Here is a 576,716-nt window from a genome sequence, read left to right on the forward strand (position 1 = left end):
GAAATTTCCAAATATAGAAAGCAGAAGGTTGTAAGGAACTAATCGTGCTGAATTGGGATTGTAGTGAGGGAAAGAAAGAGAAAGAGAGAGAGAGGATGGAGAGAGAGAGAATGAGTGTCTCTGTGTAAATAGTCTTCATGTTCTCCTACCAGGCCACTCCCAGCCCCAGGTTGTATGCGTGCCAGAAGGTGCCATGCCCTGCCTGAGATAGTCTGCCCTCAGACCCAGGCTTTGCATGTGGCAGCAGGTGCTGCAGCTTGGCCCAGCCTGGCCTGCTCCCAGTCCCAGCTCTCATGAATGTAGGTGAGCTTCTATCAGAGGACTTCCTCTGTCCAGTCTGGCTCATCCTCTCACACTCCCAGCTGTTGCACAAACTGGCAGTTGCTGCAGTCCCACAGAGGGGAATCCACAAATCCCCTACAGAATCTGCCCCTATATCCAATTCTCTCGCATGCAAGTGGGTGCTTTGGTGTAGCCTGACATGGCTGACTCCCTGCCCCAACACTCTTGTGGAAGGGTACTGGCGCCTAGCCCAACCAGACAAGCCCTTCAGCCTCAGCCTTCACACGCCCAGGGAGTAGCTGGCTCAGTCCATGGGTGGGTGCCTTTGCCTGACCCAGACATGCCCTCCAGCTTTCCCACTCTAAACCACCCTGTATCAGCTCCCTTGCCTACCTGTGAGTGCAACGGCCTGGTCCATGGATGTCAGAAGTCATTCCTTCCCTGTCAAACATGCCTACTGTTGCTCCCACTACAACGATCCATAGACTTCCTTCCCCAGGCAGTCTTCAGGCCCCCACCTGACCTAGGGCTGGATCTAGCATTTCCTGCTTTCTACATATATCTTTTAAAAAATGGATTAGGCTGGGTCCGGTGGTGTGGCCTAGCCACTCAAGTCCTCGCCTTGAACGCACCGCAATCCCATATGGGTGCCGGCTCTAATCCCAGTAGCTCCATTTCCCATCCAGCTCCCTGCCTGTGGCCTGGAAAAGCAATCAAGGACACTCACATGGGAGACCCGGAACAAGATCCTGGTTCCCAGCTTCGGATCAGCGCAGCACCAGCCATTGCACTCACTTGGGAAGTGAATCATCAGAAGGAAGATCTTCCTCTCTATCTCTCCTCCTCTCTGTGTATCTGACTTTGTAATAAAAATAAATATAAAAAAATGGATTCGGCAACTATGCTGGCACACTGGTAAAGCTAACACAAATTTGCATTAGCCAAGTCCTGAATGCCTGCCAGCTATTGGCTGCTTTCCATCCAGCTCCATCCAGCAGTGTAAAACTTGCCTAGGTACAAGGCAAGTTAAACAGTTGCCTACAGCTGGGAAGTAAAATATTCTTTCAAAAGAAACGGAAAGGAACTTGCTTTCTAGTATGAGGACAAACTCTATTGCTAAGCAAACCATCACCTGCCTATGAGTGAATAACTCTTTCTAACAAAACAAGATGATCAGTAAGCAATTTCAGAGCCAGAGTTTTCCAAGTGAATATAACTTCTTTCCCTTAATACCTAAAGACAGCATGTGGTAATGGGAAGGAAAGATAAAGTGAAGCACAAAAGTATTAAACATCATTCACATCCAGAATCTCATCCACGCAAAACAAAATGCTAGAACCCAGAAGAAAGCTTGTCCTCTCTTAAAGGGACACCTCCCCAGCTTCCTCTCACTTCTCATGAGAAAAATTCCTTCATGAGAACAGCCACGTCGCTTGCTCCCAGTTCACTCACTCTGGAGAAGTGGGCACTGCTGCAGCTCCAACAAAGCATCTATTTCTTGGTCTTAGCTGCTGGCTCAAAGTAGGCATTGCTGTGGCTTAAATGTAGTTGTTTCCCTGAGGGTGTATGTGTGTAGGTGTGGGGACATTCCAGAAATGGGGTTTGGTGGAAATTTCTTGAGCCATTGAGGCCATGCCCTCAGGGACTACAGATATGGATTGAGTTCTGTGGGAAGCATGCTGCTGTACAAGCCCAAGCTTAACGTAGACATTGGCACAGTAATTAAGATGCTGCTTGGGAAGCCCAATCCCACACTGGAATGCCTGGGTTCAAGTCCCAGGTCCAGGCCCATTCCCCACTTCCTGCTAATGCTCACCCTGGGAAGCAGCTGATGTCTTAAATACTTGGGTCCCCTCCATTCACCTGAGAGACTTGGATTGAGTCCCTGAGTGCTGGCTTTGCCCTGAACCAACCCTGGCTGTCATGGGCATTGAACAGATGAATCGGCAGTATCGTATTCTCCTTCTCTCTCCTCTCTCTCTCTCTCTGATATTAAAATTTGGAAAACTTTAAGCTATAGGACTGGATAAAAACTCCGACACTTCCACAAGAGTTTCACAGTCACAGAAGAATAAATGAAGACACTTTCTGTGGATTTTTTAGAAATAATTTAGGTAGTTAAACTGAAAAACTCTTGGGAAAGGAAAAGTTCATAATACCATGGAAACATATTAGCTTTTATCAAAATGGAAGAAATGTCATATATTCATATCATGTGTTGAGATGAACCCTAGGAGAAAGCCAACAAAATAATGCTGTCTGATTGGAGGTGGGGGAACTGGGTGGTTCAGGAGATGGAGTAAGTGAAATGTTTCTCTCTTGCTCTGTATGTTATTTGCAAATGTGTTCAAAAAGGGAAAACTGGGTTACAGTCTGACAGACCTGTGTTTAAGTTCTCACTGCATAGAATCAAGATGGCAGAATAGGGTAAGGACACGTTTAAACAGATGGAAAAAGATTTAATCAGGATGAAGCACAGAGGACATATTTCAGGAAATAGGACAAGACAGAACAACAGCAGAGGGGTACCTGGAGACTGACAGACACAGGAAAGCAGTGGGCACAGCAGTGTGGTGTTGCAGTGAATGATACTCCAGCATGGTGATCTGAACTCCACCAGCAGCCGGAACTCCACCAGCAACCAGGTGGGAAGGGACTTTCACTGGGAGCTTGGGAGGTGAACCCAGACAAAGAACTGTCCGTCCTGCTGGTCTGTTTGATTTGACCAGGAGCAGAGACAGAGGAGCAGATCCCACATGGGCAGTGTGAGAACAGCATGGATTTCACAGCCCAGTCAGCCCTCTAGAGCCGAATCAGGCGCCATTTTGAGTAAGGAGGCAAAGACAGGGGAAAGGACTGAGCACAGGCTGAGCTGGAAGTAAACTCACTTCTGACTCAGTGAACTGCAGCAATGTGGCATTCTACAGGTTCCACCCAAGACAGGTCTGGGTAGCCCTCAGACTTGATGGCCAGCAGATCAAGAAATCTAGTAGTGGCATGTCAGGCACCATTTTGCACACTGTGGCAATAGCTTTAGGACTGCAGGGGACAACAGTGAACTGTGCATGTGCTGACCTCGTGATAACTCACTGAGTTCAGTGGATTACACTGGTCCCACAGAAAAATAATACCAAGTGTCGCATCATAATGGTCAAAATATGTCCGTGTGGCACCCAGACCTAACGAACAACAGGTTCTGGCAAGATCAGTGCCACCACAACCTAACTAGATAGCACGCCTGATGTCTCTCTAATCCTGGGACCTGCTCCAACCGGAAATGGGAGAAAGGTTGCAGAGACTACAGTGCAGCCTCAGCATGGTATCATAGGAGGTGGAGACTGGTAAGCCAGGAGCTGGGGCTGTGGAGACATAAGAACTCTAACATAAGAATCCAGACCTGGAACTTGCTGGAGGTTGTGGCAAAAGTGGCTGCAAACAAAAAGTTGTGTGCCAACTGCAGTCAGTAAAAACACATTGTAGACCTATGGGTGACACAGCTTAGAAACCTGCCCCAAGGAGAAGACTCTGCTAACCAGAAATACAATGAGCAAGAGCAAAAGAAGAGACAAAGGCACAATGAATATTACTGCAGACGTCCGTGCAAAGGAACAAAACCTTATGCTAACATCAGAGTCCACTGAGGAAGACATCGAGAAAATGGGGGACACGGAATCCATAAGACTCATTTTAAAGATTCTGATCAAAAATGAGAAGCTCATGCAAAAGTTCAAAGAATTTAAGGAAGCAATAAAGCAAATCAAGGCTGGTATATCAGAAATTAAGAACACAGTAGAGCAAATTAAATGCACAGTGGAGAGTCTCCAAAATAGAATAAAGCAAGCAGAAGAAAGAATTTCAAAATTAGAAGATATTTCCTGTCACCAGGCAAAAACAAACAAAAAGCTGGAAACAGAGCTGGATCAGGCCAAAAAAAAAATTCAAGAATTAAAAGACACTATTAAGAGGCCAAATACAAGAGTTATGGGAGTCCCAGATGGTGCAGAAAGAGAAGCTGGGTTTGCAAATGTATTTAATAAAACAATAAGGGAAAATTTCCCTAATCTGGAGAAAGAATTGGGAAACAAGATCCAGGAGGGCCACAGAACTCCCCACAGGGCTGAACAAAAGCCATCTTCACCAAGACACATGAAAATCAAGCTCTCTTCAATTGAACATGAGGAAAAGATCCTTTAATGTGCACGTGAAAAACAATCAACTGACATGTAAAGTAATGCCAATTAAACTCACAGGAAATTCTACAGGCAAGAAGAGAATGGAGTGACATATTCCAGATTCTAAAAAAAAAAAAAACCGGTTGGCCTAGGATAACATATCCAGCAAAACTTTCCTTTGTCTTTGAAAATGAAATAAAATTCTTCCACAGTAAAGAAAAGTTGAAAGAATTTGCCTCTTCCAAACCTGCCCTACAAATGATACTTCAAGATGTTTCCTTGACAGAGAAGAGGAATAGCACCTACCAAAACCAAAGGCAAATGGGAAGAACATCCCAGTAAAATAACAGCAGAAGACTAAATCAAAGAACAACCCATTGCTACAATGACAGGACCAAAGTACCACCCCTACATATTAAACTCTGAATGTAAATGGCTTAAACTCATCCATCAAATGTCATAGATTAGTAAACTGGATTAAATTCAAAACCCATCTGTCTATTGTCTCGAGGAAAGACATTTCACCAACAAAGATCAGTGGAAACTATATCTCATGGATTTTGATTCTGTTAGTTTCATCTCTTCAAAAACACTTTCTTCTGATTAAATTCTTCAGTGATTCATAGATCATACAGAAGCATCATTTTCTTCAAGAAGGTTCTTGATTTTCATTTCTTCAGCAACACATTAGTCATTTAATAGCATGTTATTTAACTTCTTGGGGTTGTTAATTTCTTTTTTCTCCCGGTTGTTGATTTTGTTTTGTGGCTCTTCATTTAAGGGGATGTGTAGTAGCTGTGTAATGGAGACTGTCATGTCTAGTAGCATGTCATTTAACTTCATGGCATTGTAAATTTCTATTTTTCTTTCTATTGTTGATTTTGTATTATGACTTTTCATTTGAGGGAATGTACAGTAGCTGTGAAATGGAGACTAACATCCAGATGTGAGGATACAATGTAGTATGCATTTCTGCTTCCAGACAAAGATGGACTCCCACTGAAACTGTTTACTATATCTTGACAATAGGATTTTGGACTCTCTGCCATTATCCATGCCTGCAATGATGGACATATAGCTGTGTATGAAGAACTATATGTTAGTAATGATATAGAGGAACTAGGTGGAGGGGAGGGAATTGGGGAGGGAATAAGGGAATATGGAACTGTATCATAAAATGATAATAAAAATTATAAAATGTAAAAAAATAAAGTTGGCACTGTATGTCAGTGTTTCTGCCTGAAAAAATATTGACAATATCATTGCCCCACTCCCAACCCAGCAGTTGCACTGGGTATTACAACTGCACTGTACAGGAAGAAGTAATGGAACCAAGGCCAGAAACACCAAAACTTTTCCACATTCTTTTCCTGTACCTTTTGGCCAGGGAAATAGAATAAATGGCCTGTGGTAAACTGGAAATGTAAGCTTTGCACAAATGTTGAAAACATTACAGAGGAAGAACAAACTGGAGGAGAAGAACATCCAGCAACCCTACAGGGATGCTATGCCAGGCTCTACCCTTGCCACTTTGTATATACAACTTAGGCTTTTCCCTGGAAAATGATGACATATTTATGTCCACACATGCACGGGAAATTGTTCCAGGGCCTCTTTCAGACATTGAGATCCACAGATCTCAATTCATGCACACCATGTCAGATCACTTATAATACCCAATGCAACATAAATACTATGAGATTGACTGCTGGACTGTATCATTAGGGGAATGACAAGAAAAATGTCTGTGTAGGTTCAAGCCAGTTTTGTTCCAGAACTTCTTAATACTTCATTAGTTAAATCTGTGGATGTGTAACACATAGGTATGGAGAGTTAACTGTATGATGAAAATAGTAAGAAATCAGCTCATGATTACATGATAAATGACTGTATATGTAATAAAATAACAGATCAGCTGTCTTTGGAGCTTTTCTTTTTATGGAACAGTCACTGCAATTACATTATTTCCTACACATTCATCTTAAACTGTGGAAACTGCACTCAACAGAATAACTTTTGCCTTTTTGGCAGCTCTTTGGGAAACCATTCCTGTCCAACCCTCAGTCTGTATATTTTGCAAACATCTGACCCAAGCCTGTCCAAGAAGAGTTTCAATTCTCTGTGCAGAGGGATCACTCCGAGTGGGCATGGGACCCCAACATGGACAGTTCTGGGACTTCAGCCAATGCTCTCAGAAAGGAAGCAATCTCTTTCTAATGAGTCTCTCTGGTGAGCAAATGAGAAGTTCGGAGAGACTGTTGGTCTTCTGACTGATTACAGAGAAAGTCACGTGATGTAATTTCTGAAACTTCTTACCCAACCTGTGTGGCCCAGGGCCTCTTTAATGCCAATAGAGACCCCCAAGAGCCTGCTCATTAAGTCTACTTGTCGGCCCAGCAATACCAAGCAATCAACACCACTGTGTGCCACACTCAGCGATGGAGGACAGAAGCCCAGGCATGCATTTCAGAGTTTCTGGGGGTCGGTTCTCTGGCAGACAAGTCTGTGAGACTTTCTGGACAGTACTCGTTAAATCCAGGCCAGGATCTTGTGCCCAAGATTTCCACTCAGAGGCATTAGGAAAATCCTCTTTTTCTGGCCTTCTCCCCTTCCTATCTTCATTCTCCCCGCTCCCTTGCTCCTGTTTTCTAAAATTACATCCCACATAAACAGTGTGCACTCAAGTCTTTGTCTTAGGCTCTGCTTCCAGGCGAATCTAGCACACATCACATGCAACACTCACAATCCTTCTCCTGAGTGCCAGCCCCTTGTCGATTTCATTTTAACCATTTTACAGCTCTTTCTAATGGCTTTCAGGAACAAATACAAGTGTAATAATACACCATACAAAGCAATAATATGTAAGTGTTACTGTTGGCAGTCCTGTGGCAGTTTGGAAAAGAGAGCAATTTCTACAGGCTGTCATGGTCAAAGAAAGCTTAATCAGATCTGATCTGGGTTTCACAAGATATGGAAGATTCAGATAAGTGAAGAAGAGAGGCAAGATGCTTCCAAAAGAAGAGGAATCCTATGTTAACAGCACTTAGTGAGCGCATTTTATGGGCCGCTCACTTTTTTAAGCTCTATGTGTAACTCAGCTAATTCCTATAGTGAAGCAAATGGTTATTGACACTTCACAGATGAGCAACCTGAGGCAGAGATGTTGAATTTGCCACTACATCACAACCTTCTCACTGGACTGTGATGTGACTAGTCTGAGTCGAAAAGCTAGGTTTGTTTTTTAAATTGTGTTGAACTACACATAGCATTAAAAAAAAAAATACATCACATAAAATTGACCATCTTAACCATAAAAGTTGTCCAGCTCAATAAAGTTGTGTTAAGTATATCTGCATTATTAGGCCATCAAGGCCCACAGCATTCCGTTTTGAGAAAGCTGGCTCCAGTCCTGATCAAGCAGTGACTCCCTATCCTCCACCCTCCTTGTCCTTCAGCTACCAGTCTCCCTTCTGTCTGTATGAATCGGTATACTCCAGTAGCTCAACTAGGGACATTCACCTAGTATTTGTCTTTTTGTGACTGATTTATTGCATTATAAATTCTGTCTACATGGTTCATCCATACCACAGCATGCTGTGTGCTGAAGGAAACCACAGTGTCCAGTTTCCTTCTAACAAGGCTGGACAGCATTTCACTGTATGGATAAGCCATATTTTATTTATCCATTCATCATTGATGGACATGCGTCATTTCTACTTTTTAGCTATTAAGATTAGTGTTGCCATGAGCATGAGTATGATATAATACCTACTGCTTTCAACTCTTTTAGAAGCATGTTCAGAGTTAAGATTGCTAGGTCATCCAGTAGTTCTACTGTTATTTCTTTTGCAAGAATTATACAGGGCCTGTGTGATGGCATAGTGGCTAAATCCTTACCTTTCACCTGCCAGGATCCCTTATGGGTGATGGTTCATTTCCTGGCTGCTCCAATTCCCATCCAGCTTCTAGCCTGTGGCCTGAGAAAGCAGTAAGGGATAGCCCAAATTGGTTTTGGGACCCTGCATCAGTGTGGAAAGCCTGGAAGAAGCTCCTGGCTCCTGGCTTCGGATCAGCTCAGTCTACTGAGGTTACTTGGGGAGTAAACCAGTAGATGGAAGATCTTTCTCTGTGTATCACCTTCTGTAAATCTGTCTTTCCAATAAAAATAAATAAATCTTTCTAAAAAAGAAGAATTACAGTACAGCAGCTATATCACTTTATGTTCTTACTACTTAATATTCAAAGGATTAATTCCCCCAAGTCCACAAAATATTGGGCTTGGGCCTTCTGAATTTCATAGGAAAATAGGATATCTGAGTACAACTGTCCAGGAGACAGTGGCAACTACAAACTCGTGATCAAGTAACAGCAGCCTACCACACAAACAGAAACAAGTGCTGGTGAGAGTCAAGGAGGAGAGCAGAGAGCTAAGCCTTGGGGAATGACCCAGTTGGGTGGCACATTAATTCACAAATGGCACTGCTCATTATGTTTTCAAAAAGCTCATTCTCTGAGTTAAACATTCCCCTGCAGCCCTCAGATTTGCTTAGCGAGCACTTCTGCATGTTACAATAAACACTAACTTACCTCTGACAGAGCAACCCCAAACCAAAATTAGAGACTCCAATGATAGCTAACATCTGTAGAGCTAGAGTTCTTTTTCATGTATTTTAATCTAGATGGCAATCCTGTGGAGTAGACATTATTGTGCCTACTCCACTAGAGTGGAGATAAAGCAAAAAGCGCCTCTGGATGAGACAGCTCTTCTAACTTTATGGCTTACTCCCACCTGGGGAGATGGGAAGGCAATGGTTAGATTTCCAACACTCAGCATGGTTTGCTTCTTATTTGGCAGGCACACCGCATCACAAGTGTATGCACATCAATTAGTTATTACCAGGGGTTTGGGGAGAAGGATAAATAGGCAGATGGCATGGATTTTGTGGTCAGAATGGGTACATGTAATTACTATGCACTTGTCAAAACTCATTGAATATATACCATCAACAGTGAACTCTGTTATTATCTATGGGCTTAATAATAATACATCAATATTTGACCATCAGTTTTAACAGATGTACCACATTAATGAGACAGGGAGGCAGAAGGAGAAGTTACCTCAATCCTATAGGATACAGATTTGCTCTGAAAATAAACAGAGGTCCTGCCTGGACCATGTTCACACCAGCTTAGGGGCCAAGGCTGACCTAGACTGAACATGTTCACACCAGTTTAGAGAACAAGGCTGACCTAGACTGACCACATTCACACCAGCTTAGGGGACAAGGCTGACCAGGACTGACCACATTCACACCAGCTATGGGAACAAGGCTTACCTACACTGGATATTAAAAAGAGCAAAAGGAATGGTAGCTGAAGTCCAAGAAATCTCCACCTTCTTACTTTCTTTTTTATTCTTCCTTTTTATTAAAACACACATCCCTTTTCATTAAACAGCCTACAGAATGTTAAACATAGTTCAGAGACAGGACCACTGCCCTCTCACCTGGCTCCTTTCCATGGGTTGTGAGTATTTGCAGTATTTTCTGACTCGCTTCTGCATGTCTTCCTTGAGATGAAGGCAAGAACCTGGGTACTGCAGCCCTCACACCCAGTGCCACTAATATAATATGCTAATAATAGGGCAAGCTTGAGGAGAGGGGGAAAGGATGTATGGGAACTTGGGTTTTCTGCTCCATTTTCTCATAAACCTAAAACTGACAGAAATCAGCAGAGTACACACACACACACACACACACACACACACACGTGTGTTCATACACATATAATAACTTTTGAGTCTCTGTCACCCAGACCCTGTGGGTTTCCAGCTGCACAAATCACAATGCAGGACAGTCTGCCCAGGGTGCCCTACACAAGACACACACCCAGAAATCCAAGGCTAGCGTAACAGAAGGCTATCAAGTGAAATACAGATGCTCAAAGCTTCAGATCTTTACAGAGAATGACTTGTTAATTTGTGGAGGAAAAGCCAGAGGTATGCAGTCATGTAACAGCCATTGTGTGGGCCTTTGGGAAATTGTAGATGAACAACCACTCATAATTTCTGCAATCAAATGCCCTCATAGCATCAAAGGCAGGGTAGAAGAAAAACTGATGGATAATTACACGGAGAGTAAGAGTCAAAGGATTTCATAAGTGGAAGATCATGGAAGCCAACTGACCCAAGGGTTGCACACCAATTTAGAGTGCGTCAGAGCCAGAAATAAGTCACCAGGACATATCCATGTGGTTCAGCCTACTCAGGCTATCACAATACACCAGAGGCAACAGAACTGGATTTGCTCACCAGTCTGGAAGTTGAGAAGTCTAAAGTCAAGGTTGCAACAAGTCGGGTTCCTGAGAAGGGTCCTCTTCCCAAGTCCCAGATGGGCCACCTTCCTGTTGTCTTTTCATATGGTAGAGTTCTGGTATCTTTAGATGTAAAGATTTAACAGATGTTAAATAGGATTAGGAATCCATCCTTATTACTTCATTGCACCTTAACTATCTCCTAAAAATCATGTCTCCAAATACAGATCACCTTGGGGGTTAGGGTTTCAACCCAAGCACTGGGTAAGCCATAATTCCATCCTGATGGCCACATGATGGGGTTACAACTGTTCCAAAGGAACCAATTTGAAGGAACTAGGACTCTTGGAAGGAACACTTACCTAGTAACAGAATCTTGTAAGAAGGGGCACTTCAGATGGCTTTTGGACACAAATTTCTTTCCAACATACAACAGTTCTTGACACATAACAGTAACTTTTCCATTTGCTTTTAATGAAAACTACTGTTATTTTTGCCTAAATCAACTGACTGCCAGTTAAGAAGTGAACAAGTGAGCAAGATAGAAAAGTGCCAAGATTGTAAGAACACCAATATGGAAGGATACAGGGAGGGAGAAGTGGGAAGAACTATCAAGGAAGAAATGGAGGAAGGCCCCTTTTATAAGCAGGGAGTGTGCCAGAAGATGTTTGCACACCACATGAAAATCAGCATCATTCTCTAGAGCCAGACGGTGACAGTTTCAGTGTTGTTCATCCAACAGATGAGTAGGTAAACCAGATATGCCATAGCATGCACTTGGATTGTATCCAGCCTTGTATAGGATGGACAGCAACCTGGAGGCTCAGAAATCAGGCTGATCTGGATCCTGGTGTGAGTGAGGGATGAGGCAGAGAGCCAAGGAAAGAAAAAGAGACATTCGCATCGCTAAGAGAAGAAAGGGCTGTGGAGAAGGTATGTCATCCTTTCTTTATCAAAGTCCTTTTAAAAACTACCCAAGACAAGGTGCTCTCACCACAGAGAAAACATGAATAATCTTTCCTTCCCCCCTTCCACGCCAACCCTGGTTTCTGGTTTCTGGGTCCACAGCTGAAGGCATGCTCTGGCACCTTCTCCATGCTGATACCAAGTGCTCCCACATCCAGAGACAAAGACAGACTACACTCAAGGGCAAGCTCCTGTTGCTGAGGAGCATGAGCGAGGGACAGAGGCACCTGGGGAGATAGGCAGGGACGAGCTAGGATCCTAGGAATATGTGTTTTATAAGAAGTTACTAGGAGATCTAGACCTGGTGCGGTAGCCTAGTGGCTAAAGTCCTCGCCTTGTAAACGCAGGGATCCCATTTGGGCACTGGTTCTGGTACTTCCCATCCAGCTCCCTGCTTGTGGCCTGGGAAAGCAGTCAAGGATGGCCTAAAGCCTTGGGACCCTGCACCTGCACGGAAGACCTGGAAGAGGTTCCTGCCTCCTAACTTTGGATTGGCGCAGCTCCAGCCATTGTGGTCTCTCTGTCTCTATTCTCTGTATATCTGATTTTCCAATAAAAATAAAATAAATCCTTTTTTAAAAAAGAAATTACTAGGATATTTCAGTATTTAGGGGAGAGATATGAGCTTTATTAAATTTTTTAGAGATCATTTTGACTGCTGGATAAGAACCAGCTTCAATAAGACTTGAAGTGGGGACGCTGACTACTTGGTAGGAAGCTATAGCAAAATACCTGGGGAGAAACAATGGCTTGGCCTAAAGTGGTAGTGATTGGTGGACACAGTGAGAAATTGGTTCAGACATATTTTTGAAGAAAAACATGGTGGACCTTGGCCCTTGACTGAGCCAGTTCCTCAGAGCAGTTCAGAAGTAAGGGCAGGCAATTGGCCTAACAGCTAAGATGCCTGTTTGAACACCCACTTACCAACCACATCAGAGTATCTGTTCTCTCTTTCTCTCCTCTCTCTCTGCCTTTGTGCCGCACTCCCTCCCTGCTTCTCAAATAAATAAACATGTTTTAAGTCCTCAAGCTAGCATAGCTCATAAGAGACAGAGCAAGGCCTCCAGCTCAACTCAACTATTCTATAAATATTTACTGAGCATCTGTGCTAGACACACAGAGGGAGGGGGACAATGCCATCCAGAAGTCATCCAGAAACTCCTGCCATGGGAAAGCAGGAAATGGCAGCACTTAAGGGCACAAGCTGAAGCCAGGTGGCCGGTGCCAGCCCAGCTCTGCTACTTACCAGCGCAGGGACCCTGGGTAGGTTACTTGATCTCGTTAGACCCCATGCCTCCATCTGGTCAAAGCGCTAAGTGAAGAAAGTCAAGCACAGAAAGATAAGTACTGTATGCTCTCACTTTAGGTAGAACCTGATAAAAGGCATTCTCATATAAGTAAAAGCACAATAGTCATTACTAGAGGCTGGGAAGGAAGAGGGGAGGCGGGATGGGAAAGGCAGATTAATGGCAGGTGAGTTAGATAGCAGCAAGAAGCACCAGGGCTCTATTGCAGTTAGGTGTCCATAACTAACGAGAGAAGGAAAATCATTACCTGTAAAGCTATGTGCATGCTATATCTCTCAATTTAAAAAAAAAAAAAACTCTAGACTATAACATTTTGAATGTGTTCACCATAAAAAAAATTATAAACGCTTAAGAAGATAGATATATTTACCCAAATCTGACATTACAAATCACCACATGGCACTGCACACATATGTCCAATTTATATGCCTGCTCATTTTTTAATAAAAGTCCACAAACATTTGATGCACTGGTTGAGACACCACTTGGCATGCCCATATCTCAAGCTGCGTGTCTGTATTTGCATTTTATCTCCTCTGCTAATTGCAGCTTCCTTCTCATGCTCACCCAAGGAGGGGGCAGGAGGAGGCTCAAACACCTGTGTCCATGCCATGCAAGTGAGAAAGCTAAGATGACTTCCTGTCTCCTGGCATCAACCTGGCCCAGCCTTGGCTAATGTGGGCATTGTTACAGTGACTGAGCAGATATGAGATCACACACTCTCTCTGTCTCTTCCTGCCTGTCAACTAAATAAAATTAAATTAAATAAGTAAAATGTAGCTTGAGAAAGGTGGAAATACCCATCACCACTCCTAACTCATTGCTTGCCAAGCAGATTAGATGAACAATTTATGCAAAAATTACTTGACAGAGAGAAAACATTTCATCCATGTTAGCAACCTGTGCTATTATTGTAGAGGTCAAGCTCTTAAGCGTGGAGCCATGGGCCTCTGTTTCCATTTCACAACAACACAGCGCAATGCGAATTTCTTCCTTCTGCAAAACTGAGTATGCAATGTTGATTTTCATGGCTGACAACTGACTCAAAGGACCCCAGAAGTTAGAAAAGTTGCCACATATTTGCATTCACCTAGGTACGAATATGCTGTGGACTAAAATAGTCCATGTACTTTGCAAAGAGATGACACAGCAGGGCAGGATCAAGGGTGATACCTGACTTTTTAAAAATTTTTTTTAATTCTTTTTAAGTTCTCTACAGCAAGGCCGTTCATTTCCTAGTCATAAAAGCATGTATGGAGTTATTTTTGCAGCGTTAGCTGGTAAAGGATTGTAAGCCCAAGGGAAATACAAAGGCACCCATGTCCTTTCCCTGGCTTTCATCTCAGGACGAGCCCCAAGCAAGGACAAAAGCACCAGCCACCGCCATTGTCCAGTGTAAGATCATTGGGATGATGACTCCGAAGTGGCTTTTGTCATCAAGCACTGGTGCCACAGCAAAGTGCCTGGTGGCCTCAGCAGTCGGCCCTGCTCTACAGAGAATCCTCCCCTCTACACAGGGGACAGCAAAGCCAGGCCTGCAGAGGTGACATCATGTTCTGACGCTGACCCACACTGGGCTGAGCTCATCTCAGTTCTATTAGCTGCCCAGCAGGAGCTCGGAGCAAACAGGCAGACCCAACACACTGTGCAATGAGAGGCCATTCAAGCTAAGCGTTCAGCCCCCTCACTGTTCCACCTGCACTACATCAGAACTCCTCAGCACCACAGTTTCATTGGCCTCAGCTCGCCCAGAGTGCTGCACTGAGCCAGGGGCACAGGAAATGAAGCAACTCCTGCCCTACCTCTGTTGCTCCTTTGGGTAAATCAAAGGACACCTCCTTTCCTTAACCAGGAGGTGGGCACCGAGCTGCAGTCAAGCTCCTAGAGGCTCCCATCTTGAGTTGGGGGTGGAGTGGGTTCCCCCTAGCCAAGCCAGTGCAGAAAGGAAGCCTGTCCCCTTGGAGGTCCGGTTCTGCATCTTTTCTCCACTTTCAAGGGCTCACCAATGGGTTTCAGTACGAAGGAAGCCAGAGTCCTGTTTCTGTTACACGTATCCGAAGAACCCAGATTTGTCCCTTATCTTTGGATACAAACTTAAATAAAATCAGCAATGACAATTAATATGCACTTGGATGTTGCTATGAATCAATCATTTCCACGCATGCCATCTCTTTTGTTCTTGGAGTGAACCAGCAGCTAATTTGCCCAGGGCAACACAAAACGACCAATATCCAGACTAGAGCTTTGAACTAGTTCTCTGGTACTCTGGACTCAAGCTCCATTGCCTGGAGGGGACCCTTGCTGGCATCACTTCCACTGCCCCAATCCACCAGTCTGCTGATGGCTTTCCACTTGTCTCTACTTGTGGTTGTGAGTAACTATTTTGTGCTTTCCTTGAAGGTAGAATAAATTGTTTCAGTCTCATCTTTCCTCAACCACGCCCCCATTAGGAATGCAAGAGTCAGGTGTCATGTAAGTTCTCAATACTAGAACTCTCACCAAAACTGGATTAACAGTAAATGGGCACATCGCAAGATGCAAAGCACAGACTCCACAAATACCCGCTGTGAACATCTGTCTGTCCATTTATCAATCTCCACCTCTATTTCTTTATCTCTCTGCCTTTCAAATAAATATACATATTCAAATTTGTTTATTAATTTTCACCTTGTTGGAAAGACAAAGAGATAAGCAATATGTACCTCCTGGCTCACTCCCTAAACGCAGTGCCCAGAACCCAGTAGATGTTCAGTAAATAATAGTTCAAGAAATCAGTGGAAACATCTACGTCTAAAAGGTACCATGGAGTTGTAGCTACATATTCAGCACACACATGCTGTATCAGAATGAGTTGTTCTCATGATTTTCTATTGGAGTCCCACCTCAGAATTCCCAGCACCAGGTTCACAAGGTTTGCAAGCAGAAATTACCTTTCTCACCTCTCAACAACATCCAATCAACACCTTACCCTTCTGGGTGTCATGGCAACAAGTCTTTTCTTTGTTAAGATTTATTTATTTTTACTAGAAAGGCAGATTTAGAGACAGGAAGATCTTCCGTGATTCACTCCCCAAACAGCCCAACAGCAGGAACAGAGCTGATCCAAAGTCAAGAGCCAGGAGTTTCCTCCAGGTCTTCCAAGCGGACGCAGGGTCCCAAGGCTTTGGGCCGTCCTCCACTGCTTTCCCAGGCCACAAGCAGGGAGCTGGATGGGAAGCAGGGCAGCCGGGATATGAACCGATGTCCATGTGGGATCCCTGCGTGTACAAGGCAAGGACTTAAGCCACTAGGCTACCGTGCCAGGTCCATGGCAAAAAGTTTTATCTGCACCTTTCTCCAGAAAACCAAAGTCAGCAGATAGGGCCAGGGAACTCAGAGTGTGAGTTCTCAGTAAGTACCAGTCTGCTTCTACGGTGGACAGTATTCTGTGGGGGCTGGGTGTTTATTCACGGCTCATAAAAAAGTGCTCCATGTGCCTGTCCATGCATTCAGCAAGCACTAATAAACGCTTCACAAGCACATGGCTGGCTGCCATTATGAAGTGCATTCCAGTGTTGTTGGCACCATGAGGGAAGTTCGTACTGGCTCCAGTGGGTTGTTTTATCAGGAGATGGGGATGTGGAATCAGAGAAAGATTAGAGAGCATGATGCTTGGAGAGAGCCTTGGGAAATGAATAAATGTCTCCCAAGATAGGAATGGAGAACGCATTCACGGAGCAGCTGGAAGATCCAAGTGATATTGCCACTGGCACTGGATGGGCAGGATGGGGCTGGGACAGTGGCAGTGGCGACAGGAGGCAGCTGGAGCCAGGCCGTGACAGAAGTCTGAGCGCAGACAGGGATGCCCCGGTGCAGTTCCCAAAAGTGCAGGCTTCCTTTAGGAAAGCCCTTAGGGTATAGGATTGAGGCCAGTGGGTTCTCATTTTAGAGATGGGAGACAGGGAATAGGCTGAAGAGCAACAAATCTGGAAGCCAGGACCTGGCCTGGTGCAAAGGTGTCCCTCCAACCCTGAGACGAGGAGAGGCAGCCCCAGGTAGCAGCTGCAGGAAGCAGAGATACCGCTGTCCTTGCACAGCACCAGCAGAGCCTGGGGGACCAGCATCAATGCCATGTGCACTTTGTTAGCACTTGAAGGAGACTGCTGTCCCTGCCCCTCTTCCCAGTAACCATCCAGTTTCTTCTTTTCCTTCCCTCCCATCTCCCACTCAAGCCTCCACTCACTGCCCAGTCTTTCTCCCTTCTGCTCCATCCTCTCATCTCTTTCTGGTTGCTCCAGATTTGCCACATCTCAGGAGTCTTGGAATCCTTTGGGCACTGAAGAAGAATTGAGAAAAAATAGTGCTGGGAGAAGAATCTTGGTGCTGTTTCAAGGGAATCATAAGGTCACTGGTCCAAGGTCACATAGAACATAGCAGAATTCAGGGTCAAAGCAGCCAAGCTTAGCCCATGATCTTAACCCTGAGCCGTTGGACTGATCATAATAAATGAATTGTCAGGAGGAACAGGGAATGGAGAAAGCATTGCAAGAGGAGATTCTCAAGCAGGCTGAGTTCAAGAGCTTTCCAAAGGCTGCGTGGGCTGGAAGGCATCCGTGTGGCTGAAGGACCAGCCATGGCACTGTGGCCAAATGATCACAGTGGCAGATTCTCGTCTTCCTCCTCCACCTGCTCTCAGCGGCTCTGGTCTAGTCTCCCGTGAACAGCACAGGCGATGCTCATGCCTGCATCAGATTTCTTTTACAGATGGAGCTCCAGAGCTGTTGTGTTGGCTGTTACACAGATGATACAGAGTTCCCCTCCCAAGTAATCCTTCCGGCTTGGCAACCCACTGGAACAAGATTCTGGTACATTCGGGTGACGTGGCAGGGCTCCAGCCATAGAGTGGCATAGTCCAGGGCACTCTATGGCTGCAGTGCCAAGCTCCTCGGTCAGGGCAGCAGCCAGGACTCTTGTCTGAGGGGCTGAGCCTGTCACAATCCCCGGTGTCACTGACGGTCCCTTCCTCTTCCTGTTTCTGCTTCTGATCTCTTCTGTTAAGCGGAGGGAGAGATTGGAAACAGCCACGTTTGGGGGTCTGGGTTTGTGTTTTATTTTTTTAATTTATTTTCATCTATTTGGAAGGCAGGGAAACAGGGAGACCTTTCATCCAGTGGCACGTTCCCAGTATCTGCAGCAGCCGGCATCAGGTCAGATTGAAGCTAAGAGCCCAGAGTTCAGTCTAGATCTGCCATGTGGGTGGCAGGGACCCAACACCCGAATCATCTCCTGCTGCCTCTCAGTGCACATTCTAGCAGGAAGCTGGATCTGAAGCGCAGGAACACCAGACCCTCAGCAGAATCAGGCATCACAGGCAGTGACTTCACCACCGTACCAAACACCAGCCCCCTGTGTTTGCATTGTCACTCTTCCTGGCATGATTTGTTCTCACTTGGCACACTCTCCACTGTACATCTTAAGGTCATAGAAAAGTTATGAGCTTTGGAATTCAGGCCCAGTTAGATTCCAGCCTCAGGTATCCCAGCCTGACTTATGATATGACCCTGGAGAGGAAGGCATTGCAGCCTCCTCTAGGTTCCAGCTTGCTCATGTGCACAATGCAACAGAGTAATATGTAGGGCTCATGTGAGGTTTAACCATAACCCCGGGTAGCATCTGACACACAGTAGGTACTTCATAAATACACATTGTGGTCCGTATCTTTTCCTTGGTGGCAAAATCCATTCTAAATCTTTCTCTTCCCCATAAAGCCAAGCAGAGAGCTTTGTGGGAATTGGATGGCCCACACATACTGGCAGGTGAAGGAAATAAGTGAGTCAAAGACTGAATGAATGAGAAGCGGTGATGCTGTCTTCAACACTCATTCACGGGGGCCACTGGTTCAAGCATCAACCTCTATTCTCCCAGATTCTCCGAGCACGTGAACGTGTGTCCATGGGGTCCATCGGCACCCACAAGCCCCTCCTGGTTCTCTCGAACTCTGTAGAGACATCCTTGCCCTAGCCTCAGCCACAAGGCCCAAGACCACTCACACTGCAGAGATGTCACACTCCAAAACTGGATGAAGATAGTCCATCCCAGACCTACACAGATCTCCGACCTGAGACCTGAACACCGCACGTCTCCCTGCAAGGTTCCAGTAGGAATGGCTTCCAAAAAAAAAAAAAAAAAGCTCAGTATATTCACTCATTTTGGTTCTGAAAAGATCCCCAAGTTTTCCAGCCCCACCCCTCAATCCTGCTAGTCAGGATTGTTAGCACAAAATCATCAACAAGACGCCCGATGTTTAAATTATTTTCACATCCAGGTTCCCAGATATCATCTCCTTACCCTTTCCCTATCACCTCCCCTTCCTCCCAGTTTTCACAAAACACCATTTGTGAAACACCAGTCTCCCACCGCTGGCACCAAGCCACCAAGTAATTGCGCAATTAGAACTTAATTGCTGGATTTGATTCTGATTATTTTTTCTTTACATCTCAGTTGTTCACAATGTGCCATTCTTGCCTTAGAATGTCTGATGAGTTCCTTGTGTCTGCCACAAGAAGGGGTGGGCTTGGCACTGGGGGAGACAGCCCCTGGGTGGGGTTTTTCATCTCCTGCAGGGTTTACAAAGCTAGCATGCCCTGAGGCAGCTGCAAGCCAGCTCAGGAGGGAGACTGCACCTCCAGTTTTGTTGGCACAGGATTTTTCCCTGGAATTCGACACATTCAGTGACTCCAACCTTGGTGAATTCATGCCCTACTGTGGCATTAGCTGGCATTGCCTGCAGACATAATATGTGCCATCAGGCATGTGACATCCGAACCAACTCACCACTAGGGGGCAGCTCTTCATCTTTTCACACATGAGAAAACCAAGATTTGGAGGGGTTCAGCAGCTAAGCCAAGGTCACACAGCTGTCCCTTATCGGAGCTGGAACAATGGCAGTAGATAGCTTTGTTTCTCTCTGTTTTCACTCTCATTTTAACTGCCTCACCCAGGTATCACAGATGAACCTAAAACTCGCCCATTGTAGGGATACAATGCTGTGACTTTGAGGAAATGTGTAGGTTTCCCAGGTATAATTTCCCTCTGCCATTCTAACATCCAGGCACTGGCTGGTCTGTTGTCTGACCATGAATTTGCCATTTCCAACCATCCTTCGTGGAAGGAATTACACAGCAGTGCTTGTGTTTCTGCCTCCAACACCCTACCCTTGGCATTGTATTTTTTATAATTATCTATGTCATAACGCCTTTTGATAATTCATTTATTTCTCAGTCTGAATAGTATCCCATTGAAAGGGTAGATAACATTTGCTTACCCATTTTCCAGCTAATGGGCATCTGGGTTGTTTCAGTGTGTGAACAGAGGCCTCCTTGCCACCTTCCTCTCCCTAGCAGGCCGAGAGCACTGTGGCACTCCAGCAAAGCTGGTAATGGGAGTCCACTTGGAAATGAAAGACTGGGCTTCCTCCTCACCTCTCGAGCTTATGAGCAGTGAGGCTCCTGCCAGCCCCCACACCCCCACTCAGTGCCACCGTTCCAAGCCTCACTCAGACTCTCTGTGGCAGCTGCGGCCGACTCTTCCCCACCAGGCCCTAGGAGAGCAGGACTGCTTTCTAGTGCCACAGCTGCCCATCTTTCTAGGCTCTTCTGAGCAGTGACAGTGGACAGAGGGTGCCACACTCCTGGCTCAGAGACCCAGACAGGTCCTACTTTCAACACACACCATTGATGGACCCCTCTCCAAGCTCAAAGAATGTGTGTGAACACAAACTAATGCACCTTGGAAAGCAGCAACAGATGGCCCAACTCCTTGAATCCTTGAGCCACACGGAAGGCCTAGATAGAACTGCAGTCTCGTGTTCTCTCTCTCTCTCCCTCTCCCCATAACTCTGCCTTTCTTGAGAGAAACAAGAAGCGAGAGAAAAGAAACAGTTCTGGAGAATGTAATAAATAATAAAGTTCACATGAGGTCATCCTCCACAGAGAGGAGTCCCCTCCCACTGATTCGTGCCCTGACAGAAGGGAACTCTGAACACAGACATGGAGAAAAGAGCATCCTATAACAAGAGGCAGGACTCAGAATGGCACAGCTGGGAGCCAAGGAGCCCCAAGGATCTCTGGAATCTCAGAGGCTAGAAGAAATGAGAAAGCTTTCCTGGCCCTACCTGTACTTCCGTCAGGCATCCAGCCTCCAAACCTGGCAGACAATGAGTGTTGTTTTAAACACCCGGTTCATGGGTCACAGCAATCCTGGGGTCCCGGTAATCGTGCTGCTGACCTTGACAAATACACTTCCTTGACCCCTGCCACAGGCCCCTGCCCCGATCACACTGCCACCAGCATAGCCCACTCTTTTTTTCCTGCCCAACATTACAACTGAGAAACCACGGATGACATGACAAAGGCAAGGCATCCCGGGGTTCCTCCGGGCAGATGCTGAGCAGCATGGTGGCTGGCACCAGGGGGCACAGTGCTAGGGGTGTGCATTCGAGCTGGGACCTCTCTTGTTGGCTGCTGCTGTTTATTTGCAAAGTAGAGAAAAAAGAAAGCTGCAATGATTCAGCACAGGTTCCTGCATGGTGCTGAGGACTCAAGCCCTGATGAAAACGCAAATGAAAAATCACCTCTGACGTCCCCAGAGCCACCCCAAATGAGAGCTTGCAGGATTAAGGCTTAGGCTGCTCCCCCAGGCTCTGTGCAGCCTCACTGCTTCTGCTCGTCCCCTCGCTGCACACGCCTGTCCCCTCCCGTGTTTGCCATTTCATCCCTGTTTCTTTCCATCCCCAGATCCAGCCTTGACCCCAAAGCCTCCCCCACCATGAAGCTTTCCAGGATCAGCTTCAACCAGGGTGGCGCACAGGCCTGTGACCTGTGCTGTCACACAGACACTGTACTCAGAAGGAACCCCTGTTTGGTTTCACGTTCTGTTGTGACCATCTTGAAATTCTTAATGTATTTGTTTTGTTTTAAAAAGATATATTTATTTGAAAGGCATAAAGAGAGAGAGCTTCCGACTCTGATTCACTCCCCAAAGGGCCAGGTCAAAGTCAAGAGCTTCTTTCAGATCTTCCAGGCCTGGAATTGGTGGCATTACCTCTCACTGATCTCCCAAGCCATTGGCAGCTGGGACACAAATCAATGACCATGTCAGACGCCAGGGCCACAGGTGTCGTCTTTACCTGGTGTACCATGGCACTGGTCCCTAATTAGTCCTGAGTGGCCTCAAATTTTCAGCTTGCACTCTGTTGATTTCCACAGATCTGCCCCTCCCCCATCAATACTAATCTGATGGGTTCTAAAGTAAAGACCAAAATTCCCAAGCTGGCCTGTAGGTCACCGATGTGGTCTGCCCTTGTGCCCTGCTCCTCGCTTCATCTCACTCGGACTCCCTCCAGTTAGTCTCCTGTACTTTCTTTCCACAAGCCTTGGCACCACATGCCCTTCCCCGAGTAACACCTGTGCGTATTCTCAGGTCTCAGTGCCAACACCACGGCCTTCAAGAACAGGCCTGCACTGCCCTGAACCCTCCACATCCTACCCCACCCTAGCACCATCCCCACCCTGTAAGTGGTGTCCCTCCTTGGTAGGTTGGTACTGACTTCCCCCGTCAGACTGTGGGCCCTGTTAGTGCTGGGAGCTGTGCTTTTGCTGCCTGATGTATGTTCAACTCCCAGCCCTGTGCCTGGAACAAAGACAAGACCCTGGTTCACAGATGAACTTGAGAACAGTATGGATTCCTAATGAGACCAGCGTCAGCCCCCCAGGGCAATTGACCACCATCGGAAATCAATGACCACTCACAAGGGTCAATGTCCTACCTGGGCCCTGTCCACCCAGATGCCTCTGATGGACTCTTCCCTCGGTGAGGCTTGTCTCTCTCTGCACTCTGTGGGATGTGCAGAAGCTGCAGTGCACCCCCAAGCCTGCCCACAGGCTTCAATAAAGAGACAGGAGGCTCACGGGGACTTGGAGGTTGACATCCTCAGACTCAGATCAGTACCCCCACAGCCCCAGGAGTCCCTGCTCACAAGCACGCGTGTCCACGCCCACAGCGCCCTTCCTCAGAACCTGCTCCACCTACTTCATGCCGTGCAGTTGCATTCCCAGTGGGGCTTCCTCTTAAAGGTCCGCCCAGGAATTCTCCCTCACTCACTAAAGCAGTAAAAGAGACAACACAAAAAGCATTTTCAGATGCAGCCAGATGTACAGGATGTGTGGGAGCCAGTCAACTGTGCTGGATGCCAACAGAGGTGAGGAGGACTAGACTCGCCTCCATAGGTGCACAGAGCAAACAAACTCACATGGGAGTGTGGATAACTGGCTCTCTGCATAGGTCTCCATATCTATGCCCCCCACCATGTCCACGGCTCCTGATTCAGTGGACAGGACGCCCAGACATATGGGGGCAAGGGGTCACAACAGGGATCACCGGTGTGAATCAGCTGAAGAGCCGAGAACAGTAGAGGATGGCATTAGGCTCATTGTGGCCCTACTCTCAACAGGTACAATCAGAAGCAGTGTGGAGAGGTTCCAAGTCACTGCAAGGGAGGAATGACAGGGCCAACCTCCTGGATTATGAATTTGACACTACAAGTGGTAGCCCTGCCCAGGCCAGGCAAACACTCAAAGAAGTTCTTACAGAATTGAATAGAGATATTGGTTCCACTGGAGTTCTATGATTTTAATAAATAGAACACAAGCATGCTGATTTCCTAGAAGTTCTGCTAATTCTGCTTATATCCTACTATATTGTTAAATATTAAGTCACCATTCATAAGAATTTCTTTATATCAGGAATCAACATATATGCTTTATAAGAGCCATCTCATTTAAATTTGATCATACCTTCACAAGGCTTATTAACCTTCAACAAGGGAAACCAAGCTTTAAAGAGAATGTTAATGAGACTATCTACCTCAAACTAGCTTAGCAGCTGGTTCAAAGGCTCACCTAGCTAATCTGCTACCTGCCAGCACAAGCATCCCATATGGGCACTGATTCATGTCCCAGCTGCTCCACTTCCTACCAGCTCCCTGTTTGTGGCCTGGGAAAGCAGCAAAAGATGGCCCAAGTCCTTGGGATCCTACACATACTTAGGAGACTCAAAGAGACTGCTGGCTGCTGGCTTTGGCTTGGCTCAGCTCTGGCTTTTATAGCCATTTGGGGAGTGAAGTGGCAGGTGGAAGATCTTTCTCCATCTTTCCTCTCTGTAAAATCTGCCTTTCTGATAAAAATAAGCTAAGTCATTTTAGGGGAAAAAAAACTGGCTTAAAAGAAAAAATGTTTTATTGGGTTATATTACTGAGAAGACAAGAGAAGAGGGCTTCTGTCTACATGAGGCCCACCACACCTTAAGCAATACTTTAGCTACCTGCTAATGCACCCTGGCTTTCTCTGTGTGTTGGCAGAATCTTCAACGCCCCCGTGCACTGAGCCAAAAATGGCCAAAGAAGCTCCTCATCACAAATTTTCACTGCTTCCTGTTTTCCTAAGAAAAAAAGCCACAGTTTTTGCCAGAAGTCCCAGCCGTGGTCTCTTCGCGTCTCATTGGACCACGCTGTGGGTATGCTAAGGATCCTGACACAGGGCAGTTTATCTGGGTCTGGTCTGAATGCCATGACAAATGCTGCTAAACAGGAAAGGCAGAGGGAGATTAGACAAAGCCAGACGAGGAGGAGGCAGTGTGAGCATGGGAAGCGGAGGCTGGAGTGACGCAATTGCAAATCAAAGAGTTGTTGCCCAGCAGAAACTGGGAGAGATGAGAGAGATTTTTCTCCCAGACAACATGGAATTCTGGCAGCACCCGGGTTTTGACCAAGTGATACTGTGACCTGCAGAGCTGTGAAAGAACGTATTTCTGCTGCTCTTGGTCATACCTTTATTTGAGGCACAGAGATCTTCCATCCATTGGTTCACTTCCTTAGATGCCTGAAACAGGTTGAAACCAGAAGCTCCAAACCCTTTAGTGGGCAGCAACCCAAGTGTTGAGGTCATCATCTGCTGCCTCCCAGGGTGCACAGGAGCAGGAAGTTCAATGAAACAGAGCAGGAACTCCAGCCAAGGCGTCCTATGCAGGCACCCTAAGCACCACCTTAACCACAGCTCCAAACACCCTCCCTATATTGCTCCATATCGTCCTCATCCATTACAGCCGCAATAGGAAACTAATACATATCTAGTATACACAGGCTTGGGCACCAAGGCACTGCAGGGCTTTCTCGCGTTAGCTTACAAGCTCAGCATGGGTCCATGGATGGGACGAGTCTTCCTTGAAGCCATTTATACACCGGGAGTAAACATTAAATTTATTCAGAAGTACAAACCCAGTTCAACTTGCCCTTGCTCAGATTCACAGAATTCTCCAACCACTCCAACACTGCTTCTCAAGGGAGGACAGTCGGAGTGGGAAGAGACAGCAGTCTCAGCAGACCGCATGCAGTATGAGTCTTTTTGCAGATTTTACAAAAATGTATAACCACTTGAGGATCATGCTAGGATTCCTCCCAGAACTCTGCAAGCAGCCTCTGCAAGGCACCTCCACCAGTGGAGTTCTAACAGGGTCCCTCCCTATCGCCAGGAAACCAGATAACAAAAGGAAAGGATTAGAAATAGAGAACCAGGGCCCGGCAGCACGGCCTAGTGGCTAAGGTCCTCGCCTTGGATGCACCACAATCCCACATGGGCACCGGTTCTATCCCGGCAGCCCCACTTCCCATCCAGCTCCCTGCTTGTGGCCTGGGAAAGCAATTGAGGACAGCCCAGAGCTTTGGGACCCTGCGTGGGAGACCCAGAAGAGGTTCCTGGTTCCCGGCTTCGGATCGGCGGTGCAGCACTGGCCATTGCGCTCACTTGGGGAGTGAATCATCGGAAGGAAGATCTTCCACTCTGTTTCTCCTCCTCTCTGTATATCTGACTTTGTAATAAAAGTAAATAAATCTTTTTTTAAAAAAGAAAGAAAAGAAATAGAGAACCAGAAAGGAGACTTATTAACGCAGGTGAGAAACAGGCTGAACCCAGCCAGGTTGCAGAGCAGCCAGGAAGTATGTTCTGGCCAGGTGTCCTTCGAGGATGGAACTAACAAGAGTTCTTGATGAGTTGGCTGTGGGCTGCTGTGAGGCGGGAGGAGGAGTCAAGGTGGCACACACTTTGGGTGTGAACAGTTGGCGGGATGGGGCTGCTCTGCAAGCACTCCCCCAGTCGGAGGCCCTGAGAGTCCGTGCCACAGCAAGAGACTGAACCGTCTTCATATTCCCTTCTTTTTCTTCTTTCTTGGCCATTGCTTCTCTTGTTGGCATGTCTTCTCCCTGCTTCTGCTTCTCAAAGGAAACGCTTTTCCCCGCTCCCCCGTGGCTTTTCTCACCTCATCTCAGTTCCTGTCCATGCCTGCCTTGGCTTTGTGCGGCCTTTCAGTGCCCAGTTTGGGATGCAAGAGGTTCCCAGTCTAGCTGGGGATGGTGTAGAGGGACTCCCACACTGAGCCCAGGAAGCTAATGACGTGCCTGAGCCCCGCCTCCACAGCCCCCCACACTCCCCTTACTTCCTGCCTCTGACAGTCGGCTCCTCCCACGGACTGCAGGAGAGAGAAAAGGGAGGGAAGACTTGGGAGATTCAAATGGCAAAAGCTGCACGCCCTCACCCCAACACGGCCTGGGTGTGGGAGTCACATTCCAGTGCAGGTGCTGTGTGTTGGAGAGGAGGTCTTGCAGACCTGGTGTCACTGTCAGTTCCAGAGCCTAAGTCACGTTCTCTGTTGAAAGCGCCAGCATGTGTCCTGGACAGACTGAAAGCATCTACTTCGTACAGAACAATAGTCACAATCTTGACAGTGATAGCTACCACCTGTGCAGGTGGGTGAACCAAGGCGAAGGCTGTCTAAGGTCACCAGGAGAACCTCTGAATTCTGCTCCTTTCCACTCAGCTGCTCTTCTGCCAGAAACACCCCTCCTCCAGCTCTCCTGCAGCCAAGTCCTTTCCCATCTCCTCATCTTTCACAGCTCAGCTTAAATGTCACCTCCTCCTAGAAGCTTTTCTGACCATCTTTTTGGTAGCTCCCCCACCATTCCTCTCTAACTCACTCTGTTCACTTCTCAAAATTTCACATGTTCTGTATTGTTGCTTTTCTCCTTGCTTAGAGGATGTCTGCCCCACTGGGTCTCCTCGGATGACTCACTCTCACTTCTGGAATCCAGCCTAGCAAAGGGCAAAGCCCTGACTGGCTCCTCAGTTAATTCCTCGGTCCAGGCATCATGTATCTTCTACTGCATCCTTGCCCACTGCATTGGTGCCATTCTTATGCACATCATTGGCCGTGCTGGGAAGATCAGAAACCCCACGGTGGAGCAGACACCAGCTGTCCCTGAGCGCCAGGTGACCTGAGCAGCCACAGTGAACAGAATAATCTCTATAGAATTGGTGTGAATCACATTTCCCTGAAAACAAATCACAGACAGTGTGTGTCTGCAAAGAAAACTATTATTTGGAGTTTAATTACTGTCCCCTCAAAATCACAAAGTACAAAGAAGAAACATGCAACAGAGCAAACCTCAGCACATACTGCCACTGGTTCAATCTTGAACTCAATTCTCATCTTAGTCCTTCAACACTAAAGATTGATGTGTACCCGCAAGGTACAACTACCGAGCACAGCCAGGAACACAGGTTCTCACCAGAGGACAGCAAAGGAGGCTGATGAGCACTGGGGAAGACCCCGAGGGAGCGGACCTGGAACTGAGAAGTGAGTAGGAGTTGGAGAGAACGTACCTCTGACTGGCAGGAGAACAGAAAGCCACAGCGCACGGAGAGAGAGCCAGTACAACCAAATAAAGGGTGAACACAAGTTTCAAATAAAAATTCACCAAATTCACCTTCAGAACTGGACCAGCAAAACAGCAAAATGGTTTTGTACCACATGGCACACTCAGCCACCGTCTGCACCCTGAATATTCCCCCAGTGACCAGGCTCTGCCACCAAAGCTCCCAGCAGCTGGGGAATCAACCTCATCCGCCCAACAAATGCTTGCTTCCATCCCTGGAGGAGTGGATATACTGCAAGGGGTTGGGCAGAGGGCTGCAGCGCCTTGGAGGCCAAGGTGGGGAGGAGATCTTTTTGAGGAGCAGAGGAAATATAGGGGGGCAGGATTCCCTTGAAGAAGCAGTGTTGGGGGCAGCATGAGGAATGCATCTAGAGAAGCCTGCACCTTCAGTTGCTCAGAGAGAAGGGGACTTGGAGTTTGCACCAGAAACAGGGATAAGGGGCTAACTCCAGAGGAACTCAGGGGGCAGCATTCAGGGGACAAGCAGCAAGGACACAGGAATGCCAAGAATGACACTGGCAGTGTGAATCCCAGCATTCCCAGGGAAAGGGAAGGAAGGGACACTGGGGACCAACTCTGAGGACATCAACATGGAAGCTGCATTTTTCTCCTGGTGAGCAAATCAGTAGTTCAAAGCTAGAGAGACAGCCGGGTTACGTGGCTCCACTGGATGCTCTCAGTATAGTTCTGAAGCTTTATTAACTATAGATTGGATGAAACTTCTGGAGGTATACTTGTCAAGTAGAAGCTTTTGCATTCATGGTATGTTCTAGAAGCTGTTCTTGTCCTATAGGGTAGCAACAGTCATAGGTGCAATGTTATTTAATCTAGTTAATTTAAATGTAAATACCTTCATATGGCTACTATTAGACAATATGGTTCCATGCTGTATTGGCGATTTACAACAAATCTGGAGGAAATAGACTAGCCCAGTGCTCTACAACCTCCCCTAATCCAGGCTGGAGGAATTCTGAAGGACCAAAATAGTAAACAGCTTCTTCAACAAATAAATTCCAAGGATTAAAATGGATAAATGGGCCTGGTGCGATAACCTAGTGGCTAAATCATTGCCTTGCAACTGCTGGGATCCCATATGGACACCAGTTTTTTGTTTCAGTTGCTCCAAACTCCATCCAGCTCTCTGCTTGTGGCCTGGGAAAGCAGTGAAGGATGGCTCAAAGCCCTGTGACCCTGCTCCTGTGTGGGAGACTCAGCTCCTAGCTCCTGGCTTCAGATTGGCTCAGCTCCAGCAGTTGCAGCCACTTGGGGAGTGAACCAGCCAACAGAAGATCTTTCTCTGTGTCTCTCCTTCTCTCTGTAAATCTGTCTTTCCAGTAAGAATTAATAAATCTTGAAAAAGAGAGAGAGAGACATAGTGGGGAAACTATAAATTAAGGGATAATTAAAAGACATATTCAGTCAATCACAATGTGTGGATCTCCTATATCCTTATGCAAACAGCAGGAACCCAAAAAGAAACTATTGCAAAGTGCTACTTACTGCACAAATAACAACGTGAGTACCACCCATGTAACTGATGGTATTAAAAGCTGATGCAATTTGATTGTTTCTTGAAAGTTCTTATTTTTCATTGGAAAATATTAGCAAACGATATTATACAATGCCTGTTGTTTTCTTCAAATGTTAAAGGAGGCAGAAGCAAAAGGCATAAGGGACAGCAAGATTATCTATGGCTGCAAGACCAGAATTGGATTAACTTAGGTTCCAAAACCACACTGACTCCTACTGATATCAGAACCTTCTCTGGATGAGAAGTTTAAAATTAAATTCAACAGAATTAAGTGACCTTAGAGGTAACTGCTGCCTTGCCAGACCACTGTGTCCTCCAGCGTGACTTCCCTCGCCCTGCCTCCAGCAGGTGTACACCAAGAACAGCTCTGCTATCCAATAAGAATAAGGGAAGCAACATACAGCAGAAGGAGGGATGCTTTTTTATTCGTACCTGTAAGACATCAGTCTCTGGAGAATAGTCGTTCCTCGCTGTTTCCAAACTTGCTGTGCTGGTGCCTGCAGTTGCTCTAACTTGGCTAGAAGACATCTTTGATGTCCAGTTTCAGCTCTCCATCTTCCCCACCCTCGGCTCTGGAATTGGTTGACTGAGGCATTTTCATTTTTTCAGGCAGTGCGGTGCTGGCCCTGGGCTCTTGCATGAGCGCTCCGTGTCTTTATCAGCCAAGGAAAAGGGGCAGGTGCAAAGGGAGAGGGGCAGAAGGAAAATGCAAACATGAAATGAAACAAAGTCAATCAAATGAGTTAGAAAACTGAGATCCCACCCCATGCAATGAATGAAGAACAACCGTGAGAGGCTGACGCCCTGTCTCTGCAGTGATCCCTGGACTACATGTCTGCAGATCCTAGAAAGGATACAGACAACTGTCCTTCTCTCTCCCTTGGCAGAGGGTTCTCAAGGAAGGTAAGTGTTCTCATCCACTTCCCATCGCCAATAGCACTAACAGCTCTGCCACCAACTGGGGAAGTTATAAAGGAAAAGAGGTTTGTTTTGGCTCATAGTTCCAGCCCTTGGGCAAGGGACTGTGTCTGTGATGGCTTTGCCAGCAGAGTTCTGAGGAAGCACAAGGAATCACATGGCAAGAGACGGGAAACCTGGCTAAACTGCCATTTGCGATAACCCATTCATCCAGTCATGAGAACCCCTTGAAGTTTCCATTTTGGGCCGGCGCTGTGACATAGCAAGTAAGGCCATCACCTATAGCATTGCCATCCCATATGGGCACTGGTTCAAGTCCCAGCTGCCCCATTTCAGATCCAGCTTCCTGCTAATGTGCTTGGAAAAGCACCACAGGATAGCCTAGGTCCTTGAGCCCACAAGGTTGACTCAAGAAACTCTTGGTTCCCGGCCCCTGGCTTCAGACAGGCCCAGCTCTGGCCACTGCAGCATCTGGGGAGTTTCACCTAATCCTTCATTTCAAACAAATATATAAATCTTTAAAACTAAAGAAGGTTTCCACATCCTATTGTCTTAAAATGGCATCAAACTTCAGCAGGAGTTTCAGAAGGGACAAATCATCAGTCTACGCCATGGTGTTCTCTGGTCTGTGCACGATTCAGAGCAGATAGATCACTTACCAGGTCACTGTGTCAGAAAAGCTACCTAAGGTGCTGAGTGCAGGGCAGACGCCTGCCTGGGAACCACCTGTTCTCACCTCACCACCAATGCGTCTTGGTCTTGAGCAGATTGCAATGCAGCTGGTCAAATCCAATCCCTGGAACACAAAGCGGTTTTTGCATGTTCGGAAGATTTGCTAAATATTAATTTAACTGATTTAAAGATACGCATGCCTACAAATATCTATGTTTGTACATATGTAAATATGTTTATGCCAAAATTGCTGCCAAAACAGCATATGGAAAGCTGTGTAATATGCAGAAGAACATAAAACAAGAGATGCTCCACTGTTAAAGTCATTCGTCCAATTAATCTTGGAAAATAACCCACCCACATCGGAAGAGGATGTTGTCTGTACTTTGGTCTGTGGTCATCAGGTACTATGTGCCACGTCATCTCCCATTTGCTTCCTGTATCTCCGATTATACTTTTCACATCTTTGTGAATCTCTTTTTTTTTTTTAATTGTATGATACAGATCCTATAGGCTCTGGAATTTCCCCCATGGCTCCACTCAAGTCCCCTTCTTCCACTAATTTCCCCCATATTATTGCAGTAATATAGTCCTTCCTTAACAGTTATATGTCCATCATTCTGCTATTTAACTGTATCCTGACATTGAAGGTATGGACAAAGGCAGAGAGTCCAACATTCTATTGTCAAGATGTTTAACAGTTCCATTGGGAGTCCATCTTTGATTTGGAAGTAAAGATGCATATCATATTGTATCTTCACATCTCAGTACGATAGTCTATTACACCACTCCTCTAGATGACTGCATGTATGTGCATGGTTACCTCTATATCTACTGAGCTTGTATTTTGCATAAAGGTTGCATTATGTCAAAGAGAACATATATCATTTGTTGTTTGGGGATTGGCTTGTTTCACTGAGCATAATGGTCTCCTGTTGGGACCATCTAGTTGCAAATGGTATAATTTCACTCTTTTTAGTGGCTGAGTAGTATTCCGTGGAATAGACACGCCACAGTTTCTTTATTCACCCTTCTTTTGGAGTGTTTCCATGTCTTTGCTATTGTAGATTGTCTGCTGTGATTTAGGAGCCTAGGTCACTTTCTCATATGCAGATTTCACTTCTTTTGTATATATTCTCAGAAGTGGGATAGCTAGGTCATACAGCAGAGATTATCTGCCCACTTTTCCAGTGGCTTCTCCAATGTTCGTCAGACCCCTAGCTGCCCTAATCTTCTGACCTCCTCAGCATGTTCAGCCACTTGTGTCTGCTTGCAGACCACCTGTGCATCTGTTCATCTCCAGTACACATTACAGATCCTGACCATCGCTGACCATGCAGCTGCTCACAGTCACCTCCTCATGTGCAAGCCTCCTGTGTCCTGCACACTTTCTTCTCTGGGGAGATCTGCTTCCATGGAGCTCCTGACTCCTTGTGGTTTTTCCATAACTTCTCGTTTCCAGGATTCCCTGGTACTTTAAGACAGCTCAAGTTCTGCTACTTCCCAGGTGTCCAACTGGCTCACAGCAAACTCATGCATGCTTGATCCCCTGAAGGCTGCTCTACTCCTCTACTCACATAAGTGGAAGGATCAGATGGGTCAGTCTGTTCCATTAGCAGGTTTGCTGCCTGGTCACCCTCCCAGCTCTGTGAATAGGGAGCAGTGAGCAAGGCTCAGCCTTCGGCTTCGGAGGATGTTTACCCTTCCCAGTGTGCACTCTTTTAAGGTCCACACATCAGTTCCCTGACAATAGGAAAGTTCTCAGTTCCCTATCCAACAGGTAGGTTATCACGCCCTAGGAGGAGTTAATAATCCACAGGCAAGTCTCATTCCAGAGTCCCCAGTATTCATGTATCCGTCCCAAGGCTCTTGCCTTCTTCACCCCGTGCGCTGTACTTGGAGCCTTCTGGGGAGCCCATTCTCCACTCGTCACAGGAGCTCCTGTCCTCCCACTTATCACCTTCATTCTGTTTAGCCATGGAAGTGAGATGTGATTGCCAGCCAAGAACAGAAAACAGAAAAGTCAAAGCCCTCCGCTTCAATAGTATCTACTCAGCATTAGCATTAATAAACGTTACGCTTTCAGTATGCAGCAATACAGAATTTGGAAGGGAAATGCCAAACGGTAGGAAAGAGTGAAACCTGAAGAGGGAAAGCCTCCTTCTCTCCCCACCACCTCTTTCTGATCTCACTTCTTCAACGTCACTTCAGGCAAAGGTCTCTTACAGTCCTTCCTCATGCTCCGGGCACACTTACACGCCAGTGTCATGACTGTAAATACACACACGTGTGCTCCCCGCAGATGAGATCCTACCTGTGCTGCTTTGTTTTTTTAACTTAATAGATTTTGGTGCCTTCCATGCGAGCACAAATGGATCCTGCCTTATTTACAGAGGCTACATCATCCGATGAGTGTCAACACACCCCACGGTGTTCAACCTGTCCCTGTGATGGCTGTCTAGGCAGTAAAACCCCATGTTGACCATTTCAGTTGTGATCGTTGCTTTCTGAAGTCAAGTTGTTGAGGCTTTAGCACCAGGTGCTACCAGGATAGTCTGTACATTTGGTGTACATTGATGGTCAATCAACTTGAACTAAAACAGATTTTCCCTTGGTGAGCGGGATGACCCCATTCAATCCGCAGAAGGACTGCACAGCAAAAACTGCTCCCAGGAAAGAAGTGCTGTCTAAAGACTGTACTCGCAACTCCGCCACAGCTTGCTCATGACAAACTGCCTCAGTATGTCAGAGAACTTCTAGAAGTTCTAGAAATTCTAGAAAAAGAAAAGTTTGAGAAAATGAAATACAGAGATAAACATATTTTGGTGAAAAAATATTTTCAATCTATGCATAGTGCTTTCATTATATGCATTTTTCATCAACTTTCTGAAGGTCCCTTGTGTGTAGATATATTTATACACAGGATGCATTTTATATGTATTTATATAGAAGGGTCAGGTACATTTTATGCAGCAGGATATATACATATAAATATATGCTGTGAATTTATTTGGTGTTTGTTTTCCTGTAATGAAGAGTGGGATGAAATGGATCAGAGAACACTTCATATACAAAACTCAAATATTGTTTTATGAAACTTCTGATGCAGCATGTCAGATTGTGTGCAATAATCTCTCTTTCATTAAAGGTTAAAATTTCATAAGTTTTAAGACATGTTTTCAGATGTGTAAATACCATCCTGGTTGCAATATGAAAGCTTTCTATGACAGCAGAAAATACCCTGATGCCCCGTGCAGTCAGCCCCTGCACCTCATCTTCATTCCTGACAAACACTCGGTTGTCTTCTGTTACTTCTAGAGTTTTGCTTATCTCAGTGTTTAACATATATATGAGTATATATATTTGCAGTAGCAACAAACAGGTAACATACCATGGTAAGTTATGTGTATGATGTATGATGCATGATGTACATGTGCAGGAATTTAAAATCTGTTTTATACATGTTCATATCTTTAATACTTAATTCATATCTAACAGCACTGTAGTTACTTATTTTTTTGGAAGAAAAGGAGTGAATGCACCAACTTGTGGTGTCACATGTAGCTCTTCTTGGGCCCAGCATGGTGGCCTAGCAACTAGAGTCCTTGTCTAGAACACACCAGGATCCCATACAGGCGCAAGTTCTAATCCCGGCAGCCCCGCTTTCCATTCAGCTCCCTGCTTGTGGCCTAGAAAAACAGCCAAAGATGACCCAAAGCCTTGAGACCCTGCACCTGCATGGGAGACCCGGAAGCAGTTCCTGGCTCCTGGCTCCAGATCAGCACAGCTCCTGTCGTTGCGCTCACTTGGGGAGGATTTCCTCTCTGTCTCTCCTCCTCTCTGTATATCTGACTTTGTAATAAAAATAAATAAATCTTTTTTAAAAAGAAAGCCACTGTTACTCATTTTTCTATGAACTTTAACTACCTGTTCATATCCTCCACTTTTCCCTTGAGTTGTTCACGTGTCTCCTTACTCCTCTGTAGGAGTCTGTATCAGAGCTAAGAGGAACTTGGCTATCTTCATAGGTCTCATGTGTCAGCAGCATTTTTTTCAACCAAGGTTATTGTCTATCTTGTGACTTCACGGTAGCTTTCCCAATGCAGCAAAATTATTATGATAACATACTTGAATATCTCTTTTCTTTAAAAAAGAAGAAGAAGTGTTTTATACTTAATTGAAAAGCAGAGCAACAGAGAAAGGGGTTGAGACTGGAGATCTTCTGTTACTCCCCAGACACAATAGCTAGGACTGGGCCAGATGAAAGTCAGGAGCCAAACTCCATCTGGATCACCCACATGGGTCATCTTCTCTTACCTTCCCAGGTGCATCCGTGGCGAGCTACTTTAGGAGCAGAAAGCAGAACAGCCTAGACACAAACTTCACCTGCTCTGCAGCAGTTCTGGTCCCCAACTCTGATTTTATAAAACAGATTCTATTGAATTTTGTGTCATGTTAAAGAAGACAAGATTCTTTCCTTTGGGGTATTATTTAAATAAAATCTCCCTTGTTTTCTTTTCATACTTTCACAGGATTTTTTTTTTCCTAATTTAAATCTTCGCTCCATCTGGAAGTTCTTTGGTGGAGAGAACTAAGCAGAGCTCCAAACTTTGTTTTAGATGATTCCCATGTGTCCAAACATTACACACTCATAAAATAATCTCCTCTCCCCTCTCTCATTTGAAATGTCCTCTCCAACACAAACTAAATTTTTATGTATGTTTGAGTCTATTTCTGGACTCCCACATTGCTCTGTGGGTCTGTCTGTCTGTGCATGCAGCATTAGCAACTGCTTAGTTCCTTTTAGCTCTATGTCTTTCAGGCCTACACTACCTTTTGCTTTTCAGGATTTACAGGATCAGCCTCATCTGTTTTGTCATATCAACTTCAGCATGCCTAATTTCAAGGGAAAAAAAATCTATTTTTGAAAAGGCCTGATGTTACATTAAACACTAGTTTAGGAAGTTGAGTAGGTTGAAGCGGACATGCTCACAAATGTATCACGTATTTTCCCTTGTGTTCCTGTGTAGTCCTCAGTGGCAAGTTCAAGTACATCATACACCTGTACTTCATGGACATCATATCCATAACTTACCATGGTATGTTACCTGTGTGTTGATACTGCAAGTGGATTTTACTAGATTAAAACACACTAATTTTGCCACTCAGATGCTTCCCTGTGCTCCGTTGTTGGTAATGCTGTTTTTAATTTGAGTGTCTTAGATCTTGTGGTTATAAAGTCACGTCCACACTTAACAATGGTGTCTCCTCCTCATCACAGTTTCTATCTCTTACTTCTTTCTTCTTTCTCATCATCAGCTGTGCCTTCTGACATTGTCCAGTTGGGACAGTGATTTTCATGAGGGAGATGAAGTGAGGACACAAAAGGAAAGAACTGACTGGGACAAGTGGGCAAGCAGATCCCCACAGAAATGCCAGGTACCCACAGAAATGAGTCTCGCTCCACCCTCCTCATTTCCCAAGCTGTAAAATAGTTCTTCCCTCACAATCTCCTAGACCCAAGATCCCATTTTCACATCAGGAAAGTTCACCGTTGCTCCAATTCTAACCACAGCCCTGCCACAGCACCTCAAGTTCCCCATCTGCCGAGCAAATTCATCGTGACTTCTCTGCTACCTCCTGGGCATGGGGGCATGGAAACCAACATGCACAAACACCAAAACAATCAGGAGGAGCTGCTGTCCCCAGGGGGTTTGGTCCCACTGATGGGCCCAGTAACAAGGCTCCGGCACTCCACACAAATGAAAACTGAACAGATTTAGGCAGTGGAAAGAGCCATGCTGCAGGCTCTGTCGTTTTAACTTCATCTAGGGCTGATACAACGGCCTCTGGAGACCTGGACGGAACTCCTGTCCGCAGAACAGAAAGCTGCTCAACCAGGAAAGGAAAATGACTGGGGACAGCCTAGGGCTTCCAAGGACAGGACTGTATTTTTCAGCTTGTGCTGGGTGAGCAGTACCTTGACAGCCCAGGGCAAACACTTGCTGCAGCCTGTGTCAAGGCCTGCCAGGGCTCCTGCCAATCAGGCATTCTAAATACTGAGACCAGATCTCAGCAGGGCGAGGAACTAGACCACAAAAATTGAGGCAGCCACTCGCAACAGGCACAGCCACTTTTGAAAGTACAATAACAAATAACATGCCAGAAGTGGACAAAACATATCTGCCATAATTAGGAATGTAAAGGACACTGTTCTTTTGCAAGCTGATAAGGAAATGACCAATACAAATGGGCAAAGACCACAAAGTCAAGCAAGCGCTTTTTTTTTTACTTGCAATTTCTCCATGTGCTTCAAGGATAACGGCTATTACCTGAGTAATCAGGAAAGAACAAGTTTATTCATCTCGACAGCTGTTTCTACCCAGGCCTGAGGCCTCTTTCTCGCTGTTAAATTCTCCAACAGAACAGCTCCACTGTATATTTCAACAGCAGAAGCTGAAACTACTTGACACGTGAATTGGAAACCACCCTGGGCACTGCAAGTGGGCCCCATGAGGATGAAGAAGACAGAGCAATGACGGACAAGCGTGATGGTGACAAGATGGGCTTCTGTTGTCAGTGTTCCCCAATTATCCAGCTGCTCAGCTGCTTCATGACTTTGACCATCTAACCAGGTTCCCTAAGGTTCTTGCCTTGGCTGTAAACTGGGGTAACACTGTTTGTATTTCAAGACGATTGTACAAAGGAACCAAGGTCATGTGTGGGAAAGAATCAACACTGTGCTGAGCACACGGAAAATACTCAGCGAACATACCATTCAATCAGCTGTGTGGACATTAGCAGGCAGTTTGTAGGACTTCCCATGTGACTTGGGCAAGTCAGGTCACTCCCGGTTCCGATGATGTCAGAAGCCTTTCCCTGTCCGGACAAAGCCTGTGACTTGCTGTGGGTTGCCCAGGGCTCAGCAAGGTCACAGCTGACCCTCCCTTGTGGGGTTTCGGCGACACATGTGCAGATGCCATAGCGTGAGGCTCCCTGGTTGGGAGCTTCTGTCTGCAGCTGTCTTCCTGCTCCTTCCTTGTTTAGGTCCCTGGCCATTTCCATGGAGACCAGCGCAGAGCACAAGGACACTGCAAGTCCTTCCTCCAGGAAAGGCTACTCCCTTTCCCAGGGGAGCCCACACTCCAGTGACGCCATTTCCTGCATCCCTGTAAACCCAAGGGATTTCCCTCCCCAGTTGCCTGTGAGCTGTTTTAGGGAAATGGAGCCAGGCAGGCCCCGCAGGTGAGGTCCTAGGGAGCCAGCCCTCCCTCAGTGTGGCTCTGCCAACACCCAGGCAGCTTTTATCTAGTTGCCTGCAGTCTCCTTCTCTCTAGCAGAGAACTGTTATTCTCTGGATACAGGAGAAAATTTCCACCATCCTTACCTTGGGAACTGAGACCTCAAGAGTCTCTTTAGGAGGAGGCCTGCAACGTACCATTTCCACTCTGTGCAGAGCTCAAGGCTGTGTGGGACACGCCTCTGGAAATCTACCCACCTCATCAACCACATGTCCTGCTCTGGCTTCTGAGCACCCAAGTCACACACATCACTGACACTCACCCCTGCTTCAGGACCTTAGGACATGTAGTTACCTCTGTTCCAAGCTCTGTTCATCAAAACCCCTACAAGGGCAACCTGTAAGATCTGCCCTCCTGGTCAATTTATAAGTAGTTCCATCTGGCCCAGACACAGTCTACTGATCAAATTGCTTTGGTGGTGGTGTTTTAGTGCTTATTTTGTCTACTTGAAAGGTAGAGCAACAGACAGAGAGAGAGAGAATTTTCCATCCAGTGGTTCACCACTCCAAGTGCCTACAAATCAGGGTAGGCCAGGCAGAACTTAGGAATCCAGAATTCTATGACCATCTTCCACATGGGTGTAAAGGGCCCAAGTACTTGGGTCATTTTCTGCTGCCTTCTCAGATGCATTAACAAAAAACTAGATAACATGTGAAGTAGCCAGGATTTAAACTGGCACTCCCATATGGGACAATGGGCATTGCGAGCCACAGCTGCTTAACCTACAGTAACAACACCTGCCCCAATGTTGTTTGATTTTCTTTTTTTTTTTTTTTTTTGGATTTAATCAAAATTTTATTTATTTTTATTTTTTTTTTTTTTATTGTTGCTTACATTGTATTATGTAGTACAGTTTTATAGGCGCTGGGGATTCCCCCCACCCCTCCCAAACCCCTCCCCCCATGGTGGATTCCTCCACCTTGTTGCATAACCATAGTTCAAGTTCAGTTGAGATTCATTCCTTGCAAACACATGCCTAGCATAAAGTTCAGCGTCTTATTGTCCAGATAAGTTCAGTGGCCTCTTGGGGAGAACTTCTATGGTCTGAAGAAAGGTCTAACAGAGTAAAGATCCGGTCAGTTAAAAGCCCCAACAAGGCCTCAGTATCAATATACAACATTATGGAATTAATTGACATAGTATTGGGTAAACAATATGTTAAAAATAATGCAAGTTCCATTCTTCGAAACATCTGGGTTTTCTTTATAGCACTTATCTTGAATGTGCCTATCCATGACTGATTCACTCACATGTTTGTGTGTCTCCCATTGCTAGAACACACACCTGGAGGAGAGTGGGTATCTTTTCTGCCTGCTCATTACCGGAGTGTTTGTAGCACTTACCACAATTCTTATCACCGTGGCAAACACGGTTTTGCTGAGTAAGTGACTGAAACCCCCATTAGTAGGGAACCACCCCAAAGCCATTGTCAGTTTTCTAAGCCAGAAATACTATCCTCCTTTGAATGTCAAAGCTACACGCTTCAGTCCTTCAGGCTATGCTACAGATACATGGAGTTTTTCTTTCCCTTAGCAGACATTGCCTGCCAAATGCAGCCCCTCGCCTCACTCAGCTCTGTACTTTCTGCCCCTTCCCAGTCCTTGCTACAGTGTCTTGTGTGCTGTTGGCGCTCTAGTGCTCAACAGTGTTGACTGTTGTTACAGACACCTCAGAAGACTCTGGAATGGCATGTCTGTGCATACTAAACAGCATGCTTGTCACTCTGTTCAAAATGACTACAAATTTATGCAAAACTCATTTCCACAGATGAATATGGCAGGGATGGGAAAGTTGAGTAAACACTGAGCTTCATTGGCAGGTTGTGCTAATGATGATTTTCTGCTCCACTCAGTGTCATCGCGTGACTCCTTCAGGGCTGCTTTATACCAGCCCCCTTCAAAGGAGAATGACTAAATACAGAGAAGGTGAGAATTAAGTGCAACAATCTTGTTAAGTGAATGGGAAGCTGACAAATGACAAATGTCAGGGAGTCTCTACAAGGACTGACTCAGAAAGGGTCTTTATCCAGCGCTGATAGGAGTCAGGTGTGAGGGACATCAAGGGCCCCTACCTTGCCTCCCTTAAATCCGAGACTCAACTGGCACTCATCCACTATGTTGGTACTATAGCCTGTGGCTTTACCTGCTACGCCACAGCACTGGCCCCAAAGATTACTCATCATTCTGCCAATTCTTCAACCTCTCAAAAAGTGTGCGTTTTCCCCTGCATTAAGGCTACATTAATGGTTGCACTTGGCAGGGATGTCCCATGATGCTGTCTCAGTGTATGGGATCTTCCCAGATGTTACATAGTGGTAGATGGAATTGGTGGATACTTCTATCTTACCAGGTGTTTCAAACCCAACTCCTTGGGGTACCCACGTTCCTCTGAGGTCCTCTCTCCTCCCTTTGCCTCCTGACTTCCATCACATCATATCACATTTTCCCAGAAAAGTCATCTCACTTTATCATCACCCACACCAGCGACATGCTCCACCTGAAGACATTCTCCTTATGCCACCTCTAGCTACCCCCATCCATCAGGTACATGACCTCATACATATCCGTGAAGACTGGCTCTCACCATGCCTCCTCAGCAAACCCTTCCCTGTGCTGGGACTCGACCTAGCTCTTGCGCTCCTTCTGGCAATTGTAATATTGTTGTTGGTGGTGGTGGTAGTAGTGGTGGTGGTGTATGTGTGTGTGTGTGTGTGTGTGCCCTTCCATTCATTAGATTCTGGGATCCCAGAGGGAAGAAACTTAACCTAATTTATCTCTGGAGCTCCTGTGTCTAACACAGTGCTTAGCACTCAGCACTGGCTCAATCCATATTTGCTGAAGATAGGCTACTGAATATCAAAGTCCTGACCATCACCCAGTAGTTGTTAAGCTATTTGTTAAACTTGTTAACAACAGCAAAGTTTTTAAGTGCACACACTATTGCCAAACTACCAGAATTCAAAGAAAATGTCAACTTTGTTGGTGTGCGATGTTGGCCAAGTTCAATGAAGTCTGTTTTCTTGTCCCTAAAGATGAAGACTATGGTAGTAGTGCCTGGCTTCGCCTAGGAAGGCTGCTGGGGTGATCTGCATCACGTGCATGCTGAGTACATGGTACAAGTGTGTGACCACTGCCATTGGTGTGATCATGAGCAAATCATTGACCCATGTCAGCCTTTTTCACTCACTGCCTCAGTAACAAATTCACTGAGATGCTCATGACATTGCTTGTAAGAAAGGTATTATGACACAAACAAGTGAATCCCTGTGCTAGGATGAAATGTGGACGATCTCTCCATCTCCCATCTTTCTGCATCCCTCATGCCTTTTTATTTGGCCACTCATGCAAAAACATTATTCTTTGAAATAAGTCAGAGTCTATGAACACATTAAGTCTATTTGAATGAAATGATTACTTCTAATTATGCCAAGTGCCCAAGAAATAGTTGTGCATCTAATCCAGGAGATTGGAGGGAGGATGATCTACCTTGAGAGCCACTGGTGAGATCACTAACTTTTAAAATGAGATTGATGTATTTGTTTGAAAGGAAGAGTTACAGAAAAGAGGAAGGGGAAACAGAGAGAGAGAGATCTTTCATCTACTGGCTTACTCTCCCAAAATGAATACAACAGTTAGAGTTGGATGAGTTTCTGGTTCAAAGCCAGGAACTTCTGAGTCTCTCACAAGGGTGCAGGGGTCCAAGCACTTGGGCCATTCTCTGCTGTTTTCCCATGAGTATTAGCAGGGAGCCGAATCAGAAAGGAAGCGTACAAGACTCGAACCAACACTCATACAGAATGTTGATGCTATAGCCTCTGGTTTTACATGCTGTGCCATAATACTGACCCCCAAAATTACTCATCATTCTGACAGTTCTTCAACCTCCTTCAATTGCTACTATCAGTCACTCTGTCATAATGAGGAAGAGAAGGGACACAGGACATGTGTGTCCCCTTTCATCATTCCAATAATAACACAATGGTCTTATCTACTGTGTGTGTGTGTGTGTGTGTGTGTGTGTGTGTGTGTGTGGTTGTTTCTTTAGAGAAATTCCCTTTTAACCTTGAAATAAAAGTATCTATGAAAGGAACTTGACATAGAAAATGGAAAGTGCTTTCTATACACAAAAGGCAATAAAAAAAGTTTACAATGAAAATAAGACGTTATTTTGAATTTCAGCCAAATTCCACAGCCTCTTTATGATTCTTGGCTTTGCTCAAAATAAACACTGGAAAGAGCAAGTAAGATGTTCATGTTAACTCAGAAATGATACTTCCTTCCTATTGTTACAAGAAGAACTAAGAAAAGAGAAAAATCTCTTTCACCTTATATTTTAAAGTAATGCCTTATTAGGGTACCACTTAAAGTCAACCACTGTGTGTCCTGAGACATTAGAAGTACCTAGAAGGCCCCAAGGTCCACCTACAGAAAAACCACCACAATGAACTCAGTGGGCAGACATCAACCACGAAAAAGCCAGCACAGAGGCCTTCATCCCCCTCACACCACAGAAATATGCCATCAGATTCTTGGATTCTGTCTGCTCTATATTCCTCAAATCCTTCCCTCTTCTCTCTCCCATGAGTTGAAAGAAGAGAACTCCTGGGTTCACTTCCTTAGGATGCCATGGATTAGTGAAAAACTCTCCCAGCATCTTCCTTTCCCTTAGGACCTTCCCAAAACTTGGTCTATCTGCCACCCAACTCAAGGGCCCAGTGAAACCCTGTGGAATGAATGAGCACAGGTCTTTAAAGAGCCAAATAACAAATCTCATTTGAAAAATGGTTGGTGTTTCATCAAGACAAATTGGAGTGAGGATGAGGTCTAAAGGTCTCAGAAGAAAATGAAATGTTCTGAACAGTAAGCTGACCGATGGAGTTCTCTGCATCTCCAGTTGACAGAGAAGTAGGGAAGAATATTCTTTCCAAAGAGATTTTATCATGCCAACACTCCACCTTCTTGACCTCCATGCCCACATGGTGATCCCAGTATCAACGTCCCTGATGTATTCTGTTCTTGGGGATATGAGCTGCACTTCTGGGTTCCCAACACACACTGAACTGAACAACTGAGGGCAGGGACCACATCTTGTCAACTTGTGAGTCCCCAGTGCATAGCACAGTGAAGAGATGGCAAATGAATGCTGGCTGGATCAGATTGCTGGTACCAAGTGCCTTCAATCGCCACCTTACCAGTCCCCCGTCATGACCCTCTCTGCCAAAGCCAACAGGTCCCTTGCCAGTTAGCCAAGGCCTAAGCATACTTGTGTGTGATTTGCAAGTGGAATAATAGGTTTCCTGTCAGAAGATCTTGTCAACTCTTCTCCAGGGAGCAGATTTTTTAAAAATCTTGGCAGAAAACAAATCCAACCGGACAACAACTTGGAGTAAGGTAAAGAATGAGGTCCGAAGGTGTGTCTTCCAGCATGTTCTATATGATGTCCTCCAAAGTTCAGTGTGACTCTAGCCACAGGCCACCAGCATTTCTCCCTGCTGGTTGTATCATACTGACTGCAAAGTTGCCATTCTTTGCCAATGACTATAGCCCTCAAGGACATGGCTGAATATATAGCCATTCATCCAAAAGTACCTTCCTGGTTGTCTATACTCGTGTGTTTTGTTCACTCCCACTTAGGGACTACTCTCTACCGAGGCTATAGATAGATGCTTTACTAAGTCACATTTTTTTTTTTTTTTGCAGTTGCAGTACCAAAACCCAGAGAAACTCAAGGACACAGCCAAGGTCAAACAACAAGCAGTGCATCTATAGTTTACAACATTCATAGCTTTTTTCCCCCAACCATTACATATACTACTGTCTGCTTTTAAACCAAGACTTCTCAATTTCCTATCCCTTTATTCCTAGTAGGACGTCAACAGAGTGATTCTCAGGCCACGATATTTGGAGGAGGGGTGTTCCATTAAACAGATGAGTGGGAAAAAAATCCCCCAAAATTCATGAAGGTGTTCAGGAAGAGGAGACAGTAAACATGAGAATTCCTAATCAGTCATTCTCTTGTCACCTCCTAGGAATAATAAACAGGAAGCATTCTGTCAGGTATTATGCAGATATTTATTCTCCATAATCCCGTGAGGTGGAAACTATTATCATCATTACGTAGATAAGGAGAGAGACACAGAGAGGTGGCACAGTTTGCCTGAAGTCACAAACATAGTACGTGGAGGATCTAGGATTTCGTGCCTTGAGCAGATCTTTATTAAGTGCCTGCTGTATGCAGGTGCTATTCCAGCTGTGCTGTATGCAGCTGCTCCAGCTGTGGGGGAAATATCAGTGTAGCTGTATGTCACTGTTTCATCTGTCCACATGCCTGGGATGAGAATGACAACTGCACTGCTGTTTACTGAGTGTATGTTATGAGCCAGGTTTCAGTCTGTTCAACTGTCAAACGGGGAGGGAGCATTTCTGCCTCCCCACATAGAATAGGAGCATATTGTCTCGCTTAATTCTTTTTTTTTTTTAAGATTTATTTTTATTATTATTTTTTTTATTGGAAAGGCGGATATACAGAGAGGAAAGACAGAGAGGAAGATCTTCCGTCCAATGATTCACCCCCCAAGTGAGCCGCAACGGCCGATACTATGCCGGTCCGAAGCCAGGAGCCTCCTCCGGGTCTCCCACGCGGGTGCAGGTTCCCAAAGCTTTGGGCCGTCCTCGACTGCCTTCCCAGGCCACAGGCAGGGAGCTGGAAGGGAAGCGGGGCTGCCGGGACCAGCACCGGCGCCCATATGGGATCCGGGCGTGCAAGGTGAGGACTTAACCACTTGCGCCACCGCGCCGGGCCCTCACTTAATTCTTTGATAAACTTCACCAGATAGTATAATGATGACCATTGAAGAGTTGACCAATGTTAAGTCACCTACCAATAGGCCCAACCTCCTGAAACCCAGGAATCAAATGCTTCCCAACCTCCAGGGCTCAGCTCACATCATGCACCAGACAAGAGGCTTTTTACAGCCTGCCCAGCCTGGTCACCTCCAGCTCCTCCACATCCTAAAGTGTTAACACTCTGAGCAATCATGCGATAACATTTGGAAGCAGATAAACCCAGATGCATGTTGGGCAATGCATGTAAGGCACTGGCACAAGATCTAAGCTGTGACTGTGGTTCCTCTTCACAGTCCTCTTCCAATCCAAGCCCACCAGCCAGAAAAGGCTTTTGGTTTTCCAAGCTGCTATTTCTGCAACCCTCAGTAGCCTCCTTCTGCAAAGATGGTTGAGCCTTCCTCTGGATGGATGTGTGGAACTAAATCCAGGTGGCATCACTTTCCTGGAAAGATACTGTCACCAGAACAGAATTGGGTGTTGCCATCACTAAGATCTCTGCTGCATGTGACACACCCTGGGTGGTCCTTATCCACCCTGCAAACACCAAAGGATCAACTTGTGGATTGGCCAGCTGGGCTCAAGCTTCAAGGTCAAGGGCCTGCGACTTCCAAGACTTTGGAAACAATGTCCCTTGTTCTAGACTCAGATGCCATTCCTGGCAATCAACTAGCCCTAGGTGAGGATCACTCCCCTGTGAATTCAGCTTCCCCTTCCTGTGTGTTCCCAGTGCACTGTGCTTACCACATAGCACTCTGGTACATATCAATATTAATATGTACACTCACATGTTACATACACATATGCCTATTTGCATTTGCTTAGATTGTGACTCCACAATGACTTGGGTACCTCCCCCTTTAAGGCCCAGTTTAAATGTACCTTCTCTATTGAAGCCTTCCTTGCTCCCACCAGTAGCATTTTGTCTAATTCCATGCCATAGCACTGAGGTTGTGTGTGTGTGTGTGTGTGTGTGTGTGTGTGTGTGAGAGAGAGAGAGAGAGAGTATATGTGTATGTATCAGAGAGAGAGAGAAAGCACCAGTGCTCCTTCTAAGCATACCTTTAGTGTGACTTGTCTCTAGATCCCGAGTCCCCATCTAATTCCTGAAATGACTGGAGTGCCCATTATTTGTATACAGTTTTTAAGTCCTGAGACTCACATGGTTGGGTACAATTAAACTGAAAGAATTGCAGCCCAGCAGCCAATGTTATGGAAAGGAAACCAACTCTAACTCCTATATGTCCAAGAAGAAGGAAGTGGCCAAGAGACATAATTCACAATGCCACTTTTCCAAAATGCCTTTGGGCTTTTGTGAGAGCACTCTCCCCCAGTGCTATCACACTCCAGAATTGCTCTGGAGCCTCTGGTTGCTAGTTCCAAATTTCTTCCCCCTGGACACACACACATACTTACCCTAACACTGTACAAAGTGGCTTATCCTTCCTCTTTATTTTTCATCTTTTTTCATATACAATAAATGGTGTCTGAGCCACTTGTGTCTGAAAGGATAGATGAATAAATATAGACCTGAGTTAATCTGTTCATTTGTCTATTCAACACACCTCTACGTAGCACTGACTATAAGTCAGCCATAAGCACTAGGAAGCAGGCTTTTATGAGCTGAGCAAGGTGGAAAGCCTAACTGATAAGGGGCTCTTATCTGCGGATCAGCAATACCAGTTCTAGAGTCTCCACATCCATTTGTTAGGCAGGAAGGTTCGCTTAGAGAAGTCAAGGGAGATTCCTTGAGGTCTTTCAGCAAGAAGATAGAAGCACCTTTTTTTTTTTAAGATTTATTTATTTTTATTGGAAAGGCAGATATACAGACTGGAGGAGAGACAGAGAGGAAGATCTTCCATTTGATGATTCACTCCCCAAGCAGCCTCATGGTTGGAGCTGAGCCAATCTGAAGCCAGGAGCCTCCTCTGGGTCTCCCATGTGGGCGCAGGGTCCCAAAGCTTTGGGCTGTCCTGTCTGCATTCCCAGGCCACAAGCAGAGAGCTGGATGGGAAGCGGGGCTGCCAGGATTAGAACCGGCGCCCATATGGGATCCCGGTGTGTTCAAGGCAAGGATCTTAACCATTACACTATCATGCCAGGCCCAAACCTTTATATTTGACTGTGACATTCAATGTCACTTGGAATTCCATCATAGAGTCTTGTAGCCCACTGACTGTCCAAGGAACTTACTTAGAATTTTACTTGAGGGCATGGCATGATGACTCAACCTGTTAAAACCTGCCTGCCAGTGCTGGCATCCCATATGGGTGCTGGTTTGTGTCCCAGCTACTCCACTTCCCACCCAGCTCTCTACGTAGGGCCTAAGAAAGCAGTAGAGGCTGGGAGATCTCGAGGAAGCTCCTAGTTCCTAGCTAGCTCCTGGCACATGCTCCCAATCAGGTCCCGACTTAAGATCAGCTCAGCTCTATCCCTTGCGGCAATTTGAAAAGTGGATCAGCATAAAGAAGATCTTTCTCTTTGCCTCTCCTTCTCTCTGGAAATCTGCCAGAAAAAAAAAATATGAATACATACTTTTTTAAAAAGAAGTTTGTTTGAGCCAAATGACCAAAATGAGTCTTAGTATGAATATCTTAATACATTTTTCTTCAGCAAGCATTTACTATGTGCCATTTACACATTATATGCCATCCATAATATATGATCTCAATTCTGTCAATAATTCAGCAAAATAAATATTACAGTCTGGGCCCAGTGGGGATCTGGTACATGAGTCCCAGGAAGGGAGGATCTGACAGGGCTCAGGTAGCTTGGCACATCTCACAGGGCCCACCTGTGTGGTGGGGGATGGGTTTCTGAGCCCTGGGGAAGGGAGAACTGGTGAGGTGTAGGCCACTTGGCCCAAATCCTGGGGCCCACCTTCTAAGCAGGTGTTGGTTTTATGAACACCGGGATGGAGGATCTGGCAAGGCATGGGTCTCCTGGCCCAGGTCTGTGAACCCCACAGGTGGGGGATTTGGTGGGGCTCAGGTTGCCTGGCCTGGATCCTGCAGCCTAACCACAAGTTAGGTGCCTGGTTTATGAGCCCCAAGGGTGGGCGATCTGGCGGGGCTCTGGTCTCCTGGCCTGGGTCCTTGGACTCGCCTGCAGGAGCATGTCCTACTTAATGAAGAAGGTGAAACAGTGGACACAGGCCCTGTTGTAAATGGAGAATATAGGAGCACATTTGATGCTATAACAGAACAGAACTAACTGAACAACAACCCCAAACAAATAATGACAGCAAAAAGTCATAGCGAATGGAACCAATGGACATTGGGAGATTGACATCATCCTCGGACCGGTGAAATCGGCAGCATTTCAGAACCATCCAAAGCACTTGGACAGAACCCTCAGAATATGTACACATGGAGACTCTGGGTTGGTATGAGGTGGTGGTTCCTCATCCCTGGGGACTGGGATGTGTGGAAAGTCATGAGTGGTTTCCCCCTTTGCTTCTCCGCTTCCACCAGGAACAAGAAGAAATAGCAAATTTGGAAGCAATGAATTCACACAATTTTCCCTAAACCTTGATCCTTCCCACCCTAATCAACCATGTAATTATTTTAATAATGATTTTTGAATAAAATGTATTTTAAAAATAAATATTACAAACAGACTGAAACTGGAGACAGTAATTGGCTTGCCCAAAGTCTCATGGTCAGCACCAGGGTGATTCAGAGCATGGGGAGGTCACACTACTGTGCCGTCAATCACTACAATCAACTTCTCCGCTCACCTGAGGGCCCAGACCCACTCAAGGCGGTCTCCAGGATGTCACCGAGGTGATCTTTTGGGTCCATGTTTTCTCCCTTCTGCACTCCTTGCCCAGATTCTCATTCTTATACTACACACACACACAATTTAAGCAATTGACTGAAATTTGTACGTGTGTGTGTAATTTCCCAGGTGCTGACCAAGGGCATAAAACTAGACAGTGCCTCTGGTCTAAACAGCCCCAACACTCCATGCTCCTTCCCATGCTGGGAGATCACCTGTGCCCTGGGATGCCGCTGCAGCTCCAGGCCAGCTTCAGCACTCATCCTCTGAGCCACCTCCTCTGCTCAGGTGATCCCAGTTTTTACCTCCAGACCACAAGGCTGCTGGTTGAGCCTTCATCCTCGCTGCTTGCTTTCACCATTGCTTCCTGGAAGCCAGCACTGCCTAGAAAGAATGCTGAGAATCCCAGGCCCCTTCAACGTGAAGTCTTTAAGTTCCATTTAATCTTTATTTAAAGAAAAGGGGCAAGATTGGGAGGGGAGCCTGCTGGGACCTAGTTCTCAATTATCACAGCAAATTAACTACATACTTACATATCCAGCTTTGCCGGAGTCCCCACAAGTCACTCAACGGCTGCCTCCTCGGAAAGGAGGTAGCAACCTGAGAATTCTAGCAGTACTTGCTTCTAGCGGAACATCAGGAACAACCCCTCACAATCACATCCTGTGTTCTCCTAGGAAGGAGTTCTGGAGTCGTCATTTCCCCCAGCTCTGACCGCCGGCATTACTCATTTATTTTGCTGGCTTCCTAGAGGACCCTGCATGTGTTTTGAGTTTTCTCAGCTCTCCCATGGGCTACTGTGCTAGTCCTGCCCACTCCAATGCTGAGATCAGGCTTCTGCAGAGACCCCCATCTGCTGTAGGAGATTCTGGGCTCAGCAGAAAGGGAGCTCAACTAGCACACTTTCACAATGCTAAAATTTCCATAATTGGCATGCACGTCGTAATTGAAGTGACCATTTAATGGTACTCCTTGTTGTTTACCCAGTGGCAGTACTCTTTATTGCTTACCCAGAAGCTGCTATTAAATTGGAGAATAGCTTACAATCAGCGACATCTTCCAAACGTTGGCAGCTTTCATTAATTCACAAGCACTCGGCAACAACATACTCAGAGGCAGAATTACCATGTCTTAGCTGTTCCCCCACGGCATTCTTTGTCTGCATCTTTCATAGCCCTTGTCAGGGTGCGTCATCGTTGTTTGCTTGTGTGTGTCTCACCCAAGAGACAGCAGACCTCTCCAGGGCAATGGCTGTCTCACTCATTTTGAGACCCCAAGGCAAGCTCTGTGCTTAGCCCCTTGGAGGCAGAGTACGTGATGTAGCTGTACTGCAAACACACCAAGTTCAGATACTTCTCCAGGGGTGAAACATCCGTCCTGGCATCCAAAGTATTTAGTTGTTTTCTTCCCTCATTCGCCGATGTGAGTAACCCAGTTTTATCCAAGAGAATTCACTAAACTGTCTTGGAATAAAATAGCCTGAAAAGATGGAGGAATTTTTTGTTGTTGTTGTTATCTTTTTGGGATTTCTTATCAATGCCTTACATCTCCCTTTCCATCCCGGGCTTTGAGCTCAAAGTAACCAAATCTGGGTGTTACCTTACACCATCACTTGGAAGGCCCAAGCTTTTGCATCGTGGAGCCACTGCTGTCATTTGTGTCACTGATTATTTAGCATCAGGTTTGCTGTAAGAGCTTTGGGGACTGCACTCAATGATCTCATACTGAATGATCTGACGGCCCCTGGGGGATTCAGGCCGTGAGAGAACACAGGGAAGAGACACAAATATGTGAAACTGAATTATCTCCCATGATCCTTGGTGAATCAGAGCAAGGTTGCCATTTTGAAGAAAAAAATGACAAACTCACTTATCAATCTGGCTCTCTTTAATAATCACTAACATGATACAGTTAGTGGCACACAGTGGGCACTCAATGAACTTTGGGGGCACAGAGTAAATGCATGAATGCTCTCCCTACTCACAACACCTCCGAGGTGGGCACTGTTACAATTCAGATACTGAAGCTAAGGTAAACGACTTGCAAAACTTCTCCTTTGCTAGAACACAAGTGCATCACCCTTCAGAGGTTAATGCCACTTCTCTTGGGCACACCAGGACCTCCCAGTGCTCTCAGGGGCCCTGCACAGCCTGGCCTTTGTCCAGGTGCCACTTCTCCACTCAGTGTTTCCCTATTTTATATCTCAGTACTCTCAGGATGCCTTATCCTAACTTGCCTGACTTATTTTTTTCTCTACAGCATTTACTCAACAACCAGGGTAATATATATTTCAGTTTTTTTGTTTGTTTGTTTATGATCTGCTTCTCCCCAGGAAATCATGTCTCACAGAGCAAGAATTGTTTGCTGCTCTCATGGTTGTGTAAAACTTTTTCCTCAGAAAAGTGCTTGGCTGGTGAATAACTGCAAGAAGAATGGACGAATGACTGAATGAACCAAGCCGGGCTCCTTGGGACCACGGCTTCCTCCTAGTGTAAGGCTTGCTTGTGCACCTGCGGGCTTTTTTTTTAAGATTTATTTTATTTTTATTGGAAAGGCAGATATACAGAGAGGAAAGACAGAGAGGAAGATCTTCTGTCCAATGATTCACTCCCCAAGTGAGCGCAGCGGCCAATACTATGCCAGTCCGAAGCCAGGAGCCTCTCCCACGTGGGTGCAGGGTCCCAAAGCTTTGTGCTGTCCTCGACTGCCTTCCCAGGCCACAGGCAGGGAGCTGGAAGGGAAGAGGGGCTGCCAGGATAGAACCGGCGCCCATATGGGATCCCGGGCGTGCAAGGCGAGGACCTTACCCACTGTGCCACCGCGCCGGGCCCGCCTGCAGGCTTTCAAAGCTCTCTGCACTGGCTCGATCCATTCATCAGTGCTTCCCTCCTCTACACCAGAACAGCCAAGTCATTCTGAACTCAGTTGTAACTGGAAATCTAAGGGGTCTGGCTTTTACTTAGGCAACAAAGATTTCTTGATGGCTTTTAGGGAGGACCACGTTGATTTTTCAGGGCTGTAGCAGGTGGGAAGAGAGAAGGAATTGAGGATGGAGGAGGCAGAAAAGGAAAGAGAAAGGAAGGGTCTAGCACAGGGAGGAAGTAGCATGTACTCAGGAGCTATAGTCCTCTCCAGGCACCCAGGTGGATCTGCCTCCACGCTCCCCCGCAGGGCACCCAGGTGAATCTGCCTCCACGCTCCCCCGCAGGGCACCCAGGTGGATCTGCCTCCACGCTCCCCCGCAGGGCACCCAGGTGGATCTGCCTCCACGCTCCCCCGCAGGGAACCCAGGTGGATCTGCCTCCACGCTCCCCCGCAAGGCTCTCAACATGACTGGGAAGCTGCAGGCACAAGAACCCTAGATCCTTGCTCTGTAGACTTCCCCCATAGAACTGCTCACATTATGGCAGCCTGGCTTACTTAGGAGAGCGAGAGACAGCAGAGAGGGGGAGGTGGAGAGAGAGAGAATGTTCTGTAACCTGCTCGTGGGAGTACATCACTGTTCTGTACATTCATTAGGAGCCAAACACTGAATCCAAAACAGTCTCAAAGCAGCGGGGGTTAAACAAGATTGAGTATGGATCCTGTGCACCATCTGGGAAAGTCTGTCTCAAACAGGAGGAATCCTCAGCAGGATGCTCCCCACTGAGAGGATGAAGGACACCTGCTGAGTGCATCCTGGGAAGGAGCCGGAGTCCATACCTTAGCTTCTCTTTCTCTCTTCTTTGAGATCTGCCCGCCCTGGAGAAGCAGCTCTGCTTTGCTCATGGCTACATCAGAAGGTGAGCAGAAAAAGCTCTGTCCATCCTAGAAGCAGCTTTTCCTGGGGGTGGGGGCATCTGTTATTCCAGGTTCAGAGTTAGGCAACCTGCCTGCCATGGCCACATGCCTATGTGGACAACAATCACCAGCCCAGCTTTTATCCTAAGTCAAGCTTTGTCAATTGTCTCAGTTGGCTTAGAATTCAGGAAAGCAGAAAAGCTGCCCCCTCAAACACCAAGCCCAGGCTCTATAGAGTTGGTGTTTGGAAGGCAATCAATCAGCTGGCTGAACATGGAGTCCCAGGCTGGATTCATGCACTGCTATGCCCAGTTCTTACTATTTTTAAATGGGAGGATTCCACATTTTCATTCTGAATCAGAATCAAATTAACTAGCCAATCCAGAATGTGTTTGATCCTGCTCTTGCCACAAGAGGTTAGGCTGTAAGCAATTAAAACATCCCTCTGTGGTTTTCCCATCTGTGGAGCAAGGGTCTGAAAAGATACTGAAAATGGTATCTCGTCCCAGGGGGAATGAGAGCCTGTAAAGCTGCACTACGAGGTCGATGAGCTCTGCCATTTGCATAAGTGTACCCTAATGTCCAATTTTCAACTAACGAACCAGCCACCTCCTGTGTGACCCGTGTGCCTTTGCCCAAGGCAGATCCTGACTGGAGCCGCTGAGCGAAAACAGCAGGGCGGTGGTGGTGGCAGACATCAGGCGGGACATCACTTGGGAGTCTTACGTGCTGTATCATAGTGTCTGGGTTCAAGTCCTGTCTCAGTCTTTGATTCCAGCTTCCTGCTGATGCACACCCTGGGAGGCAGCCAATTCCCGGGTCCTTGCTGCGCACACAGGAGAACCAGGCTGGGTGCTCAGCATGCAGCTGCAGCCTGACCTAGCCCTTGATTCAGGCATGTGGGGAGTAAACCATCGGATGGGCATGCTCTGTCTCTCATACTCACTCTCAGAGAAAATTACTTAAAGAACTTCTGAAAGAGTAGAAGGATGGGAAGTCAGTCCGCGTCCAGAGGCAAAGCATCAGTCTGATTCTGACCTTGAAGCTGGTGGCAAGCAAAGGTCTGAAGGCAGGAAAGTCTGACTTGCTGGCAAAGTGCCCTCAGGGGAAACCCCACAATCCTGTACTGTCTTCACAGCGCCCTGCTGAGCGATCACTCCTGGGCTCCAAGGTTGTGCTGCTCCTTAAGCCCTCCCGGAAACCCAAACACCTGGGAATGGGGAGAGGGTCCCCCAAAAGGACCACGGAGCTCCTGGGCTTCATCCTATGTGGGGCTGTTTGCAGACAGCACCACCAGCTGATCACAACTTGTTGTCTGGAGAAAAAAGGCAATGTCAACGTCTCATTAATATGATTTCATTGAAAACTACCAGGGAGAGATACTCTACTTGCTACTTGTATAATTTACTGCATTTCATGTTTAAATTCAAGCATGTAATTATACAATTATGAATCATCCTGATTCAAATAAAGTTCACCAAAATAATCTCTTTATGAAACATTATCTTCCGATATACCTACTATCTTAATTTCACTGTGTGCTTTTATTCAGCTAGGCTCTAAAGATCTAATTATATTTTTGAGTGTCCCATTAAGTAAAACTAACAATTCTACTACAATAACCATCATCACATAGTTGATCCTGACTTGTTTCACATTTTTTGAAATGTCATGCTTTCTTTTTTTTTTCCAAGACAATTGATAGCTATTGCAATTAGGCAGCCTTGTAAAGCACAATTTTAAATGATTTTACTGTTTCAAGCCAGCCAAGCATTTCACATATCAATTTCCTTTCCCCTCTTTGAACTAATAATAATGTACTTCAGGTATTTGGGAGGCTTTACAATTTACAAAACCCAGTCACATGTACACATCAGGGTCAGGGTCAAGGTTACCAATAAAGGCAGAGGCAGGGGTGACAGGGAAAAGATGAAGACAAAAACAAGAACAATTTCATAATTGAAGCTTGATTTTTCATTAAATAATTTAATGCTTCATTTCAATTTAATACCTCAGTAAAGCATCAGAGAGGCCTCCCGGATTCCTATCAGAGCTGGCCGGGGCTTCTCATAATTATGTCATGGCTGCTATATCCTCCAATCTGAAAGCTTCTGTCATCCCCACCCCACCAAGCGTTCTGCAGTACCTGGTGGACTCCTCGGTGGGCAACAAAATCACAGGTCTCGATCAAGAGCCATCTTGTCACACGTTAATCATAGCACGCCCAGGCCACTGAGAGATTGGACTGCAAACAGCAGAGCCTGACAAGCTAACAGGAGCGTAAGAAGGCGTCATTGGCAAGATAGCAAGCTCATTGCTCAGGGAGCATGAGGCCAACTTGGGAGCTGGCTCCGGCTGCAGGGAAGCTGGGCAACTGAGAACAAGGCCAAAAGCATGCCACAGCAACAGTCTAATTAGAGTGCAGTACCATGACTGCCAACCGGGACACCACTCGGGCTACTGGGCTCGTTTTCAGCTGAGCCGCAGTGTACACAGCATTAAGCGCTCCAGCCTTATAGGCATATCTCAAAAGCATCTGCAATTGTGCAACTACCATCCTCCTCAAAATATAAAAAGTTTGCATTTCTCTGACCTTTCAAGGCTTTCTTATGCTGCCAGTGTACCACCACTAACCCCAGTTGATGCCCTTTTATTACTTCCATTATCATAGGTTAGTTTTATCTGTTTTCAAACTTCACATAAGTAGAACAATACCATGTATACTCCATGCAGATTTTCCCCCTTTCTCATTATATCTGTGAGATATCTTTTTTTTTGGTTGCTGTGATCATACCTCATAGTTTGCTTTTTAAAATTTTATTATACTGCTTTGTGGTATGATTATCCATTCTATTTTACATGATCACATGGATTATACCTAGTTTTGGGTTTTGATACATAATGCTATCATGAATTTCAGTAGCAAAAACACAATAATGCTATGATGAGAATTAGTGTGACTGTCTTGTGTTAGATGTAGGCACTGGTTTTTCTTAGGTATAGCGAGTCCTGTGGAATGGCTGGGGCGTAGGTAGGCTTATGCTTCTCTGTAGCTGACATTTGTGGATGGGCTTTGTGAAGAAAGATCTCTTACACCTACATCTCTGTATCACTCTCTACACATAGAATTCTGGGAGCACTCGATCCAGCCCAGCTTCCTTATTCCCACCTATTAGCCACGGGGCAGCATCCAGAGGGTAAGAGGGACTCTGCCTGTCAGCAAGACAAACACACTCAGCCAGGACTTTCAGCCAGAGGCAGGCCATGCGTTCAGCAATCAAACACTTGGCAAATGCAACTGCACTATACCCTCTTCAAGCCTTTTGTTCTGACCACATATGACATGCATTAACACTGACCACTTTCCTTAGACACATTTTCTAAATTAAGTTGACTTGCTTTCAAAGGAAGTTTTACATGGAGATAATGAACAACATCATTTGCCGTAAGTAAAATATGATTACAAAAAAATGAAAAAAGAGACAGTACTATTAAATTCTTATTATTTGGGGCAAGGCTCTGAATCTCAAGCCTGTCTTTATGAAACATGAAACATTTGAAAAAAGAGTGTTTACGTGACCCCAACAAACTAACAAAACATTAAGACTTTCTCTTTGAGATAAACAACTAATGAGCGACTTGGAAAGAGATAACTTTCTCACCATGTAATTCTTCTTGTTAATGTCATCTTAGTTTCACACAAAAGAACTATGTCAGACATTCTGGAACCAGTCCGAAATGAGCTGAGGTCCAAAAATGGGGAACTGACTGACCAAGTTCATACAGCAGCATGGTGACAGGGAAAGGAAGGTTGATAAGCTGTGTATTCTATGCTGTTCATGTATTCATTCAACAAATATATGCTGAGGATGTGATCAGTACACTGGGCATAGGGAACAGGGAGTTGGCAAAGAGGCTGCAGTCTCTAAATGTAAGAAGAGTTTAGCATCTTACTTTCTCTACTTTAAAACAAAATCCCTCTCTCTCCAGTACGAAATTTTTAAAAAATCATACGCCAAGCCACAGAGAAACATTGGTGAAACCTTGTTTTCATGGTCAGTTGAGCTCTGGCCACACTGCTGTCCTCATCAGGGCAGGGACTGAGGATTTGGTCCTGGAAGGAGATGGTGTACTTGCCCGGGTGCTGGTGACATCCCTGCCATTTGTCATTTCTTCATGCTACTGCATCACAGCAGCTGTGAATGCATGAGTCATTTCTGGGGGGTCTATGCATTTATATTTCTCCAAATCCATATAGTCTGGGTGCATCAGCTGTATTGTCTAGCAGTGAAATGCGCTAGGGCAAGATCAGGGTTTCAAAACATCACAAGGGTTCAGTCCTCACATCTAAAATAGTAGACATACATCCTCACATCCCCCAAATATAGCAATAATAACATTTAAATGTAACTGGATCAAATATTCAAATTAAGAGACAAAATGGTTACATTGGGATTTTTAAAATGTAATTATATGCTCCTTGCAAGAGGCATACCTTAAAGATACAGAAAAGTTGAAAAAAAAAAAAAACAAGATAAGCATACAAACTCTAGCAAAAAGAAGTTGGCACTGTTATACTTGATCCAAACATAAGCTGTCAGTCAAGAAGTATTAAAAGAGATAAAAAGGGATATTATACAATGAATAATACATCAATACACACACATTAAAAGTGCTATGTATAAATCAAAAACTCACAGAACTAGGAAAAGACATAGACAATACCACAGAAACATGGGAGAATTTAATGCATCCAATGACATACCCATCTCTTTTCCTCTTCTGTGTTCTACCCTAATTTTCAAAAGATTTCATGACTGTTCATACCTTAAAGGTAGACCCACATCTATCACCATACACTAAGATCCAATCTACAAGGATAAAAGACCTAAACCTACATCCAGAAACCTTCAAACTCTTGCAAGAAAATGTAGGAAATACCCTGCAAGACCTAGGAGTAGGTCCCGACTTTCTAAGGACACCAAAAGCAATAGCAGTTGAGAACAGAATAAACAAATGGGACCTCATCAAACTAAGAAGCTTCTGTACAGCAAGGGAAACAATCAACAAAGTAAAAAAGCAACCCACAGAGTGGGAGAAGATCTTTGCACACGATATAGGCGATAGGTGGCTAATTTCCATGATATACAAAGAACTTCAAAACAACCAAAAAACCAAAACAAACAAGCCACTCAAGAAATGGGCACGGGAAATGGGCAAACATTTCACAAAGGAACAAGTCCAAATGGCAAACAAACATATGAAAAAATGTTCCAGCTCCCTAGCAATAAGGGAAATCCAAATTAAAACATCGATGAGGTACCACCTAACACCAGTAAGATTGGCCCACATAAACAAGAACACCAACGACGCTTGCTGGCGAGGATGCGGGGAAAAAGGAACCCTACTCCACTGCTGGTGGAGCTGCAAATTGGTACAGCCTTTATGGAAATCAGTCTGGAGAACACTCAAACAACTCAAAATCTTCATACCATATGACCCAGCAATAGCACTCCTAGGAATATATCCAAAACACCTGTTTTACGACAAACCAACATGCATCCCTATGTTCATTGCAGCACAATCAGTAATTGCAAAAACATGGAAGCAACCGAAATGCCCATCAGCAGAAGATTGGATAAGAAAGCTTTGGTTCATCTACTCCATGGAATACTACTCAGCTATTAAAAAAAACAAAATGCAGTTCTTTGTGGCTAAATGGGCCCAACTGGAAACTATAATGCTAAGGGAAATGAGCGAATCCCAAAAGGTTAGATACCACATGTTTGCCTTGATTTAGCCTGTAATTTTTTGTTTGGTTGTTTGTTATTTTTTGAACCTGTCATTGATACTGTCTCAACCCAAATGTTTCGAAGAATGGAACTTGCATTATTTTTAACATATTGTTTACCCAATACTATGTCAATTAATTCCATAATGTTGTATATTGATACTGAGGTTTTGTTGGGGCTTTTAACTGACCGGATCTTTACTCTGTTAGCCCTACCTTCAGACCAGAGAAGGTCTCCCCAAGAGGCCACTGAACTTATCTGGACAATAAGACGCTGAACTTTATGCTAGGCATGTGTTTGCAAGGAATGAATCTCAACTGAACTTGAACTATGGTTATGCAACAAGGTGGAGGAATCCACCATGGGGGGAAGGGTATGGGAAGGGTGGGGGGAATCCCCAGCACCTATAAAACTGTACCACATAATACAATGTAAACAACAATTAAAAAAAAGAGTTATTATTTTTTTATTGGAAAGGAGGATATACAGAGAGGAGAGACAGAGAGGAAGATCTTCCTTCCGATGATTCACTCCCCAAGTGAGCGCAACGGCTGATACTATGCCGGTCCGAAGCCAGGAGCCTCTTCCGGGTCTCCCACGCGGGTGCAGGGTCCCAAAGCTTTGTGCCGTCCTCGACTGCTTTCCCGGGCTACAGGCAGGGAGCTGGAAGGGAAGTGGGGCTGCTGGGATAGAACCGGCGCCCATATGGGATCCCGGGCGTGCAAGGTGAGGATCTTAACCAGTGCGCCACCGCGCCGGGCCCGACCCCAAGCTTTTTAAAAAAAATAACTAGAAGTGTGAGCTATTTGAGACAATATTTATCACATTGGATTTTTTAAAGTAAACAAAAATGAATGCAAATTATAATTTCCTATAACTGAATGGATAATGGAGGTTGTTTTGTCTTTTGAAATGAGATTTGGGGTGAGTTCGACCTCGTGGCTTGGGTATACGGACCTCCCAGGAGTGTGGCAGTTGCTGGGGGGACCTGAGCCAGGTATGGTTCAGTGCTTGGGATCCTAGACCCAACCACCACTACCAAACAGTGGGCAAATCCTGAGCTTGGGGGAGGCCCATGGCACTCTGACCTCCTTGCAGCAAACCCCAGGGTCTTGGGGAAGTGGAATTACTGCCTAGAGACATCCATGGATAAGGCTTTTGTATGTGTAGGTGAGGAATGAATCCTCAGGAACTCCCAATGACTGAGCCACTGTACTTGCAGGTAAACAAGGGGACTGAGACCTGGTGGTTTGGAGGGGAGAAACCAGAAGATCTGTATGGGTCAGACTGATGCACCCACCCACATGGGAGTCATGGGAGTCCTGATTTGGGCTTGTTAGCATGGAACATTGCTGATCACCACACACCAATCCATGAGAAAGCTAGGGCTGGGGGTCTAACAAACTAGATCCCAGTACCTGATTGAATGTCAGGACAAGGGGCAGGTAACATTAGGCAGGGCCATGACACTAACTAGTGCAAAAGAGAATCAAGTCTGAGGGTAGATTCTGTGGGGGAATGTTTGGGCCAAACCCTCTAGAAATACAAGCCTTGTTAGTTATCTCAAGAGTTGGGGTGGGCATGGGCAGGGCTAGGTGTGACCATGAACCTGCCAACACTCACAGGGACGGGAACTGAGAATAGTCTGGGCAGATCCAGACTGTAGTACACCAAAACAGGGTGTGAGGCGGACTGGGCCACAACATTCACCAGCTCATACAAGGCCAAGATGAAGGGGCCTAGCACCTGCTGGCACGTGTGAGATCTGGGTCTGGGAGTGAGTCGAGTGGAGGAACTTAGGAAATTCCCTGCTGGTGATAAGATGGTCCAAACCTGGGGATTTGGCAGGCTTAGTAAGGTAGCTCCAACTGTTGGGAAATATGTGGGTTGGTTTTGGAAGGGAGCAGACTGGGCAGGGCCAAGCAAACCTTAGCTTACTGGCAAGTGCAGAAACCAGGCTGGAGCATAGGTCATGCCTGTCCAGGCTGACACACCTACCAGTTTGAATGAGCCAGGGATAGGAGCAGACTGAGAAAGGCCAGGTTGCAGCACCTGCCAGTCAGAGATGGGACTGGAAGCAGGCTGGGTCAAGTCAGGCTACAGCATCCAAAGGCAAAGGCCAAGACAGGTGAGAGAATATGCCAACCTGGGTCAGAGCAACCACTATTATATCACAACTTTTAAAAAAATGACAGCTTTTACTCTGCTCCTCTATCTTTCTCCAGGCTTCTTACGAGATCTTTCATTTCCCGGCTCTACCATATTGTAGATTTTGTATATCTGTATGCACTGTGTCATTGCTGATTTGTTGTGCTTATTGCTTTCCCACTAGAGTGTAAGCTTCATAAGGGCAGGGATTTTTGTTTAGCTCATTTGTGTGTGCATGTGTGTGTGTGGGGGGGGGGAGGAAAGTCCCTCGAGGCATTCTCACACCAAAAATAGGGCCAGTTGAATAGTTGGTGCTCAGTAGCTATTTGTTGGATGAACACACATCAGAGATACTTATTGAGCACATGAATGGATAGAACGATCCTGTCACCTGGCTTGCTAGGTACCATTTTCCATTTAGACTTCACTAAAGGCTTGCTAGAAGCCAATTCTTAGCATGAGTGAAGTGAGGCCTGAGTAAGAATCATGACTTTTCCACGGTTCAAGGAGAAGTCTGAGTCGGATACCACATTCAAGAACAGCAAATTGAATAGGAAAAGAACATCACCAGCCAAATTGAGAAAAATAGAAAATCCCCCTGCTTATCTTTCTTTAAACACTTTCCCTCCAGGAGAACCTTTTTCAACTTGCAGCTTTAAAATGTCATGTAATCTTGCTATCTCCCTCATGGATTTTGTCAGTCTTCCTAGCAGAGCCATCATTCACATCTAATGGCAAGGCATTGTAAAATATGGGAGCGACTGGTGCGGAAAACAAATCACAATTTCTCAGTATGTTTTTAAAAATTATCTACTTTTTGAGAGACAGAGAGGAATTAGGGGGAGATCCAATTTGCTGTTTCACTGCCCAAAATGCCCCCAACAGCTAGGGCTAGGCCATGCCCAAGCTGAAGTGCAAGGTCTCCATGTATGGCAGGAACCCAAACACTTAATCTACCATCTGCTGCCTTGGGGTGCACATTAACAGAAGCTGGAATTGAGCAGAGTTGGAACTAGAATCCATGCATTTCAATATTGGATGCGGAAATTTCAAACAGTTCCTTAACCAACAGGCCAAGACCTGCCTCGGTTTCTCAAACTTCCTTAAAAGTACCTTGTAATTTCCAGATAAATGTCATAAAATGTTTAACTTTGCTGATAATATTTTTTTGTTCTTTTTCCCGAGGTGTAATGGTTCCAGGGGCCTTGGGACACTGGGACTTATCTCTGGCTTTAACAACGCATCCCTGTTGAGTCTCGGCTTCGTTGTGGAAGAGAATGGGGTAGGAGAAGGGCACAAGAACATGTTCTGACACTTCCAGAACTTTAGTGCTATGTGTGCATGGCAATCCACACTGCTTTCTCCGTGTGTATGTATGTGTGTGTGTGTGAGAGAGAGAGAGAGAGAGAGATCAAAGATGGCAACGGATTCTAACGATACATCTAGTTGTACTTTACTTCTTTACATACTGTGCTCTGCTTTGGGTGAGTGATGGAGACTCTGGGCCTCTTTGATCCTCACTGCAGAAAGGAGGCTGATGGCAGTGGAGATTTGGGACATCAGGGACAGGACAGAACAGAACCTTCCAGAACCACCTATGGACAGGAGCAGGCGAGAGAGAAGTAGACTTGGGCTGGAGATCCCAGAAAATACTAGAAGAGGCAGGGACTTGATTTTCCAGGGTTTTCTTGTCTGGTGGGAGGGCTTCAAGGGCAGCTGACTGCCATAGAGTCCTGTGAGAACCCACAGGAGACCCCCTAGGGGATCCCTGAAACAACTGGGCCAGATTGCAAACGGCAGGAGCTGAGACCTTGTTGAGGCAAGTGAGGACAATGAGCCTGTGACTCCTGAGTCCTGATTGTAACCCTTGGCAGGACCACTGAAATGCCAGCTTCCTTTACAAGTTAGTCTACTTTTCAATAGAGTTCATCAAAGGACACTGAGAATATGGAAATGGCTGCATGGATGCTCAAACGGCAGTGCAGCCAGTGAGCTCAGATGTACAGAGGTCCTGTTTGACTTAGAGCAAACGGTGAGGCATGTGGTTAAACAAGCAGGCTTTGGGCTTAAGCTGAAACATGTAATGGGCATTTGGATGCATTTCAGGGGTCAACAGATTGGATGCAGACAGTAAGTCTGCTCTTACCGGAACTGGTCCAGTGCTAGCTGGAGAATTTATTTTCTTCTTTCTAAATTTTTAAAAATGTACTTGAGAAGCAGAGAGAGAAGCTCTGATCTGCTGATTCACTCCCTAATTGCCCATAGTAGCCAGGAGACCAAAACTGGCATCTAGGAACTCAACCCAAGTCTTCCACATGGATGACAAAGGAGCCAACTACTTGAGGCATCTCTGCTGCCTCCTGGGTCTGTGGGAGCAGGAAGCTGAAGTCAGGAGCTGGTGACAGGGATCAGACCCAGGCACTCAAGGTGGGACCTAGGCTCAGGGCCTGCTTCTCTGTTTCTTCCTGAGAACCTTGTTTCAAGAGCATGTGAGCCCATTGCCTTGAGTCCCTTAAGTGCAACTTGGATGAAGGCTCCGGACAAGTCTTCTCTGAGAAACTGAAGGTCTCGGGGGACACATGGGGATCATAAGAGTTGCATATGAGCATCTGAAGAGCTCTGTGTGGAATAGGGCTTAGTCTTGCCCTGTGTTTTTCCACCCTGTAGACCCTGACCCATAGGAAATTGCAAGAATAGGGATCTTGGATTTTATCTCTGTTTAAAAAAAGATTTTTCTAATTTGTTCTCCCAAGAAACCTGGTCTGAGCTGGGGACTGAGTTTAATGAATATGCCTGGGGCAAGGTCCTTTAGTTTTGTGAGTCTTTGGGCAGAGACAGCCATCGAGGCAGAGCCATGCCAAGTCTGCAAGTGAAAACAGTGCCGAGACCACAGGGGGAATGCAGCAGAGAATGGGGCTGGGGCCAAGCCTCAGGAGCCAGGAGAGACAGATGGAAAGCTAGCAGACTTGGCCCAACTGCAGCTGGCACCCATCAATACAGAAGACTTGTAGAGCCATTATCTTTAAGAATCCAAGTTATAATCGAGGCCATGAGCTGTCCCTGGCAAAGCCACTGTGACAGGAAATGTCCTGAGACTGGAGGTATTCAGCGAATGCCTGGTAACCACCCACACTCCCATTGGTTCAAGTTATTTTAAACTATTTAGTTATCGAAACACACACACACACACACACACACACACACACACACACACCTGTTTTTAAAGCGAAATACATTCACACTGTTCAGTAGCCATCAGTAGCACTTATCCCCAGAACTTTCTTTCTGTTGTAAAACTGAAGCTCTACACCCATTAAATAAATAAAGTCTCTTATTGCTCTCTCTTCCCAGCCCATTGCAATCACCATTCAACTTCCCATCTCCATGAACTTGACCAGTCTTCACAAAAGTGGAATCATTAAGTATTTGTCTTTTTGACATTTCCTTTTTAAATTATTACTTTTTAAAGATTTATTTGTTTACTTGAAAGGCAGAGTTACAGTCTTCTGTCTGCTGATTCATTCCACCAATGGTGCATCAGGCCAGGCAGAAGCCAGGAGTCTGGCTCTCTATCCAGGTCTCCCATTCTGGTGGCAGAGACACCATCTGGTGTCTTCTCAGGCGCGTTCCAGGGTGCTGGATCAGAGGCAGAGGAGCCAGGACTCAAAATGCCACTCATGTGGGTTGCCAGCGTTATAGGCAACAGTTCAATCCACTTGCCACAATGCCACCTCCCATCTGCCCCCATGATTGACATTCCATTTAGTATAAAGTCCTCAAGGTAGGTCCTTGTTGAGACATATCAGAGTCCCCTGCCTGCCCTTAGAACACCGAGCATTATCCCATCACCTGGACGATATGTCTTCCTGTTAAACCATTAGTAGACATTTGGGCACCTGGAACAGCAAGTTACTGCTTGAGTTTCCCACATTGTGTATCAGTGTGCTTCAGTTTGAGTCCTGCCTCTGATGTTGATCCAGCTTCCTGCTAATGTGCATTCTTGATGAGAAAAAATGTAAGTGACACACCTACATTGAATTTGGGACTCCAGCCTTCAGTCTAGTCCAGCCCTGGATGTTGTGGGTGTTGGGAAATGAGCCAATGGATGGAAGATCTCTCTGCCTGTCTCTTTGACTTTCAAATATATAAATAAACTTGAGAATCTTTAAATGGGTATTTGGGTTTATTGATCACCTTTGTGTCATGCCTTAAACTAGGTGCTACAATTAATATGAGAAACACCACCATTAAGTGTCCACAGTTTACTTGAAGTGAGTGAAAGGGCTCCAGAGGAGTAAAAACAGGGAAGATAAAGAAATGAAATCACTTTAATAATAAAAATCGTGACTAATGCTATAAAAAGTCTTCACAGGATACAGTGAAGGGAGACATCAGTGCTGTGGGCGGTGCAAGAGGAAGAGGTGGGAAGCACTCAAGAAGGCGGGTCTGTAACGGATAATGCCACATGCAGACTTTTGCATTGTTGTAGTACTCCACTCTGGAGTACCTGGGAGCCAGTAGCTTCATAAAGTTGGGTCAGGTGCAGCTGGCTCCTTAGGACATCATGTGAAAAATATCAGTCCCGGTTCCCCAGCCTAGAAGCTCTCAGCATCCAGGGTGGTTGGCAAGAATCTGTATTGTGACATACAAATAGGCTTGGCAGAATTGGGGAACAGTGGAAACTCTAAGGTCAGTTTTGCATTTTCAATAAATCTTTCTGACCTCACTGTGGAGGCAAGGATATGAAGGTGAAAAGAATCCAAGATACGTGCAAGCATTTGATGAAGGACTTAAAAGATGCTTCTTGAGGCCTGGCATTGTAGCCTAGCGGCTGAAGTCCCCACATGCCTGAGATCCATATGGGTGCTGGGTTGTATCCTGGCTGCTCCGTTTCCTTTCCAACTCCCTGCTTTTGGCCTGGGAAAGCAAGGAGAGGATGGCTCACAGCCTTGAGACCCTACATTTGCATGGGACATCTGGAAGAAGCTCCTGGCTCCTGGCTTTGGATCGGCTCAGCTCTGGCCGTTGTGGCCACATGGGGAGTAAACCAGGAGATGGAAGGTCTTTCTCTCTGTCTCTCCTTCTCTCTGTAAATCTGACTTTCAAATAAATAAATAAATAAAATCTTAAAAAATAAAGATGCTGCTGGTGAGCTGCGGCAAAGCACATGCAGCTGCAGCTTGCAATGCTGGCATCTCACATGGGCTCTGATGTGAGTCCTGCCACTTCACTTCTTTTTTTTTTTTAAGATTTATTCATTTTCAGGGGGCCTGGCGGTGTGGCCTAGCAGCTTAAGTCCTCGCCTTGAACGCGCCGGGATCCCATATGGGCACTAGTTCTAATCCTGGCAGCTCCACTTCCCATCCAGTTCCCTGCTTGTGGCCTGGGAAAGCAGTGGAGGATGGCCCAAAGCCTTGGGACCCTGCACCCATGTGGGAGACCCAGAAGAGGTTCCTGGATCCTGGCTTCAGATTGGCATAGCATCAGCCGTTGTGGTGACTTGGGGAGTGAATTAACGGATGGAGGATCTTCTCTGTCTTTCCTCCTCTCTGTATATCTGACTTTGTAATAAAAATGAATAAATCTTTTTTTTTAAAGATTTATTTATTTATTGGAACTGGAGCAGCTGGGACACGAACTGGTGGCCACATGGGAACCTGGTGCTTTCAAGGTGAGAATTTGGCCAGTTGAGCTATTGCACTGGGTTCCCTATTCGTCCTCTTGAACTATGCCTTCACTGGCAGAATATGGCAGGCTAAAGATTGTGTGAGGTTTGAGCTGAGGTTGTAGAAGGCCTGACAGCTTCCTCTCTTGCTCTGAGTGCTGCTGCTAGATAAACAAAGCTGGACTAACTCTGCAGGGGATGATCAGTCACTTAAAACAGACACAAACAGTTTCTGCGGACCTGGGAGACAACCCCAATTAGATCAGATCAGAGGAAAGCCACCCAGCAATTTCATTCAAATTGCTGATCTATAAACTTAAGGGCTGAATGGTTGTGTTAACTGCTGAGTTTGGGGATGGTGTATTACACAGGAAAACATAACCCATCCTCTCCCTTTGGCTCTTGCGCCTGTATCCAGGCTTTTCCTTCTGCAGGAGACGCTCTTCTTCGCCTGGTCAACTCCTACACAGCTCAGAAAGTTTTCTTTGCTCTTGATTGGATGAAAACTCTTGCATCACACTTGAATCCGTCTGGTAGTGGGGCTGTAGTGACAATTCCACTTTTCTTGGTCTACATGATTTGAATATGGTCTTCTTCACTGGACTGTGAGGTGTACGTTAGATGGACCAGTGTCAATTTCGCTGAGTGCTGTGTCTCAATATCCACTACAAACCCCAGCTCCTTGCAGAAGCTCACTGAGTGTGACTGGAAAGGAAGACTGCTTCCTGGAGGAAACAGGCCTCTGGGGGCTCTCCTTTCAAAACAATAACCTCCTTTGAGTTCTTTCCTTCCCACCATCATGGAAAGTAAATAAGAGGTAAACCACTGCTATGAGGATGCTTGTTGGGTAGTTTTCAAAAGGAGTGTACAATTGTTAGTTTTTTCATCATAATTGCTGGTATTCTGGCATGGCAGCAGCTTGTTTGGGGGGAATCCTCTCCATTTGTCATTCCCCTGAAATGGCCCTAGGCAATTTCCCAGCAGCTATGATTACAGCTGGATAAGCAATTTACAGCCTGCCTACAGTTAAAACATGGATATGCAAATCTCTATGTAGCTGCAACCTACCAACCTACAGGCTGGATAGCTGTAGAACTTGGTGGTAAGGATCCCAATGCTGAGTTCAGTTACAGACTATTTACAAAACTACAGGGGGAGTGTTTTTCTGCTTTTTCTGAAACAGTGAGCCCAAGACTAGAGGGACCTGTCATGGCATAATAGAAACCTATGGCTCAGACTATACCAAGAGGACCATCAGACTTATAGTCTGCAATCTCCAACTCCTGTTGTGGCTTCTGGAGCTCCATTAGTAGCAAGACAGTCCAAGGGTAATAGAAGTCTCCCCAGAGACAGTTTACATACAATTTTTCTGAGCTTCAGTTTCCTCATCTGAAAATACATGTATTGGGAATCTTCCTCACAGGTTTATTTTGAGGTCCAGGGAGATAAGCGCTAGAAAGGTCCATTGGAATCTGTGCAACAGTGTCTGGACTGGAGGAATCTCTAGATCGGCATCAGCAGGTGTTATCACCCTCATCACTGTCATTAGCACTGCCCCCCCTGGCCAGTACACTGGCTGGAGAAGCCCATGCGAATATTCCCCTTGCCCAGTCTCTGCTTTTCCTGGAAGTGAGCTAGCTCGCTGATGAATGGTGATGTTTTGTGAGATGTGCAAGCACGCATCCTTGACGCACAAGGTGGTGCATGCTGTGTGCCTGGCATTCTGGTGGGTGCTAGGGGGCGTAGTGGTTAAGACTGTTTCCTCAGAGGCTCATGGGAGAGGCACAGTGCACTGTGCCATCTCTGATCCCTGGAAGCTGGGGGAACACAGATGAAGAGCTGACCTCTCCTGAAAGGTCAGGGAAGACTTGCTCAGGAGTGTCTGAGGTTCTTAAGTAGATGTCCCTATTAATTTCACATGAAACAGAATAGGATTTCACTTCCTTAAGGGACTGTGGCAATGACCCATTTGTCCGACCCTTTTGCATAAAGGTCCATTAGTGCTGGAGATGCAGCTTTTACAATTCATCAGCTCCGGAAGGAAGGCGTGTTCCTTGATGCTTAGCTCCGCAGGAAATGCCATCAGTGCCCCTCCTGACAGGGTCCTTGCAAGGTTAGCTGGCTTTGTTGTTGTTTTTTTTTAGGAGTTATTTATTTATCTGAGAGGCAGAATGACAGAGAGGGACAGAGATCAAGTGAGAGATCTCTTTAAATGCCCATAATAGTTGCAGCGGGGCACCAAGTGCCCACAATAATTGGAGAAGGGCCAGACTAAATTCAGGAACTTCATCCGGGTCTCCCATGTAGGTGGCAGGGACCCAAACCCCTGAGCCATCATCTGCTGTCCCAGGCACATTAATAGAGTCACATTGGGGTGGAACAGCTGGGTCTTCACTAAGGTACTTTGACCTGGGATGTAAGAGACTCAAGCTGACTTGCCCTACTACACCAACACTTGCTGGAGAGGGAGATTTTGAGGAGGGGAGAGTGATCGAATGACATCCTCATGTTTTGCATGCTTAGGTCAGTGGCTTAGCATATGGCACAGAGCCCAGGCTTTCACAGAGAACAGCTCCCTGAGCACAAGGACGCCCAGGTTCAGCTCAGGCCCTGTTGGCCAGCCTTGTGTGTCCCCTGTCCCAGCTGTGGATTTCTCCTTGAATTGTTGAGCTCAATACCAGCACCCATAACATTATTTCCAACTCAGATGAGGATGCAATGCCCGCCTCATGTTCTCTTGTTTTTGTTTGTTTATTACAGAGTGACAGAGAGTGAGAGCGAGCAAGTAAGAGTGAATGAGAGAGCAAGAGCAAAAGATCTTCCACCTGCTGGTTCACTCCCCAGATGCCCACAGCAGCCAGGGCTGGGCCAGGCTGAAAGCTGGCACCTCTAACTCCAACCAGGTCTCCCACAGGAGTGCAAGGAGCCAAGGACTGGCCTTCTTGCTAGACATTTTAGTAGGGAGCTGGATTAGAAATAGAGCTGTGTGGACTCATATTGACACTTTGACACAGGATGCTGGTGTTTCAAGTGGCAACTTGACCAACTGTCACAAAGCTGGTTCCTCATCACATGTTGTCTCTCCCCTACAGGTGGGAAGAACAAGAAAACAATTCCAGAACAAACCCTTCCTGGAATACCTCTAAGCTTTATCCTTTATTCATCTCTCTCTCTGTCTCTCCGCTCCCCTACTGTTTCACTCACTTGGATTCATTACTCAGTAGCTTGAAAAACAATACTAATGTTTAAGATGCTGATACCCAGAACCAGTGCAACAGCCGAGTGGCTAAAGTTCTTGCCTTGCACGTGCTGGGATACCATATGGGTGCCGGTTCATATCCCAGCAGCCCTGCTTCCTATCCGGCTCCCTGCTTGTGGCCTGGGAAAGCAGTCAAGGATGGCCCAAGACCTTGGGACTCTGCACCCGGGTGGGAGACCTGGAAGAGGCTCCTGGCTACTGGCTCTTGGCTTTGGATTGGCTCAGTTCTGGCCATTGTGGCCACTTGGGGAGTGAACTAGCAGACATAAGATCTTTTTCTTTGTCTCTTCCCCTCTCTGTACATCTGCCTTTCCAATAAAATAAGTAAATAAAAATGCTGCTACCCCTATCTTTGCTTGTTTGGTGCTGCTATCACAGAGTGCCTGACACAGAGATTTGTTCCTCACTATTCTAGGGGCTGGGAAGCCTAAGACTGAGGGCTTTCTCATTGTGTGTAACATGGCCGGGAGGCGTCTGCATGGTGAGACGGAGCACAAGGGGACAGAGCACTGTGGCTCAGCAACCCAATGCCACCATAACTGACCCATTCCCACGACAACGGCATTAACCTATCAGGGCAAAGCCCTCATCGCCTCACCACCTCTGCAGTGTCCCATCTCTCAACACCGGCACATTCAGGATTAAGTTTTCCATGCACGAACAAAAGAAAAAATGCTGGCTATGTATTATAGTCAAATGCTCTCTAATGGCTGCATTCATTTAATCCTTGTGCCAATCTCCTGGGATGCATGCCTTCATGATCTCATGTTACAGCCAGGAACCTGAAGTTTAACACTTGCAGCTACTAGGGAAAAATCACACCCTGCTGGCAGGTGCTTGAGGTGGGACCTTTCACTTATTCATGCATGTGTATATGTAGGCATGCACGCATGTATTTAGTGATGCAGTTCCAAAGGCTCTGGCACTGCCCTCTTTGATTTTAAAGCCAGGCTACCTCACTGCAGCGCAGGTTGTTGTTCACTTGCCATTCTTTCCTTTTCCGCTCTGTTGTCTTTTCCACATCAGGCTCTCCACAGGAACCTAAGCAGAACCTCCTGCAGGTTTATTTGTTAAGTTCTGGGCATCCTGCATCTACTTCCTGTTTCCCAAAGCTCTTGGTTTACAGGGACATCACCTTTAGACATTGTGCATTTTCCTGGAAGAAAGACAAGAAAGTGATCCAGGCTGGACTTCGCATTCTAAGTAGCCCGATCAAGGAGGTTGGAAGAGTTCTGGTATTGTGTTATACTTACCCCTGGGAACATCAAGAACCTAAGCCATTAAGATAATACATAATTTGATGTCATTAAAAAAGTACACTAACATTTTACACACAACCATTGTCAGTATGACTGAATTTTCTTTTTGCTCGAGGGCTCTAGTCTGGTGGCACCTGACGCAGCTGGACAAGCCCCTATGGGGCAGTCTATTGTGTCTCATCTTCAAGCACTCTGTGCTTCGCTCACATGCTTTGTCTTGAACCTTTTCCCAGTCTCTGTCTTTCCTATGTTGTCCTCTTTTCCTGCAAGGCGCTCTTTCTCCCATCATCCGACCTAGCTGAGAATCCACCATAATTCACCACTGTCATTCGTTATGAGTCATTTTCTCCATCTATTAGATGATGATAACAAACAGTCCCTTAGTCATAGCCTTGTCTCAAGAGCTAAATGAGCATGAACAGCACTGGAGGGGCTCAGGGCTCAAGATGAACATCCAGCAACTGCTGGCTCTAGCACCTGCACCACCTTTGTTCCACAAAGATGGACAATGGGTTCAGCACAAGCTTCCCACTGGCCAAAGCTTCAGGTTGCTTCCTCATGTTGGCTGCATGAAACCCACACCTAAGTCCGCATCTACGCAGCTCAAGTCTTGCCTAGAAATTTTTCTTCCCCCGTCTGCTTGGTAAACACAGGTGTTCTCTGGAGTTTGTGCTTAAATATCTCTTCTATCTATTGTCTCGAGGCCATGGGGCAATATGCATAACCTCAAATATCCTCTGTCTGTGACACATGTATGAAATCTGGATCTCTAGGTCCAAGTTTTCAGATGTTTCCTAGGTCTCACGGGTGCCCACATACCACTACAAATGTCACTGACAGCAGCCAGAGGGACCTGCATGCTAACTAAATGTTCTATGTCAGCCAGTGCTTTACACGATTCATTCATTCTATCCTCCTAATTTATTTTTGTTTATTTGGGAGGCATAATGACACATACTCAGAGAGAAAGAGATCTTTCATCTGCTGGTTCATTCCCTAGATTCCTGCCATAGCCAGAAGCCAGGAATTCCATGCAGTTCTCCCACGGGGGTGTAGGGGATCACGTACTTCAGCAGTCACTGCTGACTCCCACAGAGTTCATTATTAGCAGGAATCTAGAGCAGAGTGAAGGCGGGACTCACTTCCAGATACTCTGATGTGGAATATGGGCATCCCAATCAGCTGCTTTACCTGCTGCACCAGTGTCTGCCCTTGCAGAAGCTTCACTTCAAAGAGAAAAACAAAACAAGACACACCAAGACAAGGGAAGAAATTCTTTCAAGGTCATGAACAAGGGGAAGGTTACAGTCAGGATTTGAAACTGGATGGACTTGTTTCTGCTAACAACTTATCTTGTAGTTTAAAGTTTTATCTATTTGAGAGAGAGACAGAGTGAGATCTCTCATCCTCTAGCTCGCTCATCCATCACTTGTAATAACGGGGGGTGGGCCAGGTTGAAGCCAGGATCTGGGAACTCAATCTAGGTGTTCTGCATGAGTGTTCAGGGACATAAGCGCTCAGCCAGCCACTTGCTGTCTCCCAGCTGGAAGCTGGAATGGTCACTTGGGACTTCCCCAGTTAGTTAGAACCTGGAATTGAAAGTGGAATGCGCACTTGAATGCACGCATCTTAATCATTAGGCCAAATGCCCATCCCAAAGGCTCACCTTTTGGTCAGCAACTTCCAAGCATTGTGAGGAAAAGGTACTACACCAGTGGTTCCCACCTGCAGTCGCTCATCATCCAGACATGGTTGGCTGCCCCAAGAGGAGGGCTGCTACTGGCAACCAGCAGGTAGAGGCCAAGGGTATTGCTGGGAGTCCTATATGCACCAGGAGCCCTGGCCAGCAAAGAATCCTCCGGCCCAACACATTAACAGTACCCAGAGTGAGGAACCTGTACCAGAGAACATCACACAGCAAGCCTGGGGTGCCTATAAGAAGCCTTCTCAGATGCCACCTTTTCCTCACTCCCAGTTTCACAAGTCCTTAGCCTTCTCCTTGCCTCCACCCTCCAGACTCTTCCCCACCACCCACACTGACGTCTGTGCACAAAGCACAAACAGGAACTTATCATCTTCCTCCTCAAAACCTTCCCCTCCCATGCTTGTCTTGATTAAAAATACCATCCTCCTCCTCCTCATAGGTGAGCACTATTGTCCCTCTTGCATATGCCCCGCTATCTGACCACCAGCCAACAAGATGCACCTGTTCCATCCCCTTCTCCCGCGCATCCCTGCTCCCCTACGGCACTAGCCTAAGTTAAGCCAAAATAGCTTCTTGTGCTGTGTCTTTCCCAGTAGCGAGGCTGAAGTCACTTTTTACTCATTCCACATTTGATCATCAGAACATGAATTTCATAAGAATTAAACTAGCCTTTAAGAACCCTTCTAAATCCTGGTCTATGAACCCAGGAAAAATTCAGGATGGAAACTTACAAAGTTCTGCTCCATTCCCCTTGGCAACCTGCTTCAGGGCTTGTGCCCTATTCTGGGCCAGACTCGTCCCCTCCATCATCCTCAGGACCTGTTCCCTCAATGAGCCCAGCTCCTGCTCCTCTGGGACCTTCGCATCCTGCACTTGCTTGCCTGTTCCTATCGGAGAAGACTCCACCCTTCCCTCCCACTTGCTAGACAGTCACATTTCTGAAAAGAGTTGTCCACACTTGCTGTCTCCCACTCGCTCCTCAGCCTACTGCAATCTGGCTCCCATTCCCTCTACTCCTTATTGACAGCTCTGGCAAAAGTTACCAGTGTTCTAATCGTCACATTAAGTGGACGCTTACTCATCCTTCATTACTGCATGGAATTTTTGGGCCATTTGAGGATGCTGCTATTCCTTCTTGTAATTAGCAATTTCTGGGGCTGGTGCTGTGGCATAGGAGCTCAAGCTTCTTCCACATGCAGTGCCTGTATCCTATTAGGCTCCCATTTGCATTCTGGCTGCTTCACTTCCAATCTAGCCAGTTGCTAATGGTCTTGGGTCCTTGCACCCATGTGGGAGACCTGGAAAAAGTTCCTGGATTCTAGCTTTGGACTGGCCCATTTCTGGCTATTGCAGCCATTTAAGGAGTAAACCAGCAGATGGAAGATTCTCTCTCTGTGTTTTGCCTTCCAAGTAAAAATAAATAAATCTATTTTTTAAAAGCAATTTCTTGCTTTAACCTCTAGTTTTCCTCCTGCTTCTCTTCCTACTCCTCACATACCCATTTAGCAAAATCAGTTGCAGCCTGCACTAATCACTCTAACTTCCAGAACAGCAGCACAAAGCTGTGAAACTCCAACACTCCTCTCTTCTCTAGGTCCTTGGCCTTGGGCAAGGTGCTCAATGTCTGGTGCCTTGGTTTACTCAACTGTAATGCATTGCTTTCGTGTCTGCAAGGATGCTGTTGACCCTCAGAGAACTGCCCAAGTGCATTATGGCACAGAGGGATCCCAGGCCACCAACTGTGAATTAGGAAGTGAATGCTGTTTTACATAGGTTTCAGTAGACGCAAACCTGGCAACCCAAGCTATGTGCAGTTAACTTATTTGGCAGGCAACCCCAGGAGAAAAAAAAAAATGAGAGCATGAGAAACTGAGGTAGGGAGAGGAAGAGAGAAGGGTCAAAGATTGAGTTAGTGAAGGCTGCTGCCGGGGCCAGCTGGACTCTGTCCCATGGGAAGGGACTGTGCTGGGATCACTTTGGAAGATTTACCCTTTACTGAAGAGGAGGCCGAGGTATTTCTTCACTGGCCGGCTGTTACTGGGTAACTTTAGGCTCTTGCGAACCTCTAGGCCTGGCAAGATGCAACAGAACTCACCTCTTTCTTATAATGTGGTTCAAGATGGCCTGTTTCTTGGAAGTTTTCCACCATTGTCTCAGTGCTGTGTGGATCCTGTAACACTTATCTGCATCCTAAATGGGGCATTTTATTTCTTATTTGAGAAGGAGAAAAAGAGCAAGCGAGCTGGGTTTACACTCCAAATGTCCACAGCAGCTGGGCGGGCCAAAGCAGAAGCTGGAACAGGGAAACGCAACCCTGGTTTTGCCTACGGGCAGTAAGAATCAGTTACGTGAGCCATCACCACTGCCTCCCAGGGTCTGCACTGGTAGGAAGCTGGAATGAGAAATCAGAGCAGGAAATCAAGGCCAGGCACACGGATGGCTTTGCCTATGAACTGAACACTGGCACCTTCCATGTTCTTTTTCATGTTTGCAGAAACATGTCCTGGGCACAGGGCCAGCATCTTCAGATGCCTCAAAGGCCATGCGCCTGAGAGTGTGTCATGCGTGAAGGTGGGCTGTCTGTCCTCCTTTCCCTCCAACCCAGAGTTCACCATCTGCTGGTGGAGAGCATTGATCTTCTGGTAGATAATGTGATAAAGCAGGGAACAGACATGCTGGGGAGGCACCAGGGAAGCAGTAATTAACTGGGACTGTACCAATGAGACCACAGTTTCTTGTCTTAATTACTTACAGGTCTAACTTTCTGGAACCCTTAAGAGAGGCATCTGGTGTGTCTTCCATTTAACTGGACAATCCCACTGCGTCTCCACCAAAGGGAGAGACCAGGGGGTCGAGGGGTGGAATGCATGCCCCTGCTGTGGGTGGGGCGCCAAACCTGCAACTTAGCCTTGTTTGCCCCGTCGGTTCAGCCATATGGAGGGTCTCTGATGGGCCAGCACTGCCTTGATAGTGGAATAACAGGAGTGAATGAGACAGGAATGGAGCCTGCTGGAATGCAGCGTATCCCAGGGGTGGGGTGGGGCAGGGCTGCGTGGGGTGATGAGGAAGCGACCAACCAAATGGGTTAAGTTAAATCATAGCAAAGGCTGTGAAGCAATAGGTGACATGCGGGGAAAGGTGCAGCTTCCAGAACCATGCCTCTCCAGTGGGTGGGAAAATCCCCTGCCAGGAGCCTGCTTCCTCCCAGGGGTACCTGGAGGTACCCAGGAGGTGCCCAGGAGGCACCTGTCTGCAACGGTCACTGAGGGCTGTTGGCACAGCAGCTGGAAAGGGCCAGGGGCAGAGCCCTGGACCCCCAAGTGCCCAGCTCGAAGCTGGTCCTAGCTGTGCAGAAAAGGTACAGATCTCCATCTCAGACTGGGATCTGTTCTCTACCTGTGCAGAAGAGGGGCGGGGCCCCAACTCTCAGTTCCCGCAGGCTCGGTTCTGGCTTCTGTTTTCGCTCACAGGCTTGTTCCCTCTTCCAAGTCCTCACTAGGTTGCAAAGGAATCGGAAACACTTCACAGCAAAACCACCCGTCTACATCCCCGAGGTAGGGCACCTCCACGTGCCACACTGCCCTCGGAGCCACACTGAGTCACTCCCACTAGCCAGCCACTGTCTGCCCAGAGGCCAACTTGGGTTGGTCCAAAACTTCTGAAGAGGATCCTGACTTTCCAACACTTTCTTCGCCGGCTCCATGTCACAATTGCCCGGGTTCAGAGCAAAGACCTGGCGTGTGAGGTTTGTGGAGCTCGCGACTTCCCCAGAAAGGGAGTTCATCACGCGCCTACTGAGCTTTCCCTCTGCAGACAGCGGTTGCTGAAATCATGCAAAGACAAAGAATCGACGATTAGGAGGGAAAGGAAGTCCTGAGCAAGCTGGCACACATCAGCCAGATACACACCCAGCTAAAATACTCCTTTTCTCCAGAAAGAAATAGTAAGGGTAGCAGGCTACATGCTTGCTTTCCAAATCAACCCGTTCTCATGTGAGGCCACTGCAGCTCAAGAGAAGTGATCAAGGTGAGAAGAGGTGCGTGTGGGGGGCGCGGGGAGGCAGAGGCCAGCTGTATCCCCAGTCATACAACCCATCAATGTCTTTTGCCCTCTTACCAGTGCATCCTGACCTGGGTCCTGCCCTTCTGCACTGGGCAAAATGAAGACACGAGCAGTGAATCGTGACAGCGAGGTTAACTCAGTTCTTGGCCAGGATGATGGCCGTCCCAAATCCCCGCAGCACCACAGCAAGACCCAGGCCGTCTCCGTCTCCCCCTTTCCCAGTCTCGCAAAGGCACCTCCCACGGCCGAGGTTTTCCGAGGGAAAAATTCCGCCCCTTACACTGCCACGCGCGGACGAGGCAGGACGCGTGGGGCGCTGGACTCCCGACGCCGTGGAGCCGGTGAGCCCGTCGTCCCCGCTCGTCGCGCCCCCTCCGCCTGCGCGCTGGCGGGCCAAGGGTTAAGCGAGGCGGGAGCCCCGGGCGGCGGAGCGGCTGGGGCCGGGAATGCTTAGTCAGGATTCCGATTTCCTGTCGAAGTGTTTGGATTTCCTGAAACCCGCGCCCCCGGCCGCCGCGCGGGATCGTGCGAGCCGCTCGCGCCGCCGCCTCCTCCCCCTGGCACATGGTCGCCCGCCCCTTCCTGCGCCGCGCTCGGCTCCCGCGCCTCGCCTCGCCTCGCCGCCGCCGCGGGCGGCCTCTCCGCGCTCGGGCAGCCCGGCCCGCGCCTCCCGCCCCGCCGGCCGAGCGCCGCTCCCGACCCCAGAGCCGCGAGCGCCCGGCCGACGGCTGCCGGGGCGCGGGCGTGTGCGTCGCCGCCGGGGAGCGGGCGCCGAGCCCGCCATGGAATAATGCCCAGCCGCCCGCCCGGTCCCGGTGAGTGGCGGGCGCCCGGGCGGGCTTGGCGGGGCCGGGCGGGTGGTGGCCCGCGGTCGCTGGAGCCCGCGCGCAGCGGAGCCGGGCCGGGGCGCCGGGTGGGCTCGCGGCTCCTCTTCCCGGGCGCCGGCCGGGGGTCTGGGGAAGTGTGCGGGGCTCGGGGCTGCGCTCCGCGGGGCCGCCGAGGCCGCCCCGGGAGCTCCGCGTCCCCCGGCCCCGCAGAGGCGCCGCGATGGGGGTCGGGGGGCGGCTCCGGGGCGGGCTGGGCGCTCTCCTCCCGCAGCGAGGCCGGGGCAGCGCGCCCCGAGTTCCCGACCCCTCCGACGCGGAGGCGGGGGGCCAGCCGCCCCCGGCATTGTCTCCCGCGCGGTCGGGAAAGTTCCCCGCCGTCCCCGGCCCCCGCCTGGACACGAAGCTGCCTGGCAGGCCTCAGACCACTTGTTCCAAGCCAGGCAAACCTTGAAAGGAGTTGGAAATGTCCCCCTCGGGGCTTGGAGTTTCCTCGCGGGAAGTGGCTTGCGTTTTCCGCCTGCACCATTTGGGGACCTGCTGTGTTTTAAGAGCAGCTAGAAGTTTAAAAGAAAAAAGAAAGTCGCGGCGTCCGATTTTCTGCGGTTTAAACCACCCCTAACGCTTTTATGGAGCACTCCCAAAGCCGTTTACCTGGATAGTTTATTTTTCCACTGGCGCAGGGAGACGGATGGGCACCCCTAACTTGACCCCAGCCTTGCCTGTCTCAGACAAGGAACGCTGGCTTCTCTTACTGGCCCGCCATCCATGCAACCAGGTTGTTTTGGCACAGTTGATCCTGGAGTGATCCGGATTGCTGAGTAATGTTTTGGAGTCCTAACCGCGTTTTTAGAAGGATTATATTTCTGTTGCCACCTTCACCTCCCAGCTCATCACACTTGGCTATTTGAGAGCTGCTGCATGGCGGGACCTCAGGAAGGCTCCAGTTATCACTCTGTGATCATCCAAGAAACAGTTTGGAAAGAAAAACAACTTGGAGAGCAGCTCCCCTTGTTCAGCAGATGAGAGCCAGGGAGCTAAGCTAACTTGCCCAAGGTCATGGTCACATTCCAGTAAGTGACAGAGTAGTTTGAGTGTCCAACTCAACAACCTGTCCTCCCAGCCGGTGCCTGTGTCAGGTTAAGGTCTGAGGTTGACGGCAGGTGTGCAAAGAGGCGTGGCCCTGGCGCGCTCCCCCCTGTGGTGCCTGCTTTTGTTCCCTCTTACCGGTTTCTGCTGTTTTGTGAGACATCCTTTATCTCAAACCACTTTTCTTGTGGTACAGAATTACCCCGCAGAACGTGCCTGATGCAGAATGACTTTTCTCCAGCGCATTCTTGTGTGAAGAAGGGAGGCATCTTTGCGTGTAATGAATCCTATGATGTTCTCCAGGCTTCCTGTTCAGCCCTTCTTTCTCGGGAGCTCAACGGTCCATCTATCTTAATTTCCCTGAGAGATCTGAATGGCTGGCTTTTCATTTTTTTGGGAGGTGAGCATGTTGGAGAGGAAATAATTTGTGGGTTTTTTTTTTTTTTTGCAAGCTTGCCATTTGGTAAAAGAAATTGAAATTCACTACATCTCGTCAGAGCTTACCAGTCACCCTGAGCCAGATATTCACACTTACTGTGAGCCTTGCGGGAGCCCGGATGAATGTGTGTATTCAGATGAAGCCCTGCTGTAGCAGGCCCCACCTCCCGGCTGGCTCCGCCCCCTGGACCAGGTGGAAGGAAGGGAACTGGAGGGCTGGGACTGTCTCCAGCATCCTCCAGATCAAGTGTAACACTGTGTTTGAATGTGTCTTCCTCGCATTTGCTCCTCCGTGTTTCTTATTTCTCGCACCTGCACCAAGTCTGGCATGGCCCTGAGAGTGAATGACCCTCATCTAGATGGTCGTGACAGCCACAGCTGGAATTTATTGTGTTTGCTCTGTGGAGAGGGAGCCCCTTGGGGAGGCTTGTCCAGAAAGGACAGCCCTTCTCAGATCAAGTCACTCTTCCTTGTGTCCAGTAAACATTTGCTAAGTGGCTCCCTAGAGGAAGTGCCAGGCAAGATGGATCTGGAGCTTGCAGTCCACCGCAGGAGGCAATCCACACGCAGTGCGTGGTATTTACTGTCAAGGAAGACAGCCCAGGCATCGAAGCAGCGGCTCCTCATTTCCCCGGGAGAAGCCCATTTTGAGATTGCGGAGTGGAGAGTGGTCAGGCGGGAAGGATGGGAAGGAGGGGAGTGTAGGCCAAGGGACTGCAGTGTGCTAAGTCATTGATGCACTGTGGAGCTGGATGTGTTCCAGGGAGTGAGGGACATCAGGGACTTGGAAGGTGAGGAGGCCGTGGCGAGGCTCAGGGCCCCATGGCCTGGCCAGTTGCATCGCGTGGTGAGCAGATTCTCATACCACTTGCAAGGAGAGTACTGCTAGCGAAGGCAGGAGCGGGAGTTCAGTGGAGTTTTAAGAAATCGTTTTGTCTTATGAAGACTGAATTAAAAGGGTGGGACTAAGAGTGGAAGCATGGCCACCTGGCTGGGAGGCCATTGCACTAATGGTGTAAAGGTGATGGCGGCCTGACTCAGGTGGTAGTGAGTGAGTCCTAGCTGGATCTTGGAGCCGGACCGATGGCGTTGCGTGATGAACTACATGAGTGTGAGGCAGGGGTAAGGAAAGAGGAAGGTTGCAGGAGGAATATGTTCATGGAGAAAATCAAGCTCACATGGGCCACGCTAGGTTTGCGTGTCTAGGAGGCATCAGGATGGAGGCTTCAGGCAGGCAGGAGGGTATGGGACGCTGGTCAGGATGTTGTTTCAGCTGGAAGCCGAGATGCCCCATCCCAGTGCTCACCCCGCACATGTCCTGAGTTTTCCTCTGAGTGTGTGCACATGTTCTGCCTCTTGGGATGCTCTTGCTTTCTTGCTCCCACCTGCTGCTCATGTTTTAAATGCACCTGTATCTCTGTCTCTTCGAACATGCATCTTGCTGCTTTCCCTTTTCAGAGGTCCCTGTGTTCACCGTCATCACTATTCAGCTGAATCGGCCCTTTAAAAACCATCTTACACATCTGTGTGCATGGATTTCCATATGCTTTGCATCAAAATAAACATTTCAGTTGAATTTTGTAAGAACCTTTGGAGGGATCCTCATAGAAAATTTGGTATGGGCGCTACACATAGGGAAGACCCCAAGTGAGTATATACAAAGGTTAGCTATAGGGGCTGGTGTGGTGGTATAGCACGCTAAGCCTCTGCCCATGGCACCAGCATGCCATGTGAGTGTTGGTTTGTGTCCTGGATGCTCCAGTTTCGAACCAGCTCTCTGCTCATGTTATGGGAAAGCAGTTGAGGCTGGCTCAAGTACCTCGACCTCTACTATTTATGTGGGAGACCTGGAGGAAGCTCCTGGCTCCAGGCTCGGACTGGCCCTGCTCCCACTGTTATTGCCATTTGAAGAGTGAACCAGTGGTTGGAAGATCTCTCTGTTTCTCTTCTATTTATAACTCTGCCTTTCAATTTAAAAAAATCTTTTAAAAATAGGTTAGCTGTGTTATTGTTGGTTGGTAAAAAACCACACCATATTAGGGTAAGTGTAGTAAAAGTGTTATTAGTTTTTTATCAGTACAGTTGCTGTCTTACATCCCTGGGGCTCTGAAATGGATCCCCCTGACCTAAACCCCAGCTGAGGGCAGGGCTGCGTTCCTTCTGGAAGTTCTAGAGCTTGTTTGCATCTGTTCTAGCTGCTGGAAACCACCTGCGTTCCTTGGTTCGTGCTCTCCTTCATGTCTCCTTCTTCAAAGCAAGAGGTGTTGGTCTCTGTCTTCCTGTGCACCCATCTCTGTTTCTCCCTTCTGGCTTTTCTTTCAAAGGACTCTTCAAGTGATTGTATTGGGCAACCTTTATAATAAAGGCTTCCTCCTGCTATTTGCTTCCCACATGGCTGTAATAGCCATGAATGGGCCAGGTTCAAGCCAGGAGACCATTTGGGTCTCTCCAAGGGTGGAAGGGGCCCACATCCTGGAACCATCTTCTGCTCCTTTCCCAGCCGCATTAGCAGGAAGCTGGATTGAATGTGGAGCAGCTGCGACTTCTGCTTCGTTACGAGATGCTGTGTTGTGTCTCAAGCTGTGGTTTAGCCTGTTGCACTGCAACACGGGTCCCCTGTGTCCCTGTTTAAGATGCCATCTGCAATCTGAATTGTCCACTGCTCTGTAACCTAGCATATCCTTAGATCCAGAGGATTAAGATGGAGGCATCTTTAGGGGGCTTGTCAGGGAGGATGGTGACAGGGGAACTCTGGGAGGTAGGCCCCTTCCCCAGCAGGAGAGGAGACACCAGGGCATCGGGGTCAAACTCCTCCCGAATAGATATTTGTTCTATTCAAGGCACTCATGTCTTGCTAAGAAGTCTGTATTGGGCCTGGATTTCTGTGAGAAGTTGGTGTTGAAGATGAATTTCATTTTCATTTCCATGAGAAGTTGGCTTGAAGGTGAATTTCAGTGTGAGTTCATACTGTGGCTCCAGTGTTCACCTTAAACCCAGGGGCCCTGGGTCCCCTTCCTCTGCCTCTGGAATGCATTGCATTCTCGAGCCCCTGTGCAAGACCTGGGCCCCCTTCCACGCTCATCCTCTCTGGGAGGGACAGGCATTGGAGGAGGCTGCTTCTCTTCTGATGGCAAGTCTGTTCCTGGTCATTTCTTCACACTGCTTGGATTCTGCACTTGGGCCTTTTGTGCAGGTAAAACCTTGCGGTGTCGAGCCACAGCTGCTGTCCTGACCCACCAGCCCTGGTCTCAAAGCCCGCTGTTGGGGTACAGGAGGACAGGGAAGAGCCGTGGTGTTCCAGACAGCAGGTCCTGATTGATTAGGGAAATCAGAACTGGAGGATTTGGCCTGCTGGTGGCTCATGGGAGGGTAGTCCCATCCCAGTTTTGGAAAGCCAGGGAAATGCATCATGGTAAGTACTGTAGCCACGTAGCTCTGCGTGTGTAAGAGGGGGAGGTTAATTAAGACCACATTGCTAAAGTTCCTCAGTTATTTAGAGAAAATGGGCTCCTGGCCCAGATACTCCTGGGAAACAGACCATTTCCAAGACCTCAAGCAGTTTGGAGAGCCACGTTTGTGCTCCCGGCCACCCGGTGGGCTGCCGTGCAGAGCGGAGGGCCTGTTTGCTGTCTGTGCCTGCCTTGCCAGCCAGTTCTGTTCTAGTCCTTGGGAAATGCCACGAAGTAAGCTCATCTTGTAGTATTTTTGGCGTTTCCTCTTCCTCCGCCGCCCTTAGTCAGGAAGTACGAAGGTGCACAGAGTTAGAAAAACAGAACAGCAAGCACGCATGCCCTCCCTGGATGTGGAGGGATCCCAGCTGTGAGGCTGGGGGGGACAGAAGTGCTGTCAGTACTTCCCTCTGAGGCTGCAGTTGCAGACACACAAGGGGCATGGCGCATCTGTGGACCGAACAGGAAGAAGTGCGTCGGCACTACGCCTGCTGGGGCTTAGGGGGATGCCTGCATTTCCTTCTCCAAAGCTGGCCATGAATTTTTCTGGTCAAGGCTCCGCCTTTGTAAAACTCTTCCTGGAATGCTACTGTGTGCCTATCATGCGGTTTTAATTCTCCTTTTGGGTAGAGTTGTGAAAAAGTTCTCAACCCTTCCTTTTCTGCCATTCATGATCTTGGTGGATGCAGAGAGCCCAAGGAACAGGTAGTGGCTGGAGGAACCAGAATTCAACCTTTTTATTCTAGGAGAGGAGTCTTCAGAAAGTTCATAGAAAATATTTCATAGGAAAAACTATGCATAGATTTCTTTTTTTTTGGTCCTGAAATAAACTTATCTTTAAAAAAATTTATTTTAGAGGCAGAGAAAGAGACACAGAGATAGCTCTCCTATGTACAGTAACCAGGGTGGAGTCAAGCTAAAGCTGGGAACCCAGAACTCAACCTCGGGCTCCCACATGCGTGATAGCAACCCAAGTACTTGAGCCATCGTCTGCTACATCCTGTAGTGTGCATTAGTAGGAAGCTGGAATCAGAAACTAGAGCTGTAAATCAAACCTAGGTGCTCCTGTATGGGACATGGGCATTGTAACTGCTAGGTCAGTGTCCACCCCTGAGCTTAAAATTTGACTTCAGTTGCTACAGACTTTTTGAAGTGGCCTCATATTCTGTGCTGGCCGTACTGAGTTAACCAAGATAGCATAGAAGAAGTACTCAGCACAAGGATGCCCTAAATGGTAATAATTACAGGAGCTGTTTCCAGGGAAGAGTTTTTGCAATGTGCCTGCCCTGCCTGTGAAATGGAACATCTGGAAGGGGGTGGGGATAGAGCTGTTTGTGACTCCTCTCATCCCCTTGGGCTTGACTCGCTATCCAGCAGAAGATGGGTACTGAGCTGGGAAGCTGAGTCAGGTGCAGTGCCCTAAGTTGTTTAGCTGTGTGAACATGTTTTTTTGAATTTCCTCAATGCCTTTACATTGTACTTCTTTTGCTTCTTTTTCAGGCCAGCCTGATTTTTAAATTGTTGGCACCTGTTCTTTCATTAGGGTTTCTTCTCCATATTTTATGTCATTGTTCATGAGTTTTTGTTTCTTTACCACTTGAGAGAGAAGTGGAGAGCTCTTCTCTCCCAGTTCTCTCTGCAAAGGCTGACAGCATCATCCGGCTGGGACCCCAGACTGGGAGCCTGGAGTCCAATCTTGGTTTTTCCATGTGGGTGGGGGGAGCCTAATTTTGATTGTTTGAGCCATCATGCATGTTTCCCGGGGTCTGTGTCAGCAGGAAACTGGAATCAGGAGTGTGGCTAGAACTTGAACTCAAGCACTCTCAGAAGGAGTTGGGCATCCCAACAGGCTGCTTGAGCTGTAGACCAAAGGCACGACCCAATATCTTTCTTTCAAGTGTACCTGTGTTCTCTTTCAAAGATTCCTACTGTGTTCATTCAGAAGGAGTTCTCAGAGTGGGGGCGGCTTCTGGTTTGGGGGAGGGGCATCTCTATAGAGCAGTTTTATACTTCAGAATCGGGGAAATCTCTAGGGTTCCTGGGTCCTTGGTAAGTTCCACAGAAGCTTCTGGAGCTTCCTTATGTTGGAGCCCCAGACCAGTCATGTGTGGTGGGCTCTTTGATCACATCTGGAAGTGTGAGAGTTTGCCCAGGAGGCTTTGCCTGATGGCTGACACATGTTTCTTTCTGCTGGGAGGAATAGGTCAGGTCATCTTTTCAGAGGAGACTTTTATCCGTGTGTGGGTCTTACTTTGTGAAAGAACCCTAGCCCCCTTTTGGTTTGGTAGTGGGAACTAGCCACCTTGGAAAGTGTAGCCTTTTTCAGACCAGGAAAAGAAAGAACATCTATAAACATGTAAAAATTGCCATTTTTGGAAGAGAGGACTAGGAATGCATATCAGAAGATTAGCAGTAAAGAGATTGGGCTCAGATCAGCAAGTCCTGACCGAGCACGCCCTGTGTCCACCTGCTGCAGGTGCAGGAGGGATAGCTGGCCAGGGCCTTGGTCTTTCTTGTAACCTTGGTGTCTGGTACTGATAAGACAGTGTGTGTTAGGAAGGAAGACAGAAAGGAGGGAGGGGCAAGCAAGTTTCTGTGACTGAGGAAGAGAAATTACCATGCGAAAGATGCCTGACAGTGCAAAATTGCACAGAATTGAGTCTCAGGAGTCCTGAGTTCTAGTCCCAAACTGACACACCGGTTGGTTTTGTGACCCTGCATGGCAGCCCTTAGCCATAGTTCTGACCTGAGTAAAAGGAGTGGCGGCTCCTGTTCTGACAATGTCCTACAGGCTGCAGTGAGATCATGAGTGTGGGTGAGTGGCAGTCTGGGAGAGGTTTTGGGCCTTTCTTGCCTCCCAGGCAGGCTGAGTGTCTCTTCTAGGAGAGTCCTGCATTGGAGACACCCTGCACCTTGCTTGCTATGCACTGTGGGCCCCAGGCTTTCAGTGGCAGGACTAGGAGCATTTCAGAGCCTCCACGCTTGTTCACGTTATAGGCCTTGCTTTGGAAGTGTGGTCAGCGGTTGGCCATTGGGAAGTGGAACTGGCTGCTCTCTCGTGTGATCCCCCCAGGGCCCCTGCAGGAAGGGCCGAGTACTCCCTGAGCCACTGAGGTCCCCTGTGGGATGTGGAATGAATGTGGTTCGCTGTCTTCGTAGTCTTTGACCTGCTGTTCTCTGGGTTGCTGCTCGGCACTGTGGTTCTCACGGTCTCCCTGGTGGCAGTGCTTAGGCTGGTCATGGTCGTTGCTGAAGGTCCTTAGGCCAGGTCGTTTGTTCTTGCTGAAGGTGACTTGATGGGTGGAGGACATGATCAGTGGGAGAACCATTGCACTTGGAGTCATTAACTGGTGTTTATTGCACGTTAATTTATATTAAGCTTGGCCCATCTACTTTCCTTCCATGAGCACATTTAATTCTCTGATTAACCCTAAGAAGTAGGTGCTATGTTTAGCCACGTTTGTTACATGGGGAGACTGAGAAACACAGAGCTTACCTAATTTCCTTGGGATCATATAGCTAATAGTGACAAGGTTTTCAGCAAGGAGATCTGTGCCCGCTCCTACCCTGTCCACCATCATGGCAATATGGCCTCTAAAGACTTGACTTTGCATTCCATGTCTTGATTCCTTGATGTGGTCCTGGTGGGGAAACCTGCCTTTAGAGCATCAATTTCCTCTTCTGATTGTGAAAAATCTGTCTTTAAAAAGACATGTCAGATAAAGCAAGACACCAGCCAAGTGGCTGAGCAAGTGCCTGGCCACTAACTGAACTAAGCACAAGACAGCTGGTCCCACAATCTCTCGGTTCTCCTGTGCATGGTCAATAGGGAGAGCCAATGGGAAAAAGCATGGTTAATTTCAAGCATTTCCTTTGCATAGATATCCTGGACATTTCCAACTATCTACCACATGCTCCAGATCCTGTGAGTAAGAAGTCCAGACCCTGTGCTGGGGTAGTTTATCTTTGAGCAGAAGAGGAAGGTGCTTAAGGGAGTAAAACCCATGCTGCGTTTGCGGGGACCTCCCTGAGTGTTCGGGGAGGGAGCCATCCCCTGCCCTTTGGGATCAGAGCCAGCTCTGTCAGGAGGCTGCTGTCTGAGCTGCTGCCCCAGGCTGGGAAGGGTTTTCTTAAGGCTGGAAAGTGGGCATGAGCATCCAAGCCTGGAAAGACCTGGCTCTCAGTCCCTTCAGCAAGAATGGGCTGGCTGCTTTTTAAGAGGTGGGCTGAGACTCCGCGATAAAACACACTGAGGGCTTGCAGGGTCTCTGGAATTCTGCCTGTCCCCGCTACCGTCCTGTCCCCAGGGCAGTCCAGCTCCCGAAGTGGAAGGCAAATGGAGTGTTGTTTCTAGGCCTTCCCGTAATTGCCTCTCACAGGTTTCCCCTCCTTGGTCAGTTACTTCCTCAGATCTAAAATAGCCCGGCAGCAGGCTGGAGGTGTGGGATATTTGCAGTCTGCTCTTAGCTTAACAGGGACTCATGGGTGGCGTGGGAGTGACAGGGTGGAGGCGACACTGCCATTGTTTCCCGGCATGCTTTGCCTTCTTCCTTGCTGACCTAAGTCGGCTGTGTGGCTTCTGAGGGAAGCCACTCTTAGTCACTGTCCTGTGTCTTTGATAGAGATTGATTCAGGCCCAGGCATGTGGCACAGTGCTGGCTGGTGTGATATGAAGGGAAATGGGTGGGAGGGGAGATGGATTTCTCTGTATCCAAAAAAGGAGACAGTTACAGAGAAAATAGTCCCTCTCCTGCTGTGGAATGCAGGGGGGCTGGCGTGCGATGCCTGCACCTGTGGCAGCCATCCTGGGACCATGAAGAGCCTGGTGCAGGCAGCACTTGCTAACCGCGTCAGAGAAAAGATGGAAGGACCGAGTCTCTGAACATCCGCCCTTTGGATTTCTGAGTTGGATTTCTTCTGGGAATAGAAAAAGGAGAATCTTGATTACTGCTTGGTGGACTGTCCACTTCACATGCACCTAGAATGGTTCTGGGTCTACTATACTCTCCCCCAATCAGACTATGCCTTCACCCACCACCGTTTGAAATTATTCCACAAGTGTGTAAATCTGCACCTTCATGGTCCGGCTAGTTCTCACTCTTAAGTTACCCCTTCTATGCCTTGACCTATTAAAAAAAATCCATTTTCATCTTTGTTTTTAAGATTTATTGGAAAGGCAGACAAAGCCAGATTTTCCACCCACAGATTCCCTCCCCAAATGTCTACAACGGCTGGGTAGGGCTGGGCCAGGCAAAGCCTGGAGTGTAAAACTCAGTCTGTGTCTCCCATGTGGATGGCAAAGACCCAAAAGCCATCATCACATCAGCCATCATCTGTTGCCTTCTTGAGTGTGCATTAGTAAGAAGCTGGATTGGAAACAGGGCCAGGACTCAAACCCAGGAACTCCCATGGGGTGTGGGAGACATTGTCCCAGACAATGTCTCGCTGCTGTATTAATCTCTGTCCCGACTCTTATCTTGAAAGTATGGCTCAGATGCACCTTGACTGTGAAGCCTTTCCTGATCATTCCAACCACATTTAATTATCTTTTTGCTAGAGGACCTACACCCTGATTCTGTGTCGTTGCTTGCTGGTGCCTGCCATGTCACAGCTATTGTGTTGCACACTGGCACCATCTTTGGTGTTGTGGAGTCCCTGTTTCGAATGCGAACAGACACGGCCCAATTATGATGAGCCAGTGTGCTTTCAGTTGTCATACAGGAATGTATAGTATTCTAGGGTACTTGTGAAGGGGGGTTTGCCCCGCCTTACAGGGGTGGTTAGAGTGGACTTCGCTGTGGATATGTTCCTTGGACTGAATCTTAATTAATGAATAGGAATCAGCTGGGAAGGAACAAGAAGGAAGGAAGGGGAATTATTGGTGTGGGGACCTACTACCCATGCGGAAGTGTGGATGGCGCCAACTACACAGAGTGTGTGGGGAAGCCGAGTGACTCAGTGTGGTTGTGACCTGGTGGCTGCGGTGGAATGTGATGAGGCTGAAGCTGCCTCCCAAAGTGTGGACTTTGGAAGTCACCGAGGAACCATCAGAGTTGAGGATAGATAGGGGAGAGATGTGCTATTTGGAAAAGATGATTCTGGGTGACTGCTTTGGGCTGAGTGGATTGGGTGGCTGAGGGCACAGCCTGGAAGCAGGAAAACCAGTTGGGATGAGCTGGTAGGAGGCTGTGAGGAAAGGTGAGTGGGCAGCAAGGTTGCCAGCCTAGGGAGTGCTTGCTCACAGGAGGGTGGGGTGCCACAGCACTGAGCTTGCCTGCTCATTGGCAAATCTGTGTCGCATCTGAGCCTTGGATGATTGTCGCCTCTTAGGCCACTGGCTTCTGCCACTCCCTGTGGAATGCTTTCAGTTCCTGGCTTTGGCAGAGACAGAGTGGGGAAGAGACAAGCCTGTGTTTTCTGTGGTTTCCTCCCACGGCTGCAGGTCTTGGGTGCCTGTTTAAGTGGAACAGAGAGTAGAGCTGTGACATGGCTTTCCCGGGGTCCTTGCTTCCTAGTGCAAGCCTCCAGCCTTTCTTAATACTCACTGCTCACTCCTTTCCTGTTTGCTCTGCTCCAAACTAAGCCAGCCTGACTCAGCTTTTTCCTAACATCTCCTCTCTGAGTCGCTGCCCCCTGCCTGATCCATTTAATGCTAATGCATCTGGGAAAACAGCAGGTAATGGTCCAAGTCCCTGAGCTGTGCCACCCACAAGGGGGACCTGGATGGAATTTCAGGTTCCTGGTTTCGGCCTGGACCAGCCCTGGCTGTTGGCAGACATTAAGAGAGTCAACTGATGGATTTCAGATTTCATTTTGCTCCAACATAAATACAGAATTGAAATTCCATCTTCCACTACCTTTCTGAAGTAGCCTTGTACACACTCATGCAAACTTAGACACACACACAAACATGCCCACATAATTATATCCACTTCAAATATCCACGGGCATACAATATGGACTGCTCTGCATATTGGTGGCGCCTTAGCTCTCGCCAGGCAAAGTCCTCATCCTTCAGTAGCCCAGATGCTTAATTCATGCCTGCTGAATAATTTCTTTCATTCCTTTTTAACTTAGAGCATGACAGTCTCACTTTGTTAACTTGTGAAGCACTGATTCTGTCTGTAAGAACCGGAGCAGGGCGAAGGGGTGAGGGTAGGGAGTGCTGGTGTTTGCCAGGAGTTGATATAGATGTGGAAGTGAAAGCCAGGTACCCTGCCTCTAAAGCCGGGGCACTTTTCTATTTTATTTGAGAGACAAGTGAGACATGGGCTACAGAGAGAGGCTTATGTGCTGATTGGGTCCCTGACTGCCTGTAGTGGTCCCAGCCCTGGCTGTGGCCAGAAGTCAGGGCCTAGTCTTGAACTCCTACATGGTGGCAAGAACTTAAATCACCTGAGCCATCACTGCCGCTTCCCAGGTTCCGCATTAGCAGGAAGCTGGATTGGGAGGCAGAACGGGAATCATTGCCAAGTACTCTGCTATGGGATGTGGGTGTTTTATCTGCTACACAAGAGGCTCACCACCAACACCCTTTTTTGTAGTTTTTTCTCCCTTCTTGTCCTTGGCTACCCTATAACTTCTGATGTAGTCAGGAGTCTTATTGGAGCCTGTTGCCTGGATCTGTCCTCCTGAAAAGGAGTGGGGGAACCCTTCAAGCAACTGTGATGGAGAAAAACAAATGCAGAAGCTCTCCTGGGCAGGGCTGCCTGAATTTGAAGAACGTTATACTTCAGTGTTTCTGAAAGAATCTTAATGGACATAACACGTGTGTGTCCCATTGTGGAACATGTTGGGAGTCAGTTGGGGTAAGTTGAGTTCAGCGATGATATTTTAAACTTCCCATTTGAGGAGAGTAAGGGTGTTAAGCGTTTGCAGATGGTAATCCTGCTGGCCTGCAGAGGTTAGTCACATCATCAGAAACAGCTTTGCTGGCGAACACAGTTGGACATGAGTTTGGATCCAGGACTTAGGTGTGAGTCGTAACTCCGCCCTTTCCTGGATGCTTGCTCACCTTGGGCCCGTTCCAAACCTCCAAGCCGTGGCTGAATTAGCGTGGAAAGTCTGTAGCTTCTACCCCTCGGGATGTGGTGAGACCTCTGTGAGGTGGTGGGTGCAGAACAGTGAGAATGTGCCTGGCAAGCAGGAGCCCAGAGAAATAGAACTGTGGGCTGCCTGAGGATGTGCTCATTGTTATGCAAAGGCTTGTGTCTCTCCCTGATTCTGCCACCAGAGGCATCCTGCAGGTGCAAGCCCAGAACTCAGATGGTGACCTTATTTAGAAATAAGCTATTTACAGAGGTAATCACATTCAAATGAGGATGGGCCCAATTCAGAGGAGTGTGGTGATGTACTTAGCAGAGGGGCAGTGTGGACCTAGAGACAAACTGCCCTAGGATGAAGGCAAGGTGAAGAAAGAGGTGAGAGAAGGCGGCTTGGAATAATTGCAGGATTGCCAGCAACCGCTGTCTGCTGGGAGAAGGTGAGGAAGGGTCAGAGAGCTGCTCTGTGTCATCATTTCAGAATTCTGTGTCGAGAATAGGGAGGGAATACATTTTTTGTGGCATGAAGCTACCCAGTGTTGGGCACATTATTATGGCAGATTTAGTGGACTAATGATGGTGATAGTGGTGGTGATGATGATGATAGTCCTAGGGGACTAATGCAATGATGATGATGGATTAGTAAATGGTGATTATGAGGAGCAGGAGAAAGAAGATAGAGATGATGATGATGAGGCACAGACCAAGAAGCCGTGAGTCAGCTTGCAGAATTAATTCAGCCAGCAGAGTTCCTTCCAGATACACCTCTCTAGTGGTACTTACTGAGAGCTTCTCTGGTTTTGTCCTAGGAGTAGGAGATTGGAAAGGGTCAGGTGATGACTGAAGGAAGGGTCCTTTGGGAGGTGGAGGGACAGACACCTGCTGGGTGATTCTTCTAAAGGGAGATCTCCAAAGTGCTCTGAGTCAGTGTGTGGACAGATGTCTGCGCCGTGGCTCAGGTTTTACAGGAATCCTTAGTGTGATGCTAAGGAGCTTATCGTAGCGCCTAGGTTCAGACCCAGCATATGACGCTGACGTGTCAGTGAGCAGCCGGTGATTCCTGTGCCGGGAACACATTTGGAGCTCTCCTGAGTCCCCCAGGGTCCCTTGTTTATTTGTTTCTCACATGGAGGAGCATCACTGTCTCTTTAGTTGATGCCTCAGTTCCAACACTGGAATGCTGGGGTGCTGGGATGCCCTTCTGGTCTCGGCCACCTGCCAGGTGCTCAGGAAGCATTCCTATCAAGGAAGGAAGAAGGAATGCACCCTGGCCCTTCCCTCACCTGCTGAGAGGACTTCATTCCAGCCAGTGTCAGTTCCCGTTCCAGCAGGTCACTGGGAAGAGGACCTGCTGTAGTGGCTGGGACCTGCAGGTGTGGCACTGGGCGCTCTGAAGGGAAGAATGAGCAGGGAGACGCCTGCTGCTTGACTCCGCTGACTGAAGGGTCCTTGGGAAATGGAGGGCTCTCCCAGGCTTGTCTACATGGCTGAGGCATGTGGGTAACTGCATCATAGGGTGGTGGACTTGTCTGCCAGAGTCTGGAATGGCCGGAGTCCGGGGCTGAGGCAGTGTGTTCTGCACTTCTGGCTGGCTTGATGCTGCTGTATGGATGGGGGCACAGGTCTGTCATCTCCCTGCCGCCTTAGCTCAGAAATGATTTTTTTTTTTAACCGCAAGGCTTTTTACAATTTCTTTGTTATTAGCTTTAACTTATACCTTTGATAATATCTCTGTTACGATATAATTCACATCCCATACACTTCCCCATTTCAGTTGGAATGCATTGAAGGGGCTGTGTTTGGTCACATCCCAGTGCCTGGGTTCCAGCCTGGCTCTGGCTGCAGCTTCCTGCTGGGGCAGAGTCTGGGAAACAGCCATGGAGTCAGGAGCCCAGCTCAGGCCTCAAGTCCAGGCGTACTTCTGTGGGACACAGGAGTCTTTTCTTTTTTCTTTTTAAAAAGGTGTTCATGTTTTTTCTATTAATTAAATTCTGTTTTAAATTTTAATTCGCTTTAAACAGATTCTGTATGCTTTGTAGATACACGTCTTTTTTTTAAAAAATTTATTTATTTTTATGTGAAAGACAGAGTTACAGAGAGAGAAGACGAGAGATAGATATTTCATCTGGTGTTTTGATTCCCAAATGCCTGACGCGGCTGGGACTAGGCTGATCTGAAGCCAAGAGCCAGGAGCTTCTTCTGGGTCTCCCATGTGGGAGTAGGGCTCAAGGACTTGGGCCATTCTCTGCTGCTTTCTCAGGCCATTAGCAGGGAGCTGAATGGAAGTGGAGTGGCCTGGGTGCAAACTGGAGCCCATATGGAATGCTGGTGCCACAGGTGGAGCTTAGAGTAGGCCCTAGCACAGGTGTCTTAACCACCATCTTAACTTACTACACTAACTTTTACCCCCACTTACTTTGTAATTCTGTTTTCCTGCAAATTTTCTGAAATCCCCCTTGTTTTACCAAATTACCCTCTAGAGAGTTTACCACCTTCTGTTTCAAAAAGCAATCTTTTGAGTGTACACATTTCTTCCAACCCATGCTAGGCCCAAGCATTGTGAAGCGTGTTAATCCTTGTGTAGCTGATATGCTAGAGAAAATGTGGTTTTTACTTGGTAAAACAACTGGGGGGGGGGGTGAACTAATGCACCCATTGGATACTTCAGTGCACAGGTGTCCCACGCTGTGGGGAACGGGAAGTGTATCAGGAATGTAGCAGCAATAGCTGCAGTAACATCCTGGCCAGGTTCATTGGCTCTGCCACACTGATGGCAAAGCTCGGGGGATTTCTGCCTCAGCAGGTGACTGCCCTGCTTGTGGTGGTACACTCAGGTCTCTGCTGCATTCTGTGGCTGGGCCTGCTACTCCCTGGATCTTTGTCCTAGTCTGGCTGAGAGGAGAAAGAAGAGGCTCGCCCACTTCTTACAGTCTTGACCTGAAGACAAACCACTTGCCCTGGTCTACCTTCTGTTACTTTAGCTGAATACCACAGAGCGGAGAACTTATAAAGAAGAAGAATTTATTTCCTGCAGCTGTGGAGGCTTGGAAGTTCAAGGGTGGGCTACATCTGGTGAGCACCTTCTTAGAGTTGGTGACCTTGAGCTGGGTCCCAAGGCAGTGCTGGGCATCCCACGGTGAGATGGCAAGCTGCCAAGAGCTGCTGACAGATCCAAACCACTTCCTCCACAATCCATTAGCCCATTAATCTGTGAATGGATTGGTACATTCCTGAGAGCAGAAACCTCCTGACCCAGTCCCTTCCCAGGCCCCATCCCTCAAACATGATGCTGGGGATTGAGATCCGAACACAAGGTGTTTGGGGGACAAAATCATACTGTGGCAGCATGCAGCAGTCCTGCCCTCCATCCTGCCTGGAATTCTGACACATCAGCACAACGAGCTGTGAGGGAGCCTGAGAAGGGACAGTCTGGCTGTGTGTCCGGGCACAGTTTTGGTAAGCAGCATATTGGTGAGTGGATTTCCACACTCTGTCCTGTGATGTGGCTCAGTGATTAAGTGTTTGACTTACAGAAGCAAAACTGATAATGTGGCATTTGTGACTAAGGTCATAATTTGTCCACCCCTGATCTAGAGAGATTGAAATTGCCTCCCAACTAGAGACACTGTGATTCTGTTTATTGTTTATTATTCTCCATTGTCTAAGTGCTGTTGCTGGAGGAAGTGGGACAGAAAGCAGAGGACAAAGCCGACTTGAACTCTGTGCTATGCCAATTACTGAGCTCTGTGTTTATGCTTTATAATGATGATAATGGTAGCCAAAACACTTGATGGGTGCCAAGGGCTTTATGTTGAATCCTCACTTATAATTATCTCTATTTTATAGATGAGTAAACTGAGTCTCAGAGATATAATTTGCCTGAGGTCACACAGCGAGGGGCAGAGCAGAGATTTGAGCCTGCTTACATAAGTGCCATAGTGTGTGTTCCTCATTTGAACCAATCCCACCAGGTAGGTTGTTTGGGATGTTAACCTTGAAAGTGCCACCTCAGTCCATTCTCTTGACAGGCCATCCCAGTCCTCCTTAGACAGTTGTTACTGTCCCTGCTTTATGAATAAGCAGACTGACTTGGAGACGCCCAGAAACTTGCTGGAGGTCACCAAGCTGGCAAGTGCTTGGGTGGACTTGTTGATTGGGAAGCTTCTGGCTGCAAGGAAACCCAGGGAATTTGCACTGAGTGGCAGAACTGCAGCTGCTCCTCCCTGGCCCTATACCCAGTTTGTTGTCCCTGCAGGAAACACACAACACTCTTGAAATAGGATAACACCAAGAGAATTTCACAACAGGATTTTTAACATTGAGGTAAAAGTGATATAGAATGAACCATTCTCAATCCCAGGAGTACAAGTCCATAACACCTAACACATTCACGATATTTTGCAACTGTCTGCAAGACTTGTTCATCACCCCAAAAGGTGACTAGGAAACGGTCACTCCCCATCACGCTCCAGTGCCTGATACCCATCTATCTATTTCCTCTCCTCTCTCTCTGGTTCCGTCTATTCTGAGATGGGAGCGTATAATAGGCATGACTTTGTGTCTGCCTTGCACTTGGCACATGGCTTCAGTATGGCAGTTTAGGGGCTTAGCCATGTTGGAGCAAAGCTAAGGAATTCATCTCTGTGAGTACAGTGTGCTTTGTGGATCCATTGATCAGTATGTGGGCAATCTGGCTATGGTGATTCAGTGACTCGGGCTGCTTCAAGTATTTATTTACAGTTTCTGTTCATTGGAATGTGTTTTTGGTTCTTCCGGGGTATATACCTTGGGTGTACTAGACCTTCAGGTAACTCTGTATAACTTTTGGAGGAGCAACCAAGCTTTTCCAAAGCAGGCGGCACATTGGATATTCCCAGCAGCCACGCGCAAGGGTTTACGTTTCACAACATCCCTGCCAGGACTTGTTCTTTGCCATCCTCTTTGGCTGAGCTGGTGGGTGTGCAGTCTCTGGGGTTTTCATTTGCCTTCCCCCATGAGTAATGCCCTAGAGCATCTTCTTCTGTGCCTGTGAACCACATTAAGACATCTTTGAGAAGGCGTGGGCAGGTGGAGGGAAGCCCCAGGCTAGTGCAGCGCTCGGGGCCACAGCCAGGCTCCTGGGTCATGCTCAGTCACTGAGTAGATGGGGAGGAACAGCTTTTGCAAGCTGGAGGCAGCTGCTGCTTCATGAGGGGCCTGATCAGAGCTGAGGTTGGGTGGAGGCCAGCAGCCATTCCAAGAGTAGAGATTGGATCCTCAGTCTTTCTTTCCTTTCATCTCCTGGCAGGAGACTCTCTGTTGCTTGAAACGGTCCTGGAGCCCCTGGGGAAGGGAGCCCCTGCATTAGTTTCCGAGGTTGGTGTGGGGTGCAGCTCAGGGTGAAGAGTAGGAGACCAGTAGTATGTGCCTGGCACAATGGGATTCTGACTTCACATCCCGGAGCGCTGGGCTTCACATTCTTGTGATTATTTGGGCCTGTCCTTTGGGTGTTGGTCTCTTTACGAGACTGGTAAGGACCCCAGCTAGACCTGGGGAGCTTCGTGTCCTGATTCTCACATCATCGTTGCACACCTTTCTCATAGACTACAGATAAACCTTTTCCTGATACCTTAACCTTCTGTCACCTAACTGCATTCTGGGTCACGTGCCTCGTCTATGCTCAGATACGGCAGGTGTGTGGGATGCTTCGGAGCCAGTCTGGTCTGTATCTGGGAGCCTCAGAAACTTGTTCTTCATCAGAGGGATGAGGAAAGAGGGGTGCTTGGCAGAAAATTCACAGGATTGCTTCCCTGGTAATTTGTGTGTGTGTGTTTGGCCAAAGACCTGGCACATTAGCAGGGAGGAGGATCAGCAGTGGAGCAGCAGGAACTTGAACTGATATTCCAATATGGGATGGTGGCAACATAGCTCTCTGTGCCATAATGTTGGCTGCAAGGCCACGTGTTTTCCACTCTGCCACCCACTGTCCAGGATGTCAGTGTGCCCTAGAAGCCTTTATGTCCTGTTACAGGGCCTCATGTTTGCTCCAGCCTGCTGGGCAGCTGGTTGTCCCTGACTCTACCATCTTCTCAGATCTCTTCCAAGGGCCTCCTGGCCTCTGCCCTCTTCCTCTGGTCTGCATTGTGGAAGGAATGAATGGGGCTTCTTTCATATCAAGATTTTTGGGGAGTAAGACCCACCAGAAGACTGAGTTCAACCATGAGTTCAGAAAAGGAGCCCTTTGTAGGTTTTGCCACAAAAAGAAAGCATGAACAGAAAGCCCACCTCTTGTCTAATCCTGCTTACTGGAATGCCTAGTGTAGGCAGCCCTCTGGGAAGGGTCTTGTATTTTGGTGGTGATGGGAGGACAGAGAAGGTAGTGACTTGGTGGGTGCAGAGTTTGATTTGGGAGTGATGAAAATGTCCTAAAGTTGTGGTGATACGCACAAAACTCTGAATTGTACCAATACCCAAGGAATTGTACCAATACCCAAGGAATTGTATGCCTGAACTTGCTGAATGTTGTGTTATGACAGTAGTATCCTGATGTCATTGCAGAAAAAAAGAATACAGCAAACCCTGGTTTTATGCACTTACCTGTCTCTTTCCCTAGTTTCCTGGGCATGGCTACCCCTCCCCTTCTTGTCTGTGTGGATCCTGTATTGCTGACTCAACCTTCAGCCCGACTCAGCGCATGGACATTACCCAGCCACTTGGCTGAGGGTTCTTGCCCAGCACAGAGATGGCTCAAAGCTGGACATGAAGAGGTGTCTTGAGACTTTCTAGTATCAGTGGCAGAGAGGTCTTCCTTCCGCGGGTTTTGACAAAGGGGTTTGCGTGGCAGCCTGCAAGCCAGCGCCTGCCCCAGGAATGCAGCACCAGCACCTCCTTCAGGCTCCAGCAGTCCTGGAGTTCCATCCCTTTCTAGACTTGTCAGTTTGGTCAGCCCATGCCTCTCCCATTCTTTTGTTTCTTAGGCTGGTACTTGTTGGGCTGCCTGTCTCTGAGATGGATTCAGGTGTGGCTTCTGCAAATTGAGTCCTCTGGCTGGCCCCATGAAGATGAGTCTCTTCCCTGTTACAGTCCTGTACTCTGTGTAGGGCTTGCTCTTTCCTTCTGTACCACTTGGTTGTGTCAGTGCAAGCCAAGAAAACGGCTTCCACAGAGGAAACAGCCTGGCGCTGGAATGTCGCAACCTAGCACATGAAGTCCTGTGTCAGGGCCCTCGGAAGGATGTCTGGGACCCGCCCCGCATCTCCTCCGTGGGCTCATGGGGGATGGCCCTGTTTCTGCTGTATGTCTGTTGCACTTCTGTGTGTGTGTGTGTGTGTGTGTGTGTGTCTGTGTGTGTTGTACTTGGACATGTCTATATGTGTGCATGGATATGTGTGTCTGGGGAGTTGTGTGCTTCTGTATGTGTGCACAGTGTGTGCCCCCAGAGCTGTGACTTGTTTCTGGTACTGCATTCCCCTCCCTTATTGTTTCTCTGATTTGAACTGTATTTTGGCTCATTCGGGTCATGGTTCCTTGAGATTCTTGTTTAGCACAGAAAGGGGAGGGCCCCATCAGCTCAGGCCAGCCTGACACCAGCGTGGGAGGGCTCTGTTGCTACTTCTGCTTTGTCTCCTGGCTCCCAGAAAAATTCTGGTGGCTGTGGCACGTGGCATTAGGGTTCTCCCTTTAACCACTGTGGTGCCTCAGACTCCCAGCAGCCAGTGGACTTTCTGCCAGTGGCAGCCAAAGCATGAACCTGGGGCTCCCACTGTGGCAGCTTTGGGAGCCTTGGATCACCCCCAGATGACTTTCTTCAAGTCCTTTATTGTCCAGGACAGATTGAGTGGGGAAGGTGCAAAGCTGGGACTAATGTCTTGGGGAACTCTAGTTCCCAGCCATCCCATAGAGTGATGCGTGGTCACTGGAGTTGCCACGCTAGGGCTTGTCGGGAGTTCTGGGCACTGCGGACATGTGGTGGTCAGTTGGTGCCTGATGGGAAATGAAAGCAAGTCTGGAAAATCTTGACGTGAGAGTGTTTGGGAGGTGCTCACTCCGTCACCAGCATGTCCTTGGCAGGCGCTATGCCCACTGCAGGGTCTTTGCAGAGCCAGACGGACTGGAGCATGGGCTGGCTGTTCTGCCTGCCTGGGGGACTTTTCTCGAGTCTTTCGTTTAGGTGGCACTGTGACACTGGTGACCTGTCTTCCCACAGAGGCAATGATGAGGGATGTAGGATCCAGCCACTGGTGGGGCAACTGCCTCCAACCTTAGCATCCTGCCCATGGGTTGCCAACTTGCTGCCCTGAGAGATGAGCAGCTGCTCAGATAGAAACTGTTCAGGCGTCTGACTCTGGGTAAACTTAATTTTGTGCAAACTGATCCCCGCCTGTGGACAGACAGTGACGTTCCTAAGAAACAAAGATGAACTTTGGGAAAGAAAGCTGAAGATGGAAATCATCTGGCATTGACATGGCATCCTCATTTTGACAACTCATGTAGAAGTTTTTTGTTTTTGTTTTTAAAAATTTGTATTTATTTGAAAGGCAGGTGAAAAGGAAAGACAAGACATCTTTCATCTGCTTGCTCACTCCCCAGATGGCTGTAACATCCAGCTTTGGGCCTGGTTGAAACCAGGAGCCAGAAATTCCATGTGGGTCTCACCTGTTGTTGGCAGGGACCCAAATACGTGGACCATCTCTCACTGCCTTTCCAGGCACATTAGCTGGAAACACTATCAGAAGCTGTGCTGTGGATTGGTGCTCTGGTAAGGGATGCTGGCATACCAAGTGCTGTGCCACAACACTGGCCCCTCATGGAGGAGTTTCCCAGTATTCTTGTTTTTCAATCTAATTCTGAAAATATGATCTATCTGTAGGTATTTATGTAAATAAGTTTTTAAAAATAAATTATGCATTTATTTTATTTGAAAGGCAGGCAGAGAGTTACTTATTGGTTCTCTCCCCACCCACAGTAGCCAGGCTAGGTTGGCCAAAAGCAAGAGCTGGGAACTTACTGTGTGTCTTTTAAATGGGAGTCAGTGACCCAGCCTCTTGGGCTGCCGCCACCTGCTTCTTAGGAGCATCAATAGAGTATAGGGATCAGCAGTGTAGCCAGGATGCAAACTTGGGAGCTCTGATACTCTGGGAAGCTGGTATCCTAAAGTGGTATCTTAACTATTGTACCAAATGCCCACTCTGGTCACAAGGTTTTAGATGGAAGCCTAGTCAGTGGCAGGAAGAAACGTGGGTTTCTCACCTGTCAGTTTGGGAGATATCATCATTGTGTCCCAGAGGTGGCAGAAGCTCAGCAGAAGATTATCCATAGAAGAGGCCTCTTTGGCTGTGACTTTGAACTTACCACGATGTCCTGCTGCCTTTTCTGTCTGAGATCCTGCTTTTCATGCTGCACACCGGGTGCTGCTGTCACCTATCCAGTTCAGCTGTGCTTCATTCAAGTCTATGCCTTTTTCTCTGCTGTATAGCAACTTCTGTTTGTGCAGGTACCTGTCTGTTGCCTTTGAGTACAGGTCAGTGTCCAAGTTGGATTGACATCCAGTAGGCATCTCTTCTCTTACAGGAATAAATGAAGGAGCAAAGAAACTGAGTGTCATCAAATACGTGCTTCTTATTTTTATACTGTCATGGGCATTCTCTGGATGCTGTCATCTGTGGGTCTCACTGGTGAGATCCTGATATATCTTTGCTGACCAGAAGTGCATATGTGCAGGGATCCCCAGCCTGGTTTTCTGAGCTGTACACAAAGGGTGCAGTTAGGCACTGAGGCTCTGTGCGGGGGAAGGTGGGCTCTGTGCGGGGGAAGGTGGGCTCTGTGCGGGGGAAGGTGGGCTCTGTGGGTTCCTTGGGAGAACTGTAGGAGGTGAGTTAGCCTCACTCATCTGATTGACAGCCTTCTAAGGACTGCTCTGGGATTTAGCTGATTTGTGAGCATTTTTGTGGCGATTCAAGTACTTGCTGGCTTTTATATCCGAAATGCCTTAGATTTTAAGATGTGTTCTTGATACCGTAACAGCATTGGAGGAGACCACAAGAGCTCTCTTCTTCATTCAGTGTCATTGATAGAAGATGAAGGCATTCTGTTTCAAAAGTGCTGGGCTGTGAAAATGTGGCTGTCTAGGAATATTGTCAAGTTGGGTTGCTGGGTGGTTGGTGGTTGGTGCTTGCTCGTTGGAAACGCTCCTGAGAATCGGGAATGAGTGAGGCTGCTCCTGTTAACTTGCTCAAGGTTTTTTTTTTTTTCACAGTATTAGCATAGGAGACTTGGGTACATGTGGCAGAGAACCCCCACCTCCCGAGGCTGCCTCTGCTTTGAAAAGTGGGTGGGACTTCAAGGATAGAGAAGTCTTTGTGCTCACACAGATGTAGAGTCTGCTTTTGAGCTGTGTGACGGCTCTTAATAAGATGTTCACCTTGTATTGGCCTCAATTCCATTGTCTGTAAAGTGGAAGAGTAACAATGTCTGTCTCCTAGAGTTGCTATGAGGTTGAATATGTGGCATCTGCTGGGCATTCAGTCCATTATGATTGCTTATGTCCGATAGAGCTGTTGTCCCTTGTGGAGAGCAGTTAGAGCTGTGCGTGTTGCAATCCTGGGCCAGCTGAGATGGCACTAGAGCAGATATCCACTCCTGGCTGTGTGGTGCCCAGAAACTACTTAGCCCCACACTGGGGCTTCCTGCAGGGAGAGACACCCTGTCCCCTTCTGCTTCCCTTTTTCTGGGATGCAGTGATGACTGGGACACTGTTCCTGGAAGGTCACTTCCAGGGCTCCTGTGTATCCTCACTGGCGGTCACTGGGGGCAGTGGTCAGGAGGACCTGCCCCAGGAAACACATGTAGGGTGCTGGGGTTGTGGCAGCTTGGCTGCACATATCCTTTCTAGTTTGGGAATGTCACATTAATGGCCTTTCTGTGTGCTTTTGTACTGTATTATCTCTTCTCATTCTTACAGGACCCACCTTCCCCCTCCCTCCGATACTGCACATGAGCAACCTGTTTGGCAGGTGATTCAGGGAGCCCCAGGTGGAGGAGAGAAGAAGCTGGGGCTTCATTCCTCACCACTGAACAGCAAGGAGTACCGCTCCCCAGTTTTCTTATCTGTCCTTTTCTGAGGGCCACACCCGGGAGCCCTAATGCCCTGGCACTCCCAGTCTGGGTACCAGCAACAGACTTGTGGGCAGAGAGAGGCAGGTCTTGCTTACTGCAAGCCTTTAGTGTTTGTGAGCATCAGGCAGTGTGTACAGACACTATTCCCAGTCAGGTGCCATCCCCACCTGCTGTGCAGAAGACAGGCTTTTGGGAGGGAACTCTCATTGCTAAAGATCGCACAGCAGGGAGGTGACCAAGCCAGGGTTTGGACCCCTGAGCCCAGAGAAGCAGCCTTGAGGTGTGGCTGTCCCCCGCAGGAATGTGCAGTTATGTGAAAGGACCCTGATCTTGCTGTTAAGACAGTGGACAGCACAGCCAGCCCCGGGCACTCACAGATTTCACCCTCTGCTTGCAGATCTTTCCAGAGCTAATCTTGCAGCACAGCCTGAGCAGAGCCTGGTCCCTGGGCGCGGAGCCTGTTGCCCGGCTTGTGCCTCGCAGGGTTACCTGGTTGCTACCTCCTTGAGTTTCCAAGGACTGGCTGAACTTTTTTGAGTGCTGTGTTTACTAATCACCTGCAGGCACGGCTAATCATGGCACGGCTCTAGGAGGTTATTTAACTGAGGCCTGATTTCTTAAGCAGAGACCATTCTAACTTTGACATTTAGCTTAATCGGTATTTTTTTTTTTCAATGAATGAATGAATGAGTGTACTTCCTTAGCAAATGTTCTCACAGGAAACTCTTGCCAGTGAAAAGCAGCAAACAGTAGGTGTTTAGTAATTGTGAGGCAGATTCTAGGGCCTTGTGTTCTTAGTCAGATTATGTTACTTGAGTAGTTCATCCTGTCTGTGTTTCTGGGCCTATCTCTGGTCCTCACTGTAACCTGAGGTCTCTAGGGCAAATGACCTTGGTTTACTGGGACTCGCCTCCTCACTGCCTGGCCCAGTGCCTGTAGTGAACAGAGGGAGGTGGACATAAGACAGGCTGTGACAGTCATCATAAATTGATAATCCACAGGACGGTAGGCTGGGCTGTATTACGGCTTCTTCCCAGTGACTCTTTTGGAGAGGAGAGACCCATGCCATCTTTCTTGTCTAGTTAGTGTAGAAGACAGGAGGATGAAGCCCAGGCGAGGCTCCAGCAGCTTTGGCTTCATTAGGGCAGCTCCTAACCTGTGCTGGCTTCCTGCTTGCAGTGGGCTTCTGTAGAGCCTTGTCTGCATGCTTTGGCAGTTTCTGGGGTTAGCCTGGGTGGCTGGCATCAGGAGAGCAGTGGTGGGTAGGAAAGAGGGATTAGGAGAAACAGCTGATGTTCTCTCTGCCCTGGCCAGAGGTCGCAGGTGCCTAACTCAGAGTTACAGAGAGAGAAGGAGAGGCAGATCTTTCATTTGCTGGTTTACTCTCCAGATGTTTGCAAGGGTTGGGGTTAGGCCAGAATAAAGCTGAAAACCAGGAACTTTATTTGTTCCAAATGGGTACAGGGGCCCACACATGTGAGCAATCTTCCACTGCTTTTCCTAGGCTGTTTGCAAAGAGTTGAATTGAAAGTGAAACAGCTGGGACATAAACTGGCACCCACATAGGATGTCAGTGTTGTTGGTGGCAGCTTTCCCCACTGTGCCAAAGTGCTGCTCTCCCCCACCCCCGAATGGCTGTTGGTTAATACTAAATCTCCATGACCATCTCAGATGCTTTCAGCTTTTGCCATTCAAGCGTGGTCATAGGAGAGGAGGTTTGATGTATTTCCATGCAGCCATCAGAAAAGAATGCAGCAATGTGATATGTATAGACAGACTGCACCTTGCCTTCTGAGTGGACCAGATCACGGCCTGAGTGCTGAAACCAAGCTGCTCCAGCTTTGAGTTCTGAATCTGTTATCCTGGCCGTTGCGTGACATGGGAGATGTTTCCTAACGTGTATGAGCCTCCATTTCCTTACCTGTAGCTCTCACAGTTCCTTGCAGGGGTCTGAGGTCTGAATGAGATAATGCATCTGCCTATGGGAGGGCTCTCCAGAAAAATGGAATCAACAGGGTGCTGATGGAACCAGCCCATTCCTGTAGCAAGTGGACTTGACTGTGGAGGTGGGGTGGGTCATTCCAGACCCTAAGGCCTGGGAACCAGGACATCTGATGGCCAACGGCAGAAGATGGATGGCGCAATCCCAACAGACAGCAAATTCACTCCCACTGATTTTGAAAATGTGTTTATTTAAAGGACAAATTAGCAGAGAGAGAGAGAGTGAGAGATTGATCTGTCTTCTGGTCTACTCCCCAAACGGCCACACTGCTGGGGCTGGGCCAGAATGGAGTCAGGAGCCTGGAACTCCATCTGGGTCTCCCATATGGGTGCAGGGCCCACACGCTTGGGACATCTTTTATTGCTTTCCTAAGTGCATTAGGAAGTGGAACATATGGAATTTGAACCGATACTCACATGGGATACTGGCATTACAATCAGAACACTACAACTGTCAGAACTGGCCCCAACCTTTTTTGAGTTTCTGGGGGCCTTCCATGATTGGCTGATGTGCATTCACATTGGGAAGGGGTATCTATGCGGTCCACAGATCCAAATGCTTGTGCCTTCCAGAAGCACCCTTACAGGCACTCCCAAAAATCATGTCACCATCCTGCTGGTTATCCATTAACCCAGTCCATTTGATGCATGAAATTAATCATCACAGAGCTTAAAGAGATTGTTTTTATTTTTTTTTTTACCTTTTGCCGTCAGAGTTCAGAAGTCGAGAAGTTATTGAAATGGGGAAGTTGAAGAAATCTAACTGAAAGAGGTGGAAATGGGCTTGTAACAGATGAGAAGTGGCATAAAAAATGCTGATTTTGTAAGTGTGGCTTCCACACAACAGCAAGAGTTACCTCAGTAGTGAGGAAGAGGCTTTGCTCGGGTGTTTTGGGAGTAAACTAATTGTAGCCAGCTGTACATGAATCAAGAGCTCATCACTTGCTGAAACCGTGTACGGTAGGGAGTGGCGGTAAAGAGGAGTTCAGTGCAAATGATTTGTGTCTCATAGTCCTGCATGGCATCAGGAATTGCCGGCCTGACTGACATCACGTAAGTCGCAGGGTAGAATGTCAATGGAAAAGCAGAAATGTACGTGGGTGGTGGCAGTGTGATGCTTGATGGTAATGAATTCTGGCTCACTTGCAGGTAGTTGCTTTAAATCTTGGGGCATGGGTGGCAGTGGGAAATGAGAGGCTGTGAGACAGGGTACCATGGCTCAGTCACTCCATCATCAGACGCTTCCTGACACCTGCGCACAGGTGCTGTGGCTCCCCTGCCCTGCTCTTTAAGAGCCGAGATTGCCTGTTCATCAGAGGACCTGCCCTTCTTCTGTCGGAGACCAGTTCCAGGCCGTGCTTAGTCAGCCAAGGGTTCAGGTTGGTGGAAAAGTGGACACTCGGGCTTGCTGGCTGCTTAGTGTGTCAGGACAGCTCTCCAGCATCCCTGGGTGAGTTGAGCCTCAGGTGCTGCACTGGTACCCTGTGTAAGCTCCTTAACCTCTGAGTTTCAGCTTCTTATAGCATGGTTCTGAGGGCTAAGTGAGGGGATGTTATCACTGCTAGTACTACTAGTTGCCTTGCACTCACTGGTGACAAGGAGCCTTACATTTGCTTAGAACTTTAACTGTGTTTCCTTGTTAGTTCTAATAGGGATTTTTTGAGGAAGGTATTTTATCTTAGTTCTAAAGGTGGAGAACTGAAGTATATACAGATGAATAACCTACCCAAGAGTCATTCCTAATGTGGGTTTCTAACCCAGATACATTTTTTGTGGTAGGGACTGTTAAGGTGCAAGATCTAGTAAGGTTGTTTTTGCATCATTACCATCAACAACATCATGAACCTCATCTTTCTCATCCAGTGAATAGCCAGTATTCCATACTCATTAAATTAAAGGAATAACGAATGAAAAATGTTAGTTCCTCCAGATCAAGATTTTTCTTTTTTCTTGTCTTGGTCTTCATGAGGCAAGAGGAGCCCCACCAGCACAAGAGTTCTTTGAAATGAATGATTGCAAAGTGGAATTTTTTTTTTCTCCACTTGCTGGCAGCTCTCTAAGAAAATCACCTTAATTAAAATGTATTATTTGCTTTCTGTTTATCGAAACCAGTCCCAGAAAGGTAAAGGCCTTAAATGTTGAACAGTGTTTATCTTCAGTTGTGGGAATAATAAATTAGTTTAGTTTTATGCCTTAATGTTTTTTCATGGATAACTTTTATATTTGGGAGGAAACAGTCTCTTTTTGAAGGACAGTCAGTGGTGGGTATTGGGTGCAGCTGTTAAGATGTTGCGGTAGGTACCTGCATCCCAGAATGTCCTGCCTCCATTTCCGAGTGCACTTCCTGCTAATGTGCACCCTGGGGGATGGGTCCCTGCTGTCCAGGAGGGAAAACGGGACTGAGTTCTAAGCTCCTGACTTTGCCTAGTCCAGATCTGTGAATCAGTGGATGGAACATTTCCCTTTCTCTCTCTTTCAGGTGAAAAAGAGGTCGGAAGGGAGTTAGGAAAGACAGTGTGAAAGCATAGATGAATGTTCAGTCTACAACCCTGGGGAAGAGATATGGATATGTACTAAGATAGTGACCTAATTCAAGTGGTGCTGATGCGAGGCAGCGGATGTGAAAGGACCTGGTGGTCACACCTCGCACAGTTGTCTCACACCCCGTCCTCTCGGGGCTCGTGACACTCTAGAGATGGAGGTCAGGCTGGGCTTGGTGGCCTCATTTCCTAGATAAGGGACCTGAGAGCCAAGAAAGTTTACCTAGAAAGTGAGACTCTGCTTGTGGGCACAGGTAGGACTCCAGCTCAGTGACCTACCCACTCTGTCCCAGCAGCCCCCCATGAAAATGTGGTGAAGCAAGGGGACACTGATGGGGGGTCCTGGATCATGGTGTCATCTGATAGCCTCTGTGACACCCTGTGTAATGCAGAGGAAGCCTGGTCTGGGTGTTTTTGAGTCCAGCAATCTGGTCAAGATGGCAATCTGCCACAGACTATCATAGACTCATTCATTCTGTATTGATTGAGCTTTGCTTTTCTCATCAGGAAGGCTGGCCTTGCGTATTCCTTGAAGAATCATTGTGAGTGTCATGTTGGGACCAGGTTGGTGGCTGTGCTGCAAGAGAGACTGTGCTGAGCTCATCCTCTTTTTTTAAAAAATTTATTTTAAAAATATTTATTTATTTATTTGATTGGAAAGGCAGATATACAGTAGAGAAGGAGATATAGAGAGAAAGGTCTTACGTCCAGTAATTCACTTCCCAAGTAGCCACAATGGCCGGAGCTGAGCTGATCCGAAGCCAGGAACCAGAACCTTCTTTTGGGTCTCCTATGCAGGTACAGGGTCCCAATGCTTTGGGCCATCCTCAACTGCTTTCCAGCCACAAACAAGGAGCTGGATGGGAAGTGAAGCAGCTGGGATTAGAACCAGCTCTCTTCTGGGATCCTGGAGCATGCAAAGTGAGGACTTTAGCCACTAGACTACCTCGCTGGGCCCCTCTGTATTTTTTGAGAAAGATCTTCTGTCCACTGCTTCCCTCCCCAAGTGACTGCAACAGCTGGAACTGAGCTGATCCAAAGCTAGGAACTAGGAGTCTGGAGCCTCTTCCAGGTCTCCCAGGCCACAAGCAAAGAGCTGGATGGGAAGTGGAGCATCCAGCACATGAACTGGCACCTGTATGGTGCCAGTTGCACATGCAAGGCAAGGACTTTAGCCACTAGACTACTGTGTTGGGCTTGAGATCATTCCCCTTATATGCTACCTTGTGTATGTGGCTTTCTGCATTTTCCATCCTAACTTTCGTTGCTCCTCTTTGGTGTTCATAAATCAGTGTGCAATGCATAGTAGTCTGCTTTTTCTCAGTAGCAAAAGCTCAGTATTGTGGCATTTTGCTTGATAACGGGTGTTTGTCTTCATCCTCTGGGATCTGTGGGTTGGTTGTGGTTTGCTGACCTGGGTTGGACTTTGCTGGTTCACACTGGCCTTGGGTTCAGATCTGCTATGTATATCATCGATTGGGAGGTTCATGTTAAAAGACAGCTGATAGGAACCGGGGAGACAAGCCATGTAGAAGTGAAGTGATGTTCATGGTCATGTAGAAAGTGAAGAATTGGAAATGGTGACAATCCACAATGTCTGGATAAAGCAAGGAAACAAATCAAGGACTGGACTGGCAGAAGCATTAGCTGTTTATGGAAGTCACAGGCCCTTGTGGTTGTTAGTTGTGTTGGGATCCATGATGCCCTAGAAAGAGTGTGGTCTGTAATTGACACGAGTTGTCTTGTTGCTGCCAGCACCACCCTGTCCTTTTTTTTTTAATTGTGTATTTATTTGAAAGAATTATAGAGAGGGAGATACAGAGAGGGAGATCTTCCATCTGCTGGTTTATTCCCCCAATGGCTGCAGTGGCCAGGATTGTGCCAGGGGCTAGGGGGCCTGGGTGGTTTTGAGGTCAGTGAATTCTGGACATTGTTCTTATTCTTTCAAGAGCTTTGTGGCTATTATGAGTGTGTTAAATTTTCTTAGGAGTTTTAGGGTAAGTTTGTCAGTTCCCTATCTAATTTAAATGTGTGATCCAAGGCTTAGTCACTATTGGCATCTGTGCTGTTTTTAAAAAGTGGTTTAATCAGTTAATTATCAGATATTGTGTGGTGGGCATTTCATGATGCGTGCTGGGGCTATAGAGTGAGCAAATCCAAACCTAATTCTTGTGCTTACATAACTTACAGTCCTGTCTGCCCAACAGATCTAATCAGTGTTCATGTTAACACATTTATAAACATTCTTTAACTTAGGGTAATTAACAATCTTAAAAATTTATGATGGTATGAAAGTGCACCCATGCAGCCATTCTGTTTTTCACTTTCAGTATTTGATGACACACATTGCATAATCAACACCTTTGTTATAAATAGGCTCTGTGTTAGATGTTTTTGCACAGAAAAGGTGGCATGCTAAATGATTTGGATTTTGGGGTCATGTAAGGGTTCTGAGATCAGCAAGGCTAAGCTAGGATGTTTATTAGGTTAGGTATATTTAAGTGCTTTTTATGGAGCCCAGTGTGGTAGCCCAGTGACTAAAGTCCTCGCTTTGCATGTGTGAGGAAATGGGCACCAGTTCATATCCCAGTTGCTCCCCTTCCCTTCCAGCTCCCTGCTCATGACCTGGGAAAGCAGTCGAGGATGGCCCAAAGTGTTGGGACTCTGTACCCTCTTAGGAAACCCGGAAGAAGCTCCTGCTCCTGTTCGGATCTGTTCAACTCTGGCAGTTGGCAGCCACTTGGGGAGTGATTCGGCAGATGGAAAATCTTTTTCTCTGTCTTTCCTCCTTTCTGTAAATCTGCCTTTCCAATAAAAATAAATAAATCTTTTTAAAAAATGCATTTTTGGCTTCATGATATTTCCAGCTTACGATGGGTATTTTGAAATGTGACTCCCTGGTAAGCAGAGGATTATTTGTATGATTAAAAACCTGAGATAAGTTCCATTGAGCAAGACATTCCCCTAACTATTTAGCATTTAAGAAAGTACAGGTGTTGAGTAGGTGAAGAGGGGACAGTGTGTACCAATGACCTATGTTAGAAGAATAGCAATGTGCTCCAGGCTCTAAACAATGACTGGGAGCTGGGCAGGAGTCAGGACATGTGAAGGAGTGTAGGTTCTGGTAATGCATAGAAAAGCCATGGAAGGATGCTAAGCTAGTGGTGGAGGTGAAAGGAAGGACACAGCCAAGTTTACCTTGGACCAAATGAAAGGTTTGAATCTCTTTTGGTTTCATTTCTAAAACAATGGCTTAAAATACCACTTTTATCTTTTATGAGGCTGTTCATATATGAAGAAGTATCAACAGTTTGGTTAGGGGTAGCTATGTATTTTCACATGTAAAATATAGATTATACTTCTATGTTTTTTATATTTATAGTTTTTAGATTTTATTTTTATTAGAAAGGCATATTAGATTTATGGAGAGAAGAACATATGAAAAGAAAGATCCTCTGTCTGCTGGCTCACTGCCCAAATGGTTGTAATGGCCAGAGCTAAGCTGTTCCAAAGCCAGGAGCCAGGAACTTCATCCAAGTCTCCCATATGGGGTTCAGGGTCCCAAAGACTTGGGGCATGCTCTGCTGCTTTTCCGGGCCACAAGCTGGGAACTGGGTATAGGAACAACTGGACCACAGCCATTGAGCCATTGCGCCCAATCCCTGTAGTTATTTAATGAGAGAGTTTACCTAACAGATATGTGCTATAATATCTATGACTGAAATTTAAGATATTGGGAGTTATCTTCCAAGTCATGAAACAGGGAGGGGAAGGATTGCTATGTGTTGATGGTGGGCTGGGTGGTGGTAGGTCCATGGAGTTCGTAATATTCCTGTCTGTGTGTGCACAGACTTCTTTGTAGTGAGAGGGAGAGGGTGGAGGGGAGAGATGGGAGAGCAATAGCGTGTGAAAGAGGATGCTCTAGAAAGAGACAGGAAGCATGGGAGAGCAAATTTCAGAAGAGAAGCCATGATGCTGGATGTTAGTTAGGCAGTGGCCATGGCCCAGGTCAGAGTGATGACAGATAGAGGGCTGACTTCTTGGGATGGAGAGAGCTGGAGTGAGTGCTATTTGGGGAGTGAGGTAGAGAAGGATTGGGGTGCATTGGATATGGAGCGGAGGAAGATGTTGGCGTCAGGAATGCATCTCAGCTTTTGGCCCAGATGGGAGTGTTGCCCTGACTCTGGATCCCGGGGAAGACCAGGCGGGTTCCTGAGGGTATGTTTGCATACCCTCACCTCACTTTTCGCACTGTACAGAAAATCCTGAAGCCATTCTCTTATGTAACACCTTTCTTCCCAGACTTCCTGTGCTCCATGCACCCGACAGTTAATTAAGCCTTGGTATGCATGAATTAATTAAGCTGCTCTCCTAGGTTCAGAGGGGCTATCCTAAAATAGGTACACTCATCTCTGTCCTCCGTCCCCCCAGGTTGAGGGAACACATCCCTCCTTCCAGTGAACATGAGCTGCAGGTGTGTGTGTGTCTGTCATGCCGCCAGTACTTGAATTCATGTGTGGAAGCCTAGGTCTAGAGTAGCTAATGACTTTTAAATTGCTCTTCAACCAAACACTCAAAATAGATGCAGAAGGATTCCTGAGAACCTCCTTGCACAGAGATGCAGCCACGGTGGGGAGCTGACATGAGGGTTTCCTGGTGACATTTCCTTCCTACTCCTGGCCAGCCATGCCATTGTGCAGGAATGCTGCCAACGAAGGGACTGGGCTCCAAGTGAAATCATGAGTGGCTCGCGCCTCCTGCCCAGTTGACACGTCCTGGCTGACCTTTGTCTCCTTTTCTCCCTGCCTCCCATCCAGGTCATTTCTGATGTGACGGCTGAGACATGAGATCTTCAGCCTCCAGGCTCTCCAGTTTTTCGTCGAGAGATTCACTATGGAATCGGTGAGTGGCCTCTGGCCAGTTGTGTCCAGGAAGCCTACGCTGGGAGTCTGTGGGGACTGAAAGATAGATGGTGATGGAATACAGACACAGCAATCAACCCCTTGGGTGTGAATGTCAGAGGGTGTGAAGGTCACTGGCATTTGCAGGGCTGCAGGCTTTCCTAGATGCTTTATGTCCTGCTTGCCAGCACCTTTATTCAGAGTAAAGGTGCAGAGGTAGGACCAGGGGGAAGTTAGAAATAGCAACGGCATCTGCATCACCAATGACAGGTGCTGTGGAAGTCCTTGCATATTAGGCTCTTCAGAAATACTTCATCCAATCCACCCAGCTCTCCTGCCAGGTGGAAATCACTGCTTTGATTTTGCAGATAATGACTTGAAATCAGTTTTTTTCCGACTCTGAGACCCTTTTCTATTTCTTCTGTACTGTGTAGCCTTTTTACAGGTGGGCGTATGGAGGCCTGAGATGGGGCATCTGATGGACAGTCCAAGGCACCTGACCTCAGTGCAAAGAGGTTTGTGTTGCAGGATACTAAAAATCAGACTGGACAAGGGAGTGCCGTGTGAAATTAGGCAGAAATCTTAATGCTGTTAGGGTGGTCTGGCACAGGGCTCAGTGTTGCAGCCTGTATTTCCAAGAAGTCTGATTGGTGTGGTATTACAAGAATGGGGGTACTGGGAGGGTAGCTGGTTCTGCCCTGGCACTGACGTGCTATGTGTTATTGGGCCAGGCAAGCCACTGACCCTCTCTGTTTGTCTTATTTTCCAGTATATAAAAAGGGAATGATAAATATTTATGTTTCAGATATCTTTATACAGTTTAGTGCACAAAGTGGACAGTTAGTGACTTGCACAAAATAGCTATCTAGAGCATTGCAGTTATTTCCATTTGGGGGCACAAATAATTTAGAAAGATTATTGGACAAGCAAAAGTGTGCACTTTGGCTGGGCAGGGAGGGCCAAGGGGCTGGAGGTAGGGGGTCCAGTATCAGAAGTTCTTGCTGTGACCCAGAACAGGAACTGAATGTTACCTTCCAGGGTAAATGAGGTTTTCTCTACTTGTTTTCATAGTGTGTTGATTGTAGGATTACTTAAAGCTGTGCTTTGCTTTGTTTTAAGTCAAGAGTTCAACCCAAAGTGGCATTGGTTTAGGAATTGTGTTGACATGGTACTAACTAGGTTTGCAAGTATATCATTAGAATTAGATTTCACTCTAGCATTACATCTAAGAAATACTGTCTTTAAGAATATAGTGAATATATTTCTCTGTTATCTAACAGTTCAGATGTAAGTGGTGCTAAGCTATGCCACCAAGACCCAGGTTGTTTGTCTTTTCTCTCTTTGCCATGTGGGCCTCTATTCCTGAGATCACCTCATGGCCCGATTCTTGCTGCTGCTGCTCCAGCCATTGTTTCTACCAGCAGGAAGAAGGAATGAGAAGAAGAAAGAAAGCCTCGTCCCATGAAGGATGTTTCCTGGAAGTTGCATCTGTTTCTGCTTATATTCTATTAGGTAGAACATAATCTTCTGGATACTCTTAGCTGTAATAAAGTAGGCTGTTCTTCAAGACTACATGGTTACTGTATCAAGAATTGTTGTACAAGAGCTGGAGGACAGAGCTTTAGTGAGCAGGTTGGGTAGCCAGCTTTAGTGAGCAGGCCGGGTAGCCAGACAATCCTGGATCTGCAGTTCCATACTTGGGTGACCTCGGAGAAGCTTCATATCTCTCTGTGCTTCATTCTCTTCATTTGCCAATTCCTGTGTTATTCACCTGTGTATGAATTGTGTTGCGTATAGGATGAGTTAAGGCCAAGCACAGCGTGTGGTACTCGGGAAGTATTACCCAAGTGTTAGCACCATCACTATTTCCTGTTCCTGCTGCTGCCTCTGTTGATGGCTAGTGTGACCCCACTTGCTCCTTCTGTTATCAGCACTGATGCTTCTACAAATGGTACCATTGTGGCTTGTGCTGTGACTGTTGGAACTCTTACTCTGCTGTTTCTTCTATTATTACTATTTCCATTGCTGCTGCTACTTCTATTCTTGGCTACTAAATCCCTTCTTCCTTCATAGCAAAGTTTTCCCCAGGTTACAGTTAACAGAGAGGAGCCTGGAGTGGAGAGGGAGATAGTGACAGGAAGGGGTGCTGGAAGTGGGCCTCTGCCCTGCTGATGGCTTTCCTGAGCTGAGCCCTGGTGTCGGGTGTGACAGATACTTAAGAGGTACACTTAGGACACAGGCAGTTCTATGGATTTATCTTATGCTTTATCAACGCCTATTGTGTAGCTGGAGAGTGGTGGAGCAGGAGTGCGACCTGCAGGGGCCAGATTCCAGAGCTGCCTTCTTAACTGTGACATGAGGCCAGCACCTATGCTCTCTGCTCATCGGTGGCCTCCTGCATCCTTTTGTCTAACATCTTGGTCAGTTGCTAACTATGTCGGTGTCCGGAACTGGGCCAGGCTGTTGGGACACAATAGCTCATGCAGTAGATGTGGCTCTGCCTTCATTGAGCTTCCTGTCTAGAGGGGAAGAAGAGAGAGAAAGCCCAGCAGATGCATGGCCTGCAGGTTCAGGATGAGATGTCCAGGACCAGAGGGCAAGGCCAACCCAGCCGTGTAGGTTGCAAGTTCTGCATTCACATAGAACCATCTCAATGGATGCTTTGGTAGGCAAAGAAGTTGCACACCAGTAGCTATGCTTACCCCGCGGGGATCTACATCCTCTGCTGATCCACAGTAAGAAGGGTTTCCAGGTCTCTTTGTCACTGTCGTTTTTGTGAACTAAAGTGGTGCACTGCATGCGGGTGCTGGGCCTTGTGGATTCAGCAGAAGGGAAGAGGAACTGCAGCTACCAGGGATTTTGTACACTGATGTGCAAAACATGGGGCGGGGCCTCTCCATTGGAACACATGGATGAGCGAGTGCACACGTGGAAGAATCACTCACATCACAACCATAGCAATGCAGTTGTCATTCCCAGCGGAGCTTGAGTCCAGGGGGACAAAGAAAGGACACGATCTGCTTCCTTGCTTCAGCAGGGACATGGCCAAATTGAGTGCCTACCCAGTCAGTGGTGGAAATCGGTTGGCTGGATTTCCAGGCTTTTTTTTTTTTTTTTTCTCGTCCATCTGTGCAACCTGCCTGACCCAAACCTCGGTGCCTCTTGAGCCAAACCCATGGGAAAGCTTGTGGCTCTCACTTCCCGCTTTCCCATTTTCAAATGTCAAGGCACATGCCCTGTCATCTTCCTGCCGCCAGCCATCAGCCCAAATTGGATTTCCCGAGTCCAGCTGATGTCTGTCTTTGGCTGCAGGGCAGGGGTCAGGAATGTGTGCTGCACATGGCCAGGAAATGTGTCCTTGGGGCTGTGTACACTCAGCTGACCTCTCCCCTCTGCATGGCTGCGTTGTTGGAAGGCATAGGAAGCCTTGTAATTTCTGAATGTAAAAGATAAAAAATGCATTTTAGAAAAACAGTGTCCTGGTTCCCTTGTGAAAGCCTTTTTCATGTGGCTGAGGTTGTTCAGCTGCCTTTTATTTTTTTAAGGATGTTTATTTTTATTGGAAAGGCAGATTTACAGAGAGAAGGAGAGAGAGATCTTCCATTGAGATGGCTACAATGACCACAGCTGAGCTGATCTGAAGCCAGGAGCTTCATCCAAGTCTCCCACGTGGGTGCAAGGTCCCAAAGACTTGGGCCGTCCTCTGCTGCTTTTCCGGGCCACAAGCAGGAAGCTGAATGGGAAGTGGAGCAGCCAGGACACAAATTGGCACCCATGTGGGATGCTGGCACTTGAAGGGGGAGGGTTAGCTTGTTGAGACACAGTGTCAGGCCTCTGCTGTGCTGCGTTTTTCACAGCATTGGCCATTTCTTGGTGAGGAGTACTAGGGCAGGAGGAGAAAGGTCGGACCTAAACCTCGAGCCGGGGGAGCTCATCTTCCTGCTTCTGTCTCATTCTCTTTCTTGCCTTCCACAGCAGGAAGCAGCTCCTTTGTGGTAGGCCCTGAGCTTATCAGTCCTTTGTTTTAAAACACCTGTGCTCCTTCTAGAAGTTTGATTTGTTCATTCCTCTTCATGGGGACAAAAGATGTGAGCCGTTCGCTGTTTTCCTATTCACACCACAAGCACTTTGGAGACCTGCGTTCACAGGACTGCGCCAGCTGTGGGGTGAGCCTGGTATGATGCCCTCTTGGATTGAGGAGCTTCGAGGGCACGCCGTGCTGTGTCAGTGAAGCTGGCGGCTGGAATCCCCAGGACTGCTGACTCACACATGCTCTGAGGTCAGGTCGTCAGCAAAGCCTTGCTGTCACCCCAGCTGTTGCCTCTGTTGTCACAAGGCTGTCTCTCAGGGGTCTCTTTGTCAGGGACACAGGTCACACTGTTAAGGGTCTGCTCTCTTCCAGCGTGACTTCATTTGGATTATATCTGCAAAGACCCTGTTTCCAAGTAAAGTTGCATTCATGGGTGAGCAGAGCTCAGGACTTGCGCATCTGGTGGGGGGACATCACAGACATAGCTAAGGCTGTCCCCCAGCTGCTCTGAGTGTGGTCATCACTGTCCCCTTGTTCACACTTCCTCCCAGCACCCTGAGGACAAGCTCCTGGAGGCATGACCTGACAGCCATATTTTTCTTGCCATAGAAGCCCATGGAAGTTTCCTTTGTGCTTTGGCAGGAATATTCTTGTGTGGTTCCCAGTTGATAGGAAGTTTCCTGTTATGTCGTATGGGATTTTCTTTCTTGGGCTGGAGAGTGAGGAAGGCTTGATGGGGAAGTCTGGCCTGCGGGTAGAGCTGCAGAATCCTCTCCCACTTTCCTGCAGGCTGGTTGTGTTGGCTTTGAGTGCCTTTCCTCCCTTGGCTACCTGTAGGCATCCCATGCACACCTTGTCCCAGTGGTCAGTGTGACATCACCTGCACAGGGGCCTGCCCGGCTTCCTCCTCGCATTTCCCTGTATTGAGACTAATTTTCTCTGTCCTGCACCCTTCACCATCAGAATATTTTTCCAAGGAACATTTTTTTTCCAGAAAAACAGAGCACCCATTGCACCCTAATTTAAAATGGTGAACAGGTGCAAATGCGATGAAAACCTGCCCTCTTGGAGGCAGATACTTGATGGTTGAGAGACCAAGGATGCAAAACAAATGAGGAAGGAAGAGTGAAAAAGAAGGTATCCCTTTAAAAGTGATAAGAGGGCCCCTAACTGTCACGTGAGAAAAGAGAAAGTTTTGTGTTTGAGGAAGTGACTTCACTTCTCCCTGATTACATGAAGGGTAGGACCTGCTTTGAAAAGTAAGTGGTGTAGGACACGTGAAGCATGTGAGAAGCCCCTGGTATATATTAGGTGCTCACACAAAACTGATTGTTCTTACTTATTTTCCTGTCTAAGTCATAAGCCAAACCTTCATAGGAACGATCAGAGGGATGAGTGTGGTGCAATAGCAGAAAACCACCAGCTGCAACTGTGGCATCCTATATGGGTATGGATTGGAGTGCCAGCTGCTGCACTTCATATCCAGCTTCCTGGGATATGTAACTGGGAAGGCAGCAGAAGATGGCCCGGGTGCTTGGGCCCTTGCTCCCACGTGGGCCACTTGGTATGGAGCTCCTGGATCTTTGCTACTAGCTTCGATTAACCCAGCCCTGGCTGGTGCAGCCATCTGAAGAGTGAGCCGGAGGATGAAAGATGGGTCTCTCTTGCACTCTCTGCTTCTCCCTATTTGTAACTCTACTCTTCAAATAAATAGATAGATATTTTTGAAAACGATTTTTAAATTTTTCAATTTGAAAGGCGGAATTACACAAAGAAGGAGAGATAGAGAGGTCTTCTCTCTGCTGGTTCAGTATTCAGATGGCTGCACCAGCCAGTGCTGGGCCAGTCTAACTGGGACCAGGAGCTTCTTCTGGGTCTCCCACAGTGAGGACCTGTCCTACTGTTTTTCTGAGTCTGTTCGGTTTACATTCTCGGCAATGGTAAGATGAAGGCCTTTGCCTTTGTATTCTCTTTCGTGATGCTAGCCGTTGATAGGCATGAATGCTTTCAGCTCATGAGTGCTTCTATAAGGGATGTTATGTACAGCTGAGCAGTTTGTAAAAGATTTATGCAGTTATTTACAAGAGAGAAAGACAGAAACAGAGAGAGTGGGAGAGAATCTTGCACCTGCTGGTTTACTCCCCAAATGGCTGCAGCAGCTGAGGCTGGGCCAGGCTAAAGCCAGGAACTTCATCCAGCTCTCATGTGCAAGGCAGGAACCCAAGTGCTTGGGCTGTCACCTGCTGCTTCCAAGGTGCTGGGTCAGAAGCAGAGCCCTGGGGACTCCAGCTGGCGCTCTGAGATGGGATGGCCCACTGCAGCCAAACCCCTACTGTAATCAAGTGATTCCTAAGCACTTACTGCAGCCCTAGGCATGGGGATTACAGAATTCATTGTTCCCTGGCTCCTGGCTTCAGGGTGCTCAGCTGTTTTGAGGAAAATAGTTACTTTAACAGGTCATTTCAGTCCAGTGTGGTTGGTATGTTAAGAGGAGTCTTCAGAAAATTCATGGAAAGTATGTATTATGAAAACATTGTGGATTTTGTAATTTTTGTACCAAAATAGACATCATTTAATTCAACCTTTCCATGCATATCCCTAGATGATATGTCTTGCATACACTCAATGTTAGGTTAGGCAGGGCAGAAGTGATTCTAGCACCTTGCAGAAGTGAAGCCAACACTTGCATCTAGGAATGACCCTAAGCTTGTCTCTGCACAGCAGGTTAACACCTGCCACGATGGGTACATGCTGCATGTCACTTGCACGCACAAACCGAGGAGCTGCTGCCTTCTCCCATTCTCCACACCTAAGATGTATAAAAGCCCAGCGCTGTGTAACCTGGGCGGCCATTTCCCTCACACAGTTACCCCGCCGGGTTGAAGTGGACCTGGGCTGTCCCCGTGAGGGAGTCCGTCAGACCCTCTCCCCTGACTAATAGAACCCCTTTTGTGAAGTAAAAACCTCTTTCTTTCAGTCACCTCTAAACCTCACAGTAAGGTAGGAAAGGTTGTGTTCTGTGCCCTTGTCACTTTGAAGTGTATCATTTAGGCAGAGTTGTAGAAAGTGTGGGGTGTCAGAGCCTTTCCTGTAGAATTTTCCATGATGATGGGAATGGTCTTGTCTTGTGGTGTCTGTTGAATACTTGTATTTGTTGAATGTACAGAATGTGCCTAGTACAATTGGGAAACTGAGGGTTTTTTAAAAAACATAAAAGTTATTTATGTATTTATTTTTACTTGAAAGAGTTGTAGAGAGAGAGAGGAAATGACAGTTCTTCCGTCTGCAGAACTGGGCTGGTGCAGAGCTGGGAGCCAGGGGCTTCCTTGAGGTCTCCCACATGGGTACAGAGGCCCAAGGCCTTGGGCCACTGTCTGCTGCCTTCTAGCACCATCAGCAGGGAACTGGATTGTAGTTGGAGCAACAGGGACACAAACAGACACCAATATAGGATGCTGACGCCGTAAGTGGAGATCAGCTGGCTCTGCCACTGTGCCGGGACCTAGGAAATTGAGTTTTTAAAGTTTATTTAGTTTTGGTGAATTTACTTTTAAATTAAGGTTGGTCATCATTGGTGGCTGCTGTTAGGGTATCACTGTCATGCTAGAATTCACATGCAAGCAACCCCCCTCCCCCGGGGCTAAGTGTTCTGCTTCCTTAGTATGTAGTGGGCTCAGTGAAGGTGTGTTTCTGCCCCCACAGGTAATTGATGCTGGAGCAATTTGAGAAGTGCCAGGTGTTGAGGTTTCTATGCTTTAGTATCCTCAGAGCATCTTTGAATGGAAGTTTAAGAGTGGGCTCAGGGTATGGAGCAGGTGAGAGAGTGCTGGTTTAGACACAGTTGAGAGCCAGAGCTCCATACACGTGGGGCAACCACACCCTGTCTTCTGCAGGGGAGAGCGGAGGTCTCTTCCTTTCCTTTTCTTTTCAAAGATTTACTTATTCATTTGAAAAGCAAAATTACAGAGCAGGAATGACAGTGATCTTCCATATTCTTCTCCATCTGTAAACGGCCACAATGGCTAGGACTGAGGCAAACCAAAGCCAGGAGCCTGAAACTCCATCCGGGTCTCCCACATAGAGAGCAGGAACCCAAGGACTGTGGCCATCTGCTGCTGCTTTTCCATGTGCATTCGTTGAAACTGGATTAGAAACAGAGCAGCCAGGACTCGAACTTAGGAGATGCTGGCATTGCAGGCAGCAGCTTAACTTGCTGTGCCACAGTGTCCATTTCCACCTAGAGTTTTTTAGTAATGATCTAGCTGAGCCTTATCATAATTCTAAATCTTGTAAAATATGAAATAAGAATTGGGTTTCTAATAACAACAGTCATGTGCCAGTTAGCAACCTTCCGGTAACATCAGGCTGTGTGCTCATTAAGATCATAAGTGAGATGGAAAGTTCCCATGTCTTAGTGACATCATAGCTGTTGCAATGTCACAGCAATGCGTCATCACTGTGTCTGTGGTGGTGCTGGTGTAAACAACCCTATTATGTTCCTGATCATATAATTATGTAGCAAATGCAATACTTGATAATAAGTGACTGTGAGACTGGTTTATGTATCTGCTGCCCTGTGCTTCTTATTCTTGTTCTGGAGCACACTGCCACTGTGGGGCCATCTGCTCACTCCCTTGGCAGCAGCCTTTTCCATCTTACGTTCCCAGTCTCTTGATTGCATCAAGGGGCCATGTGCAGTGGTTGACCTCTGCCATATAGGTTTGTAAGTGCACTCTGTGATGTTTGCCCAACAATGAAATTGTCTAATGACGCATTTCTCGGAACATATCCCTGTTGTTAAGTGACATATGACCATCTAAGCATGCCAGGACCCATTTAAAAGCAGCAATTACCTCTGCAGCTGCACAGCACTATTTGTGCATTAGTCAGCCATTTTTCCTCCTTGCTCTGGATGTTGACTAGCCTTCTTACTGTCACATGGCAAAATTGCTGAGTAGTGATGGACAACACAGACTGCCTGGCCTGCATGTGAGTGCTGGCTCCACCCCTGGGACTTACTGGGTGGGCCTGGCAAGTTGTTTTATTTTATTTTATTTTATTTTATTTTTTAAAATCTGTTTAATGGGTGTAACAGTATCTGCTACTTGAAGCAATACCATTCATGGAAAATTCAGCACCTGACACTTTGCAGTGGTTATTATAGTAGCAATACCCATGATGGCTAGTCCTGAACATTTAATGTGCAATGGGCACTTTCTCCCCTCTAAGTCCTGTTAGTTATTAACTTACTGAGCCCTGACAGCAGCCCTGTGATGCTGTACTGTTGTGATTTCAATTGCTGAGGCAAGCTGAAGCTCTTGGAGGTTTGGGAAGTTGTTTGAAAAACCACAGTTCTGGCACATGGCAGAGATGGAACTCAAGAACTGGCCATAGCACTTAGACCTCAGGGTGGTGTTATATTCGCTTCACACTCTGAAAAACCTTTCAAGATGAGCATATTCTTTTTCTTTTCTTTTTTTTTTTTACGTTCCCAGCCTCAATGTCAGAATTAATCCATAGGTCAACTGAGCTTCCAGAAACTTTTCACCCAGCCACCCATTCTCTCCCTTTAAAAATATCACCTTTATGACACTAAGCCTGTTTGGGTTTCTTCTTGAGACTCAGTCTCCCTATAAGATATTCTTTGCTCCAAACAACCTCAAAATGTTTTGGAAGCTATCTTTATGATGACTACCTCTGAGTGATATCCCCATCTGGCCCTGTCCTCCATACCTGATTGTCCTAACTACCTAATTCAGTGTTCAGTAACAGGTGGAACATTCCTCATCCAAAAATCCAAAACACATCCAAATTAGAAACCAGTGTGATGCCACAGGTGAAAAATTTTACACTATGAAACCTGGTTTCATGTATAAAATTATTTTTTAAAGACTTATTTGAAAGTCAGAGGGATGAAGAGAGAGAGATCGTCCTTCCATTGGTTCATTTTCCAGATGGTGCAATGGCCAAGACAGGACATGTCAAAGCCAACACACAAGACCTTCTTACTGATCTCCCATGTGGGAAGCAGAGACCCAAGTGCTGCGTTTCTCAGGCTATTAGAAGGGAGCTGGATTGGAAGTGGATGCCAGAGTTGCAGGTAGCAGCTTTACTCACTAATCTCAAAATGCCAGCTCGTCATGCACACAATTACTAAAAATATTATGTGAGATTACTTTCAGCTATGCAAGTTAGGCGTATTTGGAACATAAGTGAATTTTGTGCCTGGACTTGGTTATCATCCCTAAGATATATCACTATGACTCTGCCAACACACAGAATCTGGTCCCAGGCATTCCTGGTAAGGGTTACTCTGTCTGAGCCTTTAGCACAGACTTTTCCTTGTGCTTGCAGGCGTCATGCTGTGCTCCTGCTTGAGCCTCAGTGGCCCAGTGCTGCCTGCTCATACTCCTTTGCCTGAAGTTCAGATTTCCCGCCATGGCCTAGCAAGCCTAGCCTGACCACATCTGCCCTCCCCACAACAACCAGGATCTGTCATAAGCTTCTGTACCCTCAGCAGTCACTTTCCTGTGTCAGGACTTGCTGCAGGTTCTTTCCCTATCGGTGCCTCTTCTGCATCCAGTACCCTGCTCTTCACACCATGGGGTCTCAAATAAATCTTTTCCCACTTGCTTTAGCCTTTATCGTCTCTGGATGCTCTGTGACAAAGATTTTTTTTCCAGCACTTTTGACAATCTAGAGTTCTTTGTGCTCTTGTTTATGTCCACTCCATGCAAGAAAGCATAGGCTGCCAATGGATGAAGGTGGTGATGATGCTTACCTGCTTACATTACTCCTGGCATGTAGTAGCATTAACTGCTGTTGGTGAGATCAAGTCAGTTGGTCTTGCAAAGCCAAGCATGAACATAAAACATCAATTCGAGGCCTGTCCCTTTAGAATTCTTTCACAGGTGGGTGAGCTTTGTGTGTATATACAGTTGGTTAAAAATTGCATGAGACCTGAGCTGATTTTATGGGCCTTGGTCTTTTTACACATTTATCCTCTTGGGTTATCCAAAAGATGAGAACTATCAAGGTATTCATAGGAAAAGTGGCAGCCTTGGACATTCAGATCATATTAAAAATGTTTATTTGAATTTGGTTTAAAATGGAAGCTATGAGCTAATGCATTTTACAAATTTGAGTCAGGAACTGTTTTCTGTGTTAAGAAGGGTGAGATGTGGAGCACTCCGTGTGCTCTTCGAAGCAATTCTTTGCAAGTATCTACGGCTTGTTAGTTACAAACAACCACACAGCTGTGCTTGAGCAGTGACAGCTCAACCAATGAGGACGCCACTGCCAAGGTGAACATGTGCTGGCTGAGCTGAAGTGTCCAGGGCCTGTGCTGGGCTGAGCCACACAGCTGAAGATCCATCCACAGGGCAGCTATAAACACCAAAGGCGGCATGAACTCGGCCCCAGCTCTTTGTGCTGTCTGCTTTTGCTTAGCAGCAGGGTCAAAGGTAGTTGAACTCTAGACCATGGTGAGGTGGATCTGCTGTTACTTGCTCGCATAGGTTGAAGAGCAATTGCCAGAGGTTGCCAGTGGCCCTAGCAGACTGAAAGTGGAATTTTCCCCAAGGAATGTATCAGGTAGAGTCTGTGTCTAGAGTCTTTGAGGCACAGTCCTCAGCCCCATGGGTTGGGTGAATCACTGAATCCCTTCATGCTCCTTTCTGTTCTTCTCATAGTAGGAATGGAAGCGGGGGTAGGCAAGAGGCCCAGAGCCCTGGGTTAAGTTAGGATGGTTTATGCTACCTATGTGTGTCAGCACAGTGTGTGTGTGTGTGTGTGTGTGTGTGTGTGTGTGTGTGTGTGCGCGCATGTGTGTAAAAGTTTCTTATTTGAAAGGGGGAAAAAGAGAGAGAGAGACAACCAGAGAGAGCGAAGGAATGCTGCTATCTGCTGATTCACTGGCTCCCTGCGTACAACAGCCAGGGCTGGCCCAGGTGCTAACTGGGAGCTGGGAGCTCGAGCTGGGTTTCCCTTGTAGGTGACAGTGACCCAGCTGCTTGAACCGTCATCTGCTGCCTCTCAGGGTGCCTGTTAGAGACAAGTGGAATCAAGAGCAGGGCCAGGACTGGAAGCAGGCACTCAGATATGGGATGTATCACCCCAGGCAGGTTAACCACTGTGCCAAATGCCTACTCAAATGGAATTTTAGTGTTGGATGCTAGAATCTCAGTGTAGGCTAGCTTGAGCAGTGAAGGGATTTACTTGATCATGGGTGCGACAGGACCAGGAGTATGTTTGGGCTGCAGGAGTGAGTCGCTGTGGTGATTCGGTCGCCTGTTTACTCTTTTCCTTTATATGTCAGTACTGAGGCTGTCTCCTCGCTGATTTCTCAGCTGTGCCTTTCCCATGCTGGCTTTGTTCTCAGGATCTTTGTGCTGGTGTTTTTAGAAGTACCTGCCCCATAGCAACCTGCTCAGCAACCCCAAGAGACTTTCTTCCCAGGAGTTCCTGAGTTGGAATGTCTGAATGCCCAGCCCGCATCATCCATTGTGAACAGGCTGATGGGCTGCTCTGATTGGACAGGTCCATGTCACCTGCTATCCTCATAATGGCAGAGGGGCTATATAAAGGAGGTGTGGCACCCCCAGTGTGTACTTGGAGTACTCTCAACAGAGGAAAAGGTACTGGCTACTGGGGACTTCAAAACAAATTCCCAAGTTCAGTTTCTTAGGGGTCGGGGTGTTCAGGAGGTGCTTCTGCTTTGCTGTTAATAAACGAAGCCCAGCACAACTCTACCAGCCACAGGATCCCTGCTGGTCCCTGAGTGTGGGGGAGGGAGATGCTGCGGGATGTCTCATCCCCTGCTTATAGCTCCTGTGCTCAGTACAGGCCACTGGATTGCGGAGGGAACATGTAACATATTTGCCTGCCTTTCCCTGCGAGCCTTACCTGAAACACAGATCTGAGTCCCTGCACCCGGGGAGCAGCACAGCCTGTACCTGGCAGGCAGGGGCTGGATGGGGTGAGTGGAGACTCCAAGGGGCAGGGGCAGCTGGAATAGGAGTGATGTGGGAGGCAGCCAGGACAGGTGCTGTGGGCATGGAGGAGGCTTTCCCGTGGCTCTGTGTCAGAGGGAAACATAGGCTTAACCCCCACTGTCTGGCCTGCCATGGCTTCGTTGGATCTCCACCGTCGTCTCCCCTCCCTGTCCACATTTCAGTCCTGCTCAAGTTGTGTTGGTCGCTTGAGAGCTGTCGTCCTTCCATTGCCTTGGGAGCCCTGGGTGGTGCCCTAGGCAACAAGACTGGCCACCGGGCACCTGGCACCTGGCCTGGGATGTAACTTCCCTGCTGCCTATAGCCCTGTCAATGCATAGACGCTCGGCAGGGTCCCATTTTTTGCTGTTTAAAATGTAATTTGTTGTTGTTGTTGTTAAAGCAGAACCTTGGAAGCACCAGATAGGATCCATAGCATCCTGCTTCTTATTTGCACAAATTCTTGTTTAAAAAAATTATTTGAAAAGCAGATTGATAGAGGGAGAGACAGAGATCGATCATTTGTTTTTAAAAATATTTTTAAAATGTTCAGTGTTACAGAGAGAGGAAAATAGAGATCTTTTCTTCTGGTCCTCAGATGTCTACAATGTTCAGGGCTGGTCACACTGAAGCCGGGACACAAATCCTTCATCTGAGACTTCCACATGAGTGGCAGGGGTCCAAACACTTGCGCCATCTTCTGTTGCTTTTCCTAAGCATTAACATGTTGCTGGATCAGAACTAGAGCAGCCACCACATGAATTGGCACCAACATGGAATGCCAGCATTGTAAATAGTAGCTTTAGCCATTGCATGATAAGCTGGTTAAGAGAGAGCACTTTATCTTCTGGTTCACTCCCCAAATGGCCAGCAATGGCTTAGGCTGATCTTGATTAAAGCCAGGAATCTGGAGCTCCAGCCAGGTCTCTTGCATAAGTGTCAGGGACCCAAGTACTTGGGCCACTTGCTTCTGCTTTTCTGGGTACATTTGCAGAACATTGGCTTGGAAGTGGAACAGCTGGGCCTCAAAGCCATGATGTGATATGGGTTGCTAGTATGGCAGGTGGCAGTTTAGCTTCCTGCACTGTAGCCTTGGCCCTCATCTTGCTTTGATTTATTTTCAGCCTCTATTGTTCTTCTGCTCTACAACCTCCTGCTTCAGGTGGGCGTCATCTCAGCTTTTTTGCTATGTGTGGCTTCCAGGCCAGGGCATGGCTCATGGCAGGCACTTAGTAATGTTAGAAGAATGAATGACCGAGCGCCAGAGAGCCATTCGGGGAGGTGAAGTACAAAAGAGAGCCCCCTTGATACTTAGAGGCACTGTTGTCTCTGCCGCCTGGATTTTCACTCACATGCTCTGTCCTCCCCCTTGACCAGCAGTTAGGGTTCTCAGTGTGCCGGGGTAGAAAGGTGGCAGTTACAGTGCAGGGATATGGTTGGCTGCAGAACATGTCTCTGACTTCACAGCTATGTGGCCAGCCTTAGCATCACTCCTGGGAAGTTGCAGTTACCCCTTCCTTTGAACAGATGTATGCACGTGGTGGGGAAGTTGGTGGGTTTCTTCGAGTCAGAGAAGCCCTTCCTACTGGTAACTGTCGGTCATTCCATCTCACCTCAGTTTCCTGTTTGGTTTGAGACTCTGATCACCTCTGGATTGTCATTACCACATGTAATTATCAAGAGGAAGGACTTGTGTCCAAGCTTGTGACCTGGACTTCCCACACTCTCATCTGGCCTTCTATGACTCTGCGTCCATCATTCAGGGGCTTGAGTAAGAGTTCAGGTGAGTGCTGTGCCCTCACAGAGGGCAGTCTTCACTGTGACTGGGATGAAAGGTAAAGGCTGGCTCTGGAGGCCCAAGTCCTTCTTGGGGCATCAGATGACCCACCCTTGAGCTCAGGGTAAACCTCTCTAGGAGAAGTGGCGTGGTGCTGCCCCACAGCACTTGGCTATCTTTCAGAGCCCAGCTAACAAAGGAAAGTCCAAGGCTAGTGCCAACTTTAGACCTTCTTGGACCCAGGGATGCCAGCAGAGTTTCCAGGCCTCAGCCCTCTGTTCCACTGTGATAACGTGTCATTAAGGACCTACCCCACCTCACACCTCCCTGCCCCATGACCTTGAAGAAGTACCTATCTGCTGTGTGCCCCAGTTGTCTCATATGGGGCTAACAAACAGTCGCATGCCATGGACGTAGCAAGGGTGAAGCTAGGTGTTCAGCACCAGGTGTTCAGCTTCCTGCCTGGAGGCTGTGAAGTCCCTTGGGATGTTGCCGGCTTCATTTCTAGGTGGGCTCTCTGCCTTTGCTGGCTCTTCATGATGCAGTGCTTGTAGTCTTCTGGCTTCTAGTCCGCTGTAAAGAGTTTCTCATTCCCCGCAAAAGGATTGCTCAATGGTCTCTGGAAGCCTCGGGCTCACTAGCTGCAGGTGTATGCTACCCATGAAGAAGGGCTCCTCCAGGCGAGCCCCACAAAGAGAAGGTAGAAGGAGGAAACAGTCTGCCTGCCAAGGTTGGCACTGGGACAGAGGGACCAGACCCAAGAGACAGTGCCACTTCCAGGCAGAAGACGGAATAAAGAGCCTTACAGAGCCTGGTTGTGTGAGAGGAGGCAGCAGTACTGAGGCCAGGTGATTGCTGTGTTTTGGCCGCCCAGGAAACTCCTTTTTGAGCCTTTGGGCTTTTGTACATGCTGTTTGTTCCCACTGTCAGGGATGCCTTACCCACCCACACTCTCATTCATCCCGCAAGACTCTGCTCCTGCGTGATGCTCTCTGCCGCAGGCAGTCAGCACCCCTCCCCTCCAGCCGCATTTCCCATTCCAGCACAAGCATCTATTGACAGCCCTGTGTGCGGAGAATGTCAATGTGAGAACACAACGGAGTGCCTGTGTTGGAAGCAGCCTGATCCTTCCTCTTTGCTCTGTCCCTCTGTCAGAGCACTCGCTTGCTCATTCATTTATTCAGCAAACATTTAGGCAGCACTGTATCTCTTGCCACAGATGGTTCTAGAAGCTGGTGATTGCACGAGTGGTGGGAGAGACGATTGAATCAACAATATGAATGACTAAGATAATTTGTGGTAGTGGATGATATAAAGAATAAACCAGGGTGAAGAAGAGAGCGAGGACTTGGGCACCAGGTGTGTGGGAAGTGAGGGACCCTGGAGAGAGAGAGCCCTGCCGAGTGACAGGAACAAGTGTGCTGCAGGCCAGGGAAGGGAGCTAGCCAGGTGGGAAGGCTCTGGGATGGCTGGCCAATGTGCCAGAGTCCTGGGAGCAGCGCCACAGTGGGGAAGAGGGTGTGAAGATTTGGAAAGAGAGGTTGGGGAGGTGAGCAGCAGGTGCGGTCCACAAAACGCAGAGAGGCCACATGCCAGGCAAAGATTTTGTCCGGAGCACTTGGGGAGGTCTTGGGGTGGACACTCTTCGTGGGTGCTCAGGCACTCTTTTATCTCTCACAGCAGCCACTGGCCTCAGGGCGCTGCTAAGAACTTGAAATATGGCCTGTCCAAAGCCAGGCATATAAATATGCCTGTTTTGAGAGACTGTTAAAAAAAAAAGCATGTATAATTAATTACATTAATAATTTTCCCATTAATGACATGTAAAAAGGTAGCTTGGTGTGTGTGTGGGGTGTGCAATATTGGATTGAATGAGCTCTCTTTTTAAGCATTTATTCTTTTTGAAAGGCAGAGTTACAGAAAGAGAAATCTCCCATTCATTGGTTTACTTTCCAAAGGCTGCAGTGACTGGAGCTGGGCCCGTCCAAAGCCAAGAGCCTGGATCCTGGATCCCCCATGTGGGTTCAGGGTTCCAAGGGCTTGGGCCAGCCTCTGATGCTTTCCCAGGCCATTAGCAGGGAGCTGGATCACAAGTTAAGCAGTGGGACTTGAACTTGAGCCCATATGGGATGCAGGCACCATAGGCAGTGGCTTAATTTGCTATGCCATGGTGCCAAACTTGAGCTGATCTTTTGTTAGGATTGAGTTCTGCTGTTTCTTTCCCCTTTTCTCCCTTGGTGATTGACAGGGGAGACTACGTGCCTGGCTTGTCCTGGATTCTATTTCTGTAGGATGCGATTACCACAGGGGTACCTCGGACCGTTGTCTTTTGCTGCCTGACTTGTCTACACCCGTCCTTGAGGATGGGGACTGCACCTAACAGTGCTCCATCTGGTCCCTGGGCATACACAACTGCCCTGTGCTCTGAGTGCCTGTGGCATGCTTTCTGTAGTAGGCTCAGGCCAGGAATACTGAAGATTCACTCCCAGAAGCAGGTGTCAGCCCATGAGCTCTGGAGTTGGGGAGCAGGTATTTCAGCATCCTCATCCCTCAGGTACACAACTCCATAGCTCCTCCCAGAGTCAAGTCCCCAGTGGAGCTAAGCCCCTGTTGCCATCAGTGGTGGCCAAATTAAATATCCCCAGGATTGGTTTCCTTCCTATTTCTGTCTTCTTTTTCTATTCACCTGCCTGATATCACTTCCCAGATCCTGGTCACTGCTTGCATTTGGATCTGTCTTGGGCTGTGCTTTGGGACTACTCTGTAGATGAGCATGTCACTGGGTTGTGGATCAACTGCCTGCCTTCAGGTGAGGAGGGAAGAAAGGGTGGCAAGGAGACAGACTTCCTGGTTTGTCTGTTCCAGCCTTTGGACTCTGAGCCGTGGAACTAGGAGCAAGGACACTGGGAGTGCCCAGCTCGGGGTGTGGTGTCTGACCGGTCCTGAGTGCCTCCAGCTGCCACTCCCAAGGGGACAGTTGAGTCAGCAGCTGAGTCAGTGAGGCAGTCACTGAGAGAAGCATTGTTCCCCTGGGTCAGTCTGGCCGGGGAGCCTGGGAGTGCCTTACTGTAGGAAAGGAGCAGGCCTTGCCCTGTGATATAAAGTGTGAGTGGGTACCATATTTTGTCTCACTCTACCTCTGAACCCAAATGTATGGGGCTTTCCCACCCCAAGCAGTTCTCCAATTTTCCAATACAGATTGAGTTTCCACACAGTTCCATTGCATTTGGCTACTATTTGGAGCTAGTATAGACCTCACAGGGTAAGGGCTCAGTTCCACATGATAATCCCACTTCAGATGCTGAAGTCCCATGAGTTACCCCCAACTTCCAACCAGTAGATGAACATTCAAGGGGCCCAGTATCCCCTTCTCAGCTTTCACGGTTTGTTAGAACAAGTCACAGAATGCAAGGAAGCAGTTTTCTTAGAGTGACTGGCTTTTACAGGACATAGTTTGGGAACAGCCACTTGCAACGAAGCATAGGTCAACATCCAGAGAAATGGTTGGTGGTATTGGGCAGTTCCCATCCCCTTTCCACGCTGGTGTGCACAGGCTCCCCCTCCAGAGCCCTCATGCCTGTGATATGAAGGGGTTTCAGCGAGGTCTCATGATGTAGGTACCCTGGCCATCAGTGACTAGAGTTGTCTTCAGCTCCTCTCCTTTCCAGGGGTCTCTCTGGTGACCATCTTGAAGCTGTTTAGCCCTCTGACCATGAGTCATCCCATCCATGTAATAAAGATCCTCTTATTATTCAGAACATCTCCTTGGGCTGTAGGAGCCCTGTGTCAGGAACCAGGCATCAAGTTCTAGTGTGTCTTGTATAATATTAAGTATGGCTGATGGGATCAGATGAGAAGATACGTGGAAAGGACCAATGTTAGGCATTCACTCTACTGCAGGAGCTGTATGCGGTTGCCTATGAGAGGTGCTGCTGGTATTTTGTGACTAAGGGAGTGCCACCAGCCGAGCACCCTCCTCACTAAAGACCTTATTTAACCCTCACAGCCACCCTGTGAAATCGGCAGTTGTACTAGCCCCAATTTTCAGAAGTGCCAGCTGAGGACTGATGAGTTAGTATGCAGTGGATCCAGGATGCTCCACTTACCTGTTAGATTCTGGTGCCCTTGTCTGTTGCTGGGTTATACTTGTTATGTTCTGCCATGTTTCGTCTGCATCTCTGTGTCACTTTGGGTCTCAGTAAGAAATTGGTGGTGCACTTGAAGTAGGGAGATTGGAAGACAGGAGTATGGGTGGAGCGTTAGGGATGGGGAGTGTGCCAGACTCTTCTGAAGATCTGAAGAGATAAAAGGGGAATGCCTCTGGGAAGCAGAGCCAGGGAGGCTGTGAGGGGTGGGAAGCAGCAGCTGAGGGCTGGAGGGGAGAGGAACACCCAGAGGCATTCTGATGGAACACCAGTGGACTCTGATGGGTCTGCAGCAGGACTGGGAAGGTCGCCTGGACACCTCCTTGACCATTCCCAGCGAGATGGGTGGTGTGCTTGCTGATATACCTGCAGCACTTGGTGCAGGGGTGGTAGACAGGTGCTGGTGGTGTGGGGATGAATAGGTAATGAGGGCTGGTGGTTGGCACGTGGACTCCTTCAGCGTGTGCTCTCAATCGTGTGTGGGCTCAAGAATTCTGCAACACCGTGTGTGTGTGTTTGGCATGATAGCAGAGAGCATGTCCACATCTTCTGAGTCTTATTTTTCCATTGACTGTCAGAAAAAAGTGTTCTCACCTCTTGCGCATTTCAGCTTGAATGTGAAAATAAAGTCTTTAAAAAGCAGCAAATAAGTGCCACGCTGACCTCACACTGGCTGCATGCAGTCTCAGTGACCGGAAAGTTTGGGCCATGTCCGTCAGCCTTTGACTGGATTTCTCGCATAAGGGGAGGAGAAGCAGTGCCCATGCAGAATTCACTTGGGCTGGGACATGCTCTGGCACTCAGGTCACAGGCACCAAACCCAGCCCAGCCCAGCCCGCCCAGCCCCGCCCTGCCCAGCCCAGCATCATGGCTGTAAACAGAAGGCCATGCAGCTTCCAAATTGAAATCATCTGAAAGGGAGCTCCCAGCCAGAGATAAAAACAGTCTGAGTTACTGCAGTGTGTGCATCTGGGAGCCTGCCCTTGCTGGATGGAGGAGGGAGACAGACTGGTTCCAGTTGCACAGAGTTCTTGTGTGTTTGTGTGTGTGTGTGTGTGTGTGTGTGTATGTAGGTAGATGTGGGTAGCTTATCTTTTCCTCCAAAGACATCAGATGGAGCAGAACTGAGTGTTTTCCTACTGTGCGTTTCTCAGGGCAAGCAGAGCAAAGGGGAAGCTGTTGACAAATCATAGAGAAATCCTACAGGCTTGGAGTCATACAGACCTACTGGTTAGGACAGAGGCAGAGAATGGAACCTCTGGGTTTCTCTTTCCTCATTTGTAAAGTGGATCTGTTTGATGTCACTCCAAGGATTGCATGAGGATTAAAGAAGCCCAGACTAAAATGAGATCCAGAGAAATGCTAGGTGGGCGAAACTGGAGCTCCCTTCTTGTTCCCTCTGATCTGAAGGACTCTGCTGACAGCTTTCAGCATCCTCTCCAGTGGAACGAGAGGGAAGATCCTGCCCATTTTCCTTCCTTCCTTCCTTCCTTCCTTCCTTCCTTCCTTCCTTCCTTCCTTCCTTCCTTCCTTCCTTCCTTCCTTCCTTCCTTCCTTCCTTCCTTCCTCCTTCCCTTCCCAGAGACCTTGCCAAGGTCTCTCTTTTTCCTGCCTTTTTCTTTTTTTAAATTATTTCTCTGGAAAGCCACAGTTAGAGAGAGAGAGGGATAGAGACAGAGACATCTGCCAACTGGTTCACTCCCTAAGTGGCAGCGATAAGCCAGCACTTGATCAGGCTGAAGCCAGGAGCTTCATCTGGCTCTCCCAAGTGGGTGGCAGGGGCCTAAGGACTTGGGCTGCCTTACACTGCTTTGCCAGGTGATTATCAGAGAGCCACATTAGAAGAGAAATAGCCATGACATGACCAGGCACCTATATGGGATGCAGCCTTGAGACTAAACACAATAATCATAACCATCCTTGACCATGACCTAGGTCCTTTCTGCCAGTCAGGCTCCAAATACCCATCAGGGAGGGCAGCTGTAGAAGCAGCTGGTAGCTGGGACCAATGGTGTGGAAGCAGGAAGTAAAACTGCAATAGGAAGGGTGAGAGAGCCAGAAACTCAAAGTGGATTTCTCATGTAGTCCAAGCACTTGAGCCATCATCCCTTGCCACCTACGGTGTACGGTAACAGAAAGATTACATTAGAAATGAGACCAGGACTCAAACCCAGGCACTCTGATGTGCTCACCCCAAGTGCCATCTTTTGATTGTTTAACCATGATTTTTTGAAGTGTTCATATAGCCATCCCTGGCCCCATCCAGTGCCATTTGGTCTTGTAAAGAGACAACTGTATTATCTACCTGGGAATGACTCCCACCCTTGACAGCTGTGGGTTGGAATAGGCATCTCTGAGGTTTAGACACCAGAATACGGAACTTCTGCCCAGATCTGTGGTTAATGGGCCTCTCCTCCTGCAGGTGGACTCCAGCTGTGGTATGCTTGAAAGAGAAGTAAACTGGGAGTCAAAACTGGATTCCAAAACAGGCATAAGCATTCATTCCCTATGTGGTGGTGGGCAGCTTTCTTAACATCATGATTCTGTCTTGATAGGGTTGTGAAGAGAACATGACAAATACCCAGAAGCCCCAAGTCCCTTGCCTTCCTTTATATTTGCCAAGTTCCATCTCTGCAGCTTTTCCTACTGAAAATCTACTGATTTGCCTCTGTTATGAATATATGAAGGTACTTTTCAAAAAGCTTGTGGAAAAGGGAATTGAAAAATAAGGTTATTTTGGTGTAAGATATTTGAAACCCATGTGTTCTTCAAATTATGAAAAGTACATGCTTGCTTTGAAAAATCTATGCATGGACTTCAGAATTCTTCTTCACCAAAGTAAATTTGTCTTTTAACTGTATTTCCAAGAGTTTTTTTTAATTACCCTCATATTATGTACTAATATGGACATTGGACTACATAATGAATATACTAATAGTTACATGGAAAGCAGTGAAGGAGTCATGCACATAGTGAAATCTCGTGGACTCAGTTGAACATTTGGAGAATACAGATGTTACATTTTCAGGGTTCTGAGGTGACTTTTTAGCACAGTGACTTTAGCCCATTTTAGGAGTAAAGATGAATGTGCTGGAAGCAAGGTGGATGTTTGGCCCAGGGTCTTGCAGCTTGTCATTTGATCCTAGGTTTTCACTTGTCTGGACTGTCGTCGCTGTCCTTGATGGGGCTGCATCTTGTGCATGGCCTTTCAACTTTCAACACCAAATGCTTTTCCATCTGATATAATTTTACTGGCTGTATTAGTATCCAGAATGGCGCCTAGAATGTGGCTATTTTCATAACTCAACCATTTCATCACTTTGAATGGTCGCATACTGCTGAGGCTGGGAGCCCTGAAGTAGACTCACGTGCCCTCTAAATTAGTAAGTCCTCCTATTTCCAGATGTGTGTGTGGACATGTGGGGGACAGAGCGGAGAGGATATTAGTATGTTTCTAGATTGTGGTCAATACTTCCTCTGTCCCATCCTGGTAACCCACTCTCGTCAGTCTCACCCTAAGTGTTCTGTTCTATATGTCAAAGGCCTAAAAGCAGCTGCTTTCTAACCTTGTTAACAGTGTTGTGGACGGTGCATGGCAATGGGGCCAAGGGAGAGCACCTGTGCTTGAAATGTACATGGTCTTTGCTGAAATGAATCCAGCTCCAGAGGAGTATATAGTTTGCTTCCTGGTTTCTGTGTTCTAGAAAAAGTGACATTTGTGTGTGTGTGTGTGGTGTGTGTGTGTGTGTGTGTGTGTGTGTGTGTGTGTGTGTGTACACGTGATCATATGCATAGATGTGTACTTTGGGAAAAGGAAAAGAATTAGGTAAGAAATTCCACCATAAAACTGGAGAAAGAACTGCCACCATACAGCCAAGACCTAAGCTGGACTCAGTCCAAGTGTCATGTGAGTGGCAAGAACCTAACCACTGGAGCCCTCATTCTTGTCTTCCAGGGTAGGCGCTGGCGGGAGGTGGAACCAGATTTCCAACTCAGGCACTCTGATGTGTTTCCCGAGTGTCTTAAGTGGTGTCCCAGCTGCTAGTCTAAACGCTCACCCCTGGGCTAGGTTTTCATCTGAATTCTCCTAATACAACTCCCTCTAAGTTAAAAATCAAAATTCATGCAATGAGAAAGACTCTTTAAGTTATTAGCTCTGCCACAGTGTACATAAAATTAGACACACCCTGCTACAGGAGAAAAAAAAGACTGGTGTGGAAAAATCCTGCCCTCTTCCAAATGTTTCATCTTCACTTATGTTTTGGTGGCTTGTTTTATTTATCAAAAAAAAAAAAACAAAAAACAAAACAAAACAAAAACCTTAATGAGAAAGAAGGATGACACAAAAGCCATTCTTTTTTTTTTTTTAAAAAAAAGATTGATTTATTTTTATTGGAAAGGCAGATGTACAGATTGGAGGAGAGACAGAGGAAGATCTTTCGTCTGATGGTTTACTCCCCAAATGGCCGTAACAGCTGGAGCTGAGCCAATCCGAAAAGCCAGGAGCCAGGAGCTTCTTCCATGTCTCCCATGCAGATGCAGGGACCCAAGGCTTTGGGCCATGCTCGACTGCTTTCCCAAGCCTCAAGCAGAGAGCTGGATGGGAAGTGGGGCTGCTGGAATTAGAACTGGTGCCCACATAGAATCCCAGCGCATGCAAGGAGAGGACTTTAGCTGCTAGGCTATGACACAGGGCCCAAAAGCCATTCTTGACATGAGAATATTCTATCAGCCAACCTGCTGCTGTGTTGTGAATGGAGCACTGAGTAACAACACGTGTCACCTCCTGCACAGAAGTAAACAAACTGGATTCCTGCTTCAGCCATGAAAGACCAGCCCTGTTTGTCCTTTAGTCAAGGGCAACCATTCTGGAATTGTGGCAATGGCTCTGGAAAGCCTGATGTGAAAGCTGAGAAGTCTGGGGGCTTCATTATCATCGGGCTTGGACTCTGCCCAGCCTCATCTGCCTTCCTCAAGTTGTGCAAGGGCTGTACAAATACATTTGCTTCTTCAGAAACCCGCTCCGTGGGAACTGGGTGGCTCCTCCGTGGCTGTCTTTCTGAGATGAAATTTAAGTGCATATAAATTGTCATGTCTGTGCTCGGTGAATTGAGACTGGTTCTTTTCCATGATTCTTTAACTCCACAAAATAGGCCTTAATGAGTGTCTTAGGAAGAAATCAATAGAGTGCCTAATCCTCCAAGTAAAGAATGTACAACAGAGGATAAGTTGGGAAAATGACTGGAGTAAAATATTCCTAATTTGACCACTTCTGAGGTTAGTTGTTTTCATACGTTCCTTTGTTAGTTTAACATTTTCATAGGCTCAGTATGTAGGGTTAGGATTAGATTTCAACTACATAAGCAACAGAATTCCAAATAACATTAGTAATTAGGTTCCCTCACTCCCAGCCCCTTCTCAAATCAGAGGAATGTGGACATAGTCCAGGGCTAGATGATGACTCCATGGTTATCAGGAACTCCTAATGTTTGTCTCTGGGTTGTACCCTGCTTGACATATTCCTTCATGATGGATGCTGGGGTGTCAGCCATCACATCCACTTTGTAGGAAGCAGGAGGGAAGATGGGAAGGACAATGGGAGTCTTCATCCAGCTAACTTAGCTCTTTTTAAGGCACTTTCCCAAACGTGCACAAAGTAGAGTGCTTCTGCTTTCATCTCACTGGCTCAACTCGGCAAAATAGCCACACCAGCTGGAAGAAAGTCTAGAACTTGTGTTGTTGAGCTGAACACACCGAAGCATCCAGTCAAACTGTGGCTGAAGAAAGGAACCATTGGTGGAGGGTATGTCCTGTTGTCCCTGCCACATTCTGAAGTGCTGCTGGTCCAAAGAGTAGAAAGCAATCAGATGGACTGGTGCTTGAATCTTGCTACCTTACCTTAACTTCTCAGGAACCTGATATCTGTTAAACCCAAGGAGAGTGGGCATTTAGTCTAGTGGTTAGATGCTGGTTTGGTTGCCTGTGTCCCATATCAGATGCCCTGAGACAATCCCAGCATTGGCCCCCCGATTCCAGCTTCCTTCATACCCTTGGAGGTACTAGTGGTCCTGGCTCAGGGAGTTAGGTTGATGACCTCTGCTTGGCATGGGTGGAATTCTGGCTCCTGGTGATTGTGGACTCTTGGGGGAGTGAACGTGCCAGTGGGCACTCTGTCAATCAGGAGCTGCTTTGTAGAGTCGCTGTGATCATGCCTGTAAGGGGTCTTCTGGACTGTGGTGCAGTGGGCACCGCAGCATGGCCAACTTTGTCCTAAACAGATCAGCTGTACTCTAGCACCACAATGGTTCTTTTTTTCAATTGAGATATAATTCACTACAGCCTGTGGAATTACATCATAAAAAATCTGCGTTTCAAATAAAAATAAATCTTTTTAAAAAGAAGGGGAATGAGATCTGTTTTTTGAAGGTATACCATTTAGTGGGTTTTTTGTTTTGTTTTTGTCTTTTTTAAAGATTTCATTTACTTTTACTGGATAGATGGATTTACAGAGAGGAAAGGAAAGGAGACAGGAGGAGAGGAGAAGAGGAGGGAGGGAGGGAGAGAGAGAGAGACAGACAGACAGACAGAATACTTTCCATTTGCTTGTCAAATGGCCGCAATGGCCTGAGCTGGGCCAATCTCAAATCAGGAGCCAGGAGTTTTTTTTCTGGGTTTCCCACATGGGTGTAGGGTCCCAAGGACCTGAGCTGTCCTTTGCTGCTTTCTCTGGTCATAAGCAGATCGCTAGATGGGAAATGGAACAGTTGGGACATGAACCAGCACCATTATGGGATGCTGACATTGCAGGTGGAGGATCATACTGCAAAGTCACTGTGCCGGCTCCAGTTCAGTGGTTTCTGAGTGTATTCCCCAAATTGTTCACTATCATCCTAATTCTAGAACATTTCTTTCACTCTGTTGCAAAAGAATGGTGAAGAAACTGTGAACCCATTGGTAATCACTGCTCATCCCCGCTCACTCCCCAGCCTCCTGCACATGCCCACCTGTTCCTGGTAACTACTCATTTGCTTTTAGTTTGTAGATTTGTCTCTTCTGAAATTTGATATACATGGGATCTTAGAATTTGTAACTTTTTGTATCTGGCTTTTCTTAGCATCATGCTTATGAACTTTACCTCTGTTTTAGCATGGTGCAGTACTTCATTTCTTTTAAATGGCTGAATAATATTTCACTGTATGGTTAGATCACGTTACATTTAAAACATTTTTTAAAAAATTTTGTTAACCTGGAATACTTGTACATTTTGAGGGAGGTACAGTGCAATATTTCCTATGTAGTATAAACTAAGCAGTGAGTCTTTCCATTTCCTTCTCTTGGTGTTTAGAGCCTACCAGTTCCCCTCTCTGAGTCTTCTATACAGAATAGAATACATTGTTGTGAACTACAGTCATTGCACTGTGCTGTGGAATACCAGAACTTTTTTTTTAAAACTGTGTTTTATAGTCTTTTATTCAACTCACATTTTGTTTATTCATTTATGCACTTATGGGTATTGGTGGTTTCTGCATTTTAATGGTTATAATGCTGCTGTGAACATTCATATACAGGTGTCTGTGCTGGCACAGGTTTTCTGTTTCTCTGATGTTGATACCTAGCAGGATGTCTTGGTCAGTTTGAATTACTGTAACAAATGACCATAGAGCAGGTGACTTAGCATCAATGGACATTTCACTTTGCACAGTTCTGGAGGCTGGAATTCCAAGATCAGGGTGCAAGAATGATGGGATTCCAGTGAGGTTCTTTCCCAGATGTGGACTCCCAAATTCTCACCGGGATTAATAAAAAATCTGACAGCTATCTGAGGCTTACTTTCTAAGGCATCATTCTCGTTCACGGTGGTTCCATCTCAGACTTAGTTACCGCACAAAAGCAACAGGCTCTGTGCCATCACACTGAGGATTAGGATTCAGTGAAGGACTTTGAGAGCCTCCAGCATTTAGTCCATTACAGTGGAACTGATGGACCCTATGGTGTCAGTATGTTGCATCTTTCTGAGAGTTACCATGTGGTTGTCCAAAGTTTGTGCACCCTTTTATATTCCCCCAGCTTCTCCACATCTTCTGTAATACCTGCTATTTCCATCCTTTTCAAGGTGATCATCCCTGTGGATGTTGACATGCTATTCCATTGTGGTTTTGATGTGTACTTCTCTATGGCTTAATGATGTGTGAGGCATTTTTCATGTGGTCATTTTCCACCTCTTTGGAGAAATGTCTAATCAACCCCTTTAACTATTAAAAAAAATTCGTCATTTTACTGTTGACTTAATTGTAAGAGTTTGTATGCTTTAGACACTAACACCTTCTCGGACACATGATTTATAGATATTTTCTATCATTCCTAAATGTGCAGTATCTAATTTATTCTTGTTGATCATCTGAAGTGGATATTTATTGGCCCTGTCTTACCAAGGAAGAAGCTGAGGCTCTGGCAGTGAATAGCTTGTCCCAAGATAACACACATCTACTAACAAGGATGACTGTACTTGAACCCAGGAAAGGACACACTTGTGTTCTTGTAGTTTGAATGGTTTGTTTAAAAAGAAAACGTGCTCACCCAACTGAAAAGTTCGAGGGTTGGCGAGCATGGGACAGGAAGTAGAGTGTGTGGATCTAGGGGCTGAAGTGATGTTACCGTATGTCTGTCCTCCTCTCTCTCCCTCGACCTCCTCCCACGTGTCGGTTATGATCATTCTCAGGCAGAGTCCCTCGTGTTGAAGTAAGGATCACCAGCCACTGCAGGCCTCCTACTTCTTTGCACTAGACCTAGTTATATAGCTTGTTTTCTTTGGCATCTCTCGGCCCTCCATGAAAGATTCACATTGGCCCTATGTGGATTAAATGCCTTTCTGAGTACCAGTCAGTGTTGGTGTGCAGGAACCAGGAGCATTCTGATTGGACGTGTGGATTCCAGTCCTTGGGAAGGTAGAGACATATGATTGAGAGTCCCTGGAGAATCATGTGAGTTCATAAAGGAAGGGGATACATGACAAAGAGCAGGTGTGATCCGTGTCCTAAAGGCTTGTCTGAAATGCTGATAATTGGTGGTAAATGAAAGTTAATTTCTAATGCCAAATATTGGGAGAATAGTTATTTCATTCCCAGGTTGGTGGGTGGGGGACAACCTTCCAAAAGCTATTAAAAATGACATCACTTCTCGGCCTTTTGGCTAAGATCAAGTGAAAATGACATCCAGGGGCGAATCAATGGGATATTTCCTACTGTCCACTCAAACAGCAGTTTTGCAGGTTAGTTTGTATATACCACTAAACCTCTAAGGCTAGAGAGCAAAGACTGGTTTTTCAAAACAAAACCAAACAGGGAAATGAAGTTAGATGTGTCTGTCAGAAGGTTTGCTAGCAACTGTAGAGGTTTTTTAATTAGAGCCCCTGGTGTGATGTGGAATGTTCATATTGGAAAACCACATAGCATATGCTAAGAAGAAAACTCTGCAGGGGGTGGGCAGCCTTCCTTTTTGAAATGAAGTATTGCCCTACATTTGACAGAAATATGGAAAAATTCTGTTCTGATGCAGCTCATTGCTTTTTAGGTTCAAATACATGGCAGGGGAAATCAGATTTTTGAAAAGCAGCAGGGGATACTTGACACATCCGATATTGTAGGGTGTCTCAACAGTCCCCCCACTCCTCCTTCTCCCCATAAGCACTGTCCTCCAGGCTTATCGGTAGCTCTGGGACGAGGTGGAGACCTCTCAGTTGTTTGGGGTTGGCTGTCACACTGATGTCAAAAAAGATTACAGGCTCTTAAGGCTGCAGGGACTTGAGTATCTGCCCCGGGCTGCTGGTTTTAACCACCAGGAAATGAGGCCAAGGGAGGTGAAATGGTTTGGCTGAGGAGATGGAGCCGCCCTCTCTGGCATACTGTGTGGGCCCACGTGTCTCTGCTGAAGTCACTAATAGCTACCATTTATCAGATTTTTCTTCTTGAATAGTGTTTCAGCAGCTTTGCAAAGAGCACATAAAAATAGGGCCAACTGGGCTTTGTGCAAATCAGACAGCAGCGTATCACATCACCCTTTCTTACGTTATATTCAGAGTTCCCGTTTCAATGCTCTTTCCTCCCCCCCCCCCCCAACATTTTCTCATTTGTGCTAGAAACTGGCCGTTCTGCCCAGAGCTACTCCATTTGCAAGGCTGTTTTTTACATCATATTTTGGCCTTTGATTAATTCAGCATGGTGTCCATTTACAATACAATTCATGGCATTAGTAGTTAAATTTGCTGGACCACTTACCATTTATTGGGCACAGAGCTAAAGCGTATTGCATGGATAATCTCAGCTAAACCTACCTTCTGAGCAAAGTTTCATCTGTACCCTCCTTTGACACATGCCTAAAACCCTGTCAAGTGGCAGAGCTGGGACTGAGCCCAGGTCTTCTGAACCCATATCACCTGCTTTACACTAGAATTGAGAACAGAAGATGAGTACTGTGAGACACAATCTTCTTGCCCAGAATTAGGGGTCTCAGCTAAGTGATGGGGTGCCATATGTCATACTCTTACAGATTTCAAATAATAGACAAAGGCATTTTTTGATACTGTGAGGCAAAGGCCAAAGTAATCTTTGTAGACACAGGACTTTCTACAGATAGTCTTGACTCCAGGCCTTGCAATGTCCCTGGGAAACATGGGAGAGCAGGAAGAGTTTGGAAATCAGGACACCTGACACTAGATCCTGATCTGCTCTAACCTGCCAGCAGCACTGGTCATCACTTGACCCCTGGGGAATACATTTTCTCATCTGAAAAATGAATTTGCAAAGCAAATTTGAATTCCTTCTGCCTCCTAGTTATGATGATACAAGGGCATCTCTCACTTTTCTTCTCCCCCATACATTTTTTTGCTTATTCATTCATTAATTTCTCTCTATCCATTAGTATCTCTTTAAGGGGTTTTGGTTCCAGGGACTAGAAACCCACCTGGTTTCATAGAGTTCACTGTCTAGTTGGAGCCATGAGTATCAGGAGCCTTGGAGCGGGGCCATAGAAGAAAGCCATGTTGGGTCTCAAGGTGCAGAAGAGGGAATGGTTAAGCACAGCCTTTGACTTTAAATCAAATTTGCAGAAGAAAAAGGCAAACCTAAAATTTCTGTAAGTTTTTCCCTTTTTCAGGTGAAGGGTTCTGTTTCAGGGATAAGTAAGATTTAAGACCCTTCACCCTTGTGGATGGCAAGTTTTTAGGAATCCTATAAAACACTACAATCTGACTTCACTGGAGGTTGTTTTACTTATATTGAAAATGATGTTGCTCATAAAAGAGAGCCAGTTCAATTCAAAACACATTCATGGGACTCCCAAGGGGGCCTGTGGTAGGCAAAACCTTCCAGGGGAAGAAAAGACTGCAGGCTTTTGACTCAGAGCCACTGAGAACAGCCTTTCTCCGTCTATGAACATGTGACCGACCCGGAGCTGACTATGCATGTCTGAGTTCTCCCAGCAGAAAATGTGCCACCTTGTCAGGTCACTGGGAAGATTCTGGCAGTGGTGCTAGTACAGTGCCAAGGCTGAGACTCCCAACCCCTTCAGTCCACCTCAATTCCTGGGGCAGAGATGAACAGGATGTAGACCCCATTATTGACAAGTTGCTAGTTTTCATAGGGCAGCAAACAGAGCAGGCAGATTTGAGTTCTGAGCCAATACTAGGCTATTGTCCTTCTGGGGACATTCCTCTGTGTACCTGAGATAAAGTGTCCCTGAACAGGACTGGTGTTCTGCCATTGCATACAGCACAGTAAGCAAGGCTGTTTGGGGACTGTCTGTCCCAGCTGGTGGAATGGGCCAGTGTGTGCTTCCCAGACCAGCCTAGCTCACATTTGACTTAGGCTTCTAAAGAGTTCCCCAGGTGTTGGCATTGTGTAGTGGGTAAAGGTACGATGCTAGCACCCCATATGGGTGCGGATTTGAGTCCCAGATGCTCCACTTACAATCCAGCTCTCTGCTGATGACCTTGGAAAAGCAACGGAACCCGCATGTTTGGGTCCCTTCTACCCACACGAGAGACCTGAAGAAGCTCCTGTCTTTGGCCTGGCCCATCCCTGGTTATTGTGGCCATTTAGAGAGTGAACCGGCAGATAGAAGATGTTTCTTCCTCTCTCTCTTTCAAATATTAAAAAGAAAAAAAAATTAAGCATGGATTCCAGCAGAACTGTCCTGCTGGTATGGTGGGCCCATTCATTGTCTTGGCTGAGTGTGCAGAGTGCTATGGCTGAGTCCCTGGGCTATAAACCTGTGTGCTGCTCTGCCACTCTCCAGCGTACTCCTCAATAGTAGGCTTCCTTGGGTATAAAGTGGGGGTATTATAGTCCCGGCAGTGCATGGTTGCTGTATCACTTGAGGTCATTCCCATAGGGACCCAGCACGGTGTCCAGAGGCCAAGCATCACAGGGTCAGCTGATGACTGTTGTTCTTCATTTACCGGACAGAACAGAGACACACACCTGAGTTCGCTCACTTGGTCTCTACCCTGCATGGCTTTAGAATGCTCAGTACTCTGCCTCTTCCTCTCACCTGCGGCAGAAAGAACAGTCAGGGAATGGGGACGTAGATCAGAGCTGGGTGTGTGTGTACACGCAGACCAGCTTCTCTTAGAATATTCTAGTAGTTTTACTTGATCTTTAAATGAAATACATTTGGGACCTGGATAGGCTTTTTGTTATGCTTATTAAATGAAATGGCATGAGTGCACTTGGGAGACACTCCTTGTTAGGAACATGAGAAGATGCTTCATTCACGTGGAATATGACAGCAGAAGCCCAGCAATACAGCAAAGGAGATAGACCTGGCCCTCCTTCCTCTTGTTCCAGGAGGGCTTTCCTTTTCTTGACTTCATTAGGATGGCAAAACAGGAATTCCTGTGTGATGGAGCAGGTGAAGCAAGGACGTATGGATACTCCGGTTGCCTGGGTTGGGCTGTCCATCTGTCAGAGTGGCACTGTGTATGACAAAGAGACCAGTCGTACAGGCAGTGGAGAAAAGCACTGGATTTAGAGTCTGCCTGGCTCTGGGACATTAGCTTGCAGTGAGATTTCATTATGTTTCAGTTTCCGTTACTGTACCATTTGCATAACAGGGTTATTAGGTGAATGCATCAGGTGTTGTGTATATCAAAGCTCAGTGCAGTCCCTGGCCTAAGAAAGAGTTGCATCTCAGATCCGACCAGCCTTGGGTTTCTCTCTGGTAAATTTGGGATAATTTTTCTTAAGTTTATCTACTTATTTGAAAGGCAAAGTGACAGAGGGGGAGATAATTACGCTTACTTTATAAAGTTGTTAGAGGTTGAAGGCTATATTTCCAAATTGTGTACTTAGCTAAGTGGTACACAGGTGTTGGTGGCTGTTTTGTTTTTTGCAGAAGTATGAAAGTATGTCTCCAGATAGGTGTTTGTATCTGAACAGTAATTTTTACTTACCATGCGTCAGATCCTGCTAAGTGCTTTACGTGCTTTGTTTTCCCAGGTCTTCAGAACTCTGACAGGCCCTATCATTGCCTCTGTTTCATAGCTGTGAACACTGAGACTCAGAGAAGGGAGGCCCTGAGAAGGACTGACATGAACTTGTCTTTCTCATTTTAGAGCGAGCCTCACTCATGCTCCTGCACATGGACACCATGTCCTGTCCTGCCTGCTTCTCCTCCGCTCTGTCCCAGCAGGACATGAGGAACCTTTGAAGACACTCACTGGGTACCCCTGGGGGGCAGGCTGCCAAGAGTTCCTAGTGAGCACCCCAAGTCTTTACCCCTGGCTGCTTGACATATTGCAAATAAACTCCTTTATTAGGCAGATAGGAGGGAGATGTGCAGCTGGACGTGTCCACTCCTTGATGACAGTAGTGTCAGCAATGCCATCGTTGTCCAGCAGAAGCCACACCATGCAGGATACAGAGCACCCTGCTAGCACCTGGCTGTCGTACTTGGCCATGTCAGCAGGGCTCAGATGGGCCACAGGCATGTGGACTCTAGGGATTCCACCCAGTGTTGGAGGCGGAATTACGCTGATGACAACCAAGACAGCGCTTGCTTTATAAAAAGCTGTGTGTGCGCAAGTTTAAGTCTGTGCATGTTTTTTCTGGCTTTGGAACGGATGGTGTATATTTCTGGGCAGCTTCACATAAGAAATCCAGCACTGAAGCCTTTGCCCATGCCAGAATCTGTTTGCTTTCCGACGTTCAGGAATGGCTTTCAGGGTATTTGAGAAAATGAGAGGTACTGCTGGTTTGCACTGGGGCATGGTTTCCAATTTACAGAGGATTATGGCCTGTGAACCCCAGAAGTGGTGGGTAGAGGTGTGAACCTTTGGAATTCTAATTTCAGACCAGCCTGAGCAGGTATATGCTTACCCATGTACAATATCTCATTGTTGGCCTATTCCTTTCTTGGCCGCTGGAAGTATGGGGAGGAGCAGATCTATACCATAATCTTCCAATGAAACTGAAACAGCAGTTGATGGCAGCAGCTCCGGCTCTCTGGTGAGTTCAGTCGAGAAAGAAATCCCTGGCTGTTTACCGCTGCACAAGCTCAGCTCCTTGTGGTAATCTTGATTCTTTGCATGTGTAGACTCGAATTTATACACAAATCAGGTCCAGCTGGGAGGGATCTGGATGGGCATTTTGGCAACCCACCCCTTTATTTCACAGGCAATGGCACCAGGCTCAGTTATTAGGAGAAAAAATCTGGAACACTAGGCCTCCTGGAATCGAGGCAGCTCTATTCACTCACTTCAGGCTGAGTACCTAGGCTCCTGGTTATTGTTAACCCTGTGCGAGATACAGAGGATGCAAGCAGCTTCGAGCCTCAGGAGGGGGCAGGTCCTAGAGGACACCTTAGCATAGAAGACGGCAGTAAGTGCAAAAAGTCAAAGCCTGAGTTTATTTCCTGCCTAAGGATGGGTAAGCCGTGTTGGAGTGGAGGAAATGCCCAGTTCTTTATGGTTGGTGTGGGATTCAGTGAGCACCTTGTGAGGCCCTCCCTGGAGGCCCCTGACTTGCAGCCAGTGCCGAGAGATAAATCCTTTCCGCTTTCCGAGTGGCTGCCTTGTGCACAAAGCACAGGGTCTTGTGCGCTGTCATTGAACTTGCACGACAGCCTGCTGGGCTGCAGCCCTTATCGCTGTCCTCCACGTGAGGCAGCTGAGGGCTGGAGATCTTCTAGCCAGCAGGGCTATCTGTGTGGTTGGCCTTCCTCATTCTTCCCCATTCTGCACGTCACCTTGCCAGAGTCCTGTCTGCACGTTCCTTGTCCGGTAGCAGTGCCATCGCTTCTGCTCCTGGTATTCCCACCACGTTGGAGTGCACACCCCTGGATGTGTGTCCGTAGGCCCTCTCAGCGCGTGTCCCATCTCCAGGATATCTTAAGCACGTGCTTGGCTGCCCACTGTGCCGATAGATTTCCATTTGACCACCACTGGGTACCAGGGCTTGGACCCAAGGCTAAGTAAGACAGGGTCTCTGCCTGAGAGAGCCAGTTGTAGCGCGGGATAAACTGCCCCTCTCAGGATGGCAGCGGCTCAACCTGACCAGGCCACAAGGCCAGTCGGCTACTCCCATGGACTGCTTCTCTGGCCTACTAGCTCCATTCAAAGGAAATCTTCCTAAGGGTCTAGCTTTTTGCTTTTGTTCTTTGCAAAAACGAATTTCATCCTCAATCAGTTGTGAGAAAATTAAATGGGTTCTTGAGACTAAGTAGATTTAGTTTTTAAGAAGCTGGGGACCCAGGCGTTCCTTCTTGGGACTTGTGCCGAAATCTGGCATCTATTGAGCGGCCGATACCTTCCGCACCTGAAGCCTTTTACTCTCCCCCATCACGGTCCTTCCTCCAGGTTTTTTTAAAGTGCAAATCAAAGATGAAACACAGGCGCGCGCGCGCCCACAAAACGCCTCTATTTTCTCCAGGCATTTTAGTGACCCAAGCCAAGCAGGCAGAACTCTGCAGCTTGCAGCTGCGGTGAGCGCCCTGCACCGGGCGGGTGAGCGAGCGGGCGGCTGCCAGGCCAGGCCGGGAGCCGGCTCCCCGCACCCCCACGCGCCCCCGGCCCGCGGCCCTCGCAGCAGGAGGCGGCTCTCGCGGCCTCGCTTCCTGCACCCACACGCAACTAGAATAGAACACGCACAACTTTTGTCGGTGCCGCCCTCCGCACACCACCACCCCTGCTGCCGATCGCGTAAGGAGCTCGCGCCGGGGGCGGCAGGACGCGGCCGGGGTGGGGTGGCGTGGCGCGGGCAGGCGGAGGAGGACGCGGGCTTCCGGAGGACGCGGGCTTCCGGAGCCCGCAGCACCGCACGGCCGGGAACGAGGCCCGCGAGGCGACGCGCGCGCGGGGCGGGGGCCGGGCCGGGGGCGGCGCGCGGGCGGAGGGGGCGGCGGCGCGTGCGCAGAGCACTTCCTTGTTTGTCCCCGTGACTGGAGCTGAAGCGCCGCCCGCCCGCCCGGCTGGCCCGCCCGCCCGGCCCGGGGAGTGCGCGCCCAGTCAGTCAGTCAGTCGGGCCCTCGGCGTCCCCTGTCAGACTGCTGAGGAGCCGCGCTTGGGCGCCCCGGTCCGCCCCCGTGCCCCGCACGCGCGCTCCGAGCCCCCCGAGCCCGGCCGCCGACGCCGGCATGAGCTGAGGGAGGCGGGTCCCCGAGAGCCCCCTGCCTCGCGCGCGGCTCGGAGTTTGAAGGGCCCCGCGCCGAGCCCCGCCGCCCGCCTGCGTCCACGCAGAACCTTCTTGCCGCCGTCTCTGGGGACCGGAGCGGCGCACGCAGGCCGGGCGCCGGCGGCGGGGCGTTCATGAGCCGCCGGGCGGCCCGCGGCCCCGGGAGCCTGCGCCGTGACTCACCCCGCGCCCCCGCTTGTGTCTCGCCCCACCCGGCAGGATGCCGGACCAGATCTCCGTGTCCGAGTTCATCGCGGAGACCACCGAGGACTACAACTCGCCCACCACGTCGAGCTTCACTACGCGGCTGCACAACTGCAGGAACACGGTCACGCTGCTGGAGGAGGTAGGAAGGGCCGGGGCACGGACGCTCGCCGGGGTGGCGGTCCTGCCTCGGGGCGCAGCCGGGGGAGCCACACCCCTCCGGGATCCCTACCCCCCCAAAGTGAGCAGGGGACTTCAGACTTGCAGCCCACCGCCCGTGTGTCCGTGTGCGCACCCTGGCCGGGCTCCTGCGAGTTTCCAGGCCGGCGCATTGGCAGCTCAGAGAGGACTGAGCGAGCCCTGGACAACTTGAGGGTCGCACAACGGGGGAAGCCCTGTCTGGATCTTGCCCACCCTGTGCAAGTGGAGTTTCCACAGTTACGTGACCCTCTCGTAAGGCTCCCGAGTGGGCGGCTGCAGGCCACCAACGACAGAGACGCGAGGCAGCCGCGGTGGCCAAGGTCATCGGCAAGGGGCTTGGGGATGTGCCTCCAGGGCCCAGCTGCGCCCCGCGGGCTCAGCTAGAGATAAGGGTGGGGAAATAGAGAGCCCCGACTGGGCTTGCCTCTGTCCCAGCACTATTGCTTGCTTATCCTCCATGGGTAAGTTGAGCCCAGGTGGAAAGAGATGCTTTGCTTAGATCCCCACCCTTCTGGTTGTTAGGACCGCTGCGCCAGCAGGACTTGCCCTCACGGCACTGGCAGGCTGTGAAGGGAAGTCTGAGGCTGATGCAGCTGGGATGAGCTGACCAGATTTGATGCGGGGGTGGTGGGGGTTGCAGTAAAAAAACAGCTGCTTTTCTCTTCTCCTGTCCTCATGAAGGCATTGGGGGTGTTTGGGGACAGCGCCACGGGCAAAGCCATTTGGATTAAAATTTTTTTTTAAGTGGAATAATAGGATGGGAGGGATAAGGAGGCAACCGCAAGCTTAGGAGCTGCAGAAGCCTTTGGAACTTAATTAAAAATGGGGCCTTTGCCCCCGACCTCAGCTTCGTCCCTACTTACCAGAAAGCATCACCTACCTTGAAACAAGCTCAACCTGTCGCAACTATTCAAGGGGGGGAGGGTTAGGAAGGGAGGTTGATTTTTTCCTGGTGGATCGCTGTGCGGTTGTTTCATTTGGGGCTTGAGTTTCATAGGCATACTGTGTTGATGGGGTTTTTGATACTCCTGTGTGGACACATGCAGAACTGATACGGGGTTCGAGGGTCCTGAATGTTAGGGGAGTGATTCCTATTAGTGCTGGGTTGGCTCTTAGTCGCCCACCTGCCTGCCTGGCACTGGGAACGGGTTTGAGTGTCTCACTGTGCTTGGGGATGCTTCTAGAGAATTCTCTGGAGTCTGAGGTGGGTGGATGGGTGAATGAAGGAAATTTTTAAGTGGTTGGAGAAATGCCACCTAACTAGGTTTGTCTGAAAGCCGGTAGTATTTTTTTAATAGTCTTTGTAAACTGTCAGTCTGTTGCACTAGCCTGTTAGTGTCTGAAGTTAAATAGAGTTGCCAGGTGTTCAGTCCCATTGGGTGCTTGTCCCAGGCTTAATTGTAGTAAATTGGAGCATGTAGATCTAGAAGCATTTTGCGTCTTTTTTTCTGTTTTAATAGTGTGTGCTTCCAAAGGATGTGACATTGATTAGATTGAGCATTTATTTTCCTTTGAGGTAAGTTCTTCCTTACCTGCTGATGGAGCTGCCAGATATTTTAACTGAGTGTTCAGCCAGTGTTGCTGTGTGCTGCAGTGTGCGATAAGCATATTGGTGTTACTAGGTGTCAGGGCGTCTGCATATTCTGCAGTAGTGTGTAGGTTAAGGTTAGCATTCAATGACTTGAAGCTGCTGCTGATCCTGGCTTGATGCAGCTAAGTGTAAAAGTGAATGCAACAGGTGTGTGTGTGTGTGTGTGTGTGTGTGTGTGTGTGTGAATGTGAAAGAGAACATGAGGAGGGAAGGGGGGAACAGGGTTTAAGAGAAGGAATCTGTTTTACAAGGTTGGGAGGAAAAATAGATGTAAACATCTAATTGTTACCTGTGAACTGGAGAGGGCATTGGAGGAAGACTAGGTCCGAAGGCGTAGTTCGAGTGCGGGGAGGGGACTCGTGCTTACAGAGATACAGCAAGGAGTGTTTCGTGCAAGATGGCACAGTAATTTTGTGGTTCTTTTTGTGAACTTGAGAACAGTGCTGGTTAAGGCATCATTATCCCTAATCTGCATCTCTTAATTCCGGAAGCCTGTTCCAGAGGTTAAACTCAGTCGTTGCTTTCTGCAGAAATGTGAAATGTATCTTTAATTTCTTACTGATGGGTAACCACCACAGTCCAAATTTTATTTTTTTTACTCCTAATGTTACAGACATGAAAGGGGGTACATGATTGTAAATATATTAAATGGATCGCAATTCAGTTTTTAAAAAACTGGAAGTTCAAGATTACCACTCCAAATATAAGGAAAAATTTTGGGGCATACCACAAAATCTTGTTGGCATATACTTCACAAGTAAGGTATTTGGAAATTTTAAGAGTGCAGTTTATGTTACTTTGTGTTTATTCTTAGGGATAGTACTTTTAGGTACTTTTTTTGGTGCTGTGGAAACTCTGGATAGAAGTTAATTTGGCTAGCTTGGACTTCTTTTTTAAGTCTTAATATTTTTTTTTAAGATTTATTTATTTATTTTTTTATTGGAAAGGAAGATATACAGAGAGGAGAGACAGAGAGGAAGATCTTCCGTCCCATGATTCACTCCCCAAGTGAGTGCAAATGCCGATCTGAAGCCAGGAGCTTCTTCTGGGTCTCCCGCACGGGTGCAGGGTCCCAAGGCTTTGGACCGTCCTCGACTGCTTTCCCGGGCCACAGGCAGGGAGCTGGAAGGGAAGCGGGGCTGCTGGGATTAGAACCGGCGCCCATGTGGGATCCTGGGCGTTCAAGGCGAGGACATTAACCACTTGCGCCACCGTGCCGGGCCCTAAGTCTTAGTATTTAAGTGCCTTCCTCTTTATAGCCTGGCCTGCTGTTTTTGAGTTAGGAACATATACAGAGCTCTACCTAAAAGCAGTTAGATCTTCGAGTCTGCAAGCCCAGATGAACTGTACTGTCCCTTTGGCCAAGAGCGTGCTGTGTTGCACAGTTGTTGGTACTTTGATTTACATTTCCCAAGGATGCGCACTCTAGGGAATGAATCGGAAATACATGGTAAGAAGAGGCAGGAGAGCGTATGTCCGAGCTCACCTCTCGACTGAAAGGCCAGGCATGACTGTGGGCGTCCCAGTTTGGCTGGTTCAACAGTGGGTGCTTTTGGGAAGCAGGATGGGTTAGCTGGTGTCCTGCCAGTTTCATCCTGATGTCTGAGTATTTTCCAAGCAAAAAGCCAGTGTTTTGCCTACTCAGCAACCAAGAAAACACTGATGTGTGCCATTTCACTCGTGACCATTTGGAAAGTATGAGTTGGAAACAGTATTTTCCTGTTTGAGAGCAAACAGGCATTTTAGGACCACTGTGAGGAAGCCAGGGTGAGGGTGGTTAATATTTCAGTGCCTTTGGCGGACAGGAGGGAGGATCAACACGATGAAAGCTCTGGCAGGTCCGTCTGTTCATGTAGGGCTGGCACTCAATTTTGGTGACAGTAGAGGTGTGGTCCCCCATTTGTTGGGCAGCTCTGTACATGAGTCTGTTGAAAGCGTATGGTCTCCCCGATAACATTTAACCCTCTTGCACTCTGTGATGGAGGAGTAATTATTATCTCTGTTTTACAGAGAAGAAAATTGAGGCCCAAATAGAAGAAGTGATTATCTCCAAAGTCAAGTACACAACACTGAGTTTTAGTAGATCTTTAAAGACGTAAAGCAGATGTTCCAAGTGTCTACAGCAACAGCTGTGGCTTCTCCTTTGGGTCTCACCAAACAGGTCCTTGACTTTGTCAGAGGCTTAGTGTTTCTTCATGCCTGTGTGTGCCAGCAAGTTTGGTGCTTTCACAAGCTGGATATTGGGGTATAAGTTACGAGCAGCATTTTGTTCAACATACCCTTTAGGAGTACCCGCCATGTGCAGGTTACTTTGCCAAGCTTTACCGAAGGTACTGGGATTTTATCTGGGTTGTGCTAGAGAAGCTAATGATCTTCAAGAAGTAAGGCAGTAACTTAACTGGGTGGAGAAGGAAGGTTGCTATGTTGGGGATACTGACTCAACCACTCAAATCACCTTTCTGCCAATATTCAAATGATGGGCTGCCTCTTACGTGCCCAGAAGTGTGTAAGACCTGGAGAGAGAAAGGTGACCATCAAGAGATACAGTGAAAAGTTTTCTGAAGAGTTGGCATCAGAAGCTTGTCCTAATGTGTGTGGATGGTGTGTTCAGTTCTTCCTGAAGGTGAATGCATGGAAATCAGCGTGAAGAAATGAGTGAAGACACGAAATGTAGATTTGTGATCAAGGGCTCTGTCGTAAAAATAATAACAATACTCATCAAGTATTAGTGTTTGATTCACAAGCCCTGTTCATGTTATTATTTAATGCTTATCTTTACCCTGCTATTATTTTCATAGGCCATGGTTTATAGGTGAAGAAATTAAGGATTACAACAGTTAGGTATTTTGCCCAAGGCAACACAGCCACTGAGTAATGGACTTGCAAATTAATCTCCTGTCTGCAGAGTGCCCATGCATGTCAGTCAGACTTGATCTGAATTTGTGTCTTCCTGTATCGCTGATGTAAGTTTTCCTTTCATTCCATGTGCTCTTGAGTGTCTTCAGCCACCAGTGACTCTAGGCTGTCAGTCTTTTGAGAAATGCAGTGAAGTCTTTAAGTAGTGTTCTGTGGAATCTTACACACAGGAATTTGGTGTCCTGAACTTGATGTCTTCATCATCAGCTCCCACTATTATTCAGTGCAAGTACATTGCTTCTTAAATTTTGAAACCTGGTAAGCTTAATAAGAGTGCTGCTTAAAATATTAAATTGCATGCACCGGCCCATTAGTTACCATCCCGCCCTGTAGATTGTAGTCTCTCTCTCTTTTTTTTTAAGATTTATTTTATTTTTTATTGCAAAGTCAGATATGCAGAGAGGAGGAGAGACAGAGAGCAAGATCTTCTGTCTGATGATTAATGCTCCAAGTGACCACAACAGACAGTGCTGCGCTGATCCAAAGCCAGCAGCCAAGAACTTCCTCCAGGTCTCCCACACAACTGGGAAGCGGGGCTGCTGGAATTAGAACCAGTGCCCATATAGGATCCTGTCGCTTTCAAGGCAAGGACTTTAGCCCCTAAGCCACTGTGCCAGGCCCGCTCTCTCTTTTTCTAATGTCAAAAAGGATTTAGAGTAAAATCAAGGTTGGACTTTTTGCTAAGGTAAAGCATAAGTGTTTAGATCTGTCCCTGACCTCTTTAGGAGGAAACAATAAAACATATCCCATCATGCCAGCATCAGTTCTGTAGCCTACGTGTGTGTCCCAGTGATGAAGGTGAGTTTTCTCTGGACACATATGGCAAATGGCAGTGGGTGAGAATGAGTTTGACTGTGGTCCAGAAAGAAGGAAATTTCCTGCTTGTGCTATAACTCATGTTTTTATTTTTTTTATTCTAAGAATAAGGTACAACACTGTGAACTAAGTAGATATTCCATGCTAAAGCTTCTTGCTGAAGTTGTTTGCTTTTTATATACACTTTTGAAATTTGAAAAATATTTTCTGTATCATCTGATGACAGCTAATTCTGGTGGCATCTTTAGTCTTCCTTACATATAAATAAATCAAGGCTTAAAGAGGTTAAATGCTTGGCCTTATAGTAAGCAATACACTTGGTCTGTGAATGGAAGATCTCTGTTTTGGAAACTTGATTTCGTTGTCTTGTGTGTGTGCTAGGTTTTCTGTCTTGTAGGATTCATGAAAAATACTTCCTATACTTGATTCTGTTGTCAAGAGGAAAACATTTGGGCAGAGGGAAAAGAGCCTTGCTTTCTCTTTGCTCCTGAAATTTCTTTTTGGATCTTTGAGTCCCTGCTATTTGTGGTGAAAGACAGAACTGCCAGCAGTCCTGCCTTAACTGGGAAGATGCAAAAATGATTGTGGGGCTTCCAGCCCCACCCTAACATACTTAGTTGTGCTGTTGACCAATCTGTCTGCCTTTGAACGGCCTGCAATCCTGGCTTAAGAATTGCTACTGTCTGTTGTACTTGCCACAGGGCTTGCTGGCTGACTCCAGCTCCCTGGCCATCTATCACCTTACTTTTTTTGCTGGGGGCTTGTTGCTCAGGGAATTGCAAATTTTATAATCTAAAGGGACCTTGGAGAAAATTTAGTCCAGGGCTTGTCATCCTGGGAGCGTGATCTCCAAAAGACCTATAAGAGGGTGTTGAATATTTGTCAGCCTCTACAGTGTATTAAGGAAAACATAACGGGTACTCCTGACAGCGTGGTTCATTGTAATGCTAATGGTTTTGGCCAGCATGCATCAGCTCCATGGTAGAACACTGTCTTCTACCAATCATGTGAGCTCACGCCTGTTTATAGGTGCCTCAGTGTAGGAGAGCCAAGCACTGTCTCATTCATGTGATCGGCTTACTAGAAGAGCCTTCTGACTTTTTTATTCCTGTGGGAGAAAGCTTAGGAATGATGCAGACCCATACTGCATCTTCCTTAATCCTGTTGGTTTGGAATGTTGAAACTGAGACCTAGAGAAGAAAATGATCCAAAATTTACCTCAGAGTTCCTGACTGTCACCCCAGAGCTCTTTACATTCTGTTCTCCAGCAGGGTGGCAGGGGCTGATGGTGCGTGGCAAGGGACTCTCCTCCAGCACCATTCCTCGGAACTGCTGTGGGGCATGTGGGGAGGAGAGGAAGAGGAAGTTGGGATCCCAGCTTGTGAGCCCAGTCTGCTGGTCTGAGGCATGTTGTTGGAGGTCATGGCAGCCCTCCCTGATGTCAGGCCAGCAGGCTGTCATCAGGGATGGTTTGTGGTGTTGAATGTTCAGATGCCACTGAAACCTTTGCCTTTGTTGTATGGGAGTCCAGAAAGCCTCAGAGAAATGGTTTCCATTTATATAACCTACTCATTTGGGGGCACTGTAGCCTGTTCTTGGCCTTGGCCATGGCCATTTCCATATGCAAGTGATGGGTTTGGGGACTGTGTCACTTCATGTCAGCCCCCATTTCTGCATTTGGTAACTACAGATCTTTGCTTAAGGCCATAGTGGATGTTAGGCACTCATGAAGTGACTTCACGAGCTGGTCAAATGGGACCCTGTGAATGTCAAGGACTGGGCTGGGCAGAGGAGTCAGCTCCCCTCCAGGGGCAGGGAGGCGGTGGGTAAGTTAGGGTAGAAGCATTTCTAGGTGAGAAAACAGACAAGAAATCTCTCCACTGTGGAGCAGTGGTGACCACTGAGTTGGAGAGGGCAGAGTACCTTTGCCTAGGTTAGTTGGAGCCCAGTTGCTTGCGTAACTTGTAGAGTGTGAGGGACAAGTTGTTGAGCTTTCCTGTTTCTTGGTTTCCTCATAGCAATGGTGCCTACCTCTATTGTGTATTTGTGAAATGCTTGCAACAGGGCCTGGAAGGGTGATTAGTCCGTAAATGATTTCCTCTTTCCTGTTAAATATGTGTTATTACTGCATTAGACCATTTTACCTGAGAAGGCAGTACTGGTAGAGTAGGTGATGAGGAGATGAGATAGCAGAGCCCACTCTGTACGCTTCACGGACCCTGTACACAGATGGACTAAGAGGGAGAGCTAGGATGGCATCAGACACTTTGACCATGGAGGGTGAGGGTTACAGCCAGGTGGACGGCGAGTGTAACTGTGTACTTAGCCCTTGGTGGTACTGCTGTCTGAAATGAGGAACCAGTGACTAGTGCTGTCGGGTCTCGGTCCAGCTCAGCTCTCCCAGCACAGCTGCCCTGGTTCTTTGTGCTGTGCCTGTGTTCTCCTTCCTCGGTGCCTCAGGACAGGAGAGTGTGGCCCTTTTGATGAGCTTGCCTTTGGGGTGCTGAGCTTTTCTCTCCCTTGCAGAATGACTTGCAGGTCTTTGGTTCTGGCCATTTGTGGGAAGTGCTGGGGAAAGCATTTCTGCCTTGGTTTCTGACTGAGCAGGGGCAGCTAGGGTATGTGCTTTGCTGATTGCAGCTGGAAGCACCAGGCCACAGGGAATTCCACTCCAGCTTGGAGGCAGGAGCCTTAAAGCAGAAATGATAATGCTAACATTCTTTGTGGCTTCTTTTCATTGTCAGTAAAATGAATGTTAATTGTTTGTGGGGCAGGTCAGATTGAGGGAAACTTGACTTCACTAGGCTTATTTATTTATTTATTGTGAATTTGTTTTTCTTGGGGTGAGGGCACAGGGTGGGTTGCCTTGGGGGAGTACCCTCCAGGCAGTGTCCTGCCAGTCTTCCTGGGAGGTCTTGTGGAGCCTTTTCTTGGTGCTGCTATTGCTGCCAGCACCCTCTTTGGGGCTGCTGCTCCTTGGAAGAGACCTCCCTGCTGCCCACCTCTGCCGCATTGTTCACCACCGCCTCCTCCCAGGATTTCTTGCTCTTGGGAGAGCTTGCGTTGTGCTCTGTCTCTTCCAGGTCGCCATTAACCAACTGCTCCTTGGGCTTTTCCATTTCGTTCTCCTGAGGAACCTCCTGGGCATTTTGCTTTTTCTTCTTTTTGGGTTTTTCCTGCACCTCCTCGCGCTGCTTCAGGGTGCTGCTGCTGGTCTGCGAAGATGCCAACGCCAGCACTGCCAGGTGCTGCTTCTCCTCCTTTAGGCGTTTCTCTTGCTTCTCCAGCTTGCAGGTGATCTTCACGGCTGCCTCCTCCTGGTTCAGACTGCACTAGGTTTAACAGAATGTGGAAGTTTCCTTTGGACTCTGCCGGGCCTGGGACAGCATCTGAGTAGCCCCGTATTGTAACGCTGTTTATGTCAGTTACCTAAGAATTGTAGTGCCAAGGCTACCGTATAATTTTCCCCAAAGAACTGGGATATGAATTCTTTTGTGAAAGGAAGGACCCAGTTTAGCCATCCAGAAGCTAGGCAGCAGAATCACATCATGCGTCCAGGGAAGTCAAACCCAAAAGATGAATACATTTTGTTACCAACTATTGCAAGAAAGCAAAATGTTGGCCTTGTCAAGATTTTGTCAGTGGAGCTGTGGATGTGCTTTGGATGGTGCTAAATATAAACTCTTCCCAGATCTTTCCATTATTAACATAGCCCTGATACCTTCTGTTTCTGGAACATTGTGCCTGGGGGACTCGGCTGGAGGGATGGCCATGGCCTAGTGCTGAGCTTGGCTTTCAGCACCCAATGGGCTGTGAGGAGGGAGTGGTAACCGTGTTATTATGGCATAAATGCAACAGAAGAGGAAAAAGACCTCAAAGATCATCTAGTCTAACTCCTCTTAGAGATGAGAAACATGTTAGATTATTTTGTGAATAGCAACAGACCAGGTCCTGTGCCCCTATTCCTCCTAGGAAAATGGCAAATGACACAGTTTTTACCTACCATGTCCCTCATGGGTTGGGGGGATCTACTGGATCTTGGAAAAGGCGTATCTGGGAAGAATTAGAATAGTTCCACTTGGATCAGGAGGCCGTTTTTGGTTCCATAATCCTCAGCCAGGATGAAGAGTGGAACTGAGTCTTCCCTCTTGGACAGGCCTAGGGGTAATGGTGTATCAGAGCATGGCAGGAAATCAGAAACACAGTGTCCCACGTTGCAAGATCACACGGCCAAGCTGCGATGGGATCCAGGCTTTCGGTTTTGATCTTCGTTTTTCTTTGAGGTACAAGTTAGATGGAGACAAGGTATCTCACAGATTACAGGGAGAAGCGGTAGGCCATGTAAGGTAGATGAATGCCAAGCATCATTGGCACTCAGATGTTCCTTTCTTACCCTTCCCTCTGCCAGCCTCACAGTTCCCTGACCCCTTCTGCTCCATGTTCACTGGGATAGCCTGAAGGGCTGTGGTCAGGACACTGTGCCACTTTGTTTTAGCTTTGCTGATGTCCACAGAGAGTGCCATTCTGCACAGGGTGCGTAGGTGGTGAAGAAATACCCATTTCCCTTAACTGCACGGTGCGGACAGCCATGATGCTTCTCTAGAAAACTGGGCAGGGCAACTGCCTCCCTGGGGAAATTGCTGGTATGACTGGCTTTCCCGCAGGATTAAATGCCAAACTGCCTAAAGGTCTGGTGAGCGCTGACAGCTTTCCTTCCATCCAATAACTATCTTCACTGCCCTGTTACAAATGAAGTAAAATGTGAACTTCTTCATTGTTTATAAATAAGGGGGGGCTTAGTTTCAGTTTCATTAAGCATTTTTATGATGCCCGTTTCCTTTTCCTTGTAATGTTTATTCACATTAATACCATTTACATAAAATTAGGTACTCCTTATTTCTGCAAAGTGCAAATCAAAATAAGCATTTACTGCTGGCCCAGCAGCTGCTGCTGCTTTAATAATAGTAATATTTTTCATAGTAATGCAAGTGAGTGCACTGCCTCCCAGTAAATAAAACGATGCCAAGCTGAATAACACAGCCACCATCCCAAGGCGTCGGCGTTTTGCGTATGAGTTTGGAAAATTTCAGAATCTGCGAATGCTGCAATTAAGCAACTCCTCTTTGTAGGAACTGTATTGGATGCCGTCACACATCATACTGAACTGAATCATTCCAAGAGCTGTGGGTGTGCTTGAGGGGGCAGGGTGCTGCTTCTCCGTTTTCCAGAAGATGAACCAGGCCTAGAAAGGGTTCATCAACGCAGTCCGTGGTCTTTCTACTTTGAGCTCATCCATAGGGAAAATGTTATACACACACATACACACACACACACACACACATGAGTGAGGTGCAAACTGGAAAGGGGCTTCTGCTGAAACATGAGGTGTTTAGGTTAGACTTGCAAACGAACTTCCTGAGAGGGTATTACATTCAAACTAGTTGACCACAGAAGTAGATTATTTCCCTTTGGTTTTAGGAGAGTTTGGTTGAACTAAATTTGTTCCTATTTTCTCCTTGTAGAATCAACCACTTTCATTAGCTTATGAGTATGAGTATCAGGGTCAGGGCATTTTTCCCACATCAACCTACCCATCTTTTTTCTTTAAAAAAGATTTATTCATTTTTATTACAAAGTCAGATATACAGAGAAGAGGAGAGACAGCAAGATCTTCCGTCCGATAACTCACTCCCCAAGTGACCGCAACGGCCAGTGCTGCGCCAGTCCAAAGCCAGGAGCCAGGAACCTCCTCCAGGTCTCCCACACAGGTGTAGGGTCCCAAAGCATTGGGGCTCTCCTCAACTGCTTTCCCAGGCCACAGGCAGGGAGCTGGATGGGAAGTGGGGCTGCTGGGATTAGAACCGGCGCCCATATGGGATCCTGGGCTTTCAAGGCGAAGACTTTATCCACATCGCCACGCTGCTGGGCCCCATCCGTCCTTTTTGTTTTACCTTGTTGGCACTCTAAATATTTGGCCAAAGGAATATGTAGTGGACCAACATTGTGTCCAAGTGTTATTTTTTTTTTAAGGATTTATTTTTATTATTTTTTTATTGGAAAGGCGGATATACAGAGAGGAGAGACAGAGAGGAAGATCTTCCATCTGATGATTCACTCCCCAAGTGAGCGCAACGGCCGATACTATGCCGATCCGAAGCCAGGAGCCTCTTCCGGGTCTCCCACACGGGTGCAGGTTCCCAAAGCTTTGGGCCGTCCTTGACTGCTTTCCCAGGCCACAGGCAGAGAGCTGGAAGGGAAGCGGGGCTGCTGGGATTAGAACCGGTGCCCATATGGGATCCTGGGCGTGCAAGGCGAGGACCTTTAACCACTTGCGCCACCGCGCCGGGCCCTGCTATTGTTTTTTTTTTAAGGATTTGTTTATTTGAAAAGCAGAGTTAGAGAAGGAGAGAGAGACTGAAAGACTTCCATCTGCTGTTTCACTCCCCACACAACCACAATGGCCACAGCGGGGTCTGTCCTGTGCCAGGAGCCAGGAATGCCTCTTCCGGCTCTCCCACATGGGTTGCAGGTGCCCAAAAACTTGGGCTATTTCCTACTGCTTTCCCAGGCCATTAATTGCAAGTGGAACATCTGGGACTTGAACTGATATCTATATGGGATACCGGTGTTGCAGGCAGTGACTTTACTTGTTCAGCTGCAATGCTGCCCTCCGATTTATAATTATTGAAGGCAGACCTGGTAAGGGGATTCCAACTCTTGCCAAGTTCTACTCTCTGGACATTAGTTAAACGTCTATCTATTGCATAGAACAGTAGAAAAACACACAGTCATTACGTATCTTGAAGACTGTGTCAGATTCAGAGCAGACCTGAGCACTGAGCCAGATTTCATGATCTGTCCTTTTGACGTCTATTCTGCAGTCATCCATTGAGTTAATAGTGCCAGGGACGGTGATAACCATTTGAGTACCAGTTGTGGACGGCTCTGAGAACCTTGCTCCTCACCTCCCTATCACCCAGCTAATGCATGCTGCAGGGAAGGCTCAAACCTGGGTCTGGTGGAGGGCATTCGGTGAGATGCTTTAAATTGTTACTCGAGATGCTGTCAGGGTCCTCCACTTCTGATTCTGTTTCCTGCTGATGTGCACACTGGGAGACTGTAGATGAAAACTGAAATGCTTGGGGTCCTGCCAGCCATGAGGAAGACCTGGGTTGAGTTCTGGCTTTGAACTGGTCCAGCTTTGGCTGTTGTGTGCATTTGGGGGGAGTAAGCCAGTGGATAGATTTCTTTTTCTTTGAAATAAAATTTTAAAAAGCACACATACACACACAAAAACAAAGCCAAATAAAATGCAAACCTAGATCTGCCTGACTCCATAGACTACACCTTGCCCTCTGCTAAAGTGATTCAGCTGCATAGTAAATGGAAACAAGTCTTACTGGGGAAGAGTGCGCGCATGCACACACACAGATAGTTTTCCCCTTCTGATTTGTTGCCTTTAGGTTGAGTGGGAGGCATTTAAATATAGATCATTTACAGCAGCCATCTGGGGGCAGACAGTTCATGATGTGGTATGAAAGAGCTTAATGAGAGAATTGGTATTTTCAAAGAAGTTGACCCCTCTGCTTTTTCTTTACAGATGCTAAGTAGTGAATCTCATGATTTTAGAGCACTTGTGCCCTGCCTTTATTTTCTAACACATTTGAAGCCTGCCAACTTACATCATCTACATAGTGCTTTGTTAGGGGGAAAAAAATCATTTCTTGCTTTGGCAGTTGACAAAACTGCTCAAAAAGCTAGAATGGTTTTTGCAAGGCTGTTCAGTTGTGGGGCATGATGGGGCTAGGAGCCTTTTCTGCTGGCAGTCCTATCCCCTGCCCCAGGTTTACCATCTGAAAGAAACAGACCTGGATGGTACAGGGTGCTTTACCCAATAGCTTATAAGCTAAGGAATGCTAATTGGCATTAAAAAATACAAACGTTGTTGTGTGGTTATTCTTTGGTAATTGGCATTGTTAGATCCCTCTCCCACCACTCACTATTGCCCTTACGTGACCCACTCTTTGCAGTGTTCCCTGCTGCTACTACCTCCTCCTCCACCCTCTTTTAAACTTTGGGCATTTCAACATTTAAGTTAAAATTTTTTTTGAAGATTTATTTTTATTAGGAGGAGAGACAAAGAGGAAGATCTTCCGTCCGTTCATTCACTAAGTGACCACAATGGCTGTAGCTTAGCCAATTGGAAACCAGGAGCCTCCGCTAGGTCTCCCACACAGGTGCAGGGTCCCAAGGCTTTGGGCCGTCCTCACTGCTTTCCCAGGCCACAAGCAGGGAGCTGGATGGGAAGTGGGGCTGCCGGGATTAGAACCGGCACCCATATGAAATCCCGGTGCATAAAAGGCAAGGACTAACTGCCAGACTATCACGCCAGGCCCTTTAAGTTAAATATTTACACAAATACATAATAGAGATTAGTGCGTCTGTGTGTGTCACCTCAGTACCTGCCTAGTTATGGTTTCATCTTGTTTGTATCCTCCAGCTTTGCTCACTCCCAATTTAAAAGAGAAATTTTAGAAATTAAGATAATATTTCATTTTAGGATAATATTTAATTTTATCCATAGATATTTCACTATGTATTTCTTAAAGATAAAGACTTGAGGAAAACAAGTCTGAACCATAATACCATTATCACATCTGAAAATATATGTATTCCCTCAATCTCCTGTTCCAATTTCTCCAGTTCTTTTTTTTTAAATAGCTTGTCCAAATCAAGACCCAAATGAGATCCAGATGTTGAAATTGATGGACATATATTAAAATTTTTTCTTTACTCTGGTTAACTCCCATTCTTTACAATCTTTTAGTCAGAGAAACTGGTTGTTCTGTAGAGGTTTCTATAGCATGGATGGTGTTGATTGCATGTGTGTGCTGCTGTTTTTAAGATGTATTTGTTTGAAAGGCAGAGTGACAGAGGAGTAGGGGAGAGAGAAATGTCTTCTATTCCATTTCCTTTCCCAGATGGCTACAACATGTGGGGCTGGACCAGGGCAAAGCCAGGATGCTGGAATTCCACTCCTGTCTCAGCATGGGTAGCAAGGAGCTGTGTACTTGACACGCTCCACTGCTGCCTGAGGTACATTAACAGGGTGCTGATTGGAAGTGGAGCGGCTGGGACTCAAACCAGCTGCCCAACATTGGAAGCTGCCTTGAAAACTGCAGCTTAACTTGCTGTGCCACAATATCAGCTCCTGTGCCGTCCTTTAACATATGTGTTAGATATATTTTTAATTCTTGCTACTTATTTTACTTTCTAAAGTTGATTTTACCTGAATGAATTACTGAGAGAGGGAGAGATACAGAAAGCTCTTCCATTTGCTAATTCATTTCCTCACACGGCTGCATCAGCCAGAGCTGGGCTTGCTGGTCTGGGCCTGGGAGCCTCTTCGGGGTTTCCTGTGTGGGTATAAGGGGTCCAAGGACTTGAGCCCTCCTCTTCTGCTCTCCCAGGCCATTAGCAGGGAGCTGAATCAGAACTCGAGCAGCTGGGACATGAACCAACATCCATATGGGATGCCAGTTGTCACAGGTAGAGGGTTAGCTTGCTGTGCCACTGTTCTGGCCTCATGGTTTTTACTTTCTAAAGAGTAAGAAGAATGTATTCTTTTTGTAGAAAATAAGGGAAAGTATAAAAAACAAAATTTAAAAGTTACCCACCAGACCAGTTGTCTCTCTGTGCTGTACCAGGTAGTCCTGAAAGTGGCTTTGCCCATTCTGGTTCAGCTTTGAGGGTGACCTTCATCTAAAAGTTTTTGTGAAGGAAGAAGTTGGGAGGTGTCTGCTGGGGGGTCACAAATAACTGGCAAGTGAAGGGGAAAAGGGGGCGGCTGGGTGTTTTCAGACTCTGCCTAGCATGGTAGAGAACTGAAAGCTAGTTTCATGTCTGCTTTGGGGAAGTGAGCAGCTTGGCCTCATCAGGCCCTGGTCCCCTTGGTGTAGTAGTAGCCGCGACTTCTTTATCTGCCCTGCACAGGTTCTCTTCTGAAATTACTGCATATCGTGAAAATAGTTTGGTAAAGGCTACAACTGCTTGATCTCAGAAATAATAAAAACAGCATCAACTTTGGAAAGAAGAAATATACAAAATAGTAGATGTGGCCAGGCCCGTCGTGAGGGTCACCTGGCCTCCTCCTCTTCTCTCTGTTGCTGCCTGGACACTTGGACTTTCATTAGCAAGTGGTCAGGGACATTTCTCCTCACATTTTTTTTAACCCAGTAGTTGCTGTGTCAATCATACTTGCTTATGAAGTCATTGGACTGTTCCACACTAACAGTTTTCAGGGAAACAGAGAAGGAGGTGTTTTGGAGGGGGATTCTTGGACGTCACATTCCGAAAGCAATTTTACCTTTTCTTTGATGACTATTGCCATGTCATATTCTTTAAAAGCCAAGCTATATTTCAGATGTTATGCTTGGATTGGTCTTGCTGTGGAGCCCCATTAGGTTGTCTTTTGTAAACATTTCCTTTTGGCTTTGAGGTAGCCACTGTTGTCTGTCTAGATTAAGGCTTTCTCAGTTCAGAAGTTGCAGAGGGACCATCCTAAGTCTCAGATTGTTCCTGAATTTCTTGGCCTTTACTTCATTAGGGTTTCCAAGCAGCAGCTCTGTGTGGCACGTATCTTCTAGTGAGGTTTCAGTTCAGGGTAGATTTAAGTCAGAAAGTGCTCTTGGTAGCCCGTGGCACATTCCATTGAGCACTTGTGTGTGTAGTGTCTTAGATTCCTCAGATCATGTAGAAAATAAATAGTAACTTCATTTACAGGTGAGAAAGGTGAGCCTGAAGGAGCAATGACTTTGTCACCAGTGGGGAAACGAGTTAGTGCCTCCTGGGCACCTGGTCTCCCCACAGTTAATGTCACCCTTGCCTGCTCTGTGTCCTTCTTCATCTTGACTTACCTGTGTAGGTCTTGTTGCTTTCCACAGGACCTCAGGCTGTCTCCTTTCCTTACCTAATCTTGAATACCTTAGCTCAACACATACACTTCCCTTCCAGAATATGTCTTCACCTGCGTTTTCTTGGGAGAGAAGTCTTACCAAGGTTTCACGTAGAAGTGTTAAGGCCTGAGCAGGCATTATATTAGTGTACTCCTGCCCTTTATAGCAGTGCATGATACCTAGCAGAAGGGTGAATTCCATGTATTGTGAAGAGGAAATTGCGAAGGGATTTTAGGTTTAGGAATGGGGATCTCACACAGCTGGCTGTCTTCCCATATTCCAGTTCAGTGAACTCATAGATATAAATGTCAAGTTCTCTAGTCTTGTAATTTCACCCGTTGGTTTCTTGGTGCCTTTTAAACCTCCTTTTAAAAATTATTTATTTAAAATTAAATAAATAAATGATTTTCTTGGTTTTTTGGATGCCAGGACTTCCCGAAAGCTTATCAGTGAACCATGGGTCCTATACCCTGCACTGAGCCAGCAGTGAATTTAGTCTTTGCATTCATCATCTTCTGTGGATTCTCTTTCCCCAACCTGAGACTTGTACAGGGGTCAACCTCCTGATATACAGGATTCCCAGCTTACAATGGGGTTATGTCCCAAGGATAAAACACCTGTAAACCATGCTCTGCAACACAGCACGCTGTTGCCTGCATAGCAGTTGCTTTCCCTCATGATTGTATGATTGCCGGAATATCAGACTACATATGGCTAGCCAAGTAAGCGAAGAGAATTAAAAATGCATAGTACAGTTGGCTACTGAATGTGTATTATTTCATATCACAGGGAAGTTTAACGATTGTAAATGGGAACTAGCTTAACTCATCTGATCCTCTTAACCAAATCTGTAATGTAAGTAATTGAATTCTCAGAGTGGCTTGAGTCTTAGCTGTGGACAGTTTCCGATGTCATGATGTACGCAAGTATGAACTCCCATGTTTCTAGTTCTCTACTGTTAACTGCTTTGCTTGAAGTTCTACCCCAATATTGCACAGCTGATGCAAGTCTGCTCATACCCTTAGATGCTACGGAATGGACAGGAGTTGGGCTCTGCAACCATTGAGCCTTTCATCATTTGGACTGGCCTTCCTGGAAGTGAACCTTGCACCCACCTGGGCATACTTTTGATGATAGGTGTGCCTTATTCTGGAACTCTGTGTGGCGAGTTCAGTGATGACTTTTCCTGCTGTAACATAAAGGCATTACTAAATCACATTGAATATTGGTCAGAAAAACTCCAAAAAGAAAGTACTCCAAATCTTCAGCCTGTTGCCCCCCACAAAAGTAAAGTATGTTATTGCTGTGAAGCCTGGAAATGCTCCAGCATCCATTGCAATGACTGAGCAGTCTTAGGGAGCATTTAGGGTCCATTATAATATGATAGCTACAATCTGTTGAACTGCTTCTTTGGAACTTACTGTGCTAAGTTTTTAATATAAATACTTATAATCCTTAAAACAGCTCTGTAACGGGTTATTTTTTTCCATTTTGCAGGTAGGGAGTAATGCTTAAGAGATTCAGTAAATGCCAACTTTACACAATTGTAAATAGTAGATGTAAGTTTTACCAGGTCTGTTGATTCTTTAGTGTCAGATTGCTGCCTTGGTTGTTATAGTCATAAAAAGTGAAGGTGTGGTCCTCCGGCCAGCAGTTGGCACACCCACATCCCAGTGTCACAGGGTCTGAGTCCGAGTCCTGATTCTGGGGAAGCAGCTGTGTAGGTTCCTTAGTTGTGATCCTACCACCCATGTAGGAGACCTGGATTGAGTTCCCTGGCCATTGGGAGCAGCTGGTGAATAGGCTTTTACTTACTAGAGTGTGAATATAAAAATAACAGTAATCAGATATTTAATTTCTCCATCCATGCCCTTTGTCCTCCTCAGAAGGTTAAAGAATGAAGGCAGATGGAGGCATTTGCTCAACACCCAGCATAGATTGTTCCCAGGGTGATTTGTTTTTATTCCTAAAGTGGCAGTGCTTTGTTTCCCAAGGGGTTAACCTTGCTTGATTCTTTTGTGTACTAGGTTGTTGTGTTTGTCTGTCTGTCTGCCACCTCTCAACGAAGACCCTGGTTATTTTTCAGTCCCTGGGAAGCTTCCCTTTGCTTCTCACAATTGTGTGGGCTATTTGGGCTGAGTAAGTTGTCTGGGCCACTGCCTTCTCCATTCAGTCCTTTCAGCATTTTCTTCAGATAAAACCCATTGTATTGAGACATTGCTTCCACATCTGTCACGTGATTGTCTTGAGAAGAAGGCTTTGACTTACTCAGCTTTTACCTTTAAAGTTTGGAACCCAGTAGGATAAACCCCATTTGAATGAACACGCGTGCAGTGGGGAGCCTTGAAGAGTGTAGCCGGGATGAGTGTAGCCGGGATGAGCCTTGCTCTGTAGGTAGAATAAGGGAAATCTGTGGATTGGCCAGGAGGTGGGGAGAGAAAAAATTCCATGGCTTCTGAGATTTCAAAGGAGATAATGTAACTGTGGACTCCGAGAGCCACAAGATCAAGGAGGTCAACTACCTCATTTTCCACATCATTGAGATTTCTCTGTTCTGAATTTACGGCTGCTGCCCACTGACCTCCAGGGCCCAGAACCAGGCATTCTGTTTACATTAGTACTTTTACTGATTTTGAAAAACACTTATTCTTCATCAGCATTGTGTTTCATGCTTTAATTAATCAATTTTGTTTTGTGTTTTGAGTACTTTTTTCTATTTATTTTTAATTGTATGATACAATTCTGTAGGGTCTGGGATCTTCCCTCCCTCTCCCCAAAACCCCCCAACTGATTTCTCCCATATTATTACAATAGTATAGCCCTTCAGAAGCAGTCAGAAGTCTTTTGCATGAGAGAAATATTAGCAACCAGTAAGAATGCTCCCTTCCAGATCAGGAGTGCTGCTGCGGGCTGGGCCTGGTGACGGCTGCACCTGCTGTCAGCCACTGCTCCTCCTAACTCCCTTCCCTTTGCTGTTTTACTCCCCTCCTTGGCCTGTTTATTCACAAATGCTTGTAAATTTGCTGATCTGTATAACTTGCTCTCCTCCGAGTCCTTCAGGACTATTTGCCTCTATCTTTTCCACAGCCTTTTTTTTTTTTCTTTTAAATGGCTTAAGGGTTTCTTGTCTTGGGTTTGGCTGGTATTTGGAGTTCACTGGGAAGGAGGGAGGGAGAGGGGAAAGGAGGGAGGGAGCGTGTATGTGTGTGTTCTCTTACATTGAGATATTATTGATTGAGAGTAGCTCCCCAAAGTCACTTGCTCAGAGTCTGACAGAGGATAGGTGCTGCTGGCTCGGTGTTGGGTCCAGGTGAGATGCCCATGGTGGACCTTGTGTACTGGCTCTGTTAGGGCTCCTTGAGTTGCAGAATCCACAGTCCACTCTCTGCTCAGGTGCTGTCCTCTTGGCTGCAGCCCTGCTCGTTAGTGCTCAAGATGTTGTTATCTATCCCCACTTTGTGATTTTGATTATCAGCCCAGCAAGGGCCAAGGAAATACTCCTCAGGGTGTTTATGATTTGTTGGAGCATCAGGCAGTCCAGAGCAGCCTCAGGCAGTGAGAATCTCCCAGTTGGCTTTCTCCTGGGAGCACTGGTGTGCAGGAAGTGTGTGTTTCTCCTCAGCATTTAGCTGAAGAGACCCTGGCTGAGAAATGTCATGTGGTTAGGAGATGGAACCAGCCTCACTGCTCGCCTGCTGTATTCATTTTTTTCCCACCGCATCTCTGTTACGTGCTTGTAATAGCTCAAGTGAAAAATTCCACACAGATGTGTATGAGCAGCTAGAGTCATGAGAGACACTGTAGGGTATGTCTCCTGGAGTGACTGGGTGTTGAAGCTGATGCGGGCAGTCATGATAAGTGTTCTCGGAAGAGGATCCACACACTTTTCTTTGCTGGTGACTCTGGTTTGAACACCTGTTTTATGTCAGGTTGTTAACTACATGCACTCGTTTAAACTTCACAACCACCATTTAAGGTAAATTCTGTTAAGTGCCTTTCACTGCCATTGAGCTGTTTCGGGCAAGTTACTTCTCTGTCATGGGTACATGCTTCCAGCTTTAATTTAAAATATACTTTATTCTCAACTTGTGTGTTTGTGCTGAGAGTGTTGAGTGAGCAATTGAACATGGAGCATCTATGGGCTCCTTTCTTTGTTGTATCCCCCATGCCTGAATGTGGGATTCAGGGTGGGTCATTCCACCCATTTGAGCCTATTTCTTTATCTGTGAGCTAGCCATAATATGTATATAACAATCCCAGAAAGGATTGTAATGAGACTAAAATGAAGTAATGGGTTTTAGGCATTTTATATTCTATGTTGGTTTGTAATAACTGCTCAGTTTAAGTGCTGTCCATAAACTCTTGGGCCATCCCCACGGAGAGCTGGGTATCACTGATTTGTATAGATTAGATTGTAAGATTGGGGTAGGATGTGTGTAAAGTTATGGAGGGGGTTCACGCAGCTCCAGGTCTTTGGTTTCATGAGATGAAAGGGAACTTCTCCCTTCACCCCTTCCATACACACCCAGCTTTTAGTTACTGCGAAAATTATGAGTGTTTTTTGTTTGTTTTTGGTAATTATATACATGATGAGATTTGATTTTCTTTTTTTTTTAATAATTTCTTTTTTTAAAGATTTATTTATTTTTATTACGAAGTCAGATGTACAGAGAGGAGGAGAGGCAGAGGAAGATCTTCTGTTGGATGATTCACTCACCAAGTGGCCGCAATGGCCCATGCTGCACTGATTCGAAGCTGGGAACCAGGAACCTCTTCCGGGTCTCCCACGTGGCTGTAGGGTCCCAAAGCCTTGGGCTGTCCTCGACTGCTTTCCCAAGCCACAAGCAGGGAGCTGGATGGGAAGTGGAGCTGCTGAAATTAGAACTGGCGCCATATGGGATCACGGTGCTTTCAAGGCGAGGACTTAAGCTGCTAGGCCACGGCACTAGGCCCCTGGATTTGATTTTGTTAGGATTACCATGCTTAACTATCACTCAGAATTTATATTTTACAACAGGATTCTGTTTTGTTATACTAAAGACTTATTTATGGGGGTGAGGGAAAACCAATTTTTGCATTGATTATCTACTAGGGATTAGAGGTAATAGTTGGTGGTAGAAAGATGAATGAAGTTGCTAGTTAATGTTGAAATTGTTACAGTTGATAGCCTTATGATCTAGGAATTGTCCACCATTCCATTGGAGTTAAGATAGTAATTGTAAACAAGATGTTAAACATTGAAAGTGTAATGTAACTTGGGCAACATACACATGTCTCAAAGTATTTTGTAATTACCTTTGTTATTTCATTAGCCTGTTGTCTTCTCATTGTTGACTGAACAAATCTTTCCTTATTTGCTAATTTAAATTTGGACAGCTTCTTTGTAAACTTAGCTTTCTGCCATTAATCCTATCAGAGAGATATTGTTAAGTATGGTCCAAAGGTTCTCCCTAAGGTCTTAAAACTCTTCAAGGGACTTCAAGAGTTGAAAACTATTTCTGTACTGTCAAGACATATGCCCTTTAAATCTTATTCTTTTGTAAATGTGCCATGGTGTTTCCATTATGTGTGATGGTCCTTCCTCTGATGGCTTGTTGAATATGTGTTCCCTAGTTATTGATTTCTTTTTAAATTTTACTATTGATGTTTACATAGTTGAGAAAGATGCATATCCTGTGGAACTCTGATTAGGGTGGGAGAGGGTGAGGAATGGGGAACAGTGGATGAGACCATTGCTTCCAGTTTTCTTTTTCTTCTGCATCTGGGGGAAGGAAAGAGCTAAGCTTAGGGAGAAGCTGCATGCAGCATGCTAGCCCCCTCAGCACCCAGGGTTAGGGGATGACTACCTGATACTATCCCAGGTTCTCTGATGTGGAGCATGCTCTGAGGGTTCTGCTTGAGTGGCTTCAGTGGTTCTGAAATGCTGTTGATCTGATTGCTCCAAGGATGAGGAAGTCCTTCCGAGAGGTCCGTTGGCTGACATAGTCCATTTTAGTTTCCATTTGCCCAGATACTTGCTGTCAACGCTCGGCTGGAAGAGTCGTCCAGTTTGTTCAGCTCTCCATCCTCTGCTATGGTCCTGCATGTCCTCACAATGGACCACCACATCCCCCGTGTACATCTGGGCATGCTGTCTGCTGTACTGTCTTGAACAGCTGAGGAGGCCAATTTCTGACATGTGCATGCCACAGTCAGACCACAGATCCTGTGATTCTCTGCGTGGCTGCAATTCTGAGTCCAGTGCTCCTCATGTACACCAGTGGGAACTGCAACCCAGTCAAAGCAACCCCTGATACACCCCATCAGGCCCGTCCCCGGCCCTGGTTCTTGGGCATGCCACTATATGCACCAGAGTGGTCTGGTCTGTCCTGCATCCCATTCTGCTTTAGTACACGCGAGTGGGTGCTGCAGCCTTGCTCAGCCCAACTGATTCTGTTATCCAGGCCATATTATGCTAGTGGTGCTAGCATCTGTCCAGCCAGGTCCACCCACAGCCCACTGGTAGGAGCTATACCCCGTCAAAGAGGTGTCCACAGTTTCCCTACTAGGCCCAACGCAGCCCCAGACCCTGTACCCTCTAGTTTCTGCAGTCTAGTTTGATAGGACTTGACCCCACTCCCAGCGCTTGCCAGCTGATGCTGCAGCAAAGCCTGACCAGCCTACAGTTACTCTGGCTCATGCGTGCATTGGTGGATACAGTCGAATAGCCCAGCCTGGCACTGTCATAAACCAGCTCACATGCAGGCCAGCAGGAATGTAACCATGCATAGTCTGGTCAGTCCCAGTCCAAGTTCTCATGCACACCAGTAGGAGCAATGGCCCAGCAGGGGAGTCCTCACTGTCCTCTTATTGGGTTCATCCTTCTCCCACTCCCCTTTTCCCACCCCCACAAGTCTTACATGTGCTGGTGGGTGCTATAGCCCAGTCTGTCATGGCCCACCTTACCTTGACATTTGCCAATGAGTGTTGTAGCCTGTCCTGGTCCAGCCTGCCCCCAGTTCCAGCTGATGCTGGTGGGTGCTGCTGCCTAGGCCAGTCTTGGCCCTAATGTGAATCCATTCAGGCCAGAACACCCTGGCCTGAATCCATGCTCATCAGTGGGAGTTAAGGCCCACCAAGGGAGTTCTTCAAGTTCCCCCACCAGGCTCACTCCCAGACCAAGCTCTCTTTATGTGCAGGCAGATGTTAGGTCCCTACCTGGCACAGTCTGCCCTGAATGTTGGCCACTATGTTTGCTGGTGGATGTTGTAGACCAACCCATCCCACATCCTATTCTTGGGTGCATCTCTGGATGCTGCAGCCTGGACCAGCCTAGCCTGCTCCGAACCCTAGTATGCTTGAGTATCTTGGGGTTTCATGGTCATGCCTAACTCAGTCTGTCATCTACCCCAGCTCTTGAACAAACCAGCAGCTATTACAGTTCCACTGGGATGAACCCACATATCCTACAGAATCTGCCCCCAGACCTGGTTCTCTCATGTGCTCATCAGTGTCATGGCCCAGCCTAGTACTACCTGTTCCCTGTTCCAGCATTCACTGATGGATACTGTAATCTATCCCTGCCAGATAGATCCCCAGCCCTAGCTTTGGTATGTGCCAGTATGTGGTGGTTGTTGGTGATTGGGGGTGGTCAGTACTAACTAGCCCAGCTCAGGTCTCCCATGTGGGCTGGTGCATTGGTCTGATCCAGAAATGTCCTTCAGCTTTCATCCTCTAAACTGTTTGGACTCAGCCCCATCACTTACCTGTAAGTACTGTGGCCTTGTTGGTAGAAGTACCCCAGAAGTTATTCTTCATTTGCAACATGTTCTGTGAGTGGTGTTCTCCACACATATTCCAATACATTCTCCAATCCCTGTGTCTGGGAACACATGGGATCCTCAGACCAGTCTTCCCTAGCCCAGACTTCTGGCTGGGTGGCATGCTGACCTGGAGCGCTGTCTGCCCACCAGGACCCAAGCTACTGGCATGTGTGCTGGTCTGGGACACTAAACATTTGCCCGTGCAAGTTCTAAGTGTGTACACAGTTCCCCAAGTCCAGTCCAGTAGCATACCATGCCATTACCAGCGTGCTTAGGGTTCTTCCCTCCCATATATACCCCACTCGGTATCAAACATGTATGGAAATCCCCAGGCTTGCTCCACCTGCCTGGTGTGCACCCCACCAGTGCCATCCCGTACTGGGCCAGCTCCCTGCACCCCGAGGTCCCCATGAGCCTGCCTGTGCTGGTGGAAGCCAGTTGCTCATGCCCGCCAGTTTATTTCTTAAATATTTATTTTTATTTTTTGAAAAAAAAAAGCACAGTAAAACATATATACAGAGAGATCTTCCATCCACTGATCTATTCCCCAGATGTGTACCACAGCTGGGCCAGTTAGGAGCCAGGTTCCCAGAATTTAGTCTTTCACTTGATCAGTAGGGACCCAGCTACTTGGGTTGTCACCTGCTGACAGTGATTTCATAATGGAAACATTGGAGACTTTGATAGACAAGCTGTACATTTTGAGTTTTCATTGGCTATTAGAAAAAAATGTCATGTTTGATATATTGCTCAAATCATCATAAAGAATTTGTCAAGGTCCTGAAGGAAGATGGAAATGGCCCACAATGATCTATGTATTGAATTGTTCATTTTTAGTTGAGTTCTAGTTAATTTTTGATGTTTTGTTGAAGGCTGGTCTGGCCAGCAGAAATAAACAGATTGACTGGAAAGAGATCAACACCATTAGCATCAGCTGCCACTGGTTTATGTGAGGGCCGAGTGTATGCTAGGCAGAATTAGGCTGGACTGCAACACCCATTGGTTCCAGTGGAAGACAAGGCTGGAAACAGAACTGACCCAGCAATTGCAACCACCAGCTGATTGGGGCGATGGACTATACCAGGCCCTGTACTTGCAAGTACACACAAGATCCTGTTCTGGATTTACCTCAGACAAAGTTTTTTAGGGATCCCCTCAGTCGAGCTGCCGGACTCGGATCCCTAACCATGGAAAGACAGAGGGCAGAATAAATCAATCTATTACCCCAGCCATATGTTGGCAGTGAAAACAGCAGGGCAAACGGAGACAGGAAGATGGACTATGTCAACCAATGGGTTCTGCAGCGATTTCTTTGTGCTTGGAATGGTGAGATTGGCAGCAATTTATAACTGTTGAACTATCAAAACCACTTGAACAAGATCCTCGGAGCATGCCCTACATCAGGGACCTGGGATGGCTGGGACACTGGGATGGGTGGGACACTCCCTTTACCCCTCCCTTTACCCCAGATATAGAAAAAAAAAGTGTGGAAATGATAGTCTTACCCACTTTCCAGTAGCCTTGAACCTTTGTGTCCCAATGAACTATGTAAAGATTGTCAAAAATAAAATTAAAAATTGGGGAAAAAAAAAAAAACATCAGTGTGTTGTGTGCAAGCTCAGCAGCTGTCTACCAGAGTCAGTTGTACCTCAAGTTTTGCTGAAGTCCTCTGGCTTTCTGAAGTGAGATGTTGAGACTTTGTTATTGTTGTTGATTTTAACTTGTTGTTAGGGAGAAATAGTTTCTCATGTTCTCCTGGGGGTTTCAGTTGGAGTTTAACATCGTTCCACTTTCCCCTAGTGAGTCTCATCTTTTAGTGGCAACAGAGATATAAACATTTTTTTCTTGATGACTGATTGAACAATGAAGACTATCAACAACACCATCTTATGCTGCATCTTATGCTTGCATATATCTTCACTGAATTCTTCCTATATGTCACAAAATAGATTCTTCACCTTTCATCGTGTCTCTCGCTCTTGTTTTTATTCACATAAATTGCCCAGTACTGTGCTCGTGGTATAGGAAAACGTCATCACATAGTAGTTCCTGGAGTTCATTGACGAAGGCCAGTGTTTCTGAAACTGTCATGTGAATTCAGGACATCTGGGGAGCTGAAATGCTGATCCTGATTTAGTAAATTTGGGATGAGGTCGCATATTCTCTGTGTCTGACAAATTCACAGGTGCCTGCTGCTGGCCCACAAACCACACTGAGAACTGCTGATGTCCAGCCTTACCCCGTTCACACACGTACCTGTGTGCGCACCCCTCCCTAGCTTTACTTCCTTCTTGGCAACGATCATTGTTAACTGTAAGGCATTGATCTGTCATTTACATAGTAAACATTAGTGTTGGGTTATATTATTTTTGATAGGATTATTTCTGAGCTTTTTCATTTTGCATTATTTTAATCTCAGGTGTTCATCTTTGTGGTGATCTGTAACAAAAAAAAAATTGATCTCCATTGCGTGCAGCTCAGCATCCACCCAGGTCTTTCTGCCCTATGTCTCACTTAGCTCATTTCCCAAGGATCATGTTTCATAATCATCAAGATGCCCAGAGATTGGGCTTTTTTTTTTAACATCATGAAATACATTGCAGTCACTTAACTGACTCAGCAGTATCATAAAATAAATGTTTCCATAGCAGTTTAGTGACTCTTCTTTCCGTTCCAGCCTGCAGAGTAATTGCTCTTAATACCTGCACAGGGTTTTCTCACAAGTTGCATTTCCTTGACCTCAAGCTGGCTCTCTGACAAGTGGGGCCAGGAGTCGGTCAGTGTTGTGCTGAAAGGGACATAGTGCCATCAGCAGGGACTGCTGTCCTCCAACCTCAGACCCAGAATCTTTCTGTTCATTGTTTCCTTTCTTCTTTCCCTTTTAATGTGTTTTTGTGCTCTCTAGGTGCTGTTAATTTGTGTCTTTGGATCTCAGATCAGGAGGGTGAGGGGAGCACTGATGGTAGGGGAGCGCAGTGATGGGCACCCACAGAGCGTGGGCTTTGTGGACCCCGGTTCACTGTGAAGTAGGGAGAGTAAATCAGCCATCCAGTTACTTCTCACATCTGTGCAAGGTGGTCTGGTCAAAGAAGTTGGGAGTAAGAGCAGGGAAGTACAGGAAGCTAGTGAAGAAAAAGAGAGGCTTGATAAAACCTCTGCAATTAGGTTTACAACTTGCCTATGTATTCTGTCATCCAAAGCAGGTGTGTGCGTATGATGACGCTGCTTTGTGAGGTGGGGGTTCTTAACCACGTTGCTGTTGTGCGCTGTTGGCTGGAGAACTGTTGGTATCGGAGAGGTGCCCAGTTCTTCCTGAGTCTGATAAGGGATTTGGTTGATGTTGTGGTATAAAAAGTACCCTGTGATACAGTACATGGCTGGCAAAGAGTGAAAGAAGCAGGAAATCACTACACACTTCAAATATAATGGATCTTTTCACTCATTTTGTGTTTATTTCCTCTGAACTGTTAAGTACAAGTTTATTTTGGTCATGTGCTTCAGCTAGAAGTGATTTTTTTTCAAGCCATCAAAGTGGTTGTGAGGAACTGTATTTACGTCGTGATGTGCAACTCTTTTTGAAACTAGGTACTAGTTGTGTGGTTTACTAGGAGAAAGCACGCTGTAGACTTGGCTGGTCTACACTTCACTGGGGTTGTGGACCTTGGAGGCTGGAGGAGTGAAGGGTTGGTGTTTGCTGATACTTCACATCATGTGATTTTTCTTTATTATCAGAGAAGCCTCCTTGATACTCTCAATTTTTGCTGCTGAAGATGAAAGCATGTATGTGGGCCTAGATCACGTTCAGTCACTGATGGGATATGTTTTGTTCGTCTCAGCAGCTGCACTGTGAATCCTCTCTCTGCCTTCCACTCCTGCCTACTGTGGCAGAAGCAAGCTGAAGATTCTGGTCTTTGAACAACTCCTTGCCTCCCGCAGACTCTGTAAGCAGATAAACTTATGCTAGCAACAACGCTCGGATGTCACCTTCTGGAAGAGAGACCATTCCTGTCTGTGGGTTTCTCTTCCCTAATCTGGGCTGGAAGTTGACTGCTTCCAGACCTTGGTGCTCCAGCTGCCTTCTCTTGAGCACCAAGGTGCTGTGGTACACACCGGTGATGCTTTCCAGGCATCACTTCATGGTCTTCATGATCTCAACTTCTATAGGCCAGGTTTGCTGCACATGTCACATGATAGGATTTCCAGAAACATTCCTCATAGCCTGATAGGGTTTCATCTTGTCAGTGGGATCAGTGAAATTCATTATCTTTTATTATTGGGGTGAGTGGATATAAACTTTGCTGTTCCTTGTTGGGAAATGTTGCTGGCGTAACTTTTAAAAGACTGTCATTAGGGTCCTGGCGTGATAGCATAGTGGTGTAAGTTCTCACCCTGAACGTACCAGGATGCCATATGGGCGCCGGTTCTAATCCCAGAGGCCCAGCTTCCCATCCAGCTCCCTGCCTGTGGCCTGAGAAAGCAGTCAAGGAAGGCCCAAAGCTTTGGGACCCTGCATCCATGTGGGAGACCTGGAGGAATCTCCTGGCTCCTGGCTTCGGATTGGCTCAACTCCAGCCATTGCGGCCACTTGGGGAGTAAACCATAGGACTGAAAGATCTTCCTCTCTGTCTCTCCTGCTCTCTGTATACTCACCTTTCCAATGAAAGTAAATAAATCTTAAAAAAACAAAAAAAGACTATCATTAGTAGTAACCATGCCTGTTAAGAAATGAAGCTTAAATCACCTATAACTGCATGATCTAAAGGTAATTCAAGTTATCAGTAAATTGTGGAAAAGAATTCAGCTGGCCTAGATGAAGAGGGATGCTAAGGAGGTAAGGAGTAGTTTATGAGATATCTCTACAGTGGGTGTATAATTATCATCTCTCCTTGAGTTTTGAAAGCCACTTGGAGCGGCAGAGTGTTTATACAGTACCAAAGTTCAGTATGAAAGATTGAATCACGTTTTGCTTGAATCTTTGTGGATGTTGTCAGTGTACTACATCCTTAGGTAAGTCATCATTGAGTCATCATTGTTACTTTCTGTTTTTAAAAAACACTTCTCTAGTTGTTGTGCTTTGTTATGTTTCTTATGTTTATCTTTTGATAAAACTGAAAATGTGCTGTGGATGCTTTCAGAGTACCTGCAGCTGCTGACTGTTAACGGGCTTCTCCTCCCAGAAGGGAAAATGAATAGAGATTACTTTTGCTTGAAAGAAGTGATAAGGGAACGTGAAAGTAAATTAGGTGAGATTAACTAGGGAAACTCATTTGTAAAAATATCCTGCTCCCATGCAGAAAGAAAAAAAAGGCTTTAGTATGGAAAAGAGAAGTTCTTCATTTTGGAATACTTCCACTATTTCCTGTGGATTTTGAATTGTGTTTTGGTTTGTAATTATGAAATTTTCTAAGGTGAGGTAAAATGGCCTGTCCTTGGTACTATTACTTATGTAATAGTGTACAAAGAATGAGAACTTAAACAAATTACATAATAACATTTACTAATAATGTATGCAGTAATTTGAAATGAGACTGAATCTTCACAAAGTGCCACCTTTTTTAGATGCGTATATGAATAAACTTTCCTTTCTCAGCAAAGAAGAGTTTCCATTGTAATCCCTCCAGCCCTTGGTGGAACAAACATTCCATGTCCTCAGTGAACAGCACTATAAACATGTGGCGAGCAATGAGTTTTGAAAGAAATGCGTCCAGTTGGCTTGTTACATCAAAGATGAGTGAAAGTTTTAGGTGTAGGTCTTGGAATTTGTCCAGGCTTTTGCTCTCAAGTTGAGACAATAGTATCTGCCATGTGTTGGTGGAAGCCTACAGTTCAATGTATTCCACCTTACTCTCTCTGGATTTGGTGATTCTGAAAAGCCAGACCTAGATCTTGGGCTTGGGACTTCAGAGAGATAAGTTGCTTGGGCCCTCCCCAGTTTGGGGCTTGGTGTGTGCATTTTCAAGCGTTGTAGCTTCTTGTCAGTCCCACTCAATGTGTATGGTTGAAGTTTGTTTCTGGTATGTCTGCGAATTGAGCCACATGTGTATATTTTTTTAATGCTTTGCTTCTGCTTACTTCAGATATGCTACTGATAATCACTGATTTTTAAGGAATTGGTAACTTAACGAAATAAGTCACTATGCTATTTTTGTTACATGTTTATTTTTTTGAACAGTTCTTTATAGATGATCTTTCAAATGAGGGAAGGAAAGCTTGCAAGCTAATTTCTACTACTAAGAAAGATAATAAGGTTTGATTGCATTTCTGCCTGTTTCTGTAGTCTGTGGGCTTAGCTGCCATGTTTGCCTAAAACCTCAATATAAGTCTTTGTCAAGGAAATAAAATGGCAGTTTGAGTGTTGTGCGTCATATGTTGGGCATGAATGCTGAGCAGCGTTATGACTTTGTTTTGCTTAATACTCTGGGTCTATTTTCTTCAGTTGATCCCCAGAAGGTAAGGCTGACCAGTTGACACTGCTGGGAAGCAGGGCTCAGTGCCATATGTGACATTCCCTTCTCACAGGCTGCCTCCTTGGCGTTTTGCTAGATTTGGCAGTTCATCTTGGATGCAGGCAAGGAGTTAGAGCAAGAAGACGTGGCAGTGTCAGGTCAGTGGTGACTAGTGGGTTTTCTTCCTCTTTCCCTGTGAAATAGCCACATCTCTCATACCTTCCCTAACTCTGAAACCCACAACACTGCAGCATAGCGTGAGCTGACAGTATAATCCCTACCCTGCCGTACAGTGTGCTCCCCCTGCTGTGTACCCTCTGATGAAATTTATAGGACATATTCCCTCTAAATGTTCAGAAGGCTTTACATCAAACTAAGTGTTTTTCTGCTTGGTTCTGACATTGGGCTCCTGCCTTTGAACTGAACATGATTTCTGTTGCAGAGGTGTTCCCAGATGAATGGGGCAAGGTACAGTCACCTCTTCACACAGCTCAGCCTGGACAGTGCTGTGAGGATGGCTCAGGCTGCTCTGGGACAATAGGGGAAGCCATATCTGGTTCCAGCTGGAGACATCTTGGAAGGACCTTTTCAACCTACACTGTGAAGGACATAAAGTAGAACATTCTAAGCCAATGAAACCTTTTGAACAAAGGCCATCAGGCGAGAAAGAATAGGGTACAATGGTAATTCAGGGCAGTATTCCCATTGTAGTGATTTTGTCTTTATTTCATGCCAGTTCACTTTGGTTTGATGAAGCGATCTCTCTCTCTCTCTCTCTCTCTCTCTCTGTATGTGTGTGAAATGGCTTTTATGTTTTCTCATTTTCTGGGGATGTTAGAGTGATTAATTTCCAACTGGGTCCGGCTGTAGTGAATATGGCCTGTTTGACAAATTGAGGAATTACATTACAGCTATCTCTCCTTGAAAGCCAGGGCACTAGCTATAACATCAAACACCCCCTCTCTGCTTTAGAGGAACCAGGACAGAAGAGAAGTAGTGATTTAGGGCCTCTGGGTATGTGGACTAGAAAATTATCTGAATAAATAACACTGTATTACTCAAGATGATTAATAACCATGGCTTCTCACTGAGCCACAGTGAGATTTTTTTTCCCCAGGGAAAACTTAGGATTGCCCCATTGGAAGCTGCCCCAGTGGAGCAGCGCAGCATATCGAAGGTAGTCAAGATTTTTGTTGGTAGAATTAATGCATCTGTGCAATGATATTCTCTTTAGTCATATTTCAGAGCTCCTTCTCCATCCCCTACTCACTCCTTACAATATTAAGTACTTTCAAATTTTTAAGTTGTGAGTGCCTGGGGTTTAGTGACCCTAATCATTTTAAGCCAGAGGCATCTTTATATGGGGGATCTGGAGCTGGGAAACCAGAGTTATGTGTGGAAACATTAAGTTACAGAGTCATCCACCTGTACGTCCTTCAGCCTATAGCTGTGAGTGGTAGATTTTGACCAGCTGGCCTCCTAAGGGCCCCTTACTCAGATGTGAAATGAGTGCATCCACAATTCTGGATCCTGTTCTACACTCTGCTGCCAGAGTTGTTAGCGCAGTCCCAAATGAAAAGCGCCTGTTGATGCTGTGGACTTCTGTGATGCATTCAATAAAGAGGGGCTGTTATCCCATGTCTGCACCACAGCTAGGTGCCTCATTTTGAGAGGAGCAACAGAGACCCGAATGTTACTGGAGCTCGAAGGCATCTTGTTACATAACTGTGAGGAACTGTGGTTAGATTGCCCAGAGAAGAGGCAGGGATAGTAAGGATGAAGATCAAGGTTAGATTTTGGACCCCTGGAAAACTCACACTCATTATGAACTTCTTGTTTCCAATGTACAATTCAGTGGTTCTTAGTACTTTCAGTGTTACTTGGTCAATTTATGAACATTTTCGTCACCTTCACTCTCCCATTTCTTCCAACTCTTCCTCCATAAGGGCTTTGGCTTCGCTTATTCTTAATGTTCCCAACCATACATTTTAATGGCTAGCCAATATTTCTGGAGGGTGTGGAGCCTCAGAGTACTGAAGAAGACCTGCCTGCTGACACGGCACGTTGAGGTCCAGCGACAGTGGTCAGAGGAAGAGTAGCAGCAGTCGTGGGGATGCGGTTAGCGGCTGTGTGTGTTTGGGTGACTGACTTGAGCAAAACTGTTGCAAGGCAGGGCTATAGGCATCAATAACTTATCTTATAATGCCATAGTGTGAAACTCAAGGTTGGCTTTAGTGGACCCAGAGGGCAGAGAGAATTATTCATTACTGCTGCAAAGAGATGGAGTGCCCCCCAGCTATACCATCTTTGTGAGCTAAAATTCCTTTGTTCCCAGCATCTGGTCATTCTGCCAACTCTGAAGGTCCCTTAGTTACAGGGATGCCACCTGATGCGCTCGCTCGTCCATCTCTTCCTTTCCTTATCAGTCATGCTGCCCAGATGGAGACAAGCAGCAGTCCTAGTGAGTTTGATGTGCCATGATCTGAAGGGCTTGAGTTAAAATGGCCTGGGGAAAAGAGTTCTTTCAAAAGTAGCCAGTCACTGTCTCCCATTGCTTCGAAGGATCATTTTCCATAAGCCAGGCTGAGAAAACCACCATGGAGAAATCCATTATGGTCATGCCTTGCCTTTAAGTGTTGGGATTATCATGAAGGAGTCTGTTTCTGTTCATTCGCCATCTGGCTGTCTTCATGGATTCAAGTATAGAACATTTGCATTCATTTCTGGTTTCTGGTGTTTTTCTCTGCTCTTTGCCTACAGATGGACCCACTGTTAATTCAATTTGATGAGCATCTAGTAGGCTGATTCAGCATCTTTCAGAGGGAGATGAAAATGCAAGTTGCTGTGACAGGAGCTCAGCAGTGCTGCGCAGACCACCCTGCACATGCAGCAGTCTGTGGTGTATATTGAAGCCTGTATTTCATATAGCTTGGAAAATTGCTGGAGGGATTTCAGTTTCTTTGTATTCACATTGGGGATCCTAATACAGCATCAACTGTCTTATACAATGAAAGGAAGGAGGCAAAAAAGGACCGGCTTTGCTGATAGCTGTCAGTAGACAGAGAACTGAGAATCACACCGTCAGCTTGTGAAAACAAAGTGTGGTTCTGGGCCCGGCGCGGTGGCGCAAGTGGTTAAGGTCCTCGCCTTGCACGCCCCGGATCCCATATGGGCGCTGGTTCTAATCCCGGCAGCCCCGCTTCCCATCCAGCTCCCTGCCTGTGGCCCGGGAAAGCAGTCGAGGACGGCCCGAAGCTTTGGGACCCTGCACCCACGTGGGAGACCTGAAATAGGCTCCTGGCTTTGGATCGGCAGCCTGGGGAGTGAATCATCGGATGGAAGATCTTCCTCTCTGTCTCTCCTCTCTGTATATCCACCTTTCCAATAAAAATAAAATAAATCTTTAAAAAAAAAACACAAATTGTGGTTCTTCCATTGGTTAGCATTGCTGGGGTTGTTCTCTTCCGTCAGTCCCCCAGTAGTATAATTATATAGTATATAGTATGATGTGCTCTGTGAGGTTGGCATCAGTGCCACATGCAGCCTACTTAAGTCCTCCCTGACCTCCAGCAGAATTACTTAGAAATAAGCACAAATGGTACTTAAGGAGACATGTTGTGGCATCAGAAAGAGCCGAGTTCCTGTCCTGCCTCTGCTTTGGCAATTTATTTTAGGATTGTCAGTTGGCTCATTTATGAATTGGTCTCATAACATTATTCCATGTAAAGGGTCATTATGATGATGAAATGGGAGACTTCCATATTAAGTGCGTAATTTACCACAGTTTCTGGCACGTTGAGTGTTCCATGAATGCCGTGGTTGCTGTTACTAATTGTGTGATGTGGGGGTCTCTGGATCGCTCTGAGCCTCAGTTACATCATCTATAATATTTGAGCTGTTTTGGTAAGGAAAAGGTGAGGCAGTGCTGGAAAAGTATCAGCCCAGGCCTGAATTATGATGAGCACTTGGGCTAACAGCACGTGATGGTTCATGAAGCTGCAGCTTTCCACTGTGCATTATGCTGGATGAAGTGTTGCCGATCACTAAACCCTAGGTAGACACTAAGTGTTCCTTCATCTTTTTGTACCCCAGAATGCCTTGCTCAATGGCCACCGGTCAGCAACTAGTCATTTAGACAGGTATGCTTGACTGCATTGTCTCTTTGTTTATGGGCTGAGCAAACATAACTGGTTCAGATGCCTTTGCCTTTTTAAAGGTGTTTGTGGTGTGGTTACCCAAAGTCACATGAAGGAAGCTGAAAACACCACAAGTCTTTACTTACTGTGTGGTGTTTGAAGTTGGTGCCCATGCTAAAAAGTCTCATTAGCTGAGCTAGTGTTTAGGCATTGTTTTTGTCTTGGGCACTTAGAAAGAAAGGAGTTATCTGAGATGGCATTTGTGGAATACCTGGTTAAGCCACCAGCAACTCCAATATCCCAAAATAGATGTCAATTTGAATGATTCCCAGCTACTCCACTTCCCATCCAGCTCCCTGCTAATGTGCCTGGGAAGGTGGTTCAATTCATTAGGCCCTGGACTGTCGTGGTAATCTCTTCTAAGTTCCTGGTTTCCAACTGGCTCAGTACTATTGCAGCCATTTGGAGAGTGAGCCAGCAGATAGAAGATTGTTCTCTGTCTCTTCCCTTCTCTCTGTAACTATGCCTTTCAAACAAATTAAAAAATTTTTTAAAGTTCTCTGGTTGTCTAGTTTTTCTTCCAGTTAACAAGAAATTACCTGATTTGCTCTAAAGAGTACAGAAAAGGACATGTTGAAAGCCCCTCAGTAAATGTTGATTCTTCTTTCCTCTGTCCTCTTCCACTACCCAGCATGTCAGTTGGAATGTGGCCCTTCAATTACTGAGGAGGTTTGGTTGAGTTTAGGACACACCATATTCCTGGAAGAGTGTGAGCAGTTAGAACAGTTAGAACTCTCTGTTTGCAGGTTCATGGTTTTAGCTGTCAACCTGTTGCTTTACAGCATTTGGTTGTCTTTGCTTTTGCAGAGCTGCAGGCTGCCTGAAGCCTTGATTAGCTCCTTGCCCAGATTGTAGCCACCAGTTGAAGTTGTAAGGGCACAATTTTGGTTTTCAAAAAAGGTACTGCTTAAAAAAAAAAGGGTTAAGATGTGGCTTGTTCTGTGTTTGTTACAAGAATCTTAAGCATCTGCCTAAAACAGATGAATTTCTCAGTTCCACTGAAATCTTATATATCCTTATTATCAGATACCTTGAATTTTAGCTCATTTTATGAGTTTTGCTTCTTACCTTAGCATAGAATGAAATTAGGATATAATTAATTTCCCCTGAACAGGTGTGAGTCATCTAGTATGTGCATGGTCAGCTCCTTGATTATTCAGTCAGACTCAGGGACATATTATAATACTATAAATGTTATCAAACTAATGCCAGGCCGGCCTTCTTGCAGGAACCTGTGTCTCTAGCCGTTAGGACTCTACTGGGTTGTGCTATAATCCTTGCATTTTTGCAGTACCCTTTGGAAGACTTAATTAGCTTCTCATTTGGAACAAAATGGCTTAATACTTCAGAGGTTAAAGTTACTATGTCTTGGAATTTCAAAATTGTGCAAGAGTTCTTGGGTTTTTCTAGCCTAGCACCCGTTTCATAAGTCGATGGGTTGGGGTTGAAATTTTACTGAAAATTTCTAGTTCTCTCTGTTTGGATGACTGGCCCATTAAGTTGTTTGTCTGCTTTATTGTTGTTGGTGCTTATTCCTGAACTCTGGGCTTGTGGCGCTCCTTTGTTGAGTGAACTAGGGCAGTGGTGTGGATGTCTGCTGACCCGATCTGTGGTTTGGGGTAGATAACTTTACCCTCTTCCCTAGATAAGTTCCATTTTCTGAGTCCACTGAAAGTGGTGAGAAACTGAGTTTCCTACAGCGTTTTGTAGTGGAACACTAGTAGGGGATGAAACTTGTCCCTGGCGGTATGGAAAGTTAGAGCTGAGTTGGGAATGATTTTCTTCTTAACTCTTTTGCCTCACACAGCATAGTCTTCTCGCTGTTTTCTCTCTGTGTATAAGGTCTGACTCCTCTTCTTATGTTTCTTACTCTTGCAAGTCCGCAGGCCTGTGCTCATTACTATTTCATTTTGACAGTGAAACCAGATGATTTGATGATAGGCATATGAATTTGGCTTTGTGTTAAAATATGTGTTTTCTGATTATGAAAATAATTTCATAAAATGAAAAATATAAAGAAACTGCATGACACAGTCTTGAGAATTTTAGCTAGATAAGAATGTGTTAAAACTTTTCTACGGATTACATAGTAATAGTTGAGATTTTATTATGTGAGGTAATTACTGTATAGAAAACTCATACAGAGCTAATGCTTTTTTTTTTAATGTGGCTTACGAAATCTTTGCTTCATGTCAGTAAGAACTTTTACCCTATTTTCACAATTCCATGATATTCCACTATGTGAGGTCCTACTTGTGTATAGTCCCACTACTGATGTTTGTCTTTCTAATTCCTTTACCTTAAGATAGCAGTGCAGTTGTTGCATTGCTCTGCACATTTTTCCAGTGATTCCTAGGAAAGAATTTCAGAAGTGGAATGGTCAGGGCTAAGGCTTTTGGCACATTCCCAGGTACTTCCCAGATGTGTGTCCCATCCTCACAGACAAGGTCAGTGCTGACTCCCCATTCTTCGGGTTTGTCAGTGTTCTGCACAGCTTGTGGCTTCCATGTTGAGGATGGCACATTGCTCGCTCATTCAGGGATGGAACAGGTCCTCACACCACTGGGGCTGGTGGGGTGCTCCCCATTTGCTTTCCAGTCTTCATTCATTAATACCACAGTCAGGGATTTTTCCAACATACTCTTCATTCTTCTTTTTAAGCTTTAATTCTTGAAAGAACAGATACAGCTCTCTTAAAATTAGCAGTAACTGGGGGCTGCTTCTAACTGCGTCATCCAGCACAGCAGCAACTTAAATGAGAATGCCATCCTTTTTGTGGCTACACATAGCTTCTGTGCAGTCTTCCTCGTGTTCTTCACCAAGGAGCTCAGCTCTCTGCAGTTTCTTCTCCAAGTAACCACAGCATCAACTGAAGAGGAACTAAAATTGTAAAATCATTTTCGGAAGACTGAGAGCAGTGCCAGAGAAGTGACTGCTGTTAGGGTCTAAGGGATTGTGTTAATATTTTCTTGTAGTTTTCCTTCAGGTAAAGCAGAAGCCCCAGCTTTAAATTAGGCTTCTCAATTCCAGGGTTGTTTTTTCTTCCTTTCCCAACCCTCCTAAAGCAGCTGAAGAGTTGAGAGCACTCGGTGCTGTTGACACGTCTGCTTGTCTGCAAGCCATTTTCCTCTCCCCATCTCTCCCTTCCTCCTTCCCTCCTTCCCTCCCTTCCAGTTCCATTTTACATTTCCACCAACAGAGGCTTATTTCTGAGATGAGAAAAGTGATTTCTTCTAACTCTGTGGTATTAGAATTAGATGAACATGAGCCTGAATTATCAGTTTTGTGACTAAATTTTCACTTCTATTATCTATAAAAGGAGATATATGCTCCTGCCAGGCTGTTGGGAAGATGGCAAGTCGAAGGTGCAGAGACTCTCATACAGTGTCTGTAAACATCTTTATGAAGTGTATTGGATGCCTTTAGCCAGATGATTTCATCTGCAGACCCAGTTGTGGCTCTGGTGGGAATGCCTGGTCCAGCATCCGGGGCATACTTGTGCTTAGTAGACAGTATTCTGTGTCTCCCTCGAACCACACAGTACAAGAAGCACCTCCTGGCCCGTGGATTCTATCAGTTACACACTTTTCCTTTTTTGTCTTATCATGGAAACTCTACCAGTACGTGCTTTCTGCATACCCATTTGTAAAGAGTTTCCTGTTCCTTATTTTTAGCCATTTCTGTAAAGTGACTAATAGTGCAGCAACTATTTCTTCACCAGCCCTTCCTCAGCTGATGCCCCCAGTCCTACCTCCCCGAGTATAACAGAGCTCTTTGTGCTGCTGGTGCCAGTGTGCGACTCTTTGATTGCCTGAGAAAAGTGCCTCCAAGCCCATGCTCGTCTTTTCAGCTGCAGTATTGCCAAGGTCTGCAGTTGTCATTGGTAGACCACTTGGCCACATACATGTGAAGGATGGTGACTTAAGGCTCAGGTGTGGTGTACGACTCCCTGGCTGGCTGCCTGGCTCATGCTTGCTCATTCATTGATTCAGCAATCATTTGTTGAACCACAAGTGTGTTCCACACACCAGTGACACAGACAAGATTGAGCCCCGTGTCTCAAAGTTCACACAGAAGTTAGCTTTTGAGTTAAGTGTGGAGTTACAGAGGTATTATGGTAGCACCCATATGGATTCTAGTGGAGACACCAGTGGTGACATGGCTTTTCCATGTTGAGCTACCCGCAGCCTTCGTGGATTGACATGAGCTCATTCCAATTCAGGGAATGCAATCAGCAGAGCCTCACTCCTTGCTCTCGACTAACCACTCGAACAGGCGGTGAGTCCCAGCACTCAGTCCTTCTCTTCAGTTTCAGCATGCGCTCATGGTGAAGTACAGTGTTTAAATTTATCACATGCTTTCCTCCCCACCTCCCAACAAAAACCTGTCCCCTTTTCTGAGATTTTTGATTGAGAAATGAGTGCTAGTGTAACCGTTTTAACTGTGTTAGTGTTTAGTAATGTGGGTACAGGTGAGAGAGGATTAAAAGGGGGCTTTTTTAGATGCAATGTATTTGAATTTTACATGAGAATCAAAGCACAACTTACATAGTTCTTTCAAGATTTGTTTTTTTTCTTCTTATCATGTCTGTGTTACTTCCTTAAAAGGTTATGTTGTAGACAACTATAGAGATTTGAAAGAAAAAGTGAAAGATGTGAAACTCTAAGTCAAAAAGGAGTGAATCAGAAGATGTGCAATGTGTCCAAGGATAATAGAACCGTGGCCATTCAGTAGAGTGTCCTGTACTGACAACAAGTTAGGAAAAACAACCTCCTCATTCCTTAGCAACTTCTTACTGAAGTGCATTGAAAACCCTTCCCCTCGTTTCACTGTTGGCCATTATTTAATTTTTGGTCTGTGTTAGAGTTAGTTGAGCTTCATCTCTCAGTGGTAGAGAGGAATTCAGATAGAGACTTCAGTGTGATTGTTTCTCTCTCACCCAAAAGGAATTTGGACTTTGGCCTCAAATGCTCAGTCTTTGGTATCCTTTGAGATTCAGGCCTCTTCTCTTTTTCTGCCTCACCTTATTTAGCACCAGCTTTTACCTGCAGTCACCTCAAGGCTTAAGATTGCCGCCAGTGTTCCAACTATCATTTATGAGTTGCAGATTCTTGAAAGGAAAGGTGAAATTGGGTGTTGCCAATGAGAATCAGTTCTTTAAACATTTCTCTAAATGAGCAATTGCAGTGTGTATTAACAAAGAGACTGCAAGCATGATCTTATGTTTACTGTTAGTAAACAGGTATTACATTTTACCTAGGTGATAGAGAGTGATGGGTATTTAACCTGGCAGTTAAAATGTCACTATAAATGCTTGTGTCTCACGTGAGAGTACCTGGGTATGATCTTTAGGTGTAGTTCCTGAATCCAGTTTCCTGCCGTGTACACGTCCGAGGAGTCAGAGGTGATGTCCCAAGTAGTTGGATTCCTGCCTCTCACAGGGGAAACCTCGGTTGCCTTCCTGGCTGCCGGCTTCAGCCCTGGGTCTTTGTGGACATTTGGGTCACAGGAATGTTCTTACTATCTGCCTCTCAAGTGGAAAAATGGAAACTATCCAAAATAAATAAACAAATACATAAATAAAAACTTAGAAAAAAAGAACTGCAGTGACTTTTTAGGGGAAAATATTTGATAGAGATTAAGGTGGTAGTTATATTGTGAAGCAAAAAGGAAAGCAGCATTTAGAAATTTAGGAGAATGCTGGGCCTGATACAGTAGCCTACTGGCTAAAGTCCTAGCCTGCGTGTAGCAGGATCCCACTTAGGTGCCGGTTCCTGTCCCAGCGACTCCATTTCCCACCCAGCTCCCTGCTTGTGGCCTGGGAAGGCAGTTGAAGACAGCCCAAGGTCTTGAGACCCTGCACCCTCATGGGAGACCTGGAAGAAGCTCTGGGCTCCTGATTTCAGATTGATTCAGCTCTGGCTGTTGTATCTACTTGAGGAGTGAATCAGCGGACGTAAGATTTTCCTCTCTCTCTCTCCTCCTCCTCTCTGTATATCTGACTTTCCAATAAAAAGAAAGAAATTTAGAATGAGATTGATGGGTGGGCAGACACTTTGGTGGATTTGTGGTGCTCAGTGTTATATTCTCTCTTAAATTCTTCTGTTGTAAATTTCAGTTGTGTAGGCCAGATGTTGACCTGATGACATATTTGTTTGAACCATTGAACTTGGGTGGTGGAGAACCCTGCTAATGAAGGTGTTCTGGCTAGGAGTCCTCAAGAGAACATGCGGCTGGGGAGCACTTTGTAATGTGTGTTTTGGCAGGTCCTGGCCTTGAGTAAAGGGTTCTTTTCTCTCTAGAGGAAGGGAGAGGGAGAGGTCCATCTTGTGGGATCTTCCTCCTGCTTGTTGCTACGCTGACTTGGTTATGAGGACTATCTGTGGCTAGCCCTTGTTTGGAGATTTAATGCTGCCTGTAGTCTCTACTTGCTGGCTGCTACAGCCTTCGGGAGTCCAATTTCACCTTTTTCGTTTTTGCCTCTGATTCCTCTCAGGGAATGATCATTTTATGTGTCTTCTAGCAGTTATATGGAATGAGAGTAACCATTATGGACAATATTTCATAGACAGATTTTGGTCTTGTTTTTTCTTTCTGTAATCCCCTGAATGACTTTCCCATGCCAACAGCATGATTTAAAGCTAGCCAAGACATGGCCTATGAAGCTCATCACCCGTCTCTCCCAGATGAAAGATAATATTAATTCTTTTCATGTGTTTGGTGTCTTATGGCTTATAGAGAGTCTTCACAGATTTTCTCCACTGGCCCTCGTAATCACAGTGTGATGGAAATTGACATTGCTTATCTCTTAGCTGCAAATCAGAAGCCTAGACTCAGAGGTCACCCAGCCAACACCAGGAAGACCTGGGTTTGGAACCCAGGTTTATTTGTATCTCCTTGAGTTTGAACATTCACAGTAAGCAAATGAATTCTCAGCCTGAATGAAGACCTTGTTGAAGTACGTGTCTGTGGATCTGACCTTGTCTGAGTCAGTGTCTACTTGTTTGCTGTTTGCTGTTACTGGTGACCCAGCTTCCTTCTGTCTGCAGGAGCTAGAACATTTGAACTTTCAGTGTTGCTGCTGTGACCTGGTTGAACAGATCTGTGTGGGTTCTCTGTCACCTCACAGGTGCCACCAGGAGTGCAGCCAGCTTTAGCTCAGAAAGATTGCTAAGCATTGTGGGTGTTTGTGGTTCCTAGGGTGTCTGCTCTGTGACTCGAGGACTCAGCTTAACAGTTTTGGGCCTCTGCCTTCCCACTGTGAAACTGGGAAAGAAACATGCAGTGTTTGTTTGGTCCACTTGTTTCCTCTTGTAAACCTCAGTTCTTTTGTAGGCAAAGTGAGACCCATTTTGCAATGATGTAAAGATTAAAAGAGGCTACAAAAATCTTCGTAATACCAGACAGTACGATTGGTGTTCAATAAAATTTTCCAACATCTTCGTCGTCCTTTTGATTTTCAGAGTTTCTGGAGAGTCTGATGTGGAGATGGAAAATGGAGTCAAGGGTGTCACAATCTGAAAATTTTAACCTACTTGGTGGAATAAATGTCGTGAGGAGCCAGCATTATGATATAGTAGGTTGAGCTGCCACCTGCCATGCTGGCATCCTAAATGAACACCAGTTCCTGTTTGGTATTTGATTTCTGATCCAGCTCCTCACTAAGGGACTGGGAAAGCAGCAAAAGTTGGCCCAAGTGGTTGTGCCACTGCTACTCACATGGAAGACTCAACAGAAGCTCCTGACTTCCAACTGGCCCATTGTCTGTTATGGATCTCTATGCGATTGAAGCAGAGATGAAAGCCCGGCTTGCTCGGTCTCTGTAACTCTGCCTTTCAAATAAACAAATGTTTAAAAAAGAAAAAGATGTGTTGGGTATCAGTGGGAGTAGCAAGTTTTTCACCTTCTGGGCCCAGAGTGATAGTGTACAAATGAGTTGTCCGAAAACTAACCTTTTCTGACCAAATTGAAGATGACTCATTTTAGCCTTTCATTGATAATGCTCATTTGTATGCAGTGCTCTCATTTTCAAATTGACCTCGTATCACACTCAGTGGTTATTGCACTACCTGCATGTGAGTGAAGCCAGCTATCTCCAGGGATGTCCTGAAGTGCAAGAGAAAAGCAAAGGACAGTCTTACCCAGTGAGGTGTTGTTCACTGTGGACAACCTGCTTCTCCCACAGGTCTCCCTCTGCCAGGACTTGAAAATGGTTTGAGCTAATGGTGTAGAATCATGAGCTTTTTAGTCTACTCAGAGTGTGGACAGTGTTAGGGTAAATATTCATAGACTTTGAGTGTTTTGAAGGTGGTGGTTTCAGGCAGTGAAGTTAATTTGTTTTTCCTTTAGCTGTAACCCCTGGTTTTCTGTTGATTATGGGTTTTATTGCCAAAAAGTTTTCCATTTTCAAATTCCAGCTCCCCAGTTTGGCAAAATAGTTGTAATTTGAGAATACCACGGGGCTCCTCTGTTACTCTGCAGATAACCCTAGAGTACGTGCACAAGACGGTGTTTGTTTTAAAAGTTTTCTTTTCTGACCTGTTACTGCACAGCAGAAGAGCAGTTTTCTTTGTAAGGCAAGAGTCTCGAAGAGGGCTCAGTTTGTATGTAATCTCACAGAAGGAGAAGGCAGCCAAAGAGGAGAAAGGAAGTAGAACTTGCAGAAAGGCTTAGGAGTGGTTATTTTGCTTTATTTTAGTGAAGGCATATTTTATTTAGGGACCCATCAAAATTCCAGGCCACAGAATTGTTGATAATCAGCATACTCCAGCCCAGCCAGATCCTGTTCTTGCATCTAAGCATTTGGTGATGTGAAAGTGTCCTTAGGGTCCTCTTTCAGCTGTGAAGAGAGGAGAATGAAAACCCCAGCAGTGCAGTTGAGCTCTTTTGAGTGGGTACATGCATGCTTCTGCCTTTTTTTTTTTAATTTAATGAATGAGCTGTCACCTCTTCTGTGATTGGATCACTTGTAGAAGAGCTGGCACCTGGCAGCAGCCCTTAGACATCTTTCTCAGGTGCTTAGCTCCGATTCTTACTTGGTTGAGCCACGTTTAGGAAGAGAAATGGCTGTGCAAGGCCCTGCTTCCGTGAAGTTGGAGCTTGGGCTTTTGCAGCAGGCAGGTTCAGGTCTTCGTGTTGTAGTCTGGTTTTCCTCTTTATCTGTGGATAGAAGTGATGATAGCACCCACCTGTGACCGTGGCAGTGCTCAGGGCTCCAGGTTGTGAAATTACAGCATTTCCTTAGCAGGTCCACTGAATTTTAAATCTAGACTTTTCAGGCAGAGTAAGCCAGTTCGTTTTCAAACCTAAGTGTGCATGAGAATCACCTGGAGGGCGTGCTAGAACACATTGCTAGACCCCACCCTCAGACTTTGAGTCAGCAGTCAGGGTGGGGCCAGAGTTTTTTGGTTCTTTTTTTTTTTAGTGAGTACTAGATGAGGCTTGATGCTACAGGTCCAGCCACCACTCCTTGAGACCCACTGAACCACATAAAAGCAGAAGTTGAAAAGCACTTGTTCAGCTGTGAAGCTGTCACCATGGGAAGCTCCTGAGGCCATTTAGACGGACAGATTCTTAAAGTCTAGAAGCAGCCAACAACTGAATGTTTAAAACAAAAGCTGAAGATACAAGGTAGTTGGGGATGGGGAAGGGAGAGTCCGATTTGCATTTCTCTCATCTTTAGGATTCTCTCAGAATTTGTCCCCCTTGTGGATGTTTCTGAACATCCTGTGAGATTCATCTTGGTTCAGGTTGAGCTTATACCTGCGTTTGTATTGACATTTGCAAAAAAATATGCTTCTCCCAAAGATAAGAGCATTTAAAGATCAGTCACAAAAACATGCCACACTTAAATAAATTAACAGTATTCCCTCAGTATCGTGAAATATTCAGTCAGTACTTAAACTCCCCCAGGGGACTTAAATGTTGGTTTGCTGAAATCAGTACTGTAACAGAAATCATGTAGGCATTTTGGTTAATACTCCTCTTCCTCTGCCCTCCCCTTCTGAATTTATTTGTTAAAGCCACTATTTGTAGGTCCTGTTGTTTGTCAGATTCTGGCTGGAATTTGGGTGTCTTATGGTAATATGTAATGTGTTCCATTATTTCTCTCAATTCTTGAGGATATTCCTAAAGTCTTAATCAGATTCAAGTTTGGTTTTTATTATTATTATTATTATTTTTTAATTGGAAAGGCGGATATACAGAGAGGAGAGACAGAGAGGAAGATCCACCGTCCGATGATCCACTCCCCAAGTGAGCGCAACGGGCCATACTATGCCGATCCGAAGCCAGGAGCCTCTTGGGGGTCTCCCACACAGGTGCAGGGTCCCAAAGCCTTGGGCCGTCCTCGACTGCTTTCCCAGGCCACAGGCAGGGAGCTGGAAGGGAAGCGGGACTGCCGGGATTAGAACCGGCGCCCATATGGGATCCCGGGCATGCAAGGTGAGGACCTTAACCACTTGCGCCACCGCGCCGGGCCCTCAAGTTTGGTTTTAATTGTTCTTTTCTCCTTTTCTTGCAAAGGTAGAGCAGAAGCCTACAAAGGCAGTGTGTTTACCTGCATGGAAAGGCCAGTAATGCCAGGGTGTTCGTTCTTGTTTGCTTTCTTACTCTTTGTTTAGATTGACCAGTGGGTTCAGGTGTTGGCAGCCAGGTTCTAAATATGTCTGCGGATAGGAGACACATTTTTTAGGAGCAATAAAAATACATGAATGTGTGAGCTAGCGCCATGTGACAGCTGAGCATCAGGTGAGCAAGTCTTGCTCCAGTGCGCTGTTTTCACCCGGGAGTGTTACTTTGACCCTGCTGTTCTGTTTCAAGGATCCTTAAGGACAAGTTTATTCCTGAACACAGAAATCATCTGTCTGTGTGATAGCTGCTTAGAGTGTGTTGCCACCGGTGTAGTTTAGGAGCATTGGTCCTAGACTGCAACGCCAAACTGTTATGCCACGCATGCCCAAAACTCTGCTTTGAAGGAGGATGCAAGAGGTAGAACAAGATTGGGAACCTACAATGAAAGGGTTGCTGGCTGATCTCTCTCACACAGTGTAGACAGTATTTGACTCTATGCCTGTTTTTTTCATCTTTTTTGCTTATTTAAAGGGACAAGGCTCATGAGTCACTTTGCCCACTCCAAACGGTGTGCACAAGGCTGTCCTCCCCGCGGCAGAAGCTCCTGCCGAGCCTGACGGATACCTCTTTCTCCATCATACCAAACAGGAGCCTCATCAAAGAGCCATTATCCCACTTGCAGATAATGTCCTGGGATGTTTTTTAGCCCCAAACTTGTTCAGTGTGTCTTCTATCGAAATGTAAATTATTCATGTGTTAGCATTATATGAAGTGTGTTCATTTATAGGAAAGCTCAAATTCATAGAGAAATGGAAACAGTTTCTGCAGTGAGCCCGTTAAGAAAACTGTCTATCCAGTGTGAGCAGAATTTAGACCTGGTTTTCTTTAGCAGGCGTGAAACAGTGCTGCAGTCTTGTTTAACATGGCTGTTCAGGAGAGTTCCCAGGCTGATTTTTTTCTTTTTTCTTAAGTATATGTGATGGTGATGGAATGCATAAATAGTGTGACCCATTTTTAACTAGATTGTTGATGTGTTTTTCAGCAAGACATTGTGGTTTAGCTAATGAAATCTCTTCAGAATGGTCTTCCAGGCTTTCTGTCTAGTTAATATCACTATTGCTGCTTTTATGACTTAATTGCCCTGTGGTTTAATTCACTTTGTGACACATTCATCACCGTGAAGTTCACACTGTTCACCCCGGCCTGTCCTAGCATTTGCTTGATGACTCTGGGGTCAAGGAAAGGTTGATACATGTTTTTATGCTGTAAAAAATAAGTGATATGAGCTAATCTTGTCTACTTAATTAAAACCATGCTTTTAATTTTAATTAATGTGTTGAAGCTATCTCCCCCTGATAATTCTGTCTTCCATAATGCTATTTCCTGAACCTATAACGTAGCTATTTTTATTGTCTGCAGCAAATAAGTATGTAAAGTCCTTTCATATTTATTGTCATTTATTTTTAAATTATTCTAAGATTTTTTTTTTTAATTTAAAATGCAGAGTTAACAGAGAGAAGGGGAAAAAGAGATCTGTCCTCTGCTTCTCCCCACAGATGTCTGTGATGGACGGAGCTAAGCTGGTTGAAGCCAGGAGTCAGGAGCTTCCTCTAGGTCTCTTACTTGGATGCAGGGAGCCAAGGACTTGAGCCATCCCTGCTGTGTTCTCAGGTGATAATCAGGGAGCTGGATCAGAAGTGGAGCAGCCAGAAGATGAACTGATACCTACCTGGGGTGCCAGCACCACAGGCAGTCCTAAAGTGCCACTATTAAATCATTAGATGTCCCTGGACCCTACACTCCACCAAACCCCCATAGTGGTTCTTGTCATCCCTGTTTCATGGAAGAGGAAGCTGAGGCTAAGGAATCATAGCAAATGTCCTCAGTCAATCTAGCTAATATGTAGTAGAACTGGGACTCTGCACTACAGAATGTGGAAAACCAGGATGAAGAATTTAGAAAAGTGCTTCTTTCATCGTTGGTCTGTTTTTATTGGGATTGCCCTAATGCTTAAAAACGTAAGAATATGTCCGATGGCTTGTGCCGAGTTCTACATTTTGAAAGTTTCTCATCTGAACTCAGAAAGTTGGTTTGGTCACATGTTCTATGTTTTGGTGGACATAGCCATGCGTTCTTGTGGTGGTAAGCTTGTGACTCTACTGTTACCAGTCTGGATTTACAAGAAATAATAGTCTGTTCTTGTTAACTTCACACTCAGTCTCTATTTGCACCCCAGTCGTTAATGTATCAGCAAAACACAGACAAGTCTTGGTGTCATATCCGGCTTTCTGACTGAGCCCCTCTGTATGTAGATGGCAGTAATGGCTCCCAGGTATTACATATAGTCGCATACCTTGGCATAGTCTGTTATGCCATCCAGGCTGAGTCCCTGCCTCCCTCTCTCTATGCCTTACTCTTTTCTTGCTTTCTCTTCAACAGCAGAACCCTATGCTTCATGTTGTGATATTTCCATTCATGTCAGGGCAACTGTCTGCATGTTCACCTGGTTGATTCTGTTGGAGGACCCACTTTAAATACCAAAGCTCTTAAAGATTTCTATTAAACTTTGCTAACCATCACCTCTGTGATACTGGGATGATTTATTGTGCCAATTGTTGCACCTGTCTGTCTGTCTTCATTCTCTTGACTATATTGCACACCTGTCTCTGCTCACCATTTCACCTCTGAAACTGAATTTCTTAGAAACTAAAACTGCCCTGCTCTCACTTCTTAATTATTTATATGTAAGTATCTATGGTATAGATTATCTAAAGCACATCTAAATACCAGCTGGCTCTCTTTCCTTTGATTGTGATGGTTGTGGATTCTTCTTCCCTCATTCTACACCCACATTCCTTATTAGCAGTTGGAATTGTGTTTTGGGCCTGTCAACAATGGATATGTTAAAAATCTTCTGTTGGGAAAACTATAGAAGTGACTTCTGTATTTCCCATTGTTTTTTTCCTCTTCCCCCCAGGTGATAATGTTAATAATAATATTACTATTGACTACACACTATTGTATTAAAAGAGCTTTTTCTAAGGTAACCGTTATTTTTGAAAGAACATCTGTATTTTATTGCAAAGGGCTGAATTGTTTTGGTTTACTTATAAATACTCATTGAGTCATAAAGTACAGTTTGACTTTAGTTTGGTCTGGTTGTTTTTATTTTTTGTATAGTGCATCCATTGTGTTTTCCTGTATTAAAATTTCATATTTTGATTATAAGACAAGGCTGGGTGTTTTTGAGGCTTCATGATAGAGTTGAGATTCTTATAAATAGGGGAAAACATTTTGGTATCTTATGTTTGAACTGCTATGAAAAATCTTAACTAGTGAAGTATCTTTTAAGTTTGGAGTAGAATTTTGAAGATACAAACTTATTCAGTGGGTAGTCACAAATATTTCTATAGTAGCTACAGGAATTTTGAAAACATTAGAAATTCAAGAATGTATCTGTAGGAACAAGTAGAGCTATGGGTTTTAAAGTGTCAGCATTTCCTGAATTAATTATTATGTCTGGAAATGAAGACAACTGTTGGAAGAAATTTGCTTGCAGAAACCGTGTGCGTCTTCTTCAAGTGCACTTTAATCGCTAATCCTCCCTCACCCCCAATGCATTCAGTGTATTCGGAAATGCAACTCCCTAGGAGCAGAAGTTTGGAGCCAGGATGGCTCGGTGTTAAGGTTCAGTGTCATCACTTCCTACCTTGTGACTCTGGACTACTGTTTTGTTTCACCAAGCCTCTTGGTTTCCTCTTTGTGCAGTGTTTGGGAATTGGGAAATGGAGGAGCTTAGTCACATCCCTTGGATTTCACAAAATTGAAGGTCAAATGAGAGATGGAAGGACAAACACTTAAATTGTTGAGTTCTATGCAGATGTATATGTCTCTCCCATAGAAACAATACTAGGTGGGTGTTGGGAAGAAGAAAAAAAAAAGGAAAAACTAGAGGCAGGCAGTTTATTTTCTCAGAACTCTCAGATGCTTTTGAACCATTGGAGACAGGAACAAACATCCCTGGTCTATTTAATGTATCTTAGACTTAAATCTAATGACCCATTGCTATAGCTTATATGCATCACAAGTCAACAGGATTAGAAAAAAATTTTGTGACCCTTAGTTCAATATTACTTTGTGGATGCTCACTGCATTTATCTGTTCCAGAAATACTGAACCGTAAATTGCTACATGATGGTAATTTTTCTAGGTGCTGGGGATTTAGAAAAGTAGGCAAAGCAGACAAAATCCCCACATTGATAGAGGGTACGCTTTATGAGTAAAGAAACAACCATCAAGTGTACAGATCCATCTTGGTGGCAATATCTGTGCGAAGAAAACAGTGTGCATTTAAGGAGTGGAAATGAGACGGATCTGGAGGGAATTGCTCATACTTGCATCTTGGAAGAAACCACATGTGAGGTGTGTCCTGAGAGGTGAGGAGGCAGAATGAGAAGACGGCCAGGCACAATACTTGGAGGAGCTTCTAATGCAGTGCTCAGACCTGGCTGTACTCAACTACGCGTTTCCAGTTTGATTTGGCTCTGCAGTGTCTGACTTGCAAGACGTAACACTTTTAGTTGGAAAAGGAAAGCACTGTAGAAACTGAGCAGTTGTAGAACACAAATAAATGCTAAATGACAGTTGGTGCACTGCGGAAGGAATTATGTGGTTTGTGGAATTTACTTTGCGTGTCCTCTTTGTATGAAGGAAACAGCATCTTAGCTCCTTTGACCATTACGTTTGCTAATTTGATCTTGTGCAAAGAGCCTATTGACCTTATTCAGGAAAAAGTTTAAAAGGAGATGGAGAACCAGCTGTACTCAGACCTTTGACCAATTGATTTTGTATATCCTCGGGGGCTTTTTGCTAATTCTTAACATTAGGTAAGGTTTTCTCTTCTGAATTGATTGTATGGCTTTTTTAAAAAAAAAAAAAAAAAAGCATTTATCAAAGGCTAAAGGAGTTGCCAAAACTGGGAGAGAAATGTTTAAAAGGAAGCCATTATCCAGTGACCAGTGGGAAGGGAATCATTTATGATGTGAGTAAACCAGAGTCATCAGATCTTTGAATAACTTGTCAAATTATAATATTGTGAAAAGAAACATCTAGTTTGCTAGATTGCCTGCCTCTTTATGCATAATTCTCCCTAATTCCTCAAAAAAAAAACCTCCTTTGCTTATTACTGTCACCATTCTTAAAGTGAGAAACTTGACTTAATTACGTAAACTGCCATGTTGAAAATCTTAATTGCTGACTGAATGGAATTCGGGCTCAGGTCTTTCTGATTGCAGATTCCTGCTTAATCATTAAAAATTGTGACTTGCCCTGATGAACCGTTATATAAAGGGATAATAAATGAAATCTTATGTGGGAAGAAGTATTGGCTATGAGTAGAAAGACCCAACTTGTATGAATAGGAGGAACCTGAAATAGCTAATAAAGTACTTTAAGTAGCCTTGGAGAAGCTACTACTGGATGTGAAGTTTCTCCTGTTGATAACGCTTTCAGAGCATGCTGAGGGCCAGTAAATCAGCTGAAAGCAAAGTTCATGTGAGTAAGGGAATCTTGAAGTTGGTTCTGCCTAACTTCACTTGCTAATTCTGAGTTCAGTGCTTATATAACTGGTCTTTAGTTTTTCATAAAATGGAGATGACAGATTAAGTGATAGTAACAAAGAATAAATCCATTTTTAAAAAATTTTTTATTTTTATTGGAAAGGCGGATTTACAGAGAGGAGAGACAGAGAGGAAGATCCACCGTCCGATGATCCACTCCCCAAGTGAGCGCAACGGGCCATACTATGCCGATCCGAAGCCAGGAGCCTCTTGCGGGTCTCCCACGCGGGTGCAGGGTCCCAAGGCTTTGGGCCATCCTCAACTGCTTTCCCGGGCCACAGGCAGGGAGCTGGAAGGGAAGCAATGCTGCCGGGATTAGAACCGGCGCTCATATGGGATCCCGGGCATGCAAGGTGAGAACCTTAACCACTGCACCATCGCGCCGGGCCCGAGTAAATCCATTTTTGAGCATCTTCAGGGTGGCAGAAATTGTCTTAGCATTGCAGATAGAAAGTCATTACATTATACTTACTAAACTCCCTTTCAAGTGGAGCCAGTAGTCTAGATAGAAGCAGGTAAACAAAGGAGCTGCAAACGCAAGGAGGTAAGATTAGGGAAGGCTTCCAGACAAGTGGCTTGGAAGTGATGGGGTAGCTACATAGACATAGGCATAGGGGAGCTGCAGTGCAAAGGGACTCAGGTAGGAAGCAGCCCGGCGTATTCAATAAAGTGCATGGCCAGAGCTGAGTGTGTGAGGAAGTAGAAGAGGTTGGAAGATGGCTGGAGACAGATCATGGAGAGCCAGCTAACCATCGTGAAGACTTTGGCTTTTATTATAAACAAATTGGGAGTCGTTGGAATGTTTTTTATAATTTTGAGAAAGGCAAGCCATCTGAATTGGGCTATGTATATATTTTTAAACTTAGTTTTTGAGAGAGAGATGGAGAGATGGATCTTCCTTCCATTGGTTCACTCTCCAAATGTCTGCAACAGCTCAGTCTGGGTAAAGTCTGAGCCATGAACTGGGCAGCAGGGCCCTGGACATTGGAGTCATCACTTGACCTCCCAGGGTGCGCAGTGGCAGGAAGCTGATGTGCAGACCCAGGTAGTCCAACCTAAAATGCAGGTGTTACAAGAGGGATCTTAATTGCTATGCCGAACTCCTACCCCCAAATCCCTCTGACTGCTCTGAAGACACAGTGTGAGTACAAGGTATACGGAAGGAAGGAGCTCGGTTAGGGGGGTGTTGAAATAGTTCTAGTAGGATTATCATCTTGCTGCTTCATACTGAAAGAAAACACATACAAAGCATTTGAACAAGGTTGAGACTAAAATGAGATTGTCCCATGCAGCTGCAGTGAGCAGGTGCTGAGAAGGCCATGGGCGGTATAGATACAAATGCGCTGTGCGTTTCCGGGAGCCTGATGTGTGGAGGCAGGTCTAGCTCTGCACCAACAACGTGAGACTCTAATAGACTTGACCATTTCCAGGCGAAAATTGTTGTTACAATTATACTCGTGTATCTGTGCTGCAAGAGCAGATCACAAGTGGGGGAAATGGTGTTTCTTTTCTAGAATGAATGTGTCAGACTCACATGCAACTCTGGGGATTAGATGTGCTTTTCTACTTTGAAGTGGATCAAAGAAATCGTATTTGATGCCCTTTTCTGAGCACTATAAAATCTTAATGTATATTCAGTTGACTCTAAGACTCAGAAGGCTGATTTTTAGCTCCCTTCCCTTAGATGTCATAGTCTTACTCATTTTTTTCTCAGTGGGGATGGTTGTTGTTTTTTGTTGTATTTTTTAAATTGTCCTCCTTTCATCCCTGAGACATATAATGATGTCTGGAGGTATTTTCTCTGTCCAGAAAAATTTTCAAAGTTATTATTTAACAGTCTTGTTAATTCTTACACAGCTTCTAAATTCTTTATCCTTACCCCCAGTTTCCTGTTTTTTCTGTTCTTTTTTTTTTACTGTTATTAATGTGTTACATTAGTATAGTATTTTTGTCACAGTTCATGAATCAACATCAATACATTATCAGATGAAGTCCGTAGTTAACATTTGCATTCGTTCTTCATGTTACATAATCTGTGGACTTCTACCTACCACCATACATTTGTGAAAATCCTGCCCTCTCTGTTCTTCCTGTTCAACATGAAGAAAAGCTGACGATGTTGGTTTAAGAGCCAGTGCTTTTATTTGTTTTGTCTGCTTTTCAGCATTTATGTCTCTCTTAGCCTCTGAGATAGCTGCTCATATTAGCATAGTAACGTATCCTGGGTTTGAGCAAGACAAGCCTCTGTGGTTCCCAATAAAGACCAACGACAATTTCTCAGTCAGCAGTTCTGACTGGTTTCCATTATGCTTAGTTAATCTTTGGAGAAATTTATATATATATATATATAATGTTTCTGGTGGCATTAGTTAATGTTGCTAGAGTTTGCAGAGGATTGGTTTTATATATATATATATGGTTGGTATAGTGCCTTTTTTACTGGTTAAGGTGGAAAAGCATACACATTTTCAAATTTTGGTGCAAATGAGTGATTATCTTGTGCATAAATGCATATGTCCTTCATATTACATCATGAACAACTCATTAACATCTCTTTCTCCCCCCTTTGAGCACAGAGAGTATTAGTATGTGAGGGTTTATGGGTAGTATGCATTGTGCTTGAGGATTGGGGCACCACTTCTTCCTTGGGAATTTACAGTCTCCTCACTGCAGCCCTCACTCAGTCATCCTACTGCTTTTACATTTATTCTACATGCCAGCTTTGTTTAAAATGGCATAAACAGTAAAAAACCATTCTGGCCACCAGTAGTGTATCAGTGAATGGAGCATCTGAAAAACAATACAGATGCCTAACAGACATATAATATCAGGTGGAGACAACACAGAATGGGAGTTATCGTTTAATGCGGTTCTAAAGAAGAATTTGAAGGCATGTTTCTGGTGGCATTAGTTAATGTTGCTAGAGTTTGCAGAGGATTGGTTTTAGCCATGCACATATAATGCCTGTTTAATCAGTGTATGAAGAAGCAAGCAGAACAAGGCAGACAGACCACTGTGCAGGTGCTGCTGCCCTGTAGGGACTGGGGGAAGTTGTGGTGACTGCTGAATTCAGTAGGTGCTTCTTTTACATTCATCAACTCTGCAGAGAGCTTTATATTTATGCAGCATGCAAAATACATACCACCTTATCCCCTCACTCTAGAGCATGAGTCATATTTACTCTTGTTGAATGACTGAAATGTGTGTGATACGCTAAGTGACAGAGGAGCAGCAGCAGTGTGTGTGTGGACTAGAGTGACTCCAGAATTTGCATTGTTTCTCAGAACACTGTTGTGTTTGCAGGTTGAAGCTGCCGTGTGTGTGTGTGTGTGTGTGTGTGTGTGTGTGTGTGTGTGTGTGTGTGTATTGAAATGATGAGGTTTTTCCTAAGAGTAGGCGTTGAGGCGTGCCATTTAATAGTTAGGTGATGGGTTTCTATGTGTGCATAATTAGTTAGGCAAGCCACTTATCTTTAAGATAGTCTGGGTAAAGTATAAGGTACTGTTTCCTGTCATGTCTGAATTTATGCTGGGTCTCCATACACTCATCTGAACTAATGGATTTTTTGGCATCATCTCTTTAAGTGCAATATAGGAAATGGATTTCTGTAGTACAAAACCCCATTATGGCTTTCTGTGGCTGAGTTTTGATTTAGTGATAGCACTCCATGCCTTGGAGACACAGCATGGCAGGCAGGGAGGGAGGGAGGGCAGGCCCTGCCAAGCCTTGAGTGCAGGTAGCTGTCTTCTTCGAGCGTACTCAACATTGTGACAGAAGCTGGGACCAGTCAGCAATAAAGGATGCCTTCTCTTTCCTGGACAGAGGAGGCCAGTGGGGCTTTTAAGAATCCAATTGTAGGGCCCAGCCTTGAAGCCACTCCCAAATTCCTAACACTCAGAGATAGGAAAGTATAAACTAAATGATATTTCAGGGACCAATATTGTGACATGGTGGAGAAAACTGCCACCTGAGACAGTGGCATCCTGTACAGATGCTGGTTCAAGTCCTGAATGCTCTGCTTCAATCTAGCCCCCTGCTAAAAAACGATGAAAAGATGGTCCAAGTTTTTGGCCCTTTGCCGTTCATGTGGGAGACACGGATGAAGCTCCTAGTTCTCGTCAGCCTGGCTTAGTGCTGATTTGTGGCTGTCTGGGGAGTGAACCAGCAGGGAGAAGACCTTTCTGTCTATCTTTCCTTCTCTATATCTCTGAATGTAAAAGTGGCTTTTTTCTTTTTTTTTGAAGAAAGGTGATAAGCAGTGCAGGTGAAAAATTTTTTTTTGTTTTCTGGCTATTGGTATGGTGCTTTCTGATCAGATAATTTTAAGTTCCTTTGATTTCATTCACTGTTACAGAAATTGAGAGCTTCATATTTTAGAATGAGAAATCACATATGACATTGCTTCTCGATTTTGTGCATTACAATCCTGTTGGGGTCTGGCGTGGTAGCCTAGTGGCTGATGTCCTCACCTTGCATGTTCTGGGATCCCATATGGACACCAGTTTGTGTCCCAGCTACTCCACTTCCCATCCAGCTCCCTTCTTTGACCTGAGAAAGCAGTACAGCATTGCCCAAAGCCTTAGGTCCCTGCGCCTGTGTGGGAGAACCAGAAGAGGCTCCTGGCTTTGGATTGGCTCAGCTCTAGTCATTACAGCCACTTGCGGAGTGAATCCGTGGGTGGGAAATCTTTCTCTGTCTCTCCTTCTCTCTGTAAATTTGAATTTCCAATAAAAATAAATATTTTTTAAAAAGGAAAGAATGCTGTTGAGAACTATGAAAAACCTGGGGCCACACCCCATACCAGTTAAACCAGAAATTCCATGGAACAAACCTGTGTGGCAGTATTTTAAAATTCCCAGATAATGCCAGAGTTCAGGCGAAACTGTGATGACAATTACATTAGCTATGTAAGGCAAAGAATTTTTCCCTTCCGAAAATTTAGAAAATGGGAGTAATATAAAAATTTTATCCCTTTATTAAAAGGAAAATTGTAAGGGTGAATTCATTTAGAAAGCCTAACTTGGTTTGATTTTAAACTCCCCACATTTAATTAAGGTTGAAAGCCACATCTGTTCTCTGCATGGCCTGATCATTATGGAATGCTGGGAACTTATAATCCTTTTGTTGTAGTCACTGTGTTTTCTCCTTTTCTGTGAGAGAAATTTTCTTTTTCTTGAGGCTTGTTTGGTCAAGAAACTGTATGTGTTAGAGCTTGTTTGTTGTTCATTCTTTGTTTTGGTTAAATTGTTTTTCAAGGAACTCTGACTCCTTGTTTAATTAACTTCCATGTCCCCCGTATGTGGCTCATTTCACAATCTCACACTGTCCTATAGAGATTTTGTAGTTCACCAACAAAAATTTGCATGGAAAAATATCTACCTAATCTATTATGCTATTTTTATATTTCTCATTGTTTCTCTGAAGCACATTGTTTGCTGATGGTGAAATGTGATGTTTCTAAATGCTTCCTTAGGAATCATTTTCCTCTTTGGATTGCTGTTGCTTCTTCAGAGTTTGAACATGCCGACTGTGGAAAGTTGGTGCACATCTCTTGTCCGTTTGAGCTCTGACTCTTCAAACCTTAAGCAATTTTGCACGTTCTCCCACTGATTCTGACTGTCTTGTCACAGTTTGAGGGCTGTGGCAGCAGTGTCCACTCTTAAACAGTAGCAGCTAAACCCGTGTGTCACCGTTCTGGCCAACAGCCTGCCTGGATGTGCAGCATTTGAAGAAGGAGCGTAAGTGGGAGAGCTGCGCTGCCAGATGGCACTGAGCAGCCATGAGTGCGCAGGGGACACAACTTGTGAGTGACGTCCAGGTACTAGCATTGATGAACTGATTGGTGTCCTATTTTCACTCCATTGATCCCGTGTGTATGTGCGCACTACAACCATGTCCTCTTAAGAGCAGCTCCAGATGCTGGAAAGATAGGGACTGGTTTCTTGATGTCTGTGGCTCCTCGGAGTTTGGAATAGACACGTCTATGTGTAGCATACAGCCCTGCTTGCTCTTGAATGCTTCGCAGCCTGTGTTAATGCCATTGCTTGGTGATGCTCTCATCACCGCCTCCGGACAGAGGTGCAGAGGTACAGACACACCCTGCCAGGCGCCTGTCCAACACCTGCCCTTGTTTCAGCCTCCCTGTACCAGCCTAGGAACTTGGTTTCCTACCGGCCACCTAAAAGTCCTGGATGAAATTCCAAAATTCCTTGCTCCTGGTTTTGGGCTGACCCAGTCCTAGCTATTGCAGCTACTGGAGGAGTAAACCAAAGGCTTAAAGATATTTCTGTCTCTTTCTGTAATTCTTCCAAATATGTATATATAAAATGATAGATTGAATAGGGTAAGCGTAAGTGAACGGTGTTAAGTGTTTTTTTCCCACATTTTATTATTATTGCTATCATTTTATGATACAGTTCCATATTCCCTTATCCCCTCCCCAATTCTCCACCCCCCAGTTCCTTTATATCATGGCTAACATATAGCTCTTCATACTCAGTCATATGTTCATCATTGCGGGCATGGACAATGGCAGAGAGTCCAGAATCCTATTGTCAAAATATAATATAAACAGTTTCACTGTAAGTCCATCTTTGTCTGGAAACAGAAATGCATACTACACTGCATCCTCACATCTGGTTGTTAGTCTCCATTACATAACTACTGTACATTCCCTTAAATGAAAAGTCATGATACAAAATCAACAATAGTAAGAAAAATAGAAATTTACAATGCCATGAAGTTAAATGACATGTTACTAGATATGACAGTCTCCATTACACAACTACTATACATCCCCTTCAATGAAGAGCCACAAAATCAACATCCGAGAGAAAAAAGAAATTAACACCACCAAGAAGTTAAACAACTTGCTATTAAATGTCTAACGTGTAGCTGAAGAAGTGAAAATCAAGGACCTTCTTGAAGAAAATGATGCCACTGCATGATCTATGAGTCATTGAATGATTTAATCAGAAGAAACTGTTTTGAAGAGATGAAACCAACAGAAAACATCAAATCCGATGTGATAAAGTTTCCGCTGATCTTTGTTGGAGTATGTCTCCTCCAGACAATAAACAGATGGGTTTTGTTTTTTAATCCAGTCTACTAATCTATGATGTTTGATTGAGCTTAAGCAATTTACATTCAGAGTTAAATATACATAGGTGGTACTTTGGTCCCGTCATGGGTTGTTCTTTGATTTAGTCTTCTGTTGTCATTTTACTGGGATGTTCTTCCCATTTGCCTTTGGTTTTGGTAGGTGCTATTCCTCTTCTCTGTCGAGAGATCATCTTGAAGTATCATTTGTAGGGAAGGTTTGGAAGAGGCAAATTCTTTTAACTTTTCTTTACTATGGAAGAATTTTATTTCCTTTTCAAAGACAAAGGAAAGCTATTGCCACAGTGCGCAAAATGGCGCCTGGCATGCTACCACAACTGTTCTTCATCTGCTGGCCGTCAGATCCGAGGGCTACCCAGACATGCCCCGGATGGAACCTGTAGAATGCCACGTCGTTGCAGTTCACCGAGCCAGAAATGAGCTCACTCCCTGCTCAGAGTATGCTCAGCCCTTTCCCTTGCCCTTTTCTCCTTACGCAAAATGGCACCCAGTTCAGCTCTAGGGGGCTGACTGGGCTATGAAATTCATTCTGTTCTCACACTGCCTGAGATTTGCTGCTCGGTCTCTGTTCCTGGTCAAATCAAATGGACCAGCAGGACAGACAGTACTTTGTCTGGGTTCACCTCCCAAGCTCCCAGTGAAAGTCCCTTCCCACCTGGTTGCTGGTGGAGTTCTGGCTGCTGGTGGAGTTCTGGCTGCTGGTGGAATTCAGATCGCCGTGCTGGAGTATCATTCACTGCAACACCACACTGCTGTGCCCGCTGCTTTCCTGAGTCTGTCAGTCTCCAGGTACCCCTCTGCTGTTGTTCTGTCCTTTCCTATTTCCCGAAATATGTCCTCTGTGCTTCATCCTGATTAAATGTTTCTCCGTCTGATTAAACGTGTCCTTACCCTGTTCCGCCATCTTGATTCGAGTCTGTTAAGTGTTGTAGACTGTTACAGATGGCCCAGGGAGAGCTCTTGGTGGCACAGCCTAGGAAGGGGAAACATGATGGGAAACCACTGGAGAGAAATTCAAGGCTGAAATGTAATGCATAGCTATTTTCTTACAACAGAAATGCTTATTAGAGCCTGTAAATCAGGATTTGTCCTGCCTGTCCTGTCTGCCAGTTGGGGTCTTTATCTCTGTTCTTTACCATGGGGAACAGATATACGTAAACTTCCTGCCAGCCAAACCATCTTCATGGATAGTGTCCCCTAGATGCTCAGGTCCAGGCTAAAAAACTGTCCTGGTTGTGTAGTGTCCATTCTCAATTGTCGTGCTCCTTCCCCAGTTTTAGCAGTGACGTAGTCATGGCCCAGCAAAGACATGTGATTGCCTCTGCCTCCCCAGTGAAATTAGGACTAGGAACCCAAAGTCTCATCTCCTGGTTTGGTGATTCTTTTGGCCAGTTTTCCTACAGGAGTGTACCACTTTTCCAGTTCAACTGTCCCACTCAGCAGCAGAGAGCTGCTAGGAGCATGAACAGCAAGGAAGTCAGGCCAGTCTTAAGTGTGTCCTTCCTTGAAGGCCATAGACTTCTCCAGAAGGAAAGTGTGCTTTCTTCCAGCTCTGTCTTTCCTTTCATTCAAAACAAAACAAAAATGAATAATAATAATAATAAAAATCTCTTGTGTTTTCTTTCTTCTGTCTCTGAGAGCCTCCCATACAAAAGCTACTTGATGGATGACAAGGAGCAGTAGGACTGTGGGGGCTTCTGGAAAGTTTGTGGTGTTTGCAGGTAGCCTTGCCACATTTCTGCCTATTACACATTAACAGCTAGGAGCCTGAGCTTTGAATTCAGACTGGCTTTCTTTTTTTTTTTTTTTTTTTTTTTTTTTTGTTTTCCCCTATGCTTTTTGGGAAATATTTATTTTAAATTTTTTCTTTGAAAGACAGAGTTACAGAGAGGAAAGATCGAGAGTTTTCTGAAGTCCCGTGTATTTTAAAATCCAGCACAGGGCCAGGTGCTTGGGCCCCTGAGGATGTGTGCATCCCCTATCTGGGTGGCAGGCTTCAAATCCTGGTCCTGCATTGGGTTCTCATTTCCTGCTAGTGTGAATTCTGGGAGGCACTAAGAAAAGGCTTCAACAGTGGGGTCTTTGCACTTTGGGGTGACAGATATAAAGTCTTGTCCCTTTTCCTCTTGTAACCTCTACTTTCCAAGCACTTCAGTCAACTTTCTGGTTGTAGATGACCAAAATCGCAAGCACTGGCCCAGGACCCATGTTCAGCCTCAGATGTTTACCAAGCTGAAGCAGTGGTAGCTTGCTTGCTTTTCTTTTAAACTGATTGTGTGCTTAACCATGCATTCGGCAAAGATGGCCGAATGATTTAGTGAAAGGCAGGAAATATCTAGGAAAATTTAATTCACTGGTTCAGAGCAACGAATCCGTCTAGAAACAGGCTCTGAGGTTGAGTGATGTGCTTCTCTGTAGGGTAACCATCTGGCCTTAGCAAAAAGAAGAGAAAGTGGAGGCTGGAGATTATGTAAATAAATAGCATGGGATTCTTGCTTATCATCCTATAGACTTTTCCCTGGCGTGCACATGGTCTATGGTGGCAAGACCTGATGCTTCCTCACATGGCTGGAGTTCTCAGTGTCTTTGTTGAAGGTTTTCATGGAGCTCTTATGAACAGAGGATCCTTTTCTGTAGATCAGCATCTGCTTTATCTGTGTTTTGCCTGTTATACTTTCTCGTGCTGTATGTGGAGGGGTCCCTTCCTCAGAGAAGCCATATTCTAAAACTCAGAGGAAAGGAAGCAGCTGAGTGTTGACCAGGCTGTGTCCTCTTCTGAAGCAGTGGGCTGGAGGGATTAAGAGTGAGGAGTTCTCAGTAAGCACCACTGGGCTGGGCTTTCAGAGATGAGCAATGTGACCTTCTCATTATGTGAAAATCTTTAATCAGCTGGTTTTTGAAAACCAAAAAGGGAGGGTTTGGGAGGAAAAGATCTGACAGTAAAAATATTCTTTTATTTATTATAACCCAGATCTGGAACTTAATATATTTAACTTTGAAACATAACACAGCTACAGCCTGAATCCAGAGATGTTCCTGATAGCTCCATGAAATGTAGTTAAGGACCAATTTAAAACAATGTCTTGTGCCACAGCTTTGTGATATTTTTAGAAAAATCTCTGAAACCAAAGACAACACAGAGAGCCCAGCGTAAATTACATCTCTTGTCACGAGCCAATTTGCAACTTAGAGAAGCCCTGATGCTTGGGGACCAGTCATTTGCAAGCAGCAGCTACACTGCTTGTGTTTACCCTTTGCGGGATGTGCTGTAGAGAGCGTCTCACTTAGACCTCACCCTAAACGCAGAGTAAATGTTCTCATACCCGTCCTGCAACCGTGTAAACTAGAGCCAAGGATGTTGGGGCAGCCATCTCAGGAGTCTAAGTGCCAGGGCCGTGATTGGGTCAACTCTTTCTATTCAGGAGGCACTGCTGTTCACTAATGGCATTTACGGTGTAACCATGCTGACTTAATGCTGCAAAATAATGGGTTATTACCATCAGTGCTTTAAGCCTCCAAACAGGAAAATTTAGGAACTTTGTGTTATTCCCCACTTCTTCCTTCTAAAGCACCTCATGAAGGTGCTGCTGTAGCCACGTTGTATAAGTTCAGGTGGAGCAGAGAGGTGCTAAATTTAGGATAAAATCTGGATCTATCCAGGGTGTAGTTTTTATTTTGCTTTGGTTTGAAGGTTTATTTATATTTATTTGGAGGAGTAACAGAGTAGGAGATGAAGGGGGAAATGCCTTCCTTATACTGGTTCATTCCCCAAGTAGCCACAGTGTGGCCGGGCTGAAGCCATGGCCTTGGAACTCCTTCATCCTGGTCCCATGTGGGTGGCAGATGCCTGAGCACTTGGGCCACCTACTGTTGCTTGTGCACATGTGTTATCAGGGGACTGATTCTGAAGTGAAGCAGCTGGGACCGGAACTGATGCTCTTATGAGATTCTGGGGTTGCAAACAGTAGCTTAACCCTCTGCATCACAGTGCCAGCACTCTGAGCAGTTCATGTCTGCTGTATGCCGTGTCTGTGGAATGGAAGAAGAGGAAGTGTCTGGAAACCAGGAGAAAAGCAGTGTTACTTTTGGAACACTGACCCTTTAGCTTCTTACAGGATAAATTGATTAATGCTTTATGTTGTTGCTATGAAAATCTGTGAGTACATTTAGAAAGTTCCAAGTTGAGGGATTGTTAAGTGTGAAAAGGCAGTTTCTTTCAGTTATTGGATAGAAAAACCTGATACTCAGCATACCAGCCATTGTTTCTTTGGGTGAAGCCTTACTTTGTCCCATTTTTACCCCAGATTTGGTGGGTAAAATATTAGCAGTGTGCCTGGCACCTGCCTACGTGCTCCTGAGTGGCAGGACAGAGGTCTGTCTGACTGTTGTTTCTCCCGCATCCATTGGTAGGTGCACATTCAGTAAATGTTGGCGACTTGATTTATTTTTCTCCCTTTCACTTATTATGCAGATACTTGAGCACTTACTCCTCTGCCAGATGAGAAGAGACAATGAAAGTCTCCCATGCCAGAATTTGTACAAGAGCAACCCAAGGATGTGCATGACTGATTTTGAAACCCACCTCCAGCTCTGCAGCCTTTGGACAGCAGTGCGGGTGGGAGGACTTCCTACTTTTTAATGTGAATATCAGACCTTGTGCTCTTGGTCAATCTAAGTGGGTTTTGTCATCCCTCTGTGATTGAAGGATACTGGATGTCATGAGGCAGGTTGGTTTCAGGAAATGGTTTTTTGGGGCATGCAGAATAAATGTTAGAAGTTGAGAAAGAATCAGAAATGGCAGTGTTCCCTCAGCTGGATGACTGAATCTGTCCTCACCTAGTGGGGTAGCCACTCACTGACAGTTCCTGGTAAATTCCTGTGTCTCCTGCTACTCCTATTAGTGTGTACCATCAATATCACTGGGTGCTTTTTTAGATCCCCAATCTGAGCCTGCATTCTAGGCCTACTGATCTGCAACCTGAATTTTGGTAAGACCCCCGGGTATTAGTGTGCAATGAGAGCAGGAAACTTTAGGGCCAGAACAACAGTTTGGTTAACTTTGAGCCTAGTAACAAGGGTATCCTGAGTTGTTGAATGTCAGTTGTAGAGTATGACTGTCAGGACTGGATTCCCACTTTTTCATCATTGACAGATATTTGGAGATACAGCTCCCAGACTGAGGTGCCAGCTGCATGCAGGTGGCATGGGTACTGACTAAAACAGTGGTACTGGGGCCAGTGTGTGACATAGTAGGCTAAGCTTCTACCTGTGGTACCAAAATCCCATATAGGCACTGATCCACATCTCAGGTGCTCCACTTTGGTTCCTGCTTGCTGCTTGTGGCCTGGGAAAGTGGCAAAGAGTGGCTCAAGTCCATTGGGGATCTGGAAGAAGATCCTGGCTCCTGGCTTCTGGCTTCAGATTGAATCTGCCGTGGTTATTTGTGGCTTGGACCAGCAGATGGAAGATCTCTGTCTCTCCAAGGCTGCCTTTCAAAATCAAATAAATCTCTGAAAAATATAGCAGTATTTTAAAGTTAACAAAAGTTGGGTTTCATCTGGTGTTCTGGAGGACCAGGGTAGATGTGTGACAGACTAGGCTAGGTCTCAGCCCTTACTGAACCATGTGTGAGCTGTATGGGGGTATGGAAGAGCCATGGCTGGGTTGAAACATCCAACAGTGAGAACCAGATTGGGTTGAAGGCCAGTCAGGAAAAGCCACTGTTCCTGCTAGGACAGGAGGTGAACTGAGTAGGGCTGGCTCATGGACCACTGGTATGCGTGAAATCTGGCGCTGGGAGAATTTCTGATGGAGGAGCCTGGACAACTTCTCTGGCAGGACACAATCCCTGCAGGTAAGCACAAGAAGCACAATAGGAAGCAGCCCAGAACAGGCAATAGAAATGATCCCACTGGCATACACATGGCATGGGTTGGAGGCAGACCAGGCTAAATCTGTTCGCATTACCCGCTGGCAAATCCGAGCACCAGAACAGAGTGTGGGTCGAGCCAGGTTTGTTGCGACACATCACGTTAAGCAATGCCAAGGTGAGATGAGCCGTACCAGATGTGGTTGTAGTAAACAGCACATGTGACAATCAGGGGAAGGAGGCAAAGACTTCAAGGGAATGTGGGCTCCCCTGCTGGATAACTACTTCCATTGGAAAGCGTGAGTTAGGATGGGGCAGATCAGTCTAGGCAGAGCTATAACACCTGTGGGCCTCATGTGAGCTAGATAAGGGAAGGGCTGTGGTGGGCTGACTATTTCGACTGGTACAAGCAAAAATTAGAGTGGGTGAGGGTTGGTTGGGCTTAGCTGCAGCATTAGCTGGCAGAGGCTGGCACTGGGAGCCAATTCTGTCAAGTCAAATGCCAGAACCACCTGGAGAGTGCATAATCTAGGAGTGGGTGTCGCCTAGAAGGAAAATAGTGGGCACCTCCCTCGGGGTTACCACTCTCAGGAAAACCAGGACAGCATGAAAACCAGGATAGGGGAAGGGGTGGCTAGACAAAAGGCACCTGCCAGTAGGTGTATGGGCTGGATAGTAGGTTGGTTGGATTGAACTAGGCTCCAATGCCCATTGACATGTGTGAGAGCTAAATGGGATGTGAGGCAGACTGGACAAGCCTGCGGTGCATACTGGCAAGCATGGGAACCAGCGTAGGGGGCAGAACTGGTTGGGGTTATGGGGAGTCACCCCAACTAAGCTGTAGCTCCCACTGGTTTGGGTGAGGACCGAGTACGAAGTGGGTAGGATCAAGCTGGACTACAACACCCGTTGGGTCAAGTGGATGACAGGGCTGGAAACAGAACTGACCAAGCAATAGCAATGACCAGCATGTGCATAAGCTGATTGGTGTGATGGATGGTGTTGGACTCCGTACTAGCAAAGTCACGCAAGAATCAGGTCTGGGATCATCTCAGATGAAGTTTCTTTGGAAATCCCTCCAACTGAACTGCTGATCTTAGAACCCTAACCACAAAGAGACTGTCAGCCAGTGGACTCTGAATAGGTTTCATTGCGATTGGAACTGCGAGATTGGCAGCAATCCAGAATTGTTGAACCCTCATAAATGTTTGAGCAAGACCCTTGGAGTGCGTCTCCTGTTGGGGATCTGGGATGGGTGGGAGGTTGGGTGGGGTTTTCCCTTTGTAACTCCCCTAACCCAAGATACAGGGAAAAATGATAATATTAGTGTGGAAACAATGGTATTACCTACTCTCACCCTATAGCCCTTGACCCTTTGTACCCTAATCAACTAAGTAAGATTCTTTAAAAATAATTTAAAAAATAAATTTTATTACCACTAAAAAAAGTTGGGTATTTTCTTTGCTCGCACAACAGTCTTTGACAGATCATCTTATCTTTGCTTTATAGATGATTATTAAAACAGAAACATGCATAGAGAGGTTATGTATATGCCCAGGGTGACACAATAAAATCATGTAGCCGACTGGAACTGTGTTCTTAAGCTGGTTCCTAGACTATTTCCCCTGCCTGTCCTTTGCTTTTTCACCATCAGAGTTTTCCATATTGAAATATCATATCTTCCACTAAATAATGCTTAAATAATCATTTCAAAATATGTACTTATTTGAAAGAAAGTGTTTCAGGGAGAAACATAGAGCGGTAGAAACCATTTATCTGCTGGTTCATTCTTTCAGTGGCCACAATGACTGGGGCAGAAGTAAACCATACTGTTCTAGGAGCATGGAAATCCATCTGGATCTCCCATATGGGTGTCTGAGACCTAAGTATTCGGGCCATCATCCCCTGCTTTTCCAGGCACAGTAGCAAGGGACTGGATTGGCAGTAAAGTAGCTGGGATTCAGAGTGGCATTCATTTGGGATCCCAGCATTGCAGGCACCGTGTCATGATACTGGCCCCTGAGTAACCAGTATTTGAAGGATTTTGTGACTGCTTCTGATTTACAGCCTGGAACAGCAAGCTTCTCCCTTCTGTCCTTTGGCTCAACATTCATTCTCTTCCTCTCTGGAAAACTCATCTCATAGGACCTCTGGCCCTAGAAAGCCTTCCATCTGGCATGCCTCGTGTAGAGGCAGATGATTGGCTGGTCCATTTATATATTTTTTTCTTGTCCATCTTCACTGCCTATCCACTCACCCAGCTGCCCATAGAACCTTTGGGCTCCGTGGTTCCTGCAGGAGTCCTGTCCTCGGGAGTCCATGTGCACTGGAGCCTGTCTCGAGGTGACCCTTCATCCATGTGAAGTGAATGCAGTCAGTCACTCCGCATCTTGCTGCCTTTACTCACTCTGGGCAGTGTCTGCTTTTAATAGCATCTGAAAGGGAGGGGCAAAGAGCAGGAAGTAGAACTTGAGTTTTCAGCAATATTACGGCTCACTTAAGTAGCAGACTGATGGATTACAACTTGGTTATGAAGGACTATACTGTTGTAACAATATGGGGAAATAGTCAGGGGGTGGGAATTTGGGTGAGGAGGGAATCCCAGATCACACATAATTGTACCATAAAATTAAAAAAAAAATGTTGAGTTTTTCAGTTCTGCTCCTCCTCAGCTGCTTCGGGCAAGCATTAAAGAAGGAGTCCATCATGGCCTCGTCTCTGACAGTGGGTGAGGCAAGCATCTCTGGTGGTAGCAGTTCCTTTGGAATGATTGCATATTATTTTTCCTCAGTGTCCCCTTGTAAGCAGGATGGGGTAGCAGTTGAGATTGTGGGGAGCCCTGAACTTTTCCACAATTTGGAGAAGTTTAACATTTGGTAGCCAGGCTTTAATGAAATCATAGGGGCCTGGAAGTGTTTGTGGAAGTGAATATCACCTCCTGCTCTGTAAGTGGAGCCTTTGACTGCTTCATAAAGATGTGAATGAAACAATTTATTCACTCCCTTAATTCACATCATTCATTGCTGTCTGTCAGTGTCATTCGTTTGTCAGGGTTACTTTTCATCTCCTGTTCTCTCTTTCCCTCATGTGTGCTCTCACCGAGTACTCCTGTTGGGGTGAGGGCAGACACTGCAAGTTCTGTAGACATCCCCACCTCAGACCTTTTGTTTTTCTTTCTGGGTGGCATGAGGAGGACATAGAGATGACTTTCTGCAGATCTGTTCCTTTAGTGAGAACAGTGGATTGTGAAGTAGAGGTGTGTGGACGCAGAGATGAGTGACTGATGAGCAAGGGACTGGTCGACGTCTGTCTTATATTACTACCTGGAAGGCATCTTCTTGGAACACACCCTGTAGCAATTGTCAGCTTCTGGCACTAACATTTTACTGTAGCTGTCAATCCTGGTATCTTCTTGGTTTTCCCAAAACTAGTAGAATCTGATATTCACATTCTAAGAGCATTCTGTCATGTTCCTATTTACATACCAGTTTTCCCCATTTTTGGCTCACAGGGTATGTGAGCATTTACAAGAGTCTAAGATTCATTTTTAGCTGCAGCAGAGGCAAGCCTCAGGGGAAAGTCAAGATAACTGGATCCCTGACATGTTAACTTGGCAACTCATCTTTTCTGTTCCTTAGCCTGCAAATTGTTCTTTGGTTTCAGATGAGTAGCTTCTATTTGTCGTTGTTTTTGGAGTGATTCATTGTAGGCATCAAGAACCTGTATAATCCCTATTTCCTTCATCTCAAGCCACATATCATTGGCTTGAAAGCATATCAAAGTGACTAAAATTGCTTGTGCAAATCCTGACACAAGGATTGTGTTAAATGCAGCATTTGTAGCATTTGAAGCATCTGCAAGGAGACAGGTCAGCAGTGGCTTGAGATGGGTGGAAATGGTTTGATTTTTTTTTTAATTCATTTATTTTTATTTGGAAGGCAGATCAGAGTTCCAGAAAACAGGACAGAAAGATCTTCCACCCACTGGCCCACCCCCAAAATGACTGCAGTAGCTGATCTGAAGCCAGGTGCCAGGAGCTTCTTCTGGGTCTCACGTGGGTGCAGAGTCCCAAGACCTTGCGCCATCCTCTACTGCTTTCCCAGGCCACGAGCAGGGAACTAGATGGGAAATGGAACAACCAGGATACAAGCCAACAGCCGTATGGCATCAGTACCATCTAGACTATAATATTACCTTCCTTTTTAAAAAATTATGAACTCTAAAGTCCAACCCCAGGAGTTTTTGATAAAGGAATTTATAGCCTGGTAGTATAGTGAAACATATAAAGTAAATTGAAAATTCAACTCTTGTGATCACCTTTAGATAGATAACCATTCTGTGTGTCATCATTTCTTAGAGAATGGTGTGTTTGGAGCTGTGAACTATTGGCTTAGGGTTAGAGTTTTAATATACAGCTCCAGGTTTTAACCTCCTTTTCCTTTTAAAGTTGAAAAGTCTACAAGGTAGTTGCCTCTTAAGAATTTTGGATCTTCCCTTATATATCCTGCATTTGGGATATCCTCTGTGGAAATAAATCTTAAAGATTATCCACATGTAAACATACCAGGCATACTTTATAAAATGTTTGGAAAATACAAAACAGATAAGGAAAAGCTCACCCTGTTCTCACTAGGAACATAGAGATGCTTTTTCTTTGCATATGTTTGCATAATAGTGTTAGTTTTGTATGCTCTTTCTTCTTATTCATTACAACACAAGTATTTTCATATGTTACATGCTCTTAGTATCATTTTAATAGCTGCACATAACCTTAGTGTGTATAATTTATCTGACTGTCCCTTCACTGGACATTGTTACATCCTTTTCTTTCCTCTGTTCTTTCTTCTCTCTCTCTCTCTTCCTCTCTCTGTCTCTCTCTCGCTTCCCTATATGATGCTATGGTGACACACTTTGTGCTACCCAGATTCCTGGGCTTCACAGGTGTCATGCTGTTCTCCTCATCCCTGTGTAGCTTTGCCACATGTGTTTTAAGCCCATTGAGTGCATAGTTTGCTTCCCAGCTGTCTCTGGGTTCTCCACTCTGCCCTGTTTTGCTCTCTGAAGGGGGAGTTCAACAGGTATTTGCAGACTTCTGATTGTCCAACTGCCCACCCACCCTCCTGCATCTCTTGGTCCTGGAGATGAGATGCACAAGAGCTCTGTAAGTACACAATGACAGGTGGGAGGTAAGACCTTAAAACATGTCCTGAGGAGGATTCACAGTGTGGTTATACCCGTCAGAGGGCTTTGTGTCAGAGGACACAGAAACAACCTTTCTTGCAGTTGTTTTAACAGAGGTAGTTTAACAAGCTGTTGTGAAAACAAAATTATCCTGGTTCCTTAAATACTGTGGACAGGTGCTCTTGAATTAGATCCTAGAACCAAAAGGATTAGAAATGCATAACAATCCCATCTTAATTTTAAAAAAATAAAGAAAACTAAAACAAGCAACAGAGAATTGCGATGAAGTCTAAGTGGCTTCCAGTGCCATTGAGGCCATGGCTTCCCATGCTTGCATAAATTACAAGTGCCTTGGAGCTCTGATGGGGTGTGGTTGTGTGGCTGGAGCACTTCCAAGGGAGGGTGCTGTGGGGTGATGGTACAGAAGCAGGACAAGAACAATGCTGCCCTGCGGTGCTGGAGAGTGGCCCCTCCTCTGTGTGCTTGCCTGGTGGAGTGCCTGTGCAACTGACCACAGGAGGCATGTCACGGAGGAGGACCTGGCAGGGGCACAGCCATCACAGGGCCCTCCTGGGGCAGGAGAGCATGTGCAACAGCAGGTCAGTTTAACAAACCTCACCTGGGTCCCTGTGAATACCTGGCTGATCGTGAAGGGCTGAGGGGCCAACGCAGACAAACCAGGCATACCAAACTACATTTGTTCTGTTAAACACAGATAACCAAAGGTATCTGTAAAACATGTCATAATTGTGGCCTTTGACATAATCTAAGAATTCCTGTCTTGTAAAAGAGAAATTCATTTGCAGACTGTTTAGGAAACTTGCCCACACAACTGGACATTCACCTTGACCCTTAGAATTTATGTCCTCATCACCATATTAAACAAAAAATGTCTGCCTAAAGATCCCCCAAAACCTTTTATCTTCCTTGTCAGGATGGACGATGCACAGTCGGCAAGACAGACAGACAGATGGGTAGAACACGCAGCATTGTTCGTACAGGAGAGTAGGACTGGTGATGATTGTTCGACTTGTGAAGGCCTTGCTTGTCTGGCCTGTCTTACCTGTTAAGACCTACAGTGTCTACCAGGTTGCCCTTGGAGCTGTGCTTCCATCCTCCCCACTTTCATCTGTCTGACCAGTATTTACTTATTGTGGGCATTGTGCTATGGGTAGGGAATATACAAAGAGGTATGAATTTCAGTCCTTGCAAGTCTTAGCACTTACACAGTCAGCCTTGTTCTATTAGAATTAATTCTTCCTGTGTTCCTTCTGGTTCCATGACAGTACTGTTCATTGCCATGATGCAATGTTGTTATTAGTTCATGTCCCTCTTTGACCCTTGCAGGTCTTCAGATGCTTGGCCTCCTGCTCTGAAGGTCTGTTTCCTTGCTTGTGAACTGGTGCCTGGGTGTGTGTTTCCAGAGTACAAGACCTTTGGCTGCCTCTCCTCATTTTAGAGCTGTGAGCCCTCAGACATTAACACTGTTGGCTCATTTGTGCATTTGTATGGGCAGTTCCAAACTGATTTAACTGTGGTGAATAGATCAGACACTGAATCCAGATTTTCCGGCTCTGTCTTGGTGCAAATACCAGAGTGTGATGTTGACTTAGAGAGCACTGGCCAAGCACCAAGCACCATCAGTGATTTCACTCAATAACTGCTGATGGAACTCTTCGCGCAAAGGACAGCAGAGTAATGATGCAGCTTGCTCAACAGGATTAAAAACTCAGAAATTTTGCCATGTAGATGCGTTAAGTAGCCCTAGTGCCCTCAGTGTACTTACAGGATTCCTGTTAAGACATTGTGACTCAATTTTGTGAGTGTTGTTTTTATTGTATTTGTTTTTATTGTATATCAAACTAAATGTTTTTAAATTGAATCTCATCTATGAAAATACTTTAGAAAGTATGACATTAAAAAATTATCTTTGAATAAGAATTTTCCATTAATGTTTTGGAAGACCCCAAGTAAGCATGGACTTTAAATGCTTTCCTACCAAAATAAAATTACCTTTGAATTCCATTCTCAGGCACTCCTTTGAAGTCCCCTCAGACAGGATCAGATAAGTGACACTGAAATGAATGCCAGCATTGTTTAGTTGTGAAGAGTTTTGAGGCTGCTTGTATCAGCTTTTTATTACAGTCCTATTTCCATTCCTTGTTAGGCTTTCCAGTAAACACAGTGATATATTCTGGTGCCCTGGTTTCTAAAACTTACTGTGTTCTTTGATCCTGTGACACCTTGAGCAGAAACTCTGATCCCTAGGCCCTTATTTTCCTCATGGTGTAAGTGAGATATTAATTCAACCTGCTAAAATTGTTAGAAGGATCGAAAGGAGCAATCTCCTGGTTTTTTTTTTTTGTTGTTGTTGTTGTTTTTGCTGGTACAATGCCTGCTTGGCAAATGTTATTTGATAACCTAAATAATAATTATTTCAGAAACCTGTCATTTTCTGGCTTAGGACAGATATCAAGCTCTGGCTTTCTATTTTTTATTCAATTTTAATTAATATTTGGGGTTTTAGTATTTTTATAGCAGAAACAAATTATTATAAATTCTTAGCAAAAAAAAAATCCAGGCAGAAAACTTTCCACAGTGATGTGCATAAACAAAATTTCATATTTTTAAAGAGAGTCTGGCTTTTGTCTGTGGAAGAGAAAAGCTGATAACAGCTTTATTCTAGCTATATTTGGGTGCCAGATTGAAAATGATCATGGATGACTTCCCAGAACTTTCAGAAAAACCAACCAGTTGTGCTTCTTTGATTTTCCAAATTTGTTAAGGTTATAATAAGTTGGGTATTTTAGCTGAAACATATGATGATTCTTCAATAATAAAAACAAAAATCTTAGAAGATGGCTCTTGAACAAATATGTCCATAATTAACATTTTTTGATTTAATTTAGACTACCACAAATGCTGTTAGATAACTTGAATTTCTTTTATTCCTGAAATTTTGTGTTCACTGTTGCCTGCAAGTATGCACCAAATTAGTTTAAAAAAAATAGATGCTTTAGCAATCCTTTAGTATTCTGTGTGTATTTGTTTGTGTTAGTGGAAATTCTACAAGAAAGATATAATTATTTATAAAGTGCATCCTAGGAGACTTATTTTTGGTGCAATGGACAAGTCTCTTGGGTTACCCACGTCTCAAGTGCCTGGATTTCAGTCCTGGCTCCACTTCCCAGTCTAACTTCCTGTTGATGTGCACCCTGGGAGGTAGCGAGCAACATGTAAGTACTTAGGTTGTCACTACCCAAATGAGAGACCAGGCTCCTGGCTTCAGCCTGTTGTGGACATTTAGGGGAATGAAAAGCAGATGGAAAGATTTTCCCTAGCTATCTGTCTCTTGTGAAAAAATGAAAAGAAAAATAGCACATAAAATGTTTTAAATAAAATCTGTTTATTTTATTTAAACACCTTGCCTTTCATGCTTGCTGTAGGGGAATGAGTGTGGATTGCTAAGCCTTACTTTTCTCTTTGGTCATGTGTTTCCTAAAGTAATTAATTCCAAATTTTGCTGTCAAGGAAGATTGTGCTGCTAAAGGAATACTAGAACACTACTTGTTAAGATAGAGAACTTTCTTGAATCTTGAGTAGGAATGGTGGGCAGTGTTTCAGTTCTTCCACAGGTACAAGCACTAATCTTTTTAGGAAGCCACTCATTCATGACATTTCTGTGTGTGTAAGGAGACTAAATGATACAAGGCATTTGACTGCTAAGGAGATTGCATTTTCTTTATGGGAAGAGGAGGAAATCAGGAATGGTATTTTCGCTTCTTTGCACCTCTGTCAGTGGTTGCTGAGATCCAACTGACTGCATTGCTGAATTACTCTTCCTTGCCAGAGGCCGCATCTTACCTCACTGTCTGTGTGGTCACAGTGGTTCATTGTCACTGGTTCCCAAACATAAACCAAAGGAAGCCATTGGTCTTGTTGAGTGCTGACACGCATCTAGATAGATTTTGGCTGTATCTGGGCTCATTCTTTTTGGATCTCAGTCCCAGCCGCACAGTGCCTGCTCTTCATAAAAACAGATTGACTTCCTTCCCCCACTTAAAATCTTGAGTTTCCTGTTGTTTTTTTATGAATAGTTTTTAGAAAGTTTAGTTGTTACAGCTTGGCTTCTGGTTTTGCCTTTTCATCTTCAATTGAACCTCAGGCTTCCTGGCCCAAATTACACTTCAGTCCATTGAACCCAACTATTTGCACAGGTTATGGGAGTCTGGCTGCTTTTCTAATATGCTATATGCCTAGAATTCATTTTCTTCCTCTCATTGCTCTGGTGTTTTGAGCTCCATGCTCCATTGCTCCATGCAGGTGAACAGAGAGATGAGGATGACGTGATAGTGGTGAGGCTAACAGTGCTGTCTGCATCACATACTCAGCCCCTTATGAGATTGGCCTGGATACCACCAATGAAATAGCCATTCTTGGACCATCCAGATCATTGTCTTCTCACTGTTTTATGTTGAAGGTTCTCTGAAAATATTTTTTCTTAAGATGAGACACATTTTTTACCTTTTGCTTCCCTTGAATATTTATTTTTATTTGAAAGGCAGAGTTACAGAGAGAGAAAGGGAGAGATAAAAAGGTTCGCTCCCCAGTGGTCACAATAGCTGGCATTGTGCCAAGCTGAAATCAAGAGCCCAGAGCTCGTCTGGGTCTCTCTGTGGATCTTGGGTTTCAGGCAGGCACTTGGGGTATCTTCTGCTTTCCCAGATGTGTTAGCAGGGAGCTGGATAGGAGGTGGAGCATCTCAGACTCAAACCAGCATCTGTAGGGGATTGCAGCATCATTGTTAGCACCTTAACTCACTAAACCATTATGCCAGCCCTAAGTTGGCACATTTTTTAAAGCATCTTATTCTTTTGAGAATTCTTCGTGGCTTTTCTGTTTAGCAGTTACTGCAAGTGATTCTACTTTGCCCAGAAGCCAAATTTCCATTCCTGCTACTGGTTTTAAAGCCTCTTCTTTGTTACCCAGTTCTTCCTCAGGTATCCCGTATCACCTATAACTTTCTGTTTTTTACCATTCTGCGGCCACATATCTTGCCCTTGTTTGGCCTTTTCACTCTTCTACATTCTGTCATATTTGTAAACTAAGCCTACATGCTATGTTATCTGATATGTGAAACTGTTTCCTAAATGGCAAATGCTAGCTAAATCTAGTAATTCAAACTTGTTTTCCTTAAAATGGCCAATATTACTTTATGCTAGTCATATCCTCTCCCTGTTATAACAGGTCAAGTTTGCTTCCTCTTTCGTTTATATTATCATTTTGTCTCCAAGAAACTTGAGGTTCTTGTCAGTTGTTTTCTTATCTGCATCCTCTTTCCCCAGCTCTCTTGTATTTTCAGATTGGGGTGTGTGTGGGTGTGTGTGTGTGTGTGTGTGTGTGTGTGTGTGTGTGTGTGTGTGTGTGTGTGTGTGATTTTCATGACAGAATGGTGGCTTTTGTTCATATAGAAGATTTCCCCATGGTATTATGCGTGCTCTGTTTGGTAATGACTAAATGAGTGGATATCATGGTTTGAATGCCATGGTTGGTACGCTTTTGCCAGAGCATTTTCACATGTCAGCACCCAGTACATACTGCTGTGAGCAAGCTTTGTGCAGCATGTTTTGCAATCTCTGAGGTCAGCACAGAGCCTGCAGGAAAGGTGTCAGCCCCTGTTTAGGAGAGTGCTGGGGACAAAGACAAAAGGAGGCTTGTAGCTAGAGTGGGGATCATTGCAGCTACATTATCTCCTCCTCCTGAAGTTCTCTGGCCTTTTATACAAGTGTCCCTTCTGCGTCCCCATAGCAATTTTTGAACATAGAGGTGCCTTTTGCATATCTATGAGTCAGCTCTATAAAATAGTAAATGTTCTCCTGTTGTGTAGAAATTGAGGCTAAAGCGGGCATTTCAATGGCAAGATCCCCAAAATGTAATTTAGACCCAGATGTATCATATTATACAATTTGAGCCTCTCAACACTCTTGTGAATCACCCCTCCTGTGAAACCCCAACTGGACAGATGTGATACATAATACACTGGCTTTTGCTTCCTTGCCTTGTCTTTGTGTTTGGGGATGAGAAAGGATGCATTTACTTGTTAAAGGACAGACACTCCGGAAATGGTTGATTAGGGAACAGTGTGTGTGTGTGTGTGTTGTATTGTATTGCATGGATCATACTCTGAGATGGTGGGAGCTCAAATTCTAAAACACTGATGGGATTGACTGCTCTCTAGCACAGTATATTACATGTCTGTCATGCATTTCGGTGAGTAGTAATGCTCATTGGTGGAGACTTGGTTGTTCAAAGATACCAAAATTCTTGTCACAATTAAACTCCCGCCACAAAATATCCAGGCATTTTTGGAAATAAAATTACTACCAAATATATGGCATACTACTTTTCCAAACAGACGTTCTAGTCCAGACGTCAACTGCTGTTTTATCCTGATGGTTCAGATGATGAATCTTAGAAGAATCTGAGAAGTGGAAAAGAGACCGACCACAAAGAGTAGTGGAAAGAGTCCTTGGAGTATCTGGTAAGATACTCCTTGGATCCTCATGTGCCACTTACTGTTCTTGTGATTTCTTCTTTAAAAGATCCTTCATCTCTGAACCATGGTTTACCTCTTAGCAAATTGGAGGCAGGGATGTCAGCTCTGCCTAGTCTTTTTGATAACCAATTAAAATTAGGAGCATACAACCACTAATATGAGAGCCTAACAGCTGTGAAAGGTCACTCACTGCGCAGATGCCACCAACAGTCGTGGTTGGGCCAAGCAGAAGTCAGTACCTAGGGTCCTCCTTCACGGTTCCCTACATGGGTGGCAGAATTCAATTGAACCATCACCTGCTCCTTCTCAGGCACATTGGAAGGAAATTAGTTCAGAAGCAGAGGAGTTAGGGCTCAGGATGGTCTTCTGATATGAATTATGTGCATCCTGAAAGACAGCTTAATCCACTGTACTGCAGCACCTACCCCTGTTTCTGTCTTTTTAGCTGCAAATTACATCGATTATGGGTTCAAGAGGGGCAGTGGTTCTAAGTAGAGCAGACCTACTTGGGGTCTCTCTTGCTACTCAGGGCATCTTCTCGTTGGACACCCTATTCCCTTCCTTTCCTGACTTCATTCTGCTTTTTCTCATTCTAACCTTCTGAACTCCATCTTATGGAAATTAACAAATATTGGTAGAAATCATCTAGGCGGAGCCCTTTAACTTAGGCTGGGAAGCCAAGCCACAAGGTTAGCTTCTTGCTTCAAAAGCTAACGAGTTCCCCCCACATTATGCTGCTTTTCACATCTGTATTCCCATGGATGGGGACTCTCCCACTCCTGTTTTTAAAAAGGGTTGTGTATCTGTTGAAGTGGAATTTCTAGCACCTGCCATTCACATTCACAGCAGTGCGGGTCCATCCTCAGTAACCCTGCTTGTCGTCTTCAGAGCTCTGTGTGGGAGAGATGATGTAGCTTGCGGAGAAGCAGATTGAGACAGAGGATGTGGGTGACTTCAGAACCTCAGCACCGGGTGTGTGTAGCAGGCCTCACGTGAGTGCGGGGTAATTTCCCTTACCACCTCCGTGTACTTCTGGGCTGAACACAAAGTTTAGAGGAAGGTGTAGGATTTGTGAGTTTCCATTCTTCCTTAGTACCTCCTCAGTCTCGCTGTGCATCAACTGCCTGATGTTTCTTGACAAATGGATGAATCAAGTCAAATGGGATCTGTTGCATTTCTTACTGGTTGTGTAACTTTCAGTAATGCCCTTTGCCTCATCTGTGGAATGGGTTTGAGGATTCTCTGACTTTGTCTGTAAGAGTAGTTTTGAATGAATTAATGAATGAGGAAGGGGTGTGCATACACATTGGGTGCCCTCTGATTATGAAAATTTGATGAAAAGACAGATAAAAGACCTGGATTTGAGTTTGTTCTGCCCTTGGTATGATTCCTACTGGAAACAGGGAGCAGATGTTGGATGGCCCAGAAACAACAGCTGCCTCTCCTCTGTTCCACCCTGCATGTTTATATTTTGAAAGGTCACTTAGTGCATATGAATTAAAGACCCTGGGGATTCTTTAGGGGTGTTTGTATTGTTGTTGCTTTGTTTTGTGCTGTCTTACCGTCTTTACCTGGTACTCTTCAACGGGATGATGTAGGGTGAAAAGGGGGAAAAAAAACCTGTTTATTTGCATAGAAGATTTAGCAAACAATATTTTTTCATTGGCAGTTATTACATTCATGTGTTTCTAATGAAACAGAAGTCAGTGGGTCTCTTGTTAACTTTTTGTTTCTGCCCTGGTATTGTTGATGTCAGCAAAAAAAAAAAAAAAGCACGGTGAGGGGACCTTGTTTTTGAAATGGGTCATGTTTTCTTTTTCTGTTTTTTCCATTTAGCATAGGAATGATGGCCTCTACCTGCCTCATCTGTCTTATTTAGTAGGATAGGTTTAGGATACGGGATGTAGCTACTGCTTTCTCTGGTCGTTCACATCCCCTGTCAAATCTGGGTTTGACGATCATTTGAAAGCGCTTGTGTAACTGCAGTGGAAACATGCATGTTCAGCCTGGTACTTACTTTGCTTGTGCCCCCTGTGCTGCTTATTTAGCATCAAAGTAAGGAATTCTTGGTGTAAGGATGTTCATGCCAGTTTACACGCTTTACTTTTACATGGTCCATGGACTTTCTTCAGTGTTTCTACACCCCCATTAGATCTTCGCTCACAGCCTGTAGACTGCTGCCTCTTTTCATTGCTGAGGGCAGCTTTGGCCACCCCAGGGGCTCCCTGCCATCCCTGACGTCTCTGAACACCATTTATAGCCTGCACCATGGTCTGCCCCAGGTCAGTTGGATGGGGCCTCTAATCCCGAAAGCGCTGTGCTAACAGAAGCAGCATACACTGCAAAGATATTTGTTCAGTCTCAACATAAATTTACGAAATCCCATAAGAAACCTCACAGAAATATTCTCATTTGAAGCTGGTGTCCGCTTATCGCCATGTCTCCTGCGGTGGCTGTGAGCCGTTCCTTTGTATGTACTCACTGGATTGCTACTGGTCACATTCTTCTTTAGTGAGCGCTGTGCCACTTTGGATTTGTGATGTGAATAATTAATGTTATCACCTTGCTTACTATGGGTGTGTCTCTTTATTTTTTTCCCCTCATTTTTGTTTTTCCTTTAAAACAACCGAGAGGCCAACAAGGGGAGAGAGAGAGAACGAGCTTCTGTCCACTAACTCACTTTCTAGATACCCGTATCACAACTGGGGCAGTGGTGGGCCAGAGTTGGGAGCCATAATGGAAATCCAGACCCCTCACATGGTTGAAAGGAGCCATCACCATTGGCTTTCAGGGTATAAATGAGCAGGAAGCTTGAGGCAGGAGACAGAACTGGGCATTAAATGTAGGTATCTGATGTGGGGCATAGGCGTTTTAGCCACTGGGCTAAATGGCACACTCCCTTTGTTTACATTTTTAAAGATGAGATTGTCTAAGCATTTTTCCATGTGGCAAATGGAATTCATATTTTGAACTCACTTTTGCTCTGTTGAATTTCCTGTTCTTTGACCTCAGTTCAACTGCATCTGCTCTTACCTTTTCGGTTGTCTTAAAGTTACTGGGCAGAGGACAAGCGTGGCTTTGGTTATTGAAGTCTTTCTGCTGTTGCCTGCAGATATTGTCCTTACAAAGGGCTGTTACAGTGAGCCACATTATACAAGACAACTGCAGTTTGGCTCTTTTGAGCATGCCTCATCAGCAGCTTCGGAGTTTGCATTTAAAAGCTTACACACAGGGGGCTGAATTTGGCACAGTGATTAAAACACTCTTGGGATATACACACTCCCTATTAGAATGCTTGGGTTTGAGTCATAACTTGGCTGCCTCCCAGTACGTCCCTGGCAGGCAGGCAGCAGGTGATGGCTCAAGTACTTGGTGTCTTTTCACCCTTGTGGGAGACCTAGAATGAGTTTGAGACTGGCAGTCTCAGCTTGGCACAGCCTGGCTGTTGAGTGCATGTAGGAAATGACCAGCAGCAAGAGGATTTATCCCCCTCTCCGATTTCCACTTTCTCCCTCTTTAAACAAAAATAAGTTTATATGTGTGCTTAAAGCACACACTTAGGTGACATGAGGGTAGGGGGGAGGATTACAAACCTGCCATTAGCCAACTGGCCCCACATAGATGAAAAGACAGAATGGGGAGGGTTCATTTCTACTTTGGCCTTCTTTGGCAGACAGAAACCATCATGCATCTTTTGCCATGTGGTCCCTTAGTTACTGTGGTCTGCCTTGGCCACTCCCAGCTGCAGCAGTCCACCCATCTTCCCTCTTGCTGTGCTTTTCCATTCCTTGATGTCTGTTGGCACCAGTTACAGATCACTCATGTTGCCAGAGCTTTTTTGTGAGTGTGTGTGTACCATTTGACTCAGTCAAGTGACACATTTTTCTCAGTAAGATTGAGCCTGCAAATCTCAGAAATCTGCTCAGAATATGGGTCAAGTGTTCTCTGTGTATATTCTCAGCCGTGCCTGAAGTTCCTTCATCAGAAAACCTGGAATGAACCCACATGGAACATGCATGCCAGCTCATTCTTGGGTACGTGTCAGTTACATAGACTGTCAGCTCTCCTAGCATGCTCATTCTTTGTATTCTGTGGGAATGGGGAAAACACAACACCTGAACATTGATATATAGGTGTCTGAAGTTCCAGTCCTTGTTAATGTTTGCTAACCATGTGACTTTGGATAAGCTATTAAAGCTTTACAAAATGGAATTGATAATAGCCTTTGTCTTAGTAATGGAATCACTTTGCAAACTTGGGCAATGAAAGAGGTTGTTACTGCTGAATCAGTCTATCACCTTGATTCTACCCAACATTAATAAATAACTTTGAGACCCAGTTCTAAGAGGTTGCTTTGCTCAGGGATGCCACACTTTTCTAGTACTGATCCTAGATATCGAAAGCCAAGTCAAGCCTGCACGGAGGCTTTTTTGTGATGGTTTTCTTCACTGGGCTGAATGTTTGCCACTATATCCCCCTACAGCAGCTTGCTTCTTTGGAAATTGATTCTTGACGTAGTCACTCCCAGTCATTGAATGTCCTGCTCAAGGGACCTCTGAGGAAGTGTAGCCATTATCCATACTCTTACTGCTGCAAAAGTGTGGCTAGTATTACTTTTTCCAGTTAGGTTCTAGTTTGATTGAGGAATATTAGCAGTTTTCTTCATCCCTTTTCCCATTGAGAGTTAAGAAAAAGAAGCAGACAAAATTGTCTGGTCTCTGATATGGTTCCTCTAATAGCAATTTCACTTTGCCAGATGAGCCCTTAGCTCTCTGCGTGTTCTGTTTTGAAAGTGTCTTCTGGTTGATGGGCTGGCCATGAGGATAGCTTTTATAGGCAGGTGGTGTGTCTGTCTCTAGGGAATGGTAATTGAGAGGGGTCTGTTGCCCTGAGTCGCCATCTGAATGTACACTAAGTGATGAACCCACAGCCATTACTGCTGCCTTCCAGGAATCTTTGATAAATGAATGAGTGGACTTGTTCAGCTCTTGCCGACTTACAGAAAGCTCTGTTGCATGCTGCATTTGTTCACTCATTTGTTATTTACTTCTGCTGGGGCTGGGGATCGATTTCTTAATGCATGGATCTCTCTGCTATGAATTTCAATCCATGTAAAAGAGAAGGAATTGCCTCTTGTTTTTTTTTTAAAGATTTATTTTTATTATTTTTTTTATTGGAAAGGCGGATATACAGAGAGGAGAGACAGAGAGGAAGATCCACCGTCCGATGATCCATTCCCCAAGTGAGCGCAACGGGCCATACTATGCTGAGGAGCCTCTTCCGGGTCTCCCACGCGGGCGCAGGCGGCTTTGGCCCGTCCTCGACTGCTTTCCCAGGCCACAGGCAGGGAGCTGGAAGGGAAGCGGGGCTGCCGGGATTAGAACCGGCGCCCATATGGGATCCCGGGCGTGCAAGGCGAGGACCTTTAACCACTTGCGCCACCGTGCCGGGCCCAATTGCCTCTTGTTAATTCTGTTTTCCATGCCAGAAATCTTTTTAAGGAACACCCGTTGGGTCCCCCCGTAGGTGACAGGATCCCTAGCATTTGGGCCATTGTTTGGTGCTCTCTGAGGAGCGTCAGCAGGGAACTGAGTTAGATGTAGACTAGCCAGGACTCAGCCCTCGAGCCAGTGTGCAGTGCCAGCATCACAGGTGGGGCCTAATGCACTATACCAGGATGCTGGCCCCCAAGACCTTTGTGTAACCCCTCGTTTCACTGTCACCTAAACTTGAGATGTTTGTCACTGACCCTACCTGTATCCCAAATGAATTAAAAGTCTTCCTTTTTTCTCTCCCCCTTTTTGTTGTCATTATTTTGCATGATAAAGTTTAGCAGATGTAGGGATTGCCAGCGCCTCCCCTTCCCTTTCCTCTCCCCATTTTTCCCTTCTACCGTTTCCTCCCTTATAATTCTAGTATCATGCTTTAGTTATAATTACATTTTAAAGCTCTGCTATTCAAGTTTATCATGGCATTGTAGCATGGGGGAAGGTATAAAATCTAGTAATATACTGTCCGTATATATAAATATAGGTATATATATATTGAGAAAGAAATTTTTTTTATTAGAAAGCTTTACAGAGAGGAGGAAAGACAGGAACATCTTCCATCCACTTGTCTCCCTAAGTGACCACAATGGCCGGAACTGAGCAAAAGCCAGGAGGAGCCAGGAGCTGTTTCCAGGTCTCCCACAGGGTACAGGGTCCCAAGGCTTTGGTCCGTCCTCCTCTGCTTTCCCAGGCCACAAGCAGGGAGCTGGATGGAAAGCAGGGCCACCAGGACACAAACCAGGGTCAGGCAAGGTGTATTTAACTGTTGGGGAGTCCTCCCTGTATTCATGGATAGAGATGTGTGCTGCAAGGTATTTTCACTTCCCACTATGCTAGTAAGAAAAAAATAAAACTAGGTTAAGGTTATGTAGCTACAAAATATAACACAACTAGAATCTGTGCTCATTAGGTGCCAGTAAACTGTGTATAGTCCAAGTTACGTTAGTGAGCTGTGAGGAATAGAGATGTTCCGCCTTCATTTTTAACTGTAAGTGTAAGAAGAATCCTAGCGGATAGGCTAAGGACGAGGCGGACACTGCACTGACGGCATGGAGGAGGACTTTACAAAGGCCGAGGGGGTCACTCAGTGTGCATCTGCTCTGTGTTGTGCAGAGAAACAAGTACACTCTCCGGAGAAAATGGACTCCTGCTGAGCAGTCAAGCTTGAGTGGAACACCTTAGAAGAGAGACAGAAGTTGGCATACTAAAAGGTCAGTACCTTCTGTGAGATTCACAGGAGGTTCAGCACCAGCTCTGTTTGCCATTTAGTACTGAAGGTAGATGGTCCAATTTAGACCAGAAACCATGGCATCGGATTCTGCAGCCAAGGTTTTTATCAACTAACTGTGATCTTGCTACCAGCCTCCCAATACTGCCATTTCTTCAAAACGACCCTCCAGCATACAGTGTAAGTGAACAGATACCAGCAAGGCCCAGCTGATCTCCTTGGTGGCATGCTTGTCATTCCTTCCATTCTCATGGTTATCCATAATCTATTGTCTTACCATAGTCTGAAGGCATGCTGCCATGCTGTCTTCCCGAAGGGGAACAGTACAAGCAGGGAGATGCGCATATATACAAAAATAATGAAACAAGTCATGTGTTTACTTAAGATATTTTGATTTCTAAAATTTTATCCCCTAAAGGAATTCTGCAATTTTTCCCCCTTTTTATGTATCAGAAACTGGAGAACAAAAAATTCTCCCAGAATCTCAGGGCTAGTTAGTGGCTGAACCAATATTGAACCTGGTCTCTTTACTCCAAGACCCTATCTCAGTGTGGCTCCTTCACCCCTTCATCCTACAGAGGGTATATGGACGGCTCTGATTTTGAGTCAGTGTTGAGAGGAGCAGGTGAACTTTGTTATGAGAACAGACAGGATAAGAGTGGGGTCCTCAACCCTAGCTACACAGCAATCATCCCAGGAGACCTGCTAAGCACCACCTAGGTCCTGCCACATACTGGTGGAGATTTCTTCAGTTTCCTGCTGCAGGTTTACCCTGCTCTGTGTGTGTGCCACTTTGAGGCAGGGCGTTACAGGCCAGGTCATCTTTAAGGAAGGTCTGTGCACCACCTCCATCAGGATACCCTGGTGTTGGAGGCAAAGCGGAGTGAGATCCCTACTTCTTCCTGGAAACAACCGCCTGGCATAGGAAACTGAACTTCTGTGTTGGTAACAAGTTGCCAAAGTAATTCTGATGCCAAACCAATGTTTGGGACCTTATTTGTTTTTCTTCCCAGCAGTTCCTTGCTGACCCTCCTACCGCTTACCGGGAGGCAAGACTTGTTCGGGGGCAGGGGAGAGGGACTCTGGGATTTGAGGTATCTTTGGATTGCTTTTCTCCTATACAAAGGAACCATTTAGAGGGTGGGCTTATTTTTAATTTTGAAGTGATGAGCATTGGTTATAACTTTTAAACCAGTCTTGTTTCTCTATTTATTCGTTGGTAAATGAATGGTAGGATTTTGTCTTTTTTAGTTTTTCTTAGCTTAATTCGCAAAGTTACTCTTTGAACCAACACTGAAAATACGAACGTGACTTTTGCTGGGCATCGTACTGAACTCAGCATGACAGAAACACTTTTCCTGTTTTTCTGACCTACATGCAGACATCCAACAAAACTGTAATACTGGAAAAAATACTTTTGAGTTATTTGTAATGTTCTAAAGAAAAGAGAGAAAGGGACAATTTTCCTTCTAAGTTTTGCAACACTTCTAAAATGTCTTCTCTATGGTATTTTTTCTTTCTGCCCCTTACATATTTTATTGTGCTTAAAAAAAAACAAAAATTCTTACTGGGTATAGTAATTTGCCACAGTTTAAAAAAATGTAAATGAACAGAGGCATTGCATTCCACAGAAATGCATGTGTGTATTTGGATTTTTGGAATGCTGGGGACTGAAGGAAAATTGAACAAGCCTAGATACACAAGTGGAAGAGGAACATCTGAAATCACAGATGATTTTTACCTAGTTACTTAATTTCAGTCTTTCTTTGCAGCAAAGCAGAGATCTAGCTTTCTTACTTCCAGGGAAGGCTGTTGAGAAGCTGGAGGGGAAGGAGGGAGGAGGGTCTGAGCTGGAGGAGCATTGTTGGAATGGGAACCACTGTCTGGAAGCGACTCAGGTTCTGGCCCTGTTGCAGCCTGAATCCACCTGGGGGGCTTTTGTTTGCTGAGGTAAATCTAGTCATTGTGTACGTCTAAGTGGGCGAAGAAACTGTCCCCAACCATTCAAGCATCTATTTATCTACCAAAGAACTCATGCAAACAAAATCAAAGAGGAAATAAATAAAAATAAATTTAGGCTCTCTCAGTATCAACTTACTGAAATCATTAAGTGAATTAATTTTTGCATTCCCTTCTTTCAGTAAATACATGCAGTTTTTATTCTGAAAAGATTTTCTGCATTGTATAATTAATAAAATGAAAAAAAAAAGCCCTTAAAGTGGGACATCATATTATTTTTAAAGAAGACACTGGAGATGGTAAATTAAATTTAGTAATTCCAGAGTCGAGCTGCCTATGTGAAAATATGTGGATTCACTGAGGGTCATTTTCTGATTAAATGAAATCTTAGTTATCAAAGCCAATTTAATTAGCCAAACAAAAAAATTTTTTTTAAAGTTGTGACATCATAATCCTAAGAAAAGCAAAAAGAGAAAAAAAGAAGTGTGTATATGTGGATTGTTAATGTTGGAAGCTAATTGTGAAGTTAAATTAATAACCCAAACATCAGCCTGTACAAATGGGAAAAGGATTGATTTTGTATCCCTTCCTCTGCTTAAATTAATGTTATTTACTGAAATTAGATGAGACATAAAACAGTTTTTAGAAATTATCTACTGGTTCTCTCCCCAGATGCCCACAGTGACTGAGATGTGGTTGGGCTGAAGCTGGGAGTGCAGTTCTGGTCCCCTACAAGGGTGGCAAGAATTCGGTCAACTGAGACATCCCTGCTGTTTCCTTGGGTCTGCATTAGCAAGGAGCTGGAGTCAGGGCCAGAAGGCATGAAATGTGTGTTGACTTCGAGGCTAAATGCCCGCTCCATGACAGAACTTAAGCTGATGTTATGTAGAAGCTGATGTGTGGATAATTGGACAGCAACAGGTGCTAAGGGATCACCTTTTCAGATAAGCCTAAGGTGCTTGTCGCTGTCATTCTAAGTCCATGTGATCTTAGGAGCAGCCGCATAGGTGGGGGATGAGGAGGAAGAGACATACCAGTATGAGCAGCCATGTAGCAGGTTCTGGTCAGCAGGGCCTATCTGGTGGGCAGGACAAAGCAATTCTTGCTTAAGGACTGTGTGATCCTTAATCTTCTCAAAATGTGTGTGGATACTTGGGGCAGAAGTGTGACTTATTTGACCACGTGTATCTTATACTATGGATTAAAGGAGTCCTTGGGTATTGGTCATAGGAAAGACTTGTATTTTGAAAGGGGGAACTTAGTATTAATTACTAGGGAAAATTAATTTGAGCAGGCTCAAGAAGTGGCTTTTAAAGATAAAGGGGAACTGTGGAGAAAAGTGTTTTATCTCTGGTCTGAGGATTTATCTTTCACCCCATAAACTTCTATTTCCCATACTGTGTTTTGGAAAGGTTTATTCGGTGTTGTGTTTCTTAAATTTAGGACCAAGATCTGACCTTGTTGGTTTATTTTTTGTGTCCTTATGTATGACATTTTATGTGAAAGGACTATATTATTAATAAAAAATCATAAATATTTATATACGTAGATGTAGATTTGCAAATAAAAAATCATAAAAGCTCTGAATATGTAAAACATGAGTCTTGTCACCAATTATCCAATTGATCTTTTAAATAAAGGAAGTGATTTTTTATGTTTTTATATAAACTGTTGATTGCTTGTTAAGTTTCACAAAATTTGACTGAAAGAATATTAAAATCAAGAACCATTAAAACTTCAAGGACTGCAGAAATAATTCTAGTCAAACTGCAAGGGACAGTGAATCACTGTGTGGTTTTGATAGGGAGAGTGATTTAACATAGGCAGTTTCTGTTAAGTCTTTGATAACCTTTTATGCTTCACAGTAATGCCTCAAAATACTGTAATTCTTGAAATGTAATGCTTGGAACTGCAGAAAGGCCACTTACTACTCTAGGTAAGACAACAGTGAAAAGGACTTCTAACAGTTTGGAGGCCTGTCTTAAACCAGGTGTATCTGTGTGTGCCTTTCCACTTTCCCAGTATAGCTGATAAGGGGACCCTGAGGCTACCACCTCTCTCTAGTTAGGATGTGCAGGCCTTGAAGAAATAGTCACACTGCTATCCAACCCCCAGTGTACTAGGCTGAGATACAAAGGGGAGACCTCAAAAGGACTTTGGGAGTAACCCTGTGTTACTCTAGTGGCAGTTCAGCCAGTTGACATGTAGTTTTAATATTCCTGTTTCTGGCCTACTGTGGGCCCTCTAAGAATGTGTAAACTGCCATTGGAACTGTTATAACCTGTATTTCCAGGATATCCTGTTAACTTTTTTTTTTTTGTCTGTTTCCTTGGAGTTAAGAGGTACTCTCGGGTCATGCAGTGGTTATTTTATTGGGAAACTCTATCACAGAAATCTGCACTGGCATTCCATCTTGGGCTGTGTGAGTAATTCTGAAAACCTTGGATTTTACTTTCAAATTCACGCTCAGCTAGACCAGACTCTTTTTTCCTAAGTCTGAAGAATGTGTCCCACACAAAAGGCCAGTTTCAATGGGCCTTAATTCTCCCTCTGTGGCATTCCTTTAGTTCTGTGTGTTTGAAATTCAAGGCCTGTTGTAGTTTCCAGCACACTTTTTTAAAAAGTCTGGAACAGAAATGCATTATTGGACTGATAATGCCTTATGGAGGCCAATAATGGATTTATGTAGCAGCCACAGTACTGTTTTTGTTAGTGGCTTAAGTGCCGTTGACTGTTCCTTCTCCACCTCTCTCCTCCTCCCTCAGATTTCTTGAATCATGTTAAGTAACTTGATATTGCTCTTCTGCAGAATGTAAGCTAAGATTGGCAAGATTGTTGAGGGAGTGCTGTGGGGAAAGAATTTAGTTTAACAAACAGTAGTATAATTTTGTGGAGACTGCAAATGATTCTGGGACTGGAGATTTATCAAGAGACCTGAATGCCTTTTTTATTTTTTCAAAATATAGCGTACCATACACACATGAATTTTTTAAATACTTGGAGATAAAAGATCACTCCTACTCTGACACAGATATAACACAATCACTTCGTTTTTGCTTTTCAGTCTTTTACATACATTGTTTCAAACAATTACCCGTTCTTAAATACACACCATGTTGAATTTGCTTTTTCCATGTAGGCATTGCTCTATAGTTTTTGCATTCTTATTATTTTCATGGCTACATAATTTTAATGGCCACATAATAATATTGCAGAGATGTTGCATAATTTATGGAATCATTTTTATGCTATTGGGTCTCCAGAGTGGCTGCAGTACTACCATTAGCCGTATAATCCACTTTGAGTAACGAGCCTCTCCCGCCTGTTGAGCAGCTTCTGTAGGATGCATTTCCAAGGGTGAGGTGCTGCTCAGAGAAACGGCATTCTGTCTCTGTGACTTGGACTGCCCTGTTGCTCTGTCCACATGTTTGTGGCAAAAATCTCGCTCCTAAGAATTGTAGTGTTAGAGAAGACTGCTCTTCAGCTGCCCTGGCCAGTGCTCTGCTGGTGGCTGCCCTGGTCACTCGAGAACGAGCTTCAGTTAACCTCCCCTGGAAAAGTTGTGTCAGTCATAGCAACTGAGCTCACTGCTCCTAGCAAGGGCATCTAGTCTACTCAATGGGCAACAGTGTTCTGCCCTTCCTTGTCTCATTCTATTTTTTTTTTAAAGATTTGTTTTATTTAGTTGAAAAGCTGAGTTAGAGAAACAGAGAAATCTTCACCTGCTGATGCACTCCCCAAATTGCTACAGTGCCTGGGGCTAGGCCAGGCCAAAGCCAAGGACCAAGAATAATCTGCAGATCTCCCACATGGAGAGATCTAACAGTCTAATACATGGGGAACCGTATTTCAGCCATATTCTGCTGCTTTCCCAGCGTATTAACAGGGAGCTGGATCAGAGGTGGCAGCTAAGACCCAAATTGGTACTTGCATGGAATACTGATACCACAGGGGTTAGCCACTATGCCACAGCACTAACCTACTTCACTGCTTTTCTAATGATGTCACAAGAGTATTCCTTCAATGTGTCACTTATTAGTTGTAGATTAGATTTTAATTGAGTCAGTGGGGATTCTGCTGTAATGGCAAAATGGTTAAAACCCCAAGTAAACTCATTGAATTCCCTCCTCTTAACTTCCAGTTCCTTCACTTCCTGGCAGACGGGTTTAGCATTCCTCATCTGTGAAATCGCCACCAGAGCCGGATGGCTGCCAGCTCTTAGAGTTTGGAAGGAGCTCCTGCGATCCTTCATCCAGGGTACTTAGTATAGTGTTCATGTGACATCCTGGCATGCCTCTGAAGCCCCCCTTGCTTGAGGTGCACAAAGTGGAGTGGTTGCTCTTCATACTCCTCCCTCGTTGATCTTGAGTAGTCCTTGGACCTGGTGTGAAGCTCAGCTGTGGATTTCAGTTTAACAGCAGATTCCACTCTGCCCTGACTCCCCTTAAGCTTCCTGAACTGGAGTGATTCCATTGTGTCCTCATGGTGACCAGTGTTTCCCAGTAGCCATGGGTTGAATTTCCCATCCTCTTCTGTATCTTATCTCCAGTTATCCTACTTTTGCCTTTTCTCTGCTATAATTTGGGTAATTTTAACACATACAGCTTCCAGTCTGCCAATTCTCTAATCAGTTGAGGTGAACTCTTTAATATTGTATCACATTTGTTTATATTATATTCATTTTAGATCAGTTTCTAAATTGTATAATTTCTGTAATTAAATTAGCTGAAATTATTGTGGAAATTCTTTTATCTATATTGTTGATGATTCTCAAAACTTTTTTTTCCAGTGGTTTTGTATTTTTGGAAGGTGCTGTCATTACCAGTAGAGCTGTCTTTAATCCCTGTGGGACATTTGTTTGGTCTGATTCCAGTCACAGTCCTCCAGAATAGTTTTGTGTTTGATTCTCTTTGGGTGATTCTAATTCCTAAATATTTTTGCCTTATTTAATTTTGAAGCATTTTAGGAAAAAAAAAAACTGATGCTGAAAAAATAAGTGTTATCTACACCCTATTATTTAAAGCTGTCTCTGATGTGGTGTTGCTTACCCCTTGAATATTTGGTTCACTCTTTGACTTAAGAGCCTTTAAAATATGCAGATGGAGTCACTTCCAGTGATCATGTGTTCTCAAGGAGTCCTCATCACCAGGCTCCTCCGAGAACGGCTAGCTTTCTTGTATCTTTCTGTACCTTGATGAGTGGCATTTTCTTTTTCCGAGTTCATGCTTCTATTGAGATGTAGTCCATTAAGAATTTTAGTTTTGAGAGGGATCTAAGTTCTAATACCCCAGTGCAAGTGTGCTGGGACCCACATTCCCTTAGGCCACCAACAAGTGGCAGGACCGCTCGGGCCTGTGGCACCATCAACTCCCATGCTACCTCCCTGGTCTTGGCTCCGTACTCCTTTCTTGCTAGTTGAGTGTGTTAGCATCCTGTGCAGTAATGTTGGAAGTTCTTTATTTCTTTAAGTAAGAAAGCGCTGCCTCCCAAATCCTGGTTGCTTATTTGACCACTTGCTTCTGGAATCATTTATGAGCACTCTTCAGCTGCTCAGAACCATGAAGAAAAGACTTGGCCTGTGTTCTGCTCTGAAGCGACTGGTGGTTTTTCAGTTGCCGTGAGACAAGGGCTAGATACTTGGCTTGGTTCACAATAATCTTTGGAGAATCTCCTCTTGTCTTGTTGTTTTGTTTTTCTTAAAAAATAAACCATGCCCAGTGTGCATCAGAGATTGTAGATCCACACGGCTTCTGCTTTCCTCCTTTGCCCATGCTTGTGCTCATTTCCTTTCCTGTGGTGCTGGGAGGACAGTTATTTTCCAGAGGAGACTGTTGTCTCATGAAGTGCTGGTGGGCGGTGGTGTATGTGGTGCATAAGCGCCGTCCCTCCTTTGTCTCTGAAGGCTTTATGCTTTCTCATGTTTGCATTCACAGTGGCAGAGGGTGGACAGACACATTGCTTAGCACTTACTCAGTGCCTAATAAATGCCTGATGTGCTTCAAAACAAAGAAATATTGTGTGTGTTTGTGAATATATTAATAATAAATTATGAATATACTTAAGTTTTTTTAAGCATTGTTTGCTCATTTTTAAGGGGAGAAACTGGGTAGGTGACAAAGTGAGGTCAGGGAACGACAGCTCGTACTGCCCGAGTCAGCTGCCAGATGCAGTGGTGCCTTTGCTGTCTGAGGAGTAGGAGAGCTGGGCCAGCCCAGAGTCCTGTTCGTCTGGACTGACTGATGACTTGGCATCATATATAGGCCCTGGCAGCATCATCCTCTGGATGAATCATAGCAGGCAGTGAGTAGCAAGACAAGGCACCAGTGCTTTTGTCTTTGCTTTCCTTCCTCATGACTCAAGGCACTCAGAGGTTGAATCTTGCCATTTGCTTAGCATTCCTGATTTGATGTGCCTGAAGGCTAAGTCCCCCATGAACTTCGTCCAGGAGGTGGCAGAGAGATGGATTCCAGCCACCTCCTGGTGATGTCTGTCCTCTGTTTCATTCTGTTCATTCACACTGTTGTTGCCTCATGCCATTGCCTGTGCTTTGGATCTCATTTACTGCTGAGCCATCATAATTTGTGTATCAGTAGGATTTTCCATGACCATGATGGGATCTTTTCTGTTTTTAGTTCAAATTTCTAAAAGGATGGGATCTGATTGACCCAGCTCATCTTTCTTTTCTCCAGCTTTATCCTGGGTTGCTCAGCTGTAGTTGGGTCAAGCTATTGGTCAAATAAGTTATTGGTAGCTGAGAAGTTTAACCCTTTGCCATAAAACTTGGGGATGTCTTCCCTCATTCTTTAGTTACAGCGCTTTGAAGGTGGATTTTATGATTAATACATAATAACACTCTGAACCAAGTAAATAGAAGCTCTTCATCATAGTGGTTAAGTGGTTATATAAGTGTTTGGGGAGATCTTTTTCTCTGTTTCCATGTTAAACAAAAGCAAAAATATTCTCAGTGCAAGGGGCTAAGAGTTACTTTTGATTTGAGGAGCTGTTTGTCCTCAATTACTGAGGCAAAACAAAACTTTGGTTGGAATGTAGCAATTCTAGTGCAATGAGTCAAGGCTTCCATTGGTTTGCATTTGGTTTGCATTTTTTGCTAGCTCGTCATTCAAGAAAATTCTGTCTTTAGGGTCATGGAAGAGGTCTCTATGTTTATTCTGTAGAAGTAAAAAATTTAAAGCATTTAATAATGCATCTGAAGATAAACTTTTATTTGAGATCTGTTTTCCTAGAAATCCTTTGGGGAATTCTCAATATGGCCTCTTCTGTAAATATTTTCAAAATTTTATGATAGTCTTTATTCCAACATGGCTTTTGGAAAGTGAGGGGGTTCTTACAGTATAAATATTAGTTAAGATATTTGAGGAACTAAGAATTCCACTGACATTCAAAAGCCCCTTTCTTTGTAATTAATAAACAATTGTCTCCCATCACAAGGGTTTACTCAAAAGACAGTGAATAAACCTTCTAACTCATCTAAAGCCCCACATGCACTCATGTGCCTTTTTTTTTTCTTCAGCAGCAGTAGGAACATGAAAATAGTCTACATTTTTTCCCCTCGCATGCTGGTTGTCAGCCAGTGATAAAAGTATGCATAATTTATATCATGCATGCATACCAGTTATCTTCAATTACATTTTGTAGTAATTACAAAATTCATCTATTTCCTCTCAAACTTGTTAACCACGCTAGTTTTCATTCATTCTACGAGTTGCTGGGTGGGGTAAATTCTCAGTAGTCTTAGAAATAAAAAAAAGAGCTAAGATAGGGACCCTGAAGAATCTCCCACATTGACACTCAAACTGTGTGTGTGTGTATGTAAGAGAAAGAGAGTGAATTGTTACGATTTCATTGTCAGAGATTCTTTAGGTTGCTTATGATTGCCTCTGGTTACACCCACCTGGTTATCAGACTCTAATTTAGACAGACTGGAGTGATGTTACTTAGTTTACATATGATTTCTTCCTGCCCATCTTTCCTCATAATCAGAGCTGCCCAAGATCTCTCCAGACTTTGCAGTACCTTTTACCTCTCTTTGTAGACCTCAAGCTTGTGCCCTGGAAGTAAAATTTGGATTTGATGAGGTAGCTGAGTCACCATGTTAGATGAAAATAGCATGTAAGCAGAAAACCTGTGGAGTGTTTCCTAGAGAGTCTGTGCTGGAGACTGACACAGTGAAGCAGCACGTTTTCCCTGCAGCCCACCATTTGTTCAGTAGAGTAGCAGGTTGAAGAATGTCGTATGGACACACATGTCCATATGTATATATCTATAGCCATCCAGACTGAGATTAAACACAAGAATCACCTTCAGGGAGGTAAGACCCATCTGGTGTAAGAGGGGATACCTTAGCTGGGGCAGGACAGCAGATGCTTTCATCATCATACAGTTTCCCTGGCATGGCCTCTGCACAGTGGACTCTGTGTGGATAAAGATGCCCACACCTTCTTGCTTTCTCACTCTCATTTTGACAGGTACATGTAGCGGGATCGTTGTAGACTGTGTTCTATATGAGATTCCTCCAGAAGAGGAATGTAGCAAAGAGGCTTTGCAATTTCATCAAATACTATGATCTTGAGGGAGGAAAAAAGCAGACTTACTTGTTACTACAGTATATCTGTTACAACTTATGTTAAGTGCTTGGGAAGAGGTGCTGTGTTCGTCCTGTACTGTGTGCAACCATGGCGTAACACTGTTTGTATCATAGCACACTGGTCAGAGAGGGTCAGTGATTCAGCAGGCCTCGTGGATCCCTCAGAGGTCTGATTGAGCCAGACTTGCCCCGGACCCCAGGAATCTTCCTGAGAGAAGGGGTATCCAATTTTTTTCTTGCCAAAATTTAATATATTCCAACTATAAATTATCTCAAAATTTCCTAAAAATAATCACTTGAGAAGTTTTTTTTTATTTTAAAATAATCCTGAGTATAGCTGATGGCTAAGAGGTCATGAATAGCCTTCAAACTTTTTTCTTGCAGAAAATACCCAGAAACATAAAATTGTCTTGCCTTAGATTTTTTTCTTCCAAATTTTTCTTTAAATGACGGAAACTGGCAGAGATCCCCATCCGCTGGTTCACTCTCCAAATGCGCACAGCAGCTGACTCTCACAAGCTGTAGCAGGTGCTAGAACTCAGTCCACCTGGTTCCCAAGGGTGACATTTGTAGGAAGCACACATCCGGAGGAGAGCTGGAACTTGCTATGAGAAGCTCCCATCAGAAGAGGCATCTTAGCAATTTCACCAAGCAGCCAGTGTTGCTTATCTTGCCTTTTAAAGGTGCGGTTCATTGGACTAAGACCTATCTGAACTTTCGTAATTCTTTCTCAGGGAAGATGTCACAGAAATGCAACTATCCCCCTCTTCCTGTCCATTACTGTAAACTTAAAAAAACATATGGAAACAGTTCCTCTAGACTGTTGCTGAAGAACTATGCTATTGTAATAATATGGGGGGAAATGTGCAGTGGGTTTAAATTGGTAGGGTGGAAGCGGAAGTCCCTGAGCCTATATAACTGTATCATGAAAAGTGAAAGTAATAATCATAAAAAATATGCAAGTGTGTGTGACAGTGTTCCATATAGCTAATTAGGAAAATCAGTTGTGATAAGGTCATGGTGGTGGGTAAAACTAAATAGTAAAGAAGAGATTTTCTAACTGATGCTACTATGGCTTGGTATTTTTGTACAGTCTTAACGAACGAATATGCACATTTGCTGACTCCGAGTCCGGTGATGGGTCTGTTCTGTTTGGCCTGTCTGCTCTTTGGATCTGAGCTGTGCATGGAACGGCAAGCTTGAGGCAGCGGCAGAGGCCTTCTGTCCAGAGCAGTCTCAGTGTGGTCTTACAAAAGAGGCTTGACAAGGATGTAAAGGGAATTTCCAGCATTTTAGCATCCACTTTGAGGTTTTCTTTCTACTGTAGTAGCTCAAGAGAAATTACTTCAGTTACTAGCTGAAATGAAAGGGGACAAATGTAAAAAGAGTAGAAAATAGGAGGCTGTTTGAAGTTTGTTGTGCACAAATAAGGACTTTGCATGAAATTTCAAGAAAGGTTCTCTGTGATTTAGTAATCCCCAGGCACAAGCGACAAAGGCCCAGCCCATTGCAGTGAGCGAGTCATCACTTCATTTCTCTGAACTGCAGGCAGATTGTTACTGTTTTAAATCACCCCGGGTCATGAATTTGTGAACCAGGCTATAGGGGGAGATTCATCTCTTCAGAGCATTAATTTCTTACCCCTTACTTTGAAATTTTTTAATGCCATAAATGAAAGGACACATACCCTTCCTGAATTTATTTTTGGAGTTGATGAGATAGGGGGCTTGAGGGGAGTCTGTTTACCGCTTACCTCAAAATTAAGAGAAAGTAAGAGAAATATGGGAGTTGAAGCAAGGACATTTCTTGGTAATTTGGAGGAAGAAATCAAGTCTGTCAGCATTCACATATATTATGTATCTGCTATAAGAGTGCAAAACATTGCTTTTAGCATATGAAACTGTGGGAGTTTGCGGGGGAATCCCAGCCTAAACAAAAATGTACCACATAATTCAAAATTCAAAATAAAAATATTTTAAAAAGAAAAAGAAACAGTAGATGGAAGATCTTTCTATAAATCTTCCTTCCCTATAAAAATATATTTTTTAAATAAAAAAAAGAATATGAAATGGTGAGAGTCCTGTGGTAACCCGGCCTGAGAATTCCTGAGCGCTGCTTACCAACTGTGACGCGAGCAGTTGGTGTGTTCCCGGTGCTCTCGGTCACTATATAAAGCAGGAGGACGGAGATCCTGAAGCCCCAGGTAGTAGGAGACACAGCTGGACATGGGGCGGAACTTGGTCCACACCAGGTGAGCCCTGGTGCCTGTTTCCACAGCACTCACACTGGAAAGCAGTGGATGATAAAATCCAGTTCCTGCACTTGTCCATGGGACTTGTGCGAGGTGGTAAAGGAGGCGAGTACGGGTCGAGGTAGTCTGTGACAGCTTCACAGCCAGTACATCTGTATAACTGTGTCTGAAAGAGGCCAGTGGAGCGTGGCCGGCCATATTACCAAGTATGCCGGGATGAAGGATGTGAAAAGGGTGGGCATTTGGAAAACGGTGCTGAATCACAGCCTTTCGTGGAGGAGGTAGACTCCTCAGGCAGCTCAGATCTTACCTTAACCTCTGCCTTCACGGAGCTGCAGCCCAAAGAGCGTATGCCTGGAGAGCCTGTAGCAACTGAAGGAACTGACACAGTGTCTGTTGTCTAGGCTGCCTGGATTCTTATTACAGGGAGAAGATGACTTCAGAGTTCAGATTAGCCAGTATATTTTACAGGAAAGGCTCAACTTAGGATTCCAGAATTTTTATTTTAATTCTTCGAAGTCTTTAATTGTTCATAAGATAACTCAAGAAATTATAAAAGATAATTTTCAGTCCCTAGAAAATACTTGACGAAGGTTTGGTTTGGGCCATGGGCACCCACTTGCATTCTCTGCTCTAGGTTTACATGAGGTGCCTTCTGTGGGGAACTGATTGGGGAGTTGGTAGGCACTTATGTAAAGGACGGGGTGGAAAGGAGAGGTGTTTGAGAACAAATAGTTGGCAAACATACTGCGTTAAAGACTTCAAATGAGAGTTAGTTCAGGGACATTTTCGCAAACTTGCTGATTATAGTTTTTTAATATCATTGCATTATTTGGGCTAGGTAGACCAGAATCGGAAAAATATAACCCAAAGGAAATAATTCTAAATATGTGAATGTCCTTAAACTTTGCACTTTATCATGTGCACTAGACAAAAGCCCGTGAGAAGGTGTTCTCGCCGTGAAGCCCTGTTCCTTATGCAAAGTCTTCCAAAGCAGTGCGTTGTTAAAACTGATGCCAAACCACGTGTGGTTTATTTTGGGTGACTGTGACTGGTTTAAAACCATTTGTCGTAGTTGGCCCTGTCTGTGGGTAGTGGGTGACTGTTTTCAGTCTTGATACGGGGTGAATGAAGGCTCTCTGAGATCCATCACTTTTAACATTACATGAAGCTCCACTTCAGCAGCTCAGTTGCTCTTAAAAAGGGAGATCTTTCCTTTGAGCACGTATATTATGGCTTCCATGCTGGGCCTGCTCAGCCTCTCGGAAGTATCCGCTGAATGTGTTACTGGTTTCATAGTGTGGACATCCAGAAAACAACTCACTTACGTATGAGAAATGGGGCTGCCCTAGGGTACCCTCAAGTCCTTCCTTTCCATTTCTGTAGTGTTGGGAATAGAAGCCATGTCTTGAACCATTAATGACTCTTCCGTTTTCTTCCCAGCACTATATTTTTGGGAAATAATTTGAAAGGACTCCCCCACTACAAATAGACACACACAAAGCTTATAATTTAATTCCATAGAATATGATTGAATAAAAACTTTTGAATTTATTTATGAAGAATGAATTTTCCTTATTCTTCCTACCTCCAAGCTATATTTTTTTTTCTTCAAGATTTTCTGTAATTTGTGATGTGTTTTATTCACAGAATACATTTTTTTTCTCGGAAAATTTGTGCTCAGCTATCACACTACAATGCCCGTGCTTAGAAACACTGCATCTCACTGTGATTGAGGCGTGACGCCTCGGAGTCCCCGAGGCGAGGAGTCCTCTCTCTCCCTCGGTGCTGCAGTGCTGTGCCACCTCACAAGTTATCTAGCAGATGTATCCATAGAATGGAGGTACAGATGTTTTCCCACAAGCTTTGTAGTTGCATCCTCAATATATCAAAAGTCTGAGTTACTTTCCAGGAATTTCAAAGAGTTTTTGTGTCAAAATAAACTTTTCAGTTCTATTTTTCACTAACTTTGTGAAGTATCCCCGTAGGTGATGGGAACAAAAGAAATAAATGCACTACATCTCAGAAAACACAAAATCTTTTGAGGAAAACATCTCTGAAGTATGGATGCGCTGCTTCTCTAAAGAAATGAAGTTTAATTAAAATTAGTTTGATTTGTAGAAAACCTCCCCAAATCTTGTGAACAGAGTTTTTCTTCTAGGAAACCAAACACAATGGAATGTAGTATTCTTTGTTCTTCAGGACAAATCCTGGTATTATATCCCTGTCTTGCTTAAGGAATCTGACTCAGGGTGTGCCAGAAGCCATGACCGTACTCGTGCTAGTAGGACTTGTGAATTGCAACAAGTTTTGGAAAGTACATGGAAAAGGTTGGTTAGTGTGTGTGTGTAAGACAGGCCTTGTTTCACATTAACCTTTGGATCCTTTTAAGATGTCTGTACTTTTCTTTTTTTAGCATTTATTTTTGTTGGAAAGTCAGATATACAGAGAGGAGAGACAGAGGGAAAGATCTTCTGTCCTCTGGTTCACTCCCCAAATGGCTGCAACTGTTGGAGCTGAGACGATCCAAAGCCAGGAGCCTCTTCCGGATCTCCCACACGGGTACTGGGTGTCAAGGCTTTGGGCCGCCTTCCTCTGCTTTCCCAGGCCACAAGATGGGAAGTAGGGTAGCCACAACACAAACCCGCACCCATGTGGGATCCCAGTGTGTGCAAGAGAGGACTTTAGTTGTTAGGCCTACCATGCTGGGCCCAAGATGTCTGTACTTTATACTATCCATTACTCTTTATGGTACTCATGCAATTTGCAAGATCTCTGTGACATTTGTGGTATGTGACCATATTTTAGAAGTCCAAAACTTATTTGTCAGTGTCAGGACTTAGGTGGATCAGGAATTATTAATATATTAAAAAATACCATTAGAGATTATTGCTACTGTATAATCATGTTAAAGCACATACATATATGACTTAAAATTGTCCTAGTATAAGAAACTTCTGATTGTTTTACACTCATGTTGCAAGTTAGATTTTATAACAATAATGAAAGTGAAAAACTCCCCCACAAGGTTAATTTTCATCAGCAGGAGTGCCTAGGTAGGAAACGAGCGATGGGTCAGAATGACGAAGCTGCGGAGCTGCTGATGTGCTGTGGCTCTCTACGCCCGTGCAGGAAAAGCTGTAAGATGACTTGCAGCCTAGTCCGTGCAAAAGCCTGTATTCACAGGCTACATGTAAAACACAGAGACTATGCAGGAATAAAGGCAGAAAAGCAACAAAAATGGCTTGCAAATCATGGATTTGTGGGTGGAGTTTATGATTTTTGTTACTTTTTTGTTACCTTTTTTAAAGAAAAGGTTTTTAACATTTTTTGTTTGCTTTGCTTTGTTTTTGGTTTTTCTTTTTTCCCGCCAGTAAAACAGATGCCCTGAGGTGGCTTGTGATCAGGAAGGTATGCCAAGGAATGCCTGTTTCTGTTTGCTCTTAACACAGTAATGCATTTATTTATTTTTATTATTAATTATTTTTCTTTTTGATTTTTATGTAGTTGATTAGGGCGATTAGGGTCAAGGTGATAAATTTAAGGTTGTGGGACATCCATAAAGTGAATACAATTTTAAACTTTTACTTTCGGGGTTGAATTTCAATGTAACATACATTACCATGACATAGCTAGCCGAGCCTCTGTCTCTCATGCCAGCATCTCATATGGACACCAGTTTAGGTTCTGGCCGCTCCATTTCCAGTCCAGCTCCTTGCAAAGGAGCCTGGGAAACCAGCAAAGGATGGCTCAAGTCCTTGGGCCACTGGGTCCTGACTCCTGGCTCCTGGCATCAGAATGGCCCAACTCCAGATGTTGCTGCCATTTGGAAAGTGAACCAGCAAATGGAAGATCTGTCTCCTCTCTCTGTAACTCTACCCTTTCAAATAAAGATAAATTTAATACACACACACACGCACAATACGTATATCATGGGAGCTTAGAAAACATACAGCATCTCCTGAGAACCCTAATCTCCTCAGAAAGGGAAGATGGCAATGATAATATTTGGACAGGTGGAAAACCAGAAATGAAAATGAGTAAGTTACAGTAAGAATGAAGACACTGTTTTGTCTTCAAATGATGTTAACGCCATTAGGTCACTCTTCTGAGCTAAGTTCAAAGATAATAGATTTGTTGCTACTACTTAACTGTTGCTCTGCATGGCGGTGTCCTTCCACACACTGGACAGTGCAGGCTTCTCGGTGTATGGACATCAGCTTGGCTGCATTCTGTGTGCATCTTACTCTGCCTTTCACATAACACTGCAAGCGTAGGTAGCAGTCAGCGTTTGAGCCATCATAGTGTGTGTTTTTGAGCCATTGGGTCACGACTCAGTCATACAAGTTTAGTAGGACATGCTAGGATCTGACAGCTCAGTGGTTTTCAGTCTTGTCGCCAGCAAAAATTCCTGTTCTTGTGAGTTGGAATAAGACAAGTTCTCATGATCCTAAAAGGACATGACTTGTGGAACTCCTTTGTGGTTTAGGTTCTTACTCTCTGGAGGAACTCTCTCTGTGTTATAACGTGGAAGTGGTGTTTTCATGACTATTTTTGGTCTTTAAATACCTTGTTGTACCTATAATTATTATTTTCCCAAGAATGGAGCTGAAATTGCTTCAAGATGAAAGCCATGGTGCTTGTGGGTGGGTATGCTGCTCCGAACTTTAGAACTACAGCAGAAATTAGAGGCTCACAAGGTAATTGCTGTGATTACAGTTTTCTTTTTGGCCCCAGACAGGAGTTCTTGAAACACAATATTCTACTAATTTTTTAAATGTACAATTTGCAAGGCGACACGGAAATTACTCAGAGTATATACTGTGTCTCCCTTATTTTCTATGTAAGTCAGCATAGTGTTGGGTCCTTTCAAAGTACTGAGGAAAAAGCTGGCATTGCATTTATTGCAAGACAATGTTAAAAGGCATACAGCAACTTTTCAGTACTAAATCTACCTGTGTTATTGAATAAGGGGATTAAAAGAAAAAATTGCCTTATCACAACATAGCAATTGTTTTTATACTCTCTCTACTTCTGTAAACTTTACAGTTCTAGATGATTTGCAGTATAATACTTGTAAATTCATGCTGTAAATGACATTTTGTAATATTTGCAGAGGAAACAATGAAAACATGATGGTGTTTTATTCTAATTATTCCCTGTTATTTCTAGTAAACATATAGTTAACTATGCTGTTTGTATCTTTTTACTGCATTATTACACTGTTATTAGGGTCAGATTGTTGCTAAAGACATTTTGTGACACATAAAAATACTTAATTTTGTGATGCTTCAGCAAATGCATGCGATGCAACTCTGTTCATTTCTGTGTTGCAAATTTTATACGTAAAGCACCACTCTGGGAAACACTACCAACAGTGCTCGGAGGGCGTTTGAGCAGAGCTGTGTTTTTTCATTATTGTTGAGAGAGTAGCAATAGCAGTTCTGCTAGGTGTTATTAGAAATGAGATTAATGTGCCAAATGTTAACAGTTTTGTGACTTGACGCAGCTTGTCTTCTATATAGATTGTGGCCACTTATCTGAAGTTACTTCACTCATTCTTTTCTTCCTTTTTCCTACATCCTTATAAAGACTTTTTAAAACAGCATTTCATTATTGTTTTACTTGGAATTTTTCAGTGTTCAGTGTGATTGAGAATACTTGCATGTGATTGCTTTTTTTGGTGTCTTACATTAATTTCTTTTGTTCCTCTGGTCATGGGCAGCTCCTTAACCACAATGTAACAGTGGTGCATCCTAATTATACTAGAGATGTCTGCCTTTGGCGAGAATTTCTATTGTAATTTCCCACCTTCTCAATTAAATCTAATTTTGTTTTTTGTGCTCTGTGAGGATTGATAGAATTGTTTATCTTTTCCTGCATAGTGTGTTGTTGACATTGCAGTCAGCAGTTCTTAGCTGATGTGTGTAGTAGTTACATGTTTTGAGATCAAGGTTGTTAGATATTTTATTTATTCTATTGTGTTTTGTTTAAAAGACAGATTTACAGAAAGGAAGATCTTCCAACCACTGGTTTTCTCCCCAAATTTCCACAACAGCTGGACCTGAACCAATCCGAAGGCAGGAGCCAGGAGCTTCCTCTTGATCTCCCACAGAGATTTAGGGTCCCAAAGCTTTGGTCCATCACCCACTTCTTTCCCAGGCCATAAGCAGGGAGCTGGATGAGAAGTAGTGTAGCTGGGACATGAACTGGGACCTCTGTGGTATCCCAGTGCTTGCAAGGGGGAAATTAGCCAATTGAGCCATCACGCCAGGCCCAGGATTTTGATTTTTTTTTTGTTTCTATTTTTAATTCAATTTGCTGTGTCAGTGTCTCCAAAAGCATGGCTTTGAAGGTGTGTAAAATTTTTTTTAAATTTCCAATTTTAATCAACTTAATTAGGAATTGCTGGATTGTAAAGTTATGTATGCTTTTTAAGCAACCTCATCTCTGCCTGATGTGCATTGAGTTTCTCCAGGAGAGGCAGAGTTGGCAGCTAGTATTTTCTGTTATGAATCCTTGCTCTACCCCCATATTTTCTAAAACTCGTCCGAGAGTTTTCTGTCGATCACAGTATTGAGAACCACTTTAACTAGTTTGGTTTTGTTTTTTTTTGTTTTTTTTTTTTTACCCTCATCAGTTCTTTTTGAAAGCCAGGCATTCATTTTTAGCTATCATAGTTCATGTAAATGCATTGCTGGTGTTTCTTGAGCTCCTCTGCCTAATTAGTCTCAAAAACCAGATAGTTGGTGAGTAGTTAGTAAAGAAAAAGGGATCTAAACCCCTGATGGAAGTGGAAAAGTCACCAGTGTCTTACACACTGTGTTCCCATTGATGACATTTCTGTCCTCAGAAGGTAAGCTGATGAGCCTGTTAGTGTGTGGCATATAAGATAGGATAAAATATGTTGGGTTTCTATTATTAAAGAAGTAATCAGGAAAAGGAACACAGGCGTGAGGGCAATTCTTACAGAGTTCAAAGCCTGGTTTTATCATTTCACTTGGTTTTTGCTTGTTTGTTTTGACTTTGGTTTTGTCTCTTGATAGTTGCTTTCGGACACATTAGGATTTGTCTGACAAGGTGAAACTTTCAGAAAATTTCTTGAAGGACAGCAGATGCAGTAGGGTCACAGAAGTGGCTGGAACTGGGACCTGACCAAAGCTGCAATTTCTCCTTTTAATCATGCCCTTTTGTTTTACTTTAAAAAAAAATTTTTTTTTATTCAAGAAGCAGAGAAAAAGAGGAAGACAGTACACAAAGAAAGAACCGTAATGCACTGGTTTGCTGCCTCTAACGCCTGCAGTGGCCCAAGCACAGCTCAAGCCAGCATTTTCACACAAAGTACAAGAACCTAAAATATTTGAGCTGTCACTGACTGCTCTAGGGTCTGCATTAGCACAAGGCTGGACTCCAAAGCTGAGCTGGAACCTGAGCCTCTGGAGACCAAGACTGTGGTGACTGTGGTGTGACCTGTGGACTCCTGGGACGAGGCCGAGTCCCCACCGTGCATAGAAGGCTTAAGAGTCTCTGTGAAAGGTGGATCTGTGTTGATAACTGCTGTTTTACTCTTTCCAAAATTTCTTTTATTTGAAACCATGCTAAGAGGGTTCAAGCAGAATAATAATATCTCTACAAGTTGAAAATATTTGATTTTTAGCAAAACAAAACAAGAAGGTTGTATGAAATTCCTTCTGTGTACCATGAGCTCTAGATCCATTCTTCAGTGCAGTCCCCTCCAGCTGGAGAAAGGAAAGAGGCACAGATTCGGTGTCTTAGGAGATTAATCATTTTAATATGTAAGTGCAAGGAAAAAGTCATTGTAACCTGGTAAACGCTCTCACACTACCAGGGAATACAGAGATTATTTCATAATGGTAAAAGAAAAATGATAAAAAGCTTGATCATAGAAATGAGAGAGAGAGAGAGAATTGTAGCTGCTGGGATTCACTTTTGCATAGTCCCAGGGACCAATAAGGAGTCTGGTATGCTTGAGCAAAACATTAACCAAGAGTGCCAGGAAAGTGGAGAGAAGGTCAGGGCGACACAGAATGGGAAGACTAAAAGGTAGAGACTACAGAACTACTTTTGGAGTGAAAGGTGATTTTGAGGTAAAAGAAGGTCTTAATAAAAACATGGTCAGGGTTTCTGGTTCAGTATTTTAGAAGAAACAGACAGACAGTGATATCATACTTAAAATCTAGATATTCTAAAATTTATATTTTAGGAATTCTGATTAGAAGATGTGTGGGTGGAGAATCTAAATGGGGAGCCAGTAGGAGGCTGTTGATAGCGCCTTGCTGGGACATCACTAAGTCTTACAGGTAGGCAAGAGCCGTTGGAATGGGCTTAAGAAATGCCACAGTTTGCATTTGCTGGCCTGTTAGGTACAGGGCAGTAAGTAAGAGAAACAAGACTAGGGTTTCTTGCGGAGCACCTTGATGCTCAAAGAACTAAGTGGATATGGGGAAGGGGTGGTGAGATCTGGAGGAAGCCTTAAGCTTTGGGGTGCGGTTGCAGAGGAAGTGGATTGAGCCACAGCAGAAATACTAAAGAGAAGTTCCGTTTGTGACATAGCCAGTTTAATGCCCTTCCCTTTTTCAGTCTTGCTCCTTTAACTTCCATTCCCACCATAGCTATCTGTCATTTTTCTCAAGATCAAAGCTAGCCACCTTACTCTTCAAAGTCCAGGTGCCTCCATCTTTGACCAATGTTGCCTTCACAATGAAATCCAAACTTTTCAACATGGCCTTTTCTTCCCTGCGTTGTTCATACCCTCTGTTTCCGTGTTCTCCAGGTTCTTGGTGGTTTTCAGTTCCCCTCCACCCCCGCCCTTGAAGAGGGGAACTTTCTTCCCTTCCCGCTGTATGTGCATCTCTAGTGTGGACCTTGGCATCCGGAGGGCCAGGTGTTTGTGGATGGAGGGGAATGATAAGTGCGAGTGTCTGTCCTGCCCCTCATGTTCCTCCGCACAGACCAGACTGTTGAGTGACCAGAAACATACTACAAATACCAAGTAGGGAATCTGTCCTTTCTTAGTAGGACAGTGGTTTGTAGGAAAAGGGAATTAAAGTGTTAAGTTCATTATGGTGCAGAACATTCCTGAAATTCAGAAATAGTTTTTCATCATATGTATTTTGCATGAGCTTTTTCAGACTCCTCATAAGCTCTCATCTTTAGAAGTCTTTTTAATAATTATTCTCAGATTACAAAGGAGGTAGGAGGGAGGTCTTTTATCTACTGGTTCACTTCCCAAATGGCCTATCTTTAACATTCCCAAGGAAAGTGCTCCTGACTTCTTTACAGAGACTTTGGGCGTGGGAGGAAAATGTTTTTACGCTGTTGGTGCAATGATATGATTAATGAATCTCTGGCTGATTTTTTGTTTTTAGAGTTTTCTGTTGTCTTCCTTTGACTACATTAGGTTGGAAAGTCTGGAACTCCTGATTTTGCATCCTGGCTCTGACTCTTACTAGCTACCTGATCTAGGGTCCTTCTCGGTTTCAATTTCTTTACTTGAAAAACTTGGGTTCTAGAAGCTCTTCATAAGTTACTATGAGGAGTAAGTAATATATCCAACACATTGTCATTTTCATCATCACCATCACAACCATCAATGTGTGAGAGAAGGAAGACAAGAATAAGCTAAGAATCCTGTCTACTGCCATACTACCCTGAACGCGCCCGATCTCTTCTGATCTTGGAAGCTAAGCAGGGTCGGGCCTGGTTAGTACTTGGATGGGAGAATAAGCTAAGAATCCAGGGTACTTCAGGGAAAGGAAAAAAAGAAGCAAGTGTCTGTCATGTGCTTGGTGTTTGTTGCATGCAGAAGGCATTCACAGCACCATTAGCGTTAGACGGTGAGGAATTTGATATAGCCACAGAACCCATTAGTGGCAGCCCGGCAGTGACATCATGGTTCTTGGCCTTCAAACTTGTGCTCACAGCCGTATCACACTTCTTATGTTGGGCCTGGCTCCAGTGCTGGATTCTGCTTTCGAGATGCAGAGACGAGACCCATTACCCAGTGGTAGCTGATGGCTGGAACACTGATGCTCACTTAGAACAGCAGTTACTCCTGGTGGTGACTTTGTATCAAATGTTGAGGGACCAGGCAGAATTCTAGTGAAGAGGCGCAGGGAATGAGCTTTTGCATCAGAGGTGGAGCAGGTTCTCTTCATGGCATGCATGGAGTGACTGGTTGTGATTGGTAACAGGACTGACCTGAAAGGTCTAGAAAGGCATTGGTGGAGAAATTAGAAAGTGAGCATTTCCCCATATGTCATACGTGCCAAAAAAAATTTTTTTTTAAGATGGTGCTTTAGGTACCTTAGGGAAGGTGGCACTTCCCTCAAGTGGTTGGAAGAAACACCACTGCAAGTGGCCCATTACATCTTTGCCTCAGATCTGAGTTACGAAGGAGCTTTTCAAGTGGGCCCTAAGCCTCAAGAAATCCTTGCTGTTTGCAGATCACATTCTGCCAGCGTGTCATTCAGCTACAGGAATGGTGGAGGACGTTGAGTGTTTCCAATTGAAGTCTGAATTCACAAGAGTCTGAATCTTAAGGAGCTTTCTTAAAGTCTCAAACAGTCCAGATAGACAGTGTGAAATCTGTATTTGTAGATGATGAATTAACTTTCCATTTTTTGCTGTTTTATGCAAATCAGCTCTTATTTTGGGGTGATGATTTCCCCCTTGTATTGCAGATTCAATCAGCTCTTATTAATCTTGAAACTAACAAGTGATAGCATCTTTCCCCCCTTCTTTTCATGTACACTATTGTTGCCATGTCCCTCTTCCTTCTGTTGGCAGGTATTCTGGGCTGTCACTTCCTGACCTAGCCCTCCTGCGACTGCTGGTGTGCTCAGATTGTCGCACAGGGTGAAGCGTCTCATGCTTCACTACTCAGACTACTTTAGAAGGGGGCTGGGCTTCCAGCTCTGGCTTCTGCTCTGCCTCTCTGCCTTGACTTGTCTTTCATGCTGCTTCCCAAACCCCTTCTTCCTCTGTGACTGTAGGAGTTGAGGATAGGAATGATCCTGGGAGCTCCTGGCGCAGTGCAGATACTTTCCCATTTTTTTTTTGAGCTGTCTAATTTCAGATGTACACTTAGAAATGAAGTTATATATGTTATCAGACTTAACAGTTTAAGAGAGTTGCTTTTGGCTCATAGGTCTGCCATTTCCCTTTAGTCTGTTTGGACTTCATGCATGTGACATTTCTGAGGATGTGACTACAGTCTCTTGTCTGGCAGTGGAGAGAGGTGGTGCAAGGTGGCACATTTAGATGTGTTATTTCTAGAAGGAGCTTAGGCAGATGATTTAGCCCTTTCTAGATCACAGAGCTGTTTAAAGTGAATTTTGTTTGACTTCTTTTTACCAGTGGCCACATACTGGCCCTTAAAAAAAAGAAGTGTCACCCGTTGTTCCCTGTGACTGCAGCTGACACATGGGAATGCTGTTGTTAACATCCTTTAAAAATGACCTTTACCACCCTCCCAGTTCCTCGATGGGTTGGTAAAGCAGTCAGTAAACTCAGAAGTACATAGATGATCTCATGAAGTGCTGTGACTGAAACCTTCCTCCTCACTTGGTTCGTGCAGATTCATGATCCTCGAGCGTGTAAGCATTAAAGCCTGCTTGCTAACTTCTTTTTGAAGTAGATCTGTCCTTAGGTGCTCATTAGTTTCAGCCTAAACTGTTAGCTTATTTTCTTTTAGAAACGGCCCTTTAAAAAATAATTAACTTAGGTGTGGCTTCTATAATGTATAGGTGGCGTAGTTAAACAATTTTGGATTGTTTTATCTCTTACTTGGTCTGTGACGCTTGGCAAACTGTTTTACTTCTCTAAAGCCTAAACTTTTTCATCAGATAAAAAGGCTATAATATGTATGTAAAAACATGCCTGTTGGATTATTTTTAAATGTCCTTGTCATGAAAACAGTCTCTCAAAGGGTAAACCCGATTGCATTCGCTCTGTTAGATGATTGTACTCTTAGCATTATGTTAAGGTCCTTTACTCTCTGAGCAATTCAGATGCTTTTATGATTTAGCTCAAGTGTATCTTTTAAAGCTGATAGGTGCCTCCCCACCCCCACCCCCATATAATGACACTGCATTTTTACTTTCCACTCATCCCAGATAGGGTTGGAATGCAGAATCAGGTAGTGGTTAGATCTGAACTCTGTTGTTAAAGATCTGCTTTAAATCCCAGCTCTGTGCCCTTGGGGAGGCTAACCTTTGTAAGACTCTGCTCCCTCACTTATAAAATGTGTAGTTTTAGTATGTATTTCATAGGATTTTTATGAGAAAGAGATGACTAAATCGCATTCATGAGTGTGGTGCATATAAACCTGTGGACAAGCTTTCTGGATCATGCTAAGCATTTAGTAAATATTAGTTATTTTTTTTCTCTCAACTACAACTCGTAAATCTTTGCATAAATTGAGTTTTTTTAATCTCACCTGAAGCTGCTGTAAAATATTTTCTTAAGCAGGATGTCCATTGTTACTGATTGTGAGATGACTAGAGGTACTAAACAGATGAAAATTTTCTCTACAAGTTAGACAAAATCATTTTAACAGTACCTTCTACTAATGGTGAGTGGTCCTGATTAGTTATTGAGTATGATACAGTCTTGAGTGAGCAGTAGCTGTGACAAGAAGTAGTACAAATTGAATGTAAGTGAATAGACGTAGTAGAGATAGACTTGCAGTGCAAAAATCCTGGCTTTCGTCACAGTAATAAAAGCTTGGTTTTGAGATTAGCAGACATTAGTGTAAAATGTGGCTAGTACTTTCTGGCTCTGTGAGCTTGGACAAGTTGTTTAATCTTGGGCTTATTCCCTTTCTGCAAATATTTGTTAAAGCTCATTAGGTTATCTGAAAAACAGAAATGATACTTCTCAAGGTTTTTATAAAGATGCAACGTAAGTGAGCTGATGGAAAGCAGATGTATATATAGTTTTTAATATGTCTCATATAGCAGGTATTGTGCCTAGTACATAAAAAGTGCTGAAGAAATTTTAGTTAAGCGTTTGTGATCGCAAGTAACAGACTATCAATGTAAGCTGACTTGGGAAAAAATGGATTTATTGCCTCAAGTACTCTGGGTACAGAAAGCTTAGCAGTGCTAAATGGCTTGGGACAGTTGGAAACAGGCACTCCTCTCTTGTCCTGGTGCACTGTCTGTTAATGTCATTCTGGCTGACCAGATGCCTCGATGCAAGCATGGCTAGAACTCCCGGTGGTCCCAGAATGATATAGAAAGAGGCTGAGCACTTAAGGTCTGTGCCTACAAGTCCAGAAATCCTCAGATGGAATCTCTGAGCCCAACATGGGTCAGATGTTCACCTGACCATCCTAGAGAAGAGGACCTGAAGGGAAACAGCAGTCCACTATGTTACAATGGCAAGAAAGAACATTTCCACATGGACAATGATAACCTTTGCATTTATTCTTTTCCACTTCGTGTATGACATTCAGGGAAGTTGTTAGTTAACCTCTGCAGGCTTTAGTTTTCTTGTCTAAGGTTCTGAAATTTAGTTCATGTTCTGGTGTGAGTATGTATGTAATAGGTTGTAAGATTTGATTTATTTAATTTGAAAGAGGCCAGAAGGGATCTCCCTTCCGGTTTATTCTTCAGATGCCTTCCTAAGTAGAACAGCCAGGAAGTCAGTCTGAGTCTCCCGTCTGGGTAGCAGGAACTAAGCACTTGAGCACTCACCAGCTGTCTCCAGGGACTGGGTCATTGGGAAGCTGGAATTGATTGTACAGCTGGGGCTGAAACCCAGGTACTGTAATGGGTGATGTAGCTATCCCAGCAACATCTTAACTACTGTATCCAAACATCTCTTCTATTGCAGTGTTCATTGTTTTTTGCTGTTACCCCTTATGCATTCCATGTCTTGAGTCAGCATCCAGAAAGTCCCAGTCTGTGAACCACAGAGTTCTTGGAAGCCCAGGGAGGCTTGAAGTTATTTTAACAGTTACTTCCATGTGCCATTTGCATAGTAGTACTTCAGGAAGTTCATGGGGGGGTGGGGGAGGGGAATGGAATTAAGAGATACTTGTTTGGGCACACACACACAAAATACTTTGAATTCCATTCATACTTTAATAATAATAGGTTTTTTTTTCATGATTTTTTTCAAGACCTTTTATATACTATCCCTCTCCTTTTAAAGCTTTGGAAATCTAGCACATTCATAAAATAATATTCTGAGTGAATAGCTTATTGAATTTTAAGAGAAAATTCTAACAAACATATCTGTATGTCTGTCTCCTCAATTAACTACACCAATAGTTTTCTAGATTAGCGTAAGTAGATTGATGTAGCTGTTAAATGCATATTAATGATATCATTTAAAAGCATTATTGGCATGCCAATAGCATTTTCTATACCATGTTCATTAGTAAACAGATTTCTTAAAATAAATTACCACATGTCATGGTTAATTTTTCTTTAGCAGTAAAAGAAATCCTCAAATTTAAAGGTGCTGGGAAAAGCTCTTAAAAGGTCATTTCTAACTTATTCCACCCCTTCAAGTGTTCCTTTCTGTTCAAAATTGTCACGAGGTGAAAAGATGCATTCTGTCCCCTGGCTGCTGTGCCAATCATGTCTTAGGCTTACTTTCCTTTTTCGCTTACTGGGTTGTAAATTCACAACAAAGTGAACAAGTCTTGGGATTTGTAGATGTCCTGTATCTCTCCTGTTCTAGCTGAGCTTAGCATGGTAACTGACTGATTCCTGTGTTCTCCGTATCACGCAGTGCTGAGCTTTGTGGAATGACTCCATTATTTTATTCTGAAACATAATGGGTGAAATGTCTCTGAAATTGTTGGTTTTTAGTAAATGTGTCCGTTTGTCATTGCCTTGGTGCTCAGCAAAACAACTATGGCTGTTTCTCTTATTTGCTGTCTTGACCAAATTTGCCAACATCCTTTTTCCCCGTTCTTTTCTTTCAGGCTTTAGACCAAGATAGGACAGCTCTGCAAAAGGTGAAGAAGTCTGTGAAGGCAATATATAATTCTGGTCAAGGTAAGCACCTAGCAGGTCAGATCACGGGCGTTCTCAACAAAGTCTGCACTTCACTTTGTTACTTACGGGATGTTACATTGATAGAAGATTTGATGCAAATGTAAAAGTAAGTGGTTCAAAGATGTTGAGGCATTTTTGCCTTTTTAATCGCTCCTCTCGGCACAACCAGTTAGTGTTTCCACAGTAAGGTGAAAACATTAGTTGTCTGGATTTTTTTTCCACGTTTCGTAGTTGGGCGTCTGCAGCTTGGCCTCGGTTAAGCAGAGGATGCACTTTTCCTTCTTCACTGCACCTGTATGCACTTGCAACTCAGTGTTGGCCGTGAGTGTGCAGTGAGATGGATGCAGAACAAGGTTAAGTTCAGGTCTTTGTGTTGGACAGCGGGGGCTTTCCTGCGAGCTGGTTGTTTCACTTTCTTGCTGTTACTGCAGAGTTGTTGAAGAGGCTCAATGTCTCTTTAAGGAGGCTGACCATCAGTGGAACTCAGTGAATGCCTGTTCCTCTTAATTTTATTGTTGCACAAATATAGAGCCAAATGGAACATGAGCAAGGCGGAACTCAGCCCTCAAATACTCCACACCCCCCACTCCTCAAGAACCACTAGCTTAACCATACTGAAAAACAGTCTCTTGTTTTCTCTAGTGCTGTCCACCCCTTGAGACCTCCCTAATGCTGATTTTTGACACATCTTGCCTTCTGGGGTTTTGATACTACTCCCTAATTTCTTTATATCCAATTAAGGTCTAACATTAGTTAAGGTAGATAAATAATTGTCTTCTGGTCATGTGGTAACCAAATGTAGCTTTGAGTCTTGGCCTCAATTACATACCTAATTATCACACCTATCCTTTGTTTGATTTTAATGAGTGCCTACAATGTGCTAGGTCCTTTGTAGATGTCAGCTCTTTGAAAGACACGTAGAGTTAAAGATGTGTGCACGGGGAGATCCCGTAAGGAGGGTTCTGGAGGTGCTGAAGTTCCTGTTTCTTGATTTTGATGCTGGTTACTGGGTAAATGCACTTTTCAGTAATTTATCCAATGCTACAAAACATGAATGCCCTTTCCATAGTTCTGTGTGTTAGGACTAGAAAAGATATGTAAATACGAGGGGTGTCACAAAATATGTAAATAGGAGGGCCACTGGAGCATTTATTGTGATTTGGAAGAACAAAACAAATGGAAATTGGTAAACAATTGTAACTGGTTAAGAGGGGAACCTAGTGTGAATTCCAGTTTTGTCATGATGTTAAAGTCAGGCAGGTTACTTAGCTTCCATAAAACTTAAATTCATCATCGTAAAGTAAGAAAGCATTGTAAATATGTACAAAGTGAGCTCTTACAAGATTGTAGGCCACGTGATAGACGAGGGCCCAGGGCAGGTGGGGGCGGAGAAGCGGCCTGATGGGTAGCCTGAGAGCCTTCTCTAATTTAGTCCACTACTTCACAGATAACACTGGAGCAGTCTTATTTTATAAAGGGCTTAATGAGCCCTTATCTCCTCAGGAACAAGTGTCAGATAGCTGTAATGGGAGCTCAGGCTTGAGGCTCTTGGCTTTGAGCCACAGAAAGGAAACTTGCTTCACCAGGGAGAGATGCTACATACTGACCTTGCTGAGGATTCCGTGTGACTCATCCAAATGTTCTTGCTCAACATGCATTCTGCCCCTTATGCATAATGAGCAGGGACACACAGCGGCACTTACCTGAGGGCATGCTTGTGCCCAGGATGTAGCACAAGGGGGAGATGGTCCCTGCCTAGGTGAAAGGAGGAACATTCAAGAAGAGTGTGCCAAGTGTGCATACCATCTGCACCCCTGTGACTTCTAAGTGGGAGCCACAGCCATCCGTGCATGGAACGTGCTGTGGATGGGTTAGCAGCTCTGCCGTGTGCTTTCCTTCTAGGTCTGTAACCACTCCTAGTAACATTGATTTTGTAAATTTTAGGTAAAGTTCAATAAAATTTTTAATTTATTTTCTCAGCGTCTTGCTACATTTTGAGGGCTTACGTTGCCACTGTATTGGACTGTGCAACTGAAGAAGCTCTCTAACACTGCAGGAAGTCCTCTTGGGTAGCACTACTACAAAATGTGGGTCCACTGTCCATCTGTTTTGTTAGACCAGCAGTGCTCATTCCACACTGGTCACTAGTCACCCAAAGAACTCGAGAGACAAAAATGGACATCCCTCAGGCCCACATCCCTAGTGCTGTTCCAGGGTTAAGATCCAGATATTAAGATGGAACAAAATAAATTATTCTGGTGTTTGTGTCTTGCAGTTAGGTTTAATGACTTAATGGCATAGAACTGATCCATGCATTCCTGGAATTTGGCTTTTTCATCTTAGCATTTTCTGTATTTGTCAGAATAGTTTGCTAGACCATCAGGTTATTGAATACCCATTGTACACACCCGGGTGTTGGCTGTTGAGAGCAAATCAAGCAGTCGCCGCCTTGGTGAATTTTACAGTCAAGAGATGTTAATCAGATCTTGAAACTGGAAAGTATTTAGGATTAGCAGTTAGAAAGTGCTGTGGAGAGTGCCCAGGAGTATGTGCAGATGGTATTTCATTTGAATGTTAAGTGTGTGCCAGACTAGGGTCAGACAAGCCTTTGTGATCAGTTCCATTCAGCTTGTTTTACAGATGATGAAATTAAAGCTTAGCCAGCTACGCTAGCTGTCCCAGAGCCACACCTAGTTAGTGATGGAGAGAGAGTGCGGCTGACCTGACTGTGCTCTATCAGCTTCTCTGAGCTGTCTTACACCTGACACATGGTACAAACTCAGCTGCCCCCGCAGCCATGTGCTGTTTGGTTGGGTCCCTCGCTGGAGGTCTTCTGAGGGTGGTTGCTAAATATTCACCAGTGATCAGTATCTATGCATGAACACATCCGTGGCGTGGCTGTGGTGGTTCCTGGACGCAGGAGTAAGGACACCGTGTCACATGCGAGTGTGGGATCGGTTTAGATCTTCCTGGCTCTGGCAGACTGCTAGGACCTGACGGGATTCCTGATGAGTACAGTGCCAGCTTGTGTGGGCAGCACCATGGCATTTCATTCCTGAGTATTCTTGAATAATGCTTGATGAGTACAACAGTGGGATGGTATGATTCTGTGATAAATGGTGATCCAGGCTCTTCCTGTCCAAGGGCTTTTGGCTTCATCTGGGAAAAGACCAAAGAAGAAAACACACAGGATTCTAAACCCTGCTGTCTTTTTCCCCTGATGTGTTTTCACAGTTTTCTTGTTTTTCTCACAGTGCTTATGTATCAAAAAATTGTTCAAATGCGCTTTATTTTCTAAAGACTTTTTTTTATTATTGGAAAGATAGGAGGAGACAGAGAGGAAGATCTTCCGTCCGATGATTAACTTCACTCCCCACGCGGCCACGTTGGCCGGAACTGTGCCAGTCCAAAGCCAGGAGCCCAGAGCCTCTTCCAGATCTCCACGTGGGTACAGGGTCCCAAGGCTTTAGTTGTCCTCGACTGCTTTCCCAGGCCACAAGCAGAGAACTGAATGGGAAGCAGGACTGCCGGGATAAGAACCGGTGCCCATATGGGATGTCGTATGGGTGCAAGGCGAGGACTTCAGCCACTAGGCTACCGCACCGGGCGTGGAAATGTGCTTTAAATGTTTAGAAAGTATTTCTGATTAGGGGTAACTAATGGTCCACCTTCCCAAAGTGATTCAAATGATGTGAAGGTTCTTAGAATGTATTATTTTTACACATAAGCTTCTTCAGGTATTGACTAGCAAACTGTAATAATAAAGGAATTTTTATGTGTTCGTTTTGGTGGTAGGGGAAGATACTCAAGCAAGCTCTTCAGTTTTAAAATTGTTTGGGTGTCTGTCTCACTTCTGTCTGCAGTACTAGCAGAATTTTCCCCCTCTCATTTTTGCTGATACATGTTTAAAATAGCTGGTAGTTTGTTGAACACTGTGAAGGTTTAAAAACATGTTGCAATTCTTTGGCATTTTTCCCCCAAATGTGGAGCCTAATTCGTATCCCCCTTAACTATGCATCACACGTAGCATTTCCCCACTGGTAAACAGAATCTAACAGAAGCAATGCTGTGTGGCTACCAAGCCTGCTTCATAAAAGAGGGAACTTCTGCCTGCTCCGTTTTGCTAGTTTATTAAAAGGCTGGAGTTTCAGAAAGGGAGCTAGACACCTTCCATCCATAGTTCACTCCCCAAGTGGTTTCCAAGATCATTGCTGGGCCAGACCAAAGCCAGGGACCAGGAACTCCTGTCCAGGTGTTCCACATGAATGGCAGAAGCCCAAATATTCAGGCCTCCTTCTGCTGCTTTTCCAGGTGTAACTGTGGCAAATTGGATCAGAGGTTGAGCAGTTATGACTGGAATTGGTGCCCTTATGGGATGCCATCATCACAGGAGGCAGCCTAACCTACTGTGCCACAACTCTGGCCCCACTCCTTTCTCTTACCTAACCATTTGATGGGGAGTAAGCCCTCGGATGCTGCAGTCCTGGTGAGAGACCTGGGTCAGTGCAGTAAGAGAGGGGCTGGCATGGATGGGATTCCTGCCCTTGCAGGAGCACACGTGTGAGCACACCTAAAGGCAGACGGGGCTGTTGAGAATGAAGTGCTTACTCTGTTTCTAGGTGCTGTACACAACTGTGTGTGCTCTATAAAGTGACGGAGTGGTGTGCTTGTTGGAAGCAGGGTTAAACTGAAGTTGTTCTACCAGATGAATTAAGTTGAAGAGATTAATCCTTTTAATGTCTTCATTCCCTGAAGACTTAAACACATGCCTGTCTATAAACACACATACATAATCTCTTTTCCTTAGGAGAAAAGACCCAGGATATTTCTATCACTAGGTCGTTTTTTGTATTAACCTCCGTATGTCCACACACAAACATCTATATGTATATTTTTATATCCATATATAAAAATTCACTGAACTCAAAATGTGTATCTTAATATACTGTGGTACAGTTGCTTCTTAAAATTTCTGCCAAGTTGTGTTAGGAGTATACATTAGGTTATAAGTAACATTTGGTACCCCCTAGAAATTGATAATATTTTCTGGAGTTTGAGGCTCTTAAATTCTCTAATTTTACTGGCAAAATAAAAGTGATGCTTGCATGTCAGTTGATTACAAAGATTATGATATGGAAGTATTATATATCTAGAATATAACTAGGTTATTATTAACACTTATATAGTTTTTCTATTGTGGAGAAGAGATCCTTTAGTTTTCTCATTCTTTCTGTTTTTTCCTCAATTCTCTTTGAGTTAGACTTATGTAGTAAATAGATTTACTAGAGAATATTTGTGTTTTTAAGTGAAATTAATATGTGATATTCTCTCTAGATTTTCGATTTGTTAAATTACTTTGTTCTATTTTAAGAAATAGTTCATAGTCACAGTCCAGTTCACTAAATTTATCATTGAATAGGAAGCAAGAAATTTCATTGCAACAATTTTTGGGGTTAGCATTTTCTTGAACTTGAAAGAATACTGTGAAGTTCTGACTGCAGTTGAAATCTGAGTTGTATCTTACCCTTGTGTTATAATGCTAATTTTAATTTTAATCCTGTGATTTCCAGTATGGTAAGAAATTTTCTCAACAAACATAGATAAATACATGCATCTTTTAAAAGGTTCATTTCTTTTTTTTTGAAAAGTCACAATCGATTCTCTCTCTCTGTCACACACACACACACACACACACACGAGAGAGAGAGAGAGAGAGAGAGAGAGAGACCAACAGGTCAGGAGTTGCCTCCATGTCCCCCATGTGGATGCAGAGACCATCCCAAGACTTTGGGACATCCTCTGCTGCCTTCCTAAGTCATTAACAGGAAGCTGGATCAGAACAGGGCAGCCAAGATGCCCACCGCTACCCAAGCAGGATGCTGGCACCACACATAGAAGATTAGCTTGCGGGGCCCGGTGCGGTGGCGCAAGTGGTTAAGGTCCTCACTTTGCATGCCCGGATCCCATATGGGCGCCAGTTTTATCCTGGCAGTCCCGCTTCCCTTCCAGCTCCCTGCCTGTGGCCCAGGAAAGCAGTCGAGGATGGCCCAAAGCTTTGGGACCCTGCACCCGCGTGGGAGACCCGGAAGAGGCTCCTGGCTTCGGATTGGCATAGCATCAGCCGTTGTGCTCACTTGGGGAGTGAATCATCGGACGGAAGATCTTCCTCTCTGTCTCTCCTCTCTGTATATCCGCCTTTCCAATAAAAACATAATAAAAGTAAATCTTTTAAAAAAATAAAGTAAAATAAAAATAAAAAGATTAGCTTGCTAATCTACTACAGCAGTCTCATAAATTCAGATCTTTATAAGAATATGTGAGAGAATAAAATGTCAAAAGGCCTTCAAAAAACAGCTGATCAATTATTAGGAAATTTGCCTTATTAATGTTTTCCAAGTTTGTGGGTATTTAAAAACTCGTTTGAATGCAGGTGTTTGGTTCTGTGATTAAGCCATTACTTGAGTTGCCTACATCCCATTTCAGAATGACTGTTATAGAGTCCTAGTTGCACTATTGATTCTAGGCAATTGTTAATGTGCACTTTGAAAGAGCAAGTGATGACTCAACTAATTCGGTCCCTGTTACCTGCATGAGCAACTCGGGATCAAGTTCTGGGCTCCCTACTGCCTGGTCCAGCCTGGCTATTGCAGATATTTGGGCATTGAAAGAGCAGATGGAAGATCTCTGTCTCTCTGCCTTACAAATGAAATAGATAAATAAATAGGCATTCTTTTTTTTTTTTAACTGAAGTTTGTTGTTAGTAAAGAACATAAAAGTTCTTAATAGAAGACTTTAGGTACAAACACAAGGAATTTGAGCAAAGTCTATAAAAATTATTTTTGAACCTTCAAGACATTTTGCATTTTTTTCTAGGTCTGTGAATCCTTAAAAGACAAAAACCCATTGACATAAGTTTGTTCTGAATACCCAAAGAAGTATTCTTTTTCCAGCAGGGAGGAGTCTACTTATCCAGGAAAGCATCACTTCTCAAATTGTGTGGGAATAAAACCAGAGGGATTCAAAACATGCTGTTAGAAGATCATTCTTAACCACTTTACTGACAAGCCAACTCTGAATTTCTTCTATAGCAGAAAGAAAGTTTTCAAGATGGTATGAGTTTTCATCACTGCTTTGGCAAATAATTTTACCACTTACTTGTCATGGTGAAGTCTGAACACAGACTGTCCTGCTACACACTTAGAAGTTCTAGAACTGTTCTGAATGAGCCAGATGTTCTCTACACAGTGTGTGACTTGGGAGTAGGTTTAATTCCAGATTTGAAACTTGCTTAGAAACGGGGAACAAAAAATGATATAAATAGTGGTGTCCATCATAAGTGAGAGTGCAACTCAAATACTTCGTGGGAATTTTTGTAGAATTCTGAAATAAATTAATAGTGTTTATGAGGACAAAAAAAAAGTAAAAGAATCCTTTTTTCTAGGACAATCTTCAAACTACAGGTTTTTTAAGATAATTCTGAGTTTTGAATTGTAGCAATTGATTCAAATATTCTGTTACTTGAAATTAGACACTACTGCTTCCTGAGTACTCACACATGCGTATCATTTTCTGTTTTGAATATAAATTTGATACTCATTTTTATTTAAAATGACTTAATCTTATGATGTAAACTCAGAGTATGCATCATTAAAATCAACTCATTTTTTAAAACTGAGCATTTATTCATAATCAGTAGTTTGATTTTTTTTCTCAGTCTCAGATGAACCACAGAATATATCTGCTTAGGTTGAATACAGATGTGTTTCAGAGTGATTGGCTGGCATGTTGCACCCATATAGGAATGCCTGATCTATTGCTCTCCTTCAGCTTCTGACACCATCTTTCTGCTAATTCAGACCCTCACAGGCAGTAGTTTTATACCTGAAGTAGTTGGATTCCTGTCACCTATGTGGGAATTTCTGGCTCTTGACTCTGGGACCCAGGCTGTTGCAAGCATTTGAGGAGTGAGCCAGCATGACATCCCTATCTGTTTATATTATGGATCATAAATACATGTGTCTTTGTGCTCATATAAGTAAGCAAATAAAATTAAAAGCAGGAGCTTTCATGAATATCTGTGTCGTTGGTCCTGTTTTCATAAAAGAGTAAATTATAGTTAGCATGCTATAAATCTCTTCTGTTAACATAAAGGTTTTGATCAAGAATATCTGTAGTTAACTTTGAGTACTACCTCCACTTTGTACAATCCCCCTATGACAGTTATAGTGAAGTTTCTATGACCTGTGTTTTGCTTGCTGTCATTCATTCCAAATTGCATTTTGACCATATTCTTAGAAGGTTTACATACCATCAAACTGATTGTGCCTTCCTTTGTAAAGGTGTGGCACTTAAACCAAGGCAAGGAGTCTGAAAAAGAATGCTAGGTCTTCAGCATAATCTGGTTGTCCCCCAGGTCTTGCTAAACTCCTTTCACACGGGCCCTGCCAGGGGCATGGAGCATTGCAGGTGCAGCGAATTCATCACAGCATTTCATGTAACACATCCCCTGGAGGTAGCTCTACTCTGTGCTAACATGTAGGAAACACTCCATACACCTGAAACGAATTTTGAAGTGTGTGTATCTAGGACTGGAGAGACTACAACATTGAGTTATTAATCCATGATTTTTCTGTTCAAGTGTAGAAATCAATTAAGTTATTACTGATTCTGAAGTGTTTTCTGTTGATGACAATGCTGTAAGAAAACGTACTTGACAGGGTGTGGCAGTGCATAGGTAACTGGTTCCCTGTATTTACAGACAACAGAGAATATTCACAGATCTCCATTTCTGAGCAGTTGTTTTTCTTTGTGGAGAGTTGTGTATGGGTTGGAGAACAAGTGACTTCCATTGGAGCACCATTTTTCTCGGCATGTTCTGACTCTCCCCTCACTTCATTGTAAAAGTACATGTGTTGTCTGTGTTTGCTGTGGAAAGTTCAGGTGTGCTAATGAGCCAGATCTGTTTTTAAACTTGCTTTCATTGTGTGTATTCCGAATCATCCATCTCTGAATCTCTTCCCCCTTCCTTTCTTTTTTTCTCTTTTTTCTCACTAACTCCCTCCTCTGCAGTGCCAAGCTCAGAGTGGGCATGGGGTAATGCCTGTATTATAGTCGTGTTTGGGGCTGCTGTAACCTGGCCCTGCCTGTGAGGAGTCAGAGGAGACTCCTAGGTGGAGTGGCGCCACAGGACCCCGCTCCTCTGTCAAGAAGCAGCTCATTTTGTTGGTGTGTTTTATTATTGTTGTTATTTTACAGTGCGGTTCCATAGGCTGAGATTCTCCTCCTCCTTCCCCCAGTCCCCTCCCCTCACTGATTTCCCCCATATTATTGCGGTAGTATAGTCCTTCATAAACAGTCAAATGGACAATAGTAGAGACTCCAGCGTCCTTTGTCAAGACATAGAGTAGTATCGCTTTCCTCTGGAAGGTTTTTAATTTTCTTTTCCATTTCTTCAACAACACGGTGGTTGTTTGGTAGCATGTTATTTAACTTCATATTGTAAATTTTTTATTATTGTTCCTATTGTTGATTTTGGTTTATGACTTTTCCTTTAAGGGGAAGTATAGTAACTGTAATAGAAACTATCATAGCCAGTCGTGAAGATGCAGTGCAGTATTCATTCTCTACTTCCTAACCAAAGATGAACTCCCAAGGAAACAGATACTTCTTAACCAGTCGTTCGTTTCTTAAAACCTCCATTTTCCTGTCAGTGAAACAGAAGATTACCCCTCCTATTTATGAACTAGCCAGTGGTTGTCAGATCAGATGAGGTGAAGATATTTGCATAACTCTGAACTTTGTTATCAGAGCCATAAGGGGAGTTGATGATGTCCAGCTGTGGTGGCTCTCCACAGCACCTGGAACGAGAGACTTCATCCTACCACCACCTTCCTCCCGTTCCCCACTGAAGCTCCTCTGGGCGTGAGGGCCGCCGTAGGACCGCAGCCCAGCTTCAGTGCACGAAGCTGTCTGCAGAACTCAGCTCATGTTTCTTAGGTTTTCTGTTTGTAGGACAGAGATGCCTTTAGAATTTCTTCAAAAGTTTTTTAAAAAAAACTAAAACTACAAAGAGTTTTCCAATTTCAGGGGTTATTGGAAATTGAGGTCAGCACCCTTGATTTACATAAGCAGTGTTAGCACATAAAATACATATATGATGTGCATAATATTATTGCTTTTAGGGGCTTCTAAAGTTTGTGGGAAAATGAAATTAAAAAACAATGTAAGTTCAGGTTTGGGGGCTAGGAATTAGAACCTCTGCCTTCTGTGTTGGATTGCCCAGGTTCAAGTGTTTAACCTCTGCTCCTGGGAGGAAACAGGTCCTGGCTCAGGTAGTTAGGTCGTGCCATTCACATGAAAAACCCGGGTTGGGTCCCTGGCTCCTAGCTGAGCCTGGCCCAACTCTTGCATTGCAGGCGTTCAGACAGTAAACCAGGGGTTGGGGGCGCTCTGTGTGCCTGTCCTCTCCACCTCAAATGAACACACATTTTATACAGACTTCTTTGTGTACTTCTGTACTGATTAAGTGAGTAAACTTTGGAAATAATTTGAAATGTTTCTAACACGAATGAGTAATCAAAAACAGTTTGGAGAGCAGTAATCAGAGGGTATCCAGACAAGCAAGGCCCTGCCCTAGGCTGCCTCATCTACCAAGGCAGGGCCCACTGAGGTTTTTATTTTCTAAGGTATTTGCACATGACATACAAGCTAAGCTTTAGTTCAGATACACTATGGGATATACCCATTGCCACAAACCTGAAGCCCTAACCAACACTTGTGTAGATGCTTGCTGAAAGTTTATCAATCATAAATATGAAATAATATTTTCTTCAAAATTAATTTGCTCAAAAAGCAGAGGAACGGACAGAAAAAGGGAGAGACAGATCTACCTGCTGGCTCATTTCCCAGTTGGCCGCAGCAGCATGGTCTGGGCAAGCTGAAGCCAAGTACCAGGAACTCCATCCTGTCTCCAGGAACTGAGGCCGTGTTCCGCTGCTCTCCCAGGCACATTGGCAGGAAGCTGTATAGAAAACAGAGCCGCCAGTGAAGCCAGTGTTCTGCAAGTGTCAGCTCTGTTTGCTGTGCCACAGTGCCAGGCTCCGGAGCCTTAGGCTTAAGTTACACGTATTTGTAAGAAGGCTTTACCCTAGACGATAGTCATGCTGTGAAGGCTGCGGGAGAGTAAGAATCTGTTACCTGTTTGGTAGCTTTTCTTTTTAAAACAGAAATTTTATTTTCATTTTGTTTGAGAGACAGAGAAGAATCTACCTGGTTACTCCACAAATGGCTGCAATGGGTGCTGGGCAAGACTGATGCCACGAGCTCTAAACTCAAGTGGAGTCTCCTGCCTCAGAAGCAGAGAGGCCCAAGAGCCTGAGCTACCACTTGCTGCCTCCCAGGATGTGTTTTAGCAATGAGCTGGAATCAGGGACAGAGCTGGAATGTGCAATCTGCAGCAAGCCAAATGACGACTCAGTTGCTGTGCTGAATGTTTATACCCTTGATGGCTTTTCTAAGGGGCCATTTCTTTTTTTCTCCCTCTCTAAATATTTACTTATTTTTATTGGAAAGGCAGATTTACAGCAAGCAGGAGAGATGCAGAGAAAGAACCTCCATCCTCTGGTTCACTCCCCAAGTGGCCGCACAGCCAGAACTGAGCTGATCAGAAACCAGCAGTTTCCATTGGGTCTCCCATGTAGGTGCAGGGTCTGAAGGCTTTGGTCGTCCTGCACTGCCCTCTCAGGCCACAAGCAGGGAGGTGGATGAGAAGTGGAGTAGCTGTGGCACAAATTGGCACCCACATGGGATCCCAGTGCATCCAAGGTGACAATTTAACCACTGGGCCACCACTCTGGGCCCTGTACGGGGTCATATCTTGACACATTACTGTTACCTACAGAGCTGTCTGTAAAGCAAAGTGCAGTGTGTGTGTGTGTGTGTGTGTGTGTGTGTGTGTGTGTGTGTGTGCGCATACGCATGCTGGCTTTAGAAAAAATGGTGGGTCTGTAAGTGCATTTCTGATCCTGCTGTAGGTGATTGATGTTCAGGTGCTATGTTAAATCCCGGCCCAGCAGCACTCTGCAGTCATCTTTCCTAGAAGTTCTGGCAGTTAATAGGTTTGTCTGTGTTACAGAAATGGGAGTGTGCATGCTGAGTGTCCAAATAACACCATCGAAGCTGGGGCAGATCCTTGCTGAGATTTGGCTAGAGCTTTGAAAGAACAAACCCAAATCAATGACCTTGAGAAATGGTGGGAATGAATCATTCTGAGGGACATGGAGAAAGGCAGTCAAAAAAAATGAATATTGTGCCCAGGGCCTTCAGCTCCCAAGGACTTCACCTTTAATGTTAACAATGAACCTATGCGGGCCCGGCACGATGGCACAGTTAAGGTCCTCACCTTGCACGCCCGGGATCCCATATGGGTGCCGGTTCTAATCCTGGTGGCCCTGCTTTCCATCCAGCTCCCTGCTTGTGGCCCGGGAAAGCAGTCGAGGACAGCCCAAAGCTTTGGGACCCTGCACCCACGTGGGAGACCCGCAAGAGGCTCCTGGCTTGGGATCGGCATAGCATCGGCCGTTGCACTCACTTAGGGAGTGAGTCATCAGATGGAAGATCTTCCTCTCTGTCTCTCCTCTCTGTATATCTGCCTTTCCAATAAAAATAAAATAAATCTTTTAAAAAAGAAAAACAGTGAACCTGTGCAGTGAGTGGTGATGGGAAAAATTAGGAAACAGGCTCATGGAAATGAAATAACCCGGTCATGATCAAGTACCTGCTAGTTCCAGCTAGTTAGCATGATAGCCAAGGAAATAGTGTTTAGACTCCAGATCCAGCCTTCATTTCTCAGTTACACAGAATCTACAAAAATTTTTTTCAAAGATTGTATTTATGTTTGTTGGAAAATCAGATCTAAAGAGAGGGAGCAAGCAGGAGAGACAGAGAAGATCTTCCAGTTGCTGATTCATTCCCCAGGTGACCACAGTGGCCGGAGCTGAGCCAATCCAAAGGCAGGAACCAGGAGTTTTTCCAGGTCTCCCACACGGGTGCAGGGTCCTAAGACTTTGGGCCATCCTCAACTGCTTTCCCAGGCCGTAGATAGGCAGCTGGATGGGAAGCGGGGCTCTGGGACACAAACCAGCACCCATATGGGATCCCACAGCATGCAAGGCAAGGACTTTAGCCACTAGGCTACCATGCCAGGCCCAGAATCTGCAAAAATGTTAACAAATCATTTTCAGGCTCACAGGATAGAGTGCAGGTTTGATGAATGGGTGTGGCAAGAAGGCTCAGAGCCCCAACCTGGCAGTGAGGAGGGATGGAAGACTGTGCTTCAAGCTTACGCATGCCCGGCTCAGAGTGAGGGCTAGTAAGCCTTGCAGGCAGCGGAGTCCTGTGTTAGTGTCTCTGTGCTGTCACTCAAGGAAACAGAACGCTCTACTTGCGTATTTCTACGATGCGGTTACCTCTTGCCGCACATACTTTTCCATGCCTACTTGTTCTACAACTCCTCATGTTTTGAGTTCCAGCTCTTAATCTTACAAAATCCAACCATCTCCATCCAAGCTGTGTCCATGCTTTCACTTCTTTATCCAATATTAGCATGATTATTTTTTGTGATCCATGTTAAATAACAATGTACTTTTGTTGTTGTTCTTGTTAAACCAATGCTGGTTCATTGTGGGAGATGTGGGTGGAACTTTTATATAGAAGAAGGAAAAAATTTAGAACCCTTTTTTATGCCATACTTAAAAAAAATCTATTTTGGGTAAAACACTTCTAAGTGTCAAATAAACCATTAGAAAGTTTAAGAATATACTTTGAATAATATTTGAACCTTTGTGCTATATAAACATATTGCTTTGGAGTAAAGATTTAGATATTTAAAAATGATAAAAAATTAGAACATAAACAAGACAGAAAACCAAAAATCTTTTCAATAAAAATGAATTTATTTGACACACAAAGGATTTTTGAAGTTTTAAATTTTCTGCAAGGCAGAGGATGTCACGAGTGTATAGACAGAGGGTGGGGCTGCAGGCTAAGCCTCCTGAGTGTGCTGACACTCTACCAGCACCCGTGCCGTCCTCAGTGCTCTGCCTTCCTGTAAGCTCCCTGCTAAAGACCTGTGAAAGCAGAGGAAGATCCCCAGGGACTTTGTGCGCTGTGCCAGAGACCTGCATGAAAGTTCCAGGATACTGGCCCTGGCCATTGCAGGCGTTTGGTGAGTAAACCAGAGAATGGAAGATCCATTTCTCCCTATTCCTGCCTCCCTCTCTAAATCTGCCTTTCAAAGAAATAAAAGTAAATGTTAAAAGGGTCAAATGGGAGAAAATGTGTGTAACTTCTATCACAAAATGTCTTCTTCCTGGTAGAAGACATTCTTAAAAATTGGTAGGAAAAAGACAAGAAATGGAAACTAGGCTAAGTAAGGAAACAGTGAAGTAAATGTTAATAGGCAGTAAAATATAAAAAGCTCCTCAGGTGTGCTGTTGTCAAGGTTTGCATATCTTCCTGGCAAGAGTTAATGCTGAAAACCCTGTGCTTTTAGGCTACAGTCAGTGCCTTGTGTATTTACATTGCTGTTGGGGTGGGAATTGCTGCAACCAGCCTGGCTATGTTCATTAAAAGCTTAGAGGTTCATCCTTTTTCCCAGCAGTCCTACTCTTATGAACATGCTTTTGCAGAGATAAAAATAAAAGCATATTAGAGCTTGTGTAAAAAAAAATTCATTTTACAGCATTGGTTTTTGGTGGCTGAAATGACAAACAACATAGAATTCCCTCAGTGTACAAGGTTGTTATACAGATGGGGGCTGAGCTGATTATGAAGTACAGTCAGTTAAAATCTCCATTAGATAAATTTCTGTTAAATTCCTTGAAATTTAGGGGAAAACCAAACCATAGACTTACATATAATGTCCTTTTTTTTTAAGTGAGGAAAGAGGTGAAAATCTTTTGTGTGTATAATCAAAGTTTTAGGCATACTTCAGATTATTAACTTGATTTTAAGGAGGTCATTCGACAAGAGTAGAAAGGGCAAAATTCTTATACATTTTGTAAAACCATGTGAATTCTTTTTATTATTTTAAAAACATGAATGTAACCTGACAGGGTAGCCTAGTGGCTAAAATCCTCATCCTTGCACATGGCGGGATCCCATATTAGCACTGGTTCTAATCCCGGAGGCGCCACTTTCCAAGCAGCTCCCTGCTTGTGGCATGGGAAAACAGTTGAGGGCAACCCAAAGCCTTGGGACCCTGCACCCGCATGGGAGACCTGGAAGAGGCTCCAGGCTCCTGATTTGAATTGGCACAGCTCCGGGCAGTGCGGCTACTTGGGAAGTGAATCAACGGATGGAAGATGATCTCTCTGTCTCTTCTGCTCTCTGTATATATCTGACTTTGCAATAAAAATAAAATAAAATCTTAAAAAGTGAATTAAACAGATTTAAAGTGTTTAGATGTAACCAGTAAACCAACCATCAATGGAAGTCAGACTGCTTATGCTCTACATCAAAGAACTGAAAAGCCTGATATGCTTTTCATACTCTATGTTATTCCATTATGGGTCAGGAAAGCAGAGAAATCTTCTACCTTCTTGGAGTGTGTAAGGAAGATGTTAAATATAATCTATCAAGATTTTAACAGGTAACTTACAGTCAGCAGACTCGTTTCTGCTTTAGACATTAGCAAAAACTATGAAGACATACAGTGAGATCCAAGAGTGATCCTGACAGCCTCTTAACAGGAGGTCATATGCATAGAGCAGGGGGGGACCCCAGAGTGGAGCAGGAGGACAGGAGGAGGGTTGTATCCCAACCCTGGAGACTCCCGGATCCTCACCAAGGACTGTCAGTACGGGCACCAAGAACTATATCCCAACTGCCAAGGAGACCATGGGGAATTGGAGTGCTCTCGTAGGCCGAGAACTCTGAGGTCATCCATTCCCTATCAGATCTCCCTCGTGGGATGGAAGAAGCCCACATCTTTCCTCACAGGATCTAATTTCATTGGAACAACAGCCAGGAGCCCTGAGCGGTCCTCAGAAACAGAACAGTAAACTTCCTCTGGGACAGGGAGAGGAGCTTTCTCTGGTCCTTATTTAATTCCAACTTTGGATCCCTACCTTCTCTTGCAATGACCATCAGGGTCGCTCCGGAGCGCTCCCCCCCCCCCCCAAAAAAAAATTAGATTAGATAGAGACCAATAAGGAAAGCTTAGAACCAGGCAGGAAATGGTCAGCTTGGACTCACGTATACCTTACTAGGTAGGACAAAGATTAGTTACTCCTCACTAAGGTATTGAAGATTTCTCTGCACACCCTGCTAACACTGCTCTGCGCCTCAGCTGTTAACATATGCCTTGTTAGAGTTGTAAGCCTGTTTGGACTATCCTAAGATTCGCCAAGTTCAGTAAAAATCATGCTCCAGTACTATAATCTGCTAAATATAAAAGTGAAAATGGACACGAGACAGCTGAATAGTACCCTATAACCATTTTAAGGAGTATAGCAGCCAGTTGTGTATAAATTAAAATGGAATGTCAACAGAGTAGTCACAGGATGTGGTTAAGAACTTGCATTTTCTAATACATTGGTCACTTAGTGCCAGGTCAGTTAACTCCATGATGTTGTAAATTGTTGCTGATGTTGTATTGTAGCTTTTCATTGGAGGGGATGATATTCTGCCAGCTCTACTTTCAGACCAGGAATGGTCTCCCAATGAAACTGTTGAATTTATATGGACAATAAGATGATGGACTCTGCATGGGACGTGCTTGCAGTGAAGGAATCATGATGGATTTGAACTGTAATATTGCAACAAGGTGGAGGAATTCAGTGTTAGAAGAGGGCTTCGGGAGGGGTTGGGGGAATTCCAGAGCCTATGAAACTGTGTCATAAAATGAAATAAAAAGAAAAAAAAAGCAAAATATGAATACAATAGTGAAATGTAATGTATCGTTTCCCCTATTATGCCAGCACCGTAACGCAATGCATTTTACATAGCTTTATTATCAAAGTTCTAATTCTTTGTATTTATTTGCCTGACACATGGCCAGTGCCAAGGATTGTTTTTAAAAAGGAAAAAGAACTGTTCCATGCAAAGATAATACTCCAGAATCAAAACTCTAAGGAAACCAGGGAGAGAGTGAATGAAAAGCCTACTTGGCATAGGGTAGACTACATTTTGAACTTGAACCTGGTAGGCTGAGGCCTAGAATTGCAATGAACATTGCCAACAGGAGAACCATGGAAAAGTTGTATGAGAAGTGTAATGGTATTGTGACGCAACTGTTCTCCAGAAATACTTATATTTTTCTATGTTCCTGAATATAAGAACATAATAAACATGACATTCTGGGTTCATGGCACAGACAGAAGGGCCCTGAAAGAGAAACTATACTATAAGGAAAGAGTATGGAAAACTGAAAAAGTGAGGTTAAAGATTTATCTGTTTTATTAAAAGGCAGATTTTTAGAGAGAAGATACCAGAGAGAAAGATGTTCCGTTTTCTGGCTCACTCCCCAACTGACCACAACAACTAGAGCTGAGCTCATCCAAACCCAGCAGCCAGGAGCCTCTTCAAGAGTCTCCCTTGCAGATGCAGGGTCCCAAGACTTTGGGCCATCCTCCACTGCCCTCCGAGGTCGCAAGCAGGGAGCTAGATGGGAAGTGGAGCAGCTGGGACACAACCTGCTATGGGCAGGGGCAAGGATTTAGCTACTTGGGCCATCAGGACAGGCCCTTAGCATTGCTTCTTCTTCTTCTTCTTCTTTTTTAATGTATTTTTAAAGACAGAGACACAGAGAGAATCTTTAAAAAAAAAAATAACTTATTTGTGTATGTAATAGGCCTGATCCTAATTCACAGGTTTGTGATCCTTTCCAAGATGACATATAGCCCTTTGTACTAAAGTAGGCATTTGGGCATTCTCTGCCATTTAAGTCTGTATTTTGTGTTCTTCACCAGATGATGCCTCGGGGAAGCTGCGAATGTGCTTGGGCATGGTTGACATGCTCCTTGAAAGGAGTTCATCACGAGTGCCCTCCAGGCATTGTATACTCATCTGAGACAGATAATCCTTGTGGTTTTGTGGTGGTTTTGGTCTTTGTCCAGGAAAGCTTTCATATTCATTTTGACACCATTACCTCTCAGCAGTCCTTTATTAGATCTGTCTTATAGATGAAGAAATAAGGCCTCCGTGAGCTGTGATCACTCAGCAAGTGTGACCATAGTAGGGAATGGAACAAAGACCTAAATTTTCCTTACCTTCAATTATTGGTCTTCCAACAAGGTGAGAGTATGGGTCCCAGTACGGGCTTATCACCACTGCTTATTAGCTCTGTGATCTTGGGAGTTTGTTTAACTATGTAAGCCAGTGTCCATAGCTATAAAATAGAGAAAATAAAAACTCCATGTATTGATGAGTATTCAAAGAAATAATACGTATGCAGTTCCTGGCACATTAAATAATCAGAATTTTAAATTAAAGCCATACTCCCCATAGCAATGCCATTGTCAGTATCATTACATGATAGGAAGTCTGTTATCCATCTTTTTGTTCCTGTTTGTAATCCAGCCTCTCACTGAGTTATTCCCTTTAGACACTGTGGTGCAGTGTTCAGCTGTCCATGTCTGCTGAGTCTGTCAGTGGGTGGGGACAGGAGCTGGATTCTAATCCCAGCTTTACCACTGAGTTTTATTTTTGTGATCCATGTAACAGCTACCTTGAGAAGAGTATTGTATGAGTTTGGGGATGTTTACTGTAGAGAACAAATGTGTGCTATATAATTAGTGCTTAATAAATGGCAGCCGTAACTGTAGTGTTTGCTAACCAACCTTTGGATGGGAGGCCAGTCAGAAGGCTTTGTGAACATCACCGAGGTTAATAAGGTCTAACACAGAGTGACAGGTAGAAAAATATTCCCTAGGAAAAGGCCTGCTTATTACTGTATGCATATAAAATTTGAAGAAGGCCTCATTGGATAAATCGATAGCTACATTTAAAGAATTTTGAATTTTAACATATTCCTAAGACATCTTTCTTTGCCAACTCCTGAGCGATATAAACAGTCCAATTATTGATCTCGGAATATTATCTGAAGTCTGCCACCTGGCTGGAATGAAAAAGGATTGGTATGTGATTATGTCGTTGCTGTTACTGTCATCATTAATATTTATTAACTTTATTACGTGCTAGGCACTTGGTATGCAGTGTCTTAGTCCCACTAATGCCAATGTGAGATAAATGCCATTATTATCTCCATTTTACAGATGGGGAAGCTAAGATTTAAAAAGATAAAGTTAGTTGACCAAAGCATAGTAAATCAACCCTGAAGATCTAGCCCCAGGTCTGTCATAGTGTAAAGGAGGGAGGAAAGCAGCAATGTTTGTACCTGTCCTCTTACATTCGTTGGAGGTGGCCAGCAAATGTAACCAGGAAACAGGAGACTCGCTGGGAAGCCATGCTGTGCCTTGTCGCCACTAATGCTTGTGTTGAAGCCCAAGTGCCAATGGAAAGGGGCAGATAGCAGAACCTTTCAGAGATGATCATGCATGGAGGGGGCTCCACCCCCCGGAAAAGATTAAGAGTTCCCCATGAGAGGGGGTTTCAAAGCAGGTCACCTCTTTGTCCACTCTCCTTCTTCTTCGGGGACCTGCCTCTCTCATGTATTCCCATACACTTGACCCTCACCAGAAGTCAAGCACAGGCCTGTCTTCCCAGCCTCTGAAACCAAGAGTCAAATGAGCCTTAGCATCAGGTATTGTGCTGTAACAGCAGAAAACACAATGAGACTTTGAGTATGTACATAGGCCTCAGAGAAGTGAAAACCTCCAAAGAAACAGTTAAGCCTGGGAGCTTATACACTACTTCAACAAAGTGTAATAAATTGTGGAGAACAGAACAAGATGGAAAAAAAAGGAGGTGAGGGCTTCCAGACCTGTCAGTTTTGATAAATGTGTGTGACACAAATGGCAGGTGGGGATGGCTTTAGTGAGGTTTATCTTTGCAGGCTCCTCTTGGTCCTGAATTTCCATCTCCTGTGACAAAGGTTTTTCTCAGAGTACAGGGGAGGAGAGGGAAATTGTTTCCTCAGGAGGAGCGTTGTGCCCTGCTTTTGGCAGAAAGACAGGCAGAGAGCTTCTGTTCCTGCTGCACTCAAAACGATTGCCTGTCCAGTTGGCATACTCAGGGGTGGTGTGTTCTCCTATGTAGGGAGTCTCCAGCTGTGTGGATCAAAACGGCCTCAGTTTGAGGGTGGGTCCTAGGGTTCCGCCGTTAACACGCAGGCTGGGGTGGCTGTGCCCCACCTCAGTGTCTACATTGGTTTGCGTCTCTTGCTCCACTTTGGATTCCAGCATCCTGCTAGTGCACCCTTAGAAGCAAAAGGCCGTATCTCAGGCAGTGAAGTCTCTGCCACCCACTTGGGAGACTCCGATGAACTTCTATGTTCCTGCCTTTGGCGTGGCCTGGGGTAAGAATTTAGGCTGTGAACCAGCGCGTGCAAGATTTTTTGCGTATCTTTCTCTCTAAAACTTCTTAACATTTTTTTAAAGGTTTGTTTGTTTTTATTGGGAAGGCAGATGTACAGAGAGGAGGAGAGACAGAGAGGAATATCTTCCGTCTGATGATTCACTCCCAAGTAGATGCAACAGCCGGTACTGCGCCAATCCGAAGCCAGGAGCCAGGAGCTTCTTCCGGGTCTCCCATGCGGGTGCAGGGTCCCAATGCTCTGGACCTTCCTCAACTGCTTTTCCAGGCCACAAGCAGGGAGCTGGATAGGAAGTGAGGCAGCCTGGATTAGAACATATGGGATTCTGGCGCATGCAAGGTGAGGACTTCAGCCGCTAGGCTACCACGCTGGGCTCCATAGTGAAGATCTTAAAACAAAGCTGGCGTTTTCAGGCCCAGAGTCCCTGTCCTTAGTCACACACATTCCTGGGACGGTGCCCCTTCCTCAGCCTTTCTTGCCCTCCTCTTAAATGATCAGTCATTCGTTATTATCACACACCCTTCTGCCCCTGCCCACTCTTTCTTCTTCTATCATTTCTCCTTGCCCTGTTACTTACTGTGTGCCTCTTGACAGTCCTTAATTTGCATAAAGTTTTATGTGTGTGTGTTGAGTGTGTGTGTGTAGACTTTCTATTAAGTTACCATCACTAGATTTATAATGCTTTATGTTAAAAAAAATTAAAATTCCAGAGACCTGTCTTTCTGTGATGTGTGGTGATACCTTTCTGTATTAACTATTTATGAGTGCAGACATTTGGGGGTATGTGCTACGTGCTAGCCACCATTTTGGGAAACTCACATTTTTATTTCTGTGTTTCTGCCTTATTATTAGCCTCAAGATACAGTCACTTCAAGATGTATCTTTCCAAACTTTGTTAAGCTTACTAGGACATCTGTGTCTGCATACATGTGTTGTATAGGGAGTGCGTGACGTAGCCTGAGCTTACATATCCAAGCTCACCTTCAGCTTCTCGCATATCACACTTTCTGTTCCAGCTACCTAGGATGCACAGTCCTTTCCTTGCAGAGTTCTGGTGAAGGTCAAGGAGAGGATGCTAGAAAGCACTTGGGTCAGAGAAGGATCTGCTCATTCCGTTGGCCTGTCTGCCCTGGCCATAAGCAGAGCCCAATTTATTCTTTAAATTAATATAGTATTACTGATGATCTGATGGCTTCTTGAAATTCTTTCTAGTCTTTGCATGAAATACAGGTTGAGAATTGGCTAAGAAGGAAGAAATGAGATTGGAATTGGATAGAGCAGGGAAGAGTTCTATAATACTTCTTAAAGTTGGTTGATGTTGGATACGTGAGGATTCAGCTCATCTAAATTTTTCAGTGTGTTTTATTTGAAATATTGTATATCAAGCAGACAAACAAAAAGCTGATAAGAATTGTTACCTGCAGAGGTATCTCCCTTGGAACTGTTTATAATGAACAGGCAACTGGATTGTGTTCTCTGGCTGTGGGAAGCGGAGGCGAGCGGAGGCGAGGGGAGGCCTCTCTGACCTCAGATTCCAGGTATCAGGGCTAGCTCCGGTTTATGGCAGTGATCAGACATGTTCAGCCTGTCTGTTGAGCTGCCCTGCCCTTTCTTTTGTGTTTTTCTGAGCTGTTGGCTGAGTGGACTTGGGCAGTAATCAGAGTTACATTTTATCTGTGTGTGTGTCAGCTCCACATGCTGCCAGCACTGCAGGCATCCTGAACTTTGATGTGATGAGGAGAAGGCAGCTAGTGCCTCCTTCCACTGCTCCGCACTGCTGTGACACGTGTTTCCTTTGTTGTGTTTAGACTTCGGGTTATTCCCTGATCCAGACTCATGTTCTGTTTCACAAGTGTGTCTATTGAGGGAAGGTTTGGAAGTGAAATGTTTTTAGGAAAAAAAATCATCTCAACTATTAATCAACCTAGAAGATTTACTGTTTCTTAAATTCTCATAAATGAGTTCAGTGAATTCGAGCCAACAAACATTTACTGACTAGCAGCTCCCTTAACCAGCTCACTGGAGAACATGCAATGGTGTCTCTTAGGTGAAAGTTCAGAAATGAATCAAGGGCCCAGCGGTGTGGCCTAGTGGCTAAAGTCCTCGCCTTGAACGCACCGGGATCCCATATGGGCACCGGTTCTAATCCCAGCAGCTCCACTTCCCATCCAGCTCCCTGCTTGTGGCCTGGGAAGGCAGTCGAGGACGGCTGAAAGCATTGGGACCCTGCACCTGTGTGAGAGACCCGGAAGAAGTTTCTGGATCTTGGCTTCGGATCGACACAGCACTGGCTGTTGTGCTCACTTGGGGAATCATCGGAAGGAAGATCTTCCTCTCTGTCTCTCCCCCCTATATATAAATAAATAAATAAATAAATCTTTTTTTATTTTTTATTTTTATAAAGATTTATTTTTATTATTATTTTTTTTTTTATTGGAAAGGCGGATATACAGAGAGGAGAGACAGAGAGGAAGATCTTCCGTCCCATGATTCACTCCCCAAGTGAGCGCAACAGCCGATGCTATGCCGATCCCAAGCCAGGAGCCTCTTCCAGGTCTCCCACGCGGGTGCAGGGTCCCATAGCTTTGGGCTGTCCTCGACTGCTTTCCCGGGCCACAGGCAGGGAGCTGGAAGGGAAGCGGGACTGCCGGGATTAGAACCGGAGCCCATATGGGATCCCGGGCGTGCAAGGCGAGGACCTTAACTACTGTGCCACCGCGCCAGGCCCATAAATAAATCTTTAAAAAAGAAGTGAATCAAGAGGCAATCTTTGTGATCTGCTGGCAGAGGTGTGTGTATATAGGAATGTAATTAGTGCTGGAATGTGTGATGAGCAAGGAATGGCTATGTGCAGCTCAGGGAAGGCTTTGTAAAGAACGTCCTGTTGGGTATAGACCATTAAAGCTGTTACTTTAATCGATCTCCTATTCAGTCACTCAATCTCCCACACCTTCTGTGGACCAAGCGCACAGGTGCATGCTTCTGTGTCCTGCAGCAGAGGGTCAGGGAGGTGGGCCCTCCACTCACAGTGCCTTGCTTAGTGTGAGCCATGTTCCATGCTTTTCTTCAAGAGTGTGGAGAAGTATGATATTCTGTTTCATAGACCCACAGGAATTGGAAGCGTGGATTATCCTTGGTGAATGGGAATGTCTGCCACAGGGGCTGCAAGATCTGCCATGCATCCAACAGTGTCACCCACTGTGCTGTGTATAACAAACTGTAGGGAAGCAAGAATAAGAGAGACCAGTTAGGAAGGATGGGCAGTGACTGCGGCAAGACGTGGTGTTGGCTAAGGTCAGTAGCCACGGTGCTAGTGAGAAGTTGTCAAACTGTGTACTAGTGAATGGTAGGGACAACAGAATTTCCCAGGTATTTGGGGAACGAGAGCAAAAAAGACTCAAGTGTGACTCAGTGGGAAGCATGGTTGGGGAGGAAAACCAAGAGCTTATTTCAGACATGTTAACATTGAAAATAATTAGTGGGCATCATGCTAAATACTCAATTGTATGTGAAAGTGTCTGTCTTCAGGGGTGGAGGACCTATTTCAAGCCTGGAGGTGTCAATATGGAAGTTATCTTTGGTGAGATATTTCAAACTATAAGATTAAGGGCATAGACCAACAGTAAGAGAATAAATGTGAGGCTTCGGGCGCTGCACCAGAGCTGAGCTCAGGGAGCAAGCAAAGTCTGTGGCACAGAGCAGTCCTGGGGTCCGAGTCCATACAGAGGGTGAGACAAGCCGGGAGCCAAGAAAAGTAAAAATTACCACCTGTGGCTTGTTCACTCTCAGAGACGCTTTTGTGTGACTGATGCCAACTCATCCACCAGTCTCGTGCGGTAGAGCTCAGCCTTATTTTATAGGTTAGAAAAGCAGACGCTCAGTCAAGGACAGATGTGCTCACGGATGCCTGGTGATTGCTCCCACTCTGTTAGCTGTTGTGCAGTCCTGGAAGTTAAAGCAGCAGCTTAGAGGCCCACTGGCTCACACATGGTGAAATCAGACTGAAACCTGCATGTCTCTGGTCCAAGCTTGGACATTTTGCAGCAAGATGTTACGGGAGGAGCCTTCTAAAAGTGTGCTTCCTCACACGTGGGCAGCCTGAGAGAGCTAAGGTTAATTATAGGGAAACAGGTGACAACAGGTGAATTTATCTTTGACAGCTGAAGTAATGGAAACTTTGTCCTTGTTATCTGACAAGTAGGAATTATTTGACAATGTGATAATTTGACCTCTCAAAATATGAAGAGTCAATAAATTAATTGGTATATAACTAAACTATTTGCTCATAACGAAAAAGGGATGCTCCACTTTTCTAGAAGTTTCTTTGTACTGCCAAGCATTCCCTGGAAGTGCCACTCATTGAGTCAGAGATGACTTCCTCACTTTCCTTTTCTACGTTGTAGTGTTCAGTGTTCAGAATGATTCTTCCTTATTGAAAATAATGCCTCACACTCCGTTTCTTTACTTTTTTAGATCACGTTCAAAATGAAGAAAACTATGCCCAAATTCTTGATAAGTTTGGGAGTAATTTTTTAAGTCGAGACAACCCTGATCTTGGCACCGCTTTTGTCAAGTTTTCAACTCTTACAAAGGAACTGTCCACACTGCTGAAAAATCTGGTAAGCCTTTTATGCAGGATGAACGAAGACTCGTACCCTGACTGAAGTATAAGATCATATAAAGAGAGCAATTCAGTAATCCTCCCTCCAGCCCTTGGTCCTGGCTGCGAAAAAATTTAAATTTCAAAGCTTTGGCTCACATGTTACAGATCATAATTTTTTTTTTAAGAATCCCACTGTGAAATTCCTAGAATTTGTATGTTTTGCCAACTGGTGCTAGGGTAGATTTATTGAAGTTAGACAAGCTACTTTGTTTGAATTGTGTTTGACATTGCCCTACTGATTTTATTTCTAGTCCTGGGTCTCACGTAGGTGGTGAGGGTTATGTGACTAGGCTGTGATTTACAAACTCAGCCCCCACCAACATCTTTTAACTCTCACCAGGGTAAAGGTTTGAGGGGCATAGGAGGTGCTGTCCCTAGTGGGAGTTCACTGCCAGGCAGAGATGGGCCCACATTATTGTGTTGAAGCGCCTCCCCAAGTCTCATGCAGTCATTTGTAGGGAGTTTCAATTCTGTGCCCCACCACCTGAACTTCCTGAATTGTTCCTTATAATGAAAACATCTAATTAAGTGAAGCTTTATATTTTTTTTCTCTCCGAAATCCCAAAATATGGGGGTTCAGGGAGTTTAAAGATGCCAGAGGAAAATGGTGTGTGTCCTAGTGTCCCTCAGAGTGGGCCCTTCCCTAGAGAAGAGGGTCTCCCTCCTCCACCCTCCACCCCTTTCGCCACTGGCACCTTTGCCTCCTGTACAGACCTAGAACTCAAACTCAAGACATCAGTCATACATATATCAAAAAGATTTCTGTGCCCTTGGTGATAATCTTGTCATAAATCCATTTGATACACATTATGTTTTTAGAATTATATCATTTAACAATATTGCATCTGTTCTCTTTGTATTAATATCACATTTCCATGAGAATCAATGAGCATTGTGTTACAGTAATTATCATGCATTTGCTATGACCCTGAAAATCTAATATATTAACAAATATATTCCTTTAAAAAATAAGTGTTAAATTATCCACTTGGTACAGTTTAGCTTCAGGTTAAAAGCCTGCTTGAAAAATGACAGCCACCTTTCTACTGTTAACCTGAATATTTGACCAATCCAAATGTTCTTTTATTCTGTCCTACTAGATTAATATGTGTTTCTATGTCTGTCTGCCTCACAATTAATTCTAATTTGCCATTTATGGCGTTGAATTAGTCTTATTCAGTACAAGAAAAGAAAGAGATAGCTCTGATTTTCCAAAACTTGAATAATGGTGAACATAGGACCCAGTGATCATATACTTTTAGATTTAACAAATCAGTGCTGTTTCTGTAAGTCTTAGGTCAGTCCAGCATCCTTTATTCAGAAGAGGATTCATGTTCCCACGTCCCCCTGGGGTTGCCTGCACTTCTGATGATGAGCTCCTCATAGGGTGGAGTAGTGGGAAGACGAAAAGGGAAGCAAGAACTTAGCAAGAAGTTCATCTTAGAGAATCTCAGAGAAAGTTCCATTTCTCCTGAGGTGGGCATTTTCCTTGCTCTTTTAGTTTCCAGAAGTTAAGCTTTATTTGGCGTAAGTCCATGTTGAATGCCTGCAAGATTGCTGATCCATTCTACGCTTTGGTACCCTGCAGATCCTATCTGTGTATATGTGTATGTGCATGAGCTAGTGGCTACTCAGACATCTGATATCTGTGTGTGCCCTTCTCCATGTAAACACCAGCTTGTCTTTGTTGACTGTCTCTCATGAACCTGGCAGTGTGCTGGGTGCTTCATCGTGACTAGCTCATTGATCATATTACAGCAGCCCTGCAGCATTGCTGCCTCATGTGATGTTAGCCTGTTCATACACACAGGGTCTCCAGGTACATTGTCCCTACTGCTGCACTATACATGGCCTTTGTCACAGTGTCTTCCTGGCTCCATTTCTCAACCTGGAACAAGTGCTGACATAGGTAGTCCACCCATAATACTACAAGCTACTGGTCTTTTTAAAAATTAATTTTTTAATGTTTATTACAAAGATGAGGAGATTGCAGACATATGTGGGCTACTAATTAGGATGGAGAGAGATTGGAGGGGACTGAATTGACTGAAAAACTTCCACCTTCCTTCCTGTCTGTGTGTAGTGGAGGGTTGGGAGATTGGGAGCCTCTCGAGTTCAGACTGTATCAGTGCTAGGGAACAGAGATAGATTTTCAATGTCGCCTTAGGGACCCTGATGGGGGAAGATTGTCCTGAGGGTGTTGCTTGAGTGATATTTGTTCTGAAAAGCTGTTGGATTCCTTGTATGAGAGGTGAGAAATTTTTTTCTAACGCTACTGTATATTCTTTTTTTTAAAGATTTATTTTTTTATTTTCTTTGTTTATTGGAAAGGCAGATATACAGAGAGGAGAGACAGAGAGAAAGATCTTCCATGCAATGATTCACTCCCCCAAGTGAGCGCAACAGCCGATGCTATGCCGATCCGAAGCCAGGAGCCTCTTGCGGGTCTCCCACGCGGGTGCAGGGTCCCAAAGCTTTGGGCCGTCCTCGACTGCTTTCCCAGGCCACAGGGAGGGAGCTGGAAGGGAAGTGGGGCTGCCGGGATAGAACCGGCGCCCATATGGGATCCCGGGGCGTGCAAGGCGAGGACCTTAACTACTGTGCCACCGCGCCGGGCCCGCTATGTGTTTTTCTTTCCACCTGTTGACGAGGTACTTAAAATCTTCTGTTGAATTAAGAGGAGCCAGCTGTCTTGTCTTCTGTGTGCATCTGTGTGTATTCTCTATCCTTGCCTGAAAGTCAGCACCAGCGGTGGCCCAGTCTAGCAACATGTGCTCCGAGACTGGACCATACAACTATGTGGTGTTCCCTGAAGTCGGGGATCAGGTGCCGCAGCCTTGTCAAATAAACTCTCAAGAATTCCCCACAAGGCTGGTCCTTGGTCCTGGCTCTCATAGCCAGCTGATGCCGAAGCTGAGAGACCCCCAAGAACTTCAGCAGGCCGGTCCTCAGTCCTGGCTCTCATTGCTGGAAGATGCAGTGGCTTTCCCACCACCAGCCCTGGATCTCACGCTGCTGCCTACGCTTGGAGATCTCTGAGAACCCTTACCAGGCCCAACCCTCCTTGGAGTACTGGGGGTCCTGCAACCTAATAAGCCACAAGCTTTTTGTTAAGGAATGTGAACCCAAGAAAAATTTGAAAGAAATTGCTAGAAAAACTAACTCATTTTGAGAAGTGTCAGTAGCATTCCTGATGAGGAAACCAAGTTTTTAAAAAAAGTTGGTTTATGCTGTAACTTGCTTACTAAGGGAATGCAGTCTAAGAAGAAAAAGCAATCCCAGCAGTTTATGCAACCTGACAACAGCTAGCAATTTGCTGCTTCTCTTTTTATGCTTTACCGTGGAAGGAGACAGATTGTTGGGGCCACACCCTGAACCTGGGGAAGCCAGGAGAGTAGTTTGTGCATCTGCTGTCAACATCTGCAGTTCCTAGAGTTCCTAGCTGAGGAGCTTTGTCAAGGAGCATCGTCCCACTCAGTCGGAGCTCTGGATGCTCCCCATGGGGACAGAAGCCTCAGAAGGTGTTAGACTGGGGCAGACTAGAAACATTAAATGATAATTGGTCACACACATAGTGGTAGAATTGGGCAAAACACAATGTACTTGTAAATTTCTTAGACTTTCTAAGTCAAATTGTTTCAATCGTGCCCTGTTTAAATTGTATTGAAAATGGCATTATTAAGATACTGCTTATAAATGGTATTTTAATCGTTTGCACTAAAGCATTACTTATTTTATAGAAGAAAAGAATGGGCTTGGAGGGCAAATCTCACACTACCTTTTTGCCTCAACTGTGTCTCTAGATGGGGAAAAAATTATCAGTTGTGTTAATTGTAAATAACTGGTGCCACAAGCATAATCATGTTTAGGAGCTTCTGAAAGGGTGATTCTAAAAGCCATGAACATGTTAAGTCGCTCTCTCAGCCATTATGTAAATGGGTGTTTCTCTGAATGATTGTGAAGGATTTAGTGGCATCATGGATGTTATGTGGAAACTCCAGGGACTTCACTGAGATAAGGGAAGTAGATCACTAAGCTGACTGTTGGAATTTACTGGCAAATCTCTCCTCTTACTTGGATCTTCTCGTTTGGTGCTTATAGTCGTTGCCATCCTGTTCACAGCTAAGTGCATTGAGTTTCTAAAGTCTAACTCCTGCCTCTGAAGCAGGAGACTAGGGGTGGAGCTCAAGTGCTCTTGCTGCACATGATGCAGTGTCTTGGCAGTACTTCCCCAGAAATCACAGAGCGCTGACACTGCATGAAGACCCGCCTGATGGCATGACCAAGGACTACACGTGCACGGTACTCGTAAATGACTTACGGCATGTTGGAAAGGCTGATAGTTCTCAAACTTTAGGTCTTAGCACCCTGTCTTAAAAAGGATTGAGGACACTTGAAGGATTTTTTTTAATCTGTAAGCTATTTCTGTGCATATTTGTTTTCCTAGAAATTGAAACCAAGGGTTTCTAAAACATTTATTTTAAAATAAAATCATTTAGCAGCAGTCCAAAATAACCCACATTAGTGACTATTTTCCCAAATCCACCCCCACAAAAATAAAAGATTCATTGTTTTATGTGTTTGCAAGTCCCCTTTAAACTGATTTATAGGAAGCAACTGGATTCTCATATCTGTTTACATATTCATTTTGTTAGAATGTATTACTTTCATTGTAGTAAATGAAAAAATATAGCCTTACACCAGTCTGTATAGGAGAAAAAGTATTTTAAGAGTCATTTCAGATAATTATTTTCAATAGATCCATGTCAATTTGAAACCATGTAAATTACTTTGGAAACTTGAAGCTCATGTGACAAGTACAAGCCTTCCAAAATTTCAGCTTTCTCTGAAGACTCCACTTTAGCGTTATCAGAAGACACTGCCAGTTCACTGGGAATTGAAAGACCTACCTCATTCACTTTGGAGAAGTATTTTGCGCACTTACCTAAAGTCTGAATAACCACAATTTGCTGCTCATTCTTTCAAGGAAAAAAAAATGATAATGCTTCACTAAAACCTAAGAACACCAGTGCTGTTCACAAGCCAGAAGTACTTGTTTTCTCAAGAATTCTGATATGCATTAAAAGTAGTCATGCTTCCTATCTCGTTAGATAGAATGCTTTAAAGTGAAGTAAAGGGTTGAAATGTGATAAAAATCAGTTATCTGGCTGTTTCATGTTGGGCTTTCTTGAATGAAAATAGCTACTTACTTATTTATAGTAAAGGACATGACCCTGAACGGATGTCATGACTGCATTTGACAATGCCTTGATTCAGGCATGAGACACCAGCAGTTTACCCATTACGGTCAGTGTTCATGTCCCTGCAATGAAAAAGTTGCATAACTTCCCATTATTATTGTGGAAATGTTTCTGACCTCGTGGACCTCTAGAGGCTTATGGACCACACTTTGAGAGCCATTCGAAATCAAAGGCTTTTTGGTTAGCATTCCAGCTCTGCCACTCCGTGGAGTCTGCACGTCCTCACTCCTGCCCACCTGGTTACATGAGAATCGGCTCACTGTGCTCTTGTGAAAGTTCCACACAGCTGTGATAGTATTCATAATCAATATTAATGCTTCTTTGATATTTGTAGCTACTGCAGGAACTTTGCATATTTTTATTACAAAAATAGCACACCATTATTGGGGAAAATACAAATAGAACATTGTACTGCCTCCCATATGTTCCCCCCTAATCAGAGACCTCATCATTTGCCTTTGGGGGTTTATCTTTGCAGTTGTCTTTCCTGTGCCTTTTCCCCTAAGTAGACAAAGCTGTCTGTTCTCAGCACAATTGTATTTGCTAGATTTCACACAGCATTGTAACCAGAGCATGCACTTACCCGTGTTGGGACAGGTTACAGATTCAGAAGCTCAGGGCAGCCAGTGTGGTGACATAGCAAGTTAAGCCATCGCATATAGTTGCTGTGCTTGGCAAAGCAACTGAGGATGGCCCAGTTCCTGGATAAGGCTCCTGGCTTCCACCTGGCTCAGCCCGGCCATTAGAGCCATTTGGGACGTGAAGCTAAAATATGTGTGTGTCAGTGTAGCTAATGCTGGACAGTTGCTTGATGGGAATTCAGTTACTGGAGCATGAAAAGGAATGCCCAAACGCATACGAGAGAAGTTTATCTCTTACTTTCACGTTTTTTATACTCAGTATAAAGTTCACTGCCTTCAAATGAAGACATAAAAGAGCAGCTTTTAATAAGATAATCTTGCCATTTGTGGGGTGTTGTTGTTGCTGTTGTTGTAGTCCAAGTCAGCCAAAATGGGTGAGAGTTGGAGCACAGGTGGGTGCTCAGGAAGGATTGTGGGCAGTCCCCCTGTGCTGAAGGGACAGTTATCTGTCTTTATAGAGGTGGCTGTGCTGATCTGTGCATGTGACGAAATGCCATCGTATGTATAAAGGCACATTAAGAAAGCACCAGCAAAACCTGACAGAATTCAGATGAGGGCTGTAGGCTGGCTAATTGTGTAAATACCATTTTCTTGATTTTGATTGTGTTCTAGGTCAGCTGTTTGTCGCGGGGGGGGGGGGTTGGTCTATGGGTATAAGGGACCTCTCCATACTGACTTTCAGCTTTGGTTGAATCTAAAATGTAAGTCAACCAATTCTAGGAAGGGGGTGGGGGGCAAGGGGTGTTTAATAGTGTAAAATAAGTGTATAGAGTGAAGCTCAAACCTCTTTCCAAAGCCCGCCTTTTTGTGGTTTTGTAGATTTTCTAAACCAGTCTGTTTCTGGTGAATTTCTTCTTCTGATTTAAGTCCTATTTGTGGTCACTGAATCAGAAAGTTCAGTGATTTATCTGTTTTCTCAGAAGTGAATCTACCCATCACATCTTAAGTGTGGGGAGTGCTGGCTGTTAGTAGCCAGAAGCCAGAAAAAACGTGGACGGATCTGTTATTTTTTTTAATATATGTTAGTTTGGTTTTAAGTGTGTGTGCTCTAAATCTAAGAAGACCTGGGTAAAAGGCATGGCTCAGCAACTTATGTGGCTTTTGGCAATTTACTTGAGTCTTCTGAGTCTTGGTTTCTTCAGTTCTGTAAAATGATATTTATGACAGCTCCTTGCCATGCCTGCCCATGCTTCATTACTGAGGTCCTGCGCAAGCGCCGTGGTTAGAAAGGAGACAGCACTGTGAGCACAGACCGGAGCCTCAGCCTCTTGGACTTAATGTCATAGCAACATTTTCAGAAATAACCTGCATGAGACACCTATCTTAGTGTTTCGTTCACAGTGTAAGCTCAGTGGAGAGTAAAATTTTAAAACCTTAAAATTACTATTTGGATGACTTTCCAGTCTGTCTGAATTCACCTTCCTCTCACTAAGGATAACTCCCAGCCAGCTCAGGTCGTAAGCAAACAGGGCTCCTGGAAGTTACTGTAGTTCAGGCTTCCATGCCTGTACGCATTCCGCTTCTGCTCTGAGTGCCCCGGTAGCAGTTCACGTTTCAATGATAACGCCTTTGGTTACAGTGCAGCTTCCTTGTAAAACAAGCAGAAGAAAGCAGAATGCTCTCCTACCTCAACTGTTTCTCATTGTTTTTATTGTTCATTTGATTAATTATATAGCACTAACATCATGGTTAGTCTTTTCCTTTTGCAACCGTTGAAAGGAAAGCATTGTTTGCTTGAATGGAGCTGAGCTGGGTCTGCCGCACCACCAGCGTCACTTCATGGGCTGTGATCCTGACAATCAAGCACCAACAGAGTTGGTTGCCTCCAGTTATTTCCCAAACCACAAAGCGCAACAGGAAAGAATTGCTGTAATGAAACAGATCCTCAACAGGCAGAGAAAACTGTCTCAGTGCCATACTCCCTGAGAGTCCCAGTCTAAGCAGGAGCCTTTAAAATATGCAAAACCTCTTTAAAAATAGAAGGAGGTGCCCACGATCCTCATTCATCCCTTCCTTCTCTTTGCTTAACGTTTGGACAGTTCTGAGTGAGCGTGAGCGCCTGTGTGTCATTTAACACTTGGGGCAGTCACTGCTTCAGAGCTCTTGAAGCAGAGCGAAGCTTTCCCAGCTGCATAGCATTTCCTCTTTGCAGTCCCTGGCTGCAGGATCATGGCTTGACTTAAGAGGTTTTGTTTTTGGTTTTTTTTTATTTGTTTTCTTCCCTCTCAGGTGGGAATACCTACAAATGTGCAAGTTGGATCTAAGTTTCTGTTGATTTGTTGATTATTTCTAAGTTTTCTTTGAAATAATTTGCAGAGCACGAGTGTGCTCAGTGGTAATTTGATAGCTCCCAGATGCCCTGAACTGCATGATACATTTTTGAAGACCTCGTTTGGCAGAATGATCCCTGACTGGGAGGTTTCTGCGTTTGATCTACTACACAGCCCACCAGCTTTACCATACTTCATTTTCAGTTAATATGGGATATTTTGTGAAGTGAGATCTATTCATGGGGATGAGTGCATAAGAAAAAATGTGCATCTTTTACCTCCAGTCCTGGAAGTTATATGTGTTCGCTACGAAGATTTCATAAATATGGAAACTTTAAGTAAGAAAATCTTTACATCATCCTAACTTCTATTGAGATTGTAGTATGTGGACCTGGTGTGGTAGCCTATTGGCTGAAGTTCTCACCATGCATTCATCTGCACCAGGATCCCATATGGACTCCAGTTTTGTCTTGGTTGCCCCACTCCCCATCCAGCTCCCTGCTTGTGGCCTGGGAAAGCAGTCGAGGATGGCCCAAAACCTTGGGACCCTGCACCCACATTGGAGACCTGAAAGAAGCTCCTGGCTCCTGGCTTCGGATTGGCTCAGCTCCAGCCATTGCGGTCACTTGGGGAGTGAATCAATGAATGGAAGATCTTCTCTGTCTCTCCTCCTCTCTGTATATCTGACTTTGCACTAAAAATGAATCTTTTTTTTTTTTAAAGAACTGAATTAGGCACTGATGATATAGGATGAACATCTGTACCAGCCTTGTAATATTTAGGCCAAATGCCCTTCATTGTTTCTATTTTTATCATTATTTCTCTATAATTATATATATATTATAATTATATGTGTATATTTGTACTGTGCTAAAATATATGAGATACTGCCTTCAGCAGCTACATGTTATACTGGTTAGGACAGACTACAGTATTTTACAGTAAAATATTAATGCTGAAGATGCATGGCTGTGCGTGGAGAGGTCTGTTTCCTCTTATTAGGGAGAGGACCTGCTCCACACAGTAACGGTAGCTCAGGCACTTAAGCAGAGCAGATGGCAGCTTCTTCTCAGGGGGTTTCCCATGACGGGAAGAGAGGCCAGACAATCACATAGCCTTGTCATGGCTTCCCCAAATGTTGAGGTTCCTTGGCCTGACTCGTGTTGTGGCCCCACCAATGAGGGGAATTGTAGGATTTGGTGAGTTGTGCTGTTGCCTCATCTATATATGGCCTCTTCTCACTGGGTAGTAACCAGAATTATCCCTGGTTAACAGCTGGGGAACTAGGTCACACAGCCGTCGAACACACAAACCTCCCAAGAGATAGACACATCCTTTGATGGACGCAAGATGAAGTTTGCTTTTAAGTTACATTAAACGTTGCATGGGCTTAAAGAGCAGCAAGTAAAGCAATGGTAAGGATTTTAGAAGCATAAGACAAACAGTGGTGGTAGTTCATTCACAGTCTCTGTGCATATGCTCCTCAGCCTGGAAGCCTCTAAGACTCTTGGTCCAGGCCCAGATCTGGATGTGAGGAATGTGAAAAGCAAATACACATTCCTTGGCTCAGAGAATCTGGGAAACTGCCCCATATCGACGCCTTTGAACCCTTCCATTCGTCCTTGGTCTCCCATTTTTCATGCAGATTCTCCCACTCTGCCTGGCTGGTTCAGCTGAAACATTTGGTCTTGAATTAGGTTCAGATTCTTCAGCAGCATGTTGCCACTGGCCCTCTGCTCGGCTCCACGTGCGGGGCCCTGAGGCAGGGCGGCCAGTTTCAGTCCCAGACAGCTGAGAGATCCCGCAGCCTTGCTGGAGAACCCCTCCTGCTCTGTCGTCGGCCATCGAAGGAACATTGGTAAGGGGCTGCACCTGCACAGAGCACCTGAGTGCTTCCATTGTCAACACCCTGTGTGACTGAACGCAGCTGCCTTGCGTGTTTCTTTATTCAGTTTTACTCCATTCTGCTTTTGCCATATTGGGATTTATTTCTAATTCTATTTCAATATGTAATTTTTGATTATTTTTCAAGTGGCTCGTTCTTACACTGTGCCTTTTTATTATAAATCCTTTGGTGCTTTGATACCCTTTAACACAAAATGACCTATTGATATGTTCATGTATTAATGTTTTATTGTACCTTCCACCAAAAAAAAAAAAAAAGGATTATGGTGGATTGCCCTGCATGTGTTAAGCAGTTGAAAAGGAAAAATTGAAAGTTAAGAAAGTATGCAGAGAGTAGCCCAACTTTGAAGTCACATTAGCCGAGTTTGAACCTCTGCCCTGTCAAGCAGCAGATAAGGTCACCTGCAATGGTGTTATTCATTCACTCAGAATGAAGGGGGATCCGGGAAGGCTTTGAGGAAGAGGGACCGTTAATCTGAGCCATGGTTGGTTGGTATTTCTTGAAGCTCTTCTCTCTCAGGCTACCAGAGACTGTTGTCCTTAGAGAAACATCAAACAGTTTTACGGCAGTAGTTGATATATTTGATGTTGAGTGATACTGGAGTATTAAAGAAAATGCTTTATAAATAGAGTCCTTAACTGAGCCAGCCTTTACCAAGTGTCCCCTCCGTTCTAGGTCCTGGACTTAAGGTTGGCTGTCACTCCCTCTTTTAAAAGTTTGCTTGCACAGAAGAATAGTCCACTAGGTTTATCTAAAACACTATGTAATTTTGCCAGGAAAGAGAGAATTGGATAGAAGAAGTTTTAAACCGTGTTGCTTTTGGATTCTCATAAGTAGAGAAAAGCTTTAACTTGGTTTCTTAGCAGCAGTTGGCATCACAAGCATAATGTCTGATAGTATTTCTTTTCTGCAAGGGTGGCTTTGAAATGCATTAGCCAACTGACGGTGAATGTTACACCATCTAGATCAGGGGTATGGAATCTTTTTCATGGCTAAGGGCCATCTGGATATTTATAAAATTGTTCACAGGCCATACAGAATTAGCAACTTAAAGAAGAGGCATATTGAGTTCCAAGTCATGCGAGGACAGAACAGATGATTTTTTGAGCATCCAGCCTGCAGGCTAGATGAGGCCCCCCACCCTGATTAAGATGAATTTTCTGAAAATGTCAGTGAGGACAAATGAAACATGAAGGTGTGGACGAAGTGGACAGGACAGATTACCGAAGGCGGCAGTAGATGGTCCTGTTTCCTTGTCAGTGAATAGTCTTCTTCAGGAGATGCTGCATGTTCCCCATACATGGTAAGCACTGTGTGCTTGTTTTGCCTTGTTTAAATTGTGTTAAGCTGCCTTTGAAAACATGAATCATAGCATGTGATAGATGTGGTAATAAAATGCAAAGAAAATGTGATTGGCTATCACTCATAATATGGGCTCGTTTGAATTTAAACAGCAGATTTCAGGTGACAGACATAGAAATGAGGTTGAAAGTCTGAAAGTTGATCATGAACTGATTGTCGTTTCAAGCGCAACAAGTTAGGATGTCTTTGTCAAATCAAGACCCAGCTGGAAAACTTCAGATATTCCCCTGTTCTCTGTAATTCTCCTCACGTGAAATCCTCGGTATTGGGGTCAGAAGGGGAAGTCTCTGAGCCTGTGACACTGTATCATGTAAAAAATAAAAATAAATCAAGTTCTACACATAAAGCAAAGAAAAAAAATGCTTTAATTTTCACTCGTTGTTAAACCCACCATTTAAGTTAAATTAGACAAGACATAATAGCATTATCTTAAGGACTTCTCATATTCCCTGACACTTCCATCATGTCTGTCCCTGCAGCATTTGACCTACAGAACGTTTGGCTTGGACTTTGTCCCAGGTCCTTCCAGAGTTCCCTCTCTTCCTGGAACTCCAGACCTTAAGCAAGTGACACACCGGGGCTGCCAGGCCTTCCCTCTGTAGAGGAATTTCAGTTTGCTTGTACTTTGGAAAGCCCACAGTCTACAGCAGTGATTCTCAAACTTGACCTTGTATCCATTTCCGTGGTTGCTGGGCCTAGCATCTGAGCTTCTGGCTAGTTTGCTTTGAATTTCATTGCAAGAGTTGCAGGTGAAGCAAATACAGCTGACCCTAGTACCACTCTTTGAGAACAACTTGCATGATTGCCATTCTGGACACGGATCCTGAATTCCCTGGCATCACAGGGAAGCAGCTTTTGTCCTCCAACTGCATTGCCTTATTGTTTTTCACCTTTGTGGACGCCATCTGATTGGTATCTTGTGTTAAACAAGTTAAATGAGAAATTGGCTACTGGTTGATTATGTCGCCCTCTTGTGTTTCTATGTTGTATTTCTTTTTTTGTTTTTTTTTTTTTTGAACGGTGGGAACATATTTATTAAACTCTAGTAGAAATGTTTTAACTTTCCTTGAAGTAGAAAGGAAATATGGAAATGATATCATCTGATAGGTTAAAGATGAACAAGGAACAATTTTATAAAGTGATTGGCTAACACTTCAAACAGAAAGGTACCAGAGTATTGAAAGTAGTTTTCTATTGATCAGTTTATTGTGATAGATATTATTTGAAAGAGTTGAGAGAGAGAAACAGGACAGAACAAGAGCACGAGAAAGGCAATTTCCCAAATGTCAGTATGTAAAACTTCCTCTTAAACTGGATCTTTTTGATGTAATAAAATCTTAACCATTTAGTTTTTTTGCATTTTATTATTCATACTTTAATAACATACTAAGTTTAAAAGAAAAAAAATACCAGTTCCTAGTAGAGAATGTAAAGTTTATTGTTGGGGCAGTAGGGAGGAGAGGAATTACCTAAAAATTACCAATAACCAAAACATTCACTGTTAACAATTACATAGGTAACACTTCAACAGACTCAGCAAGTAGAATCACAATAAGTTCATCTTGGTGCAAAAAAAAAAAAATTGAAATCTATAGTTGCTTGTATGTGATGATTTTTGAAGACCTCCTCATATGCATGGATTTCAAAATTTTGTGATCTTTGGGGATTTATGTTCTGTATTCCCAAGTGCATTTTTTAGTCAGTGGAACTGTTTTTAAATGTTGGGTTCATAGCACGGTGCTCTTACTTAACCCACCTGGTATGTTTTGTGACTGTTTTATCAGTGCTCTAGCCTGTGGCCTTAGGCAGCTGGAGGTATACACCCGCCAACATAAAGTGGTCCCTCCCTGAGCGCTTGCACTGCCCAGGGAGGGCCACACCAGAGGCGCTGCCCACAGTGTCATGTCTACATGATTCTGAGCATTTCCATGTCTCCAGTGGAATGGTTTAGAGCAGCATTTGAAATCCCTTCTCCTGCTGGGATTCTTCTGTACTTACTGATCTGTATTACTCCTGGGCTGCCATCTAGCACTTCTGTTTCACCTTCCTTCACTGTCATCTGAAGAATCAGTTACAAAATGGGACAGTCATTGTTTATTAGTCCCTTTTACTGGTCAAATTCGTAAGTGTACTTTCTTGAGAGAAAGATCGTTCTTAGAGTGTATATGAAGTTTTATAGTGGACATTAGGGGCTATTGCAAGAAGTTGAAGGTTTTGAGGGACATTATGAATTGGCCCTTTCAGCTCTCTGGCTGCACTGCAGAATTGTCCATGACTGTTACTTTGCCAGGCAGAACTGCTCTGCCCCAGCCCCCTGTAGTTGTTTCATCTGTCTGGTCTGGGTCTTTATCCTGCTGTATTCAGTCACATCTCAGGAGCTCATTCTGAGATGTAAGAATATAGTAACTAGGAGCTTCCCCTGGGACCTTAGAAGACCTCTCACTGTATCATGGCCAAGATGAGAAGTGGCGTGCCTAGAGTGAGCAAAGTCAGGTCTGGGCTGATCAGGGGTACATATCCTGGCCTTAACCTCTCTTCTCTAGGTTCTTAGACAGTGTTTGACATGGTACCTGTCTGGTGGAGGGTACCTTGGTCTAACATCCCCAAACATAACCTCGAATCAGTTTGAACCCTCACATCCCTCTTCTGCATCCCGTCCCTACCTCCATTCTGGTACTGATCACCGCAGGCAGGCCAGAACTGTTATATAACATTTCAGAACTGAAAGAGTTCTGGCCAGACAAGGAACTCCCTTGTTCATCCACTAAGTCACTCTACAAGCACTCCACTGTGCTAAGAGTCTGAGAGAGCAAAGTGGGCAAAGCAGAACTAGGACCTGCCTTGAGCAGACAAGCCATTGGTGTGAGGTTCTGAAAAGTGAGCCTGTTCTGGCAATTGTTGAGACTGAAAAGGCTAGAAGTTGGTTAGGAAGAAGAGATCTGTGTGGGATGCTCAGTGCTCCACTGAGGAAGTGACGTGGAAACCAGAGAATGTCCCAAAAGATGGGAAAGCATGTGCAAAAGTGAGCTCGTAAATAAATAAATCTTTTTAAAAAAAAAGTGAGCTCGGTGGGGCAGGAGCTGAGAAAGGGCTAAAGTATGGCAGGAGGCAGGGGGCTCAAGACAGGTTGGCAGGGCCATACATAAAATTGGAGTTCTTACCTAAAACTAGTGAGTGGAGAGCCAGCAACGGGCCTCAAGCAACAAAATTATACAATCAGATAAAGATTACCGTGATAGCAGGACACAGAGGAAATAAGGATGGCTTTGGAGTCAATAAAAACTTGAATAAATAAGCTGACCATCTGCTTTGCTCACTGCTTGACATGGTACAAGGTAACTTGACCTCCCTGAGCCTGAACCCAGTTCGTCGTTTCCACGGGGAGACGAAGACCCATTTCACTGAGTATTGTGACCCTGTGGTCTTAATAAAAGATCAAATTTAGTCTGCTCTGGTTGGATTAGAACATGTTATAACTAGATGCATTATCTTTCCATATAAAGTCCACTTTGCAGCATGGGGCAAGAAAATGAAAACAGAGGTTTAGCAGTGGAGAGACTGGTGCAATATAAAGGATATTTTGGAGCACTTCTTCCAGCCTCAGAAGCACCTGAAATTGCAGAACTACACTTTTTCCAACATGGTTGCTTAGTTTTTCAAGTGTTACATTTTACTAAGAACCCAGGTTGTATGGAGCATTTTGCATATATTTGCACCAGCTGCTGTATATTTGTCTCCTGCTCTCCTTGTAGCAGCACATGAATTAGTCTTACTGGTACTTCAGCCCTGAGTCCACATCTCCAAAAGGTTGAACAACTGCCTGACCCCACACCCACCACATCTGTGTTGCCTGCCTAGCCCTACCTGCTCTGGCTCTCTGGCTGCCAAAGTGGTAAACACTTACAACTATTGCCTGTTCAGAGATTTTTAACTTTTATCTCTGTTGGAGTTGTAAGTGGCTTCCACCTGTGTGCAAATACTCCTAGTTCCTCTTTCGGACTTATGCAACCAAATCAATCAAATCTTACTTCAGTGAATGAGTAATGGCAATAAAGTCATCCCCTGTGTGTTGTAGTACCGTAGTTCTTAAAACATCCTTGTGACATTAGAAAATGGTACTGCAGATAGTTCATTGGCTTTGGAATTAGACCTGGTTTGTGATTTGATTCTTCCACTGAAATAGCTCTGTGTGTGTGTGTGTGTGTGTGTGTGTGTGTGAGAGAGAGAGAGAGAGAGAGAGAGAGAGCGCGCGCGAGAGCGCATGTTATATAAATACCTTACAGGGTTTTCGGAAACGGCTGATGAGACAGTTCAAAGACAGCTGACTGTGGGCTGGTACAAAATGGAGCTTTGGTGCTGTCAGTTAGGCTTGATCTGTGTGCACTGGCCTGGGCTAGTTGAGCAAAGTGCTGGGGAAGGCACTCTGGCCAGGGATGATGAGTGGCCACATGCCCCTGGGCTCTTCGCTTTGTACTGCAGTGCTCTGGAAAGCAGCCTCTGAATGAGGCACCAGTATTAAATAGCTTCAAGGTGCTAAATAACTGGCTAGCACATGAAGGAGTTAACTCACTAGACAGGGTACCTAATTTATACCAGGGAATCGCCAACTTAACTGCTGGGAGCTGGCTCATTATTTTAATTGGATTTTCCAATGCGTTGAGCAAGTCAGCAGATTTGCATTAGCCTTTGCTTTCAGAGAAACTGTTTCTGTCTGCAGAGCGAAAGGAGAGAGAGAGAACCAATGGGCAGTGAAAAAAGAATGTCAATTAATGCAAGATGACAAAGCAAACAAATTATGTCCCCATTAATTAATACAGCGGTTGTGTGTGCAGGTGTGTTGGAAGTGCCCTTTGCAGAGCTGTGCAGCTCCCTCCCCTCGGAAGCAAGGGGGAAAACACTGTTGACTTACAGGCAGCCGTTCAGGCAGGTCCCTGCTAGAACCACACAGGGGTTCACACTTGAGCTGTGCAGTATTCAGGCAATACATCATCTGCCACTGCAATTTTTTTCTCTTAAGATTTATTTATCTGTTTGAAAGTTCACATTACCACCACCACCCCCAGTACCACCACCCCACTGCCACCCCCACCAGAAGGTCACAAAAGCCAGAGCTGGGCTGCTCCAAAGCCAGGACCTCTTTCCAGGTCTCCCTCATGGTGACAAGGCCCCATACACGGGTCAGTTTCTTTCTGCTTTTCCCAAGACATCAGCAGGGAGCTGGATCCAAAGTGGAGCAGCCAGGACTTGAACCCACATAGACTGTCCATAATGAAGTTGGCAGCTTTATACCCTAGTGCCAGGCCCTTGCCATTGCTTCTTGACTCACACTTTAGGATCTGGTTAGCGTAACATACATGCCTGCAAGCATAGAAAGATAGGTGATAAGAGGGTAAAAAATAATATCATTTCTTTTTGTGTAAAGCAGTGTAACAAGACTTAAAAAGAACCAGGACAAGATATGTGTGTTTTATGTGGCAAGTACTTCAAAAAGTTGGTGAAAAGGTAGAATTGAGAAATGTCATTTTGACACAAAGTAGTTTTGATATGTGTGCATGGTTTTTTTCTTCATAAAACACATTTTCCATGAATTTTGAGACCTGTGATACATGCAGGGAAGACTTGTGAAGGTATCTGCAGTGGTTGGGATGGTGGGGCCATAGTTAGAAACGGACCATGTGGAGAGCAGTATAAGGAGTAAATAATTATCGAGTCCACTACTGGTTGCAATCATTTACTTAAATATTTCTTTTTCATAGTATTTAGACTGCAGCTTTCTTCTGTCTAACTTAAAATTTCTCATTAGGCTTTGTATGTGTACTTATGGGGATATGTTCCTTTTGTAAGGAAAAAAAAGTTTAAATAGCAATTTGCTTTGAAGGAAATAGTTTGTTTCACCATCATTATCAACTATAACAACAGTATCTAATGTTTCAGGTGTTTTTTGTATACATTCAGAACAAACTAATGTCCTAGACTCCCGAAAAACAGGGGCCTTTAGGCCAGGCTACAAGAAAGAAGTAACTGCCATCCAGGCCCCTGGTGCTATGCACTGGGATGTCTTCCTGGTGTGTGGTGTGAGCCGGTGCTGCGGGAGGTATGGCAGTGGAATGACTGGCAGGAAGCCCAGATTGAGAACAACAGGAAAAGAGTGGAGAAGTTAGGAGCCCTGAGGAAGGCCTCTCTCTCCTCTGAGCCTCTTGGCTGCAGTATCACCTGGTATTTGTGGTTAGCACTTAGTGGGTATCGGGGATGAACCAGCACTTGCCAGGAACATTGACTCAGGCGACACACTGATAGCCAGTGCTGATGCTGTCACTCTGCTGTCCCCTGCCACGTCACAGCCTCTTGTGGTGGAGGCAGCCCCGTGCTGCCCACTACTTCTGTCTGCAGAGCTGGATCCCTCAGGGTAGGAATGTCCAGCTCCTGACACAGTGTGCGCTACCAAGTAGATAGTAAAGGATGGATGGAGAGATGAATGCACTTAACCATGAATAAAAGTGTTCCCTGAGAGAGGAGACCCACAAGCCATTCCACCTACAGTCTCCGTCTGTAGGTCACCATAGACTTGATTCCACACCACTAAAATTTATTTCTCCAAGACTATGAGGGGTCTTGAGAACAGACCACGTCATTACCTGCCCTCATGCTTGTTTCCTCACCTGACTGTTCCTCTTATAGTTCTCCACCTCCTTTGCTATGAGCTGCTTAGCAGCTCTGTTCCTTCCCCCTTTGTAGCCTGCTCTCTGTCTTATCTGCTAACCAGGTAGCTCCAAGCCACTGCCAGAGAGCACTGAAGGGAAGCAGGCCGCCACCCTCGGTTGCACTTCTTAAGGATTTTTTCTTGCGGTGAAATCTGAGAACACAGCAGTGAACAGAACTAAGTTCCTGCCCTTGTGCCTGTGCTCTGGTTGGGACAACAGAAGGCACATCCAGAAACTTGTTTCAGATAATGGTGCAAACATTAAAGAAAATCAAATGGAAACAACGAAAGCCAAATGTCCGGTCCCTTTTTATGTGACAGCATGGACAAAGAAAGATCTGCCTTCTCCACTCTGGGTGTTGAAATGGTGTTAGGGATCATCTGACCTGTATGGAGACTGTAGCAGGGTGTTGGCTCACAGCTCTGCGACCCAACGGTAGCCTGCATTCGCATGCCAGGTCTTGCTCTTGGGCTGGCCGTTGCTATCGAGGTGCCTCTATCCCACCTCCATCCCTTGAGCTGCGATGTGGGGGCAGTTATGCCACGTGTGCTGGTGTCGTTCAGGATCAGTGAGACAGCCTTTCAGCAGAGTCCAGTGGGGGGACTACTGTCAACATGAGCTGGCTTTATTGTCTTTTTTTTAAAACTGTCTCCTGTCTTTGTTTGGTTTCTCAGCTCCAGGGTTTGAGCCACAATGTGATCTTCACCTTGGATTCCCTGTTGAAAGGAGACCTAAAAGGAGTCAAAGGGGTAAGTGTTCAGAAATCTGGATTTCCACTTCAGCTTGAAAGGCCTGCTTTCTCCCTCTGCTTTCAGGTTACAGCACTGCTTGTATCTGAGAAGTAACGGTGAACGTGTAGCATAAACACTGTTCTTGGGAAGTGGTCATTGCAAGAGATGGGTCACGCCAGTACTGGTGTTGACCGTGGCATGACATTGAGGCCTTCAGAGTGTCTGGCTGTCATCTGGGGGGAGGCAGGACCGCTGTGGACTAGCCTCTTCCATCCTGTGGATCCTGCTTCACCAGCGTCACCAGGCACACCCACCTTGCTCCCCTCTCCGGCGTTTCCTGTGTAACAAATGGTGTGCTGAGCACGTGTTTTGAGGAACTTTTCAAGTGTTCTATGAAGGAAGTCATTTTTGCTAACATTTCAGAATTTATTCATTCTAAACAGAAGTAGATGTAATTGTGATCTTTTCTTTATTAAGGATCTCAAGAAGCCATTTGACAAAGCCTGGAAAGATTATGAGACAAAGTTGTAAGTAGTTTTCTGTTTTCATTGTTTTCTGTTGTCATGAGTCTCATGAAGTAAAGTAACTGGAAAAGAAACAGAGCCCTGAACTCTGCTCAGGCGACAACCCTGTGACGTGCTGAGGTAGAGGATGCATCTGCTGTGAGAGGCACTCTGCAGACCTGGAACTTTGACAGCTTTTCTGTCGTCATTGGCAGCACGTAACGATGGACTGTTTATATTTCTGTGTTTATAATAGCGGGGAAATAATAAAAGTAATGCGCATGTCTCTGAGCTCCTTTTTCCTGCCAAGACTTACACTCAGTGGTTTTTATCTTCATGACATCCTAGCAGTAACCTGCTTGTGGGCAGCTTTCCCTTAGCTTACGTGTCAGGAAGCTGAGTTGTAAGACTGAACTAGCAGCTGCTCTGCTGGCATTCACTCCAGGACTGTCTGAGCTCAGAACCTGAGCAGCAAGCTTGGTGTGGGCACCGGAGTCACACCACCTACCTGGGCAAATTACTGTGAGGGATTAGAGAGATGAGAACTTTGTGTGGTGCCTGGTTCATCCTCACACTGCATTATACATGTTCCTCCAATACTGTTACTCCGTGGCAGTTGTAACACCAAGCAGTAGGATAGGGTGCTAAGAGATATTTCAAAGCTCTTAATCGATGTCTTGACTATAAATTTGGATAACTATAAACATAAGAAAATAGGCAACAGCAGCAGCAGAAGGACAACAGATTGAGGGTGAAATATGTTTATCCCAAACTACTTTTATAATCACTTATGTAATAAGTGCATTGTTGGGAACTCGCTGTCTTAGGAATACTTTTGTACATAGTTATAAATACCACTGAGAACAAAAAGGTTCTTAAAATGGTCAACTGAGGTAAGTGAATGCTGTGAGCCATCCTGTTTTTCTGTGTGAAAAGTGGGTCAAGAGTACTTAAAAAGACTTGTGAGCTGAGTACTGTACCTTCCCACAAGCGGTTTGCAGCCTCTGGAATAGGACAGATTTGAGTACTTTCAAAATGGGTGTTGTTTATCCTCCAAGCAGGGAGAACACACCTTGCTCCAGGCTTGCAGGTTGTCTCCTCTGTTGGACATAGTGTGCTTTTGTTAGCTAAAGAACTACCACCAATCTTAGGTGGGATGAGAATAACGTACCCGCTGGTCAGTATTGTGAATGTCATGTAAAGCCTTATGCATCCGTACCATCCTGCCGACCTAACGAGGATGAGAGAAGCAACTACATTGTCCTTAGGTGCCTAGCAGGAGTCTTCAGCACATAGTTTATACACGGGATGGACATTGATGAATAGAATAAAGGGATTATCCTGACCTGGAAGCATGTAACAGAAAATAGTTACGTGGGTACTGGTTTTAAGACCTGGAATAAGGCTTTTTGTTTTGTTTTGTTTTTCTAAAACCAAACTCCTTTCTCACTAACATATTGGTGGGGGTTGGGGGCAGGAAACAGCCATTTGTCTGATGTTTTAAAGGGCTCATTCAGTTAGGAATTATAGAAAACAAAATAACTTATACATGCCAAAAAAGTTGATTTATTTGTTTCAGTAAGGTTGCTGTTTTGTAGCCTTCCATTTAGAACTTGGGAGGTAATGAAGTGGTTACAATTTTTAAGACCTTAACTTAGGCGATCCTCACCTATAAAATGATGGGAAAATTGCCTTTCAGAAGCTTTTTGTGAAGGCAAACTCCAGCGCTGGTGTGCCTGTTGCAGTGTGACAGAGGAGCCATGCAGCACGTAGTTTCTAGCAGGTTTCATTCTAATCAAATTTTAATTGGTCAAGATAATGCATGTGCTCAAAATGAAACATCAGAGGGCCTAGACACTGTTGGCGCCCTCTGGGAAGGGCTCAGGGCCTGCCTCCAACAGCCCGACTCAGTGGGCTCCTCCTATACCCACTGATCCAGCTGCTTCCCAAACAGCAAAGGGTGCTTCTCAGGAAAAACACAGCAGCCCTGGGAGCCCAGCCCCGCAAGCCCCTGTGTCCTTTCCTTACTCTCTCTTCTCTTTCCCTGCTTTATGGGATATCCCTCAGTGTTGCATCATTTCTTGTTTCAATTATAACTTAGTCCTATATCAGACAAATATTGAACTTTCTTACAAAACCACTTCATTAATTTTTCTACCCTCTTTCGTCCCATATGGTGAATTCAGTAACTTTTCGCTTGCATCTTTGGTTGAGTTTTTTTGGTAAATATTTGAACAATATATTATGATTGGATTTGTTTTGATAGTTCACTTTTAGGCTCTTGCTTAATGACATAATTACCTCATTTCTTTAGCTCTACACATCTTTTGTGAATTTTTATCATCTGCTCCAACAGATGTCAGACACCTGTCAGTATTTATGTTTGAAGAATATATATATTACATATTATTACACTGATTGTGTGTGTGTGTGTGTGTGTGTGTGTGTGTGTGTGTGTGTGTGTGTGTGTGTGTGTGTAGTCATTAAATAATCTGTCAGGGCCCTGCGTGATAGCCTAGTGACTGAATCCTATCCAGGATCCCATATGTGCACTGGTTCATATCCTGGCTCCTCCACTTCCCACCCATCTCCCTGCTTGTGGCCTGGGAAAGCAGTGGACCATGGCCCAAAGCCTTGGGACCCTGCATCCACGTGGGAGACCCAGAAGTGGTTTCTGGCTCCTGGCTTCAGATCAGCCCAGCTCCAACCACTGGAGCCACTTAGGGAGTGAACCAACAGATGGAAGGTCTTTCTTTCTGTATCGCTTTCTCTTGGTATATCTGCCTTTACAGTAAAAATAAATAAATCTTAAGCAATAATAAGTGATCTTGGTTCCTTTTCTCCCCAGCCCATTAGATCAGCACTGTAACAGTCTTACTGAGACCACCTTTTGACGTACTAGTTTTACATCTACTTCCTCTCTCCTGGTGTGGTCCAAATTTTGCTGTCCTGTTGCAGGAGGTTCCAGGAAACACCTCTGATGTGTTCTGTATGATTTTTACCTGTCCAAATGTCTTTCCCTACTGTCACACACTGCATAAGAGTTTACCTGATTCATCTTTTTCTCTGGAAATATTGAAGGCATTGCTTCCTCATTTTTTTAGTTTCTGGTGTCGCTGATTTTTTTTTTTTTTAGATTTTTTTTTTAATTGGAAAGTCAGATATACAGAGAGAGACATAGAGGAAGATGTTCCATCTGCTGATTCACTCCCCAAGTGGCCACAATGGCCGGAACTGCGCCTGTCCGAAGCCAGGAACCTGGTGCCTCCCTGCTCCCCATTTATTTTTACATGGCATGTAGCAGTTCCTTATTTTGTTGTTTTGTTTTGTTTTGTTTTACAGTTAGGCACCAAGGTTTTACAAAAATTCTTCTCTCTATAGAGGTTTTAAAAAAATTCTTCATGTGCCATTGTGTGCAGCTCCATTTTGCAGTTTTTGTATTTGTGATTTGAATGTTTCTTCTAATTCCTCCTGGTACTTTTGTTTGTTTCTCTGTTTCAGACTAATCTGGATTTCATGCATTGTTCTAATCATTTTCTTCTCTTGTCTGTTCTGTTCTGATATATCTTAGGTTATTTCTTCACTGTTTTTCCCCTTTCAGTGGGCATTTGTATTTTTACTACCATGTTTAAAATCTCTTAAACCCCTTTTACTCAGCCAGGGTATCTTGCCTTGTGATAATTTCCTTCTGTTGTTTGTTTCGTAGATACAGTTTTTCGGCAAAGGAGCTGACATTTTGTAAGCTGTGTTTGCTTCCTTGATCTTTTTGGTTCATTTCTACTCTCCCCCTTTGGCTGTTGCACTTGCTCCCTTTCACTTTAGAAGCTGTTTACAGCTCTCTTCCGTATTTTAGAGCGAGGCACTCCAAGACAGATTGAAAGTTCATGTGCATAAGCACGGCCTGTCAACAAAGCAGTGGCCCCTCTTTTTGGAGAGTTTTAAGTTTTAGGACACCAAGACATCTCTTTTACTAGGTAGGAGTGTTCTCATCAAGCTCTGTCCTCAGGGGACTCCCAGCATCCTGTCTGGAGATGGTTCGTGGTGACGGAAGCTATGAGCGAGGGAACCAGAAAGCAGTAAGGGGCAAGGTTCAGACTACTGTGTTGTTCCTTCTCGCCTCAGCCACAACTTTCCAAGTACTTGCTGAATTCTCTCATCCATTTAGTCTTCAATTATTCTTGCCTTTTGGAGATAACACCTGTTTAAGCCCTCACTATCCCTCTGGAGGATTCCCTAAAAGAAGAAATTGAACCTGACCCTTCACATTTCTTCTTAAGCCCCTAACTGCCAAGGTGACACTGATTAAAGAGTTCCTTAGATGTAGTGTTAGAGTATTAGAATGAATCCCAACCAGGTGGGAATAGATTTAGCTTTGATTGATGGATTTCATTTCCCACAATGTTTCTATGTAGACAAGGGCTTTGATTCCCATACCACCACTGCAACTTAGAGAAGACTTTGAAAGTTAGATCAACTAGCCTTTGCATTCAGAGCTGGACTACACAGGCTATTTCTGAAGGTAGAAGTGCATTTTTATGTTTTGTTTCTTTAAAAAAAGATTTCATGTATTTTTTTGTACCTATCATTTTGAGAAGATAACCGTACTTTCCTCCTCCCTCCCTCCTCAGTCAGTGCTCCTGGTTTTCCTCATTAAACAGGTTTGGGAAAGAGGACTCTGATTCTTGGGTTTACCAGAAGGTTCTCTGTCAGAGCTGAGGACTAGCCCAGGGATGTTAGGCTTCCTCACGTCTTCTTGTTCCGTAGCGCCCTTGCCTTCCCCTCACTCAAGAATGATTTCATAGGACTCCAAATTATACTTTGGAGTTTCTTCCAGTCCTTATTTTATATAATCCAAAGACATGTCATGAAATAATTAAAATGTGTTATTGAAATGTGGGGATAATCTATTTAGAGACTGTTGGAAATTACCTTTCATTTCATTTCTGTGCATCACCACAAAGACATCTTAGATGCTTTGTCTTGAAATAATTCAATAGCAAAAGTCTCAAGTCTTCAATTTTCTGATTCTTTTTCACCATAATGTGTTTTACCCAAGAGAAGATACATTTCTTCAACCAACTAAAATGTAAGAATTTACATGAATTGTCGTAGAAGATCAGAGTTAGAATCTAAAAAGTTTGGTAGATGAAAATCTATTCCATATGTTTGTTTTCTTTGAAGTGAGATGTTTACTTCTCATTGATTCTACCAGCTTAATTCTTAACTTTATATCTTTGGTAATTAAGGCATGGATGGTGATTTTCAGTTAAGGTAGAGTTGTAGTTTGCTTTTTAATTGACTTTCTCTTTGAGCAGAACCTGTAGTTTGCCCATGCCCTCTGCCCCAGCACATACAAGCACCCCTGCTGTCATGAATCCACCACAGTGTGCGTTTGGTGAGCCTGCAAAGACACGTTATCATCCAGAGGCCATAGTTTACCTTAGGGCCACTCCTAGTGTTTGCCAGAATGTATTTTTTTTAATAGTGATATCTGCTCTAATTACAGTACAAAAATTGAGAAGGAGAAAAGAGAACATGCAAAACAGCATGGCATGATCCGCACGGAAATAACAGGAGCTGAGATCGCAGAGGAAATGGAGAAGGAAAGGCGCCTCTTTCAGCTGCAGATGTGTGAAGTAAGACCCTGCTCCCGATGCGTGGCCACAGGCAGACTGACAGCTCCTAGTCAGCAGTCTTTATGCTTCCAGGCAGGCTGTGTTTGAAGATTAGAGGAGGGCACCGTTTCTTAAGGATTCTAATCTTCATTTGTCTCCAAGCCTTTTGGGACCCACCATGGCACATGTCTCATAATTTGAGCCTTGGTCCTATGGGGCTCTTTAAGCCAAAACAGGATTCTTTGGTGAGAACTTTAACATTGCTTGTGAGTGATCTTGTGGGGAAAAGATTTGATGAGGGGGTAACGTTAGTGAATATTTTTATTGTTGCAAGCTTAAAGCATGCTTTTTTTTAACCCTATGTCAAATTTGAATGAAATCTTGAGTAGCCATTAAGGAATTCTGAGTTCATGAAAAAATTGTAGTGAAAAGCATGTTGACTTCAACTGAGAGCAGAGGTTCTCAAGCTGAACTTAGAAGGGTAGCCAGCATTTCAACTAAAGGAACAGTCCCTCTGGCTCTGTGCCTTGGCAGTTTTCAGAAGCTGTGAAGGTGGAGACAGCTCACAATTTAAACTTTCTTCCCAACATTTTCTTGCTTTTCTTTCTCATAAACCTTTGGCTCCTGAACCTAATTGTTCAAGTATGCTTTCTCTCAATGTGAGCAGAAAGCTCTGATAATAGTGACAAATCTGAATTACCAGAGTTTATTTAACTGCATCTTTATGCTTTCGTTTTTTGAGAAGCAAGTATTCTTTCTGGTTCACCTTCTTGCTCTCATGTCTTACAGCATATTTCACAAAGACAACGCTACTGTACCTGGAAAAGACAATCAGTGTTTCAGATTTTGTCCGGTGACCTCTAAGCTTGAGATCCACTGCACCAGGGAAACAGTTTTTCTAGAATATTTTGCTGCCTTAGTTCTGCTTGTGTGATAAACTAATTGTCACTATTTACAAAATGCTAACTCTTTAATCAACTTGTTTTTATACACTTTGTGACTTTGCCAAATCATTGTTCTCTAAACTGAGCTTGTATTGTCTGAAGGCCACTGGGACTCATTAACATATGCATATTCATAAGTGGTGTTCTGCCACTGCTGCACTAAAAAGCCTTATCTGCAATTAACAGCTTAAAATTCTGCTTTATTTCCACAGTATCTCATCAAAGTGAATGAAATCAAGACCAAAAAGGGTGTAGATCTGCTGCAGAATCTTATCAAATATTATCATGCACAGTGCAAGTAAGTAGATCAGTTCATTATTTTTAGCCCAAGTAAGGTCCCCTTCGTGTCATTGGTTTTCTTAATCACATTTCCTTTCTTGGTTTGGTGGCTACTACAGTAACATAATGACATTCTAGGCTTAATATGAAACAGTGTTGTTTTCCATGTAAATTAGTAACTCAAAGTAAGATGACTGTTGAGTTAACGTGAAATATTGTCTCTTGCCTCTGTTAACCTTGGCAGCCTTTAGAACTCTGCACAGAAACCTATGCTTACCGCACCGAGGCCTGTTGATGAGCCTGTCCTCCTCCCTTACTTGACATTTTACCTATTATTGAATCATTTGTACCATGTAATTGGGATTATTTTTCGAGAGCCATCGTTGTATGCTGGTATCGTCTTTGTTTGCGTCTCAGGCCTGTCTTTTGTTCTCTGATCACAATGCTGTGATGTCACATCTGCCTTTTTAAACTTCTTTGACTTTTTGGGTTAAGTTTCATGAGTTTCCTAATAATGTCATTGTAAAAGACATCTTTTACATGTCAGTGACTGTAAAAGCCTGTTAACTGATAGAAGTTTTAGAGAGAACAGTTCAAAAACTTGCTGGAGTGACCCAGATAACCCTCCCGGGTGGAAGGATGCAAAGGTCATTTGAACTAGGAAAAAAATGTGTGTCCTCTAAAAAGTTAAATACAGTTTCTTTTTGTCACTCTTATTACTTGTATGTATTTACTTAGCTATTTATGTCAAAGGAGCCTTACAGATTTTTCATCTGCTAGTTCATTCCCAGATGGCTGGGACAAGGCCGGAGGAAAGCCAGGAGCCTCTTCCAGGACTCTCACGAGAGTGGCAAGCACCCACCAGCTGAGGCTAGCTTCTGCTGCATTCCTTAGTCGTCAGCAGAGACAGCGCAGTGTTTCTGACAGATGTGTGAGGTTTTTTCCCAAAGTTCATGGGCAAAGGAGTGAATAGATAATACATATTTTTGGTGAACTTTTCAAAGTACCCTATGTGATGATTCCAAGTGGTATAAACGTCACTCATTTACAGGTTGTCCGTAGATTAGACGGTTTTCAGGAAAAGCTTTTTAGTGATCAGATTGTTGCTTCCATAGATTTGATTTGTAGTTTTTTTCCCCTCTTTTCAAAGTATATTTTACTGTGCACAAATATTTCAGAAATAACCACTGTGCACTGAAGTAGAGAGAGTTTTGTTGTTTATAGGGTCAAGTTTGTTTCCTGAAGGGCTGCCTTTGGCTCTGTATTGTTCACGGCCAGTTACGAAACTGTGAAATGAAACATGTTGTGTGGTACTCTCTGAATTAAGTTTGGGTGGATTTTTTTGTCTGTTTGAGTTTTGTAGAAATATTTTATTGCTTTGACAGTTCTGCTAAAGTAAGTGAATCTCATCGTTTTGTGAATCACAACACTGGCAGCAAATCTGATTTCATGATTTTAGAAATATCTTTTTTTATTTCAAAGTTCCTAAGTTTGCAAAGAAGGGCCAAATGTACGTAGACATGAGTTTTCAAAAATTTAAGATACTTTTTAAACTAAATTGCATAGTATAAAAAAATAAGGCATAGATTTAAAAAAGAGAAAGGAAATTGGCACCAAACTTTGTCTTTTAATTCCGTCTTTCCACAACCTTTTGAAGTAATGTCATGTAGTCTTTGTTAGCATAGGTAAGAAAAGCAACACAATGCATTTTCCCTTTAGGTTTTTCATTCTCTGTGTTTTCTCATTTCACAAACATTGATTAATCGCCCACCAAAGACCAAGTACTTTGTTAGGTTCTGGAACATAGGTTAAAAAAGAACCAGAGAGAGAAAGAAACAGAAAGAAATAAGCCTCCTGGGCAGTTACTTGTCAGATATGGAAAGTAAATCCAGTTCAGACATTCATACTCATAGTGGAGCTAGACAGTGACTAGTACCTTGAGGCATCAGACAAGGTGCCAAGGCAGGAAGATACAGAAGGCACCGATGCTTGGGGTTAGACTTAGGGCAGCTGAGGTCTGGCCGTGGGGATCCCAGGGACATCTTCCCCTAGAGAGAGGCCAGCAGGGAGCCTGCAGGGAAGACCCTCTTGCTAGGCCAGTTGTTCCGTGCAGTAGAGCAGAGTCACAGTGGAACTCAGACTGCGTTACCCCTTGGGTGGACTCTGGGAATCCCCACAAGCATGCCAGACACGTAAGACACATAAAGCATTCTCTGCTTAAAGGGGAAAAAGAAATGATTGACTTTATCCATTTGAAAGAATCACAGAGATAGAGACATATCTTGCATCCTCTGGCTCACTCCCCGAGTGGCTACCACGGCCAAGGCTGAGTCAGGCCCAGCCACAGCTTTGATCCAGGTCCCTCACCTGGGGGACAGGGGCCTAAGCTGTTGGGATATCCTGTGCAGTCCTTTCCTGACCATCAGCAGGTAGCCAGCTCAGAAGCAGAGTCCCTGAAACACACCAGCACCTATGTGGGATCCTGGCAGAAGAGAAGACCCGTTGTGTTTTTTGTGCCTATTCCAACACACTCACACAAATTACTCTTCATTTCCAAAAATGGACATTTTAGATAATATGCTGCTCGCAAAGCACATGTCCTCCAGCTCACCCACTCTTTGTCACCTGGCTCATCATTACGATCTGCAGTCAAAAGCTTTTAAAAGGGGAAGGCATTTAGCACATTGGTTAAACCACCACTTGGGATGCCTGCATCCTGTTTTCAGAGTGCCTGGGTTCCAGTTCCACCTCACTTTCCAACCCTGACTTCCTGGTAGTAATGCCTGGGAAGCAGAGGGGATGGCTCAAGTACCTGGGTTTCTGCCACGCACACATGAAACCTGGATCCAGGTACCTGGCTTCGACTGGCCTAGCTCCAGCTATTGCAGCATTTGGGCAGTGAACCAACATTTCTGAATTTTCTTTCCCTTTTTCTGTAAATAATTTTTTAAAAAAATAAAGATTATTACCCTTCATTTTATAAATAAGTATGACTAACATCAACCAAGTGTCTTATTGACCGGGGTGTGTGTGTGTGTGTGTATGTGTGTATGTGTATTCTGCCATAATTCTTTACATTGGATTTCTTATTATTCACAGCAATAGAAAAATTAAAGCTGATAGAGAATCAGTAGTTTGCATGATGTCATAGTCATTTAATAGGTGGTCAGTAAAGTGTCAGAATAACTGAAGTAAATATAGGAAATCTAAGGGAAAAAATAGTTCAATTGGACTTCAGAATTAAAAGTTCTGCTCTTGTAAGAATACTGTTAAGAAATTATAACAGTATGTGAAAGTATTTTCAAATAATTTCTTTGATAAACAGCCCAAATTTTTAAATGGGCAAAGGTTTTCAATAGTTCTCTTTAAAAACAACAAGAACAATTAAAAAAAAAAAAAAAGATATCCCAAAAGCACAAAAACCCTAATTGCTAAGAAAATGGAACCAAAACCAGAGTGATACCACTTCACAGCCATTAGGAAAGAATTGTAATGAAAAATAAAGCACATACACAAATGGAAACTAGTCCCAGTGAGGATGTGCAAAAATTGGAAACCATACATTGCCAGTAGGAGTACAAACTAGCATAACTGTTAGATTCACCGCTCACTAAATGTTATATTCGCCAACCACCAGGGAAAGAATAACACAGCCAAATACAGGAGAAGAATTTAGAAGACTTTTCTTTCGGGGAACCTCGGGCACTGGCTTCCCTTCCCCGTGCAGCAGACAGATGTGAAGGAGTGGGCCGCAGAGGAAGAAGAGAGTGGAAGAGATGGGGGTGGGGCTTTTTAAACTCTCTTTGACACGAAGCCAAAACGGGGATCGTCTCGGCCCTTAATGGTGGGGGGATATGGGTCTGTGTCCCTCATTGGTGCAGCGGTGGTCTCGCAGCCTGAGAGTCCCGCCAGAACTCCACCATCAGTTCTGCATCTGGTTGGAACCAAACTCCGCCCTTCTCCAGTTACCGTGGTAGGCATCAATAACTGCTTTGAAAAACATTTTGGCAGTTTCTCTTTTAAAAAAGCTCACATTCTCCTACCCCTGCTTATTACCTCAAGAGAATTGAAAAGAGGGATTTAAATTGAAATGTGTATGTTGAGAATTTATGGGTCCATTACTCTGAAAGTCCCAAACATGGAAATACTGATGTTACCATGAGCTAATGAAATTGATGTGTATGAATTTTATGGAACATTAGTAATCACATAAAGATGCCAAACTGTGTATTATATGAAAGGAGAGGGAATGGTAGCTGCTGCTGACATGTACAAGGTCTCTTTTGGGAGCATAGAAATGTCTGGAATGAGCTAGTGGTGATAGTTGGGTAACATCAAGAACATAAATAAAAATTTCTGGGTGCTACTCTAAAGCACCCAGAGATTTTTATTTTACACGTATTTTATCTCGGTAGGACAAGTGTAAAACACAGAGGCCCATGTCCTCTTAGAACTTACCTGAAAGCTACAGCCCCTTATCTACAGCCCAGCTCACTGACTTTAGCAAGAATGTTCTTAGATAGTATGCAGAAATGTGGACTCCGTAAGCTTGGGATTTGGCCCAGAATTAGACATTTTTAAGAATCTCCAGATGCAACTCTGATGTACTGTATTCTCTATGGTCTCTTTGATCTGTCAAGCTGTGTTTGTAACTAATTAGTACTTGCAATAGCCCCCGTGCATTCTCTTTCTTAAAATATCACAGGATATTTAAAAACATTCTTTGGCCTAGAATGTTGGAAATTAGTATCTGACTAGTCAGAGCTATGAGCTTGAAACCCACGCTTCCCAAAGGGATTGATATGGGATTTGATTGTGGCTCGCTTCACATCTCTTTTTTTTCTTTTTTTTTTCTTTTTTTTTTTTTTTTTTTTAGTTTGTTTGGAGGAAAATGATTTCCGTGATATTCCAGGATATCCTGATTTCTTATTCTCTGAGTGTTCAAACTTGAGCTCCTTCTAAACCAAGCCAAGCAGAATATCTCATGAGGAAAATTGGATAAATACTCCTGTTTTCTCAGTTTCCTTTTACCATCATTGTTTAGACACAGTGGTTAAAGATCCAGCAGGAGAGTATCTCCTGCCTGTTGGATGGGTGGCTTGCCATGTGTGTGTATTAGAATTTGTTTGTGTAAAGATGAAGCCCGTTTGCCCCTCACTTGGCAACTACCATTTGGTCTAGCAACCTATGTCATTAAAATATGGTGACATTTATTTCAATTTGCTTATCTAAAACATGAAGCGAATCTTGCTATCTTTAACATTAGAGAAACATTGTGGTTCGTATGGTTGGCCTGTGAACATCATCCGTTGAGCTGCATCACTGTGCCTGGCATGTTAAGTGTCTTACTGCCACTACCTGTAAGAATTCCGCAAGTTAGGTGTGATTATTTCTGTTCCCTGTGTAAGGACTCCGAGAGTCAAGGATCTAGCAGTTATGTGGTTTTTAAGTAGTAGAACCAAGATTTGAACTTAGATCAGCCTTGTTTGTCACCTGTGTTCTAGAGATAGGAAGACTTAGATCTAGAACTCAACTTTGATGCTTTAAATAAGTTCGGTCAGGCTACTTGATCTCTCTGGGCCTCTTTTCCTTACATGCCGTTCATGTTAGCAGTCATCTGTGTTGTTGGATTGCAATGACATTTTACTTATTCTTTTGCTTATTATTACTGGCTTATGAAGAATAGAAATGAGTAACCAGATAAAGAATTGTATAGGTAGAATTCTGAAAGTGTGCCTGGTGCAGGAGTTGCTGGCCTTGTGAAGTTGGGGTCCACCACTCTCCTGCAGGGGAATGTGTTCATTACCCCAGATGTGCTTTAGACTCTTCCTCAGGGACTGCACATTGTCATGATGGACTAAATTATTAGGTGATTTCCTTTGGAAAAAAATAATTCTCCTTTTTAAAAAAGATTGTTTATTTGCAAGGCAAAGGTACAGGGACAACAGAGGAGATAGAGGTGTCCCATCTGCTGATTCAACTCCCCAAATGGTCACAGCTTCTGGAGGTGGGCCAGTCAGAAGCCAGGATCTTCCTCCAGGTCTCACACATGAATACAAGGACCATCTTCTGCTGCTTTGCGAAGTGCATTAGCAGGGAGTGGATCAGAAGTAGTACAGCCAGCACTTGAACCACTGCCCATCTGGGATGCTGGCATCACAGGCAGCCTTACCCGCTACACTACAACGCTGACCCCTTGGTGCTAACTTGATCTTCATCCCCTTTTCCCTCCCTAAAAATAGGGAGAGAAAATTATGAAGACCAGACTCCTGAGTGCAGGTGTGTGTCTAAGACAAGAAATCTTCCCTAGAGAGTTAAAAATGCAGCTTCAGAATTGAACAGGCTTGGATCCACATCCCAGTGCTGCCACTCATCAGTTGTTTGGGCGACTCAAGCAGGTTTTATAGTCACTCTGTGCCTCAGTGTACCCTTTTTACAGTCAATGAGATTGAAATGCTTAATTCATGAAACTTGAGTAGATTAGATAATAGTATATAAAGTGCTTTGCACAGTGCTGGGCCTGTGATAAATCTCCACAAATGGGAGAGAGTTCTTGTTACTACTCAGGTGGAATAATGCCACCCTAAACATGTGACAGGATAAATTGCAAGTTCGTTGGTATGTGTTGGAACACATGAATCTTCAGGGAACTAAATGAACTCTGATATCCTCCTGCCTTATCTTCAGGCCCATAGCTCCTTGTAACATCCAGTTGAACTTCATGATATCCCACACCTTAGCATGTCTCCCTTTCCATTTTGAATTAAAGTGCGGCCCATACAGGAGGCCTTGTGCTGCATACAGGTGAGTATATACATTAGCAAGTCACTGTGTTAAGACTGCAGCTGTAATTGTCTGTGTGATATCTTCTATCAGATGTCAAGCGATAGCCATCGTTTGTTGAAGAATTTTTATAAATACTGAAATGAGCTTTATAACTGTTTTATGAGATGAAAGGACACATGCTAAATATGTAAATCAGTAGTTTCAAGTTTTACTAGTAATTATAGTTTCTTTTTTATATTGCTTCTAAATCTTTAATGTTTTGTGTTGTAGTTTCTTCCAAGATGGCTTGAAAATAGCTGATAAGCTGAAACAGTACACTGAAAAATTGGCTGCTGACTTATATAATGTAAGTGTTTTTATGAAATACATGCACCTTAACCCTCTTCCATTGGTAAATGCCTTTAAATTTGAAATCTATATGTGGAGACTAATAAAAACACAGTATGTTCAAAGATAATTCCAGTATAGCCGAGAACAGACAAGCCTTCACCCAAACTCAGCGAGCTCATTGGTGGCCTCATTTTCCAAAGTGTTTCATGTGTTTTGGGTCGGGTAGATAGGCATCTGCTCAAGATGAATATCCATCAAGGTACAGTAAGTTTAAAAGGTTACTTTGCTTATTTTATATTTTCTTTTTCTAATATCCATGTTTTGCTTTCGTAATAGAAAATTCAAAGGACCTAAAGGCTGCTTTTTAGTGTTGCTTAATTATACTACTTCACAGCTAATGACCTTGCCTAAGTATGTATTATTTAATAAGAAAACACATCAAGTTGTTCACTGATCTCAAAAATCACAGGTGTTTTCATGAAGAGAGAGACTGTTATCAGAAGTGAGACAGTGTGAGGAACTTCACTGAGGAAATCAGCTGCATAATTGGATAGTTCAGTGAGTGGGATATTTGGGTCAACTATTCATAAGAGCATACATGACCAAAAAGTTATAGAAGTTCAATCTTCCCTTCACAGATAAAGCAGACGCAGGATGAAGAAAAGAAACAATTAACTGCACTCCGAGACTTAATAAAATCATCTCTTCAACTTGATCAGAAAGAGGTAGGTGATCTGGACGCTGATGAGAGCTGGCACTCCGTGTGAGGCTGTGTGCACCCTGTCTGCAAAGCAGGCTGGCTGAGTGCTGGTGGGGACATGTGAGTAAAACATGCAAATGTGTACTTCCCATGGTTCACCAAGTAGAAGCCTTTCTTCTCTCGCCCCTTTTAAGAACGGGTGACCCCTGTCTTTATTTCCAGTGTTAACTGGTGAACTTACGGAGTGTTTCTGTAGGGCTGCTGATGTCTGAGATACACACCCTGTAACTCTTCTTTGTGGGTCTTCTTTGTCTTTCTGGCAACCAGAGGGAATCTCTTTTTGTCAAGGAAGTATTTTAAATCCTACCGATGCTTTGACCTTCGATTCAGAGAATTAAATTGACAACAGCCGTGGATAGTGAAAGTACATGAAGCACAACAGATCTTAGATGAGTGTGCTACAGAGCATTAATTGTAAATCATTTGTTCATACTTTAAGTGAATAACTAATGTATGTCTGAAATGGTTCTAGATCTTAAACTTTACTACCCTGCCATCAAGGAAGTCATTAGGAAGCGAAATGAACCAACCATGTACACAATTAGTCATGCCTACATGGCATCCCTGCTATTAGTAATATACTTAGACACCACCCTGAAGGCAAAAGCAGGAAACCTAGAAGGCACTGGGGTAGAAAACTGCGGCAAAATACAGGAGGAGTAAGAAATTTGATTTCTGAGGTTGAAGCTCAGCCTTGATCACACGGGGCTCATACCACGGCTATGCGAATTGTACCGGCTAGATCCTTGCTACATAGGGTGCCTGCAGTGCATCTCTCAGTGCCTGAGTTGGAATCTCAGCTCAGCTCCCCCTTGCAGCTTCTTCATAATGGGCATGGGCATCTGATGATTAGTGAAGTTGTGAGTCTGCCACTCAAGTTGGAGACCTGGACTAAGTTCCCAGCTTCAGCCCAACCCAGTCAGGGACTTTTAGGGGTGAACTCACAAATCGGAGAGAGCCCACTTGCTCACTGTCTCCCCTTCTGACCTTCAAATGAGTAAAACTAAATATTTTTTTAAAAAACCTTAAATAGTTAACGCCATAGTTACCCAGCAGAATATTTTTTTATTCCAACATTTTCTGAAAAGGGCCATGATTCTAAAACAGGAGTAAAATAGCTCCCCTAAAACACCATGCACCCTGCATTGCGGGAAGCCAATTACTAGCCATTTTAAAACCTGAAGTTTTTATTTACCAAGTAAGTATATCCTTGTCTGCGTCCCTGAATCCAGTTTTTGGTAGGCTCACTTGGTTTTGTTCAAATGAGAGAACCTATACAAGAGATTTTCAAAAAACTTCATAGAAATGCATGTTCTAAGAAAAAGGCTATGCATGAATTTTGCACTAAAATAAGCATATTCCATGGATTATTTAAAGCAACCTCATAGTGCCTGACCCTGGGGACCTGCCAACACAGTGGCTAAGCAGGATCTACATGGTGTCATCCAGAGTCTCAGAGCTGGCACCTGCCAGTGAGTTCTCCAGCTGTGCTTTAGAACTTCCAAGTATCAGAAGCCTAGTAGTCTTCAGACTGAAGCACATGTGCTCAACTCTGTGAAAGTGTTGATTGTGAAGGTGCTTATTGCTGACACACAAACCTTAGGAGAAGCAGTACCCTCTCTGAATGATTGCACAATTCTGAGAAAAATCGTAAGGCTTTTTAACTGCCCACCATGCACTTCAACTATTTCCTGCCTTTGTCATCATCCAGGATTACCACCTCTCTACCCATGTACGTTTCCTTGAACACAAAGGGGGTGAGGGAGTAGGTGGGAAAACAGCACCATCCCCTTGTTTTATGTAGACTGAAACACTATGCTAGCTAGAGAAGTGTAAACTTAAAGGAGCATGTATACAATGAAATGCACGTGATTTACTTTAACTCCATGTCAAATTAATAAATGATGAGTCGCGTTTGCCTCATGCCCAGAGTACTTTAAATTGCCTTTTCTCAGCATGTGTATCCCTTTCTCGTGCTCTTCACCATCTCTCATTGCAAAATGTGTTTGGAAAGCACTGATTCGTAATGACTTAGCATATATGTAGGAGACTGCCCGTTACGGAACTCTTACCACAGCACAGCTGTTTAAAGCTGTCTGAAAGATTGCTGGCAGGGAGCCAGAGCTGTGGCACAGAGAACTGAGCTTCTGCCTACAGTGCCAGCATCTCGTATCAGCACATTCAGTTCTCAGCTGTTACACTTGTGATCCAGCTTCCTGCTGATGCATCTGTGAAGGCAGCAGAAGGTGTCCCAAGTGCTTGGGTCCCTACTAACTATGATAGAGACATTGATGGGTTTCCTGGCTCCCGGCTTTGGCCTGACCCAGCCCAGACCTAGCTGTTGTGGTAGCAACTTGAATGAACCAATAGATGGAAGATCTGTCTCTTACCCTTTCTCTCGCCTTTGAATTTTCCTCTCATTGGCCTTCTCATTCTCCCTGCTACTCTCCCTCTGTCTCTGATGTTCTGCCTTTCCAACAAATAAATATTTCCAATAAGACTGCCTAAAAAACTAAAATGCAAGCAGTCACTTAACCTATTTAAACATACCTTCCCCTCCCCTCATTCCCCCGAATTCTAACTTGGATCCATTAAACGAATCTCCAGAAATTTTAGTTGTTGCTATAACTTGAATATTCCTCATCCAAAATGCTCAGTGTCAGAAATGTTTCAGGTTTTAGAGTTCTGGATATTTGTGTAGGCAATACCAGGTGTGCATTCTCTAACTTGAAATCCAAAATCTGGGGGCTAACACGTGAAGCCACCTTCTCCCACACTGTTATCCCTGGGTAGGAGTTTGTGCTCCACCTGCCTGTCTCAGGTGGTTCCTGGACCATCACCTCAACTTTGGTGACCTTGGGGCCTGCTGGCAGGCTTAAACCCCAAAATGACCCAAGTGTTTAGGCCCCTGCCACCCACATAGGATAACTGGAAGAAACTCCTAGCTCCTGGCTTAAGCCTGCTCCAATCCCAATTCGTGCAGATGTCTAGAGAGTGAACTGGTAGGTGGAAGATTCAATCTCTCTCTATCTCTTTCTCTCTTTCCCTCTCTCACTCAACTAAATATTTTTTTCAGAAAGCAACATTTTTGAGTACTCTCAATATGTTTTTGGAATTCCAGATTTTAAATTTTCAGAGTGGTAATACTCAGCCTGGAGGATACCCTGATTTTTGGAAGACTTGTTTTTCTCAGTAAATTCGAATTCAGGTTATAATCTTCTGGCAGAAGTTTAATAAAATTGTTTAATGAAATTATCTGTTCCTTTTATGCTACCCCAGCCTACCAAAAGAAATATCTGAAACCTGACTATTTTTAAGATTGAAATTGCTTTGGGTAATGCCATCGCATTTATAATATACTAATTCATACCAAAAAGTCAAGCTCTCTGTTGAAGTTCCCGATATACATTCTGAAAACCCCTTTTGGCGTTGGTTCACAGGTTTCACAGAAACTGTCCCAGTTGACTGGCACCCTGAAACTGCTCAGTAAATATTTAGAAAGATGAAATGGAATAGATCCTTCTGTACTTTACACAGAATGGATGTTAGAAGCATTTTAAGCCACATTAAATCAGTTGATGTATAATTGCTTGCAATTTTAAAAGATTTGAGCTTTTATTCCTTAATAACACATTTATATATTAGAATGACTTTACAGATAAAGGTGATTTGTCTGTGTTGCTAATGGAGAAAAGGAAATTGAACTGAACAAAAAAAAATAGTCTGACTTCATTCTATAGTTTATACTCTCTGACTCACATAATTTCCCTAAGGTTTTATTGTAAGTTTGTTGTTTAGTGTTACATTCTTGCCCAAATGAGTTTTTCACTTGCATTTCTGTCTTAGTGCATCATTCATTTCTGTTATGCTGTCAGAGAATTTGGACCTATTTATGTGTATATTTTAATATTAATCATTATTACTTAATAATTCTCCAATATCTATCAGAAAATCTACTTTTCATTGATCTAGAATACCGTGCTGAGCAAGCTGAATGGCCATGATTTCTCAAACCACACAACAGTTGGTGTGACTTTATTAAGTATAAAATTCACTGATTGTTACTGTAGGCTTACTGTTAATTTAGCAATATGAAGACATACTCCTGCTTAGTCTGATGAAGTCAAAACCTAGACACCAGTTTGTTCACCTTTACAAGCATGGCTAGCAGATGTGACATGAACCCATTCAGTTAGTGTTTGCAGTTCAGAATCTATATGTAAGAAATGACTGAATAGCAAATTAACTTAGCATAGTAGTTTTCTCATTAAGCCCTAGACTTTTTTTTTAAAGATTTATTTATGTTTATTACAAAGTCAGATATACAGAGAGGAGGAGAGACAGAGAGGAAGATCTTCCGTCCGATGATTCACTCCCCAAGTGAGCACAACGACCGATGCTATGCCGATCCGGAGCCAGGATCCAGGAACCTCTTCCGGGTCTCCCACACGGGTGCAGGGTCCCAAAGCCTTGGGCCATCCTCGACTGCTTTTCCAGGCTACAAGCAGGGAGCTGGATGGGAAGTGGAGCTGCCGGGATTAAAACTGGCGCCCATATGGAGTCTTGGCGCATTCAAGGCGAGAACTTTTAGCCGCTAGGCCACCACGCTGGGCCCAAGTCCTAGACTTTTAAATCCTGGCAAATGCCTTAAGGTTAGAGAAATTCTGTTTTCAAGCTTCATACAGACCCTAAGATTATGTGGGCAGAGAAGTCTAGTTCACTGACAAAGGTTCTGAGGAAGGAGGTGTTTTAAAGGAATGGATATCCCAGATTTTGGAGTTTGTTTGGAATATTTCTAGGAGGTAGAATTACAGCAGGGATTCATAACTCTAAATCTGTAACTGAGTAATCTTAATATGATTTCACTTGATTGAATCAGGAATCTGCCTCTTGTTTGGTTGCATCACTCAACCCCCCCACTTCTGATCTAATATTCGGTCTTGTTTTCTTCGTGGATTTATGAGCACACTGGTTCCTTCCCAATGAGACCCTCTGCTGTTGCCGTTGCTTCTGACAGCAACACTGCCCCTCCTGTGCCTGGTGTTGTGGACAGTCTCTCATTCTGTCCACATCCAGGAAGCATGAAAATACCATCCAGAAGATTTAACCAAATTACGTGGGTTACATGGCTCTGGGCCATGGTTAAAAGTAAAATTTAGATTCCTAGATCACAGTCTGTGTTACACCCCTAGCCAAGTAACTAAAGTTGTCCAACCAGTTAGGTATTGGAGGGAACCTAACCTGCTGAAGACAGAAAAGTCACTTCACTTAAATACCTGTGTTTGTCTCCTCATTCGTGGGAGTCCACTTGCCTGGTCAGGTGCAGTATTCCTCTCTCATTTACCCACAGCAGAGAGCGGGGCAGTGATACGGCTAGAATGTGAACACTCATCTCACTTCAAGGCTTGTGTCCTGTGCAGGTGCCCTTAATACCTGGCTTGTGGGAGGTGTTAGAGTGTGTGTACAAACAGAATCTGTCATGTCTAGAATACTCTTGGAAAGACACTTTGTCCTGCAGATTTTTCTTTCACTTGTTACTAACATTAATTTACATCTCTGAGTCCATGCGATTTGGTCCAGAAGGATTCTCACACCTGGCAGAAGCATCCTGGCTCTCAGCAATGCGTGTGCTCATCATTCAGGGGAGAAACACCGAGACTCCTCCTACCATTTGCAGTTACTAGGCTTTCTAAGTACCTCCTTTGGATTTCAGTGCTCACCAGCCATTTTGTCCTGGTGAAAAATGTGTACCCCATGGTCTTCCACTCCCTTTTATATTCCTGTGCCCACTCAGCATTACCAGAAATAAGATCGGATAAAGAGGAAGATATGGTGGGCCATCATCCAGTACTTACTCTAATTCTACAGGTGCATGTAATTTCTAGTTCTAATCTCTTTACAATACATATACATATATATATATATATGTATTTATAACAAACTGCTTCAGTTATGTGTGGTAAGATTTTCAGTGAAATTAACTGTTTTCAAATGTTCTGCCTTTTTTTTTCTCTGTTGCTTTTGCCCTTCCTGATCGAAGTCTAGGAGAGTAAGTCAATAATTTTTTATTAATTTTTATTGTTATTTTCCACGATCTAGTTCTATAGACATAAGGATTTCCCCCTCCCCCTCTCCTTCCTTCCTCCCCACTCTCCCCCCTCCACAGCTTTCCCCCCATATTATTACAGCAGTTTAGCCCTTCAGCAACAATCGCAAGTCCAGCATTCTGCTTCTGAAGTGTATCACGGCATTGTAGGTGTAGACAGTACTTTCTGTGAGAATGTGTGGTCGTGTTTACATGTTGAAAGACCCATGTTCCCAGTGTAACACTTGTTACATTTTCAGACTGTGAGGACTGTTTCAGGTCACATGATCCTTGATGATAAATGCCAGTGGGGTGCTGGGGTGAAGTCCATCTTATTTGTGTCTCTGCTGTGGATTCGCCCTTTGTCACTGTCCTTGCTACTTCATACGCTTGTCATTACCTTGGAGTCATCCTTTTAAGTGCAAGCTATGATTACAGCTATATTTTACAGAGCACAAGTTAGTTAGAAGAAAAAAGGATTGTGTAGTAACTATTAATGCCTCACGCAGAAGGTTCCCTTTCACTGGTGATAACTTAGCGAGAGAAAGTAAAGATGCAGTCCTGGGACGAGCATGTTCAGTTGTAGTCCAGTCCTTCCTGCGTTGCTGCCTTGCTGCTGCATGAACCAGTGTGACTCCTCTTATCGCCTGCGGTGCTTCTGCTTGTTTGAATTCACTTGAAAATAGAGCTGGCCTCTGATCTAGAAATAGGAGAGCTACACCCCAGGCCATGCCCTGACTTGAACTTACGTCTTATGGCTTGGGCAACTGAGTGCTTGCCCTGCTTTCTTCCTCCAAAATGAAGACATCACCTCACAGGCCCCACGTTGTTCAGTTCTCTTGCACTCTGGCTTGTCGGCAAAGACTGAATGGCAGAATAGACTCCATTTTTGTTGAATCTCCACTTTGTTTTCTAGGATTCCCAGAGCCGGCAAGGAGGTTACAGCATGCATCAGCTCCAGGGAAACAAAGAGTACGGCAGTGAGAAGAAGGGCTACCTGCTCAAGAAGAGTGATGGGTATGTGAGCATTCCACCACCACCACTGCCCTGGGGTGTAGTTAGCATACTGACTGTTGTCAGTCGGGAACTTTTCCTTCCTGTCTGACATCAAAACACACACAAGTTTTCTAAGGCCACTAGCTACACACCTTTAGTATACTGATTTTAAATAATTCTGTTATCTTTGGAAGAAGGGTCAATTGTTCTGTGACCCACCTCTTAGTGGCACCTGTGGCTCATAGCCTGTGGTTTCCAGAAGGCAGACTGAGCAGCAGAGGAGGCAAGCCATGCTCTCCCCACAAGCCCTCCTGTCCTTCTGCTCTGTCTTCTGTGAGGTTTTCCTCGACCTGAAATGTCCTCTTCGCAAGCTGGGCGTCGCCTAAAACTTCTTCACTCCATTTAAATCACAATCTAACCAAAGCCTTTGCTTTCTAACTTTAAAATAACAGACTTTTGGTGACTCCTAGCCCTGCTCTAGGATGAGCCACTGTCCTGTCTGTACTCTGTACCTAAGCTTCGCAAATGGTCTGCTCTGTCACATACTCCGCTCCAGGTCACCAGCCCTAGCACTCAGCATGGTCTTCTCGAAAATACCTTCCTTTTCCTGCTTCCCTCAAGTGGTTTCCCATCATGTTTAGCATCTCGGCCAGACCTCCCTCCCCAGCTTCAGCTTATACCATTTTTTACCCTGACCCTGCCACATTGCCCTTCTTTGTTTCCTAAGTTGGCGGTTCTGTTTCAAAGCAAGTGTATAACTACAAATTTGATTTTCTCCTTAACTGTCATTTTTTTAAAATAAGGAAGCTGTTTGTTTTCTAATTGTGGATGTACCGCTTTCTTGCCTTAATCAAAGATGTGCACATTTTTTGGTCTATTTTCATTCATTTGTTGACATTGGAAATAGTTGTAGATTTCCAAGATTACAATTTGTTTTGATCATCACTCTTAATTCACACATTCAGCATGAATTCTCAGCATTCTGAGAATCCTACTGTGTGTCTTGGACTCACTCTTCTAGGCATGAGGAAGGAAAGTCCTTATCCTTAGAGTTTATGTTCTGAAGGGGAACATAGATGGCAGTAAGTAAAAGTGTGGTAGGTAGATGGCAATTAATGCTGTAGACAGAGTGAGGCAAGGAGCGTGCTGAGAGTGGTCAGAGAGGACTTGGCTGGGGGTGTTTGAGCACACGGAGGGAAAGGAGCAGACTATGCAGGTTCCTGGGAGAAGGGGGAGTGGCCAGGAGTGCAGCATGGCTGCAATGACTCATGAGACCCCCCCGAGATCAGGACAGAGGGGACAGGAAGCCGAAAGCACTGAGTGCAAGAGGGAAGTCACTGAAGGATTTTTAGCAGAGAAGTGACATGATCTGGAATGTTTTGAAAGGTTTTTTCCCCCTGTCTGCCCTACCAAAGTAAGTGTGGGATACAAGAGCAGGAAGGAGCAGGGAGAGTGGTTAGGAGGGTGCTGCACAAACCCAGGTGGAGCCCCAGTAGCAGAGGTAGGAAGAAGTGGTCTGATCCTGGGCTGAGAAAATAGAGCCAATAGGAGCTGTTACGTGGTGTAAAGAAAAAGGACCCTCACACTTACACAGCACCAAGTTCATCACAGAAAATGAAGTCCTGATAGAAGACAAGGCAAGAAATCCCTACCCCCAAGACCCTTTAAACCAACAGAGACAAAACTATAACTCTGTGCTGTGTGGAACCCAGTTTATGTGAGCTCGTTTCCATCATTGATCTTGCTAGAAAGTTCCGGAGTGCGACACCACATCCTTTTCCCAACCTTCTGTTATTCAGACTTCTCTTAGAAATCTGACAACATCTTCCTCCATCAAAAGGGCAATTAATGTGTTCTGTTGGGGGCAATGATAGGGTATTATGCATCTTTTGAAGCAGAAGTATGGAACCTTTTTTTTCACACTGCTTGCCTAAAGTCACATTGGTTTTCCTGAAATTATGATGATCTGTTTCTGAGTAAAGTGATTAGCATTTGTATCCTGAAGGGAGATCAAAAAGTCTTTTCTTTAAAGAGTGTTTAGTTCAAACCCTTATGTGTTCAAGGAAATTATCATCTTGTGAATAATCCTCCCTATAACTGCCCATAACTGTCGGACACCTCTTCTCTCATTGGACATCTTTTTCAGAGAGATGAAATAATTTGACTAAGATTATACAGGCAGTAAGTATGGGAGCCAGATTGGAATATGGTCTCCTGACTTAATCTTAAGTATCTCCCCTTGCTGTGCTAAAGGAACATAGTTCTGTTACCTTCCTTGGGATATGCAAGCCAGAAACTCTCCCCTCTCCTCCACTCTTTCATTCCATCTTCCTTCCCTCAGTCCACACACATTAGTGAACCACCGTCATGTTGGAGGGAGCCTACAGGAACTGGAGGTGAACGGCAGATGAGATGGGCTCCTCAGCCTTACCTTATCTGTAGTCTTTTCAGAGATAATGAAATAACTATTGCATCTTAAAATTGACCTCAGACAGCCCAACTTCCTAATAATTACACAGGAAGTAAAAATCCAGTAATGGTGGTTCAAGGTTGCTTGTGACTGAAGTACTTAGACATGCAGACCCATTTGTTCACAGTGACTGCTGAGGTTTAATTTTTTTTTTCCTGAAGTCATTTAAATGATTGATTTCTGACCTTAATTTTGGAATGTTTCTTATTACTTGAAGAATTGTGATACTTAAAGGATTTTTTAATTAAAAATTTCTTTAAATAATTTAAAAATTTTGTAGCTCCAAGACATTTATTGAAAATCAAAGGAGCAGATATTCTCAAAATAGTTCCAGGAGATGGGGATTATGATCTTCATTATATTGATAAGGAGTGTAAACTCCCAAGAGGGTTCATAAGCAGTACCACATAGCTAATGGTGGTAACACTGAGACCGAGCTCCTGTGACCCAGCATTGAAGTTTGTACTTTATAACACACTTCCTTTCCTGAAATTTGGAAATTGTGACCTGGAGCGATCTCAGTGGCTTTGTGTGGACACCTTCTGGTGAGAGTTCTTGGTATGTTCATTCAGTGACAACACAGACCCAAGTGTTCACAAATCTTTGAGCACAGCTAGTGACAGCTTGGAGTGAAAGCTTATCAGAGTGTTCTGAAAACGCTGTGAGCCTTGTGATGCTGCTCTCCGCCGTGAGTGGACGCCTGTACCTTGCTCACTTTTCTCTGGCATCTGGATGCACCACATTAGTGATCTCCGTTACCTGAAAGAATGGATGTTTTTGTATTACTTCCCTTGCCTGAATTCACAGTGCAAGGGAATGTAAATGTTACCACCTACATTTCCTTAATATATAAGTGTAAGAACTAATGAAGAAAGACCCAATTTAAAATGAATAGACCAAGTGAGGACAGGTTCCTTTGAGGTGAAATCATTTGGTTGCTGGAGTGGATCACAATGGTTTTGGCTTAGTGGGTGCAGAAAATGCCTTGGTCCTGAGAGATGTTTATGGGGTGAGCTGTGGCATTCCAGAGAGCTGCCTGTGTTACCCAGATGCTGTTGCGATTTTCTGACAGGTAGTGCCTCTAATCAGTCCGTACGAACTACAGAAAACATGCTATGTAGCTAGAGTTTGAGGACTATTAGTTGGTGGTTGCAGTTACCTGCAAAGGAGGTCTGGATTTTGAGCATACTGTGGGCGGTTTACATTTGGTCAGATGCTGTCAAATCCTTACTTGCTTCTGTGAAGCGCTTCTAGAACCAACTCTGCTTCTACTAGTTACCTACACCAGGTGACAAGTCTTTCTGCTCTAAGAGTTAGTTTAAAATTTGTGCTGTGTCACTTCTTTAAGGTAATTTTTTTAATGCCATGATACACTAAACAGCGGAATGTTGGACTTGTGACTTGCTGTAGGACTATGCTATTATAATAATATAGGAGAAAGCCATGTTGGGACTTCTGAGGGTTCTGGGGGGAAAATCTCTGTGTCTGTGGAAACATTTCATGGAAAACACTAATTTTGAAAAATAGTGCTATAAAGAGCATACTTGTACATGGCTGTTCATCTGAATTAGCTGCCATGAAGAATTTTAAAAAAATAATAATAACCACCTCTAGAATTTTCTGTTATGTAGGATTGGCTGGGGGCAGGTCTTCTGTAGTTAATATATTATGCCTCTCATTGTGTAATTGTTGTCCTTGAGTAAATCAGACATGACATCAGTTTCCTTTGATTTCCCTCAGGATCCGCAAAGTGTGGCAGAGAAGGAAGTGTGTTGTGAAGAATGGAATTCTGACCATCTCACACGCCACAGTGAGTGTGCCTACTGATTTCTTCTGCTCACTAGCTAGGCTTTCTGGGGACAAGGTAATGCAGCCAGCACCGAAATTTTGCACAGATCTGTTTATGTGTGGATTTGTGTCAAATACTTTAGAATATTCTTTTACCAAAACGGTTTTTCCCTGTGATTCATTGCTTTCATCGTCCTGTGGGGCCATCCGAATTTTTTCTTCTTTTACTCCCTCAAACTAACTCAAGTGTTGACACTATATTCTTATCTCTTGGTAATTTCTATGGGCTGAGGTTCTGAAAAAGTCTAGTTTTCTGAATTTTAAAGATAACAGGGTCTTTTGTTCAGAAAAGTAATGCAGGAAACAATACACATTAAAATGCCCAGCTTTGGTAGTCAAAGAAGTGTGCAGTGCGACAGTTGCTGCTTTGCCCTTTTTTAAAAAGCTAAAATTTCTGTTTAGTTTAAAGGTGTAAAGGTTGTACTGGAAAGGGCAATAGAGAGCAAGAGTATGCATATCAGAAGTTTCAACAAAATTTCATACAGTTTAACTCAGTAATCTCAACTATTGAGAGACAGGTCCTTGTTTAATTACAGTACCCTCAGCCAGCGGATTGTCTTCCAGGAAGAGTTGAACATTTATTACATTGACAGCATTTCATTACTCACAGCCAAGTTTAGATTTCTATCAAGAAAGGAAGAACCATCAACCTTCCCAAAATTGGTTTCACTTGGTCCTCCCAAAAACTCACATGCTATGGTAACCTTCACCTTAACTACACTGAAGTGCTGCCGCTCTCCCAAAGTTAGAAATTCAACTCCACTCTGTCTGACCTGAGTTCATTCAGCCCGCCCGTTGTCTCTGTTTCTGCCGAGCCGTCATCAGACTTCTAGGCTCCTGTGGGCTCTTGTGGCTGGCCCTGTTCATCTTTCTGTCCCCCACACAGAACTTGGCATGTTGAAGGTGCTCAGGGCACACTCAAGGCCAGGTCCCTCCTGATAGGAGATTGCATGCCTGTGAAAGCTTTTGCTTCATGGAACTTGAGCCATTGTATCACAGCTGTCCCTTGCAGACTTACAGAAAAACCCTGTGCTGTTTCCCCAGGGATCTTCAATCCCCCTGAAACAGCCCTGCTGAGATTAACTGCTGTGACCTGCCACCTGTTGGATACGACCCATCCTTGTTCACAGTCCTGGGTCAGTTAGTAATTGTTACGGATGCTTGTCTAATAATTAGCCACTTAGGGTTTCGTTTTAAGCTTCCGTTCATTATGTTAGCTATAAAGGATACATGGGTAGGAAATTAAATAATTTTGAGCCGCTCCTATTTAACTTCATACACAGTTATCTGTATATATTAGGTGAAAATTTCTGCCTATTTGACAATTTAGGTCATGAGGTTTTAGCCACAGATTTTCTGTATGTCCCTGTTTGCCCTTCTGCAAGAGAATCTTTCTATAGGTTTGTTTAGAGCCACAATCCTAAAGAGGCATTTTAGCAAGTTACATAAGGACCTTATATCACTGCTTTTCTTCCGGTCTGCTGCAGAAGGCAGTGCAGTGTAGCGTGATGGGAGATCACAATTGATGAAATGCATCAGTGCACTGCTTGCTAGTTACATGGCCTTGGACAGTTTGCTAAAAATAAAACTTTAACAATTCTCTTCCCCTCTGCTTTTTATTTTCTGCCAAGACACACAACTGTAGCCAAGCCAACTGTTTGCGTGCATTCCTAACAACTATGCCCACCGTGTTGGATGGCTGAGGTAATTGACTGCAGATCTGCATAAAAAGCCTAGGCTGGCTATTTACTAGGTGACCTTGAGTAATGAAATCATCATTGGCTGGGATAATTCATTTCATGTCTACACTCATCTAGTAGTCTTTATTGCTACTACTGTTAGCTCGTGAGGTGTCACCAACAATGCTGAAATCTGCCCATACCCTCTTGGGCTCCAAGTTTTCCTGCCCTCAGAGCAGCCCTGATTTTTGGATTCCGTCTCACTGACATGTGCTGTTTCCCACTTTTCATTGGCTGTCAGCCAGACTTTACTTGCTGTCAGTGACATCACTGGTAATCCCATTTCTACTCCCGCCAAAAAAAGTCTCAGTAGCCAGTTTTATCCAGCTATTCCTGCTTTGGCAAACACTTCTGATTACTTAGAATTAGATTGAAAATCAAGACCAGTAGTTTCCTATGAAAACAGATTTGGTGATCTTAGGAAAAGTGAGAGAAAAAGACTTTGTTAGCAAATTTGGGAAGCCCTTTAAAATTATTTCATTACTTTTAAAAATTATTACCCAGGTCTTTCAGGAAAGGGCCGGATGTGCCCTCAGACAATGCATTGAGTCCATTGGCTTGGCCAATGAGCCGTGTAAGATCTGCTTCAAAGCCCATTCATCTCAACAAATGTTGTAGGGAAAAATATGCTTCTTTGTACACCTGAAACATTTGCAACTCATCCCTAGGAGATTTCACCCATTAATTCATTACTTTTCATATATCTGATCAGAGACATAAGGTTTTGTTATTATTATTTACTATTCATAGTAAATTTGGTACCACAATAGTCAAAATCAATGAGAATGTCAACTTGCTACTACAATAATAATACAAATGGAGCAGCTTCCATCTGGTGCCATTTAGGATAAGTACAGTGTAAGATACTTTCATTTGAAAGTGTCAGTTCTCACTTTCAGTAAACATTTTCATGTAAAAACTCACGTATCATGGAAGTGCTGTGTCAAGGCACTAAACCATTATGAATTCATTCTAGTACCTTCATTTGCTTTCTCTTTGTATATTTCTACTAAAAACATTATTATATAAATAAAAGGAATACATAATAATTTTAGTTCAAAATCTTACTTTATTGTAGTAATCCTGTAAAATTAATTTTGAAAGCTTAAAAAACTGTACTTTTTAGAAACTTTTGCTCCCTAATTTTATTCGCCTCAGTTCCACTTAGTCAGATGCCTACTACTTACTGCACTTAGGGAGAACCCTCCAGCTAATCCTGCTCCTCAGGTTAGCCCTACAGAATACAGGATGTTTGTGTCATTTCTCTTAAGACTACAGGTCCTAGGAGGTAGGACCCGAGATCTCGGTCATCTTTGAATTCCATCACCCAGCTTGCCTGACATGTAGTGAGTAGTCAGTGAATTTTTTAAAAGATTTATTCATTTTAATTGGATAGTCAGCTATACAAAAAGAAGGAGATACAGAGAGAATGATCTCCTGTCCACTGGTTCACTCCCCAAGTGGCCACTGTGGATGGAGCTGAGCCAATCTGAAGCTCCAACAGCTTCTTCTGGGTCTCCTACATGGGTACAGGGTCCCAAGTCTTTGGGCCATCCTCTACTGCTTTCCCAGGCCACAGGCAGGGAGCTGGCTGGGATGTGGGGCCACCAGGACAGAAACTGGTGCCCAAATGGGATCCTGGCGCATGCAAAGCAAGGGCTTTAGTCACTAGGCTACCACACCAGGCCCAAGTGAATACTTTTCAAAGAAAACTGTTTTGTAGAAGAGGCTTAGAGATTAAATCCTTTAAATGAAGCCATTCAGTTTATAACCAGCTAAACCAATTTCAGAACCAAGCCTGTGCTGTTTCTACTGTACGTGGCTAGGCCTTCCCACAGATTGCTAATTGTTATTAGTAGAAAGTATTTTACTTTGTCTTTGAACCCATCAGTCTGTGTTACGTGAGGAAGGGAGAAGTACCACTCCCAAGAACATAAAACGAGGATTCTAGAAACTTGTGTTTGTACCTGAAGACTCCCTAAAAATCTTATATTTTTTTTAGTCCCTCAGGTTGTATCATGATTAGCCTCATTGCAGTCATTAAATTCATGGTCCCTTTTAATATCATTTTTTTTCCTCATTATATTGTTTAGTTAAAAGGCAGGAAGATGCAGAGAGGTGTCTTTCATCCACTGGTTCTCTTCCTAAGCACCTGTAATACCAGGGCTGAACCAGGCTGACGGCAGGAGCCCAGAACTCCAGCTGGGTCTTCCACGTTGGTGTAAGGACCCAGCCGATGGATACGTCACTGCTGCGGTCTGGAGTGTACGCTGGTGGGAGGTCGGAATCACAGAGTGGAACGCTAGCATCCCAAGTGGCATCTTCACCGTCACACCTTCGGTTTCATTTTCTGCCACCTTTGGAGGTAGCCCGGTGTTATCACCTGTGTGCTGAGTGGGATCACTGTCTCCGGAACCCTGCAGCCCGACTCCGTGGATGTGAATTCCAGTGCTGCCCCCGAATCCCTGGGAGGATTTGACCATTGAGGTGCAATGGAGCTGTTAATTCAGAAGTGGTTGTAAAGATTAAATGAGTTCATTGATTATAAATAATTAGAACAGGATGTGGGGAGGAATTAGTGCTCAATAAATGTCAGCTTTAATTGTCGTTACTATTTATCTTCTTCCCTAATGTGCTACTCCATCAGTGACAGACCAGTTTATTGGATTTCTTTTGTATTGCTGTTTTGTTTGCTCCTCAACTTGCTTGACAAGACCACTTTCAGATATTCATTCCTAGCCTGATGTATGGGATGGAAACAGCGTTGAATACTCAGTGCCTGCTCCCGGAGCTTGGAGTAAACAATAGGCAAGTGCCGGGCCCAGCACAATATCCTAGCATCTAAAGTTCTCACCTTGCATGCGCCAGGGTTCCATATGGGTGCTAGTTCATGTCCTGGCAGCCCCGGTTCCCATCCAGCTTATGGCCAGGGAAAGCAGTAGAGGATGACCTAAAGCCTTGAGACCCTAACCTACATGAATAGGATCTGGTGTTGTGTTTGAACCTCAGTGACTTAAGTGTGATATTCCCAGAGGTGGCTGCATTTTAACAGGGAATACTTCCTTGAGGGGCATGTCTAGAGGGGCATTGATAACCACAGAATTTTTTGCATTGACTGTTGGATGCCTGAGGAGAGATGTTTCACATGCATTTATTGAACACTCACTGCAGACACTTGGCATGTACATAACAGCTTCACAGGGGAGCAGCTGTTGTCTCCAGTCAAACAGAAAGTCTGGAATTCATGTAAACATTAAGAACCGGAGTCAGATTTGGACCCAGTAAGTTTAATTCCAGAGCCTGTACTGCCCCCTGCTTGTAAGTGGAGCACCCTGTGCTTGTCATACAGTGCCTGAGTTCATTGTTGCAGCAAAAATAACCTTGTTCTCCCCCTTCGTGGTAAGATGAAGAGGGCTAAGGGGCTTGCTCGTAGTTCTATTAGTGGAGACCCATGCCTACAGGGGAAACTAACAGAATGTTGCATTGCTCCAGACTTCCAAAACTAGCAGAGACCCAGTTCCAAAAACCTGAGTGGTTTTTCCAAAAGCTGGATCTTTTGTCAGCAGCCTCTCGTTTGAGCCAAAGAGCAGCAAGCATTGCAGCGTCAGCTTTTTTCTTTTGGTAAATCCTCGGGAATAATGAGGGTGTCACGGTGCTGATGCTGCCTGGGATTTGAGGACCTGTCTGATAAATCCCTCATGCTTTCACGTTCAGTAGATATGGGAAGAAATTCCTGCAAGGACTTTGTTTCATGAATGAATAAGGAAGGATGAAATTGAAGGATTAAAATATGAAAGGCCACAGATCAAAACCACAGGCTTCCACACCTGTGAGAGCTGAGGTCTTTAAAGTATTCCTTAGTAGTCTGACATGGTACTGCAAGTCACTGGCTGTCCTTCCAGTGTGAGTCTGCTGCAGATAGAAAAGAGAGTGAAATAAGAGTTCAGTAATTTAGAGCCTGCAAACGCAAAGCCTGGCCATTTTATTACAGTGTGCATACATCCTAATGGGTAATAAAACCAAAGAAAGCCCTGCTTTTACAAATTTGAAGATATATGACAAATATTAAAAGATATCTTAGAAGATATGAGATAGTCTGTAATCAGTCAGTTGCCATGCTACCTCCCATCCACCCTCGCCAGTAAAAGAAATTAATGAGTTTTTTTTTAAAAAAGTAAAGCCTTCACTTACTTCTCTGCCGTTGCTAGCCATGACCTTAAGACAAAGTTGCTCATACCTTTTCAGCCCTTGGTTTTTCTGATGTGTCGGTGAAGGGTAATAATGAAGACACTTTTAAGATGATTGTGAAAATTACACAATATAATAAAACATGTAGCATCATAGCTGCACACGTGGACAGTGTATGGTGCCAAAAAATGTTCATCATGTGTAAGGAAAAAAGCTCGTTATGGATTTTCATCTGAGCCGTTCCCTGCATATCATGTTGGCAAAATATCATAACATAAATTTTAAAAAAAACATAGGCCATAGCTCAGCTGTTTTAGCATGTTAATACATTTTGTACAGTTATTCTCTATCAATGGATTTTGGTTTATAAGCTCTAGTTGGATAACCAACAAGTAAAATAAATTTAAAAGTTCTTGCTTCACTGGCCTTAACCTCTATATGCTAGAAAATTGTGAGCACTCCATAAATATTTGTGGGAATGTCCAAAAGGATGAATTTCTAGCCCGCTTCACTGATAAAATAACAATACCTTCAGTCCCACTTCTAGTCCAGAGTCCTGATAGCTCGCCTTTTTTCTCTTTACATTGTAGCACTGTGTAACACCTGATTCTTGAGTCAGAACATGAATGAGATGGCAGATTCCTGACTTGGCCATCTGCATTTTCTTTTTTAAAAGATTTATTTATTTTTATTTCAAAGTCAGATATACAGAGAAGAAAGAGAGAAAGGTCTGTCTGATGATTACTTCCCAAGAGACCGCAACAGGCAGAGCTGAGCCAGTCCGAAACCAGGATCCAGGAGCCTCTTCCAGGTCTCCTACGCACGTGCAGGATCCCAAGACTTTGGGCCATCTGCAACTGCTTTCCCAGGCCACAAGCAAGGAGCTGGATGGGAAGCAAGGCCACCTGGATTAGAATCAACCCCCAGCTCCATTTCCTAGTACTTCTTACACAGAGACACATTGTACCAAGCCGAATTCAGTCCCGTGGTTAAAATGATTGGAGGAGTTCTGCATGCTAGAATGAATTTTTTTATTTCCGTAATCAGCAGCTTTTCTCCGTAGCTGTCTGAGGATCATCCTCATCCAGAATAGGTGGAATTTCTCAGAAGAAACAGTACAGGCTGCTGGCTGCTGATGGAGAAAGAGCAGAAGAGGAAAAAGGGGAAGCTCCTTTGCGCAGGTTCTCCAAGGGCTCCGTAACAGGATCAGTGCAGTGAGTGTAAGTCGGGAGAGACTTGCTCGGATCTCAGCTTCACCTTTGACCTCCTGCATAACACAGAACAGTTTTCTTTGACTTTCTGACCACTGGTTTCCTCATCTGTGTAACAGATTCGGTCATGATACCTAACTCTTAAGGGTTACTTTAAGAATTAAATGATAGAACATATATTGAGTACATAGCAGTTTAGGTATCCAACTAAGAAAAACTGCTATTTGGTCCCCTGTATCACCCAGAATGCCTTCCAGAGACCAGTAGTTTTGACACACTAGTGCCTGGAGGTCTCGAGCAGTGGTTCAACACATGCCCGACCTCCTGGCAGGAGTTTCTTGCAGTCACTGACTGCGTGCCAACTGCATATGCTTCTCTAGGGCATAGTGGGTGTCAAAGATTGACCGAACGAAACTTTTGGCATGACCCTGATGGCCTGAGCAAGTCTGTTTCCAAGCACTAGCAGCAGGTGCAGAGTGCTTTTTGTGTATGTTTATCTCTTTGTATCTATCAGCCTCAGCCTGGTTAGGTCCAGTGCTTATCTCCCAAGTGACTAATGATGTTCACATTTTGTGTGTGAAGCAGAACAATTCAGCAGGATGACGAGAGGAAATAATTTCTGCATCCCAGTTCCAGTAGCAGCTGTTTCTGCTAACTGAAAAAAATATGCCTACGCTAACAACTTTACACTTTGAGCAAAAACACTGTACCAGGATGCACTCGAAGCTGTCCAGGGACAAATGTGTGATGTTTGTTTTCTTTCAAGAGATGCAGACATTCACCAGAATTGACTCATTCTGTCTCTGTGTGGATTCCTGCTTACACTTCCGATGACTTTTTCTGGCAGAATGGCCAGCTTCTGTTTTGGGTGGCACATCATTCTGTTAATCTCTTCATTACTACTATTCTTGGAAAGCACTCAGAGCCTCCTCAATCAACGTATTTTCAGAAATAAAAAACTTGAAAAATTTAAGTTCCTGTGTGTACAAAATGGACGCATGTAATAAGGAACTTTGCAAAGTGTTGTATTCAGATTCATCCAATATTTTTAAAATAGGCATCTCTTAGACATCGTGTTAAAATCAAGATACTAACAGTAATTGAGAGTGACACCTGTGAAAGGGGGCCTATGCCTTTGGAGGAGAAGCACTGCGGGTTCCTGAAACAGACGCTGCCCCAAGAGTGCCTTCAGTGACAGTACTTCCCCTGCTGCCAGTCACGGTCCTAGGCCAAGAGTTCACCTGCCCTCACAGGTTGCTCTTGGTGTAATTTGCTTAAAATCTACGATTTCAGCTGCGTCATATGGGTTCTGACCCCAACTACCAATGAGCTGTAATTCAAAAATTGAGATTCTCTCCGTTGCTTACGTGTCTTACACCTGCTCCTATTTGCCACCCCCTGAAATGCAGGTCTCACTGGTCTTTCCCCCGACTCAACTTTGTTCTGTTGATTAGCAGAGCACCTGAGCCAGGAAACAGAGTTCCTTAGCACCACAGGCAGGGTCTTCCTCCCTCTGCTCAGCATCGGTTGATGCTGCTGCTGTCTCGTTCCAGGGTCCAGGCCTTTGTGCCTCCTCCTCCTTCACCCCATTGGCCTCCATTGCTGGTCTCACAGGGAGGGGCTTGGGCTATGCATGGGGAATCTCAGTTCTCAGTGAACACCCAAGAACTCAGACACCACGACCCCCTGGGCAACATGCACAGTCCCCGTGTGTGATCTTATCTTTCGTATAGCTGCTTGTAAAATGAACTGTGTGCTCTTTACATGTGCTGGAAATGTGGTAGAGTTACTAAATACCTACCACATGAGTAAATTTCCAGTTGACTTCTAAGGTGTCCTTTCATCAAAATAATCCAACAACATACTGAAATTGAAGTTTATCCTTGGAACTCTACTTGCTTCTGGCCTTCTCTCCTTGAGAAATGTGTTCTCAGCTGTTGGGATGTTCAACCACTCCCATGGGTCTGTTGTCACCTACCTATCTTTCCATGTCATAAAATCAGTGGAAGAGGAGTGAAAGCTCAAATCCAGTCAAACTGTACTTGGCTGCATGCTGTCCCCACCAAGGCCATGGTGGTTGTGATCCGTCACCTGTCAGATGCCTCACTGGCCCAGGTTGGAGAAGAGCATTCGGTGCATGTGAGATGTGGGGGTGTCCAGTGAAGTTCCTGTTACTGCCGTATTCAGGAAAATGACAAACTCCTGATGGCATCTGTATGGCTTGTCACTGGCCTTGAAGCAAAGAGTCGATCATGGCATCATCTAAAGCATACTAGAACCCTTATGTCAGAAACTTTCCAGCAAAATCCTTGCAGATAGTTTGAGCTTAGAAGGGAGGTGAGTGGTAGTTAACATGAGCTGATAAGCATTTCCTTTATTAAGGTTTTTTGCTTCTGCTGCTTTGTTGTATCTGTTGGCAGAACTGTTGAGAAATCTAGACTTGCAAGAAAAATAAAGCATTGATTTAACCCTCTTCCACATTCAAATGGGAATAGTATCTAACAATTTTTAAGGTTTTTTAGAATCAGAAATTTCTCCACTTTAGAAACCTGAAACCTTTTATTATAGAAAATCAACTTCAGCTGAGGAAGTCCTTCCTTATGTCTGGCCCAAATCTTGTACAATTTGAGTACATTTCTTTTTGTGCAAATGGAAAACAGCTGCCCAACCTTTCCAATAACAACTTTCATGTACTTGAAGATAGTTATTAAGTCACCCCTGGCCTTATTTCCTGTGGACTAACGATTGCCTGAAGCCCATCTTCAGAGTTTCCATTTTCCAAGCCTTTAATCAGCTCTTGATCTCCCTAAGCTTTTCTACATCCTCCTTTCAAATGTGGATTTCAAATTGGAACATAGTATTTTTAACATGAGTCACCATTACCTGGGATACTACCTTTAAGGTGGTCACTGTTATTCATATCGGAAATCCAGTGATTATACTAACATTGAAATAAATGAAATTTAAGACTGGTTCTTTTTATACTAGACTGGGTCTAGATTTTGGGCCACAGATGCTAAAGAGTCTATAAAAGAATCTAAAGCCTTTTGTCCCACAAATTCTGGGAATACCCCAAGAAAAATGTGTGGCTCCAGAAATTCCTGCCTGCTGTCTGCTGGCCAGTTCTGTTGAACAAGAATCCTTTCCCATATTTCCTCTTAAGCAAAACTTTCCTAGACTTGTAGTTCCATTTCTAAATCAAATCTACATTAAGGGAGAGCATGATCCTCCTGTAAGGCAACATGGTTTGGAACAGTTGCAGAACAAAGGGCATTGTTTCCTGTGTCTAATGTCCTTGAGATCACAGAGGGAGAAAGGTCTCAAATACAATCAGAGAAAGCACAGGAAGGTAAGCAGAAATAGATGGTGCAGTGCCTGTTACCTAGGAGAGACAGTCATTGAGACACTAGTATGCCCTCACCCTACCAGTACCTCCCCATATCTCTTCCCTAAAGACTTAAATTCCTCCTGGAAATGTGCCTGCAGTAGGGATTTTTATAACTGCCAGTTGAGACTGGCACACAGATCTGATTCAGGAATCCCATTATTTACTTCCATGGGAGCAAAGCCCAGCCCAGAGACTCAGATTCCAAATTGAAATATAATACCCTAACTAGAGACGCCATTAAATGTGGCCACTGTCTTTTCAGCTGGTCCTGTGTCCTGAAGTAAACTAGGATCCTGGCATTGGCCAGTCAGTGGCCAACAGGAAGGCTACAAAGTTTTGACCAGAACAGCATTGTGGCGAGACTCCCTAGTGTGACTATGTAGATATGGAGGATGCTAACAATTTTGTATTTAGGAGTGATGTGAATCCTCCAATACCAGGGTGCATCAGCAGTGCATTACTGGTAGTAATTGTCCCTGTATTTTCTTGATGAGTAAATTTGGCATTGCAACCAAAATTTGTGGGTATCTCAGGCATTTAGTTTGGAATAATTGATTACTGGGACAATTTTGAATGAATTAATGAGAACTCAGTTACATTTCCTAGAATGTTACAATATTGAAAGTGTTGACACTATTTGTGCTTGGACTCTGGCAAGTCTTGTAGATTATTCCATTCTGTTTGGCCACAAGATATTCATGCATAGTTAAAAGTCATCCAGAAGGACATCTGAAATTTTTTTTCCTACTTAAGATTCATAGTTTTTTATTATTATTTGTATTTGTATGTATGTATTGAAAAGGCAGTGAGAGATTAAAACAAGAGACTTTCAGTCTGCTTGTTCATTCCCCAGATGCCCACCGCAGTTGGGGCCGGCCTAGGCTGAGCTCAGTTGGAATGGGCTACAGGAGGCTGAACGTGCGACCGGAATGTCTCTGTGCACATAAGTTCTCCCATTTCTTGTTTTCTAGTCTAACAGGCAACCAGCTAAGGTGAACCTCCTCACCTGCCAGGTGAAACCAAATGCTGAAGACAAGAAGTCCTTTGACCTGATCTCACGTAAGTCATTTTCCCCGAGTCAATCCCTGTGGATGCTGACACCTGCACAGTTCCAGTCTGGGTTTGGAAGCAGCAGCTCTTCCAAGAAGGGCGCTTCAGAGATAGCAGTTGAACAGCTCCTTGTTACCCCTGCACAGGGAGCTCTGGAAAGACCCTTTGGCTCTCTTGCGTTGTACCTAGTCCCCATGCAGTTGGGAAGGCTTACGCTATCAAATCTGGGCGTAGGTAGAACTTAGAGGCATACATTGAACTAGACCAATGCTGGACTGAGAGCGCACAGCTTTATGCCCTTGGAGAGATGTGTCTAAGCTCTTTCCACTGTTCTCTCGGATCTGCAGGATTGCAGTCTAGTGTGAAGCCCACGCGTGGGTGTTTTTCTAAGTCACTCGGTCATGCTGGTGTGTGCCTCTGCTAAAGTACATCGACGTAGACTGAGAGTACGGCTTTGCTTCTGTGTCTGTCCAGAATTAACATCCCTAGAACATGAAACTGATAAAGAAAAAATCATGTCCGTGCTTCCAAGCAGGTGGCCCCGCCTCCTGTCATAGTCATACCCCATGGTTCCTAGTTTGTTTCTCTGTTCTGATAGGGCTGCATCAGGAGCTACCCCCTGTGTCTGCTGTGTGGGAGGGAGCTGTTTCTACATTGACTGAGTGACACACCCTCTAGTGCGGGTGACACCTTATAAAGAAGGAAGAGGCAATGACCCTGAAATGACTTAGGCTTCCCTTCTCTGTCAGAGCCTGGCAAGGCAGCATAGTAGCCAAAGGGCATGATGCAGGTGCAGAGGCACAAACCCTGTCTACCCTGCAAATCATTTTGTTGCAATTGTGTCAGGGAAAACTCAGAAGTTACTCTGACCAAAAAGTCTGAGGCAGTTGAAGGCCTTTTCAGGTGTGTGTAGACTGGATTCTGGAGCATCTGCATGAGGCTCAGAGTTTCTGTGATGCCTGTGACTGGAGGATTTCTTGGGTTGTTAGTAACAGAGAAATAGGAAAAGTTATGAATTATTGCATTAGACATCTAGTGACTGGAATATATTCAGAGGAAGACACCATTAGGCAATTCCGTCTTTATCCCAACATTGGTGTACTTATATGTACATGGTGGCTCCTTTGTCGCTCGGCAGCATGGTGTTTGGGGCCTACTGTTACACAGGTGGTCTGCTGTCAGCTAAAATGGGATATATACACTGTGATCTCAAAAGACCAGGCAACCTGTAAGTCATTAAGGGTGGTTGCCTGTCACTGAGCATCTGATGGACCTCTGGTGCTTGACGCATGTTGCTGCTAATTCTCCCAGAACTTCTATCACTTTCCCATTTTGATAAAAAGCTGACGCTCAGAGAAGTTTCATGATTTGATTCATGCTGCTGCAACAACAAAGTGGAAATGTTCCGTGTCATTCATACTGTCCCGCCTAGTCTGGAATTGCTTGGTGAATGACCTACATGTGTGCAAATGTTTTCAGAAACACTGAGTTTTAAGGCAGTGTCTGTCCTCTCTGCACGTGCCCACAAAATCTAAGTGAGGTCACTGCTGTGCCTAGCTGGGCGACAGAGCGTAGAGGCTTCTGTCAGCCCCAGGGCACGGGGCTGCCCTGGAGTGAGCCGGGAACAGTGAGCGAATGACTTCTGAGAGGTAAATTGTTCTCTAAAGGAAAGTCTGCTTGAAAAAGAAAATGGCCAAGTAACAGCTGGCACTCTTTCATGTCCCTAAAATCCACTAGGATCACACAAGACCTCTCCCTCATCTTTCTGTTTTGTTTCCAACACTGGATGTTTGCATGGTATTTGTGATTATTTTGTTGTTTATTGCACTTAAGAAAAATAACTGACAAAGTAAGCTACCGAAAAATATTGGGGTAAAACTAAATATTAAAAATCCTACTTTTATTGTGTCTGTTCTTCTTGTGGGAGCTTTAAAAATCGACAGTGTGCCTGAAAGTGTGCTGATTTCTGAGTTCCTACTTTTTCTTCCCTTGTGTTTTAGATAACAGGACGTATCACTTTCAGGCAGAGGATGAGCAGGATTATGTAGCGTAAGTACTTTGAAACGCCTGCCTAGTGGGGGAAGCGTCCGTGTTCTTCACGGTCGCTGTGCCTGGGGCACTCCACACTGCTCTCACCCTCTGCACCCTTGCAGTCTCTTCTCCCTGGTTGCTGTGGCCAGCCTGGCTGCCCCAGGGACTGCGGCTCCTCCTTCCCCACCCACAGCCTCTGCGCAATCCTCTGGAATTGTGTGGGACAGGATCTTCTTACTGTTTTAAACACTCATCTGCAGTTAGGTGCTTTCTTGATGTTTGACAACCCAGTGCATCAGGCAGTCGGCCTGAATATTTGATTGTTCCTAGAGAGGAGTGGAAGAGGCTAGCCCAGAAGGAAGGACAGGCCAGCTTGCTTGATAACATGAGAGCAGCCAGGTTGGCATCACAAATCTTGGGGTCGAGGGGGAGTCTGAGCTCACTAGGGGTGCAGCCTCAGGCAGCCTGAAGCCCTTCCTGCTGGACCATTTTCACGACATGATCCCTGATTCTGAACAGTCTTCATCTTCTTCACTGTAGACTACCTGGATTAAGACAGTGCGTGGCTATTACTTCTCACCCACTTGGTAGAGGACCATTTATTTTAATTAGCCAACTACACCTTTTTTTTTTTTCAGTGTTCCAATTTTTTGTTTCTAATGCATACTTAGGGATAACTTGGACCAGGTTCCATGCATGATCAAGAATCCTACCCTGACTGTGGCACACACCGGGTTATTTTCCCTCTTGCATTTCCTTCCAAAGAGCCACCGCACCATCCTCTTCTCTCCCTTTTTGCCTCACACTCGCCTGCTCTCATCCCGCCAAAATACCGGAAAAGTGACAAGGAGAATAGAAAGTAGAGTTGGGAGAAACAGCAAGAGAGAGGAAAAATATAAAGGAAAATGAACCTGGTTACCCATTTATTGATCTGAATATCTAATGAGTCCTAATTGTATACTAAGAACTATGTGCAAAGCATTGAAAAGGCAACACTCTAATTTTAAATACACTATATGGAGCCCTCTGCTGGAAGATAGAGTAGTGTGAACAGGTTGAATGCTAAGTAGGGCAGAGGAGGGGAGACTCAAGGAAAACACCTCTTGGGTTCGTGGGAGTGTCAGTCTGCTCCACAGGTGAGGGGCAGGCCAGACTGACCCGTGATGGCCACAGGTGAGGGGCAGGCCAGGCTGACCCGTGATGGTCTGAGAAGGTTGTTGGCACTCTACACTCCAGGCAGAATGTTGCAGCCACCTAGAAGCAACAGGATAGAACAGGAAGGAAGGGACTGATGGCTGTTCGTTAGGAAAGGTGCTAAGTCAGACACTGAGGGGTAATAGAATTCAGATGAGAAAAGCAGGGGACGGGAAGGCTTCCTTCCACAGATTCATGAGGAGTTTTTGTTTGTTTGTTTGTTTATCGTGACCTCCTGAATAAAGAGGCAAATACAGCATAATAAAAGAAACCTTGTACGGGGCAGAGGGAGTGTTCACGCAAGTCTGACATGACCCAGCTGTAGAGCTTTAGGAGGTTATGTTAGCATCTGGAGGCTTCAATTCCTTTATGTAAAGTATCGCACACCCTAACCTAGAAGAATGTTGTAGGATTCTGTTTCAGAATTAAAGGCACTTGGCACGTGAGAATACCTGTTCGCTGGTAACTAGTCAAAGGGTGGCCACGCAAAGCAGGATGGAGGACCTGCAGCCAACAGGCAAGCACAGGGACTGTGGTGTGCTCGTCACGTGCACACTGAATCCAGAGTCCTGAGTTGTTTTGGACAAACAGTGTCTACTTTCTAACATGAGACAAAATGATAGAAACTATGCTGTTTAGTTCAAAGAGGTATATAAAGCATTCCCACATTTCCATTTTCCGTATCACAGTAGACAAGTTGAGTTGTGGGAGGTGCTTTTTGTGATTAAAAAAAAAAACACTACGCAATTATTTGAAGATTTGTGTGCGTACACTCTCATAAACTCCTTGATGCTGTCGCTACAAACTTTTGGACGTGCTTTCCTGTTTCACAACACACTGAAGCCAAGCGCCACCTAGAGTTAAGGGTGTGACCTGCACCCACATACTCCAGCAACTTTGGGTTTTAGGTCTCCTATCTGTATTCCTTGCTAGAAGCCTTTTCTAGATGCTGCTTGTCCTTACCTGTGTCACTCTATAAGATATCAAGAAGATGACTATTCTAAACATCTGTATTATCGGTGAACAGCATCATTAGCTGTTCTCAACAGTTTTTCTGTGCAGCTAGGAAAAAAACAACGGGGTTTGTTTTGTTTAAGATATATTTATTTGAAAGGCAGCATTACCAGAAAGAGAGAGATCCTCCATCCCCTAAGTCACTCCCCAAATACCTGCAACCACTGTAGTTGAGCCACACCAAAGGCAAGAACGGGAACTACATTCTGGTCTGCCAGTGGGTGGCAGGGACCCAAGTACTTGGGCTGTCTTCCACTGCCTCCCAGGCGTACTATCAGGAAGCTGGATTGGAAGCATGGAATAGCTGGGACTCGAACAGGACTCTGGGATATGAGATGGAGCTAACCCAGAGCCAGTGCAGCAGCACAGCAGGTCAAGCCACTGCCTGAGCATCAGCATCCCATACAGCCATACGTTCAGGTCCCAGCTACTCCTCTTCTAATCCAGGCCCCTACTGGTGTGCCTGAGAGAACAGTTAAGAATGGTCCAAGTGTTTGAGTCCCTACACCCAACGTAGCAGACGGGAAATGGAGCTCCTACTCCTGGCTTCTGCCTGGCCCAGCCTCAGCCAGTGCGGTCACTTTGAGAATGAACCAGCGGATACAAGATCTCCTGCTGTCTGTTTCTCCCTCCCTCTCTGTAATTCTGCCACTCATATAAATAGTCTTAGAGAGAGGCAGGCATTCCACATGGCAGCTTAACTAGTTTGTGCCATAATGCCTGCCTTCATTTTTTTTTAATTAATTTAGTGCTTTTTGTTGTTGTTCATGAAAGTAATGCAAGCTCATGATATACTTGGTAAATGATAAGCTGGCACAGAGTCAGGAAGTACCTGTGTCAGATTACTCAGCCAGCCGGTGATAACATGCTGATGGAATTCCTTCTAGCCTTCCCTTTCCAACAGAAGCACGTAATTAGTGTGTATATTTAAACTTGGAGTCACATCGTGTGACGTGGCTTTTTTTCCTGTTAACTTCACAAATTGTTAAACTCGTGGGCATTTCTCTGGTGTTACCCCCAAATACTGAAAACGTAAAACTGTCATGCTTGTTTACAGGCCCCACTTTGTGGTTATTTCCTTGTTAGTTCACCACGTGCTGGGGAGGCCTCAGGTTGTTCCATGCAGAGATTGGGAGCAGGGGGTTCTTCTGTTTGGTACCTGGAGTGGCCCTGCTGTGTCTGGGTTTTAGGAATGACATACTCTTTCATTTTGTGAACATCACCATGGTTCCCTGTTGATACACTTTTTCACAGTGTAAATACTATGACTGCACGTGAAAGATCCCTTCCCTTTACATTCAAGTGTCCCCACTGTTGGGCATTTCAAAGGAACAGCTCTTCCTTTTCTCCCACCCAATTCTCAACCTCACCTCAGCTTAAACCCTCACTGGACCTCTTTATTCCCTGATCTTTACTCAATCCATCTACATGGAAATGTACACACCTTGTATATTCATACAAGGCCTTCTTAACACTAATCTTTATCTCTTCCTCTGTCTCATTCCTGTGTGTTGTTTTCCGTTCTTGAACTCTTGCTTGAATTTCTTTCCTTCTTCACCATCTTATGTTTTTGGGTTGCGAAAGAGCTGTCTTCTGGAAGTTCTTAAGGAAAGTAGAGTCGAGGGTGGCAACAGTCGTGCTCCCATGCCCTCACAAAGGCCTCCTGCTTGTGCTGTGCTTGACCACAGGTGGGTATCAGTATTGACCAACAGCAAAGAAGAGGCCCTGGCTATGGCTTTCCGAGGAGAGCAGAGCACAGGGGAGAACAGCTTGGAGGATCTGACCAAGGCCATCATCGAGGACGTCCAGCGGATGCCCGGGAATGACGTCTGCTGTGACTGTGGCTCTTCAGGTATCTTCCTGTAAAATGTAAAATGAGTTAGGCAGCACATACTCCCACCTGAAAAAGCTGTTGCCTATGCTGAGCTTTCCTCACCTGGAACCTTCGACCTCCTGTCATAAACAGTGGTACCTGCCAGGAGGGCCCCTTTGCTGTCAGGGGCAGTTATACACTGTGGACGTTAAAGAGCCAAAGACGTGGCGTCTACTGCTTTGAATTATAGGCTTGCTGCTGCCAACCTGGATCAGGCCACATCCATTTACTGCTCTGAAAACAGTTCCTCATCCTAGAACGTGGGGTAATGTCTGATGAGGACTTAGTGACATGGTGTACATGGGATTGGCTGAGGTGCAGTACTTCCTGTTCAGAGGAACCTTTCCCAGTCTGTACCTCATGGATGTTTCTCCCTCGTAACCTTCTATCTTCAAGTGGTACTTGGTTACCAAGCTATTGGCCATAGCTAACATTTCTTGAGTCTTTGTGCTATATGTCTTGCTTACATTATTGCATTGAATTTTTGCAGAGGCTCTGTGAATAAGATATTAATGGTATCCTCCATTTTACACAAAAGGAAACTCGAACTCAGAGAATATGCTGAGTAACTTATATAAGATCACACAGTTTGTAAGGGTCAGAACTAGAGACATGCAAACCTGATGGTGTTCTTGGGTACCGCTTCTCATTTCACTGAGGAAACTGAATTTTGTTACGTAGGATGTCATAGGCCTCTCTGAAAGAAGTCTCAATTTTTTATTTATTTATTTTTACCATTTTCACGTGTGGCAATGGCATACAGTGTAAGGAATGGCAGTAAAGTTCTAAGTATTCATGTATTGATCAATCAGAAGGAAGCTTGGCCCAGAACATTCCCACTGTTCTGGAACTGTTGGAAGTAGCAGCAAAAAGCTTAGTGTTACTAAGAGAAACCTGTAATAGTTCTTGTTCCTAAGCAGTGCTTATCGAGAACCCTCAGCCAGGAATGATAGGTTAATGTGCACTGGAACAGAGGTGAGTGAGAGCCACTGAGCCCTGCCCGTGTAAGCATCCCTTTAATCCATCGCTGTCAGGGTTGGTGGCAGAGAGAGAACCCCTCCCACAAGGCCTTCAGATGGATGCTGCATAGGATCTCTTAGGAAAAGTCTCTGTCATGTCATAGGAATAAAGTACTTGGTTTTGTTTTCAATTCATATCAAAGAGATACTTTTATGATACCACTAAAATACAAGCATATGTTTCTTCCATCGAAGTCTTCCCTTCATAGTATTTTTTAAATTTTATACTTGTTTTATTTGAAAAGCAAAGATAGGCCGAGACAAGATAGGACATCTCCCATCTGCTAGTTCATTCCCCAAATATCCATGGCTGGGACTTGGGCTGGGTGGAAAACGAGCCAAGAACTCACACCGGGAGTTCACTCTCGGAGGTGGCAGGGACCTGGCAGCTTGAGCCATCACCTGGTGTGCCTTAGCAGGAAGCTGGAAACGGGTGTGGCACTCCATCGCAGGATGCAGACATCCCAATGCCTCCCCTTCCCTCCCTCTGCACTACCCCCAAGTAATCCAGTGCTAATTCCCAGGAAGGTTTACTATTGTTTTGATTTCCTCTATATTAGGCACACTAAAATTAGGTATCTCACTTTATTGACTTCAAAATGCTTTCCACAGAACCCACCTGGCTTTCAACCAACTTGGGTATTTTGACCTGTATAGAATGTTCCGGAATCCATAGAGAAATGGGAGTTCATATTTCTCGCATTCAGTCTTTGGAACTAGACAAATTAGGAACTTCTGAACTCTTGGTAAGTAATGACCTGTGCTTTGAGGTGAAGAATAGCTTATTGTGATGGGTAGATTTAGCATATTGCTTTTTTGTTTTGTTTTGTTTTTTGGTGGTGGTGGTGTTTGTTTCTACTGAGTTTCTAGCATTCTAACTCTTGAGTCTTAGGAATTGGCATGGATATTTAGAAGTAACTTCTGTGATGCATAGTGTCAACTATTTCATTTTCCTGTTGGGAAGACTGGTGAATCATGGATCTATAATTAGCTCAAGGAAACTGGCTCTTTTGGGATGGGCTTCCTCAAAGCTGTGTTTTCCATAGGAAATAGGTTTTTATATGACTTTGTGTAATAGCAGTTGAGCTCACATGTTCACATTTCCTAGTAGCTTATTATTTTAAAAAATGACTAAAGAGTTTGTCTCAGTTTGATTTTCAGGGTTCGCAAGTTTGTGAAAATATTGTAAACTAGTTAATTGCTGTCATAAAAAAAAATTTATCCCTGATCCACAGTTTCTTCAGGTAGTAGTGGAAACACCATGGAATGTTGTGATACTTAGTTCTTTAAGACAAAAAGGGTCATAAATCCTTAAACCTGGCGTTCTTTAACTTCCAATCCTTTGCATCAGGGTTCATCCAAATTCAGAGCCCTTATCAGAGCCAGATTAGTAGAGAAAGGGTGGGCGGAAGGGGAGAAGACCCATTGGCATCCCTGTGAGGCTCTATGGTATGGATCCCTGTGGTACATAATGTTAGCCCTGGGTCACTGTGAGAGTGAATTAAAAAAAAAAAAAACTGGGGTTCCTGAGACAGAACGCTCTCCCTTGAATAGAACTTGACTGACTCTGAGTCGCCATGCGGAAGGCCCAGCTTGTCAGTAGCCTGGCCTGGAGGGGGCAGGGTAGAACATGGCCTGCCAGCAGCCCTTGCCTTCTGGACATGTGATGAGGATCCATGTCGGGTTGCACTCCCTCGTTTAGGAAGTAGGAGATGATGTGCTCCCCAGCTCATTTCAGGATTAGAGAAAAGGCTCCGTCCTGATAATATGACATAGCTGTACTTCGATACAGAAATGCCATTGTGCTCTGCCTGCTTACGTCAATGGGAACCAGTTTCATAATTACAAATAGGGAAGTCCAGATTGTAAACACTTGTGCAATAAACTCAAGATTGTTCCCCCAACAAATAATCTCACATTTTTTTTCTGTCCATATTTGTTCACTATAAAAAGGGAATGCGATGGAGAAACGGTGTGTTGTTCGCTGAGAGTTTAACATAAACTGACACCTGGAGCCTGTCCTGCTAGGTTGTATGTGTATAGGACAGGATCCTGCTCTAGCCCAGCACTTAAAAATGTTTGTAGAACCTGAGATTACATATAACTTCATGTTGGTGCAGAAACCTTTTGAAATCCGTGCATAGTTTTTTCAGGATACACATTTTCCACTAATTTTTTGAAGACTTCCCTCGTATTTGATTTTCTTGTCATTTAGATTAGAAGCACCCATTGGGAAAAGGATCATGGTTCACCTATCTGTGTACATCCAACGTTCAAAGTTAAGTGGCTGACACACAGTAGATGCTCAGTAAATGAGTGTTAAATTGACCAAATGGATGAATGGTTTGCATTTTGAATCAGATGAATGAAATAAAACATATTCACGAATCTTAAAAAGCAACTAACAGTTTTAGCTGCTACTAAAGAGTCTCCTATATTGTATTTTGTTTTTGTTACAGCTGGCCAAGAATGTGGGAAATAATAGTTTTAATGATATTATGGAAGCAAACTTACCCAGCCCCTCACCAAAGCCCACCCCTTCCAGTGATATGTAAGTATTTCTGATGCCATGAACGCTTGTACCACACTTTGTTGTTTTACATTCTCTAAAAAATATTTTGGTGCCCACTTCATAATCTGAGCAAAGCAGAGCCAAGGGAAGTTTCCTGGCATGTGTTTCTGGGATGCACAGCTGTTTTCACTGCACCTTTGGGGGGTCGTCGCTGCCTAGCACCTGCTCTGTGGAGCATAGAAGTTCTTGAGCCGGTCGTCTCCAAGGCAAAGCGTGTTGTGATCAGTGATAGACATACACAGCCTATGTGAGCCTGCCGTGAGACTGGCAGCCGTCCCAGTGCTCGACAGCCCACTCAGCAGGACTGTGGGAAACACACTCTGCATCCTAGTAGCAAAACAATCCTATTTACCAAAGCCCTGGGTTTATTTACCCTTTGGTTCAGCTGTTCCGAATTATTCCTGTTTTGTGATAAAAGATTAGGAACAAAGCAAGTCTCTGTTGGCATCTAACTAAATATTCCCTGAGACAGTCACATGACAGCATGCTGTATAGATGTAGAAAAGATGGAAGCTTTCTGTGTCTGATAGGAGACACTCTCCAGGATTATTAAGGAGCAGGGTACACAGCACTATGGAATAGGCTGCCTTTAGGGACAGGAAGATGTAATGGGACGGAGAAGAATGGTTGATACATATGCTCTAACAGACTCACTGTGCTAGCTAAGGAGTTAGGTTTTGGCTAAATTCACCAATGAAGCTCTCATCTCTGAGTCTTAATGCCTGGACTGCAAAATTTGGATAGTAAAAAATACTTGCATGTGCTTTTTTGTTTACTTGAGGAAACATTGTAAGAAAAATATGAAACTAATTAATGTGCTCACTCTGAGATGGGAGTAGGAAACTCGATACATTTTCATACCATTTCTCCATTTTGAGTCATGTGAATTTATTACTGTATCCAAAAACACTTTTACTTAGATTTGCATTCAAACTTTTTAAAGTACTGTGTCTCCATTATAAATGGGAGTTGGGGGAAGTGAAGCTCATGAAAATTAAGTGCTTTGTCCAAGGTCACACAGCTAGTATGCTGTAAAACTAAGATTTGAACCCAAAGCCCATATACTGTCTTTTTATTCATTGAATAAGTAACTTGGACATTCAGAGGAAAGATACAGGTGCAGTTAGGTCCAAGATGTCAGCCAGTGTCAATCTAGAACATGGGTCTTCACCCCTGTGTCTTCCCTCCCCTTCCCACTGAGCCAGCCATGCATTTCAGCCTTTCCCCAAAGACCACAACGGTAACCACAGATGACCCACGCAGCTGGGAGGTGAGTTCCGTTCCTCCAGCAGCTCTTAGACCCAAGTGGAGAAGGTGCTTCCTTTAGAGGCTGGGAATGCTCCATGTGCGCTCACATTCGGGGCATGTATCCACAGAGCTCCCCCAGGAAAAGGCAGCTTGCACTGTCCCTGTCTGAGCTCAGAGCTCGGCCTGTGCGAGTTGCTTTAGGGGCAGCCCTTCGAGCATATTCCCTTGCCTGTATAAAAAAGAGAATTATGTCTGATGACTAAAATGCTTTCCATGAAACTTGGAAAAATATAATTGATCACTGAACTTTAAAAATTAATTTCTTTATGTACTTCATGAGTCTGAGTTTGGAGTATTAGTAAATAGCAAATTTGTTGTGTTATTGATTCAGGCAGAAACAAACGTCCTGTAATCCATTTTCCACTAACTTGGGAATGTCATTTCTCATACCTGCATATATTAGTAAATAAATGAGTTTCTTTAGTGTGTGTTTTAGAATAACTTGATGTAAAACTTGGTGTTCTTGGATGTTAAAAAGAAGCATATTTTCGGGCCTGTGCTGTGTTGGAGCAGGTTAAGTCAACAAACTGAGTGCCAACATCCCATATGGATTCTGCTTTGTGTCCCGGCTATACCCATTCTGATCCAGCTCCCTGCGAATATATCTGGGAGAGCAGCAGAGGATGGTACAAAGCATTTGGGACCCTGCGTCCATGTGGAGAGATCCGGAAAAAGCTACCAGTTGCTGGTTTCAACTGGCCCAGCCTCAGTCTTTGCAGCAATTTGGGGAGTGAACCAGCAGATGAAAGATTCATGCTCTCTCCCCCATATACCCTCCCGTAATACTGCCTTTCAGATAAATTAAAGTAGGCCTTTTTAAAAGAAGCAGACCCGGCCCAGCGTGGTGGCCTAATGGCTAAAGTCCTCGCCTTAAATGCTCCAGGATCCCATATGAGCGCTGGTTCTAATCCCAGCAGCTCCACTTCCCACCCAGCTCCTTGCATGTGGCCTGGGAAAGCAGTCGAGGACGGCCCAAAACCTTGGGACCCTGCAGCCATGTGGGAGACCTGGAGGAAGTTCCTGACTCCTGGCTTCAGATCAGTGCAGCACGGGCCATTGCAGTCACTTGGGGAGTGAATCATCAGACGGAAGATCTTCCTCTCTGTCTCTCCTCCTCTCTGTATGTCTGACTTTGTAATAAAAATGAATAAATCTTAAAAAAAAAAAAAAAAAGAAGCGGACCTTAGGTAAAATAACATTTTTCAAAGGTGAATTTCAGTCTGAAAAATTTAAACCTGTTTTAAGCTCTTAGTAAACTTCCTTGTTCATTTCGTTGTGTCTTGTCTTAGGACTGTCCGGAAGGAATATATCACTGCAAAATATGTAGATCACAGGTTTTCAAGGAAGACTTGCTCATCTCCAGCAGCTAAACTGAATGAATTGCTTGAGGCTATCAAATCCAGGGATTTGCTTGCACTAATTCAAGTCTACGCAGAAGGAGTTGAGCTCATGGAACCACTCCTGGAATCTGGACAGGTAAGGCCTCACTAAGTCATGGGACAAAATACCACCGTGGAACATCAATCTAACAGATTACTAACGTAATGAGTTACTGTATAACACTGGGTGACCATGTTGAAATCCAGAGTTTGCGATTGAGAAAGGATGCTCCTTCTAGTTAGTGGGAGGCAGGGGGTGCAAATGCAGCTGTGGAAGCAAGCGGCCTGTGATCATCCCACTTCTCCCTGCCCTTCCCTTTTAGGAGCTTGGCGAAACTGCCCTTCATCTTGCAGTCCGAACTGCAGACCAGACATCTCTCCATTTGGTTGACTTTCTTGTTCAAAACTGGTATGGCTTTGGTTTTCTCTGTTGAGTTCTTTGAATGTTTGTCATAATTTCACACAAACCAGTTCTGTCAGTAACCAAATCAGGAGTTGGTAATCTTCTGTAAAAAACCATGTAGTGAAAAGTTTAGGATTTATAAACCATGCGGTGTCTATCACAGCTGTTCACGTCTGCTACTGCGATGTGAAAGAGGCATAGGCAATAGGTATATGAAAACCATAGCTGTGTTCCATTAAAAATTTATTTACAAAAGCTAATGGCAAGCCAGTCATGGCACACACTGTAGTGTGCCTATGCTTGGCCTTAGTAAATGTAAAGTCCTGTCATTGTGTCCAAAAAACCTGTCACCCTAGTACAGTTTGAAAGTTTGAACAACACAGCCATACAGACAAGAGTGTTTATTGTTCATATGCTCAATATGAGACGCTATAGGTGACCAGGTCAACAGCCAACTCAATCAGGACATGGCGCTAGGAAGATAAGACCGAACAGAGAAGGTTTCCACATGTGGAATTCTGTATTGGGCAGTTCTGTACAAAGCAGATTTTTAAGGAGGAACCGGAGCTTCTCCACAGCAGAATGATCCAAACCGTTGAGGATATGAACCCACCTACGAGGAGTGCTGTGTGCACACAAGCCACACAGACTAGTAGTTCAGGCATCTTCCCTACACGTTGTCCAGGAACCTTTTGAAGTACCTAGATACCTCATGGAGAAGCAGGGAGCACATCTTTATTTCTAAGCTACGGAGTACATTCTTTTCCTAACCATTTGATTTCCTCAGTGGGAACCTGGATAAGCAGACGGCCCAGGGGAACACGGTGCTCCACTACTGCAGTCTGTATGGTAAACCTGAGTGTCTGAAGCTGCTTCTTAGGAGCAAGCCCACCATGGACATCGGTAAGGATGTGGCCTGGTGTCCCTTCGGGGCCCCATGAGAGCACCAAAACAGACTTGCCTGTCACTGGGTTGTCGTTCCTTGCCTTTTTAAAATGTAGCCTAGAAAATCATTGCAAGTTTGTTTTTCCCCTGTTTCAGTTAACCAGGCTGGAGAAACTGCCTTGGACATAGCAAAGAGACTAAAAGCTACCCAGTGTGAAGATCTGGTAAGCAAAAATGGAATGGGAGATTAATTAGATGTCAGCAGCCTTAAAATGTCCTTCTGTGAGACTGGAATTAGAGCTTCCGTCTTTAATAGCATGACTAAGGCTGACAAGTACTATGTTCCATTTGAAAAAGTGGTACAACAGTAGATTTCTCATGTCGTGTCTTTTGAGTGCAATTGGGACATGGGAGGCAAAAGTCATTTGAGAGGTGTGTTATTATCAAGTGAATAGAATAAGGTCATGTTTTTTGCTTGGCAAACCATTAAGCTTTCTCTGTAGCTTAACTGATTAAGAATTTGGGGGGAATCCATTTCAAAAAAGGGGTCAAGTAAGCTTAGAGATACATTGCTTTTAAAATGTTAAATATTGATTAAAAAGCTTAGCTCACGAAGACCTGAGGAAGCAGACACCCTGCCACCCACCTTCCCAGAGCTGAGTAACCCTTCCTTGGTGCCTTCAACCCCCTAGGAATTCCACAACCAGGCAGCCCCACCCATCTTCCCATGACCCAACAACGCAGTTGAGCAGCCCATTCGCAGAGCAGGTTGGGCCACTGGTACCCTGAGAGGCTGAGGTTCAGCTGGTATCACCCCTATAGCCCTCAAAAATGGACAAGAGTCCCCACCTGGGCATAGTGTGGCAGCACACAGACACTGACAGAACCCCTATACTGCTGCTGGGCATTCTATGACACTTCATATGGACCCCAAACTCACATTACCTGCAGAAACTGATGGGGACCCACACCCACAGCCACAGTCATGGGAACTGCATACAGAGCTACCATTGAACCTGCCTACCTCAGGGAGCTTCCTCCCCACCAGGTGAGCAGTCCACCCTTCTTGCATCCCAGGGTGCTGAGACACCTGCAGGCGCTGTCAGTGCTGCTGATAGCTAAAAGAAGTTGCATGGTTACCACCCTGGAGTGCACACCAGAGCCAGCACATCCTATCCAGTCTAGAATATATTGCCAGCAGATAAGTCTTCACTATGAGAGCCACCCTTTGAAATTGGTAAAGGCAAACGACCCACTAAATGCACAAAAGCCAGTACTGGGGCACAGATTCATTGAAAGCAAGGTAACACGATACCTCCGAAGAAAGAAAATGGCTGTCTAGGGATAGACCAAGGGGAAATGAGCAAATTATATGACAGAAATTCAAAGTGATGATTTTAAGGTAGCTTAATGAGATACAAACAAATATGGGTGGACAACTCAGTGATGCTAGGAAGACAGTCGACAATACAAATGAGAAATTCAGCAAAGGTCAGAAACCTGGGGACTAAGGAAATCAATTAATGAAATTTAAAATGTTTTTGAAAGTCCCCAGGAGAATAATTGAGTAAGTAGAAGAAAGAATTTTTGAGCTCTGAAGGCAGTCTTTTGAAGTAATCCAGTCATACAAAAAAAAAAAAAAAAAACACCAGCATCATCGCCACAAAGCAAAGCAGGGATTTAGAAGAACAAAGCCCTCAGGACACACTAAACGTGTACAGATTCTCGCTGTGGGTATTCCATAAGGAGGAAGGACCATGAAAGGCATAGAAAACCTATTCCATCAAGTGGTTGCTGAAAGTCCTCCAACATCCACTTCCAGGAAGCCTAAGGGACCACTAATACATCCTCTGTGAGGCAAAAACAAGACAGAATTGTAAAAGCAGCAAGAACAAAGATGTCACTTATAAGGAAATCCTCATTCAATTAAAAGCAGACGTCTCTACTGAAACTAAACAGGCCACTAGACAATAGGATGAAAGGAAGAAAATAGAACTCCAACCAAGAATACTGTACACAGTGAAGCTATCCTTCAAAACTAAAAGCAAAAATAAAAACTTTCTGTGACAAGCAAAATAGAAGGAATTGATCACCACTAGACTGACCCTACCAGACATGCTTATAGGCCTCAGACATTAGAAGTGAAGCGATAATAAACCATCACAGGAATACAAGTACAGAAGAGTAAGGAGAAAGCTAATACTCCTTTTTTATTTTTCCTTTCTCTAGATTTGATTTGCTAGTAAGGGTTTTTTCCCACCTGTATTAATTAGGACTATAGTTCTGTTTTTTTCTTAGAGCCATCAGATTTTCCTAGCAGCATGATATTAGTCTTTGAAAATGAATTGGAAAGCATTTGATTCTTCTCTGTTTTCCTGAAGAACCTATGATTGTACAATTGTTTATTCTCTGAATCCTTAGGAGACTTCCCCCATGAAACTATTTAGGCCATTAGTTATATTGGGGAAGGTTTTCATAAATGAATTTAATTTCTTAGTACATATGGAGCTATTAAATCTTTGTAGCTATGTCTAAACATGCACTTTGAAAAATTATGTGTATTTCACGTGAATTTCTAAAACTGTCGGCATGAAATTGTGGACCATCCTTTCAAAAAGAGCAGAGCAGGTGCTTAGCCTAGTGATGAGGCCTGCAGCAGCACAGCAGAGCACCTGGCTTTGGCTTTTGGCCCTCGCTCCTGACTCCTGCTTCTTCCTAGAGCAGACCCTGTGAGGCCACCAGTGATGGCTCATGTAACTGGGATCCCGCTGCCCACGTTGGGACCTAGCTTGGCTTTCCTAGCTCCGGCTCCAGTCCTTGCAAGCATCTGAGGGAGTACACAGCAGATGGAGACATTTTCTCTCCCATTTTCTGTGTGTGTCTCTTAAATAAATAAAGAAATGGTCTTTTCTGACTTTTAAGATTCATTTATTTTATTGGAAAATCAAATATACAGAGAGAAGAAGAAACAAAAGAAAAAGATCTTCCATCTGCTGGCTCACTCCCCAAGTGGCCGCAATGGCTAGAGCCAAGCCAGTCCAAAGCCAGAAGCCTTGAGCCTCCTCCGTGCCTCTCATGCAGGTGCAGACTCCCAACCTGCTGGGCCATCCTCAACTGCCTTCCCAGGCACAAGCAGTGAGCTCGAAGGGAAATGGAGCAGGCAGGGCACAAACTGGCACCTACATGGGATCCTGGTGCATGCAAGGCATGGACCCCAGCCAATAGGTTACTGCACCAGGCGCTTTTTAGCTTTTTTTTTTTTTTAACTTTTTTAAGTCAATCTCATAGAAACTGGGAGTAGAGCAGTGATTACCAGAATACGAGGGCTGTGGAAAATGGGGAGAGGTTAGTCCATGAGTATTAGGTTGGAGGAGCAAGGTTTGTTGTTTTGTTTCATAGCAGGATGATTTTTGTGTACAGTAGAGTATGTTACAGAACAGCTAGGAGAGAATCCTTAATGTTACCACCACCGAGACATGGTAGATGTCTGAAATGACATGCTAAGTATTCTAATTTGATTGTCAGATAATGTACACATGTGTCAAACACCACATTGCGCCCTGTCAATATGTGTTTATAATTAGATGTCAGTTCATACAGTGTTCAACAAACTGCTGTCCTATCCAGCCCCCATCCTGTCATGCATACTTCTGTTTGTGACCATGTAGACTCTTGCTTTGTGACTGTGTGATTCTCCCAACCACAGAAAGGGCAGGATAGGAAAGAGAAGTTAGATTTCTTTGAGTTTCTGCTGAGTGCCTAGTTCCAGGCCTGAAGATTGTGCTTATAAAATATATGTAATCTAAAAACAGAGTGACAAAGAAAGAGATCGATCTTGCATCTACTGGTACACCTCCCAAATGATGACAAGAAGCAGGGCTGGACAGACTCTGTTCCTCAAGAGTGGCAGAGCTGTAGCTGCTGTCTGCTGCTTCCCAGGCCCAGTAGCCACAAGCCAGATCAGGGGCAGGGCAGTGGACATTCCAACATCAGCACTCTAAGATGGGATGCAGGTTCCCAAGGAGCACCTTGCCTCACTGTACTGCAATATTCACCCCACTTTTTTAATCTTAAAAGAATCCTTTATGGGGCCAGCATTGTGGTGTATCAGGTTAAGCCACCACCTGTGATGTTGGCATCACAGAGGGCACTGATTCAGGTTCAAGCTGCTCCACTTCCAGTCCCTGTCCGCGCTAATGCACCTAGGAGAAGCAGCCCAAGTTCTTAGATGCCTGTACCCACATGAAAGACCAAGATGAAACTCCTGGCTCCTAGCTTTGGGCCTTTTAGAGAATGAATCATTGATGTCTGTCTAGTTAGCTGTATCTGCGTAACTCTGCTTTTCGAATAAATAAATATTTTGAAACATAAGAAAGAATCTTTTGAGACAGTTGCCCTTGCTGTTAAAGGCCTGCCTCTTCAATGGTGTAATTTGTTTTCCAGCCACAGATCTGTAGTGCTCAGGCCCATTTTAAAAATTATAAGAAACACTTTATTTTTGGAGGGAAATCAGAATAAAGTTATTAAAATGAAGAAGTCTGTGCGTGTAGTTCTTTGCAGTTACTCTTAGCCTGAGTGTGTAGCCATTCAACTGGTCTGGTCAGTGTTTGCCTACAGTGCAGCTACCGATGATTCATTAAAAATCAAGAATACTGCAGGAGGGTTTGCACTGGGTTTGATCATTTTGAGGTGTTCTGGCATTTAAACGATGTATACCTGCTATTACTTGCAGCTTTTCCAGGCTAAGTCTGGAAAAATCAATCCACACGTCCATGTGGAGTATGAATGGAATCTTCGACAGGAGGAGATGGATGAAAGTGATGACGATCTGGACGACAAAGTGAGTGGAAATGATCGCCCCCTGGTTGTTCTGCACTCCGGGCTAAAGATCCTTTGCGGGAGGAGAGAGGGGCTGGGGTGAGTGATTTTGGTATCAGGACTGTTTTCACTGCTGAGTCTTTCTTTAGTCCTTGTTGGCTACCCAATAGCAGCTGTTACCCAGGACTGTCCAAAGAAACAACTCGTAGGATAGAGAAATTTTGTTTTTAAGGAATTGCCACAGTGGTGGAGTCTGATAATCCCAGTCTCAGCTAATCTGGCTCCTCTTTGAAATTTTCCATTTTTTTTTTTCTCAAACCCCCCAACTAACTGTATGAGGCCTACTTAAGTTGGGGTGAGTTCTCTTGACTCAAAACATAGTAGCAATTGCATCTGAAAACTGCCTTTCAGCGTGATCAGGGTGGTGATGGACCACACACTTGGACCCTATAGCCTAGCTAAGTTGATGCGTGATGTGTAAGACTGACCTTCAAAGTAAATCATTCGTTGAGATCGCTTACTGGGTACTAAGTGTGGACTAGCCACTTGTGCTGTCTCAGCTCATCTTCACTATAAGCTGTAAGGGGCATTGCTGTTGTTCCCATTCTACAGAAGACAGAAGTTAACATACAGTAAGAGCTGGCTTAGCAGCTTACCTGGAGAGTGATAGCCACCAGAGACAGTCCTGGGGAGCAAACCCAGGTCTCCATAAGCAGTTCTTAACCCTGTCTTAAAGATGTCTTTAATAAGTATATATTGGGCAGTTCCTCTGTGTAGGATATAAGGAATGGTCAGATGAGAAGGTTCTAAAAAGATTCACTACTTTTAAGAGACCTTATCGAGAAACCAAAGTCAGAGGGAAGTTTCTTTGCCAAAGACGTGGGGAAGAATCCATCTTGTAGGGAGCAGGAGCAGCACATGCCCAGACCAGGGGTGACAGTATATCCTGCCTATCTGAGGACAGGGGAGAGAGGTGCCAGTGGGAGATGCATTCGCCTGGCTGGCTGACTGGCGGAGGGGAGGCAGGAGGCTGGCCCACGAAATCCGACAGGACAGCTCAAGAAGGGCTTGGTGGGCCTGTTGGAGCCTCTTGGCTTCTGTCCAGTCTGTCAGAACCCAAGAGAGGAGCCAGTGTCCGCTAGCTCTGGCTGTATGGGAAACAGGCCCAGACAACAAGTGCTGCAATGGGATCCCTGAGCGCCTGCCTTAGGGCTGGGCCTGAGAGACATCTGCAGGGGATCTGCCCAGGGCCCAGGAGCTCCAGCTGACCCTGCAGTTTCTAAGTTGGCCAGGTGACCTGGTACTGATGCCATCGCAACATGTGCTCACCCCAGCAACACCTCACAGGCTATTCAGAATATCTTGGAATCCAAGGGGTTGGGTTGAATTCATAGATCTGTGAGGCCTCAGAGTGTAGGTGACAGTCAAGCCTTGGGTGAGCTATGTCTAAGAGGATATGAAATGAGGAGAGAGGTGAAGATTGAGAACTTAAATATGAAATGCTTGAACTGCTCAAATATTGATGAAATTGTGCAGGAAAAACTGCCTGCTAATTAGAGGTTGCATCTATGACCTTGTACTGTGCTTTTGAGCACTGCTGCAGATCCCCAACCCATGTTTGAACAGTGTGATTGCTAGTAATGACGGGCAGTGGCCGACCTCATACAGCACAGAGAGCCACAGAGTCCGGGTGACCGCCTGACCCCTCCCTGCAGAAGTCGCTGCTAAGCCTTAGGCACCCCTTGGTTATTATGTCACCCACTCTTATCTCTGCCAGCCAAGTCCTGTCAAGAAGGAGCGCTCGCCCAGGCCGCAGAGCTTCTGCCACTCCTCCAGCCTCTCCCCACAGGACAAGCTGACACTGCCTGGCTTCAGCACTCCACGGGACAAACAGCGGCTCTCCTACGGAGCCTTCACCAACCAGATCTTCATGTCCACGAGCACAGACTCGCCCACATCACCAACTGCAGAGGCGCCCCCTCTGCCTCCCAGAAACGCCGGGAAAGGTACGGGCTTCGAGAGCTTTAGGGCTCCATCCTCAGAGCTGGTGGTCTGCCCAGCTTTGAGGTAAGGACTGCCTGGTGTATTCAATACAGCTTGAAATAGGGACCTTGCTATTTGTCACAAACCAGCAGAAGGACCCGGTGTACGTGAGCACTCTTGATGCATCATCTTGTGTTAACCTCACAACAGAACCTCTTTGCAGAAGGGGAAACTAAGTTCCAAAAGGTAAAGTGACTTGGCCAAGGTCACGAAGCTAGTGTGTAGGATTGAGATTCAGCCCAGTGTCTGTATGGCTCCAGGTTGGTGCCACTTCCATAGTTTTAATAATATAGGGTGAAATTTTAGTGCTGGTTTAAAAAAAAAAAAAGTTGTCTGCACTTACATATCTCTCCCTGAGGAGGATTGTTGTATTGCTAGCAGCAGTTAATAGCTATAACGCACTTAAATGAGATGTTGCCGATTAAATAGTCTCAAAATGTGAGGGGTATTGTACTTCCTGGCATCGAGCATAGAAGAGGACTGTGGTTTAGAGAGCGGGCAGAATAACCTGCCTAAAGTTGTCTGTTACTGGGATTACAATCCAGGTTTTTTGTGAACAGTGTGCCCATTTCTGTACTCTGTAATGAAGATTGCTCCTCCGTGAGGTACTGCCTGGGGAAGACTTAGCCAAAGAGGGTGTTTAGGCTGTGTGTGTTTTGTGGGGCTAGTACTTCAGACTAACAGGCATTTACCCTGCACCTTCTTTCTTGTCATTTATGCCCTGTCCACAGCTCACAAAAGCGGTGGGCTCCCACCTCTCTACAGGGTCACATGGAGGCACATAAATGAAAACATTAAAGGTCACACTAGCCAGGCAGATAATTGACAGGTAGCCGGAACTGTGGCTTTGCCAGTGAACCCGAGCCGGTTCGGCATGTGTGCTCAGTTCAGGCCCACCACAGGTTTCAGGCGTCTCTCCCATACAATGCTGTGCCTATGTGAGTCACACTGGGGCTATTTTCTGAGAAATGTAAGCTTTATTCAGAACAGTGTTTTATCAGAACTGATTCTCCATTGAAATGGTGTTATCAATGGGAGCTGTGTTCTTAGAGAGGAGACCCCAAATGTCCCCATAGATCACAAGCAATGGAGAAATTGAGAAAAGTTAAAATAAGACTTTGGCGTGAACAGCTCTCTTTGAAGATAAAAAGTGACCTTGGCAGTAGCGCACATATAATCCCAAGGTCTTACCCACTGGCGTCTTCTTCCCATTGCCTCTGTGATGCTGTACTGCACTGCTGCACAGGCGTAGTACAGCAGAGTTGTGATGGAGCTCCCCGCTAGGTTGGGAGAACCCCCGTCCCAAGAGCAGTGCAAGACCCTCAGGCCAAGAAGATGGCGGAAGGAGTAGCTGCGATGTCCCGTGTTCCGTGACTGTGGCCACCAGCGTCCTGACAGACGTGGCCTGCACCTGCTGAGACCCTCCATTCCCACTGAGACTCTTGATAGTGGTTCTCAGGCCAAGGGACCCCCTCACCTCCCATCACCCTCAGCTGTAACTTTATCTTGAGAGGCCACAGAAACTCATAAAATTCTCTATCTGACCCCGTGCCAAGTGCCTCTCTCCTGCCTTAAATAAATTCTGACCAGCTCTTTACCCAAGTCCCAGCATACAAAGACTAAATTTATTTAGTAACCCAGCTGCTGCAACAAGTGCTGAGAGACTTGGCCATAGCAACTGTGGTCAGCTAAGGATAGACTGCTCTGCCCACTCCTCCTGCCAAAAAAACAAAACAAAAAAAATCTTCCCTATAAAAATGAGAGGGTTCTTTTGGCTGTTCATAGCTGGACATCAGATTTGCAGAGTCGCCTGTCCACCAGGGAGGCGTAAGGGACACAGCCTCCCCAGGATTTCCTTAGGAGATTTGAAATGTAAGATCTAGTGCAGCTCCCAAGGCCTTACATTGGAAACACTGATAATGTTTAGAATGGAGCTCTTAGAAGACATTGTTAAAGGTCAGCTGATGCTGTGTGCAGAGATAATTCTTCTCTGTTTTGTGGTCCCTGCTCTTTTTTTCATTCTGTCCTGTTCACTGGTAGGACCATTTGCATGAAAACAAGGCTGTGTTGAATCTGTCCTCCGGGCTGCTCCTTCTCCAGGGCAAGATAAGCAGAGGGCTTTCATTAGTGGCAGGAGTCGTTTCCACAACTGGATCTCAGGCTCTGCAGCATGGCAGCTTCCGGCTGCCATGTCTCCCCAACAAACAGTAGGAAGAATTCTTCTGACCCAGCCCAGGCGAAAGTATTTTTAAGAAACCCCAGCTGCCTTATCAAAATTCAGGAAGTTTTGACCTAAATGACTGCCAAGCAAAGCCCCCTTGTGCCTGAGTGTCCCACACCAGTCAGTCTCAGAAGAATCCAGCAATTCAAAATCCAAAATTCACCATCCTCTAGCCTCTACAAAAACATTTTGCTGCCTAACACTTCTTCAGATGGGCAATCCAGAGAGATTAAATCAAAGCTCTGAAATTAGTGCAAGTGGCACACGTAGCTGCCTTGTCCCCAGCCTGCTTTTTTTTTTCCCCCTTAAGATTGATTGATTGATTGATTGATTGATTTGAAACTCAGTTACAGAGAAATAAAGAGATCTATCTGCTGGTTCACTTCCCAAATAGTGGCAACAGCCAGGATTGGGCCAGCCTGAAGCCAGAAGCCAGGAGTCTCCTCCTGATTTCTCAGCGGGTTCAAATACCCAAGCACTTAGGTCATATTCCACTGCCTTCCCAGGCACATTAGCCAGGAGCTGGATCACAAGTGGAATAGTGGGACACACACCTGTCCATATGGAATGCCAGCATCACAGGCATCATCTCAGTCTGCTTTGCTGTAGTGCCAGTCCTCCAGCCCCTTCTTTGTATTTATTAACACTAGAAATTCTTCAAACTGGCCAAGATCAGTTTTTTATCTTAAAGGTAAAAATAACGTTATGGATCTCAGATTTTTTTTTTCTTTCTTGGAAGAATATTGAAAAGACTAACAGCTTATAGTACATTATAAATAGGGAAACTGAGGGCCCGGCGGCATGGCCTAGTGGCTAAAGTCCTCACCTCGAACGCGCCGGGATCCCATATAGGCGCCAGTTCTAATCCCAGCGGCCCTGCTTCCCATTTAGCTCCCTGCTTGTGGCCTGGGAAAGCAGTGGAGGACGGTCCAAAGCCTTGGGACCCTGCACCCGCGTGGGAGACCTGGAAGAAGTTCCTGGATCCTGGCTTAGGATCGGCATAGCTTCAGCCATTGTGCTCACTTGGGGAGTGAATCATCGGACGGAAGATCTTCCTCTCTGTATATCTAACTTTCCAATAAATAAATAAATCTTTAAGAAACAAAATAGGGAAACTGAGCCCCAGAAGGGCAAGGGAGCTTTCTTCAGGACACATGGGATGATGAAACAGGCCTTCAGGCTTGTCAGGTGACATCCAGTGTCTGCTTTTCCATTTTGATAAAGATGGCACATCTCTAGGTTGCCTGCCTTATGGAACTGTCTTAAGGATCTAACAAGCTGTGTGAGCGGGTGTTAAAAATGTTATGCGGAACAGAATTAGAAGTTTGTTTAGGTGCAAAAAAGATTTTGAAACCCATGCTATTTTTTCCATCATTCACATTTTCCCATGTCCTATTATAAGAGACTTATTTGAGAATTTTTAGGCTTAGTGACTAGATATTTCTGGAATGTGGTGGACCACACAATGCTATAATACTTCTTCCACAAAACTGATGCTTAAAAACAATGTTTATGGTTGGTCACGTCGTTTGATTTCACTGTTTCTAAATAATGTTAACCTACAAACTGTGATTTTTGCCCCATTGCAGATCTTCAAAAATTTATACCTGACATGGAGTCACTAGTTCACGTGTAATTTTTGTGGGGATTAAATGAGAAAGGTTTCACTAGCATCTATGTTGTAGTGTTCCTGGAGATAACTACTGCTGACATTGATTGCACTGCAACTTCCCAGCTTTTAAAAACAAATCCTTTGGAAGCAGGGGCTAGAGTAGGGTCACCCAGGACTGCTGAATTCGCAAGAGCTGTAAATAGCGAGACCCAGCCCTTGGTAGGTCCCTTACTCAGCTGAAGAATTTGCTGGGTAAATGAATGATAAATCTAATTCCAACAAGCTGGTTCAGTGTATTTAAAAGAACTAATTTTGCATGCTTCTGACTATACAAATGACTGATACACCATTTACAAGTTATTCTCATCTATTCATGAAATCAGGACCCTGGACTCAGACGTAATATAGCCCCTCTGAATGGTATGCCCAGACCTGTACCTGTTGACTTCCTTCCTCAAACAGGCTCTGACTCTGGTCTGATAAACCTAGTAGACAGTTTGCACAGAGCAGCATAACGCCTGGTGTTCTCAGTGGGTACTTGAAGGCTCGGTGCCTTGCAGAATGTCCAACCACATGCTACCCTTGCTGTAAGTCTCAGTGAAGTGACTGACTGCACTAATCAGAGTATAATTTGAGAATAATAAGCTAAGATCAGTCTGTGTCGAAGCCAACAGTGGTTCTTTAGGCAATGGGGATCCCAGGTAAAACTGCTTAAGCTTCACAGTTATCTCCTCCCAAGGAGCTTCGCCTGGTCCCCCAAGAAAGGCTATGATTGCATATGCCTATGGGCTAATACAGCCCCTATACTTGTCTCATTTTAACATTTAGCTGATTTTGCTGAGTTTAAGGATCATTATCTGAACACAAAGATTGAGTGTGTACTTCACTTAGAAGTGGCGAAATAATGTTTGTGAGGTGACTGATGCATAGCAAACAGTCAACAAACACAAGTTTGTGTGATGCCTCTGCACGTATCCGTTTCAGCAAAGACTCCAGGTCTTGGGAATACATAGACCAGTGGAAAGGTCGCCCGTAAGAGAGCTGGCTCGGCATGAGGAGAGGACACAGTGGCTGTGCCACTTGGCTGACAGAATGCACAGAGCAGGCTCAGCTTGCAGCTCTGAGGAGCTCAGGGGAGCTGCATGCCACTCCCTCCCAGCTCCAAGACAGCTCTTAAGAGCAAGGGCCATGAAGAGCTGTGTGGACATCCATGGCACTGTGGGCAGGGTGCTCGTTGTTGCCCGTCAGAAACGTAAACAATGGAAAGGATCCATGAGAGCATGTCCCAGAACTAGGTGACCAAGTCATGAGGGGGCACTCAAAAAACTACACTGGATGCCCCAGGATGTAACAGTGTATAGGCTTGCTCAAAAAGTCTCTACTGAGTGTTTGCCCAGTTACTGCCCAAACACAGCTGCATACACATCTCAAACACCTTTACTCCTGCTCTGCTGGGAAGCCATGGGGTAACTGAAAAGGACAGAAAGGAGACTGTAGAGGAGGAGCGGTGTCCTGCCACCAGGGAGAGGCACTCGGAAAGGACTCAGACTCACTTGGGCAGTGCTTTCCTGTCAGCAGTGTTCATGTGGTGTGACTTCATGGTATCCTGGGGTTTTCTCAGCCATTCTGTGACTCAGTGTACAGCTGTGGCACCAGCTGTTGGCCTGGGTCCATGTCGGATTTATATTTTATTATAGGAAGTTTTTGTAGATTTGGCTTTTTTTAAAATCAGTTTCCCTCAGTCTTTTTTCAGGCATTGCACATGCAACCCCTAAGCCTGGCCCGGAGTATCATCTGCGACTTTTGCTCAGAAGTGACCAGGTTCAGGCTCTCTAGCTAGACTGCCTGGCCACCAGCATGTGGAAAGGGAGAGCACAGGGTGTGTGAGTTAAAGAGCCCAAGCTGAGCCTCTTGACTGTGATACCTCCAGTTGGCATAGAAGGAGATCTAAAGACAGATGAAAGTGGCCAGCCATAGCACTGCTGCAGACGGGGGCCAGCCAGCCTGTGCTGACCACAGCAGTGTTCAGCCCACTCCACTCCAGCTCAGTGTGCCTCTCTTTCCCCTTCTATGGAAATACCGGCACTTCCTTCCTTCCTTTGACACTCAGTCCTTCTCTATAACTATCCAGTGCTGTGTCTTCGTGTGCTTTTTAAGGCAATTTGCACACTTTCCACTCCCTCAAGCTGTGTACTGTACAAGCCTGTGAGTCAGTCAGGCAGCAAGACTTAGTGCAAGTGCTGTATTGTACAGCGTGGTGCCACTGTCATTATTAGCATACAACACTCCTGAAAACTGCCGACGGTTAGGTGATAAGCATCCACACCACATGAAAAGAGAAAAGCAGGTAAGGAAATTCATATTTTTCATTAGTTTAATTTAGTCATTGCACAATGTATGTACATATTTCAGATGTTTTACCCAACGAATCTGTACAATTTTTGTTAGTTAAAAATACACATGGAAAGAAATCCGTTAGGCAATTGTGATTAAAATTTTCATTTGTATTGCCTACGGTTTTTCAGACGTAGCTTGTATGGCAGGTTAGAATATATAAATTGGACAAGTTTTGCAAAAACTGTTAAGATAATTTTTCAAGCTATCTTGCAGATCTTTTTTGTTGTTGTTCCTTTGAAATGTGAGGCTCAAGATAATTTTCCAAACCGTCTTCCAGATCTTGCTCTTTTTCCCACTTATGGTTTCAAAGCTGTGTTTCTCTGGGTTTTCTCCTTCATTGGTGTACAAGAACATTGAAAACATGCCTCGTGACTTAGGCAGTGAGTTATCTCTCTGGAAGTGCACTAAGTGCCCAGAATGTGCTGGGCACTGGCACCAGCAGGTGCAGAATCAAAGGCAGCATCAACTCTGCTGTGAGGAAGAGGGCATCTCATGCTGTGGCGCCTGGGCAGGGCTGAGCCCCAGGAGGGGGAAGCAGGGCACAGATGGGTTCTGCATGAGGCTGTGGTGGAGAGAGAGCTCAGCTACGGCTCTGAATGTTCTCAACAGAGAGGACGTGATCCATGCTGAGAAAGCAAAGCAGCCTTGAGCCAACAGTAGAGGGGGTCAGCCGGACTCGGGCACTCTCTCCCTGTGATGGGCCAGGTTTCTCACCTCTTTCTGGGCCCTGAGGCTTAGATCATGATGATAGTCATAGTATTTTACCAGGTAAATCTGCAGAGGATGTGTTTAAACATTCCTTCAGTTTGGGACAGGACTGTGATGCTCAGTCATTGGCAGCTCTAGCTCTAGAAAATCCAGGGCAAGAGGGAGAGCTGAATAGCATACTGGTTAGGATTTAAGGAGTGGATGTTTGGGGTTATATTTAGATGCAAGTGAATCATTCTCCAGAACAATCATTTTTGGGGGCTGAATAAAGAGAGATCTTGATTCTGTTCGGTGACATTTTCCCATACTCCTCTGTAGTCTGCACATACATTGTTTTCCCATAAGGTTGCTTTAGTGAACAGGGAAAAATGTCAAAGACAGTTGCAGCTGAATCACTGGGCCCAGGCGTGTGGAGCGAGGGCAAGTCACCTCTGTGTGTGCTTCCCTGTTGACCTGTCCTGCCTGCTACCATTCTCCAGAACTGCTTCCTCCTGGCTGAGCCAGCGCTTAGCTTTGTTTGCCATAAAACATGCCCTCTCTAGTGCTTTAAGGAATGGCTACCAATTTCACGAATTTTCTAAACTCTTTAAATCTTAGTAAATAAGTCTGCTTTTCTGAGACATAATGCATTTTTCAGCCTTAATTCATGTCCTGCCAATGAAGATTCTGTGGCATCTTTGTAGCTTCTGTTCAGTAAAGTAGGTACGTGTGTGTATTTGCCAAATGCAAAATTACTTTTATAATATTGACTACTCCTTTTCCAGCTCAACACTCTTCCTTCCAGCTGTCTCCCCTCCCCAGACTTTGATTCATCAATGGAGATACACTGCCTTTCTTGGAAATCATTAGCCTGTACAGTATAAGTCGAGGCGGGTATTTGACCTATTACGACACCAGTATCCCATATCACAGTGCCTGAGTTCGATCCCCAGTTTGGGTTCCTGTTAATACAGACCCTGCAAGGCAGTGGTGGTGATTGAGTACCCGAGTCCCCACTACCCTTAGGGAAGACTTGCCTGAATTTCTGGCTACCAGCTTTGCAAGGATTTGGGAATAAGCCAGCAAGTTGGAAACTGCATCTCAATCCCTCCTTCCCGTACTCTCTTTCTCCCTTCTCTCCCTGCACCCCCCGAATAAATAAGCAGTGGTTTATTGTGAGGTAGAAGTTTATTTGTTCCTGTCACGGTAAATGCTTACTATACCTTGGGCCAGAGAAAAGTTGGGAGTTTCAGTGTAGTCGGGGAGTCAGGCGGGAACACACACAAGCCTGTCCTCAGTGACAGCCGGGAAAGCAGATGTGTAGCACTAACCCTGCATCTTTGAAGTGATGCAGGAGGCTGGCTTCGGAATCCATGGCCTCAACATCCCTGAGGCCACAAGCACATCTTGTTTTGTGCATGTTGCCTTTCGCAAATTTTAAAGATTTATTTCATTTTTATCAGAAAGTCAGATATACAGACAGGAGGAGAGACAGGAAGATCTTGCATCCAATGATTCACTCCCCAAGCAGCTGCAACAGCCAGAGCGGAGCCAATCCAGAGCCAGGAGCCTTTCCTGGGTCTCTACGCGGGTGCAGGGTCCCAAGGCCTTGAACCGTCCTCTGCTGCTTTTCCAGGCCACAAGCAGAGAGCTGGAAGGGAAGTGGAGCCACCAGGATTAAGATAGGCCCCTGCGTGTATAAGGTGAGGAGTTCAGCTAGGCTACCACACTGGGCCTCTTGGCAGTGTTTCCAGACAGGTGCGCTGCATCAGAAAGTCCCTAGGTGGCGATAAAGACGGACTCGCAAGAGAATCTCCCCATTGTCTATTATCTATTATCCATGTATTTCCAGGGGGAAAGTTACACTTCCTGAAACTGAACGTTTGTTGTCCTTTTCATCTTCTTGGGTGCCAAGTGCAGAAAACACTGCTCTGGCTTTGAGGAATGAGCATCACCATTTGCTGGGATGACTATCCTGAAATGTTTTAGAGACACCTGTCTTGTCCCACTTGTGTCCTTGCACACTGATACCTTGATCACGCCAAGCCGCCTCTTTCTTGGTTCTAAAGTAGGGACGATAATACCCAAGCCCACAGAAGTCCTAGAGTGGTAGGGAAAGCTAAGAGGAATAACATGTGCAAATGCCTTACACAAAAGCAAGGCCATAGGAACAATCATTTTATTGTTAGGAAAAGAAGAATCGCTTCAGTGCCTTGAATTGCATAGGCTTTCATCATGTGTCATGTCAGGAGGACAAACAACAACTTATATGCCAGTACTCCCTTAATCCTAAAGTGGAGTGTGTTTCTAGTAAAACTAACAGTATTTATTGCCAAGACTAACCTGTCTTTGAGAAATAATGGTTTCGGTCAGTGTTGGCAGCAATTAACAGTGGAAGCTGATGTCGCCCAGGAAGGAGGCCAGCAGTAATTGAGCTTTTCTTTTAATACACAGAACGTAGAAGGCTCTTTTGGAGTCTTTCTGGAACATCAGGTATCTACTATTCAGTGTTAAACATTGGGTGTGGCAGTGTCCTTAGCTTTTTGTTTGTTTCTTTCCCTTTTTCTTCCCCACTCCCTAAATGTTTGCAGAAGCAAATTGTCCACAAATCTGGTGCCAACATACCCCTGGTCCAATATTCCATAAAGAAATGCTTTTCAGTGTGCCCAGTAGCATGTTTGACCGCTGTAGTGTCACTTCAAATGGGAAGACCAAAAAAAAAAAAAAGCCCTTAGAACACATGTGCTACTCCCATGGCTGCTTTTACAAACAAGATTCAGGTTTTTGTTTTGTTTTTGATTTCTTAAATTCAAAATGTCAACTTTTGCAGTAATGTTTTTTGTGTGTGCATGTGAAATATCACTATCATTACTGCTATCTGGTCTTAGTTCCTGGCGGAAGTTGAATCCTTCAAAAAATATACAGAGAAATAAATGTCTAATTTCTATAATTTGTCAAGGCTTCCTATGCAATAGGTGGTTTATGATTTTTAGAATAATTTAGTACTGCAAAACAATTTTTGGATTTTTCCTTTCTTTACAGGTAACTCTTCACATTAGGTCCTTCACTATTTAGAAAAGTTTTTGTTTTTTCATTTTAGAAAAACTTCAGGCAGTTTATTCAAAGAGTTGTGGAGAGAAAAGTCCTATTATGTGAACCTTTGCCTGCCCCAAGCTGTGGCCGTGGGAGGTGTAGCTTGTTCAGTGCTCTGCTCTTTCTCTCTTGGTTGTGCTGGTACTGCTGTGAGGCTCCTTCCTCAGTAGATTTTGTGATGATTCCAGTGAGTTGTCAGCTTAAAATGTGTATGTGTTTTCTTTTTCCCCATTGTACTTAAGTGATGATCTAAACCCATTAGCATTCTGTGTTGACCAGCATTTTGTCTTGTCCAAGCACACACTCAAATTCCCCTCATTGTAATTTGCCTTTTTTTTTTTTAAGCCAACATTTTCTTCAAACCTCGTATTTGTGAGCTGTCGGATTGATGGACTTGGCCTTGTCCAGACGTTGACATTTGTTTCTGTGTGTTGTACCACATTTTAATGTCTGGAAGTGATTGCGTGCTGGTTGTTCTGTGTCTGACACTGGGATTAACCTTGCTGCCCCCATTCAATTTCCTTCTAGGTCCAACTGGCCCACCTTCAACACTCCCTCTAAGCACCCAGACCTCTAGTGGCAGCTCCACCCTATCCAAGAAGAGGCCTCCTCCCCCACCACCCGGACACAAGAGAACCTTGTCTGACCCTCCCAGCCCACTACCTCATGGGCCCCCAAACAAAGGCGCAGTTCCTTGGGGTAAGTTACCCAAAGTCAGGGCCAAAGCTGCCCAGGGCCAGGCAGTGCATGGGACTCCACTGGGCAGTGGATAGCAGTACATGCAGGAAATGAGGCAGACCACACACATCTTGGATGAGGACTCTGATGCTTGTAATTAGACTGCCTCTGAAGGCCCAAGAAACGATGTGAACTGTATTTAGAGCCATTGAAAGCTATCCACAGTTTGTAAGGTGCTGGACTTCCCTAAATCTCATTCAGTCAGAAAAGCAAATCTGTGGTGGATGTTGTCAGTCTTATTTACCAATAAGGACACAGGCTCAGAAGAGCAGAGTGATCCATTCTTGCAACAGCCAGAAGATCTTATAAAAGGTCATGGTTACCCTTCTCTCCCAAACACCCATGAAAGCCATCCCATTGAGTGTCTACTGTGGCCTGCCGGAGCCTGGGTAGCCTCCAGGAGCCAGGTGACCGGTACAGGAGCCTGTGCGATCAAGGCCTTGGCCCCCATCCCCTCTGATGCTGCTACGCTGTCCCCACTGATCTTGCCTCATTTCGTGGGTACCCCCTCCTGTCTCTCTCCTGAGGACCTTCCACTTGGTGGAATACAATGAAAACCTGCTTCCCTTTTATCCTTCCTGTGTCTATGTGGATGTTTGTCTCCCTGGCCCACCGCTTTCTCTCTTCCTTACTCACCTTCACACCCATTTCCTCCCAGGCCTCTTGTCCCCACCGAGAAGGTATTTGGTTACTGTGTCTCTTCCCACTGGGATGGAAGTGCTCTGACAGCAGGAACTTTGTCTGTCTTGTTCTAGCATGTGTTTGCAGAGCCTGGAATTGTGCCCAGCACACAGTGGATGTTCAGTAAACATTTGTGAATAAGTTAAGTTACCAAGAGTCAGCTAGTCGCTTCCATGACATTGATCACAAATGGCTCATTTCTACCTGCAAGGAGCATAATTTCCATCTTTACTGCTAGCTGTCAGCAGTTCCTGGGTCACCCTATCACAACTAATGTTCCTGGAATCGTTGATGAAACAATGTGCTGTTTTGCATGGCTCATCAATTCCTGCCAATGAGTTTCACCGCAGGATTTTTTTTTTCCTGTTTCATTGTGCTTAACATACTGATAAGTAATTCAGCTAAATGCTTGTAAAGGCCTCCAAAAAGCCTCTGCCAACTGTTCTGAATTTTTGGAGGGAAAAAAAAAACATAATGTCCACTTGCAGATTGGCACACCTGTCCACCATCTGGTCCAAATGCCATAGCATGGGTGTGGGTGGGTGGATGTACGCATGGGAAGATGTATCGGAGAATTTAGCTGTTCATTCGTTGAATCAGCTCATGTTGGAAACCACCTGTGTTGAGTGCTCAGGCGTTCTCAGTGCTTACACTCACAGAGCTGGTGCCCACCTGAGGAGAACAGTCAGACCCGGACACTGAAAATCTGTACTGTTTGCTCTCAGACAAGCATGGTAAGTAAATACCATAGAAAACCTGAGAGTGTGTCCAGTGATAGGAAAGCTCAGGGAGGCCTCGCCGAGGAGGTGTTTGAGATGGCTTTTAAGGAATTCATCTGCAAGAGGAACACCACGACAGTAATGATGGAGGCACATGGGCACGTACACACCAAAGTCTGGAATGCCTCTGCCATGTGCGCTCCACATTCCTAAGCCTTGAGGAGTCCCCAGATCCTGTCAAAGGAGTCTTTGTATCCATAGTAATATTCTACTGAAAGTCCTGTCCTGTTTAAGTTTTCATACCTCAGTTCACAAATTAGCATTTGTAAATTTCATGAAACTGTCCTCTTGTTTAAATGATTTTATTTCTATGTAAAAATCTCATGTGATAACTATAAGTCACTTTACATAAGTTCAAGCATTCCTCAAATTTTCCCAATTTCTTTTTTCTAACGTACGCAGATAGGAAGATCTTCCATTCATTGATTCATTCCCCAAGTGGCTGCAAGGGCTGGAGCTGAGCCGATCAGGAGCCAGGAGCTTCAAGCAGGTCTGCCCCGCGGGTACAGGGTCCCAATTCTTTGGGCCATCCTCGACTGCTTTCCCAGGCCACAAGCAGGGAGCTGGATGGGAAGTGGGGCCACCAAGATTAGAACCGGCGCCCGTTTGGGATCCCGGTGCTTTCAAGGCGAGGACTATAGCTGCTAAGCCACCACGTTGCGCCCTCATCATTTTTTTAGATTCCTTTCTCATCACTAAGCATGACTAGTACCTGGCCTTTTCCTTCTCCCTGTGCTGATGGGATGCAGAACTTTTTTCACTGATTTTTCACTGTGATTCATGTGTGTAATACACTTAAAACACACTTAGAGGGCTCAGCACGGTGGCCTAGCGGCTGGAGTTCTTGCCTTGAACATGCTGGGATCCCATATGGGCACCAGTTCTAATTCCAGCAGCTCCTCTTCCTATCCAGTTCCCTGCTTGTGGCCTGGGAAAGCAGTTGAGGATGGCCCTATGTGGGAGACTCCTGGAAGAGGTTCTGGCTCCTGGCTTCGGATCGGCTCAGCTCTAATCGTTTTGGTCAATTGGGGAGTGAATCGTCAAACGGAAGATCTTCCTCTCTGTCTCTCCTCTTGGTATATCTGACTTTGCAATAAAAATAAATAAATCTTTAAAAACACACACACGCACACTTAGAGGCACAAGTGGTAACAGGCATGTGCACGCACACACACAGAGTGCTCAGGAGGAAGGGTCTGTTTGTCTATCTTGTGTGATCACTACTCAGTGACCCTGACCCCTGTTTCTTTCTGTCATGGGACCCAGAAGTCAAACCAGGGGCTGCCCATGAAGGTACGTGCCATTTTCCAAACCACATTTCTCCATGGTGCCTGTGGCTTCCATCTGTGCCCATCATTCCACTGCCTTTCTGTTCCGCTGCAACTCTGGCCTTTGCTCAGCCCGTGATGCTGAGGGCTCTTGGACTATCAGGAAGCAGGGTTGGGAGATGCAGCAGGCATCTGGAAACAGTAGAGAAGCAGCTCTTGGCTCTCCCACCCCGAGTAGCGCATAGCTGCCACACTGAGGTTAAGCACATTCCCAGACTCATTCTTTCCTCCAAATCTGATCATTGTTGTTCAGATGCCCTCAATCTGGAATAGCCTCTGTATTCATTGTTTGTGCTCGTTCGTTCCTCAGGATCTCATCTCCTGGGTCCTGCTTGGAAGACACCCCACAGTCCCAAATTATGTATCCCACTCACACTTTGTCCTCCTCTGGCATGCAGGGCATCTCAGTGGGTCTGTTCCTGCACCTGTTGTGCCTGCTTCATAGCCTCCTAGCCAGAAAACTCACCCGAAATACTCTCTGATGTGGTCCATAGTGCCATACGGCCTTGTTCTAATCTCATCTGTGCCACCTGATAGCTACCCCTGCAGCTTTCAGCAAGTATCCAGATTTTTCAGTATCACAGTTTTTTCAACTAAAAATGGGGCTAGTGTTAGCACCTGAAGAACCCCTAGAATGAAGGTTAAAGGAAAAGGACACTAAAGCATGGGACCCAAGGAGAAGTCCCCAGTAAATGTCAGCTATTTTCTTCTTACACTCTGCCTAGCATTTTGCTAGATGGTAGAAACCAGCTTCCTGCAGCTGCTTAGAACAAGTCCCAAGGATTTGCGGCCTTAACACAGCAGTTAAGCAGTCTCTACCTGGCATGCTCACATCCTGTATCGATGAGTGCCTGGATTCAATTCCAGCCCTACTCCTGATCCCACTCTCCTTCTAGTGCAGACCCTGCAAGGCAGTGGTGCTGACTCGTGCAGTTGGGTTTCTGCCATCCATGCAAGCCGCCTAGCAATTCTCAGTGCAAGTCACAGAGAGCGTTTGAAAGATGAACCATAGTAAGATCTTTCTCATCCTCCCCCTCTCTCCATCTTCTCTGTCTCTGTCATTTTCTCTCTGCAGCCTCTTGCATCCACCGCAAGGAGGAAAGTTCACCTATCAAGGTTGGAAGCTTGTGCGCTTGGTGCACTCTCCCACCACTTTGCTGTTTCTGGTCTCCTTGGGCACCTCTGGGTCTCTGCTCATTTGTTGGCCATGACTACCAGGTCCTGGCTCCACTGACGGTGCCACTGTGCTCTCTGCGTAGCCCAGCAGGCAGTGTCTCCACTCTCGACTCCATCACATCCTTCTGCAGCGTGGCGCCGTGCATGCAGCTCCAGCTCTGCCCAGGCAGGGATGGCCCCTGCAGGCTTTTCCCTACCAGAATCCCAATGTCCCTCGTGCCCAAAATAGCACAGGTATCACATTACTGCAGTCCCCTCTCTGTGATGAGAGCAGCCATTTGTCTCAGGAGACTTCTGAGGCAGACTTTTGATAAGAAAATGAATAGGCATCTGACTTTTGAAATTTCATTTCATTAAACCTTTCTCTGCTTTTTATAACCTACTTTATAACTGATGAACATATTTAATACAGTTTAAGTGCTGAGGAAATGAGGACAGCAGAAGAGTAGAAGTAGCAGAGAAAGATGAACCGACATTATTATCTCTGTACAAAATGCGTGTCAGGTCACGTTCAGTAGCCAAAAGTGGACCACAGATTAGACCTAAGGCTCCTACTGCTGTTGGCCTTTGGTCTTCAGAGGAATGTCTGCAGTGACTGTTGGGGAGGCTGTAACACACAGGTGAACATTTTGGAAAGCTCGGTTCTGAATCTGGATTCCACCAATCCCTGGTCATTCACCTCTAGGAATCTTTTTTGTTCTTTATCATTGGCCACTGGGGTACATTTGTGTTCAATGTAGAGCACCTAGTAGATGGAAAAACTGTACCAGAAATGGGTTTACTTCTTGCATTTCAGGACCAAAACTTGCAGGTGAAGATAAGCCAGTGTTTGAGATGACCAGCTAGTACATAGCTTATAGGAATTAGTATTGCCTTGCCAGGGAGCCTGTGGGAAGAAACGTCTTTTTCTTCAATTTGCTAGCATATTTTCATGCCAGCTTCTCTCCTCACCTTGAACCTATTTCACGCACAGTTCTGGGTATTATGGTGTCTACTCCCATGTATAGCTTACTTGCCCTGAACTAGGTCCTGTGGTACTTAAATTTGAACCTCATTAACCATCCTATAAAATAATGACTGTTATTGTCCCAGTCTGAAGAAAAAAATGGAAACACAGAGAAGCCAAGTAACTAACAGAGGCTCACAAATCCAGTAACTTCAGAACTGGGGCTTGAACCCACTTCCAACCCGCAGAGCCATGGACACTGTTGCAGAGGACTCCCAGGACCTGCCAAGCCAGGGCACTACTCTCTCCACACAGGCTGGTGACCTGTATCCTCTGAGCATTATCAGTGAGCAAGAGTCTGAGCCTCCAGTTCAACTGCCTGCCTGGCCTCTGTCCCAGCTGTCCTAACATACATCTGTGAGACACACCAGAGTCCTCATGTAAGCTGCACAGGGAGAAAACACACTGAACTGCTCCTATGGGATTCTCCTCTTTTATTATCGTGTCAGATTTTTAAAACTATTTGTTTATTTTTGTTTGAAAGGCACATTTACAGTTGGAGAGAAGGCAAGGTAGGGAATGAGGTCTTCCATCCACTGATTCACTCCCCAGATGCAGACACCAGGATGCTAGTGCCTCCCAGTCTTGTGCCTGGGCTCAGGGACCCAAGTACCTGGATCATCCTTCATAGCCCTCTCAGGCACTCCAACAGGAACCTGCATCAGAAGTAGATCAGCCAGGGATTGAACCAGCAGTGCCCATAATGAACACTGGCACCACAAGGCAGAGACCTAGCCTACCATGTCAAGGTACTAACCCCAATTTCCAGGAATTTTTCTAAGCCATGCTTTTCTTCCAAGGCCCACCAGGTGACCTGGTAGAATTTGTGTTTGCCATGCTGCCAACCTCGCCACCGCCCCAGTGTGAAGATTGACACTGTGGCAGGGAAGCTGATTAATTGGCACTGTGGGTCTTTCTTCAGCAAAGGCCTCCTCGCTGGTCTGTGCCAACATTGTGCTTGAAGTGAAGTAGAAAGCTGAAGGAGCAGGGTCTATGTCATTGAGGTATCCACTTGCTCAGGAAGTCCATGTTGTTAGATTCCATCAAAGATCCATGAGTGATGAGTACCATTTGCATCCTGTTTTCTGTGGGTTAGCACCACATCCCACCCCGCAGCGTACTTTGTTAATGCCCCCCTGCGTGTGTTGTAGTGGCTCCTGTTACTCACGCCATGATGCAGGGGGGAGCAGCTTAGCAGAGGAAGCCGCGACGCCAAGCCATGCTCATTGCTCAGTGTCACTGCAGCGAGAATCAGAACCAGTCTGGGCTGGCTCCCAAATCCACATTCAGTCACTCCTCTCAAGAAGGAGGAGAATTCTCGGAGTGACTTGGGAGAGCTTCATGGAAGGTTGCAAAGGAATGCACCAAGAATGAATGGGAAAAGTGTTACTGAGGGAACGAAAAGGCACAGTAAGAGGATCATGGGAACATTGTCTCTAGAGAATGGACACTCCAGGCAGGCAGATAGGAGGGCAGACAGTGAGGACTCTGGACAGCTGGGCCGGTGGGTGATGGGCAGCCACACCGTCTTGGCCTGATGACTCTTCTGTGTGGCATCACAGTGACCACGCAGAGCTGGGGGCTTCAGCAGCCTCACTGGTGTCAGCTGCACTCAGCCACGGTTGGGACAGTGTGTTCTACCTGGGAAGGGAATCAACAAATGCAACAGCTTATTCCTCCACATATTTTGGCTGTTGGGGCTCAATTATGTCTAAATGCATGAGAATTAATTTCCAGCTCTGAAGACTCAATTTTAAGAATAGAAGACATAGCTGCCTTAAAGGCCATCCCAGCTCAGTGGATTTCACAAAATTTAACCGAGTTCTCAGATACTAAGTTACGACCTGATGGGGCTAAGTTATAGAAGAATATCTTAAACTCACAGAGCATGTGCGAGTGGTTATTACCTAACTCCTGAACGAGATGACTTCTGAGTTGCTGAGCACAGTACCTTTTTTGTGGGAAGAGCTCAGGAAACAGTTCTTGCTGACATGGCAGTCGGTGTTACTGCCTGGGACGTCGGGCCTTCACGCAGGACACACAGATCTGTGACGCAGCATCTCTCGCTGGTAGAACCTGTGGCCATTAATGCACCAGACTCGCTTCCTTGTCCTTTGACGGGGAGCAGTGATGCCGGTCTCGGCTGCTGGCCTGTGGTGAGGAAGGAGGACCAGAGGACCTTGCATTGTTGGTGCTGTGGAGCAGAAATGTTGTGTAGTGGAAGGATTTGTGCTGTTCTTTTCCTCAGCCCTGTCTTCTGCTGTTTCTGAGCTGCTCAGCCAGCCCTTCCTCACTGGACAGTTCTTCTGCCAAAAGAAGAGAATGCTTGGAGTTTGCAGAGCAGTTGCTGGAAGGGCAAGAACTAGAGCCCAAGCAGGCCCCTGCCCATTCCCACACAGACCCTGCTGAGCACCTTGGGGCCGCAGCAGTGCCCCGCATTCCCCCTGCTGTGAGTGGGCAGCAGACAGCTCCACTTTCCTCTAAGCAGTCTTTGAGCCTCTGGACAAGGTGCCCTTACACTTATCTGCCTCTGCTTTTCCTGTTCCCCCAGTTCTCCCAGCTACAATGTTCAGCTGATTGGGTGTCAAGTCCTCGAGGGACATTGTGTGCTATTTCCACTCCATTTTCACAGCAACTCACCTGACTCAGCATTCATTTAATGTTACATTGCCAGTAGAGTTAATTATAAGTCTCCCAGGCAGAACTTCAGCTGCAGGAGCAGTGACGCTTTGCTTTATGCCTCTTGCCCCACGTCATGCCTTACACATAACGGTGCTTAAGAAGCACGCATGCTCAAGCGTGAGTGGGTCAGTGACTGCAGCCTTGCCAGCAGGTCACCAGTTATCACTACATGTTTCTCACTGGTTGGTAGAAGGTGGTCTCCCAACATGAGAATCACTGGGTGAGTTGGAAGCATTTCTGGTTTTCTTTCCCCAGGCTAAGGATAAGCAGTGTGGGCCAGTGATTCAGCAGCAGGTCCTGAGTTCTCAGCCGCCTTGCCAGGCTGCATGCTGCTTTGACACATTCCTCTTCCAGCAGTGAAGGCCTTGTGCAAGCCCAGAGCAGCGCTGACATGCCAGAAATGAACACTGTTCTAGGTGGAGCTTTAAGGGGCTTCCTGGAACCTGAGGAGTGCCTGTCTCATTGTCACACCCATGTATCCCGTGTCACGAATGCAACTTCTCACCTGTCGTTTTCCTCGTAGGAAATGATGTGGGCTCCTCGTCTTCAAGTAAGACTGCAAACAAGTTTGAAGGGCTCTCTCAGCAGTCAAGGTAAGTAGCCCTTGCAAGGTCAAGCTCTTGCCTGCAGAGGGCATGGCTATTGGTGACTCTGCCAGTGTGACTCGAAGCATGGGCTGCTGGCTGTGGGAAAGCAGGCATTGGTGCTCAACTTATGTTCGCAGCTCACAGCTGAGTTAGGACAGCACAGCCCCACCCTTGCCATGGTAGGGGACTCCTGCCACCTCCCCTTGCCATGGTAGGGGACACCTGCCACCTCCCTGATGGTCAGAGTCATACAGTTTCCTTCCACAAGGTGCCTGTCAGAACGCATTCTTGTGGTTAGTTTTGATGTTTTCAGAAATCTTACAACTCCTGCAGACTTGGGAATGAAAATACATACTCAGAGCAAGCCTGACGTGATAATCCAGAGATTTCCAAACACTGGAGGTTTGAACCTTCCTGGGTTCCCCAGGCAGAAGACTTGCTTTGTGCTGGGCTGGAAAGCTGTGTGTCCCTGCGGGACTCTACAAAGGGCTCTGAGAAACACCAAAGGGTTTTTCTCTAGAGGCATGACCTGAGATTAGGACACAGAAAGCCACTTCCAGACCCAAAGCCAGCTGGTGTAGAGGGGTTGCTTTCCACTGTTTGTTGTAGATGGAAAATCAGAACTTCGTGTCCTTTAGTGGCCTCTGTCTCCTGTAAGCTATACAGCCCCGGGACGCAGACCCGTTCGTGTCATCCTGACTCCTACAAGATGAGGAAATGAAAGCCCATAGAGTGGCTCTATGGGCCACAGTCCTCTCCTCCTCACATTCCCCTTCCTCCCTGCATACTGCCTTCCAGGCCTCCCTCAGTCCTGCAGCTGAAGTTCAGGCCACCTGCTTCCAGAGTGGGCCAAGTGGCTGATACAGAAGGCATCTGTATCGTGTTGTTAAAGGAGAGCAAGCTGGGAGGAACTCGGTGATTTGTCGAGTTTTCCTTCCCCTGCGCACACACAGGCTTGCACACAGGCACACGCGTGTACATGCACATGCAGTGCCACCAGCAGCAGTGGCCTTATGTTCCCTGCAGATGGGCAAAGCCCTGAGTGCGAGCACACTGATGGATTGAGAGCCTTCTGTGCGGGGAAGTTCTGAATCTAGGCCCTTGCCGGCAGGATGTGACCAAGCACCGGTGGCGTGCTCACACTCACTGGCTCCCCTGGGAAGAAGCTGCGGCTGTGCCACCAGAAGCCAGGCGCTCTCCTGTTGGCTGCTAGTGTAATGTAGGGGCTTCGCCACAGGCCTGGTTTCCTCCAGGCACCACGGCTGGGAGGATTCCCAGGGAGCTCTGAAAGAGACCCCTGTGAGCTTTGGAGGGTCAGGAAAGGAGAGGGGAACACGTGCATCTCCGTACCCCCCCTTTATTTTTTTTTCAGCTTCTATGGTAGGCATGGCCTTGTCTTTTTCCATTAAATCCAATTAAGATACAAACTGTAGTCATAAGTGCCAGCACTTAGGCCATCCAAGGGCGCAGACCCAGAGACTAAAAAGGTTCTTAGTGGACCTGGATCACACACCTTGGCTGCCACTGCTTTTCAGGGGCGCACTACCCCTGGCTTCTGCTAAAGGGAAAGAGCAGTGTGCCATGGCTGCCACCTTTGCAGACACCGCACATGTGCTAAGACTTCCTTTCCTGGGGCTTGGGCGTTTGTTCCCCTACTCCTGGACACGCCTGACAGCCACAGCCTTAGCGAGCTGGAGACCTGAAAACACAGGAGCAGCACTGGGCTTTGGCACAGAGGAGGAAATGAGGCCTCCACCCCCTCCATCCCCACACCAGGGCTGAGCTGGCATGGCCACCACTGAGCATCCTGGACCACCTGTCAGCCAGTGCCACTCATCTCCCTTTGTGCTTGCCCTGCCTTAAAAACGGGCTCAGAGGGCTGCCTGTGATGTTGGGGGAGAGGAGTTCCTTCTGGGCAGGGCCAGTAAGTATTTTCATAAACGTTAATCTCTGGGAAAAGCTGGAAAGGAGAAAACTTTGGCTTTGTCATTAATAAATACGCTTTGCTTTTGTCATTCTTTTCCCAGAGGAGAAATATGGAAGATAGAAATTATTTTATTAAAGCCATTTTGAAAATTTTTTTTTAGATTTATTTATTTTTATTGCAAAGTCAAATTTACAGAGAGAAGGAGAAGCAGGGAGAAAGATCTTCATCCAATGGTTCATTCCACAAGTGGCCAGAGCAGAGCCGATCTGGAGCCAGGAGCTTCTTCTGGGTCTCCCATGCAGGTGCAGGGTCCCACGGCTTTGGGCTGTCCTCAACTGCTTTCACAGGCCACAAGCAGGGAGCTGGATGGGAAGTGGAGCAGCTAGAATTAGAGCCTCATCCAGTACATGCAAGGCAAGGACCCTAGCCGCTGGGCTATCACACCGAACCCTGAAAAGATTCTTTAAGTAGGGCCCGGCGCGGTGGCGCACTGGTTAAGATCCTCGCCTTGCACACCCGGGATCCCATATGGGCACCGGTTCTATCCCGGCAGCCCCTCTTCCCTTCCAGCTCCCTGCCTGTGGCCCGGGAAAGCAGTCGAGGACGGCCCAAAGCTTTGGGACCCTGCACCCGCATGGGAGACCCGGAAGAGGCTCCTGGCTTCGGATTGGCATAGTATCGGCCGTTGCGCTCACTTGGGGAGTGAATCATGGGACGGAAGATCTTCCTCTCTGTCTCTCCTCTCTGTATATCCGCCTTTCCATTAAAAAATAATAAAAATAAATCTTAAAAAAAAAAAGATTATTTAAGTAATTCTGTAAATGTTGTGGATTTCTTTATGTTACTAATGATATGACAGATCTTTTAGATCCTAAGTGATTCTTCTTTATTCATCAGCACCAGTTCTGCAAAGACTGCCCTTGGCCCAAGAGTACTTCCTAAACTACCTCAGAAAGGTAAGCGTCCTCTTTCCGCATGCTCACATGTGCTCAAGTGTCACTACGCCTTCCAAGGCGATGAGGTCTTCGTCTCTTGTTCACTGATCAGTGCTTAGAGCAACGCCTGGCTTCTAGTGGCCACTCATTAAATACTTGTGAGCAAAGAGAGGTGTTCATAAACCCAAGTTCGGTACACTGCTATACTTTTAAAACGTAAACAGTTGTTCAGCAGGCAGATTCCTGTGATACCCTGGTGTCACCATCTCTCAAGTAAATACAAGGACCCTGAAGCCAGTGCCCCCTCTGCCACTTGGTAGCTCTGAAGCCTTAGACCACTGGCTGTGTGGCCTAGCAGGTCTCGGGTTCCTGCTCTAGAGACTGAAGTAATAACACCTGCTGTACTGTGTGAGGTTTGTAAGGACCGAGGAAAGTCATGCTTCAATAGGCCCTTGAAGCTGGGTGGCAGAGGACTCCGTTCTGAGACAGCCTCTGTACTTGGAAGGAGGTGGGACAATGCCTAGGCCTTGGAAGGACAGTAGGGTAAGCCCCGAAGATACTGGGGCGTGGACCGCATTTTAATCCTGGTCAAGCTTTCTGTGTGCGAGACCAAAAGCTCAGTCTTCTCGTGATGTCCCCACTGTTCTGTGGTGGTACCTTCAGAGACACACAGCTCCTTAGCCCCCGACCATGACCCTGTAAGGCAGCAAGGCCTCTGACCTTATTTGAGTCAGAGTCAGTGTTGGGTGGGTAGTTGAAAGCCATACCTCTTCAAAGTTCTCCAGTCAAGTTACACATTGGGAAGGTCATGGTCTGATCAGGTGGAGCCAGACCCCTGTGCTGGAACACGAGGGAGCCCCAGCATGACTGATTCCCTCTCTAAGCAGAATGCAAGGTTTCCTCAAGGTTGCCAAGTGACTGTGCTTAGTCTTGGTCACTGCCCAGAGTTATCCTGATCTCAGAGGTGGTTGAGACAAACTGCCTGGATGTGCCCCCTTCTACAGTCTGCCTCAGAGTCTGTCCTGTGTCACTCATATGTGTCGTTGAGTCCCTCCACCTATGCTTCCAGCCTGCTGAGACAGCAATGCCCAGGCCCCACTGGAACCCCCCATGCTGCTGACACCTACTGACTGTCCTCCATTCATCAGCCTCTGTTCCCTAGCATCAGCCCATCACCAGAACCACCACCTAATTCCTGCCCCACTTCCACCCCTCCTGCACTGTGCCCTGCTTACTGGACTTAGATCCATTGGCTGGCTGTGGCCGGGAGAAGCATCCAGTTGAAGTGGTAGGCTTGCCTCCCTGTCCACCAGCCTCACAGCATGCTCCTGTGCTCCTGACGGTCCAGGCGCATGCCCTCCCAGCCCGCCCCTTTGCACAGTTTCTCTGCTTAGAGGACTTCTGCTTGCTCAGTGAGTCAGCACAGGGAGACCCCACCTGCCGCACCCTCCCTCACTATTGTGTGTGTCCTCTGAGCTCCCAGCCTGGCTCATGTCCAACCTCCCCATTGTTCTACCCCTGTTCTGCTCTTGAACTGTTTGAAATTTCTCATAATAAACATGTACAGAGGGTACTCTGAAAAGTTTATGGGAAATAGAATTAAATAATTGGTTTCTTTTGATATACAAAAAGGTGTCAAATCCACACATACAAAGGATATGCCAAGTGTTCATGGAAAATACATTATTATGAAAAAAAATTATGCATGGTTTTCAGGTGTTTTTGCATCAGAAGAATCTTTTAGTTTCTTTCTCCATTAACTTTTTTTTAATATAAAAAATTTGCTTTTCTGATTTGAAAGGCAAAAAGAGACAGAGAGGGAGTTCCCATCTGCTGGTTCACTCCCCCGCAGACCTGCCAGAGCTGGGGTGGGTGGGCCAGGCCTGAGCGGGGAACTGGGAACCCAGTCCCAGTCGCCCATGTGGGTGATAGGGGTCCGGTTACTTAGTCAGTGTCAGCAGGACCTGGACCCATCTTCTCCAACATGGCATGTAGGTGTCTAAACTGGCTGCTTCTTAACCACCGAGACAAGATGTCTTCTCCTTCCACAAACTTTAAGGTATCCTCAACCAAAACTACCTCACAGCATGTGAGACAGGCGTCTTCCACCCTACCCAGAAACTCATCACTCATCCGTAATACTTACCAGCTAGGCCCAGTCATTCTGTAGTAAAAGCCAGACGTCGTTTTATACACATGTAACTTCATTATCACACCTAAAAAAAAAATCCTTGATACCATCTAATACTAAGTGCTCACATTTCTAATTATCTCAAAAATGTTATTTTAAAACAGTTTTTGAATAAGGAGCAGACAAACTGGGGCTTGTACATCACCATGTTCCTTCCATCATCTCCTTTGCTGGTAGACTGTTGAGGAACTGGCTGACTTGTCCTCGCATGGGGTCCGGGCTGAGATTTGCTGATTGCAGCCCCGGGGGTTAGATGAACTTGTTCCCCTGTGGTCCTGTCAGCTGTCCCTGGATCTGGATTGCTAAGCAGACACAGGCTCAGGCTTTGTAGAACCACCTCTGGAGACCTCCAGATGATCTTCTGTGAGGCCCAAAGCCAAGAGCCCCTTCCCCCAGGCCAGCGACCAGCGACCAGCAGCCAGACCTCGGCCTGCTCCTCCCCTGGCTCTCCATGGCTTCTGATGTTCTCCATTGCTCCTCCTGCCTGGCCATGCTCCCATTCATCTCCACTGCACAGACGGTTCCTCCTCACTTCTGACTTCTGTGGCCATGTCTTGGGGTGCTGCAGGTTGTGGTCTTGGGCAGCTTCTGCTCTGTGCGTGCCCTCATCATTCCAGATAATGGTTCATCTCCAGGCTCACTCCTCCCAGGGTTCCCATCTCGTCCCACCTAAGAGACCTGCCTACCCCACAGCCCATGTGTCCAGTTTCTGCAGATCCTTCTGCTTCTCCCTTTCACTGTGCTTAAAATGCAGGTGCTCTCACTGTGTCCTCCACAGTCACCCAGGCCTTGTTGGGACTGTTGGGGCTTCCTGCCTGATTGAAGCCGTCAGTCCTATAACTGCTCCATCACCAACAATCCAAGGCTTCCCCGTCTCACCCAGAATCAAAGCAAAGTTCTCGCAGTGGCCCTGGCAGGTTCATGTCTCACCAGGTGTGAAGCCCACCACCTACGCCCTCCTGCCTGGTTGCTCTAGCAGTGGCGCTTGCCTGTAGCTTCCTTTGAACAGCCCGCACCCCACTGTGGCTTCACAGCCTTTCCATTGCCTGCTTCTTCTGTCTACACCATTTCTGCCCTCCACCATGGCCTGAATATCAGCGTGGTGGTACCTTCTCCTGCGTGTTTTGTATAAATCTCACTGTTAGAGAGGTGTAACCACCCGCCAACCCCGTCTGTAACCACTCTCCTCATGCTGGAGCATAGTCTCCATTCCCTTGCTTTTCCTGTCTGCCCCTTCTGATATGCTCTGTGCATAGTGCTCACCCCTCTCTAAAACGTGAGCTTCCAGCAAGCAGGCAACTGGCTTCTGTCCGCTCCTGTGCCGTCAGTCCTGGCTCACACGCTGACAGAAGCTCTGGAATGCTCATCCTTAGCCCCAGCTGTTCCTGAACTAGGTTTGGTCGTCCCTTACTCTGTGTCTACAGGACCTTCTGTGACCTCTCTTGGAAGGTGAAGAAGTGGATTTTCACAGGGGAGGAGTATGGAGAGAGTGAGGAAGCTGGTGTCAGGAGGAGCCCCACCCCACGTCCCCAGTGGAGGCCCAGCCAGCCTCACTCTGTCCCTGTAACAGGCCTGTCAGGATGCAGTGCATTCTGCATTTTTTTTTTCACTTAGGCTGATTTTTTTAACACCATAAATGGGAAATATTTTTTCTGACATTAATTACATGGCAGTGTAATTCGTGTTGGCTGTGTTGTATTCCATTGTCTCAGCTATCCCTGCTGCTCCACATTCAGATAGCTCGCCATTTTTCATTGTAAATAGTGCTATGCTGAACATCCTGGTACATGGGTCTCTCTCTCTTTTTTTTTTTTTTTTCGTGACTTTGATCATTTTTCAAGATAAGTTTTGCTGGAACTGATGTTGTGAGGTGAGGGAGCTTAGATATTTGGCGGGTTCCCAGTATCACAGTTTCTGTTCCCCTCCAAGTCTGGCTCCCAGCAAGACTTCCCAGCACCATCACTCCAGGGAGTTCCCTAGCTTCCCCCAGGCCACACCACTGTGCAGTTCCTGCCTGCCTCAGAGTGTGGTGGGCCGAATTTCAGACTCCCAAGAAAGGAAGTCTGGAGCCATTTGAGCCAGGCCATGTCAGCTGGAATGCCAGGGCAGCCCACTAGCAGGTGTCCTTGCCAGTGAGGTCTCGGAGAGGGACGCAGCTGCCCAGGCCAGGCCAGACACAAGAACAGCTCAGTACACCTTGTTTCTCACCCCTCCTCCTCTACTACTCCCCACTTCTGCTTTCCTCTCTTAAGAATGTTTTTGAGTACTTTTTACTTGAATGATAAAGCCTTCAGTTGGATTCAGGCACTGAGCCTTGGTCGTTTCCTCACTGAACACACAGTGCCACAAGTCAGAGCTCCAGAGGTTAATGAAAATAGACATCTTAGCCTGAAGGAATCTAGTGATAATATTCCTCTCGTATAATGCTTGGCACCAAACCCTTTACCCGTACTAACTTGCACAATCTTTATGCCAACACTAGGAGGTAGGGTTTCATCAGAGTATTGAGGCACTGAGAGGTTGTGTAATTGGCACAGAGTCACACAGCTGGTAAAGGGCAGTGCTCTCTCAGGGGGCTGCGCCTCTGCCAGGGGGCCACCTCCTCTGTTCACGTGACCTCTCTGTACTGTTTCCCACAGTGGCACTAAGGAAAACGGATACCATCCATCATCTGTCTCTGGACAAGACCAGTGTCCCACCTGAAATCTTCCAGAAGCTGTCACAGGTGGCAGAGTTGCCACAAAAGCCACCATCTGTAGACCTATCCCTGAAGCCAGCAGAACTTCCCCCCAAGCCTGGAGAGCTGCCCCCCAAGCCCCAGTTGGGCGACCTGCCCCCCAAGCCCCAGCTCTCAGACTTGCCTCCAAAGCCACAGATGAAGGACCTGCCCCCCAAACCACAGCTGGGAGACCTGCTGGCAAAATCCCAGCCTGGAGATGTCTTAGCCAAGCCGCCGGAAGTCACACAGAAGTCACACCCAGTGGATCTCTCCCCAAATCTGCAGTCCAGGGATACCATCCAAAAACAGGCATCTGAGGATTCTAACGACCTCATCACGCCCACTCTGCCAGAGACACCAGTGCCACTGCCCAGAAAAATCAATACGGTGAGTGGGTGCTGAAGTTCAGTATTACTGTTGGGATGTGAGAGTTGGGAGTGTGTGTGCTGTGGCTTACACACTGCAAGTGCTTGCTCTGCTGAGGGGCTGTGCTCTGCACCCCAAGTCCAGCATCGTGGATGTGGGGCTTGCTGACACAAGCTTTGGACTGCCTCACATAGACTTCAAGATCATGCTTCACTGCTTTCCATGGGCACACTTTGAAAAGTTCACAGAAAATGGAATTAAAAGGCAAGGTTATCTTGATGCCAAATATATATATATATATATATATATATGAAAATACACACTTTTTTTTCAAAACAGATGTTCTCCATAAACTTTTTGAAGGTCTTGCATTTAACCTTGGCAAGTTAAGTCTTGTTCCTCAGTGTTATCGAAGACAGAAAGGAGGTCATGAACTTGCCCCCAGAGCCTTGAGCGTGACAGCACGGAGCTTGACCTTTAGCCCTCAGTCAATATGTAACCAGTGTCTGTCTCTACATCGTCCTGCATAGGTTAGACCAGAAACTCAAAAACGTTTCCACAGACAGGGTTGGTCAGTCTCAGATTCCAACATTTTCATGAAATGCTTTCTACTCTGCAATTTGATCAGTTTCATCTTAATGCTAAAGTTCTTGTTTCCCTAAGTCTTTGGTGCTCCAGAAAGTTGTAGTTTTGTCCTGCACAGAGCTGCACCCCATGAGAGCCCAAACACAGGTCCTGGGGGAGACCCCAAGTCCCCCATCCTGTGTGGCAGCTGTATACACACACACGCTTTATTACCAAGACAGTGTTAAGTGTGCCACCGCACCACTGGAAGGTAGGTAAGAAAAGGCAACCCATATTCCCACGGATTCGGGCCCGCTGGTTTTGGTGGGTGCTTTGCTGTCCACCAGGGGCATCTCCCACAACCCCCCCAAGCCTAGGTGAGCATGTGCAGGACTGGAGCCTTTGCTGCAACACTGTATCAAGTCATTTATGTCACTTCTGTCCTCACCTGCTCAGTGCTGACAGACTGTAAATGACAATGTCCCACCACCACTGTCCTGCCAGGCCTCTCACACCCCTAGAGGCAGGGGCAAGGTGAATAAAGGAGAAATAGGAGAACAGAAAGTCACTGGCCCAAAACATTTAAAGAGATAGCTTGCCTTTTTGTTTTAAAAGATTTATTTATGTATTTGAAAGGCAAAATATCGGATCTTCTACCTATTGATTTTTTTCCCCTAAAATGGCCATAGTAGCCAAAGCTGGACGAGCATAAAAAAACCAAGAGCCAGAAATTCATCCTAATCTCTCATGTGCATAGCAGGGGCCTGAGTAGTAGGGCAGTCTTGCACTCCCTTCCCAGGCATTTTAGCAGGGAGTTGGAGCCCAGGCATAATGCCAAAGCTGACAGGGGATGCCTGTTCCACCCTCTGAACCACAAGGCTAGCCATCCCACTGCCTCCACTGTATACACACACACACACACACACACACACACACACACACACACACACACACTTTAATCAGAGACAGAGCTTCCATCTACTAATTCACTCTCTAAATGTCCGTGATAGCTGGGGGCTGGACAAGCCCCCAAAACAGGAGCTAGGAACTTAATCTGGTTCTCCCATGTAGGTAGCAAGAACTCGATCACTAGAACCTCACCATGGCCGCCCAGGGCTGCGTTAGCAGCAGCAGGAGCTAGGTACTAAGGCCCCAAGGATTGTGATGTGGCATTCTAGTATCGTTCTTAACTGTTGGATCAAAGGCCTGTCCCAGCTTGCTTTTGCTTATTGCTCATTTTTAATTGAGCGTCTTAAACAGTCTTCAGGAGGTGATGACTCTGTTTCCATCTTGGTATTTGCAGAGAACAGGAAATCCAGCAACTTAAAAGCCCAACTCAGAATCAGTCAAAAGTGAAAGCTATTTTAGGAAGTGCCTAGAACCGCCCCCAAGCCCAGGCTGACCCGCTGTGTTAAACCAGCATGTACTGACTATTTTGCATGACGGAGCTGAGAAATTTGTTTATGCTGCAAATTCAGCATGCAGAAGCTGCGCATTTTGCTTTCCATCATGTTTCCTAAAAGCATTTTTAGACTGCTGTCATTTCTGTAAGCTGATGTTGTAGCTGGGGTGCTTTGTGCTTTTTGGTGAAGTTGAGGTTTGATTCCTACTCCTGTCGGTTGTTTTCTGCTGAGAATAACTTGGTAACACCTAATTGATAACATAGAGCTCAAGTCACTTGCCCAAAGAATTCTGCTGTTCTTTTGCCTTCAGTCCATCCTTTCAGTTAAACCTCCATTTGCTTATTTAAGGGGAAAAACAAAGTGAGACGAGTGAAGACTATTTACGACTGCCAGGCGGACAATGACGACGAGCTCACATTCATCGAAGGGGAAGTGATTATCGTCACAGGGGAAGAGGACCAAGAGTGGTGGGTACGTACGAATCCCTGTCCATGACCTCCATCCGTTCGTTGCTCCTGAGCTGTGGGCAGGCAGCACAGCAGTGGACAGGGAACCCCTCCAGCACAGATTCATCCTCCACTGTGTCTTGTCCCCAGCAACAGACCACAGTAAGGGTCTTCCCTGCCACTGTCAGACGCTAGACAGAGCTGGGTGTCCACCCAATGCATCATATGCCTTGTCTGTAGTCAGCAGTTTTAGACTCAACACCAGAGCTCAGAAAAGTTGGTCACATTGCCTTGGCCACACAGGAATGTGTGGATCCCAGGCAACGTCAGGATTGCAAATCAACTTGACCCCAAGTGCTGAGCCCACCCTCCCACACTGTGCCCAGACTCCGGGCCGAAGGCCTGGACTGCAGTGCAGCCTCAGTCCTAGCTGCCGTCTGGAGATGCGCCCTGGGAAGCCTGATGCTGCTTCCTGTGGTTTCAGGGGGTTCCGTGAGAATAGAGAAGTCCTCAGGTTATGTTAAGCATTTTTCCTCATGAGCCCATGGTCTACTGAAAATGGAATCATATGTCAAAATACTTCTAAGTCAAAACAGACCACACCTAGCCCTTGTAAGAAATGCAGTTTAGTAACACAACATTCTGGAGTGTCTGACTCCGCTTCGGGGGCTTGTGAGGGAGGGTGTGAAGTATGCTTCCACATATCACCAAGTGAAAAAACATGGTCAGACCCACCCTTGTAAGGTGAGGACCCTCTACACCCGTGAACATTGCTTTTATGTTAAAACTTGCTACCAAGGTGTTAGAAAGGAAAGGCAGCAGTGTGCTCCCCCCTCAGGCCTGTTTGGAAGCCAGCAGCCAAGGTTGTAGGGGACTGCACAGGCAGCCCACCCAGGGGCCTGTGGGCAGCCACCTCTTTGCTTTGCTGATCATTTCCCATCCTGAGCTTGGAGAGCCCACTTCCTTGGCATCCTGAGTCCCCTTCTTCCCAGAGGGTCTCCATTCTACATACCAGGAAAACAGCCTGCAAGGCACAACGGGGCCATCAGGACCTGCCTATGCCCAGTGACACACATTGGCACACGCACACACATGGGTGTATGCAGGCCCACCTTCAGAATGACTTTGCATCAGATGACAGCTATAGGCATTTTACTTAAACTGAAGCAGTAGTTCTCAATTCATGGGGCAGTCTGCTTCTCTAGGGACATTTGGCAAAGCCTAAGCATGGTGATTGTCAGAACAGGCACTCAGGCAGTAAAGCCAGACACCCCACTAACATCTTGCGATGCCCAGGCGAGCTCCCCTCCCTTCACCCCTCACCCCCAGCACCATAAAGAATGCCAGTGATGCTGAGATAGTGCAACCCTGTGCTGAAGCCCTGCAGTCTCTTTTTCCCTCATGAGGCACAAGCTGCAGGACACTCAGATGGAGTGGCCAGCCCCGGTTGGGACATGGCAGCCGTTTCCATTGATGCCGCCCCACCCCTTCTTTGCAATGTAATCATGCATGGCCCTGGAAGAAGGGACTTTTTGGTCCTTACAGCGGCTTAGCTATGTTTGTCTGAGGTCTCCGACACTGGAAAGACAAGCCCTGGTTAGAGAATGGACTCCAGAGCTAGAGGCCTCCATGAGGCTATGGGCAGGGCAGCCCACCCTTCAGGCTGCCACGGGGGCTTGAGGGCATCGTGTGGACATGCTCAGCAGGCAGGAATGCTGGCCCACGCTGTATTGCTATGCAACCTCAGATCAAATCTAGGATTGTGGCCCGGGGCTGGGGCAGACTGTGGGCAGCTGCCTGTTGCCTGCGCCTCCCTGACCAGCCCCTTTCTCCCTGCAGATTGGGCACATCGAGGGACAGCCTGAAAGGAAGGGGGTGTTTCCAGTGTCCTTTGTGCACATCCTGTCCGACTAGCATCACGCTGCACCACAGGATTGTCCAGCTCCTCCCTTCGAGCCTGCTGCCTCCGTGGACTGAGTCCAGTGCACAATGTGTATATAGCTGCTGTTACAGAGTCAGAAACTCGGGGAAGGAATCAGACTGTGTGTTACAAATACCCTGTGGTCCTCTTCCTTTGCCAGTATTAGGGTAGCATTGGGACCCAGCGCGCCTTACTGGTTTGCCAAAGCCATCCTCGGCGTCTAGCACTTACTTTTCCATCTTTCTCTCTCTCGCTCTCCTGCTCTTTATCTCTCTCTCTGCTGTTTTACATACAAACAAGAGTATAGGAACCGCTGGCTTTGCAAGTAGAAGTGGTCTCCAGAACCGTTGAAAGGCATAGAATTAACTCTGTTCCTAACAATGCAGTATTCGTTGTGTTACAGAAAATGCAACATTAGCCAAGAGGTGGCTTCTGTTCTGCAGGTGACACTCAGCTCCGTGACAGAGCAGCCCGTAGTGACCTATCGGTGTGCACAGTTTACAGTTACACAAACCTGCTGTGGTATTTATTACAGAGAAGTGCTCAGTTCCATAGAAGTGTTACTCCTTCAGCGAAATACTCACCCACTGACCCCAAAGTCCTTGTGACGTTTTAAATGCACACAGCCTCATGCCAGTTTAGATGAGTGGATTTACACAGTCTTACAGTGATGAGCGCCCGCCCCTGAGATTACCTCATTATGCAAAAATAACATATCCTTCATGAATATTTGGAGAAAAGTTTAGAACGTGACTGATGCGGTTCAGCTTTCAAGAACCAAGGACCACCATAAAATACTAGCCTCAACATTATGCATGCATCTAGAAGCTTACCTGAAATCTGCCTTTTATAAAGGAATAGTATGGATAAGTGGAACTGTACATTTTTTTAAACTCGATTGCCATTAAAGCAGAAATTATAAGGTTGCAACAATGCTCGTTTCTAGTCAGTCATTTGGCCTTCTCAGGAGTGTGGATTGGCTTGGCCTGTGGTGGCTCAGCAGCCGCCGAATGTGTCAGAACATCCAGTCCGTCCAGTTCTGTTCCCAGATGGAATCAAGGGGAAGAACGTTAACATCAGTCAGGTCCCGGGGTGCAGAAATGCACTTTGCCACCCCATGGTCCTGCACATGCCCACTGCGGGTGCGGAAATCCAGCTTCCCCTACCCGTGCTCTTGGGCATGACTACTCGGGGTTGGAAGGAAGGGCAGAAATCCAGGTTCCCCGCCCCTTGTTCTGGCACATGCCCACTTCTAGCTCAGTGTCCCAGCGTGCAGCTCCACCCCCGTGGACACGTCACCATGCGCACCGGGGCTCTGCATGCTGCAGAGAGCAGCATGCTGAAAGCCGGGTCCCCGCCAGGAGCCCTGTCTGCCCCGGTGTCTTCATCCCTGCCTCGCTGAGACCTCTCCGGTGTAGATCAGCAGGGGCTCCCAGGAGCGCGGTGCCCTGACTTGGATGGCATTCTGCTGGTGCTATGAGGGTGACAGCACAGGGAACTGGCATTTTTGAGCAGATGATCCGAGCATTGAAGGAGAAGAGCTCACTTCACAGAAGCACAACTCCTTACCACACCCTGAGGAAGAGTGAACAGCAGCTGAGTTCTGTTGAAGTGCTTACACACACAGTTCAGACGCCACCTCCTTCAAGAAGCCTCGCTGACCACCCTGCAGTAGGAGAGCTGCAGCAATAGCTTCCTCAGCATCCTGGCACCTGCACATTCCCTGGGCAGCGCAAGGTCCCCACGCAGGGCCATGGCTGGCCGCCGGGCGCTAGGCCACACGGGTGTCCACATGGGCTGTGACCTGTGCAGCTGCTCTTCCACATGGGCAAAGCTACATTGAAGAGCCATTGGTTTTTGTGGCCTAGACTATTTCCAGCTGATCTCAAAATAAACAAGTTTTAAAGCAACAGCAAAAAGAGCTACATGTCTAAAATGAAATGCCTCTTTCTTTCCTATTTTGTAACAACTTACACTTGAGTGTTTTACTATTTTTTTTCGGCTTGCGTTTTCTTTTCCTAAGAGTTTGAGTTCTCGCTAGTGCAGTTTACCGTGGGACATAGGGAACGTTAATAGGAACCCTTGGGCAATCTTGTCGGGTTGAAATCTAATCTTGTTCATAACCCAGTGAGGCACTATCGTGATTTTGTACATGATAGAGTATTTTGAAAGTACGGAACCTTACAAAGAAAATAGCAAATGGGTTGTTGCCTCCAGAAGGACAAGTTCTATTCTGCAAATAGAGTGTGTCTTGTTTTACTGTTGAACAGCGATCACTATTTATTTTTTTATGGCCTAGAACTTGTCCGTGTTGTACAGGAATCTGTAGTGCCACCAGTGAAGCCCCGAGCTCTCCCCGAGTGTTAGTGTCACACAGCGGCACGCCGGTCATTTCACATGTGTTTAATGTGAGTTGTCCAGTACTGTATGTGTTCATTTCTACTTTTTTTAATATTTAAAATTGCTTTTAAATAAATATATTCTCAGTTGACCCCAAACATTTGAAATTGGGCCATTTTGTGAGTTGTCCACTACCCTTCTTTATTTTTTTTTTAAAGAGGGCAGGTTATCGGCGCACTCAGGCCTCAGTTGTCCACACGGGACCAAAGCTGGGATCCAGGAACTCAGTCCAGGTGCCCCACAGGGTGACAGGAGCTGCTTGCGTCATTGTGCGCATCTCGGCAGGAAGCTGGGACCAGGAATGCAGCCACATATCAAACCCACAGACTGATGTGAGGGGCAGACATCCCAGATAGCCTGACTGCAGGGCCAAGCACCAGCCCCCCCCTTGGGCCAGGAGACCCTGGCTCCCTGTGGCTGTGCTAGGGGCTGCCCTTGATGCACATCACTCCCGAGCCTTCTGTTCCTGCACACGGTGCACCTCAGTGCTCGGTCCTTTCCTGTTCCCACTGCTGTGCCTACCTCTGCTCTGGTTCACGTGACAGGGTGAGGCACCTGCTTGTCATAAGGATATGTGTTAACAGGCCAGCAGCAGCACCAGTCAGGACCAGCATGGGCCTTGTGCCTCTGTCACTGCCATGGACCCAGGCACAGGCTGTCTGCCTGCACCATCTCACTGTGCCCTCAGCAGGTCCCTGGGGTGTGCCTTGCTTACTTGGCAGAGCACAGAAAGTGGGCCCAGGAAGAGTTCCCCATGGACAAGAGCCTCTGGGTCACTGAGTCTCAGAGAGTCCACCAGTGGCTGAGATCCCCGCGGTGAGGAGGATGGCCCTGGCCCCAGGCTCCTGCCGGAGGGAACTGTGCCTGTGGGAAGCAGCCGAGGCCACAGCAGAGAACCTGTGCGTTGGTCAGCGCTGCCTGGGTGCTGTGCTGCCCGTTCACAGGCCAGGACACGGTCATCCCGAGAGCCTGCGTACCGCTAGAGAGGAGCTCACAGGTCCCCTGGGGCAGCCTGCTCTCCACCACTCGTGTGGCTTGTTACCCAGGTCGGAAGCTTAAAACTGATGGAGCCTGCCAGAATTGCGTCTGTCCCCAGAGCCAGGTCACCACCGAGCCTTCTCTGCCCAACTACCTCAGGTGCTTTGGGTGAGTTCTCTGTGTGGGGTGGGTAAAGGAACCCTTTTTTTCTATCTGGGGCCATTTACATATTTATAACATTGTTTGCAGGCATACAAAATGACTAACTCAAAACTTAGCCTGCTGTACATCTCGCATATGTCCTGTCTGCCACCAGTGTGCTGAGGCCAGCCTGCAGGGCTAAAGTGGCTGCCCAGGCCATCGGTGGGAACCCTCAGGGGCTGGTGGCATCAGCAACAGCTTGCTTTTCTGTGTGTGTGTGTGTGTGTGTGTGTGTGTGTGTGTGTGTGTGTGTGTGTGTGTGTGTGTGTGTGTGTGTGTATGTATGCAAGAGTGATGACACCAGAATAACCCAGCTTGTTGTACCCTGCCTGTTCTCCACGTATCCATAGAAGCTCCCAATGGAAACTCTTTTCTCAAAAGTATTGTTGTTTGTTTGAAAGAGTTACAGGGAGAAGGAGAGAAGGAGATCTTCCAATGACTCCTTCCTCAAATGGTTATAGCCGTGGGGGCTGGGCAGGCCAAAGCCCAGGATCCTGGAGTTTTTGGATCTCCCGCATGGGCAGAAGGGGCCTGAGCCTTGAACCGTTTTCTGCTTTCCTCTAACACCAGCAAAGAGCTATATCAGAAGCAGAGCAGCCAGAAGGAACCAGCATCGCTAGGAGATGCCAGTTCCACCAGAGGCAGAATATCTGGGCTCACAGGTTCACTTCTTTAGCAGGTGCACTAGGGCTGAGCAAGCATCCACTCACACCTGATTCAGCATCTGGCCTGGACTTTACCCTCAGAGCCTGAGGAAGAAATGGAGTCCACTACACCTTGCTCACCTAGACTGCAGACCCGTGACCTCTGGATCCCAAACGTCCTCTGGGTCAAAAGAATGTGATAACAAGCCCTGGATTCTGTCCCTGAGAAGCTCACGGGCTTGGGAGAGATGGGGGAAGTCCTGATAAATGTGGGGCTTAGCCAAGGAAGTGACAGCTTGCGCTGAAGACCCCTGGAGCCTGAGTGTTCTCAGAGGCTGCTGGGACATGAGACCCCTGTGCATGCAAATGGCTGGAGTAGGCAAGACCTGCCCAAAACCCTTCCTCACTCCACGCCACCCCGCCTGATCCATGCCGTGCTGAGGGGTGTGGTCCCCACACCCAGGGCTGCTTTCCTGGAAGTGGTGGTGCCCATCTGTCAGTGTACCAGCAGGTAGGCAGCACGGGGCTCTGTGTGGGCTGCATCGAGATGAGGGATGTGACCGCAGGGCTGCAGTTTTCACCATGAAGACAAGCGCAGTTGATTCCCCATCTACAGACTTGCAGGCTGAGTCATGGAGAGGTTAAATCATTACTTGCCATAGCAAGTCACTAGTAATGCATAGACACCAGATTGGCACCCTGCTGTCGGGGCCCAAGCACCTGCTATTCGTGATCCTGGGCTGACTCTTGGCCGCTACTGTGTCCCCCCAGCCACCTCTGTGAAAGACTGAGCCAGAGCTGGACCACCAAGGCACTCTGCCAACACAGCAGCCGTCAAGCAAACAGCAGCCAGCGAGATAGGTTTCTAATTCAAAGAAGTGGCAGCATTTTCCAGAAGGTTCCCACATGTGTGTTTCTCAAGTTCCCTTGGACCCCAGTTCCTGAGCTCAGCTCAGCAGGTAAGGCGTGACTGGACAGCGCTCTCCTGCCCAGTAGCACAGCCCTAAGAAGCCAGAGGTGCATTTTCCAGGGCTTGGCTGTGGACTTCCTGAACCACAGCCTCAGGGGCATCCTGTCACCTACAGCCCAGTTACTGCTCATCACAGAAGGAGGTGGCAGCTTGGCGGCCTCACTGGGCTGACCACAGCTATTAGTTCCCTGTGTCCTGGGGGCCAGCTTGGAGGAAATTAAGAGTTCAAGCTTTGGGATCAGAAAAACATAGGACACTGAGCGTTAACCTCCCCAAGCATGGGTTGATTCCCCTTACCTACACAGGGCAGTAACAATCTTGGCGTCAGAGTGAGCGTTAGGGGATGTCACAGATGATGGTTCATGTCCAGCCAGCCAGTGCCTGAGTCAGTGGTGTGAAGTGGCAGTGATGGGCACAGTCCCCCTCAAGCAGGACAAGAATGTGGAGCTCTCCCCTTCCCAGTGACAGCAGGCAGCCATGCTGGCAAGGATCATGTCAGTGGGCAAGCACAGGAGCACAGGTCAGAACACACAGGCAGTAACAGTGCAGACACTGGTGAAGCCCAGCGGCTCCTGCACACACAGGTGCTTCCAGGAGCGGATGTGTTGAGGATCTCTCCCGCCATCTCCAGCAAGCCGTCCAGTCCACAGTGGGCACCAGCTGGCAGGCTTCATTCAGATCTGATGTCAGTTCTGGAATGCAAGACCGAGTGCTTCTGTCCTGAAGCTGCCTCCAAGGGTGGGAATCGAGGTGCCCGCCATCATCTTAATCTTCAGCTCCTCTCACAACAGAGGCTGGCAGTAAGTGCCGGAAGTCCCAGCACCCCCAAATCGCAGTGTGATATCTGATGGCACAGCCCTTCTCCTGAAGCCAGCCCTTTGCTGCCAGCCACCTCTCAGTCATTAGCATACAAAAACATGCTTTTCACTTTGGGCAGTCCAAGAAGTTCAGGGCTGTGTGCTGGGACACCAGACCAACACCAGAAGATAACTCACAATAAAATGGCACTTGCTGTCGGGAGGGGTACACGGGGTCACGTGAACTGCTTTCCAGTGGAAAGCCTGGGGGACACCAACCAAGGGCCCAGGCCGAGGAGCCGGCGGCATCCACATTGCTCTGCCCACTCACATGGCACACTGCTGACTGTTGCCCGGGACACAATGTGCTTGACAATGGATCTCTTTTTATGGTGCATTAAGCTGTAGAACAGACTCAAGCAGATATTGTCTGAATGTGCAAGCCTGGCTCCTGCTTGGCTGCAGCCGCTAGGACCACTCAAGCACATGGGGTCCCCTGGATCAGCTCCCTTGGTGCCGTGTCCTCTGGAGGTGAATGGACAGCAGGTGCACCTGGGTGAGGCTTTCCAGACTGGACCTATGATTGGTTTACCCACCACTGGGTCGTGGGTACCAGGAAGAAGATGCCAGGAAGCAGGGGTTGGGAGGAAGGGAAAAGAGCCAGACATGAGGCAGAGAAGAAAAGCAAGGTCAAAGCCAAGGTGGCCATCACTAAGATGAGTCTGTGGAGCCCCATGAGCCATTGATCTCCAGGTGAGATTTAACATGTTGGTTAAAGGCATGTCCCAGGGTGGCCATCACTGGCCTGTCAGTGACAGTAAAAACCTGTGACAGTGGACTGGGTGTGTGAATCAGGACACATTTGCCCAGGACAGGAGTGAGCACTCTACAACCTCAAGCAGTGATGCGCCCAAGTCCCACCCTGGGGAGCTTGACTCATTAGAATTCGCTTCTAACTCCTAGGAATCCCCAAACCTAGGCGCCCTGGCTTGGTACAGCTTTGCACAGCCCCTGGAAGGGGTCCCTGGCAGAAGGGCAGGCCTGAGGGCAGTGCTCTTCTGTTGGCTTTGCGCTTGACAGGATGTGGTGTTCTCGGTGTGCTGGAAGCGTGGAACCAGTTCTCAGAGGGTTCGGTTTTTGGCAAAGGCCTTCTTGGTAGTATTTGCCAATTCTCTGGCTGTGTCTAACCTGGTTCGTGCCAAGTGGCCAATGGAGCTGCTGACCTCTAATTCCTTCCTGCAGGGGAACCGGGCCAGCCAGAGCTGCCGCTGGCCATACTTCCACGCTTTCAAAATGGAAGATGTGAAGTAAGACCAGCGTCTGCTTGGCTCCCTGTTAGCACCTACCTCCTACTGTCTTCTTTTTTGTTGGGAAGGCAGAGTGGTCCATTCTCCCAAGTGCCTGCAACAAACAGGGTTGTATCAGGCTGAAAAACAGGAGCCAGAAATTGCATCCGGGTCTCCGAGGCAAGTGTAAAGCCAAGCACTGGGCCACCATCCACTGCCGCTAAGGACATCGGCAGAAAGCTGGATCAGAATCTCAGCACAGCTGGGACTGGGGCAGTGTGGAACACCAGCATCCCGGGCGGCAGCTTCCCCTGCTGTGCTTTCCCACCATTGTCTACTGCTTCTAACAACTGTATTAAGATGCGGAGACTGTACCATTTGCTTGATGGCTCCGTGCATGCTAATGGCCCCTGGTCCAAATGGCGGCATCCACTTTCCAGAGCTGCCTCTCTGAGCACTTGAGACCAGGCAGCTTACAGAGAACAGAAGCATGCTAGTCTTGCAGTTCAGAGGCTGGAGTATCCAGGACCTGTCACAGCATGCACCCAGCCTCAGGGGAGGGCCTTCCCGCCACATCACAGCATGGGGATGTGGCCTTCGTGGGAGGACAGAGTGAGGCGAGAGAGCTCGCCCTTACGACAAAACCACTTCCTCCAAGACCCACTCTTCCATTCACCCATGTCGGGCTGAAGCCGTCTGCGAGGACAGAGCCCTAGCACGCCAGCACCTCCAAATGCCCTGGCCTAGACCTCCCCCCACCAGGGAGAATGTCACGTGGTGCTGATGCTGACCCTGCCCTTCAAGGCTGAGGGGGCCTGGGCAAGTGACCCAACACCTGGGATGCTTACACTTTTATATCAACACCAAGTGGGAACAGCATTGCAATCACCAGGGGGCACAGGACAAGGAGCTGAGAGCATTTCCCAAGAGGTGCTCCCTTCGGTGTAATTCTGAATTACGTGCATCTGTTCCCTGTAAACATTTCTTAAATAATAAAATGCTTTCAGGCCTCCATCTGGGCTGGCACTATTTATCGGGCTCAGGAGGCAACAGCCTTGTCCGTCACCCTGTCATTTTGCCATTCATGCCAGGGAGGCTGTGCCAGCCTCACACCACTTCACCTGCAGAGCATCTGCAGTGTCCCAGGAAGCAGGGGTTCCTGCCTGAAGTGTCCAGTCCCTTCAGGTGGCGGGAAGCGGGGAGGGAGAAGCCACACTGCCTGGGCTTTTGTGGTTAGTTCATCAGAGTGGAAGAGATGAGTCTCCGTGTCCCTTGGGCCAACATGAAATTTCAAGGGAAACCAGCAGACAGCATCAATCAGGTGGGGAGACTTTGAGCCCCAGCAAGGGTTTCTCACTCCCCATGGGCAGAGCATGTACCCGGAGCTCCTGAGCCTGCTGCAGGCTCCACTGAGTCAGGCTGCAGCGCTGCTGGGGAGGGGCATGTGTGGACTTGGTTCCACAGCTGTGGCTCTAGAGGTCCAGAAGCTGCACTCCCTTCCTCAACCAGCTATGTGCAGAGAGGCGAGCTGTGAATTTACAAACAAAAATGATACTTCCACAGGTTCTTCCTGCACGCCCCCTTGTGCTGGAACCAGCTGCCCCTGTCTCCATGAGCAGTGCTGATCCCAGGGTGGCACCTGTGCCCCAGGGACCCTGGAGCTCCCATGCATCCAGACTGGGTCCCCTGCACCCACTCCACCTTGCAGCGCCTCTGGGGAGCCTCCGGGGAGGCCTGCCCAGAACCAGGCCAGGCACTTCCTGTGAATTCATTGGTCTCTGATGAGCCTGAGTCAGGTTTTCCCAAGCATTTACCCTGCAGGTCCCAGACAAGGAAAGGCAAGCCTTTTATCGGCTCTTGGAAATTATGAGTCTGCAGGTCACATGTCGGGGCTGGGATTCTGTCCTCCTTGCAAATCCACCCAGGAGATTGTGACGTGGTGGCCAGCCTCAGGGCAGGTGCTTGGCCTAGTGGTTGTAACACTGCTTAGAATACCATGTCCCACACTGGAATAACTGGATTTGTCTCCCACTTCTGGCTCCTGGCTTCCTGCTAACGCAAAGCCTGTTGGACAGCAGCTGATGTCTCAAACAGTTGGGTGCCTGCACCCCAGTGGGAGGCCTACATTGAGGTTCAACTGGGTTGTTGCTGGCATTTGGAGACTTAACCAGTAGATTAAAATGTGTCTGTCTCTCCGCACCTCCCCCCTCCTCTACCTCAAAGCTTTTAAAAAGTTAGAAAAATAACATTCACACGTTTTGACTTCCTATTCAAAACCACACATGGATATAAAAGCAAAGGATAGAGGCAGCACAGTGATGTATCGGGCTAATACTCTGCTTGCGGTGCCAGCATCCTGAATGGGCACTGGTTCGTGTCCCAAATGCTCCATTTCTAAATCATTAGTTCTCTGCTAATGGCCTGGAAAGATAGCAGAAGATAATGCAAGACCCTGAGCCCCTGAACCCATGTGGGAGACCCAAAAAAAGCTTTTGGATCCTGGTTCCTGGCTCCTGGCTCTGGATTGGCTCAGCTCCATCCATTGAGGAATGAACCAAAGATGTAAAATTTCTCTCTCTCTCTCTCTCTCTCTCTCTCTCTCCTTCTCTCTGTAAATCTGCCTTCGAAATAAAAATAAATCTTTAAAAAATAAAATAAAATAAGAGCAAAAGACAGCTTGGATAGGAATGGGACAGGGCCCTGTTTAAGCTCTTGCTCTGAATCCTGCCAGCCAGGAGACAGCCGTTCTCTTGAGGCTTAGCCTCCTGCTAGGGCAAGAGGCACCTGCTGCCTAAGCCAGCCCTGCAGCGGGTCCCAGGCTCAGGCACAGACAAGGCAGAGGCTCCAGGCCGGTCCTGTCTGTGTGCCAGCCTGTCTTCCTACTTGCTGCAGAGGGGAGCATGGGACGAGCGCTCAGCATCTTTAAGTTGGAGAGTGGGGGCAGGGTGCAGAACACCTGCCCCATCTGGTCACAACGGTGCTGAGTAATGCTGAGAGTTCCCATTGGCAGCCGCTGTCCCAGCCTAATAGAGCATGATCCAAGATAGTCCCTGCTTTCAAAATGTGGTCCACTTGGCAGCAGTGGAAATGCCCAGTGAGAAGAGGAAGAAGGAATGAGGAGGGCCAGCCCTGCCAGGTAGAAAGAGCAGGAGAAGAACTGGACCCACCCCATGGGATCACCACCCCTCCCAGGATAGCTGAGCCAAGATCCAGGGTTGAGGTGGCAGCGTATGGCCTTTGCTGGCCACCAAGCCAACTGGTTGACCTGGAGCAAGTACCTTCCCCTCTCAGTGTTAGCTTCTTTGGAAAACCCGGTTACATGGCCCTGCCTGGCCCCCAGCACCTATGTGTGCTTGTGTGAGTGCTATATCTGTGTGAGCGCTTGCAGTGCATGAACACATGTTCTTGCATGTGTGCATGCAGATGTGTATGTGTTGGCATGTGTGTGCATACTTGCCTCTGTAAGCTTTGAACACAGTAGGTCTCTTACCTGGTAAAAGGATGATTCTCTTGCTCTGACCTACTGGGAGGTGGGTACTCGCTCACTGCTTTCCTGGCTGCTTGGCTGCTGTGAGCCACCGCAAGAACGACAGAGCTGGGACCCTGCTGCATGCCAAGGAGCCCCTCCCCTGCCACCTTCCCCAGGATGACCTGGCTCGAGCTGCAGGAGGCTGTGTCACCCCAAGTGACAGAGGGAAGCGGGTCCTGGCTCCTTCCAGGTCTCATCTGGTGGCAAAGGCCTAGGCACCTGGCACAAAGGAACTATCTGCCCAGAGAGACATGTATTGACTGAGACCCCATTAACAGGCCCCTGGACCCCGTCAGTGGCCCTTGCTGATCGGCTGCCTCTAGCCTCGGGTAATCATGTCACTTGTCCAAGTGTTGAGTCCATGCTAACTGGCTCAGAGGTCTTCTAAACGTGTGTGTGTGTGTGTGTGTGTGTGTGTGTGTGAGAGAGAGAGAGAGAGAGAGAGAGCGCCTCCATGGGATGCAGCCTCTGTGACTGTCCCCATGCCACAGGTGTGTGGCCTCGAGGGTTGGAGAACTTGGGTCCCCGCAGCTGCCCTAGTAACAGCACACACTGTGCTGTTGCAAGCAGTGTTGTAGAGCTGCTCTCTCCCGGCGCTGAGTGTGATGTTGGTGGGACACACGCCTCTGTGCACGTCCCTGCCCCTCCTGGAGGCCGCCTGCAACCTCGCGTCCTTCCTCCACAGGCAGTGCTTCTCTCTGCAGCCCCTTTGTCCTGACTGTGACTCACTTGCCACCTCATGGAAACATCCCTGGGATCCGATTGGGCCCCCAAGCCAGCTTGTTCTGCACCTGGACCCTTCACTTTCCATAGCCACCCAGTCAGGGAGCAAGCAGCCAGCTCCCTCAGATCGCTGTGGCCACAGCCTGTGACCAGCTGGCTCCCTCCTGTCTCACACCAGTGGCCGGGATTTGGTCCATTCCCTCCACACTTTCCAGCAGGACCAAGAGTGGCCTGACCGGCAGCCCAGCCTTGCTCCCCAGCGGCCTGGCCTGAGTTGCTGGCTCCCAGCTGTGGCCTGAACCAAGCCCCATGGCAGGCATGTTCTCTCTCTGAAGTGTGAGATGTCACTTGGGACATCACATCCCATACAGGAGTACCTAGGTTCAAATCCCACCTCCTGTAATTGTCTGCTGTGTGTCAGCAGCTGGTGGCTCCGGGGCTTGGATGTCTGCCATCCATGTGGGAGACTGAGTTCCAGGTTCCTGCTTCAGCCTGGCCCAGACCCAGTCACTTCAGGCTTTCGGGGAGCGAATCAGTAAGCGGAAACTCTCTCTGCTTCTCTCCCTTCAAATAAAATGAAAATGGATGAATAAACTAAAAAGTGCTACGTAAAAGAGCGAAATACTAAACTAAGAAAAATGTTGTCCACAGAAGAATGAGCAAAATGGTGGTATGAAGTCCCTGGTGGAATACTACACATTAACTTGGAAAACGTGAGCTGATCATTCAGGATACGTGAGGTCCTAGATACGGCCCCTGTCCCCAAAATGGCCACCTCCCGGTCACCAGGCTGGCCCTTGAGAGAGGAGGGCAGTAAGAGAACCACACGGAAGGACTACAGGCTCCTCCCACTGTGCCAGGAGCCCGCCAATCCCTGAGTGCAAGCACCTGGGCTTCCTCAAACAGCATTAAAAAACGGTCCCGGGCCCGGCGCGGTGGCGCACTGGTTAAGATCCTCGCCTTGCACACCCGGGATCCCATATGGGCGCCGGTTCTATCCCGGCAGCCCAGCTTCCCTTCCAGCTCCCTGCCTGTGGCCCAGGAAAGCAGTCGAGGACAGCCCAATGCTTTGGGACCCTGCACCCGCGTGGGAGACCCGGAAGAGGCTCCTGGCTTCGGACTGGCATAGTATTGGCTGTTGCACTCACTTGGGGAGTGAATCATGGGACGGAAGATCTTCCTCTGTCTCTCCTCTCTGTATATCCGCCTTTCCAATAAAAAAAATAATAAAAAATAAATCTTTAACAAAAACGGTCCCGAGGGGAAGGACAACATCTTCGAGGGAGGCCTGTGCGGTCACCATCTCACAAAGTTCGTCAATCTGCAAACTTCCCCATATTGATTGTAGCTGAGGGTAGAGCTGGCCCTGGAAGAGGACGTGCAGCCCCCGCCCCCTCCAGCTGGCTCATGAAAAGGAGGAGGGGAGAAGGAAAAAGGAAGGAGAGACAGAGGGGAGGGAGGGAGAGAAGAAGGAAGAGAGAGAGAAGAGAGGAAGGGAAGGAGGGAGAGAGATAAAAGGGAACCAATAGACGAGATACAGAGAGACAAACGCTGGGCTCTGGATCGTGGGCAGCAGAGCCGCGTCGGCCTGGGGATGTGAGGTGCCTGCCTGTGGTGTGACAGCCCAGAGCCTCCCGGGAAGGGGTTGCAAGTACACAGGGGCTCCCTGGGTCCTTAAGCCCAAACCCTTCATCACTAAGACGAATAGTGAAGCAAGCCATTTCTTTCTTTTAAAGATCTATTTATTCTTATTGGAAAGACAGGTTTTACAGAGGAGGAGAGACAGAAAGATCTTTCAGCTACTGCTTCACTCCCCTGGTGGCTACAACAGCCAGAGCCAAGTCGATCTGAAGCCAGGAGGCAGAAGCCTCATCTGGGTCTCCCACGCAGATGCAGTGTCCCAAGGTTTTGGGCCATCCTCCACTGCTTTCCCAGGCCACAGGCAAGGAGCCAGATGGAAAGTGGAACAGCTGGGACATGAACTGGTGCCCACATAGGATCCTGGTGCGTGCAAGGGGAGAATTTAGCCACTGAGCCATTGCTCCAGGTCCTCTGCTACTTCTGAGCATCGACTACAGGTGGGATCCCCTCTCCGCCACTCCATGCTGCCTCCTCAGCCCAGCACTTCACCAAGTTTGCCTTTTGCCCACCTCCTTCCCTGTGGGATTTCAGCTGTGGTTTGGCTACCAGCCAGGCTGCTCCCCAGACACCTGTCTTGAGGGTTTTGGATTATGTCAATGGGTAATGGACTGAAAGGGGCGGGGCTTGGTGATTGCATCTGGTTAGCTGGAGGTGGGTACAGCCTCGTCATGGGACCACGGTGGCTTCATAGAGAGACTGGACAAAGATGGTGCTCCCATTCTGCTTCTGGGTTCACCAGGCAATGCCCCCCCCCAGGAGCCTCCAGCCCCATGGGGTACCAGGGCAATGGCACCACCCACTCCCAGACTGTGAGGCTCCAGAGCCACAAACCAGAATTGACACTGTCCTTCCTGACCGGGCTTTTCTGGGGTAAAGCGCAATGACAAAGAGCCTGTGCCTGTCTGGGAACCAACTTCTCCTCTGTGCACAGATGCTCAAAGCCCTGGGCAGAGCGCTTCTGCTCCCTGAGCTCTTTCATAACAGATTTGCAAGGCAAAAAAGCTCTCTTCTGGGTGACCCCACAGGGATTAGGTTCTGTTTTCTGGGAACTCAGAGTTCGTGTGAAGTAGCAGCAAATTCACATGCGAGTGGCCGGGGCCCAGGCAAGGACACGGGCATTCAGAGACTATTTTTTGTTTCCTTCAATAAGGTTTAAAATGAAATTTCCTCAATTAAACAAAAATGTCTGTGTAGCCTTATGAGTCTTTTTTCTGAAAAAAGTGGGCACTCAAGTTAAAACCGTGCCATTTTCCCAACTGTTAGCTGTTGGAAAGAATAGCTTAACTCTTTCTGTACCTCCAAAAGACCTTGGCAGTGCCAAAAACGTGACTTTTACAGGTTGGATCTCTCCGGTGGCAGTGTCTGTTCTTTCCCTGCGTTGGCACAGAGGAGGCCCTTTCTCTTACCAGCGGGGGAGGGCGAGGCCCACGCGGGAGCCTCGGTTGAAACTGCATGGCAGGAAACGCCAAGGGAGTTGTGATGAACTCAGGGATTTAAGGTCCTTTGAAAGGACTTTATTTTCCCTTTTAAATAATCAATGGCCCAGAACGCATTATTTGTTCTTTCCAGAAACATGGTACACACAGCGATGTGAAAGGTTGTGGTACTGGGCACTGGGGTGTATGCAAACGGAGGGTGCCTTTCTGTACCCCCAGAGGCTGACCAGCGGCTCCTCATGGACAGCTGCGCACTGAGAGCCAACAGGCAGTGCGAGAGAGGCCTGGCTACGGGCGGTGGGGACAGACATGTGTGCCCTGCAGCAGGCAACGGGCAGCCTTGGAGCTGTGCCCTGAGGGACAGCAAGAATTCCCAACCGGGGAACAGAACTGGAATTCTAGCTGAGGAATCCCTGTCTGCACTGCCCGTCGCCCAGAATTCACAGAAAGGAGCTTCCAATCATTTTTCTGCAGAATATATTGCGCTCCTTGATACGCCCCTCGGCAGGAAGTCCCCACAGATCTGCAACTGTCAGTAAGATCACTTCCTCATGGGGGTCTCTGCTGTCACGTGACTTGGAGATCACGTGCTGTGGTGTGGATGTGCCTCTCCCAAATTTCGTGTATTGGGGAATTGGTCCTCAGTGCAGAACTGGAACCGTTACGAAGTGATGAGGTCAGGCCAGCAGAGCCCCTGTGAATGCTGGGAAGGGCAAACCTGCCGATTCTCACAGGGCCTGGCCCTCACCAGCTCCTTGAGTCTACACCACGGCCGGTGAGAGGGGCTGCAACGGGCCAGTGTGCCTGGGGAAGTGGCAGAAGCTGGCCACGTGCTTGCACCTGCCACCCTCGTGGGAAAGCCCGGTGGGGCTCTTCAGCCTGGCCCAGCTCTGGCTGTGCTGCTCACCTAGGGACTGAGGTGGGAGACTGCAGATCTTTCTCTCTCTCTCTCTCTGTAACTCCAATTTTCAAACAAATAAATAACTCTTTAAAAGCAAGCAAGCAAGAGAGCGAGCCATTCCCTTGCTGAGAGCAGCGATTAAGGACAATGCCCTTTGCTACTTGGTGGCATTAAAGCGTACTCCTTCAACTTGGCTGTGTGAGGATGGAAGCCAGTAACCAAAACAACCGTGGCGGTTAACACTGCTTTGGTCCCAGCTCGGCCCCTTACATAACTCTGACAGAGGACTGAACCGTCTTAGCCAGAACTTCACTGTAAAACCTACCTTCTCTGACTTGTAAAAGTCTGTGAGAAGTTCTCAGTGCCTGGCATGGATAGAAACACAATGAATGGCAGGGTTCCTTTTTCTTCAAAAAAAAAAAAAAAAGAGAGAAAAAAAAAGAAAAAAGAAACTATCAGAGAGAGATCTCCTATCTTTAGTTCTGCGACTAGAACCAGGAGAAGGGGACTCCTCCCAGGTCTCCCTGGAAGTGGCAGACACCCAGCTCTGGGGACCCTCCCCACTGTCTCCCTGAGTCTGCAATAGCAGGAAGTTGGAGTCAGAAGCCTGAATCACGAATCAGACCCAGGTTCTCTGATGCGAGACGCGGGTGCTTTGACCAGCACCTCAGCCAGCGAGCCAAATGCCTGCCCCAGTGTGATTATTTCGACTTGGCCTAGAAGCTGCCCTGACCCTCTGAACGCCATTTGATTGTGACCCCTGTGAGTCTGCAATCCCCATCCCCTCATCTGCTAATGCTCGGTATGGTGAGACCATCTGGGGACACTTCTGCAACTTCGGTGGCCAGTTTGCATGGTGGGTACTTGCTAACTCAGTTCTCCCTCCACCCTCCCTCAAGCCCCAGAAGCCCGTTGCTGTTACAGGATTACAGGAGGGGTTCTCTGTAACTTAGCTCTTCCCTCATGTTTTCCATCAGAACTTACAGGCCCCAACAAGGTGGAGCGCTCCTGGAAAGCACTTTGCACAAGCCATTTGCATCAGTTCAGCTCAGGCGTGTCGCTGCCCCTGAGCGTGCCAAATGGCTTGCTCTCTGTTTTCGGTTGCCCTGCATACCGAACTGGATCACAATAAAGAGTGTTAAAGATGGATGTAGCTCATGGATATAGAGTCTGGAAGTTTAAGGTCAGAGGACTGCATCTGGCTAGGACCGCATCATGCATCCTAGCACGGCAGAAGTGCAAGGGCAAGTGGCATCCTTGCTCCGTGATGATCCTTTTTTAGAAGAACTGACTCAGTCTCCTAGAGCTAAAGTTCATCACTCCTATGAGGCTTAACTCAGTCCTGAGGGAAAGACACTGAACCTTTCCAACACCTCTTAGATGTCCCACCAGGGAACAAGCCACAGCTAAACTGTAGCATTTGCTGATGGCACAGTAAACAACAATGACAAAAACCACTTCACACCTGGCTAGGAGCATAGCCAGTCAAAAAACAAAACAAAACAAAACAAAAAAAAAAAAACCAAAAACCTGTCATCAGCTTGGGGACACAGGGGCGAGAGGACTGATGGGAAACGGTGTGGCTTCAGGGCCTGAATCTGCGGCTCAGATTTGCACTATGGGATCTCCAATTTTCCTAGAAGCTTCTGGGGTGGTTCTTGTAACACCGCAGAGTTTGCCAACCACAGATTTTAACACTGTCTCCAGGGACTCTGGAACCAGATGTTTGCAAAATTCAACTCATGCCCTGCAGATAACTCTGCATGGAGATCAAGAGCCTACAGATAACCCAGACACCACGGCTGGACTTGACCGCCAATGTTGATGGCCCCTTCGCCCATTTGTCCAAATGAGATCCATTTACCCATCCACTCATGAATTCAACAAATGTTTATTTAGCATCTAGGACATTTCTGGTGCAGTACCTTACAGCGAGTAAGATGTGAACCCTGCCCTGCAGGAAGTGACTCTGGGGAGGACACTGGCTGTTTGCTTCCACACCCTCCGTGCCTGGCAGTCAGGTCCCCAGGGGCTTCCCAGTGGATTGTTTTAGTACAGGTGGAATGAACATGGCGGTGAGTTAAGAGCCAACACTGGGTACAGAGGCAACGAGGGCAGTACCCACATGCACTGTGAGAAGACGAGGAGATGAAGCCAGGCCAGCAGAGTAAGGGCAGGAACGGCTGGTCCTGGGGTGGCGTTGCAGGTCAATCCAGTGTTCTGTCCTTGAAGAGTCTGTCCCAATTCCTTGAGATGAACGTGATCACGTCCAGAATCAGAACACGCTCGTACGGACATCCTTCCCGCTGCCCCAGTGTGCGTGTGCGCTGTGCTGGCCGACCTGCAGAGAGATGTTTTGTGCTTCACAAATGACTCATACATCTGGCAGGGCTGTTTTATTTTAGTGCCTTCAGAGGGGGACAGTCTGCCCCTTAGGATACCAGGTCATTTGGTGTTTCCCTGATAGCTGCTGAGCCAGGATCCCCTGGGTCATACAGGGGCCTGAAGATTATCTGCAAGACCCCATCTGCCCACGTTTACTAAGTTCATTCCAGATGTGGACGAACGAGCTAGGATGTGTGAGGCAGAGGCCAGGGGCCTGTGGCCGCATCTGGGTCTCCTATGGGGGTGGTGGGTCGTCATGGTTTGCTGCGTCCCAGGTACAGTAGCAGGGTGCTGGATTGGAGGTGGAGGTGGGATTCAACCCCAGGCACTCACCACCTCATTGTACACGCTGGATGGAGACTTTGCTCTCTGAGACACACACCTGTGTCTTGAGCTCACCCCAGGTATCTCTGAGTTCAGGCCAGTGCAGGCCAGGGGTGACCCAGTCCGTGCCCCCATCTTTACCTATTCTTGTCTGCTTCTGGCCCCGCTAAGGGCACTGTACCTAACATGTGTATCAAAGAATTTGAAGATCCTAAGCTATCTAGAAACTGCCTTATCCCTAGGCCTTTAACAGTTATTAAGATAATGCTAACGGGGCCCAGTACTGTAGCCTGATGGCTAAAGTCCTTGCCTTGCACATGCCGGGATCCCATATGGCTGCTCCCTTCTGTCTCTCCACCTCTTTATATATCTGCTTTTCCAATAAAAAAATAAATCTTTTTTTTTTTTTTTTTAAGGATAATACTAACAATGGTGCCAACTCTCTCCTGGTTCCACTAGTGTTAGTTCAGTACACATGTGCTATTCTGTTTAATCTACACCACAGTCTAATGACAGACTATTGTTCATGCCATTACACAGATGCATAAACTGAGACTCCCAGGAGTCAAATCCTTGAGCTTTGGAGTTAGACAATCTGGGACTATGCCCAGTGCCTAGGCTGTGCAATCTGCATGGCCGTGGTGAAGGCCCTTTCGCTCTCAGCTTCACCCATTCTGTTAAATCTCTGGTCTCAGGAGCACCACACAAGGTGCTATTGTGTCTGTGGGTCTGTGCAGCTTCCATCAGATCTGCAGTTCACTACCTGAACAGCCACCGTGTCTGGGACTGAACCAGGCTGATGACAGGAGCCTGGACTCCATCCAGCTTCCCCACACCGTGGCAGGAGGAGCCCAAGCACGCGAGCCACCTTTCCCAGGTGCAATAGCAGGGAACTGGATCAGAAGCGGAGCAGCTGGGACTCGAACCGTGGCCCAGATGGGATTCTGCATTACCTGCGAGGCCAACAGAGCCAGAATTTGGACCCACTGTCCTTGGCCTTCCAGGTGCCAAGTCTGGAAGCTGGCCTTCCAAGCTGCTTCTGGAAGCTTCTAGGGCTTTCTGATTTCTGATCTTTCTCTGCCTCCCTAGGGTTTTCGTCCTTCCCTGCTCCTGTGCATCTGCCATGCGCACAACTCCCTTGCTGTTGGCTGTGCCCTTGGCCCCCATCCTCCCGCCTGTGGAGGGCCCTCTGAACCTGTGCGGCCTCAGTGGCCTGGTCCACCGAAAGAGCTCAATCAGCTTTCAGGGTAATTTGGGTACAGCCCCGCACCCCAAAGCTGGCTGCAGGAGGAGCGGAGAAAGAGCCTAAACAAAAGGAGAGCTTTGGAGGGGACCGTCCGAAGTTGCTGCCTGAGAAACGGGGCTGGACCTCAAGCTCCTGGGGAGGACCCGTTTTGGGGGGCTGGAGCAGCGGGATTTGACGGAGGCACTTCTTGGAACAGGAAAATGCATTCTTCCACACTAAACACGGGTGGGTGGGTCCACCTTGTCCATCCGTAGAGGTGCCAGGCCACACGGTGCCTCTGAGCCCAGGTGCGGTCTGTCTCCAATCCCCGCCCGCCACCCCCGTGTGCATCTCCCGGGTTGGGGCTGCTGTGCTACCAGGCTGGTGGTCATCTCCTAAGTCCAGGTGAGCGGCCAGGGGACCCGGCGGCGGTGGGCAGCGGCCCAGCTGTCCTGGAAGTGGGCAGGCTCGGTTCCTGCAGGAGCCGGGCCGGACTGGCCGTGACCTTGGGGGCACCCCTTTGCTTCCCGGGGACCAGAGTTGCCGCCTGCGCAGCGGGAAGGCGAGATGCAACCCCCCCCACACACACCCCGACCCCACCCGGCAACGCCCCCGTCCCTGGCTCGCGGTGACATGCCCAAGGTCACCGCAGCCCCCGGCCCCGCCGCGGGTTTTGGGGTGGGGGCCGGGGCGGGGCGGTCCCGGGGCGCGCCGCCCCCTGACGCGGGGCCCGGGCGATGCGGCGCGGCCGGGCGGCGGGGGGAGGCGCGTCGGCGGCAGCGTCCTCCTTTTGTGCGAGCGCCGGCGGCTCGGCTTCTCGAAGGTAAACGGCGCTTCCTCTTCCTCCTCGCCGCGTCTCTTCCTTTTATAGTTATTTCTCGCCTGGCACTCGCCGGGGCCGCCGCCGCTGCGCTGCTGCCGCTGCTGCCGCTGCTGTTGCTGCCACCGCGGCGGGCGCAGCTCGCGAACCTGTGGCGGTGACGTGAGCCCCGCCGACCCGGAAACGGCGGCGGCCCCGGAGGCTCCCGGCTCCCGCGGCCCCGTGCCCGCTCTGCCCTCGCCCGCCCGGCCGCTCGGCCGCCAGGTACGTGCCGGGGCCCCGGCGGCCCGCGCGCGCGCCGCTCCGGGGAGCCCAGGGCGCCCGCCGAGGGCGCGGGGTGCGGGACGCGCGGGTGATGGGTGCGGGGCGAGGCGGGGATGGGGTGGAGGTGGGAGCCGGGCCGCGCCAGGCCCCGTGCCGCTGCGGGGGTAGACGGGGGCGCCCCTCGGTTTGGGGGCGTCCAGGCTGGCCGGGGTGGTGGGCGCAGGAGATCTCCCCAAAGGGGCTCCTCGGGTGGGCTGGGGGGGGGGCGAGAGGATCTGAATAGGAGCACCCCCTCCCCGGGCCGCTGCGGGGGTCCACTCAGCTGCTGCGGGGAGCACGCCGTGGTGCCGTGCATAGCCCCTGCGTGGGGCGCTGGGAGGCAGGGGTCACCCAGTCGGGGTGGCTGCCCCCGTGACAGACCCCTTGGCCAGGTAAGGGTGCAGGGAGCGACCCTCAGCAGTGCAGCCCGGGCTACCCTCCCGTTAGCAAGGCCAGTCGCTTAAAAATGAGGAACTGGGGTGGTGAACAAAATCTCCATTGGCCTCAACACTTCCTCCTGGGGTAGCCACCGCCTGTGTTTAAAGAGCACTTCCTCTTTGCTCGTTATCTTTTCATCACCCTTTTTTTTTTTAAATGGAAGTTCAGTGTTAAATCAGACTGCAGGGTGTTCCTGGCGCGCACACACACTCCCACTGGACGGCTCTGGAGGGAACCTGCATGTCTTGTGTCCACAGGTGTGGGAGGAAAGAGGGACGGAGGGCCTTCCCTGTTGGGGTCCCCAGAGATGTCTTTGATGCCGACTGATGCTGTGAAAGATGGAGCAGCCCGGAGGAGGCGCCACCGAGAGCGTCACATGGGCTAGGCACCTCCACCTTGAATTGTTGGCTCTGCTGTGGTGGGCTGTGTGACCTTGGGCCAGTCTCCTGCCTTCTCTGAGGCTTAGGCCGGTTCCTGCTGTGAGTTGGGCCCTGGAGAAGCTGAGCGTGGGTGTGGGAGCCTGCAGGAGGCCTGATGGGAAGTGTCCTTGGCAGTCACCTTTCACTTCTGCACACCCAGTGCCCCCATGGGTGCTGGCCACATGCTGGTGAGATGAGCGGGCAGGTGGTACATTCTGGAAGTGAGCTGGTGTGGGTCCGGGTTGTGGTTTCCTGGACCGCCCACTTCCGGGGCCCCATAGAGCTGGGATGTGCGCTGGTTTCTCTGAACCTCACCTGCTCCCTAAGGAGGCTTGGCTTGGGAAAAGCAGTGCGTGTCTGGGAAAAGGAACTTTTCCTGGAGGGTGGTGTTGGACTCTGTGGTTGTGAAGAGGAAGCGCTCCTGGGGCTGCACTGCCCCGGGCCTGGCCCCAGGGCGGGTGGCTGCCTGGGCTGCCCCTCTGGGGTGCTTTCCCAGGCTTGGGGTTCCTCTGTCTGTAGGAGCTGTAGGGCGGCCAGCGCAGGCAGGGGGCCTGAGGTTTCGTCCCCAGGAGGCACCTTGCAGTCTGCTGTGTCCAAGTGTGGTGACACATGGAGAGGGGACTGCTACACAGGACACCTGGCAATGGCCCTCAGGGAGGGGCACTTGAAAGACTGCCCCCTCATTGCCATCCCTTTTCTCAAGTCTGGTGTGTCCCTCCAGAAGGCCCTGTGGGATGGGCTCCCGGCCTGGAGGGAGGTGGGATGGGAAGATAAATCCCCCCCCCAGCCGCTCCCCCTCCCGTGTGCGGGGCGGGGGTGGGGAGGAGGGGCAGGGTACCTGTGTTGTAGAGTGGTCCATATAAAGTCCTGGAGCCCAGGACTAGGCCTAAGGAAGGGACAGGCCAAGTGGGCCAAGTTCCCGTTCCTCCTGTGATTGGATGCTTCTGTGTGCCGAATGCTCTCCCTGGCACCTGGCACCTGGCAGGCCGCCCGGCCTTTGCTGGAGACTCCTTTGGTTTTTTTCTTGCCAGACTGAACTCGGAGAGATGCTGTGCGTTCTGCCTGCGTCTCAAGGTCAGTGCAGTGCCCTGCAGGTCCTGATGTGCAGTCCCAGCCCTGGGAGCTCTAACAGCAGGTCCCAGAGAGCAGCACATGTGGAGGGCTACCGAATGTGGCAGTGCCAGGATGCTGTGGCCCCGTTCAGCACTGCAGCCATCGCTTGGATCGAAGAGTCCACCATTCCCGTGGCTCCAGCGGTCGAGGGCTTGGCTGTCTCACGGGAAGGTGCCTTGCTGTGTAGGTGCACAGTCAGATGCGCAGTCAGTACCCCGTCGTGGTGTGTCGGCCGCTCCCTCTGAGCTCTGCATGGAACCACTGTGGGTGCATTTGTCAGCCAGATGTCAGAGTGGAAGGTGCTGGGGACACTCACTTCCTGCCCCTCCTGAGTGACCTCCTTGGCCACTACTTCCTGCTTGCAGTTTGGGCTTCACTGCCCCAGGTCCTCAGGTCGGTGGAGTTCCTGATGGGTCTGCTTGCAGTGAGGGCCTGTTGGCAGCAAGGGAGGCGGGAGATCAGAGCTGATGGTCTTTGCCTTCCTGGCCTCTGTCTGCAGAGGTGAGCAGGGTTCCTACCTGGCTCTGAGCCCCCGGAGCATGAATCTCTCTCTTGCTGGCTCGCTCGCTCGCTCTCGCTTTCACTCACTCTTGGGGACTCCTCAGCTCTCAGCATTCACCACCGGGGAGTTGCGGTCGATTCTGGGGCTGGGTACAAAGCCCCCCCGGCTCGTAGCAGGTGCCGTGTCCCCATCCTCACTCTGTGCTTTGTCCTCCTGCGCTGGGGTTCCCCCCATTGCCACTCCCACAGAGCTCCAGCAGCCCTTGGGAACTGGGCTGTTGGCTGACAGTATTCCTAGATTAAAGTTGGAGCCTCGGAGCCTTCCCAAGTCCAAGTGTGCTATTTTAAACCGATTGTTGACCGGCTGTCGGGTGGGGCGGCGCTTCCTCTGAATGGAGCAACCATTGCCACAATGGAGCTCGTCAGGAAGAGTCATGGGGGCATCCTCGGCTCACGTGCAGGGCCCGTTGATTCCCCAGCTTCTCTCCGAGGACTCACTCGTTGCCATCTGCTCCTTGAACATCGTGTCCGTAAACAGATAAATAATCGAAGGGGACGGGGGAGGTTTGCTTAAAGAAATGCTGCTGAGAGTGACTTTTGTAAATATTTAAAGCAGTCTGAGGCTGTGAGGGGAGTGGTAGACAAACTGAAGATGGATTTTGGAGAGGTTCCTTTGCTGGCCGAGTTGTATGAATGGCCAGAGAGGGAAGTGGGGCAGGAGTGTGGACATGGTACCAGCGAGGGTACAGCTGCTCACTTACAGGGCAGCGGAGTGGGTGGGGAGTGGCAAGGACAGGCCCCACTCAGCTCCTTTGAAGACTGGAAACTGCCTCGCATCACGCATGCCAGGAATCTTCTGGTTGCTGCACAGTTCTGTTCCTGCATGGGAGTCAGTGGTAGGTGTCTGGAAGGTTCCTTGGGTTGGTGCTGGTATGGTTTGGTGTGCCCTGCTCAGTCCTGCCAGCCACAAGGCTTCCAGGGTGTGGAAGCCCGTGGCGCCACTGCGAGAGTCCTTGAATGCACTGTCCAGAACCCCTCCGGTTTGCCATGCAGATTCTAAGTCACGGTGTGGGCTGCATTTCTTCTGGCAAAGAATATGCATTTCTGATTCTTTGCCACCTGAGCTGCGGCCCCTGTTTGTGCAGCACACCTTGAGTCGGGTGGGTGTGGAGACCCTCTTCCTGCCCCTCCTTCCTTCAGGACCTGGGCTGACACTGGGGCACACCAAGATGGAATGCTGGCACTGGGCAGTCCCCGGGGTGGAGCTCAGACCAGGAGCTCCTGGGAAGCCACGACGAAGGCCTGTGCCTGGGCCCCTTGGCTTGCAGGGGCTTTCCCAGCCCCACAGCCTGTCCAGATTTTTGGGGGTGGGTAGGAGAGATGACAGGGAAGGGTGTGGGGAGCAGGGCCTGGAGGACAGCCCCTTCCCGTGTGCCCTGGGCGGGAAGCCTTGTGCTCAGTTTCGGGCATCAAGCACCCAGGGAACTGGAACCCAGAAGGGGAAGCATCTTGCTCAGAAGGCCAAAACGAGGCTGGCAGTGGGGTCTCCAGGGCTGCCAGCTGTGGATGCCGCACTGGTGCACACTGCCCGCCTGTCTGCCGCTTGGGGACCGTGCATGCCTCAGCAGCAGGGCTGTGTGGACCCTGCGGGGGGCTGAGACCTGGGCTCCTGCCCCAGCTTAGCGCACCCTTGGCTTTGACGTTTCCACTGCAGGGGAGGAAGCCCTGCAGTGCGTGTGAGAAAGCACCGCTGTGGACTAAGGGACAGCATTGAAAGCAGCTGCTGGGACTGGCTGCCTCCCTTCCTGCTGTCATCAGTATCTTTTCAAGGCTGGGGGAAGGACACGGAGGGGTGGTCACACAAAAGGGTTCAGGTGGAAGAAGGAGTCCCCCTCTTCACTGCTGTGCTTGTGTGAGGCTCCTGTCGCAGGCCCAGTCTGACCCTTGCGGCTCCTTGGCCTCTGGTGGGCGGTGGATCTGGCTGTAACCCCCAGCACTGTGTGAGTGAGCAGACCACAGCAGCTGCTGAAGTGGAGCTGGCACTGATGAAGCTGGGCAAGTGTTACCACCTCTCAGAGCCTGGGAGGACACGGGGATGGTGCTCCCGGACTGCCTAGCAGAGCCCTTAGGGAGACGCAAGCAGTGTGATCATGCGTGGGTGAGGGTCGTGTGATTGGTCCTGCGTTCATTTGGGGCCTAGGCTGTCTTTCTGATGTGGAGATGTAGAGATGAAGTTGATGGAAGGGGGTGTGTTTTCAGAGTGGGCAGTGTCCGGGCACCAGGAAGCACCTGGCATGAAGCTGCCACCCACACTTGCAGTCTTGTACACATGGCATGGCTTGCTGTGGCACTTCAGGGCCAGTTTTCCAGCTTGCTGTGGATGGGGAGTGTCTGGGGGTGCCTGATTTGGGGTCTGACCTCTGGGACTGAGGAGTTCGGTCCCTTCCTCTCACCTTGCCAGGAACAGGACTGTGGGAGAGGAGGCTTGTAAAGCAAGGGGGTGGAGTGGGGCTTTCCTGCCCATGCCTGCCCCGGCCCCAGCTTTGCTCAAAACCAGAGTTGAAGCAGATGGAACAGACGGGGTGGAAGTGAAACCCTGGTGATCAGATCCTGAACGAAACGTTTGCTCTCTCTTCTGAACTCTGCTCCTGGGCCGGAACCAGCCTGGCGCCTGTGGAGCAGACAGGCCTGCTGCTGCAAGCGCCACATGGTCACTTCCGACCTGGAGGGCCGGCTGAGCTCGCCAGTCCACAGCAGAGGAGTGGCGTGCGCTCAGCGGCAGTGCGGAGGCAGTGGCATCCCGTGTCGAGGGCTGCGGTGAGGCCTGGCTGCTCTGGGTTTGATCAGCTTCCCATGAAGGCTCCGAGGGGACAGATCGTGGCTTCTGTTCTTAGACCCCTGCCACGTGTGTGGAGTTCATGGCTTCTAACTTGCAACTGACGCAAGCCTGGTTGTTGCAAGGAGCCAGGAGTCATTTAGGGGGTGAACCAGCAGATGGAAGCTATCATCCAGCTTTTCGGATCCATCAGTATGTACTGGGAATGAAAGCTTAACTGCGTTGGTTACTGCGTCCTAACCCCTACGCAGGATCCTTGTGGGAACCAGGTGCTGTGTGCCTGCGGTCAGCCCACAGGAGGCCTTCAGGGCTCTGCCCTGCGCAGCACAGTTCATGTTTTCCTGTCCGTCAGGCCCAGCCCCGCCCCCCCAGTTCCTCCTCGCTTGCCGCCTGGGTGCTGAGCTGGGGCAACAGGGAGAGGCAGCAACCCTGTGAAGGACACACGCTGCAGGTTGGTTCAAGGGGTGAGCCTCCTCTGCCACCCTTCTGGGCATGGCCCAGGTAGAAGCTGTAATCATCACAGTAAGTTTTGTTTTGTTTTTTTGTTTCAATTAAAAAAAAAAGCATTTATTTATTTATATTTGAAGGGCATAGTTACAGAGAAGGAGAGACAGAGAGAGCTTCCACCTGCTGGTTCACTCTCCAAATGGCTGCAGCAGCCAGAGCTGCACTGGTCTGCGCTATAATGGACAGAGCTGGGCTGCTCAGAACTTGGGAGCCAGGAGCTTCTTCTGGGTCTCTGATGTGGGCACAGGTGCCCAAGAACTTGGGCTATCCTCTGCTGTATTCCCAAGGCCTCAGGCAGGGAGCTGGATCAAAGCTGGTGAAGTACGGACAGGTGCCTGCACCCGTGCAGGATGCAGCGCCACATGTGGAGGCTTAGCCGGGTTTGCCACGGTGCCTGCCTGGGGTTTTGTGATTTTCTTGCTGTTGTTTTCTCTTATAGCACTAAGATGTTTCCCTTATGGAGCAGTCTGCTTTGGATTTTTAAAAATGTATTGTCATTATTTTTCTAACGCTGCTCTTCAGAAAAGGAGAGACAGAGAAAGAAGTCTTCCATCTGCTGGTTCAGTCCCCAAGTAGTCCTACCAGCCAGTGCTGGGCCAGACCAAAGCCAGCAGCCAGGAGCTTTGTTCCGGTCTCCCACATGGATACAGGACCCAAACACTGGGCTGTCTTTGGCTGTTTTCCCAGGCCGTTAACAGGGAGATGGATCAGAGGTGGAGCATCCAGGATTTGGACTGATGTCCACATGGGATGCCAGTGTTAGGGTTGGCTTCTATTCACTGGTTACCTGCCCAAATGACTGTCCCGGCCAGGGCTGGGCTGGCACGAAGCTGGGAGCCTGAACTCCTTCTGGGTCACCCATCTGAGGAGCAGGGGCCTGAGTACTTGGGTCATCTGCTTCTGCATGCGCATCAGCAGGGAACTGCATTAGAAACAGAGCGACTGGAGCTTCAGTTCCCTCTGTCCGGGCTCTCCTTGTCTCAGGTGGTGGCTCAATTCGGTGCACCACAACACCAGGTCCATCCCACTTGCTTTCAACATGGGAACTTTCTAGACTATTCTGTGCATGCGTTCCTTAATCCCTGGTATTTCGTTCATCTGCTCTTACTGTGGGTGTGCCTCATTCTCGCTGGGCCGAGAGTTCCTGGAGTTCCCATTGAGAAACTGTGCTGTCTCGTGCCGAGTGTGTTGAGTGCTGCCGTGTGACATGCCAAGAACTGAGGCTTGCCTCGGCCCCTCCTGCCAGCCTGTTTCAGGCCGTGGCCTACCTAGGAAGCAGAATTCATGATGTGTAGGGGAGAGGGGGGCAGGGGCAGTGGAAGAGGAGGCATCTCTCAGCTGAAGGAAGGACGCAGGGCCCCACTGGCCGGAGCGCTGTGGGCAGCGGGATCTCCACTTGGGCTGGTTCCCCTTTGCGGCTCTGCCTCCCCTCCAAGGAGGGATCGTGTGCTGACAGGCAGCTCGGGCCCAGAAAGACGGTGTGAGTTGCCTAGCGTCGTGCGGCTATTTGAGATCACTACGCTGCCTGTTTGAAGAATGAGGGGCCTGGCTGGCAGGTGCGAGGCTTGCTGCGGGCCATATTGCCAGCTCCTGGCACTAGTGTGAGGGTGACTTATCTTGACCAGATATCCTGTTCTCAGGAGGCAGGGTCCTGCCCTGGTACCTACCAGCCTGGGCATAGTAGGCCACATATAACAAAATATGTCATACACTAACCAGGTGAAAAAATGCAAATGAACATAATGGGGGAAATATTTATCTTACTTAGAGTTTTTCAAATAAAAAAAGCCTTTGTGGTAGCCTCGTGGCTAGGATGCCCGTGCTGCATGACAGAGTGCCCGAGCAGAATTCCCCCCTCTGGCTCCTGAGTCCCGCCTCTGCCAGTGCGCGTCCTGAGAGATGTCTGATGGCTCGTACAAGTCCCTGCCCCACTCACGTGGGAGACCTGCACTAGGGTCGTTGCTCCTCTGGCCTGATTTAGCGCTTGGCTATGGGTGCTTGAGGAGCGTGAACTGGTAGATGGGAGCTCCGCTTGTCTTAAATAAGTAAATCAATGTGTTCTTTGAGTTTCGTTGAAAGTGGCTCAGTGAGGAGAGGGTGTGACGTTTGTCCCTAGTGTTTCCTGTTGTCTTTGACAGGTGCTAAGTGTCCCTGATGGGCAGTGGGCTCTGTGGATTTCCTGTGCACTGGCAGGCACCCCAGTGACCTCTCGTGCCCGAGTGGGATGGTGATCCGGGGACGGGTTAGGGAGGGGAAGGGTTGAGTGTTTAAGTTGCTGACGGGAGAGATCCATTGATGGAGAGGAGGCAGTCTCTCTCATCCAGCGAGGGCCTGGCTTGGTGTTTCTGAGTTAGAGCCAAACTCTGTGGTCACCCTCGGCCACAGGCCCTCTCTGACCCTGTCCTTGTGGCTGCGTGCCTTGGATCTGTACGCAGGTACCCCATCCTGGAGTTGGACCTGAGAAGGTTCCTGGACCACTGGGAGGCCTTTGGCTTGGTCCCCGCCATCCCCAAGGCCCCTCCCGCAAGTGATGCTCTTTCCCAAGCAGCGTTTCTCAAAGTGGCATGGTGAAACTCAGGGGAAGTGTGTAGAAAAACGACCTTTGCATGCCTCCACCTCAGCCCTGCTCTTTCCCTCGCTAAAGAAAATGAGGAATAAGCCAAACATGACCTTGGAATGTCCTCTAGCCTTTCTTCCAGATAGCCCTCCGTCATAACCTGAATGCCGAGGCTGGGGTTGCACAATGACTCTCTACAGGTCACATTATTTTTGTCTTGGGGTTGATGATGTGCGCAGTAAGTTAAGCCCCTGCCACCTGTGACACCAGCCTTGTGGACGCGGAGTAGTGCTTGGAGTCCTGGCAGCCCCACTCCCAATCCAGCTCCCTGCTAATGCTTCTGAGAAAGCGGAAGTGCTTGTAGCCCTGTCCCCACGTGGGAGGCCTGGATGGAGGTCCTGGCTCCTGGCATCACCCTGACCCTGTTGCAGCTGTTGAAGCCGTTTGGAGAGGGGACCAGTGGATGAAACATTTCTCTTTCTCTCTCTCTGTGTCTCTCTCTCTTTTTCTAAAGATTTATTTATTTCTATTGGAAAGGCAGGTATACAGAGAGGAGAGACAGAGAGGAAGATCTTCCATCCGATGATTCACTCCCCAAGCAGCCTCGACGGCAGGAGCTGAGCCAATCCAAAGCCAGGAGCCTCTTCCAGGTCTCCCACACGGGTGCAGGGTCCCAAAGCTTTGGGTTGTCCTCAACTGCTTTTCTAGGCCACAGGCAAGGAGCTGGGTGGGAAGTGGAGCTGCTGGGATTAGAACCGGAGTCCATATGGGATCCTGGTGCGTTCAAGGCGAGGATCTTAGCCGCTATGCTATCTCACCAGGCCCCCCTCTCTGTATCTCTATAACTCTACCATCCACATACATACTAAATCTTAAATTTTTAAAAAATAAGTCTGAAAATCATCATTGTCCCAAGATATGGAACACTTAAAGCCAGGATAAAAGGAGCCAAGCTTTTGGTTCTGTCTGAGCCTTCGCCAGCAACTTTGGGAAGGAAAGAGGCGCCGATTGCACCTTGTGGCTCCTGCTTAGCAGGGGAGACTTGGCAAGCTCGGAGAGTGCAGAGGCTGGGATGTTCCATGAGCTCGTGCCGGCGAAGTCCCAGCAGGTGCTCTGACCCTGCCCGGTGATACCTGCTGAAGGTGTCACCTGGCAAGGTGATGTGTCTTCTGGCCTGTGGCCCTCTGAGCAGCATGAGGACTGACATCAACAGCCTGGAAGATCTTCATCGCCATTGGCTCCGTGAATGTTGTAGAGTGGAGGGTTAAGCCACAGCCTCTAATGACAGAGTCCCATAGGGTTACTGGTTCGAGTCCTGGCTGGCTCCACTTCCAAATCATTTCCCCAACCATGCACCTGGGGAAGCAGTACAGGATATTTCAAGTGCTCGCGTCCTTGCCACCTGTATGGAAAATCCTGGTGAAGTTCCTTAAGGAGTGAACCAGCAAAGGGAAGCTCCCTCTGGCAGTCTCACTATAATTCTACCTTTCAAAGAAATAATAAACCCTATACAAATGAACTGCAAGTAAGCTCCAACAAGAACGCTTATGTTGTAGTCACGTGGTCAAGTGTGACATCTCTTCCCCTCCCCCGGTCAGGGCTGTGGCGGAAGTGAGGGAACATGGGAGGGGGCAGGCACCAACTGACAGGGAAGAACATGGTGAGCAGCCCTCCAGGGTGGCACGGGAGGCGTGGCAGGGCTGCCAGTGGGGCCACTTGGCAGGTGAGAGAGCTCCCACCGCGTACCTGGAATCATGGTGCTGGGTGGGGAGGGAGGCTGGCGAAGCTGTGACACCAGCTCTCTCCAGCTTCCGTAGATATTGTTCCCAGCAAAGGGAAAGATGGGTGTCAGCTCTGGGTGCCCCCTGCCTGGGCGTCCTGGGGTCCTGGGTGGCTGCTGGCTCTGTTCCTGATTCTCGGTGGGTTGTGCTCCCGCTCCGTGGACCTCTTCTGGCTCTGAATCCCCACTCTTCCTGCACCTCAGGAATTGCCATTTACACACACACGACCATGCAGTCAAAGCGCACTTCAGAAGTCTCATGCAAAATACATTTTATATGTAATTATATTTTGGAGCAAAAAATTTTTGAAACCCATGCATGTAAAAGGTCTTCAAAAAGCGAATGAAAAATGTACATTATGAAAAAAAACTGCATATTTTGAAATTCTGTTGCACCAAAATAAGCTTACCTTTCCACTGCGTTTTCTGTGAGGTTTCTGAAGGCCTCGCTTGTGCGTTTGTGTCATTAGATATCAAAGAGGGCACTTGCCAGCTCAAGCTGGCCCCGGCTGAGCATCCAGAAAGTCCCTGGCGTGTCTCTGCTGGTTTGGGTCTCAACGTTTGTGCGTGGGGAGGAGGTGCATTGCAGCTTCGTGGCATGCTGTGGGGCTTGCACGCGTGGTGATGCGTGCATGGACAGGCTTGTCTCCGCCCCTCGTGGAGCAGGGTTCTGGGCTCCTCTGATGGAGTCATGCGTGCTCCTTGTCCTTGAAGTTTTGAGGGCTGGGGGGGCGGGGTGGGGAATGACGCCACCAATGGAGGAGTTCCTGTGGGGCTCCAGCAGCTCGGGTCATCCCCAGCCAGGCCCGCTGAGGTCAGGTGCAGCTGCCGCAGGGGTTAGGCTGAGTCCAGGGCTGCCCTGAGGGTGTCGGTGCCCTTGTTCCTCCAGGCAATGGGGCCTCACCTCTGCTATTTGCTCACTTGGGGCCTCTGTGGAATGGGCTACTTCTCAGAGCCTCCCTTCCCCTCTCTGTGTCCCTCCGTTTCTTAGGAGGGTGGCATATGTGTTAACACACCTATCCCTGTCGTTGACCATACCCGAGGGTGTGGGCATCCTGCTGCCCTCTCCGTGCTCTGGGTGCTAGCGGCGTCTTTCCTGTGTGTGTCACTGTCCTCTGCCACTCCTGCTGCCTGTCATCTCCTGCCTGACACCTTTCTTGGAGCCCAGGGCTGTTGCTCTGTTGGAGTGAATAATTGAGAGTTAACTCTAGGAACAGACATCTATGAATAGATGTACTGGGAGGAAGTGCATTGCCAAGTTGAAGCTGAGCTGAGTATTGTCAGCGCTGAATTAAAGATGAGCTTCCTGGCTCCCTGTGCTGCTTAGCATTGACCAAGCATGATGTCTTGAATCTTTAAAAGAAAAAAAAAAAAAAAAAAAAAAAAAAAAAGCAGACGATGGGAGCCAGAAAGAGGCTTCAGGGATGGCAAGGGAAGTGTGACAGTACCGCCACCGTCCAGCACAGAGGGCTTTGCGCTAGGCCCTGACCTCATTCTGCTGAGTACTGGCAAGGCAGGACTGGACCAGTTCCCTATGGGATCGAGAGGCTGGGCATTCAGGAGGCTGTGCCCTGGGCTTGCAGGGTGTGTGGCGTTCTGGGTAGAAATGGAGGCTCGATGTGGGGGTGGTGAGTGACATGCTGCAGGCTGCACAGCTGGTCAGGGCCCGCGTGGGGACTTCCTGGCTCTTGTTCAACTCCACTTGGTGGCCTCCTTCTCACACATGGACTTCAGGCTGGCAGAGAATCCCGACATCAAAAGGCATAGCCTTATTCCTGGAGACGGTGCTGGCTGGGGTTGCTCCCCTTGGTTTTATTGCCTAATGTTCTTATGTGCTCCAAGTTAGCCTGTCCACCTGCTGGACACAGCTCCCTGCCCCTGCCTCTGGTGTGTTTCAACATTTTCTCCCCTGTGTGAAACTTACTGGATTTCTTCCAGAGATCCCAGAAGCCACCTGGAGCTGTGAATTATTTCTCGTGTTAGAAGGCAGGGTGGGGCTGGAGTTGCAGGCATGATGACTTTCATCCTTGCAGTGTGAGGACTTAAATGTGCTGCATTACACAGGCCTCACATCCTGTCTCCTTGACGGCCGAATCAGCTGTTCAGTCGCCAAACCCCAGAGAGAGCCCCCGTGGGTGCCAGGTGAGTACTGTGGTGCAGCTGCCCTGTGGTTAAGGCAGCCATGCTGCTTCAGCCAGCTCTGGTCAGCTCTGGCCTTGGGTGCCATGCACCTGCCACTCTGAGGGTGCCCTGCAAGTGGGCTGCTCTTTCTCTACTCCCTACTGGGTTGTACCCTCAGCATTCTCTTGTCTTTTCCATTTTCAACAATCCTGGCGTGAGCCAGGGTTTGGCAAAGTTGGCTGCCCAGGTAGAAAGATGAGCAGGGTACGTGCCATGACCCCTAGAGGGTTCCGGAGTCCAGGTCCTCCTTGTAATGGATGTGAAAGCCAATTGTACTCCTCTGCAAAGTGTTGGAGTGACAAAGGCTTTTAAATGTGCCAGGTCAGCGGGGTTCTGTTGAAGATGACAAGCCTAGATGGTGAAAGTGTGAGGAAACGTGAGTACATGGCCAAGGCTGTTTGTGGTGGTGCTTTGCTCCAGGGACTGGGGAATGGTTGAGCATTCAGGGGAGTTCATGCGCGTCTGTTAGTTGGATGGCAGGAGCAAGGTGTGCTTTCACTCTTCTGTGTGTATTTCTTGATAGCTTCAGTATTGTGCAGTAGCGTGTGACGTGGAGAGCTAGGGTTGTTGGGAGCTGCAGCCCGGGAAAGAGGAGGTGGCCAACCAGGAGCAGAGGTTGTGGCCAAGTGCCGGGATTGGCCAGCCTCCTGTGCTCAGGAGCTCTGGAATTGAACTTGCCTGAGGGACCTGGGGAGGGCTTTGTAGGCAAGGCAGCAGTTTGAACAATGCTTTGAAGGCCAGTGCTGGGATTGGCAGGTGCCGAAGAAGGCAGAGAGGAGGGCATCCAGGGGACTGCAGGTACAGAAGTGTGGGATCCACTCAGCTTCGGAGCCGTGCTGCCACCCTCTGTTTCCCCCTTTACCATTTTTATGAGAGCTTTTGAAAAAGTTCCTGGAAAAATGTGTTTTGTGAAAAACAAAACATGGATTTTAGAAATTTTCCCACCAACATAAAAGGGTCTTTTGATTTGTTTTTCCATGACCAGTTGCCCATTTTTGAAGTCCCTGCTCTGACTCCTGCTTGGGAATGGAGTTGACTGGGGCTGGCTGGCATCTCTGGTATTGAGCCCAGAGGATGCCACCGAGGGCTTGGAAGTTTATCAGGGCCTCAAGCCTTGAGAGAGATCCGTTTTAGCTCAAAGACTTGGTGTCAGCTCTAAGTGCGGAAACCCGTTGGTAAGCTGAGAAGGAGTGAGACTGAGCAGCTTGAGGTCACCATACTCCTCAGAAAAGACTCATCGGGGAGGCCGCTGCCTGCCCTGGGCAGAGCTCTCCAGGATTAATGAGCATTCAAGATGTACAAAGCGAGTGACGCTCCCAGGAGAGCTGGAGGAAGGCCCCACTGGGGACATTCATGAGCTCTGAGTCAACAGCATGGGCTGGTTCTGTGCACCCTTCCTGCACTCCGTTCCACGCCCTTTGCTGCCTTTAATGTGGAAACTTAGGGTTTCATTAAAGCTGGCACGAGGGAGCCCTCTTCCTCGGCCCCCTTTGATTTTTGCAGTCACCCGCTTCCTGAGGGAATCCTCAGCCCCTCAGTCAGGTCCAGGCCTGGCTGCCACACATCTGCCAGAATTGGCACTTCTTCACACCCTGCTTCCAGCTGGGGCTGGGGAAGGAGTTAGGACGTAGGAAGCTATCCCAGGAAAGGACCTTGGCCCACACCCAGGGCCGGGGCCAGATGAGGAGATGGTGAATATTCTGGAAGCAGCAGCCTTGGCTTTGGCAGTGTTAGGTACTTCTTGGGATTCATCTGCAGACTCTTTGCCAGCGACCTGCAAAACCATGGGGTTTTTGAGAGCAGTCTCCGACGTGTCGTGTGACCTCCTTGTTGCATGAGGGATGGGAAACTGCTGCGTGGGGATTCTCCAGTTCCACCCAGGGCTTAGCCTGCATCCCTGGCCGGGTACCAGTGAGCACTGCGGGAAGTTGTGGTTAGTGTTTCCCTGTGGAGACGGGTACCGCGCGCTTGGATGCACCCTGGCCTGCCAGGCGTCCTGCTGCAGATTGTGTATAATCACAGTCACGGTTGAAAGCTCCTGATGTTTGCCCCTGGCTTGCTTAGCCGGTCTTTACCCACATTTCATCTGCTTTCTCTTAAACACATCTTTGGGATCTGTGTTTATAGACTGAGTTAACACGGAGCCTTGACTTTAATTAGGAAGCCAGCGGTGGCCAAAAAGGGAGGCTGGCTTGGTTTCTCTGGGGCTGTGGCTGTTGAAAGGAGAGTAGGGGAGACGCACAGCCCCCAGGTGGCGGCCTGGGGTGAGCTGCACTGTGGTCCTCCACCCCAGCTCTCCACCGGCCACACACACCCTGACATGGCTTCACTTCCTTCTGCTGTAAATCACTTGGCATTTCATTCATTCATCCATCCAGTCAGTAAAAGGAAACTATTTTCCCTTCATTTTCTTCTTTTCAAAGAAGTTGGGAGCCAGGAGCTTCTTCCAGGTCTTACCTGAAAGTCTCCAGCCCTTTCTGCTTGGTCTGTCTTCCCAGGTCTTCCTTTTGGTACTTGGGCCTCCATCCGGCTTGCCCTGTGTGCCAGGCAGAGCCAGACCCCGGGTTTACCGTGCTGTTGGGGCAGGTGAGTCCATTTGTCATCCAAGTCAGGGAGTTGAGAGTGGAAGAGAGGCAGCGGTGAGCGGCCCAGGAGGCAGCGAGCAGGCAGCCTGGGCTGTCGTGAGCAGGGGTGTAGCCCGGCCTGAGAGAGCAAGGGGGCTTCCAGATGAAGTAACATGGAAAAGGGTGTTTTATAACCATTTGGTGCCTTACCTGTCACAGGTGAGTGAATGAGGAGGGAGAGAATGCATGGAAAAAAACATGACCGAAATGTGATGCTGGCAGTAGGGGCTGGGCTTGTGGAGGGCAGGGGAGGGGCACCCCGTGGAAGTTGTGTCTCCCAGTTTGCTGGGGAACAGGCCCCTGGGGGCGAGTTAGCCTCTGCTTGGGGAAGCTAATCAACCAGCACTTGGCATTGCAGCTAGCCCAGCAGCGTGCACCAAACAGCCGTACTTAGAAGGATGCAGCGTTGAACAGCCGTCCCCTGGACCCTGCTCACAGGGCTGGCTGCTGGAGAAGGACGTGGCTCCTGGAGAGGAGGCATGAGAGTGGGAGAATAAATGTCCAGACAGGGCTAAACTGCCCTTGCTGGGAGGACCAGGGGACATGTTGGGGCACTGGGAATTAAACCGCAGCTTGTGATGCCAGCACACTGTACCACAGCCCCTGTTTGTGCCAGTGGCGCTGCTTCCTCCTTGGCATCCTGCTGATACGCCTGGGAAGGCAGCAGAGGATGGCTCAAGTACCTGAAAGCCTGCCACATGTGTGGGACGCCTGGATGCAGTTTCTGGCTCCTGGCTTTGTCCTGGCCCAACTGTGGTGATTGTTTCTCGTTCTCTCTCTCTTCCTCTCCCTCCCTCTCCCTGTTGTTATTCTTTTCAAATATATCTACCTATATCTTAAAAGACATTATGTTTATTTTACTTGAAAAAGAGAGAGTGCTTCCATTTGCTGGTTCACTACCCCAGATGGTTGCAACAGCCAGAGCTGGGCTAGTCTGAGGCTGGGACCCCAGAGCTTCTCCTGGTCTCTGACGTTGGTACAGGGGCTCAAGGATTTGAGCATTTACTACTGCTTTCCCAGGCCATCAGCAGGGAGCTGGATGGGAAGTGAAGCAGACAAGACTAGAACTGGCACCCGCATGGGTTGTTGGTGTTACAGGTAGAAGATTAACCCATGATACCACTGCGCCAGCCCCTCAAATACATGAATCTTAAAAAAAAAAAAGTCAAGATGCATGTGCACATGGCCACCCTCCATTGCACTTGCCAGCCCACAAAAGCTTGCTGCCCTGTCCTCTCCCCAGTGCTGAATTTGTGCACGTCTGTGAAGGCAGCTGGTGCTTCTCGGAGATCCTAGTGCCTGGAACAGGACCCGGTGCTTCTGGGTCTTGGAGCGAGTGAGAGGAGTGAGTGAAGGTACTTGTGACAGCTGCTGCGTGGTTGTGGACGCCGTGGCTGCTGCCCAGCATCTATGGCCTAGTCGCTGGCTGCCCCTGGGGTGTTTGGCAATAGCAGAGGCTTACAGCCCTGCTAGACGCTTGCGCTCTGTGGCAGCTGAGGAAACGTTTCCTGTGCGCACACTTGGCTGTGGACGTGTGGACGTGCAGAGCCCGGGCTGTCCCTTCTGGCTCCCTGGGTTCTGTAGGGCTCAGGCTAAGAAGGTAGGGCTCGTGGACCTGCATGGACTGGCTTCTGCAATTTGCTGGAGTGTGTGCCTCTGGGGGTATGTTGTGTATTTGGGGGTTGCTCAGCAGCCTACCCACTTCTTATATGTGGGGGTGGAGTGGCGGGAGGCTCAGGGAGTAAATCTTAGGGGCACAGCCAAGAGGAACAGGTATTCTGTTCTGCAGCCTCTGGCCCCACCTGTGACCTGGCAGGGCCAGGTGGCTGCTGCCCCGCTCAGCCTTGCCCAGGCTGAGCAGTGCTGTACGGTGCAGGAGCGGCTGGCGGGTGGTGGGTCAGGAGCCCCTCGCAGGCACCGATTCCCACGGCATGTGCGTACTGCTGTTTCCAAGCTCTCCTGTTGATTGTAGGAGCCCTTCCCGTATTCTCAGCAGAGCCCCTTTACTGCCGCAGTGGTCACAGCTGATTTCTGTTGTCTCCGATGACATCTTGTGCTGAGGTCTCTGTGGAGCTCCCCGTGGCTGCCCCTTCCTGTAAGGCAGACTCCCAGTCACACTCGATTCTTGGACAACCCAGGCCCTTGCTGTTCATGCAGCCGAGGGGTGCGGAGCCAGAGAAAACAAGGACCACGGACAACAACTGCGTGGCCTCTCCGAGTTCTGGGAGCCATCAGGCCCAGATCCAGAGTCTGGATCCTCCCCAGGGCTGGGCGGGGCGCTCCATGGCCAGCCTCTCTGTTGGTGTCACAGGCATCCTGGAACTTGTAGCCACATCCCTCCCCGCGTCTCTGCCTCGAGGTCACTGCGGCCTGCCCCCTGCAGGTGTGTCAGAGTCATCACGCTAGTGTCCTCCCGGAAGGACCCCTGAACTCAGTCCCCCTGAGTTAATCCTGTGTCCCGGTTTGCTCAGGTTCTGTGGTGTTGGGTTAGGCTGACGGCATCTGACTTGGTCGGAATGGGGTGGGGAGACAGCTCAGCCTACAGCCAGCCTTTTGGAAGTTTATAGTCCAGAGCTGCCACTGGTGGGAGAAATGAGATGGCCAAGGGGAGTGCCTGACCGCCCAAGGGCTTCCCAGGATCCTCCCATCCCCGAGAGAGAGAGAGAGAGAGAGAGAGATTGAGAGAGAGAGAGAGAGCTGCGCTGAGCTCTGGGGGTGTGTGGGATTAGTTGGACCAGCCAGGGAATGTGGAAGGCATTTCTGCCAGAGGGCTCAGCTGGACCAAGTCACTGGGCGAGGTCAATGTGGCAGGGAGAACAGAGCCAGGGGACAGGTGACCTGTGAACCACTCTGTAGCTACTTCGTGCAGCCATCACCGCCCCCCAATAGCTGTGTGTCTGCAAATGGCTGGTCTACTAAACCTTTGCACAAACAGGGGGTGGGACCGATGTGCCCGTGGTCTGCGGTTTGCTGGCCTCTGTTGCACACCAGAGGAGGAGCTTGTCCTTCTGTTGAGCATGTGGTCAAGACAAGAACCTCTGATGGCTGGTATTGGGAGCCTCGAGCTGCCTTAGCTAGGAAAAGGAACGAGTGGATATGTGCAACTCAAACATCCATGGGTGGGACAGGCTTCAGGTGGGATTTGTCCTGGGTCCCGGCTCATGTCCCTGCTGCTTTGTTAGCTCTGCCCCATCTGGGTGAGCTCTCATCAGGGTGAGCCATCTTAGCACCTGCCTCATGGTGCTAAGATGGCTGCAGCAGCTTCAGGCTTCTCAACCCTTCTCTCTCCTAATGCCTGTTAGGTTAGTTTTGATCACACGTGCATCCTGAACCCAGTCTCCATAGCCATGGGGAGTTCTGTGTGCTGATTGGCCCAGGCCTGGGTCCCTTCTTCCCTGAATTGCTCACTGATAAAAGGATTTGGACCGGATCGCTTGCCTTGGGCCAACCAGGGACAGCCGCCCCTAGGGCAAGTATGGGCAGCCTTGCCCAAACCCTGTAGTTACCCCCTGAGTGAGAGAACACTCTAGGCATGTCTGTACCCTGAAGAGTGATACAGTCAGGTTCTGGTTTCTAGAAGACTCCCTGACATTGTGGTGCTGTGGACAGGGAACACTGTTAGAGGTCATTGCTGTCTGCTGTAGCTGTTAGAAAGGCCATGTGCTGGCCCCTGCAGGGAGGGAGTAGACCTGGCAGTGCCAGTGGGCATATTGGTGCATTAATTCCGCAGGGAAAGAAAGATCCTCCATTGCTGCTTCACCCCTCAAATGACCACAGCGGTCAGGCCTGCAGCAGGCCAAGGGCAGGAAGCAAGGACTTCATCTAGGTCCCCCACAAGGGGAACGGGGCCCAGGTGCTTGGACCACCATTGCTCTGCCTTACAGGTGCGTTGGCAGGGAACTGCATGAAAAGTAGAGCAGCTGGGACTTGAACTGGCACTCTTATGGGATGGCAGCAGTGCGAGGTAGAGGCTTACTCTGCTGTATCGTGCCCCAGGACACACTGTATGACCCCAGAGTTGGAATTGATCAAGTTTGTGACTCATTGAAATGTGTGTGAAGGAGGATGCAGGGCAGATGGAGTTAACAGGAAATCCCCGTATGTTTCTTGGTGCCTGGGAGAGTTGTAAAGCATGTATTTATAAGGGAAAATGCTGAGTTCTGTGGTGAGAAAGACGGACTAGGGCTGCATGTGACCTTTGCTTTTGCAGTCCAGCCTTGCCCACCCGGAGTACACCCATCCTGTGTTATTACAGAGAAAAGGTTGCTTTTTCCTGAAGCACTGCATTCCTTCTTGCCCTGGCTGCTGGGAAGCTCAGAGCCTCACGTATGCCCAGTCGTGGCGGCCAGCAGCAGCCCTCTGGCTGGTCAGTTTGCTTTGTCATTGTTTCCGCTGTTACCTTTTTTTTTCTTTCATCTATTTATAATCCTACGTTGTCTTAAGCTAGCTGAGATCTCTTCTGGAAAGAGGCAAGCAATAAGCAAAGAAATGATAAAGGCTGAAGTAAGACCAGGGAGGTGGCCAGGACCTGTATCCAGAGCGCTGGTGTGGGTTGAAGGCTTCTAGGCCAGGCCTCCTGTGCACTTCTCCATACTCTCAGCCTCCGTCACCGGGCCTGCAACATGCCAGGTGCTCATGGGGTAGCAGCGCGGCTTCGTGACGGTGAACCCTGGGCTCACTCTGACCGCTGTTCAGAGGGACCGGTCAGCACGCTTCTTTCTCACTCACTGACATGTGGGCAAGGTGCCAAGGGCACATTTTTATCCTCTGCAACTCATTCTTCATATTGAGTATCTTCTCCAACTGTCCCTCTGCATAAAACTCACAGTGGCTTCCTGATGCCACTCAAACCCTTAGCAAAGCCCAAGTTCCTGGGGCTGCAGCCTGGTCTCCTGAGCTCACTGCCGCCTCTCCGCCTCCTCCCTGGCTGCAACCTGTTGGCTGCTCTCTGCTCCCTGGCGCACGCGCCTGGCACTGCATCCCTGGCTCTTGGCCAGGCGAGCTCCGTTTTCCTCTTGGCCAATAGCTTTCCTTTCTTGCGCATCTCACCTTGACACCATGTCTGCAGCCACCTGTTTCCAGCAGTCACTCTTGTGATTGGGGTGTTGTGAGTGGGCTTGGTGTGCCTGCATTCCTGGCCTCTCCTTGCCACTTGGGCAGGGGCCTGTCTGTCTGTTCATTTACCTCAGCAGCTCAGCCTGGTATGGTGCCAGGCCCTTGGCAGGTGCTTGCTCAATGAGTGTTTGTTGAGTGAAACTAGGCTGACCACTCGTGTGTTTAACCTGTGTTCGTGGTGTACTTGCTGAGAGCTGCAGTGGGAAAATGTAACATTTGGCCTCCTGGAGTTTTCATTTGAGCTCCTAGAATGTTCTGCCTGGGAACCATGTCTTTATTTACTTGTTCATGCATATAGCATACACATATATACATGTTATGTTTTACAGCATGATACATCATTGAGCACTTATTTTGTGCCATGCGCAAAACATGCATATGTATGTCTTGCCATGTGTATATAAAATGTTTATCAAAACAAGCCGCTACAAGTAACATTTATATGCCCAAGACTTGCCTGGCCAGTGTGTGAATGTGTGGGTGCATTTTCTACCAATGTTGCCGGAACACTTACTCGATGCCCACCTGTGCTGGCTGCTGGCGAGAACACCACCTGGTATATCAGCCAAAGGAGAGGCCATTTCATTTATCCCCCATTTGTTTGTGTTTGTGTTTGATGTGTCCTGAGGTGATGGAGACTGAGGCAGAGGGGTGGCCCTGGGGCAGCAGGCAGTGGGCAGAGAGACCTTCAGGTCTGCCCTAGCCTGCAGGTGGACCTGCACCTGTGTCTGCCCTGCCTGCGTTTGCTCCAGGGGAAGGACAGTTGACCATGGTGTCTGGTTCCAGGTTTCTGCTGAGAAAGCGGCTTGGAGTGGCTCCTGATATATTGATTCAGATGCTAGCCAACATCAGATTGTCTAGGGATTTACTCAATTTGGGTTCTTTTAAGCTGATCAATGAGATGGCAAGGGATCCAGTGGCAAGGGATTTAGGTGCTGTGGATGATTTGGACCCGGGTAAGCTGTGGCCGTCTCATCTTCCTGACAATTGTCAGCAGTGGTGGGGGACCCAGGTCGGTGGCAGCATCCCCTACGCCCTGCACTGGCTCAGCTCTCCAGGATATCCTGTGGCCCCTTGGTTTTTAAGGGAAAGTGAGAAGGAGCCTTTGAGGTCATTGATGCTGAAGGGGTGCCCCAGGACGGAGTCCCCTAGTTGAGGGATTCTGGGCAAGCCTCCTGCCTGAGCCCTCCAGGCTGGCTGTGTGCTGCACTGGCTCTCATGTTGTCCTTATGGCTTTATTGAGTAGCGTGGTGGACGGACACTGGGTCTGCCTAACCCCAGGCCGTCCGTACCCTAATTCCTGAGCCCTGTGGCTACTGAACAGTATCTTCTACAGTACTAGGGATTTTGTCAATGAGGAAGTTGCACAGGGGCCAGCGTCCTGCATCATCCAGCGGGCAGGAGGGCAGAGACAGAGGAGAGGACGTAACAGCAGCAGCAGGTCAGGATCTGAGAGAGCTGTGGTGATGCGGTGGTCCGGGCGGCTGGCAGCCCTCAGCTGTGGAGAAGGCCACGGGAGGGCTCGTCTCCCGGGCCCTCGTCGCTGTGCAGGGGGCCATCCTGCCGCCATCTTGATTTCAGCAAAGGGAAGCTCCTGGTAGACTTGTGCTCCCCGGAACTGTGAGTTCTCACCTCTGCGATGATGTGCAGCAGCCACAGGAAACTAGCAGAAGGGCTGGTAGTGTGCCTGGGATCTGCAGTCGTGGAGGGAATGGTGCAGCCCCGGCCGTAGTTCAGCTCTGGAGCAGGCTGCTCCCCCGTTCAAATTCCTCATGTCCATAGAGACCTAGTTCTGCTTTTTAAAAATACCTCTAACTAGGGGTTAAAGTTGTGGTGCAGCAGGTTAAGCTGCCGCCCATGATGTTGTAACCCCTGTGTGTGCTGGTTCAAGTCCTGACTGCTCTGCTTCTGATCCAACTGCTTGCTACAGCAGCCAGGAAGTTAGCAGGTGATGGCTCAGGTACTGGGCCCTGCCGACTGCCTGGGAGATCCAGAAAGTCTGGCTTTTAGCTTCAGGCTGGCTTAGCCCTGGTTGCTATGGCCATTTGGAGAGTGAGCCAGCAGATGACAGATCTCTGACCCTTCCTTCTATCTGCAACCCTGCTTTCTTTGTCCCTCTCCTTTCTTTTTGTCACTGTATTTTCAAATAAATAGATCAAGGTCACAATTAGCTTGCAAGCTGCTTTTTCTTTAGTGTTGGGGAGATGGACGCAGAGCTGCACTGGGCAGCGCCAGCTTGCAGGTTCCCTGCACACGGCCTCCACCACTCCGTTCCTCATGGAGGTGGAGCCTGTTCTCTGCTGCTCCGCTGGCAGCTGCTGGTGTGGGTTGCCAGTGTTGGTGGTGCTAGTGGGCGGTGCAGAGGGCGAGAACCGCACGAGGTCAGCCTGGAAGGTTCCAGGGCCTCTGCCAGGAACCACAGAGACCTCCTCGAGCCGCTGAGAGGCGATGCAAAGAGTGGGAGACGCTTGCAGACTTCTCTCTGTGGCTTGGATTTCACGGTGGGATCCAGGTTAGAACATTAAAATGAAGGTGCAGCTGTTTGTAGATGTTGGGAGGAAAAACCAGGAAGCTGGTATCCCGTGTACATCCCTGCCCTGCTGTGTGGCTGGTTGGCAATCCTGCTTCACAGGCTTGCTTTCCACTGCTGTAGGGTGGGAAAGCCATGAGAAGCAGGGCCAGTGTCTCTTATTCTTCTTTTTAAAAAAGATTTATTTATTTTTATTGGAAATGCAGATTTACAGAGAGAAGGAGAGATAGAAAGTTCTTCCATCCATTGGTTCACTCCCCAAGTGGGCGCAATGGCCAGAGCTGAGCCAGTCAGAAGCCAGGAGCTTCTTCCAGGTCTCCCGCAGGGGTGCAGGGTCCCAAAGCCATGGGCCATCCTCGCTGCTTTCCCAGGCCACAGGCAGCGAGCTAGAAAGGAAGTGGAGCAGCCAGAATACAAACTAGTGTCCATATGGGACCCTAGCGCATGCATACAAGGGGAGAACTTTCACCATTAGGCTACTGCACAGGCCCCCAAGGCCTCTTCTGAAGTGAAAACTGCACATCGTAGTGATAGATGCATTTTGTGTTTTTTTTTTTAAAGATTTATTTTTATTATTTTTTTATTGGAAAGGCGGATATACAGAGAGGAGAGACAGAGAGGAAGATCTTCCATGCGATGATTCACTCCCCAAGTGAGCGCAACAGCCGATACTGTGCCAGTCTGAAGCCAGGAGCCAGGAACTTCTTCCGGGTCTCCCACGTGGGTGCAGGGTCCCAAAGCTTTGGGCCGTCCTCGACTGCTTTTCCGGGCCACAGGCAGGGAGCTGGAAGGGAAGCGGGGCTGCCAGGATAGAACCGGTGCCCATATGGGATCTCGGGTGTGCAAGGCGAGGTCCTTAACCACTGCGCCACCGCGCCGGGCCCCATTTTGTGTTTTTCTAAAAATTTAAAGGAAATTATTTGTTTGAAAGAGAGAGAGATAGAGATTTTTCCATCCATTGTTTCACTCTCCAAATGGCTACAATGGTTAAGAGTTGGGTTCCCATGTGAGTCCAGGGGACCCAGGCACTTAGCCCTTGTCTGCTGGTTTCAGAGGCTCAGGAGCTTTATTCCTGAACTTCTCCTTAGGGCTTTGTCTGAAATTGATGTTGTTGGTTGGTTTTCAGATAAAACAGAAAAAAAAAAATACCCACCGTAATTTCTCTTGCAGTCCTGCTTCACCAGAAGCTTCTTTCTGAAGTGGGTTTTGGAAAGCTTTTCTTGGTGAATGCTGGGGGAAGAGGCCGTGTGTGTGTGCGGGGGGTCTTCACCCTTGACCTGAGCAGCCTGTGTGGGGTGCTGGGTCGGGGGTCATCCTTGTCCCCAGTATGTGACGTAGGAAGACGCTGGACTGGACCTCAGTGTGGCCCATCACGTTCATTTGTAGGGCACTGTGGAGGGAAACTGCATGGAGCCTGCGAGAATTTCTGAATCAAGAAGTGGTATGGTACTGCCTGAGACTAGGTTGAGTATGGAGCTGGGGGTCCCCAGAGTGGGGGGGGGGGGCGTGTGATTGGGTTTGCAGGAAGTGAGGCTTGAGGCCGGAGCCAGCAGCCCAAGGCAGGAAGTGGGACTCAGTGGCCACCAGCAGGCAGCCTTTCAGTTCCCCTCTGTGCCTGGGTCATCTGTACTCTGGGTTGTAATGACAGTAACTGAACCAAAGCCAGCCTGTGTTCAGATGTCAAGGCCCTCTTTTCTTTGTGGGCTTCTGTGCCGGGGAGGGCTTTGATTGGTTACTTAGGGTCATGTGGCTGTTCTTGAACCATCCATTTTGTTCTGGAAGATTCCATGCTTTGACTGCCATCTTGTAGGTCACATGCTGTTGTGGAGCACATTGAGAAGAAGAGGAGGGAATGACCCCTCTAATGCAAGGGTGTTCCCAGAACGGGCACAGGGGCTGCCCAGGTGAGACATGAGCTCCCATGGGCATGGTATGAGCTCAGGCTCAACTGCCTTCCCCTCCGCCTTGCCCTGGTTCACTTGGACCAGCCTGTTTTGTTCTTAGAGCATCTCTGTTGTGGTCTTAGAGAGTATGTAAGTGTCAGGTTCTAGTTGACCAAGTCTGCAGTGGGGAGCAGAAGCAGGTTACTTGTTGATTGTTATTTTCTGGAGGCTCGGGAGGATGAGGGATACCTCCAGCCACGTGGTCAGCCACCAGGGAGGACCTGACCCCAAGAAGTGAGGCCAGGTAAGGGGCAGTGCATCAGCTGGGTCAGGGGCTTGCAGGAAGAGAAGGGGGTTGGTAGGAAAGGGGTGGTCATGGGAGCTGCGGGGGCCAGCATCTGGGGAAGGATGTGCTGACCCGAAGGTGAGCAGTAGCCCCCTTATCTGTGTCACTTTCTTTAGTGATCCAAGGTCAACCCTGATGTGAACGCATTAGAGGAACATTCTAGAACTAAACATTTTGCAAGTTTTGTATTACTCAGTATTCCGTGTAGGTGATGAAATCTCGTGCTGTCTGCATCACGCTACCTGGTGGTGAGTCAGCCTTTGGCCTAGCGTGCCCATGCTGTGTGGCTGTCCACCCCCTGCCAGCTGAGAGACAGGGAGAGATCACGTTTGTATAACTTTTATTACAACATACCGGGGCACTTTGAAATGTTCGTGGAAAGGGGAATTAAATGATGCTTATCTGGGGACAGCAAGTTTGAAATCCATGCAAGGTCCTTTTAATAACACACATTCCCTTGAAATTTTTGAGAATGTTGTATATTACTGGAATTGTTCTGTTGGATTATTGGTTAATATTCATCTTTCTCTGTAATGTGCAAATTACGCTTGATCACAGGGATGTAGTATAGAAAGGCTGTGGGGTTGGAAGTGGATCCCCAAGGGTGAGGGTGAGGGCACTGCTGCCCCCTCCCTGTTAGTGCGTGGTGCCAGCCCACCATCGCGCCCACGCTGTGCCTTTGGTGGAACTCCTGTAATGGCCTTTGCCTTTGGGGGTGAATGTTACTTGCTCCTTTTTAGCTGAGCTCACAGAGGCTGATCTGGTCCCCATCGCCCAGGTAAGTGGCAACCCCTTAGCTGTCAGGTTCTGAGGATGTGCTCAAAACCATGGCTCTGTAATACTTGGAGGGGAAGGGCGCCTACACGTGAGAGCCTGGAATAGAAGGCAAGGTTTTGTCTTGTTTGGCTGGCTGACCTGCTGGCTGTAAGGAAAAGGAAGAGATGTTGGGGCCAGGTGAGGTTGGGGCGTAGGGAGACAATGTGATAGACCATAGAGAGGAGAGTAAACCCAGGGGTCCCGGAGACTCGCTCAGCCGTGCCCAGCATCGCAAAACTGTGTTTGAGGCACTCCATCTCCTGAGCTGGCTGCCTGCACAGCGACATGAAGGCAGCAGGCTCACAGCAGCCCCTGTGACTTCCCTCAGTGCCTAGGTCGTGGATTAAGGGTGCTCTTCAGGGATTAATGACCCAGAGGGAAGCCTCCTGCCAGCCTGGTCCAGCAGACATTGGACTGGGAGGTCCCGGGTAGCTGAAAGTTGCTCTACCAAGTCAGGGGAGGGGACAACGGCTTGTGTCCCAGGTTTGACTTGAGTCCCGGCAGGCTGTTTTCTCTGTAGCCTGTGTGAGGGAAACCCAAAGCGGTGCGATATCCTGCCCCAGTCCTGCCCCCAGCTCTGTGTGCTGACTCTGGCTGCCAAGCTACCCTCTTATGCACTTCCAGGAGAATTGAGTCCCAAGCCTGCACATTGCCACCCCCGGGAGCTACAGTTCTGGGAGACAGTGTCAAGAGCTCCCCAGGTGATTCTGTGTGGTCCCTGCTGGGACCTGCGGGTTCCTGCCGAGGGCATGTGTTCCTTAGACCTGGGAGAAGTTCTGGAGGCCACAGGGGAGGGTGCAACTGCCCTGACTCCCTGTGCTGTGCCCTGTGGGAGGGAGCGAGTGACAGTGTCTGCAACTGCATGGGGCTGCATGCCACACAGGGCACACTCAGTGGCACAGCCCAGCATGCCCACCTCCCTGCCCCCTTCTTGCCGCTGGGGTTCTTTGGAGATACGCTCAGGGCAACATGACACAGTAGCTCTCACTTGGGGCCCACCCCATCTGGTATCTTATATAGATATATAGATAATGTTGGTTTAGTGTGTTCTTTTTAAAACAGCCTTACCAAGGCGTAATCGAAATGTAGAAAATTGCATGTATTTGGTGTATACACGTTGATGAGTTTGGACATAAGCTTGTTTATTTCCTAGGTCATGGTGACCATGATCCCTTCTGATGGACGAGCGGGGGACGAGGTTCATCAAGGTGTGGCCAGTGCAGTGAGGTAGCCAGGATAGAACTCAGAATGAGACTTGAACAAGGACAGGGGCTCTGGGGAACTGGCCATGGTGGCGCTCACATGTTCATTTGCTGTTCATTCTGAATCATTTATTTTTTCTAGCACTTGTATGTAAGTTTAGTTTCAGTGCTTCTGCAAGTCTTACAGTTAGTATATGACCAAATCAGGATTTGGACTGAACTCTGGGGGCCCCTAAGTCTCATGCCTGTGCACAGGGGAGGCTACTGAGGACCCCAATTCTATTGATATAAAAGGGCTGAGGTGCTCACCGTGGCAGCTGCTGGGCGTATGGACTGTTTCAGTTCCTTTATTTATTTTAAATATTTAGTTATTAATTTGAAAGTCAGTGTTATATGTATAGAGAGAGAAGGAGAGACAGAGATCTTGCATCTGCTGGTTCATTCCCCATATGGTTGCAATGGCTGGGACTGGGCCAGACTGAAGCCAGGAGCCTGGAGCTTTTCCTGGGTCTCCCTCGTGGGGCAGGAGCCATCCTTTGTGCTTTTCTGAGGCCATTGTCAGGCAGTTGGATTGGAAGTGGTATAGCTGGGAAGTTACCTGGTGCCCATGTGAGATGCTGGTGTCATACGTGGCAGTTTTACCTGTCCACAATGCCAACCCTGGGCTGTTTTGGTTTAAGTTAATTACGTAGTATTAAAATTCTGGCTTCTGAGTCCTACTAGCCCCAGTTGGGTGCTTGCAAATGCTGGGAAGTCAGATGGTGCAGCCATCGGCTGCCTTTATCTTGGTACACGGTTCTTCACACTGTGCTGAGCTGGTGCCATCACAGGGCACAAAAAGGGCACCGTGGCCTGGCCTGTTCATCAGAGGATGGTCAGAGAAGGGCATGTTGCAAACAGGTGCCTGAAACTGTTGGTGTCCATGACTGAAGAAATCAACCATGCTGGTTAAGGGATTTCCTGAGACTTGGCGCTTTCATGGCTAAAGCCAGGAAATTCCCTGGCATGTGCCAACCAGTTGGTTGCCTTACTCACCACACACAATTTCTGTGAAGATGTCAGGTGTACTTGGTGGCAGAACACAGAGTCCAGTGCAGAAGCCACATGGACTGTTGATCTTGTCCTCCCGGGTAGAGCAGGAGGCGTGCTGGGCAACGCGTCCAAGGACAGTGGCACCCTGGGGCATGCACGGCTGCCTGGGGAAGTGACTGGCAAGGGGCAGAGGCTGGTGAGCAGGTGAAGCAGGAGCCCCGGCAGTAAGTTCTGTATTATCCAGCTCTTCCGTCAGTGAGCTCCTGTCTCTGTCGCAGGTTTAAAAAGCATGGGCAAAGTCTGCTTTCCAGGCTTTGGGTAGTTTTGTAGTTCCAGCACACCTGGTTGCTCACATAGATCAGTTCCTTCCTTTCTTCCTTGGCCCCATCCTTTAAAAAAGATCTTATTCAAGTACACAATTTCATTATTGCTGGTAAACAGATGACAGATTTAGGACTTTAAAATTTTTATTTTGGGGTGGGCACTTGGCATAGCAGCTAAGAGGGTAGTGAAGACACCCACATCCCACGTGGGTGTGTTCGATTCCCGGCTGTGACACCTGACGCTAGCTTCCTGCTGTTGTGGAGCCTAGTGGGTGGTGGTAGCAACTCAGCTGGTTGGGTTCCTCCCAGCCCTGCAGGCCTGACTGGAGTCTCTGGCTGCTGGCTCCTGCCTTGGTTTGGGACTGACTATTGTGAGCACTGAAGCAGTGGTGAGAGCTCTTTCCAGTCTCTGCCTTTCAGCCTCCCTGGATCTTGGATCCTGGTGCTGGTTCTGGGAGGAGGCGGCTGCTGGCTGTCGTCCTCTCGTGCCCTCGGCTCCTGTGTCCTTTAAGGCCAGGGTTATACTGTCGGGAGAGAAAGTAGGTGAATAAGAGAAGTGCTAGTAGGCTGTAGTCTAATACCATCTGGGTATTAGAACATCAAGGTATTTGAAATTAACCTTGGCCAAGGTGGTGGACCCTAGAATTTGCTGTGCTATATTGACAGAATCCCAAACTGTTGGACCTGAATCTCAATGGCGAACACGCATTGAAAGTTGCAGCTACTTTGTGTGCACAGATAAACTTTTTGCAATCCTAAAGCCAGGCATTATATACATGCATACCTGTATATAATATTTTAATTAGCATTGTTTCATTTCTTTGAGTGACAAAAACATAAAGAGATTCCCCCAATCCACTGGCTCACTTCCCAAAGCCTGCAGCAGCCACAGCCGCGGCTCCATCCGAAATCTCCCTTATTGGTGACAGGAGCCCAGCTACGTGATCCGTTGTCACCTGGAGCCTCCTAGGTTGCAGGGTAACTGGAAGCTGGAGTTGGGAGGGGAGCCTGGATGTACACCCAGGTACTCTGGGATGGGCTAGGCCAAATGTCTCCCTGAGAGTTGATTGGTTAAGGAATGTGTGTGTGAACATGTACATTCGTATCTATGCTCCTGTGACTGACCGAATCCCTGGACTCTCAGATAGAACCATCACTGCAGGCAGCGCGTCCTGTTGTCCTGTGGGAAGCGGAGTGTCAGAGGCAGTGAGCACTGGTTATGATGAGGAAATCCAACAGCTGGGAATGTGTATCAAAGGACAGCCCACACCCTCCTCCCAGAGTGCCAGCTTCATTTCTGGCCTGGACCCTTGGCAGACATTAACACACATTTTGGAAGGAACAAAGGCTACTTTGGAAAACCCCATCCTGGGGACGGCCTCCGAATGTGCTTCTTCTCCAGACTGTGTGTTCGGTTCTTTAGCCTGGGTCCTGTCCCCGGAGGGGGTCCCTGTGGCCACATGCAGCGTCAGCCCCCCTGGAGCCTCTGTCACTCTGGTGTAAGGGGTTCCAGATGCCCCGCGTTTTCTAGCAAGTATAGATCGACCAAGTCAGTGGTGACTAATTATAGTGTTAGCATTTCCAGGTGACTTTGGGAACAGCTAAGCATTGACCTGTAGCTTCCTTCTCAGAATGAGTAAATAAGTCACTTGTGCAATGACAAATAGTATATATTTTTCTCTTGAGGCCAGCATTATATCACAGGAAATTAAGACTGCTTACTGGGCTGGCATCTGGGTTTGAGTCATGGCATTTCCACCTCCAGTGCAGCTCCCTGCTGATGTGCTGATGTGCTGGTGTGCATGGGAGAGCAGTGGAAAATACCCCAGTGCTTGGGCCCTTACCACCAAGGTAGGAGACTAAGAAGAAGCTCCTGGCTCCTGGCTTCTACCAGGACTAGCTCTGACTGTTGCAACCATTTGGAAAGTTGAACCAGTGGATAGAAAAAGATCTTTCTCTGTTTCTCCCTCTTTCTCTCGCGCTCTGATTCTACTTTTCAAATGAATAAATCTTCCAAAAGATTCTTCACATAAAATCATAAAAAATAATTGATGTGCTTCAAAGTCCTGTAAGTGTGGTAAACATTTCTTATTATTCTTATTCTTATTCTTATTATTATTATTAAGTCCTTCTAATAATGAGAAATAGGTTTCAGCTTGTTATAGAAAAAGATCATGAGTTCTGAATTAGAAATAATTCTGAATGGCTGGTGTGGTGACGTAGCACATTAATCTTCCACTTGCAACACTACCATCCCATGTGGATGCAGCTCAAACCCAGGCCTATTTGAGTCCCAGCTACCCCACATCCCTTCCAACTCCCTGCTTGTGGCCTGGCAAAGCAGTCAAGGACAGCCCAAAAGCTTGGGACCCTGCACTCACATGGGAAGAAGCTCCTGGGTCCTGGCTCCTGGCTTTAGCTCAGCTCCGGCCATTATGGCCATTTGGGAGTGAACCAATGAATGGAAGATTCTCTCTGTGTGTGTCTCCTCTCTCTACACAACTGATTTTCAAGTAAAAAAAAAATCTTAAAAACTAATTCTGACTACTTGTTATAAATATATAAATGGCTATTGTATATTGCCTATTTTCTATATGTTAGCCACATTTTAGGGAAATGTTTTATTAAATAAGGTGATAAAGGGTTGTTGGAAATACCATGGAGCTCGTAGTTGCACAGGACCATGGTATAAGCTTATAGTATTATTAATAGGGTTAGAATGAATCATGGTAAAGAAAGCGGCAAGTGGTAAACAAGCCAATAAAAGCACAAGAGGAATTCTCCAAGGAAAAGAACTAATTATCTGAGTGATACTTTTTTGTTTAATTAACATTTATTGTCTTCTGGGTAGCAGGCGCTGCTAGGTACTGTTACAATTGGCGCTTTATTTAATTATGGAGAGTTCCTCCCTTGCAGATAGGATTTCCCATGGGCTTCTCTTGGCTAATGAGTTCCGCTGTCCTGGTGCATCTCGGGCTCAGCTGCGCAGGGAGGTGAGCTGGGAGTGCTTGCTGGGTGTGTGCCTAGAGGGCGGGGGCTGCTGGCTGTGCAGGCTGGCACACGGCAGCAGCGTTGGTAAACCCTGACAAGGCGTGCGATGTCACTAGCATGAAGTAGCGCTGACGTGTGCTTCTCAGCAAGAGCTACCGCGAACTTGAGTGGAGGAATTTGCTGTGCCAAGGGGAATAAGGAGGACACCTGTTTTCCTTTGTTTCCTGTGAAGTGGGATGTGGGAAGTGTCAGAATAATTACTGAGTGAAACTGGCTAGAAAATGCTGCTCTCCGTGTCGCAAACCCAGCATTTCCAGGTGTGCTTAATTTGCAGCCAGGGTTTTTGCTCTGTGGTTTATCACACACATCAGTGACTTGCATAATAAAAGCTTCTGGCTTGGTTAAAGAAAACAAGATCCTATTTAAGGGACTTCTGTACTAAAGATAATTCCTTTTAATAAAATACATGCGTGGGCACTTTAAGATCTGTGGAAAAGGAATTAAGATATAAATGTGTGGCCGCATGTTTGGCACTTGGGATGTTGCCGTGTCATAGCAGAACTGAGTTCAAGTTCTGGCTCTGGGCCTGTCTCCAGCTTCCTGCTGGGGTTCACTCTGGGGGGCTGAAGTGGCTCGGTCCCCCCGCAGTGGAACACTCAGATCCCTGCTCCTGCCGCTGGCCTGGCCCAACCTGGCTTTTGGGAGGAGAACGAGACGATGGGAGACCTCTCTCTCCTCTCTGCCTTTCTTTTTCTTTGTAAGATTTATTTACTTATTTATGTTGCAAAGGCAGATTTACAAAGAGAAGGAGAGACAGAAAGATCTTCCATCTGCTGAGTCCCTCCCCAAATGGGCATAGTGGTGCAGGGTCCCAAGGCGTTGGGCCGTCCTCTGCTGCTTTCCCAGGCCATCAGCAGGGAGCTGGATGGGAAGCGGAGCAGCCAGCACAGCACCCAGGTGATAGGAGCTTGGTGCTCCGACATGGAAAATTAGCCAATAGAGCCATTGTGCTGGCTCCTCTCTCGCCTTTCAAGAAAGCTTAAAATTAAACAGATAAATTAATTTTGATGGGGAAGGATTTTTAAGAATTTATACTACAACAAGCTGGCTTTTTGATTCCATTTTGCACAGACTTTTTGAAGTGCTTGCGTTATGTACAGAGTACATAAACAGCCCAAGAGGACACAGTGCTACCGGAGTCTTTTTATGCAAGGCTTATATGTATTCTTTTTTAAAGATTTATTTATTTTTTTAATTGTAAAGTAGTTTATACAGAGAGGAGAAAACACGGAGAGGAAGATCTATCCGTTGATTCACTCCCCGAGGAGCCGCAGTGGCTGGAGCTGAGCTGATCCGAAGCCAGAAGCCAGGAGCTTCTTCTGGGTCTTCCACATGGGTTCAGGGTCCCGAGGCTTTGGGCCGTCCTTGACTGCTTTCCCAGTCCACAAGCAGGGAGCTGGATGGGAAGTAAAGCTGTCGGGATTAGAAGTAGCGTCCATATGGGATCCTGGTATGTGTAAAGTGAGAACTTTAGCTGCTAGGCTACCATGCTGGGCCCTTATGTTCATTCTTTAAAAATCATCTGTAATGTTGCAGTAAAGGTATAAAGGTGGGGAGGAGCTCCTCTGCTTTTAAATTGGCTTAAAAATGTAAAATCTATTCATTTTATGTAAATGGGAAAATTAGATATTTTTTTTAAAAAGCAAGGATGTGGTTTGAGAAGCAGTTTTTCTTTGAAATTCATTCTAGACTTAGTCCACCTAATAGAGAATGAGCTTTTTTAAATGCTCTGTCATTCAAGATGGATCCAATCCTTCAACAGATCTTGGCCATCTTTATCACTGCATTTGCTGTGGAGTCTGCGTTTTGTAGCGGGTTTAGCTGTGATGCTGGCATGCCATGTGAGTGCAGGTTCAATTCCTGGCTGCTCCACTTCTAATCCAGCTCTCTGGTCTTCCCTCTCAGAAGAAGCAGGACTCTCACCCACGTGGAGTTCTGGGCTGTTGGTTCTGGCCTGGCCCTTGAGGCCATGGGGGAAGGGAACCAGCAGATGGAACATCTCGCTTAACTCCCCTTCCTGCCCTCCTTCCTCCTGTCTTTCCCTCTCCATAACCTGCCTTTTGAATAGATAAATCTTCCAAAATAAACACCAGATTTGCTTCAATAGGCACTTTTTTTAAAAAAAGATTTATTTTTATTGTAAAGTCAGATATACAAAGAGGAGGAGAGACAGAGAGGAAGACCTTCCTTCTGAAGATTCACTCCAGTGGCTGGAGCTATGCTGATCCAAAGCCAGGAGCCAGGAGTTTCCTCCAGGTCTGCCACATGGCTGCAGGGTCCCACAGCTTTGAGCCATCTTCGCCTGCTTTCCCAGGCCACAAGCAGGGAGCTGGATGGGAAGCGGGGCCACCAAGATTAGAACTGGCACCCATATGGGATCCCAATGCATTCAAGGCGAGGACTTTAGCCACTAGGCCATGCCACGGGCCCTCAATGGGCACTTTTAATCTCTCCTTGAAAGTCTCAGGAAATCACAGAAGTGTGGTATGGAAATCGAAGGAAAGCCTCCCTTAGGTTTGTCAGAGCTTCCCTCAAAGGAAGCAGCATTTCTGCTTTTGTGTTTTTGTTTTTTTTTTTCTTATATGTTTAATTTGCCTGGACTGTGCCAGGTGGAAGGCAGGAGCTAGGAGCTTCCTCCAGGTCTGCCGCATGGATGCAGGGCCTAAGTATTTGGGCCGCCGTCCACTGCTTTTCCAGGTGTGTTAGCAGGGAGCCACATCAGAAGTAGGGCAGCTGGTTCCTGAACGATGCTGACATTGTAGGTAGAGACTTCACGTGCTGTGACACAGTGCCGGCCCTAGCCTTCCATTGAAGCAACGTCTTGCCCTTGCTATGTTTCGCGTTTGTCAAGAGTCTTGAAAAAAACTTCAGCATCCTTAGGCCATATGAGTAGTCATTAGTCCAGGGGTGTTTGTGGTTGCCTGGTGTTCATGTGCAAGGTTAAGAGATATTGTCACACCTGCCTCAGGTGAGGCTGTCCTGCAGGGCCAAGCAGGGATGGCGTCCTGCCTTCTGCAGCTGCCCAGTTTCGGTGGTCTCTGAGCAGGGGGCTTCACAGAGCCCTGAGTCTGCCCCCCTGACACAGCTGTTTCGGGAGGGACCCTGGGCAGGTGTTTGTTTGCAGAGCGGTAGTCTGTTTGGGTCTGCTTGTATAGCTTAGAGTCACAAAAAGGTGGGTCGTGATGCAGGCAACCCCAGCATTTCTCTGGCTGTGTGGAAGAGGAGGGGCAGATTCCAAAGGCTGATGGCGCAGTGGAGCCCTGTGCGTTTCAGAAACAAGTGACAGACAGAGGCTAGCTGCTCTGCCCTCCCCTTCCCTCTGCATCACTGTCCTGGCAGTCCCGGGAGAAAGGGAGGGAAGCAGAGAGGGAGGCCTTGTGGAATGGTGGGGACACCTCCTGTGCCCTGGAGCAGGTGTGCTGAGAAAGGACTGTTAGACAAGAAAAGGAGCTGGGCTTGCAGAAGACCCCACCCCAGAGGAGTGGGAGGGACTTGGTTACCTTGGCAGAGGTACCCTGCTACATATCCTGGCTGTTGACCAGGTGAACCTGCAGTGTAGCCCGCCAGCCTTTGTGTGTGCCGCTTACTGACTTAGCGTGTCGCCTTCAGCACTCGTAGGACACTCATGGAAGCCTTGGTCGCATCGTCTGTCACTGTTCACCCCACTGGGGTCAGTGGACATTCCTTTCTGGGATTGCCTTACACCTGTCCAACCTCCTGGGGATCCAGTTCTGTAACTGTGACTTCTCCTGCTGTCATTGCTGACATTACATGTGTGTGCACCCAGGTGGCTAGACAGCTATTAGAGAATTGAGCAGGTGCTCAGTGGCTGACTCCTGAATGAATGCTTGTCCTCAGTGTAGGAGGCTGCGGGGCTCAGAGAAACAGAGCGACTCCCCTGGTATCCGACAGCTCTGAGCAGGAGAGAGGGGAGTGAATGAAGCCCATGGTGTGAGACCCAGAGGGGAGGCGAGGTCTGGTTGCCGAGCTTTCATCCAGGACCTCTGCTCGTATCTTGGAAGAGAAAAGCAGCTTTCTTGGGTTTCACACTGTCCACTTTACTTTTATAAGGGCCATGGTCCATCCCAGGCCATCTGTGCAGGTGTTGCGAGAGTGAGTTAGCATGCTTTGCTAAATTCTAGGATTTGGCCCACAGCCCTAACACTTTCCCCGAATGAACAGCTTGTCCCCATTTTCTGTTCTGTAAACCTGGTCGAAGAATGAGGGAGAGAGAAAGACAACATCCTTGCAAGAGGATTCAGAAGTGCTGTAGTCGTGAGTCTGTGCATGTCTGTTGTGTGCACGTGTGGTATGTATGATGGCTGTGGTATGTATAGTGTAGGCTGTTGTGTGTGGCGTGCCTGTGTGTGTGGGGTGTGGTATGTGTGCAGTTGTGTGCCCCTGGTATGCACACGTGTGGTATATATGGTGCGTGTGTGTGCATATGCGCACATTACCTGAAGACATAGTTTATGAATGCGCGCCAGGAGGTGCTCCTTAAACTAACTTCCTGTGTCCTTGGCCGCTAAGTGGGTCTGTGACTTTGGTTTCAAAGGGAACATACTGCACACTTATGCTAACTGTGCAGCGGAAGTGGTGGAAAGTGCTGACGTATGCTCTTTGCCACCCTGAGATGTAGCCCCCAAGTCTTCCACGAGTGTCCAGAAAAACAAAGAAAAAAACTAACACAGCTAAAGGTTTAAGCAAAATAAAAGCCAGACAAAATTCATTCTACTCCTCTCCCTGCCCTGATGAGGGCGGCTGGATGCTGCAGGCTCGGCTGCGTTCTTCACCGTGAATGCCTTAAAACACGCAGCGTTGCTCAATGAGGGTTTTATGGAAACATTGCTTCGTAAGCCCTGTTGTTGGGAGAGATGTGTTGAGGGTGAGGAGGCTGCTGTGACGTACGTGCGTGTTTGTTTCGCTCGCTCTGCAAAGCAGAAACTTGAAACAGGAAGTGATTTGGGTGCAGTATGACGGACTAAAACCAGTTAAAACTCTGCTTGGGCTCATTGTTTTGGAAGGACCGACAGCTGTTGCTGCTGCACCGGGAGACCCAGCATCAGACAGCCCGACCATACCCTCTGTCCCTCGGACAGCGCCGTCTGGCCAAACTCCGCTTCGGTCGGAGGTGCTTCGTTTGGGTCTCTGCTTTTTGCTTGCTGTGCAACCTTCAGCAGGTTACTTCAGTTCCATGCAGCTGCACTTTTTATTTATAATGCTGGAGAGCGTTGTAAGCATTAACTGAGCAAGAATGTGCTCCTTTAGACATTACAATGATCTGCACAAATTGGAAAGCCGTGATTCCTAGCCCCAGTGTCTGGTCTGGGAAAAGTGGCCAGCTTTAGCTGAGGTTGAGGGTGGAGGGAGGCTTTCTCTGTGCCAAAGACTGTGGCAAACTGCTTCATCTTTGATGTCATTCTTTTACAGGAAAAGAAACTGAGACGTGGCATTTGAATCATTTCTACAGGGTTCCCAAGTTGGTAAGTCACAGAGCTGGGATTTGACCGTGGCTGTCTGGTTGAGCCTGAGTTCTTAGCCTTCTCAGAATGAGGCAAAATGAAAGTGGTTGGTGATGGCCATGAGGCAGGTTTCAGTTCTCTGCCTCTGTTGAAGTCAGAATGAATTTGTGTTCTTTCATCTGCTCCATGAATGCCTAGTGAGAACCACAGGGTTAGCAGGTCCATTAATTAATTTCATTAAGAACCATCATTTTGGAGGGGAAAAGATACTACAGCCTCCTGTCCTCCATAGTAATTGCTAAAATTTATCGAATCCTTCCTGTATGCATTCTTGCCCTAAGTGTGTTACTTGGATTCACTTGAGTTTCCCAACAGTCTTGGGAAGCTGAGGTTCAAAGAGGAGAAGGAACTTGCCAAGGCCGCACGGTTCGTAAGAGGTGCAGTCAGTATTCACGGCGGGCAGTATGGGTGAGAGCCCCAGTGCTCCTCGCACCGGTCCTCGTGTCACTCCCGAGCCCCCGTGGAGCTCCGCTAGCGCTGTGGGTCTGGGTCCCCTCTGCCAGCAGCAGTGCCTCCCCCTGTGCTGCTGCTGCGTCTCCTCAGTTTGCTGGTCTCCTCACGGGCCACAGTTTGAATGGTCAGCCTCGTGCAAGGCTTCACCATGCAGCAGGATCCTTAGTAGCATGCCGTGTAGCCTCTTTCCTTAGGCGTGCTTTGAACTTTTGTTCAAATCCAGCTGTGCGTGTTGTAAAATGCATAGATCTTAATGGCACAGGTTGACGAATGTTTAATAGCTTCCACTCATCCAACCACCCCCTGAGTGTGGAAAATCAGTTTTTCCATTCTTATAGGAAGTGCCCTCCTGCCCCCTTGCAGTTGGTGTTGCCCCAGAGGTAGGCACCGTTCTGACTGCTGTCATCCAGACTCAGGCTTCTCACTCATGCAGGTGCAGCATCCTTGCCAAGACAGAAGAGTGCTTCTGTCACTCTGCCCAGTGGGAGTCGCTTCTGGAATGAGTGTGACTGCGAGGCAGGGATGTGCTATTTCCTCACTTGGTCTTTGTCCCTGTGGCTTGGTATTGTGTCAAGAGTGTCTGTCTCATATTTATAGGTCTTAATTGTCACACCATGTGGCCTCTAAGTCCAAGCCAGCTATTACAAGTGGTCTTTAACCTCAGATCCTACCTCTAGTGCTGAAGGAAAATCTGCTTGTGGTGGACAGTATGAGAGATGGTTCGTCAGTCTACTGCGAGACCTTTGTGGGATTTGCAAGGGGAATTTTGAGTCTTCAATTTCCATACTATGTGCTGACTTTAAAAGTTAAATTTTAAAATACAGAATTTTTAAAAAATTCATTTTAGAGACAGAATGAGACAGAAAGATGGGAAACTCTCAACTGGTAGTTTAGTCCATAAATACCTGCATTGGCCCGGACTGGGTGAGCCTGCAGCTGGGGGCTGGGCATCAGTCCCAGCTGGCAGGAACGTAGCTGCTGAATCAGCAGCAGCTGTTCTGCAGCTTGTGCGTTAGTAGGAGGCTGGAGTCAGACACCGGAGCCAGGTATTGAACCCAGTGCTTTGATGTGGTGCGTGGCTATCTTAACCACTGTTTTAACCATTAGGTAAAAAAGTCTGCCCCCCTGGGTTGTTTTCATATGGATATTACTCAAGCCCGGGTAAGTAGTTAGAGCTGATGACATGGAATACTTCTAGTGAAGTGGTGGAACTAAGCTGATTTTCGTATGTCTTCTCTTGTTGGAGTGTAGACTTGGCTAAAATGTACACTTGTCTAGTGGAACTCAAGGGAAATATGTGTAAACAAATGGAGAAATTGAAGCTAAACAGTTGTGGGTTTTTTTCCCCCTTAAGGATTGATTGATTTTTATTTGAAAGACAGGTTTACAGAGAAGGAGAGACAGAGAGAAAGATCTTCCGTCTGCTGGTTCACTCACCAGATGGCCGGCATGGCCAGAGCTTCACTGATCTGAAGCCAGGAGCTCCGTTATGAAAAGAGCTGTACACGCCCCGCTGCCTAGAGAAATACGCAGCGGTGGGCTCTCAGCAGGACAGTAAAAACCTGAGTTTGCACCATAGGTAATGTTAGAATCTGTATTTTTAAAAAGATTTATTTATTTTTGTTGGAAAGTCAGATATTCAGACAGAGAGGATTCATTGATTTACTACCCAAGCAGCCACTATGGCTGGAGCTGAGCCGATCCGGAGCCAGGGGCCAGGAACTTCTTCCGGGTCTCCCATGCAGGTGCAGGGTCCCAAGGCTTTGGTCTGTCCTTGACTGCTTTCCCAGGCCACAAACAGGGAGCTGGATGGGAAGCAGGGCTGGCAGCATTAGACCTGGCACCCATATGGGATCCCGGGGCGTGTGCAAGCCAAGGACTTTAGCTGCTAGGCTACCATGCTGGGCCCAGAATCTATATTTTTATTAACCTATGATATATGAGATTCTTCAGCCTAAAATATGAGTATAAAACCTGTCTTGTTTCCTAGAAATTCCTATCACAAAAATAAACTTACTTTATAGGTATTTTCAACTGTCCACCACAGATTCAGGAAACCATCTCAAAAGAACACACAGTAGTATATTTAACATGAGTAAGAATTAAAGATATTAAAATGTAAAGAAAATGAAGGCAGGTGATTTGAAAAGCAGCCAGCCAAGTGAAAAAAAAACTAGTCTTTAAAATGTAAGGGACATGGCTAAAGAGAGAATTGATCAAGTGGAAGCCAGTAGTGACATCTGCTAAGTGCATGGTATGTGCGAGACAGTTCTGTGTACTGGAGTAGTATTAACTCATTTAATCCTCTCAATGAAGGTATTCAGACTTTATTAGTACCTTTATAGTGGCTTAAGCCACTTGCTGAACATCATATGGTTGGTCAATGATGGAGCTGGATGGATTTGTCCCCAGACTGTCTAGTGTGACCTAGATTTTGAGCTTGCAGTCACTATGGGAAATCATCAAAAATTAGCAACAACTGATGAAAAGATGGAACTATGAACGAATGGGGAAGAGACTTAGAGTATGCTCCTTGCGTATGTAAAGAGCGACTGAGGGATGGGCAGAAGATGGTGAGGCCTGGAAGCTCTTTGAGCTCTCCCCACATCCTTAACGGTCTGAGAATGTGTGATCAGAGCAGCATCAGGGATACACGATTTAAAGGACGGCAGAGTTTCCGTTTTCACCATGGCTACAGATGTTAACAGATGTCTCGCTGGGCAAAGGAAGGAGACTCTTGCTGTGTTTGCTGAATCCTGTGATGTAAATACTTTTACCATGACTAAAGTTGACCCGCCTGCATGACGTCACTGAACTCGGAGTTGGGAAAGGATTAGCACAGCGGTCTCGTGAGCCAGTCTGAGCCAGCTCTGATATGTTGTGGGTTCAGGCAGCCGTTCTCTTTTAAACTCACACCTGGCTGTGCGTCCAGGGGTGGAATGTTCAGGAAGCAGTCGTGTCATGTGTGCTATCGCAGAGGCAGGAAGAGACAGTGAGACAAGAAGAGTCTGTCCTTTCTTCTCCTGTGCTTAAAAGCCAAGCACAGCACTCCAGCCTTCTGTGAGTGTGGGCAGAGAAACAGGTGCCCTCGAGGCAGAGTTGCTGGGAGTAGAATTTCCTGCCACCTATCTGAAGGGCAGTGTAGGGCCCAGTCAGCCAGACAGTTCAGGGGTCAGGCGATAGTTTAAGTGCGTGTATCCCAGATTCTACATTTCCATTTTCACTGCAATGATTTTATCTTACAGATCTGTCTTTCCCGTAATTACACATATATGTGAAAATGCTCTCAATACAGGTTCATAGTGACGTTGATTGCGATGTGTAAGCAACTTAAATGTGTGTCAGTAGGAAATTGATTGAATGTACAGGTGTACCTTGGAGCAGGATGCTGTGCCCCTGTTTAAAATGATAGGTCATTTGTACTAAGAATTAAGTTTAAAAAGCCAAATGTAGAAAAAGTACATGAGGTATGCTGTCATGTATGGAGAAGAGGGGACCATATGTGCTCTTGTATTTTCTTGATTATGGCTAGGTCATTGCTGGAAAGATACTAGAAACAAGAAGTTTTGGAGAATATTGTATACCATTTGAGATGTACAATATAATTTGGGGGAGGATGGAGGATACCGTAGGTCCTGTGTTTTATATTTTTTTTTATCATTTTTTGGAGAGTTAAACATAAGCGTGCATTACTTTTTTTCATTAAACACAGGATTAGGTAAGAAGACCTTTTCTTGGAGAATCTTGGACGTGTGCGTACCTCCCATTTTCAGAGGCAGTCACTGTGCAGTGGGGTTGCTCACCCCTAGAGGGAACCCAGCATGTATTGAGCATTTGGCTTGCGTGAGCTGGGTTGCTTCTCACACTTGCATGACACTGCAGGCTGCTGCCCAGGAAGCGGGGGGGCAGATGAGAAGCTCTGCGGGTTGTGTAGGGTGCTGCTGTGTACAGGCAGGGGAAGTGAATTCACAGTGGCTGCCCTGCTGCCGCTGAGCGATCCCAAGGTGTCTGGAAGGCATCTCAAGCCGTTCTCCCTCCTGCCGCTAATCCCTGGCACCTCCCTTGAGACCACGTGGGAGGATTCTGTGTGTGTGAATTTGCCCAACAATAGGATTCTTTGTGAAGTTGGGGCTGTTTCTTGGATTGTGTGTGTTCTTTAGAAACAGGGCAAGAAAGAATCCATCCCGTGGTGTCCACCTCTTCTGATGTAGCTTCACAGTTCCTGCTGTTGAGTGTGCATCAGGCACGCTCAAGAGACACTAGCTTGTGTTCCCTGTAAAAGAGCAACCTTGAGGGACTTCCTTAGTGAAATAGATGTTCCCAGGGGTGCTTTTTATCGCTCCTGTTGTTATTTTCTGTGGCCAGCCACGTGATGAAATGTTTTATAGGACCAGTGGCTCCCTGTCTTCCCTCTTTCTTATCATCATTTAGAAATCAATTCAGAAGTAGTTTATTCACCTTGAAAAGGCTGTTATTATGATGCTGTTAGAATTGAATACACAGTCATCCACCTAGCAGGAAGACTGAAGTGAAAATGGAAACTTACAGAATTACGATCCCTGAAACTGACCTGTTATTTCAGTGTCTTATCAGCCGTACCATTGAGATGATGTTCTTGAAGGTAAGGGTTGTTCAACCTTGGCACTGCACTGGGCCCTGAGGATGGTATTTTGTGGGCCCAGAGAGCTGTGTTCAGCTAAGTTTCCTTGCCTCTATTTGCAATGTGGGACGTAGTTTTTCCATAAGAGGAACATGAATCAACCGTGCTGCTCGGCTTCCCTGAACAGTAATTCTATCTTTGGTGTCTGAGTAGAGAAGGTTTCTGTGCTGTTGCATTGCTCCCCTTCCCGGATGGCTTAGGTTGCATTGTAGAGTGTTTAATTAAAGAGATTATTTTACTGGCCTTACCAGATTGTGGTGGTTTGTGGCTATCACTATATCTGATGCGGGTGCCTGGCAAGATGGCACGGGGTAGCTTGCTGCATCCTCGCACAGCACATGTCCCAGCATTTTGCATGCCAGCAGCCAGGACTCTTCCCACCTCCAGACATAGCCCCAGTTCTACAGAAAAGGGATTTTCTGCTTGGTGTGATCTGAAAATCCTAGGGATCCAAGGTTTAAGCAGGGTTGAGTTTGTCCCTCAAGACTGACTACCGTTTCTTTTCAGATGACAGTGCAAGGTGACTGCCAGCAGTTCTAGTAGTTCTGGAGAAGTGGAGGGACGGGGGAGGCTGTTTCTCCAGTGGTTTCAGAATTGAGTCTCAGCATCTCTGACAGGCGTATCTGTAAGCCAGTCTCAATGGTGAGGTGAATAGGAGGCCCTGGTTGGCCATCCTACATCAGACACCTGCCGCTTGAAGAAGCTGGGCTGGAATCTGCACCTGCTGGCGCACAAGAGTTGAGAAGGTCTTTATTCAACCAGGAAATCCAGGGCTATTTGTTCCTGGTGGGTTTGCGGAAGCAAACCATGTCTGTGGGGAGTAGGTTGTTCATCAGTGTTTGTTCGGTGAATGAATTAACAAAGGAATGAGCAAGCGGGTTCTACAACATGCAGGGTAGGGTTTTAACAGATGGAGCATTTGCAGGGAGAGAGGAAGGACAAAACAAAGCCTTGAAATCAAGTCAGATAAGGGTGACATTCACTGAGCTGAAATATTTAACAGGAAATAGGAGACAGGAACAGGATAACGGTCTACAAGTGTCTGGAAGGCTTGCCTAGAGAAGGTAGGGTCAGAGCTACCGGCTGGACTCTTAAATGACGTCACCCCTTGTTGGGTTGATCATAAAAATCTAAAAATAACACAAAAATCGGAAATCCTTCTAACAAGCTTACCTCCAATGGCTGATTTTGTTACTATTTTGATATATAGTCTTCCAATATTTTGCTACATACAGTTGCATTTTAAAACATTCTTGTTTATCTTGTTAATTGTGTTTGAGAAAAAAACAACTGTGATTCAGAAAGTGTAAGAGCTTGCACAAGGTCCTAGGCACAGATGGGCCAGAATTCAGTTTGCATCTGCTACCCTAGGTATTTTTTTTTTCTTAAAGATTTATTTATTTTTACTGGAAAGGCAGATTTATACAGAGAATGAGAGATAAAGATCTTCCATCCACTGGTTCACTTCCGGAGTTGAGCTGCTCTGAAGCCAAGAGCCAGAAACCTCTTCCAGGTCTCCCGTGCAGGTGCAGGGTCCCAAGGCTTTGAGCCATCCTCCACTGATTTCCCAGGCCACAGACTGGGAGCTGGACTGGAAGTGGAGCAGCTGGGACACGAACTGGTGCCCATATGGGATCCTGGTGTTTGAACAGGAAGGATTAGTCAATTGAGCCAATGCACCAAGCCCTGGTCCTTGATCTTTGATTTGCCTGTTGCATAGGCAGCAGACTGTGCTAAGTCTGCAGGGTTTGCTTTCATTATGTTTGAAGACACTTCATCACTTTTGTTTATTCATTCTTCATTCATGGATTCAGGAAATTTTTTTTTTTTTGATTGACAGAAAGGGAGAAACAAAAGGATTACCAGATAGTCTGTCTGCCCGTTCACTCCCCAAATGGAACTATGCCAGGCCAAAGCCAGGAGCCTACAACTCCTTCTGGAGAACTGGCACCATTTTCCTCTGCTTCCCTGGGCATTTTAGCTGGGGGCTGGATCAGAAACTAAGCAGTAGGACTTGAGCCAGCACTCTGATGTGGGATGTCGGCTTTATAGGTGGCAGCTTAACATGCTGTGCTATGACACCGGTCACACAGAATGCTGAAAGTAGCCTAGTGAATGGAGTAGGCCCTGCCCTCCTGGAGCTTACAGTCAGGCTGAGTTCAGTGTTGCTTCTGCATGGTTCCACCACAGCCTCTAGGGGTGTACAGCTCTGTAATGCTCCATTGACTCTCATTGCACCTTCCATCAGGAGGCTGCCGGCAAAGCCTAAGGCTGGGGAGCCTAGTTTTGTATGTGTCCTTCACCCGGGACACCACTCCTAAAGGGAATGGCTGGACACTGAGGTATTGGAGTTTCAGGGTGTGCTTCAGCTGGGCTCATCTCCCAGAGCTGGCTCCTCTGGGTGATCCAGAGGGAGTCCCATCATTGAGTGTCCATATCATCCTCTTTCTGAATCGCAGAGTGGCATCCATGGTGTGAAGCAGGGCTAGCTGAATGCAAGGAAAGAGGGCAAGCATTCTTGGATGCAGCCCCACCACTTCCTGTCCCCTTGCTGTGGAGGGTGGATGTTTCCATCACCTGGCAGAGGAGGAAGCCAAGGTCTGGTTGGCCTTAGCTTGGGCTCAGGCCTGTGTGATGGCTGTAAATCTAAAGAACTTCTTTGTGATGCTTCCTTGATCCAGGCATAACCAGGGGATAGGGCTTCAAAAGCGGGTGCTTTGGTGGTAAATGGCATTCCATGCATTTATTTGTGGAATATTCATTAAGGGCTTGTGGACAGACACTGGCAAGCCCTGAGACCCAGGGCCATGAAGACCTGCAAGAGCTTCAGGGAACTTGTAGTCTGGGTTCAGTCACCAGAGGCGTGGTACTTAGTGGTATGTTCAGCCATGGATAGACCAGCATGTGTCTGGACGCTCTGAGTTGCAAGTTCAAGCACTCCCAGTTCACAGGCAATCAGTGACAGAAGCAGTTGTGGGGGTCCTGTATCCCCAAGTGGTGAGAGGTTCCAGGCACACTTTGATCAGGTTCCCTTTGTGCTGTTCTCAGCTCTGCACATCTGAATCCTGGCCTTGTTCTCTGACGGACCGACCTCTTTTGTCTTGATAAGAAGGGAAGGAGCTCCCACCTCTCTCCAAAACCAGTGAACACATTTCTGATCTTTTCTCTGATTGGACCATCCTAGGCCATGCATCTATCTCTCAGCCAATTATGGTGGCAAAGGGAGAGATTAACACCCATTGACTTAGACCCTTCAGGACTCAGCTCTGAAGTTGGAGATGAGGTCTACGCAAGAGCAGAGTTCCTGTTAGGGGCTGAGGCTAGCAGGAGGCAAGAAGGAAAGCAGACAGTGACAGCCGAGTGCTGGGGGAGTAGAAAAGATGTTGATCAAGAAACAATGCCAGTCTCTCAGCTGGGAAGTGAGCTGGGTTCCACATAGGAAGATCTTTTTTGGTAAGAAACTTACCTTCTGTTGAGTCTCTTGCAGGAAGATGTTCATGTTTGTTGAGTGCTGGGTACTTGAGATGTGTTTTTGCTATTGGTTTCTCCTCATAACCCTGTCCAGGTGCTGAGTGGTTTTCATTTGACAGAGGTGAGGACAAGATCGAAGGGTTGAGTCGCTCTGGTGGTCACACACGTGAGGAGCGGCTTCTCCTTTTTCATGATGGTTGTAGAGAAAATTGTCAGATACTTAAAAAAAGAAGGCTCCTCGGATGCCTTTTTGCGGTGCTCCCAGCGCTGTGAGCGGGGACTGCGGTTCACTGGAAGCTTTGGTTGGAGGCGTCCTGCTTGCTGTTTTCCTTCAACCAGCTGCTGCTGGGAAGAAAACCGCCTAGGCCAGGTTCAGGTGAATCACAGTTCAAGTGAGAGAGCTGCTGAGAAAAGCAGAACCCCCGTGGGCATCAGGCCCTTTCACTGAAGTGCTTTCTCTTTCCTTTTTGACTTCAGGGCCTGAGACTGACACCAAGATTACAAAGGAGCTGTTATGTAATGGTGTATGTAACTTCTGTTCCAGGGATGGAAGTTAGCACATACATTCTCAATTCAGACTGCCTTTATTAGGGGTGGGGAGCGGGTGGGATAGGGGTTTTAAATTTATGTAAAGCCAGTCTGATTGCTCAGTTAAACTGCCCAAACGAGGGTGGACAAGCTGGGCTTTTCTGCCCCTCTTGACTGAGCAGGCTCATTTTTGTGTGCCAGCGGCCGGGTGTGGTTCTGAGAGTTCCCTGCACTCACGTGTGTGTCCTGTGCTTCCACTGCACGGTGGGGAGGCACTGCCTGGCCCCTGGCCTTCCTGACCTCAATTTTACCCTCACAGGTGGAAGGAATTTCATCCTGGGAGAGGTTCAACACACACATGGGGATATCCAAATATATTTAGTGACAAGTTGACTAATAAGGGCTTCAAGTTTACTGCTGTGTCATTGAGTCTGCTCTCCACTCCTTCTTAGGTTATGACGGGTGATCATTAATTTTCATGTACGTATTGGTGTTAGTTTATTTTCTGTTTGGGATCTTGGGGCTAGGGAGTTAGGCATAGCACAGTCGTCATTGCTGATGACCTTGCCCGGCCCTTGCCTAGTGAGAATCTGTTCCCCTCAGTGCGAGTCACTTGAGTTGTGGTTTTCTCCAGGACTTTGTTCCCTCAGACCTTGGAAGGGGATGAAGTTAAACAGGAGATAAGAGAAACCTAAGTGTAAAATGCTTAGACTGAATGTTGGGTTCATTGTGACTCTGGCCGGTACCCACTGGGTGAGATGTGAGGGTTCCCTGTTAGCGCAGCACCGCCCAGCTCACCCTGACTGAGAGCCGCTGCCATCTCGGAGGGAGCAGGATTCGTGGAACCCGCGTGCAGACTCACACACGTGGGACTGTGTATGTACATCTGGGAATCCTGCTGTCTGGGACAGTGCTTCCCAAGCTTGTCTGCACCTTAAAATCACCTGGCGATGTTTTACAATTCCCAAGTCCAAGACCACGCACTAAATGAATTAACATAGTCTGGGTGGGACACAAGTCTTCGTAGGCCTTTTTTTTTTTTAAAAAGATTTATTTTTATTATTTTTTCATTGGAAAGGCGGATATACAGAGAGGAGAGACAAAGAGGAAGATCTTCCGTCCCATGATTCACTCCCCAAGTGAGCGCAACGGGCCGATACTATGCCGATCCGAAGCCAGGAGCCTCTTGCGGGTCTACCACGCGGGTGCAGGTTCCCAAAGCTTTGGGCTGTCCTCGACTGCTTTCCCAGGCCACAGGCAGGGAGCTGGAAGGGAAGCGGGGCTGCTGGGATTAGAACCGGCGCCCATATGGGATCCCGGGCGTGCAAGGCGAGGACCTTTAACCACTTGCGCCATGGCGTTGGGCCCCCCCCCCTTTTTTTTTTTTTTTAAATATCTCTGGGTGATTCCAGTGTGAAGATAAGTTTAGGAAGCACTTAATGTGCAAGGGTTATGATAGTACCATCGTTGTTTCCAGAAGGGGCACAGGTGTTGAACCTGGAGGTTAGGACTCATAGATTCCACATTGGACTACCTGAGCTTGCTACTTGGGTCAGACTCTTGACACCAGCTTCCCAGTAATGAAGATTCTGGAAGGCAGTGGCGATGGCTTCAGTGTCTGAGTTGCTGTCACGCATGTGGGAGACCTGGATTGAGTCTCTGGTTCATGGCCTCCGTCCAAATCCAGCCGCAGCAGATGGGAGCAAACATTCTCATTCATTGTCTATGTGTCCCTGCTTCTCAAAGAAATCTGTAGCCTAAAGAGGCGAGGGACGAGGCGAATGACAGTGGCATTCCTGCTCATTGCCTCCGACCTACATACAGTCAGCATGCTGGGGATTTTACAAATGTTCTCACTGTACCCTGTATGTGGTTGGAGAAGCAAAGGGTGGGTGGCTGGGTGGGTTATTCTTTACCAGCTCATGTCAGCCACAGAGTTGGCTAACCCGGATGGCCAGGTACAAATGAGAAATCTGAGATTGCTGAGCTTATCTTGGTGACCCCAGAGGGACCACTGTGTTCATCTTACTGCCCAGTAGGGCTGCGATTCATGGGTTCCATGTTCAGTAGCATAACTTATCACATCCTGACAGATGTGACCATCCTTTTAAGAACCACAGCGGATTCGGGAGTTGCCGTTCAAAAGCACATTTTGTGAAGTTATAAATTGAGAGTGAGTTTATTTTGACTTGTGGCTTGGATAGAGAAGAGAGGGCCATAAACCAGGCTATTAATCTTAGGTTAGTAGATTCATCCATCAAAACCACTGTGTATGTGTCTCAAGGAATCAGGTTAAATAAATTACTAAAACATTACCTTGCCAGACAAATAGTGTAGCACTGTTAGTGTCCCTGACATAGCCTCGGAAGACTGTCAGGCCCAGGTTGGGCTGCATGTTTCTGGTGGTGGCGTCTCAGGCTGATCGTCCACCTGTGGCATAGGCATGCCATAGGGGCTCAGGTTTTGTCCTGGCTGTTCCACATCCTTCCAGCTCCCTGCTTGTGCCTGGGAAATCAGCAGAGGCAATTCCCTTTCCCTCTCCTTCTCTTCTTTCTGTAATTGTACCTTTCCAATAAACAAATCTTGAGAGATTGAGAGAGAGAGAGAGAGAGAGAGAGAAGGAGCAGCAGCAGAACTATATCCCTGGTAAGTCTGACTGGAGCCCAGCTGCAGAGGTGGAGCCTGGGGAGAGAGCTAAGGAAGGTGTTATGGGCAGAGGAGAAGCAGCACAGGCAGAGGCATGACCACCGGAAGTAGGATTTACAGAAACTCTGCAAGCCGTTTAGTTTTGCTGCCAAGATACCGCTCCCCACTATTACAGCGGATTGGGAAATTCCATCTGACCCGTGTTTCACTTGTTTCTTCATCATGACTCAACACACGCTTCTCCGACTATTTTCTTTTCCAAGAGTGGGAGAAATTTGTGTGTAATGAAGGGTCAGATACCTGCGAGATAGCACTTTAATCAATCTTCATTAGTCTCGAAAGTTCCTGCGAGACAGCATGGCAAATATTGCACAAGGCTTATTAGGAGAGGTGTTTTACAGGACTTCCAACTCAGGACTCGGACTGACCTTGGAAATGAATTCAGTTTTCTGGCAGCATGGGTGCGAACCCTGCAGTGTAGACATGAACTCTGGGTCAAGTCTGTAGCTGGGGGTTGATGCCCCTGACCACCAGCTGCCACCAGGAGCCCTGGACAAGTTCTTTAACTGCTTGGGCTCTGCACTGATGCAAACATAAAATGTTGGATGAATGGTGAATCCCATGGTTCCTTCTAGAACAGGGTGATTCATTCAGGAATTCTGATGTTGGCACTCAGACAAATGCAAGTGGAGTACGGAGTGACAATCCTGCTTAGGTACTGAAATGAGCTCGGGACATTTTCTCCAGCTCTGGAGACTGAGACAAGACTGGAGCTTAAACAAGGTTACGCGCTCCTCTTCCCCTTCCTCTGGGTCATGCATTCTTTTTGCATGGATGCTGGCATGGATTCAGCACCAGGATCTCAGAGAGCAAGGTGCCTAAGCCAGTTCGCCTTCTTCTCAGCTGGGACCATAATTATTTAGATTTTTTTTGTTTAAGCTTATGTAATGTCTTTCCTTCTCTAGGCCCAAAAAGTGGCTGAAAAACCAAATCTATTTTTTTAAAGATTTATTATTTTTAAATTATTTATTATTTATTATTTTTTTTTATTTGCAAAGTCAGATATACAGAGAGGAGGAGAGACAGAGAGGAAATCTTCCGTCCACTGATTCACACTCCCCAAGTGGCCGCAACAGTCGGAGCTGAGCCAATCAGCAGCAGCCAGGAGCTTCATGCAGGTCGGTCACGTGGGTGCAGGAAGCCAAGACTTTGGGCCGTCCTTGACTGCAGGTGTTTTTGCACCTCTTGCTCTTGTTGACTTCTCCCCAGTGCTCTGTGGAAAAGCTCTATTTTGGAAACATTAGGTCCCATAGCTCAGGACTCATCTGCCTCCACCCTTCCACCGCTGGTTCCAGGGCAACAGCGAGTGGGGCTAAGACTGGGCTGTAACTCAGGCTGAACCGAAGCCACTTGCAGCCCTTCATTGAATGCTTGACTTGCTCCAGCCACTGTGCCAGCTTCCTGTGAGCCCTGAAGGGCAGTGCTGATAAAGCAGTGTGGCCTGTGCCCTTGGGGAGCTCACACAAGTAACCGTGCAGTTACAGTGAGAAGTGCTGTGCTGTGCGACAGGAGCCTGGGGCTTGAGGGCATTCTTCCTGGGTAATAACCTACTTTGCTCCCAGGGCTGAAGCACTGCCCAGGCCAAGTGTGAGGGGCTGCAGGTGTTAAGAGCAGCCTGGGTGCTGACTGCAGGGTGTGGATCGGGAAGAGGTTAAGCTGTGCAGGTGGTGGAGGTCAGCCCACTAATAGTAGTGGGGTCCTGGGAGCTGGTAAAGTATAGTAAAAAGCCTTCCGTAGAATTATCTGTACCTACCACCTTCCTCCTGCTTCCCAAAGCCGGATGACGTGCCCTTCAGTTTTCCAGGATAGACTGTCCCTGTCATTTATTTGGAAGTAGCATTGTATTGCAGGAAAGTAGTGACCTTTCATGGCCTGGGAGGGAAGGCTGTCTGACTTACACTGTGTATCTGCTGAGTGTGTGTGTGAGATCTGGGATGGGATGGTTGACCAGCTGGCTAATGAGAAATAGTTGTGGCATATCAATTGTAGTATACAGGACTTAGGTTTCCTGTGTGCCACAGCAGCTGATCAAAAGGCTTCTGGCTAGTGAGAACTTAAAACAGCCCCATGTGCCCCTGGGTGCTTAAATTCACCAAAGCTTCCATTGAATGAAGCAATTAATGGGTGGATATTCTACCCTCTTCCCCTCCCCGCCCCCAGGAAAGCTTAATAGACATTAGTCTGTAAGTAAAATCCCTGGCAAATTGGCTCTTCCTTATCACCATCATATTATTTCGTCTACTTCCTACTTCTGCGGTTCTATTTCTTTTTGTTTGTTTGTTTTTTGCAGTTCTATTTCCATTGACAGAGTTAATTTCTCACCCTGCACCTTCTGTTTATTGCACCCCCACCACCTTCTAGTCACTGTTGGCTTCTCTCCTCTTTCCCTTGGCCACTGACACCTTCACCTGGTCCCACCTTCCCACTTTACAGTCCAGCCCCTACCTGCTTACCTGGGCTCTGCTGAGTGTCCAGGCTTTTGTCACTTTGAGCAAACCAGACCATGTCCTCCTGGGATCCATCTCCATCTCCACTTCCCCTGGCAATGTCTTTCCTTTTTGATCACTATTTGGACACAGACAATTGCTCATTAACAGAGGGATTGGCGTTGTGGTGCAGCGGGTTAGATTGCCACCGATGATGTCTGCATCTTGATGAGTCCTGGCTGCTCTTCCTTCTGATCCAGCTCCCTGCTGATGCCCACGGGAAAGCAGTGGAAGAGTTCCACAGGCTGTTACAACCTAAATGAAGCAAGAGCCAGGAGCTCCTCTGGGGCTTCCTTATGCATGCATAGGCCCAAGCATGTGCTTTCCCAGATGCCTTAGCAAGGAGCTAGATGGGAAATGGAAGAGCTGGGATTCGAGTGAAACAGCCCAACGCTGGCATTGCAGGCAGCAGTCCAACCAGTTATGCCACAGTGCAGGTACCAACAGTTTTAAATCAGCAGTTGCTAACTGAGCTCCTACTGTGTGCTGGTCCTTGTTCTAGAGGTTGGGGACCCATTAGTGAATAAATGAGACATGAATCCCTGCCTTCATGGAGCTTATATCTTGAGAGAGAAAGAGAGAGAGAGAGAATATGTACAGCACATATCATGTGGAAAAAAACAAGAGCTCAAAACAATTGGGAATATAAAATATTTCCTCATGTTCCCATCATTTTCCACTGTGGAAAGTAGTTATATATTATCTTCGATTCTGATGGGTTATAATGTATTTGGAACCCTAGGAAAAGCTGAAAAGAACTTGTGAATTGCAAAGGGCAAACCTTACTTTGAGCTTTATTTATTTGAAAGGCAGAGTTACAGAGAGAGACAGAGGCAGAGCTGCACCTGCTGGTTCACTCCCCAGATGCTTGCCGAAGCCATGACTCCCACAAAGCAGCAGGGGTCGAAGCACTTGAGCCATCTTCTGCTGGTTTCCCCAGGTTCTTAACAGAAAACTGAATCAGAAGTGGACCTGCTGGAACATAACCTGGTACCCATACGGGATTCTGGCCTCTTAGGCAGAAACTTAACCCACTATGCCACAGTGGTCCCAACTCTTCATTTCTGACATGACAAAACAGATGCAGAGAAAATACGTGGTTTATTCAGACTCTTAGAGGTGATAAATAGCAAAGTGTGGACTTTATATTTTAATTAAAATGATTTTCATATTAAAAGTTCTAAAGGGTTCTTTCAGAGTCTTACCATATATTTCCCCAGTGTGTGCTTTTTCTCTTTCTATTTTTTTCCATCTTTCATTCTAAAAAATGGTTCAGTGAGCAGCCAGTGAGCAGCTTTATGCACCATCTTAATGAATGCTAGTTTACTACTAATAATAAATCATGGAAAAGCTAATATTTACTGAGTACTGAAATTGGCCAGGTATTGTACTGAGTACTTCAGGAAAGCTAATTTTCATCTGTGAGTAGTACCATAGCTGTGCTTTTTTTCCCCACAACTGAGAAAATAAAGGGGTTGAAATGGACCTGTTTCCAGAGACTGACTGCACCCCCATGTGATGTGCAACCTTCTGAGTTTGCGTAGTATAGCAGCAAATGTCAAACACAAGTATAATCAGTAACTTATTCAAGAGTTTAACAGACCTTTAAGCTTTATGTGTTTACTGTATTTACCAAGCAATTACACAAGTATCATATACCTATGATGTGATATCATCACACCTTATAATATCATAAATTACATGGGTATCATATACCTGCAATGATATATACCTCTGATAGGAATATATTACCTATGTAATTGCTGCTTTTTATGACCAAAGACAGTTTGATTGTTGCTAGTTTCCTATACTCTATTCGTTTAGTCTTCATTGTACCACAGTGAATTGGCTGATTCCTCTATTTATAGATGAGTCTTGTGGTATTTTGGATGGAGCTTGGATACTGGTGGTTATTTGTAGAAAGGAAAAAGGGAGTGGGAGAGTGAGAAAAGTGGAGCGATTTCTGCCAGGCCAGGAGATGCAGGGACCTGGGGTGGAATCCTGCTTCTTTCCTGCATCCCTGCAAGCTCCACAACCCTCCGTGTCCCTCCCTTTCCCCAGTCGCTTCATGTCGCTGTAAGGCATGAATTGTATGAGCGGGTGGAAATCATTTTATGCAGCAGCAGCACAAGCTGATCAGAGGTGCTGGGAGTGCAGCCAGATCCTGTTCTCTTAGCGCGCTGGCATTTCTTTCAGACAAAAAAAAGTTAATGCAATGGACACATTAGGGACCCTGGAAACAATTCAGGATTCTTTGTCTCTACAGGCACTGTTCTGGCTAATTCTGAAGGGGTGCCATGTGAGGTGGCTGGCTAGCAGAGATGAGCTAACTCTTTGGGTTTCTGGGTCCCAGTGAGACATAATTCAGAAATTAATGCCCTACCCAGCTGTGCTCCCTTCCATCTCTGCCCTCCGATTTTACAGCATCTCACCCCCTCCTCCAGGTGGCACCCTCCATACACTGATATCCTTTCTCATAGCAAGTGTGTCAGCTGAGGTGGCCACTGGGTATTTCTTTGAGCTGCTGAACCTCATGGGAAAGGCTGGCACTGCCTGAGTGTGCCTTCACAGCCAGCCAGCCAGCGAGCCTGCAGCCAGAGCAGCCGGCTTAAGCTGTAAACTGCCTACAACCTTGGTAAACCCTTGCACCAGCCCATCCCTCTTAGGATAACCCTGCCTTGGGGTAGGGTTTGGGAGGGAAAAGCTTTTCCCAATTAAAATCTTGGCAAGAAGACAAGCTCGTCATTTCTGTCGCCTATAACAGCAGCAGATCCCCAGGATGAGCTTGGAGACAGCGCCCTTGCTTCGTCATACTTCAGTTTTCCTGGCTGCAAAGGATTGTGCCTCTCTGCCTGACGGGACCTCTTCATAGCTGCAGGTGGTGAATGGGCGGTGGGGAGTACAATTCTGGAGAAATACCACACTGAAGCAATACAAACAGAGGGAAAAATGGGCAGCTTGTCAGGAGGGGAGAGCGGCGCTGCAATTCTTTGCTTTTCTTGACACTGATGAAACCTACCTTTTAGCTGAATGCTGGATTTGCTGAGGACTGGTGCCTCCTGGCACAGCTGCACTGTGGAGTGCTGGGTAGCCTTCCACGGTGCTGTGTGTGCCGTTATAAAGGGAGGGTGATTGGGGTCCACGGTGAGGTGGGGAGCACAGAGGACTACTGCAAGCTAGGATGTGCTCTGTTTTGATACAAACGCGTGTTAGCTTTGTGTAGATGCAGACATGGGACAGACACTGGGAAGAATGGCCATGTGGTGTGGGTGGCTGGTTCACAAGTGTTTACATCGCCTTCCTTTTGCTCAGGTGTTTGCAGATTTTTGCTGCAATCAGCAAGGTCTAGGGGCTGTGGAAACTCACTGGCTTCCTGGGCTCTCTCTTCTTGACCATTCAGTGTAATTTTGGATGGTCTCCCAGGTGTCGGGCACCATAGCAGGCATCACAGTGAGTGTACTGGTCCTGGTCTCTGCTTTCACAGAGCTGACATTTTTAAAGATTTATTTTGCTTATTCAAAAGGCAGAGTGACAGAGAGAGAGGAGAGACAGACATCTGCCATCTGCTGCTTTACTTTCCCAGTGGCCTTGAGGCCAGGATATATGGCTAGGGCTAGGAAGACCCAGCCTAGGAACCTGGAACTCCTTCAGGGTCTGCTATGTAGGTGGCATGGACCCAAGGACTTGGGCAACCTTCGGTTGCTTTCCAGGATGCCATAGCAGGAAACAGGATCAGAAGTGGAGCAGCCAGAACTGTTGCCAGGTGGCTGGCCTTGAAGGAGGTAATTAAACTTCTGAGTCACAACACTAGCCCCTAGTGCTTGAGGCGGGTAAGAGTTCATGTGTGGGATGGGTGCATTCGATCCTCAACAGGTCACACAACTGCCCTGTGGTCTCAGGGAAGGAAAGCCAGTGGTTATTCACCTGAGGCCTGGGGGAAGGAGATGTGGAGAAATGCGAATGTTGGGGAGCATAACCAAGGCTCCTGTGGCAATGAGGACATCTACAGGCTCTGGAAGGTCAATAGGAGGGGTTGGGTTTGATTGGTTGGCTTTGCACTTCCTACTTTTCCTTTTGAATAGCAGCTCTGATGTCATCCTTCAGGGCCCCAGGACCATCTAGGCCTACTCAGGGCATTCCCATGCCTTTTTCCCCCATCCCCTTCGACATGCAGTAACTACTCTTGGGCTCCTCTTTTGTCAGGCCACTGGGTGTTTTCAGCCCTTAGCCTGGAGCTCTGGCTGTGGGAGCGACACTTGGAAGGGGCCTCTTCCCACCTGGATTAGGCATTGGTTCCTGCTGTGCCAAAGGACAGAAGTGACTGCTCACAGTCCCTGAGTGTCAGCCAGAGATGATGGAGACTCCAGGTATTGTCCAGTAGGGTGCTTGGTGTAGTCTCCAGAATTTTGTCAGTTCGTCCGAGTTCTTCCTCACCAGAGATTTGTTGGAACAGACTGCGAGAGGAAGAATGACTTGTGCGAATTGTAGATCAGGTTCTGAGCCCTGGCTGGGGGCATCCCGAGCTTGGAAGTGGCTTCCGCTCTGCTCTTTTGTTTGTTAATGAGTTGCAGGATGAGTGTGCAGATGGCTGGCTGAGAGCCTTTAGCGCATGGGGATCTGTGTATGACGATTCCACATCAGGGCCCCCACAGATGACAGGTTCATTCCCACAACTCTGCGGTAGAGTTGTCCAGAGCTCTCCCTGCCCGGCACGTTGCACTTTCACTTGGGGCCCCACTTTCCCAGCACCCTTTGCCCAAAGACTGTTTCTTGGCTTAGCTCACCCATCGCAACATGCCAAGTTAAGTGGAGGGTAAACCAGGCATACAGGGTGTGGGCCTCAAGCAGCTGAAGTGTACAGAGCTATTTCAACATTTCTGAAATGTTCTGCTGTCATTATGATGATAAATGCGATGGAGTAGAAATATGAAAAATGGTTGGGAAATAGTTGCACACATCTGAAGATGCCAGTTAAAGCAAGGTCCATGGATAAAGGTCAGAAGAGAGTGAGGATGGGACCGTGTCAAGGATCGGAGGGGTGCCGAGGTAGGAAGCCACACCCTAGATCCAACCAGCCACCAAACCTTAGGCCCGATGTCTGAGGATCTTCAGCCTGTTGCCTGGTCTCCGCCCTTTCTATGGGTCTCTTGTAAGTTCATGTGATCTGTGGTGTGAACACCACGCTCCCACAGCCTCCTCATTGCCGTGGGACATTGTGGTTCGATTGCTCATGGACATTGTGGTTCGGGTTATCTTGACCAGAAGCACCTGATTCTATCTCTTCCTTGGCTAGCGGTCACTCTTGTTGACTGGCACATGGGTGAGACCCTTTATAGTCTAACCAGCACCCCGTGTGGTGAACCCCTTTCCATCTGCCCTGTGCCTTTCTTGTCTCCTTTCCTTCTCTTTAAGAGCAAACTCAGAGGCCCCCTCCTCCCCAAAGCTTTCAGAGGTCCCAGGACAGTGAGTTGCTGTCCCTTGTCGAGGACAGCCACAGAGGGAGACTCTGGATTGAGTGAATCAGAGATCAGGTGAAAAGGTTCATTTCCTAGATTTGAAAAGGGATTAAATAATAAACTAAAACGCCAAAAGAATGCCACAGCATCTTTGGAATTTGAAGAACACAGAAGGGGGAGTTGACAGCTTGGGTTCAAATCCTGTGGCTTTCCTGTATTGAGCTGTTCTGTCCTCATGGGCAGATTCCTCGCCATCATAGTTCCATGTAGGTTGGTGATCATACGTGCAAAGCATGGTAAGAGACGAGGTGCAAGTCACACTGCACCTGGCACACCGGAAGGATTCCAGAAATGCCAGCCAGCCACATGATTACATTATCGAGCAGAGACTAATGCGCTTATGTAAACGTCTAGATGTGTGTGTGTGTTTCTGCTTGCTTCTTCACGTGCTGTTAGCCTAGAGGCTGAGAAGCGATTCAGCCCTCCCCATCCCCCCCCCCAAGGTCTTCTGAGCTGGTGCCCTTCTCCTGGGACATCCCGCTGTGGGTGGAGTGCATAGGAGCTGCTTGCACAGGCCGGGAGGGGGCTGGGCCAGTCAGGAGAAAGGGGTGCATTCCATGCTTCCTGCAGGACCTGCCTGTTCTCATCTGTCGCGGCTCTTGCTCGGCCGCACTGGGAGCTTCCCGGGCCAAGTCAGAATGAGACGTGAAAATGGCTGGGTTTCAGTTCCAGCCTGTGCTGGAAGAAGGTCCTCACAGACGCCGGGCTGACAGTTGCAGTTGTGTATATTGAGGGGGTCGTAGGAGGGATTTCTGCGTTTGGGGGAAGTGTATGAGGCCTGGGGTGTATGTGCACACCTGCAACGGTGTGCGCACGCGTGTTCCTACGTGCTTCTCCGTGCTGGTCCAGGCCTTTCTTGCATTGCCTTGGGATGGACCTGCAGAAACTCCTGGCAGAGAAATGGTGTAGAGCTGAACGGGATGAAGCGGCCTGGGAGCTGTGTAAAAGCAACGAGATGGGTTCACTGTGATGGCATTTCTGTGATCGAAGGGATATTACAGAAATAATTCAGGAGCGGCGCCCTCCATCACTTGCACACTTGGCTCATCCCTGCAGAAGCGACCCCCAAACAGTGGCTGCGCCATGAACCCCCAGGGGCGTGGCCGTTCGCACACTCACATGTCCCCAGGGCATCTCCAGTGCACCTGGTGCTCGGGGACAGGAGCCTGGGGCTCGGTCCCTGGCGTGAGGGGCAGGGCGTGGCAGCGCGTTGACCACCACTTCCGAGCCTCAACCTCCCGCCTGTGCCGAGGGAAGCCCCCCTACCCAGCCTGAGCCGTCTCCGCGCTAAGGTGCTGCCCCTTTAAGGAGGCCCTCGCGACCACCTGTCTCCGGCTCCGCCCCGCCCCTTTCCGCGGGGGCGGGGGCGCAGGGGGCGGGGCCTGAGGGCTTACCTTGCGGGGCGGGCGGGCGGCGCATGCGCACGGCCGGACAGGTCCGCGGCGCCCTCACTTCCTGGCATTGCCCCCTCCCCCTGCTCGCCGTTACCCTGTACATCCGGGTCACTGGTCCTCCCTGCTCCGAGTCGCCGCCGCCGCCGCCGCCCGGCTCGTCGCGGCCCGGCCTCGGGGGCAGGTGCACAGGGGCTCCGGTCCGGCCGCCGCCGCCCCGCTCCGGGCCCGGGGCTCCCCCTAGCGCCGCCGAGGAGCCGCGGCCGCCCGCGGCCGGAGGAGGGCGGAGGCGCCTGGAGGCGCGAGCGGAGGGTGAGTGCTCGCTCGGCCGGCTTTGATTTTATTGATTTTTCTTCCTGCCGGTTTCTCCTTGTGGCCTCGGGTCCTTCGCCGGGCGCTCCCGCGGACGGCCCCCGCTGCTGCCGGGGACGCCAGGCCCGCGCTGGGGGGCGGCTCGAGGGCCCGGCTTCCTCCCGGGGCCGCGGCTCGGGCCTGCCCACCCTGCGCTCATTCATTGGGAGCCCGCACGTGACCGCGGCCGCCCGCGTGGACGGCTGTCGCACCCGGCTCCCCGCATCCACGCCCCCGGGTGCCGCGGGCTCTGCCGCGCCTCGCCTGGACACCCAGCCCACAGCCCCATCACCTGCCCTTCCAGCCGGGATGCTGCCCAACATGCCCGATCCCAGCGTCTGACGGCGGAGTGCCCAGTTGTAGGGTGTGGTCTCCGTGTGTCTCCAGAACACACAGTTTCTGCTGTAATTTACCCCAGATCTGTGATTGTCAAACTCTGGTGGAAGTGGGCAGGTGCTGTGAGCTGTTTCAAACCCGACTCGTCCCCTCCCGCCGGAGACTTTTCGGTGATGCGTTGGTTTTCTGTGGTCATACAGCCTGGTAAGAGGGGTTGGTCCTCCCCGCTGTCTGCAGGACTCACCTGCAGCGTTACCTGTTGGTACTGTTGGCTGGTGACACGTTGATCAGCACAATTTGCGAGTGCCCCCTCCCCCGTGGAAACTAAGGGAGCGCTCTGGTACTGGCAGGAGCATGAAGTGTCAATGCTGAAGGAGGGCAAACATTTGGGGGATTTGTTTATGCTTTCCTCCCACCCCGTGTTTGTTTGGCTTGCCAGCATCTTACCCCATGATTTCTGTATGGGAAATGTAGCGGTCGGTTCTATCTGCCAGCCCTGCAGTTAGGCAGAAAGTCCCAGAGGACTTGTTTTATATAAGCCAAAGGAATTTCAGTCTCTTGGGTGTTTGGTCACCTACTGCAGATTATTTTAGCTAATGCAGCTCAAGGAAAAAAAAAAAAAACACTGATCCTTTTAATTCTTTAATTGTGTTTAATAATGGAAACAGAAGCTTTGGGTCTGGAAGGACCGGATAATAGGAGCAGCTCTGACGGCAGCCTGTTTGTGAAAGTGTTGCAGTCAGCTCAGAGTGCCTCACCGACAGTTATGAAGTGAAAGGACAGCACATTTTTCTCTGTGAACAAACTCCAAGAGAAGTACTTAGAATTGCAGCACGCCTGCAGTGTGTCAGGATGGTGAGCCTGAGGCTGCGGGTGTGGAGTCTTGAATACGCCCACGCGTGTGCCAAGATGGTGAGCCTGTGGCTCCGGGTGTACACTGTGGCATTTTCTAACAGCCCTTCTTGCCAGGCAGGTAGGTATGCAAAAGTCACTGCCTGTGCATCTCCGTCGAAGTTTTGCATAGTCCCATCAGCAGTTAGATTTCTTACCTGATAGTCAATATTACATTTTTTTTTTGGTAGAGGAGTTTTGCTACATTGCGGTTCCTAAAATTTCTTAAAACTGTAATATATTCGTAGCTGCCCCATAGGACAGTTGTGCTGTAAAACACTGGAAAGTGTGAACTCTTCTGTAGTAATTAGGAGAAGCTAAATCTGTGGGGTTTTTTTCTTGCTCCTAAGATTGATTAATGGCCGATATGATTAGTAAGTTGATTCTTGTTACTCTTGGAAGAGTAAAATTTCAGATACCGAGTAAAGCCAAGTGAAGGCACTTGAGTTTTGGTAGATTATACGTAAAACTTGAAAAATTCATGTCTCTGGTCTTTAACAACAACAACAAAAAAAGAGTTAAACAAGTACTGCATGTTTCCTAGTGCTTTTCTTGAGCATTTTTGACTCATATTTGAGGGTCACTTATTTTTCCATAATAAATAACAGTGGACAGAGACGTATATAGAAAGACTGATTCTACTGCTGGCTCTTCTTGGGGAGAATCCTGGATTGTCACTTATATGAGATTACATCGTTCAGTCCCATGAAAGCCTGTAATTTTCTCACTGTCTAAGGTAAAACAAGACTATACTGTGTAGAAACGCCTGATTATGCTGTTAGTGCCATACTTCCTATTATGTTGGATTTTCCTGTTCTGTTAACTGTTGCAAAGTTTAGCACACTGCTTGCCTGGTTCAGAGCAGATACTTAGTACATGCTTTGCACAGTTGAGTGGCAAGGTCAAAGAGTTGGTGACAACATTTTGTAATTATGTAGGAAAAGTTCTAGGAAAAGATGTTGATTGATGTGCAGTTTTCTCAAGTAGCTTGCACATTTTGAAGATTGCTTTGTTGGTCATTTGAATCATTTGGAGGGAGAAAGTACAATAGATACCATTTTGCGTTATGCTCTGGTTCATAGAATGGACTTCTTCACTTAGGATGGATGTTTGTTATACGTTATCATGTCATCATGAACAGTAGTCAATTCAGAAAGTTTCTGGTGCATTTAAAATTGCTGAAAGCATAAACGTGTGAATGTGTGAGCTCATGCTATGTTATAATCAGTGCATTAAATCAGGTTAATTTTTCAAGTAATATTTTGTCATGTAGTAGAAATGGGAGGCACTGCTGATACTGGCGTTAATAGTGACTGACACTTGTCAGAGGCATTTGGTCTTTGTAGAAGACACAATCAGTGTCATCATCCAGCGGCTGTGGAACCAGCCTGAGGGTCCGCAGTTGACTACTGGGGGAGTAGTTGAATACTTACTCCTTGCTCTGTTTTACTGCCCTCTAGTGTTGAACTCCTGCTGTATGCTGGGCTCTTTGTGTGTGTTAGGCTAAGTTTGTGATTCTCCTGTAAAGTGTGGGTTAATTTGTAACAAACATTAGGAAAATAGACACAGAATTTAGATGGCTTGTGCAGCTACAGGAAGAATGGAAGACTGGCATTTGGCCTGGACCTGTATAACTCAGTCTTCACCAAAATTCTATCTGGGGTTACTAATTTGAGGTGCTGTATTTTAAGTTATATATTTATAGGTATTCTTAAAGCAGCAAATCTCAAACCACTTTAAGCCACGATACAGAATGAATTACTTCTACTTGTGCAGTCTCCCCAGTGAGCATTTACAAGGTTACAAATCCCTGCTTGCTAGCCATAGCTCCATCCATCCCACCCATGCATGTAAACAGAATGCAAATGAAGGACATTTGTAAGACTTTTAAAACAAGGGAGTCATTCTTGGGGTTTTAATTCTTTAGAATTCTACAGTTTTTGATGAAACATCCTTGGAGTATGACTGATCAGAGGTGTACTTTGGAGGGTTTTAGGGAGACCCAGGGCAAAGTTGGCTTTGATTCTCCGCTCAGACAGGATGGTATGTGTTACGTGTGACAGATTCTTCACTGGACCGAGCACACTTTCTCCAGACATGAGTTGGCATGTGCTCAGATAATCCAGATTACACTGAACACTAATTTATGTGAAATGTTTTCAGAACACATTTGCCATGAAAGAATTATGATGTAGTCCAGGGTATTATTTGCAGATGATCTGAATACCACAGGAAATGTATGCAGTCTTAGAGCAGACGCTTGCAGTTGTTGACGTGGTCTTCGCTGAGAGGTTGTGCTTCACGGTAGAACTTAGTACTGCATGTGTGGGCAAAACATTGCGTTTAATGCTGGTGCGAAACCTCGGGTTATAAAATGAGATTGACAGTGCCAGTTCTCTGCTTCTTAACACTGTTGTGAAATTTTTATGTGAATGTCAGTGCAGTAAGATAGAAAAGGCAAGTGTCATTTTGTTGAAGTAATACATTTCTAAGTCATGGTCCTGAAAAATTAATTTGGCTTTTGCTTATCTCTGACACTTGGCATAGTGTGTCAGATGTGGAATATGAACTGCTATTAATTACCCAGAAGTTATTGAGCACAGTGTTATATAAGAGTGAATAAAACATTTGTGATCTCTTTTTACAGAAGATAAATAGACAATGAGATTTCAGTAACAGTATGTTACATTGAAACCTCACTTACGGAATCAAGAGAACAGGTGCGTTGTCATCTGAACCCTGACCTGGAGAGACGAGTGAGGCGGAAGGGAGACTGACTGGAGAAGAAGGTTGTACGTAGGAGAGATTGTGCGGGATGTGGATGCGGTTGCGTCCAGCAGCAGTGTAGAATGGGGAGGAGGCGTGGGGCACTGAAGCTGAAGAGACGCTGTTTGTGGGAAGGCAGTGGTGAACTCATGGTAGGTGTTAATGAGTGCTCACATTGTCTTCAAAAAGATTCTTCTGTCTGCTTTTGGAGATGACTTGAAGATGAAGTGAGAGTGGATACTGACGGACAGGTTGAAAAGCTGATCTTAAAGTCTGGGAAAGAATTGATGTGTGCTTGACTATGGACAGTGGAGAGTTGATCTTTGATTGGGGAGATGATTTACTGGATGGGGACTCTGTTAAGTCTGTCATGGGGTTACTTGATCTAGTTTAAGAGATAAAAATTCCCCCAGAGGGCCAGGTGCCACTTTCATGTCAAGTTGAGATGCTGCTTGGGATTAATGCTTAGACCTCTGTGTTTTCAAATAGGCATTTTGCATAGACTTACCGCATTGTTAGTCATGAGCTGACCCACCCCAAAATAGGAGTGTCAGGCTGGAGTCTGAGGCAGCCTCTGTGGCTCAGGCCTGCAGCTTACCTGGGAGCCACCCACAGGTGAGGGAGGCCAATGAAATCATGATCCACAGTCTTACAGCTTAGGATGGATTCCAAAGGTTCTGACAGAAACGTATAGTTTTAGGAATGTAAGAGTGGCGTAATTAGTGAGGAAGAGCTTAAACTTGAAACAACTTGAATTGCCCGTGTTTTTTAAAAGGAGACTAGGGTACCCTTTTTATCTTGACATTTTATAAATCAGTCACTTGTGGGCCTGGCACGGTGGCCTAGTGGTGAAAGTTCTCACCTTGAACACACCGGGATCCCATATGGACACCGGTTCTAATCCCAGCAGCCATGCTGCTTCCCATCCAGCTCCCTGCTCGTGGCCTGGAAAAGCAGTCAAGGATGTTCCAAAGCCTTGGGACCCGGTGCCTGCGTGGGAGACCCGGAAGAGCTCTTGGCTCCTGGCTTCGGATCGGTGCAGCACCGGCCCACCGGCCATTGAGGTCACTTGGGGAAAGAATCATTGGACAGAGGATATTTCTGTCTCTCCTCCTCTCTCTCTATATATCTGACTTTGCAATAAAAATAAATAAATCTTTAAAAAAATAAACAAATCAGCAACTTGTTTTCTATAAATAATGGTCTTCATTTGTTAAAGATTGTTGAATTTTAAACTTACTGTGATTTAGATATTAAATACCGAATATGTTCTAATATTTCATAAATGTGTATACCACGTTGCTCTCAGAAATATAGAAAAGTCAGCTTCATTTATCCTGCTCATATAGATGAAAGTGTACGTGAGTTTGGAGATTGGAAATGTGAATGAATCCTGCAGGTATGGTGGCAGCAGTTCTCAGTTGTTGGAGGGTGGATGCCTCCAAGTGAGACATTTTAGAAATAATCTTGCTGATAATTGGGACTACTTATATTGAAATGGTTCCTTTTAATTTATAGAACAGTATTTGAGTTGATATTAAAATTGTGTAGTCTGGAGTTGCCAGCTCTTTGGAGTAAGTGGGCCAGAGTTCACTGTGGCGTGTGTGATGGTGACAACTGGCCGGTGTTTGGTCTCTGGAATGTGGCATGGACCCTTTCGCAGTCTGTTAGCATATCAAATGTGTATCTTTTGAGAACTTGGTTTTAGCTGATTTTTGGAGTTACTTTATAAACAAATTTTAAAGATAGTGAATTTTTTAATTAAAATTTCAAAAAAAAAAAAAACCCCACTCAGTTTGTCTAGGTGGATAGCCTGTGAATTTATGTGTTTTCAAAGCATAGTTACATTCTTTTAAAAATTCTTCGTAGTAAAGTATGCTAACAGCATAATTTTTGTGAAGTTCTTTTTACTGCTTTCCATCTGTTAACTCCCTGGAAAATTTTTTGAGCCTCCTGAGTGAGAGGTAGATGAACAGTTTTGTCCAAAGGTGTGAACTGATTTTATAGTGTCATACAGTGTTTTATAGTGTGACAGTGTCCATGTGGGTGCCCTCGTGACTTAGTCCAGCAGGATTTTCCCTGTGTCTGATTACAGCTGCCCGTCTCATCTCCACACGTAGCCTGTGTGTGTCTGCTTCTGTCTGCTGGGAACTGCCAGTCAGTTACCTTCCACCGTGAGTTAGGAACACGGGAAGCGTGCTCCCTGTTTGCCTTCAGCCCCTTCGGTTCAGATGTGCCCTTGATGTGTTCAAAGAAGGTTTTGGAGCAGGTTCTGATACAAAAATTATACCTAATATAGCTCTGTGTACAGTTTTGTTTCTGTGTATATTGGATCCTGTATAGCTAGAGAAGAACTCTGCAGTAAGGAGAGAACCTTCCCTCCCCTCTCCCTTTATTTTAATAAAGAGGTGGAGCTGGTGGCTAACAGGTCACAGAGAAGTGTCTTCAAGGCCTTAAAAAGTGTTTTGCAATCTATGCTTCTGGTATCATGTAGCTTTATTATTGAAAGATAAACAGAAATAATTATAAACAATATAGAAAAAGTGAAGGAAGAGGGCAGAAGCTGTGATCTGTGGAATCATTGTGTTGTTGATTTTGACCTGCACCTTGAGGTGCGTGGGGTTGGGTAAGCACCCTGCAGGTGTGTGCGTGCGTGTGCGCAGACACATGAATAGGCACACGTATTCATACACAGAATGCCTCAGTATTGTCCACACTTGGTGCTCTGGACTTTGAGTGAAATAGACTTTGCTTTAAGAGAAAACTGTGTTTTATTTTCTTGGGGTGCTTGGAGTTTTACTGACAAATGTCCAGGAAGTCCAAAAAGCCTTTGTGAGTTAAAAAAGGTGAATGTGTTTTTCTTGGTGGCATGTTGGAGTGGAATTTACTTCTCATGTGATGAAAAGTGACTTTTAAATAAACTTTAAAGTGTGTATTTTGTGAATGGAGAGCAAATCGTGTGTGAAACTGACAAGGTTAATCCCCGAATTCAGTTTCAGACATCTTCTGTGTTCGTAACTCTGCTGTTGTGCTAGATGAACTTGCAGCAGTTGAGATACGGCAGATGGAGTGAGAGAGAGAGAGAGAAGAGAAGCAGCTGTGAGGACTGAGGCGTGCTGCACATTTAGTGTGACCAGGTGAATAATGGAGTGAGAGCCTTTGCCTTTTTCAGCTTGGGAGTTAGCCTGTTCCCCGGGTGGAGCTGCACCCTGCCCTCCTTCCCACAGGTGCCCTCACTGTGACTGGAAGTGCTTCTCAGATGCCAGTGTGGGTCGATCCTGTTGTCAGGTACTTCCCTGACTTTCACAAATCCTTACATGATTTTACATGATGTACACAAAACATAAAATGATATTTAAGAGATGTGCTGTAGGAGAACATATTGCTGATGCTTAATTTAACAAGGATTGAAGTTAAGTCTTTAGCTGGGAGGAGCCATAAAGGTTTTGGGTTTGGGAAATGATAGATAAGTTTCAGAAAGAAATCAACCCTTCAGTAGAAATTTGATGTTTGAAAAGGGTATGCCTCAGTTACATAAGATACAGGATTGCTCATGGGCAAACAAGTAAGGTACCAATAAATTTTCCAATGAAGCACTTATGCTGCAGCTCAGAGTGCCACTCACGTCCCAGCTGCTCTGCTTCGGATTCAGCCCGCGCTCCTTCACCTGGAAGGCAGAGGCCAGAGCCACGTGCGTGGCTCCCTGTTCCGGGTCAGAGCCCCGGATGGAGTTCCTGGTTTCTGGCTGTCACCAGGCCAAGTCCTGGCTGGTTGTGGGCGTTTAGGGAGTGAGCGAGCAAAGGGAAGAGGTTCTCTCTGTCCTATTCCTTCCCACTCTCTGCCCTCACCGCCCTCACCATTCTGTCTTTCAAAGAATAAGTCTTTAAGAAAACATAGAGTGCTGATGGTGGTAACATTATGGGTTTTTATTTTCTTCCTCGTTTTTATGGAAAGCTTAGGAAATATAAAACACATAGCTGCGTGTTAAAATAGAAATCCTTTTGCCTTTAACCCTAAGTCACTGGATGCATATTTTTTAAGATGATTTTTTTCCCCCCTGAGGTCAGAGTGAGAGAGAGTCTTTGATCCATTAGGCCATTTCCCAAATAGCCACAATGTCCAGAACTGTGCTGATTCGAAGCTGGGAGCCAGGAACCTCCTGTGTCTCCCGTGTGTGCAGGAGCCCAAGGCCTCAGGCCATCCTCTGCTCCTTTCTCAGGTCAGCAGCTGGGAACCTTATCAGAAATGGAACAGCTGTGACATTCATCAGAGCCCATATGGGATGCCGGCCCTGCAGGTGGAGAATTAGCCTGATGCGCCACACTGAGGGCCCAATAGATACACATTTCTAAAGCGAGTTGTCGGGACACAGTGAAGGCCTTCTAAGAAGAAGTCAGAGTGGATCTTGTGATGTCTAATGCTTGCCACATCTGTACATAGGGAAGAGTCAGTAGCTGGAAATGAAAATCGGGTTTGAGCGGAATTTGTTTGCTCACAGTCTCTCCTAACCTTCCCCTCCCAGGTTGGGACTGGACCCCCTTAAATGAAAATCCAGGAGCTTTACAGTGAGGGGTTTCATATGTATCACCTGCAGTTTGGGGAAACAATATGTTTCTAACCTGTGCCCGGACATTTTATTTTGATTTTTAGAAGTGTGAGTTATAAGAGACTGAAAGGAAGAGAGGAGAGAGATGTATCCACCTTGTAACTCCCCAAACAGCAGTTGGGCATAGGCTAGACTAAAAGCCAGAAACGGGAAACTTCATCCTGGTCTCCAACATGTGGTAGGGACCCAAGTACTTAGGCCGTCCTCTGACACCCACCCAGGCAGAGTGATTGGCACTCACTAGGGGATGCCAGCGCCACGGGGCAACTGCTGTGGAATGTGCTCGAGCCACAGCCCACCTCGACATTTGAAAGAGAGAGCAGCTGCTTTGGCACGCAGCACAGCGCTGCTGCTGTGTGGCTGGAATGTCAGTCCTCCTAGAGTGTGTTGGGACAGGGAGTCTGTTTCCAGAGACCAGAGAAAGGTCTCTAGTTAGGAAGCGCCTAGTGTGGAGCGGGGCCTCCCAGGGGCACTCATTGTCCTGTCTCTTGGGAATTGCAGTGAGTTCTCTGGGCCTCAGGTGGGCTAGAGCTCCCAGGAGTCTCTGAGAGCATTCCTTGCCAGAATCTGCCCGAAACGCTTTACACGTCATGTGTGTGCCTGTGCCTTTGATGCCACTTAATTGCCCTGTCCTGGCTAGCAGGTCTTCTCGAAGCACTTGCAGGATTGGCCAAAGCAGCGAAGCTGTCGCAGCGCACATCTGGATGGTTATACTAAGGACCTGTCCTAAGTTTTAAATGCTGATTGTGTTTTTAACTTAAAAATAACCAGAGTCATGGGCTTACTTTTGTGGGACATTCAGGGACATCATCACAGTGATTTTAGAGGAAAGAGGTGGACAAGAAATTGTTGCATAAGATTATGTCTCATGGATTCTGGTTGGTTTTGTTTGTTTTGTTTTTTTTTTTCAATATGAATGGTTACAGTTTAATAAAAAAAGTGAAATTGGATTTTTAAAAAGATTTATTTTTATTATTTTTTATTGGAAAGGCGGATATACAGAGAGGAGAGACAGAGAGGAAGATCTTCCGTCCGATGATTCACTCCCCAAGTGAGCACAATGGCCGATGCTATGCCGATCCGAAGCCAGGAGCCTATTCCGGGTCTCCCACGCGGGTGCAGGGTCCCAAAGCTTTGGGCCATCATTGACTGCTTTCCTGGGCCACAGGCAGGGAGCTGGAAGGGAAGCGGGGCTGCCGGGATAGAACCGGCGCCCATATGGGATCCTGGGCGTGCAAGGTGAGGACCTTAACCACTTGCGCCACCACGCCAGGCCCGTGAAATTGGATTTTTAAGAGAAATTATTTTTGTGTTATTTTTTGTAAAATGACATTAGCTTTGGGGACAGACAAATGTCTTGCAGTCAGATCAACTGCTTATTGGCCTTGACGAAGTAAATAATTTTTGAGTATGCTTTTTTTCCGCAACAACAGTAACCTCCTATTTTGCAGTGTTTTATGAAATCATTGTAGTCTGCACAGTTGGTATTCACTGTGTCACTGCCATCTTTTCAGTGAGCAGGTATTTCCTATGGTGTTAAGTGTTTATTGCTCTCCTTAAATCTGTGCTTTATTTTCTCACAGTGTGTTTATGTAAAGTACCAAGTGGAGGTAGCGCATTTAGCATGACTAAGAGAAGCCTTCAGAAAGTTCATGGAGGAGGCTGGCCTTGTGCACGCAGGGTAAGCCAGTGCCTGCAGCACCGTGCCTCCGTGGGAGCACGCTTTCAAAGCCCACCGTCCTACTTGCAGTCCTGCTCCCTTGTAATGCCTGCAGGGAAGCAGCAGCAGATGATGCAAGAACTTGGGCTTCCAGTGCCCACCTGTAAGACCTGGCTGAGGTTCCTGGCTTCTGGCCTATCTGGCCCAGCCCAGGCTCTTGTGGCCGCTCAGTCGTGAGCCAGTAGATGGAAAATCTTTCTCCCTGTCTCTTTCTGTAACTGTGCCTTTCAAAAACAAAAGTTGGTGGTCCACTCTTGTTATCTTTTAGTTACATTTTTTTCTCACAGAAAGTTTCTTTTTGAAACCCTCTTATTATCAAGGAAGTGAGAAATATTAGTTGTCAGTATAGCCAGATAGTCTACATCTGATTTAAGATATGAAAGGTTTCAGAAAGGATGAAATGTAGGCTTCCCAAAAGAGGTGAGGACGCGGTATATGAATTGGGGCACTAAAGAAAAGGAAGCCCCAGTGAGAGAGTATCATTACTTTTCTTTTTGTTTAAGATTTATTTATTTATTGGAAAGGCAGATATACAGAGAGGAGGAGAGACAGAGAGATCTTTTGTCCGATGATTCACTCCCCAAGTGAGCGCAACAGCCGATGCTATGCCGATCCGAAGCCAGGATCCAGGAACTTCTTCCAGGTATCCCACATGGGTGCAGGGTCGCAATTCTTTGGGCCATCCTCAACTGCTTTCCCAGGCCATAAGCAGGGAGCTGGAAGGGAAGTGGAGCTGTCGGGATTAGAACCGGTGCCCATATGGGATCCTGGAGCATTCAAGGCGAGGACTTTAGCCACTAGGCCACACCTCCAGGCCCCATTACTTTTCTTAATTGAAGTAGTTTGGGATGTTTAAAGCCCAAGAAAGCATCTCACTGTGGAGAGACACTTTGTAAAAGCCAGTTATTCTTATGTTGTTCTATTCCTACAATGTGCTTCATTGCTCTGTGTTTTTCTGGAAATATTTTTAGTTCTTTATTCCACTGGTAATTAAAAATAATTGTTTTCATTCTGAATGTTCTACTTTCATTGTTTATATTATATACTTAAAAACTTAAGGTTTTCTTTTTAATGTGCTAAGTATTTAAGTGTCTCAAAAGTTGACTTATGCTGTGTTTAATTCCTGGGTGTCTTTGTTGCTTGTGTGTGTACCACAGTGTCATTTGTGACAACCCAGGTGATGTTGCCTTCATGGTCTGGTTCGGGCATTGCAGCCACACTGAAGGATGTCACAGGTGTCTCTTGTCTGTACACCTTTCTCTCAGGGTATGTAGTCTTTGGCATGAGTTTAGTGTTTGTGGACTAACCCCTTCTCTCAGCTCCACACTTATTTGGATATTGACTTCTAAGCATTTTTGGTTTGGTGGCTTACAAGCCTCTCGGATTGAACATGTCCCAAACCCAGTTTTGTTCATTTTGTAATCTGCTACCCATCCAGACAAGTTAGAGGATGCTCTGTATTAATCTAGATTTGTCTTTTTTGTGTTTCCTGATAAATAGAATCAGGCGCTACACATCTGACAGATTGTACTGCATCGGGTAACATGTCACCTCGGGATGCACAGGTTGACGCGCTCACGGCTGTGGTGATGATCAGTTGGATCCCGCAGTTAAGATGTGGCTTGTAAGAGGGTGTCTGTACTTAGTGTGATATTATAGCTGGTTTGTGATTTCAAATGTAGGTAAATGTCTGTTGTGGGATTATTTAAAGTTTAAAATAAGTAGAAATAGAAGAAGGGCAAACATTTAGTTTCAAACATGGACAGCCAACGGATAGAAATTACTGAAGAAGTTGGTGTGGTGGTGTGTTTATTGGGACTAAACAAGCCTCCATTGTTCTGTTGTCTGGAACTTGTCTACTTCTCAGTTTAACAAAGCCAAAGTTTTCCTAAGGACTTTAGTATTATTTCATTATGTACCTCTCTGTCAAAGGAGCACTTAAAATGCTTGCTTAGGAGAGGGTGTTCTTTTGCAGTGCAGTGAATGGATTAATGTAAAATCTTTAGAAGGTTACTTAAAGCGTTCAGAACATCTGGGAGTTAGTGTAGTGCTGCTTCTTGAGACACATTCAAATGTCAGTGCTTCTCCAGTTTCCTCTCCTTTGTCCTCTAAGACATAGTGAAGTTGCTTCTTCATCTCTTTTCCCATTGTAGTTTAACCACGTAAGTCCAGTAAGTGTAACGCTTTATTTAATTATGTGATGTTTCATATCACCCTGTAGCTTGTGAACTTTTTAAGGTCAGATGTTGTGTGCCTTGAATGTAACATTGGTCTTATTGGAGGTCCTTCCTTTATTGATCTTGGTTCAGTTGCAAGCACATTTTTGAAATGATGTGACATTTTAAGTGGTTTTTAAATTTTTAAAATTTAATTGCTAGCAGTGCATGCAGTAATATAATCAGAAAGTTCATATAAAGGTGAAATTAAATTCATTTCTAGGAGGAGAGCAGGTTGTGGGATGGGAATGGGCTTAGGCTTTTAGGGTGCTGTACCCGGACCATTACAAGATGTACAAGATTGGGGATCCCTAAGTATACTGATTTTAAAACATATCCTGGAAGATCTGAAGTTTTTCAGCAGAACAGATAGTTAGTAGTACCCCTCACAGTGCTTGAATAGTATCAGGTACCCAGATGTTTGCATATTGAAAATGGAGCATGTGCTACCTTCAGACCAGAGATGGTCTCCCCAAGAAACTGTTGAATTTATCTGGACAATTAGATGCAGGACTCTATGCTTGGTATATGCTTGCAGTGAAAGAATCTCAACTTAATTTAAACTGTAATACTGCAACAAGGTGGAGGAATCCACCATGGGGGGAGGGAATGGAGAGGGGTTGGGAATCCCAGAGCCTATGAAACTGTGTCACATAATGCAATGTCATTAATTAATTAAACAACAACAACAAAGAAAATAGAGCATGTGAGCATTTCACTTGCTGGTTAAAATACCACTGTTGTACATCACAGTGCCTGTCAGTCCTAGTGGTTATTATTAGCAATAATACTTTTATTTTTTATGATGTTTTCATAGCCAAGAAGGATGCATATCCACGTGGACCACCAACCTGAGTGGGAAGGGTTGAAGAGTAGGTGAAGGTCAATGAGAGAATTGTTTCCAGCTTTCTTTTTCTTCTTGCATCTGGGGAAGGGTGCAGAGAATGGAGAAGCTGCATCTAGTATCCAAACTGTGTCAGTATGCAGGAATTGGGAATGACCGTCTCTTACATCACCCCAGGGTCCCTGGTGTGGAACATGCTCTAAGGGTACTGCTCAAGTGGTTTTGATAGTTCTGAAATGCTACTGATTTTGTTGCTCCAGGGATGAGGAATCCTTCTGAGGTCTTTTGGCTGACAGTCCGCCTTAGAGTCTCCATTTGCCTAGATACCTGCTGTCAAAGACTGGCTGGGAGAGCTGTCCAGTTGGTTCTGCTCTTCGTCCTCTGCTGTGATGCTGAATGTCCTCTGCAGGACCCAATGGGCTGCAAATAACCCCCATGAGCATCTGGGCGTGCCATCCACTGCACCATCTTGAACAACTGAGGAGGCCCAATTCTGACCCATGCACTCCTGCGATTTTCCCCAGGGTTGGAGTTCTGAGTCCAGCAGTTTGGTTGGGAGAGTGCCCAAAGAAACTTCACTAGAGGTGACCCAACAGTGCCAACTAGTATGGGGTCTGACTCAGTCCGTCAGCCACATCAGACTACACACACACTGGTGGTTGCAGTTTTTGGATCAGTTCTGTCTTCGGCCGCATTTCTTATGCAAACCAATGGATGATTCAGCCCAGCCCAGCCCTTCCCACCACACGCTCTGCCATCATGTACGCCAACAGGAACTATAGCTCTGTTAGAGTGACCCTCGGTAACCCCCACCAGGCCCACCCCCAGTCATGGTTCTTGCACATGCCAATATGTGCCACAGACAGTTCAGGTCTTTCCTGTATCCCATTCAGCTTTTTTACACACTAGTGGGTGCTGCATCCTAGCTCAGTCCAGCTGACCCTGCTATCCAACCTACACTTACGCTGATGGGTGCTATCACCTGTCTAGCCAGGCCCACCCCCAGCCCTGGTTCTCATGCCAACCAGTGCAAGCTGCAGCCCATCAGAGGGGTGCCCACAGTTTCCCTACCAGGCCTATCCCTATCCCTAGATCTTGTACTTTGCAGGTGTTTCTGTGGTCTAGCTTGACAGGACTTGGCCTCATTCCAGACTCGGCAGCTGATGTAGCAAAGCCCAGCCAGCCTACACTTACATGGGTCATGATGCTTAGCTCAGCCCGGCTCTCCCCCAACCCAGCTCACATGCAGGCCAACAGGTGTCGTAGCCATGTCCAGCCTGGTCTGCCCCCAGTTCCACTTCTCCCACTTGCTTGCCAGTGGGAGCACTGGCCCAGCAGGCCCTGTTTCCCCTGTTTTCAGTTTTCAGCTTTCTGCTAATGTACACCTGGGAGGCAGCAGGTAATGGTTCAAGTGGGCTGAGTCCCTTAGACTCCTGTGTGGGCCAGGTGAAGTTCCTGGCTCCAACCTCATTGAAGCTGTTTGAGGAATAAACTGGCAGATTGGAAATTTCCATCTCTACCTTTCTCTGTATCTTTAAGTCTAAAGAAAAAGATTAAAACAGAAAGAAATAGTAGGGAGAGAACTAGATATAGATTATACCATTTAAAATATTATTTTAGAAGTTAGTTTTGAGAATCTGAAAGCCTGAATTAAAGAAGTAGCAATGAATAAAGAATCCAGAGGAAGTGGAACATAATAATGGAAATAAAAAATTGGGAGTAAAAATGTAAAATGTAATGAAAGATTTACCATTTTGCAGGTTTTTTTTTTTTTTTTTTAAGATTTAGGTATTTACTTGAAGGCCAGAGTAGTTACAGAGAGAGAGAGGAGAGAGAAGGGAGGGTGGCATGGGAGAGAGATTGATCCTCCGTCTGCTGTTTACTCCCAAAGTGGCCGTGATGGCCAAGGCTGAGTCAGGCTAAAGTCAAAAACTTGGTCTGGGTCTCCCACACGGGTGGCATGGGCGACACACTGGGGCATACTTCAGCTGCTCTTCCCAGGCCAGGGAGCTGGAGAGAAAGTGCAGCAGGCAAGACTCAGGTTGGTGCCACATGTGGGATGCTGGTGTCACAGGCAGCGGCTTTACTTGCTATGCTGAAACGCCAGCTGTAAGATTCATATTTTAGTACTCACTGTTAAAGGTTAGCCTTTAGGGTTTTCATTTTTCCCATTTGTGAATTAAAATCCAATGTAATTTTAAATCAATACATATCTTCTCTTTAATTCAAAGTCACAGATAAAATGTGTTATCTTCTATCTGCTGGTTCACTTCCCAAATGCCCAAAACAATCAGATCTGGGTCAGGCCAGAGCTAAGTTTGGGCTTGCCCCCTGGTGGCAGAGCTCCAGGGACTCACCGTCAGCTCCTGCCTCTCAGGAGGCATGCATGCAGGAAGCTGGGTCAGAAGTGGAAGCACTCTTAGGTGCTAAGTGGCGTGAAAACCACTGCGCCAAACACCTGTCCCCAGATTTGTTTCCAGGTTTAAGGTCTTTGATGCTGTAGATTTTTCTTTTATTAAGCTACTTTAGAGGTCACCCATAGATGAGATTTTAGGCGCGGTGGCGCAGTGGTTAAGGTCCTCGCCTTGCACGCCCAGGATCCCATATGGGCGCCGGTTCTAACCCGGCAGCCCCACTTCCCTTCCAGCTCCCTGCCTGTGGCCCGGGAAAGCAGTCAAGGACAGCCCAAAGCTTTGGGACCCTGCACCCGCGTGGGAGACCCAGAAGAGGCTCCTGGCTTCGGATCGGCATAGCATGGGCCTGTTGTACTCAGTTGGGGAGTGAATCATCGGACGGAAGATCTTCCTCTCTGTCTCTCCTCTCTGTATATCCGCCTTTCCAATAAAAAAAAATAAATCTTAAAAAAAAAGAAATTTGAAATCAGAAACTGTGAGTCTTTCTGTAAAAAAAAAAAAATGAGTGTGATAGTTAAGATGTCTGCATCTAGAGCTCTTGAAATTATGAATTTCATATGATATTTATGCTTTAAGCACTTGATCTGGGGCCATGTTGGCTTAAGTATTAATGTAAGAAATATAAAGTTTGGTGTAACAAAAAAATTAATGGACTGAAGTTGCAGGTGTATTTTGCGGAAGGAACTGTTAACACTGTTATAGGGAATGTATTATTGTATAGCCGAGCTCCTTAGATCTTGGAAAATGCGTATTCTTAGGAATTTACTTGCTTGTGACCTGGGAATCCATGCTTTTAGCAGAGGAAAAGTAGATGGTCCATGAATCATGTTTTAAAAGAACTTTATTGATGTCTAGTTAGCATGCATCTGACAGCCCATCAGGTAGGCCGGGGGATGAGCATTTGTGTAGGAATTCAGCTTGAGATGATCATCACTTCAGCAGGTAGCATATCTCTCATTCCCAAGGCTTTCTTAGCCCCTCAGAACCCACCCTCCATCTGTCCCTGGACCCCAGACAACCATCCATCCCCCTCAGTCACTGTAAGATTACGTTGTAATTCCTATAATTTCATGTACAAGACTGGTACAGTGTACATTATTTTATGTCTGACTTCTGCTTAACATAATTTTGAGATTCCATAATCATGATGGCGAAATGTCTACCACCCTGAGCCACATAGTTCCAATGAAATCATTTGATCTGGCCCTGCCAAGTATCATAGGCTGGACTTAAAATTTAGCAAAGCTGTTGTGACATTTCTAGATGCTTTTTAAAACTAGTTTTACATTTCTACTAATGTTTAGAAATTTCATTTGTTCTAAGGGTTTGTTTAAAACTTTTATTTCTCTAACTGAACATCTTCTCAAGCGCTTCCTTGTAATTCATATAGGTAATCCTTGTTTTGTGCTAGAGATGGTAAAAAATGTGAGAGCTGAAATTGTGTGAAACAGTCTTAGAAATTACTTGTTCAGTGGCCTTTAAACCTTTTCTTTATCAAAAAACATTTTAAAAATCCTATTTTAGTTGTGTATGTATAGGGAACTGGATAACATAGTGAAACTAATATCTACTTTGTGCCATATCACATAAATAGAGAATTTAAAGTGGTGTGTTTCTTATAAGATATTTACCACAATAATTTGAACGGTGCTTGCTTTTTCTTCTCTGTTGTGAAATTTATGTTATTTCTTTGCCTTGGACGACTTGATGCTAGCTGCCCATGTTGTATGATCAGTGTCATAAAAAACACCCAAGAATCCCTTTAATAGGGTTTCCTGGAATGACTTCCGGGACATCTTCATACTCCTCATTGTAGCATCTCCTCATGTGGGGCCTTTATCAAATTCCTCTGACTACATATCTAATTTCTCCCATGTTGACAGTATCCACATTTTCATAGCTCTTTATTCTGAAACTCCATTTATATTCAGTTAAAATGTCACCTCCAGTGTCCTCCACTCTGTCATTCTATCATTCTGTCTACCTATGTATCTGTCTATTTAGCTGCACTTTCAGATCTCCTCTGGTCTCAGTCCATTTTCATAAAGCATCACATGGGTTTGTCACTGAGAGCCGGGGCTGCTGCAGGCTGTGCAGGTCCTGAGTAATGTGTGCAATGCCCTGCAGGTGGTGAAAGAAGTGATGTGAGTGAAAAAAACTGCAAGACTGAGGCATTCTGTATTTTGAAGCCAAATTTACAAAGATGAAGGCTACACATTTTAGAAAAATATTTATGGCTATGGTGTGTATGATGACAACGTCATCATCTTATGTTTATGGGATATTTACCTGCGCCAGGGCTATCATAAAGGCTGAGCAGGTATTGGTTGTTTAATCCACCCTGTAGTCCTACTGCGTGCCCTGCCGGGGAGCAGGCTGAGGTTTGAGGCTGGGCCAGACAGTGGTCTCACAGCCCATTCATATTGTTGCTGCTCACAGTGCACTTTGTAAGCCAGCAGTAGCTTATGGATTGTGTGTGTGTGTGTGTGTGTGTGTGTGTGTGTGTGTGTGTGTGTGTGAGTGAGTGAGACAGACTATGGGAGATTGAGATTTGTATTGTGTAGCTTTTTACAGTTTTAATGAACTGTGATGGTAAAGAAGGCTATTTTTTCCCCTCTAATTATACAGCTTTTGGGGAATGAGGAGGCTTTCTTAGAAGCTTGTGCTGTATTTAACATGGCGTCATTTTGAAAGTAGGGCAGATCCCTAAACCAAGGCATTAACTGCAGGGCTCACTTAGTGCTCAGAGTGCGAAGTGGTCTGCTTCTTGGGAAGATTGATCACTTTACTGCCACCAAAAACATGACACACAGATAAACATGACACATAGATAAACATGACACATAAACATGACACAGATAAACACAGCACATAGATAAACATGACACAGATAAACGTGGCATATAAACATGACACAGATAAACAGCACATAAATAAACATGGTACACAGATAAACATGACACATAAGCACAACACACAGATAAGGGATTTTTCTGAATGATTTTACTTGAACCACTCTTTAACATGTTTTATCAGCTCATCCTGTTGGTCACTGTACATAATTGTTTTTTTAAAAAATGATACACAGAGGCCAGCATTGTAGCATGGTGGGTTAAGTCACTGCTTGCAATGCCAGAATCTCCCTTATGAGCATTGGTTCAAGACCCTGCTACTCCGTTTCTCATTTAGTTCCTACGAATGCAGCTAGGAGAGCAGTAGGGGCTGATCAAATGCTTGGACCCTTGCATCCATAAGAGAGACCCCAAAAGAAGCTTTAAGCTCCCGGCTCAGTCCTGATGGTTGTGGTCATTAGGGGAGTGAAGCAGCAGATGGAAGATCTCTCATTCTCTCCATCTCTAAGAAAATGACCTGAAGGAAAGTAAAGACCCATGTGGACTTGACAGCTTTGTTTCCATGTGCATCTTCTCTGTCCTGCTGTTCACCTGCGGCCAAGTGCTCCGGCTACCCTTTGAATGCTTGTGTGGTTTGCGTTTTTTTGGAAAGATTTATATATATATGTATATATACACACACACACATATATATATTTTAGTTGAAACTCAGATATACAGAGAGGAGGAGAGACAGAGAGGAAGATCTTCCATCCGATGATTCACACCCCAAGTGGCCACAATGGCTGGAGCTAAGCCAATCCGAAGCCAGGAGCCAGGAGCTTCCTCCAGGTCTCCCATGCAAGTGCAGGGTTCCAAGGCCTTGGGCTGTCCTCGACTGCTTTCCCAGGCCACAAGCAGGGAGCGGATGGGAAACAGGCTGCCGGAACACGAACCAGTGCCCCTGTGAGATCCCAGTGTGTGCAATGGAAGGACGTGAGCTGCTAGGCCAGGCCCTGTTTATGTTATTATTTTTAAAAGCTTAATAACTTGATGTAAGTAAGTCATACAGTAGTACAAATATAGATTATAAAATATTAATACCCAGGCATAGTGTCATAAGCTGTGGCTTGCAATGCCAGAATCCCTTCTGAGCACTGGTTCAAGACCCACTGCTCCACTTGTGATTGGGCTGCCTGCTAATGCCCCTGGGAGAGCAAGAAAGGATGGTTCTCAGCTTTAATTCACATAGGCGTTTCTTCCCTGTAAAACCTCCCTGCCTTCCTTCAAAAAAAATGCCCTCTTGAATTTTACTTTTGTATCATACTTTAACAAAATTGCATGTGTATTCCCTTTGTAATACAAACTTTTTAGTTTTGCTGTTTTTAATAACCGAGAGGCAGAGAGGGTAGAGAGATATCTCGCATCTGTTGGTTAACTCTACAGCTGCTCTGCAGTAGCCAGGGCTTGGCCAGTCTGCAGGCAGCAGTTCCCCTGCGTGGGTGGCAGGCTCAGGCTTGGAGCTGTCACCTGCTGCTCTCCTGGTGTCCGTTAGATGGGCGTGGAGCAGCACTCTGCCTCAAAGAGAGGGCTGATTTTTTACATTGTGAATATTCAGTTACCTTGCCTCATGCATTCTAAAAGTTTGGGGGTTTTCTGCGTAATCGTTCTTTTAAAAATGAAAATTTTGTTATTCGTTTTTTAAACCTCTTTTTCTTGACTTTTAGCATGGAATGGGACCTGCACTGCAGAGTAGAATAGTAGTAGTGATGGTGGGGATCCTTATCAGGTTTCAGATTTTAAAGGGGAAGTTTCTAATAGTTCTTGAATAACAGTTTTTTATTCCAGGTTTCTGGTAGAGGAAGATGATCTGTTATTCCTTGTGTGTGTGTTTGGGCAGCTGACTGGAGCATTCATGAGAAGCTCTTGTGTGTCTTGCTAATGATATGTATGGTGGTCGTCTTTTGAAGTACTCTCTTAATGTGTTGAAAGCATTTTGTAGCTCTTCCCAGCCCACCATGCATTTTGAGATCAGCCAAATTTGGTCACAATTTTCCTTTTTAACTTTCAGTTGCTGAAATGACAGCAGTTATCAATGCAGATGGAGAGGATGGTGGTGGAGGTGGGAAGTAGTGAAGGGGGAGATGAAGCTGCAAGAGCCAGCCACTTCATTGCTCATGCAGCGATTAGGATAATTCTAGCAGGATATATATGGTTCAATAAGTGTTTATTGGTGTTTTCTAAAATTAAGCATGGGACAAATACTGTTTTCCTTATATGCATAGTAGTTATAGTAGTAAAATAATAAAAATAATAATAATTATTATTATTTTCCTTGTTACCTTTTATAATTTTTTTAAAAATTAAGTTGTGTGTAAATTTTATGAGGGTTTGAACATGTAGCATAGATTAAATGAACAACACTAATAACTCTTACACAAGCATTTTTTAAAAAGATTTATTTATTTATTGGAAAGTCAGATATACAGAGAGGAGGAGAAACAGAGAGGAAGATCTTCCGTCCGATGATTCACTCCCCATGTGAGCACAACGGCCGATGCTGTGCCAATCCGAAGCCAGGAGCCAGGAACTTCTTCCTGTATCATTTGCGTTACAGTCTATTTGTGTACTTTAGCTTGCTTACACTGCCAATGCAGTGTGAATGCTATGTTAGTTTTACAGTATTGCTGGGTGTATAATAATTAAAACTGTGTCCCTTATAAACAAAAAGTTTTACTGAGTGTTCTCAAATCACCATTGATTAAATTTGTGGATGCCGCAGATATTCCACATGTCTTCATATTTGTGTCTGTCTGGGAGCGTGATTCTGATAATAGCAACCAAGGTGGCTCCTCTTGCAGTCTTTTCACTTTGTTTTGGTAAAACCATTTCATGTGGTAAGTTTAGTGTTGTATGCTACTGAAACCCAATAGTTCTATTCAGGTATTTGAGTTTTGATGTATTTTTGGCTTGTTAATTATATAAGCAGAAATTTCCGTTTTATAAATGACCAAAGAAAAACTCAGAGTACTTATGTTCATTTATATTTAAAAAATAATTTATTTATCTGAAAGAGAACTAGAGCTGCCATCTGCTGGTTCACTCCCCACATGCAGTGTAGCAGCCTGGACTGCCCCGGGCTGGGCCAATGCTGGCAGTGTGGGCAACAGAGACCCTGTTCCTTGCTTGTTACTGCTGCCTGCTGGGATCTGTATTAGCCAGGAGCTGGGGCCAGGTACTCAGTCAGTACTCGATGTGGGTATTGCAACCAGGAGTTTAGCTGTTTGTCTAATCATCTGCGCATAGATAAGGGGTTGTACAGTAACTGTATAATGAAAACTATCATATCCAGTAGCATGTTGTTTAACTTCATGGTATTGCAAATTTGTATTTTTCTTTGTGGTGTTGATTTTGTACTGTGGCTTGTCATTTAGGAAGATATATAGTAACTGTGTAATGGAGACTATCATATCCAGATATGAGGATACAATGCAGTATGCATCTCTACTTCCAGATCAGAGATGAACTCCTGATGAAACTGTTAACTATATCTTGACAGTCGCATGCTGGTCTCTCTGCCATTGTCTGTGCCCGCAGTGATGGACATGTGACTGTTAATGAGGAACTATACTATAGTAATAATATAGGGGAACTCAGCGGGTCAGGGAAAAGGGAGCTTGGGGAGGAGGTAAGGGAAATCCCAGAACCTATGGAAATGTATTATAAAGTGATGATAATAATAATAAGCAAAAAAACCCCAGTTCACCCCTAGTCTGTCTCATTCCAGAACCAGTGTTCTATTTTTTTTTTAAAGATTTTTAAATTTTTGTACTATTATTGGAAAGGCAGATACACAGAAAAAAGGAGAGACAGAGAACAAGATCTTGGGGTCTACTCTCCAAGTGGCTGCAATGGCCGAAACAGAGCCATTCTGAAGCCAGGAACTTCTTCCAGGTCTCCCATGCAGTTGCAGGTTCCCAAGGCCTTCGTTCATTCTCCCCTGCTTTCCCAGGCCACAAAGCAGGGAGCTGGAAGGGAAGTGGAATATCCAATGATTCTGCATCCATATGGGATCCTGGCACATGCCAAGTGAGAATTTAGCTACTAGTCTATTGGGCCAGGCCCAAAAACCAGTGTTCTAAACCATTTTATGATGTCATATTTAATTTTATTATGAGATTATAAAATTTTTATGCAGATATTTACTATTTTGCCTTCCTCTTATAAATTATTTTTGATAATCCTCTCTTACCTTGAACATGGACTTTCACATGAACTAGTAAAATATTTAAGTTTCTTTGGATCAAGTTCCACTTCTATTTCTTACTAAATTTTAATGTGTTGTTTGTCCAAAGGTAACTCAATTTCATTAACTAGTAGTTTCCATTTTCTGAGGTTTAGTTTTAAAGGATTAAGCTCTACTCTGTGTATAGGCTGGGGAGTGTCTTACTTGATTTTCCTTGGGAATAGTTCACCACCATTCTGCACGTGAGGCTTTCCTTTCCTGCCTTGCAATCACCTGTTCCTCACCACGAATAGTCTCCTTGCAGCTTCATCTTTTCTTTCTTCCTTCCTTCCTTCCTTCCTTCCTTCCTTCCTTCCTTCCTTCCTTCCTTCTTTTCTTTTTTCTTTTCTTTTCTTTTCTTTTCTTTTCTTTTCTTTTCTTTTCTTTTCTTTTCTTTTCTTTTCTTTTCTTTTCTTTTCTTTTCTTTTCTTTTCTTTTCTCCTCTCTCCTCTCCTCCCCTCCCCTCTCCTCCCTCCCTCCCCTCCCTCCCCTCCCCTCCCTTCCCCTCCCCTCCCCTCCCCCCCTTCCCCTCCCCTCCCCTCCCTTCCCCTCCCCTCCCCTCTTCTTTTCTTTTCTTTTCTTTTCTTTTCTTTTCTTTTCTTTTCTTTTCTTTTCTTTTCTTTTCTTTTCTTTTCTTTTCTTTTCTTTTCTTTTCTTTTCTTTCTCATTCCAGTGTATGCTGGCACTGAATCTCAAATCTCAGTGCCTTCTTCCTAGCTTTTACCTATCATGAAACTACTCCTCTGCATTCAACTTTGTGATAGGAAGTTTGTGCTTCAGATAATTTATTTGCCCCAGTGAGTAGATCCTTCTAGACAGCACAGTGCTTTTCGTCGTAGTCTGTCCTGCGTGTCTATCATCAGACCCCCTGACGAGGACCTGCACTTAGCCTGTGGTGTATTTGCATACACTTGGGCCTGTTCTCACTGCTCTGTTCTCTTCCTTAACTGTGGGCCACTTCCACAGTCTTAATCATTAAGGAGAAAGCCTGATCCTGCTCAGCAGTTCTCTTTCCTTGAATTAAAAAAAAAGTCTACACCTGCATGTTTCTTTTTTCCCCAAATGAATATAGAATACTTTTTAAAATCTTAAAATGTATTCATATATTTGTTGGAATTAAATGGTGTCGTTTCCTAATATTTACTGTCTGATCTGGGAACATAATCAGTAGGCCCATTAATTTGAATGTTCCTTTTTGATTTCTACGATAATTTTTAGGATTGCTTTGTATGTGTCAAAGGGTACTTAAACAGAGTGAGTCCCAATTTTATCCTAAAACCAATTGGAGAAAACAGCCTGTGTTCCATAAGCAGTTTCATGTGCCACTGTCGGAATCTGTGAACATGACCAGCAGAATGCACTGAAGTCATAATTCTTAGACTTTGTGTTTGGCTGGAGGCTAAGAAGTGTAAGACTTAATTCTGGAAGCGCTATGTGTATAGATTTTTAGAACCTGGACTGACTGATCTGAATACTCTGAAGCAGTCACTCTGTGGCCCTGCTGGCTGGATTCTAAGGAGGGCTGACTGTAAGAACCTTCCCCGTGTTTTCATGCAGCAGTGTGGTTTTCCTCTGATTTGTAGGAGAGGCCAGCCAAGCCACTTGTTCTGCTTATTTCTTAGTCACTACAGATGAACTTAGGGAAGGATTTTTGCCTCTCTTGGAAAAGGTGGCGGGGGAAATTATTTGCAGTAACATCCAAGAGAAATTTTTGAGGAAAATTAGAGTGGTTAACTTCTGAGGATAGTGATTGATCACAGTAAAGTTAAATCACTCTTTTTAAAAATAGAAGATATGAGTGAGAGTATATGTGATGAAAGTAGTTAGAGAAGAGTCCCGTTATTTTTAACCTGAGCAGCCAGGACAGAGTTATCAGTAGAGATGAGAGAGAGAGAAAAGTTGAGAAATGCAGTTGTGGATGTGTTAAGTTTGAGGTGTCTTTTAGACCATCTTTTTGGAGATTTTCATTATGTGTGGCTGTATGAGTGTTCAATTGGAGAAAAACTTCAAAATCTGACATAAAAATGTGAGCTGCTGGGCCTGGTGTGGTAGGCAGTGGCTAAAGTCCTTGCCTTGCATGCGCCAGGATCCTGTGTGGGCACTAGTGTGTGTCCTAGCTAGCCCACTTCCCATCCAGCTCCCTGCTTATGGCCTGGAAAAACACTTGAGGACAGCCCAAGGCTTGGGACCCTGCACCCATGTGGGTGACTTGGAGAAGGCTCCTGATTCCTGGCTTCGGATCAGCTCAGCTCTAGCCATTGGGGAGCAAATCAGCGGGGACGGAAGATCTTCCTCTCTATCTCTCCTCCTCTCTGTATATGTGACTTTCCAATAAATTTAAATGAATCTTTAAAAAAAGAAAAAAAAAAGTCGGAGCTGCCTGGATGATACATAAAGCCGTGTCATGAAATGAAAACATAAAGACCCAGAAGGTCCCAGGCTGATCCCCGGGCCGAGCAGCCTGCAGGACTGTGAAGGAGAGCAAGAAAGGAGCAGCCGTGACGTGGAACAGAGGAAGGAGGTGTGGGGGCTTGGAAAGATGAGTCTGTTACCCTAGTTTTCATCTTAAAAGCAGGGCCTGAGACAGAGAGTTTCTTGTAGGTAATGATTTTGGGAACATGTTAACAAGAAATGGAATTGGAGAACTGGGGTAAGTGGAAGAGGAAGAAGGGAAAGCCAGCGTACAGCTGCACAGTCGACCCGATCCCTCTGGAAGTGACGGGCTTGTCCTGAGGAAGCCCCCGAGAAGACAAGAAAATGGCAAGGTTGCACCCTCTGTGGGTCCGTGGGTTGCTTTTTTTAATTAGTACCTTCACACTTGCCAGTTTGTGTCTGTCTCTGGATAGCTGAAGAATTCTTGTCCTCAGCTTATACCAAAAAATGTGCCACAGATAAATAACCGTGGGGCGGTGGGTCAGCTGGATTGAAGACCTGAGATGATGTGTCTAGACAGTGTGCTATCCAGGTGAGCTGGTGTTTGCTTTACATGCTGCTTTAAGCTCAGCATCCGTCTTCCACTTCTTTGGGAATTCCCCTTCAGCCAGCACTTTGCAAGTTGAAGCTGTTTCCAGGTAGGATGACCTGGATCTTCTTCCTTTTATGGGAGTTTTATCCCTTTGATGTTGCAGCTGCTTCCTTAGCCTGCTGGTCCAGAGTGAACAGCAGGTATTTAGAGCTTCAGACTTGTACAGGACTCTGCATCTCTTGCAGGAGCCCCTTGTTCTTGGGATATCAGAATGTCTAGTCTAGTGGAGCCTAGAGTTCATTTTTTTAAAAAGGTTTATTTGTTTTTGTTGGCAAGACAGATTTATAGAGAGAAGGAGAGACAGAAAGATCTTCGTCCGCTGGTTCACTGTCCCAAGTGGCCACAATGGCTGGAATAGAGCCAGTCTGAAGCCAGGAACCAGGAGCTTGTTCTGGGTCTCTCACGTGGGTGCAGAGTCCCAAGGCTTTGGGTCATTCTCCACTGCTTTCCCAGGCCACAAGCAGGGAACTGGATGGGAAGTGGAGCAGTTGGAACATGAACTGGCACCCATCTGGGATCCAGCAAGGTCTTTAGTCACTAGGCTACTGTGGCAGGTCCAAGTTCATGTTCTTTATGGTGTGTCTTCCATCTTCTCCCCCCCCCCCTTTTTTTGGAGTGGGCCGGTCTGTTTTTAATCTGTCAGATGCTCCACCACATTTCAGCCTTTGGGAGATAGTCAGTATAAGATCATTCCTGTTCTGGAGAAGAGTGCCCTGTTTCCCCAGACTGTTTCCCAGCATCTCTGATGCATGGAATGTGTTGAATCTAGGACTCTAGGGGCATTGAATAAACTGTTGGGAAAAGAAAATCTAAAGATGACTGGTTAATCAAATGCCACTTGTTACTCTTCTGAATGAAGCAAGTTTGTTAGAACTGACTGTTGATATTCCTACTTGTGAAGTTATAGTAAACTCTTGCTGGAGATTTCATTTAACCTGACATTTTTTTAGACTTTAAAATTATACAACTGCTGTCTGGAGAGGAGTTTGTGATTCACTGGAGTGTAAGTGTTTAACAGATAATGGGTCATGGCAGAGTAAGGTCAGTAGTGAAAGGTGCTTTGAAATTTGATGAACTTCAAAACAACCAAAACAAACCACTCAAGAAATAGGCATGGGAAATGGGCAAACATTTCACAAGGGAACAAGCCCAAATGGCAAACAAACATGTGAAAAAATGCTCCAGTTCCCTGGCAATAAGGGAAATCCAAATTAAGACATCAATGAGGTACCACCTAACACCAGCAAGATTGACCCACATAAAAAAGAACACCAACAACACTTGTTGGCGAGGATGTGGGTGGGGAAAAGGGAACCCTACTCCACTGCTGGTGGAGCTGTAGGTTAGTACAGCCTTTATGGAAATCAGTATGGAGAACACTATAAACAACTCAAAATCTGCATACCATATGATCCAGCAATAGCACTCCTAGGAATATATCCAAAAGACCTGTTTCACGACAAACCAACATGCACCCCTATGTTCATAGCAGCACAATCCTTAATTGCCAAAACATGGAAGCAACCGAAATGCCCATCAGCAGAAGATTGGATAAGAAAGCTTTGGTCCATCTATTCTATGGAATACTACTCAGCTATTAAAAAAAACAAAATGCAGTTCTTTGTGGCTAAATGGGCCCAACTGGAAACTATAATGCTAAGGGAAATGAGCGAATCCCAAAAGGTTAGATACCACATGTTTGCTTTAATCTAACCTGTATAATTTTTTTTTTTTTTGGTTTGTTTGTTTGTTTTTGAACCTGTCATTGATACTGTCTCAACCCATGTGTTTTGAAAAATTGAACTTGCATTATTTCTAAAAAAAAAAAAAGAAGAAGAAATTTGATGAACTTATTAGACTAGTAAGAGTATAGAAATGCATCTCTTTTGGTAATTTTAGATCACTGCTACAAGGATAAAGAATTATTATCTTTGCTTTTTGTGTTTTCTCTCACTTTATCCACTTGGATGAGAGTTGTGTACTTTAGTTGATACTCCTGTGATATGACTTAAAATTGAAACCTTTATATACACGGACTTGTTCAAGACCCTGGCGTTCCGGTTTTGGGTGTCTCCTGGATGGGAGCTCAGTTGTCTCATTTTTGTTTCTAAGGGCTTACGTGCTGCCATTCTCTAAGCAGGCTCTCCATAAATATGGCTGAGTTAATTCAGGGATATAAATATCCGTGGGTGTATGTATGATCCATGCCTGTGGCAATTTTCCTGAGCTTCCGTTTTGAAAATTGACTGTAGTAAAAACTTGAGTGAAAATATAATAATGTTTCAATTTTTTTCTTTCTTTAAACAGATAGAAGGACAAGGACAGAATCACCAGCACTGGCTGAAGGTAAATATGTTTTTGGGGGAAATGATTATTTAAATATAAATGAAAAGTCGTGATTTTAGTAAGAGCTGTCATTGGCTAATACTCTAAGGAATATGTGCTATACACACAATGTTGAGTTTTTAAATAATATCTTTGAGAAATAATCTTGTTTAGTTGCTGACTTAGAAAGCAGTGAGGAAAATGCAAATTAATTGGAACTTTTTTTTACAGCTTTCTTTCAATAGGAGAGGTATGTGTTTTTCTTTGAATTTCTTCCTAAAGTATTTTAGCTATTGCCAGTATGATTGATAAAAGTCTAAGCCATATCTTAAGTGGTTTAAATATATTACTTTTTTTCATGCAAACTACCTAGGAAGACATTTTGGTTCCCCCCCCCTTTTTAACTCTTAGAACACCTAATAAAAATAGTCATCACCAGTTAGGAGTCCTGATTGTTTGAAGATGTATAATCCTGCCATTTTGTATAGTAAGCTAATAAGTATTTTAAAATATAATGTAAAACATTTGTATTTGTAACATGGAAATGACCAGCTTAAAATCCTTTGTGTGTTTTCAGTAATCCTCCAGAAGGGATATATTCATTTGAAAGTTAGCTTGTCTCTCTTGGCAATCGCCTGGTGATTAGGGTTCCTCAGAATTGTCAGCCCCTGCTGCTGGGCGCCTTACCTGGGGAAGTTCTCAAGCCTGGTTGTGTGCAAAGGACCTACCTGACAATCTACTGAAGCCTGTGAAACTTAGTTCAGAATCTGATTCTGATTTGTAGTTTTATGAAGCAAAATACATATATTGAAACACTGTTAGCACATTAAAAATGCAGGTTTATAGTAGTGATGTTTCTCAAAGGAGAAAATCAGCTTTAGAGCACTTCTGATATTTACTGTCACCTCAATAGTGATGAATCTGTAACAGTTTTAATATGGAAATACCAGTGATTTGTATTAATAATAAGTTGTAGTAGTTTCCAACATTGCTGCTAAAGGATTGTGAATTTTCAGTCAGTGACGTGCACACCCAGCTCGCTGAGCACGACGCCCTCTGTGACTCCACATTCAGTCCCTGTCAGTGGAGAGTCAGCTCTACCTTCCTCAGCCAGTTTTGAATCATTGTCATTTTTTATATTTTTTGTAACTTAATCCTAAGGAGAATAACCCATTTATTCCTTAAAAATGTGCTAACAGTGTAGGTTGGCAATTTGTGAAATCGCTATGTAAAAGTTTCTGCTTAGCGGTCAGTGGTAATAAAAACAGCAGTCTATTACGTGGAAAAAGAAATAGAAAACAAATGTTAAGCCTTGGACAGTTCCTGCCTTCCAAGAACTCAGATTCTAACGGAAGGAACATGAATAATATTTAAAAAATAGAATCAGTATGATGCCAGAGGTGTTGAACAAGAAGAGCACTGTGCATGTGTCAGGCAGGGTGCAGCACTTGCGTTCTGTGGAGCCAAAAAGGCAAGGGACACACAAGGAGTCACTGCAGGTCCTTCAAGGGTGATGATGGCCCAGCCTCAGCGTGGAAGGGCCGCACTGGGCTCCTCGAGTACCATGCTAATGTGGCACCTGCCCACTGATTACAAATAAAGAAGGGTGGGACAAAGATGGGGCCAATACTGCTTTGGAAGGATACTTCACGGGATGTCTGGCTTGTTTGAGTTGTGGTTTTTCTGGGTTCTTTCCATTAATACCATGGAGCCCTGCTGCAGTGTGAGAGGCTCATCCTCTACCTGTAAGCACTGGCATCCCACATGCCTACTGCTTTATGCCCTGGCTGCTCTACTTCTGAACCAGCCCCCTGCATCTGGCCTGAGAAGATAGCAGAGGATTGCGCAGGTCCTTGGACCCCTGGCACCCCTATGGGAAACTTGGGGCAGCCTTCTGGCATCGAATCAGTTCAGCTCTGGCTATTGCAATCATTTGGGCAACGAGTCAATGGATGGAAGATCTTGGCTATCTCCTTTTCTTTGAAAATCTCCCTGTCAAGTGAATGTAAGTGATTATTTTTAAAAAAGAAAGGACTCTGTCTCCTTGCCCCTCTTTGCCTTAAGAAAATTAAAGAAAAAAATAAAAGTAGTTTGCAATACCCAGGGTTGGTTCAGGCCAAGCCGACAGCAGGCACCAGATGTCCCAGACGGGACCCAAGCACTGGAGGCATCACCTGCTGCCACTCAGTTTGCATATTAGCATGAAACTGGATTAGAAGTGGAATAAAACTCCACATGTCTTGGGGACCAAACTCTCTCTATTCGACATGCAGACCATTCGAAGAAGCCTAGCAGATTTATGCCATTTATTGGTCTGTGGAAATACATGTAAATATTACCTAAATTCTTCAGATAGCTTGTGATCTTTGATTACTGCATTTTGTTGTGAAATTTCTAAATGAATATGTGTCCCAATTCAGTTGCTGTTTCTTAGATTTTATCTAATTTTATTTGAAAATCAAGAGTCATAGATCTTTCATCGTCTTGCTTACTCCCCACGTGGTTGCAACAGCAGCTGTAGCTGGGGCTGATCAGGAGCCAGGAGCTTCTTCAGGATCTCCCACATGGGTACAGGGACCCAAGGTGTTGAGCCATCCTACGCTGCTTTTCCAGGCTATAAGCAGGAAGCTGAGTTGGAAGTGGAACAGCTGGGGTGCGAGCTGGCTCTGCAAGGGGAGAATCAGTGTGCTGTGCCGACATGCTGACCCCTTTCACTTGTATCTGTTATTGTTGAGTAAAAAAAAAAAAAGTAAATAAAAGAATCTTCATATCTTGTTTGTAAAATATCAAGGCTAAAAAATGAAAGAGCTAGGGCCTGTGCAATGGCATAGCAAGCTAAGCCTCTGCTTGTGGCACCAGCATCCCGTATGGACACTGGCTTGAGTCCTGAATATTTCACTTGTGACCCAGCTCACTGCTGATGGCCTGGGAATGCAGTGGAGGATGGTCAAAGTCCTTGGGTCCCTGCACCCCCATGAGAGACCTGGAAAAAGATCCGAGATCTGGCTTTCAAGTGGCCTAGCTCAGGCCATTGTGGCCATTTGGGGAGTGAACCAGAAACTGAAAGATTTCTCTGTGTCCTCTCTGCAGCTTGGCCATTCAAATAAATGTATCTTAAAAAATTAAAAAAGACCTGGGATAGCCATTTTGCCATTCAATTACTATTTACAGTCTTACCGTATATTCCCTAAACAAAGGACATTTTTTTACTGGATAAACTTATTTGGTGAAGCTTTAAACCTTTTTACTATAGTGTAAATTTAAAAATATGAACTACGTTATCTAAAAAATAAGAGAGAGATGAAAGAAGGAGAGTGGGAAGAAGTTCATATTGTATTCTTAAAATTGTATCTATACACTATATTGAGTCTGTTAAAAGTTAATAAAGATAAGGAAGAAGCAAAAAGAAGACCTTCAGTAAAGCATAAATGAGGAGGTGGGATATTGTTGAATGCTTGCTTCAGTGCTGTTGCTGTACAACAACCAGTATATTTATTAAGAATACATACAGTACATAGCTGTGGTTTAGTTTTTCATTCATCATTGTTTCTCCTAAGTCATCAGTGTTATGTGCAACCAGAGATAATTTATTTGCACTGCATTAGGTTTATTGGGCAACCTTTGCTATGGTTTATTGCACAAGAACTCCGTAGGGATTGCCAAAGTGTCCATGGTGGTGAACTTCTGACAAAGCCCTGCTGCCTCTTAGATCACTTTAACATAATTGTGAAATATGTAACAAAATAAAGCTTAAAATACTGCACTTTCGGAGTAATTGTTAATAACATATAATGTATCAGCATATGTTTTGCAGCATGTTATATAAAGAAAACCATAATTCAAAGCAAAATGAAAGGAAAGAAAGTTGTGATGATAAAATATGACAGTATAGACTTGTACACAGACTCTTTTTGTTGTTGTTAGAGCTGTTGAGATGAAATAAAATTTATTGTTGGGAACTGCACCATGGCAGAATTGGTTAGCTGCTCTTTGCAATTCCATTGTCTCATTGCAGAGCCCTGCTGATTGGCCTGGCAGAGCAGTGGGTAACGGCACTGCTGATTGGCCTGGCAGAGCAGTGGGTAAAGGCCCCCAGTCGCAGGCCCTGCCACTGGCATGAGGGATCAGACTTGCTGGTTCAGCTTCAACCTTGCCTGCCTTGGCCATTTAGGAAGTGAACTGGCAGACGGATGTCTCTGTGCCACTCTGCCTTTTGAATAAATAAGTCTTTAAACAAAGAATTATTTTGTGATGATAGATTTCTAAATAGTGTTAAGTTTAATAGAGTTCAGAGTATCATTTTAATATAATTGTAACTTTTTTTTCAGGAGACATTTTTGTGATGGATCCTTGTAAAATCAGTAATTTTGTCATTTTTGGTTTTGTTTTGAGAGACAGATAAGAGAAAGTTGCCACCTTCTGGTTCACTCTTCAGAGCCTGTAATGACTGGGGCTGGGCTGGGAACAGACTGGGCTTGGGGAATGCAGTGTACACACACACACACACACACACACACACACACACACACACACACACACACACACACACACCCCACTGTGACAGGAGCCCACATGTTTGGACGGCACTGCTGCCTCCCAGGGGCTGCACAGGCAGGAGACTGAAGTCATGATCATGTTAGCTGCTAGGCTCAGGGCCGCTCCTGTTTGAGTGAAGTTTTTTGTGTGTTTCTCTCACACACCATGCTAGATGCTCTTACATTACTTAGTTTGGGCGTTTTGGCCATACTTACATGCTTTCTAATTCCAGGTTTTTAGCTGATAGTAAGTTGCAGTGATAGATTGTACTTTCAGTGGCTAAAAGCCAGGAAGTTCAATAATCAGAGTACTAGGAATCGCTGAACCAAACTCAGATGCAATGAAAATATGAAGTGATGCTGTTTGTTGTGGCCATTGCCATATAAGGAGCAGCTGTATCGCCCAGTTCATTTTGTTGTGGTGGCTTAGTTTCCTAGTAAGTCTTTTAAATTAGCTGAAAGAAGTGTTTTATTGTAAATTATAAAGTCTGAGTGTATCCACTAGGTGTCAGCATTAGGAAGATTGTAGCTTAACTTACAGAAGCATCCTAGCCAGAGGCAATGTGAGAGGGTTAGTCTTCACTAAATGTACTTGCAAAAGTCACCCTTTTTATGACCTGGGCAAACCTAGGAGCCAAGTCAGCTGCTTTTCCTTCTGTTGTTCATTCATGTCATGTTTCTTTGAGCCATAACTGCATGCGGTTTGCCAGGCTGGAATTTAAGTATATTGGTGAGGATGTGTGCTAGGGTTTTGTGCTGAGGTTTCAGTATAGCTGTGATGGTATTTCCCCTGGACAGCCAAGAATGCCTGCACCCTGCTTTCAATCACTCCATCTCTTCCTTTATGTTTCACAGAGGCAAATCAAAGATCACTTAATTAATATCAAAAGTAGTACCTGGTAATGAGGGATTAGATATGCTGATAAGGATTAAGCTACCCTGCAACTTCCTGTGCCGGTCAGATTCCAACCAGAAAGAAGAATCCTGCTAGGTATTTACAATTTTGTGGATTTTTTTATAGTCAATATTTATTTACTTGAAAGAGTTACACAGAGAGAAAGACACGGGAAGATTTTCTATCAGCCAGTTTATTTCCGAGATAACCACGCTGGCTGGGGCTGGGGCTGGGCCAGGGTGACTGGAACACCAGGAGCTCCGTGCAGGTTTCCCGCGTGGTTGGCAGGAGCGCGGACACTTGGGCTGTATCCCGCTGCTTCCCCGGGTGCACAGCAGAGCAGGAGCAGAAGTGGGCGCTGCCATTGCAGGCTGCAGCCTAACGTGCACCCCAACACCAGTGCAAAATTGAAGGGTTTATTTGCAAAAGCGTTGGGGTTCTAACCAGACGAGTGTGTCGCAGTAACTTCACCGTTTCTGGGAAACCCAGAAAGCAGCTGCCTCTGCTAAGCTGAGAAACAAAAGAGAAGAGACAACTTGGAGAAAACGTAGGGCTTTGAAGGAGAATCCCTCGAGGTGGGGCCTCAGCTCCCTGAAGGGAGAAGCCCCCGCTGCGTCGGGAAGTCTAGCCGTCGTCGCTGGTTGCTGCTGCAGGAGATGGCGAGGGACTGAACACCCAGAGAGGTCCTGTGTTCCTTCCTACGCTCCGGTTTCCTGCAGTGACAGTGGCTTCTGAGTGGCGGTGCAGTTTCATAAAAGCAGTTGAATGAGTAGGTTTATGTACTATTTGGAGAGGACAGTGGCTGGGTGTTTTCGGAAGCAGGCTTCCCGAGACTGTTGCTGTGGTTTGAAATTTGTAGTGTTTCACTTGTGCTTAGTTTCTGTCATTGTTTAACAAGTATTGATGCTTAAAGCTTAGATCTCAAACTGTGGCAATTGAATGGCTTAAACTGGCATTCATGATAGTAAAACTCTTACTTTGCTTGCCTGCCAACTTTTTTTTTAAGATTTATTTTTATTGCGAAGTCAGATATACAGAGAGGAGGAGAGACAGAGAGGAAGATCTTCCATGACATGGTTCACTCCCCAAGTGGCTGCCGTGGCTGGAGCTGAGCCATTCCGAAGCCAGGAGCCAGGAGTTTCTTCTGGGTCTCCCATGCAGGAACAGGGTCCCAAGGCTTTGGGCTGTCCTCGACTGCTTTCCAGGCCACAAGCAGAGAGCTGGATGGGAAGTGGGGCCACTGGGACATGAACCTGTGCCCATATGGGATGCAGGCCACATACAAGGCAAGGACTTTAGCCACTAGGCTTCTGCGCCAGGCCTGCCTGCCAATTTTGATTGTGTCTCCCATGCCTCAGCATATTCTTTGATGAGAAAACATGTGTTTTGTTTTGTTTTGTTTTCTTCTAATGAAGTTACTAAATCAATCTGGTTACTTTTATAGCAGGTTTTTGGATTTGAATAATTTTGAAAAACGCATGAGCAATTTAAATTTTTTGGTTGGTACTGTTACTGTACTCAGAGGACATTAATATATGTATTTTTAAGTGGTACAGTGGCTTTTTAATGGTTGCTGATTGACTGTAACAGTGCCATTCTAGAATCTTGCAGATTTTATTGCTGGATGAGGAATTGTGAAAATGATTCTGATCTCTAGTCTGTTTATATTTCTTCAGATTCGCTGGATGTGTTGAGAGAATGGGAAATTCCTTGGCAGAGAAATGGATTAGAAGCATAATGCATTCCTGTTAATCCATTTTGTGTAGGCCAGTCTTCTTCCCCTCATTTGTATTTTAGAGTTACATTTATGGGTCTGAAAGGGTACAAAGTGCCTCCTAAATGTTTTTGGCAGACTTCAGACTTGATTGATCCTGTTATCTGCCAGTTTGTTTCTTAATATTTGATATTTCAAAGGTTACCCATGAGATTTTTGACTTTTATGCTGGAAATGAGGAGACTGTCCTCACTGGTGGTCTGGAAGATGGTGATTTGAAAGTCCTTGGGCAGTTTTGTGTTTCTTCTTTCAACTTGGGACCAGTTTCATTTGTCAGTATTTAGTTTGGTATCGCCAAAAGCCTGCAGACACGCTGTGATTTAAAAATTAACTTTTTTTTCCTTTGCATTGAAAAATTGTTTTATTTATTTTCATTTATTTGAAAGGCAGGCAGAAGACAGATCTTCCACCTATGGGTTAGTCCCCAGTGGCACAACAGCCACATGGGAGCAGACCAAAGGCAGGAGGCCAGAGCTCGGTGTAGGTCTCTACAAGGGTGACAGTGCCCAAGAACTGCAGTCATCATCTGCTGCCCATCACGTGCCCTTCCAGGAGATTGGGTTGCACCTGAAGCCAGGTGCTCGGGTCTGGGCTGTAGGCATCCCAGGCAGCGCCACGGCTGCTCCGCCACGGGTGTGCCTCCTTCATTTTTGGTAATGCGCTTAGTCAACAAGTAAATAGCAATGACTAGTGTCCATATCCCAGGGATAGTATATAACACTAAGCCTCTTCCTTCTTAAAGTTCACCTTGCAGAGGAAGACAGAGTGAAAACGGCAAAGAAATGTGTATTAGTGAGAACAGTCAATTCCAGAGGGGCTGATGAAGGTGGCCCTGCAAGGTTACTGTGTCCGGGCCTCCGGGAAGTACAGTAGCTTGTGGTGGAAAGGTCATGAGGGGCTTCCCAGGACCTGGGAAGAAAACTGGATTTTATTTGGAATGTGATGGCAAGTCATTGCATGGTTTTGAGCAAAGAAAGTTGTGGTTTGATTCTTTTTTTATTCATTTGAAAGATTCATAGCAGAGAGAAAACATGAACCAGAGAGTGCTTCCGTCCGTGGTTTCAGTCCCCAGATGGCTGTGACAGCCAGGGCTGAGGCCGGCCCAGGCCAGGAGCCAGGGACTACATGTGGGTCTCCACGTGGGTGGCAGGGATCCAAGTGCATTAACAGGGAGGTGGATTGAAGTGGAGCAGCCAAGACTCGAACTGGTGCTCATCTGGGCTGTCAGCATCACAGGCCTCTGGTCTGTGTTTTTTTGTAAGAATGCTTTGCCTCTTCTATAGTAAGAGATCGTGTAAGTGGCAAGGGTTGAAGCAGGATGACAAGTTACTAGTCCCTTCAAGTAATCCTGCCAAGAAGTCATGGTGCCAAGGACCAGCATGAGGTAGCATTGGAAAAGGTGATACTTTAAGGAGAAAAGTGTGTTGAGGAGGAGGAGGTGGCCATGAGTGTATCCGTGTCCTGGTAGCTTAGAGCTGGCTGGAGAACTGCCTGCTGCAAGTAGCAAAGCAGAGATGACTGGATGCTGTGGGTTTGGATTGATCAGTGAGTGCAGAACCAAAGACAGTGAGTCTAGACAGTTCTTAAGGAATCTTGCTGCTCGATGAGAAGCAAAGGAGTGGTCAGTTAAATAGAATCAATACTTATTTTTATTTTTTTCTAAATGAGAGAAACAATTCTGGTGGGTAATCAGAAAAGCTCAAGCAGTAAGAATGTGGTGTTGAAGCAAAGTGTGTTAAGCCACTCATTACTATATTGACATTCCACATGTGCCCTAGTTCAAGTCCCAGCTGCCTCACTTCTGAGCTAGGTCCCCGCTGATGTATGTGGGGAAGCAAAGGAAGATGGCCCCTGTGCTTAGGTCTGTATTACCCCTGTGGGAGACCAGATTCAGTTCTGAGCTCCCAACTTCTGCTAGGACCAGTCTTGTCCTTTGTAGCCATTTGGAGAGAGAAGCAGTGGATATATTTCCCCATTTCTTTTTAGTTCTGTTCTCTAACTTCCAAATAATCATCATCAACAAAGGAAACTCGGAGGAACGTGTTGTCTTCCGCATTAGATGAGGAGAGTGCTTCGGAGTGGCCAGGTGCTCAGAGTCGCGGGGTCCAGCTGGTTACCATATGACCGTCACCTTCTAGGTTTGGCTAGATGCCTATCCTGGTGACCTTGATATGGACCACTTAAAGTTGAGTGTAAAAGTCAGGTTTGAATGAGTTGAGAGAATGGGAATTGGAAACGTAGAACTATAGTGAGAGCTCGGTTATGCATCTCATAAACAGACTGGGTGCAGGCAGTTAGCACAGCCGTTAAATTACCCACATTTTTTTTTTTTTTCAGAGCAGTGAGTTTGAGTTCTAGCTCCATTCTGCATGCAGGCGTCTTGTTAGCACACAGCTCCAGCATCCTCTTAGTACCAGGTGATGGCTCAAGTAGTTGGGTCTCTGACACGCACCTAAAATCCTGGAGTGAGTTCTAGGTTCCTGGCTGTGGCCTGGCCCAGCACTGGCTATTGCAGGCGTTTGGGGAGTGAATCAGCAGATGGAAGATCCACTTCCGTTTCTTCTTGCTCATATTTCCACCTCCACTTCCATTCCCATTCTGCCACTTGCATAAATAGAAGACAGTAAATGTGTCCATTTTGTACATATGAATAAAGTAGTGTGGGCATTTCTTCCACGTAAGGATGAGAGGAGTGGGCTGTTGGAAATTGAGATCTTTTCAAATCTGTGGACTCTTCCCCTGGAGTCATGTAGTAAAATGTCCAGGCAGAACTGAAGGTTGTGTCTGTGGTCAGACACTAAAAGCAGTGGCCATGAACAAGGGGCAGTTTTGCAATATCCAGGAATGTTGCTGGTTGTCACAAGCCGGGTCAAGGGTGAAGAAGGAGTACTGAGTGGGGCAGGCCCAAGATGCTTCTGGACATCACCCGCCGGTCCTTCCCTGCCCTGCCTCCCAGCAGAGTTACGCCTCAGGTGTTAAAGTGCATAGTGCCAGATGTAATAACTCAATTTAAAGTGACTCTAGTCACTGAGTGTATAAGCTTGCCCTCCTACCCACGCCTCACCCACAGTTATTTATTATGCTTGTAAGTTAGGCATGAGGGAGACTGATACCAAAACAAGGGCTTACATTGTTTTAATTTGAAAAGCAGATACACAGTTGAGAAAGAGAGAGAAGATCCTGCATCCACTGGCCCACTCCCCAAACGGCCGCAAGGGCTGGAGCTGAGCCAATCCAAAGCCAGGAGCCTGAAGCCTCTTCTGGATCTCCCATGCGGGTGCAGGGTCCCAAGGCTTTGGGCTGTCCTTGATTGTTTTCTCAGGCCATAAGCAGGGAGCTGGATGGGAATCGGAGATTAGAACTGGCACCTATATGGGATCCTGGCATGTGCCAGGCGAGGGCTTTAGCCACTAGGCTATCGCAACTACCCTCATCCAAAAAAAAAAAAAAAAAAAGCTTCTTGAAGTTTCAGATGAGAGCTGAAGGAGGAGGCTAAGACACCTCCCTGGGAGACTCCGGGAGATGGCATGCCAAGCAGAAGGAACAGCATTGGCCCTGGCCTGAGTGTGGAGAGGATGAAGTCAGAAGAAGGTCCTGGGAGAGTGAGGAGCAGGGTGGTCACGGCAGCATGCATGCTGGCGCTGCTGGCTGCTGTTCCTCCTGAAGGAAACTCTCTCCAAATGTCTTATGGGAAAATAGGCTGATGTAGTTATCAAATGCCTTTTGTTGGCTTGCAAACGCATTCCACAGACTACCGGCCAGGAAAAGCATGTTTTTCTCCAGATAACTTGTCAACTTCCAAACAAATATCCAACATAAGCATTGTTATTCACAAAGTTCCACCAGAAATACCACAAACTCTTGAAGTAAATGGTGTCTGCCATCTGCATATTAAAATTCTATTACATTTATTCTTATTTATGTAGTAAATATTTATGATATTTAGCTTAAAGGAGGGATGACTTTAAAACAATTTGGAATGGAATTTTGCATTTCTCTTAAATTTACATGGTAAGACAGTGAATTATTACTCTGCATGATAATATTTATTGTTTGCTTTGAAATGGTACCACTAAGATAGAAGTTTTTAGAATCAAGTTTTATATAAGTCTGTTTAAAAATTTTATGTCTTTTGAGGTTGTAGCAGATTTGCCTATTTATCTGAAACTTAGAAATAAACAACTTTTAGATAGAAATGGCAGAAATCTAACTCAACTAAAAAGGTAAAGGAATATTGACTGAATGAAACTCAGGTATCTTAAACCAAAAGGATGTAGAAGCAACTGCACAGGCAGATGGAGGGAAATGGCAGCTAGAACTTGGGAATAATAGAATCGGAAGCGAAGAACTCCAGGGCGCTTTCCCTGACTCTGTTGTGTGCTGGCTTCTTTTTACTGAGCCGGGATGGCACCCTCTGTGCCAGGAAATGCAACTGCCCTACACTCCCAGCTTGACGTTCCATGGGTTCTGCTGCTGGGAACACACCCTGTGTTCAGTCAGGCTGCTCTGACAGCTGCTCCAGTAATAGCAGCAGATAAACTCAGAGGCGTGGTACTAACTGCTGTGCCTGTATTAACAGCTTCAGTGATCACAGGACCTCTGCCTGAATGGATCTTATTAGTGATGCTCATTTTACAGAAAGCTGAGCTGTGGGAAAGTCAGGAAGCGTGATTGAAATCACAGGACTTGGAAGTGGCAGAGCTGAGTTTTGAACCCAAGCATTCTGGTATCTAGCAGATTTGAAACTAGTCATCTCAGAGGGTTGGAGGTTTTATGGTATAGTTCTTGCTAAGTCAAAATATGATAAGGCGTTAGGTATAGTGCTGTATTTGTTCATTCTTAGTAAACTTAGTTTCTGTGTTTTGACTCTGAGAACTTTGGAAGTGGAGATCTCCGGACCAGGTGTGAAGCTGTGAGGAGCAGCGTGGTGCCCGTGAGGCTGGGTGCCCCGGAGGGCAGCTCAGTGATGCAGAGGGGACAGACCCGCTTGGCTGTGACTGGAATCCTTACTCTGCCTTCTCACCTTTGTGCCTGAGGATGCTCTGCTGGTCACTTAGCATTTCAGCCACAGTCGTGTCCCAGAGGGGCTTTACTTTAATTTGTAATGTTGAAATTCATTAGTACAGTGAAGACTCATTTGAACTAAAAGAAATAGAGCCATTTTTTTAAAAAACATTGTGTTGTGATTTTTGGATACTGTAAAATCCAGCATTATTGTATGTTTCCTAACAATTGCCACTGCTCTGAGTCATTGCTTAAATTTCATTGAACCTTTTAAGTAACCCTTTAAGAAAGTAAAATAATTATCTTTATTGCTCTTATCACAAAGTGAATCCCAAAGAAGGTAACTATTTTGCTTAAAGACAAAAGCTAGTGAACTAGTTAAAATTCTGGTTTGATTCCATGGGTTAAATTCTTTTTTAAAAAAGATTTATTTATTTTTATTGCAAAGTCAGATATACAGAGAGAAGGGGAGACCGAGAGAAAGATCTTCTGTCTGATGATTCACTCCCCAAGTGACTGCAATGGCTGGTACTGTGCCAATCCAAAGCCAGGAGCCAGGAGCTCTTCTGGGTCTCTCCCACACGGTGCAGGGTCCCAAGGCTTTGGGCCATCCTCCACTGCTTTCTCAGGCCACAAGCAGGGAGCTGGATGGGAAGTGGGGCTGTCGGGATTAAAACCAGCACCCATATGGGATCCTGGCGCGTTCAAGGTGAGGACCTTAGCCGCTAGAGCACCGTGCCGGGCCGGGATTAAATTCTTAACACCAAGTAATATGCTGCCCTTTTCCTGTTGGTAGCAGTTACAGTTCTTTTCCTGACGTACTTTCCATCTAGAGTTGCAATTTGGATGCCACTAGATAATCATTTCTATATGTAGTCATAGTTAGTGAAAGAATTTGTCTGGAAACAGGTATTCCATATATGTTTGAAAGCTTTTAAAATTTAAAGCTGTGAAACATTCTGTGTCTAGATGATTTCATAAATGTCCTGAATAGATGGAGTAAGGATTGGAGGTCATTTAGATGTGATGATTTAGTAAAAAAAAAAAATGCTTGTTTAAGAGACTTTTTACATTATGTAAGATAAATGAAGCTGAAATATTAAACATTCAGTATCTCCTTTTTAGTTGCTGTGTCTTAATTATCTCACGTAAAACATAAAATCAGACCATTGAAATTCTGCGAATGGAAATCCTAATGTAAAAGGAAGACCGGTCACCAGCTCACCTGTCCGGAACGCATTGTATGAAAGAGAACAACCGCGGTCGTGACTGTGCTAGATTGCTTTTCAATGTTAGGAAAACTGTGTGTTGACTTCTAAAGCCAGTAATAGCTACACAAATGTGTTATGTATTTACTTTCTTGAAAGTCAGTTAAAAATGTAAGCTTACAGCTCAGAACATAAACTACTGTGGCGCGTAGGTGGAGAAGGGGATCAGGACTGAAGTGCTGCACCCTTTCCGTGTGCCTTTAAGTAATGGAAAGATTATTGCTATGTGTTACTTAGTTTGCGTTTGCCAGCAGCTAGCTGGGAAAAGGGCAAGAGTGGGTAGTGGAGATGTCATAATCGCCTCTCCATTCTTGCTTCTATTTCCAGGTTAAAACCTAGTGTCCTGAGTGTACACTTCCCACTTCATCCTCAACTCTTGAACAAGATTTATACCAGTACCTTATTTTTATTTTTTTTCCCCCTCTCTCCATACTTAGCTAAATTGTGTAATTCCTGGCTTTTTATATGATTGCTTGCTGTGTTTTATGCATTTGGAGAGTTGTATGGAGTGGAATATTCAATGTGAGGCTTATGTAGTAGAATTTTTTTTTAATCTTAAGAGAAAAGCCGTAAGAAATACTGGGTTTTACATGGTAATTTTTTTTTAAAAATGAGTTGTTGACTAATAATTTCCTTTTATCTTAAATGATTAAATGTGATTTGACTACTATCTTTTTTGTGTTCTTAGTAGGATTTGATTCTACAAGAAGAAAAATCTATTGTTTAAAAATAATGGTCTTAATATTTGCTAAATTGAGAAGTCTAATATTGATGTTAATTTCAATTCAGAATGTATGCCTCAAAAGTTTTAAAAGAGCAACATTTAGATACTAATAATATGTAAATATTGAAAGTTTTATGTAAAAATCTAGTTTGCTTTCCCATGTTGTTTTATGTACAATTTTTTTGGTATGTGGAAAAGAGGGACAGGAACTATAAACTTGGAACCAAATGTGCTTTGTTGTTCCAAATTTTTGAGGCCAGGAGCACATATTCCTGCACCTGTTGGTAATTATGAGCAAGCCAGCCATTGCCAAATCCCAGGCCTCTGCTTAAACCTTTTTTACTGGAACTAAATGATGTTGCCATTTTTATTTTTAGGTTTGCTGGCATGGGTAATCTCATTAAGGTGCTAACCAGGGACATAGACCACAATGCAGCACATTTTTTCTTGGACTTTGAAAGTAAGTCTCTTTAGCCCTTCACAGCTGGTGCATAATGGTAAAGGTGAAAGATTAATGATACTTACACCACAGTGAAGGCCAGGCAGAATATTTGTTAATTAAACTTGGGGATCAAACAAAAGTTGCATGATTTTTTTTTCTTAATTGTAGGCAAACATCACCATCATATGTATAATTCTTTAGTTTTTCATTCGCTAAAATCATGTTGAGTCTGTAGCCAGTGCTGTCCTTTCATTAGTCCATGAAGCAAATAGCCTTATGATGAATATTCTATAGTATGCTTTAGTGCCTAAGTCAAGCAACAGTTGGTTTGCTGAATCCTACATAATAGTACGCAATCAGAATTGTGCTGCATATCCAGAAGCAATAGCTTTAAGTAACTTCCACAAATTAATTCTATTCCAAATTTGGTCAGATGTACATGCTGTATTTAATGGCATGCAGGAAGTAAGTTTTATATTCTGCTATTGTAAGTTGATCTGTGATGGTAAGGTGTGGCCAAACCTCTGGATAGTTGGCTTTGAAGTAGATTACTGTTTCAGTGCTATCCTGCCAAGATTATACATGCATAACTTTTGATCAGAGATTTCTTTTTTCAGAATAGTAGCACTATTGGAATACTTAAAGAATTTTTCATTATAAGGCCATTAATGAGACTTGTCTTGGGAAAATTTTGAAACGATTTAGAGCAACAGTTGTGCCTTTGTGTACAGGAGAACTGCATTTCACCTCTAGGTCCTACATCTCAACACCTTGAGCGCCCGGTCTGCTGTCTGCCAGAGCGCAGTCTGGGTAACCTGAAGGATGAATTCATGGCCTAATGAATATTTTCCCTGTTACTATATATTTTTAAAGTAAATTTCAGATGTTCTTTTTTATAAAAGGGATATTTTCTCTTTTCTCATTCTTGTCTTGACAGGTACCTTAACATGGGGAATCTTCTAAAAGTTTTGACATGCACAGACCTTGAGCAGGGGCCAAATTTTTTCCTTGATTTTGAAAGTGAGAAGATGATTTTATATCTATTTCTCTTTGCCTGCAGTAGACTGCGTTTGTCTTGCACTAAATGAATGTTTTCTCTTCGCCATCCTTTTTAACTGCTTTGCATGACTGAGCTGTGAATTGTTTGAGTCGAATTTCTGGTGCCTTCTAGAACTGGAAGCCATACTTTATAGATCAAATTGTGATGACAAAAGTCTCTGAATTTTTATAAGAGGTTTCATATCTCTTAGTTGGTGATGATTTATAACAAGATCTATCGTGTATGAAAACATTTTTATGAAAAACATTTTGGTGGAAATGAAAAAAAATACCTCAAGATTTGTTAATGGAAGCATTATGTATAAATATAATAGAAGAAACATTTTTATTGGACTCAGGAAAAATTAACCAGGTTTCAATTGCTGTATGTGCTTATTGAACTATTTTAAATATAAATCTGTTCATGAAGGCCGTTCAGAGCTCAGTAATTTGGGCATAATATTAAAAGGTAAGTGTGAACCTAAATTATTTAATCTTTGCAGATAATTCTACGTTAAAATTGAATTTATACATTTATTCTGGGAATTTTTTTCTAATTCTAAATAAAAAAAATAATGGGTTCACAGACCTTTGAGTAATTTGCCTTCTGTTTGTTTTATGTTGCATGACCTATTATAATATGGTCTAAGAGTGGCAGGTAAGTGTCGTTGACCTTGCTGCATGTCGCAGAGCTTTTGGTGTTTTGGCTGTTGATACTGCTTTAGCTTGTCTCATTGTCCAATCGAGAAAAATGATATGAAATTGGTGTTTTCCTTTGAATGTTGCTATTTTAATTGATCATTAGAAAATTGTTAGGAAAGGGTGAAGAGATAGTTTTAATTTTAAGTCATGTGTTCCCTTACGTTTTTATCTGAGGTTAAAAACAATTGGACAGATCTTTAAATATTTAAAGTGTAAAACTTTCTGTTTTTAAAAGTAAAACAGATTAGTTTTTATGATTTTGTAAAATTTTATTTTGTGAATCACACTGTTTTTAACTTAGGACAGCTTACATGATTACATAATTTATAGCTTATATCCATATTATAGAAGAACTTGTGGTCTCTGGTACTTTTCTACTTTTATAACTTTGCTGTAAATGATCTGTTACAGTTCTGGGGACTAGGTTCAAAGTAGTGCAGAGAAGTGATTGAATATCAGGACCATAATTTGAGGTTGGATGTTAGTTGGCTCACGGCTTTCTTGACCCTTCTCAACAATTTGGCAGTGCTGTTCTAAGTGCATGTTGAGCATGAGTTTTAATCAGCTTGGGATGTTTAGCAGATTGCTGACGTGAAGATCATTGCAGACGAGGCAGCTTACATTAGAGCTGTATTTTAGTTTATTTGCATCTGTTTCCTACTTGGTCTTGTATATTTTTCTGCTGTTCTGTCTCCTCTTTCCTCTATCACAAATTCCTTACATTTACAGAATCTTGGCTTCAATACAGTCAAGATCTTGTTCAAGACTTGGCACTTGAGCTTTTCATAAACTTAGTATTATGCTGTGGTCAAGTGGGAAGCATGGATTTGAATGTAGCATTGAAAAAATTATTTCCTCTGAACTTTCCAGTCTATTCTAGTAGCAGGAAAAAGTAACAATAGTTATTAACCAATAGTGTAGGACCATACGTAAAGTTTTACCTTCTTAAAGGCAGATAGAAACTTTAAATTGGTAACTTGCTGCCCTTTGTCTGCCTTTATAGAACTTTAGGCTTGACACTTCATGGTGTACTGCAAGTTGAATTTCATGAAGACATATTGGATACCAGGCCACAGTTACTTATTAACTTCTTTACAGTTTTCTTATTTTAAAATCTGTATTTACTGATTACTAATTTATGAGATACAGAGAGAAAAGAGAGGAAATGAAAGGGCTCCTGTCAAGTGGTTCACTCCCACTGGAATTGAAACCCTTGTGGCCCAGTCTCCATGTGTGCGGCAGGGACCAGCTTGCTGACCCGTCAGTTGCTCTCTCCCAGGGCCTGCATTCCAGCATGGGACACAGGTGACTCGGCGACATGTTAACCACTGGCTCAGGTGCCTGCTTGAGTTCTTTGGATTTTTTTTACATTCTCAGGGTTTTTTTTTTTTTCTATCATCCAATCCACTTGCATATTTGGCTTCATTTGTAATAGGCATTTGTAAACTTACCTTATCATTAGACCATGACCTCTAAAACAACTTCCATTCTACTTTTCTATTGCATCAGAATTGCCAGCACAGTTGATTGACCAGCTCCTAATGACTACTGAGAATAAACCATGTTCTTTTCATGAAACATAATTTATTTCTTATGCAACAGAAATATTTAGGTCACTAGAATAATCTAGTTTTCCTCTCTGTCATTTCTAAGTTGTCGAATCTAGTTCAGTATGTATCTGTAGTGGGGTAGCTACATCAAGAATCCCATTCAGCTATACCTGGCTTTTCACATCCAGGTATATAAAAAATAGGTATTCCAGTGTGTGAGAAATGTGCTAGAATAGAATGATGTCACTTACTTTCGCATACACACACATGTACACACATAGCTTTTCACTGCAGCTCAAAATAGATTTATGGTTTCCCTCTTGTATACCAGCCAGTAGGTGGTAGGGATAGAAAGATAAAGAAGATAATAGGATGGACAGAAATGTGAACTCATACTTTATTGTATAATTTATATTCAAGTTGTACATCAAGAACATATTAACTTACCTGAAAATGAGCAGATTGGGCTCATTATGGAAGAATTAAAAAAAAATAATGATTCCGTTAATGTATTAGTCTATAATTAATACACAAATGACAATAAAGCCTTTTCTAGTTCTCAAATTACCTACTCCTTTAACAGTACTGTGAGTTTATAGCTCATTCTAATCACAGTTTTTCACTTTATGTAACACTGTAGAAGAGGAGCTTGAATTTTTTTCAGTGCCCCTTCTTAACCTCAGCATACTGCTTTGTAAATCGTGCGAGTTCAGTATGCGCCCGTATCTCCAGGGAGATCAGAGAGCAGTGAGTAGGGGTGATGATTTGGAAGTGAGGGAGAGAAGTTCATTTCTTGGTACAGTGCCTTCCTGGTGAGTCATCCATTTTCTCTATTTCCTGTGGCTGTGTTATCTGTTTCCCTCCATCACTTAAAAAAATACTGCTTCTTACTCTTTAGTCCAACTTTATTTTTTCATTTTATCACTTAACACGTTTTCAGTTGTGTTTGCCCTATATTTGGAAATATTTATTCTAGTGGCATTTTTGTATTTTGTTTTGTAAAAAGTTGTGCAGAACTTATTTTTTTCAGAGGCAAAGTGCATAATACCCATTTTAATTGATGCTGGAGGCCTGTTTCTCTGTCGTTCCCTTTGTGTTTCTTAAGGAGATTGTGCCAGGTGCCGGCTGCACACTGTTCAGTAGCAGTGGATTACATGCTGGTCTCTTCCTTCATGAACTGTAAATAAGAATAAAATAAACACATTCTTATGATTTTTTTCCCCGTGGCTAGTTTTTATCTCCTTTTGTATAGTATCTGCAATTTCATTAGTTATTTTTATTGACTTTTATCCTATAACCTTAAGAAAATTGGTGTGAAATTACTAAAATACTTAGTTTCACCTTCAAACAACAAGTACAGTGAAAACATGCCTTATTTCCCTTGGACAGCTTTTTGAACTAAGCTTGATGACTATTTGATTTGTCTATTCTCAGTAGTAGATAAATTATTTTGTAATCAGATGAATGTCTTTTTGTTAGCTGGCTAAGTGGTTTGTTTTTCTTAAAATAGAACAACCATTCTTTACTATAAAAAAACAAAGTGACAAGTCTTGTTTGTATTATATTATTTTATGAAACACCAAAAACCAAAAAGCTTTCTTTTATACGGTCTTTTTCCTCTCTAATATTTTGCCCTTTTGCATGAATTGGCTTTCAGTAAAGCAGTGCTTCCCTGTCCGCTGATTTCCGTTTGTCTTCATTTCTGCAGCAGTCTTCGGCAGCTTTCAAAATTATCAATGTGACTTCCCTGTGATAGTGTGGTGCTGGGTGTTTTCCCACCCTCAGGGGAAACGGGAATCTTCTCCTTTATTCTTAAATTAACCCTTCACTAGTTATTAACCACTTACAAGGTCTGTTTAAGGTCCTCGGTAATGCTTTGTCTGTATGTAAGTCTCAATGTCACGTTTTTGTGTTAACAGATATTCACCATCCCAAAATACATAGTTTAGAAGTATTTTCAAGCTTCACAATTTCCCTTGATGTGAAATAGTTAAAATAGTATTTTTTGTCATGAATTCCCACTTCATGAGTTCAAACTACAGTGTGTGTCTCTTACTGATGTGCTGTCTGTAGTTCCACAGTTCCATTGAAAGAGTATAAAGCTCGTTTTTGCATGTTAAAAGTATTTTTTCTCTTCTGCATCTGGTGTAAGTATAAAAGTAATGAGTTGTACTTTTTGAAGGTGTGTGTCTAACTGTTTGGGAAATATGGCCTGGCTAAATGTGAAAAAAAAAATTACTGCTAAAATGAAACTTGGATTTTAAAATCTAATCATTTAGCTACAATATTAGTATTTGCTGTGGTATTATTACTTGGACACAGAATCTTTTAATTTTTCAATTGGCTTATTTTGTGTAATTGTTTTCTCATAATATTTAAATTTTTAAAAAATTTGAAAAGAAATTTGAAAAATCAGGAAGCAGATACATGAACACAATTTTTAAGTTAGCTTTGCACATGAATGTTAGTTTATTGTTACTGTAGTAGGTTTATGTATGTTAAATCTTTAAGCTGGCACTATATTTTTTAATATGCTGTGTGTTTTTAATTAATTGAAGTTCAACAGTTGGAATTGAATTATGATTTGCCCCAGCACACATTAAAGTTAAAATTTGTGGGCATCACTATTCTTACTTTCACGTGTGGACTGTCTTAAGTGTCTAAGCAAAGGAATACATACATCATTGTGTAGACTTGAGGGTGGGAAAGTGGGTGCAGGGAAGTCTTAGGGACTAGATTGTGATGGGCAAAAAGATTTATCAGAAATGTGAATTCATCTTACAACGTTGTGCAGCCTCCTTAGCATGGAGGGTTTCTGCCAGTGCAATTCTTCTCTAAAACATTATGGTAATCATGATGTGTGTTATTTTTACATACCTTATCCCCCGCCTGTAGTGTTGAGTCTGATGGCTTGCAAAGATTTACGGAAACAACATCCTTACTGGAGTACCTTTTTTTTGGTGTAGCAAACAAAAGAAACAGATGCAATGTATACATATGTGTATAACAATTTGTATATATGTACATTCCTTAGAGAAACAAAGAGTAGAACTTCAGTTACCTTGAGCCTCCGGAAAGAACCCAGATTGGTCATCATTAGCGATGTTCCGTGGCTCACACTGCAGGTGGTGTAGACACCTGTATGCTTGTATCTGCTGATGCCTTTTCGTGGCTCTCCTCAGTCACTAGAGGGTAGGAGCCTGCTTTTTTCTTTAATATTTCAGAATTTTTAGCACTTGTATTATTGCAGTCACTCTAGAGCAGTTCTGTCATTTGGAATACTCCTGTAGTGGGCCCTGTAGAAGCAGAGCTTCTGGAAACTCGTTCTTTTTCAGGGGTCTCTTTTTTTTATATTAAAGCCCACCCATTTAAGGCAAAATGGAACTTCATAGGAAGTTAGTTTCAGTCTTGTAAATGGACAGTTGTTTCAATAGACTTCCATTCCTATGATATTAAAATAGATCTTTGTTGATGAGTTTATAGTCCTTAGTGGTAGTGATGAGTACAGTAGAAAAGTGATTGTTAAAATTATGATTATCATTCTCAGATTGGCCTGTTATACTGAGTCATAATTTATAACTTAAACTAGATAGTAAAATTGGGTATTCCCTTGCTTCTTTGTGGTTTTCATAAACTTCAGGCTAATTATTCAAATATCAGAACTATGGAAAAACTGTTGGTCTTTTCAAAGAAGTGCAAAGTTAATAATGAATGAACTATAACTCGTCTTTGGAAAAGTGCATTGGTAATTGCCTAGAATTGTATGTCGAATTAAAAATTACGTCACTATAAATTTTCTTGTGCTTTCCTGCCATTTAGATGCCCAGCCTACAGAGTCTGAGAAGGATATTTATAATCAGGTGAATGTAGTCTTAAAAGATGCAGAAGGCATCTTGGAGGACTTGCAGTCATACAGAGGAGCTGGACATGAAATCCGTGAGGTAAACTTCATGCATTTTCTAGAAAGCTCGATGTGCTGTGTCCTACCTCCTAATCACTCTTGTTGTCTAGACTTTCGACTTCCTTGTTTCATATTAAGTATTATGTTTTAAGCAAGATTACTTGGCATTGTGTTAAAAATATGTAATAAGGAAAATTGTTGCTGATAAATATGATTTATGTACTTTAAGGAGAATTTTTTGATGCTGTTACACTTAATATTTGTAATGTTTGATGGGAAGTATTTATACTTTATTTGTCATAGAGGAACAGAAGCTGGTGGTCTGTGTGTGTCCTGCCAGTGTGCCTGTCCACTCTCCAGAGCTTCCTGGGAAACGTGAAACGGTCCCACTGTCGGTCGGGTCCCTCCTCCCCACTGCCTGACTGCACTGCAGGGGACACGTGTGGTGTAGACACTAAAGCTTGAGGCTGAGCTTGGAAGTTGTAGTAAGCAAAAGCATGTAGTCATTTCTCTGAAATTGAAGCTGCTTAAACATTTAATTACACTTCTAAGCATCTGACCCTTCTGTGAGTGGAAGAGGCAGAATGCGTAGTCAGGGTTTTAGTTGAGTAGCGGGTAAGTTGCTCTTGCTGTGTGGACCACACCGGCTTACAGGTGCTGGAAGATGTTGACAGCGTCTCCCTGTTGATGGTCAGCACTGCATGTTACTTCTGATTGCTCATAACTCTTCTGCCATTAAACTGAAAGTTTTTTGGACAGATGAATTCTTATCAATAAAAAAATCTTATCTGCTGCAGGATCACTTATTGCCAATTTTTTTTAAGGTTGTTTATTTTTATTGGCAAGTCATATTTACAGAGAGAAGGAGAGACAAAAGATCATCTGTCCACTGGTTCATTCCCCAAGTGGCCGCAGGGGCCAGATTTGGGCTGAGCTGATCCGAAGCCAGGAGCCAGGAGCTTCTTCCGGGTCTCCCACATGGGTGTAGGGCCCCAAGGCTAATGCCGTCCTTGACTGCTTTCCCAGGCCACAAGCAGAGCTGGAGGGGAAGTGGAGTAGCCGGGACATGAATCGGCACCCATGTGGTATCCTGGGCACCTGCAAGGCAAGAACTTTAGCCACTAGGCTACCACATCAGGCCCTATTTAGTCTTTTTTTTTTTTTTCAGTATTTCCTATGGAGAAATTATTTTTCTAAAAGGGCTCCTTTGCAGTAAAGATATGTTGTCTTCAAAATCAATATATAAACTTAATTGAATGCCTGTTAAGTTAATTTGTCATACTTGTTTGGTAGTGCTGCTTTCCTGAGATGCCTCATAGAATTCATACATGCAGCTCCATACAGAAAAGCAAATAAATTCCTCAGAGTTAATTTTTTTTTAAGTTTGTTTAGGAGTATAAATAATACCAAAGAAGAGTGAATTACAAGAAAGAATAAGAAGTAATGGTTTAAAAAAAGCAGTGGTAATTGTAACTGATAGCTATTTTGCTAATTTAATTAATAAGATTTGAAATAACCAACTTTTATTTAGAAGGACGCATTGAATTAGAAAAAAAATGTTCATTTTTGCTGGCAAATGTGTACCACTGTTAACATGTTTTATAGTTTGTTTCAGTCACTGCGGGTAATATTATAAAATGGGTGTTATTTGTGTTCTTATGTAAAGTGCTTACATTTTAGAAAATGTGTGCAGATAACTGCAGCTTCAGAGGAAGTACAGATTAAACACCTTTATCACTGTGATTGATAGTAGCAGAACTGTGGAAGTAATTCATGGACTTGTTAAGATAAAATAAGATAATTCAATAAAATAATATTTTATTTAAACATGATTCTAAAATAATACAATTTCATTTAGTATAAGATACTTCAAAGGAGGGTATGGTCTGTAGCTGGTGATGACTCCTGCATCTCCAAGCAGAGCATTTGGCCCTGATGCCTGGCTTTGGCTCCTGACCTCGGATTGCTGCTCACCTGGGAGAGCTATGGGTTTGGTTGCTGGCTCCCGGCTTTGGCGACAGCTCAGTCCCAGCTCATTCAGGCACTTCGAGAGTGAACCAATACATGGGGGCACTCGTGTTCTCTCTCCAATAAATTACGAGTTGCTTTTTAAATAAACAAACGTTTTTCTCTAGGATAAGTCACACCAGGCTTGTGTATCAGTACCTTTCATTAATGTTGTGTCGTACCCACAACAACCTTTAATGTTGTTGGAATGAGTTCTAATTCTTTCTACATGGAAGACTCAGTATTGACGTTTGTGGAGTTCCATTTTACATGGTGAGATATAATAGGTTTTAAACGAGGCCTTTGGCTAATAGCAGTGAACCCGATAGCGGAAATCACAAAATCCTTGCCATGGAAGAGCAGTGATTTTTCAGTTCCAGTACAAGACAGAGCAGAATAGCTAGCTCTTCTGAATTGATAGCATTGACTAGAACATTTTATGTGAATTGTTTCAAAAAATTATTTTTAGAACATTGAAAGGCTGCATAGGCTTCTTAATACACATATCTAAGTTTTTTGTTTTCATTTGTTTTTTAACTTGATACTGAATATTTACTGAGCATGTGCTTGAGGCTAATAAGTTTTTTTAAATATACATCAATTAATAGCAACACTTCTTTAAACTGTATAATGTGAAATGGGAATTGTGACTCTTTTTGTGAAGTTAGGTTTTCTTCAACAATACTGTATTTCTAGATAACCAAAATTGTATGATGATTAACTTTGTAATTTGGGCTTTTTTGAGGTTATTAAAGAAAGCAAACTAGGTTGTTGAAAACAGAATTCGGTTCCATAAAGTGTTAAGAAAAGCATCTGTAGGCCAAAAGCAGATGAAAACGTTTGAGTATTTTGGGGAGAATAGCAGTCTATTCTGAGAAAAAATCGTCCAGTGGTTTAAAATTCTGGGCCTAGAACAAAGCCATGTTCATGCTGAGGTCTATAAAAAATGTTTTGTTTTCACTCCTTTCAGATTTGAAACTAGTTGTTCATATTTGGGAAAGCCTAGGAAGTAGTGTCTTAGGTTTCTGACCATTTCTAAATCACATTTCAGTTTGGCTAAGGTGCTTCGAGTTGCTTTGGGCCAAGGCTTTTCACATATGTTTCAGCTAATTGCCAGACTTGTTTCCCTCATTTATTGCCTTTTTTGTTGTGTTTGTGTGTGTGTGTGTGTGTGTGTTTCATTTATTGCATCAAAACATTCTTTGACAAAGAAATATTAAGAAAGCCTACCTGTGAAATGGGAAATAAAATAAAATACTTTATTTTGTGGATCTAAAAGCTAATAAGATGTAATGTCGATAACACACATTTATTGTGTCATTTTGTTTATTCCACTGTATCGACATCTATTGCAAGAATAACTGCAGATATGTTGAGAAAAGTATTCATGGGATTGACAAGGGCCTCTGCATTTCATTATTTTCCCACATTTGCTAAAACCTGTATTTTAATGTTAAGTAATATGTTGTGATTTTTCAAATCTGATTGTATTCTTTGGATTTTAAAGGCAATCCAGCATCCGGCAGATGAGAAATTGCAAGAGAAGGCATGGGGAGCAGTTGTTCCACTAGTGGGAAAATTAAAGAAATTCTATGAATTTTCTCAGAGGTTAGGTAAGTTCAGAGATGTGTCCTTATGAGTACAAAGACTAATGAAAAGACTTCTGTAATACCAGCAAAGTGTTTCATGTGTACAGTGTTGAAGTGCTGAAGATGCATACTGTGGGATCAGAATGTAGTATACTCACCAGCCCCACAGCCCAGGTCTTTGATGTATCTAGACCCTTTTCTTCAATAAATCTTCATTTCTGTTGGGAAATGTCTGATTTTTGTGTGTGTGTTAAAAAGAGTTTAAGTATGATATAAACCAATTGGTTTAATTTCTCTCCAGATTTACAGTTAAGTCGCTTCGCGGGTGATTTTTAAGAACACCTAAGTTTAAATAATCCACAGATTTAAAAAGAACTCATCCTGCCAACCCTTGGACTGTTTCTGTTTTCATGCTCTTAGAATAATTTCTGATGGTGTCAGAAACTGAAGAGTATGAGCTGGCACTGGGGCCCAGCCGCTCTGGTTCACACATTGGAGTGCTGATTTGAGGTCCAGTTGCCCCACTTACGATCCAGCTTCCTGCCCGTGCAGCCGGAGGATAGTTGAGGTGCTTTGGCACAGTAGGGTGCCTGGCTCCAGCCAGTTGCAGCCATTTGGGGGAGCAAGCCAGCTATGGAAGGAACATCTCTCCTGCTGTGCCCTTGAGAGGGATCTTTTGTATATAGGTCCTCTGTTGAAGCGTGGCCTTGCTCACTGCAGGAAGAGGCTGACTCACTGCCTTCCCTGCGCATACGCAGCCTTGGTCCTGGGTTGCTTGGCTCCAGCCATCGGGGAATTGTAGCTCTGCAGCTCCTGCTCACTGACATCCCCACCAGCCTGCTGGCCTGACTCCGCTTGGAACGCTGAAATTCACCTCCGTTTCAGCAAGCCTTGTCGTTAATGCAAGCTTCCTTCACCTTAGTCTGCTGTGGATTTTTCAAATAATTGTTCTAATCTCTCAAGCTTCACTTTCTGCTTACATTAACAGTGATCCATGTAATGGATCTTTATATACACATCTACGTGTATATAAAGGAAACTGAAAATACTTTTCCTCATAATCAGTTTGCACATCCATGCTCACACCTCTGATCTGTTTGTACCCTATGGTGCACTCTGTACTCTCTGCAAGTGGGGTTCTTAGACACGCACCTGCCCTACCTAGGCGCCTTAGAGTACTTAGCATCGCATATGAAATGTCCCCGTCTTTTGTTCCTTTCCCCTTGCTGTTCCTGCACTTCTGCTTGCTGTCTCAGCTCAGGCTCTGGCTCCCTGTGTTGGCTGCAACTCTTGCTCATCCTCGGGAACCTTTCCAACTCTGTCCAGATGTCGTTGTTCAGGGAAGTCTTCCTGCGGCTGCAGCTAGGGGAGTGCCTAGTTTTCTCTCTTCCCACTGTCCCTCATACTGCTTTCCAGCACCCATCACAGCTTTTTTCTTCAAAGTATCAGCACTTTGCATGGGTGGTAGGAAGAAAAGTGGTCTTTTCCTAGCACAAGGAAGGCAGAGAAGCTCAGTGAGAGCTGATGTCTGTGAAGTGTCTAGCTCAGTACCGGGTGAGCAGCAGCCGCATAAGGCATTCCTACTCTCAGTGTAGTCAGCTTGATTATCTTACAGAAGTCTAAACAGATTGTTGCCTTATTTGAGAGACAGTTTATTAGAATGGAAAGAGTTAGACTTTGGCATTTACGACCTGTCACCTGGGGTTCCTCACCTCTTTGAGATTCAGTTCATCCATCTGTAATGTGCTTGTCCGGTGGAGGAGGCTGAAAGTTAACAGAGACTGCAGTGAGTGCGCAGTGTGGGTGTTGCTCCATATAAACAGGCTGCACAAATACATGGCAGGACTGTTATTAGAGCTGGAGATCTAATAGATTCCTTGATTTATCAATTAAGTTGTTATTGATCTGAACCCTTAACTTATTGTTACAGCATCACTTAATTCTTTAGGCTCATTTTTTCTAACTATAAACTAGCACTTGTCTGACTCATCTCTGAGTTTGATATTTCTCTCTCAATCTCTCTCTCTTTCTCTCTCTGTGTGTGTGTTTTAAGTGAAATACCATATTTCCATTACAGTATTTCTTAGTCTGACTTCCAAAAGTAGCGCTTATTTCAGAGGAACTATTTTGCTTATGTAGTGAATTCAAATATTTCTTTTTTAAAACGAGGTAGTTTTATTTATTTGAAAGAGTCAAGAGAGAGAAGGAGAAAAGTCTTGTTTCTGCTGGTTCACTTTCTAAACGGCTGCAGTGGCCGAATCGGGGCCAGTTTGAAGGCAAGAGCCAGGAGCTTCTCCCGAGTCTCTCCTGAGCGCGTGGGTCAGCGTCTGCTGCTTTCCCACGTGCCTTAGCAGGGAGCTGGATCAGAAGTGTTCCAACAAGGACTCAAATTGCCGTTGTAGGAGGCATCTTTTACATCCAGTCCTGGACCACAGTGGTGGTCTCAGAATGTCCCTATTATGACCCTGAAATGCCAAGTCCTAAGAAATTAGAAAGTTTCTTAAACAAAACACTTGGTTATGTTGTCTGTATTTATATATAAGCAGCATAATCAAAGCTGGTCTAATATTCATAGCCATGCACAGACTTGGCTGTGTGGACACAGTAGCATGAAGCTGTTGCTTCCTAGTAAGTAACAGTTATTTCATAAAACCAAATTCTGCCTTGTGGAGATTGGTGACAGTAATGTAAAATTTGCCCATCGATCCTGGTATTTAATTCAGATGTACATGTTGAAGCAGAGTTGGTGTTTTTAAGATTTTGTTGTATTGAACTATTGCATTTGTATGCTGTACATCATCAGTTGCAGATTTTGTATTTCTTTGTTTTGATTAGATTTAACTCTCCTGAGTTTTTGCTAAAGAAACCTTTCCTGAGAGTTAAGGTAGTGTTGGTGAATTGTTCACTTTTTACCAAATGTTGCAAAGATAGAAACAACTAACCCTTTACTTTTTCTTTTTTAGAAGCAGCATTGCGAGGTCTCCTGGGAGCCTTGACCAGCACCCCTTACTCTCCCACCCAGCATTTAGAGCGAGAGCAGGCTCTGGCTAAACAGTTTGCAGAAATTCTTCATTTCACGCTCCGGTTTGATGAACTCAAGGTACGGTTTTCAACAACTTGATTGTTGCAAAAATTATGACTCTTTCAGTGAGTTACAGGAGGGAAAGCCTGAAATTGTGTGAAAATGTGTTCAATTTATATCAGACCTTAACAGAAATGAAAAACTGGGTTTAGAAATAAGGTGGATCTTTTGATACCTTATGTGGCAAATAGGAAATTGCCCGAACTGTAGTCTTCATTTTATAACATCTCTGAAATATAACAACATTGAACTTCTTTTGTAATAGTTTTTCTTTTCTGTTCGTTCTAGTTGTTTTCAAATGTTCAAGTTTCTCCCTCTTCCTGTGTCACCTTCTTTCTCTCCCTTCCTTCCTTTCTTGCTTGCTTTTTCTAATTGTGATTATCCTGAGGTTGAAAGTGAGTATAAAGCAGGAAAAGCTGGAGTTCTCTCAGGAGAGCTTGGCCAGGCCGTGGCCTTGCCAGCTGGGATGGACTTACCAGAAGACGGAAGGGCGGGGTACCTGCGTTAGGGCCTCATGCTTGTAACCCAGACAGCTCCTGATCCTCCTTCTGAGACTGTGAGTGTGAATGTTTCTGTGTGAGGGCAGGATCACAGAAATAAAAGCCTTTTTTAGTAAATCAGGACAAATGCATATGCATTTATTTGCTTGGTTCATTTTGTCAATTTTTCTTAGCTTTTAAAAAATTATACTACCTGGATTATTGAAACAAGAAAGAAAATCTGCTTCCCCTGAATGAGAAGCAGTCTTGGTTTTATGTTCAGTAAGGGCCGAGTACAGTGTTAAAGCTGTCTTGTGTTCGTACCAATTACAGTTTTCAAACAATAAGGGAATGTTAACATTACTCATCAAAGCTGTATTTCAGTTTTTTGCTTAATTTTCACATCAGCATTTGGCGCGTAACATTTTCTTCATAAATATCATTTTTAGATGACAAATCCAGCGATACAGAACGATTTCAGCTACTACAGAAGAACATTGAGCCGCATGAGGATTAATAATGTTCCAGTAAGTTACTGCTTTGAATTCGGGGGTGGTAGGAACTCAGTCTGTTCATTTTTTTCCTTTATTTGTTCATTTGCTCATTCACTCAGATAATGTTAGTAGTAAAGTTAGTAATTATGGACAGACAGAGCTGTGGGAGAAGAGAACAAATAAGGGAGCCACATGGCGCTGTCCTATTTTTCCTCTCTCTTAACTCTCAGGACTGTTTCCACGCAGTTGCTTTTATCTAACATTAATAATCATGACGCTTTCTGTATGCATTACCACTTGAACTGCACAGGCATTTCCAGGTTTGTGTGGTTTGGGTGGGGTGATTTTGTGTTGTTTTATTTTGGAAATCGGCCTGGATGACAGAGGTGACCGAAGCTTACTGGAGCAGAGGCTGGGTCTTACGGCAGAGGCCGGGTCTCAGGTGGAGGCCAGGTCTTGGGCAGAGGCCGGGTCTCAGGCTGTCCTCTGGCCTATGGGCCAAGATGGCTGTGCTCCTGCCTTCCCCTCCCTTCTCCAGGGAGTTACAGCTGGAGGTAAGACTTCAGACTTGAAGACAGTATTACTTTGTCCTTTTGTTGATTTGAGCACCTACACTGTGTTAATTGGTGTGAAACAGAAAAATTTTTTAAATCTTTTCCAGCTTCCAGTAGGTGGTTTAATCAAGGAATACTATTACTGGGTGAGGAGTGCTAGGTAGTGTGATATTTTTAAAAATCCCCAAAGAGATTATTTTTAAAAATAAAGAAAAAATTTTCTTTCCCAAAAAATGGCCGTTACTTGCTTGGTCCAGTTTCTGATATGAGGCTCATCTTCTCATGCGCCATATGAAAGGGACTGAGAGCAAAGCCCCCAGTTGGCCACCGTAGCTGTCCTTACCGTCGTCCAGGGCCAGACGTCCAAGTCATCTAGTCCTGTCAGCGTCAGTACGCATGCAGAGAATGCCGGATCTCAAGTGAAGGGGCTCTGCTCTGCTCTCCTGCCTCTGCTTCTCTTACGCAGGAACCTTAAATTTCACCCAGCAGTTAATTTCCCTTAGAAATGTGACTTAACTGTAATTCCTTTCTTCTGACGCTCTGAGTGGCTCCCCATACCGTATGAAAGAAAAACGTAACTTGAGCGAGCATTAAAGGTGTTCTGCCACCTCGCTCCAGGTTTGTTTCACTGGGTGCTGCCTGGTGACATGCCAGTCGGCAGTTGACACTCTCGCTGTGATTACTTCACTGAGTCCTTGGGTGGCATGCTTCCCCGTCCCAGAAGGAGTACCCAGTTCACCTCTCCATTACACTCGGAGCAGTCTCACTCACTGGGCCTTCTTCATTTCCTCCCTGCCGTTGCCTTTCAGCGCACCGTTGAGTATGCTGTGTAAGTATTTGTTCATACTGCAGGGCAGGGCACATCATCATTGCCAGTCTTCTGAACTCTGCATCATTTTGTTGTTTTTACTTTTAAAGATTGTCTAAATATTCTGTGAATAAGAGTCTAAAATGAAGTTTTGTCAAGAATATTTTTAGATTAACTTAACATGCGTTATTAATGCGGTAGACATCCTGCCTCAGTGTTTTTCCAGAAATGTCACATATTCAACAATTTGTGAACTAACAGCAAATGTTCTTACTGTCCACACAGGCAGAAGGAGAGAATGAAGTAAACAATGAACTGGCAAATCGAATGTCTTTGTTTTATGCGGAGGCAACCCCAATGCTGAAAACCTTAAGTGATGCCACAACAAAATTTGTCTCAGAGGTAAGCCTTCCTCCGCAGGCGTTCTCTCCCACCACGTGCTGACTGTTCGCAGATGCCCCCGGACTGTTGATACCTGGTGCGGCTGGCCGACTGCAGACCCACACGGGAGCCCTGGTCTTTCTGTGATGCGCAAGCCACCGCCTCCGAACTGTTGGATGTCTGTCTCCCCTGCCTTTCCCCCAGCTCTTGTTTTCTGAAAGAAAGACGTGTGCAAATGGGAACTTTGAAGTTCTTGCATACTCCTTACATTCATTCAGTCAATTAATATATCACAGACCTTGCTGCCTGTCCTGGTCAGACCGCTGCCCTCTCATCTCACTTAGCACCTTGGGTTCTTAATCTTTGCCTTGTATAGCTGTTTTTCTGTAGAGCTGCCAGGTAATCATAAACCACATTCCTTCCCTACTCTGCTTCTAGTGCTTCCAGAAACCTCCTAGTACCTTAGCATAGAGCTCAGATGCTCCGTGGCATTGAAGCTCTGCCGGGCAGCCCCCGTCTGCATGGCAGGGGTGGTTCTCTCCCAGCGACCACAGCAGCTCCTCTCAGAGGGAGGGCCTCACCGCGCTGTGCTCAGATCTGCATTCTCTAGCTCGGAACACTGCCAGGACCTGGTGTGTTAGTGAGAAAGTTACCTAGATTTTAAAGTTGCTCATTTTTTGTGATATGCTGGGGTTAAATTACAAGTGAATTATTGACTGTCACTTTTACTTTTTGTTCTCCATGCACTTACAGAATAAAAACTTACCAATAGAAAACACCACAGATTGTCTCAGCACCATGGCTAGCGTGTGCAGAGTCATGCTGGAAACGCCGTGAGTATTGACTGATCCTTTTCCCTTTGACAATATTGTGATAACTGCTATTTTGAAACATAGCCGAACAGAGCAGGTCTGTAAAGGGAAGGTAGGGACAGTGTGTTTGGAAGTATCAATTATTGATACATGAGCAAAGCAAGTTGCAGCCTCGTGGGAAGCAGAGCAGCTCTTCTGGCTCTTGGGGTCTGGAGTGGGGGAGCAGGAGCTTCAAAGCCCCTCCGTTATACTTCTCACGCTCATTCTGCCTTCTTAGGCAGCAGCCTTGCCTTTTGCCCAAGGACTAGTGTTACTTTTCTGTTCATCCCTTTTTCTCCTAGTGTTGATTTTAGGCTTTAATTTTTCCAATATGTATTTGAATCTCCTCTGTGTTTTTCCGTCTCAAGCCTTTGCCAGAAGGAGTACAACAGGGTGTGCTGGCTGGATTTTCCTGTCAGCAGGACAAGAGAAACCCTCTGGATTCTTGAATAGTAGCTGATTTTTGCTGAGAACTTTGGTGTTCATGTGCTTTTTTTTCCAAAGCCTTTCTTCATGCATCATGTAGTTGGAAACATGAAGTGGGAGGGCAGCTAGCTTCCATCATTGATGGTGACGACAGCCTTAGCAGCACGCCTGTCCTCAGGGTTTTTCTGAGGCCACTTGACAGGTCTCTGCAATTGTTGCTTCCAGTCAGGCAGAGGGGGTAATATGCCAAGGTAGGTACAGAGGTTATAGTGTGGGGTGACACTGCTCTGTCTGCCGCCTTCTCATGGTACCATGGTCACATCCATTTTAGAGATGGAAGGGATGAGATGGTGTCACATGGCGGTGGCATTTGTTCTCTGGAGAGTTCTGTGATGTGCCTTACCCGGTTTCCGTTCTGCCTTCCAGGGAATACAGAAGCAGGTTTACAAATGAAGAGACAGTGTCCTTCTGCTTGAGAGTAATGGTGGGCGTCATCATACTGTATGACCACGTGCATCCAGTGGGCGCATTCGCCAAAACCTCCAAGATTGATGTGAGTTGTTCCAGTGATGTCAAGCAGTGTCCTTGTGCAGAACCTGTAGATTAGCATTTTATTTAAACAGTGGCTTTGTGCTGGACTCTTGACAGAACCGTCATTTGTAGCTAGTGATTAAGAGGCCTTTGACCTACACTGCTGTCTTGTTAGATGTCTTCTTGTAGTATGTTGACAGGTGGCATGGAGTGACAGAGGGTGACTGTGCTGTCTTCAGGGCAAGGGGTGGAGGAGCCTTCTGCCTGTTTGCAGTATATTTAAGTCATTAGTTGTGAAAAATTCTCTGATGAAGTCTTTGAGTTGTGCCTCCAAAGGCCATTTCTAATAATAAATTTATTTGAAAATGTCTGTCTCAGTACAGGTGCTCCGGTGAAGAAACCACACTTTTTGAAAATGACTTTCAGTATAATCTTTCCTCTACTCAGTCATCATCCCGTTGTCTTGTAATAAAGATTCTCCTAAAGCAGTGTGAAGGTCTCCGCCGTCAGATTCTCATGTCTAGTTTATCCGTGCTCCAGCAGCGGCAGAAGAGAACTCACTCCCAGTTCCCTTTTGTAGCTGGTTCGGGCTGGTAGTGGTTTAGATCTCAGTTGCTGGTGTGGATCTTCTGGCTGACCTGCACATCTGAAGGGAAGGGAGTGTTCCCTGCGTCTGTTCCCCAAGTGACTCTGAAAACTGCTCTGCTGGGTGTGGTGTTACTGGCCCTTTCTAAAGCGGAGTGGAAGTGTGGGTGCTGCAGGGGGCTGACTGCTACGGCCTGTGTTCTTCTGTTGCCCTGTGCTTGCTCCTGTTACCCGGAGGGCTCTGCCCCTCACGTCCTCATTACCATCCGTTTCCTCCCTCCCGCTCTCCCTGCTTCCTTCATTTGAAAGAGTTACAGGTGGGAGTGGGCGCTGGGAATCTTCCATGCACTGGTTCATTCCTGAGATGCCTTGGCCTGGGCCAGGCAGAAGCCAAAAGTTTGATCCGAGTCTCAGGTAGCAAAGGCTGAAGCACTTGAGCCATTTTCTGCCATTTTCCCAGGCACGTTAGCAGGGAGCTGGATAAGAGGTAGAACAGCCAGGGCTCAAACGGCCCCTAGTATGGGTGCTCACAACACCAGCCCCTGTAATAGCCTTTGGGATCCCCGCTTCCTGCCCTGCCAGTTCCAGATGAGTCGTTCTGACATGTAGGGCCCCCATAATGCTATTCCAGCCCCATCAGACCCTCATCTTTCTCCTGCTTCCTGCTGTCTGTTTTTGTCATCAGGTGCTGCCTGGGATCCTGCTGCGTGCCTTGCTACCTGAAACCACTCTGCCCTTGAAATAGCTACCTACCCCCTTCAGGAGGTCTCTCCCAGCAAGGCTTTTGTTCCCTGTCTGTGTGGATGGTGCTTCAGTTTGATCTGTTTCTGAAAAAAAATTGTGTCATTGTCAAACTTAAGATAATCTTATTTTTGTTCTGTTCTTCTAGGAAAAACTAATTTGACATGTCTAGAATGCACCCTTAACTGCATAGCTGGAGTTCTGCTGAAGTTTATTTTACTTTAGTAAAAATGAATGTTGTTTAAAAAGCAGGATGACTGTTTGTTTTCTTCACTCCTCAGATGAAAGGTTGTATCAAAGTTCTTAAGGACCAGCCCCCCAGCAGTGTAGAAGGTCTTCTAAACGCTCTCAGGTGTGTATCTGTCCCAGAAGCTCCTCGGCTCACGGGCATGTAAAGGAAATAGTTCAGCATGGAAGTAGCACACAGGAAATGAAGAGAAATATTGAAACTAGAAATAGTCTCATTTTGCTGGCTGGTGCATTTGTCCAATAGTAGTTACGAGAGAGTTTTTGATGAGAAAAGTTGAGAATTTTATGAGACATCAATTTAATTTTTCATTTGAAGATTTTGGCTTTTACTTTTTGTCCCTCTTGAAGCAAAGATTGCTTATTATTTTTTGTAATAAATGTTAACTTAAATTCAGAAAACAGAATCTTGTAAGGAAAAATTCAAGTAGTCCAGTGCTGTAACCTAATGGCTAAATCCTCACCTTGGATGCACTGGATCTCATATGGGCATAGGTTCATGTCCTGGATGCTCCACTTCCCATCCAGCTCTCTGCTGTGGCCTGGGAAAGCAGTTGAAGATCGCCCAAGGCCTTGGGACCCTGCACCCACTTGGGAGACCTGGAAGAAATTCCGTGTTCCTGGCATCGGATTGACTCAACTCTGGCCATTGCAGCCACTTGGGGAGTGAACCAGCAGACAGAAGATCTTCCTCTCTGTCTCTCCTCTCTGTATATCTGCCTTTCCAATAAAAAAATAAAAATAACTCTTAAAAAAAAAAAAAGAATTTGGGGCCCGGCGCGGTGGCGCAAGTGGTTAAAGGTCCTCGCCTTGCACGCCCGGGATCCCATATGGGCGCCGGTTCTAATCCCGGCAGCCCCACTTCCCTTCCAGCTCCCTGCCTGTGGCCTGGGAAAGCAGTCGAGGACGGCCCAAAAGCTTTGGGAACCTGCACCCGCGTGGGAGACCCAGAAGAGGCTCCTGGCTTCGGATCGGCATAGTATCGGCCCGTTGTGCTCACTTGGGGAGTGAATCATCGGACGGAAGATCTTCCTCTCTGTCTCTCCTCTCTGTATATCCGCCTTTCCAATGAAAAAAAATAGAAAAAATAAATCTTAAAAAAAAAAAAAAAAAAAGAATTTGGTTGATCCAAAGCCAGAAGTTTGTTCCAGGTTTCACAGCTGGAAGCAGGAGTCTAAGCATTGGGCCATTCTCCAGTGCTTTCTTGGGTGTGTCTTCAAGGAGCTGGGTAGGAAGCATCCAGGACTCCCCAACCCGTCGAAAACATAAAAAGGAGAAATACACTTAGCTTACAGCTCATGCTGAAATAGAGATGAGTTGGACTTGGCCATAGTTTGCCAAAGTCGGAACAGGATACTTACTTCCTCTGAGTGAGAAGTTACAGCTTATTATTGAGTTTCCCATTTCAAGCTGTAACTGAGTAGCTGTGAACTGTTCTGGCAACTGGTCCAGAGGCTGAGCTGCAGGAGGCAGCAGGGTTAAAGCTGTACAGAAAAAGTGTGATTCCATGAGAGAGTTGCCTGGCCATTTGCTAATCTTATTAAAATCATAAAACCTGATGTGGGTTTTTAAAAATTCCCTAATGCTGATATTTTTCTTCTAGGTACACAACAAAACATTTGAATGATGAGACTACCTCCAAGCAAATTAAATCCATGCTGCAATAACAGCTGTGGCACGAGCACCTGCTGTGGCCGGGGGGCAGTGTTCTGCAGTGACTGAGATGCACAGCCTTTTAGTGATTGCAGTTACTATCTCATTTACTCTCGCTTTTGTTTCCTCTGTTCCTCCTCCCTCTTTTTTAATCATGTTCTTGTTCTGAAGACTTCTTTTCTGTGCCAAAATCAGTAATGTTACACTCTGAAAGGATATTGTCCTTTCAAACAGGCCATCTGAGGCAGCTAATTATGCATTGCATTGGGGGGTCTCTACTGAGAAACAATTCTGTGACTTGAACTAAATATTTTTAAATGTGGATTTTTTTTGAAAACTAATATTTAATATTGCTTCTCCTGCATGGCAAAACTGCCTATCTGCTATTTAAAAGCCCTCAACAACTTTATTTTCTACTGCCGCTTTTTCATGTGCAGCCAAAATGAAAATGTTTAAATTAATTGTGTTGTACAAATGGTACCCAACACAAACTTTTTTAAATTAGTAAGACTTTTGTTTAAAGTGTTAAGTTTGCATTTTGACTTTTTTTGTAAGGATGTATGTTGTGTGTTTAACCTTTATTAACTAACGTTAAAAACTGTGATGTGTGCGTAGATTATTACGTATGCATGTTCATGTTTAAGGAATGGCTGTTGATGATAAATAAAAATCAGCTTTCATTTTTCTAAGTGTGGTTGGTTTACTGATGTTTGTTTTTTCCCCATGTATATTTTTATGGAATTTGTATACATATTGCCTAAGTTTTTCTTCTTTTGGGGAGAGCTGAGTCTTATCGATAGCATTTTTCATCATTGTCGTCTATGTACATAGTTCTAATTGATTTAAAATTTTTGTTAAATGTGGTGTAAGATCAGTGATCTTGTCACTAATGTGACTTTTTCTCTTGGTTTCTGTGGATGTAATAATGGAAGGAAAGCCACACTGTGACTTGTTCGCAGCTCCCGGGGTGAAAGCGTAGCAGCGAGAGCAGGTTGAGCGGCCCTTGACACTGGGGGAGGGGAGTGGGTAGAAGAGAAACTCCGTGGAGAAAAGTCAAGATCACGGTCTCACTGGTGATAGGAAATTAACATGGTTTTCAGTTTAAGATGATGAAATCCAAATCTCACGAGTAGGAAGTAACAGCTGCTCAGTGTTGGCTGCGACGGCCACGCCAGTGGTCCCATGGCAGATGGCCAGCCGCACCAGAGAACCACCGGAGCTGCCATCACGTCCTCCCGGGAGTGGAGCACCACCCTGAGGCTACAGAGCCCTTCGGGATGGAATCCTGCTGCCCCCTCAGCCTCCTCCACCCTCCACCTTACACCTTGTCTGCACCTGGGCTGAGCTGCTTGCTATATGATTCCTGCACTGTTGCGTTTAAAACTCCTGTCTGGCAGGTCAGTGAACGTAGTGTCACCCTGTGTGCATCTGATAAACGCATCTTGAAAGGTCAGCTTCTGTTTCCTGGAACCTTCCGGACAACACTGACAGTATCCTCCCAGGCTTCTTCTGAAAGTCCTGCAATGGGCTGACTAGCGAATCCTTCAGAGTGTGTCCACCAGGACTCTGTGAGGGTAGCTAAAGGGTAATTGCCGGTGAAATGGAGGTGAGTTTATGCTGGCTCAGGGTGGGCCCTAAACATACGGACAAGTCCTTAGGAAAGGAAGGCCAGATGCAGGGTGGCAGGCCCTGTGAAGGTGGACACAGGTGGGAGCGGCAGGGTCTCAGCCAGGGAGCCGCACCAGCAGCCCTGGGAGCGCTTCTCCCCAAGTCCCAGAAGGAAGCAGCTCGGCTACCATCTCAGATCCGGCTTTGCCCTGCAGGATTGTGGGCGTGAATCGCTGGTTCCCACTGCCCACTTGATGGTCATTTGTTAACGGCAGCCCTGAGTCTAATGGTGGGATCTCCTAAAACGCCTCGCCTGTGGATGTTTTCGCTGACTGTGTGAGAAGTGTGGGACGTGGAGAGGGCAGCGTGAGCACCTGAGAACCCGCACCTGGCTGCCCGAGCTGGACTTGGTGCCAGAGGAGTACTCGGACGGAGCGAATGCACGCTGAAGAGTGACTGCTCTCGGGCGTCCCGGTGCTGTGCTGAGTGCCGCCGACACGGGTCTGCCTGTGCAGCAGTAGTTGGAGACTCTGGCTCCAGCCAGGAGTTGACGCACTGCTCTGAGGCCTGACTGCGCTCCATCTGTTTTTGTACAGCTCATGAGCTAAGAATGGTTGCTTAAAAAGGTTGGGGGAAAAAAATCAAAAGAATATAAAGAATGGTTTTTTAAAAGGTTGAAAACAAAATTATTTTGTGGCATGAGAAAAGTTTATGAAATTCTAATTCATGTTCATGAATAAAAGTTTTATTGGAACATAACCTGGTTGGTTTACATATTTTTATGGCTGCTTTTGCACCACAACAACGGAATTGTGTCAGAGACCGTAAGGCCCTGAGAGGTTCATGTATTTCCTGTGTGGCCCTTCCCTGAATTTGCCTGGCTTCCCCCTTCAGAGCAGATGGATTTGACAGCCTAACAAGACAAGCACTTGCTGCCACATGGAGTCCCCTCAGGTCAGCTGGCAGCCCCGAGACCAAATAGGCATCGTCTCCGCGCCCAGTCTTACCTCTTAATGTCTGTCTTTGGAATGAAGGATGATGGGTTGGGCATGGGCTCATTGGGAAAGTGGCCAGCATCCCGGACCAAGCTGTGCCTTGCCCACTTGAAGCTGGGCTTCCTTTGTCTTCACTCTGAAGCCCAGCGCTGGTCAGTGTGTCCTTGTCCTAAGCCCTGCCTCTGTACCTCTGTCCTCCGTGCAGTGATGTTACTCAGCCCTACTGCCCAACAGCCCATGACGGCCTCTCAGCAAGAGCGCGTATTGAAAATGATCAAAATAGGATATGGACCGAGAAGATCTGTATGTTGAGTCAGTGGCCCCGAGCCTGCTCATTTCTTTTTAAAAGCTTTATTTTTATTGGAAAGTCAGATTTACAGAGAGGAGAGGAAGATCATTTGTCCACTGGTTCATTCCCCAAGTGGTCGCAACGGATGGACCTGAGCCGGTCTGAAGCCAGGAGCCTGGAGCTTCTTCCAGATCTCCCACGCAGGTGCAGGGTGCCAAGGTTTGGGGCCATCCTCTACTGCTTTCGCATGCCACAAGCCGTGTGCTGAATAGGAAGTGGAGCAGCCAGGATAAAAACTTACGGCACCTATATGGGATTCTAGCATTTGCAAGACGAGGACTTTAGCCACTAGACTGCTGCTCTAGACCCCCCTTTGAACTTCATGTGACATTATAAACCAATACTCAAAACAGCTACCTCTCGTGTGGCCCTGCAATTGCACCATTGAATGCCCATAGTGGCCCCCTGCACACCCTGGGTTGGAAATCTTCGATGTTAATCTCATTATAACCCCTGGGACAATCTCATCACGTTAAAAAAACGCATGTTCGATGTTCATTGACAGGTATCCCCATTGTTCAAGAGCAGGGGTGGGAAGCCTTTCTTCTGCCATAAGCCATTTAAATGTTTCACTCAAGACCCATACAAAATTAGCAGTCTTAAAATTAGCTTGTAGATGTATTGAATTTTGAGTCTCACCTGTGGTGGCAGATCTAATGATTTTAAGGGGGCTGCTGTGGGCTAGCCTGTTCCAGGCCATCAGTGGTGGTCCTAACTTTGGTCACATGATGGGGTCCTGGACCGTGCTGCATGACTGCCTGAACACCTTCAGAGGTCCCGGAACACACTGGAAATGCCCTTGGTCGTGACTGCAGTTTTCCACCAGATGGGCTGGACATCACCTGTGTGTTTAAAACTCAGTACAACCTGAGTGTTCACAGTGTGTGTCGGTGTGTGGTTTGAGAGTACCTGCACAGAGACACATGTGGCCTGTGTCCTCAGGCTGCAAAGACAAGGGGGGAGGGTCTGCTCATGGAGCAAGGCCTAGGCCAGCCTGCTGCCTCTCCCTGCTGTCCCCATACCTTCTGCCCCTACCTGGGGGAGCAGTCCTGCTTGGTCAGTATGCCTGGCGGGAGTGGAGTCCTAGGACATGGTCAGGTCTCATTACTACCTGCTAGTAACTAACCTACAGTTGCAACTAATTCCTTGCAGTTGTATTGAACAGTGAGTATGCCATGTTTTAAATGCCTGCCTTGCCCCACGCTGTCTTGTAGGAACAGGACATGTATGTTCCCTGCTCTGCTGTATTCCCAGCACCGCAGCGTAATCACTGGGTACAGGTCATGGCAGATGCTAAGATGGCTGCTTGAAGGTTGTGGAGTAGCAGAATGGACAGGTGTGGAGCTCATTAAGATGGTAATGAGGGCCAAGGCTGAGGGAGGAGGGGAGTTTTCTAGCAGTGCCAGAGCCTGGGACAGGCAGCCTGTGCAGAGCTGGGAACTGGTGCAACAGCTGCAGGAGCAGAGGAGGGAAGGGGAGAGAGGTAAGTGGTTGGGGCAGAGCAGCCGGTTGCTAGCGGCTCAGAGTGAAGCAGCGGGCTGCCACCTGTCTGGAGAGTTAGTGCAGCTGCTGAGCAAAGGAAGGAAAGGCAACTGGAGCAATTCCGGTAAAAGGGCAGGAGCCTCAGCAGGGCGTGGGACAGGGATCAGACTGGGCTGTCCCGCAGACTGCATGTGGGATGTGAGAACAGTCAAGCAACCTAGCTTTACGTCTGAGCACCTGCAAGGATGGATGGAGATGAGGAGGCAGGAGGGGAGGGCAGGAAGGCCTGGCAGGCCCACAGGACCACAGCGATCTCTTCCAGGCACTGCTTTCTGCCAGTCAGAGCTGCTGTCTTTCCAGCATAGACAATCTCCCCATGGGGCATTTGGTAGGAGAGACTGGAGGGGGTGTGGAGCACAGACAGCCGGGCAGCCCAGGGCAGGGGAGAGACTCCCCATACTGCTGACCTTGACTGGCTTTAGACTTTCCTTGCGTTCCCTGGTCCCAATGCACACTTGAGCAAACTGCTAAGGTAACACTGCCAGGCTGTGTCCCGTCTGTCTTGCGAAGGACCAGACAGGCAGAACTGCACCGAAGCAGCCAAAGGCAGAGGCGGCATCTCCACACACATCCCACGGCAGCAAAGCAGCTCCCAGTCCCATCTCTTGGCTGGCCCCAAGTCAGAACCTCCTGGGTTCCTTCCATGGCCAAGGAAATTCCTGGGGACCCCTGTAGGGGTAGCACGTACCACCCATACCCCCTCAAACACCTGTGCAGGAGAAAGTAAGCAGTATTGGAAACCCCTCCTGGGAACGGCCAGCATCAGAAGCCAGATTTGGACAGAGCCTGCTCTGTGGCTAGCCCTGGTCCCCTGCCCCCAACCCCCGAGTGCTGCTGCTGGAGAAACCTGCGCTGTCTCACCCCACCCCTCTTGTCTCACAGACAGGAAAACCTCTGGGTGAGATCGGGGTAGACATTCAGGTCCTCTGTGAGCTGGAAAAAGCCTCTGCAGCTTCCTTCAGAAAGACGGGCGTTATTACAACAGCAGCAGCACTCGGAGTGAGCACAGCACAGCTCCTACAAGCACATTGTTTAATTTTTAGTATCTTCGCCACAGTCCAAGTAGCTGGAATTACTGTGAACCCCAGGCTCCAGGGTGTAAGACAGGAGTGCAATAAGGAGAGCAACTTGCCAGAGGCTGCACAGCCGTCGGTGGCAGCCAAGCCTTGTCCCAAGTCGGGCTATTCTGGATCCAACGAGTAAAGTTGTCAGGAAGAATCCTGACCCATCTTCAGAAGAGCTTGGGCAATAGCTGGGAACCAGTCCCAAAAGGAAGAGAAAGCAGTGTGTGAGCTAGTCCTGGCAGGGCCACCCCAAGACTGGCAGCTCCCTGGAATCGGGATCCTAGAGGCACCATGTGGCAACCTCCTCAGACTGACCAAGATGGCCCTGGGCTGGGGCCAGCCAGCAGCTGCAGCCCCACCAGGCATGCATACACAGCAGACTTGTGGCACCGCAGCAGACTCCCAGTGAGCTGCTGGTTGGGCTCCTGAGGCTCCAGGCCACAGCTCTCCAGCAGGCTCAGGTCAAGGACCATAGCCCCACTGGGCAGAGTCAAGTAGAACTCCAGTGGGAGGGAAAAGGTCACTAGCTGGGCTGTAGGACACCCACCACCTGCAAGGATCCACTCCTGAAAATCAGGTGGGTGGGAGCCCCTGGGGCTGCTGCAGTCTGCCACAGTCAAGCAGTGGGCCCCCAACCCCACCCACGTCAACCCAACCCTTCACTGCCTCTGGTAGGAGTGGGCAGCCCCTGCATGGGCTGTGCTGCCTGGAGGCCCAGCTCCCTCTGCCTGTGTGACTAAATGCAGGACTTGGCTGTGGGCAAGAAGGGTGGACCTGACTCTTTCACTCGACCCTGACCCAAGGTATACACAGACCAGAGTGAATGACGTTTGGCAGGATGGAGTAAGGGGGTGCACTGAGCTGACCATGGAGAGCCTGCACTCTGGGTCGGAGCTGTGCAGAGGGCTAATAATGGGCGGACATTTGGTGCAGATGCAGCCTCTGCGGGAGTTTCTGCGGTTGAATCCTGGCTCTGCTTCCAATCCCAGCTTCCTGCTAGTGTACACTCTGGGAATTAGCAGGTCAAGAGTGCATGGGCTTCAGCCTTCCCATGGGACACCCAGATGTAGGTCCTGGTTTCCGCCTTGAGCCTGCCCACACTGTGGCTTCTGTGGACACTTGGGGAAGGAGCAGCAGATGGAAGATCTGTGTCTGTCTTTCAGGGCTCTCAGGGCTGGGGACTAGAACCTCTATCTCCCTCTGCTATTCCCACAGCCCCTGTGGTCCTCCCGGGGGCCTCCTCAGCTCCAGTTGCTGCGGCAGGTTCTGTTTCTCCAGGAACTGGGCCAGCAGCCCATGCTGGCTGTCACTCAGAACCGTGAGAGAGGCAAAGGGAGCAGTGCTCAGGGGAAGGGTCTCACACACCATGGCTCTGCTCCTGGGCCCCAGCAGCCCTGGGGAGGCAGAGCCGGGAGGCTGCATCTCCGGGCAGGGAGAAACCCAGGCAAGGGGTGGTTCTGGAAGGCAGAAGCTGTGTCCACCCTGGACTGCTGAGTGGCCTCAAGCAAGCCCTGCCCTGTCCTGCTCCTTGGTTTCCCTGAAACCCAGTCTGGGTGGAGGTGGGCTTCACATGACAGAGGGCGTCTGTACCAGCTCCTCTGCTGGCAGTGGCCTTGCGAGGCGATTCTTAACCAGGATGTGGTGAGGCGTGGCCAAGGCCACCGGTCCCACCTGGAACAGCATCCTCCCGCCCCAGGAGTCAGGCCTGCCTTGAGCGCATGGGGTGGGATCCCAAGGTCAGTGAGCACCGACTCTGCGTACAACAGAGCACACCAGAGGGCATTACTGACAGCAACTCTGTCCTGCTCGGATCCTACAGCTCCAGCAACAAGCTCTGTGGGTGTCAGGTAAGAGCATTCCAGGCAGCAGGGACAGCCCCTGCAAGGCTCCAAAGTAGGATGGGTCTGCCTCATGCCGGCAACAATTGTACAGGCAGCATAGCAGTCACAGCGGAGGGAGCAGGCAGGCATGCCTGGGGAAGCCAAGGCCTCCTTGTTCCTGGTGACAGGCACAGGTGACTGCAGCTGGCAGGGCTGGCAGCAGGAGCACCTGAGCAGGGAACGGAGCACCTGTGGACACTGTTGGCCGCCTCTGCACCTGTCCCTCACCAGGGCTGACTTGCTTGCCTTGCAGCCCCAGTCCTTTTCAGAAAGCACACAGGGCAGGAGGTTGGGCACACAGGTTCTCAGCTGCAGGAGATGGACCCCAGCACAGGCTGGCTTGAGCCTCCACTGTCCTGCCCGTGGGCATCAGCTGCAGCCTCCCCATGTGGGAGCTACATCCTGGAAGACCTGGCTTCAGCGTCCCTTCTCTTGGAGCCCTGGTCTCAGCTGCCCAGGTGCCTCTGTCTCTGGCAGGCGATCTGTGGGCACAGTGGTCACTCCGTCTTAGCCTGAGTGATGTAGGAAGGGCAGAATATCCCACAGGGCCAGGGCCAGTGAGCCTCTGCCCACGCAGGGAAGCTGGGAGGAGCCTACGGTTCCAGCTGTTGATACCAGCCCCCTTTGAGAATCAAAAGCAACAGGTCCACTATGCACTGGCTTAAGCACCTCGTGCTGAGCCAAGGAGTGCTCTCAGAAGGCCTAGGGAGATGCGAGGGGTGTCAGGGGAACCTTGCTCAGGTTGCATCTGGGGGCCCTCCCCGTGGACGCATTTCTTCCAAGCTCCAGTCAATTGCCCTTACCCAGTAGAGCTCCCAGAAGTTGGAGGAAAGCCCTGATCTTGAGGATGACAAATTATCAGAGGGGTCCCACAGGCTGCATGCAGTGACATGCCCTGGGCCCTGCAGCTGTCCCAGCAGCCTGGTGTCCAGGGCCTGCTCCAGCTGCAGGCACGGGACAAGGGAGTCACATGGCACAAGCTCTGCCTTGGGCTTCTGTCCACCCTACCACCTTGGACCCCAAAGAGGACAGGACACAAGCTCACATTTAGGTGCCAGCTCTGCCGAGCAAAGCTTCCTTGGCTCTTCCAGCCAAGAGTGTGTGGGTTCAGTCCTCAGGGAATAGATGCTGGCGAGTGCTGGACCCAGCTGTGCCTGCCCAGGCCGTGAGTCCCCAGGTCTCCTTCCTAACACCCTTCCCCTTGGCACCCTGCCTCTCTGCATTTACCTTATCCTCCAGCTCCTGGAGTATCGCCTGGGGTCCCCAAGCCACTCACAGAAGGCACCCAGCAGCATCCCCGCAGCTCTGGTGGTGGTGAGGCCAGGCCCTGCAAGTGGGCAGCCACCTGGCTCTGCAGTTGTTGGAAGTCGAGCTCCCTGCTAGGGCCCAGCCAAGGAGGGTGCGGAGTGTGAGCCCATGAGGCTTCTCTCACTCGTGGCCAGCACTGCTCTGTGCCTGCTTCTCACTCCCACTTCTGTGGGCACCAGCTGGGCACTTGCCATACCCAGCCCATCCATGGGCCTCCTCTGCCTTCCTTTAGTTCTGTGAAGAAGAGAACTCACGGCTCAGGTCTCAGACTCCAAGGCTCTGCCTTGTGCCTATATGTCCTGCTGGGATGGGTACAGGGGTCCTGCTCTGGCCACCAGGACCCTCACAGTGTCCTGAGGTGTTGCTCCCAGGTCCCACACACTGTCAACTCCTCCAACTGGGCCAGAAGAACGTCCATACCTGCCATCTGTGTTTGGAGGAGGACCTGAAAGCTGGGACACTCACTCAAGTGACCCACCCATAGATTCTTGACTGTTTTCTACAGATGGAGTCTGCCCCAAGAGACGGGGTGATGACATGGCGGAGGGAGGGAGCCTCAGGAGCCAGACAGGTCTTGTCCAAGCTGGGGTAGGCCTCCGGATGCTCACACCCACCAGGGTCTCTGCAGCACCGCCCTTCAGGGGGGTAGAGCACAGCTGCAAAGGGAGGGAGCAGAGGCGGGACAAGGGGAGCATCCCAAGAGGAAGGCAGGAGCCAGCCATGCAGAGGAGGGCACTCCAACCCTGTGGGCAGCACCACCAGGGTCCCACAGAGGTCACGTGCAGGCATGCCCAGCCCATGAGGACAGGGGGACACTACCTCCCCAAATCCATTTGCCATGGGAGGACCAGGGCCCTTCCTCCAGTGCACTGCAGCTCCATCCCAGATTCTGTGAAAGTAGAGTCCTTCCAGTGCTGCCGCATGGAAGCCTGGTTGGCTGACCCTCGTGTCCCTGGGGAAGTGGCATCCTGCCCATCCTGCTGCTGTATCCTGCTGCAGAGTGCTGCCTGGCACCGGGAAGGTGAAGAGGACTTACCCCAGCGATCCTCTTCAATCAGCAGCTACAGCACTGTGCAGGCCATGACAACACCTTGCAGGACCATCACCGTGGCCTGCCTGATCACACGGCTCCGCCCGTGGACCTGTGAAGGGGCAGGGAAAACTGGACATGCCATTCTCACAGGCTTCTGGAAGGGGGTCCCAGAGGTAGGTGGGGGTAGAGGGACAGAGGCAGTTGGGGAAGATGCTGCAGGGGTTGGAGGTGGGAGACACTCCAAATGAAGCAGGTACAGCATTGTGTAAAACATGGTACATCGAAGACATTTTCAGAAAGAAAACCCATGGCATTTGAACACCAAAACAACACACACGGGAGCTCAGAAAGAGCTCTAAGAAGTGCCGCCTGCCAATTCAAGGTCCAAGCTAGCTCCCTGTTAACAGGCCTGGGAAAGCAATGGAAGATGGCCCAAGTGCCTGGCCCTGCCATCATGCGGGATGCTTGGAAGAAGTTCCCAGCTTTCATCTGGCCCAGCCCTGGGCCTTGCAGCTGTTTGGAGAATAAACCAGTGGATGGAAGATTCTCCTTTCTTTCTCTCTGCAACTCTGTCTTTCAACTAAATAAATCTTTGAGGGGAAAAGTGCCACAATAGCAAAACAGATGTCATTGTATCTCATTTCTCAGAGTTTGCTTCTCCCTGTGGGGAAATGCTGAGCTGGATTTGTAACCCAAGGCACTGCAGCATGACACTCCTGGCATTACAGAACATGCAGAGAGAGCATTCCACAAGGCTAGGTTTGTCAGGTGGCACCCTGCCCTGGGAGCTAGACTTATGCCGCAGTAGCCCTCACCTGTGGATGCCGGCACCATGACAGGTGGGGACACTGACGAAACACATACACGCAGAGACATACACATGCAAACATGTCACATACACATATACACACATATAAAAAGAATTCCTTTGTGGTCTCCTTATTTGCTGCAGATAAATTCCTTCATTTGACAACTCCTTTTGGTGTGTTTCTTAGAAATTTCCAGTATTGTTCTAATTAATATTAGTTGCTGACCTTGTTTCATGGTTTCTCATTTATGGAAATGCATAGTGATGGAGTACTGGGATCTGTCATATCTAGATGTGGGGGTACAATGCAACATGCATTCCTGCTTCCAAACAAAAGATGGACTCCCAATGAAACTGTTGGAAATGTGTAGACAATTGGATGCAGGACTGACATAGTCTGTTACCAGCAATGTTGGGGCACATTGAAATAAGAGACTGATGGAATTATGACTCCTAATGAAGGACCATATTGTAGTAGCAACGTGGGGAAAATCTGTCAGGGGTGGGAGTTTGGGGGAATCCCAAATTAAAAAAAAAAAACACATGAAAAGTGAAAAAAAAGTAAGATGTTTAGTAATATTTTGGACTACATAAAAGAATTAAACATTCTGAAAAACAAACAAACAAAAAAAAACCAAAAAAAAAAACCCAAACAAACAAAAAAAGAAATTGCCAGGATGTGGGCCTCCCAAATTTGGTTAACATAAGGATCCCAGAGCCAACCAGGGGCCATGCTGGGACATGTGTGCAGGCATGGCTGGCTCCAAAGTGACTGCAATGCCTCTGGCTCAGGCTCCTAGCCTCACCGGCACAGAGTGTTCTGTGAACAGCAAACACCACCAAGGCCTGGGTGCTCACTCTGGGACATCCAAGTCAGAACTACACAGGTGCTGGGACATTGGCAGCAAAGCAACACCAACAAGAGCCTTCCAGGACCCCCAAAGCCTGGCCTGACCGAGAAGCAGCGTACAATAGGGGCCTGCACTCCCCTGCCTGCCGGGCAGCTGTGTGGGGGACAGTCAGGACCGCAGGCCTCAGCATCCCTGCATGCCGGCATGAGTTTGATGGCTGAACCCAGGCAAGGTCAGCTGTCCTGTCCCCTCTGCTTGGCCGAAGCTCTGAAATGTGACTGCCTCTGTCACCACGTACAGGCACTCCTCCTTCGGCTCTGCAGCTCGGGAGGCCCTGGGTGGCCTCAGTTTCCTGTGAGGGGGAGCGGGTAGAGGATGGGGTAAAGAGAGATGTGGGCTGGGGTGGGGCCTGCCAGCTGCAGCGCTGGCGAGAGCGGCAGAGGACTCAACAGGAGCTGCTGTGTCGCGCACGGGCGGGAGTGCGTGCGTGTGTGTGTGTGTGTGTGTATGTGTGTGCGTGCTGTTTTAGGCGAGTAGCTGCAAAAGGCAACAGGGCCCACTGAGACCTCTCTGCAGTCCCGAATGCTACACACCAGGCCGGAAAGAGGCTCCCACAAACTGACCTGCACCAAAGACGGAGGGGGCTTTGGCTCATCTGGCTTTCAAATTATTTTTTATGTAACATGGAAATTGGAAGGTCTCATGTGGAAATTGGATGTCTTTAGAACTGGGAAGTCTGGCACCACCAAGCTCATCCTCCCACCTGGCACTGGGCGCCGGGCAGCAGCTGCCTTCTGCCTCCGTTTGCCACACTCCCACGTTTCTGGGCTGCATTCTCTGAGCCTCTTTTCTCTCACCAGGCTGTGGGGCTCACGGCCCCTCGCATCTGCAGCTCGGGTCTTCCTCTGCGGCCTCCCACCCCCAGCCCAGCCACGCTCCTCCCAGCCTGGGGGATCTAACGGCCATGACCCAAGACCTGCCTGTCCACAACCCCTCCATGGCTCACCTGCTCTCCATCAGCGTCTCGCAGGTGTGAGGGGAAACCTGGAGTGTGCGCACGGGCAGTGTGGAGCTGTGGGTGACCACGCTGCCCCTGCCACCTGGCCCCGCAGCCCGACGCTCACAGTCGCCCTGCTTGTCTCCGACCCTGTGCTTTGGATGCGGGGAGCTTAGGCTGACCTCTGTGGAGACAGAAGGCGGCCTCTGCCTCTTCCCAAGCTGGCTGAGGCCTTGGACAGCCCACGGAACTCTGGGAGCCTCAGTTTCCCGATCTCTACCAGGTGCTCCGTTGGAGTACCTCTGAGGGTGGCCGTGAGAGCAGAGTGAGGACTTGCCAACCCTGGCCCCACTGCATCTGTGGCAGCCACAACACGTCATTATTGAGGTTACTTCGTGGCCAGTTAGGGAAGCAGGAAGAAAAGCTCCTTAACTCTCCTTGCCATCGGGGGTCCCCGTGTGCCCGTCTCCCTCCCACTGGTCCCCACCAGAGGTACCTGGAGCGGGGCTGCCAGGCTCCAGCAGGTCCCATGGCCAGAGGTGGCACCGGCGCTTCTTCCTCGCAGTGTTCAGGCTGTGCGTGGGCACCAGCTCCCCCTTCCTGCCCAGCTCCCTGTCCCTCACCAACAGCGATGACATATTCCCTGAGGGGCAAAACCCGCGTGGCTTCCGTGGTCCAGAAGGCGGAAGGCGGCCAGCTGCTGCCCCAGGACGTGCCCAGGGCTTGGCCCAAAGTCCCAGCGTCATCCCCATGGCCAGCCTGCTGAGTCACACAGCTTGGGGACCCCCGGGGTTCAGGAGACAGGCACCCCCACTCTCCCCGGGGCCAGGCCTGAGCTCCAGGCCTGCAGGGGGCGCCGGAGACGCGGCGGGGAGGAGCGGGCGGGCGGCGGGCAGCACCTCGCCGGGCGCGCCTCGCGTCTGGGCCTCGGAGCAGCGACCAGAGGGCAGCGCTTATCCACAAAGCACAGCCGGGCCGAGCCGGGCCGGGCCGGACATGGCTGTGGCTGCCACCCACGCACTTCAGAGGCGACGTGGGGGCCTCCCACCCCCCAACAAACGCCCTGGCCACCCCGGCCCTCCTGACCCCTACCTGACGCCTGCGCCCCCGCCGCGGCCTCAGGTCCCTGGGCATCCCAGCCCTGACCCCCACGCGGTCGGCCCGCTCTTCCTCAGCGTCCCACCAGGCCGTTGCTCGTGAGTACTCTGAATATGGACGTGTTGTGGAAAGAACCCAATTGTTGTTTAAGTTCCATTTTTTTTTAAACTTCAGAGCCCACTCTTGTTTTCCTCCCGAGACAAGTGGTGTTAAGCGTTTGTTGGTCATTTTTAGTAACTGTCAGAGGCCTTTACAAAATGTTTGACAGGCAGAATTAGAGAAACAGAGAACGCCTTTGTCTTCCATGAGCTGGTTCACTCTCCGGAGGTCTGTACAGGCCGGAGCTGCAGCCAGGGGCTTGGAACACCATCTGAAGTGCCGCGTGGGTGCAGGTGGCCAAGCGCTTGGGTCATCTGCTGTTTTCCCAGGTGTATTTGCAGGGAGTTGGATCAAAAGTGGAGCAGCTGTTACTGGAACCAGTGCCTCTGTGGAATGGCAACATGGCAGGCTAAGGCTCAACCGACTGCGCCTTGCCCAGGTCTTTTGAAAAACTGGTTTCCCCGTGAGATATTCCCACACAGTTCCTCCTGGGAAGTGTGCCCGTTAGTGACTGCTCGCACACGAGTGCGATTGTCAGCACAGTTCTCCCGTGTGTCCCGAGTGTCCGTGCCGTCACATCCCTTCTCTCTGCTGGCCAACTCTACCCCACTGCTGCTAGCCCTGGGTGACCACTGGTCTACTTTGAGTTTTCCAGTTCTGGAGTTTGTGTGAATGGGGTCATGCAGTATGCATTCTGGCGAGTGCCTAGTCATGTTGCTGGTAGCTGGTTTGTTTGAGGCACTGCCCCACGCACTTACCTGGAGAGACGAGGGCCTGGCACCTTCCTGCCTTCACACCAGGAGCAAGGCCTGTTTCCATCTCCGCCTGGAGCTGCGTCAGAGTTCTGTTTCCTGCTGTTGTTACAGCCCCCAGTCCTCTTCAGCTGTCAACAAACCAGGAGTATTTTTCCTTTCTTGTTGGGTTTCCCTTCTGTGTCTTCCCTTTTTTGTTTTTCTTCCACCTGCTCAGATCTGGTGACATCAAACTCTGCCAATAGCTTAAATCCCCTTGGGGGACACCCAGATGTGAGGTGCTGCTGTGTCAGCTTCATCCTCCTCAAGATTTTGCACTTGCTCACATGGCAGCTGGTACCCCCTGCCCAAGGAATCCCATGCCCTCCTGGCAACCCCCTGTTGCCCTTCTACACAAGTCTCTTGGTACCCGGTGCCTCCCGCCTGCATCTCTTCTCACCCTGGTCTACCCCTGGCCCGGCCAGTGGAGCCAATAACGTGGACAGGGAGAGGGTCTGGGGATGAAGCACCGACAGGAGGCCAGTGATGGTAGAAGTCTCTCCAAAGTGTCTGCTCCTACGTCTTCACCTCTCCTCATATAGCCTTCCTGCAAAGGCCTTTAGCCAAGCAATTGCATTCAGCTGAGCCCAATTCTGCTCAGTCCGTTCAGCTGAGTCCATTGAGTCTACGTGTTTTTCAGGGTCAAAAGTTCAGCCCGTGCTTCTGCTGTAGCTGCAAGCCCAGTTACTGCTCCTGCTTAGTTTAACAAGTGCTGTTGACTCCTTCGCCCCCAGCGTTCCCCTTCCTGGAACAGCTTCCTGGAACATGGGAAGCCATTTTAAAGCATTTTTCCTGAAGATGGCCTTTTTGTGCCTTCAGGCGTGAGAGGTGTTGCAAAGACCTCAAGGTTCGGGAGATGACACGCTTGCTTCTAGTTCCCTATGTGGCTGTGACTTCAAGTCACTCTCCTTTGTAGTCTTTGGTGAGAAACCTTTGTTTTTCCCTCTGGATTGTCATATCATCCTGAAATATTAGAAAAAATGTGTCTTGGTGTGGGTCCATGTTCACCCATTTGTGTCAGACACTTGGTGGGCAATTTCAATCCGGGAACTCATATCCAAATGAAATGATATTTTCTTGAATTAGTTTGTTGATGATTTCTCTTCCTTTTTGATATCTGTGTGTTCTCCTGCTTCGTTACATTTTAATATAAGACAGTCTCTCTTCTAGTTGAGTTGGCCACTTGCACTGGGATATATTGAATAGCCAATAACCAATACAGCAGATATCACTGTAAAAAAAAAGATACATAATTTTCTAAAGATGCATTTACTTCCTTGAAATTTAGAGCTACAAGGAACAGGGCACAAGAAAAAGAGATCTTCTATTTGCTGTTTTGCTCTTCAAGTGACTCCAACGCCAGAGCTGAGCTTAGTCTTCAGGGTGGGTTTCTGGGTCCCCCGTGAGTGCAGGGGCCCTCAGGCTGCTTCTGCTGCTTTCCCAGGCCATCAGCAGGGAGATGGACCGGAGAGCAGCAGCCAGGGCAGGAACCAGCACTCACATGGGATGCCGCCTTTTCTGGGGATACCACAAAGCCAACCCCTGAAAATGGCGCTGCTGGCTCATGTGGAAACCCCAGCTACAGCAGCTCAACAGCCATGAAGGGTTGAAAAGATTGTTCTCACTTTTTATGGGCCTATTTTTATTCAGAGGGTCTGCCTACCAAGCTGCTCTTCCAAATTTCTTCATCTCTTAATCTTTTCCTTCCTGTTTTTGCTATTTTGGCTTTCTGCTCTACTTTTTGAGAAACCTCCTTCATTTTATCTTCTGAGTTTTTCATCTCTGCTGGCACAGTTGAATTCTGAGTTTTTAAAAATTTTCTCAATATTCACTTGTTATTATAGCAGTATTTTTCTCTTATTTCTCAGGGGATCCTCATAGTTTCTTTTTTTAAAATAATATGTAATCTTGTCTGTGATTTCAGACTTCGTTGAGCTATTTGCTTGCTTGTTTGAGTTTGCATCTTGGCTGTCTGGTGGTCCCATCTTGCAGAATAATTGCTGTGCTTTTGTGCATTCTAGCGAATGGATGTGCCATTTTTTTCCCTGGACACCCTGATTTAAAACATCGTATCTTGAACTCTCGTGGAGCATCTGAAAGGCTCTGGAGGGCCAATGCACTGGCACCTGCTCTGCATTGTTCTTGGTGTGCTGGGCATCTGACGTTCGTGTTGGTGGAAATTGACAGGCCCCCTGGCTTCTCCCATTCAAACACAGGAGCCTTTCCGTACTGGCAGCACCGGGAGAGGCTCAGCAGGAGTGCAGCTCTGAGTCAGTAGATCTACTTGGGCCCCAGGGAGCACCAAGTCTGAGAAGCCTTTGACAACGCAGCCACTACTGGTCTACCTGGGCCTGGATGGTTGTTCGCCCGCAGAGTTAAGTGGGCACTCATGGAGGTTGCGTGGTCAGCCTGGGAGTGAGGGGGCGTGTTCTTCCCTCCAGTTGCTGATCCCAACCCCACCCCTCAACCTGAGATCCACAAGGCGGCTCCTGAGCCGGCACCAACACATTTTCTGCGTGAAGTCCTTTCCCTGCTGTAAATTCTGGCTGAGCCTAAGGACTTGAACCTGTGTGGTGGATCTGAGCCCATCCTGAGGGAAGCAGCTTTGGCACCCAATCCTCTCCTATGTCAGAATCAAGTGGTGTAGAATCATGCGTTGGAACCCCTTGAGTATGTTTATAGTGCTAGCCAGGGCTTTGTGCCTCGGCCTCTTCTAATACCCCATGACGCTGACAACCATGATCACCTGCATATTAAAGATTAGGAGCTTGAGCCACAGGTGACACAACTTGCTCGCAACACTGCTTGTGGGTAAAAGTGGCCAAGACAGGGTTTGCACCCAGGGCAGTCAGTTTTAAAAGTTTGCAGTCTCAACCTCCCTGCTATGCTGTATTTACTCATAAATCAGTCGACACCAACAAAAAGCATTAAACATACAAACCAGAAGGCCCTGAATCTTTATTGCTGCTCTCTGCTGCCCCCTGTGGCCACACGTAGGGAAGAGCTGGGGTTGATAGGTTCCAGCTAGCAAGTACCCAAAAGCAGCTGGTGTTGGGGCTGGCAGAGCAGGTGCCGGCTGGGGCTCCAGTGTGGCTGGCTTTGGCTGGTGGGCCCTGTGGTGCATCCAGCCTCTGTACCAACCGTTAGTGCTCCCAGCTTCCCTTGAGCTCTTCTGGGTTCTCCACATCTCTCCCATCTATAGATCTGTGTTTCAAGCTACAGAGTCCACCGTTGGAGCACAGGGCATTAATTTGGCTGTCCTTTTGTTGTGTCTGAATATTGGTTCCCACCACCACACCTGTTGCGCAGGTCCGATGCTGAAATCCCACTCCTAAGGTAATGGTTGGAAATGGGAATTTGGGAGATTGTTAGGATAGGATTCGTGTCCTCATAGGAACAAACCCCAGGGCTTTGCATCTCTGTCTGTCCCATGTGAGGACATACTGAACAAGTGGCGTTCCACTAGCTCAGACAAGAGCCTGACCTTAACAGTGGCTGTCCCAGCTCCAGTGCTGGTGCCTGTCATGTGAGCAACTCAGGCATTTTGTCATGGTAAACTGACCTGGTTAATATATCCATGCATTAATTTTTCATAAACTTTTTAATTTTTATTTTTGATGATGTTTACATAGCTGATCAGGGTGGGAAGGATTGAGGGTTAGGAAAAAGTGGGTTTGATAATTTTTTTCGAGTTTTCTATTTCTTCTTCTGGTATCTAGAGGAAGGGGGAACATAAGGGGAGAAACCATATTCAGCTTTCCAACCACCCCAGTATGCAGTGATGGGGAACGGCCAGCTGGTATCAACCCAGGGTCCCCAATATGGCCCATGCTCCGAGGGTCCTGCCCAGATGGTTTCGCTAGTTTGAAATGCTGTTGAGCTCACTAATCCAAGGGCGAGCAACCCCTTGCTCTGACCATTGGTTTATAGTCCAACTTGGAGTCCCCATTTCCCCAGATTGTTTGCTAGCATCGTTTGGCTGGGATAGCTGTCTAAGCTGTTCTTTCCTCCTCCCTCTGCTATGGTACCAGATGTCCTCTGCAGCAGGCCTCAGTGGGCTGCCACATCTCCTGGGCCAGCCGTCCACTGCTCCGTCTTTTCCACTGAGGTGGGCCAGCTCTGACACACGAACTCCATAGTTGGACCACCAATCCTGGATGTGAGACCCCAGGCCCTGCATGCCCCACCTGTGCCATTGCCAGACCCCTGCAAGCCCACACATCAGATCTCCACAAGTGTGCTTGCCTTGGTGCCCTTGGCACCCCCGCCTGCTTGACTAGATCGGTAGGACCCCCCCCCACCCTAGAGCTCATTGACATGGCACCCACTGAGCAGGTGGATCCAAGGGCCCATTCCAGGTGGCCTGGGCCTCACCAGACCACCCCCTAGGGCTCACAGACCTGGGCAATACCTTCAGCATGAAGTACATGGGGAGTGATGGTAAGGGGGACAGCGAAAGGCAACTTCATGCTCTTCTGTAGTAATAAAGGGTGCACGTTGGCTGGAACCTCCCTTGGTCAGAAGCCCAAGGAAGATAGAAGAAAATGCCCTGCTTTGGCTTGCTGGCTGCACTCTGGGCCACGGACTGTGTCCTGTCCCAGCCACAGGGCTTGGGCACATCTAGGCCTGGTCTCTGTTTCCGCAGTGTTGCTGGGGCTGCCCCATCTAGGGCCTGAGTTATTCCTGGGTTCTCAGTCTTTTCTCCAGGCCTAGCAGAGGGGAGCTCCCATAAACGTTGGTTTGAGTTCCAGCTTTGAGTCTTACCTGTTGCCCAACCTTTGGGAAGTTATCTCCTCTGTGGGCCCTGGTTCCTCCTTCGCAGGGTGAGAATTCCATCTCCCACCGAGGGAGTGGACACGGGCTGGGTAGGGAGGAAGCCAGGGCAGCAGAGCTTGAGCCACTCAGGTGTCCTTGCACCTGATACCCCTCGGGCTGCCCTCGCCAGACCAGGTGTTGTGTATTTCCTCAATGTGTAGCCTGGGATCTTTGTATCACCGTCACGGGAGATGCATGAGGGCCGCTTGGGATGCTCCCATCCCTCACTGGAATAGCTGGCGTAAGTTCTGCTCTTCTGTTTCCAATTCAGCCTCCTGATAAAGGTGCACCCCACTGACTGAGCGCAGGCGATGGCTCAAGTGGCTGGTCGCCTGCCACCCACACTGTTGGCCTGACTATTGCATGTGAAAGAGAGAAGACCAAAACAGACCCCTGGCCTTACAGTATCTTCGACTCAGACTCTGCAGGGAGGCCCTGGAGCCTGCACTGACCTCAGCAGCTCAGGCGCGCACTGTACCTACATTGTGCGAGACCTGACTTCCTTTCCTTTGCCCGCCTCCTCCCTCACTTGTCTGCTTCTCCTCCTACTATGTTCTTGGGTGACTTCCAGTCTGTCTAGAGAAATGTGCTGAGGTCTGAGAGTGAAAGAGAGGTGTTCAAGACTGGGAGGGAGACATCAGAGAAACTGGCCAATGGGAGCGGGCTGCATGCAATGCCACGTCCTAGAGTTCAGGGGGTAGGGAGCTGGCAGAGGGAGGAAGCGGGTGCGCCAGTGGGGATCAGCTGTCGCCAGAGGGGAAGTGAGGACACAGGTGTGGAGTCTCAGGAGGCTGGCTGCCAGGGAAACAGCGTGGGAGGTGACAGCTGGAGGGGGGGCCCTTTCTGGGGGGCCCTGAAGCAGAGGATGGAGCTCCCTGTCAGCCCAGGTGGGACCCTCAAGAACCGGAGAGGGTGAGAGCCCCCTGCGTCAGTCCCCAGATTCCTCACTTCTGCCGGGAGGGGAGATCTCACTTCTGTTTCATAGGTGATGAGGCTGTTTGGGGACGAGGGAGGACAGGTGCCTGCCTCCTATTTTTACAGCATTCATTTTAGAAAATTTGAAGTGGGAAGCAGTCTCTCCGCTCTCTCTGAAATGTATGAAAATCCGCTCGAAAGCCAGTTAAGCTGTGCCTCCACATGACGGCCGGGAGTGTCTTTGAAATGTCAGCTTTGCAGGAGACAGCTTGCGTGGGAGCGAGGCTGGCAGCTCCTGTGGTGTGGTGAAGATGTCCTTGCTTTAAAGAGAGGAGACCTTTATTTCTTTCTCTGAATGAAGCCAGTTAGGAAACAGAGGGTCACTGGGATGAGCCAGGCATGGCAGGTGGTGCTGTGCAACCTCGCGGGAGGCCTGTTGTCGCTCATCTTGAGAAATGTGTATGAAGGGTTACAAGCTCCTGGGCTGCCTAGAGGGGCGCGAATCCTCCCACCTTGCCTGCAACGTACCTTGCCTGTGGGTCCCCTGGCATGTCAGTAATGAACGGGTTTTCCGTCTCTGCTTCCTTTAACGGACAGGCCTTCTGGATTGGGCACTTTTGTTTCTAATGACCGACGGCAGGATTTACCTGAGACTTGTAGCTGCCACTGACGCGAGACACTGTGGCAGATGACTGAGCCCGGCGCCCTCTAGATGGCACCCTCCTCTTCGATTTGTTGGGACGGCCCAGTCCCTTGGGGTGAATCCTGCGTTCCCAGCAGGTGCACAGTCCTAAGCGGGTTCCTTTGAGGTCCTTAGTGTGCGTTCCCGCAGCCTCCCGCTCGCCCTCTAGTGGGCAGATGTGATGTGCAGGTATTATGTGAGCTAAGCCCTGAAGTCTAATTTCATTGTTTAATTCAAGCTCTTCAAAATACCTAACAACACATCTCGTCTTCTGCACAGGCTCTTTTCCTATGTCAAGCGCTTAGTTTTGTGGGTAGGTGGGTTTCAGATGTCGACATAGTTCTTGTTATGAAATATGAACTCACGCACACAGCTGGCAGGAAGGGCAGTGAGGGAGGGAAGCGTGTAGTCCTTCGTGCTGAGAGCAGGAGGATAGCCACCTCCTTTCTTTCCGCAGGGAAGGGAATTTTCAAATGTGGTTGCAGAAGCTGAGGCCGAGATCAGCTTCAACATGTGCTCTGGGAGGTTGATGCAGGAGCTGGTGCCCCAGGTGCATCACCTGGGAGAGGCTCCTGCAAAAACTGCCCCTGCTCTCCTAATCGCATTTTTACCCCACCCAGGAATTCTCTTGGGTGATGCCCAGCAGAGAACTTACCATAGGATGAGTGGCAGGGTCTGGCAGGTTCCCCACCTAGACCTTGAGCCCTGCTGAGGCCACACTTGTTTGAAAGCTCACAAGGCTCATGGGATCACGTGGAAACCACCCTCAGACCCCAGGCTCTTTTGCACCTGCCCTTCTGTCCTGCCTCTAACCCACTGAAGACCCCAGGACCACAGGGAGGCTGGAGACTTTTGCCTTTGAACACCCAAGAGGGTGTGAGTTTGTTGGGTGGAGAAGGCTGCGGGGGATCTATCCCTCTGGGGAAGCGGTAGAAGGGGGCAGGAAGTGAGTAGAAGGGAGGAGTGAGGTGGGGAATGCAGGGAGGAGTAAGGCAGGTGAGCCAACTGGGAAAGCACTTGAGAGGCTGACCTCTGGGAGTGAGTGTTCCCTGACTCCTCCCAGGATGCTCCTAACTAGAGCCTGTTGTGAGCCAGGGGAGTGTGTGTAAGGTGCTCCCTGCAGTGGGAGACCCTCCCAATGCCCTTGGCTGCCTTCCCGAGGCCGTGGGCTCTGGGATGGGGTCAGGGAAAGCAGCGCTGAAGCTGCCCCTTAACTCTTGGGTAGTAAGATCTGTTTTCTTCCTCTAGGAAATAGAAGGGATCACATCCTGTCAAAAGTGGATGGGTGAGTGTTGGAGAGGACAGAGAGCTGCGGGTTGGAGGGTGTTAGGGTGCAGTGTTGGAGGGACAGAGAGCTGGGGGTTGGAGGGTGTTAGGGTGCAGTGTTGGAGGGGACAGAGAGCTAGGGGTTGGAGGGTGTTAGGGTGCAGTGTTGGAGGGATAGAGAGCTGGGGGTTGGAGGGTGTTAGGGTGCAGTGTTGGAGGGGACAGAGAGCTGGGGGTTGGATGGTGTTAGGGTGCAGTGTTGGAGGGACAGAGAGCTGGGGGTTGGAGGGTGTTAGGGTGCAGTGTTGGAGGGGACAGAGAGCTGGGAGTTGGAGGGTGTTAGGGTGCAGTGTTGGAGGGACAGAGAGCTGGGAGTTGGAGGGTGTTAGGGTGCAGTGTTGGAGGGGACAGAGAGCTGGGGGTTGGAGGGTGTTAGGGTGCAGTGTTGGAGGGGACAGAGAGCTGGGGGTTGGAGGGTGTTAGGGTGCAGTGTTGGAGGGGACAGAGAGCTGGGAGTTGGAGGGTGTTAGGGTGCAGTGTTGGAGGACAGAGAGCTGGGGGTTGGAGGGTGTTAGGGTGCAGTGTTGGAGGGACAGAGAGCTAGAGGTTGGAGGGTATTAGGGTGCAGTGTTGGAGGACAGAGAGCTGGGGGTTGGAGGGTGTTAGGGTGCAGTGTTGGAGGGACAGAGAGCTGGGAGTTGGAGGGTGTTAGAGGGTGCACTGGAACGTGTGCAGAAAGAGGTTAAACAAGACGGAAGAGGTTGGAGGCAGAATCTTCACCCGTGTCTCACAGCAGAGTGTTAAGAGGGCACCCACTTCTAGGTGGGGAATGGCAAAGCTGTGAAGCCACGCTGGTGGTTTTTGTGCAACTCAGAGAACTGCGGTCCGCTCCCACGTGTAGACTTTGGCTCGCTTCATCCTTCCACATGCGCATGTATGTGTGCCTGCAGGAACGTGATAAACATTTCCTTACTGTGGACTCACTGGGCAACAGGCATGATTCTTTAGTTAAAAAAATTTTTTTTAATTGGAAAGTCAGATTTACAGAGAGAAGGAGAGACAGAAAGAAATTCTGTCTGCTGGCTCACTCCCCAAGTGGCCACAATGGCTGGAGCTGAGCCGATCTGAAGCCAGAAGCCAGGAGCCAGGAGCTTCTTTCAGATCTCCCATGCAGCTGCAGGGTCCCAAGGCTTCGGGCTGTCCTTGAATGCTTTGCCAGGCCACAAACAGGGAGCTGGATGGGAAGTGAAGCAGGCGGGACATGAACTGCTGCCCATATGGGATCCTGGTGCATGCAAGGTGAGGATTTTAACCACTAGGTCTACCACGCAGGGTGTACAGGCATGGTTCTGAGCACTGGCTAGAGGGCAGTGTATTCTCCCTGTCACTCTCAGAAGATCCTGACGGTTACCTTAAAGGCTCCTGGGAGAAGCAGAGAACCCCAACATCCAAACCTTGGTTAGTTCTTCATGAGTGATGAAGACGCAGGCACAATTTCATGACATTCAGGGTTACTCCTGTGTGCCAAGAAGCTCACATTCATGACCTCATCTAATTCACACAAGAATCCCTGTCGAAGAACTTTGGAAATGGGCCTTGAATAACCTAGACTTTTCATCTCTAGAGCTCTGTGCTTAGATTTTGCATGATTCCTGACGTGTCCCAGACATGACCACAGGCTCCTTTTCTTCCACTTGCAGGAACCTCATTTCAGAATGTCTGTCTCTGCCCCCAGCACTGTGTCCCCTAACACTGATGCTGTCTCTATTTCTGTTCTCTTGGCCTTCTCTTTCGGGTTCAAGCACCTTTGGCTGGGATGCTTTTTTTTTTGACATCTGATGGACCTGGAGGATGTCCGTTCCATTGATACTGTGAAGGTAACATATCTGGGTCCTTGTAATAAAAGATGCTGTCACTCCCTGGGTTGCTGTTGATACCCAAGGGAAGATTTCACTTTTCTCTAAGCGGAGCCTTCCAGAAAAGGAGGACACTGGCCCAAGTCTCCAAGGCTGTTCAGGACAATGTGCTCTGCAGTGCCTGGCCATGATTTGGTACAGAGTGGCTCTGCCAGCACTGGCAGATATGGTGAGGGGATCCCACAGCTGCCCAGGGCTGCCCAAAGTTGTAGGGGATTGCTTAGGAGGAGGCGGGGTTACCAAGATTCCAAGGGCAGGAAGAAGCATGAGATGTCAGGGGAATGAAAAGGGTTTCAGAGATGGGGAACTCTGGCTGCCATTACAGTAACCAGGGCAGCGAGTGTAGCCCCCAGGTACTGAGGCTGCTTGGAGTGCCCGAGGCAGGAGGAGGCCTCAGCCCAGCCCTGGGTTGTTGGAGATGGACTTGGGAGTTGCAGGTCCCAGAGCATCAGTGCTGCCGTGCCAGCGTTAGTCTGTCTCCTGCAGCGGGAGCTGGCCAGCCTGGTCATTCGGATACCCTGGGAACATAGTCCTGAATGAACTGCAGCAGGGTTTGAGATCTCAGTGGGGCCATCTTCATCTCGTATCACTCCCCGTAAGGTCAGGAGGGTTCCATGCTCCATGTGATGATTAGCCACGTGACACAGACCCCCCCGAGAACCATCATGGCACCAGAGGGGCTGCTCTGTCCTACAGAGGTCCCAAGAGCAGCCGGAGGACTTCCTACAGGAGGAAGCTCGACTTTTGGGTCCGGTGGTATCTGTCTCTCTAGTCCAGAGTTCTCTTCAGGTTGTCTTCATGTTCATGGTGGAAGGGAATTTGGAGTCTTTCTCACCGTGTCTCTGTGCCTTCCATTCCCCCACTCCAGGGCTGAGTTGACACTCATGTGGTTGGCTAGCCCTGTCTGTGAAGGAGAGGGACCAGTTCCCTCAGCGAGGGCGCTGAGAAGTCCCTAGGAGCCTGCAGTCTGAGGAGGGGGAAAGGATTGTGAGGAAAGAGAGGATGCAGCTTTGTGTTGGCAGTGAGACCCGATTCCAAGTCGCCATTGGATAGTCACTGGCTGCTTTCTCACTCGGGGGAGCAGGTTCCTAGGGGATGTCTCAGGAGCATCTCAGTCTCCATGGAAACCCTGTAGTGGGCCAACATGTTTGACTCAGCCTTACAGGAGTGCAGGTCGTTGGTGGCAAAGGAGATGTGAGTCATATACACTGCCTTAGCTACACGATTATAATTTGCACCATGTTCCTTCTCTCCCCATATACAATTATAGACATATAGATGTATGTCTATATACATATATACGTTACACACACACGTATGTGTCTATATGCATATGGAAATTCAGCTGCTACTGTCCTGCCACAGCTGGGTCTGGATCATGTGGAAGCCAGAAGCCAGGAATGCCATATAGGTGTCTAACACAAGTGGCTGGAGCCCAGATATTCAGGTCATCGTCGGTTGCCTCAAAATGTACAGCAGAAAGTTGTTTCATGAGCGGAGGTGGGGCTCTAGCCCTGAAATGTGGTGCAGGTTCCCAAAGCTGCAGCTTACCTTGCTGGGCCACAGTGTGCACAACCCAGCATCAGTGCCTGCCCCAGCATTTTCCTTCGGTCAGGATCCTGAGCCCAGTGGCTGTTGTTCTGATTGACCAAGGCTCTTACACTCAACATAGCCACTAGCCTGGTTAGGCATGGCCAGGCTCTTATACTCAACTCAGCTGCTATCACTCAAGTTAGCCACTTTTCAACAGAGGGGGTATGTGGTTTCCTTGCCCTGTTCCTTGACATGGGCCAGCAGGAACTGAGTTTGTACCTCTAACCTTTGGTCCTCTCTCTTCCCTGATAACATACTCTAGTAATTCAGGATCCCTCCAGCCAATCTCATTTTATTTATCTACTTACTTATTTGACATCAGAAAGGTGGTTTCTGGCACAAAGTATGTGGCGTTAGGCTAAACTTCACAGGTTCAGGGCCCTGTGGCTCCTGTGACTGCCTTCATGTCCAACACCACATGAATCTGGGAGTTCCCAGGTCCACGCTCACTTCTCATATTCCTTCAGGTTTGGTAATCCACTAGAATGACCAACAGAACTCACCAGCAGTGTATAGTTCTGACAACCATTTTACAGTAACACAAGGACACAAAAGAGACCCAACCAAAGCAGACACTCAGAGTAGCATGAGTGTTGGAGTGACAGAGAGTCCATTGATGGAGGCCGAATATCATCACTCAGGGACTCAGTTCAGAGTTTTCATGGACACTTTAGTCTGAAGGCATTGTTGATGAATGTTTGGTCATGTGACTAGCTATTCAATTCCTTCCATCATAGAAGGTTCTGCCAGCCTGCAGCCTGAGTTAGCATATTAGCTTATTGCAGGTGTATTCTGGAACATATCAGGAAATCTGAGGCATTTCATTACTTGGGAAATTCCAAGGAGTTTGACGTTGGTTTCTAGGAATTAGGGACAAAAGTCAGAGAAATTGTGTTTTTTAAGATTTATTTTTGGGTGTCTTTCTCTCTCTCTCCCTCCTCTTTCTAGAGGCACCCCACCCCCCAGGAGGATTCCAAACACCGCCCGCCCAAATGGGTACCCTAGTGTGTCAGCAATACCCACGTCACCATGTACCCCAAGTCAAGCGGAGGGACTAGGGTTGGAAAGAAGACAACACTCATGGGTCATTCTTGTAAAGAGAATGCCATTTATTGAAACTCCAGCCTGCCCTTTTATACTCTGCCTAGTTCCTCTGAGTATTTTTCCAATGCTCAAGCAGCTCCTAAGATCCCCGGGGGGGCATCTTGATAAAGGGGAAGCAGGAACTTGGGTTAAGCCAGGGGCTAAATGCATCAGGCCATGATTGTGCATCCTGTTACCCCTTGAGAAACAAGCTAAGCTGTGGAGTTAACCCTTGGGAGACCAGGCCCTGCAATAGTGCTGAGCTCCCAGCCACATTTAAGTTTACAGGGAAAAGGATCATGGTGGTTACCAAGGTTTCCTGAGCCTCCACAGGGGATGAGATAGTTATCGACAGGTGGGGCGAGACAGGGGAAATAGTGGTAGTCCCCAAGCTCGTGGATCCTGTCCCTCTGGACAGCGGCCCGCTCCTGTAATGACTGTGCACAGGGTCAGACTGAACTTGCCCCCAGCTCTGACATACACTTTGGGCATAGGCTAGACAAGGGAGAAGGGGGGGCTAGTCTCTCTCTCTAGCCTGTTCATTGTCTCTTTGTTGCTCAGATGGGATCTCAACATTCGCGAGTGGACTCCCAGACTCCTCTTGGTTGTATCCTTAAACATTGGGACATATTCGGCTCCCGGATTTTGAGCAAAAAGGACTTGATCTTTTTCTGTATGAAGGCCTGGCCCAAATACTCTCTTGCTAATGGTGAAACTTGGCTTCCCACAGGGAGTCTCAATTACCACATTATCTCAGAATTGGACAATTATGGTAGATGTTGGGGAAGGTGGGTAGAAATTTCCTATGTTTGATTATTTCTCCATCTCCGGGATCACCTTAAGAATGGCAGAATAGAAAAAAACCTAGTTTAGATAACTGAGGAGTTGGCCATTTCAGATTCAAAGGAAGAAGGTAATTTGCAAGTGAATAAAGATTCTCCTCCCTTATTGAAAGAATCACCTGAAGGGATTCCATCAGCCCCTCCTCCATGTGGACCTAGTCTCTGCTTATCTCAACCAGAGGAGCCCTGCCCCCCTTATCCACAGGCATCAAAGGAAAAGGCTTCTAGGTGTTATCCTGGAATGAAGGGAGAAGCCATGCTTCCTCTTCAAGCTCTGGGGGTAGGAGAGTTTGGTGTACAGATTGGTTACAAGCCTTTCTCTCTTGGAGAACTCAAGGAAATAAAGAATGATTTGGGCAGTTACACTGACAACCCTGACCAATATGTTCAAACTGCAGAGTCAGTATACGACTTACCTTGGAAGGGTGTAATGTTACTATTAGACAATACTGTGAACTCCTTAGAAAGAGAGGGTGCTGGAAAAGGCTCGTGAGGCTGGAAACGGTTATTATGCAGCTCAAGGGGAAAAGCATCAGAGACAAGGCAAACATCCCCACTGGAGCAGAGGCAATCCCCACAAAGAATCCCAACTGGGACCCACAGGACGAAAGACACGGGTGGGAATGAAATCACTTCATTTATTGTGTTTTGGAAGGATTAAAAAGGGCAAAAGTTAAGCCTTTGAACTGTAGCCAGCTCACCACTGTTCATCAGCGGGAGAATGAGCCACCAATGACCTTTCTAGAACACCTCAAGGGGGCAATTGTAAAGTTCACCGATGAGACCATCCAGGCCTGCTGAGGTCTTGGCTGGACCCTCAGGTGGGCGGCACCAGCATTGCCCACCCATTTTCTAACTAACAGACTACCAATGGGGAACATCTTACCTGTAGGCTCCCCGCCCAACAAGGAGGGGTTAGGGAATGCTTAAAATCCCAAGACCCTTCCTCAAACCTTTGGTGTCTCTCTCCCTCCCCTTTTGAGAGGCCCCCACACCTCCTGGCTTTCTCTCCCTTCCCTGCTCACCTGGTCCCTTCCAAAGAAACTTTTCTGTCGAAAAAAAAATTATTCTTATTTGAAAGAGTTACAGAGAAAAGAAGAGATAGAGATAAATAGAACAGGATAAATCTTCCATCGGTTCATTCCCTGCCTAAATGGTCATACTGTCTGGAGCGGAGCCAGGAGCGTCTTCCAGGTCTCCCACGTGGGTGCAGGGGCCCCAGGACTTGAGCCATCCTCCACTGCCTTCCCAGGTCGTTATCAAGGAGCTCATCAGAAGCAGAGCAGCCAGGACTTGAACCTGTGCCAGTATGAGATACTAGTGTCACTAGCAGAAACTAAACCTGCTATGCCACAGTGCAGCTTCAGAGGAATCCTTTCCTGAGTTAATTCTTCATTAGTCACCACTGGCCTTTGACGTGGTTTCCTAGAGCAAAAAAGTCATGCCTGCCTGAACATTTATGTTATTATAACACATAGTAGACACAGCTATGTAGACCCTGAATTAAGAAGAATCAGTGAGAGGATATGGATAAGAAGCTTTTAGCTCAAGTTTTAAAAATTTGGACACCGACACTATAATCTCATCAACTTGTTAAATGCTTAACATGTAACCTAAAAACTAGGAGTAAAACGACACCAGCACATCACCACAGCTCCAACTGGTGTTTGGTAATAGCCTAGCCCCTCACATCTCCCAGCACGCAGCCTTTCGGGCTCCCAGGCTGCCCAGTGCTGTCATCACTTCTAAAAGCAGAAATGGTCAGAGCAGTGTGAATCTGTGGCTTCACTCCAGTAAAGGATAGATTTAACACAGAGGGTTTATTGGAACATTCAGTGATTCATCCATCAGGTAGCGTCCATTTGTCGGCAGCATAGGACTCCACTCTGGGTGGGCTCCACTGGGTAAGGGGTGGCAAGAGGAAGCTTTTACGGGGTATCCATGGATTGGTTGGAGTGAAAGGTCTAGTTGAATCTGGTTGGCTTTTTCTGATTGGGAAATCCCTAGCTCCTGCCTTAGGTTTGTATTAAGCTGTGGTTTGCTTACATCATGGTCCAAGCACTGGGTCACCTGTCAGACAGCCTCTCAGTTACAGTCCTGGAGTCAACAGGCCATGTTGTCTCTTGCTCTGAGCCGTGTCTGAAAATGAATACAGTCCTGGAGTTTCCTCGTTACACGACCTGTTTGCCCATCCTGCAACCTCACCCTCTATTCCTCCTTCATTTCATTTGAACGCAGCCTTTCCGCCTTTGGAAGGGACCTGTAGGCCCAGCCTCTGTGCTGATCTAAATTGCAAGCCACAATTAGGAACCTCGCAAAGGCTGCACGCAGTCCGCACTGTTCCTATGAGGAGGCTTAAAGAAGTTCACGCCAAATGGGATTAAACCAAAATTGTAAACCTTCATTTCTCAACATAAACCCACTTATGTTCAAGGCACTTTTGTAAATGCTGACAATGGCTATTTATTTCATCCCTATGAACTGACAGTTCTAGAAACTTAGTCATGTAATACAATCTCTTTAACATTAATAAAAACTATTTAATTTTATTCGAGAGAGAGAATACAGAGAGAGAAGGAGAGACAGAGAGATCTTCTATCTGCTGATTTATTCCCCAAATAGCCACAATAGCCAGAGCTGAGCTGAGCTGAAGCCAGGAGCCTGTAGCTTTCTGTGTGTCTTCCATCTCCCATCTCCCAAGTGGCCGTGGAAGCTGACCTGAGGCCAGGAGCCTGGAGCGTCCTCTGGGTCTCATGTGGGTGCAGGGCATGCTCCTCATTAGTGGGTACATATTGGTCAGGTCATGTGACACCCCCAACATGAGGTCTGATGTGGTGGGCTCTTGAATGTACTAACCTTGATCAAACCTCAGCTGGATGAATAAGGACGGTGCTGAGTTCTGTGAAGAATCAATGCTGCATTTCAGTCAGCAGGCTTCAGAGACTCGACCATGTTAAGTAGTCTGAATTTGGGGTCAGCACAGACTCCCATGTGAGTGTGGGTCCCAGGACGTGGACCATCTTCCCAAGCACACCAACAAGGAGCAGCTGGGATTCAAACCAGCGGCCATAAGGCATCCCGGTGCTACAGACAGAGGCTTGACTTACTAAGCCTTGGTGCCAGCCCTATTAATTTTTTTTTTAAGATTTTAATTTTTGTTGGAAAGTCAGATATACAGAGGGAGGAGGAGAGACAGAGAGGAAGAGCTTCCATCCACTGATTCACTTCCCAAGTGGCCCCAACGGCTGGAGCTGAGTTGATCCAAAGCCAAGAGCCAGGAGCTTCTTGCAAGTCTCTCACATGGGAACAGGGTCTCAAGGCTTTGGGCCATCCTTGAATGATTTCCCAGGCCACAAGCAGGGAGCTGGAAGTGGGGCTGCTGGATACGAACCAGAGTTCCTGTATGGGATCTTGGTGCATGCATTCAGGACAAGGACTTTAGCCACTAGGCTACTGTGCAGGGCCCCCATTCATCTTTTAGAAGTAGAGAGCAAAAAGGAGCTGGAAGAGCCAAAGCAGGGCAAAGGAGGATGCCTAACGGTTTCCCAGGCAGTGTGTCCATGCTGTGTCCTTGGTTGATGGAGCAATGAGCGGGAGCATTCTCGGATAGGGACTGGAGAAGTTTTCCTGGGCATCTTTCTGTTAACATTTTTCCAGATGTTCCCCTCTAAGCAGATGTTACCGTGTGCTTATTGGAAGTCCACAGCAACATGTGCTGACACCTCAGAAACGGTTGCCATGGCGTTTGCACTGCCTGGACCGCCTCCGCCTCCTGCTGGCCACTGCTGGGAGTGCGCTTTGTCGTCAGCATCATGCTGGGGAAGCCAGGTTTGGTTTTCATTCTCAAAAGAAATGCATCAGGATCCTGATCACATCCGGTTAACATTCCTTGGAAATCTTTGCTCTGGTCTGCGGTCCTTCTAGAATGCACTCAGTCTGCACGTTGTTTTGGGCAGAACAGACATTTTGATGATATTAATTCTTGCAATTCTTGAACATAGAAGATTTGCCCACCTGTGTCTTCTATTCCTTTCATTACTGTCTTCGAATTTTCTTCCTTTTAAAAAAGATGTATTTATTTTTATTGGAAAGTCAAATACACAGAGAAGAGGAGAAACAGAGGAAGATCTTCTATTTGTTGATTCATTCCCCAAGTGGCTGCAGTGACCGGAGCTGAGCCAATCTGAATCCAGAAGCCTGGAGCTTCCTCTGGGTCTCCCATGCGGGTGCAGGGTCCCAAGGCCTTGGGCTGTTCTCGACTGCTGTCCCAGGCCACAGGCAGGGTGCTGGATGGTGCTGGATGGCAGCCTGGACATGAACCGGTACCCATATGGGATCCTGGTGCGTGCAAGTCAAGGACTTGAGCCACTAGGCTACCGCACCAGACCCTTGCAATTTTCACTGTAGAAATCTTTCACATCCTTGGTTAATTGATCTCAAGATATTCAAATTTTTGTAGCTATTTTGACTGGTACTGATCTTACAAGTTCTTTCTTAGCCAGAGTGGTTTTTTTTTTTTTAAGAGTGCCGTTGATTTTTGCATACTGTTTTTGGTGTTTCCAATCAGTTTTGATGTGTTGTATTTTCATTTCACTAGTTAGAAAATCTTGATTTTACAGCTGACCCACTGTTCATTCAGAAGCATGTTATTCAAGTCTTAATAAATTCACAAGCAATTGAAATGTATCAAGTGTCCTTTCTGACTGAATTGGAATGACGCTGGAAGTAGCAACCACAGAATCCCTAAAACGTTAACAAGCATGTGGAGCGCTGAGCTCTGTGCTGGGCCCGGAGCAGGCACGGCCCTTTGCGTCGGCCTTAGTGTTCTCAGCAGAATGAGCCCGGCTGTGAGGCCCAGTGAGCGGAAGTGTTGCGGGGCCTGTCAAGTGCCTACAACTTCCCTTGAGCTCCATGGTGGGCACTGGGTGGTATTGTGCAGCTCTGCCATGTGGGAGGGTAGGACCTGAGTCCAAAGTGACACTTGGGCTTGGCGCGATAACGTAGTGGTTAAAGTCCTCGCCTTGCATGTGCCGGGATCCCATATGGGTGCTGGTTCAAACCCCGGCGGCCCTGCTTCCCAACCAGCTCCCTGCCTGTGGCCTGGGAAAGCAGTCGAGGACAGCCCAAAGCCTTGGGACCCTGCACCCATGGTGGGAGACCCGGAGTAGCTCCTGGCTCCTGGCTTCGGATCAGCACAGCACCAGCCATTGTGGTCACTTGGGGAGTGAACCGTTGGATGGAAGATCTTCCTCTCTGTCTCTCTTCCTTTCTGTATATCTGCCTTTCCAATAAAAATAAAGAAATCTTCAAAGTGACACTCAGGATGTGCATTGTGGAGCAGCTCTGGCTATTTTCAGTTGGAGCTGATGGGTGAGTTCAGAGTGCCAGCCTTCACCTTGTCCAAGTGAGCCAGCTGATCGACCGTGTGGAGTGAACTTACTGTGCCGACACTCTTCACCCACCCAGACCTGCGCATCCCATCCCATCCCATCCCATCCCATCCCATCCCATCCCATCCCATCCCATCCCATCCCATTCCATCCCATCCCCATCCCATCCCATCCCATGCCATCCCATCCCATCCCATCCCATCCCATCCCATCCCATCCCATCCCATCCCATCCCATCCCATCCCATTCCATCCCATCCCCATCCCATCCCATCCCATCCCATCCCATCCCATCCCATCCCATCCCATCCCATCCCATCCCATCCCATCCACGTCTCCCACTGTCACGTGCCTCCTGAACCCACTGTGAGATCGGTCCCCAGCATGCGGGACCTGGTGAGCCTCTGCCTTCAGACTGGGTGGGTGCATGGGCACCCAGCTGTGCTTTGAGATGTTTTTTTTTTTTCAAGTGGTTGGGGAGCAGAGGCAGTGGGTAAGAGGGTGGTCTGTAATCTGATGAGGTGGCCCTCCTAATTCTAGAGTCCCAGGAGATATCCCAGTTGCCCTGCCAGCACTGTGGCTGTGTGGGCCAGGGCTCTGGAGCTGTCCTGGATCTGGCCGGACTTACTTGGGCTGCCCTGGTAGAAAGCAGGCATGTCTCTGCGGTCCCAGGAAGTTGACACCCACGGCCTGCTCATGGGTTCCCTCTCTGATCGCTGGCAGCCCTGGAGCCTCCAGGAGCGTGCCTCACTGAGCTGCTGGTGTGTGGTTGTTGGAGTCCTCTCCGGAGAGAAGCGCCCAGCTGAGAGGGCTTTGAACAGGGGCTCCGGCCACCCTTTGCTGCTGCCCCACACCAGGGAACGCCCCGTGCAGGGCATCTGACATCTGCCTGTTGAGTACTTGTGGCTCTTTCTCCTCTCTCAAAGCTGCTGTGTGCTTTGTCCGTGACCCGCTGTGCTCCCACCCTGGCTGTGCCTGTGCAGCATCAGTGGACGAGGCAGGCACTGGACTTCTTCATGTGGCCATCTTGACTCTCCAGGGATGCTTTTCCATGAAGTGTGTTTTCGATGGAACTTTTAATGGTCTGATCATAGATTTGTCACTTTCTCAAGACCACGGTGACGGGTTGTGGGAAAATGGAAACCTTAAGCCAACAGATATCGATTCTAGGTTTTGGAGGCCAGAAGTCTGAAGTCAGGATGTTGGCTGGATCATGTGCCTTTTGGAAACTGGGGGAGAACTCTTCCCTGCCCCTACGTCTGTGGTTTCTGGGACTGCTGGGTGTTCCTTGTTTGTGGCTGTACCGCTCGTCTGCAGACTCCTTTCTTGTGTGTGTCTGTACCCGTGTCTCATAAGAGCATCACTCCCATTGCATTTGGGACCCACTGCAGTCCAATATGATGCTAACTGAATGTACCTGCAGATCTCCGTTTCCAAGTAAGGTCACAATTGGAGGTGTCCTGACTCCAGGGGCCGTGCACTGTCGGGACTCACACAGACCAGAGCTCTGCCGGTCAGCCTGGAGGCTGTGACTGCAGGGCCCTCGCGGGCCAGGGCAGCATATTCATATATGTCAAGTTAGAAGTCATAGCAGACTGGCTGTGGGTGGGAAGTGGATTGAAAAGGAGCCTGCAAAGGATTAAGCAGAATGTTCAGGAAGCTTACCTGATTGTTCAAGTACTGTTTGGCATGCTTTAAAGAGAAGGAATGTCAAGAGTGAAGTATTGAATTCTGGTTTCGTTGTATCCCAGGAGCACTTCGGAGATAAGCAATCGATTGATGCATAAGATCCCATCCAAGTGGTTTATCTATTCAGTTAGTGGCAGCTTTTTGTAGTGAATTTCCATGCTGTGCCAGAAGATGGCAGCATTGGCCAACAGCAGGATGCTTGTTGTGGTTCCAGCAACTCCTCGTTTGCTTTGATTCTTATTGAATTCAAGGCTGGGCTTCTGCTTTCCACCTCTCTTCTCCAACCCCTCCACCTCCATCCTCTCTTCCTTCAACATCGGCTTCCTCCGGTCTGAGTTGTGGAATGGGCTGGGAGAGATGGGGGCAATCATAGATGTAGTTCATCCTGGTTTTTTTTCTCTCTGTCCTTTTTATCTATACACTAAGAATAGGATCGCCTTAAATACTACATAGAGCGTATCAAATGGTTTCCTTTTAAAAACCTCTAGGAGGTCAGCCGTGAATTGTGGAGGACATAGAGCTAGTTTCAATCTTTCGGAAAAGCTATGAATTGATAAATTGTCAATGGCTTTTGCAGGGGTTATTATGGATTCTGTAATGAATTTGATTGTTTCATGCTGAGCAAAGGTTCGTGTCCTGAGCTTCAAAAATCTTTCCATAAGTAGGAAAATATTATTTCTGAATATATTCAGCCAGCCAATTAAATGCCTTAAAAAATTTGATTCCTGGTCAACGCAAAAGAAAGCAGGGGTGGTGAAAGTGCTGGGACTGTCTCCGGATGGGACACAAAGATTGTCCCTCACCTCTCCAGGACAGTGGGGTCAGCTGGGAGAGTTGGCTTGGGGTTGAACGGACCACTGCTTTGTGATCCTGGTTGGTAATCCTCACTGTCTGGGCTTCAGGTTCCTTGTTTTATTGGGTTGCTGATGGTTAAATGAAACAACATGTACATAGGAATTAGCCTGGCCCCCGGCACGTAGCTGGTGTCCCAAGGGCTTCCCTTGAATGACCTGAGCTTTGGGCGGTGGCACACTGAGTTCCAGAGGCCTGCTCTGGGCCTCCGGTCACGGCCACAGGGAGACTCTGGAGAGAGTGGTCAGGAGAGAGCAGTGCGGCGTCTGATCTGGGGCATCTGCATCACGACTTTACTTTTTAGAGATTCCTTGGCAATTTAACACATTCAAAAGCGTCACCTTCCTCTGGAGCAGGTGATAAGTAAGTGAGTTGCCAAGCTCCGTGCTGCTCTTGTCACGTATCTCACAGCGTGTGGCAGTCCACACTGACGACACTGCAGATGGAATGCGGCAGGAGGGAAAACCGGGGCGGGCCTGTGTTTGTGAGTGCAGTCCCCATGGCATGAGCCTGCATGGGGCTGCGTCTCACTTTCTGTCTCCTTCACCCTTGTTGCCACAGTGTTGTCACAGAGGAAGCAGGATGGCAATTTGTTGCTGCTCTTTGCCTTCTCGTGTTCAAGGACATGTCCTCAGCCAGCCCTCAGCCCGGTAGTCTGATAAGATACGCAGAGCAGCACAAGTGAGTGTGCAAATTGCTGGTGGCGTGGATTTCTCTGTAGCTTTCATGGTGTGTGCACTGCACCTGCCTCCCAGGTGTGAGCATCATGAGCAAGTGGAACTCACAAAGCTACTGAAGGGTCATCTTGTCAACCAGCCTCTGGGCTCTTGAAGGTTTTTCAGCTGTCTTAGTTAAAAGCAATAATACTATCAATCGCTGTAGAAACCCTCAAAATAGAGTGGCTTAAAATTACATTTGGTTGCTGCTCCCCTGTATCAGAGAACTGGGACTTTGAGAGTGATCTCCCTTGAGGGCTTATGTGGCACTATGGTTGGAAGCTGGCAGAGCCCATTGATTCCCGTGACTTTGTGGAGGCAGGAGAGTCTGTGTTGAGGTGTCTCATGTTGGCAGGAGGCCTCCTCTCCTTACCATGTGGCCTCTCCATTGACTACTTGAGTGACCTCTTGACATGGCAGCTGGTTTGCCCCAGAGTGAGTGATGGGGCCAGAGAGACGGGGTGGGCAAGGGAGTTGCACATAATGCCTTATGACCCAGTCAAACACTGCCACATCAACCACATAGGTTTGTATGGTCACCAAGCTCTACTCCCAGATGAGAGTCATCTCTCAAGGGAAAGAGATTCCAAAAGATTTAAGGACTTAAAAAATGTATAGCTGTCTATTTATTTTTACAAGTCAGAGTTAGAGAAATAGAGAGGTCTTCCATCTGCTGGTTCACTCCCAAATGGCTACAATGGTCAAAGCTGAGCTGATCTAAACCCAGGAGCCAGAGCTTCTTCTGGGTCTTCCGCACCGTGCAGGGCCTGAGCACTTGCGTCATCAACTTTTGCTTTCCCAGGTTACCATCAGGGAGCTGGATGGGAAGTGGAGCAGCTGAGACATGAACTGGAATAGCTGGTGCCACAAGTGGAGAACTAACCTGAGATACCACTGTGCCAGCCCAGGAACTTATTATCTTTTTAAAAAAAGATTTATTTTTATTTTTATTGGAAAGGCGGATATACAGAGAGGAGAGACCAGAGAGGAAGATCTTCCGTCCGATGATTCACTCCCCAAGTGAGCGCAATGGTCGATGCTATGCCGATCCGAAGCCAGGAGCCTCTTCCGGGTCTCCCACGCGGGTGCAGGGTCCCAAAGCTTTGGGCTGTCCTCGACTGTTTTTCTAGGCCACAAGCGGGGAGCTGGATGGGAAGAGGGGCCGCCGGGATTAGAACCAGCGCCCATATGGGATCCTGGGCGTGCAAGGCGAGGACCTTAACCACTGCACCACCGTGCCGGGCCCTATTATTATCTTTTTAAACTTAAATTTTTTTTTTTTTTAAAATTTTGGGGAATCAAGATGGCGGAATAGGGTAAGGACATGTTTAAATGGACGGAAAAACATTTAATCAGGATGAAGCAGAGAGGACACATTCCAAGAAATAGGAAAGGACAGAACAACAGCAGAGCGGTACCTGGAGACTGACAGACACAGGAAAGCAGATGTGGTGTTGCAGTGACTGATATTCCAGCAGCATTCCGGTAACAGCGATCTGAACTCCACCAGCAGCTGGAACTCCACTAGCAACCAGGTGGGAAGGGAGTTTCACTGGGAGCTTGGGAGGTGAACCCAGACAAAACACTGTGCATCCTGCTGGTCCATTTGATTTAACCAGGAGCAGAGACAGAGCAGCAGATCCCAGATGGGCAGTGTGAAAACAGGATTGATTTCACAGCCCAGTAAGCCCCCTAGAGCCGAATTGGGTGCCATTTTGCTTAAGGAGGCAAAGGCAAGGGAAAGGACTGAGCATAAACTGGGCTGGGAGTGAACTCATTTCTGACTCAGTGAATGGCATCAGTGTGGCATTCTATAGGTTCCACCCAAGACAGGTCTGGGTAGCCCTTGGATCTGATGGCCAGCAGATCAAGAACCGAAGTAGTGGTAAGTCAGGTGCCATTTTGTATACTGTGGTAAAAGCTATAGGACTGCAGGGACAACAGTGAGCTGTGCATGTGCTGAGCTCTTGAGATCTTACTGAGCTCCGTGGATTGCACTGGCCCCACAGGAAAATAACACCTATTGTAGCATTGTATGGGTCAAAATAGGTCCATGTGGCACCCAGACCTAAGGTTCAACAGGTTCCAGCAATATCAACACCACCAACAACCTAGCTATATAGGACACCTGGTGTCTCTCTAATCCTGGGACCTGCTCCAACTGGAAGTGGGAGAAAGGTTGTACAGACAACGGTGCAGCCTCAGCATGGTATGACAGGAGGTGGATATTGATGAACCAGGAGTTGGGGCTATGGAGTTCTTTATGGAAATTTAACATAAGAACCCAGACCTGGAACTCACTGGAGGGAGTGGCACAATTAGCTGCGAGCAAAGAGTTCTGTACTGACTGCAATAAGTAAAATCAAGCTGTAGACCTGTGGGTGACACAGCTTAGAAACCTGCCCCAAGGAGAAGCAGACCATAAGCCCATCAGTGTGTTATTTAAACGTACCCTGATATTGCTGGTACAGACAATGTCAGACAGTACAGCATCCCATTGTCAAGGTATGTCCAACAGTTTCATTGGGAGTCCCTCTTTGATTTGGAAGTAGGGATGCATACTGCATTGTGTCTTCACATCTGAATGTGATAGTCTCTACTATGCCACCACTATACATTCCCTTAAATGAGAAGCCATGAAATAAAGTCAATAACAGATATGAAGTTAAACAACAAATTCACAGCACCATGGAGTTGAAAAACGTGCCACTGAATAACCAACACATAGTTGAAGAAAACACAAAAACCTCTTGGATAACAGATGCCACCCTGTGGTCCATGAGCCATTGATGAATTTGACAAGAGAAAAGAAACTATTTGGAAGAAATGAAAGTTAAAACAAAAATATCAAAACCCATGGGTTGCAGCAAAAACAGTATGGAAAGGGTTACTGATCTTATAATTTGCGTGAAGGCTGCCTTATATCAGAGAGAACATATGGATTTTATCTTTTTTGGATTAACTTATTTCACTGAGCATAATGGTCTCTAGTTGGGATAATCTAGTTGCAAATGGTATAATTTCATTCTTTTTAATGGCTGAGTAATATTTCATGGAGTAGATGTACCACAGTTTCTTTAACCACTCCTCTTTGGATGGGCAACTGGATTGTTTCCATGTCTTTGTATTGTAAATTGTGCTGCTGCAAATACAGGGTTACAGATCCTCTTCTATATGCAGTTTTTATTTCCTATGGGTATATTCCTAGGAGCAGGATAGCTGGTCAAATGACAAGTTTATTTGGCGTTCTCTAAGCACTCTCCATTTTGATTTCCATAGTGCATGTACTAGCCTACACTCCTACCCAGAGCGAAGGAGAGCACCGTTCTCCCCACGTCCACACCAGCAGCTGTTTTTAGTAGAATTCTGAATGCAGGCCAACGTAGCACCCACTGTTTACCAGGATTCTCAACATTGAAATGTACCAGTTGGGTCAGTCGTAGTAGCCTAGTGGCTAAAGTCCTTGCATTATATGCGCCAGAATCCCTTTTGGCACTGGTTTGTGTGCTGGCTGCCCCACTTCTCATCCAGCTCCCTGCTTGTGGCCTGGGAAAGCCAAAAGCCTTGGGACCCTACACTTGCATGGAAAACTTGGAAGAAGCTCTTGGCTCTTGGCTTTGAATCGGCTCAGCTCTGGCCGTTGTGGCCACTCAGGGAATGAATCAGTGGATGGAAGATCTTTCTCTTTATCTCTCCTTCTCTCTGCAAATCTGACTTTCCAGTAAAAGTAAATAAATGTGAAAAAAAGTAACCACTGTAAACAAAGCAAAGCAAAACAAAACAAAACAAAAAACCCTGTTTTTTTTTTCCCTCCCCTAGGAATGTTAAAATAGCAAAAACTTTAACACTCACTCTGAGGGAGCAGCGTACTGATGTCTTCTGGAGTACATGAGAAATGGATCATGCAACTAAGGTTTGGGTGTAATTGAGCCAGTTGCAAATTAACAATGCGATTGTACTTGATTCAGCAGTGTTCTGGTCCCTTTTTCTTTTGGACATCCTCTGCTTTTGTAACAGTTGCCTAGCAACCAGAGCTTTGCTCAGTTCACACCAGGAGTGTTTGAGCACAGTTGCTCAATAGCATTAAAATTCACTGGGCTTCCCAAGCAGCAGAAGAGCCTGCTAGACACTGAGCTGTGCTGGCCTCACAGGCGTGGTGAACAGGCCTTGAGGTGGGAAGACCCTGGAGGGGCTGGCATTAGGTGAGCTCAGTGAAGGGGATATGTGCTGGTTCCTCTCCTGATGGGCTGTGCCCCCTGAGCGTGGTAAGATTCACATTTAAGAAGGAATGATGCTCTAAAGTGTTCGTGATGCTGAAGCCTCAGCTGTGCTTGCGCCGAAAACAGACTGCTATAGACACAGAAAGAGCAGGGTGAGACGCCCTGGCAATGGTGAATCTCTCGCAGTTGGTGAGTAGTAACTACACATCCTATAGGATTCTGGCACGTAGACGAAGCAGGCTGCATTTCCAGAACTGCACTGGAAAAACCAGGGGAAACGGTTCTTAAAACATATGCTTCGAAATGATTTCAATCCAATAAATATCTATTGAGTATGTGCCATACACAGGCAAGACTGTGGAGTAAGGGCTGTTTGAAGTGGAAGAAAAAAAAACAACACAGTGTTTGTCACCTGCCAGTCACTCATGAGGCATCCAAGTTGCCAGGTCCTCTGTGAGGCTTGGGGACACAGATGAACAGGAATCAGACGCCGCCCCGCCCTTCTCAGAGTTACACAGGCTTCCAGTCCAGCCTGGAAACAGGCACTGTCCTGAACCTGTGTGCCTGGGCCTCTTTCCTGTAACTCCTTTTCCTTTTTTGAAATATTTGCTCATCTCCCCCCACCCCCTCTCCAGGTAGCTTCCTCTCACAGTCAACTGAGTGTATGAGCATGACCTTCTGGAAAACTCTGATTTTCGCCATTTGCTTAGCTCTCTTCTCTCTCATCATTTCTTTTTTCCCTCTTATTTCTGGTCACCTTTTTCTTCCAGACTCTCAGCTGATTCAAAAAATTTACCTGTTAGGGTCTGGCATTGTAGCATAGTGGACAAAACTATCACCTGTACCGCTGGCTTCGGATCCACTTCCGATCCACACTGATGGTCTTGGAGAAGCGATAGACGATAGCCCAGGTGGTTTTCTGCTGTTTAAGTGCCTTTTATTTCTCTGCAGAGAATAACCATCTGTCCTTGCTCTTCGAGAGTGTTGACTTGTTTCTCCGGGAACATGCCTTTCACAGCTGCTTCCAGGGCTTGTCCAGGGCTTTCAACCTGTGGGATGCTGGGGTGTTGCTACCCTTGATTTTGCTATCGTTTGCAGAGTTTCTTTGTCTGTTGAGAAATTTTGGACTGTTTTCTGGATGATTCGAACTCTGTGTTGTGAAACTGAGTCCAACAGTAATCCCTTGCAGAGATATCGATCCTTGCCAGAGATGGACTTCTGTTTAAAAGGCAGTCGGCTCAATTAGATTCAGACTATCCGCTGTTCCTCACAGTCTCCTAACGTCAGTTCAAGTTTTAAAGCCCTTGCTTGTTTTGGGTTTTTGTGTGTGAGAATTTTAGTGGGAAATTTAGAGATGGAAACCTATGCCAGTTCATCCACGGATACAGAACTTGGGATTCCCGTTGCCAGCTCTCTCCACCTTGGCATTTCTCCCACATCTCATCACAACTTTTTTTTTCTGGCCAGAGA

The 576,716-nt window shown here is 46.2% G+C and overlaps 2 protein-coding genes and 4 long non-coding RNA genes across 28 annotated transcripts; 4 read left to right on the forward strand and 2 right to left on the reverse strand.

Annotated features, from left to right (window-relative positions):
• Window positions 1–12,977: 12,977 nt before the first annotated feature.
• On the reverse strand, window positions 12,978–33,686 carry LOC121155950. The gene is made up of 4 exons (XR_005883771.1): window positions 33,522–33,686; window positions 30,948–31,084; window positions 29,803–30,023; window positions 12,978–13,044 (listed from the first exon to the last, which is right to left on the reverse strand). It is a non-coding gene; the product is annotated as an uncharacterized LOC121155950 (long non-coding RNA).
• A 29-nt stretch (window positions 33,687–33,715) lies between these two features.
• LOC121155951 lies at window positions 33,716–49,443 on the reverse strand. The gene is made up of 3 exons (XR_005883772.1): window positions 49,417–49,443; window positions 46,520–46,605; window positions 33,716–33,734 (listed from the first exon to the last, which is right to left on the reverse strand). It is a non-coding gene; the product is annotated as an uncharacterized LOC121155951 (long non-coding RNA).
• Window positions 49,444–144,134: 94,691 nt separating this feature from the next.
• ASAP1 (ArfGAP with SH3 domain, ankyrin repeat and PH domain 1) lies at window positions 144,135–392,355 on the forward strand. 18 transcript variants are annotated; one of them, XM_040979280.1, is made up of 30 exons: window positions 146,411–146,883; window positions 257,134–257,206; window positions 282,174–282,319; window positions 301,179–301,253; window positions 301,713–301,762; window positions 307,245–307,374; window positions 308,510–308,595; window positions 315,633–315,708; window positions 316,331–316,417; window positions 322,493–322,501; window positions 323,454–323,554; window positions 327,744–327,813; window positions 339,349–339,436; window positions 341,428–341,476; window positions 345,355–345,518; window positions 347,171–347,304; window positions 349,018–349,109; window positions 351,728–351,914; window positions 352,141–352,226; window positions 353,008–353,123; window positions 353,262–353,329; window positions 357,838–357,945; window positions 359,701–359,929; window positions 369,338–369,376; window positions 370,505–370,675; window positions 378,890–378,959; window positions 381,778–381,836; window positions 386,646–387,112; window positions 389,407–389,529; window positions 391,344–392,355. In XM_040979280.1, exons 1-30 carry the CDS (start codon window positions 146,758–146,760, stop codon window positions 391,416–391,418), a joined length of 3,354 nt encoding a protein of 1,117 aa, XP_040835214.1. In that variant the 5' UTR covers window positions 146,411–146,757; the 3' UTR covers window positions 391,419–392,355. The 18 variants fall into 18 exon arrangements, 16 of the variants coding, with proteins under 16 accessions (XP_040835212.1, XP_040835214.1, XP_040835215.1 ...); XM_040979278.1 differs by lacking the exons at window positions 322,493–322,501; window positions 369,338–369,376 and adding an exon at window positions 144,135–144,181 and having other exon boundaries at window positions 146,757–146,883; XM_040979281.1 differs by lacking the exon at window positions 369,338–369,376 and having other exon boundaries at window positions 146,412–146,883; window positions 316,331–316,453.
• Window positions 229,361–238,304, forward strand: LOC121155859. The gene is made up of 2 exons (XR_005883758.1): window positions 229,361–230,450; window positions 235,457–238,304. It is a non-coding gene; the product is annotated as an uncharacterized LOC121155859 (long non-coding RNA).
• Window positions 392,356–411,748: 19,393 nt separating the features above from the next.
• Window positions 411,749–535,534, forward strand: CYRIB (CYFIP related Rac1 interactor B). 6 transcript variants are annotated; one of them, XM_040979299.1, is made up of 14 exons: window positions 411,751–411,949; window positions 448,673–448,725; window positions 498,568–498,606; window positions 498,817–498,835; window positions 514,165–514,247; window positions 520,337–520,458; window positions 523,933–524,038; window positions 526,978–527,114; window positions 528,025–528,102; window positions 529,717–529,833; window positions 530,566–530,645; window positions 531,516–531,642; window positions 533,228–533,298; window positions 534,796–535,534. In XM_040979299.1, exons 5-14 carry the CDS (start codon window positions 514,175–514,177, stop codon window positions 534,857–534,859), a joined length of 975 nt encoding a protein of 324 aa, XP_040835233.1. In that variant the 5' UTR covers window positions 411,751–411,949; window positions 448,673–448,725; window positions 498,568–498,606; window positions 498,817–498,835; window positions 514,165–514,174; the 3' UTR covers window positions 534,860–535,534. The 6 variants fall into 6 exon arrangements, with proteins under 6 accessions (XP_040835229.1, XP_040835233.1, XP_040835228.1 ...); XM_040979295.1 differs by lacking the exons at window positions 498,817–498,835; window positions 514,165–514,247 and adding an exon at window positions 513,163–513,245 and having other exon boundaries at window positions 411,749–411,949; XM_040979294.1 differs by lacking the exon at window positions 498,817–498,835.
• LOC121155861 lies at window positions 448,735–450,526 on the forward strand. The gene is made up of 2 exons (XR_005883759.1): window positions 448,735–449,044; window positions 449,105–450,526. It is a non-coding gene; the product is annotated as an uncharacterized LOC121155861 (long non-coding RNA).
• Window positions 535,535–576,716: the final 41,182 nt, after the last annotated feature.

Source organism: Ochotona curzoniae, unplaced genomic scaffold (genome assembly GCF_017591425.1).
Source record: "Ochotona curzoniae isolate NIBS_2020 unplaced genomic scaffold, NIBS_Ocur_1.0 contig_3190, whole genome shotgun sequence".
Taxonomy (NCBI): domain Eukaryota; kingdom Metazoa; phylum Chordata; class Mammalia; order Lagomorpha; family Ochotonidae; genus Ochotona; species Ochotona curzoniae.

Bases quoted from the DNA above. Each gene is read 5' to 3' on its own strand.
- ASAP1 (XM_040979278.1), top strand. From the start codon at position 144,135: ATGGTTTCCAATTTACAGAGGATTATGGCCTGTGAACCCCAGAAGTG. The intron at 144,182-146,756 runs GTGGGTAGAGGT...CCCACCCGGCAG, and splicing joins GCCTGTGAACCCCAGAAGTG to GATGCCGGACCAGATCTCCG. The intron at 315,709-316,330 runs GTAAGTGTTTTT...TTCCCTTCACAG, and splicing joins TGGCTGCTGACTTATATAAT to ATAAAGCAGACGCAGGATGA.
- CYRIB (XM_040979295.1), top strand. From the start codon at position 513,173: ATGGGTAATCTCATTAAGGTGCTAACCAGGGACATAGACCACAATGCA. The intron at 524,039-526,977 runs GTAAGTTCAGAG...TTTCTTTTTTAG, and splicing joins TGAATTTTCTCAGAGGTTAG to AAGCAGCATTGCGAGGTCTC. The intron at 531,643-533,227 runs GTGAGTTGTTCC...TTCACTCCTCAG, and splicing joins CCAAAACCTCCAAGATTGAT to ATGAAAGGTTGTATCAAAGT.